Source organism: Equus przewalskii, chromosome 3 (genome assembly GCF_037783145.1).
Source record: "Equus przewalskii isolate Varuska chromosome 3, EquPr2, whole genome shotgun sequence".
Taxonomy (NCBI): domain Eukaryota; kingdom Metazoa; phylum Chordata; class Mammalia; order Perissodactyla; family Equidae; genus Equus; species Equus przewalskii.
The window spans coordinates 59,186,439-59,747,706 of record NC_091833.1 but is presented as its reverse complement, the minus strand read 5'-3'; the positions used below and the strand labels follow the sequence as shown (position 1 = coordinate 59,747,706).

At 41.6% G+C, this 561,268-nt stretch overlaps 5 protein-coding genes, 2 long non-coding RNA genes and 2 other non-coding genes across 69 annotated transcripts; 3 read left to right on the top strand and 6 right to left on the bottom strand.

The window, feature by feature from the left end:
• Positions 1-1,803: 1,803 nt before the first annotated feature.
• On the top strand, positions 1,804-33,633 carry FAM47E (family with sequence similarity 47 member E). 5 transcript variants are annotated; one of them, XM_070614617.1, is made up of 10 exons: positions 2,062-2,114; positions 2,691-2,756; positions 6,990-7,359; positions 10,255-10,394; positions 14,804-14,954; positions 18,628-18,828; positions 22,054-22,209; positions 25,572-25,649; positions 27,845-27,881; positions 32,066-33,633. In XM_070614617.1, exons 3-10 carry the CDS (start codon positions 7,042-7,044, stop codon positions 32,173-32,175), a joined length of 1,191 nt encoding a protein of 396 aa, XP_070470718.1. In that variant the 5' UTR covers positions 2,062-2,114; positions 2,691-2,756; positions 6,990-7,041; the 3' UTR covers positions 32,176-33,633. The 5 variants fall into 5 exon arrangements, with proteins under 5 accessions (XP_070470715.1, XP_070470716.1, XP_070470717.1 ...); XM_070614614.1 differs by lacking the exon at positions 2,691-2,756 and having other exon boundaries at positions 1,804-2,114; XM_070614618.1 differs by lacking the exon at positions 32,066-33,633 and having other exon boundaries at positions 2,033-2,114; positions 27,845-28,256.
• A 7,865-nt stretch (positions 33,634-41,498) lies between these two features.
• On the top strand, positions 41,499-46,348 carry STBD1 (starch binding domain 1). Its single transcript, XM_008520815.2, has 2 exons — positions 41,499-42,387; positions 44,458-46,348. The coding sequence occupies exons 1-2, from the start codon at positions 42,180-42,182 to the stop codon at positions 45,309-45,311; spliced, it is 1,062 nt and encodes a 353-aa protein (XP_008519037.2). The 5' UTR covers positions 41,499-42,179; the 3' UTR covers positions 45,312-46,348.
• A 2,983-nt stretch (positions 46,349-49,331) lies between these two features.
• Positions 49,332-140,987, bottom strand: CCDC158 (coiled-coil domain containing 158). 50 transcript variants are annotated; one of them, XR_011538653.1, is made up of 26 exons: positions 140,040-140,271; positions 134,653-134,692; positions 126,442-126,584; positions 123,573-123,787; positions 119,653-119,762; positions 119,212-119,539; positions 118,776-118,852; positions 117,578-117,688; positions 116,836-116,950; positions 110,137-110,256; positions 107,911-108,108; positions 106,262-106,744; positions 99,141-99,330; positions 96,427-96,579; positions 94,330-94,442; positions 91,904-92,062; positions 90,638-90,730; positions 89,720-89,845; positions 67,864-68,024; positions 66,238-66,297; positions 65,266-65,322; positions 61,721-61,788; positions 58,994-59,152; positions 58,620-58,636; positions 51,576-51,683; positions 49,332-49,590 (listed from the first exon to the last, which is right to left on the bottom strand). XR_011538653.1 is itself a non-coding variant. In XM_070614596.1 (25 exons), exons 3-25 carry the CDS (start codon positions 126,509-126,511, stop codon positions 49,576-49,578), a joined length of 3,198 nt encoding a protein of 1,065 aa, XP_070470697.1. In that variant the 5' UTR covers positions 126,512-126,584; positions 134,653-134,692; positions 140,749-140,987; the 3' UTR covers positions 49,332-49,575. The 50 variants fall into 50 exon arrangements, 39 of the variants coding, with proteins under 39 accessions (XP_070470697.1, XP_070470677.1, XP_070470683.1 ...); XR_011538656.1 differs by having other exon boundaries at positions 90,638-90,718; XR_011538661.1 differs by having other exon boundaries at positions 123,573-123,685.
• On the bottom strand, positions 95,666-95,772 carry LOC139082690 (U6 spliceosomal RNA). Its single transcript, XR_011538899.1, has one exon. It is a non-coding gene; the product is annotated as a U6 spliceosomal RNA (small nuclear RNA).
• A 52,354-nt stretch (positions 140,988-193,341) lies between the features above and the next one.
• SHROOM3 (shroom family member 3) lies at positions 193,342-443,078 on the top strand. Of its 7 annotated transcripts, none has more exons than XM_070614572.1 (11): positions 193,342-193,725; positions 251,241-251,395; positions 384,441-384,572; positions 401,719-401,850; positions 408,345-411,549; positions 417,299-417,372; positions 421,614-422,522; positions 423,607-424,113; positions 426,745-426,892; positions 437,604-437,876; positions 442,084-443,078. In XM_070614572.1, exons 1-11 carry the CDS (start codon positions 193,717-193,719, stop codon positions 442,450-442,452), a joined length of 5,913 nt encoding a protein of 1,970 aa, XP_070470673.1. In that variant the 5' UTR covers positions 193,342-193,716; the 3' UTR covers positions 442,453-443,078. The 7 variants fall into 7 exon arrangements, with proteins under 7 accessions (XP_070470673.1, XP_070470671.1, XP_070470672.1 ...); XM_070614570.1 differs by having other exon boundaries at positions 426,742-426,892; XM_070614571.1 differs by having other exon boundaries at positions 423,604-424,113.
• LOC139082705 (small nucleolar RNA SNORA3/SNORA45 family) lies at positions 225,270-225,399 on the bottom strand. Its single transcript, XR_011538909.1, has one exon. It is a non-coding gene; the product is annotated as a small nucleolar RNA SNORA3/SNORA45 family (small nucleolar RNA).
• LOC139082550 (uncharacterized) lies at positions 273,689-278,655 on the bottom strand. The gene is made up of 3 exons (XR_011538650.1): positions 278,533-278,655; positions 277,079-277,206; positions 273,689-276,478 (listed from the first exon to the last, which is right to left on the bottom strand). It is a non-coding gene; the product is annotated as an uncharacterized lncRNA (long non-coding RNA).
• On the bottom strand, positions 402,625-469,301 carry LOC139082551 (uncharacterized). 2 transcript variants are annotated; one of them, XR_011538652.1, is made up of 6 exons: positions 469,132-469,301; positions 426,479-426,628; positions 422,710-422,859; positions 420,045-420,228; positions 418,247-418,304; positions 415,157-417,799 (listed from the first exon to the last, which is right to left on the bottom strand). It is a non-coding gene; the product is annotated as an uncharacterized lncRNA (long non-coding RNA). The 2 variants fall into 2 exon arrangements; XR_011538651.1 differs by lacking the exons at positions 415,157-417,799; positions 418,247-418,304; positions 420,045-420,228 and adding an exon at positions 402,625-404,440 and having other exon boundaries at positions 469,132-469,287.
• Positions 469,302-525,250: 55,949 nt separating this feature from the next.
• Positions 525,251-529,059, bottom strand: SOWAHB (sosondowah ankyrin repeat domain family member B). Its single transcript, XM_008520825.2, has one exon. It carries the CDS (start codon positions 528,933-528,935, stop codon positions 526,560-526,562), a length of 2,376 nt encoding a protein of 791 aa, XP_008519047.2. The 5' UTR covers positions 528,936-529,059; the 3' UTR covers positions 525,251-526,559.
• Positions 529,060-561,268: the final 32,209 nt, after the last annotated feature.

Here is a 561,268-nt window from a genome sequence, read left to right as displayed (position 1 = left end):
TGCCAGCCCTGTGTTAAGGGCTTTACAGTCCTTATCTCATCGAATCCCCCAATAAGCTTATAGGCAGACACTATTATTTCCCCCATTTTCAGACTAGGAAATCAATGAACCTAAAAAACGTTTAAGTAACTGTGCCCCGTGGTGCATAATTAAGTGGCAGGGCCAGGATTCATCTCAGGCGGTGGGACTCCAGGGCTCTCCACTGAGCAGAAAAGGTGGCTGAACACACACAGCAAGTGAAGATGCTGGAACTAGTACCAGTCAGGGCACTTTAATACTATCCTGATGTTTAATAGATTCCCAAAGGTGAAGCTAATTTACTCCGGGAGAGTTTGAAGATGAGAAGGCTCGTCTTTAAATGACTACGAAAATTATCCTACCATATAGGACAATTTAACTACCGCGATAATTTTTTTTTCTTTTTTTTTATTGAGTTAATGATAGGTTACAATCTTGTGAAATTTCAGTTGTACATTAATGTTTGTCAGTCATGTTGTAGGTGCACCACTTCACCCTTTGTGCCCACGCCCCACCCCACCTTTCCCCTGGTATCCACTAAACTGTTCTTAGTCCATAATTTTAAATTCCTCGTATGAGTGGAGTCATACACAGATTATCCTTCTCTCGCTGGCTTATTTCACTTAACATAATTCCCTCAAGGTCCATCCATGTTATTGCAAATGGAATGATTTTGTTCTGTTTTACAGCTGAGTAGTATTCCATTGTATATATGTACCACATCTTCTTTATCCATTTGTCTGTTGCTGGGCACTTAGGTTGCTTCCATGTCTTGGCTATTGTAAATAATGCTGCAATAAACATTGGGGTGCATAGGACTTTTGGGATTGCTGACTGCAGGCTCTTTGGATAAATACCCAGTAGTGGGATGGCTGGATCGTATGGTAGTTCTATTTTTAATTTTTTGAGGAATCTCCATACTGTTTTCCATAGTGGCTGCACCAGTTTGCATTCCCACCAGCAGTGTATGAGGGTTCCTTTTTCTCTGCAACCTCTCCAACATTTGTTACTATTAGTTTTAGATATTTTTGTCATTCTAATGGGTGTAAGGTGATATCTTAGTGTAGTTTTGATTTGCATTTCCCTGATGATCAGCGATGATGAGCATCTTTTCATGTGCCTATTGGCCATCCCTATATCTTCTTTGGAGAAATGTCTGTTCATGTCTCCAGCCCATTTTTTGATTGGGTTGTTTGATGTTTTGTTGTTGAGTTGTACCGCGATAATTTTGAGACGGGAGAATGCTAGGCTGCTGTTTCCTCTGGCAGCAACGCTTAATATTTAAATCAGGAATACACAGAAGTAGCAAGAGAACTTGGCAAAACCAAAACGCATCCTAATGCGTCCACATTTACGTGGGCATCTGCATATCAGGGGCCAACCGGATGGTAATTTCACTGCTGAAGTGAGTGGAGGCAAAAGAATCAAATAACGCGGGAGCTGGAAGGGACTGTGGACACCAGCTGGTGGGTGATTAGACAGATACCAACGAGCCGTCCTCGATTCACAGAAGCGGTGCGGCCCAGGGAGTTCCAAGACCTCCAGGAAAACAGTCCTGGCTAAAAGGCCTTTCCACCATTAGAAATCAGTCTATTCCTTTCGCTCCGTCTCTACTCTCTTTCTCTTGCTACCTCTCCGGCTGCCGTCTTCCTTTCTTTCTTTCAACAAACATCTTTTGAAACGACAGTAAGCCAAAAAAGCATGGTCCAGCCTACGGTCAATTTCAATGGGAAGATGAACCCGCCTTCCCAGTCCGTTAAAATGTAGTTACACCAATAACCCAATCCTTCGCCCTTTCCCGGCTACCGGGCGTCGGAGAAGGCTAGGCTGCGCCCGGGGATGGGCGGCGCAGGGGCGCCCCCGGGCTGCCTGATCCCCGGGAAAAGCCGGGCTGTGCAGGGGGCGCCCCGCCGCTCCGTACCCCAGGGCGAGTCTGGGCAGCTCACAGCTACTCGGTCTCCTAGCGACCCGAGTGGCCGGGAACACACACCACCCAAGGCGAGGCTGGCAGCCAGGCCCACCATGGCTGACCACAGGCGGCTGCTCCGGCCAGCGGCACTGGACCGGGCGCCGGGAGGCATGAACCGCAGGCCCCGGTAAGCGCGCCGCGCCCGGGCGACGGAGTATCCCGTGGGGGCCGCGCGGGGGCGCCTGGACCCGGTGCTGGCTGGGGCTGGGGCTGGGGCTGGGGCTGGTGCCGGAGGGGGGAGGGGCTGGGGCTGGGGCTGGGGCCGGGGCGGGGGAGGGCTGACGGCCAGGGAGGACCGGGCTATAGGGCCTGCCTGCCTTTCCTCCTCAAGGTCCGCGGCATCTAAGTGATTATAATATAAAAGAACGAGCGCCTCAAGCTCCTCATCGCAGATACTTTTCTCTGTTATCCTCGCAACTCCCCAGGGGATGTGGATTAATATACCTATTCCAAGGGGCTGGCGCAGCGGTTGAGTGCACACGTTCTGCTTTGCCGGCTCCTGGTTCGGTGGTTTGGATCCCGGGTGCGGACATGGCGCCGCTTGGCATGCTATGCTGTGGCAGGCGTCCCACATATAAAGTAGAGGAAGATGGGCACGGATGTTAGCTCAGGGCCAGTCTTCCTCAGCAAAAGGAGGATTGGCAGCAGCTAGCCCACGGCTAATCTTCCTCGAAACAAAAACAAAAACAAAAACCTATTCCAGACAGGAAACTGATGGCCACAGAGTCCTCCGTGGAAACTGAAGTAGCCTCGACCCATCCTTCTCTGGGTTAGTCAACTGGATCCCTGCATCTGGTGTGAGGGGTGTGCTGCACCTGGAACCTTTGGCCACCCAGTTGGTGACGGTGGCCAGGCAGTTAGTTACTGGCACTGTATACATGTTAGCAGTTATGAACGCTTTGAGAATCTTCCCGCCCCCTCAATTTTCAAACTGTTTATTTAAAAATAATTGTAGACTCCCAAGAAGGTGCAAAAGTAGTGCAGAAGTCCCATGTACCCTTCCCCCAGCTGCTTCCAGTGCTACCATCTTACCTAACTATAGTACATTACCAAAGCAGGACATCAACATTTGCATAATATTTAACTAGGCTGTAAACCTTACTTGGATTTCATCAGTTTTTACTTGCACTTGAGTGTGTGTGTTGTCAACTTTAAAATAAAATGTCCAGTTAGTTTGCCAGCACAGTGAGTCTATTCAGGAATAGCCAGAGGAACTGCGACTGGGGAACTGCAAGCTATGGCAGACCATCGGCAAATCCAGAGAACAAAACAGGGGGTGCTGGCTTTTATAGAGAAAAAGGGGGAGCTGGGAGGGGCTGTTCTAAAGGACTGTTCATCGGAGGAAAGTAAGAATTCAGAGTGAGCTGAGCTGTGGCGCTTCTGATTGGCTAGGCTGTTGCAGGGCAAGGAGAAAACCTTCCTTCCTCTTGCTGGTGTAGTAAAGTATGATAGTTGCACTTTCTGCCTCAAATTGTAAAGCTGTGACCAATGGAGTGTGTGTGTGTGTGTGTGTGAGAGAGAGAGAGCTCCCACTACAGGGCTTCCTGACTCCATTTTAAATGAGGTTTCTGTTTATTAATTTTCACACTGTATAGTTCTATAAAATTTTGTCATATGTATGCAGCAAGATACAAACTGTTTCATCACAAAGGAAACACTTCTTGCTACCCCTTTATTGTCACTCTCCGCACCCTCCCTCCCCCCGCCGCCTTAGCAACCACTAATTTTGTTCTCTATTTCAATAGTTTTGTTCTTTCAAGAATGTTAGATAAATAGAATAATACAGTATACAACCTTTTGATATTGGCTCTTTTTCACCCAGCATGAAACACTTGAGATCTATCCAAGATGTTGTGTCTCTATAGTTTTTTCATTTTTATGGCTTAGTAGTATTCCATGTATGGATATACCACAATTTGTGTATCCATTTACCTGTTGAAAGACCTTCAGGCTGTTTCTGGTTTTTGGCTATTGTGTATAAAGCTGCTGTGAATATTTGTGTACAGGTTTTTGTGTGAACAGAAATTTTTATTTCTTTAGGATAAATACCCAATACTCTTTCATAATTTGGTTTTTTTTTCTTAGAGATTGGCACCTGAGCTAACATATGTTGCAAATCTTCTTTTTTTCTTCTTCTTCATTTCCCCACAGCCCCCCAGCACATAGTTCTATTTTCTAGTTGTAGGTCCTTCTGGTGGTGCTATGTGGGACGCCGCCTGAGCATGGCTTGATGAGCAGTGCTGGGTCCACGCCCAGGATCCGAACCAGCAAAACCCTGGGCTGCGGAAGCAGAGTGTGTGAACTTAACCACCCGGCCATGGGACCTGCTCTTCTTTCATAATTCTTAAAGAGGGAAATGTATTGTTTACTAGTGGCTGTGAAAATAGTAAATTTGTAGAAAAAATGTTTTCAGTTTTATTTTCTAGGTCAAGTAAAAATTTTTCATGAACTTGAGAAAATGCAGAGAGGTAGGTCGAAGAGCTCTGAGAGGCCACGTAGGGTAGCGGGAAGCCCTCCCTCTGGCCTGGTCGCCTTGTTCACCTCTCAGAACTCAGTTTCCTCATTGAAAAGTGAGGAAGGTAGACTAGATTTCCTTCAGGGTTTCTGCCAGCTCTAACATTCCATGAGGCTTGAGCTGGCTGCCATACATTCCCCAGTTTGAGTTGTATGACTGTGCTGAAGCAAAAGTATTGGTTATCAGATTTGGTTTTATGAAGTGCTTGGATGTTTGCATTAGTTGTAAATGTGTGGAAAATAAACTTAGTAAAGATATTTAATACTATGGAGGGTTGCTTGCTAGTAGGTCATGCTGAACAGGTCATCAAATCTCGAGGTTAGATGTAATTTCAATTAACACCTCCGCCACTTAGCTATTTATTAATCGCAAAGAACAACTTTGTGTAAACTCATCTTTTTTTGTCTTTTCATCTAGATCTGCACAGAAGAGCTGGATTAAGCCCTTAAAACACACACATGCACACACAGTAAGCAAGAAGTTTCCACGACATAAAAAAGAATAGGGATCAAGCTAGGATCTCTGAAAAATGCTTTGTGCCTATAAGGATGAGTGTAGCAAGGAGTACATTTGGTGTTATGAGCCACTGTAGATGACAGGGCCTGGAGGTGGAAGGGGCTTCAGGGAAAGACAGCAATAATGTAGTAATATCTGACTACAGCAGTGTGATGTATTAGGATAACGACAGACCTGCGATTCACCTGCTCAGGTCCAGGTCCTGACTTTAGCAATGGCGGGATGTATTAGGTTATCCAGGAACTGGTCTCATTTTTCTTCCTATTTGTCCATCTGTCTCTCCCATCTCATCTTCATGCCCTAACTACTCAATGCAAACAGGGACCTGGTGGATAAGGAAACTGAGTGAAGCAGCCTGGGTATAAGGCAGTAGGGAGAGGTGGAGACTGTGAATAAGAAAGCACAGGACTTATCTAAAGGGGCAGCCTTTATACCAATTACAGATCCACGGAAAGGTGGACCCACTGTTCCCAGAGCTCCTGATTTTTCTTCTCGATTATTCATGTGAACTTTTTTATATGTAAGAAGCTCTAGTGTAGTGGTTAAACACCTTTCTCTGGAGTCTCACTACCTGGATTAAAATCCCAGCTCTAACACTTATTAGCTGTGGGAACTTTGACAAGTCTTTGTTTTGTTTTTAACTACTGTGTGCTTCAATTTCCTTATCTGTAAAGGGAATAATCCTAGTACCTAGTACCTACGTCATAGGATTGTCAAGAGATTTAGATGACAATACATGTAAAGCGCTTAGAAGCGTGCCTGTCCTACAGAAAGTTCTCGACATATGTTAGCTATTATGATTCTTATTGAAACACAAAGGGGACAACATGACAGGTTTGTATGCCCAATGCAGCGCATAGACTGCCACTTGGCCACCTTTGACCCTCTGAGTTTAGGGGGTAAACCGAGGCCCACAGAGGTTAAATGAAGTGCCAAGGTCTTTCAGCTTGTTAGGGGTGAGTTGTCACTGGGATCCAATTTCTTCCCACTGCACTGTGTCCCTTTAAAGGATAAGAAAGAGTCCCGGGAGGGGCCACAATTTGTGAGTGTCCTTCACAAAGGGAATAGATAGATTAACTGTGCTGGCAGCAGTTGGTAATAATGGATTAGATTTGCACACAGTGACGTGGATGGGCCTTTATAATACTGTGCTTGGTAAACAAGTACTAAACAGAAGAAATTTATGTAAATTAAGAACACAAGCACACAAGAGGACAATACAGATGTTGTAACAATGTATACAAACAAAAGGATACATTTCAAATCCTTTAGAGTAGTTTCTCCTATGCAGGGAGAGCAATGAGAGTGGGATATGGGGCTAACGTAGAATACAGAAAACAGGGGAGGGGCCTTGCACAGACCAGTGATAATGTGCCATGAACTAGGAGTATGATCAACTCAACCCCCTCCACGTGAACCCCTGTCCTCCTGATGTGGATTAAGGCTGCCCCAGCTACAGAAGCCCAAGGTGACCAAACTATATGACCCAGTGGATTTTTTTATGGTATGAATTAGGGCTGCCCCAGGGAGAGAAGCCCAGGGCATCCTCACCTACATGCCGATCTATATGACCAGATTCGTATCTAAAGTTGTATGACCGCACAATAACCAGACCCCATCTGCACTGAAATCATTTAATGACTTTTTACATCATCTTTTCTTTTTCCAGTAAAAATAAGTCACGTACCCATGCCTTATAAAATTAGCCCTAACCCTCAACTCAGGGCAGCAGCAGGAGCTCTGACTGCCCATGGGTCCTGTCCCCATGCTATTCCACACTGTTCTCTAAATAAAAAGAGCACTACTGCCAGATCTTGAGAGTCCAAGAAATCTTTCTTTCGACTCCTCGGCTCACCGACCCCACATCACTCCTACCTCGCCTCCTCATGAAAGGTCAAGGCCAGCCTCCTCACAACCTCTCCTCCCACCCCAACCCTTGTGACCCATATGACCAGGCATGTTGTCTTCCAGGTACAAAGAGACTCTGCCTTCTGAGTGTTTCACAAAACACAAGCACAGGCTGATGCTCCCCACCACCCTGAACAGCCGGCGGTGGATATTTGTGAGAAAGGGACTGGATGACTTCAGGAAAGGCTGCCTGCCTTGCGAAGGTCTGATCACTCAGGGCCCTCAGGAGGGCTTGCTCCCCCAGATTTATCACAGAGCTCCCCGACCTGCCCCCAAGAAGAGGCGGAACAAGCTGCCCAAGGAAGCCGCCCTGTTGTCCAAGCTCTCGCCAGCCCAGCGGGCACGGAAGGCCTTCCTGGCAGACGTTGAAGCCCAGCTGACCCCCCACCCCTTGGCTCTCTACCCGAATCTGGGAGAAGATCTGCCTGTAGAGGTGACCTCCTGTCTTGGGGTTGTGGGAGGGCTTTCACTGTTGTTAGTGCTGTCCAGTCAATACTGACCCCTAGTGACCCTGCGTACAGCTGAGCGGACCCTGCCCAGTCTTTTTGCGCCATCCTCTCCCCTTCCAGCGCTACAGCAGACAATGCTCTGCTGCTATTCGCAGGATTTTCATGGCCAATTTTTTCAGAAGTGGGTGGCCAGGTCCTTCTTCCTAGACTATCTTAGTCTGGAAGCTCCACTGAAACCTGTCTACCATGGGTGACCCTGCTGGAATTTGAAATCCTGGTGGCATAGCTTTCAGCATCACAGCAACACACAGCCATCACAGTGTGAGAACGGACAGGTGGGTGGTGCGGCTCCCTGACAGGGAAACGAACCTAGGACCTGCCCAGTAAGAGCGCCAACTCTTAACCACTAGCCCGCCAGGGCTGGCTGGGTCTCCACTGGGGCCTTGAAAAGAATTCTCCTTAGATGCCTGGGAGTTCCTTTGAGGAGATGACATAATTACAAGGAGGAGAGGACAATGAACGTCTCCCCAGAGAGAGTTCTCATGGGGGTTGGAGCAGCCTTCCTCTCTCTGCCCCCAGGACCCACAATCGGCAGCAACGCACACGCTGCTGCTTCCTCTGAGGCCGTACAACTTAAAAAGGTCCAGCAAACCGGAAACATTTGACTTTTTTCCCTTGAAGTTCTCCGAATCTTTGCTTGTGACTTTTTTGGGAGAGAAAAAATTGGGCGAATTATTTAGTCTTGCTTCTATCACTTTAGCCTGATCTTAGGAGGTGTCCATAAGTACTTGCTAACTGATGGGTAGAACCTGAAAGGTCACAGGGAAATTTCACTGCATTGTCAAGGCTAGGGTTGGGCAGCAGGTCTGTTATGTCACCCATGTCCCAGGCTGCTCTTGACTTTTGGCTCCATGATCCTTAGTATACGTCTCTTGCTCTTATGTCTCAAAATGGTTTCCACACCTCCAGGCATCCAGTCTGTCTTTCAGACAGGAAGGGGGAAGGGGCAAAGGTTAAAGGGTGCATGTGGGTTGACTCTATCTTTTAAATAAGGCAAATGATAGCCTTCCCAGTAAACATCTATTCATCTGACCACTCCTAGCTGCTAAGGAATCTAGAAAATTGAGTTTCTTGGTTGAGCACTGCAACATGGAACAAAATCCAGGACAAAATTCTGCTAGATTTAAGAAGGGGCCGAATGGATATGGGGCAGGGAACTAGCAGTGCCTGCTACCCCACCCTTGACCCCTGCAGTCTGTTCCCGGCACAGTGAGGGTGACCCTTGTTAAGAAAGGTAAACTGGGGCTGGCCCCATGCCGAGTGGTTAAGTTCGTGCGCTCCACTGCAGGCGGCCCAGTGTTTTGTTGGTTCGAATCCTGGGCGCGGACATGGCACTGCTCATCAAACCACGCTGAGGCGGCGTCCCACATGCCACAACTAGAAGGACCCATAACGAAGAATATACAACTATGTACCTGGGGGCTTTGGGGAGAAAAAGGAAAAAAAATAAAATGTTTAAAAGAAAGGTAAACTGCTCCACAAAGCCCCCCGGTGGCCGCTTCTCACTCAGAGTAAAGTCCTCGCCATGGTCTGAAAAGCCCTGGGTGGTCTGCTCTCCATCCCACCCCTTCTCTGCTCCCCGTCCAGCCTCTCTGCCTGCTCCTCTGCTCTCGCCCTGCTCCAGCCTCTCTGCCTGGGAACATTAGAAGCACGTGTGAGTCAGATCTCTGCTCCTGTGTCTGGGACACTTGCCCCTAGATGAATGCCTGTCTTGCTCCTTCACTTCCTCATATCTTTGCTCAAATGACTTCTAATTGGAGAGACTTACATAAAATAACATACTCCTTCCACCCGCGTTCTCTATCCCTACTATGATCTATTTCTTTTTCAACATAGCGCTGGTCACCACTTGGGTTCCTCACTAGAATAAAAGCTCTACAAGGCAGGGTTTTTCCAGGGCAGGGCCTTTGTCTGCGTCTGTCACTGTGTACCACCAATACCTGGCATATGGTAGACACTCAGTAAATATTTGTGCATAATGAATGAATGAATAAATAAATGATCAGTGACAGAGAAGTCTATAGAAAGGACAACTAGAATTTCTAATCCATTATTTTCCACCTCGGGCTTTCCTTCACCACCTCCTGCAGGCTAGAGCTTGAGTCCATGACAAACAGATTGTTTCCACACACCCTCAGATGGCACATGGGATTGTGGCCCTTATTTCCACATCTGACCTCCACAACTAGGTGTGTTGGCTTCTTTCTGAGGCAGGATCTCTTCTTATGCTGCTATGTTGACCACCAGCAGCTCTAGATTTAAATTCTACCCAGAAAAAAACTCCTCTTTTTGCATGGTCCCAGCCAAATTGCATAACCTGATTCCCATGGGTCCAACTTGGTCATGTACCTATTCCTAAACCAGTCACTGTGGTCCTGATTGGCCTGGCCTGCCTGTGGAGTGAGGATGGGGTCAGGCCAATTCAGACCATGCAGACTGAAAGTGGAGGGAGTGGTGGTTCTCCAATGGAAAATCCAGATACTGTTATTCATAGGAGGAAGAATCGATGCTGGGCAGTTAAAACCCACAGAAATCCTCTAGAGGCACTTTGCTCAGTGGGGCCTTTGGGGCCCGGGGAGACACAGAGGCACTATTCCACCCAGAGGAGATGGAACTGCGGCACAAAGGCTGCACACCTGATGTCTAAGTGATGGAAGCTTACCCACAGCAGCCAGCACGGTACTTGCATGGGAACTGACGAACAGCATTGACTGACTGGGAAGGAAAAGCAAAGGGCGAGTTGGTCTGTTCCTTTTTAGAATTAACATGCTCCCTTTTCAGCACGTTTTCTCCCCTCCAAGTCCATTTTCTTTTTGTAGCTCTTATTAAAGGTGCTGGAAGTGCTGGATCCTGACAGGAAGTTGGAGGACGCCTGGGCTTATTGTCAGGGCATCAGGAAAAGAGTGAAGGAACCCACAAAACTTTTAAAAAAACGCTCCACCCAAGTCTATGTGGGACCGTAAGTATTGTTCTTAACCCCTCGCTTGTTCCTGTCACCTGATGAAACATTCTAGGAGGTACTTTCTCAAAGCTCCTCGTCTTTAGAATAATTTAGAGAACAAAAGTAACTAAGTTCCCCAGGAAGAGGGAAAGGAGCCTTGGGTCCTGCTCTGAATAGTGTTTATTTCATTAGTGGATGTGAATTCCATCAAACACGGAGCAAACGCAGGTGAGCCTACATGACTCTAGGAGAGCTGAGGGACAAGAGGAAGACCGCGGAAAGGCTGGTTGTTGGCCCCGAATGGCTTTTTGAATTATTTATGGAAGAAGCCGCTTTATTCAACATGATTGGGACAGGTAGTTGGTTGGATAACCAAAAAAAAAAAAAAAAAAAACCCCAAAAAAGTTTAATACAGGGAATTGCAAAAGATGACACGTAAGTGCTTGAAAGATTTTATTTTACCCTGGAACATAACTGTTCATTCACTTCCAAGTCTGTTAATATAAAGCTTTTTTTTGAGTATGGATCTGCTGCTTTGCATTCTCAAACATCTTTTTTGCATAAATCACACCAGTAATGCCACCTTCCTTGAACTTTTTCAAAGCAATAGGCTTAATTTTCATAGAAACAATATAGGATGTGCCTTCCACTTTAGGCAGTTTCCTTAGTTAACCCTTCAAAAATCTCCAGGGCAAAAAATTAAAAACGGATGGGTTATCTACTTAAAAGGGGCAGGAAAAGTATGTAAGGAATTAACAAAATTAATATCTTAATAAATTATCATATCACAAAATAAATGTATAATTACACAATGGCAAATTTTTCTGTCAGCATATGTCTTTGTTTCTGTGGCTGCTCTACAAAGTAACACAAACTTCGTGGCTTAAAACAACAGGCATTTATTATCTCACAGTTCTGGAGGCCGGAAGTCTGAAATCAAAATGTTGGCTGAGCCATATTCCCTGCAGAGGCTCTAGGGAAGCCTCCTTTCCTTGCTTCTTCCAGCTCCTGGTGGCTGCTGACATTCATTGGCTTGTGGCCACATCACTCTAGTCTTCAAGGCCAGCATCTCTGAATCTCTCTCTGCTCTGTCTTCATAGTGCCTTCTCTATGTATGTGTCAAATCTCCCTCTCTCTTTTTTTTTGTTTTGAGGAAGATTAGCCCTGAGCTAACTACTGCCAATCCTCCTCTTTTTGCTGAGGAAGACTGGCCCTGAGCTAACATCCATGCCCATCTTCCTCTACTTTATATGTGGGACGCCTACTGCAGCATGGCTTTTTGCCAAGCAGTGCCATGTCCGCACCCGGGATCTGAACCTGAGAACCCCAGGCAGCCAAAGCGGAACGTTTGAACTTAACTGCTGTGACACTGGTCAGGCCCCTCCCTCTCTTTTGTATAAGGACACTTGGGATGGCATTTAGGGCCCACACAGATAGTCCAGGATAATCTCTCCATCTCAAGCTCTTTAACCTAATCACATTTGTAAAGACTTTTTCTAAATGAAGTAACATTTGCAGGTTCCCAGAATTAGCATCTAATCTCTTTGGGGCACCTTATCAGCCTGCCACAGCATGAAGTAATATCTCCCATCGTTAAAACAACTTTTCTTGACTACATAGTCTCTGTTTCCTTTAGAGCAAAACTCCTTGAAAGAGGTGTTCACACTCACTTCTTCTATTATTTCTGGAACTCACAGCAATCAGGCTCTTATCTCCAGCATTTCACTGGATCTGTCTCTGGTCAAGGTCACCATTGACCTCTATGTTACATAATCAGTTCTCAATGATCACCAATGACGTATGACGCATCAGTAGCAGTTGCTACAATTGATGACGTCCTCTTTCTCGAAACCCTTTTTCACTTAGCGTCTGGAACATCCCTCTTTCTTGGTTCTCCTCCTGCTTCATGGCCCTCTCCCCACTCTTCTTCTGCTGGTCCCTCCTCACCTTCCTTTTAACCTTGAAGGGCTTCAGTCCCTGATATCTTCTTTTCTGTAAGTTTATTCACACTCAGGTGATCTCATCCAGTCCATCTGTCTATGGATGTTCACCATTTGCCCTTGGATGTTTAATTGGCATCTTAGACTCGACACGTCCAAAAGTGAACTCTAGGTTTCTTCCCCAAACCTACTCCCTCTTCTGTCTTCCCCAGGTAAGTAATAGCAGCTCCATTCTTTTAGTTGCTTCTGGAACAATAGTTGTAATCTGCCCACAAATCTTAATGGCTTTACCACTGAAATATATACAGAATCTTACCTTCTCTATTCCAGGACTATCATCTCTTGCCTGGATAATGGCAATCGCTTACTAACTGGTCTCATGGCCTCCACCCATGCTCCCCTCCCCTCCCCAAGTCTATTTGTCAAACAATAACTAAAATGATTCTTTTAAAAACTTAAGTCATATAGTGTCATTCCTTCCTGTGCTCAAAATTCTCCAGTTGCTACTTATTCAGAGTAAAATCCAAAGTCCTTCAATTGCCTCTAAAGTCCCATATGATCAGGTCCCCATTACCTCTCAGGCCTCATCCTCTACTGCTCTATCCTTGAATCATTCCTCTCCAGTCACACTTGCCTCTCTGGTGTTCCTTGAACATGCTCTGTGTACTCCCACCTCAGGGCCTTTGCACATGTTATTCTTTTCTGCCTGGTATCTGCACAGTTTGATATCTGCATGGTTTGATCCCTTTCTTCTTTTGAGTTTCTGCTCAAATATTACTTTAGTAGGAAGGTCTTCTCTGTATAAATAAAAAGTCCCCGTCATCACTCTCCATCCCTCTTGCCCTGTTTTATTTTTCTGTATGTCACTGTAACCACCTGGTATATGTTTGTTTACCTCTTTTCTATCTGTCTCTCCCTACTCAACTGGAAGCTCTATGAGTCCGAGGTCTTACCATTATTTATAACTGAATCTTAATGCCTAGAACAGTGCCTGGTACATAGTTGGTGCTTAATAAATATTTATTGAATGAATGGATGGGTGAATTAATGTGTGGGTGCTATGAGTAAAAGGTAAAAGGTGCTATGAATAAAATATAGGTTCTGAGACAGCTTGTGGGAATGCCTCCCTGAGGAAGGGACGGTATGTTGAGACATGAAGAGGGATGAGGGCCTGGAGAAGGCATTGCAGTCAGACAGAACAACATGAGCAAAGGCCCTGTGACTGGAGGGAGCATGATGATGTCATGGAGCTGAAAGAAGCCCTGATGGCTGGAGCTCAGAGAGTGAGGGAGGGTGGTAGTTCCAGAAGAATCTGGAGAGACAGGCAAAGACCAGGCCGTGAAGAGCCTTGGAAACTGAATTAAAAGTTAGGTCTTTATAGGAGGAATAACACGAAGCTATTGGACACAAAAACTTGTGCCCGAATGTCCATAGCAGCGTTATTCGTGGTAGCTAAAAAGTGGCAACAACCAAAATGTCCATCAACTGATGATGGATAAACAAAATGTGGTCCATCCATGCAATGGAATATTAGCCATAAACAAGAATAAGCTCATGATACATGCTACAATACGTATGAACCTTAAAAACATTATGCTAAGTGAAAGAAGTCAGACACAAAAGACCATATATTCTATGGTTTCATTCAGATAAAATGTCCAGTACAGGCAAATCCATAGAGACAGAAAGGAGATCAGTGGTTTTCAGGAGCAGGGAGAATGGGGGCAATGAGGAGTGACTGTCAATGGTTATGAGGTGTCTTTTTGTAGTGATGAAGATATTCCAGAATTAGATAGTGTCGGTGGTTGTACAACTTTGTAAAGATATGAAAGCCACTGAATTGTACGCTTTGAAATGGTAAGTATTACGGTGTGTGAATTATATCTTAATTTTTAAAAAGAAGCCTTGAAGAGACTGAATCAAGATGAGAGGTGACTGCATTTGCAATGACCAGATTTATGTTTTGAAATGACTGTTTTGGCTGCAGTCTAGAGCGTGGGTTAGGGACCCTAAGAGAAGATGCAGAGACATTAGCGAGGACCCTCTTACAACACTCCAAAGATGGAGACAGAGTTAAAATCTACCAGACTTATTACTGGGCTGGATTTGAGAGATGAGGGAAAGGGAAGTCAAGGATGTCTCCTACTTGTCAAGATTGTCTAAGGCTTCAGCCGACTCCAGGCACAGTAATTTGGGTTTTTATCTGGCACACATCTTAATAAATGGTACTCATAATTTTAAAAAATCAATTTATGATGATAAACTGCTATGTAAGTTTTAATTGTTATAACTAATCATGATGTACTTTTCTTTATGATGGTGATAATAAGGTGATCTTTGAAAAATTAACGTATAACTTGTATGAACTTGCAAGAGACTGCTAGAAATACTTGCATTATGATCTCCTTTCCTCAAGATCCTGTTTGAAATCCACTTGGACTCATGGTATCTCATATTGTCATTCTTCGATGGTCTCCTTATCTTTAGTCCCAGGAAGATGCCTGTGTCATATGCAGGCCAATGGCATTATGAAGAAAAGAAGCCAAATGAAGCAGATTTGCTCCATGAAGATGGTCCTGTTCTTCATGAAAATGTACGCAGAGGAGTTAGTGACTTCTGCAACTGGGCTACGACTTTTGTAAGTTAGTAGTAGTACTTACAACGTACTTTTTATTTATTTATATTTATTTATTTTTAAAGATTTTATTTTTCCTTTTTCTCCCAAAGCCCCCTGGTACATAGTTGTGTATTTTTAGTTGTGAGTCCTTCTAGTTGTGGCATGTGGGATGCCGCCTCAGCGTGACCTGATGACTGGTGCCATGTCTGCGCCCAGGATCCGAACCAGCGAAACCCTGGGCCGCCGCAGCAGAGTGCGAAAACTTAACCACTCGGACACGGGGCCGGCCCCTACAACCTACTTTTTAAAGTCATGTTCAAAGTTGCTTTTATTAAAAAGCAGTGTTTGGATATAATTGAACTCAAATAATCAAAGTCATAAAGGGATCTTCATGACTCTCCCACCACTTATAATAGAAATAGTTCTTGTAGATGAAATTTCTGGAAAGTTTGCAAACTTGCAGCCAATTGGAATGTTTATTTTTGATATCTCATGTCTTTGCTGTTGTTTCATATTTTTTTTAGTGGCTCTCTTTTGTTCCCCAGCTTTACTGAAATATAATTGACATATAACATTGTGTAAGTGTTAGGTGAACAACGTGATGATTTAATGCATGTATATATTGCAAAATGATTACCACAATAGGATTAGTTAATGCATCCATCATCTCACATAATTACCGTTTTTTTTTTGTGGTGAGAACATTTAAGATCGAGTCTCTTAGCACCTTTCAACTATACAATACAGGATTATTAACTGTAGTCACCGTGCTGTACATTACATCCCCACGACTTACTCATCTTACAACTAAAAGTTTGTACCCTTTGGCCAAAATCTCCCCATTTCCCCCACCTGTTATTTCACATTTCTATTTTCCTTTTCAATGTCAGGACCTTCTTTTCTTTCTGTCCTTCACTCCTTCTTAAACTCTTTTTTTCTCAATTATATTTATAAGTTTTTGGGCAGCTATGCTTGACTAGAACCTTTACAAAAAGTATTTCTGACATGAATAGACTTTTGACTCAATTATCAAGGTCTTTTCTTGCCCTCCTTCCAAGAACCTATTTAGTTACCCATTCCTGTTCCTGAGTTACATATTCCTGATGATGTCTAGGAAAAGAGGCTTTTCCTCTATTTAAGACTTTCAGGGATTTGCAATCCCCCTCCCCCATTTTTTGAGTGCATTAGGCAGTTTCAGTCAATGTATTATTTAGGACTATTTCATTGGCAAGTAACTGAAATATAATTCAGACTGGATTAAGGTAGAAAAGGGAACTATCCAGAGGTATTAGGAGCTTCAGGTACAGCTGAATCTAAGTGCTAAAATGTTTTTAGGTGTCTTCCCTAGCTCTTGGTTGCTCTCCCCTATCTGACTCTATTTTCCAGCAGTCTTTCCCCAAGAGATGCCAAAAGTAGCCAGTAAAATTTCCAGGCTTACAGCCTACTAGGTAGCAAACTAAGTGGGAAAAGAGCAACCCTTTTCCAGTAGGGAAAAGTCCGGGCCTTACTCTTGCTGGGCTAACCTGGGTAAAGTGCCTGTGCCTGAATCATCCATGATGAGTAGAGAGATAAAAGATGCTCATTGGCTAGGCGAGGTCTCGTGTCTAATTCTGAAAGCCAAGAGATGGGTGTGTCCAGCCCAGCTGCAACAGATTGGCTGAGAGTGGGGGAGGGAAGTTCCTCAGAGGGTGCTTGGGGCAGGGATGCTGGCCAAGGCAGGTGATGCCCTCTTTACCACTGCTTGTCCATAATCTGGTTGGATTGGATTGCCTGAATCCCAGCCCTCCACTTCTCCCATTCCTACTACTGGAGACTGCTCTGTCTAGGCAGGAAATTTAAGGAACCCTAGGATAATAGTTTACCTGCTCTGGTGACCAGCCTTATTTTCAGTCCCTTTTGACCAAGGTCCCACGTTTACCTCATTATCTTACCTCACTCCCTATCACACCACGCTGTTGGATTTCCTCTGTTGCACTAGCTTTACTTGCCTTCCATGCTGTTTATTTTTCACCTCATTGATTCTGCTTGCTCTATTTTGGCTTCATTATTATTTCTGCCTAGCTTCGACTCTATTCCTCCCTTCATGCTCCTGACTCTATTTCATGGCTCCTCTCTATAAAGTTCACTACAGTATCAGCTTCAGTCGCTAAAGGCCTCATTCTCCCTGTGTTCCCCAGGTTGTATTTTTCCAAAGTGGGATTGTGTTGAGTCTGTAGGGGAGGAAAAAATAATCGTCCTTCTACTCTTCTAAGTTCTCTCTGGGGCCCTATAACAAAAGACAGATTAACAACAGAAAAACAAACAGAACTTTATTAACATGTATACCTCGTGTATGTGTGGGAGATGCCCAGGAAAAAATGAGGAACTCTCTAAGGTGACTTAAAATTTAGGCTTAAATACCATCTTCAGCCAAAGACAAAAGAGAGAAGGGTGGGGGGAGCCAGTTATGGGGAGGTGACCAGGAAAGGTAGGTAAACAAGAGTACCATTTGTTATGTGGATTTAAATCAGTTCCTTCTCCGTTGATAAGAGTTTCTTAATGATTTAGTCTGTTTCTCAAAATAATCCTTATGCCAGAGGCATATTTTGGGGTGGCATATTCTGCTACTCTTCAGGTCTAAGTTATCTTTTAGCCACATCCTAGGTCAATGGCCAGCCTATGGATTAGCTGCTCTTGACGTGCCCATCTCTACTCCCATCAGCTGTGGCTGAGGGAAGGAGTAGAGGGGGTTGTTCTGTGCACAAAACATGGCTGACTAAAACCACCTTCTTTAGCAGGAGCCCTGAATGGGGCAGCTTCCTTTATAAGGGGCGATGGGCAGAACAAACACTGACATTTCTAGACATGTCTGGAAAATATCTCTAGGGCTGTCACTGCTATAAAAGTGTTGGAAAAGTTTCTTTTTGGTTATTGATGCAAATAACCAACAACCATTCTAAAGATAAGAGAGAGAAGGTGAGATTTACTTGAGCCAAGCTGAGGACTAGCCCAGGAAGGCAGTCTCCACAAAGGAAGAAAGGGTTCTGGAGAAGCACGGTTTTCAGTACAGTTTTATACATTTTTAGAACAAAGAACATACATCAAACATGCCCAGGATACAAATTCATTGAAGTTTCAAAGAGATATTCAGTTGCAGACTAGCAGGTCAACATGACCCTGACGTCTGGGAAAGGGAACTTCTCAGGGGTGCCGATACTGGTGTTACCAACGCTGGTTGGGTAGGAAAGGAAGTAGGCGCGCTTATCTTCAAACAGTGCATTCTTTACTTTCCGATGATGTTCAGCACATTCTTTACTTTAGTGGTTAAAGCCAATGTGCAGCGTATGTTTGACAGTCTACAAGTCAGGCTTCTTTAGCTCAGGCTGAATTAGGTTTAAACCAGAATAGGAACCCCACGTACCTCAATAGGTGAAAATTTCTTCTCATGGTCAAACAGACTGAATTTTCCTCAGCCCCGTTATTTCCCTCAGGAACTCACTGCTTCTTGCAGGTCCTAAGTTGTCTCTTAATGCACTGACAAGGCCCTCCAGACCCCAAATATTCTTGTCTTCAGTGAGTGCTGACTGAGCATTTCCTGCCTCTCCTCCAAACTACCTCTTCACCAGCCATGGTCAGGTACCTCCCTTAGTTTAAAGAAGAAAGCAGAGAGCATTTCACCGTTTGACCTTGCTCATGCAATGCAATATTCTTCCAGGGAAGTTCGAACATTGATGAAGAGTTTGTCCTGAGACAGTTTGACGTTGACTATCAGAGCAAACCCAGCTACGACGAGCTCCACGCGATGAGACTCAGCCGGGTTCCCCTGGAGCTAAAGAAGAGTGTGGGGCTAGACAAACTGCAGGAGGCACACATTTTCCAGAAACTAGGCTATGAGCAGAAACTCCAGAAACCTCAGGTAATTGCAAAAAAGAAGACTGAAAATCAAGGAAAATTAAGTTGTATTAAAAGCTTAAATGTTCTTGAATTCTGCTAATTCAGGGGGAACTGGCCTTTTTCAGTAGAGTTCTTGAATTTTTTATGATGTGTAATAAATATTTGTTAAATGAGTGAATATTTAATACATATAACAAAGTCAGTTTTACAAACAAGGCATGTCATTCAGCATTATCGTTAATATCTGAAAAGTCATTGTTGTTCTCCATGCATTTTATACATGTGTTGAAATTCTCTTTATGTGTTTTATGTGTTGAAATCTTAACTGTCAGTGGAAATATACAGGAATGTTGATTATTGCAAGAGTAAATTGCTGCAATTAGTGATTGTGAACACTGTTTATTTTATGTCCAAAGAATTCTTGAATTTTTACGGGAGTCTTTTTGACCACAAGCTATCATTCTTGACCACATGCTTGCCTGATCATTAACAAATCACTCAGTTTCCCAGTACCAATTTCCTGTGACTACAGAAGAAGAGGAAACAGAGAAGAGAAAAAACAGCTATGTTCCAAAGGGAAGTCCTGTGGGCCCCTAAGTACTTTGCTACACAATGTGTTACTGCAGATATATATAAACACAAGTCAAATCGTGTCAGTCCAACAACAGACTTAAGTGCCTCAGGGAGAGTTGGAGGCTGGAGAGAGTTCCTTTCTCTCTGAAAGTGAAAAACAATATATTATCTCTAATCATCCTCTGTCTTTTATACATAATCTTTGATACTCTATTTCCAATATTTTGGACATATTAACTTTGTCCTTTATAATTTAACACAATCAGCTGACCTGTTTTTACATACATGATATTTTCTATCCTTGACTCTCTTGCATAAAGTTTATGAAAACTATGGGTTGCATCACTAATATCAGCCTTTTAAATTTTCCATTTTCCTCTCACCTTTCTAAAGGGTAAAATGCAAAATCATGCTGTACAGGCAAATTATGTCCATCACAACTGAGGCCTGAACCACTGCTTGACCTGAATCCGGGCTGATCAAATTGCCCATTTCCCTGTACTTACAAATAATTGCACAAGCACTGCTCATAAACCATGGTGGTTATTGCCAATGTCGAACTTTTGACTGGCAGACAGAGGGTCACTATGCAAAAGTTCAGGTACATTTCCACATGGTGTCATTTCCCTTCTGCCTGAAGGCCTTCCTTTAACAGGTCTTCTGGGCTAGAGCTGCTGGTGATGAAGTCTTTCAGCTTCTGTGTCGGAAAATAGCCTTATTCTGCCTTCTTTTTTAAAGATATTTTTGTGGCTATAGAATTCTATGTTTTTTGTTTGTTTGTTTTCAGTACTTGAAAGATACTGTTCTGCTATCCTCTTGGCTGTGTTTTTTCTGAGAAGAAATCTTATCCTTATCATCCTATCCCTATCATCCAAGATAAGTTATCTTTATCTCTGTTTTTCTGGACATGTTTTTTCCCTTGGCTGTTTTTAAGATTTTCTCTTTGTCACCGGTTTTGAGTAGTGTGAGTGTTACACAGCTTGGTATCTATTTCTTCATTTTTTTGTGCTTGGGGCTTGCTGAGCCACTTTGATCCACGGGTTTATAGTTTTCATCAAATTTGGAAATTTTTTTACCATTATTTCTTCAAATATTTTTAGGTCTCTCACCGCCCTCCCAGGACTCTAAATTGCATGTAATTAGGCTGCGTGAAGTTGTGGTACAGCTCACTACTGCTTGGTTCAGTGTTTTGATTCTCTCTTGTCTGTGTTTTTATTGCTCTGTCTTTAAATTCTCTAACCTTTTGTTCTGTAATGTCTAATCTGCTCTTAATCCCATCCACTGTGTTTTTCATCTCATACATCATACATCTCACACATTATAATTTTCATCTCAAGAAGTTTGACGAGGGTTTTAAAAAAAATATTTTCCATGTCTCTACTTAATCTTTTGAACATATGGAATACAGTTGTAACTGTTTTGGTGTTCTCATCTGCTAATTCTAACATCTGTGTCAGTCCTTTGTGAGTTTCCATTAACTGATTTATCTCCTTGTTGTGGATTGTGTTTTCTTGCCTCTCTGTCTGCCTGGTGATTTTTGAGTAGATGCCAGACTGTGTGAATTTTGGATTCCTATAAACTTAAGTTTTGTCCTGGGATGTAGTTAAAGTTACTTGGAAAAGTTTCATCTTTTTGGATCTTGCTTTTAAGATCTGTTGGGCAGGACCAAAGTAATGTTCAGGCTAGGGCTAATTCCCCACTACTGAGGCAAGACCCTTCTGTATATTCTATCCAGTGTCCTGTGAATCTTCAGGTTTCCCAGGAGGGGGTGGGTGCTGTCGCTGGCCCTGTGTGCGTGCTAAGCACTGTTTCCTCTGATCCCTTTCCCGGACCTCGGGCAATTTCTTCCCACACATGCTCAGAGAGAGACTGTGCAAATCTCTGCCGTTCCCTCTCTGTGCATCTCTCTCCTTTCTGTTCCTCTGTGCTGCAAACCATAGCTGCTTTGGTCTTCCTGGACTCATGATTCTGTCTCCTCAACTCAGAGTCCACTGGGCTCCTCCTGGGCTCCTCCCTGCGCTGTGGCCTGGAAACTCTCTCAAGGCCGTGAGCTCGGGCAATTGTGGGGTTTTGATGTCCAGTGTCTTGCAAACTCTTGCGAACTTAACCACTGAGCCACCGGGCTGGCCCCTGAATAGCATTTGGATCAGAAGTAGTGTGGTGTTTACAAGGCTGAGCACAGTACTGGGCTCATGGTAAAGCTGATAGCTTCTTATTTGGTTAACTGAGTATTGTTTGAGATCATTACCCTTTGGTGAAATGTGTGATTTTTACATGAATTTCAGCTGCTTCATGTAATTTTCCCTTTTAATCTTCCCAACAACCCTATGGGATGGGTACTATTATCTCCATTGTACAGATGAAGAATTTAAGTAACTTGAATATGGACATGGATTCATGGCTACTAAGTTGGGGAGCCTAGATTTGAACCTAGCTTTGTCTAAATCTTATGGCCATGCTCAACCACCGCATTATTTTTTCAATCATGAACTTTCCTGTTACCTTTGTAAATCAAAGAATACTGAAACTTCATAAAATACTTTGCCAAGGGTTAACGATAAATCAAAAATAAATGATACTACTTCCATAAGCTAAATCTTAGATTTATTGAAATGACAAACCAAAAAAAATAAAAAACAACTAATAAAATTGTGAATTATGTTACTTTCTATAGAATCCTTATAAACCAAAAAGGGTGAAGATGAGGTATGGAGCGTGGTATCTGAACACCAAGTTGTGGAAAAAGCAAAGAGCAGATGAACCTTTGGTTGACCCCAAGGTCTCACATAAAGGTCAAGATGAGAATTTTAAAAAGGAGCTGCAGGAACAGGTATGTGTGTATGCTGAGATTTGGTCATCTGAACTAAACATTATCACAGTGCTTCTGCCACTTCGGATTGAAGGCAGAGTCTCTGGGGTAATACAGAGGCTTCCAGAAGTCTTACAGCTTGCATATAAAATTCAGAAATGAGAAAGCCAGGTCATTATAGGGGGTATATGTAATAAGCAAGACTTGAAATTTCCTGGCTTCATGGTGGGCACAATGTCTCTAAAGATGGGGCAACCCTTCCTTGTCCTCCTGCCATTCTTGATTCCATGGATAAATTGTTCAAAGGCTGGTGTAACCTGGCAGGACCACCTCAGTACAGAATGGATATCATGTCACGGGTTCTCTCTGAGTTACTATATGTGAGGCTTGCTTTTTATCAGCAATGGATGAATGTTAAAGAATTCAAAAGTGCAATCAGGAAACTTCTTTTATGCAGTTAGCAGAGTTGTAGGATCTATCTGAGAGGAAAGGGGCAAAGGTTAAGCACTGTTTGATATCACAAAGCAACAAACATGCACAACAAGGGTGTGCTCTAATTTCACTGCAAATAAACTCTGTGCTTGCCCACCTCTTGTGTACCAGTACCCAATGAAGAGAAGATACTCATGGTAGTCCCGGAAATTTGGAAATATTGACGCAACACTTGCACAGGACTCTGAAGAGAATATCGGTGGGCCTCTTCTCTTTTTCAACAGATCCCAAACTTCTCCCAGATAACGACATCAAAATACTTCAAAAAAGTAAAATGCAGGGCCAGCCCGGGTGGCTCAGTGGTTAAGTTCAGCATGCTCTGCTTCGGTGGCCTGGGTTTTATTTGCAGGCACAGACCTTTACCACTTGTTTGTAGGCAGCAGCTCACGTGAAAAAGAAAAAGAGAGGAAGATTGGCAACAGATGTTAGCTCAGGATGAATCTTCCTCAGCAAAAACAAAAGAAAACGAAAAAAAGTAAAATGCTTTACAAATGTGTCTACTCATTCACTCAGAAACCACTCATTAATTGCCTCTGGAAATTAGACTGGAAAACTGAGACAGAAAGGATGGTCATTTTTATCTATTCTACTACCGGGTATGAAATTCTTATTTTCAGATGTGAGACATGACACAAATTTGTGAGTACAAGATGCCTATATATAAGCCTCAAAATAATGTCAATAATACTCAGCAGAATTTCTTGGTGTATAGTTTTAGGGGCTGCCTATCTAAATTTATGTGAATTTAATACATAAGAAACTATTCCAGTTGCATTTTAAAAAATACAACATTCTCAATAAATTAAATATTTAATAACAAAAATAGTTACATAATTTTTTGTGTGTGTGAGGAAGATTGTTGCTGAGCTAACATCTGTTACCAATCTTCCTCTTTTTGCATGAGGAAGATTGTCGCTGAGCTAACAGCCGTGCTAATCTTCCTCTATTTTATGTGGGATGCTGCCACAGCATGGCTTGACAAGCGCTGCCCGGTCCTTACCTGGGATCCAAACCTGCAAACGCCAGGCCGCCAATGTGGAACATGTGAACCCAACCACTACACCACTGAGCCGGCTCCAAAATGTTTGTTTTAATGTATCTAGAATTTTTTTAGAAATATATCCTTAAAGAATAATTCTTAAAGACAAAGCATTTTACAAAAATATTTCGTTTTGATGGTGAAAGTTAGTTTAGATTTTTGCCAAAATGGCTACAGTCAGCTTATGAAAAAGAAGTGATATTTAAATTTTGGAAATACGGTTGATATAACTATTACAGTAAAAGATTGTTTATTAGGCAGTTTAGAACAAGAAGGATTCAAAACAATATAATTGTTTTATAAATATTGAATATTGATTTACCCCGTGCACTTTAGGGGATGCCACTTGGCTATGGCACCCCAGTTCTCAGGACACAGGCGCCATGGTGTGCTGGTAAGGGGCAGTCACTATGAGGACATGGCTGTCTTGCTGGGAACACATGAGTTTTGACTGTTCTTGATTGAGTTTGTTTGGAAGGTGAGATGGTCTTAAAAGAACTGAATAACAATGATATAAACTTATACATCCAATTTTTTAATTCAAATAAATGAAAGAAAAAACCAAACGAATGCATGAATACCCCGAAGATATTGGGACTGCATCAAATCTTTTTGATTATCATGCCCTTTGGAGTTAAGATCTAAAAATTGCGAATATATTATTGAGTAGGAAAAACACTCCTGTTTCTTCCTTTACCACTCTCAATTCTGGTCACCAGATGGGTCAGGGTTTTTTCCTCCCACCAAGCAGTTCTCTGATTCTCCTGACACTAGCTGAGTGTGCTACAATTTAACTCAATTTTGACACAATCTACCTGGAGATAGTGCCAGATCCCACAGGGTAAGAGCTCAGTCCCACAAGGCTGTCCCCACTTCAGATGGCAATTCCAAGTCCAGGTTGTCACCTGTGCTCCTGAACGACTAACTATAAATCGGGGGTTCTCTCAACCTCCTCGGGTTGGATCATCTGCTGGGACAGCTCACAGAACTCAGAAGAACAGCTTACTTACCAGATCACCAGGTTGTTATAAAAGGATACACTCAGGAACAGCCAGAGGGAAGAGATGCACAGGGCAAGGTGTGTGGGAAGGTGCTCGGAGCTTCCATGCCTTCTCCAGGCACCACCCTCCCAGCACCTCCACATGTTCACCAGCTGCAAGCTCTCTGAACCCCAACCCCGTTTTTAGGGAGGCCTTATTATGTAGGCATGATTGATTAAATCATTGGCCCTTGGTGATTAGCTCAACCTCCAGCTCCTGTCTCCTGCCTGGAGGCTGGGGGGCAGAGCTGAAAGTGCCAACCCGCTAATCACATGGATGGTTCTTTGGGCAATCACCCTCATTTGTGGCTGTCTAGGGACTCTCCAAAACTTACCTCATTAACATTATCTCCAGTGTGGTTGGAAGGGGTATGTTATAAATAACAATAGACTCTCCTTTCACCTTTGTGGCTCTTATCCTTAGGAAATTCCAAGGGTTTTAGGAGCTCTGTGCCAGGAACTGGAAGAAGACCAAACATATATTTCTTATTATAAATCACAGTATCATAATTGTTAGTCCTAAATAAGTTAGATTCCAGACATGCTAGCTCGATAATTATCTAATTGGTAAAATGTGTTGCTTATCCTTAACACAAGGGTAAGAGAAAGGATAGGGAAAGGAGAGCGATTGGACATCTTTTGAAAGGTTTTATATTCATCAACTTGTGAATGTTACCTATCATATTCCCAGATGAGAAGGAAGTGGTTTAAAATGAGGTACTTTATAAAGAGCCAAATGCTTTTAATGAGGACAAGTATGAAATCCAGCTGCTGGCTGCTGGCTGGTGTTTTAAAATGTGGACCCTCTTGCAGGAGGAGTTACTTGCAGACCTTCCTGGAACAGTTGCCTTTAAGGATTTCGTTCTAAGCAGGGGCTACAAGATGCCGAGTGTGAGTACGGGGTCATTTCAGAAAGACCTGCTGAGGGGCTCACAGTTGTTGATGGAAGGGGTCAGCACCCTGACAAAATCAAAATACTTCTCTTACCCCAGGACTCAGGCCCCTGGAAGGAAGGGCGTGTTTTCCCCAGAGAGGGGCCCAGAGACAGGACACGGGCATTTTGCTGTTGCTGTTCTGCCTATTTGGTTTCTGCTGTGTCAGAGGAGCTGCCTTGCTGCTGACTCATCTGCCTTGGGTTTGGCCTTAAAGGGACCAAAGTGAAGGGATCTACGTGCAGGGCATGTGCCTGCGAACTCTGGCTGCTACTAAAACCCTCCAGATTCTCTGGGACGTATTTAAGTCTCCTTTACTTCCACAGCTAAGGACAAAGAGCGGTGGCTGGGGTCAGAACAAAATGGAGTTGGGATTCACAGTGTTATCCCTGTACTATGGGGTCGGTCTTATGCGGACACAGACTAGGGCAAAAGTTCACTTCCTGAGGGGCCCACCAGTGTCTTCTGTCTTCTTCTCACTTTCTCTTTTCTCCCTTCTAGTTTCACCTCCTTTAACCTGTAAAGTTGGCCCCAGCTGCCTCCCACATGGAGCGGCCCCCTGGGAAGACCATGACGAATAAGGGTGGGGTGGAGGTTGGCAGAGTGGACGGTTTAGAAGGAAGTTCTGCGCCCAGACCAGCCCTGTCACCATGGCAGGAAGCCAGCTGGGCACGGGGCCAAAGTTGTAGCTAATAAGTCTTGCGTTTGTCCAGAGTAGTCTGTGCGCACATCCCTCGGAGTCTTTAGGAGGCCATGCAGCTAAGATGGTTAAAGTTCCTGGAAGTGTGATACTGGGGTTTTTTTCCCCAAGAGTGACGGAACTAGCAATAGCTTATACTTGATGGCAAATAAATTTATTGACCAAGCTCAGATCCAGACTGCTCTCCGAGTTAAATCAGGCAATTTGAGGGGAAGTCTGGAGTATGAGGGAGAGATGGGCCTGAAGACTCCATTCCAGAACTGGGAGGAAATTCCTCCTTTAGCTCTGAGCATCAATAGTGGGTCTGCTAGATATATTTAATATACTATACACATTTATGTACTTGTAACTACCCAATCTGTATGTAAGGGTCACATAAGTATATTTATATGCATAATATACAAAATATGCTTATATATTTTTATATGACTGTGTAGTTGTATATATGATTATATATGTCAATATACTTAAGTATAAATATAATAATGTGATATATGTGTATATATAAATGTGTGTGTGTATATATATATATACATAGATATTACTCTTGCCAAAGAGAGATATATATATGTAATCCTTATTTGCTCTTGATGTTATAATGACTTATAGTTCTATTTTTTTTTTATTTTGATTTGTCTCCTGTTGGTTTAATTCATTCTGTTGATGAAGACTTAGTTCAATTTTGGGCAAAAGGAAGCGTGCCTGACACTGGCTGTACTCTTTTAGCTGCATTAACTAAAGAGAATGATGCCCTTGGCTACAGCTGAGTCCTCTGAGAATGAATACCTGTCACTCAAAACCCTGGGATATTTTCTCTCTTTATTCTTACATCCTATATCCTCTATTTTATCAGTAAGATTTCAACTAAAAGATAGGAGGGAATCTATTATAGTAAATGAAATATATATATATGTACACACATATATATATGCACACACACACTGTATACATATATGCATATATATAGTCATTACTTATTTAAATTTATGTGTGAACATTCATTCTCTTTTTACTCCCATAATGTCTGTGTACACTGTGTATATACGCATTCCTATATGTTACATGAGCATACATACTTACGTACACATTCCAGGATCTGCTGCTGGGTTATCTACTGTATGCATCACCCACAGCTTCATTCTGTCTGCTGCACAGATGGGCCCCAGGCCTTTAATAGCAGGATGAGCAGTCCAAGGCTGTGCTGAGCCGGGCTGGGCTGGACTTGGGCACAGAACAAGTGTGAATTAGATCTAGCTGTTTTTGATGCTGCGCAACTACCTTCCAAAATCCAACACCTATCATGGTTTAATTATCAACATGAGATTTTGAGTACCAGAAGGACACATGTCAGAGTGTGAGATTGTGAATTTGGGTGTGGCAGTGGTTGTGGGCAGGAGTGCACAGTTTTTCTTTGCGATCTATTGAAGATTCTCTCATCTTTTTTTTTTTTTTAGTTCCTTGAGAAGATATATATCAAGAAGAAATGTAAATGTGAGTGTAATAAGACTTCTATAAAATAACTCAAGCATAGAAGAATCTTGGGAAGATAATTAGACAGATTTTATTTACTATATACTTGGCTATTTCTCTCATTAAACATTAAACAAAATTTACAATGAGTGTCCCACCATGGATGTACAACTTTGACTTGGCAACATCCATAAATTTGATACTTAATACTTACAAACATTTCACAATGGCCTTCTGCTTCAGTTAATCAATATTTTATATATTTTATCAACTATGAGATCAATATTCACATATAATTTCTCACACCTTTGTAGCATTATCAGCATTTCATAGCTATATCAGCCATGTGTAAAAAATAAATAAAACCATAAATAAAAGCAGAATTACTCTTTTGCATTTTCCCAAAGTATTATTTTCCCTGGTTTTGAGTGAATACCTCCTTTACTCTTTCTTTAGACTATAGTTTTCTTTCATTTTGAATTAAGCCTCCTGAGGTTTTCTTTTCTTTTTTAGGCACGTTAGTCTTTGTAATAAATGTGTACCCATAACATAAGATCATAGATTAGAAATTTAATGGAAACTCAAATTGACATATTTTTTAATTAGTTTTTAAAAATTATTTTTTTATTAAAAATGTTAATAGTCAGAAAAATCAGAACATATAGACTAAAAAAAGAGTGTGGAAAATACAAGTAATTCCTAGAGAATCCCCTATAACCACTCTTCACTGTGGAATGTATCCTTCTAGATATTTCTCTATGAAACCCAAGCTGAATAATTTAATCAAAAATGAATTTATTAATAGGATATGGGTCCCAAAGATTTGTCAGTTAGTGGATTTGTTTTCAAATACAAAATCTTTGGGTGATGACCTTTTGTCCTGTGGGTCTGTCATGATCCCATCTCAATAATCGTGTGCTGGACTGACTACATTGCAATTGGTGCTATAAATGAGTTTTTACTATACCCTCTATGAGGCCAGACACTTTAGGGTGATGGAGGACATAATAGAAGCAGTGAACCCTATAGTGTCAGCCCGCTCCTTATAATCAGTTTCTTAGTGAGAACCAGCGTTGGGTGGAATACCCGGTGTAGAATAAGCATTCAATAAGTCTACGAAAGTTGGTGTAGGCAGACGTTTGTTAAGCAGGAAAGCAAATCCAAGTCCAGAATAAGTTGCTATTCCACTAAGGCCACTTTCCCCAGACTCCCTTGATGTTTCAACTCATCACGCATGCCCACGTGTTTGGTAGACCATGGCAGCCACAAAAGGAGAGCTGCTCCTCCTGCAAACCCAGAGAAGGAGGCATCCAGTTCTACTAGGAAAGCTGGGGCAGGATTTTGGCACTCAGTTCCAGGGTTCTGACATTTAGGTGCTGAGCAGCTGGTGGTGTTAGCAGTGATGGTCTGGAGAGAATCCATTTCTTTCCCTGGCCGCATTGGTCCTGGCTTTGTTACATTCAAGCCTAATTCATATCAGGGACTCAAGTTTGGTTTTATTGCTGGACAACTAAATATTCAGCAGAAGCAGTAGCCAGATCAGCCTTGGTGAGGGTAGCTCCAAGTTGCTGAACCCGCGCATAGCCCGCATTTCTGCTTCCATGCCCACTTTGTTCATGAGATCACCGTGCAACATGGGAGAGCCTGGACAAAGAGTAGGCGACATGCAGAGGACAGGTCAGCCTCTTTATCTGATTATTGAGCGCTTCTTCTACAGCAGAGGCCCTTTGGTGGGTATTCCCAAAGAAGCAAATAGCCTCATGCTCTGGATTCATTCTGAGAGATCCCCTGTATGTCTCTTCTCCCATACATCCTTGTCACCAGCCCTGCGTTCTTGATCCTTCCAGGTCTCTGGCTGCTCTGCTAAACCATCAGCTACTGACCATTAATTGGTGACAGATGCACCTCAGACCGTTTTTCCTTTCAGACAAAGTGGGCTACAGGGTACAATGCTTAAAATTCTGCCTACTGGAAAATTCTCCTTCCTATTGATTTTCAGGGCCCCCCTGGAGTTGGGCTATAGTGCTGTGGCAGTCCACTTGTGGCTGGTGCCATCATATTGTGCAGGTTGTCTCTTCAATCACCTGGACTTAGAGAATAACTCTAGGTCAGATGGATAGGCTGAGGCAGAACGGTAGTTGGTAGGAGTGGGCACACTGTGCAATTTGTTGCGACTTCAATGTCTGCTCAAGTCCAGTTATATAGAAAACTTCCACTTGATCATGAGAAGCAAAATAACTTGCTAATTAAACATGTGGACTTTGGAGCCAGAGGGCCTGGATTCAAACCAAGCTCTGCTTCTTACGAGTTATAAGATATGAGGCAAATTGCTTATTGCCTGTCTGCTTCAGTTTTCTCTTCTAAAGTAGGGATAACAGCAATAATAACAATTCTCCCAGCGTTGCGGTGAGGATTGAAGGAAATGTTACAAGTAAAGTCCTTAGAACAGAGCCCGGCACATTGTGCACACACACTCGATGTTAGCTCACTTTATGGTTTGGTGGATCAAATAACCTCCAGTTCACAAAGGGCAGCCGTCGCTTAGTTACCTCACGTCTCATGATCAGGCTGCTGTATTTACCAGTGCCAAGCAACAAACCAAGACTGCTTTCTCAAAAAGAGAAGAGTTTTATGCCACAGAGTTCATGGCTTGGCTGCAAAACCCTGGGGGCCCTGATTTGCCCGTCTGGATGTGCCAGAGCTCCATTCAGCAGCCCGGTCTGTCACAGGTGCTTCAAGCACGTTGGATTCACTGGATCAGATGGCAGAGTTTCCTTGACCAGCTAAAAGCCTTCTCCTGCTTCAAGCTGCACTCTAAGCTGGCAACTTCTCAGATTACTGAAGAAATGAGCTGAAACAGCACATCTAAATCCGGCCTCCAAAATTCAAAGAGAAATGCAACTAGTACACCATTATACATTATTTCCAGCACCCAGACAGAATAGATGTAAATAAGCTCAAGAGCATAGAACTAATAAAAAGTTGTTAATAACTAGGAAGTGATAAGTTTTTGTTTTTATTACCTTTTGTTTTAATATAGTTTATTGAACTGTAAGTGTATTTAAGTTTTAATAATGACTGTGTTTGCCAACCAGCTCACTAAATTCCTGAAAATCTAAAAATTGGCTTTTGTGAGCTGGTACAAACTGTCTCTAGCACATTATTGATGGTAGGATTCATGGCAATGAGGGATATTAGTGAGGAAGAATGAAGAGAATTGGCTACCCCAACGTCCTGCCAGGTCATTTCCACGAAAGTTGTTACAGAGTCTTCATGCAAGATGGGAAAAGCCTCCTCACACAGGGGAGCAGGGAGAATTTCTCTGACAAGGAAGGCTGCATTAGTTTGGGTGTGCCAAGGAGCAGATGGTGAAATGGGATTAGATGTTCAAGAGATTTACTGGGGGAGGGAAGAGAAGAACATAGGGAGAGCCTTTAGATTACGAGCATGTGTGATCCCTGTGGAAGGAGAGAGGGAAGGAAGGAGGATTGGGTAGAAGAAACTTGAACTGCAGCACAATTCAAATAAAGGTTTGGCCAGGCCAATGGGGAGTCCTCAAGTCAAAGTTGCCAAGAGGAGGAGTTGCATCTTGCCAGATTGGGCCTGCTTGGTACTTCTGTGTGGTCAGTCATTGGCTGGGAGCAGCCTAAGAGAGTATGGCCTCAGTGTGAGGGGGGAAGATCCAGGGGGACACAGCTGGGTCAATTATAACCAGCCAGTTATACTCCCTGCAGCAGGAGGGTATTTCCATAGGGTTGGGAGTTTAGGGAACTTGAAGCCATCTGCATCTTCCCTTATGTTCACATTCCAGCAATCAGGGTCTCACTTTTTCCTGGTCAATGCTCCATCTTCACATAAGAGATCTGGCAAAGCCGCGCATTCAAATGAGATTTAAATTCAGCAAATAACAGGGTTTTTGTTCATTTGTTTGTTTTCTCTTTCTTTCTCAGTCCAATACCTGCAAGACATGAGATACCTTTAGAAAATTCCAAAGAGTCCCTGATTTTGGGAGTCTGTGTTGGTTTAAAAAAATGTCCACAAATTATTTGATACTCCTCTCTTCAGAATGTGGTATCTAACCCTTTCCCCTTCAGTGTGGGCAGTACCTAGACTTGATTTTAAGGAACAGAATGTGGGAGAAGTGATGAGGTATGATTTCTGACACTAAATCATAAAAGACATCATGGCTTCCTCCTTGTTCTCAGCTGGATCATTTTCTCTGGGAGAGACTAGCTGCCATGTTGTGAGGACACTCAAGCTGCCTGTGGAAAGGTCCACATGGTATGGAACTGAAGCCTTCTGCAAACAGCCCTGAGAATAAGTCATCTTGGAAGAGGATCCTCCAGCCCCTATTAAGGCTTCAGATGAGACTGCAACCCCTGCTGACATCCTGACTGCAACCAGAGGAGAGATCCTGAGCCAGAACCACCCAGCGAAGTTGCTTCTGAATTCCCGACCCATAAAAATGAATCTAATGTTTGTTATTTCAAACTCTTTTGTTTATGGATTATTTGCTATGCAGCAATAGATAGATAGTATGGGTTTTGGTGCCTGGAAGTGGGATGCTGCTATAATAAGAACCTAAAATGTGGAAGGGAACAGGAGAAGTGGTAGTGGGTTGAAGCTAGAAGAACTTTGAGAAGAGTGTTAGTGAAAGCTTGAAGAACCTTGAAGAAACTGTTAGCAGAAGCCTCATGGATTTTGAGGAGCCTGTGGGTGAAGGCTTGCAGGAAAATGAGGAAAATGCTATTGGAAATTGGGAGAAATGGTCTCCTTGTTATGTAATAGCAGGAATTTTAGCTACACTTTCACCTGAAATAACAAGGAAAGTAGAAAAGGTGCCGAATGAACTGGGTAATGTAACTAAGGGTATTTTCATACCGATTATTGAAGGTACTGCCTTGTTTCTTCTTCTTTTTTTTTTTTTTGTCTTTTTTTTTTGAGGAAGATTAGCCCTGAGCTAACATCTGCCACCAATCCTCCTCTTTTTGCTGAGGAAGACTGGCCCTGAGCTCACATCCATGCTCATCTTACCCCACTTTATATGTGGGACACCTGCCACAGCATGGCTTGCCAAGTAGTGCCATGTCTGCACCTGGGATCTGAACCGGTGAACCCCAGGCTGCCAAAGAACATTTGAACTTAACCGTTGTGCCACCGGGCCAGCCCCTGGTTTCTTCTTGCTGCTTATAGTAAAATGCAAGAGGAGATAGGTAAACGAAAAGAAGGACAGTTAAAGGAACCAGAGCTAATGGTTTTGAAAATTCCTAGCCTCTCAGATGACAAATGATGTTTAAATTAAGAAATAATAATTTGTAGCAAAGATCTAATTCAAATGACACATAAAAGGACACTTCCAGGAAAACATGGTCTAAAGATGAATCCAAGGATTTAATTGTTAATTCTCTTTTTAAGACCTCAGAAAGATCAAAGGTGATGCCTCAGAGTACCATTCAGTCAGACAAAAGTCCTACTAAAAATTTCAAAGTGTGCCTCACAGATTCTCTTAATCAAACAGTAGAGCTTCTAAAAAACTGAAGGATATTGTTCTTCAGCAGAATCTCAAGATAGAGAAGGGCTTTACTTGAAGAGATTGTGGGTTTGGCTTTTGAATAATGTTATGGACCCAATAAGATTCACAGGAGAACTGCAAAGTTTTTTGAAGAGTTGTATTGGCATAAACACTGCCAGCTTGGACCAAAAGAGGGAGTCTTGTAAGGGGATGTGTACTTTGCATATGAGATGGATGTAAATAATTTATGGCTGGAGGACAGATTGTGCTTGTCTTAAAATATGTCCACAAATTCCTCGATACTCTTTCCTTCAAAAGGTGGAGTTTAATGCTGCTCTTCCTCAGTGCGGACCGTACTTACCTGCTTACTTCTAATGAACAGAATGGGTGATCTCCAAGACTAGGCCATATAAGGCATTGTTCTTCCTCCTGCTTTCCCTCAGACCACATGCTCTAGGGCAGAGTTTCTCAACCTCAGCACTATCGGTATTTGGGACAGGGTTATTCTTTGTTGTGAGGGGCTGTCCTGTGCCTTGTAGGATGTTTAGTAGCATCCCTGGTCTTTACTCACTCAAAATTCCCAGAAACTGACTTGCTGTGTCAAAAGGTATATACATATGTACAGACACACACACACAGTTGCTTATTTATTCTCTTTTGTTTTTTAAGGCTTTGGATATATAGTGCCAGATTATCCTTCAAAAAGTCTGTATCTTGTCCCACTTTCGCAGGTTGAATATGAATACCTTTTCCTTAGCATCTTTGCCAACATTGTTTTGTCTTAAAAAAAAAAAACACTTTGCAAATTTAATAGAAAAAAATTGGTATCTTGTTTTAATACATATTTCTTTTATTATTGGTGACGTTGACCAATAAGGTCAAGATCATTCCGAGAGAGCCGATCATGCCCATTTAAGAAATGATTTGGGTCTGTTGTATTTCTCCGTGCTTTAGCCCATTTTCCTCCTGGGACGTGAGCAATGCTGCACTCAGGGAACCTATTTTCTCTGTGGACAGGACAGGCGGGACTGCACATTCTGGGTGCAGAGCTAGAGAAGGCCTGTGTTCCTCAATACCACGCAGGTGCCCAGTATGTGAAATTCCTCCATTAGAAATCCATTCTTTTAGGGCCAGCCCTGGTGGCCTGGGGTTAAGTTTGGCATGCTCTGCTTTGGCAGCCCAGGTTTGGTTCCAGGTGCAGACCTATACCATTCATGTGTCAGTGGCCGTGCTGTGGTGGTGGCTCACATGCAAAAAGAGGAAGATTGGCAGTGAATGTTAGCTCAGGATGAATCTTCCTCAGAAAACAAAAAAGAAAAGAAAAGAAATCCATTCTTTTAGTTTGTTCTTCCTCTAGATTTACTTTAGACTATCAAGCAAATTCACTCTAAGGGATCGGTGACACATTAATTTTCTTTTTGACACATGTTAACAGACAATGATGCTTACTGTGCCATTGTCGGGCAGGTGGATAGGATCAGGAAACAGTTAAAGAATAACACCGAAAAGAGGAAGAAGACAAGAAACAAGATAATGGGCACCCCCTACTTTGCCCTCAGCTTGGTTTGGCTTAGGTCTGTCCTTTTCTAGTCTACCTCACTCTCTCCCAAGAAGATGACTGTCAATTCTTTAGAAGAAATTTTTTCTGGATATTTACCTCCTATATTTGGGTAATACGTTATAGTGCTTCGCCATTCTTGATATTCATTCATTCATACATTCATTCAATAGATACAGAGTTTAAGCCCCTATTATGTAGGATTCTAGGTACTCTATAGGACACTATGAAAAACCTATAAATTCCCTGCCCTCATGAGCTTATACTCCAGTGAGGGAAACACCACTAACAGGTAATAAAAGAAGAGTGGTGCGCAATATAACAACCAATGAGGGGCTGGATGAGAACACAGGTGGCGGGCCCACTGGGCATGGTGGCGGGGCCACGGCTTTGCATAGGGAGGTAGAAGACCTCTCGGAGAAGAATTTTGACCACGTTCTTTTCAGTAACAGTTTGCACCTGGTGGGTACGGGGAGTCTTTTGATCCTCAATTATTTGAATTGTTTCCACTTGGGTGAAGAGTTGGTGTGTGTGGCATGGCCTGCCACGACTGATTCGAAGAAGCAGAGAGAGCCGACCGTGCCTGCTGCTCTTCCCCTTTGCGTGTGCGAGACCCGCTACCCCTGCTCTGGATGCCCCCGACACCGCCCTCAAATGGTTTCCGTCCCTTGTCTGATCCCCTCCCTTCCTTCCTCCTTGGATTTCTCTTTAAACCTTCCAGATCTGAGTTAAGCTCACTCCTCAGTCTCCTTGCTACTTAAAGTGAGGTCCACAGACAAGCAGCATCAGTATCAACTTTGGCAGCTTATTAGAAAAGCAGAATCCCGGGCACCCCCCAGACCTGCTGGATAGGAATTTGCACTCAGCAACATCTCCAATGCTCCGTCTGCACATTTCAGTTTGAGAAGCCCTAGTTCGGTGCCATTATCCTCACCGGTCTGTGTAAGGCCCTTCTCCGGCTGTTTATTTGTTCATTCCCCTTTATTCCAATGCCCATTCCTATCCTTTCGCCCACCAAAGACACTCTGTTTGATCTGCTTAAGAACTGGCCTTAAATTTGCATGTATCTTTGAGGCCTAAGTAGTCATTTGAGTGTACATGTATTTTCAATTTACGCAAATGTTATTGTACTAGAAATCTCATTGTTTCTTACCTTTCCGTCACCATTATGTATTTAAGATTTAATTATGTTGCTGTGTGTAGAAGTAGTTCATGGTTCTAACACCCACCATGTCTCACTTAGGTATTTCCCCATGATGGGTGGTCTTGAATTACCATTGCCCCAAATAACACTGTGGTGTGTCCCCTTACAGTCTTGTGCAAAATTTTCTCTAGTTTACACACGTTCAAGAGTGAGATTGCTGGGTCGTGGGGTATGCGTATCTGTAATTTCACGAAATTCTTCTAGATTGTTCTCCGGATTGTTTGCATTGTTTACTCTCCCACCAGCAGCATCACATCTTCTTTCTAATATTTGCCTTTCTGATGGATGTAAAATGGTGTAATCACATTGTTTTAATTTGCATTTATCTGGTTTCTGCACCTTTTTGCTAGCCACTCATTTATTCAACCAAAAAGTACTGTGAGTGCTATGTTCCAGGCGGTGCTCTAGGCACCAGGAAAAGCGTACCCTGTCCGTTTTGTACAATCTCATGTCTTTTTTTCTTTTCGTCAATGTGTAGGAGTTCATTGTATACCTACGTATTAATTCCTTCTCAGTTTTGGGGTTTTTTTGAGGAAGACTGGCCCTAAGCTAACATCCATGACAATCTTCCTCTACTTTATACGTGGTGTGCCTCTACTTTATACAGCATGGCTTAATGAGCAGTGTGTAGGTCCACTCCCAGGATCCGAACCCGTGAACCTCAGGCTGCTGAAGCAGAGTGTGTGAACTTAACCACTATGCCACCGGGCCAGCCCCCCCTTCTCAGTTTTAACAACACAGAAATCTACTCCAGGTCTGACTCTATCTGCCACCATTGACTGTGGCCTTCTTCCTTGACCAGATAGCCTTATTTGGGAGTGTCAAGAAATTTTTTGGCCTCGTATGTTATGCAATATCCCAGGGATAGTCTCCTGGATTTTGTTCTATTAGCTTTGTAGTTTTACCATTTACATTTAGGACTTTATTTCCTCTGGAGTCCATCATTTTATGTGATACAAAGTAGTAATCTAACTTTATTTTTCTCTAACAGTTGGCTAGTTCTCCCAACACAGATTTTCCTTTTCTCTACGGGTTTCATCATTTAGCATAAGAGATCCCAGCCTTGAGTCTATTCTGGAACTAAGATGAGTCAGAGGTTTGCAAACAGTTGCAATTAGAAAATGTCTCTGTGAAATCTGAGGCTGGGCAGCTCCAATGTGACTGCTGTGCAGAAAGGCTGCCTTGTGGTTAATGTTACGTGGAGTAGCAGGAGCCAGAGGCTTGACAGCAACGGACAGGTGCTGGTGGCGGTGAGAGCTGGTGGAGACAGGAACTGCCAATCAAGAGCAAGGCCGAAATTCACCGTAAACGTTGAAATACTACCAGAGGGGTTGTCCGCTGTCACACATCCAAATTTGCAGACTCACTTCTAAATTTTATGCTTTGCAATTTGGACCTGATTTAATAGCTGTTGGACCCAGTGTAGCTGGCATTGCAAGCATGACTCCTGGGAGGTCAGAATACTAGGTTCAAATTCCAGCTTGGTCACTCATCAGCTGTGTGACCTTGGGCAGATTACTTCTCTCAGGGCTTTACATGAGCTAATCCTTACAAATCACTTAGCCTAGGGCCAGTATATATTAGGTATTCAGTGAACAACGATAGTAAAAAGACCTATTAAATAATAGACTCCACATTCCAGGGAATACAAAGAATAAACAAACTCTGGCCCTAAAGGAATTTATAATCTAGTATGGGGAGGAGATAAACTACAAAAATAATTACACCATAAGAGAAAACCTCATATTTTGCACTAAGAGAGTTATACTATGTAGTCAAATTTCAAAGAATAGAATGATGTATCAAATTGGGGCCTGGGGGCTGGGGAGGGAGATGGGGGGCTGGGGAAAAGTTTCAAGGGAGGAAGTGGCTCTTAGGAAATGTCTAGACCAATGACTGAAGGTTCCAGAGGGAGAGTCCTGGTGGCTGGAGGGCAGATGAATGGTAGGAGAAAGGCCTGGAGAGGTCTTTGGGCTGTGTCATAGAGGCCTGGAAGGCTAAAATGGGGTTAATTTAATCTGGTAGACAGAAGAGTTGCCTGCTCAGGACTCCTCTCAGGACGATGATGTTAAGAGTGGTTGCAGAGTGGATCGCAGCCAGCGGGGAGGGAGGTGCAGAGATGAATTAGGAAGCCATTGCAGTTGTCTAGGCAGAGCAAGGTGGGGTCTGAATGGGGGCGAGGGCTCTGGGAATGACAGGGCAGGGAGCAGCGTGACTGAAGAATCAACAGGACTCCAGGAGGGAGAGGTCTCCCAGTGGTTAGTTCCTACCTCCTTTGCTTTCCTTAAAACCTCAGTGAGATTTCCTTTTTCTCATTTGGATGATAGCCTCACTCCCTGACTCCTTTGTACCTCAAAATGTTTCTTATGTTCATTCCTTTCTTTTTTCATGCCTGTCTCCTCTCCTTCTTTCGTCAGAGGCCAACCCTTCCAGTGGTGTCCTTGACGCGCCGCTCCCTCCTCCCTTGTGGAATTCCCGTGAAGTGCCTCCTCTCCTCCTCACATCTTCAGTCGAGGTCTCACCGGCTCTCTCCTGCTTACGAACGTGCCCAGGCCTCTCTCGGTCTGAAAGAACTTCCCTTGGGCCTTGTTCTATTCTTAAGCCATACTTCAATTTCTCTCCTACCTTTTCCTCCAAATTTCTCGAGAGAGGGCTGACTCAGTGTTGGACTCCACAGCCTTCACACCTCAGCCTCCCAAAATTGAACTCCCACCCCACAAACACTGCAAAGTCACCGACGACCTCTTGTATGTCAAATCCGACCATTTTGTCTCAGTCCTCCATCCACTTAAACTCTGCTGAGCGACACCTCCGTCCCGCCTCCCCACCACCTTGCACTGCTTTCTGTCCCTGACTTTGGAAACAAGTCCTGATTCTCTCTTCCCTAGCTCTTCCTTCCCACTCTCTTTAATCGCCCAGCCCTGCAAACAGAGCTGCTTTTCTTTGATTTGTCCTTATCCCTCTGCACCAGGAGTGAACAATCTTTTCTTGCATGAAGTTAAAGAAAAAAAGCCCATATATAACTTTAAAATATCATCCACATCTGTATCTATTTATACTCTATTTAATAGAATAATAATCAATTAGAAAATGGGCACTACGTTATGGCCCCTTAGACATAACATCAAGATATCATTGCCACATAAGCAGCAATGTGGAGGCAGCTTTCCAATCTTTCTTCTTAAAATTACCCCGATGGCTCAGGTTCAGCTCATTCTTGACTTCCCTTTGGAAAATTTGTGTCTACTACGATTTAATTGCCACCTCTCTTTAAGAAGTTTCCGATATCTCCAGCCCTGACCTCTTCTTAAACTACAGACCCCCAGTTCCAACTTCCCACCAGTGCCTAAAATGCAACTCGTCCCAGCAGAACGCATCATCTTCCTCCCTCATCCCTACCAAGTGTGCTTCCCTTTTTGTTCCCATCTTCTTAGGCTCAAAGGTCTTCTATATAGAGGCAAAGAACATCATTTTGCAATGGTATAGTGATAAACACACTACTTGACAAAACAGTAACACCTACATTGTGTTAAAAAACGCATATAGAATCTACATGAAGATGACAGTAATGCTCCAAACTGGGAATGTACAGAGCTTTCAATTCAATTACTCCACCTGTACTTTTTAGGGGACCACTCTGGGAATCTTCTAGGTGCTGGGAATTCAGCAGAGAACAAAGGACAAGAAACCCTGCTTTCATATAGTTTACATTCTAAAGAGAAGAAAGAGAAATTAAACAGCACAAATCCATGGGTGATACAGTGTATTAGAAGTGGTGCCCTAAGGGCTGGCCCGGTGGTGCAGTGGTTAAGTGCGCACGTTCCGCTTCGGCGGCCCGGGGTTCACCGGCTCGGATCCTGGGTGCCGACATGGCACCGCTTGGCAAGCCATGCTGTGGTAGGCGTCCCACATATAAAGTAGAGGAAGATGAGCACAGATGTTAGCTCAGGGCCAGTCTTCCTCAGCAAAAAGAGGAGGATTGGCAGCAGGTGTTAGCTCAGGGCTAATCTTCCTCAAAAAAAAAAAGTAGAAGAAGAAGAAGTGATGCCCTAAATGCTAAGGAGACAAATGAAGGAGAAGGGCAGAGGAAGTAGGCGGCTGGAATTAAAATTGGGATTATCAGGGAAGGCCTCACAGGGCAGATTGCACCTGCGCAAAGACCTGAAGAGGGCGAGGGAGAGGATAGATATCTGGATGGATATCTGCAGGAAGGATGAGTCTAGGCCGGAAGCCAGTGTGGCTGGAGGAGGGAGAGACGGAGAAGAGCTCAGAGAGGGCCCCGGAGACAGACCCTGCAGGGTCTTCAAGGATTCACCATGAGATGAAGAACAGCTGGAGAGTCTTGAGCAGCGGCATGGAGGAAGGAAGTGTTTTCACAGGATCGCTCTGACTGCTGCTCTGAAAGTAGCCTGTAGGTGCTCAAGGGTGGGAGCACAAAGAACAGTGGGAGGCGACTGCAAAAATCCAGGTGAGAGATGATGGTGGCAGATGGGGGTGGCACTTGCTGTGGAGAGAAGCAGAATTCTGAATATATTTTGAAGAAAGAGTTGCAGAATTTTCTACTGCCTCCTGAGAGAGGGGTAAAAAACGGGGAGTCAAGAAAGACTCCAAGTTGTTTTTTCAGTAGTGGGAAAGGATGCGGTCGCCGTTTCCCAAGATGAGGAAGACAAGGCAAGGAGCAGGTCTGGGCAGGAAGATCCGGAGTTGAGTGAGTTGGGTTTGAGACGTTATTAACAGCCTCCTGGAGGAGATGCCCAGTTGGTGGTTTCCTCCCCCACATTCCCTCCCTTATAATTGTAGGGGTTGTGACCTGTACCAAGGCACCACCAGTCCTCCAGGAACTCCACTGGCCGAGCCTTGCACCTCTCAGGGAATTCTGTCTGCTCGAGAATCCGGCACATTTGTACGATTTGTTTTACCAGAGGGAGCCATTTCGGTAATTATTCCAAGGCAGATATTTGCCAGTTGTGGCCTTAGCAGTTAGATGTAGGAGAGTGTAGTTCAAGGGAAAGGCTCACTCTGCAGATACAAATGTGGGAATCATTAGCTTGAAATTGGTATGTAAAACCATCAATTTACAGAGAAATGTGTATAATTCTTAGCTCACAGGGTTGTTGTTGTCTGAGGATCAAATTAAATGCATACATTAAACACTTGGCACACAGACAACGTTTAACAAAGAGGGTTGCTATTTTTATTAATAAACCCATCCGTAGGAGCTTGTCCCCGGGCAACTTCCAGTCCAGACAGGAGGGCGCGCATTTTGCAACAACCCCTAAAAGAGGTCGAGGAAGATGACTGGCATTAATAGATGGATGTGTCGCAGTCCGATCCTCCCATTTTACAGGCGGGGAGGTGGAGGCTGGGGGTGACTCAGCGCAGCTAACTGGCAGCCGAATGGAGCTTCCATTAGGGGTCCGGACCCGCGCCCGCGGTGTTCCCCGCCTACCCCACCCCACCCGGCGGTGCCACCTCTCCAGCCCGAGCCCCCGGCCCGCGCGTCTCGACGCACGTTGGCCTCTTCCGTGTCTAAGTTCCTGGAGGCTCTAGCTGGCCACGCTGCTGCTGAGTGTCTATGGGGAGGAGGCGTCGAGGGGCCCGGCGCAGGCTGAGGCCAGGCTGGCCCTTGCACGCCCTGGAGCGACAAGGAAAGGCGGCGGGGCAGGAGGGAATTTGCGCGCGATAGCTGTGCGCACTTGGGCTCTTTACGCGTGCGGGACACACGTGGAACGGGACACTCGTGGAACGGGGCACCCCGTGCACTCGGCCGCCGGAGACTGGCGGGGTCGGAAATGGAAAATATTGGAAAAGGAAGGCGTTTGAGTCTGCGCCCTGCCGGGAGCGTGCGGCTGCAGCCGCGGGGCGGGGAGCGGGGCGGGGCTGGGAAAGTTGAGTATTAGTCGCGGAGGGCTGGGCTCCACGCGGCAGCGCCCGCCGCCGGGGACCGTAAAAGGCTGGAGCGGACGGGGTAGGTGTGGCTCTGCCTGCGTGACCTGAGTCCCCGTCCCGATCGCCGTGGTCTCCCGCCGAAGCGGCCTCTCAGCCATGGGCGCCGTGTGGTCTGCCTTGCTGGTCGGAGGGGGTCTGGCCGGGGCGCTTTTTATTTGGCTGCTGCGGGACACGGGAAAGGAGGGGGACGCGGAGCAGGAGAAGGACGCCTCTCCTGGGGAGGCTGCGGCTGCGGGAGGCGATCAGGGTGGCGGCGGCGGCCTGAGCCCTGGACCTTCCAAGCCGGAGTTGGTCACCAAACCAGGTATTCTTCCTCCCCGCGTGTCGAGGGCACATCTGCCAGGGCGCTTTGAAGTTCACCGAGGGAGGAAACCCCACCTGGAGCTTTCCTAGCGGCCCATTCCCGCAGACTAGCTTCCCCTGGCCGGAGCGGGACGCTCCCCACGCCCTGCATTTCCTCCGGCTGGTGCGCACGCGCCCGGCAGGTTTCTCGCCCTCCGCGGAGGCCTTGGAGGTGCCCTGGCTGATCGTCCAGGGGCCGCGCTCTGCGCTCGGCGCCGCCGTGAGGACCTGCCCCTGCGCCCAGGGGGATGGGCTCCTTCACTCGGCGGCGCTTGGTGCAGTGCGGGCGCCTGCAGCGGCGGCGCCCCTTCCGGGCCTTCGGAAAGGAGTGCTTCGTTTTAGGGGGATCCTACAACCCTCTTCAGTCTCTGATCGAGCAGGGACACTTTCTCAGCCCCAGTCCCATAGCCTCATGTCCTCCCATGCCTCACCCCATGGAAGAGCTGGGTTTGGGAACATCCGTGCTGTGAGCACCTCCCGCTATCTGGATGCTTCTGTCGGGAAGGCAAAGTTCAGGTTGGACTCCGGCCATGAAGGCCTTGGCTGCAGCCCAGAGGCTGTAAGCTGGCTGCCCATTTCAGAGCTGCGGGCCCTCCCCCATGCTTACCTCGTACAGCGTGGGCAGCGCGGGGCTGTCTAACCCCCGGGAAAGGGACGCGCTTCGTAGGGGACCCAACTCCGAAGAGTAGAATTGACGTCTAGGTTTAAAACTACACTTTAGAGACTGTATGCTGGGCAAAGTAAGAGGACTGGTGGAAAACCTTCCCTTCCAGGGCTCCCCCCTTAGCCAGCTGTCCGTGCCTGGACTCCAGCCTAACGGAGAAAATGGCATCTGTGAACTTTATTTTTAGTGGAGTGGTGTTCCTGTTCAGCCGCTTGAAAATCTGCCCTGTGCCTTTCCCCGATTGGTTCGGACGAGCAGACAGATCATTCATCTTTTTCTGAAAGCCAGCCTCCTGTTTTAGGTTGAAAGTTTGGGAATTCGGAGTAATGTTTGTCTCACTTCCAACCCCACCATTAAAAAGATACGAAATTCAACAAGACCCTCTCCCCTAAATAAAAAACAAAAGCCCCATCTGTGTGATTGTAAAATTCTGGAGATTTCCATCTTGTAGGGAGCTATCTGGATTACCAATGAGGAGGCCAAGAAGGAAAATGAGCCTTTAGGGAGCATGGATTGTGAACTTTAAGGACATTTTTTCTTTGAGTACAATGGGAGGGGATGTAAAGAGCCTATGTTTTGTCTGAGAGGTTCCTGAAGCACACGGGGCTGGCAAGGAGAAACCAGCCCCCTCCCCGCACCCTCACTCCCAGCTCTTGCCCAGTGCTGCCCTGCTGTCCCCCAGGGACAGCTGCTGCTCATCTGCCCGCATCCGTGAGAGCTGACCCCTGGTTCCCAGGAGTATCGATGTACTCTTCTGTTTTGTAGGGTAGCCATGCAGCTCTTCACCCTCCAGGCTGGACATTTTTTTTTTTTTTTTTGGTGAGGAAGATCGGCCGTGAGCTAATATCTGTGCCAATCTTCCTCTATTTTTTTTTTTTGTATGTGGGATGCCCCCACAGCATGGCTGATGAGTGGAGTAGGCCCATGCCCGGGATCTCAAACTGTGAACCAGGGCTGCCAAAGTGGAGCATGTGGAACTTTAACCAGCCGTGCAGCCGGCCCCCTGGATGTTTTTTGATAGGGGCCAAACAGTTTGACTTGGTTGCATGCCAGTATGGCCTAGACTACAAAGAACAAGAACGGTGACAGGGTTACACGTCTGCCTCTCCACCCTGCCGCTTCCTTTACACTCTTTGCTGGTACATTGACACTTCTGGATCAAAAAGGTTGGATATACATGTGTATTCTCAGAGCACAGTGTTGGTGCAGTTAGTGTCTAAACTAGGTAATTAAGTACTTGATTTTAATAGAAACGAATTTTGTGATCTGTGGACAGTGATAGTCTTCAATAATTAAATTTTCTCAGTCTAACCTGTTTTTCTCACATGAACTGCCTAACACTATTACATTTTTCCTTTTGTCTTTTAGAGCATCTGCAAGAAAGCAATGGATGTTTGATTTCAGAGACCAAAGGCCCTGGCAGCCTGCAGGCAGCAGCGTGCAGACGGCAGAGTCCTTCGGGAGAAGATGGTGACTGTGTCAGTCCAAGAGACCATGTTCCTTCTGGACAGTTTCCAGAGACAGAATCTCTAACTACATCTGAGACTGGGCACTCCAAGGGTTACTCAAGAAATGAGAGGTTTGAATCTCCTAGAGAAGAACGGGGATTTCAAAAAGGACAAGAGACGCCTGCTAAAGCAGCTCCATGTTTTGCAGGGAAGTTGCCTTCTAGCAACCTGGTCACGGATAGAGCTAAAGAAGATGTGAGCCGTGCGCAGCTGGACCATCAGACCCCGGCTGACCACGAGGACTGGGAAATGGTGTCCAGGCACTCATCTTGGGGAGATGTTGGTTTGGGTGGCAGTCTTAAGGCTCCAGTGTTAAACCCAAACCAAGGAATGGACTATGGCAGAAGCACTCTTGTGGATGCAAGAGGTCAGGAAATGGATGTGAAACAAAAAAGGGTAGTAGCAATGTCTTCAGAGTCTCGGCAAGTTAGTGTCAGGTTCCAGGTCCATTATGTAACAAGTACTGGTGTGCAGTTCATTGCAGTCACTGGAGACCATGAGAGTCTTGGGAGATGGAACACTTACATCCCACTCCAGGGTAGCAAGGATGGGTTCTGGTCTCACTCAGTGTCCCTGCCAGCAGATACGGTGGTGGAATGGAAGTTTGTGGTGGTAGAGAATGGAGAAGTTACCCGCTGGGAAGAATGCAGCAATAGGTTCCTAGAGACTGGCCATGAAGATAAAGTGGTTCACAAGTGGTGGGGGATTCCCTGACTCAGTTTGCAAAGCATTGGAGAGGCTGTTGCAGAATGTGGAAGAGGCTAAGGCTGCGGAGCACTTGAATAACTTAAAATAAAAGAAGTGTAACCCCAAATTTAGCCATCAGAGTTGTTTCAAATTTGCTAGTGGCTTTTGTCTAATGTGTAGAAATATATATCGTAGATAATACTTCCAGTGAGTATGGACTTTTTTTCCTGTGGCCTTGATGGATGGATTTATGCTGATCCATTATTACTTTAGGGCTTGGTCCTGTTGGGGAGTAACTTGGCTAAGTTTCAGGTGTGGACTGGTCAGGGAGCACAGAAACGAACCAGTTGCACAGGGTTCAAGCTTGAGCCTTTGGGTGATTCTTCAACCAAGGGGGTGAAACAAGCCTCCTTCAAAGAGAGCTGATTTCCTATTGGTACAGCTGGAGAAACGCTCTCTTTACTACATGCACACTTTCTATTTAAAAATAGTTAACACCATATGGAACTGTGATCAGAAAACATCTGGTCACTGGATGTGATTAGCAAGGATATGAGGTAAGGCATTAAAAGTTCCCAATGTTTTCCACTTGATTTTACCTGCCAGGTATGGTTTGAAGGTAGCAGGTATGTCTTTGTTTTAACGATTAAGAGCTGAATCAGAGTCGGTCATCAGGAACAGCCCACGAGGAATGGAAGGAGAATGGGGTTAAGGTGTGTGCTGAGTGAGGTGGCCTGAGTGGTACCTGCTGGAGGCTGGCAGGTGTGGGTTCAGCCTGATGGCAGGGAGGGACACACACATCATTTACTCCAGGGGCTTTCATAGGACGTTCTCCGCACTGCCCCTCCCCTCTCACCCCAGGTCTGACTGACAGGTGGACTGTCCCATAGCAATCGTCTCACCCTCTCCCCTCCCCTTTCATCCCAATGGCTCTCCTGGGTAACAAAATTCTAACAGGACAGTGCTAGAGAAGTACATCTTTGCTCTGAGAAGAAATAAACATTTAAACTTTGTTATTATAACTGAACAAATAATAAAACCTGAGTTTTAATATCTTTATTAAACGTCTGAATTGTCTAAATCTTAGCACCATAATAGCTTAGATGTAAAATACTAATATTTTCCTCCACTAATAACAGACACATAGAAAAAAGCAAACATCAAGAAAAGTTTCAGAATATTTCTTTTAAAACTTTACCTTTGTTTGGAGGGGTATGATGCATGCCTGTACTTGAAAATTAATTCTTAAATGTTAAAACAACTTTTACTAAGTGTAACATCTTTTGGCAAAACAATGTTTAATCCTGGTTACAGATAGTCTTTGTTGAAAAGAGCATAGATCCAACCGAAATTAGTGTTAGAAAGTGCTTAAAAGAGCTGTGTTTGACAGTTTTTGGCTCCTAGCACCTTTATGTTAAATCCATGTATATGACTGCTTCATACTGAATTTTCTTTCCTACCAGTGAGGACTTCAGAAGGCATTCGCTATTTCTGCACAGAATGCCCAAGCATTTTTATTATGTAAAACTAAAGGTAAATTTACAATTAAAATATCTCCAGAGTTCTATAACTAGCCATTTTATCGTTACCTGATGAAATAAATTTTTCAGTAAAGCAGATTGATGTAAAAGATACATATTAAACTTTATATTTTTAAAAATCATTATTTGAAATTAGATGTGCTTAGAATACCAACACTGTCGTTTAGAGAAGAAAAATAAGGATTTTCTTGTGGAAGTACGTATGCCCTACTTAGTCAGTTTATTATCTGCACTGGTTAGGGCTCACGCTGGATGCCATCACAGACACCACACATGTAACAAGGCTGCAACAACAGAAGCTTGTTTCTTGCTCCCGCAACAGTCAGCAGTGGGTGTTGCTGGCAGGAGGGCAGCTCTCCTCCTTGCAGACTTTGTTGCCCAGGCTCCTGTGCTGTGGCTCTACCATCCCCTGGTGTTACTGCACAAAATTGGGGTTCTCTTGCCTGATGCACATAAGCCAATTAACTACGGCATCAGCTTTGGGGAGAGAAATCAGCTTTATTCTTGTAAGATTGATTTGCAGGGAGACAGGGGCGTGTGCCCTCTCATCTGTCTTCCCCATTATTTGGGGCAAAATTTAAGAGGTTAGGGAAAACCGGCTGGCACGTGGAAATGCTGGTGGGGTAGGTTTTGACTGGTGGGCTTCCAACATTTCTGGTAAGGTTCTAAACACTTATCATGAGGTTCTAAACATATATGATGAGGTTCCAAACACTTATGATGAGGTTCCAAACATTTACGGTAAGGTGGGGAAGGAATTTTAACACTGGACATCTTGAATGACAGAACCCTCACTTCTGATAAGAGTCTGACTTTTAAGTTCCAGTCATGTCCCAGTCCTTTGGTTCCGTGGGCAGGAGAATCTTTGGTTCTGCAGTCGTTTCAGGTCAATATTTCTTCTGCGCATGCTCCGGCTATGTGACTTGGCAAATTTTCTGAAAGGCAATTTCTTAATTACTGTTGATAAGATGGGGCCAGTTGAACTGGTCGTGGAGGGCCCGCAGCTACACTAGGACCTCACTGTCCACTGTATCCAGCCCATGGAAGGGGAAATAAAGTGAGGAAAAACAAAGGCTTACTGAAACTTTTGGCCACAAAGTGCCACATATTGATGTGTCCACCTGCCAGTGAGAACTGGTCAGGTGGCCACACCCAGATGTGGGGTGAGGGGATGTGCTGGGAAACAGAGCCTTTAGCTGGACAGCTGTGTCTCAGTGTCATCTGTACTATGGAAAAGGAGTACAGGCTTTTTTGGGAGGCTAGCCTTCTGCCACATCATCCCTGCTGTCTTTGGCACAACTGAAACATTTTTGTATCCATTCTTCTCACCCGTTTTATTTGGTTCACATACTATGGTATGCTAAATATATTTGGTCTTTGTCCCCAGTTGCTGGCACAGAGCTCCTCAAACCCCTGGAACTTCCTGAGTGACAGGAGTGTCTTTTGTCATTCTTGAGGCCATTTAGATGGAGGCTTAGTTTATGCTAATGAGATGACTTGGTGGGGGTGGGTCTCTATAGCCTTAGGATGGGGCTGGTCACCAGAAAGACCAAGTGATTAGAGGATTGCAACTTTCAGCCCCACCTACCAATCCCTGGAAAGGGGAGAGGGGACTCAAGATTAAGCTCTAAGAAAACTCTTCAGTAATGAGCTCTGATGAGCTTCCGGGCAGGTGAACACAGCAAGGTGCTGGGAGGGTGACACATCCTGAGAGGGCACGAAAGCTCCACATACCCGAACCCCATCCCTTGCCCTATGCATCTCCTCCACTTGGTGTTCCTGTCTCCTTTATAACAAACTGGCAATACTAAGGAAAGCACTTCTCTGAGTTCTGTGACCCGTTCTAGCAAATTATTGAAACTGAGGAGGGGTTGTGGGAACCTCCAATTTACAGCTGGTCAGTTAGAAGTACAGGCGGCCTGGGACTCGTGATTAGCATCTGCAGTGGGGACAGTCTTATGGGACTCACTCCCTAGAGTTAGTGTCAGAACTGAACTGGCTCACAGGACACCCAGCTGGTGTCCACAGAGAATTGGATCTTGGTGTTGGAAAACACTCCACATACAAACTCCTCTACTTTATTAAAATCTGATTGAGGCAGACTTAATCCATTCAATCTGTAGAAGTTACCCACTGGCTGAGGAATAACAAATTTTTTCTTTCTTTCTTTCTTGTTATTAATATGTAAAAGAGAAACTTTTCCAGAAGTCTTGACTGTGGGCCCCAGTGTAGTGTTATCTGATTACATTCACTTATATTGACAGAACAAGCAGTGAGCTCAGGGTCACCAAAGGAACCCGTCAGTACGGTGCAGTTTGTCCTTCTGTTCTGGACAGTATACCACATCTTTCACTTTCGTGTGAAAGAAGTTTTTTTAAGCTGAAAAAGAAAATGACTATTGCCTCAGCACCAGTAAAGATAATTTAAAAAAACATAATTATTTCAACACATTGGTATCAGCACAAATTATATCTTATAAGGAACGAATACTTTCATATCTAGCTAGTACTGTTTGAAGTTTTATTGCAAGAGCATTCAAGAATAATTTATTTCAAAATAGAGTTAACAGGACAGGGTATCTTTTATTAAATTTTCACATTAAAGAAAAAGGTACACAGGGCACTAATTATAAGTAACACCACAATTAATTGGGCATCATCCCTCTGTAAACAATAGGCAAGCAATGCATCATTTTAGTAACATTTTTTCCTGGTCTTTCACTTTCTGTATCCTCTTTTCTTGATTTCTGATCATTGAAGACATTGCTGAAAATGGTGATAAAATAAAGTTAGAATAGCAACATTTACTCAGGCTTTAAATTCTATTATGTGCTTCTTAAAAGGTCAGCTTGCTGCTAGAGAAGAGCTACATTCGGAGCTCAAGAAGTTCTTAAAAATTGCAAAGTAGCAAATTTTTTAAAAGACTGATGTTATGAAACAGACCTAAGGTAAATCTTTACTCTTTCACTTGTTTTAAGTGAGCATGATGATTATTATTTTAGAAGTAATACATACTAGCTGTAAATAATTTGAATACGTCAGAAAGGTACAAAGAGATGGTCAGTCTTTGTTCTCTTACTCTGCTGACCCCTCCCCCGAGGTCATCACTGGGAACAGTTTGGTGAATATCTTCATGTACACACACACACACAGGAGTTTTCTTTTTTACACAAATGGAAATGTGTGGTATAAGGTACCAACTGTTCTGTAGCTTGCTTTATACACTTAACAGAATGCCAACATCTTTCCAGTTCAGCTGTGAAGATGTTTTATTATGACTGCATAGTATTCCATTATATGCATGTACCAACACGTTAGGAAAGAAATCTTAAAAAGTTGCTTTCTTATTTTCGTTTACAAACAAACTGCTATAGGAAATACTTTTGTAAAAGGACTTGTGCATTTGTACAATTATTTCCTGTAGAATAAATTCCTTGAAGTGGAATTTCTGGGTCGCAGCATATGTGCACTTTAAATTTTGATAAGTTCTCTCCAAAATGTGTTTCAAAATTTCCAAGAGACTTTCTATCCAGACAATGAATTCAATAAAAAGGTCTTTTTATTTTTTAAACAAATATAACATGTCTATTTGGACTAAAATCAAACGTTTTTCTTGATGTTTACATATACAGGGATCTTGGGTTAACCTAAAGGATTTGCAATTTTCTTTAATAACTATCTGATATAGCCTTAGTATATTAAAAATGTGAATCCTGTAATCAGAAATTGCACAGATCCAGTTCCAGCTCTGTTAGTCATCGTATGACTTAGAACGTATTGGCTATGATCTTATCTTCCGTTTCCTCATTTTCCAATGACATTAGTATCCACCTTCCAGTGTCATCATGAGGTTCCCATGAAGAATCCTAAGTACAGCACGGAGTACAGGGCCCGGCATATGGCTGGTAAGTGCTCAATAAATGCTAACAGCAACTATTATTATTATTAATAAGGTTAAATGTATTTTACAAGGATTTGTTCTTAGAAGAATATTTATTACCCTTCATCTAGCAACTTATATTCTCTAGAGAGAGAAAGATGGAGTAAGAATAACATGTATACTCCAAAATTAATTTCTCTGTGACAAAGGTTCCTAGGTTCATGAATTTATATCAGAAAAGCATAAAAAGTGATAGCCCTCCCAAATCCATGGGAACATATCCATATCCTCCCATATCCATGGGAACAGCCATGGAGAATTGATGCTCAAAAACTTGCCTATCATCTGCAGAGTACAATAGTTTCTCATTCAAATAGATTTTATATATTTCTAAGTAGTATATGTTTTTATTTAGCGATTCATTGGGTGGCACAGTCTCTCATAATCCATGCTAATTAAAATGCTGTGTAAGGCCAAATATTGTAATTTTGTTTCCTGGCTATTAACTGCAGTCTTATTCTGGCTACCGTCATAAAAATGCTTGTCTACCGACCTAAGAGAAACGACAAAGATAGTGTTTAGGAAAGTCTCATGTGAAAAACCACTCAAAATATGTGTCCCACTGAGGTTTGGTCAGCAGTATCGTTCCTATTAGATGAAAGACTACAGCAGGTCTACAGTGACCCGCCCAAGGTCACACAATTAATCCAAGGGTTAGTCATGATTAATGAAGAGCCTCATATTTTGACTAAGGTGTCTGAACCGTTCATTCAGTACCCTTTTCAGCGGCTCTAAGATAGGAGGCTTAACCTGAAGGGAAGGTGAATATTCTTTTGAGCAAAGAAGCTCTCTCCAAAAATGTACACTGTACCTTGATTCTTCATCTGTAAATCTTCTACCAGAGTTTGCAAGCTTTCCAGTCTGTTCTGAAGCTTCCTGCATGTTTTTCCTGTTGTTTCTACTGGCTGAGACTCTGAAGCTATTAGAAAATTGCTTAGATGTGATATTAAAAGTCTATTCAATATTTCTTTTTAGAAATCTTCCAATTATAGGTTAAACAACATTTCCTTTAAAATAATGGAAACTTTAAAACACTTTTTAAAAAAAGAGGTGTCATCCAAATATTGCACTACTAGCTTATTTGATTTTGTTTCAAACCAATCTGATTTACTATTAATCAACTGCACAGCATTAAATGGGATGAATGAGAGGAACACTTAGTTCCATTAACTTTGGGTTTGAAAGAGCAAGATTTAATAGTGACACTGGCAACATTTTTGAATGTGTGAGAGGCCAAGCATCCATTTTAGTTGCTGTCACCTGAATGAAGGTGGCATTGTATGATGGGAGAGGGTAGTATGAAGGCTGACATGGCCACATGAACCGAGAATAAATGTGACAGTAGCAACTGCAGACGGGCTAGAAGCATGTACGCTACTCTCTAATAAGCAGGCTAAGTTTTGTCAACCTCTAAAAAACACTTCATTGGCAATCTCAAGATTTTAATTTTGATCTTAGTCTCTGACTTCCTGTTTAATCTCATGGCTCATTTTCCTATCAAAAATACCCTTTTCATTACAGATATTAGTATTAAAGGCAATCATCTAGGAATTATTTTAATTCAAGAGGATGAAAAACAGTTTCTCAGAGAGAGATTTTTAACATAGATAATATAAAATATGTGATATGAGTATTGACAACAGGGAAAAAAAAGAAAACGCCACGCTATTACGTAACCACAAATTAATAACGAGGTGACCAGCAGCATTGTTCTACTCCTCTAACAAACACTTCTGTAATAGTTAAATAATTTGTTACTCTAAATTTTTAAAACTACTAAAGAATAACTTAGAAACATAAGAGAGAAAGGAGGAAACAAATTCAGAAGAAACATGATAAAGAAGAAAATGTACTAAAATCTGTAATTAGGTTCTGATTTTCATATTTTTTCTTCTTAGTTTTTAAAAATGTTTTTATTTTATCGAGGTCATAAAAGTTGGTATTCTTTTGAAATTTCAGTTGTACATTATTATTTGTCAGTCACCATATATATGTGTCCCTTTACCCCTTATGCCCACCTTCCAAACCCCTTCCCCTCTGGTGACCACTAATCTGTCCTCTTTGTCCACGTGTTTGTTTTTCTTCCACATACGAGTGAAATCATGTGGTGTTTGTCTTTCTCTGTCTGGCTTATTTCCCTTAACATAATATCCTCAAGGTCCATCCATATTGTTGTGAAAGGGACGATTTTGTCTTTTTTATGGCTGAGTAGTATTCCATATATATATATATATATGTATGTATGTATACCACATCTTCTTTATCCAATCATCAGTCACTAGGCACCTAGGTTGCTTCCACATCTTGGCTATTGTGAATAATACTGGCAGTGAACATAAGGGTGCATAAGTCTTCGAATTGCTGATTTCAAGTTCTTTGGATAGATGCCCAGTAGTGGGATAGCTGGGTTGTATGGTATTTCTACTTTTAATTTTTTGAGAAATCTCCACACTGTTTTCCATAGTGGCTGCACCAGTTTGCATTCCCACCAGCAGTGTATGAGGGTTCCCTTTTGTCCACATCCTCTCCAACATTTGTTATTTTTTGTCTTGGGGATTACAGCCATTCTAATGGTGTAAGGTGATATCTTAGTGTTGTTTTGATTTCCATTTCCCTGATGATTAGTAATGCTGAACATCTTTTCATGTGCCTATTGGCTATCTGTATATCTTCTTTGGAAAAATGTCTGTTCATATCCTCTGCCCATTTTTTGATCAGGCTGTTTGGTTTTTTTTTTTGTTCAGTTGTGCAAGTTCTTTATATATTTTGGAGACTAACCCCTTGTCAGATATTTACGATTTGCAAATATTTTCTCCCAGTTAGTGGGTTGTCTATTTGTTTTCTTCCCGGTTTCCTTTGCCTTGCAGAAGCTCTTAGTCTGATGATGTCCCACTTGTTTATTTTTTCTTTTGTTTCCCTTGCCCGAGTAGACATGGTATTCAAAAAGATCCTTCTAAGACTGATGTCAAAGAGTGTACTGCCTATATTTTCTCCCAGGAGTTTTATGGCTTCAGGTCTTACCTTCAAGTCTTTGATCCGTTTTGAGTTAATTTTTCTGTATGGTGAAACATAATGGTCTACTTTCATTCTTTTGCATGTAGCTGTCCAGTTTTCCCAATACCAATTACTGAAGACACTTTTTTCTTTCTCCATTGTATGTTCTTAGCTCCTTTGTCAAGGATTAGCTGTCCACAGATGTGTGGTTTTATTTCTGGGCTTTCAATTCTGTTCCATTGACCTGTGTGTCTGTTTTTGTACCAGTACCATGCTGTTTTGATTACTGTAGCTTTGTAGTATATTTTGAAGTCAGGGATTTGATGCCTCCAGCTTTGTTCTTTTTTCTCAGGATTGCTTTAGCTAGCTGGGGTCTTTCGCTGCCTCAGACGAAGTTTTGAATTCTTCTATTTCCATGAAGAATGTCACTGGAATTCTGATTGGGATTGCACTGAATCTGCAGATTGCTTTAGGGAGTATGGACATTTTAACTATTTTTATTCTTCCAATCCATGTGCATGGAATATCTTTCTATTTCTTTGTCATCATCGATTTCTTTCAATAATGTCTTATAGTTTTCTTTGTATAGGTCTTTCACCTCCTTGGCTAAATTTATTCCTAGATATTTTATTCTTTTTGTTGTGATTGTATTCTTGAATTCTCTATTAGTTAGTTATTAGAGTACAGAAATCCCACTGATTTTTGTAAGTTGATTTTGTACCCTGCAACTTTGTTGTAGCTGTTGATTATTTCTAATAGTTTTTCAATGGTTTGTTTAGGGTTTTCTATATATAAAATCATGTTATCTGCAAACAGCAAGAGTTTCATTTCTTCCTTTCCAATTTGGATTCCTTTTATTTCTTTTTCTTGCCTAATTGCTCTGGCCCAAACCACCAGTACTATGTTGAATAAGGGTGGCAAGAGTGGGCACCCTGGTCTTGTTCCTTTCTCAGAGAGATGGCTTTCAGCTATTCTCCACTGAGTATGATGTTGGCAGTGGGTTGGTCATATATGGCCTTTGTTATGTTGAGGTACTTTCCTTCTATACCCATTTTATTGAGAGTTTTTTTTTTTTATCATAAATGGATGTTAGACCTTGTCAAATGCTTTCTCTGTGTCTATTGAGATGATCATGTGGTTTTTATTCCTCATTTTGTTAATGCGGTATATCACATTGATTGCTTTGTGGATGTTGAACCATCCCTCTGTCCCTGGTATAGATCACACTTGATCATGGTGCATGATCTTTTTAATGTATTGCTGTATTCGGTTTGCCAGTATTTTGTTGAAGATTTTTACATCTATATTCATCAGTGATACTGGCCTGTAATTTTCCTTCTTTGTGTTGTTCTTACTGGGCTTTGGTGTCAGGGTGATACTGGCCTCATAGAATGTGTTAGGAAGTTTTCTGTGTTCCTCAATTTTTTGGAATAGTTTGAGAAGGACAGGTAATCAATCTTGTTTGAATGTTTGCTGGACTTCACCAGAGAAGCCATCTGGTCCTGGACTTTTATTTTTGGGAGGCTTTAAATTACTGTTTCAATCTCTTTACTTGTGATTGGTCTATTCAGATTCTCCATTTTTTCTTGATTCTGTTTTGGCAGGTGGTATGTGTCTAAGAATTTATCCATTTTTTCTAGATTGTCCAATTTGTTGGTATATAGTTTTTCATAGTGTTCTCTTATAGTCCTTTGTATTTCTGTGGTATCCACTGTAATTTCTCCTCTTTCATTTCTAATTTTATTTATTTGAGCCTTCTCTCTTTGTGAGTTTGGCTAAGGGTTTGCCAATTTTGTTTATCTTCTCAAAGAACCAGCTCTTTGATTCACTGATCCTCTCTACTGCTTTTTCCTTTTATTCAATTTCATTTATTTCTGCTCTAATTTTTATTATTTCTCTCCTTCTGCTGACTTTGGGCTTTGTTTGTTCTTTTTCTAATTCAATTAGGTATAGTTTGAGATTGCTTATTTGAGATTTTTCTTTAAGTTGGGCCTCTACTGCTATGAATTTCCCTCTTAGGACCACTTTGGCTGTATCTCATATGAGTTGGTATGGTGTACTTTCACTTTCATTTGTCTCCAGATATTTTTTGATTTCTTCTTTAAATTCTTCAATAATCTATTGATTGTTCAGTAGCATGTTGATTAGTTTCCACATATCTGTCACTTTTCCAGATTTTTTCTTGAGTTGATTTCTTGTTCATAGCATTATGTTTGGAAAAGAAGCTAGATATGATTTTAATCTTCTTAAATTTATAGAAGTTTGCCTTGTTTCCCAATACATGGTCTATCCTTGAGAATATTCCATGTTCACTTGAGAAGAATGTGTAATGTGCATTCTGCTGTTTTTGGATGGAATGTTCTATATATATCTATTAAGTCCATCTGGTCTAGTTTTTTCCTTAAATCCACCATTTCCTTGTTGACTTTCTGTCTGGAAGATCTATTCACTGATGTAAGTAGGGTGTTAAGACCCCCTACTATTATCGTGTCATTGTCAATATCTCCTTTTAGGTTTGTTAATAGTTGTTTTAGGTACCTTGGTGCTCCTGTGTTGGGTGCATAGATATTTATAAGTGTTATATCTTCTTGGTGGAGTATCCTTTTATCACTATATACCGCCCCTCTTTGTCTCTCATCACCTGTTTTATCTTGAAGTCTCCTTTGTCTGACATAAGTACATCAACACCTCCTTTCTTTTGTTTGCCATTAGCTTCAAGTATTTTTCTCCCATCCCTTCAATCAGAGACTGTGTTTGTCTTTAGAACTATGTTTCCTGGGGGCACCATATTGTTGGGAATTGTTTTTTAATACATCTCACCACTCTGTCTTTTAACTGGAGAATTCAATCCATATAAATTTAGAATGATTACTGATATATTAGGGCTTAATGCTGCCATTTTATCACTCATTTTCCAGTTCTTCTGCATTTCCCTTGTTTCTCATCCCATGTATTTTGGACTACCAATTCAGTTAGTTCTCTATGATGGTTTTCTCAGTTTTCTCTTTATTTATCATTTGTGTCTCTCTTCTGATTATTTGTTTAGTGGTTACCATGAGGTTTGTATAAAAAATCTCATAGCCATTCCATTTTCTGATAGCCTCTTATTTATTTAGACTAAGCTGATTCCATCCCTTCCCTCTTCCCCTTCTAAGTTATTATTGTAACAACTTATTGCATCTTATGTTGTTTGTGGTTAAAATGACAAGATTATATTTATTGTTGATGTTTTCCTTCCCTTTATATTTAATGTAATAATTCAGTGTTCGCTCACCTGTTCCCATAGCTGCAATTTTCTGATTTTGTCTACCTCTTTATCTCCTTGCTCAAGGCTTTGTAACTCCTTTCATTTTTTTTCAGAAATTCTTCTCGAGAATTTCTTGTAGGGAGATCTTGTGGCAATGAATCCCTTAGCTTTTCTTTCTCTGGGAAACGTCTTTATTTCTCCATCATATCTGAAGGATATTTTTGCTGGATAGAGTATTCTTGGCTGACAGTTTTTGTCTTTCAGAACTTTGAATAAATCATCCCACTCTCTCCTATCGTATAAGGGTTCTGCTGAGAAATCTGTTGAAAGCCTGATAGGGGTTCCTTTGTAAGTTATTTTCTTCTGCCTTGCTGCCCTTAATATTTTTTCTTTGTCATTGACTCTTGCCAGCTTTACTACTATATGCCTTGAAGAAGGTCTTTTTACATTGATAGTTAGGTGTTATATTAGCTTCTTTCACTTGTATCTCCAGCTCCTTCCATAGGTTTGGGAAGTTCTTAGCTATTATTTATTTGAAAAAGCTTTCTGCTCCATTCTCCTTCTCTTCTCCCTCTGGAATACTTATAATCCTTATGTTGCATTTCCCAATTGAGTCACATGTTTCTTGGAAAATTTTTTCATTTCTTTTTGGTCTTGGTTCTTTCTCCTCCTCCATCTGAAGTATTTCTATATTTCTATCTTCCAGACTGCTAATTCTCTTCTTCCTAATATCAGCTCAGTTATTCAGGGAATCCAGATTTTTCTTTATATCATCCATTGTGTTTTTCATCTCCAACATTTCTGACTGGTTTTTCTTTATAGTTTCAATCTCCTTTGTGAAGAATTCCCTCTATTCATTAATTCTGTTTCTGATTTCATTGAACTATCTGTATTTTCTTGTAACTCATTGAGGTTTTTTTTATGATAGCTATTTTGAATTCTCTGTCATTTAGATTATAAATTTCTGTGCCTTCAGGATGGATTTCTAGGTGCTTGTCATTTTCCTTCTAGTCTGGAGTGTTGATATACTTCTTCATGCTGTTTGATGGTACGGACTGTGCCTCTGCATAGTGATACTATCTGGTCGCAGCTTCCACCTGCCACCACTCCTTCCACGTCCTCTGGGGTCCAGTACCTCCACCTTCAGACATATGGCTAAATGCGTCTCTTAGACGTTTCTTGTGTTGTGTGAATATCCTCTGTTGGTTTATGAACGTCCTTTTTGTTGTACCTTAGGGGGAGAGTCTAAGGGAAGAGCTCACCCTGCCATGATGCTGACGTCACTCTCATTTTCATATTTTTTTAGGATATAGAAATGTGTTAGGCATTGAATTTCAAAAGACTAAGAATTGACTTAACAATGATGTAACCATTTGCCTAGTTTATTCCTTATCAGACAGAATGATGTCAGAGCACAGGGCCGTTAGAGTCACTGTCATATATGATGAAAAACATTTCAAGTTCAATTCAACATATATGTATTTAACGTCCACTTGTTTATCAGGCACTTATTCTAAATCAAATCATTTTCCCCATCTGTCTTATACAATAACAAATGAACTTAAAATTTAAAAAATGAGAACATTTCAACAAGTTTGTATGATAGATACTTACACTTACAAAGGCAGAGACTGAAGGGAGCCATGATTTTAGAGCATGTAAATAAGAAAGAAAAGTCACTCACAGCATTTAAAAGAAGACCCAAAATCTTATAATAGTGAAAAAAAGTTCACTACTCATGTCAAAGAAAGAAAGAAAGAAAATATTAATATAGAATATGTATATCTACTAAGGGGTGTGTGTGTGTGTGTGTGTATACAATAGCTATTCTATTTAAATAAGACCCACTTTAATTACATAGCATCAGTTAGATCTTGTGTATAAGAACACCATGTAAAATCTTATTAATTCTGATAATGGAAAGGAACTTTGAATTCACCAGAGTACGAAATCAATTAATCTCATCAGTGATATCACATCATTCTTACCTTTAACAGAATCAGAAGAACGAACAGCTTTGCTGGATCGATATTGTGATGTGGAACCTACTGAATCTTCAACTGAACTAGTTAGGAGTGAATGAACTGGAGACTTCTTAGGAGAAGAATGGAATGAACGAGAAGCTGAATTTTTCACAGATGGACTTGCTAAAATTTTGCAAGAATAAAATTAAAAGGACAGGATTAATTAAAAATAGTACACTGCACCTCTTAAAAAGTCCAACTTTTGTGAGAAAATGTTCCCAATGATGGGGGAGGGGATGTTTTGGTAAATACCCAAGGCTCTGAGTTGGAACTGAAAAGGGCCATGTCTTAGAAATAAGGATGAAAAGGAACAAGACCTGCCATTGGGGATCCTAAGGTCTAGCTTCAGATCCTCTTAATTCCTTATTGGATTCACTTGCTCTGGGATTGCTGGTGCCCTTAGATGTCTACCAGAAGCAAGCATGAGTGCTCTCTGGAGGAAGGTAACCTCATTCTAAGCCTCAAACCATCTGTACAATTTTTTATATGTGTCTGTCATAAAATAAAAATCAGGCATATGAGGAGGCAAAATGACATGGCAAAAAACCAAGAGAAAAAACTACAGATAACAGATGTAGTCCCACAAGGTCTGGATAATGGAGGCAAGACTACCACAGATTCAAGGAGAATTACTGTAAATCCAAAACAGGTTCTTCTTATATAAAGAAAATTATACCTGGACCTATCAATAAAAATTGCTAAAACAAAACATAAAAAACACCAAACCAAAGATAAAAAATGATCCTAAAGCCACCAGAAGGGCAAAAAAGACAGATTACATTTAAATGAGCAAGAGTTAAACCTACAGCTGACTTCTTAGTAGAAACAATGCACGCCAGAAAAGAATGGAATAATTTCAAAGTGAAGGAAAAATGTCAACCTAAGATTCTATACTTGGCAAAAGTAATCTTCAAAACTGAGGATGAAACAAAGATAACTTCAGAAAAACAGAAACTGAGAGAATATGTCACCAGCAGGACTTACATTAAAGGAAACATTAAAGGCATAAGTAAAATGATACCAGATAGAAGGTAAATTGTAACTATGTGGGTATATCTACCAAACAATGCAAACAATCCATTGTGGTATTTACATTTATAATTAAAATATGTGACAACAATGTATGTAAGCTAGAAGGATAGTGAATGGAATTACCATGTTCTAAAGTACTCACAATGTATAAGAAAAGGTAAAAGCACTCAGCAAAGATAAATGTATTCTCTTGAGTAATCATTAAAACCACAGTAAAAACATGTGAGTGAAGTAAATCTGAAGGAGTTAACTTCAAATAAATACCCTTTTCTTAAAAATATTAGTTCTTAAAAGATTTCTCACAAGTTAAAGATTATTTAAAAATTAAGGATTTGTATTATTTTATTTAAGAATACTATGGTTTTTAAAAAAAAATTATTTATTTATTTTTTTGAGGAAGATTAGCCCTGAGCTAACATCTGCCACCAATCCTCTTCTTTTTGCTGAGGAAGACTGGCCCTGAGCTAACATCCATGCCCATCTTCCTCTACTTTATATGTGGGACGCCTACCACAGCATGGCTTGCCAAGTGGTGCATAGGTCCACAACTGGGATCCAAACTGGCAAACCCCGGGCCACCGAAGTAGAACATGCGAACTCAACTGCTGTGCCACTGGGCTGGCCCCAAGAATATTATGTTTTAATTTTAGAAATACAACTGACACTCCTCTACAAAAGACAAGAAAATTTAGAAACTTATTTTTCTCCTATTTCCTTTACCGCACACCTCAATTTTCCCTATTTACATTATTACCATCCAGATTATAGCTAAACTTGTGTTGAAGAGCCATCATTTTCAGTTTCATTCTTTCCCATTTATTCTGTTCTCCTCCATAGCAAGACCAATTATGTGTCTGTTGGTTTGCCTTTGCCTTCCAAATCTAACATATTCTCTACAATTATTTAACACATTCTCTACAATAAACAATTCTTTTTGTGTAATTTTCTTGGGCGGGGTGGGGGGGAGCCCACCATGTCCCTGATTATGATTTCAGTCATGCCTATACTATTTTTTGTTTTTGTAAGGTTTTTCCCTGTAATGTTTTTATTTTCCTCTTCCATTTCTGGTCTGAGTTATGTCATTTTGCTGCTCAACAGATTCTGTTCTCTTTCAATCTCCTTCTTGACCTCCTTGTTTTATAGAGAGCATTCTGTCTATCAGTCTTTGGAAATTATGTGGAGAACCATCTGTCTCAATTCTTCCCCTTTTCTTTTCATCCATTCAGCAGGAGGTGACACACAATGAACAACAAAAATAAGTCAGTCACACAGTATATTGAAAGATGCTAAGTGTAATTTAAAAAAGAAAAGATAAGTGGGAGTGTGAGAGGGTTACAACTTTTACATAAGGTGGTGAGAGTAAGTGTCACTGGGGAAAGTGACACCTGAGCAAAGGCTGTGAAGGAGCAAGGGGCTAGCAAGGTGGAGGGAACAGTGAGTGTAAAAGCCCTAGTATAGAGGCTGCCTGGCATGCTCAAGGAACAACCCAAGGGTGGATAAAGCAGAGTGAATGAAGGGCAAGTAGTAGAAAATGAGACCAGGGAGATAATGAGGACTTCTGGGCTACTGTGATGACTTTGGCTTTTACTTTCAAGGAAATGGGGAGCCACTGCAGGGTTTTAAGCAGGCCCCATTTCTATGGTTTCATTGGAAACTCACCTGTAGATGTGAATGTGAAGCAACTAGATGGGTCTTCCAGGTCTCCTGTGTGCAGTGTGACTGGCTCTCTGGAAGCATAAGAATGGTCATGCAAACATTCTGTTTCACAAACATGGCACTAAGATTTATGGACACAAGCAAGCAAGTGATGGCTTAAAATATAAACGAAGATGATAGTCATAACCCTAAACTGCAGACGTCCTGAAATACCCTATGAGAAAGATCCAAAGTTGCACCATCTTTATCCATTCTGTGCCCATGAACATTTTGCAGAATGAAAAAGGAATAATATATAATCTTGGTTAGAAATTCATTTTTGTATAATAACAGCTATAAAACCCAAATATTTCTGTCACAGATTCTAAAAGATACAATCTTAATGACATATTTAAAAATGAAAAAACCAAAGACAAAAAAAAGGAAACCTCTCCTAGCAATTGTAGTATCACTTTACAAAATGATCAGACTTATTTAAATCAGTAAGTTGAAATAAACCACATACTTCTTTGTGGGTTGGGTACCAGTACGAGAATATTATGGCAGTAGTTCTTAAGGAGGTTCCTTTCCAGTGGGCTTGTGAGGTCATCACTATTTTTATTACAATACTAAGATATTATTTGCTTTTTAACTCTCAGTTTCTCACAAGTACAGTGGAATTTCCCAGAGACTCTATGATATCTGATATCACAACAGATTAAATGGAGACGCATATATGAGAAGCCAGCTATCTTGTATTAAGCCATGCATTAAATTGTAAAACAATACTTTCTCAATGATATTTTTATTTTAAAAAAGTTATTTTTCATAATAAAGTGTTAGTATGATAACATGTAATGTAACATTATTTTTAAATGAATAAGCATCAAACTGTTTTAAATTCTAAAAATGCTTAAAATTAAAATTTATTTTCCGATACTTAAAATAGCAGTAGAAATGACCCATATAAACAAAAGCTCTTTGGAATCCTCTATGATATTTGTGAGTGCAAAGAGGTCCTGAGACAAAAGTTTGAGAATAACTGTATTAGGAGGAAAAGCCCTGGAAAGGAAGGTCATGGCTGTACTGTGGATAGTCTTAATTATCAGGGCAAAGAGTTCGACCTTGCTGTAGTAGGTAACGGGGAGCTTTTGAAGGTTTCGGGGAACAGACATAGGCTGAGGTGTACTTAAGCCAGATCAATTTGAAATTGATGCACAGAAGTGACTAGACCATGCCAGAGATAGGAGATTTAAAGACATCTACACTAACCGCTGTGGAGGCCACTATAATGGTTTGTAAGAAAGGTATAAAGGCCTAAAGCAGTGTGACAGGCTGAATAATGGCCACCAACTATATCCACGTGGGAATTCCAAGAACCTATGAATGTTACCTTACATGGCAATGGAGACTTTATAGATGTGATTAAATCAAGGATTTTGAGATAGGAAGATTATCATGGATTATCTGAATGGGCCCTAAATACCATCACAAGTGTTTTTATAAGAGGGAGGCAGGAGGAGATCTCACACAGAAGAAAGAAGACTGATGTGACAATCTCAGCAGAGAGAAATTTGAAGGTGTTATGGACTGTGAAAATGGAGGAAGGAGCCCACAAAACAGAGTGCAAGGAATAAAGTTCTAGAAGCTGGAAAAAGGTAAGGAAATGGATTAATTCCAAGAGTTTCTGGAAAGAGTGTGGCCCTACTAATATCTTGACTTTAGCCCAGTGAAACTGACTTAGGACTCCAGGCCTCCAGAACTGTAAGAAAGATAAATTTGTGTTGATTTAAGCCACTAATTTTGTTATAGCAGCCACAAGAATTAATATGGGTAGTCCAAGGGGATGTGCAAAGAAGAAAACGGATTTGAGAACTATTATAGAGTCAGAATTAATAACATTTGGTGACTAGAGAAACAAGACCAGGGAGAAAGAAGAATCAAAGATAATGTTAAGATTTAAACACAGATGCCCTAGGAAAGTGGGGGTGCCATTTACAGAAACAGAAGAACGAGATGGAGTGGAATGACTCTGTGGAAAGACCATCTTTGTTTAGTTTTGGTCATTATGATCTTCAGGTCATCCTGTTTCATCTCCTGTAACATCCATTTGGAGATGTGTAAAAGGTAGGTAGATATTTTGAAGTCTTTATTGAAAACCTTCAGAATGTTTCTCATTAAGTTATAACATAACAGAAAAAGAAAAGGAAATTCTTGACAAAACTTCTGAGAGATGTGGCTCTTAGAATAATTCAAGCATAAATTCACATACCAGAGTTACTTAATTTCTTTTCTTTTTTATTTTGTTCTTGGTATGGACTATATTGATTTAGCTTACATGGCTGTAGAAGTTTCTAGATTAGGAAACATTACTGTAAGATGGTTAAAGATGCTGCAGTTACAGTGAAATGTAGTAAAACAGCAATGGTGGTATTTTTTCTCATTCACTTAAGCATTAGTTTAAAAATGGCCAATTTGCCATAGTACAGAGCATTCAGATGCATTTTTAATTTTCTATTATGTTTCATACTTTTCAGAGCTTCCATTAAATATTTAAAAATCTCTTCTTCTCATTTGAACACAGGAAGGGGCTAGGTCCCATCTTTTCCTCACCATTCTCTCTTCTTCACAAACACATCACTGCTGAAGGAAGCGGATTTTTCTAGTGATGGAAAAACCACCACAGAGCCTTCCTTCTCTCAAGGAAGCAGCCCCTCTGTGCCCCATGCCTGGGACTGGGCTCTTTCTCATGTAGCTCAGTCCAGGGACCCAGAGGCAGAACACAGGAGTAGTCACAGGCCTGAGCTCAGGAGCCAGCCAGACCTGAGCTTAAATCTGACTCCACTGTTGACAAGCTATGTGACCTTGGCAAGTTGCTTAAGCAATCTGAGTCTTCATTTCTAACGTATATATGGGAATAATAATGCCTACATTCACGGATTAGATTAGATAGACCAAATGAGATCTAAAACACCCAGAAATAGTAAAAATAAAAATATGCAGTAGAAAGCTGAAGATATTAACAGTCACACACCCAGGTAAGAAGAAAATCAAAACTCATTTCTTTGAGGCTAAGAGAAAGATATATTTAGAAAGATTCAAGTTCACTGTTTATTGATCAAGTAGCAGGGATAGGAAGAAAATATTTATAATACTGTCTTAATTCATTCACTAAACAAATTATTTACTGAATGGCTACTACGTGGCAGGCAATATGCTTGGTGCTAAAGATATAGCAACAAATAAGCTTCTGCCTAACTGGAATTTAAACAGTAGAATTCATTTTCATATTCTTATGATATAAAAGGACTCTGATATCTCCATTTTTTGTAACTAGTGAAAATAGAAAAGATAAAAGGAAGTTTCTTTCCAGGCAGTCAGTCAATATACAGGCCTAATGACTGTAACCAACTTGAGGACAGGGCCCATGTCTGTCTTGCTCACTGTTAGATTCTAAGGGCCAAGCACAGAGCCTGGCAGATGTTGGGAAGTTAATGATCTGAATTAATGAATGAACAGTGGAGAAGGGGACATTTGGAAAGTCGGACATAAGTAAGATAATTTCTTACCTGCTAAGTGTTTCACTTGATTTGCTGCCTTCAGTGGAGTCCCTTAATGAGTTGCTTCTGTTGGTAGAAGGATGGGAGAAATTAAAGACTATGCAACGTTATTTAAACTTGATGATAAAACAAAATTGTTCCTCTGAAAATTGCTTCTAGACAAACACAGATTCAAAAGAGTGAGATGGGGCACAGGCTCTTCCAGGTAGAGGAAACAGAATGGAAAAGAGCTTGGAGGAAAAAACAAACGAACTCCTTTTGGAAATCAGGAGTAGTCTGTTTTGACTAGAACATAATATAGGAGTAAAGCAGGCTGGTGACCAGTCAGGGAGAGTCTTCAGTGTCAGACTGAGAGACCATGTACTTAAACGCAGCAGGTAGCAAGGAGCCACTGAAGATGTGCAACAGTGGCCTCTGCCTCTTAATGAATAACAAATTAATGCTAGCCTTTTTTCTTTTTTGGTCGAAGTCAGTTCTCAGAAGTTGTCTTTGTTTAGGGGTTATGGATTTCATTTCTTTGCTCTTTTTATGGTTTCATTTAAAAATCCAGCTATTCAACTATTGATGAAAATAGGATTGTTTTCAGGGAGTTTCTCATAATCCTACATGCAGGTGGTTATAATTTCTTTCCAGATCACCTTTCTCTCAAAAGTTACGTAATCCACTGTAAATATGTGTAAATGTAGAAAAAGTCTTCCATTTTTTGGTATGGCATACCATACAAATATCATCATACAGGTAAACAGCAGCAAAACTTAAAATAAGTACCAAAAAAATGCCTATTAAATTGATTTCTAGAAAGTAAACTACTTTAGTAAATTTCATTGAGATCCTCTTCAGTTTCAGTTGAACAATGTAACAGCTTTCCCTCAGTGAACCCAAAATGCCCCTTCAGTCTGTCTAAACAGACTTCCCAAATACCTGGTCACATATAAAATTCTTGGACAATTAATCAGAATCAGAATCTCAGATTCTTCTTACCTATGGCACATCTCTAATCTCAGGCTTGATTCAGTAACGGAATCTCTTACTCTATCATCTCTGTGTAGATAAACATAAGTCTCAGTTAATTACACAAAGAACGATTTCCAGACTCCATGTATTTTTAGGATAATCAAGTATTCATATGTATTTAACTCTTCTTTATGGCACAACAGTAGATTTTAGGCTTCCAAGCAAATTTTGTAAAGGGCTACCCCTGGAGTTCATCAACTCAGAAATGCTCTCGTTCTATGAACTCTTAAAAGCTTTAGGCTGAGTTTGGCTTTGATGACAAGGTCACTTGTAGGATGACAGCAACTTAACATAAGCCCTCTAAAGGCAAGGACCAAATATCTTCTTGTTCAGTACAGTCCAATAATAGTTCAGGCCCATCATTAGTGGCAGAAGTGATGAAAATCTCATCAGGGAAGTCATGGTGATCTTGTAGAAGGATTAGTGCTGGGAGCCAGGGGCTCTAACTTTACTTCTGGCTTTGCCTCTTTGCTGCATAGGATGCGGCAACTTAATCTGTGCCTAAATATACTCATCCGTCAAGTGATAATACTTAATAATACTGCCCTGGCTTAGAAGGCATATTACAGAAGTATGACAAAAATGAAAGTGCTCTGCACATATATGTATTTTTTGATGGAGTCGCCAATGAAATGTCTCTGATGTGATTCAGAGGTGACAATGTTATTCCAGGTAACTGGGCAGTTACTAATATTTTACAATTACTATTAATAATATTATTAATAAAAATTAGATAAATCCAGATATTATTTTGCTACCTTGGGCTAATGTATACTAATTGAGCATCTTAAGAAACTGGAGATTGTTTATATGTAAGTACTATTTCAGAAATTATTATTTTTAGATATTTGCCATATAACCAGAAAATGAATATTACAACAATGGGTGGTTATAATAGTAACAACTAATATACAATTAGCCTTATAATACTAAAAATAAAACATATTAAAATGCTTTAAGTTAATCTAATAATAACACAATAAAATTTTAAATTATTTGAAAAGAATGAGAGACTCTCACTGATTTCTGTAGGCATGTACAGGGAAGCTCTGGCAAACTGGCTGAGTCCTTTTTGGATCTGCCTTTTATTAATGTGGTATAAGTCAGTGGCATGAACACCTAGAGAACCAAGGCCTTTCTTATCAGCTTACACTTGGAGAGTTGAGTAGCAGTTCTCAGGGTTCTAGTTTCAGCTCTAACATCAAACTGTGTTGGCTGTAGCCAAGCTAATCTTTTGAAACTTGTGTTTTTCTCATTTGTAAAATGGGATAAGTAAATCCTGCCCTGGATTATCTCAAATAATTGTTATGATAAACATGATTATGGATGTGAAATTATAAATTACTATATGTATGTAACTTTGGGTAATGTTTTGCCCTAATTTCTGCATAAAATAACTGTATTATTTTCTCTTGATGTCAAGTTGTTTTGCTTTTGTTTAACTCCTCCACTTTCACACTGTTTTGCTTGATAACATCAGACACTCTTCAAAGTAATTTAAACCTCAACCTCCCAGAGAGTAACATGCAGACAACTTAATGGCAAACCACTGATGGGAGACGCTTTCCCATTCTGAAGTACACTCAGTCTTACACAGCCACATATGAGACCCCCAGAGATGGTGTTCTCCCATCTTCCTCGGTCTTGCTCAGAGGCACAGCTGGCTCCTCGTTGATCACACTTCTCAACTCTTGGAGAAGCTGTTTCAGGTCCCTTGTTGGATCTTCCTTCAGTGTGTTAGGTTTCATAGAGTGCTGAATTAAAACAATTTATAAAATAAAGACATTTTGTTTTTTCACATTTATATGCTATTTCCTAATATAAAATTAACTCAACTGGTAAATAGAAATTCAGGCAGAGAAAGAAGAGGAAAACAAAATCATCTGTAATCTTACTACTCAGAAATAATCAATAATAACCAATCAATAATCAACACAGTACCATTTCTAATTTATAAATATGTGTGTATACTTATTTACACACACATGCACAAATATTTATAGAGTATACACACACAGGATCAAACTATACACATCTATTTTTAAACCTTTTCTATTTTTTAATTTTGACAATGTAGAATGAACATTGTACCATGTCATTAAATACTTACAACTACATCCAGGCAAAATAATTTCAATACTTTGTTTAGGGCTGAATCAATTTTGAAAGCTATAAAACTTTAGAAGTAAGGAACTCTTCAGAGATGAGTTAATCTACCCCCTACATTTTATTGATGAGGAAAGAGACACACAGGATTTTCAAACTGCTAGTTGGTATTTGAGAATAACATAAAAAGATTTTCAGATATGTAATATTATTTAATAAATATTTACAATACAATAAGAAGTACAGACATTCCCAATAGGCACCTCAAAAGCAGAAACCAAAGGATAGTCAGAAGTTGCTCTGGCAAGCAAGTGGACATCCAACTCTGGCGAGCGAGTTGGAGGACATTCATGGCTACAGAGTCATCAAGCATCATCAAGCTATTTTAGCAGGAGGTGTCTGTCCCAATGTAGAGTTATATCTGCCACACAGGTTGGTTGCTGAGGGATGATCACTGCAAAATTTTTGGTCTTTGGGCTTTACTTTTCTAGGGTCCAGGCAAACGAAGTGTTGATGTTACCGGTATAACCCTCACATTCCCCTCCCCTTTCTAACTCCACTGACAAACCACATACAGTATCCAGCTGAAGGTATAAAGAGTTCTGACTAACTGAATGTGTAGTAAGTATCGTTTTTCTGATTTACTCGTGGTCACTTTACCTGGAAATTGCCATGAGTTCAGAGTTTCATAAATTAAACTACTAAATTTGACCCCACTGATTTAAAATACATAAAGATGTGAACCATTTTTTAACAGATTTTATTTTTAGAGCAGTTTTAAGGTCATAGCAAAATTGAGTGGAAGGTACAGAGATTTCCCATATACTCCCTGATCCCACACATGCTGAACCAGTTTGATCATGAATAAATGCATTTGTCTCTAAGCAGATGATTCAATTTTACCAAACCCTGGTTTTGCTCTTGTCCTAGCCCTGGTGGACATAATATCTGCTGTGGAATAAAACTGCAAAAACTTTATAAAGAAAACCATATCCTATTGCAATCTTCAGTCACTTTAGTTCCAACCTTGAAATCTCAATGTACCACCTGAAACTTCATATCTTCTGCCCACAAGGAAGTTTATTTAATAAGCTTTGGCAATTATTAAAAATTTTAAGCTCTTAACATTTATTATAAATGATCAGTATAATAACCTACAAATATATAAACATGCTTTTCTCCCCCTGGGATCATGGCACTCAGGTTCTTCAGTGACTGGTGCTTTATAAGACATAAAAGGTTGAAAAGCATTCAATTATAACATTCACTTAGCAATCAATCATAATCAGCCCTATGAATTCTCTTATTGTGACTTCATCCTAATACTCTCTAAAACTTCTGAAATGTGTATTGCTTCTCCAATTAAAATGTAAGCTCCACAGAGGCAAAGACTCGGTTTGATCATCACTGTCTTTATATACTCCATTAAAAATAATCCATATTTTATGCAGATTTCTCAAAAAATTATAAATAGAAATGTCGTATGATCCAGCTATCCCTCTACTGGGTATTTATCCAAAGAAGTTGAAATCAACAATTCAAAGAGACTTATGCACCCCTATGTTCACTGCAGCACTAGTCACAACAGCCAAGATGTGGAAACAACCCAAGTGCCCAACAACTGATGAATGGGTAAAGAAGACATGGTATATATATATATACAATGGAATACTACTCAGTCATAAAAAAGACAAAATTGTACCATTTGCAACAACACACATGGATCTTGAGGGTATTACGTTAAGTGAAATAAGCCAGATAAAGACAAACACTGATTTTACTTGTATGTGGAAGATAAACAAACACAAGGACAAGAGAACAGATTAGTGGTTACCAGAGGGAAGAGGGGTTAGGGGGTGGGCATAAGGGGTAAAGGGGCACATATATATGGTGACGGACAAATAACGCACAACTGAAATTTCACAATATTATAAACTATTATAACCTCAATAAAAAATAAAATAACCCATACTTTGCTTGTGTATGAAATCACAAAACTATCAAGGTTGGAGGCATCTTGAAGATCATCTGTTCTCGTCCAATCTCCGATGAGAAGTGACAATGAATTTTTTCTATGGCATCCCAGCAATATACTTATCTGGCCTTTGCTTGATCACCAAAAACCAAGGAAGACAGTTTAATTTTTATATAGCTTTAATCCTTTGAAAGAAAGGCTTATTAAACTGAAATCTCCTCCAGACAACTGCCATCCCTGGTCATTGTTTTACCCCCTAGGGTCACAAAGCACAAGTCTAACACGATAACTGTTTAGAAATGGATACTTATTTTATCACTCCAATCTTCCCTCCCCCACCTCCACCTTCTAATATATACCCCAGCTAAATCTTCTCAATTCACCTTCTCTTGTCATATGGCATGGCTCACAACTTCTTACCACTCTGGTGGTGTTTCTTTGGACAGACCCTGGTTAATCTATGATTCTCTTAAATTCTCATGCCCAAAAAATGAAATAGAGAATTCAGGGAGAATCTGACCAGAGCAGAGTGGAGAAGACCTGTCCCTTTCCTGGATCTGGATGCTATCCTTAAAACCTTTTCTGGATGCCAAATAATACTGCTGACTAAGACTGAGCAGGCAGTCAGCTGAGGCTCCCTAGGTCTTTTCCACGTGTTATTGAGAAGCCACATCTTCCATGTCCTGCACCTTGTATTTTTGTGTATTTAGTACCAAGTTCAAGATTATATTTATTCCAATCAAACTTTCCCTTCATAGACTTGGCTCATCATTCCAGACTGTCAAGACAAACGAACAGAGGCACCATTTATCTAGTGCTTGTCATGTACCAGGTACTCTATATATGACCTCATTTAAACTTCAACCTTCAAATCACCCACTAAGGTAGAAATCATTATCTCCATTTTAGAAATGAGAAAACTAAGGCACAGAGAAGTTAAATAACTTGCTTAAAATTACACAAGGGGTAAATGGCAAAGTGCAGATAAAGAGTGTCATCTGTCTGAATTCAAAGCCCACGATATTTCCACTTTGGTACACTGCCTGATTATCATTGCGTATATTCACCAGGAAATGTGATCAGCGTGCTATGAGATGCTCAATTCAGGATCACAAAATCACAAAGTTACAGAATATAGTGGGGCACCTTACCTCGACATACTTACAGACTGGTTATTACCAAAGTAATTTACAAATCACATGAGGGCAATTACCTCAAACTCAGAAGCATTAAATAAAGATTAATTTATAAGTCAAATGCACTTCAGGAATCTTTAAAACTACTAAAGAGACATTAATACAAACACCACCACCATTTCCTAACCCATGCCTGAGGTGACAGGGAATAGAGGGGCAGTGTGGAACAGAGGGAAAGAGCACAGGCTTTTGAACATGGCCACTATCATTCTCCAGCTACGTGATCCAGGGCAAGTTGCCCTTCACATGCCAACAAACTTTGCAGGACAGCTACTATGTGCCAGACACTCTGTTAGAAATGAAAGTAAGATGACAAATAATACTAGTCCCTGCCTGAAGAGACCACACAGACTAATAAGGGAGCCAAATGCATAAATATAATTTCACTATAATATGTGAAATGCTTCTTTAATCTCCATTTCCTCATCTGTAAAAATGAGGAAAATAGCTTGTTTTATAAGGATGGTATAAGAAATGAGAAGTACTTGAAGTGTGCATAGTTAAGTATTCAAGAAAGGCTGGCTTCCAGTTCCCTCTCCCCTTAGCATAAAAACAAAGTATTTTATTTTTTTTGAGGAAGATTAGCCCTGAGCTAACACCTGCTGCCAATCCTCCTCTTTTTGCTGAGGAAGACTGCCCCTGAGCTAAAATCCATGCTCATCTTCCTCTTCTCTATACGTGGGATGCCTATCACAGCATGGCTTTTGCCAAGTGGTGCCATGTCTGCACCCAGGATCCAAACCAGCAAACCCCAGGCCACCGAGAAGCGGAACGTGCGAACTTAACTGCTGTGCCACCAGGCCGGCCCCAAAACAAAGTATTCTAAATGCTTCATATATACTGATCTAGAATCACCAGAAAAGTACTACAACTTAACGTGCAATGTGTTAGAGCCAGGGCAGAGCCACTAATACGAAGTTAGCAGGGTTAACTGCATTCTAGCTACTATGCTCCTCTTGATACAAGTAGAGATATTGTCTTTCTTTTTCCATGTTCTTTCTTTCTTTTTTTTTAAGCTTCAGGGAAAAATTTACATGGACACAGTCTGAAACTCATCTCCTCTTTGTTTCCAAATAGTTTTTTGAACAACTTCTTGCAAGACAGGACAGGAGTATATTCAACATCTTACTTTTTTCTTGGGAACTCTGCTCTATAGCGAGGAAAGCACTTACTTTAGTGTTTTTACACAATACTTTCAACACTGACATTCAAATAAAGGTAATACAGTGGCTCTGGAACTGAACGTACCATGAACCTGGAAGAAGAGAATTCTTCTCTCTTTAGTTTTCCCAGTAAGGTAAGTATACGTGAGCCATGCGAGGAAATTTTAGGAGCAGGATAAAAAGGGATTTGGTAATTGGCAAAATTTCCCAGAGGCTCTAATTAAATCTCAGAAAATTAAATAACATGAGCAAAATAAACAGCCAGTAGTATAAATATTTAGGGGCACAAGTGCAGAGCTTGAAAATTACATGTCAGTAAATTTTATCACTATCACTTTAAGAACGTATTTCTTTGCTATGTGTTCAAATAAAGCATTAGTTCTATTATTTAAAAAGTATAACTATTTTTCTACGCAAACTGCATTATTGTTTTTAACTGGACATCCACATGCAAAAACATGAATCTAGATGCAGACCTTACACCTTTCATGAAAATTAACTCAAAATGGATCACAGACCTAAAAATGTAAGACGTAAAACTATAAAACTCATAAAACATAATATAGAAGAAAAATCTAGTTGACCTTAGATTTAGTGATGACTTTTTAGATACAACACCAAAAGCATGATCCATGAAGGAAAAAAATCATTAAGTTGGACTTCATTAAACTTAAAACCTTCTCTCTGTGAAAGATACTGTTAAAAAAATAAAGACAAGTCACAGGCTTGGAGAAAATCTTTTCAAAATGGATTGGTATGAAAAACACACCCAAAAAACTTTTAAAACTTAACAATAAGAAAACAACTCAATTTTAAAAATGGGCAAAAGTTTGTAACAGACATCTTACCATAGAAGATATACAGATGGATAATAACTACAAGAAAATATGCTCAACATCACATGTCATTAAGGAATTGCAAATTAAAATAACAATGAGATACTGCTACACTCCTATCAGAATGGCTACAATCCAAACACTGACAACTCTAAATACTGGCAAGGATGTGGCACAACAGGAACTCTCATTCATTGCCGGTAAGATTGTAAAATGGCACACCACTCTGGAAGACAGTTGGCACTTTCTTACAAAACTAAACATGTTCTTACTATATAATCCAGCAAGCAGGCACCTTAGTATTTATCCGATGGAGTGGAAAACTTATGTCCACACAAAAACCTGCACACAGATGTTTATAGTAGCTCTATTCATAACTGCCAAAACTTGGAAGCCATCAAGATGTCTTTCACTAGCTGAATGGATAAACAAACTCCAGTATATCTATACTATGGAATATTATTCAGTGATAAAAAGAATTGTTATTAAGGTATTAAGAGACATGAAGGAGTCTTGTAAGCATATTGTTAAGTGAAAGAAGCCAATCTGAAAAGACTACATATATGATTTCAACTATATGACATTCTGGAAAAGGCAAAACTATGGGGACAGTAAAAAGATCACTAGTGACCAGGGGTTCAGGGGAAGGGAGAGAGGGAGGAATAGGTGAAGCACAGAGGATTTTTACGGGAGTGAAACTACCCTGAATGACACTGTAATGGTGAATACACGTCATTACACATTTGTCAAAATTCACTTAATGTACAACACAAGGAGTGAACCCCAACATAAACTGTAGACTTTAGTCAATGATAACGTATCAATATTCGGTCATCAAACGTACCACACTAATGTAAAATGTTAATAACAGGGGAAACTGGCGGGGTGAGTAGGCAAGGCAAAGGGAGTCCACGGGAGCTCTCTATACTTTTTGCTCAACTTTTCTGTAAACCTGAAACTGCTCCATCAAACTAAAGTCTATTAATTTAAAAAGGAAAATTGTGGGCTTTGGGAGCAGCAACAATAACAAAAAGATATCAATTTAAAGTGACGTCAGCATCACGGCAGAGTGAGTTGTTCCTTTTGTCTCTCCCCTCTAAGTTACATTCAGTCAGACATCCAGTGACCAACAAAGCCCTCTGCACAGCACATCAGAGTGATCTGTGCATCTGTACATCTGAAGGTGGGTGGACTGGACCTCCGGGAGGCAGTGGAAGTAGGGGAGCAGCCCCCTCTCTCTCCCCTGGTGGTGGTGATCCAAAACGCAGATCCTTACACTGGCATGCATGCCAGCGACCACAGGCTGCAAGGGCAAACACAGCACTCAACGGCTGGCCCCTGCCCCACCCCCAGTGGTGGGAGGTGGTGCACACATTCTGAGGCTTCAGGACACAGAATGGAGCTGGTGACCTGGCCCCCTCCCACCCCTCCAGCAGTGGCACTAGTCTTTCCAACAGTGGAGACTACATCCAAAGCGCAAATTTCCTTGGCAGCAGTGGGGTGCCTTGATCTGAGGTTTCAGAGCAGATCATCAGCGTGCCAGCACCAGTGACCAGAGGCTGTGGCCCCTGCCTCTCTCCAGCTGTGGCGGGTACCACACCCATTCTGAGGCTCCAGGATACAGAACCGCACTGGTGACCCAGCCCCCTTCTCCTCCCCTGCCAGGGGTGCTGGTCTCTCCAGCAGTGGGAACAGCAACCAAAACACAGATTTCACTGGCAGGAGCAGGGTGCTCTGACCTGAGGTCTCAAAAAGCACACTGGCGAGTGCCAGTGACCAGAGACTGCAGGGCCAGCAACAACACTTGAGGCTTAGCCCCAACTCCTCCCCCAGCAGTGGCAGGTGGCACCTGTGACTTGAGGCCTCAGGAACCACAGCAGAACACAAGACTCAGCCCTCAGTGATGGCACCCTCAACACTGGCTTTACCAGCAGCGGGGGCTGCATACAAGAACCTGGGTTCCTGATAGCAACAGCAACACCTGTGAACCCAGAGCTCCTGGCAGTGATGCTGCCAGCACCCCCAGATAACCCTTGAGCAGCAGCACCCAACCTGTGGAGAGCCCATGGAGAGCAAGCGGGGGAACACAAGACCCAGGCAACCCTGGAAGCAGCAGAAGTGCTTACAGCCTAGTGACCCCAGTGGCAGCACCTGATGCTGCAGTGACATCGAAAGCAGCAAGGCATCAGCAACCTCAGAGGCACAAGTGGCACAAGGAGGGCACTGACAACACCTCTAGCAGAGGCAATGGAGGGTGGAAAGTGGAGGCTTTCAAATACAATCAGAGGTAGCTCAGAACCAAAGTAACCAAAGCTGTACCCAAATAAGAAAGGTGGTTACAGGGGCCAGCCCCATGGCCTACTGGTTAAGTTCACGCACTCCACTCTGGCTGCCCAGGGTTTCGCTGGTTTGGATCTTGGGCACAGACATGGCACCACTCATCAGGCCATGCTGGGACGGTGTCCAACATGCCACAACTAGAAGGACCCACAACTAAAAATATACAACTATGTACCAGGAAGCTTTGGGGAGAAAAAGGAAAGATAGTATCTGTTTTTAAAAAAGGTGGTTACAATCACAAATGCTTCAGAAGAGGATCAAACATCAAACACCATGTAGAACTATAGTACCATGGCAGAACAGAAGGAGAATAACAGCTCTCCAAAAACCAAACTTGAAGTCACAGAAGATTATAATCTGATTGACAGAGAATTCAAAATAGCTGTCATAAAGAAACTCAATGTGTCACAAGAAAACTCAGAAAGACAATTTAATGAGCTCAGGAATAAAATCAATGAACAGAAGGAATACTTCACCATAGAGATCGAAGCTCTAAAAACCCAAACAAAAATTCTGGATATGAAGAACACAATTAATGAGCTAAAAAATAATGTAGAGAGCATACAAAATAGAGGAGACTTTATGGAGGAGAAAATCAGTGAGCTCAAAGATAGAAACTTAGAAATGATTCAAGTATAGGAGGAGAGAGAATTAAGACTTTTAAAAAATGAAGAAATTCTTCTAGAAATATCTGACTCAATTAGGATTATAGTATCCCAGAGGGAGAAGAGTGAGAGAAAGACAGAGAGCTTACTCAAAGAAATAATAACAGAGAACTTGCCAAACCTGAATAAGGAACTGGACATGCAAGAACATGAAGATAATAGAACTCCTAATTACACCAATCCAAAAAGATCTTCTCCAAGGCATATAATATTAAAACTGTGAAAAGTCAATGGCAAAGAAAAAATATTAAGGGCAGCAGGAGAGAAGAAAATAATGTACAAAGGAACCCTCATCAGGTTTTCAGCGGCTTTCTCAGCAGAAACCTTATTGGCTAGGAAAAAGTGGAATGACATATCAAAAATACTGAACTATCAGCCAAGAATACTCTATCCAGTGAAATTATCCTTCAGATATGATGGAGAAATAAAAGCTTTCCCAGAGAAACAAAAGTTGAGGGAGTTCATAGCCAGTAGACCTGCCTTACAAGAAATGATGAAGGGAGCCCTCCTATTGGAAATAAAAAGGCAAAGGTTTACAAAGCTTTGAGCAAGGAGAGAAAGAGAAAAAATCAGAAAATTACACCTCTCTATCAGAATAGGTTAGCAAACACTTAATTATAAAATACAGGGTAAAGGGAAAGAAAGCATCAAAAATAACTACAGACACTTCAATTTGGTCACAACCTCACAACACAAAAAATAATTTGTGAGAACAAAAACATATAAGTGGAAGAGAAAAGGGATGGAATCTACACAGGCTAACAGATTTAAGAGGCTATCAGAAAATGGACTATCTCAACTATGAGATCTTTTATACAAGCCTCATGGTAACCACAAAATGAAAAATCAGAGTAGAGTCACAAATCATAAGTAATAAAGAGAAAACTCAGAAAACCATCATAGAAACCCATCAAACTGAAATGACAGCCAGAAATACAAGGGAAAATAAACAATGGAAATACAGAACAATTGGAAAACAAAAGATAAAATGGTAGTATTAAGCCATCATATATCAATAATCACTCTAAATGTAAATCGGTTGAATTCACCAATCAAAAGACACAGAGTGGCTGAATGGATTAAAAGACAAGACCCAACAATATGCTGCCTCCAGGAAACACCCCTCAGCTCTAAAGTAAACATGGGCTCAGAGTGAAGGGATGGTAGATGACAGTCCAGGAAAATGGCAAGCAAAGGAAAATGTGTATAGCCATGCTTATATCAGATAAAGACGACTTCAAGATAAAAAAGACGAGAGACAAAAATGGCCATTATATAATGATAAAAGAGACATTCCACTAAGAAGACATAACACTTATTAATACATATGCACATAACACAGGAGCACCAAAGTACATAAAGTAACTATTAACAGACCTAAAGGGAGAAACTGACAGCAAGACAATAATAGTAGGGGACCTTAACACCCCACTTACGTCAATGGATAGATCATCCAGGCAGAAAGTTGACAAGGAAACAGTGGCCTCAAGTGAAACACTAGACCAGACAGACTTAATAGAGATATATATAGAACATTTCATCCCAAACCAGCAGAATACACATTCTTCTCAAGTGCACATGCAACATTCTCAAAGATAGACCATATGTTAGGAAACAAAGAAAGCCTCAGTAAATTTAAGAAGACTGAAATCACATCAAGCACCTTTTCAGACCACAATGCTATGAAACTAGAAATTGAGTACAAGGAAAAAGCTAGGAAAGTCACAAGTATGTGGAAATGAAGCAACATGCTACTGAACAACTATTGGATCAATGAAGAAATAAAAAAATATCTAGAGACAAATGAAAATGAAAACACAATATACAAAAACTTAAGGGATGCAGCAAAAGCAGTACTAAGAGGGAAATTTATATCAATACAGGCATACCTCAACAAACAAGAAAAATCTCAATTAAACAAGCTTACCCTATACCTAAAAGAACTAGAAAAACAATAAAAAAAGCCCAAAGTCAGCAGAAGAAAGGAAATAATAAAAATAAGAGCAGAAATAAATGAAACAGAGACTAAAAAAAAATAGAAAGGATTGATGAAACTAAGAGCTGATTCTTTGAGAAGATAAACAAAATTGACAAACCCTTAGCCAGACTCACTAAGAAAAAAAGAGAGAAGACTCAAATAGATAAAATCAGAAATGAAAGAGAAGAAATTATGACAACACAGAAATACAAAGGATTATAAGAGAATACTAAGAAAAGGTATACACCAACAAACTGGATAACCTAGAAGAAATGGACAAATTCTTAGAATGATATAACCTCCCAAAACTAAATCAAGAAGAAATAGAGAATCAGAACAGACCAATCACAAGCAAAGAGACTGAAATAGTAATCAAAAATCTCCCAAAAAACAAGTCCTGAACCAGAGGGTTTCTCTGGTGAATTCTACCAAACATTCAAAGAAGATTCAATCCCTAAACTTCTCAAACTACTCTGAAAAATTGAAAAGGATGGGATGCTTTCTAATTCATCTTACGAGGCCAACATTATCCTGATACAAAAACCAGACACAAGGCAACACAAAAAAGGAAAATTAAAAGGTCAATATCTCTGATGAACTAAGATGCAAAAGATCCTCAACAAAATATTAGCAAATTGAATACAACAATATATTAAAAGTATTATACACCATGATCAATTGGGATTTATTGCAGGGATGACAAGATGGTTCAACATCTGCAAATCAATCAAGGTGACAGACCACGTTAACAAAATGAGGACTAAAAATCACAGAATCATCTCAACAGATGCAGAAAAGGCATTCAACAAGATCCAATATCCATTTATGACAAAATCTCTCAATAAAATGGGTATAGAAGGAAAGTACCTCAACATAAGAAAGGCCATATATGACAAACCCACAGCCAACATCATACTCAACAGGGAAAAACTGAAAGCCATCCCTCTAAGAACAGGAACAAGACAGCGATGCCCACTCTCACCACAACATAATACTGGAAGTTTTAGTCAAAGCAATTAGGTGAGAAAAAGAAATGAAAGAGAAATAAATAAATAAAAGAAATAAAATTGGAAAGAAGGAAAACTCTCACTATTTGCAGATAACACGATTCTACATATAGAAAATCCTAAAGAATCCACCAAAAAACTATTAGAAATAACCAATATATAGAGTAAAGTTGCAGGATACAAAATCAATATATAAAAATCAGTTGTATTCTTATACACTAATAACAAACTAGCAGAAAGAGAAGTCAAGAATACAATCTCAGCTATAGTAATTAAAACAGCATGGTATTGGCAGAAAAACAGACACATAGATCGATGGAACAGAAATGAGAGCCCAGAAATAAAACCACACATCTATGGACAGTTAAATTTTGACAAAGGAGCCAAGAACATACAACGGAGAAAGGAAAGGCTCTTCCATAAATGGTGCTGGGAAAACTAGACAGCCACATGCAAAAAAAAAAGGAAAGTAGACCATTATCTTACACCATACACAAAAATTAACTCAAAATGGATTAAAGACTTGAATGTAAGACTTGAAACCACAAAACTCCCAGAAGAAAATACAGGCAGTACACTCTTTGACATTGGTCTTAGCAGTATCTTTCCAAATACATGTCTACTCAGGCAAGGGAAACAAAAGAAAAAATAAACAAATGGGACTACATAGGACTAAAAAGCTTCTGCATGGCAAAGGAAACTATCAACTAAATGAAAAGACAGCCCACCAACTGGGAGAAAATATTTGCAAATCATATATCCAACTAGGGGTTAATTTCCAAAATATATAAAGAACTCATAAAACTCAACAACAAAAAAACAAGCAACCTGATCCAAAAATGGGCAGAGGATATGAACAGATATTTTCCCAAAGAAGATGGCCAACAGGCACATGAAAAGATGTTCAACATCACTAATTATTAGGGAAATGCAAATCAAAACAATGAGATATCACCTTACATTCATCAGAATGACTATAATTAACAAGACCAGAAATAACAAGTGTTGGAGAGGATGTGGAGAGAAGGTAACCCTCATACACTGCTCGTGGGAACGCAAACTGGTGCAGCCACTATGGAAAACAGTGTGGAGATTTCTCAAAAAACTGAAAATAGAAATATCATATGATCCAGCTATTCCACTACTGGGTATTTATCCAAAGAATATAAAATCAACAATTCAGAAAGATTTATGCACCCATAGTTCATCGCAGCATTATTCACAATAGCCAAGACGTGGAAGCAAACCAAGTGTCCATCAATGGATGAATGGATAAAGAAGATGCTGTATACATATACAATGGAATACTACTCAGCCATAAGAAAAGACATAATTGTGCGATTTGTGATAACATGGATGGACCTTGAGGGCATTATGCTAAGTGAAATGTCATACAGAGAAAGACAAATACCATATGATTTCACTCATATGCAGAAGATAAACAAACACACACATAGATAAGGAGAACAGATTAGTGGTTACCAGAGAAAAAGGGGGTGGGGCAGGAGAAAGGGGTAAAGGGGCACATGTGTATGGCGGCAGATAAAAACGAGACTATTGGCGATGAACAGGATGCAATCTATACAGAAACTGAAATAATGTACACCTGAAATTTACATGATATTGAAAGTCAATATGACCTCAATAAAATAAAATAAAAAAATAGGTAAATGGTTAAGTAAACTGCGGTAAAAAAAAAAAAAAAAGACACCAATTTATATTTATCAGCAGGTTATATGATACAAGAATGTCCATTATGCCACACCCTTCCCATTACCATTTGACCATTTTTATATGCAAAATTGCTAGTTTGTTTTTGCTTTAATATGTAGTTATTGTTACTTGTTTATAAATGAGTTTGAACATTTTTCATGTTTACTGGCTATCCACATTTCCTATTTAAGTTTGTATCCATATCTTTAGTACACTTTTAGAGTATATGCTGTCTTCACCCATGTATGTAAAAACACTATATATTATAGATATTAACCTTTTATCTATTGGAAATATTTCTACGGTTTGTGATTTCCTTTTGTTTATGGTGGTTTTGTGATTTAAGTTTTATTTAGTCAAAATTATCAATCTTTCCTTTCAATGTTTGTACATCTTGTAATACTTTTATTGATTCATTTTTAGTAATTTACTGTTTAATTCATATGGAACATATTTTGATTTACAACACAAGCAAAATACACTTTTTAAAAAAAATTAGAAAATAGCTGGGAAATAAACAATTCTAAAACACTCTTCATATATGACTCTTGGCTGGCTAGTAAAGCAATAACTAAGTGCTCTTCCTGAAGTTACTGGAGCCCTCAAAGGATCATGTTCTCCCTCACCCTAATCTTTCGACCTTTAGGATACACATTAAGATTGTCTTTAGGGAATAGATATTTTCAGTTTAAAACTTTGGCAGGCTTTTGGTTTCAAGGGAAAAATATAAGCTTTTACTGTTGTTGTTAAACTTAAGGTTTATTTTGTGATTTGATTAGTTTTATATTACATTTTGACCCTGAAATCATTTAATGTTAGATTTTTTCCCAAAATAACTCCTAAATTCTCTCTCTAATGCACCTCCATCTTCTCCAAATATTGTTCTCTCTAATGGCCTTGAGTCCATTACAGGCAACCTTATAAGTTATGATGTATCATAAGTAATGTCTAGGGAGAGTATGTGTTTCTCAACTGGCCCTATCTCCATTCTCCAAAGATAGAAGATAAATGTAAAAGCTAAAAATAAAAGCTTGATCTCATTCAGTTTGAAATAGACTATTCTATTTTGAGAATGTCTGACCAAATCCATCTCTTATACTTGTATTCTTCTTAGAAGACTGCAATAAAAACAGAATATAAACATACTATTTAGAATACAAACATATTATTTATATTATATATTAGGCCTATATTCTATTTTATATCATATATATGGGTTAGTAGCAAACAAGACATAAGTTACAAAGTGTTGCTAAAAATCTTGCTCAAATCATGGGTACTTCAGTGACCGAAACCAAGCACAGCTAGTACACATTACTGTGCATGTGTATAGAATCTGATACAGAAGTAAAATAAATTATATGATCCTGGAAATATTTTATTTTTATATGCTAAAATAGCCTTTATCTGAAACATTAATCTAAACTACTTCTATATCAAGCTACCAATTATATGTGTGTGTACGTGTCTGTTTGTGTATGTACGTATATACACATATACATATATACATACATGTTCTAGGTGTTTCAAGTTGGACCAAATCATGTAACATAATGTTTCTGGTTCTCCTATTTTCTTACCTATAACACAAAGGGAGTCAACTGGATAATTTTAAATGCCTTTGAAACTCTAAGATGGCATAATCCTCACTCACGAAGACCTAATGAAATACAATATTAATTCAGGAATAGTATCTATTCACATCATCCGTTATTTAAATTATTTTGTATAGACAGCATTTAGCAGTGTAGTGTAGACAATCACTACAGTATAATGGTTAAGAACACAGACTCTAGACTCAGGTCGCCTTGGTTAAGTCTTGGCACAACTGTGTTTTTGGTGTGTAAATTCTGTAAGTTCCTTGGCTTCTCCAAGCCTGTTTCGTCACCTGTAAGATAGGTTTAACAGCACTTACCTCAACTTGGTAGTTGTGAGGAATAAATTAGATAATCTACAAAAAGTGCTCTGCCCAGTGTCTGGTGTTTGGTAAGTATCAGCTATTATTAGAATCATGGAACAAGAAGACTAAAATGAAACAAGATAAATTAAGGGGCAATGCAGAGTAACGCAAACAGAAATATTCTACTTCTAAATATAATACTTAGCCTTTATTTCTGCTCTATCTGAAGCTCCACCAAAATGACACTAAAGGAATTAATAAGGATAAAGAGGAAAGGAGAGAGAACATTGGATGAGTAATGAGAACAAAATTTCGGGAGACGGAAAGCAAACGGATAATTCATAACTGATTTAGCAGAACAAAGAAGGCTAAAACCTGCACAGAAGTAGCCAACAAGAAGCAAGCTGCTCTGCATCAAAGCATTCCAGAAAGACTCAGGAACTGGAAGCCTCACGTACTTCTGAAGACGAGGGTAAGCCATAGGACAGCAAAATGGGAGGACTAGCTAAAGTCTATGGGAGAAGATGTTAGAATCCCGAATGTTCTCTCCACATAGTCAGGTTTACTCATCCTTTTCCCCTAAATGAATTCAGAGGCCTAATCAATGGGCGAGGTTAAATCAAAGGAGCTTCGGCCCCAAAGGCATATCTGGCATAGCAGGAGTAAGGCTGCAAACCGAAAATACGAGCGTTAAGTGAGACTGCATAGGTACATAGACAGATACCCTAGACTCCCTGCCCCACTCACCTCTCAGAACACTGGCAGATGGATTTACACTACAAAATCAGTAGTAAGAGAATAGCTCTTTAGGGGAAGTGACAGGACCAAGACAAAAGACCTATAGACAAATTTTGGGTCCCTCAATAAAAAATTAATACCTAACCATCTACCAGCTGACAAATCCTGTCAACTACATAAAGAGCTTTTAATCAGCTTTTTAGGGCCTTAATCTTAAATATGAATGGACAGTAATTGATCACCAAACAGTGAAGGAAAGTCTCTACCATGACAGACAGACATCAAAAGAAACAGAAAAGAACGAATTTGAAGAAACATCAATAATTCAGGCTACAGAAAAAATTACCAAAAAATTGAAGTTAATATCCTTAAACGGAAATGAGAAAGTATCGCATCCATGAAAGAACATTAAACTATATAAAGAAAAGATTTAAAGAGCAAATAATGGCTCCTGGAAATTAAAAAAAATATACATGATATTAGGAAAAAAATTCAATAGATGTTTAGAAGACAGAATTGAGGAAATTTCCCAAAAGGTGGGAGTAAAAGAAGAGGTGATGTAAAGTGGAAGTCAAAATTAAAGACAATTAGAGAACCAATCCAGGAGGTCTGATGGGTGACTACAGGAATTCCAGAGAGAACTGAGAAAATGGAGGGAGAAAATGATCAAACAAATGATATAAGAAAGTTTCTGAGAAGAAATAGCACAAGAGCCTGCTAAGTCCCCAGCATGATAAAGAGAAGACGTCCAGCAGGGAGCCTCCTGAAATGAACACCAGGGATAGACGAAAAACCCTAAAACCTTTAAGGAAAAAACCCCAACAGGTCACATACAAAGGCTCTGGAATCAAAATGGCACAACAGCAACAACATTTTGAACATCAATCAAATGTAAGTGAAGAATAAAGGTAATTTCAGACAGGAAGGTTTTAAAACAGTTAAAGAATGAAATGCACCCTTTCAGGGGAAGCCGCTGCTTTATATGCTCCACCAAAAGGAAAAAAGAAACCAAGAAAGGGAATTAAACCTAAAACACAGAAAAAAAGATGAAAGAAATTCCCCGAATTTTGGTAGAAGGAAAATCCAAGAAAGCAAGCATGCCGAAAGTCTAGAGAGCAACCAATCAGATTAGAACAGGATACGAGGGCTCCGAAAAACATAATACATAACATATAAACGAATAAAGGAACTGATAAAACAGCTGATCCCTTTTGCAAGAGGATGGAATACGGCACCCCGAAATGTGCCACTTTTGTAAGTGGATTATTTCAAACCAAAGGAAATCAAGATTCAGCAGACTGAGGAAAAACTTATACCTCTCCCTAAACTGCCAAAAAGAATTCAAATAGCCTGGCCCCGAAAGAGACCTATTACCAGATATAACTTTTTTTATCTGAAAAAATTACCTGCCTGGCAGGGCAAACATCTGAGTACCAAACCTCTGCTCTGCTCATCTTCCTGTGAACTGCCTTCTCCCCCTTTGAAGCCCCGGGCTCCTACCCCATCCCTTAGCTCAAGATGGCATGTAAGTCTCAAACTGCCTGACTGCCTTTGAGTCTCACTGTCTTTGTGGGGCTCCCATACATACAAAATTAGTTTTTCTCCTGTTAATCTGTCTTAGGTCTATTTAATTATCAGACCAGCCAAAGAACCTAGAAGGGAAGAAGTGAAAAACGTTCTGCCCCTATACTTCACTCATACTAAAAGGAGTTTTATAGTATTTTTCCAGAGAATTCTGAAAGGTAATTAGTTCCAGATATCTAGAAAACTAAACAAAGTAAAACAAAACAATTAGTAAATCTAAGGGCTAAAAGAAAATATAATCACAGTTCATTGCACAGTTCAGCTAGGGAATATTTACATAATCATAATAATTTGAACACTCAATGAGACGTAACCAAAATTGGATATCATAACATGGACGGGCTTAAATAGGGAAAAGAAATGTGTATGTGTATGTATGTGAGGTAAAAAAGAGCACAATTTTTATATTCTATAGTAGTTTATGGATACTATCTAAAATTGTATGAGCAATGAATAATAGTAGAGGAGTTCTTTTCCCAGTAATGGTAGACCAACCCTTCTGTTCAGAATTCACTAGAAAAGTATACAAAATATATTTCTTAAGTCTGCCTGACAACATTAGACAGCTACTAACACAGTTAAGAATTATGGGGCCAAAGCCTGGAACAAAAGAAAATCCAGGGAGGGAGGCATTTGGGGCCATTTTTCTGTGAAGCATTTGCCAATTCTAAAGAAGCAGCTCAGAGGCTGAGAAGGTGAGATGAGCTTTTGACAGAATCATGGAGCTAGAGAGATAAAAACTGGAACTGTATCAAAGAGGTGGGGAATAATTGGTAAGCCTCAGGTTTTGAGAGAAGAGCATTAAACCAAACAATCTCAATTCTCAAATCAATTAAGGTGACATAGGATTGTTAGAGCCCTTACTTTAGCTACCAGCCAGAAACAAATGCAAATCCTCTATGAAGAAAAAAAAATCAAGAACCCCAAATTATCTCTGTAATTTTTCATATTCAATGTCCAGAACTCAATTATTTAAAAAAGAAGCAAATGATTAAAAAATGGGTCAAAGACCTTAACAGATACCTAATCAAAAAAGATATTTAGATGGCAAATAAGCATATGAAAAGATTCTCCACAGCATATGTCATCAGGGAAATGCAAATAAAACAACAAGATACCACTATGCACATATTAGAATGGCCAAAATCCAGAACACTGACAACACCAAACGCTGGCTAGGATGTGGAGCAACAGGAACTCTCATTTATTGCTGGTGGGAATGCAAAATGGTACGGAAGACAGTTTGACAGTTTCTTATAAAACTAAACATACTCTTACCATATGATCCAGCAATTGTGCTCCTTAGTATTTACCCAAAGGAGCTGAAAACATGTCCACACAAAAACTTGCACATGGGTGTTTATAGCAGCTTTACTCATAATTATCAAAACTTGGAAGCAATCAAGGTGTCCTTCAGTAGGTGAATGGCTAAACAAACTGTGGTACCTCCAAACAATGGATTACTATTCAGTGTTAAAAAGAAATGAGTTATCAAGCGGTGAAAAGACATGGAGGAAGCTAAAATGCATATTACTAAGGGAAAGAAGCCAATCTGAAAGGGCTACATACTAAATGATTCCAACTCTATGACATTCTAGAAAAGGCAAAACTATGGAGACAATAAAAAGATCAGTGGTTGCTAGGGGTGAAATGGAGGGAGAGATGAATAGGCAGAGTACAGAGGATTTTTAGGGGAGTGAAAATACTGAGAATATTATAATGATGGATATATGCCATTTTACATTTGTCCAAACCCATCAAATGTACAACACCAAAAGCAAGCCCCAAGGTAAACTACAGACTTTGGGTGATTATGATGTGTCAACACAGGTTCATTCTTGGCAACAAATGACCATTCTGGTGAGTGATATTGATAATCAGGGAGACTGTGTGTGTGTAGGGCAGGGAGTACATGGGAAATCTCTGTAGCTTATTCTCAATTTTGGTGTGAATACAAAACTGCTCTAAAACAATAGTCTTGGAAAAAAGGAAGCAAAAAGACCAGATAACATGACTAGAAACCAAGAGAAACAATGGCCACAGGCCCATAGGGGATTCAGATAATGCAGTTATCATACACTAATTTAAAAAATAATGTTAATAGTACAAGTGCCAGAAGGAAACAAAAAAAGAGGGCAGAAAAAATAACTGAGAAGGAAAGGGAGAAAAATTTTCCAAAATTAATAAAAGATACCAATCCACACATCCACAAAGATCAGTGAACCGTAAGAAAGATAAATACAAATAAGATTACCTCTTGGCACATCACAGTCAAACTGCTATGACCAAAACAAAGAGAAAAATCTTAAGAGCTGTCATAGAAAAAAATTACCTCCAAAAGAGCAACAATAAGACTTAAAACTTACTTACCAGTAGAAACAATGAAAACCTGAACACAATGTTTTACAATGAATTCATTCACCCATTAGATAGATATGTGTTGAACACCTACTATAGGCTAAACACAGTGCTAGGTACTTGAAACATATCAGAGAACAAAACAAAGAATGTATGGTATTTTTAACTGTGTAAAATTATATAATAAACATTTTTTTTTTCTTCTTTTTTTTGCTGAGGAAGATTCACCCTGAGCTAACATTTGTTGCCAGTCTTCCTCTACTTTGTATGTGGGACACTGCCACAGCATGGCTGACTTGTGGTGTAGATCCACACCCAGGATCTGAACCCATGAACCCGGGCCACCGAATTGGAGCGTGCTGAACTTAACCACTATGCCATGGGGCCAGCCCGTATAATAAACATTTTCAAGAGAAGAAATTAATTGTATAAAGCGGACTTGACAGTCTATTTAGAAAATATAGTTCATTACTGCTGTTAGAATTGCAATTTAAAAATTTAATTTAAAAGACTTAAGACTGGGTAGTTTTATAGTGATGGATGAGATTCTGTATAATCAAGTGGAGTCTGTGTATTAAGGAGCAAGGTAAAACCCACTAGGCTGGCTTTTGAGTAACGAAAAGTCATTGAATTTCAGAGTTGATCTTTCTAGATGACCCTAGAGATTACCTAGTCCAGACTCCTCATTAGAGATGAAAAGAGCAAGGCATGATATATTTACTGATTTTCCAAGATCACACAAAGTATTTAGAGACACATCTTAGTCCCAAGGATACCTGGTCAAGTTCTCCTTGTTGCTGTTGTTTTGTTTGTTTGTTGTTTGGTTCATGGGGTTATTCTGAGGAGGGAGTATAATTTAATTTTTATCGGCGTAATATATCCAGGGTTTTAAAGGTAAAATGACTTTATAACACTGAAAACAAAAAGCAGCAGTCTCCTGCCTTTTCTCTGCCCGCCTCCAAGTTCCAGTCTCTAGACAGAACCGTTTAACTTCTAATATTAACATTATTATTCTATTGTTTGATAGAATGTTCTATTATTTCTTGTGGGATAGCTTGTTTATCAGTGCACACATCGTAAGCATGTGAGAGGAGTCCATTTCAACTTTTAGTCATTTCACAGTGCATACTTTTCCTTTAAATGGCACAGGCAGAATAACTGGTAGGTCACTGGTGATCTTGTTGCTATACATATGATAGGACCATTAACTACTGAAATTGATTTTCATGCATGATTTATGAAATAAGCCTCATTTCTTCAGAGCTGGAGCTGAACACTGGTTGCAAGAGATTTGTGGTTCCATAAACATATGTATGTTCAGAAGAGACAAAGCGTGAATTTTACATCGCACGTATTTTTTTCCTGAGCTTTAAAAGTCTGAAAAGTTAGACTAAAAATTTTCCAAAGTCACTAACATTGTAACTAAAGGGAATAAAAATGTTCTAAGGTTAATACAATTTTTTATTACACATAAGTTTCACATAAAGTTCATGAAAAGACAATATACAGCAAATCATGTTTATCTTGGTAGTGTATTAAACACACCACTAACTTGCCTTTGCCATTTGAAATGATGCTTATTTTAGCCATGTGAACATCTGCTTTGTAATCTGGAAAGGCTTGTGAGGGAAAAAATTGAACAAAAGGCAACTGAATAATTTACTTTAACAATTACTGTTAAAATCAATCTCACTGAATATTTCATGTCTGTTTTTCCCAGAGAAAACATCAGTGAAGAAAACGTTTTCATCCATCTGTCTGTATAAATCTAAAATCTAGTAATTGAAAATGTCATAACTAAAGACATATTTTTTAAATAGAATTCTTCTTACTTTAAAAGTGTTTACATATCATGTCATCTGCATCTGGATTATAAGCCTAGATACTTACCTGCGACAGGAAGCTGGCTGTAGACTGGGAAGACGGTACATTAGAATGAGAACGGGCAGCAGAGGACGACTGTAGGAGGCGCGGTTTCACAGAAGAATTTGAGGTGTATCCAGGGCCCTGAAGTTCCTGGCAAACAGTATATCATGTGAGCAAAATAACTGTCAATCTACAATTAGAATTGTGAAATCAAAATCTATTTTTACAACCATAATTTCAATGTTATATGTTGAACTTACAAGGTTATAAACCAAAGTATTAAGTAAGGTGATCCTGGATGTATAAGCTACTCCTGGAAGACTAAGCATGTGCTCAGGAAGATGGCTTCACATTCCCGAGTGACAAAGCATCCAGATGTGAAAACACACCTAGGAAGGTTTGCTCCCACACTGGCCTCTAACTTTTGCCAAAGACTCCATGCTGGTTCTGGCACACTACTGTGGAAGAGCCTCTGCAACTAGAGTGCTCTTGCCTGTAAAGTCTCCAGGACTGAGACTTGAAAGTATGTTTGCAACTTTAAAATACACTGGAATACAGACATACACTTCAGTGGAAAATGTACAATTTTTAAAGAACACATGTCCCGCAGATTACATCATTTTTGCTATTCACCAAACACGCTCTCACTTTGGGCCTTTGCACTTTGCCTTCTGTATGCAAAACTTTCCCTCAAGAATCCCTAAGGCAGGGACTTTTGTGTTTCTTCTCCTTATTAGTAACTTAACAGAAAGCACGGTGCTGCAATTTGTTACTACATATGGAAAGGACAGGCACAGTATGTAATAACATTTGTACAGATTTCATAATTGCTAGCATTAGATAATGTTAAAAGTACACGTGAATGTATCTAAGGTACATGAAGTATATCAAAGGCATTATTCTTGCTTAAACTGCAACTTATGATGGAAAAAAAGACTTTACTTTTACATCCAAAGTGTGTTGAAGTTTTAGGCGCACAGATTCTTGTTCCTGACGCTGTATTATATCTTGACATTCTGCAAACTGCAAAGATGCCTACAATCAAGCAACCACACGTGGTTTATCCTTCATTCTTTATGCAATTTTACTGTATTAATCTATAAATGCAGAGTTGCCATCTCTTCAAGGAAACTCCCCCACTCTTAGCACACTGTATTACATTTATCATTTATTTATCTGTTCTATTCAGGAAACTGAGAGCAATTGGAGGTGATGTCTTTATCCTCTGTATCCCCACCTCTATACAGCATTTAGTATGTGGAGGTCACTCAAAAGAATGAACAAACTAAGGATGAAATGAGCAAACAACTTTAGTAATGTAAAAACATTTACATAAAAATAACCACAACTGAAATTCATTGGGTCAATATATTATGTTTTAAGATCAGAGTTGGCATAGGTGGGATCACAGATCATTTTATATAACCATGAAGGCTCTGATAAGAATCAAGGACTATTTTTGGTACATTTTTAGGTTTCCAGAGTTTTCAGGTGACCAGAAGAGAGATTTATTTCTAATAAGTGACAGTGACAAATATACTGTCCTTCATCCTTCTCATTCTTTAAGCTCTGTTTTCTACTGACACTTGCTGGACCCCACAAAGTGACAGACATTAGCCTTACTTTACCATTTTATTGGTATTATTGACAGACTGTATTCTACCTATCGTTTAAGTCATTCTTTGGGGGTAAGTTAGATTGGTGACGTTTTTAATTATTCAGGCCACTAAGGATACCAGGAGCATCTTATATCTTCTATCTTACTGCTCCTATGACCACGTTAGCCTGAAAAAACTAATTTTGAAAGAAGTATGCACTATGACTATTTTTCAAAGTTCAGAAGAGCTTTCTCTGGGGGCCCAGCCCAGTGGCATAGTGGTTAAGTTCATGCGCTCTGCTTGGTCAGCCCCAGGGTTCAAAGGTTCGGATCCCGGGGGCAGACCTAGCACAGCTAGTCAAGCCATGCTATAGCAACATCCTACATAACATAGAGGAAGATTGGCACAGATGTTAGCTCAGAGACAATCTTCCTCATACAAAAAAAAAAAACCTTCTCTATCGGATATAGTTTTTCCTCGTATGAGGTGATTAGGATACAATGCAATTTGACAGATTTGCTTCCTATCAACATGGAGCTTTCATTCAGAACAATTCTACTTAGTTAATAACTATTTAGTTAACTACTTTATATATTTAGTTAATAACTACCTTATCAAGAGCAACTTCCATATTAACCACTTTTTCTTTCAAACGGCGTTCCTGAGATCTCAGGACTTCTAGTTCTCCGGCCATCTTGTTTTTTTCTGTTGCAACAGTACTTAATTCCTGGCTTAATTTATTCTTCTCTTCTTTTAGAAAATGCTTTTCCTACAATTACAGAGAAGAAAATATCAGAAATAATATGCTGATGTAGATGCTGAGATGTGACGGAAATATAAAACTATTATTATATAAAGATCTGAACTACAGTTTAAGTCATATGCCATTTAATTGCTTCTGAGTTGGAGTTGGGAGCTGCTAAAATTATGTTACCTTGTACTCATTTTTATTGCTACTAGTATTATTACTTCTTTCTAGGCATAATAAATCTTTGATGAAACCTACAAAATGTGTTATAACTATGTTGTCATAAAAAAAGAGTGTAATAGTGAATTGAGACTGAGTAATCATACATCAAATTTTATTGAAATTTGTTTAAAATGACAGAAGTGATTTAAAGAAGATGCATTTATTTGAAAGCTTTATGGGCTTCTATTTTGTTTCAAGATTGAATATTCATTTCACAAATGTCTACTGCAGATACTCCAACATAAAAAGAAATGGGACACACTGTTCCTGCCCTCAAGTCACTTACAGCCCAGTGACAAGAATGAGCTTGCTGATATACACTCCAGGAGAGCCTTTGGTAGTCAACAAAACTTCATTAAAAGTAGTTCACTCCTTTAAAAAACATCATAGAGGGGCCGCCCCGTGGCAGAGTGGTTAAGTTTGCGCGCTCCGCTTCGACAGCCCAGGGCTTCGCTGGTTTGGATCCTGGGCGTGGACATGGCACCACTCGTCAGGCCACGCTGAGGCAGCATCCCACATGCCACAACTAGAAGGACCTGCAACTAAAATATACAACTAGGTACTGGGGGGCTTTGGGGAGAAAAAAAGGAAAAATAAAATCTTAAAAAAAAAAATCATAGAATAGGTATACAAAAAAAATGCATAGTAGTCAAATTAAAATATAGACCTCAACTTATTGAGGTCTATATTTTTTTAAATAACATATTTTTTCATAGAGAAAATTTTTAATGTAAATAAGGTAGAAGGTATTGTTGCTATAACACACATTTTGGATGCAAATAATTTTTCCTTTTCTGATTAGTTAGGCAGAAAAGCTTCAGAGAGAAAGAGGGATTACTTTTACAAGCTGCCTCTTTTCTGTTTGAATGCACTGTCATTGAGCTTTGATGAATGCCTTCCTTCGGGGGACAGGAATCTCTGAGGATGGCAGGCAGCAAGCTCTTAACGCCCTAAGCACCCTCAGGATGAGGATAAACATGGCGTAGGTTCCAGATAGGTAAATAATGGAAGAAGAAGAAGAAAAAAACAAATTTAAGGTAAGAGAAAAGGAGGAGAGAAAAAAATGAGAAAGCACAAAAAAGAGGAAGTAAGTCTACACGATTAGGGGTGTGCACAAACGCATATACGTATTGTTAATATTTGGCCTTGTTCTAAAAAAGTATTTCAGCAGCTCCTTTGGGTAAGGGGAAGCAATTACTTTAGTTGCACTTATTATTTTCTACTTAAGCTCTTTACTTTCTCACTTCCATTACAGTCAGTTCAGTTATCATTCTTCTTTTGAAAATGCAAATTTGTTCCCAAGTGATTATCAGGGAATATTTGAGCATAACACAAATTTCACATTTACTTATGCACAGCTTCATTTATGAGAAATATTAGGTCAATGCAGAAAACCGCACCAGCTAAACAGAGCTGTATAGGAACACACACAAAGCATACATGCACAGTCTTCAAACAACTATCTATCAGCTACCTCAGTTTACCTTGTGTTGTGAGCCACGCCCATGCACATCTGGTGTTACAGAAAACCCACCCTCTATCCCTTCATAAGTCACAAGCTGCAACCCTTAGACGCACACACCCGCAAGCAAACTTCAGGTCTTTTTTAAGATAAAGGGCTATCTTTACTATAGTATTTATGTATTTCTTAACCATTTAACATGTATAAAACTGTGTGACCATTTTCATTAGGTTCCTATTTTTTTGGTGTCACTGATTAAATCTGTTAGTGCAGTGCTCTGATTCTCATAAGCCCTGTAGTTTTTACTGCATAATTTTGCACAGCACAGTGATTTTAGGAACGTCTATGTCGCGTTACAGAAGAACTGACTGTGTTCCCTGTCTTCACCATAAACGTCCTTTTGCCCAATTCCTGCATTTAAAATACCAGCTCTTTCAAGATCCTGTTCAAATGTTCCTTCGGGAACTTTTCCTCATTCTCTTAGTCAGAAATAACCTCTTTTCTTTTCTCCACTGTAGTTTGTATCTCTGCTATGTCTTTCTGTCATGAAGTATATTAATGAGTGAACATGTTGGCTTCCCCCACTCCGAGGACAGGGACTCACCTTATTTGCATTTGTCATCGCCTCTTCCAAAAATTGTATCTTGCTCTGAAGGGCATCTATTTGACCTCTTTTAGCTGTGATTTGCTTTTGCATCCCCATTGCCACTTTCATAGCTGGGAAAAAAAGAAAGTAAACTGTGCTTTAGTTTTTAAATTTTCTAAATTTTGAGAGGCTACTATTATGAGAAAGTGACAAGTAAGATTCTCCAAGGCACCTGGACAGTTTCAAGGAAGTGATCATGGAAAAAAGTCTTCATATTTTACAATATTGGGATATAATAATTTTCAGCAATTACTCAGAGACTTTTGAGCTGAGAAATATATATAAATGATGATGTTTTGTGATTTCTTTGCTACTGGAATTAAGTTTCATTGACCACTGTAATTTGCCATATTTCAATGGTAATAAATAATACTGATCAAAGTCACACTTACACACAGGAAATATACACATAAAAATATATAGTTATATAATGAATAATGTACATAGCATTTTTACTAAAATATTTTTTCTAGAAACTCATATTTAAAATACCACACAAGAAATCTACTATTAGTGATCTTTTAAAAGATTCCTGTGATATCACAAACCATTCAATTTGCATTCTCATGGTTATTGTCATGTGCTTGGAACTCATTTCTGTTTCAATAGTCAAATTGGCAGCACAAGCATATATGTGATCATTTTAGTAAAACTGATGACACTGAATACTTAATACACGGCAGGCCACTGAAAAGACACACAAAGCTCATCCTTGCTTGGAAATTCAAAGCGAGAGACCTTATGTTGTTTCTTATAGTCAGCTGACGAAAGAGGTTTGAAAATGCCACTGCTTTGAGTCAGGTCCAGCTATAGCTTAGAGGTGAAACAGAAAACGTACCATTCTTCAAAAACAAACCATTGGAGAGGATGAAAGGTCTGACTTTTTGCTAAGAAGATACAGTTTCTAACTAAACTGTCAAAAACAAGGTTAATACAGGCACAGTACATTGATTAAAATAGACTTTTAATAGATTAAAAGTCCCACTCTGAAGAATTCTGGTCTTATTAATTAGATCATGATTGGACTTCCAAGGTAATTTTCTTAAATCCTTTTTATTAAGATGATTTTAATCAATGAAAATAAGCATTCAAATGCAAATAAAGGATTACCTGCTTAATTTAATAATTGTCATGTGACTGGGGCAGTTGTGGAACGCCTGGAGGGCAGTGAGGAAGGGACTGTCTGGTGTTGGGGGGCAATTCCAAATGGGCCTCTTGAGTGACCTCTCCAAACCCCACCATGTTCTTGGTTAAGTTAACCAGCAAAGAAAGAGCTGAACCTCTGAGAACCACACAAAATACTGAATGCCTCAAGAATCTGCATGCTATCTTTGTGCAGGGGCCACGATAATCTTCTCTGTATGGGTCCAACTTTGGTTTATGTGCTGCTGAAGTGAGCACAGAAATAAATCTTTTGACATTAAAAAATATTGAGAAATAGAAAAATGTAGCCTTTACTTAGATATTTATTCTTATAGTCAGCTAATATAGCTGTATCAACAATGATATGAATAATATGAAACAGAAAATAATCTTCTCTCTCTGAATTAATTCAAGCAGCAAGATAAAAAGGGAGCAGGTCTAAGTAGGTGCTCATCCTAGCAGATCCATTCCCAGGGCTCCTTCCTGTTTTTATCACAGAGAAGGAGTCAGGAACTGACAATGAGCCACAGATACATAGTTTATGTAGATAATGAACAGGTAAAAAGTAATGGTTGAACGAAAGTTATCCCTAACTTGTATTTATATCAACACTTCCTTAAAAATAATTAATTGGCATTCACAGACATTCAAGTCTGTTAGAAATTATTGAAATAGCTACAGGAAAAGAAAGATTCAAATGCTTTAGAGATTAAATTAAGTACATGGCAACTTCCCTTCAAAAACCTGAGTAGAACTACTGCTATGTTCCACCCGTCATTGCTACCTATTGCCGTACACCCCTCAGGCCATACGGCACTGTGAAGAGGGGGCAGAGGATGTATCTAGGTTTGTGTTTTAATAAATCTAGACCAATGGAATTAAAAACAGAAGAAAAAATCTAAGAAGGCATACCGTGACCATCAGATCCTTCCATTGACTTTAATGTATTCCTTGTTTGTTCTAGTTCAGACTGTGCAGATTTTAATTGCATTTTCAGCTTATTCGTAGTAGTTTCCATTTCCTCACTCTTGTTTCGAAAATTCCTTTTTAAGACGTCATAGTCCTCTGTACAACATGATAGTCAGTAATAGATGGTTACTTTTTTCTATCCCATTGCTGTGAAGTATATTTTATTTGTAACAATGATCACAGAATTTGAGAGCTGGGAGAGACTTCATTTACTGTCGTAACTGTCATTTGTTACACAAGTTAGATGTACATACCCATTTCCAGGGATCTGACTTTTAATCTTTAATCTGCTTGGATGGACCTTCCTCCTCTACCCACTTATTCACTGCTTTTTCCCAGCCAGTGTAATTGGCCTACATCTATTTCATCTTAAACCTTCTTCTTAGATGATCATATCCACCACAACAGATTTAACCACCATCTATAGGTCCAAAAATCTCCACGACACAGTAAGTAATCTGGAGCTGCCATCTGTCTTATCTTTTTATCTCCAGTAACTATCAAAATACCTGGCACACGTTCACCATTTGTATACAAGAATACACACACACATACACACTTATTCAACTATCTACTTAATTTATATTTATATATGATAGGTAGATTCACACATAACAGGAACAAACAGCCAAGACCTCTTTGCTGAGCTCTAACTCTGTCTGTGCAGACATTTCCATGTGGATGTCCTAGTGTCACCCAAACAACCTGCCTCATACTGACTACATCTCACCCTCCTGCCCTCAAGCCTATCCCTCCTTCTGGTTTCTCTCTCTCAACTGTTGTTATCACTGCTCCACCAGTATCGCAAACTTAAAACCTGAAACCCATACACAACCCTTCCAACCACTAAGTACTTTTGACTCAATCTCCAAGAATATTCTCAATTCTTTCCTCTCCTCTCATTCCCACTGTCACTGCCTTAGTTCAGGCTCTCATCATCTTTCCCTGGATCACTGAAAAATCCTCCTTAACTGGTTGGCTTCTGTCTTATTAGTGTTGCCTTTCTCTATTTACCTGCTCACACCATGCTTCTAAAATGTAAATTTGATGACAACAATCTCTTACTTACTATCTTTTGTTGGCTCCACATTGTCTGGCTTTGCCTATCTATTCTGCCTCATTTCTTAGTCCTCATTCCTTTGTACTTTTACTCCAACAAATACTTCTGAGATCACAGTACGTTATTCTATGCCTTCATGCTTTTGCCCATAATGTTCTCTGCCTGGATTGCCCTTTCACCTCTTTTCACTTGTCGAATTCCTTTTCCTCCTTCAAACCTAGTACAGATGTCACCTCCTAAGGGATGCTGATTCTCTACTCTCTCCAACATCTTCACCCAGCACACGTCCACTGTGCCTCACCCACTGTACTGTAACCTGTTCTATAGCACTGGCTCCCAACTAGCCGGGAGCCTCACTGTTGTGTTTCTAGGGCCTATCTCAGTATCTAGCATAGTATGTGCCCAGGCATCATTGACTCTGTATGTGTTTGTGTGTGAAGTAAATGATATCTGTATCATACTAATCATGAACCAAAAGTGTTTCATTTTTAAATTTAGGGCCTTGGATTTTTCCTTTCAAAAAATCTGCATAAATCAAAACCACACTAAGATATCACCCTATACCCGTTAGAATGGCTAAAATAACCAAGACAAAAAAATAACAAATGTTGGAGAGGTTGTGGAGAAAAAGGAACCCTCATACACCGCTGGTGGGAATGCAAACTGGTGCAGCCACTATGGAAAACAGTATGGAGAGTCCCAAAAAATTAAAAATAGAAATACCATATGACCCAGCCATCCCACTACTGGGTATCTATCCAAAGAACTTGAAATCAGCAATTCAGAGATTCATGCACCCCTATGTTCACTGCAGCAATATTCACAACAGCCAAGACGTGGAAGCAACCTAAGTGCCCATCGTCTGATGACTGGATAAAGAAGATATGCTGTATATATATAGATATATATATATCTATATATCTACACATACATACACACAATGAAATACTACTCAGTCACAAAAAAGGATAAAATTGTCCCACTCACAACAACATGGATAGACCTTGAGGGTATTATGTTAAGCAACAGGAACCAGATAGAGAAAGACAAACTCTGTATGATTCCACTCAAATGTGGAAGATAAACAAACACGTGGACAAAGAGACCAGATTAGTGGTTACCAGGGGAAAGGGGGGTGGGGGATGGGCACAAAGGGTGAAGTGGTGCACCTATAATATGACTGACAAGTGACAGTGAACAACTGAAATTTCACAAGGTTGTAAACTATCATAACCTCAATAAAAATAAATTTGCATAAGTCTGCTTGCACGTGTTGCTTCATTATCAAACCTCTAACAAAGCTATTTGATTCAAAGGACTCAAGGACTTCTCTCATACTTCTCTTGGAAACACAGTACAGAATTTCATGAACCCTGAGGACTGACTAAAGTTAACGGTTAATAAGTGCAAGACATGGAAGCTCTTCAAGGAGAAGTATCAGGATTTCAGGCGATGAAATGCTCCACTGGGGCAGCATAATTATCCACATTTGTAATGTGGGACGAGGAACAATCTTTTGCAAAAGTCCTAGTGCCCACACTGGACTTCACTGATAGCTCTCCTATTTTTTAGCAGAATTTGAACTGAAGTAACATACCTGTCAGACTGTTTAACTCATTCCTACAAGTTTTCACCTCATTTAATAATTGATCTCTCTCTTGTTTGATGTCCTTCACTGCACGGAGCCGCTCAGAGCCTGCATTCACCAGCTTCACCTTTTCCAGCTCCAGGTCACTCACTCTGGCCTCGAGCTCTCGTATCTTTGCATCTTTTTTATCTTTTAAAATCTAAATATACAAATATATACAATATGCAAGGGATATACAAGGGGAAAATACCAAGGCTACAGTAAGGAATAAAAAACATGTACATTTACAGTTATAGGTATCATATTAGTACACTATCTATATTTAATATCTTTTCACTATTTCCCAGGATATTAAATTTTTTGTATTTTATTAGAAAGCTTCAATAGTAAGTGGAAAAACAAAAGGAATATTTGACCTTTCTCTTAACCTTAGACATCAACTCCCAGTATCACTTGCCACAACCCTTCATTAATTCTATTCCACACATTCATTCATTCATTCAGAAAAAGATGTAGGGAGCACCTCCTTTGTGCCAGGCACTATTTTACACGTTGGGGTAGCGGAGCAGGGCAGGGACTAGGGTGAGCAGGTGAGGCCCCAGTTGAGTGCGCCTCCCTAAGTTTCACACCATAGGCCTCACTCGCCTTACCCTGTCCTGGCCACACATAGCAGAAAACAAATAATGTCCTTGTCCTCACGGGGCTTACACTCTAGAGAGAGGAGACAGACAATAACAAATATTTAATAGTCAGGTAATGATAAGTGACAAAAAAAGAAGTAAAAAGGTGAGGGGGTAGAGAACGAATGCAGGGGAAAGGCTGCTACTCAAGATACGTTGGTACAGCTGTCTCTCAGTATCATGGGGGATGGGTAAACATAGTACAAGATCCACGGTTGGTTCAATCCATGGATGCAGAACCTGCAGATCCGGAGGGCAAGTGTACATAGAAGACAGCCTGACTGTCTTCCTTATTAAAGCCAGCTAACCAGGTGGACCTCGGCTGGTGCCTGGGAACTTAGATTTGGGGAAGGTTCCCACCACTCTAACTAGTAAGAGTGGCTCACTGTGCCTAACCATTTCTGCAAACAAAATGACTTATGCTGAACACCTGCTTTCCTTCTGGAAGACTGTATTCACCCGCCAGGCAATGGGTGCCTATGGGACCACCCCCCAATATAAATACCCTGGTACTGAATCTCTAATAAACTTCCCTGGTTGGCAACATTTGATGCATGTTGTCAAAACACATTGCTGGGGGGAATTAAGCACATCCTGCTCGACTGCAGGAGAGGACTGACGGAACTGCGCCTGGTTTCTTCCACGCGCCTTCTCCCTTTGCTGATTTTGTCTTAAATCCTTTCTTGTAATACAGAGTATTCATGTGCATGACTATATGCTGAGTCCTGTGAGTCCTTGTAGTAAACACCTGAACCTTGGAGTGGTCTTGGGGACCCTGACACAGTTGGTCAGGAAAGGTGTCTCTGATGATCAGAAACCTCAAAGAGGTGAAGGAGCAAGCCATATGGCAGGCTAGGGGACAGCTCCAGGCACAGGTAATGTGTTCAAGGAACAGTAAAGCCATCAGAACGGCTGGTGGAGGAAACCAGAACATGCCACCCCCAAATATGCCTCTTTGGTATAAGGATTATTTTGAGTTGATTATTTTGAGAAACAGCAGACATGGGAGAAGCTCTGAAAACAGAGTAGGAGTTACCCTGTAAGAGAAATTTACACTTATAAAGGAAATCTCCATTTGTAAGGATGTCTCTCTCCCTCTTTGAACCAGAAGAGAAGGATGATTCTAAATCATCAGAGAATCTTATCAAAGGAGAAGGTACCGACTTAAAGCTGCATAAGAGATTTGTACACCACAGTGTTCCTGCTCAATTTCCTATGACTTGCCTCCCCATCCTCTTCTTTGTTTTAGCTAACGATGGTACTTAAGCCTGAATTCTAAGCTACCTCCCCGAGTTACTCATTTCTCTGGGTTTCTCTCATGTGTATATGAGACATGCATGTTAATAAGACTTACAGTTTGTTTTTCTCCTGTTAATCTGTCTTGGTTCCGGGGCCCCAACTGAGAATTTAGGATAGAGGGAAAGGGATTTCTCCTCTACACTGGAGTGGAGTGGGTCTGGGGGAAGTAGTGGGAGATGAAGTCAGACTGGGAGCCATGGGCAAGGTTGGCCACAGAGGCAATTGTAAGGATGTGAGAGTTCCTTCTGAGCGAGATAAGAAGCCACTGGACAGTTTTGAGCATAGGAGTGATATAATGTTTTAAAAATAAATTCTGGCTCCTGTGTGAAGCATAAACAGGGGTGGGGGTGGAGGTAGGAGTGGAAGCAGGGAGACCAATGAGAAGGCAACTGCGAGAGCAAGTGAGCATGGTGGTGGCTGGATCTGGTCCTTTGAATTTAGCAGGGAATATGAATATGGAAACTCTAATTTTGCATCTCCAACTAACTGTCAGAAATTCCAAGCTTGGTATGCTTCTGCAAACTCTGACCAAACCACTCCTATTCCTTCCTCATAGAGGGCTTTTCCTCTTGACTTCTTCCTAATTCTTCTGCTAGGGGTGCAAGCATATTCCAAGTCTCTCAGATACTTCAGTTTGACACTTCAAAGTCTCCTATGTCCTCCTCTCCCCCCATCTCATCACCTGTTCACCAAATCCTTCCCAGCTTCCAATTTGATTACCATCACCTCTCACGTGGGTTCCTACAATCGCCTCTATTTGAGTTGGTAAGGCTTCCCAGGCTGAACTTCTCTTCCCAGGACCGAGGTCTGCACTGTCTAACACAAAACTACCAGCCACATGTGACTACTGAGCACTTGAAATGTGGCTAATCTAGGTGGAGATGTGCTCTAAGTGTAAAAGACACCAGATTTCAAAAACTTTATATAACCAAAGAATGTAACATATCTCAATTTGTTATGTTGATTGTGATATAAAAATATCACCATATTTTGGATATGTTGAGTTAAACAGAATATGTTATTAATTTCACCTGTTTCTTTTTATGCGCCTACTAGAGAGTTTAAAGATATGTGGCTCACATTGTATTTCTAGCGGACAGATCTGGCCTAGTTCCTTCCAAGCAAATGCCATTTGAAAAGAAACTTACTTGTTGTTGTTGTTGTTGAGGAAGATTAGCTCTGAGCTAACATCTGTGCCAGTGAGACGCTGCCACAGGATGGCCACTGACGAGTGGTGTAGGTCTGTTCCTGGGAGGTGAACTTGGGCTACTGAAGCGGAGCACGCTGAACTTAACAACTAGGCCATGGGGCCAGCCCAAGAAACTTACTTCTTTGGTCATCAAACTGTCCCTCCAAATTAAGGCCTGTTGGCCTTAAATATAATACTAGCTAATGCAGTTTGACTATATAATGGCAGTTTAAATGTACAGGCCAATGATATACTTGAAATGTAAACACATAATAAGCTTTTAGTTGTTCACAAAGGACCAGTTGAGAGGAGCAGGCTTGTCTCACTGCCCACCTGTGATGGGCTTGGGCAGTAAAGGCCCTAACAAGGCCACCTGATGCCTGCTTGCCTAGCCGTTCCTGGTAATTAACTGCCACACTAGATCCAGCTGGCCTCGAGAGGTGAGGGAAGGGGAGGGCCTTCCCTGGAACAGACTGAGGCACCACAACATGTACTGCGCATGTGCTACTCCTGTCCCATCTGTGGGACCAGATGATGGACATTCAGTCCTTTCTTAGCCGTCTAAGAAAGGATCCTGGGGGCCAGCCCTGTGGAGTAGTGGTTAAGTTCTGCATGTTCCAGTTCAGCGGCCCAGGTTCACGGCTTCGCATCCCAGGCGCAGACCTACACCACTCGTCAGCCATGCTGTGGCAGTGACCCTCATATAAGAAGTGGAGGAAGATTGGCACAGATGTTAGCTCTGGGCTAATCATTCTCAGCGAAAGAAAAAGAAAGAAAAGAAAGGATCCAGCTTTGAGGACCTGCAGTTATTGGGAGAAAGCTCACCCTGCTTCTCTGCTGTCAGTGTTGCAGGACTCAGCCTGAAGAGACAAGAGAAACCATACCTTCTAGGGTTAGGATTCCCCTCCTTTCTTCCTCACTGGATTGTGGAGGGAAGTGGCTGTGGCATCAAAGCTGTTATAATATATTAATGATAATAATGAGTTTTTAACAAATTTTCCTTGTTTCTGTGTGAACCTCTTCTCATCTAGGAAATATTTTCCTGGAGCTGCTTCAGCTCTATATTTGGGAATTGAAAATTAGTTTCTGCCCTCTCCCATCTATCTTTACATTCTTTATCCAAACTTCGCCAGATTTGCCTACCCCCAATATTGCCTTTTCCATGTCACCTCCTCCTCTCTACCCAAAACCTTTAATGGCTCCCACACTATCTCCAGGATAAAGTATAGATTGAGCTTCTCTGCTAGGAATGCCTTCCTTCCTCCTCTTTGCCTGGTTTTAACCCATTTCAAGTTCCCACTTCTCTATGAAGTCTCCATTGGCCACTCTAGTCACAGTAAATCCACACTGCTCTGGTGTTCTCTAATATTAAAACTTGACATGCGCTCTCTAGACCAGCATCAAATGGAAGTTTGTTTACAAGCACTGAGTCTCAGGCCCCATCCTAGATGTACTGAATCAGAAACTCTGGGGTGGGGCCCAGCAGTCTGTTTTAACAAGGCCTCCAGGTGATTCTTGTTTTCAGTCCAGGTGAGTGAGAACCTCCGGTTTTCAGGTGACCGGAAACACTGCCTCATAACATTTACTCATTTACCACCTAGGAGCAAACCCAAGGCAGTGTGGCTTCAGGCAAGTGATTTAATGTCTCTGTGTCTCAATTTCCTCATCTGTAAAAAGGGATAATAATGTACCTACCTCATAAGGTTTTTGTAAGGATTAAACGGATTTAATTTTTAGAGTATAAGACTTAATAAGGTTCTTCCATTTGTATTCAGTAATACCAGAAATCTACTGCTTTTCTTTAACAAGAAGGTGAAACAATCATCTCTTCTCCTCTAATAACGTTCTGCAAACTTATTCTAAAGTTTTCATTGTAAGGGACGGCCATTGAGAAGCCTTCGAAAGTCTCTTTCACGGTGAGACTGGCCACTAAAAAAAATTCTTATGAGATAATCAAGTAAAACCTTATGCACTAGAAAATTCTAGTTTGTTATGTAATGAATTTGCATATCTCCATAAGATAGATAATAATCTATTGTTGGCCCTATTTTTAGAATGAGGAAACGCAGCCATCTAAAGTTTATGTGAGAACTGTGGTTACTGGAGGCAGGGGATGGAGGGGGAATCAGAAGAAGGTGATCAAAAGGTATGAATTTCTAGTTATAAGATAAATAAGAATTGGGGATGTAGCATACAGCATGGTGACTATAGCTAACACTGCTGTATGGTATATTTGAAAGTTGCTAAGACAGGAGATCTTAAAAATTCTCATCACAGGAAAAAAACCTTTTTTTTGGTATATGAGATGATGGATGTTAACCAAACTTATTGTGGTAATCACTGCACAACACATGTAAGTCAAGTCACTAGGCTGTATACCTTAAACTTATACAGTGCTGTACGTCCATCATATCTCAGTAACACTGAAAGAAACAAATTAATTGTATATGATTTGTCTCCTATCAGTTACCAAGTCAGAGATACAGGTGACATAAAGCTTAAGAAATCTTTTTTTTTCCCTGAGGAAGATTTGCCCTGAGCTAACATCTGTTGCCAATCTTCCTCTATTTTGTATGTGAGCTGCCACCACAGCGTGGCCCGAACGAGTGGTATAGGTCCACACACGGGAACTGAACCTGGGCTACAGAAGCAGACTGCACCAAACTGAATGACTAGGCCACTGGGGCTGGCCTGGAAATAAAATTTTCAAAAAATTCATTCAATCGTTTTTAATTGTGATAAATATTTACTGAGCACCTGCTGGGTGCAAGGCATAAAGCCAGGGGACAGGGGGACAAACATGACTAAGATGTGTCCCCTGCTGGAGAAGTCTGCAGTCTTATAAGGAAGAGGAGACACTGCTATAAACACACACACAGTGCAACATAGAATGTGATCCAGGTTACAGTAGGTGCAAATAAAGGGCGAAAAGCTTCAGACAGAGAATGGAGCAGGGGAAGGGGACTAATATTTTCTAAACATCTTCTACAGGCCAGGATCTAGGCCAAGTCCTTCATATATATTTTCTCATTTAAGCCTCAAGTAACCCAAAAAGGTTGCTGCAGGTTTTTCCTTTTGTTTGTTTTTTGGTTTCGTTTTGTTTTACAGATCTAGAAGCCAAGATTCAGCAAACGGTCCAGTGTTTTACAGTTACTGAGCGCTGAGAGATGGGGTTCAAATTTAGGTCTATCTGAGGAGGGAGAAAATACTCCAAACTGTGGGATCAGGAAAGGCTCCACAAAGAAGTCAGATTATCAAACTTCTCTTTTGTACGGGTGTTTTGTTGTTGTTTTGAGGAAGATTTGCCCTAAACTAACATCTGCTGCCAATCCTCCTCTTTTTGCTGAGGAAGACTGGCTCTGAGCTAACATCCATGCTCATCTTCCACTACTTTCTATGTGGGACACCTGCCACAGCATGGTTTGTCAAGTGGTGCCATGTCCGCACCCAGGATCCGAACCAGGTAACCCCGGGCCTCCAAAGCGGAATGTGCGAACTTAACCCCTGTGCTCCGGGGCCAGTTGTATGAGTATTTTGGAATCCCTTTCTTTTTTTTTCCTGCTTTATCTCCCCCAAACCCCCCGTACACAGTTGTATATCTTAGTTGCAGGTCCTTCTAGTTGTGGGATGTGGGATGCCGCCTCAACGTGGCCTGACGAGCAGTGCCATGCCCACGCCCAGGATCCAAACCCTGGGCCACCACAGCAGAGCGCACAAACTTAACCACTCGGCCACAGAGCCGGCCCCAGTATTTTGGAATCTAATAAAGAATCTTTTGGAATCTAATAAAAGTATGGATCATTTCTCACAAAACAGACATAAGCACATAGACACAAATACTTTCAAACAATGTCAGTGTGCACAGATCCTCTTTACAGAACCACTTTTCAGTCAATTAGGTCATATTTAATAACAGGGAAAAAGATATTTCAAAAGCTAAACCACCAAAAAACTCCACAGACCTTGAATTCCTGTAGTTCCAGTCTCCTATCATTAATCTCCTTCTCAAGCTGAGCTTTTTCTACTTGCATCGCGCCAGCCGTTCTTCCATGCTGGCCCACCAACTGTGTCATGTTTTCAATCTGTTGTCGCAAAATCTCGATCACCTTGTCCTTTTCTGCCATCTGCAGCTTGAGGGCCTCGCATTCTGTCTGCACGTTTCTGAGGTGATCCCCTTCGTTTTTCAAGTGCTGCAGCTCCTGCAGTTTCAAGTCCACCCGGGAGCGCAGCTTCGTGATCTCCGCGTTGGTAGCCTCGATGGCTCTCTCCTTTTCCTGGAGGGAAGCTGTCAGGTCCGATACAGTCCTCTCTGAGCTCTCCAGGGTCATTTTCTTGGCTGTCAACTCTTCTACTACTTTGCGGAGCATCTCTTTGGTGGATTCAAGCTGAGCAGTCAAGGAAGACACTTTTTCTAGACTTTCATTCTTTCCCTGAATTGCTGCCATCTGATTGTTAAAGAAAAGAGAATTTTATGGATTTTGGCAGATAAGTAGAGGTAATCCCAAGAGATATAACAAGTCAGCTCAAAAACATGAAATCATGAATCGGATAATATCTACTTAGACTAACTCAAATCAATTTGATGCCATAACGCCATGTAGACCACATGCCAACAAGTGTTCATCGGACTCAGGTGGAGAGACCTTAACTAAATAATAATGCTCCTCCAGAATGGCTTTCTGGGGTGGGGAGCTTGGAAAGATTCCTCTGAGGATGTTCTCAGTGCCAGTTTAAATTAGGATAACACTGGCACTAGGGCAAAGTGTGATAGGACTGCAGGTAACTGTCCTTTCTATTTCTCTCCAACCTGCCCCTTAATTCTACCTCTGAGGGAAAAGTGAATAATGGCTTTTATTCAACACACATTCACATTCTCTGGTCCTTGTTTGGAAAAGAGTAAGATCCTAACCTCCAGTGGCTCCTTTCACCTTTCTTCCTGTCCAGCATGAGCCAGAGGATAGGAAACTGCCTTTGCCTGGGTCTAAGCCAAGACTGGTCCCTTTGGTTTGCTTTCACATCTGGGAAGCTTACTCTTGTGGGACACCTTTTAGTCTCTGCGGCAATAACTGGCAGTGGAACCATGTCCCTCCAGTACTGAAGGTACACTGCTGTTACTAAAGCATTCCACATTTCACTAGTGGTGCACTGAATTGGAGTGGCCGCAGCCTGTGTATATAGCAGTCTCAAGCAGTTTGCGGGAAAAGGAGGGGAAAGTCTCTTTTGGGGGAAAAACAGAAACAAAACAAAACAAAATTGTTGGAAACTTTCAACCTTGCTGTTCCTCAGCTCTCCCTACAGTTTGATGCTCTTCTGAAATAATTATTAGGTCACCAATTTCTAGGTGAAAAAGAACAGGTAATTGGATGGGAGTCTCATTACTCAACAACCTATAAAAATGAGACAAAGCTTAACATTCTTAATTTAACACGTTGTCAAAAATATAGAAATGAATAACAGGTTTTTCTATCTTGTTCATAGAATCCATAGCTCTACTTTAGAGCTATTTTAGGCCTATACATGTTCAAGAAAAAAAACCCTCTTCCAGTGACATGAAATACATTGTTCCCCCAGAAGAGACCACTTGCAGAAGCCATGCCGTGCCCTGCCTGACCTGCCGCTCCATCTGGCCCTGACACTCGCTCTTCAAGGCCTTGAGGAGCGCTTCCAGGCGCTGCACCTCCATGTTCCTGTCGTCGAGCTCCCGCCGCAGGTGGTCGATGGTGATGCTGTTGCCAGTGTCCCGGTCCCACAGGCGCTTATTCTGCTCCTTCTCCAGACTCAGCTCCTTCTCTCTTTTATGTAGATCAGCCTACAAGAAGTGAGGAATGCTTTTCCCCCCTAGTATTAAATAATTAAAATAAAACTCTTATTTTCCTTTTATTATCTTTGGAGTTTTTATGTGACTTGAGAAGCCTTTGATTTTGGAATCTGATTCCCTTTTAATGGCTTGCTTAAGAACAAATACTTCCTAGAAAAATAAGTTAATATTTTGCTTAGTTGTAATTTCTAGCATTATAAGTAAATCTCAATGAACTAAACCCAAAATAACATATAATGAAAAGGAAAATACAGTAGATTTTAAAAGTCCTCCTGTTTTTAGGTTTTAAATTTTCTAACAAAGGCATTATGTTTACATCAAGTGTGCTCCTGTAATAAAGAAATGCTCAAAAGCTCGAAGGAATAGCAATAGTAATTGGTTTACTGCTTCAGAAATGGCAGAATAGTGTCTGGTACTGGGATTGGAGTAGTGTTGGGCTGTGAATAGAATTATCTCCCTCTTCAGTCACTAAAAAATACACAGTGAGTGTTTACTGTTAGCAAAAACTCAAAAGAGAAACAAAGACACAGAGATCTTTAAACGACTTATCACCCGAAGACAAAGACAAGACACAGACACAAATAACTGGAAGTGGTTCTTCATTAAAGAAACAGAGCTAAGGAACAGCAGAGAGAAATCACTAAGGAGATCAAAATGCTTCAATAAGGCATCTGTGCTGGGCCATGAGAACAGCGTGGAGATGCAGAGATTCGGAAGAACGGACTGGAAAGGGGCATGTGTGGTTTGCTTGGAGCACTGGGTATGGAGACACAGAAAGGGCTAGAAAGGTAAGCTGGGGCCGGATAGTGAACAGTCTTGAATGGCAGGGAGTCTGACTTTATGGGTAAGGTAATTTCTGAGTTGAAGAGTGACACAATCAGAGTTATATTTTAGAAAGATGAATATGGCTGCACTTTACAGACTGGATTGAAGAGGGCAGAAACTGGAATTAGGGACCCTAGTATGGAGACATTGTCATTTTCCAGGTGTACTCATGGGCTAGGACAAAGGGGCAGTGGTGGTAAGAATGAAAAGGAGGGGACGGGTGAGGACCTGTAAGACATTTAATCTCCAAGATTTTCAAATCAGATATGAGGACACTGGGAAACACACAACAGGAGGGAAAGAAATGAAGGATTATCCCAAGGTCTGGAGCTTCTTACACACAGTTGCCAGCTCTACCTTTCGCACATGCTCATCAAGTCCCTTGTCGAGCCTGTGAAGGACGGCTTTACCAGCACAGAGAGCTATACCCTAGAATGGGGTCTGGTAGTAACAGAGAAATTTATTCCACTGTACCACTGATAGCACACAAAAGGGTACCAAACATTTCCTTTCCTAAATTTCTCAGCCTCTGGTACCTCTAACAGAGGGCAGAGATGGTTCACTATTATCAGAATCCCATTTTCTTTCTTTCTGAAAAAATTTTTACCTAAACTTCCATTCAAATTTTCCAAATACACTCATATGTTGCTTAATAACGGGGATACATTCTGAGAAACGTATCATTAGGTGATTTCGTCGTGGTGCAAACATCACAGAGTGCACTTACACAAACCTAGATAGTATAGCCTACTACACACCTAGGCTGTATGGTACTAATCTTACGGGACCACCGTCATATATGCAGTTCGTTGTTGACCGAAATGTCATTATGCAGTGCCTGACTGTACATAATTTGTATAAGTTTTGAATGTTATTTGGCTTTGAAATGAACGCTCAACACTACTTCAATTTAGCAGAATACAGTATCTAATTGGAAGACAATAGCTGTTTGAAGATCAGCTTCACCTAACTTTTAAGCCATAACAGTTCTGCTTAAGGAAAAAAACAGGTAAAGCATAGAATGTTATATTTTATATGCAAATTTTGAATAATATCTAGGAAATTCTATTGTGCATGCATGCACGAATACTTTGTAAAATTTGTAATTTTATAAATGAAACCAGTTTTGTGAAATATTTTGGTGAAAAACTTCCCCAAATTAATTTCATTCATTATTTTAAAGCATAGTCTTACCAACAGCTTTTGAAGCTGATCGTCCAAATTTCCAGATTCCTGACTGAACTGATCACGTTCTGTCCGTGCCTCAGTTAGCTCCGAGTTGGCAAGGACTAACTGCTTCTCCAGCTCTTCTATCTAAAAGGAAAGCACAAATCAAACAGTCTGACCATGTCAGTGGGTAACGTAAAATAAATATAGTCTTTGGAAAACAAAGGGTATTATTTTAGGGTCAAAAATAAAAGTTTATTGTGATGCATTCTGCAGTTTTCTAAACTTAAGATCTATGAAGAACTTCGCCAGGGAAATTAGTCAAAATGAACTATCTGGTACGGTTCGATGCAGGCATTGTCTGTAATGCTTCTCTCTCATTTTCACACTAAGATTTATCTTCTGTGAGTGTTCTGTAATTTGGTATTTTAGGAAGCTTGATGTGGCATAAACAACATTCTTCAGAGCCCACACAAATGAACTGTATTATACTTAGAAGAGCTATTTTGTTTCAGAATATCAGAGTTTCAATAATAAAAAGCCATTGAATATAAAAGGATGAATGGTAATATCAAGGTTTAGTTTAGTTTTAGATTATTACATAGTCACTATTTTGAAAGGATGAGTGAATTCAGATATATGTATTAGATACATTAATATATTCATATACACGTTATACATTCCAGTCCTTATTTTCTTCAACTATAAAATGGGGTAGGAGTACCAATTTTAAAAGATTGTTATAGGTATATTTTTCTCTCATGGACAGGGCAGCTGTTTGATCTGTGTGACTATGCACTTTCATGACGTATGCCAGAAGGCCCACCACTATTAACGGCAGTCCTATAGCTCTTAATGTGTAGGCTAAGAGGTTAACATCTCAGATGATGGAGACTCTGGGTTTGGATTTTGGCTTAGCCACACAAATTCATAATTTAGATACTGAGATATTAAAATACTGAGAACATGTTGATACTTAAGAGTTATATAGTGATACCTGATCTTTAATGTGATACCTACAATACCATCATCATCCACTTTCCACCAATAAGAACTCTTCCGCATAAATGCTACATATTCCTTCTTACTTCTAAGGCTTCTATTCAACAGGCTTCCAAATCTACTATGTCAAGAACAAAACTTCTTGATTTGTTTGGATGACAAATTGTGATGAAATCTTCTTAAAGAACATATGAGCAAAGCTAAGTTTTTCTTGATGACTCTATTTTCACCTGGACTAGGTTCATTTAAGATCTTCGTTTGTTAATTCAACATATACTTATTAATCACATTATATACACACACATATATGCAACTATCTCTTTAATAAATAAGAATACATAGAAATTATATGTATCTCTTTATCTACACATACGTATACGACTTAAGGGCTAACATAGGACTATCAAACAGTTTCACATTTACCTACAGAGTAATATCACAGCTCACAGGGATCAGAGTATAAATTTTAATATTTACATTGGCTATATTGTAAAACTGACTTTGTATTTGGTTGTATGTTATATATAAAAAATTATTTCACAAGTATTAAGATATACATAAAACGTTAGGTTACTAGATAGAAATGTCCTAATAGATTCTAGTAATCCTATAAAGAAGTACTCTCACTCTTGTGCTTTTCTGAGGGCATATATAGAACAAAGCTCCACAACAATTCAACCTCTATGGCACAAATAGCTTCCTAAGAAAAATGAATGAACAGTACAGTTGATATAATCTCTTCAGCTCTATTATTTTTGAGAAAAACTAAGTCAGCACAGACTTACTAAGGACATTAGGAATACTTAGGAAAAAACTCACCAACTTTTACTTTGGGCAGACAAACGTGATCAGAGAGGCAATATGATCAGACTAAGAGTCAAACACCTTAGGCTCTGATCCAGGTTCTGTCACATAACCTCACTGAGTCTCAATTTTTTTTCATCTATAGTTTGAAAAGAGTATTTTGAAAGAGTATTGAAAAGTGATCTTTCAAATTCCTTTCAATTCTGCTTCTAATACTTTTTTATATGAGAAGAACAGTATTAATAAAGTTGAAATTCTGTATTTTCCACCTGTCTTTGGAAACAAAACATGGTCAAAGAAATCACATTTTGAGTTATAAATTTAACAAGAACACTTTCAATTTGAGAAGTTGCATCATATGACTAAAAACATTTTCTACTCCTGGCCTGGCATAAAACCACTTCTATCTTTGAGCAAAGTATTTGTATATGTGCTTTAAAAGCTTAAATTAAGACTTGCTATTTTATGTCTGTTTTCATTTTTTAAAAAATTCTGGATGACCATTTGATAATATCAAACTTGATGGTAAAATCTATGAGACCAAAATTTAAAAAAGAAAAGAAAAAGAAAAGAGCCAAGTCTTATCTTTCCATCTAAGGTTATTAAGTATCAGAAGTTCCTCCAGACCCCTAGAGACATGTTGGTTTTGTAGTTGTCAGTACTGACTCAACTGCTATAGCTCTGCTTTTACCTTTCACTTTTTAGTGTAAAAATATGTAGATTAATTAACCAATCAAAAAAATAAATAGAGAGTGAAAGGGAAAACCATTGAAGTAGCAGCTGAGCTGATACAAACAGCTGTACAAAACACTATAAAGAAAAGCCTTTTAAAATGTCCAGAATAAATACTGACATCTGAGATATAGTAAAAGTTTTTTCTTTTTCTTTTCTTTTTAAATAGCAGCACTGGTTTTCCCTTTCACCATCTATGAATCAATTTCTGTTTTGGATCACTGGACAAATAAGTATTGGGATCTCATTCTTATCTGATAGTGATTTTAGAGATATTACCAATCACACCAAATTGTACCTCTTGTTTCCTGTGCTCAGAAAGACACAGATAGCAGATAGTAAGCAATGCTGCAGATCAGCACAGAGGTGCATTGGCAGAACTATGCAAAAAGGTTTGCACAGAATCTTCCTGCACAGAATACAGCTCCAGCCAGTGCTACTAAATCTTTACTTTTTGAGTATAAAATTCAGCCCCAAATGCTTTCAAAGTAGGAAAAATAAACATATAAACAAGAACACAGGATATTTTTGTTGTCAAAAAGCGAAAGTTAAGAGTAAAGCCAAATCTACAGAGCCAATAGTGACAGCTTCTACTCGTCCAAATTCGTAAAGGGGAATTCTGGAGGTTCTCCTAAAATGGAAAAAGAAGAATAGAAAAAAGCATTACGGTAAAACACTTTCGTAAGCTACAAAAGCTATGTCTAAAATTTTCCTTGAAACCCAATTTCTATTTTCATCAATCTGAAAATACTTTTGTTAATCTGAAGAGAAACAATGACCTCCTAAATGAGTTTTCTCTAAATTCATGCATTCTAGTTGGGAAAGTTTTGTTCAGACCTGTCATGTCATCAATTGTTTAAAATAATAAACACTTTTTTTCTGAAGGAGTGTGACCTTAGGAGAAAATACTAACACTGTTTCTCATAAAGTATGTTGATGTATAATAATATCAACACACTCTTATAAATTTCTTTTCACACAAAGCTTATTTTTAATCACAGCCTTTACGTATTATTTTCTTTGATTTTTTTCCTTATTGTTATTTGGACAGTATATACTAAAATGTGCACTGAAGCAGCAGAAAATAAAATAGATTTTAAAGTTTTAATAGGCTTTAGCAATGTAAAGTCAAAGTATATGAAAATGAAAGAAATGAAAAATCTGTGTTTTTTAGATTTTATATTCAACTCATTACAACAAAAACATTTCATAACAATAGACTTTTTCATGACTCCAAAATGAAATCCTTTTGTTAAATGGCTCGATCTTCCTTGCTCAGTTACACCATGTATTACTGCCATTTCAGGCCAGAGTATATTCAACTCTCTATGAACATGACAAGATAATTACCTCTCAGTGTTCCCCGACTAAGGGGAGTTACTATTAAGAGAGCCTAGTTAAGCATCAACCAGGTGCCAACTTGAACAGGTTCAAACTGCTGTATTATAAATCTCAATGATCTAGATTAAAATTAATTAAGCTGTTATATCCTCCCTTACTTCTATTAAACATTGTGTATTTGAGACTATCAAAATTCTTGGTGATCCACTGTTTACATTAGAGCACAATAAGATAATGATTCTAACAGCATATCTTTATGCATTATCATTTATCTATATAACCTCAAAACATTGATATAAAAAAGTTTGCACTCATTCATCTGGCTGCTTATACTTCTACAATGCCAAAGAGATAAATATTTATAAAAACTCAATCACTATTTTTGTATTCTCTAGATGGATGTTTCAGTATTTGTTAAAATTTCCTACCATGCCTAAATTTATAATTGATCAGCATGATGCTATGTATCAGACCATAAGCAAACTAGCAAATAATGGGTGATAGCTTATGAAGGCACAATTTTTCCAACTAATATTACAATGGAAAGCTATAGCAATTTCAAATTATGTAAGAAAACAGAGGTGAGTTGAGTTTTATTTAGCACTTTGTGGCTTTTCAAAGAGTTTGTCAATGAACAGTGAATATTTCATCTTTTCAGAATGGTTTGGGTAGTGATGAATATCAGTTATTGTGCTGGACTGTAACACAACAGCTCTCCTAGCTCCTCTCTCACTGTCAGATCACCAGCGCGCCCTTCCACCCACCTGCCAGCCTTCACCAGAGACGAGTGATAAAGCCTCCTTCCACCCTAGGCTGTACTGAAATCGTGACCATCCCGCAGGGCGAGATCAAGACCTTCTGTGTAGTCTTGGTCTGCCCAGAACAGGGTGGACATTCCTGCTGTCAATCTTCAGAGGAAAAGCTCATCCTGAGGAAAAAAAGCTAGAACACAAAAAGCAGACCTCGGAGAAGCAGAAAAGCAGAAATGTTTCTCTCCAGGCTTCTGTTTCTTGGGTTTAGCCCTTAGGCAGTGGAAGGTTCCTTAAAACTGCTCCTAGGGGACAGTGGTTGAAATGACCGTGACACAAACATTTAGGCTAAGAGCTAAGAAGGGTTTGGTAGGGTAGTGTTATTCAAACTGCAACCCACCAGTGAATCATGAATCATTTAGTGAGCATCAAAAATCAGCATCTGAAGAGAACAAAAAATAGCCAGTGTCATACATAAAGGGAGTAAAATTTGCTTCAGCTAGATGTGTGCACTAGATAATAAGGTAAACTATTTCCTACTGTGAGTAGTGATCAAAAATGTTGGAAAGCCACTGCTGTAGAGGATCCAAATCTCATAACTGAGATTACAGTGTTTCATGTTACTCTTTATTGTTTAGACTTTAGTAAAGCTATGTCTAAAATTTCCTTCTTATTTTAGCTGGGCCACAGGGAATAAGGTCAAGGTCTTACATTCCTTCTGTGCCCGAACTAGAGAACCGAGGAAGAACAGCCTCCTCCTGTGGCCAGCCCAGGGGTAACAGTGGTAATTCAATGAGGGGTGGCCCAAAGGAGGCCAAATGCCTGGAAAAATGAAAGCTGCAATATTCAACTGCTTCTTCCCATGTGAAGCTTTCTTCTCATACTGTTACTCTGTAGAATTGGGTTACTGTATAAAGAAAATCTGGTAGCTTCCTTATACTCTATTTCTTCCCAATCAGCTAAGATGTGAGAAATTGGCTAAAAGCAATGGTTAGAATTGTAGACTCTCTTACATGTAGGATAACTACATATGGAATTTATCTTCCAAACTGCGACACTTTAGAGATGAAAGGTGGTTTAACAAAACAGAACACTGGGATAGCAGGTGTAAACTGGGACTGTCTCACCAAATGGGCCTGTATGATCACCCTTCTCCTAGGGAACAAAGAACACAAGCCCCTCTGAAAGGTAGCTCTTCACTTGTTTTTTTAGGGTCTCTACTGTTTCATAAATGCTTGAAATGAACAGAAGCATAAGTTCTGGATAAATGATTGATAATGATAGTGAATAGCTCCCCTTTAGCTGTGGAAAGTGAGAGAACAAAAACGACAGAATCAAATGTTAATTAATATCTGGTTTTAAGAGGAATTGTGCGATGAGCCATGAAGATTTACCTTCCTAATTATTTTTATTTAGACCAGTCTTGAAGTTAATTCAGTTTGCTAGCCACACGATAATAATTGGGAGTTGAAGTAAGAGCTAGAAGGAAGGCCCCTAAAGTATTGAGTGGTAGGGAGAGACCAGCTGGTACCAAAGTATTTGCTAAAGCTAAGCTTTGTAAAAATAATTTAAATGGCCTTATTTTTAAATTTACTTTTAGAAACTTACCTGAAATATGCAACATTTTATCTGAGAATGAATTTGAGCAACAATTTAAATTAAAATTGTTTATAATTTAACATTTTGACATCCTCCTACTCCACCTTATAAACTGCTTTTAGTTTGAAATTATTACTTTGATTCATCATTTTCAAGTATTCCATTAAAAAGTATATAATTGGGGGGCTGGTCCCGTGGCTGAGTGGTTGGGTTCATGCACTCCACTTCGGTGGCCTGGGGTTCACCAGTTCAGATCCTGGGCACGGACTTACACACCACTCATCAGGCCAGGCCGTGGCAACATCCCACATAGAAGAATTAGAACGACCTACAGCTAGGATATACAACTATGTACTGCGGCTTTGGGAAGGAAAAAAAAAAAGAGGAGATTGGCAACAGATGTTAGCTCAAGGCCAATCTTCCTCACCAAAATAAAAAGTATATAATTGGTTCTGTGTATAATAGTCTCTGGAAGCAGAGCAGCAAAATCTAACCTCACCTTGTCTTCATACATCCTTTTGGCTTCCCTTAACTCAGAACGTAGCTGAGAAACAGTAGATTCCAGTTCACTTAGTTGACGCATATACATTGAATTTTGGTTTCTTGCTTGTTCTCTAAGAAGGGTTTAAAGGGAGAATAAAAACAAATGGCAAGCTAAGAATAAGTGTAATACCTAAGTGTTCTCCAGCTTTTAGATACTTCCACTCATTATTTTCTATGGCATTACTAGGCCAAAATTTTCCAAAATTGCTTCTTCAAAGCTTCAGTTCAAGAATGTTAACTGCTGAAGCTGGGTGATGTGTATATAGGAGTTCATTTGTACTATTTCCTCTCTACTTTTGTGCACAATTGAAAATGTTCATATAAAAAGTTTCAACACACAAGCTCAAATTATAAAATTATTTATATGCATATATATACATTTTATTTATGTATATTCATAACTCACACATATATATATAGTGCGGGTGTCTTTGATTTATCCTATCAGTTGAAATATGAACAATATTTAAAACATCTAATTCCAAGAGGCCCAAATACTTGCAATAAAACTTCTGATATGGTCATATATTATCATTTAAATAATCTTTGCTATTCATTTGAATGTTAGAAAAGTTTTACTTTCTTGTGGAATTATTAAGCAATTTTTAAAAAATTTTAGAGCAGAAAATTTAATTAAAATAATATCTCTAAAATGAAGATAAATGACTACCAATTTCAAACCAGCAGGACACACATACTGAATGATTTCCAGTTGACTCTGGATACTGTTGGCTTGGCTTCGAGCACTGCTAGCTTTTTCAGTAAGTCCTGTTACTTCAATTTCATGTTCATTTATTAACTGCTCAATCCTATAAAAAGAATGTGATGACTATTATTTGATACACAAGATTTTCCCTATGAATTATTTCAGAAATTAATAACTTTCAACACTCTTAAAGTAAGTATTTTCTTTTGGCTTTGAATATGCTACTCTTTTTATGAGAAGTGTCTAAGATAGGTCCAGAACCCTTTATCCAAATCCTTTGGGGGCCAGCTAGGTTTTGGAATTTAGATTTTCAAAAAAATCTTACAATGATGATAAATTACAAGCATTATATATTATATGACACTCCTAGGGAAGTGTCCTACAAGCCAAACATATTACTAATGCAACAACAGGTTTTTAAATATTCACACTAAACCATAAAGACGATAAATAGCTTTATATTAGCTCAGGTCAGGTTTTGCCAACAAATGAGTGACAAAGACTCTCTCCTTGACCAAACTTTAGGCAGGCTCCTCTGAGCCTCTACTAGGCTTTGACCTTGGCACCCTTCCTCCCTCGCCTCCCCAACTTTGGCCTGTCTTGCCCAGGCTTGGTAAGAATCCTGTTAAGTCAGTTTAGGAGAATCCCCCCACCCCGATGTCTCCTCTTAGTGATTTTCCATCCACTGACCCCCTGACCCTGCTCCTTGGCTATAAACCTCCACTTTCCTGGTTGTATTGGGAGTTGAGCCTGATCTCTCTTCCCTAATGCAAATTCCTACTGCAATAGTCTTGAATAAAGTCTTCCTTACCATTTTAACAACTGCCAGAATAATTTTTTCTTTAACATGAATTTGCCACAAACCTATGAAAAAAAATTCTGTGTTTCAGAGCTTTTTAGATTTTGGAATTGCTGATGAGGGACTGCGGATCTGACGTTTAGTTTCACTATGATTTCTATACAGTCACACATTGCTTAACGACAAGGATACGTTCTGAGAAATGCGTTGTCAGGCGATTTTGTCATTGTGCGAACATGATAGAGTGTACATACACAAACCTGGGCAGTATAGCCCACTACTCGCTGGGCTACAAGGTACTAATCTTATGGGACCACTGACACACACGTGGTTCATTGTTGGCTGAAACGTCATTATACAGCACATGACTATACTCCAGTCAGAAACCTACCTATCTTGATGTTGTTGAAGAAGTAGTTCTATTTTGCTCTGTGATTCAGATTTCAGTGCTTCAAGCTGATCCTCTACCTGGTTTCAAAAAAGAAATGTTGATTTAGGGACTGATGAATGTAAAGCTTGGAAAATTTAGACATTTTCCAACTAAAGGAATGCTTTAGAAAGATGCAAATAGAACAAGAAAATGAGATACCTCCTATCACTGTATTTCATTAAATCTTTTACTTTGGCTACACTCTCATGAAGCTATACAGGCAAACCAAGCTAATTCCCTTTATTTACTGAGAGATCATTGTGGAAGTAACTTCTGTCATTTTAGAGAACAAAAATGAAAACTTGGCTTACTTTCAAGAACTTAAAAAATTATACACCTAATACTATTCTCTTAATGAATTTTAATATAAAATTGAAGTAGTGTTCTCACCACTTACTGGAAATATCCTCCCTTTAAGATAAGAAATCTCTGTGTCTAATTCTCTCAGGATTTTACTAATGGCTGTGCCCAAGCTGCGGAAGTGGAGAGTGGCCATGCTGTCGTGTTCGTAGACTTTCTTGCCTGAAGTTTCTTCAAAGTCAACTAGGATTGACCGGATTTCTTGAAGCACTCCCTCATGACCAAGCATCGTCCTTCTTAGCTGCTCTATCTGGGTGGTGCTATCTCTCAGCATGTCCTCCTTAAGGCATTTGGCAGCTTCAAGTTCGTGAACCGTATTTTGAAGCTGATTTCTTAAGTCCTCCTGGGACTGACTCTCCCTTCGTCTATGAAGTAAATGAAAGAGAAGAAATAATACTGATAAAATTCATATTCACACAAGTAGCTTTATACTACAAAGAGTAAAACTTTAAAATAATTTCAGGTAACAAATCCCAACCTGATGTCAACCATGGCATCTCTCTCCATTTGCATCTCTTGAAGTTTTGTTTGCAAATCAATGACTGACTGCCTTAAGTAAAACTTTTGTTTCTCATGCAATTCATTGCTCTGAAAAAAATGCCATGCAAATTAGTCATTGCTAGAGGAACATATTTCCTTATAGCTAATAATTTCAAAAAAACTATATGTTATTATTTTTATGTGTACTTCCTTCCCCCTTCACCATAGTTCAGAGCTTAATTAACCAATTCACACCTAGATTACTGGAATACCTTAACTAGTCTCACCGTCTCAAGCTTGCCCTCTTCAATCTATTCTCTACTTTATAACCAAAACACTATTTCTAAAACAAATGTGACTTCTGGCTCAAGATAGAGATAGGAATAAGTTTTGTTCCTGAAAACAGGAGAATTGGTTAAAATTCTACATACAGAAAAGTAAACCCCCACTTCCAACCCACTTAAAATACTTGACAGCAGATAACCACCACCCAAAATCAAGGTGTTCTACTACAAAGAAATTCACTAAGATCTCTAAAATCAGGCACTGAGGGATCTCCCAGCATAACAACTGATGCCCATCTAATCATTGCAAAGCAGAGCCACCAAGTTCTGCTCATGAACAGAGAGCTTGCCATCATCTTTTTCATTGTTCATCCTTGAGTATGAACAAAAAAGCCCCAAACCACTAAACACTTGAAGGAAGATTGTTAAAAAAAACAAACCCAGAGACCAAGATGAAGCAGACAAGCAAACGTCCAGAAAAAAAGATCCAGAAATAAACTTAATGCAGCAATGGAAGAATACTTCCTAAAACTTCTATTTGCAGAGAAATCTGAAAGACATTACAGCCATAAAGTAAGAGGATACTATGCCAAAGAAGTGCTCAGGGGAGAAGAAAGAACTTGTCGAAATTAAAAATGTCTGCAAACTAAAAAGTTGCAATAGAAATTGTGGAAGTCAAGAAATGTCCCCCAAAAGCAGAAAAAGTAGACCAAAAAAACTGAAAGAAAAGGTAAGAGATTCAGAGGTTCAACCTAGGAGATAATATCTGACTATCAGGTGGTTCAGAAAGAGAGAAGTGGGAAAACTATCAAAGAAAAAACACAACTGAATTCCTTAAACCTGAAGGGCACAAATCTGCAGACCAAAAGGAGCCACTGAATCCCTAGCACATTGAGTAAAAAAACTAAAATCCACAACTAAGCACATTATGGTGAAATTTCAGAGATAAAGAGCAGACTCTAAAGCTTCCAAAGATGAATCTCAATTAAGTAAAAACATCTCTCTATAAAGGAACAAGAATCAGACAGACATCTACTTCTCAGCATTACTGAATGCAAGGGCACAATATTTTCAAAGGATTGAGATAATACGACTTTTTTTATCCAACTAAAGGCATTCTCAGAATGCCAAGATTCATAAAATGTATGTCCCATTTACTCTTTTTTAAGTTTCTAACGATGTGCTTTGACTACATGAAGTAGACCAAGAAAGAGGAAGACAGGAAACAGTGATTCCTGGAAATCATGGGTGCAACCAGGAAGGCAGTGATGGGAGTCTTAGGAAAATAGTTATACAACAGACCTAAGGAGAAACTCATCTAAACTGGGAAAAAAGACGGAAGACTCCTGAAGAGTCCTGGGTCAATGGAGAATTTGAGAGACAACCTATATGACAGTTTTCTTTTTTTTAAATGAGGATATGATGAAGGCAAATAGTATGAGGAAAATAAAAAGCATTAGGAACCACCAGAAAAACAAAATGTTACACAAGAAAGAAAATGTAATAGGATACCACCTGATTCTGCAATGAACAATGTTTATGTAGTCAATATAAGGTAAGTCCCTTTACCTTCACCTTTTATGGTCTAGATGAATGACTACAGTAGTCTGAACTTTGGATGGTAACAGTAGAAATGGAAAGAGCTGAGAAATATATATGAGGTACACCGGATGGACCTAGTGATAAAGTGGACGTCAGGGAAGAGGAAGAGGTATTAGGAATGAATCAGGTCTTTGCCTCGTGCAACTATGAAGGAATACCGGAGGAAGAGTAGGTTTGGGGGAAAGATCATGTAAACAGTTGGAAATGTTGAGTTTACAGAGCCTGGGAAACATTTCAAGTAGAAATATAAGTAAGTATGTGGGTATACTCACTGGTGTGAAGCTAAGATAAGAGGTCTGCACTAGAAATATAAGTTAAGCATTCACTGCTGCATAAATGGCAACAGAAGCCATGAGAATCACTAGGACTGTCTACGGAGGGTTTTGCTGGAACAAGAAACTGAAAAAGAACGAGCTCAAGGAAAATCAGGAGAGCATATTTCCATAAGAACTAGAAAGAGTGCTTCCGCTAGAAAAGAGTGCTTCAAGAAGAAAAGGATAGTCACCTGTGTCAAATGTTGTTGAAAAGTCAAGTAAGATAAGGAATGTAAAGCATAGATTGGATTTAGCATCACTGCTTACCCCTACTGTAGCACAGATCTCACTGTTACTAACATTTTCTATTTTAAATATCTCAGCCACAAGATTGTAAACGTGTACAGGGAAAGGACCATGTCTTTTCCATCTTTATATATCCAGTACATAGAACAATATCTGTTACATAGGAGGTTCATGCTAAATATTACAAGTACCCAAATAGGCCTGTTATTTATTTAACTGATTTAATACATATTTATTGGGAGTCAATCAAATGTCAGATACTCTGTCAGAGGATGGACATAGAAAGTGAATTAAGAGACCATTTCTTTCCCTCATTGGTACCTCTGTGCTTCATCCATCTATCTATCTATCCATCCATCCATCCATCCATCCATGTCTGTCCATCTGTCCGTCCATCCGTTCATCCATCTTTATTAGTGTACTTACCATAAGGTATTGTCACTATTTGTTTATATACTAGCTCTCCTTCAAGTCTATGGACTCTTTATGGATCCTATCTTATTCATCTTTGTATCCCCTACATTTAATTCAATAGTACATCATTTTCAGCACTTAATAAAGTTATAGTCTTTTTTCCTCAAAGTGTTCACACAGTCTCGTGAGGTAGAACAATGCCTTAATGAGTACAATAAAATGTACTAAATACTATAATAGACACGTGCACACAGGCTATATAGCGGAGAACACACCTAATGCTGTCTAGAGGAAAGGCTTTGGAGAAGGAAATGCTTAAGCTGAATTTTGATGGGTAATAAGAATTTGCCAGGCAGACAAGGTAAAGATGAAGAAATGGCCCGGGCAAAGGCATGAAGGTCTAGAATAGCATGGTACATGCAGGGAAGAGCAAGTAACTTGATATCCCTGGAATGGAGGGAACATATGGGGAACAGGTAGCAGATAAGGCTCAAATGTACAAGGGGAGGTTATATGATGAAGTGCCTCGTATCCGATGGTAAGTTTGACTTTTAGGCTGTAGACTACTGGGACCCAACATGCAACTGTAAAGCTGGCTATAGCCAGCTTGATTCTACGTACAGTCCTCTTGAAATTTTTAGCAAATAACTTCCATATACTATGTAGCTATCATGTATACACATGTATCTAAAAACTTATTCCTACCACTGCTTTGTATAGAAAAACCAGGTATTGTGATAGGAGAACAGCAGGCCTGAACCAATTATTAATCAAAATTACAGACGAATGTCATTAATTATAACATTTTGAGCTATTCAAATTTCATTAAAATTAACCATGAAACCAATGCATTATGACTAATTATTAACAAAAGAAAAATAGGTATGTAGACTTTTCATCAGTCCAATTTTTAATACTGAAATAGAAGGCATAGGCCAAATTAACAAGTTTAACCAGTTAAGTTTTTCTTCCAGGAAGTTTAGGTTCTATTCCAACGCAACGTGCTTCACTGTCATCCCAAAATGGCCTCAGGTACTAGAAGTAAAAATGCAACTCACTTCATTTAGTCTTCTCTGCAAATCTTTGACTTGATGGGAGTACTCTTCTAAAACACGTTCAATGTGCTCTTTTCCAGGGTAAGGGACGACTTTTCTATGAGAATCAAGTTCCACTTCATATTTAGGGAAAAAAGGAATTTGTGTCAATGTCCCAGCTGAAGCTGTGTTTTCAATTATTGTACCACGAATAGATGATATAAAAAATGGACTTGAACCTAAATATTAAAGAATTAATCAATTAATTAACTTATGAAATAACCTTGTGGCAAACATTATCCTAGATGATTCCCTTATTGAACCCTGAGGAGCCCGAGGCATCATGGGGAAAACAGACAAGAGAAAGATTGGTGAGAGCTCTGAGAGAGATGAGCACAAGGTAAAAAGGAGGATTAGGGAGGAGAAGGGATATTTGACAGTGTTCGAGTGACGCTTGAGCTGAATGAACTCTGAAGTATTGTTGAACAAGAATTAACTAGTATGGAGGACAGGAGAAGAGGAAGAGCATTCCAGGCAGTGGGAGCACCATAATTGTTGGTGAAGAGGCTTGAGAAAGCATGGCATATTCCAGGTGAAAGGAAAGTAGCAGCCAGATATGAGAATGAAAATATAAGTCAGATCATGAAGGGTCTTGTGGTCATGCCAAGGACTTCAGACTTCATCTTGAAAGCTCTGGGGACTCATTACTGGACTTGAAAGTAGGGGGGTATTATAACTAGGTTTGTGGTTTGAAAAGGCTCTCTGGCATCAGTGTGGAAAAGGCATTGGATGGGGAAAAAACTGAAGGTAGAGAATCTAAGTGGAAGAAAGCTTTCAACAATACAGGCAAGAAGTGGCAAGAGTCTGTCTTGGAGCAGAGGCAGTGGTGATAGATACAAGAGCATGGATTTGAGAAATATACGTGGTAAGTAAGAGAGACGGAGGTGTCAAAGATTTCTCGTGGGTTTTGAGCTTCAGCAACATCCAAGTAATGATGTTTGATTTGCAAATACTGTACACGGACTTGAAGTTCAGGAGCGTGTTTTGTTTCAGAGATAAGGATTCAGGAATCATCAGCATATGAGTTCCAGTGAATCTCTGGAGTCAATGGGATCACCTGGGGGCAGTGTAAAGAGTGAAAAGAGAAGAGGATTAAGAAGAGTACTCTGAGGAAATTCCGATATTTAAAGGGAAGACAAAGTAAGTGAAACCCAGTATGATTCACAGAAGACCCACAAAGATTTTAGAGAATTACAGTCAAGAAACACCACTGGCTTGGACTGAGGAACAGAGACAGTGTGAAATGAAGAGAAGCTTTTCTATAAGCAGGCTGAGAAAACCACTCAGCTGAAAACATATGCTACCTTTCATGCAAAAGGAAGGAGGACTCAAAATCAGACCCAACAGTCCAGAGGATAGAGCCAAGATATGAAAGTGGGTGGCTAGAGTAAAAGTCAAAATGATAATAACTAGAAAGGTCAAGAAGCTGTGGGTCTAAGATCTTAGACAGGTCATCCATGAGGACAATGATATTACCAGATGACAATGTGCCTGAGGAAGCAAAGACAACCCATGAGCTAAGTGCCAGTGCCCGTGATGAGTATGAGGAATATAGTGTAAGTGGGGAGGTGAGGAAGTGGGCAGGGCAGATGGGTATAGTGGGGCGGAAGTGACAATGGCATCTTAGGATGGGAAGAGCATCCTAAGAAGGAGAAGCTTGTCTACGGCCACACCACCCTGAACGCGCCCGATCTCGTCTGATCTCGGAAGCTAAGTAGGATAGGGCCTGGTTAGTATTTGGATGGGAGAAGCAGAAGCTTTTGCAAAATAAGGCTGCTAAAATAAAGGTTTTTAAGCAGAACAGTAAAACAACAGACCTGTAACTGAGAATAAACTCTGGATGCATACTTTTAGATGAGAGAGACAAGACAGGGAAAGCAGTCAAGACTGTGCAGGCCATTTGCCTGAATGCCAGAAAATCCCTTCTCTGTCTTTCCCCTAGTCTGCTGTGTGGTGTAGAGAACTACTTTTCCCAGGCTCTCTTCCCAACTCGTTTCCTGGTAGGTTCACCATAGGAGGCGCTGGCGAACAATGAGAAGGCAGGAGGAGACGAGAAGCTAAGGTACTGCTCCTTCTCACCTGCCTCAGATGGGCTTCCTGTTAGTGGTGGCTTAATCCCTCTGGGCAGCCCTCTCTGTGGTTCTAGCTCCTGCTTCTATGTCCTCAGAACAGTTTCTTTTCTCATGGTCCTTCTAGCCCCAGGGCTGGTAGCAGCTTCCTGCAGTTTGTAATCTCTGGGTTGTCTTACCCATTCCCTGCGAGACTTCTCAGCTTTTTCAACACCTGTGTTACAGAGTTCCTGTATTAAGTTCTGCCTATTTATTCCACCTGTTTCTGTTTTCCTGACTATCTCTTGACTGAAATAATTTCAGTCAGAGTTGATGGGGGCCTGAAGTAGGACAGCAGTAATGGGAACAGAAAGAGAAAAATGGATTCGAGACATTTCTGAGAATAGAAGTAACAGGACTTGGTACCTGACTGGATGTGGGAGTGGATAAGGGAAAACGATACAAATTCTGGCTTAGAGTGGACGGAGGAAGAGAAGACGTTAGGGAAACATGGAATGTGTTGAAGTGCCTCAACATGGAGACAATTTTTAAACCAAAAAAGTAATGTAAACATATGCTAAGAAACAGATATGCTATTTTTAAAAGACTAAACAATTTCTTCCTCAGAAAGTAGAATTACAAACAACATGGTAAACATTCATGACCAAGGTCTGTGCCCAGCACAGTTAAAACGAAAACATACTAAAAAACAGCAGTTTGAATGAATATTATGAAGACTGCTTAATTCTAATTTTTTCCCATTTTGTTCTATAAAGAATACATACCTCCATTGGATGTGATGCCACTACTTGATAAAAGATCTTCATTATTTGATTCACAAGACTTTGGTTCCATATTAAATATTGCTACCTGTTCTTAGAGATCTTGAAGTATGAATGCTTCCCTGTTTGGCTCTTTTAGTTCTTATCTATAAAAGACAGAGATTCAATCTTTATTAATAAGGCATTATGTGAAAAAAATTCACAGAATAGGAAATGACATTGTTCATATTTGAAATTTAGTAGTAATTTTTCACCAAGAAAATATTATATAGAAATATTTTATTATTATATAAAAGCAATAGATGAATAGAATCTTATTCTAAAAATTGTTGATTTTAATGGCCAAGTCGCTTATTAAAGACAACTTGAAAATCAAAAACTAATACTCTAATTATTATGATAATTAGCATTCTGATTTGGGGCACAGTTTTTTCTCAAGTCTCTTATAAAGTTACATTGTCAAATAATGAAAGAAAATATCTCCTTAGTAAAAAGTCGCAAATTAGTAAAAAAATCACAAATCAGCAATTTGGAAATCATTAATAAAAGTGGAAAAACTGCTTTGATATCAAAAAGTGCTCATAAGTTTAGATTAGGCCAAGACGACACTTCTGAGTTTGGAGAACAACGGCAGTGGCCTGATTCCAAATCTCCCCCTCATCCTTTGAAAACAACCGTAAAAACAATAAAGATAACAAATAAATAAAACCACATTGGCTCCATACTTTAAGCATCCCTAAAAGACAGAGAAGAGTGCAACCTTCAAATATTTGTAAGCAGAGGGAAAATTTTTTCTAAAAGAGCTCCCACAGTCCACCTGCCAACACTGCAGGCCATAGGAGAGAAGGAGAACGGGAGAGAAGCTGAAAAGACTGAACAGGAGCAGAGGGGAGCAGAAGGCTGAGAGGAAGCACAGACAAACTCACCCCCAGAAAGCGAACAATGAAAGCCAGGATACTAAGCATAGGTTGGAACTTGACAGTCTACAGCCCTGGCTATGCAGTAAGGGCTTGAAAGTGGGAGGGGACCAGAAGTAGCAGCCTAGGAGAAGCAGTGTTTCTGGGGGAGAATCAGGTACAGAGAGAAGCAGTGGTCTCCCCTGGAGTCATGGCAGTAAAGGAAAAGGAGGAAATGAGAGGGGAAATTCAGGGACCAGCAGAAACAAAAAGAGGCAACATACGGCAACCCTCCTTCTCCCACCACCATCCAAAAGAGAAACCGCACGGAAGAAGACACCCTCGAACTAGGAATCCTGCCCACGAAAAACAGGAATAGACTAAAGCAGACCACATCTATACAAAACTACTATAAAATGTTAGAAAAGGTGAATAAAATCTTTTCTGCTGATGAAAAGTACCCCCCTTGGCTGCCCTACAGACAAATACGTAGTCAAGGAAACAGTAACACTCCAAACTGAACTAAATATTCTCCAACAAGCATGTGGAGATATGAAAAATCACCCTTGAATCAGAAATGTAAAACCAAAGAACAGAAGTGGACAAGAAACAAATCAAACAAGCAAACAAACAAACAAGAAGAAATGAAATGAGAGTTGGCTGAAGTCAGGTAAGAAAGAGAAGAAAAAGACAAATTATATAAGAAATGGAAACCAAATTACAAAGTATACAAGGAAGGAGAGATCATAATGAAAACGTAATAAAGGCATTGAAGAAAATCAGAACAACCAAAAGAATGAAAACTGAGATAAAGAAGTAAACAGGGTGGGAAGGGAAGCAAATGAAATGGAAGACAGGCAAAGGAGGCTGACCATAATTGGTGCCTCTGAAAAAAAAAAGTCAAAACAATGAAACAGAAGTATTAATTAAAACTATAATCCAAGAAAGTTGCCTAGAAATAAAAAAAGACCCGAACTACATATTTTTCATATTAGGGAAAATTGATCAAGACTGATCAACTCTGAAACATATCCTAATAAAACAACATTAACATTGGCAAATGTGGGAAAGCGTTACAACTGATGAAAATCCTTTGGTTTTTCTGTAGGTTTTAAATTTTTCAGAAAAAATTTGGAAACAAAGGTAAAGATGAACATTACAAAAAAAAGATGACTGGGAATACTTTGCAAAAGGACTGATGGTGAACATTTAAATACTCAATTGAAGAGTTGAGACTAAAACATGGGTGGGGTAAAGGCATTAAAGAATAATATACAAGTATATATGTGTAACAAAGAAGAACAGATGTAACTAAAAATGGGAAGAGAAGTCCCATTCACAACAACATGGATAGACCTTGAGGGTACTATGTTGAGTGAAATAAGCCCCAGACAGAGAAAGACGAACTCTGTATGACTCCACTCATAGGTGGTAGTTAACATATAGACAAAGAGAACTGATCGGTGGTTACCAGGGGAAACGGGGGGTGGGGGGAGGGCACAAAGGGGGAAGTGGTGTACCTACAACATGACTAATAATAATGTACAACTGTAATTTCACATGGTTGTTAACTATCATAATCTTAATTTTAAAAAAAATGGCAAGAGAAGAGAGGAAAAATGAGAAAGCAGAAGATGGTCCCTGGTTGTCAAAGGATATCATTTAAAACAGACAAAAAACAAAAGGTTAAGTAAGAAAAAAAGGGGGTTTTCGGTGCACTATAAAAAGTATTAATGCAAAGGTAACCACTAGAATAAAAATACAAACCTTCTCAAGTGACAAAAGAATTTTAAAAAGAAAAAGTAAAGAAGAAAACACCAAATACACACAGTAAACAGAATATAATACATACAGAAATTACACCACAAGATAATAATGTAATAATAATATGAGAGAACTTAGACTAAACACAACAGTCTGTCAATAAATGTGAAGGGATTTAACCTGCCTATTCAAAGAAAAGGACTTTCATATCGGCTCTTAAAAGATTCAACTCCATGCTGTATTCAAGGGGACACTTAAATGGCACTGATTCAAAAAGACAACTAATAAAGTGAAGGGCAAAGATTTGCCAGGAAAATGAAAACAGTAAGAAAGCACAGATTAAAATCCTGATATCAGACCAGGAAGTCTTCAAGCCAAAGCATATTAAATAAGACAAAGGGCACTTCAAGTGAAAGCTGCATTCCACAATAAAGATATAATACTCTGACTCTATGCACCATATAACACAGCCACCACTTAGATAAGACATAAAGTAAAGGAAACACAGTAAGAACTAGAAACACAGGAACAATGAGAGACTTTAACAGGTCACTCAGTGTGAGACAAGACAAATGGACAAAAAACAAGTAAGGATAGAAAAGATTTAGATGAATAATCAGTAAGGTAGACTTTTTGGGTATACACTGAACACTACACTTTAATAACAGAGAATATACCCTCCTCTCAAGCGCACAGGGAACACTCACAAAAGCCAATCATATTCTAGGGCACAAATAAAAGATAAGTAGGTTCCATAAAGTAGAAATGTTACAAACAACATCCTCTGGTCACAACTAATAAAACTAGAAACTAAAAGTGAAACCCCAAACAAAAAGGCCTTTCCACTTGGAAATTAAAAGGCCTTCTATTAAATAACTCTTGTGTGATAAGGGAAATAAAAACAGAAATTAAAGAATTTCTGAAAAATAATGACAACGAAAACACTACACATCAGAATCTGAGATACATTAGAGCAATGAAAAGAGGAAAATTCCTAGCCTTAAACACCTATTTCAATAAAAATGAAAGAATGAAGTGAATTCAATTTCTAACACAAAAAGGTAGGAAAAAAAGTAAAACAAAAGAAAGCAAGTGGTAGGAAATAATAAAAATAAAAGCAGAAATTAATGAGGTAGAAAACAGAAAAACAAAAGATCAAATTAATAAATCAGAATCCTGATTCTATAAAAATACAGGCAAGGACCATCAAAGTGACAGAAAGAGAAGATCACATATAACATACTGCTTATCATTTTACAATAATGCATGATTGTAAGCATAGTGTTAAAAAAATTTTTTTAAACTTGTGAGCTAAAGAGAATTTTTATTGAAGAGAATTCCTTTTTATTTCACTTACAGTTTCTCCCTTTTGATTACTGAAGTGTCATCTGTCAAAACTACAACTAGATAAATTCTACCTTAATATGTTTCGTGCTATCATTTTTAGGAAATAAGTAGTAGGTAGGAAGACATTCCATAAAGAATTATAACAAATAGAATGTTAGTCAAGATTGCTAGGCAATTTAAATGTTCTAAATAGAAGAGATTGCTATTTGGAAAAGAAAAAAACATCCTCATTTAAACAAGTTTTATCATGAACCTTTGCTGTATAATTTAACTTACAGACTGAAATGATGCATTTGGAGATTCTTCAGGATGAGGAAAGACACTAAGAAAATTCAAATTACTGAGTAATGTTACTATCACAAATGACAGCTAGATCGAAAGCACGAAGGAATGAGCAGCACAAGCGAAGCACAGCCAGTGCTGGGGAACCACGCACTAATCCACTCGGCCTCATCCCAAGCTTTCGGCATCAAGCAGGAAAGAGAACCTACGAGCAAGGTAAGCAGCACTGGAACTAGAAGCTGGAGAAGAGGGAAAAGGCGAAAGGAGAGGGTTTGACTTTAGAACACTCTGATACAGAAACCACGTTTGTTTACTTTGGCATAAGACGATGAACGTGATAAACTCAATAATTCAGTGGCCACTGATTGGTAATAGGCCACTGAAGAGCAGCAGTCCTTCAGAGGGAAATTCTTTTTCTTGGAAAATTAGTAGCTAAAAGAAGACAGCATAGGTTTACTTACTTAAACAAGAATTTTAAAACAACCATTTATTTGTAAAAAAGATGCTTAGTACTTCTATTTGCCAATGCTGCTAGTTATTTTATGTACCTTAGAGTACTGAAATCCGTCTTTAAAAAATACCTGTAATTCAGATTTTCGCTATTTTAGACTGACCATACCCTCAGTTTGGTCAAGTCATCCAGTGTTTCTTTACTTTCGTGACACTATAAAGAAGTGAAACATTTCTATTTTCAGGCATAAAGCTTATTAAATTGTTAAGGATTTCTGGGAAAAGGAAGTTTTTTTGCCTCAATAAGTCTTAAAATTGTTTAAACACTGCACTTTGTTGTTTTGGAAATCGTAACACGAACTTAAATGGGTTTGATTTAAATCTCTGAGTAAAGTACAAAGACGAGATCTTGGCCTCTTCTGGTATGCCCAAGATTTACGATGAACAATTCTGCCTGACTTAAAATTATGAAAAGCTTTACACTGAAGGGAGCCTGACATTTCTGGAAGAAATAGCTGGTAAACATTCTACTCTGGATGGTTGATCAGAGTGTTGCAGAAAAGGCCTTAGAAGCCACAGACCACAGAAAAGGACTTTTAGAGGAAAATAGTTTATAGGCTTTCGTTTTTGTTATACAGTTAAGCTAAAGAACTTAAAAGTATCTTCTGGATTCTTATCCCTTCTCCTTGGTGGCTGTGCACCTGCATCTTTCCTCATGTGAACAGTCCTGCCTCGCTTTCTTTCCCTATGGCTACTTAAGGTGCCCTCTCCTGTGACTGTGACAGAATGTGACTATCTCCATAGTAAGTTGATTTAGAACCTATGCTCTATTTTGTTTTTTTGGATTATAGCAAGTGTGGCATGGTTCTGGAGCCCAACTCTGTCTCTGAGGGTGATTTAGCAGAAATTGGCATCTCAATGGTAGAAAACGTGGCATGATGCGGGACCCTGAAGCTATAGCGGCAGCTTCCTGATTTTGCACACAAGGTTTCCTGACTGGAGCACTTTGATGCTGTTCCGGAACTAGTAACTGTGGCTAATCTAGCCGCTCAGACTGAGGCGGTCCTATCTCCACACACGCAGTAAGGGATGCCTCCTGATTTCACAAGCAGCTTCCTGATCACGGCAGAAGCAGCTCCTTGGGCAGCCTGGTTCTGCAGTATAGACTTGAGAATAGATTCTGGAATCTCATCCTACAGATTTTTATTCAATCATCTTAATAACTCTGTGAGCCATCTAACATGCTTTAATAAATCCTTTTATTCAAATTGTCTAGGGTGGAATCTGTTCTCTGCACCAGAATATTGACTAACATGAAATCCCAAAACGAACATACAGAACATGTAAAAGGATAGCTTTTAAAGGCTATTTTTTAAAGTAAATCAAGTAATTGAGTTGAATAACAACTGACCCTGAAAATGGGTCTCTCATTATGATTTCTCTCTGTTTCACTCCCAGTTATTTTCTGCTTCTTTCTCTCTCTTCCTCTTCTGTTGCCTTACCATTGAGAGGAAAGGTAAGAGTAGACTGTATAGTCAGCTATAACATCTGCAAGGAAATGTTCTTTTGAAATGTAACATAATGTTTCTAATTTGCATTGTCTGGTTCCTCCTCAATATGGTCTGACTAATAAGTCAGATAGAGAAAAGCAAATACCATATGATCTCTCTTATATGTGAAATCTAAAAACAAAACAAAACAAAAACCCAAGCTCATAGATACAGAGAACAGATTGGTAGCTGCACGAGGCCAGGGATGGGGGGTTGGAGAAATGCGTGAACTGTTTTGTTTTGTTTTTTTGGTGAGGAAGATTGGCGCTGAGCTATCATCTGTTGCCAATCTTCCTCTTTTTGCTTGAGGAAGATTGTCCCTGAGCTAACATCTGTGCCAATCTTCCTCTATTTTGCATGTGCATCGCTGCCACATCATGGCTTGATAAGCAGTGTGTAGGTCTGCATCTGGGATCCAAATCCATGAACTCGAGGCCACTGAAGCAGAGTATGCAAACTTAACCACTACACCACTGGGCTGTCCCCCGTTTTGTTTTGTTTTTTAGTGTAAATAAATCGAATAAAAAATTTGTTAAAACATGCAATTTTTCAAAAGAAAGAAAAGGGAATAAAGACAGAGGAAGTTTAGCAGTAAGGATTTTTTTTTTTTAAGTAAAAGAAAAAAGTAAGAGAATGTACACTTGAGGGTAAAGTGGAAAATGAGTTTGATTTGAATTAAGATCATATGCTTTATTTTAGTTGAGTACAAACTGCATTATAATGTATGTTATATCTAGATTTCTGGGTCATGACTAAAGCCCCTAGGATGTGAACCATTCTACCTTCCAAAGGCGCCTGAGACTGGGGATTTTACAAAACTGGTCCATATTCTCCTAGCACCAGTCTGCAGTTATGTTTTCCTTTGAAATTCTAAGGTACTCCAAGATTGATCCAAATACAAAATATCTGGGCTGGTACAGTCTCAGAAATGCCATGAGAACAGTTAATGTTGAACAGCACTTTACTGCCTGAGCTAGTTAACTGCTTATTAACCTCACACCACTCTGTGGTTGCTTTCTCAATCATTCTGTCTCTCTAGATGTCGTTATTGACTGTTAGGGTTCAAATCTTAGCTCTGTGATCTACTAGGTATGTGACCTTGAGAATAATATTTAACCTATTTAATACTATAAGATGCAGATAAAGAGTATATACCTCAAAAGAATAAGAGTTAACTGAGATAACTCACGTTAATTTACTAAACAGCACCTGCCTCAATCTATATGTCTATCATACGACATAACACGATAGTAAACATGAGTAACAATACTGTCTTTCTATTTAAGCAGTGTGTACTAACTCACTTTCCCATAGTAAATGGCTGTATCTTACTTTTTATCTAGAAAGAAGATATAAGTTTCACATAGTCCACTAACAGCAAAGAAAGTGGGTTTAAATTGCATTAAGTAAACACAGGGGCTATTATGATGGAACATAAAATTAAGCTATTTAAGACCATACTTCACCAGCACATAATACTTGTTTTATAGGGAGGCAGTATGGAGAAGCACAGAACGGAGAATCAGGAAACAGTTCTGTCACTGGTCCCTGTGAGAGCAAGGGCAAATCTTTTCATATCTCTGAGTCTCAATTTCCACCATTACTGAATGAGATTACAGTTGTGTTTTCCAAACTTTCTTTAAGCAGTGGAAGCCTTTCTTTAAATCTTCAGAGCCCCAGCTACACACCCTCCTCTCTGCCCTGGAGTCACTTTTATGTAATGCAGAAGGCTCCACTGAGCGGAGTTTGAAAACCACAGAGATAAAAGCCCTTGCAGCTTTATTATCTTATATAGTCCAGCCTAGGCATTCACCAAGTTCGAGGCTTTGAGTTCTAAAATAAATTAGATATAGATATAATAAATAGTATATCATTTGTGTGTGTTCACAATTTTTAAATATAACTCAAAGTGAAACAAGAGATACCTTAATATCTGGATATTCTTTTCACTTATCCTATTAACACCTGAAAAAAATAAAATATTTTAAAATCTGCTCATTAATATATAATGATTCATTATCTAAAAGGTATTATTTTCAAAATGTTCAATTCACAAGTTCATTTTCATCACTTAAGATCTCGACAACATCTAAAACACACATACAACAACAACAAAAACCTTTAAATTCTTTTTCCTTTGGGCTTATCTTGTATATGAAAGTCTATTGTTAATAGTCTATCGTACTTATCTAGGCTATGTTTGTACAACAGAACATGTTCAGTTACTTGCAGCCTGTTGGTCCAATGCTGATTTTGTTGATACAGATCTTAGCGGCATGATGGAGACACACAGCAAGTAAAACTTCCGGCACGTGCCCCTGTACCTACCTTCCCAGGCCTGACCTTTCTCCAGGTATAGTTCAAACTGACTTAAGTAAATAGACCAGCTGAATGTCTTCTGACTGTCTGAACTGCTTTTTACTGCTTACAGATGCTTTGACCAGGCCCTTGTGCTTCGTTAGAAAAGTTACTGGGTAGAGGAACTTCTGTCTGGTGAGTGAGAAATAGGTCCATAAATTTTAAGCAGTGGAGCTGAGATGATAAACTACTAGGATTTTTGGATTACCTCAGTGGACTCTAAGTGAGCAGCTGCCACACTGGAAAGATGAGTGAGAATATTCTATGTGCAGAATTAGAACTAATGAGCAGAAACAACAGGAGGCAGGTCTGGTTCAGGGTGCAGGTGGCCTTCTAAAAACTAGAGCCCCTGGAACGCATACATGGTGGGCTTCCTTGTGAGGTGTTCACACTGAGGGTGGATCAGCATTTGTTCGTTACAATGGTCACTGGCTATTTTCTCTTGGGCACAGTGTTGGACTAGAAGATTTCCAAAATCCTCTCCAACTTGGACATTCTATGATTTTCTACGGAAAACATTCAGCAAAAAGATGACCAAATATACGATGACTTCTTACAGGTGTTTTCAGTCAACAGCAAAGCTAGATAGGGACAATTCCACTACCTCCAGCAAGTTTCACACTGTTTTGTTCAGATTTGGCTCTAGGTAAATTTTAATAAATATCTGTTCCTTTAACACCTCGCATATATGTTTACAGTCATCTTAAATTCATCGTTTCTCAAATCTGGTCCCTTCATATTCCCACCTAATTTGCTTTCTAGGATGTTCTTAGATAATGACATCATAAACTCAACTTCCCAAGTCAGACATTTCACCATCTTCATCTATTCTTCATCTACTCAAACTCCACCTCCAGTTAGTCACCACATCTTACCTCTGTAAGATCTTTTAACTCAGTGAAGAAAACTTACGTGTAGTTATAAGTCAGAAGGAAGGAATCCTTGAATATGCAATTTTAGTCCCACTGTATTTTTTCATGCTTAATTAACTCTTGCCAGACCTACTATAAAATACTTCAAAATGGTCTTCTAGCTTCAGTTTCTTTTAATCTTTAAGAGTTCCCTTTAGGGCCAGCCCGGTGGTGCAGCGGTTAAGTGCACATGTTCCGCTTCTCGGCGGCCCAGGGTTCACCGGTTCAGATCCCGGGTGCGGACATGGCACCGCTTGGCAAGCCATGCTGTGGTAGGCATCCCATGTATAAAGTAGAGGAAGATGGGCATGGATATTAGCTCAGGGCCAGTCTTCCTCAGCAAAAAGAGGAGGATTGGCAGTAGTTAGCTCAGGGCTAATCTTTCTCAAAAAAAAAAAAAAAGAGTTCTCTTTAAAACCAGAGCCATTTTGCCATATCTTGCTCAAAGACTAAGGTGTGAACTAAGACTAGCACTCAAAGACTAGCACCTTTACATCTGGCCTAATCAACCTCCCAGCTTCATCTCCTTCCTCTTCACGCCCCTGAAACATACTGTGCTCCGTGCTCCAGTTGAAGCCTACTTGCTGTGTCCTGCTCTTTTCGGACTCTGCTTGTATTTATACTCTGCTTTTTGTTCCTCTTTTCCTTCCTAGCAAAAACCTCTCCAGCTCAGTTTTTAGGGTGTCCATATACGTTGACATACATATTACTGGTGTCAATGTACACTTATCCAGTCTTTAAAATCAATGTTCTAATAATAAGAGAAAGAAAACTGCCCAACGCCTCTGAAAAAAATAATTTAATGTAAGAGACTATATTTGGAAGGCATGCTCCCCTTACTCATCTCACATTAAAAGTAGTAAGCTTCAATTAAATCATTCATACATATAAAGCACTTAGCACAGGGCCTGGCACACTGTTAAGCATTTGATAATTATTAATTACTATTGTTGGCACTCTGATGGTTTAAAATGTACTGCTGCTATGAAAAGCGTTTCTATAAATAATAGAGATAGAGCTAAGATCAAGACCAATCCAGTTTCGACCCTCATGGATCTTATATTCTAGTGGGGAGAGAGAGACACTAAAGAAACAAATCAAAAATGGAACTTTGGAGAGTGACTACGTGCAATGATGAGAACAACACAGGGGAGTAGTATACAGAGAGCCTGAGTTGAGGCTTCTGAGTTAGGGGAGGTCAGGGAAGGACTTTCTGAGAAGGTGACATTTGAGCTGAATGACAAAAAGAAGTCAACCCCGCAGATGACTGAGATGAGAAGGGCTTAGTGTTCACTGAATGGCGAGACAGGAGGCTAGTGACTACATCCCTTGCATGTAGTCAAGGGAAGATGGGAGGCCTGCCTATGGACAGCCAACTGTGTACTGCGCCCGAAGGCATGCTGTGCTGATTCTCAGTTCCTTTCCTAGATTACCCTGAGAAGTTGTTGGTGATGCTGGCAGGGGGCAGAACTCAAGGGGCCTTGAAAAGGCCATATTAAGGCCTTTGGGGTTTATTCAAATTGTGATGGAAAGGTGGAGGATTTTAATCAGGGCATATAATCCTCCAACACTAGGCAGAAAACATACTGAGCAGAAGCAGAGGCCACTTACGAGGCCATTGGCACAGCCCAGCAGAGGGACTAAAGCCTAACTCTAGAGTAGACCAGTGATCAAAAGTAGATTGGTGCTGGGGTTGGGAATGGGGATTCACTGAGAATGGGCCCAAGGGATCTTTTTTGAGTGATGAAAATGCTCTAAAATTTAATTTTGGTGATGATTGCACAATTCTGTAAATTTACTAAAAATCACTGGATTTTATACTTAAGATTGGTGAATAGTATAGTATGTAAATTATACCTCAAAAAAGCAGCTCAAAAAGAAAGCGGATTGGCTACTCTTTTATGTATATTTTCATGATGTTTTGTAGGGTAAGAGTGGGAGTGCAAATTAGCTGCCTGGGTCCCAGAAGTCAGTCAATTAAACCTGAACACTGGTTTTTTCCTGCAACCTGAAAACTCCAGAATGCCTTCATTTCAAGATGACTAGAGGTTGCTTTTAGTCAGATTTTAACATCCCCTCACACGGAGGCACTTCTGCATTGCTTATTTTCCCCAGGCCTGGACCTCAATCCCCAGGTGCCTGCAACTCTTGCAATTCTTATTTGATATACAATGATGGATATTCAATAACGTCTGAGCTAAGGACCAAGCCTAAGTCACTTTGTACCTTTATTCTCTCAACAAGAGCAAATACAGTGATATAGTAAGGGGAATAAAAATGAAAGTTTAAAAAATTGCTTTCCATGCTGGACTTCCTCTTTCCTACACACATAACTTATTTTCTCTTCTTACCAAATTCCTCGTTCAAACTTTTTCCTTAGGATTTACGGAGTTCAGGAAGATATTCAGTGGTCTCCAATACTAAACCTGCCACTGCCCCAGCAGAGAGCTTTAAAATATTCATCAATGCAGGACTGATTCTATGTGATCTAGAAGCATGACCATATGTATTAGTTTCCTGTAGTCGCCACAACAAATTGCCACAAGCGTGGTGGCTTAATATGATAGCCATCCGTTCTCTCCCAGTTTTGGAGGCCAGAAGTCAAAACCAGTCTCTCAGGGCTGAAATCAAGGTGTTGGCAGGGCTGTACTCCTCCAGAGGCTCTAGGAAAGAATCCATTCCTTGCCTCTTCCAGCTTCTGCTGGCTGCCAGCATTACCAGGCTTGTGGCCCCATCACTGCCATCTCTGCCTCTGTGGTCATAATGCATTCTCCTCGTCTGTCTGGATCAAATCTTCCCCTGCCTCTCTCTTACAAGGACACTTGTGTTTGCTTTTAGAGCCCACCCAGATAATCCAGGATAATCTCCCCATTTCAAGATCTTTGACTTAACCACCTATGCAAAGACTCTTTTTCCTTATAACATGTACAGGTTCCAGGGATCAGGACTTGGTATTTTTGGGTGGCCCTTATTCAGCCTACAAGACCATATAATTTGGGGCCACCTAGTTTGGGAACAGATGGTTCACAAGAGGCCTTATTTAATAAACTGTATAGTTTTAAAGTGAGAGACACTAACATAGTAGACGACACTGAGTCCTCTTTGTAAAACATAATATGGAGGGCTTTGCACATACCAAATAAATTGTCAATTTCTGCCCTCTATTTTGGGAGTACATTATTTCCATGGCATAAAAACCCTTTCAACGCACTACACAAATGAATAGTTAACTGTCGAAGATTCAAAACAACAAGCGTGGTACAGAGGTGGGAGGAGCAGACCTCTCCCATCGCTCCCGCTCCCCCACCCCCACCCCAGGACTTTACACAGAGAAACAGTCCTGCCTGGCTGGTCTCTGGGAAACGTGGAAGGCACTGGGCCGCCCCTTCCTCAACTGGCTGCTGAGGAAGCAAAAAATGGTTGCCAGTCCAAAACACCTGAGAATTAGCCCACTCCACTTCTCTTCTACTTTCCCCTGACCTTAAGGTACATCAAGATGCACGAACAAAACCAGGAACATCCCGCCCGACTGGGGACTTGCAGCAGACTTTTATGGAAAAGGATGGACTTAATTGAAAACTCATTGTGTTTCTGATTGATGCTGCTAATGGGGCAGAGCCAGACTCCTACGGTGGCTTACAGGGAGAGCTCGAGTTGAAAAGGCCCTTGCACAGTTTTAAATAGAATCTCATTTTGGATGAGAAGCTGAAGACTGCCCAAGGCTAGACACTCCTCTTTATCTCCATGTCTTCCCATCCCGTCTCCCTGTCCGCCGGAGGCGGGGTAGGAACAGGAGTTAGCAGTAGTTTTGGGACAGGATCCGCGGTTACTCCCCCAAATGGAATACTTTCACAGGGCCCTGCGGTCCCAGAGTTACAGCCACTGTGTCCGGAGGTCTTGCGATCCCCGAAAACAAAAGCAGCCCATTTGGGGAAGGAACACACAAAGGCCTGGAAGGTTCCAGAAATGAAGACGCGCTGCTCCGGGTCCTCTGGAGAAAGACCCGGCCCTCACCCTGCCCCGGGCCGCGCCCCGCCCTGTACCTGCCACCAACGCCTCATCCTAAGAGACCGGCCGCATCCCCGCGGGGGCGCCGGCGGGCGCGGCGGCCGCACCTGCGTCGACCCGGCGGCGGCGGCGGCGACTCCTCCACGGTGGCGGCGCCGGACGCGGCCCCGCCCACTTCAGCCTCGCGGTGCTAGGGCTCCGGCCGCCGCCCTCGGCGCGGATCGCGCGGGCTACCGTTGGGCACCTCGGCGAGGCGGGGGGCGGGGCGGGGCCGGGCAGCCGCCGGCTGGGGCCGACTACCCCCGGCTCCGCCCCCGGCACGCCGTCGCCAGGGCAACCGAGCGCCAGGCGGGCCCAGAAGCGCTAACTGAGGAGGCTGCTTGCCATAGCCAGGCGTCGGATCCCGGCAGCCCTACCCCAGAAACGAGCCTCGGTTCGGGCCTCCCCTTGTACTCGCTGCCACTCCAGGCCTCTCACTTCTCTACAGCCGCCTAACCGCTCTCCCCATCCTCCTCCACCCCCCCCCCCCGAACGCCCCCCGCCATTCCCGCAGTTGTCCTCCAGATGCTCTTCCCAAATTCCCGCTGGCCCGCACAGATCCTGTCCGTACCTGTTCTCCAAGAGTCTAGCCCAGTCGTGGCGTTGCCTGTCAAGCCTTCCTCCTGCCTCCACTTCTGACACTTCCTCCACTCCACCCCGCCCCTTAAAACCCCCCCGAGACCATTTGAAATTAACAGAACTCACATTTTGCAGCTCTGCCTTGGCTTGTGCTGATCCTCTGTCCGGGGTGTTTTTCAAGGTTCAGATGAGTTCTCAGGACCCTCTTGGCTCCGGAGAGTTGTTTCCTCCGCTGTGCTTCAGTTGCTCTCTGTCGTCATCTCTAACATAGAATTTACCAGATTAAATGATTACGCACTCCAGCCTGTCAGTGCTGCCCAAATTACTGCTCACATGGAAGGAATCCAGAAAGGCGTGAGTGGGATGGATGCACCTGTGGCGTTTGCACTATTAGCAGTCACGTTACACAGACACCTACAGCAAAGAACTTTTATGTATAAATTGTTTTGAAATATTAATAAATCCTACATTATATAATGAGGTTATAAATTTTAATAAAAATAGTATTAAATACCACTAAAGATTGATTTTTATCATGCCTATAATTTAAATTATTCCATTTATTGACTTGGAGCTATCTAAGATTACCTATAGAATCAAGCGTTTTAACAGGGAATGAAGCCAAAAGTATTAAATGGAAAAGTAAATGGTCTCGGTTTTGTGGCCAGACAGAAAGCAATTTTAAATTGGTGTGTGTGTGTGGAGAGGAAGATTCTTCCTGAGCTAACATCTATGCCAATCTTCTTCCTTTTTCATTTGAGGAAGATTAGCCCTGAGCTACATCTGTGCCAATCTTCCTCTACTTTGTATGTATGCTCCACAGCATGGCTCACGAGTGGAGTAGGACCACATTGGGGTCTGAACCCACAAATTCAGGCCAACAATCCAGAGCATGTGGAACTTGAACCATGGCCATGGGGCTGGCCCCTTTAATTATGTTATTTTAATCTTTTATTCCATCAAAGCATGTGTGTGTTCCTATGGCAAGAAAATATTTCAGTTACCTGGTATGCGATTTCCATTGATATCTCATTTGTATTTGTAACCTGGACCCTAAGAGCTAAAAAAGTAACCCTTTTCTTTTCTTTCCTCTAATTAAAATAATGTGCTAATTAGAACAGTATAAAACTATTTAAACCCAATTATATGTATGAAAGTTATGTGCACCTAATTTTAATATAAAATTCTTTGCATTTTGAAGTGCCTTGCAGTTGTACTTATTTTTTTTTAAGATTTTATTTTTCCTTTTTCTCCCCAAAGCCCCCAGTACATGGTTGTGGGTCCTTCTACGTGTGGCATGTGGGATGCCGCCTCAGCATGGCTTGATGAGCAGTGCCATGTCCGTGCCCAGGATCCGAACTGCTGAAACCCTGGGCCACCAAAGTAGAGTGTGCAAACTTAACCACTTGGCCACAGGGCTGGTCCCGTCACAGTAAGTTTTCGATAGTGAATTTAAAAGATCTTCTTAGCTTTTAAAATAAAGAATTTAGAGACGAAGGAAGGGATCCAGAGTTCCTTTACCATTCATTCAGTCATTTCACGTATATTCACAGAGCACCTGCCACATACTATGTGAAGGTGAAGGTGCCATGTGAAAATACAGCCGTGAACCAAATAAAGTCCCTACCCTCGTGGAGTTTACATTCTTCGGGAGGAAAATGAGCATGTGCAATGAGACAAGAGAAAATCTGTCAGATGGGGTTAAGTGTTATGGAGACAGAGTAAGGAGGTTAGGGAGTGTGGGGTGCTGTTTCATAGCGTGCTCTGAGAAGGCCTCATTGATAAAGTGACATTGAGCAGAGACCTGTAGGACTGGAGGGAGGAGCCATATGGATGTCGTGGGACGGAGCATCCCAAATGCGTGCTTGGTGTATCTGAATCAACCAAGAGGCCAGTGAGGCCCGAGCGGAGTGGACCAACAGGAGGAAGTTGCGGGTTCTGGTCGTGCAGGGCCCTAGTCGCCAAGAGCTCTTTAGTGGGAGTCCATGCCTGGATCCAGTGTAATTATTTGTCTCCCTTCATTGGGTTCCTTCTCTGGACCAGATCCTCTGCAGGGCACTGAGGGAGCTCCAGTTTCTGCCCTCGAGAAACCACTGTCCTTATTGTTGTCAGTCCAAATGGCTGCTCGCCTTTATAAGATGCAGTTAAGAAGAATTGGTTCATTTGAGATGGTTCAGGAATAAGGAACCAGAGCTTTGGCACTAACGACCTTGGGCAAGCCATTTAACCTTTCGGAGTGTTAATATTTTCATCTGCAAAATGTTAGATGCAGAAATTGTCGCAAGAGACTTTTCTAAGTGGAAAAAAACTATGACTCTATAAAATCAAAGAATAGAACTTTATCTCAGTATGAAAACATTTATTAAAACTGTACCAGCAAAGCACTTCAAACATCATATACGTATACTTAGGGTCACTTAAAATTTAATTCATTATTTGCTTAGTTAAAAAAAAAAATCTGATGGTCTAGTGGTTAAAATTTGGCAGCGGGGGTTCATTTCCAGGTCACAGAGCCACACCACCTGTCTGTCAGTTGCCATGCTGTGGCGGCAGCTCACATAGAACAACTGGAAGGACCTGCAACTAGGGTACACAACCATGTACTGGGGCTTTGGGGAGGAAAAAAAAAGAGGCAGATGGCAACAGATGTTAGCTTGGGTTGAATCCTTCCCTGCAAAATAAAAAAATCTTTTTTCACCCGACACAGTCAGTTTTGTAAATGAGTGGTAGGTAGAAAAAATACAGTGTAGATTTATATGAAAAATTTTTAAACATTCCTTTATGACTCAGACCTTAAAGATCTTTGCCAGAGATCTTTAAAAGTAAATATAATGCTAAACCAGAATTACAGAATAGCCTGGATTTTGGGTATAGTTATTTTCCCTTTCTGACTATGCTTTAATATTTTCCATTTTAAGTCTTGTTTGAGAGCCATATTTCCCCAGTGCCTAGTACAACACATACACAGAAGTGACTCAATATATATTGTAGAGGAAATGAATGGCAAATCACCTCCAATAATTTTTGTAAGTAGATAGAGTATAACATATTAAAGACCATATAGTTAATCTTCTGACATTCTTCTCTCCATCAAGAACACCAGAAATATATTTAATAGTAAAGTTTGAATTGATTCAAAAATATTTATTAAACTCCAGCTACATACCAGAAGCGCCCTGAACAAAACAGACCAAACCCTGCCATCACAGAACTTACCATTCTAGTTGGGAGAGACAGTCATAAATAATCACTATAACCTAACTGAGAGATCAGACAGTGGTCAGTGCCGTGGAGGCAACTAAAGCAGGGAAGAAGAGGGAGTGTGGGAGTGTGGAAATTTAAACAGAGCAGGGAAAGACCCACCTGCTTCCCGGGAGCAATTGTGATTATATTTTTAGGAACATTTCCCAGCAGGGTGGACTAAGAAGATGAGCAATTTCTAATTTCGGGTTACTTTTGAAACTAGTTTTAAAAGAAGACTTTCACATGCTATCCTAAGTGCAGGAATATTTCTACTCTTTAGAGTAGAAGTTTTTATCTTTTGTGCTGAGAAAGATTTTCCCTTAGCTAACGCCCGCTGCCAGTCTTCCTCTATTTCGTATGTGCACCTCCACCACAGCATGGCTGCTGACAGACCAGTGGTGTAGGTCCGTGCCTGGGAACTGAATCCAGGCTGTGGAAGCGGAGTGCACCAAACTTAACCACTAGGACACCAGGGCTAGCCCCTCGAGGAGAAGTTTTTAAAATCGATTTTATTGAGGTGTACGTCACTTACAATAAAATTCATTCATTTTAAATGTACAGATTGATGACTTTTGAGAAATGTATACACCTAGTAACCAGTGTTCCAATCAAGACGTAGAACATTTCCGTCTACCCAGAAGTTTCCTTTGCATCCCTTTAAGTCGTTCTCTCTCCCAACACTGATATGAGTTGAGTTTTTAAAAATACAAGTCCTTGAGTTTGTTTGTTTGTTTTGAGGACAAACACTTTTTTTGCAGAAGACTGAAAAAAGAGATAGAAGTAGGAGATAGAAGTCAAATAGCTAGTAAAATAAAGACAGATTGTCTTTTCTCCTCTAAGCTGTGTTTCTGCAGTTGAGGCTAATTGCCATCATCATGAGCATCTTTAAAGCCGACTCTGTTTCTTCCAGAGGAAAGGAAACTTATACTCTTTATCGTAACCATCCAGTGTTTAAGATCTTAATACTATTGCTTCTGCTGAGTATATTCTTATTGAGATCTTTTGGGGCCGGCCCCGTGGACGAGTGGTTAAGTTTGCACGCTCCGCTTCAGAGGCCCAGGGTTTCATTGGTTCAGATCCTGGTGTGGACATGGCACCGCTCGTCAGGCTATGCTGAGGCGATGTCCCACATAGCACAACCAGAGGCACTCACAACTAGAATATACAACTATGTACTGGGGAGCTTTGGGGAGAAGAAGGAAAAAAAAAAGAAGATTGGCAACAGATGTTAGCTCAGGTTCCAATCTTTAAAAAAAAAAAAAAATCTTTTACTTCTCATCTAGGAAATAAACAAAATAAATTTATGGAACTATTTCTACCAGCTTTTTTATAATGACCTACTACAATATTCCCTGTAACAGTTATAACTTCTGTCAGGTATCTAATGTTTAGTATATTTTGTCAAGTATTATTATTATCTGGTTCTTTATGCATCTGGCAGTTTTGTTACACCCACCCAAAGCCTTGCTCAGCATGGTTAAGTGATGAATAATGACCTGATCAATTATGGTGTCACATTTGATAATGTTTCTTTACCTTTTACAAGTGCTTCTTTAAAAACTTGTTGTGGTGGTAAAATATACATACCATAAATTTATGATTTTAAGCTTGTTTAAATGTACAGTCCAGTGGCATTGAATACATTCACATTGTTTTACAACCAGCACCACCACCCATCTTCAGAACTTTTTCATCTTCCCAAACTGAACTCTGTACCCATTAAACACTAACTGCCCCGTTCCCCTCCCCAAACCTCTGGCAACCACCATTCTATTCTCTGTCTCTGTGAATTTGACTACTCTACATACCTCATATAAGTGGAATCATACAGTATTTGTCCTTCTGTGACTGGCTTATTTCACTTAGCATAATATCTTCAAGGTTCATCCATGTTGTGGCACATGTCAGAACTGACTTCTTTTTTAAGGCTGAATAATATTCCGTTGTGTATATTACCACATTTTGCTTATCCATTCATCCATTGATGAAGTCCTTGAGTTTTTTAAAAACTAACTTTATTGAAGTATAATTTCCATTCAGTAAACGGCATCCATTGAAAGTATACCACTTGATGAATTTTGACAGATATGTACACCTGTGAAACTACCACCTCAATCCAGACACAGAGCGTTTTGATCATTCCCAAAAGATCTGAATTGATTGTGCTTTGATAGTTTTGTGACAGCCTTTAGGACCGGTGGTGAAGCAGGTGCTGTAAACTTCATGCCCAATATCCGTGTCCCCTTCCTCCTTTCTCAGAGAATCCTGGTTTTGTTTGAGAATTCAACACAACTTTCTACAGAGCCATGACATTGCCTCAGCGGAAGTTCTGGCCTGGGTGGATCCACTTGGGGTAGATTCTGACTATTTTAAATAATCTTCGGGCTTTCCTTCCCCTTTCAAGTGACTGTTCAGGGGGGCTTCTTGACATTTAGAGGTGAGGAAGCTCTGCTGGGAAAATTGTCCTCAGTCTTAAGGAAGAGACACATGATGAGATGATTCTTTTTGCTTCTGAAAGGTTGCCTAGAGAGATTCTGCAAACTTTAAAATAAGGGTTTTTTGGTTTTTTTTTGGTCTATTTGGGATGCTTCTAAGACATTCTTTCTAAGAAACACTAAATAACCTTCCAAACCTACAATTCAACAATCTATTGTCCACGGTTACTTTAATGATTACGAAGAGAGCCAGGAGAACCACTAGATGTCACTCTGACTTTATTTTCAGAGGTAATCTTGGGGCATTTTCAGTCTTTGAAATATTAAATTAAAAGGTGTTAAAAAATGCAGTAAGTTATAAATCATATTTAAACTGCTAGCAAAGATAAAGAGAAAAACATTAGGGATTACTGTGAAAAATTAAAATCAAGAAATAAGAACTTTTTAAAAAATAAGTTAATTTTTCCTTAAACAATGTAAGGGGCTGGCCCCATGGCTGAGTGGTTAAGTTCACACCCTCTGCTTAGGCGGCCCAGGGTTTTGCCTGTTTGAATCCTGGGCGCAGACATGGCACTGCTCATTAGGCCATGCTGAGGTGGCATCCCACATGCCACAACTCGAAGGACCCACAACTAAAAATATACAACTACGTACTGGGGGGATTTGGGGAAAAAACACACACAAAACAAAAAAAGAAAAGAAAAAGGAAACAATGTTAACAAATAGAGTGATGCACAATTTCTAAGTCAAAACAGTGATTAGGCAAATGACCTTTAGAAGTGTTTGGTATAAGGATGCCAGCTGAATGGAGAGTCAATATGATTGAAATATTTTTCTGCCCTGGGGCCATATTCACAGTAACAGAGCAGTATGAACTCAATTACTTTAATAACAGGGGGAATTTTTCATATAGAGACAGAAAGTAAAGTTGAGAGCTGCACTGGATCTTTTTGTCATGAAAGGAAGAATTTGATTTAAAAAGGAGTAATTCCAAGTTAGAGACAGAAGGAAGGAGGGAAGCAAGAGAAAGAGAGAAAACAAGATGCAAAGTTACATCTGTGAGACTGCACTAAGCTTCCTTAAACTTTCTTCTAAACCAGGAAGAACTATGAAGCATTCCATTGTGTATTGCTTAGAACTCTTTCAGTTGCAAGAAGCAGAAACCCAACTCCAGCTGCCTAAGAAAAAAATAAACAGATATTTATGGGCTCAAAAATTGATAGGAGTGGGATGGCTTCAGGTGTGGCTATATCTGGTTAAGGTAGCAATTCTCAAAGTGTGGTCTAGGGACCTCAGGGAGTCCCTGAGACCTTTTTGGGTCCACAAGGGCAAAACCATTTCCATGGGGCCAGCCCAGTGGCGTAGTGGTTAAGTTCATGTGCTCCGCTTCAGCAGCCCAGGGTTCATGAGTTTGGATCCAGGATGCAGACCTATACATCACTCATCAAGCCATGCTGTGGCAGCATCTCACATACAAAATAGAGGAAAACTGGCACAAATGTTAGCTCAGGGACAATCTTTCTCAAGCAAAAAGAGGAAGATTGGCAACCAATGTTAGCTCAGGGCCAGTCTTCCTCACCAAAAAAAAGCACACCAAACCATTTTCATAATAATACTAAGACGTTGTTTGTTTTTCTCCACTTATTCTCTCACAAATGGATACTAGAGTTTTCCAGGGGCTGCATGACGTGTGATATGGAACAGATAGAATGAAGAAGTAGATAGACAGTAGAATCCAACTGTCTCTGCTAAACTGGCCATTAAGGAGATTTGCAAATGTGCAAAACAATGTCACGCTTCTCAGTAATTCTTTTGGCTTGAGAGAATATAGTTATTTTACATTAAAAAATGTTAGTTATTTTAACATGTAATAGATTTTTAAAAATTAATTAATAAATAAATGTTTTCAGTGTTCTTTTATGTTTTAATTTTCTAAGCCAGTAAATATTAGCAGATATAACAGACATAAACAAAATTTCTTTGGAGTCCTCAATAATTTTTAAGAGTATAAAAGGGTCCTGAAACCATAAAGTTTGAGAATTGCCGGCTTAAATGAGGTGCAGCTGGGCCCAGGACTCAAATGGTATCACAGAACGCTGTCTCCATATCTTGGACTGATTTCCTAGGGGCTGGCTTCCTTCTCAGGCTTGTGATGGCAAAGATGACCTCCTGCAAATCCACGATTGCACCTACCAGCTTAGTAAGCCCTTAGGAGAGAATGCCCCTTTTTGAGAGCTCCAGTAAAATTCCTGGCTGTTACATTGGCCAAGCTTGAATCACATGCCCATCCATAGACCAATCATTTGAGCCAAGGGGAAGTTGACACCTCTATCTTATGTCCACTCCTGGAGCCAGGGGCAGGGTCAGCCCACCAGCACCACAGGATCGGTGAAGAAGGAGTGGCTCCCCAGAGAGGTACTGAGCAGACGAAAAGCAAGCCCTCTTGTTTTTTCACGACAAAGCCTGAATCCGATGCCGAACATTTACAGACAACAACCCTATTCTCGGTTAGGATCCTGTCCCTTCCGCTGTCAGCATCCTGAGACAGTAGGGTGGTTTTCCTCTCCCTGGGGAGGAGGAAGGATCCAAATTCGTTCTCTAATTAGACCTTGGGCCCAAATCACATGCCCTAGCAGAAGTTCTCCTATGAATTAGTGATGCTGGCCACATAGAAAGTTGTCTTTTTGCCGTAAGTTATGCAAAAGACCTGCCTTAAGCTGAGATTCCATCCCTAAGTGTCTGAAGATTTTAATTTTATGGCCGCATGCTGCTTGCAGGATGACTCTGGTCAGATCATTTAACCTTTTCACAGTCTTTATGTCCTCACCTGTAAAAACAGGATACGTTCTTTGAATCTGAGCAGTGGAAGAGGGGGAAAGAAGTTATTCTAACACTGATCTATTGGTTGCTACAATGAATATCCACCAAATGAGGTTTTAGATACTTTTTTCAGATTATATGTCAATTTTCATTAAGTAATTATGTCTTCAATATTTTTGGCAATAATATAAAATAGATTTCATCAGTCTACAAACACTGAGTTCTGTTCTTCACTGCTTACCTTTTCCTTATTTCCTTTGCCCTTTGATTTCAGCTTCATTACTTTTAATATGAAATGTTGATTCTGTAAAATCCCATTTTTTACAAAGTGAATCAGGGGCAAGATCATAAGTGCCACAAAAAATAATTTTCAGGAAAAAACTATTCATTTACATAACACTTTAATTGAAATATATATAACTTTGAATAATGGAGTTAAAGAAAAACCAATGTTTCTTTCTCCTTTTATGCTTTTTTTTTGAAGATTGGCACCTGAGCTAACGTCTGTTGCCAATCATTTTTCTTCTTCTTCTTCTCCCCAAAGCCCCCAGTACATAGTTGTGTATTCTAGTTGTAGGTCCTTCTGGTTGTACTATGTGGGACGCCACCTCAGCATGGCTTGATGAGCGGTGCCATGTCCACACCTAGGATCTGAACCAGCACAACCCCAGGTGGCCAAAGTGGAGGGTGAGAACCCAACCACCCGGCCCCTTTTTATTCTTGATTTATAAGTTAAGCTGCAAAAGGAAGCCCCAATAAAAATTGTATAAATTTCTCTTCAGAATCAGACAGTATTTACCATATACTTTCATTTGGTATGCTTTATGTTTCCACTAAAATACTATCATTATGTAAAAATGAGATTTTATTATTTTTTGTCTTTGAGCCCTTCAGATGAATTTACTGCTGAAAATCAAATAACATTTGTCATGTGTTGCACATTAAACATCATCTAGATTTATTTACATATTATATCTGCTTCTCTATTATATTAACTTTTCATTAATTATAACTACAATCACCGAAATTGAATTGATATCAAAACCCACAATAGGAGTTAGCCTGGTGGTATAGTGGTCAAGTTTGTGGATTCTGCTTCCACAGCCTGGGGTTCGTCAGTTGGGATCCTGGGCACAGATCTACATACTGCTCATCAAGCCATGCTATGGCAGCATCCCACATAGAAGAACTAGAAGGACTTACAAATAGGACATACAACTATGCACTGGGGCTTCTGGGAGAAAAAAACAAAGAGGAAGATGGGCGACAGATGTTACTCAGGGCCAATCTTTGTCAGCAAAAAAGCATACCTTTTAAAAAAAGGAAAGTCTTTCAAAAAAACAAAACAAAAAAAACCCATTGTAATTTTCAACCTGAGTTTTCAACATAATTCACATTATCACATACTTATAAACAAAAAAAGTTTTAGCAAACATATCCCTTGGAAATAATTCTAAATTGTTCCAGTAACTCAATAGCTGAGGCTTCTGGGTAAAAGATATAGTTATCTTGCACTGTTCAAATTTTTAGTAAAAAGTAGTAATGTGAAATTTTACATAACATTATTACAAAATTCCGTTGATAACGTGAAATCAGAACAACATTCAGCCTTGAGTGTCTATTACTCACCAGGCATTAAATATTTCTTTCCATCTGAAGAATGGATAACAAACAGTCTTGAGTAGACAATTAAAATATAGAAGAAAGATTGCCTCTTTTTTGTATTGAGTCAAACCAGCAGAAATTCGATGGGAGAGTCCTATTTCAACATGAGAGGCTTGTCATATAGTACATGATACTTGGGATTTTCTTCTAATGAAAAAATAAAGCCCTTGGGCCACCACTTTGACACTTACATAAATGTTTACCAAAACCGCATAGGGCACTGCTTCTCAAACTTGGCGGCACCGCAGAATGGCCCAGAGTTTTAAGAAATACCAATGCCTGTGTCTCACCCCTAGGGATTCTGCTTCAATTGGTACAAGGTGGGGCTATTCTATCAACTTTTTTCTACTTCTTGGTAATTAGTCATCGCCTATGGTATTTTATCAACTCTAAGACTGTTGTGATTGGTGAGGTCTTTGTGCCCAACTGAATTCTGCGGAGCGGTGCTTGTTGTGCACAAGGGCTGGGTGCCTGTTTGCCTTAATCCATTTTCCTCTCACTTCTTGCTCTTTCTTTCTCGGAGGAGGCAAGTGGCTCCCCCACAGCACCGGTGGCTGATCATCCCTAAAATCACCGAAGAAAGAACTGCGCTGCCTCCTGGATTCATTTCCCATACTTTTTTCATTTTTCTCTACATCCTGCAGAAACTTTTTTTTGGGGGGGGGGCAAGAAATGAACTATGAACTTATTGCTGAAAAACATAAGCAAAAAGTTTTTGCACAGCTTCTCTGTCACTTTGGGACAAGTGAGAAAATTCTGAAGCGAGCAGAAGCATAGTAAGTGCTTTCTTTCTTTTAAAGCTACTTCTGGGGAGAGGGGAAGCTATTGTAATGGTAAATTTCACTCGGAGAGGAAGAAAGGGTGGATAATCAATCAAAAACAGAGGTATTCATTTGAGTGTTTGCAGTTTTCTTACTATAGCGTAAGAGTATTTTAATATTCTCTGTAAAATATACAGAAAAAGTTTTGGGGTGTGTGCGCAAAATCAAAGCAGTCTTGAGAGTGACACTGAAAGAAGTTTTTTCAGAGTGGAGAGAGATGTACCACTTGGGGGCTTCAGTGAAAGCCAGGAATTCCAGAAGAAGAATTTACATTCAGAAATGTTGAAGTGAAAAATCCTCCCAGTTCAGCATCTTCAAGTCAAGCTCAGAAGGAGGTTTTACATCTGAGAGAATTCATTTCTCCAGACCTCTCTTTTGGCTGGCGTGTGTCATGAAGGATGGGATATCTTGTGCTGCAGAAGCACCACTTTCCCGAGTCGGCTTCAGGCATTTAAGCTTTAACTCGCGGGATCATGCATGTTTGGCATGATGAGGACCACAGACAACTTCGATGAGAGTACCGCCACCCGAAGCCCTCCCACGACCCCCGAGGGAAGGTACATTTATCTGGAAGCACTCCTGCAGGGAGGGGCTCCCTGGGGCTTCACTTTGAAAGGTGGCCTGGAGCGTGGAGAACCATTGATCATCTCTAAGGTATGTTTCTTTTCCAATATTGTCTTGATTCAAATTGCTTTTTCAACTTTTTCAACTTTTGTCGGATCTGTCAAAAATGCAAAAATAATGCTGAGGATTGCTTGGCCATTGCTTAATTTACTGTTTCACACCTTTCTGATTATATCTGGAAATATTTTGTGTAGCTTGGTATTTGGAAGAAAAATGTGTCTGGCTCATTTATTCTGTGAAATCTGAAGGAAAAATGTGATTGTTTGATGGAAAATCTCTTTTTGTGAATGAAATAGTGTAGAACCAGCTACCACATGATCTTTTCAGTTATAAATCAGATTAAAGATTAACAGTGTGGTTCAGGTGGCGGCAGGGTGTGTTTATGTAAGTGCGCCCCTATTTAGCATATGGCTCGAACAATGTCTGCTCTTTCTCCCTTCAATTGAAACTGTCTTGCATTCCAAAATATTTTAGGATTTGTTTGTCATTCTAGATAACGGATTACATAAATATTACTTATTGCTTTCTGCATGCTCAGGAGAATTAAATCAGCTTTTAGTATAATTCAAGGGCAAAACACCATTTCTGCCTCTTGTATTTACCTATGTGTTTAAACCAATTTTTAAACCTTAGTCATCCCGCAACATGCCTCAATTCTTCACTTATCTTTGGTGTGGGTGGGTCTACCCATTGAATGAATCCTTTCTATGCATTAGGCTTAGTATTGCTGTTTTTCTCTTAAACTACAGAGATTAAGAGCCATTGCAGAGATTTCTTTTAAAATTTCAGAACATTAACAGTCTAAAAGCAACAGAATATAAGTGCTTTTTATACATATGCATTACTCAGGAAATATTTGTAATTGAGAGGATTTTTTTTTAGTTTGAGGGTGGGAAAGGGATAAATATGCATTTTGTCTGAGCTCCGTTACCTATTTAAGGTTAGTTTTCATATCCCCAAAAATGTATGATTTGAGAGAGACTGAAATGATTCTTACTGTGGATGAGCCAGTGGGAACTGGTCTCCAGCAGTGTGCAGGATGCCACTGTAAGCTGTGTGGCTTCTCCTTATCGTTCCTAAGAAAACAAAAAGTGTGTGTATATGTGCGTCTATCAGTTAAGAAGGCTTCCAGCTATAAGTGACTGCAATCCTGATTTATAGTGGCCTAAGTAAATTTGGGTTTGTTTTCCCACATTACAAGAAGGCTGGAGGTAGGCTGTCCAGACAAGGAGCAGCGGCTCAATAATGTCAACAAAGGTTTCACTTCTCTCTCCACCCTGCCGTCCTTGTGATCTTGGCTTTTGTCTTCTTGGTTACGTGGTGGATACCACATCTCCAGCATTGCATCCTCATTCTGGGCAGGGTTTTGGCTTTTTGTATGGAAGGGACACCCTCCCTATCAGGCTTTTGCTTATATCTCATTGAGCAGAACTGTGCCACATAGTTATCCTCAGACCAATTACTGACCAAGGGGCATGAGATTACCAAGACTAGTTTAAACTAGTCAGGATTTCTCTCCTGGGTTCTGCAATAGGAACTTCCTGACAGCAAAGAATCTCTGGCCACTATTGGAACAAATTAGGGTTCTGTTTTCGAGACGAAGGGAATGGGTGCTGGGTAGACAACTGAAAATGTCTGCCATAAACATAAATATCTTCTCTGCATTTTCTTTTCTTTTGGTGAGGATGATTGGCACTGAACTAACATCTGTTGCCTATCTTCTTCTATTTTGTATATGAGATGCCACCACAGTATGACTTGATGAGCAGTGTACAGGTCTGCCCCCAGCATCCGAACCTGCCAACCACAGGCCTCTGAAGCAGAGCGTGCGAACTTAACCACTACGCCGCTGGGCTAGCCCATATCTTCTCTGCGTTTTAAAACTCTGGTTGTACACTCAATTTACCCAGCCTTTAATGATAGATATTCTGCACCTGTACACAAGAATACAGTTTGCTGTTGGACAGGCCTAATCCTACCACTAATAAGCCACTCCTCTACGTCTCCATTTTACCTGCAGGATGGGAACATACTATTATCTCTCTCATTGAATGTGTGGGGATTAAATGAGACCATGTGATTAGAGCAGTTAGCATAGTGCCGGCACACAGAAAGAGCTCAAAAAAATCTTAGCTGAACTAATATCTGTGCCAGTCTTCCTCTATTTTGTATGTGGGATGCTGCCACAGCATGGCTTGATGAGCAGTGTGTAGGTCTGCACCTGGGGTCTGAACCCATGAACTCGGGCTGCTGAAGTAGAACGCACTGAACTTAACCACTACACCACCAGGCCAGCCCCAGTGTAGGAGTTTATATCTCTCTCATGTAGCAATCTGAGCATAAGCCACACTGAAAGATGGCTGCATGGTATCCGAGACTCTAGTCCAAATTCTACTTTCTTACTTCCATGCCTGGGGTGATGTCCTGTCTGCATGGCCCATGGGGATTTGCCACATCTGCTTTCCAGTCAGTAAGAAGTGGCAAAAGAGGAAAGAGAAGGTAATCTTCCTTTCAAGGGTATAATCTGGTGCAATCTGCTCTGTCTTATTTGGTGGTCACCAGCCACATGTGGCTATTTCCATTTCAATTAAAAGTAACTAAAATGAGGGGCTGGCACCATGGCCAAGTGGTAAAGTTCGCACACCCTGCTTTGGTGGCCCAGGGTTTCACCAGTTCAGATCCTGGGTGTGGACCTAGCACTGCTCATCAGGCCATGCTGAGGCGGCATCCCACATAGCAGAACCAGAAGGACCTGCAACTGGAAGATACAACTACGAACTGGGGGCTTTGGGGAGAAGAAGGAAAAAAAAAAGAAAAAAAGATTGGCAACAGATGTTAGCTCAGGGCCAATCTTAAAAAAAAAAGGTATACTGCAGAATATCAAAAAAAAAAAAGTAACTAAAATGAAATAAAATTTAAAATCTGTTCCTTGTGTGCATTAGCCAGACTTCAAGTGCCACATGCTTCAAAGCTCTTGAACATCTCTCCCCATCCTATCTGTCTGGCAAACTCATTTTATCCAAGCTCCATTTCTTCCTTTCTCTGAAACTTTCCTGATTTCATCAAGCTGAGTTAGGTGGCCTCTCTTCTGTACTCCTATGACATGCCCTTAGTACACTGAATAATAATTTTTTACTTACGTTGATTGTCCTCTCAGAAGTCTAAGAGCCTCTTTAGGGCAGGGACTATTTTCTTTTCATTGCTACCACATTTAACTCAGAGTCTGGGTACACAAATGTTTGCTGAGTAAATGAAAGGGCATGTGCTGTGTCTTTGTCTAGCATTTCCGGGATCCAGCAGAGCGCCCGGTGCAGAGTAGGTGCTCACTAAATTCTATTGACTTAATAAACAAGACAAAACAGAGCAGTGGGCAGTTTAAGCAGGGAGGCGATCCCATGAGATGAGGATGCCAGGCAGATCTCCAGAGACAGTCTCTCATTGCGGCTAAAGCAAATTACCATGAACTTAGTGGCTTAAAAAAATACAAAGTTATTATCTTAACGTTCTTTGGGTCAGAAGTCGAACGCAGGTCTCACTGGGCTACAGTCAAAGTGTCAACAAGGCTGGGGACCTTCCCGGAGGCTCGAGGACAGAATCGTTTTCCTCACTCTTTCCAGCTTCTAGAGCCTGCCAGGGCTCATGGTCCCTTCTTTCATCTTCAAGTCCAGTGACAGCAGGTTGAGTCCCTCTCACATCGCATCACACTGATCCCTAACTTCTGCTTCTCTCTTCCAATTTTAAGTACCCTTGGGATTACATTGGGCCCACCAGGATAATCTCTCTATTTTAAGATAAGGTGAGTAACAATCTTAATTCCATCTGTAACCTCAATTTTCGTTTGCCACATAACCTTACATGTTCATAGTTCATAGGGAATTATTTTGCTTACCACGCGACATTTGAGCATTGATGAAAGTCCATATAATTAAGACAGTAACACTGATGAGACTAAAGTGAAATTTAGTGGCTGATGGTGCAAATCCCAGATCGTCTTTCTAGGACAATGAAAACGTGCATATTAGCTCATACATTTCTAACCAAATGTCCACTATTCCCCTAATGTAGGGTGACCCCCATTGTAGGGGAGGGAAAGGAGAGTACACAGTGAGTCATACGTATGAAAGGCACGTACACTTATACAAAGCAGTCACGAACTGCCAGGTATGGATGACAACATAATGAATGAAGTATCGTTTTTCTTTAGGTCCAAATGAGGCAGCAGAATGAATGGGGAAAAATGAACCACAAAAGGGGAGCAATAAAAGAAATCTTGTTCAAATATCTTTCTTTGAGATTTAACATCCTTGAAAAGGAAAGGCGGGGTTGAGGAAAGAGCCTCTGTAATCTGTGAACTTCAAAAAGAAAGGGTAACTTAAAAAAAAAAACAATAGTGATTGTATATGGAAGCTCAAGTAATTCAATAGTTCAGGAAGCTGGCAGCATGATTTTATTATGAGTCACTCTATTGTGGCTGAGAAAAGCAGTTCCACCTGCAATGGGGATGCACCTGCCCCCAGGGTTCCTAAGTCAGTAAGAACTGTAACAACAGTAAACATCATCAACAGCTGGCACTTTCTGAGTGCTTCCCATGTGCCAGGCTCTATGCCAAGAGATTCTCATGTGCTAACTCATTTAATTTCCACGACTCCACGAGGAAGGTAATGTTATTATGCCACTTTTATACGTGAGAAACTGGGATACAGAGTTTGAGTGGCTTTCTGAAGCTCTCATATTGGTAAGTGATAGAGTGTGAATTGGGATCCAGGCATTTTGGGTCCCCAGAGTCCACACACCTAACACACTATGCCGTTCAGTCACCATTGCCTACCAAATATTGGGCTCTGTTTAGATTCTAGAGCTATTGTCTGGGTAAAATATAGGATTGATCTATTGTTATATATGGTTTTAAATGTATTAGAGAAAAGCAATTGAAAAAACTTAGTCCTATAAGGTCCCATAAAATAGATGTGATTACTGCTCAAGGAAACGCTTTAAGTAATTCAAGACCCGCTCAAGGAGGGGCTACGTAGCAGTTCTTAGTATCTTTGTGGTATCTTCACCTACAGGGGCACATTTTTGTGCTCTTCTGGGCTTCAGAACTTAAGGTAAGCCCCTGCCCAGGTCTCTTATGTCTCCTACGTCATCGATACTCAGAGCACAGATTCCTGATTCCACCCTCCCCCCCGCCCCCCGTCCCCGGAGGTATCTTTGCTCTAGCTGGACTCTCTCCATCTCATGTATAAATCCTGCTGTTTCTATCTTCCACACTATCACCCTTCCTTCTCTGAAGCTTCTTCCACCTATAACACCACCATCTTCTTCCTGTGAATCGAAATCACAGCCTTCCTCTAGGTCTTGCCTACCAAGGCTCGGCTCACTAACTCTATCCCATCTCCATCTTTGCATTCTTTATACTGGAGGTGTGTTTGCTATGTGAAGTCAGAGGCACCCTTACACATCTGTCCCCAGGCTTCCTGTTGACTGACACTAATCAGATTTTAAAATGGAGTCTTTCATTGGGTTTTTCTAGCCTTAGTGATATGATCTAGTCCCTGAGTGCTCTTTATAATTCCTCCTCTGAAGAGAATCATCTAAAACATCTTAATCAACCTGCCGTTTTAAAGTGAGGTGAACTGCTTTCCTGCACTGCTAGAAACCTTGGAAATAGAAACAGTCTGTAGATTAGGAAATTACTCATTGAAACATAATTAAATTGTAGAGATTTCCTCATTTCTGGATTTTCTATATCCATCTGTCCAGATTCAGCACTTTTCAATCTTCTAGCTGCCTTAGTGCTCCTCAGTTTCAACCCACCATCATCAGCCACTCCATCTCTCTAGGCCCATTTCTCCTGCACTAAAACAAGATTTATTTTACCAGCTCTTCAGTCGTGGTCCCTGAATTCAATTTGAAATAGATTTTTAGGCAGTTCCTCCAAGACCTTGGGCTGGTTGATTGAGTTCATCTCAAAGTCATCTTTTTCGTCTCTTTCTAAGCACCGGGCTAGAACAGCTTGTTATTGATCTTTTCATATAGCCAATCCTTTCTGATGTCGTCTCCTTACTTTCTTGCTTTTTCCTTTAACATCCTTTGCCCTGCATACTGGAGTAGCCTCATCTCTCTGCTGTCCTTAAACTAATTTATTTGTTCCCTCATTGTTCCATACCCCTTTGTCCTATATTTGCATTAATTCCTCCTTCCTCTCATGTCCCCAGCACCTTTATTCATGCCATCTTCTAAGACAGGTAATTGTTTGCATTTGGCATCCTACCAACAGATTGTCTTCTCTTTAAAGCCAAATGAGTTTTACTTATGCTGTATATCCTGCTTCTCCAAGCAAAATACTTCTCATTTCACACATGACAAATGCTTGATAAATGTTAGATGTTTTATAGGATTTTAGAGCTATAAAGAATCTCAGCATTCATCTAATCCAACTCTTTATTACACAGAGAGAAAACTGAGACACAATAAAGGTCATTTATTTGCCAAGATGGTTTCTGCCTTAGCAAACAAATTTCTGTGTGTGTATGTAAAGTTCAGCTAGTGAAGGAATGATTGCTTTCTGATTGTGCCATTCATACTTTCCTATGAATCCTAGCTCCCCTGTTAGGCTGCTAATGTCTAGAAGCTAAGGACATTTTCTCTCTCCATCCCTCCTTCTCTCCTCTCTCTCTCCCTTCCTCCCTTCTTTCTTTCCTTCCTTCCTTCTTTCCTTTCTTCCTATCTTTCTGTCATCCACGGTGCTTAACCTATGCATAAAAATGACAAAAATGAAAATGTATTAATGAAGAGGCAGACAAATGAATATTAAAGAGGATCTTAGTAAAAATCTTTGTTAGATGTCTAGGGCAGTGTGCAAAGATGATACTAGAAAAACTTGTTTAAAAAAATAAGGTAAGTAAGTTGGGTTTGACTCAATTGAATGACATCTTGTACATATTTAATGTGTGGTAAATGTCTGTTGAATTGAATTAGATTGAAAATAAATGGAAATTTGTGGTTTTGTTTGATTTTCTAGAAATTACCTAAACTTTGCTTATGTTATGTCTTTTTAGACACAAACTAAGCTTGTGATCCTATCAATGTTGTTGGAAACAACTTTCATTCAAATAGCATGCTGAGGCAGTGTGCCAAATGGATCTTAGCATCAGTAAGAACTCTGTTTTCTTTTAAAGCTAATGGATTCCCAAGGCATTGCCTCCTATGCAGGGAACACAATTTAAGAAATATTTATCTGTCTCATTTTTGTGAACCTACAGTGTGATTGGAGACACATAAAAAGAGACTTTCTATCGATCTTTAAAAAAACAAAAGCTCAAAGGACATTCTGGGTCTCAACTAACTCATAGACAGCTTTTTCCACATCTCTCCCTTTGATGTACTTCCAGACAGCAAACATCTTGATCCAAAGAGCTGCAGAGTCGGTGTTCTCCCACCCGGTCCATCCCAGCAGTCCATCCATCTCTCACGCTCTGACATCCCAGGCTCTTCTCAATGAAACAAAACGAGGCAAAGATTCTCTGCTCAATCTAAACACTGTTTCTCCCCCTCTTCGAATGACTTTCCCCACAGAATAACTTGTGTAGAATGGAAGTGACAGTTCTTTCCTGGCTTTAGAGGAGGCTGTTCTAACTTGGCAGACTAACGTGCAGAACACTCTGTCCTGGGCATCGGAGCCTGAATTTGCTCTTACGTCAACTGCAGTTTTTCATTCTTCAGCCATTCATGCATCTATTCATTATATGCTTCTCCATTTTGAACTACATTTTATCTCAGAGATTTATGAGATTTATCTGAAGTCTTTATTTTTAAATGCTCTTTGGTATGTTTGCATTGATTTAGGGTTGTAATTTTTATCTTTTCAAAAAAAGTTTTATTTTAGGCAAGGCTGTCCAGTGTAGCAACATACACATTCCAGGCACTATAGGGCCTTGGAGTTAAGATGAACAAATTTCATTTCTACCGTAGTCTTTACTGGCCATGTCACTGTGGGCAAGTAACTTAGCTTTCCTGAACCTCAGTTTCCTCATCTTGCAAAATGGAACATTCTCACCTAATGGAGTTGTTATAAGTATCCAATGGATTAAACTATACGTCAGTGCTTTGAAATGGCAAAACACAATCCAGAGTTTAGTTACGACATGATGATGTGGACTGATGGGAGGTACTGAACAGAGGGTAGCAACTCATATAATAAAGATGATACTTTGCTGACTTTCTGTATCATGACCCACAGTCGCCACCTCACTCTGAAACACTGGAAAGGTAATTCTCTGCCCTCATGGAGCTCATATTCCAGTAGAAAGAGACTGGCAATAAATATAATTTCAGGGTGGGTTAGTGTTATTTAAAAAACCAAATAGTATGATGGGTTCCAGAGTGGTAGTGTCTGCAGAGTGGAGGTATGGGGAGCAGAGTTTACTTTAAATAGGGTGATTAGAGAAGAGTTTTCTCATAAGATGACATCTGATCTAAGACTTGATGGATGAGAAATAGGAAATCAGACATGCAGAGAGGTTTATAAGTTGGCCTGAGGCAGGAAAGTCTTGGAGTGTTCCAGAAATAAAAATAGTCAGTGTTGTGGGAGCATAGTGTCTTAGTCCTTCGGACAGCTGTAAAGGAATACCATAGACAGAGTGGCTTATAACACAGAAATTTATTTCTCAGAGTTCTGGACATTGGGAAGTCCAAGATCAAGATTTGATGTAGATTTGGTGTCTGGTGGGTGCTCACTTCCTGGTCCATGGACAACCTCTTCTCACTGTGTCCTCACATGGCAGAAGGGGCAAGGGAGCTCTCTGGGGTCTCTTTTATAAGGGTACAAATCCTATTCATGAAGGCTCCACCCTCATGATTTAATCACCTCCAGAGACCCCACCTCTAAGTACCACCACATTGGGGGAATAAGTTTCAACACATGAATTTTGGGAGGACACATATCCTCTATAGCAGTTAGCAAGAGAGTGGTATGATATGAAAATGGAAGGGTAGGCAGGGGTCAGATCATACAAGGCCTTGGAAGTTGTGGAAAGGACCTTGGACTGGATTTAAGGGTGTGAGGGTATGTCACATCATGAGCCTTTCTCTACCTACAGTGAGATAGGCAGATTGCTCATATTTAAACTCTGGGAGACTTTTAGTACTGGCTGTTTTCTTCTTTTTTTTCCTCCTTCTCCCCAGAGCCCTCTAGTACATAGTTGTATATTCTAGGTGTAGGTCCTTCTGCTTGTGGCATGTGGGACACTGCCTCAGCATGGCTTGATGAGCGGTGCCATGTCCGTGCCCAGGATCCAAACTGGAGAAACCCTGGGCCGCTGAAGCTGAGCATAGTGCTGGCTCTTAAAGCCACATTCTCTTCTCTCCCTCATATACATTTCTAAGACACTTCCTGGGTCTACTACAGGATAGGGCCTTCCAAAAGACAACTGTCAAAATGCATTGTAATTTATGGAACGATGCCCAAATAAACAATATTCTTTTTTTCGGCTAGTTGGGAGAAGGGTATTCTCCTCTACTCCATAACTATTGATCTCTTGGGTTATTTTTCACTTTAAACCAATAAGATTTGCTGGGGTTGCTTCTGTCACAGTAATATGACTGACTTTACTGAAATCTTGCTCTGTAACAGGCACACTGCCTCCTGTAAGCTTCACAAAACTCTGAGGTAGAGGTCCTATTGTTATTTCCATTTTATGGATGAAGAAACTGGAAACTGGCTTAAGGTCATGAAACTAGTTACAGGCTAATCTCAGACCTTTTAAACTTTAAGTCTAAAAAATACTCTTTAAAATAAAAACTGCACTGTCATTTTGTTGTTCCAAAGAATACTTCCATCTACTTTATTCCATGTCACGATACACTGGTAGAAGTGAGATGGGTGAACTGTGAAAAGTCAGGCAACTCAATGGCATTTTGAAGGCAGCTCGCGCCATGAAATGAGGAGTCACCCTGACAACCATTTCATGCACCTGAGATGTCAACCTTGAGAATGAAATTGGACTCCCCACTTCTTCCCAGACCCTGCTTCCTGTTACCTTTTACTTCTGCAAGGTTCTGAACTTGGTCTCAGTTCACCTCTCTGATTGTCGTTTTTCAACTGGGAGCTTGTGTTTCATCTTAATGCACAGTCATCAGCTTTGCCTTAATTTCTCTGTCATGCCCTTGTCTCCTCAGTCGACTTAAACAACCCACTCCCCACCAGCCTAAACGCTAGGGCTTATCTCTTGGGCTGGATACATTCCACTACCTGGATAGGCCATGATAAATAAAACCTTGACTCTCAAATCAGGCCTGTCACCCAAGGAGAAACACTGACTAAGTGAACATTAAACAGTTTAAAGCTAACAGGTGCTAGATCCAGTTAATACAGGAAATCAGACTTGAGGTTCAAACTGATAGAGCACTGATTTTCTGGGAGACTTCGAGTTCATGCTTCCCAAGTTGGTGAAGAGACCTGGTTATGAGATCAGCACCACAACAGATGGTCTTTCGTGGAGGAGTGGCCGTTGTACCAAGCTTTATTTTGTTTGTCCCTTTCTAGCTCTTGCTCAGTTCACAATATAGTGCATCTGCTCTGCTCTTCCAGCTTGATCTCCGGTTGTCTCCCCCTGGCTGCTCTGGTTCCATGACTCTCATTAGCACCCACCTTCCCTGAAAGGTAGACTTTCTGGCTCTCCTAATGGTACATTCACTTGGTGTAATCTTGGGACAATTGCTCAAAGCCATTGCTGCCTGGTAGGATCCTAGCTCAACTGGCCTCATCCCTTACCCCTTCTTGGCTCTTGAGAACCTGGTTCAGACAGATCCTAGAATTCCAAAGATCTCAAAATTTAAAAATAACTCGGACGAATTTGGAGTCAAAGTACAGGCAATTTAAGCAGAATAAGCCTTCTTTAGGTTAGTTGGACTAAGTGCCTAGCACTTTGGGTATTAAATTATATCCTGAGCCACACATTTCCTAGATGGTAGAAAGAAAGATTGGACTCCTAGAACTAACTGTCTTATTCTTTTCCTTTGAAAGCTGAAACTTTTGATGGAGGAAGTTGTAAGGTTGTATGCGTATAATTTAAAGTTTTATCATGTTGTGTGTAGTTCTTTGAGAAGTTCACATTTTTTAGGCCTTGTCTCATGGAAACTGGGAAATGAGCTGCTGGAATTCAGACCCAGGATCTGGCTGGGTTCCAGAAATAAATGCACATGTTGTGTGGTGAGATAGAACCTTAAAAGAACAGAAGAGTGAGTAAATTTTTGGGAATAAGAAGGCAGAAAATGCTTGATACTTTCCTTTTATTCCTTGATTTCTTCGTTTTGTTTCATTTTTCACATTTTCACTTTTGAGTATTTACTGATGAGCAGCAAGTCAAAAACAAGGCAGCCATTCACCTAAGTGTAGGCAGCAGGAAGGTTAAAAGAACTAGTCTTGTTCTTCAGGATTGCATTCATAGTTGCATAGTGGTGCTCTTGGCTCAATGTTTACAATTAAATAAGTTGTTGGCACTTTCTTGAAAGAATTACTATCAGTTTCTCATACACACGTAGGTCAATGAATTTGACCTTTAAGAAGAAACTGTTGGTGTGGGCCCTTACAGTGGGCCAAGATGGATTGCAAATTTCTGAACCCAGGCACTATAAAGTACTATAGCCACCTGTCTTCTTTATAAGAGAAGGCAAAATAAAGGAGGGAGGGCTGCATGGAAGAAAGGAGGAAATGGATACATAATAGCAATATTTATATTTACTCAGTTTACGCTATGGGTCAGGCACTATGTTAGTTCTTTTATTATTTTGTAGAATGAGATTTGTTTTTATTTTTATTTTTATTTTTTTGGTGGGGGAGATTGGCCCTGAGCTCACATCTGTTGCCAATCTTCCTCTTTTTGCTTGAGGAAGATTGTCCCTGAACTAACATCTGTGCCAATCCTCCTCTATTTTGTATATGGGATGCCACCACAGCATGGCTTGATGAGCAGTGTGTAGGTCCGTGCCCCGGTTGCAAACCTGTGAACTGCCGAAGTGGAGCGTGCAAATTTAACCTCTGTGCCACCAGACCAGGCCCAAGATTTGTTTTTATATATGAGACAAGAAGTTTTTCATAAATGATGAAGCCAGGATTTAAATCTAAGTTATTTCATGCATTCACTAACACATTGAGTCAACACATGATTTATTGAATACCCAAAATATGACAGCATAGGTGAAATAGCAAACAAGGTCCCTGCACCCAAAGAGGGCATGTGTTGTTTCTTTTTATACCACTTGAATCGGACCCAGTAGCCACCACTCCCACATTCCCTCACCTTTCACTTCTGTGCACGTTGGCTTGACTTCCAACCATCCACATTTCTTGGCTGAAGGACTTTATTTTGCCTCCCCTTCGCCACCTGGTCAATGGTTCTGGGAGCAACCCCCAACCCATAACTGAGTGGAGTTGGTAGATAAACGCCCAGCTCTCTCATCCCTTGGATGGGATAACTGAGGTGTGTTTTCCACTAGCTCCTAGAGTTTCCCCTGCAGAATTCAGCTGTGCCTGCCCACCGTTGCAGCTGGCTTGGTAATGCATCTGTGTGGACTGCCCTTCTTTCTCTGCCCTTTTTTGCCTACTTCCCTCTGTTTCCTTTACTTCCCAGATTAACTACTTGCATTTGAATCCTTGTCTCAGAGTCTGCTTCTGGGGAAGCCCAAACCAAGATAACCACCATTTAAGGAGCGCTTACTAAGTGAAAGCCAGAGCCTCGTCTAATGGAGACCTGTTTCCAGAGTCTACGGTCTTTCCTCTCTGTGTAGAATTCAAGCAGGAGGAATCCCCTAGTATCTGAAACCTAATATTTTCTTGGGTGCTAAGAAAAGGAGAAATTCATTCCTGGATGTGATGTCTTGCAATTCTCTTTTGCCTTTTACCCTCCCACAGATGGGCCTGCCTTTCTCTTTCTCTCCACTGAATGGGTGGAGGAGGCACGTTCTGTTCTAATGATCACTATTTTTCTGTATCAGTTAAGAACCAAGAGATTTCACCCTTCCGTCTGAGACAGGGATCCAGTCTCTCTTTTTTCTGTAGGTTCTTCTATTCTATAGGTTAGTGGTTAAGGAAAATGCGGCCCTCTGAGCAGAATAGACAGAAATCTATATCTGATTTTTGAGGGGCTCTCTGAGCATAGCTTCTTTTCTACAATTTTATCTATGTTGCTTCTTTTCTTTCGCAATTCATACTATAAACATAGCACAAGAAGAAAAGTGGACAGCATATTGTTTTTAAGTCCAGAATATTGGACAGTATAACATGACAGTGGTATGAGGTTTGGCACCTAAGCAAGCAATAAAGTGTAACATAATTTCCAACCCATCCCAACCCTAAAATAACAGAATAACTTTCGACACTAAAATGCAGTTTCCTTGCATAACTTGTACCACTGCCAAATTCAGTACAAGAAGTTTCTTTTCTTTTGGAGCTGTGTTTCCCCACAATACGAATATTCTTTGACTCCCTATGTTGTCCTTTCCCAATTTCCTTGTTTTTTGCTTGAGTTCACTGAAGACTGACAAACAGTAGCTTCATGTGACAACCATTGGTCTGCCTTAAACTTCAGCTTGATCTTGAATGGATAGAATAATGAATAGATTTCATGTATCATAATTCATGTTGTCAGCTAGACGAAATTGGCAGTTCAAGAGAAACTAAATATGCTTCTAGTCCTCCCTTTTATAAATTCATATTTGGATATAATAATGCAAAAACATTGTTCCTTCTTTCAGTTAAAGGTCTTTTATAGCAGTCTGAACTCTGAATAATTGAGCAACAAACATAATACTCTATTAAAAACAGGAGGCAGGCAAAATAACTGTTGGCTTCTTTGTGTTAGCGGAAATTAACAAGCACTTAAAAAAATTGTGTTTGTGTGTGTGTGCATGGGGAGGGGAATTTCATCACAAGCAAGGAGGTCTTGGCAAGTTAGTGTTCATTTTAACCTCGCAGCATTGACTGCTGAACACATTTATGCCTACTCTAGCTCCAGGGAGGCTGTGGAATAGAAAATAGATTCAGAAAGCAGTACAGAAGAAAACCATCTCCCATCCTCCCATCTCTCAAGCAGAGAAACGATGCATTCTTTTTAGTCATAATTCCTTGGTTTGCCCTATTTCGGCTGCCGTTTCAAGGAGATTAAAAATGCACCTTTCCATACATTGCTGGTGGGAATGTAAAATGGTGCAGCCACTTTGGAAAAAACAGTTGCAGTTTCTTAAAATGTTAAACATAGAGTTACCTTATCATTCAGCAATTATACTCCTAAGTATATACCAAGAAAAATTAAAACATATGTCTATACAAAGACATACTCAAATGTTCATAGCCACATTGTTCACAACAGCCACCAGCTGGAAAAAATCCAAATGCCCATCCACTGGATAAATAAAATGTGGTATCGCCATATAATGGAATACTATTTGGCAATGAAAAGGATTTGAATACTGAAACATGTTACAACATTGATAAACCTCAAAAATATATGCTTAATTAAAGAAGCCAGACAAATAAAAAACACATATCATGTAATTCACTTATATGAGATGTCCAGGAGAGGCAAATCTATAGGGACAGAAAGTAGATTAATGGTTGCCTAAGGCTAGAGATGGTAACAGAGAATGATTATATAATTGGGTACAAAATTCCTTTGTGAGGTGATCAAAATGTTCTGAAAGTAGATCACAGTGATGCTTACACAATTCTGTATCTGTATTTAAATCATTGAATTGTAACGATTGAATTATACTTTTTATTCTGGTAGTAAAATTAGAAGAGACAAAAAAAGAGAAAGAAAATAAGCAAGAATCACAAAGTAGATTATTACTCACCATGTTAAGCACTGCCTTGATTCAATTAACTGAACCTTAAAGTAGTAGAGGAAGATGACCAAAAGGAAGCTCCAAAACACATTCATTGCAGAATCCTAATTATTTACAGAATCAAGACAATCTAAAAAGTTGTTTAGGGCCTGGCCCGGTGGTGCAGTGGTTAAGTGCGCACGTTCCGCTTTGGTGGCCCGGGGTTCAGATCCCAGGTGCGGACATGGCACAGCTTGGCAAGCCATGCTGTGGTAGGCGTCCCACATATAAAGTAGAGGAAGATGGGCATGGATGTTAGCTCAGGGTCAGTCTTCCTCAGCAAAAAGAGGAGGATTGGCAGCAGTTAGCTCAGGGCTAATCTTCCTCAAAAGAAAAATAAATAAATAAAAATAAAATAAAAAGTTGTTCATAAGGCAATTTAGGGAATGAGATAAAATGTGCTACATTCAGAAGATGCAGGCAGTAGATTCTAGGATTTTCTCTGATGAAGGCTGCCTTCCTCATTGTCAGATATCAGGATCTTAAATCTCTATGTTTAATTCCGGCTGTGTGTGTTTTGTATACCGTAAGTCTTTGGAGAAATTAAGGTGCAGTGTGCTTCGAAAGGAAAATAGTGTAAAATATGAAGGTTTAGCTATATTACTGAGGATAGAATTTTATTCTTCAGTGGAGTTTAATGACACAAAAGCATTGAACACTGTAACAGAAAATTGGTAAATCTGAGAAGGGTAGGGGTGCTAGCAAGTCAAGTTTGAGAAATGTTTTTTCATGGTTCATTCATCAAAATGAAATTTTGTTTACTTTTTTTCAAAAATGTCTTCCACAAAGTAAATGTTTAAAATAGTTCATAGTAGAATAGTTAGAAAAATAATTCAGTAAGGTGACTGGATACAAGATAATAATAATTTTTTTAAAAAGCCAGTATCTTCCCTAGAGAAAAACAATAACAAGGAAAAATAATGGGGGAAAGGACCAATTTTCAATAGTAGTGAGAAATAAAAACTACCTAGGAATTAACTTAGCTAGAAATGTGCAGTATTTTTTGACAAAAACTAAAAACTTTATTGAGGGACATAAAAGAAGACTTGACCAAATAGAAAAACATAACATATTTTGGGATGGGAAAACGAAATATTCTCAAGATGTTAGTTCTTCTCAAATTAACCTATCAAATTCTAAAAATCTCAAAGGCATTTTTGGCAGAATAATGTGAAAAACAGCCCCTTTTTTGGGGAGAAAATATAATGAGTGAAGAATTTCTCTAGTAAATATTAATACTTATTATAAAGCTATAGTAATTAAAAAGTATAGTTCTCTGAGGGAGGTGGAAATCCATGTTCACAGAAAGCCTTGTACAGGAATGATTGTAGCAGTTGTATTTATAATAGCTCCAAACTAGAAATAATCTAAATGTCTGACAGTAAGGAGTGGGTAAAGGAATTGTGGCATAGCCACACAATGGAATACTGTTCAGCCATAAAAAGGAATAAACTACTTGTCGATGGAACAACATGGATAAACTGCGAAACTATTGTGCTGAGTGAAAGAAGGCAGACCGCAGTAGAGTGCTTACTGAATTATTCTATTTATACAAATTTTTAGAACAGGCAAAACTAATTACTGGTAAAACAAATCAGAACAATGATTGCCTCTGTGGTGGGGGTGGTTGGGCACTGACGGAGGAACCAGGTGTCTTTCTGGGTGACGGAAATGTTTTCTATCTTAACAGTGGTGTGGGCTCTCTGGATGTATGCATTTGTCAAAACACACTGAGTTATACACTTAAGATCTGTGCATTTTATTTCATATAAATTACACCTGAAGTGTGATACCTGAAAGTGTGAGGCAGGAACAAATTGACTGGCAGATGGCACCATGGAACAAAATTAAAAATTTAGAAATGGATCCACTTTATAGATAAGAATTTAGTACATGATAAAAGAGGAATTTTAAATGGGGGGGAGGGGTACGAAGGGTTCCTGGACCCAATTCCAACGTGTGTGTGGAGGCTTCTCCACACCAACATGCAGTTCTCACACCAGCAGGTTATCTGAGAATTCAGCCCAATTCTGATACTATCTACCTGGAGATGGAATCAGATTCCACACGTAAAGGGCTCAGCCCCACAAGATCACCCTCCACTTCAGACAGCAGTCGTAAGCCCAGGTCATTACCTGTGTTCTGACTGACCAGATGCAAACCAGAGGTTCCCACAACCCTCTCCTTGGGTTCGATTAATTTGCTAAAACAGCTTACAGAACGCAAGAAAACCCGTTACCTCACTGGATTACTGATTTATTACAATGGATAGTAAAGGATATGAATCAACAGCCAGATGAAGAGACACACAGGGCAAGGTCCTGAGCAAAGGAGCTTGGGGACTGGCATGGTGGCACACGGAAGCATTCTGGTTCCCTTTTTCCTCTCCAAAAAAGAGGGCAACGGGCTGTTGTTTTCTGTTTTTGTGGAGACTTCGTTACATAGCCATGATTGAATCAGTTGCCAATGGCCAAAGACTTAGGCAGTCATGAAAGTAAGGTCATACAATTGCCATGAGAGTACAAATTGGTTCAGTCTTTTCTAGAGGGCACTAAGTATTAACTCTTAAAAATGTGCTTTCTCAACAATTATATAACTCTGAGTTTATCGTAAAGAAAAAGTCATGCAAGATGTACACACAAGGATGTCACTGATGTGTTATCTAAAAGAGCAAACAACTGGAAAAAATCTAAATGTCTAACAACAATGGGGCCACTAAAAATGATGATGCAGATGTGGTGTGTATATGTATACATGTGTATATAGATATCAGCATGGAAAGATACATATATTCATACATTTTTGAGTGAGAAGGTTGCTAAATAATATGCCTAGTAAAACCCCAGTTTCATTTACTTACATGTTTTTCACAAAATTTGGAAGTATATGTATACAAAAACATTACAAATGATTGTGTCTGGGTAGTGGGATTTTAGGTGGTTTATATTTTCCTCTTTTTTCATTTCTGTTTCTAAGATTTCTACAATGAACATGTAATTCTGTAATAATAGTTTTTGTTAATTAAAAAATAGTGATGACTTTTTTATTATGGTAAAATATACAACACATAATATTCACCATTTTAACCATTTTTTTAAAGTATACAATTCAGGGCCATTAAGTACATTCATATTGTTGTGCAACCATCACTACCATCCATCTTCAGAACTTTTTTTCCCCCAAGAACTTTGTCATCTTCCCAAACTGAAACTCTGTCCATTAAGCAATAACTTCCCATTACCCCCTTCTCTAGTGATGACTTTTTAAAATCAGGAAAATTCTGTATTCAATTATATTTATCCATTCTTTCTCCTTCCCAACTACACATATATTTTTTAAAAAATTTATTGAGATATAATTCACATACCATACAAACCTCTCATCACACACACACTTTTGAACTATTTTACGCCTCTTTGTCTTTTTTTAAAATTGGAACTTTTTAACCACGCATGAAGTACAATGCTGGAGGTGAATGCTTTTGAATTTCTTCAGGAGAAATTATAAAGGAATACTTATAAGTGAATGTTACCTGCCCCAAACCCGGGGTCCTGCGTTTGGAAAGGAGCTCTGGGTACCTGCAAAAACTGTTCAAGCTGGTTTTATGTCCGGCTCCCCTCCGAAAGCTGAGCCAAGCTCGGGAGCAGGAATCCATTAATAGGTCAACAGCAGGAGAGGAAGCGGGGATTGGAAAGAGCCAAAGCAGCTGCGGGTCGTTTGGTAGTTTAAAATTGGCTTTTCTTTTACTCTCTTATTCCTGCTCCCCCACAGAATCCGCGAAGAATAGGAATGTTTTCTCCTACACATTTGATTGTACTAACAGGCCAAGATCTCTTTGAACATAACCAGTAAAGAAAAGCAGCATCCGTAGCCATCAAAAGGGGTGAAATAGTAACATAATCTCTGGTTTGTAGTTTGAATCCTATTAATTATAATTGTGTAGAATTATACAGTGAGAATGCTTTGGGAGTTTTTAAAGCTCGATTTTTCAAAGACTAACATTCCTCGTTAGACCTTCCCTATTAAGGCATGCTTGAACGATGCTACACAGCCGAATAGTTGGGATTTTTTTCCACTCTTGTCATAGTCTGAAGACAAAGGATTCTTCCGCTTGCCAAAGTTCCGGGGAGCCTAGGTTGAGCGGCGGTGACAGCGCTTCAGCGGGGAGCTTTTTATTCAGGCTTGGTTTGCCGTCAGAGCTCATTCACTAAACAAGATCAAGTTGGAGCAGTATATGGAGAAAAAAAAAATCAATGGAGGAAAATCGCACACAGCCAGATATGGTGGCATGGATCCACTTTTTCCTCTGCTGATGCTGTGTCACGAGGTGGTCTAGGCTAAGGCACAGAAAACTTTAAAATCCTGCTTCTAACTGCGTTGCCTCTTCTCCGTGCTTTGGCTAAAGTAATGTCACAGTAGTTGATTTGGCCGGCATTAGTGTTGCAGTTCACTTGACTTCTCTGAGAAGCAGTAAGAGTGGCGTAGAAGAGCTGGGGGCCCTGCAGTTGATACCAAAAGTCCCTCCTCATGGCCTTACCGTCTCCCTCCTTATCAGTCTCTCCTGGACTCAATTTCTGCATCCGTAAAGCATGGATAATGTACCTGCTCCTTCTAAGTCACAAGGTTCTTGTGAAGATCAAATAGGGTTAACTCCTATGTTAGTTACAATATCAAGCCAGACATTCGTTATCATTAGAACTTTTATTTTTGAATCTAGAAGTTGTACATATATGATTCTTCTGGATTATGTGTGTATGCACTTCAGCCATTCCCAAGAAAGACAGCTTTTTAATATTACTTACCAAGGAAAAGTGTTCAGGGTTACATAAGGTTAAAAGTGACTTTAACTTAGGCATGAGATCTAAAATGCTCTCTCCGTTTGCCTTCAATCCAATAAAAAGAGTGTGTTTGTGAATGGACCACAGGCAACGTTCTCTCTTATGTAAGATTGGGCACAGCATAATGATTACGAGCATCAGCTCTAGAGCCAGAATTTTGGGGCTCAAATCTGAGCTCTGTCACTTGCTAATAGTGTGCCTTGGACAAGTTATTTAACCTCTCTGTCCCTCTATTTCCCCATTTATAAAACCGGGATAAAAGGTGGTAATTACTTTATAAGATCATTGTGAGGTTTTAATGAGTTAATGGAAGTAAAGCTCTTGGAACAGTGGTTAACACAGAGTAACTATCCTTAGTGTTATCTGGTTAATGGGAAGAGAGTTTTGGGGAAGGAAAGAGAAAGAGGGGGTCAAATAAAAACTCCCGTCCCCCAAAAACAAAACAGGAAAGAGTTATCAAGAGAGCGAAAGGCTGGGGAAGGTGGGGATCCATATAGACACACAGGTGCACAAACACAAGGACAAAGACACTTGTACCCTTGTCTTGTGAACTTTGTTACTACTGACTGTTTAAAAGCCGTATTCCGTCTTTATACCCTAGGCTGCATGTTGGTTTGCTAGGACTGCCATAAAATACCTCACACAGACTGGGTGGCTTAGACAACAGAAATTTTTCCTACAGTTCTGGAGGCTCGAAGTCCAAGATCAAGATGTCGGCAGGTTTGGTTTCTTCTGAGGCCTCTCTCTTTGGTTTGTAGATGGCGCCTTCTTGCTGTGTCCGCATATGGTCTCCCTTCTGTGTGTGCACATCCCTCATGTCTCTGTGTGTGTCCAAATTTCCTCTTCTTAGAAGACACCAGTTTGGGATTAGGGCTCACTCTAACAGCCTCATTTTAACCCGATCACTTCTTTAAAGGCCCTATTTCCAGACACAGTCGTACTCTGAGGTGCTGGGGGTAGGTCTTCAACCTGTGAATTGCACGGGATACAATTCAGCTCTTAACAGGCTTTTTGCCCTGTAGACAGTGAGGAATTAGCCAAAGGACTAGAATTTACTCCAGTATCGTATAGAGTCAAAGGTAATTCTGAGTCCAGTAGTGAAATTTGTTTGAATAGCTCATGTGGTACTTATACCAATCATATGAAAGATATGTGACTTTTATGGAGAAACTCAGACTTTCATGAAAAAATATTAGACATTTGGCAATACTTTTTGGTTTGGTTTACACATTTGACCCATCATTTTTTGTTTGAAGAGTGGCATTTGGAGTTGTATCAGAAAGGAAAATAGAATCTATAGTACTTATTTCAGCAGAGGAAATTTAATATAGGAAACAAGCATAAAGATATTTACCACCACCTGGTCGTAAGGAGCAATTTAGCATGATATCCTCCATGAGGTAGACAAATGTGATGTTCTGCGGGATGGCAAGATGATCAAGATCTCTGGGGACTAGACTATGACAGAGGGCAGAAGAGGGGATGTAACGCTCAGATAAGAGAGTGAAGCTGTGTTGTTGTCCCTGTTAGTAGAAAGCAAAAGGCTTGTGATCCTTGAGAACTGTTTGAAAGGAAAAAAATTAAATCAATAGCTGCATACCAGATGCCAGATACTTGTGCTAATTTGCTCGAGTACAGTTATCACATCTGGAACAACAGCTACACTTGGCATTGCCTGATTACGTTTACAGTAATCCATAATAATTATCCAAGATGAATATATCCTCTGTGCAGGACAAACAGGTAAATTAAATGAGCATATTAGGAACTGCCACACCTGCGTCTTTCCAGTCTTTGGTGGTGCCATTAATCTTGACAGTTCCTAGTGATGTGGCATTGCTTTTAGTTTACTGTCTGGGCTGGGGTGGAGGCAGTTCCAAAGGCTTCCACTTGACCCTCTGACAGTATTATCTCTTTTGTCACATCCTAGTGTGGCGATTAGACCAGTTTCCAAGCATATCTACATCAATTATACACTCAAGAACTAAGGAAATAACCATAGGGTGGGTCCTGTAAGATAGACATGGGCCCAGACCTCACCTGAGTACCATCAGTCTGCTCTTTGACTACTGATCTCCAGTGGTGTTTTGGAATTAATATCCACTAAGAACCAGTATCTTGAAATTTTCAAATATCCAGAGGCTCTTTAATCTCCCTCAATAAAAAGATCAAGACTTCACTTGAATCTTCTTAGCAAGGTTGATGCACATCACCTCTTTATCCAAGGTGTATCTGCATATACCAGCTGATGCCTGATGGCTGCTATGATGGGCAGTCTTTGCTCTAGGGCTCCCCATCAACCTGGCCAAGACTTTCTCAGACTTGCACTGCAGGCTGAAGCTCCTTCTTCTCAGTCCTCCTTCCTTCCCTCTCTCGTTTCACATGTGTCAGACATGCATTGTGGTCAGAAGGCTCTCCCCTCCTATTCCTGACCCCTCTGCCCTTTACCTTCCACAGATCTTTCCTGTTTCCGCCAGCCCATGTCTTACACCTTTGGTTCCACTGTGGCATTTGTTCCTCAGGGGACCTGGTTTGACACAGAAATCAACTAATCATTCAAAAAAGCCTGAAGTCCATGAATATTAGATTGTTGACAAATACAAGATTGCTGGGCCTTGAGGACCATAATTTTATTCTTTCCTAATAACTGAAAGTTTTTTGAAAAATTAGTTGTGTGTCATATATAACAGGCCTGAATAGAGTTGGTTTTTCTTTCCCCTAGAAAAACATCTACGCCCTCAACGGGAAAGTGTCACTTTTGGAAATAAAATTTTAAAGCGGATCCAGGGAAGAGATTAAATTCCTAAGATTGGGAGCCTGGGCAGCATTTACACATTTGTCTTTCTATGCTCTATCTTACTCTTTCCTTTCTATTTTATATCATAAAGTGTTAACACAAGATCCAACGTGTCGAAAATGAAAAATGTGGGGTTCATGTGGTGCTCTCAACAGGCTCCTTGAAGATATTTTTTCCTTCTTTCAAGGATCAGCTAAAATTGAATTTGGCATTGTTTGCCCTTTGTCGCCTAGGCACTCGGGTCAGACTCTGGTCTGACCTAAGGGAGGCGGTGATGGACAGTTGTGTAGAGGGCATTATCACAGCCTAATCAGACAGACTGAAAGCAAAACTGTTTTTCTCTTCTCCCACGGCATCTGCTCGTCCATGTTCTTCCTCTTTTATATGCTCTTCTAACTTGCCCTGTGAATTTTCCAGACAAGTACAATTTATTGTTATTAGCAAGATAGAGATTTTGGTTGGAGAAACAGTTGTATGAATCAAGTGTCTTCTGCCTTGTAGACAGACTTTCTCGGGAACTGAGCACAGGGTCTGTAAGCCTCAGGCCCTGAGGCACCGCCAACTCTGTAATATTTTTCACCTAATGCAGAAATAGGGGCTCTGCTGTTTCCTGGATGCTTTGGGCTTTTAGTCAATAATAATAATGCATTTAATCATGGGACAATCTAAAACATTCACCTTATAATAATAGCAATAAATCTAAATCCAGAATTAGCAGGAGCCTTGCGAAAATAATCAAACTAATCAAAACTAACAACAACAAAAATCAAGTCCTATGGGCAATAAAAGAATCTCTTTTTTGTTTGTTTGTTTAATTTTACACTTATTAGCAATAATAAGAGATGAAGAAGGAACCTGCCTGGGCTTGGGGCTGAAGATGCAATGACAGCATAGGCTTAAGAAAAGGTCAAATATTGTTAGCGGAGTTTCACTTCTTTGCCAAAGGAGTAATAGAAGGAAACTATAATTTGTTGTATTTGTGTTTTGTGCCAACCCTTGTGATGCGTGGTTTTTATACATGTTTTCTTGGCCCTCCCCAAAATCCAGATAGGTAAGCATGTCATCTCCATTTTATTTATTTATTTATTTATTTATTGAGGAAGATTAGCCCTGAGCTAACTGCTGCCAATCCCCCTCTTTTTGCTGAGGAAGACTGGCCCTGAGCTAACATCTGTGCCCATCTTCCTCTACTTTATACGTGGGATGCCTACCACAGCATGGCTTTTGCCGAGTCGTGCCATGTCCACACCCAGGATCCGAACCGTGAACCCCAGGTCGCCGAGAAGCGGAATGTGTGAACTTAACCGCTGTGCCACCGGGCCGACCCCCATCTTCATTTTATTGAGGAGTAAACTGAGGCTAAGAGAAGTTAAATAAGCTGCCCAAGATCACATGGCCTGTTCATGGTCCCTCTGGGACTCAAATTCAGGCCAGTCTGCCTTTAAATTACAGATGAAGGAGAATGATCATGAAACAATAAAAGACAGAGCAAATACTGGTGAGAAAGACTAACACGGGGACAGCTAAGTAATGAGCTCCAGCCTAGAGCAAGCGAAGGCAGGGCTCGTGGTGACCGCCCCCTGTGTACTGTGCTGATCCTCACCAGGCTCTGAGACCTCGCACCGGAAGCCACTGAAACTGCAGTTGGTGATCCTCGGGGAAGTTAGTGAGGAGAAAGAGGAAGCGTGGGAAGCCTGGAGATGGAGATATATAAACCTAGATTTAGATTTCATAAACCTAGACATGCTTTGAATAAGTTTGATTAGCTTTGAGGTGTGCTGAACCCTCAGTTGCACAGGCTTGAGGAAGTTAGAACCAGGACTTAGAGGCATGACTTGGTTATAAGGCTGACTTCCAAGGCACACCCCCTACTTTCCAATGCCTAATATTGAAAATGGCAGTGAGGAGTTTAGGCTTGATTTGGGCTGACTCCATTATTCTGAAAGGTGGGACATGAGAAAATACAGACAGCAGATAATATTTGAATTAACATAAAGGAGGAACAAAGAGGCTCCCTTAACAGCTTAGAGGACAAGATTCAGCCCCCCAGAGAAGTGTACTCTCAACTACAAGGCAGAGTGATAGGCTCCATCAAAAGGGCTGGGATTCATTTTTCCTATCCCATAGGCCAAGATTTGGCAGGAGAGAGGGAAAACATTCCAAATATAGAGCACATTCCTATACATCACTAGTGGAAATATAAATTGATACAACGTCTACAGAGAAAGCATTTTGGCAGCATCTGTTAGAATTACAAACTCACACAACACCACTTCTAGGGTTTGAACTTATAGAAACACTCACTCATGTACACGGTGGTGTATGTACAAGGACATTCACTGCAGCATTCTTGGAAAGAACAAATAAGCAGAATTTCTTGTCTCCTGTTTAGGACTTTTTGCAGTTTTATAATTGTGTCTTAGAGCTTTCAATAGTTACCACTTAGCTATTATTTTCTATAACGAACTTGGGTTCATTTTTATTTCCAGTTTAATTCATAATTATGATAAAGCCAAAACAAAACAATTCATATATACATATGCAGTATATATATAATTTATACATTAGGTTAACTAAGATTTTGTTGTTAAAGCTATTTCTAATATGAGATGGTACAGTGTTTTGTTTGTTATGGTGGTTCAGTGTGGGGATATTGCTATCAGAAGCCTGTCAATATTTATGAGGAAATTTTGGTTGTGACCATAGGTTCTGGTCAACTCCTTCCAGAACTGACAAGGCCAACTTTTCTAGAGTAGGGTGGATTTTGGAAGGTGGGGAGTGAGCGAGGGGCTGCTGATAGGAGGGTGCGTAGCAAGCTGTTAAGGGCAAGGCCAGCCAGATCTCCCATTTGAATTCCTAATCATCTCCTTTTCCTCTTTTCTCTTTTGCCCATAACCTTGTAACATAGTACCCTAGATGGATAAGAGGATTGGGGTCAGGTGGAATTCCAGTAAGTCAAGAATGAAGCTAGGTTTAATCTGAAAAGACAAGACAGTGGACGGTTGAAGATTATGGAGATTTATAGGGAGGAAGATTGAAATTTAAGGTGAAAAATATCAAGAATGAGTCAGCTAAGTTCTAGCTGGTAAAATTCTAAAAGTCTCTCCTTATTTAAAGCTTCACCTTTCATTGTCACACACAGATTTAAAAACATTTTTAAAAACAAAAATTATAGCTAATGCTTAATTAGTACTAATATGTGCCCAAACTTAATGCTCTGTGTGCATTAACTGACTATTCCTTACAGCACATCTATGAAGCATGCCCTCTTATAAACCCCATTTTACAGTTGAGGGAAGAGACTTAAAGACCAAGTGATTCAACCCCAGACTCGGGGCGATTCACTGTACTTGTTCACTGTGTCTCTCTGTCCACCTCACAGCAATTCTGCGAGGATCAAATGAGTTTTTATGTGTGAAAATACTGTGAAAACCACAAAGCAATAGACACTTAAAAGTCAGTTCTCAAGAGACAGAATATGTTATTCACTCTACTCTGTGGAACAACCCTTTAGATACAGTGCTTGGAAAGCAAGTTACTGTCAGAGCTAAAATAAACTTACCCACAAATTAGAGAGCACTTTTGGATAGCAAAATAAGTATTAAGAAAAACCCAAGGATAAAAAGAAAAACTGACATACAATCAGTGTAAGTTGTAATTTTTTAAAATGGCCTCTTTTGATGGGGTGAGAGTTTTTCACAGAGCTGCAAACTGTGGCTGCATTGCCACATTTTATAGAACAGTGTCTGGAACAGCACTGACCTGGCTATCAAAGGATAATTGCATGGCCTAATAGATTGTTCCCACCTTCAACTGCTAATGAAGCTCTTAGAAAATGTATCCCCACTTAATGAATGAGGCTGAAAATGCCAAGAAGGCTTTTGCCAAGGATGTGTTCTCTAGGCTCAAGCTGAATTCATTATATTATTAGAGTGCTTACACCAAGCCAACCATGGGCAATTTAGCATACCACATTTCAAGCAGAATTTAATTCATCTAATACATGCATAAATGAGACAAATACCCTATGATCAGATGAGAGCCTGTCACTAAGGCTGTAAATAGAAAGTAGTGATGTAAATGGAGAGTTCTGTAGTCAAGTCTTGGTTATTCTCCCGCTAAAAGCTGGTCCAAAAATTTGCCAAGGGTATCAAGGTCCTATCTTGTGCTGTGTTGGTGCCTTTTTAAGGGGAAGAGGTAGAAGGTGTGTGTGTGTGTGTGTGTGTGTGCAGGCACTACTTTGTAATACCCAATTCCACTTTTGTTGTGAAAAGTTACTTATCTTCATACCGAAAAAGAAGGGGTGAATTTCTTGACCAAAGAAAGCACCTCTGAGTAACCCTTAATCTACTATGGGTATCTTTTTATGGAATCACACAGCTCTAAGGATACCTGAAGGTAACTATCTCTTATATATAGTACTAGTTCCATCTTTCTTTATGGCCACGTGCTTCCCCTTATGTAGCAAATCTGAAAGCAGAGATGGTTGGAATGTTTCCTAAAGTGGGAGGGACGTTTCTCAGTCATAAAACCCATGAAGCCTGCTAACCCAGTCAGAAGGTGACACATGAATGCATCAAGAATGGGTCCAATATCCAACCACAAGAAAATGTGTTATAATAAACATCATTTATGGAACACTTACTGTTCCCAGGCTCGGACATCTAAAAGACCACCTGAAAGAGACACCAGGGATCCAGTGAGCATCTTTTTACCTAAACAGATTTAAGGGCAGCTCTCAGGTACCTCGGGCATCAGAATTACCTGGGAAGAGCTGAGGGTTGTATCATGTAGGCTCTGGAGTCAGACTGCTTAGACTTGCATCCTGTCTCTGCTGTTTGTTAGTAGTGTGACCTTGGGCGTGTTACATAGCCTTGGTAAGCCTTAGTGCTTCTGTTGGTAAAAATAAAAGAAGGAGGGGGGTGGGGAAGGGAGAAGGGGGATATAAAAATAGACTTATCTCATTAAGGGTGTTGTGAAGATTGACTGATATAATGCTTGGCACAGTTTCAGGTGTATGGTAAGCATGCAATAGATAAATACAAGCAATTTTATTATTAATGTTATTATTTTCCTTCCCCTACCTCGAGTGAGCCATTAATTGATCAAAATGTGTCATACACCTCAGGTGGATTGGGACAAAACAAACACGCAAAAAACAAAAACAGATTGAGAAACACAGCTTTGTGCAATAACTTAAACCTCTTCGCCAATCAAAAATTTACAGGAAACGCTACTAGATAGTAAAGTTAACTGACTTTCCATTCTTTGTTCTTCATTTAACAATATTTACTATCAAATATTGTATCAAATACTGTAATAAATGCTGTAGGATCTAACAAACAAGGATCTAACTTGGGACTTGCCTTCAAGAACCACGATCTTGTCATGCAGGTGAGAGGGTGTTATGATTGGGAAGCAGTGGTGGGGCGCTGGTGGAAGGCTTCTGGGGATCTGGCAACAATCTGTTTCTTGATCTGGGAGATGGTTCTATAATAATTAATTAAGTTATGCATTTATGTTGGGTGTACTTTTTGGTGTAAATGTTATATTCAGAATAAAAAGTCTTTAAGTATGGTATATGAATTATATATCTAAATTTTAAAAAATTATGGGATATTCCTGACCTTGCATTGGGGAATGGTTTCTTGGATATGGCACCCAAAGCACAAGCCACCAAAGAAAAAAAATAGATAAATTGGCTTTATCAAAATTAAAACTTTTGCTTCAAAGGGCACTATTAAGAAAGTGAAAAGACAACACGCAGAATGGGAGAAATATTTTCAAATCATGTATCTGATAAGGGTTTAGTATCTAGAATATGTAAAGAACTATTACAATGGCCAATTATACGTCAATAAAGCTAAAATTAAAAAGAGAAAAGAAAAGAAGAAAGAACTCTTACAACTTAAAGAGGAAAAGAGACAAACCCATTAATAATGAGCAAAAGATTTGGTTAGACATTTCTTCAAAAAAGAGATACAAATGGCCAACAAGCACATGAAAAGATACTCAACATCCTTAGTTGTCAGAGAAATGCAAATCAAAACCACAATGAGGTACCGCTTCACACCCATTAGGATGGCTATAATGAAAAAGACAGACAATAACAAGTGTTGACAAGGATGTGGAGAAATTGGAATCCTCATACTTGTGGGAATATAAAATGGTGTAGCCACTTTGGAAAACAAGTGGGTAACTCCTCAAAAAGTTAAACATAGAGTTACCACATGACCTAGAAATTCCACTCCTAGGTATGTACCCAAGGGAAATAAAAACGTATGTCCACACAAAAAATTGTACATGAATATTTTTAACACTATTCATAATAATCAAAAGTGGGGAAAAAATCCCAATATTCATCAACTGGTGGATAAACAAAATTATGGTATATCCATACAATTGAACATTATTCAGTCATACAAAAGAACGAAGTACTGATTCCTGCTACAACGTGGATGAACCTTGACAACATCATGCTAAGTGAGAGAACCACTTGCAAAAGGCCACACATTGTATGATTCCATTTGTACGGAATGTCCAAAATAGGCAAATCCATAGAAACAGAAAGTAGATTAGTAGTTGCCAAGGGCTGTGGGGAGGGCGCATTAGAGAGTGACTACTAGTGAGCACAGAACTTCTTTTTGGGGTAATAAAAAATGTTATGAAATTAGATAGTGGTAATGGTTGTAAAACACTGTGAATATACTAAAAACCACAGACTTATATACTCTAATAAGGTAAATAGCACAGTAGGTGAATTATATCTCAATAAAATAAATATAAAGTATAGGACAGTTTCATGCTTTGTAATGGTTATATATAACTAAATTGTAAAGTGTATAAAGAAAGTAGTAGGAAATAAATTTGAAAATATAAATTTGAATCAAACTATAAAGGGCTTCCATTGCTGGAGTGGAGAACCACTAAAGGTTATTGAGAAAGTAGACAATGTGATTAGAGTTTGGTTCAGAAAATTTAGTCCAGCATCGTTTTCATTACCATCTCTGCATCTTTCCTAGATTTTGTATTAGAGGGTACAAGTAAGTTTGTCCTTGGCACTTGAGTTTTGTGTTAGGGAATATATATAATTTTAGAAATTGTCCCCCAAAGGGCTTGATGATATTAGCCTGGTAAATTGAATTATATAAACCTTCATAATAATATAAATATGATGGATATATAGAGGCATGACTTTCATAGGAAAGAAGTGATTGATAAAATTAGAAGATGAAAGTGAGATTTTTGTCGTGTTCCCTAACACATATGCCTGATTTGGAGAACAAGAAAGGGAAAATATGTTAGTGTATCAATCCAGGTCTCATCAGGACACATATGTTATGTTAATTGGATGACAGTTGTCAAGAACTGTGAAGGATCTGAGAATTTACCCCACTAGCAAGCTAACAGGTTAGCCTGCCACAGTTTCATGGATGCTGATAGAAGACATAAGACTCCTGGGTCAGAGACAAAGGACTTTTTTACTCTGTATTTTACCATAGTCAATTTCTACTTTAGTTGAAGAGTTAACTATTTACAGAATTTTTAGAAATATGATCAAATTAGCATTTGGAAGCTTTGATAACTATATTATAAAATAAAATATTAAATGCAGAAGATATGTAAAATCTGCTTCCCACATTGTTCTTTGAGTATACTGAACATTTTGAAAGCTTATAAAGCAAGTTTTGGCTTTTTGGATTGCAAACTACAGGCTGAACTAGAATGTTAAGAAATTCAAAGCAAATCACTTGAATTTATACACAGCACTTAACTTTCTCCACACAGTTGTTCAGAAGGACAGGTTCAGTAAAATTGACTCAGTAAAGGTTCAGTGAACTGCAAATTCATTGTTCACACCAGCTTTATTTAATCTAATATTCCATGGTGGGAAAAAAATTTACAGTGAATGAGGAAACATTCAGTAGTGAGTTCTTCTAGTGTTTTCTACAACTTCCTGGGATCCATGTGTTTTAATCAACACAAAACAGTACTGTTCTAAAAAAAACTCTTCATTCTAGAATTCACATGAAACAATCTTGCCTGTATTACAATTCTATTTTATTTAATTTAAACCTGTTGAACTGCGTGGATATACAAAACAATCTTAGGGCAGCTGTGCCAGCAGAATATTTCTATGAGTCAGGCAGTATACTGAGTACTAGCATATACGGGAAAATGAGATTTTGGTTGGGGGACCTGGCATCTGAATCAGGCAGCAATTTTTTAGAGTAATTTGAAAACTCTTTGTTTTGGAGGAGTCGCTACCTAATTAGGTTAGAGAAGCATGTGTGTTTCATATTCAAGGGGGGATGATCTGTCTACTCTTTTCTTAGACTCTCAAAGCTGTTTGCTTCAATTGTATGACTTTCACTAAAGACTGAAGGTCTGGCCTAGGATCTGTTTTCTATAGTTTTCTAAATGCTGATCCATCCATGATTAAAGAGACTTGGCCACTGAGCATCAGATTACTTCATTTCTTGTAAACCAGCTTAGTGGCAACAAAATCCAATTCATCTCTAGACATTGGGTTTTTTAGCCGAGCCCTTCTATTTTTCTGTTTATTGGTTAAAGAGCTGCAAATAAGTCTGTGGGCCTATTTGGTTATCGACTTTACTTAATTTCTAAAGATCTGACTGTATAACCTGTCTTAGATATTTACTATGTGTGTGTGTGTGTGTTTTTTTTTTTTAGTTTACTGAAATGTCTTTCTTTTTCTTAAGCAGAAATGGCAGAAGATTAAGAAGTAGGATATGCAGCCTCTCCTTTCATCTCTTAATCCTCCGTGTATAACCTATTGCATTAAGATAATGCTTCTGGGAACGTGTTATGGGTGTCTATGATGTGTGTGTCTGCTGGTGAGCTGGAATAGGCTCAACTGCAATTTCTGTGAATCTGGAGTTCCTATGGTTTGGAGAAATAATTAAGGATTAAAGATATAAGAGAATGTTCATGAAATATATCTTAACTAGTTCAAATGGCTGAAATAAGACGGAGAGACTGGGAACAACATTTCTTAAACTAAATAAGATTTGGTTTAACTTGATGTGTCGTAAGAGAAAAGAACAGCCCCCCTTAGGTAAACTCAGATCGTTGCCCATTGCTGCAAGACTATGCATAACTTGTTTTTCCGTCTTTGCCTGCATTGTCTGGAGGCTCAAAGCTATTCTTAATGCTCAGTTCCAGTGACTGTATTAATTTTTAAATCATTGTCATGATTTTTTCTTTCTACTTTATCACATCTGTATATATGGTTTGCATGATCAATATATATTTGAGTGTATATATATATGTGTGTGTGTGTGTGTATTTCTTTCTTATAGAGTCATCCATAGGTGTTTTTGGCAAGAAGTAAGATATAAATACGTGGTAAAGAACACATGAGGTGTGCAGGATGTTTCTTTTTCTGTCCACATCTTTACTTAGCATTTTCTTTTATGTCAAGGGAACGCTACGCTCATATAAACAGGGAATATAGAAAGATGACGTGAAACAAAAAGCAAATTAAAAAATAGGTCTTGAGAGAGTTGATTATGGTTCATCAGGAGCAGGCTTTCAACTTTCTTTTCTTTCTAATACCAGGGATTTTACTCAGATTGCAAGGATGTGGTCACGATGTAGTGACTCGGGGATTCAACATCTGTTAGCAGAAAATAAGAGGGCTGTGATTATAATCTAAGTTTCAGAGCCTGGGTGGTGGGCCTGACATTTGAGAAAACGGCCAGGGCCAGCCCTTTTGTCTCCCTCCTCCCCTCCCCCACTTCCCTCTCTAGGACCCAAGTTCTCATGATGCCCAGCCAGGCCTATCAAATGGAGAAAGCACTAAAGCTATCCATTCTTCTCTACTCCTCTTACCAAGCATAACCGTCCTAGGGCTAGTCCCTCAGGTCTCTGTTAGGAGATAGAATCTAATGCAAGAAACAAATTCACAGTAAATATTAGATGATAGAAGAATTCATTGCCTTCTCAGACCATATAGGAAACCCAGTATAGTCAACTTTCCATATTGTTTCAATGTCCTGTGTGTTCTCTGGATTCAGGAGTTGAGGTGCTGAATTAGGGGTCAACCGTCTCTTACTCCCCCTACCTTACGTCCTCATCTTCCTGCCTCTCACTGACACTGGCTGCCTGCAATAGCCTGGGGTCTGGGCTTTATTTATTTATTTATTTTTTTGGTGAGGAAGATTGGCAACAGATCTTAGCCAATCTTCCTCTTTTTTGCTTGAGGAAGATTGTCCTTGAGCTAGTGTCTGTGCCAATCTTCTTCAATTTTGTATGTGGGATACCACCACAGTGTGAGCTGATGAGCGGTGTGTAAGTCTATGCCAGGGATCCAGACCCTCAAACCCTGGGCCACTGAAGTGGAGTGCACGAACTTAACCACTAAGACACTGGGCCGGTCTGGGCTATTTTGTCCATGTGAAAAAGAGGATTTAAAGTTCTCTTTGGCCAGAGTTAGTAAGAAGGTTTGGAAAGTAGATAAGCTCCTAATTGAATATTTTTTTCCCTAAAGATAAATAGATAAATTTATAGGACATTTATGAGAGAAGAGGTCTGTGTTTAGTTGCTTATAACATTTTGTTTCAGAAATAAACATTCAGAGATATAGGCATTCATGCTGTGCTCATGAACCTATCAGTTATGAAGAGGTGAGGTATGTTTCTTTACCTCTGTATGGAGGCTCTGCTGCTGTGGCATAAAAGAGGGAGTAGTGAGTATCTGAGGCATCCTGCAGAATGGATCTGGCGGAGTGGAGTTGGTTCTCGTCAGGTAGCCCCTTTATATCAGACTGTAAACGGCAGTATCTTTACAGAATGTTGGACTCATCTTTTGTCCTGCAGTTCCTGAAAAGGATCCTTTTTGTCCTTTCCCAAATCATTTGAAAATAAATAGCGGAGAGAATAATGGGATCAGGGGCTCCAAGTGTATTTATTGCTTATGTAGGGTGGTAGTAGACGTGGGGATGCTTCATTATTCTTTATGCCGTATATGTCTGAAGTATATCATCATAATTAAATGTTTTTTTCAAAAAACTAAATAGAACAAATGATTTTGGGGAATTAGTCCTGCGTGGTCATATGATCCACGGGCACAGATACTAACATGGTTGCAGTTTGGTCATTTCCATTTTTTCTGCTTTCCCACCCCTTACACAGACACAGATGTTCTTTTACGGATATGACTAGTTGCTTCCCACTCTCTCTGACTTATAGAAGAAAATGTGTGTGTGCAGTGCCATTTGGTTAAAGATCAACAGCTTCCATCTCTGTGGGTTGGGATGGAAGTGAACACAAATGTGTTTGATCAATAAGCATAAGTATTTGCATTGCTAACTATATTTACTTCAAAAGCACAGACAGTTGTATATTTAATTGGCAATTCAAAAAACCAGAGTAAACAGTGGATGGCAATTAGTATATTTTGAAAAAGATGTTTAAAATATGCAGAAAATGATTATTTGCCTGTAAATAAGATTGACAATTTAGAACCACATGATGGATTGGCATGTCTTTCATAAATATTTGAATGAGGTGGAGTCCAGGCAGTAGGATTGATCGTGGAACATTTCCTTGTAGATTCTCATGAGTGCTGGCAGTGCCAGTGGGGAATAAGCCATATAGCCTGGCTCACCAACCACCATCTGCATCCCAATCCACTGGCACATATTCAATAATTTTTGCAAAGTGAAAAAAAGAAGAGTTGGTTCTTTGGTAGTAATGGGCCGGGGGAGTTCCAGGAAAGAAAGCCACATGTTCGTGTCTTAGTGGTAGCCAGGACCGCCTCGTATGGCCATGAGATTTTGCTCTGCCTGACTCCTGGGAACACCATTCACATAGATTCCAAAATGAATGACACTCCCTGTGGTTGTGCAATGTCTCAGCCCTAGTAGCGATCATTTATTTGGTGATTTGGAAAGGTTTCCAGAATCATCCCTTGTGAAGGACAAAGGTCTACTGTGTATCTTATATACTTCACTATTAACCCTGTAATTTGTACTGAGTAACTACTTCATAAATATCTATTTGACGAAATGAGAGAAAAGCAACTTAAAAAAACCCAGCTTTATTGAAATATAATTCATGTATCATAAAATTCACCCATTTGAAGTATACAAGTCAATGATGTTTAGTGCATTTATGGAGTAGTGCAACCATTACCACAATCAATTTTAAAACTTTTCATCACTGTCCCCACAAAAACCCCATACCCAGTAATAGTCACTCCCTGCTCCCTCCTTCCCCCAGCTCCTGGCAACCACGAAGCTACTTTCTGTCCCTGTAGATTAGACTGCTCTGGACATCTCATATAAATGGAACCATACATTCTGTGACCTCTTGTGACTGACTCTCTCACTTAGCATAAGGTTTTCAAGGTTCATCCACTGTTTAGCATGTATCACTACTTCATTTCTCTTTATTGCCAAATTGTGTTCCATTATATGGATACAAGACATTTTACTTATCCATTCATCAGTTAGTGGATATCTGAGTTATTTCCACTTTTTGGCTATTATGAATAACACTGCTATGAACAGTCATGCACAGATTGTGTGGACATATATCTTCAATTCTCTTGGATATACACCTAGGAGTAGAATTGCTGGGGAGAAAGGCAATTTTTAATTTAGCAATCTCTCCATTATTAACAACTATATTAAAAGTTATCTTATTAATGGTATGTGTCTGGCTTGGCTGGTACTTCTTGGTTCTGCACTGACCTTCCAGGCCACACCCCGACCCATGTTGTGAACCAGTAGGTAAACCAAAGAAAATTGAATTGTACTAAAAGTTTAGTCTCTCTGAATGGGGTCATCCTTACGTTGAATTCACTCTGATTTATTATTTTGCTACTGCACTTGGAACACAGACGGTATTCACCAAGAATTGGAACTATAGAGTGGAAACAGAGGCCCCCTGTTTCCATTAGTCAACTCTCAAAGGATGGATGGAGCTAACTGCAGATTATTCTAAGGCCTTTGCTCTTAGTTCCTTGCCATCCTTCTTTCTTTTGGCCTTTTTGCTTTTCATTAGTGCCACTTACTGAGCTGAGAGACCTGAAACACAGATAATTCAGCCAAAGTATTTTTATAGTCTTTAAGCGAAAAGAACTTTTAATATGTATGTCATCATGGTTTTTATGTGCCTTATAAATTGTGTTGTTTATCCTGAAACTATGAAGAAGTTGCAGTCTGCTTCTTTCAACCTATTCTTAGCTTCTAGGATTGTGCTATTAGAGATACTATTAAGGATGGTGAAAAGAAGTTACAGTACTGGAGACAAATTGTTTAACTTTATAAATTATAGCATTATTTTTTTAAAAGAGAAGGTCACTAACTGAGAATAAAGACCACCAGAAAGATTTTTACAAACAGACCATATTTTTCTTTTTTAGGAAGATTGGCCCTGAACTAACATCTGCTGCCAAGCCTCTTTTTCTTTTTTTTTTTTTTTTTGTGCTGAGGAAGACTGGCCCTGAGCTAACATCTGTGCCCATCTTCCTCTACTTTATATGTGGGACACCTACCACAGCATGGCTTGCCAAGCAGTGCCAAGTCCGCACACCGCCTCCAAACCGGCAAACCCCAGGCTGCCGAAGTAGAACGTGCGAACTTAACTGCTGTGCCACTGGGTCAGCTCCCAAACAAACCATATTTTTATCATAAGAGTCACTTTATACATAGGTGCTCTGGTTATGACTTTGCAAAGTGAACATTACCTTAGAGTGGAAATCCTAGGATTAATGGACTTGTCAAAAGTCTGATTTTTAATGAGCCAAAGCTATTTGAACTGTACAAACATTAACAATTTTCTTGGTGGCGTGTATATTTGAGCAGGAGGTTATAAAGAGTAGGCAGTGAGAGGGATGCCGTTTGACTTTTAAGGAGAACATTGTGACATTGAAGAGGGATAAAATATGGACTCCCTCTTAAGCAGAGCAGTTTGCACTTCTATTGTCCAGATTTCTTTAGAGCATGATAAAGCATGAGCCCCACCGTATCCAACATTCCCCATTTATTCTTCTTGGACTCTTTTCCACAGAATGAAATTGGTTGATTCATAGGCTGGCCTGAGGTTTTGAATAGAGAGCTTTGGAGGAATGTTGAGGAAGTGTTCCAGCAAGCCATCAAGACTGTTGACTGGTGGCGAAGCCAAGGGAAAGAGTATTAGTGACAAGAGCAGCTCACACCTACATAGCACTTAGTCCTACGTCAGGCTGTGCCCTAAGCATGCTACCTGTATTAAGTGACGTGATTCTCCCGATCCTATGGGGTCAGCCAGTTTTTATCCTTAATTTAGATGAGGGAACTCAGGCACAAGTAAGTTAAAGAACTTGCCCAAGGTCACATAGCCATGATTTGAACTCAGGTGGTCTAGGTCCAGAGTCAGTACCCCTAACCACTAGGTGTTCCTGCACAGACAGGAAACATGGAGAAACTCTCATGGCTGCCTCTGACCCGAGCTCTGGAGGAAGGAAGGAGGGCAGGGCTCAGCTCTCGACCAGCACTTTGCCAAAATGAACTGGTGAACTGAGGCGTTGTCCTGGCCTTTCAGTGCTTGGATAATTTCGGAGGGCAATAGAAGCATTAGTTACATGAAAGTCTTTTGTGGCTGGAAGGTATCAGTAGGGTACAGATCTTGCTTATCTTTGAGATATACCTTTTACTATTATTTTTTAAACAGAGAATGAGTACCCCTACAGAATGTGGTCTTTTATTATGGCTGGTTTGTGGAAACTGGTAAAAGAGTCAAAGTAAGAGGAGTCAAAATTTGAAGACGAAAAAGCTAAGTCACAAGATCACAGCAAAGTGAGAAGAATGTAATTTGTGTCCATTTAATCCCTGGTCTGACTTTTAATCTCCGGTGCTTAAAATTTACAGAAAGAGTCTAACTGTGGTATAAGGAAACAAAGAGCCACTATGTTTCATTTCTGCTTTTTGAACCTGCACAGAAGTCAGATGAAGATAAATACTGTTAACAGTTCTGGAAGCACAGTGCGCTTTCAAAGACGTGAGCCAGGGTTTATGGCCTCAGAGTAAATGGAGTCTTTTTGAGGACAAAGTGAAGTTTGAGGATTTTGGAGGAAGCTTTTTCCAAGAACGAGCATGGCCAAAAATGGCGCTCCTCTTGGGACTCTCCTTAGTCACGGAGAGAAAGACAAAGAATCAGTTTATAAAATGGATATTGAGCGGCGAATTAGAGGTGCATTCAGCCGATGAAAGAGTTGGTTTACTTCAGCAACTGAAATCAACTTAATGAGGACAGACACCATTTATATATATTACCCACCCAGACATCCTCATATATAGCAGAGTGCCTGCTACTTAAGAACAACAGGAAAAATAATATTATTGACAATAAATTATTGACACTCAACATGTGTGCTGTGTGTTATTGTCACTTCCATTTTATGAATGAGTAAACTGAGTCTTGGAGAGTTAAGTAGCCAAACTTCAAGCAAGTTGTTTAATTACAAAGTGTGCTTTCTTAACCACTGCAGCCCATTGTGGCTGACTTTAAGAATTAGGCTAAAGGTTTTGAAATATCTTCTGTGGCTAATGGGGGAATCCTTGAAAGCTTTCTGAACAGGAAACATGAAAAAGCGGTATCTGGGATGAGGGCAGAATGGTTTGGTGGCTTTTGCACGTTAGTCTGGCTGTGAAGTGATGAGTCTGAATTAATACACTCAGAACCGAAAGGAGAGGAGAGAGAGAAGACTCCTTGAGAAGGGCTGATGCTCTTGAGCCATGGAGACTGTGGTTATGGGAATTAGGAAAAGGAAGGAGTCCAAGATGAATCTGGGGTCTCCAGAGGAGTGAGAGGAAAATTGCGGGCATCTTGAATGGAAATAGAGAAAGCAGGAGGTACGCCAGTTTGGAAAGACTTTCATGCCTGTGGTGATGTTTTGGGCCTGGGGTGATGGCAGGGCACTAATATGCGATGTATGCAAGCTGGGGAGAAGTGTGGCAGTTCTTTCCTTGCTGTAAGAACCTTTTTTTCTCACTACATGGAAGCTAAAAATTCTGGATTCTTGCTTTCCTAGACTCCCTTGCATGTGACTGATCTGAGACCGGTCATGAGACTGGTCTGAGCTCTGGTCATGGGACACAAGTCGATACCTGCTGGGGGTTTCTAGGAAAGATTTTCTCTCTCATGATAAAAAGTCTAGTAAGAAAAATCTCTTTCTGCTTTGGGTTTCAAATGCAAGTTTATTGTATTGGGAGCAGCTGCAGTCATCTTGTGGTCTTGAGGCAGAGGCCAAGAAAACAGGTAGGAAGTTGACTCAGAGCCCAGACAGTGAGGAGCCCCTGAAACAACACCAGGACTATCCGTCTCTTGATTGTCATGCGAAAAAAGTGAACTCCCATTGTTCAAGCCACTTTTAGACGGGTATTGCATTATTTGGAGCCAGAGCATCCAAACCGTCGTAGACTTTATGCGGGTCCCAGATCACCCTGGGATTCAAGTCTGGCTATATTTTCTCTTGTAGACATTAGTTTTGGAAAAACACCGTATGGGGAGTGATCATCAGAATTGTCCACTGAAGCCTCCAAAATAGAAGGAGTTCCTAAAAAGGAGAATGCACTTTGGATACTATTTCTAGAAAATTAGGGCCTTTTAACAAAAATCTAGTCTAAAGGTCCGACAGCCTGGCTCAGATCTTTGGCCCAGTTTGCTGCTAGGTGAGAGTCCCTGTTAGGGTTCAGTGTTGCAATGTGCTTCTGAAATGACAACAGGGCTCCCTAGTAAATTGAGGCATTCCCACAGCCCTTAGGTGCAAACCAGGCGAAGGAAGCATTTTCTTCTTTCAGAACTGCTGCTTTTTCCATTTGCTTCCTCCCACCTAGCGTTTGTTGGTGTCACTGGCAAGGAGGCATGTTTGGGCCTGTGATGGATGTGCACTAACCAGAGTTAGCCTGCTTTGGGGAGATTTTGAACTGGAGCAAGTACGCATTTGGAAGGTCTGAAGACTGATTGAAGAGTACTTGATTGCAGAATTTCAAAATGAGATTCAAAAGGTATTTTATAAGTTACATTTCACAAAAGCCAACACTTTATCACACTCCTTTTTTACTCATTTTTAAGTTCACAAAACTATGTAAGTTCACAAAACTATTTTAGTTCACAAACTATTTTAGAATTTAGTACCCGCTTCACCATCTGCCTCCTGAAGTTTTGTGTGTTATATATAAAATTTATGATAAGAAAATTCTTGTGAGAGAGGAAGGAAGAAAACATAGATTCTAGTCCTGACTCTGTATTAATAACTGCCACCCAGGCAGTTTAATCTTTTAATCTTTCCGAAAATCACTTAATCTTTCTGAGCTTCCATATTTGTCAATGAAAATGTTTGCCTAAATCATGTGTTAGATCCTGCCCACGTGGGCTTGGAATTTCTCCTCCCGTCGGCACAGATTCCTGTGTTCCACGTGACGGGTGATGTGGGCCGTGGGTCTTCCCTATGCACCTCTCTGAGAGAACACACCGGAAAACAAATAAGAATCTTGCTAGAGGTTTAATCCCAACAAAATTTGGTTCTGATGGTGGGATTCTGGGTGGAAATGCCAGATAAAATACAGGATACCTGATTAAATTTGAATTTCAGGTAAACAAGAATTTTAGTTTGTTTTATTTTTGTTTAGTATAAGTATGTCCCAAGTATTGCATGGGGCATACTTACATTAACAAATTATTAATTATCTATTTGAAATAAAAATTTAACTAGGAGTCCTTGTATTTTGTATTTGTTAAATCTGGCAACCTAATTCTAGGAGGAATAGTTGATGGTAATGGCATCAGCCTAAGTTGCTCAAGAAAGGGTAAACAAGGAGCTTCTGGAGGATTCTGTAGGTTTGATAGATCTGATGTCCTGGCAGGAAGCTGAGTGGGTTCAGCCAAAGCTGGGGGAAATAGGAAGACTGGGGTATACATCAGAAACTAGAGGAGGGGCCAGCCCCATGGCCAAGTGGTTAAGTTTGCATGCTCTGCTTTGGTGGCCCAGGGGTTCGCCAGCTCGGATCCTGGGCGTGAACCTAGCACCACTCATCAGGCCATGCTGAGGTGGCATCCCACATAGCACAACAAGAAGGACCAGCAACTAGAATATATACAACTATGTACTGGGGGGCTTTGGGGAGAAGAAGAAGAAGAAGAAGGAAAAAAGACTGGCAACAGATGTTAGCTCAGGTGCCAATCTTTAAAAAAAGAAAAAAAAGAAACTGGAGGAGAAGAGAGGCCTCTCCCTTTTTTTCTTCACTTGTCCTTGAACATGTCTTCTACCCTCTTTCCCTTTTTCACCTTTAATTGGCTATAACAAACATGAAAATATTAACTTTTTACTTTAGGCTGTAGCTTGACATCCTTTTTATGTTCCTTGTTCTGAATTTTGAAATGAGTGGGTTGGCCCTTGTTTACTTTTCTTCTTCTCCATGCTCACTGCCCCCTCCCTAATTAAATTGATTTCTGCTGGTGTGTGGCATCGATTGATTTTTTTTCCCCTGTGGACTAGCTATTTCTCAATAGAAAAACGATTGCCAAATTTCTCAAATTCTTTTCTAAATTTCTGGGCCCTTCCAGATTTTATTTGTGCTCGTCATTAGTTGTCTGTACACTCTTTGCCCACAGAGCATGTCTTTAAAGAAGTAAGAAGCAGGAGTCTTCACAGCAAATAGAAGGATGACATTGCACTTGGTTTCCACCCTGGTGTGTAGCGAGCTGCCTGTAGTACTTTGGAGGTGGAATCAACATTGTGTACAGCCAGGTTTGTTCCTGTTTGTCAAACAAGATCACTTAACACCTCTGGCTTGGGTAACTGTGCTTTCCCATGAAGTGAGAGGACTGCTGAGCTGGAGAAATGGAGGAGGCCTCTCCCAGATGAATTCCAGAGCACAAGGCCCTTGTGTTAAAAGTAGCAAGAGAATGAACGAGAAAAAGACAGAGCATGCTGCTACTGACACACACGTGGCATGAGAAATGGCTGAGGTAGGTGCGTAATGATGAGGGGATGTCCCCAGCCCAAAAAATATTGGTAATTCGAGAGCAGCCACAAACCCTGGCTTTTTAGTTATTTATTCCAAAGATGAGTAGCAGGAGGGGCTCTTTGTGGTATCTTCTGCATGGCGCTCTCATTGGTCCTTGTGTTGTAGCCTTTGGTCGCCCAACATGCCAGGTTTAGAATTTGGCAAATGGAGGTCATTGGTCAAGGTCAGCTCTGAAGGGAGAGTGTAAGTTTGTCACCTATGCAATCTGATTCAAAGGATGGAAGGCTCTGCTTTTTTAAAGAAACTCTTACCCACCTGACTTGAAATTCCTGCGACTAGAACCACTAATGAATGGAAAACATTCCTTCAGAACAGCTTTCTTCTATGTGCTAGGCAGCAGGGGTATTGAGAAGAATGAATGGCTCCCACTGTCTGGGAGCTTACGAAAGAAGTTAAGCTGATGGTTAAACTACATTGTAATGGGCGCGGTGGTGGTAGTTGACGGTGGGTTAGGAGCATGTTGTGGGTGGGGGATGCTGCGTTCAGCAGTGAGAGGAAGACTATAAATGTAGGTAAAGTTGTGGGACTGGATGCTGCTGTTGAGTGCCCAGGCCCCCTTGATTGACAAGTGTCCCCAACCCCGGGCTGTTATATTGGCTGTAAAGCTCCCAGCTGCACTCTACGATGGAAAATTACCTTTTGCTGAAAGGAGCAGAAAATGCCTGGTGGTTATGTACTTTCCCCCAGGGATGGCCTGTAGCCAATGACTGATTGACAAGAAAGTACAAAAATCTGGCCCTCTTGCCTCATAGTGGACAATTCTGTGGTGCTCTTCATGCTCCTCCTGTGGGATCAGGCTGTGAATAGACTTCAGCTGGAACCACATCTTAACTTCTGTGCCATCCTGCTCCCTCACTTCCTTACAGTTTTCTCCTGAGAACATCTCTCAATAAATCACTTGTATGTGAGTCCCTGTCTCTGGCTCTACTTCTAGGAAGGCACATCTGACAGTGGAGGAGCAGGAAGTAGGTGTGGCTCTGGTGTGGTGGGCTCTTATCTTCTCTTATCTTCGTCTGGGAGACGAAGTAGACAAGGTGACGGAGAAGGTTGGTGAATGTCTGATGTGGGGAGTGTGTGGCTAATGTGGGGAATGGGAGCAGCGTTGATTGTCAGCTTCGTTGAGAGACCGTGATATTTTTGTGGCACTGATCTGTATTGTGGTATCATTTCCTTCAACACTCCTCAGCCTGGATGTGAAAACGGGGAAGTAGACAGCACAAATAGAAGACGATGTAGATGGAAGTAGATGGATGTCATAGGAAGACAAGGGACCAGGCATGATAAGAAAGGACTTGAAGGTAGGAAGGAACAAATAGTTTGGAAGAAAATGGAGGTGTCAATGGACCAAAGATGTTGTTAAGATTGAAGAACTTGTGTGATGAGCGCAAAACAGAGGACATGTGGCAAGATTAAGCGGCTAGGAAGGTGTGTTCAGAGTTTGGAATGTAAGAATTTATGATTTGAGGGTTTGAGCATTTCTGCCCAATGACAAGTCTAGGGTATGCCATAGGCACAGGGGTCTGAATCGAGTGGAAGGAAAGCTTCCAGTGTGAGGAGGCGAAAGCAGTGCAGTGTTAGGCAGTTGGATGGGCCATCTTCACAGACACTAGCAGCACTGAGGAGTGAGCGTGACCTGGGAAATTCACACTGAACATGCAGCTCTTACCTCCCCCAGGCCCCTGAGGTGCCATCACTTCCTGGCTCTGCGCCTTTGTACAGCAGGTGTCTCTAATGAAGGCAATGGGCAAAGACAAATTATTGGAGGTACAAGATTCCCTAGTGAGACCCTTCTTCTCGGGGGTATATAACCCCAACCATTTGTTAACAGCTTAAATATTTTCCTTCTTTCAGTTTTCATGATGTCACATGTTCTCTTGGACTACTTGACTTCTCTGTTAAATCTCTCAGTCAGGAGAACTCCACTCGTATTGGATCGCTCTCTCTCTTTTTTTCTATATGTTTCCACTTGCTATCCTTATCTCCTAGTTATCTTACCTACCGAGGCATTGAAGACTAGGGGCCACCATGATGTCACGTGAGGAGCAGTTGATGTAGAGAGGATCTGTGCCTTTACATCTGCCTGGAATGTTCCCCATTCCATTCTTCATTCAGTTACTTCTTACTCATCTTTTGGATTTAGCTTAACTGTCTCTTTCTGTTTTCCTCAGACTATTTCAGAACCCCTTCCTCTCATTTTATGCTCTCAAAACACCCTATTTCCCTTCATGGCTCTTATCACAGTTGTAATTAAACAAACAAAAAATTAACTAATTCGTTGCTTAAGGTGTATGTCATCTGATGGAATGTAACCTCTCTAAGGACAAGGACCATCTCTGTATCCCCGGCTCCTGGCATAATGCCTCACATAAAGAATGTGCTCAGTAAATATTTGTAGAACAAGTAAATGACGTACACTGAGCTGAGTGTTAGGAAAGCTCCAGCTCTGTTCCTAGATCTGCTCCTACTTAGCTGTGTGATCTTAGACAAGTCACTTCAGCTCTCTGAGCAAAATGTGTTTTTACTCATTTTAACATTGTATGATTTCTGATCTCACAGCATATCAGCCAAACACCGTAACAACTCTCGACTCCAGTGGTATGTCTGGGCTAACTGAAACTTCTCCTCGAACCTCTTAAAGTAGCTTGTGTGTAGAGAAACTATTTTACTTTGTATTTCAGCAATCTATTGCTAAGTAATAAAATAATTCCCACATTTAGTGGCTTAAATAAGAAGTCATTATCACAAAGTAAGCAGAAAAAAGTTAATAATAAAGATTAGCGTGAAAGTCAATGAAATAGAAAAACAAGAAGGTAAGGCAGTGGGCCAGGGGGATGTTTGAGAAAAGAATATTCAAGGCATGGGGCCAGCCTGGTGGTGTAGTGGTTAAGTTCGTTCATGTCACTTTGGCGGCCCGGAGTTTGCAGGTTTGGATCCTGGGCACAGGCCTACACACCACTCATCAAGCCATGCAGTAGCAGCATCCCACAAACAAAATAGAGGGAGGCTGGCACAGATGTTAGCTCAGAGAAAATCTTCCTCAAGCAAAAAGAGGAAGATTGGCAGCAGATGTTAACTCAGGGCCAGTCTTCCTCACCAAAAAAAAAGAATATTCAAGGCAGAGGGTACCGCTAGTCCAAGCGTCCTTAGCAGAGCATGCATGACATGTTGGGAGATCAGGAAAGGGGCCCTGAGTGGCTGGAGCAGAGAAAGCAAGGACAGTAGTGGGCAGCCAGAAGGTTTTGGGACCTTCGGCCAGTATGAGGACTTTGGCATGAAGAAGCACTGGAGGGTTTTGAGCAAAGTGGTGTGATTTGAAGTCTTCAGTCTTTTCCTTTTGTGTGAATTCTAGTTTGTTCTCTTGACTCTAGTCACATAGCTTGGTATTTTCCTGAGTCATGAGATAGAACAATCTAGTTTATCTGAGCAGAGATAGGCTGCTGCTTTGGGCAGGTTTTTATTTCATGTTTACAGATTGAGAGGTTGTACTTTCAGTTCCCATGGAGTTCACACAGATGGGGGTAAATTGTCCTAGTTGCAATTTTCCTGCTGTATGCCTGCCTGCCTTGAGCTGGACTGAGGCTCAGATAGATAGCTAGCTCAAGGAAGATAGATAGATAGATAGATAGATAGATAGATAGATAGATAGAAGCATGAATGAATAGATAGAAAGATAGATGAGAGAGAGAGATGGATGGATGTAGAGATAGATGTGTGGATGGATGGATGGATGGAAGGAAAGATAGATTGATAGAAAGGTAGACAGACAGATGGTAGGGAAGGAGAGGATGAGAAGAGATCTTCCTCTTTTTAGGCAGTATACAGGGAGGACTGGTTGACATTTTCTCTTACTTTGTGAATTACGTAGTGTTCAGAAGTTGCATGGCTAAATTAATGCTGCCTTAATTCCACTCCCTTAATCATCAAATATATTCTAGTTTAACAAAATAGTAATTGGGTGTCCGCTTATAGCCCAAAGGCAGTGGGAAAGCTAGAGAGATCTGGCACTGGGGTATTGCCGGTGCATGGGAGGCATATTTGCTGAATGAGAGTAGCTAACAAAACTGAACTTTGCCCTTTCAGTATGAAAATACTCAATAATGCCTGGATCTTTTCTTTTGTGTTCTGGTTTTATGCAAACACAAATTGCCCTCTTGTTGACTTCACTGTAACCCATGAAACTGAAGAAGGGGAAATTTGAGCCCCATAGAAGGCAGTTTCACCAAAACTGCCTCTTGCATTTGTGTGATGGAAATTGAGAGCACCTGTATTTACTAACGAGTGTATGAGGGAAGAAAGGTCCCCAGCAGTAATCAACACAGGCACCTGATAGGAACAGACAAAGCTACTTCTTTAAAGTCATATGTTTTAGAACTGGAGGCAGTCTAAGAGAGCATCCAATCCTCCTTCATTGTATAAATGAAGAAAGTGGGTAAAGCACAGAGCGCCTGTTCACACCTGACATCAGTCTATACCCATCAAAGGAAGCCATGTGGCATTACAGACAGCAGAGGCTTTGTGGAGGTCTGGGTGGGAATCACAACTCTGTCACTTACTAGCTACTGTGGCCTTGGGAGAATCACACGATCTCTTTGAGCTTTACTTCCCTCATCTGTCTCTACCTCGTGGGTGGTTGTGTGAATTACATGACATAATATATAAAGCCCTGGCACAGAGTAGGTGCTCAGTTAAAAGTAGTTATGATTGGCTTACTTTTGCTGCCAGTGATGATACACAATAAAAACCCTCTCAACAAATACTCAGTATAACTACAGGATTTTAAAATATCAACCAATGGCAACCTTGTTTCAAGCAATATTCAATACATCAAAATTCCAGTATAGCTCAGGGTAACAAACATTATATAGAGTATTGTGTTAGGCACTATAGTTAGCCCTATATATGAGAATAAATGAGAATGAGATATGTTTCCTGCTTTTAAGAGAATAAGAATAGACATGTGCATACTGGACTGCAATTCTGTGAGGACTGTGGTAAGTACCACTGGGGAGGAGTGGACGTGGGTCTCTGGGTGCACAGAAGAGGCTCCTTATGGATGAGGGGCTCGGGGAGATCTTTGTGGAGAACATCACATTTGAGAGGCTTCTTGGAAGGTTCTAGAAAGAAGACTGGGGAACATGCCTGTAGAAAGGGACTCCTTAAGCATAGGCACAAATATAGAGTTGTTGTTTTTTTTTTGGCTGAGAAAGATTCACCCAAGCTAACATCAATCTCCCCCTTTATTTTCCCCCTCCCCAAAGCCCCACTACATAGTTGTATATTCTAGTTGTAAGTCCTTCTATTTCTTTTATGTGAGTTACTGCCACAGCATGGCTACTGACAGACGAGTGGTGTGGCTGCATGCCTGGGAGCTGAACCCAGGCCACTGAAGTGGAGCACATGGAACTTTAGCCACTAGGCCATCAGGGCTGGCTCAGGGTATATTTATATTTCATAAATTTCTCTGTTTAAATGAGCATGGAATATGTGAAGGGGAATGCTTAAAATAATAATATTAGCTACCACTTATAGAATACCTGTTACATGCTAAATATTTCACGTATTCATTCTTTTGCTTATTATACAATTCTGTGAGGTATATTATTATTATTATCTCCATTTTATAGATGAGGAAACTGAGGCATAGAGAAGTTAATTGGATTGCCCACAGGCCTCACGGCTGGTATGTGGCAGAGCCAAACTTGGATTCAGGTCACCTGACTCCAGAGTCCATGCTTCAGTTTTGACAATAGACAGTGTTCTCGACTTCCCCCTTTTTCTCCTTCAGATCCATGCTCTGCCCTTCACCCTGCTCTGGGCCCCGGGAGGCTGATCTGTGTGGACTCTATCTAAACTGTCTCCTTTGCTCTCTGGTTCCCGGTTGAAATGATGGGAGGGAAATTGGAGAGAGGGCCTCAGGTTGCTGGGGCTGCATTCCTCTATTGAGGGCTACAGCTCCTGTTGGCCAGCATCTCCCCCAGCTACAGGGCTTGCTGTATTTCAGAACAATTCCCTTTCCTTGTCACTGGGAAGCTATTGCAGGCCACAGGGTGCTTTGACATCCTTTGCTGGTTCCTTGAACTCTGTCCCTATCTTTGCAAAGAGTGAAATGTTGGGGTCACAGCATAATCATATGTTCAGCTTTAATAGATACTGCCAAATATTTTTCCAAAGTGGTTATACCAATTTATACTCCAACTAAACAGTATATTGAGTTCCAGTTGCTCCACACCTTTGACAACTCTTGGTACTTTCTGTTCTTCTCATTTTAGCCATTTAGGGTATGGAGAGGTATCTCATTGTGGTTTTAATGTCCATTTCTCCGATGACTAAAGAAGTTGGACCCCTTTTATGTGTTTGTTGTCCATTTGTATATCTTCATTGGTGAAATGTCCAAGTCTTTTGCCAATTTTAAAATTGGGTTTCCTGTCTTTTTCTTAATTTGTGGAAGTAATTTATATATTATGGGTACAAGTTCTTTGTCAGCAATATGTGTTGTAAATATCTCCTCTCACTCTGAGGCTTGGCTTTGTATTCTCTTAATGATATCTTTTGGTGAACAGATGTTCTTACTTTTAATATACTCCAATTAAAAATTTTTAATTCTTTACTACTTTTTGTAGTTTTTTAAAGATATGTTTGTTACTCCAATATCATAGGGATGTTTTCCTATGCTTTAAAAGTTTTATGGTTTTTATCTTTCACATTTGATTCTGCAGTGTATCTTTGTGTGTGGTGAGATTAGCATCCTGATACTTTCTTTCCCACATGGCTATCCAGTGGACCCAGAACCCTTCCCCATAGTTCACAGCAATGTCACTCTTTTCATATATTAAGTGACTCTATATGTGTGGTTTTATTTTTGTACTCTGTATTCTATTTCATTGCTCAGCTTCCTTGTGCCAATATTGCACAATCTTGATTATTATAATTTTATAACAAGTCTTCACATCTGGAAGTGGAAGTCTTTCAACTTTGCTCTTCTTTAAGATTGCCTCAGCTATTCTTGGTCCTTTGCGTTTTCCTATGTATTTTAGAATCAACTTGTCAATTTCCACAGAAAATATACTTGGACTTTGATTAAGATTATGGTGAATCTGAAGATAAATTCATGGAAAATTAACATCTTAACATTATTGAGTTTTTCCATGAACATGGTATGTATCTCCATTTATCTAGGTCTTCTTTAATTTTGCCCAAGATATTTTGTAGTAATAAGAGTAGAGGTCTTATACATATTTTATTAGATGTATTCACAAATGTTTGATTTGCTATAGTAAATAAAATTATTTGAAATGTTTGTTTTCTATTTGTTTGTTGCTTATACATAGACATATAATTGACCCTTTATCTACTGATCTTTAAACTCAATAAAGCACGATATTAATAGAAGGCTTTTTGTAGAAATCCTTTACTAGTTTAAGGAAGTACCTTTCTGTTCCTAGTTTCCTAAGATTTTGTTGAAAACAATAAGTAGGCACTAACTTTTATCAAGTGCTTTTTCTTCATCTCTCAAGATGCCCACTTCTGTTTTGGCTCAGCTGTAGAATCCAATACCACAGCCCTTTCCCTGGCCTTGGCTCTACCTCCACATTTGCAAAACCACCAACTGAAAGTGGACAAACAAGGACTTGAACCAAGGAGTAGCAGTAAATATGGAAAAGAGAAGATGAATGTGAGAGACCTTGATGCTCTATAATAGAAAAATATTTTGTACAGTCCCAAATGTGTTTAAATGAGATAGAACCAGACTTCTCAATTTTTTAAACTCCTGCCTCCTTTTGATAAACAAAAAACCCCTCACACCTTTGTTTAATATTTGTACTATAGAAACAATAAGAAATTTCCCAAATATAAAATTTCATGTTTAAGTTTTTTTCAAATTACACACCTAATATTTTCTCATTCCCAAAGTCTGAGCCATCCTGCTTAGAAGAATCCTCTTCACCAGTCTCTCCTAGAAGAAAATCATTGAAATAGCGTCCACCCACTACCAGTACATGGGGGAGTACTGATCAGCTGGTTACGCAGTCTATCTTTAATATGGCCTGGGGCGGGGGGGGGCCCTGGATTGTTGGGGTAGGGAGAAGTATATGGAGACTCTAACCAATGGGATTTTATCATTGAAAGGTGCAGAGCTGGTCAATTCTGACCCACGTCGCAGATGAACCCTGGAAAATACACACTCATGGGCCTTCAAATTTATTAATATTTAAACAGTTTGATACTATACAGCTACTTCATTCTTTCAACATTGGACTGGAATTTGAATGAGCCCGAGTGCCCTCTTGTGGACATAAGAGAATGTCTGAAGAGTATAGCTTTGCATTTTCTTCTTTTCATCCTAAGAACTACTTTGTGTACCTGTGTCCCTCTACCGTGAACCTGGGGGTAGAAAGACCTCATGTCATGGAGCCAGGCAGAATGTGGCCACTTACAAGCCCTGTGAACTTAAGATTCCTTATCTGATAAATGGCAATAATAATAGTACCTACCTTACTAAGGTTCTTGAGAAGATTAAAGGAGATTTAAGGAAGTTCCCTTCCATTCCTAGTTTCCTAAGATTTTGTTTGAAACCATGAATGGGTGTTGAATTTGATCAAATACTTTTTTCTGGATCTTTTGAGATGTCCACTCCTGTTTTGACTCTAGGACCCAACATTCCAGCACTTTCCCAGGGCCTGGCTTTACTCCCACTTTATATACAGATAATACTTAGCCTGTTACATAGGAGCTTCTCAATAAATGGCATGTATGAATATTATGAATAATCTTTGCAGTGGACCCAGAGAGCAGGGAGGGGCACGTAGAATACAGTATCCTAAAACAACGTGGCTACAGGTACTAGTACCCTCTCCTCCTCCGATTCCATCCTACCTCATTCTCGATTCCCTAAGGCAACCACTCAACCATTTCTTTTTATATTTGCAACCATATTTTTAATAATGTGCCTATATGGCTTTTTTCTTGATTTTTTTAGGTGTAGGTACTAATTATTGACTTTCTATTATAGAAGATGAAAATTTAGCTCTCTTACAGTACTCCCCTTTACTCCCCCTCCCACTCTTCCCTTTTATGATTCCATTTATGTAAAGATAATTTAATTACATATTTGTATATTTGGCTATCTCCCCAATAACCAGAAGGATAGGAAAAGGTATAAAAAGGTAAATACTAACAAGAGAAACCTAGATCCACATTATTAATGTCAAACAAGACTGAACTTGAATCTTAAATGAGACAAAGAGATAAATGAATAATGAAAAAGTTACAATTTACAATGACAATAGAGTTTTCATATAACTTTATGCAATCATGGTCAGAAAGAATAAAAGGAGAAGATTTTAGTCACCTCTGTTAGTCCATATCTGATCCAACAGAGAAAAACTAAGAAGGATGTGGAATGGGGCCGGCCTGGTGGCGTAGTGGTTAAGTTCACGCACTCTGCTTCATCGGCCCAGGGTTCACAGGTTCAGATCCTGGGTGCAAATGTAGTACCACTTGTCAAGCCACGCTGTGGCAGCATCCCACATAAAATAGAGGCAGATGGGCACAGATGTTAGCTCAGTGACAATATTCCTCATGCAAAAAAAAAAAAAAAGAAGGATGTAGATCTGAATAACGTCGTGAAGATAAATCCAAACGTGCCTCCAGATAAATTGACGTGACCAAGTATGAGCAACACATACAAAAACGAACCTTACGTTAGGTTACCAAAGCTGTTTTCTAAAGCAGCTGCACCGTTTCACATTCCCACCAACAGGGTATGTGGGCTCCAGTTTCTCCACATCCTCACCAATCCAATCCTTTGGATTACAGCAATCCTACTGGGTGTAAAGTTATATGTCATTGTGGTTTTGATTTGCATTTCCCCAATGGTTAATGATGTTATGCATCTTTTCACGTGCTTATTGGCCATTTGTATATCTTCTTTAGAGAAATGTCTGTACAAGTCCTTTGCCCATTTAAAAAACTGGGTTATCTTTTTCTTGTTGAGTTCTAAGAGTTCTTTACATATTCTGGATGTAAGCCCCTTATCAGATATATGACTTACCCATTCTGAGGGTTGTCTTTGTACTTTCTTGATGGTGTCATTGGAAACAGAAAAGCTTTAGATTTTGGTAATGTCCAATTTATCAATTTTTTTTCTTTTGTTACTTGTGCTTTTGCTGTCACATCCAAGAAACCATTGTCTAATTCAGCATCATGAAGATTTATGCCTATGTTTTCTTCTAAAACCTTTACTGTTTTAGTTCTTACATTTAGGTCTTTGATGTTTTGAGTCAATTTTTGAATATGGTATGAGGTAAGTGTCTAACTTCCTCTTCTACCTGTGGATATCCAGTTGTCCCAGCACTGTTTGTTGAAATGATTATTCTTTTCCCGATTTAACTATCTCGGTGCCCATGTCAAAAATCAATTGGACATAAATATGAAGGTTTACTTTTGGACTCTCAATTCTATTCCATTCTATTTATTTCAGTCCTCCTGCCAGTACCATACTGTCTGGATGACTTTCTGGCAGGTTTTTAATTGAAAAGTGTTAGTCCTCCAACTTTGTTCTTCTTTTTCAAAATTATTTACATATGAATTTTAGAATTAGCTTGTCAGTTTCTGCAAAGAAGCCAAACGGGATTTTGATAGGGATTGCATTGAATTTGTAGATCAATTTGGGGAATATTGCCATCTTCACAATATTAAGTTTCCCAGTCCATGAACATGGGATGTCCTTCCATTTAATTGGGTCTTCTTTAATTTCTTTTGATAGTGTTTTGTAGCTTCAGAGTATATGTTTTGCATTTCTTTTGTTAATTTTATTCTTAAGTATTTTCTTCTTTTTATGCCATTATAAATGGAATTATTTTTTAAATTTCATTTTCAGATTGCTCATTGCAAGTGTATGTAGATTACTTTTTAAATATGAATTTGAATTCCTTTCCTCTGGTATACAATCTACATTTACTGTGAACTGCTGCCTATTTTATTTCTCCAGTCTGTTTTATTAATTTATTTACCTGCCAGACTCCTGAGAACATTTAAGTTTTTGAATCCTGATTTAAAGCATTTAAAAAGTTATTTTTATGTAAACAGGTTAGTAAGGATAATTAGCTGGTACTTCTTAGGCTCTTTAAATACTCCACTGGGAATTTTTAGACATTTTTGTAATTTTTTCCATATAGAGTTTAATATATTCCAAAGTGAACTTGTTCTTATCCAATGATTTAGGTTGCCCTCGGTCTGGAATTCTCAGATAGAGAACGATAATGAGATACATGTTGTTCTCATCTTCCAAATCCTTGAATATTGCCAAAATTCAGATTACTGTCAGCAAAGTTGAGGAGGAATAGTTAAAATGGGCACTTTCCTGTGCTATTGAGGGGACTGTAAAATGGCACATGCTCTCTGAACTCAGTTTGCCAGTAACAAAAGCCTCAATAAAAGTTGTAACCTTTAACCCTATAATTCCCTTTCTAGAACTCTATCATAAAATATTCAGGCAAAGATTTATATATGAAGATCTCATCAGTATTATTTTATAGCACAAAATGTTGAAATCAACTTAAACGTGCCATAAAAATACTTATCTCTGCATAGAAGAAAGCTAGAAGGAAATATACGAAATAGTTAATAATGTTATCCCTGAGGAATAGAGGAATGAGTGGTTTTTAACTTTCTTTATAGTTTTCTCATTTTTCTAAAGTTTTCAGACTATTAACATAGATTACTTTTATCATCAAAAAATTATGTTATTAAAAAGTGGTTTGAGAATTTTAGGACACTGAGCAAAAGGCCAGGAACTTTACCGATACAGCACTTAGCCAGGGTCCCCCCCACATTATGATGGCAGTGCCGAATGTCATCGTGAGGTGGGGGAGGCGGGGCGGTTTTTCTCCTCTTCTATTGGTTCCACCCGTGCTCTGAGGCAGCTCTTCCTTTTCTATGTCTTTTGGTGGGTGGCATACCCTTGTCTCTCAAGGCCATAAGGTAAGGAGTCAAGAGGGATTTAGAAGAAACTGCAAAAATTCCAGGAGCCTTTTCCCTCTGGCTAAATAAGATTGGAGTTTGGCTTCTCCTAAATCAAATCTGTTCTCTCTGTTTTTTGTGTTTAGGCAGATACCTAAATTACTGTATCCATTCTTTCTTCAACTTCACACCATTGTTGGCGTACCTGGATGTTCTATAGCTGTAGATCACAAACTTGGGCAGCATCAAAGTCCCCTGAGGGCTTGTTAAAGCTCAGATAGGCAAACCCAAGCCCTGGAGCTCCTGAGTCAGTAGGGCTGGTGTGCTAGGGGAGAGTTTGCATTTCTAACAAGTTTGTCCGTGATGGTGAAGCTGCTGGTCTGAGGACCACAGTACAGGAGAGCAAAAGGAAGTACCATCACAGGATGTACACACAGAGAGGCAGTGAGTGAATGGGCGCTTGAGGGATCTCTCCTAGCTTGAACATTGTGAAGTGAAGCTAGATGGGGTAAAGTCAATGTGATGAGTAATGACAGAGTTAAGAGCAGACTTTGTACTGTACAGACCTGAGTTGGAATTCTCTCTCTACCAGGTGTGGCTGTGTGACTTTGGGCAGTTACTTAACCACTCTAAGCCTCAGTTTCCTTAAGTGTAAGACGGAGTTAATGATCGTTGTTACCTCACAGGTGACTGGAAGAATTCAGTGAGACAATAGACAGTACTTAACACAGTACCTGATCCGTAGCGAGTACTCTGTAAATGGTAGCTCTCATGATCACTTACTTGGCCCTGTCACACACAACTGCAATTCCTTGGAAATGTTCTTCCTGGATGAGACACGTACAGATTTGGACGGGCTGGTTTTTGCTGCCACGTACATCAATGGCCTAAGTTGTTGAGGACTTGACCCGAGCCCTTATGCTGTGAGTGTCATTGTCCAGAGAAGTGGTGTGGCTCAGGGGAATGAGCAAGGGACTCTTGGTTCCAGTCTGGGTCTCGGTTTCCCTATCTGTGAATTATAGGGAGTTGGACTAGAGAATTTCTAAAACCTCTTCCAGCTCTAAAATGCTGGTTTCGCAATGTCAGAGCAACTCTATGAATTGAGACTTTTTTTCTTAAACACAAGGTGGCAGCAGAAGACAAGACTCTTGACTGCCATTTGCTGCAACTAGTAGGATGCACTGATATTCCTCGATTTACACTGTGTTGTAAAATAAAGGACTCAAATGGCTTAAGATCACTGACTGCTCTTCATGGTTTCTTTGAGGCCAACGTTTGATATCCCTAGAATGATGTTTCTTATCACTGTAATCAGGATTTTCCTGTTCTTCCATCATTTGCAGAAGGTATGGAGTCACCACTCAGCACCGGCCACCCCCACACACACACCCCACACTTCCCCAAGGACTTTTCCATCCCGGCTACCGTTTCTCAGGAAAATACCTGCCACATTCTCACCTGTGGTAAGCTGGGGGCCTCATGGCAGGGTGGCAGCTGTGTGCTTTACAAAGTGAAAACAGCTTCTTTCTTCTAGGATCTAGGAGGATTTGAGGTGTGGGGGCCTGGTAGAGCTCACCCGAGGAAATAGATTTCAAATAAAACACCCTTGTGTTGCTGTTCTATTTGAATGTGTCCCAGTTACAAACTGGTGGTAGGAGATGAGAGCTGTGGCTTGGGACACTGTGATCCTTGGTTGGCTGATGACCCCTGGCCAGGCAGGCTGGGGACGGGTGGGGAGCAGGCAAGAGGCAGACCATTAAGTGAGATGGGCAACCCTGTCGCAGAAACAGAGTGAGGGGCCTGTCCTCAGAATCTAGAGAAGGTGCTTCTGAGGATCCCCAGGGGCAAAGGCGGGGCCTGGTTCAGGTGCAAGTGACTTTTAGGAGAGGAATTTCAACCTGAGGCCAAAGGGAGTGGGTGTGAGGCCAAAATAAAGAGATCACCTTTCTCCAGGGACTTAGGGGGCTTCAAGACAGAAGTTGGCCTAAGCGTGCAGTGAAAGTAGAATGGAAGGGCTGAAAAGATAGGGTCAAGCGTCCAGTAAAGGGTTGGCATGTAGACTAGAAGGAGATTGACATATGAACACCAGGAAGAGGTTGTTTAACAGTTTAGACGTATGCCATATGCCTCGAGCAACTTGAGACTGTGTTTATAATCCGCCTAACAGCATTCAGCTTGTTTCCTCAGAGCTGCTCCCATGATGGTGAAGAATGCTGACTGTGAACTTGTACAGATTCTTGGGATGCTCCAGATTTTACTGGGGAGGGCACCTCCAGAGGCAGGGAAGGTGGGCCATGTTACTGTCGGGCCATGAACTGAGTCATGATTTTCAGAGAAGATCCTCTTCCTTCTTTCCTTTCTTCCTGCAAAGTGGTAAGAACAATCAAGGGAAGCAGCAGCACAAAACTGGTAGATTTGGAATGTGGACCATTTTCTCAAAATTCCCTTGCTTTCCATCTTCACATCCCTGCTTTAGAGAGCCTACCTTTTGCAGTGTGCTTGGGGATGGAGGGGCAAAGAGGGAAAATGCTTAACCTTTGATTTTGGTGGCCTTTTTGGGAGCCTCTACCCAAATTACCTTGAAATGAATGGAGTTGGAGAGGGAAAGAAAATCTAAGGCGGCCCTAAGGGGCTGGGGGCAGGAGGAGTCCTGCAATGAAGGTTGAATCACTCACTTCTCTGACAACTTGATGAGGCTTTCCCAGGGAGGGAGAATTAGCAGAAAATTTGGTAAAGGCCTTATCACAGACCTGAATTATTACTAACTGGAGAGAGCTTTATGGAAGGGCTAAGGTGGAAAATGGTTAATATTTTGCTAAAATACAGGGAAGAAAGAAGGTGGATTGGATCATAATTGACTTCCTTGGTAATTTCATAAACATACTCCAACCATGGAGCACGCCCACATCCGCGTGAACAAGTCCTATAAAATGCTTGGATGCTTTGCAGCGTGCCACCCACCACAAGCCAGCCTGGTGCCAAGTTACCTTAGCCAAGGCTGGGCTCCCAGCTCCCACCTGGGGAGCTGGAGCAGGTGATTGACTTTGTGTCAAAGACTCGTCATGGATTTCTGTTGATTTCAGAGGACTCTGTGGCACTGTTATACTGGGAGGACTTTCGCGGTTCCCCAACAGATATTTGCATGTATGCTTTAGCCTCCGGAAGGGAGAGAACCCAGCTAAACACAAGAAAAAGCTGTTCAGGCTGACTAGGAGAAGGGGAAGCTGGTTGCTGATTGCAATTCTAACATTTGGGGGAAGATAATACTTCTAGATCATTATCACGTTTATAAGTAGTTGCTTCAAGGGGAAAAGAAGAGCTGGCTAATTGCTGAAGTAAAGCCTTTAAAAGAAAATGCCTTCATTGTCATGAGCCACCACCCACAGAAACAAAATCTTTGTCCTTCCCTGGTAGGCACAGAGAAAATGCTGAAGATAAGGGGGAAATTTGGAGGACTTGGGACTTTGACTTTTCTTATCTGGGTCAGATATTGATCTTTAAAAAATAATCCACTATTGTATAGTCATTAGCTGAGTATTTAAAACATTCTGCTGTAGAGCCCCTGGAGCAGGGGCAGAACCCTTGGGTTTATTGAGCACCAATGGCCCACATTAAAAATCAACCAAAGGCTATAAGGGGAAGCAAGAGGCAACTTAACTGACTTAAATTTTTTCTTTCCAAAAGTCACTCACTGGCTAAATATTTAAGTGAAAAATACAAAGCATAGTAACATTTTACAGCTACTTTGGAAAACAGTTTGTAATTTCCTCAAAAATTTAAACAAAGGGTTACCATACGACCAGGAATTTCGCTCTTAAATATATTCCCAAGAGAAATGAAAGCATCTCTCCACACAAATGTTCATATGAATGTTCATAGCAGTATTATTCATAGTACCCAAAAAGTGGGGGAAACCCAGATGTCCATTAACTGATGAAGGATAAACTAAATGTGGTATATCCATACAATGGAATATTATTCAATCATAAAGGAGGAATGAATGACTGATACATGTTACAATATAGAGAATCCTTGAGAAAATTACTCTAAGTGAAAGAAGCCAGACACAAAAGGCTACATACCATATGACTCCATGTACGTGAAATGTTCTGAATAGGCAAATCCATAGAGATAGAAAGCAGATTAGCAGTTGCCAGGAGCTGGATGTAGGGGAGAATGAAGAGTGACAGCTTATGGATATAGGAGTCTCCTTTAGGGTGATGAAAATGTTCTGAAATTACGTAGAGGTGACGCTTGTGTAACAATGTGAATATACTAAAAACCACTGAATTATACAATTAAAAAGGGTGAATTTTATGGCATGTGAATTTACTTTTATGGTGCATGAATTGTATCACAATAAAATGTGAAGCATGAAACTTTAATCAAGCAATATAAGTTGCCAAAAGAGTAGATCTTAAAAGTTCTTATCACAAGAAAAAGAATTGTAACTATATGTGGTGAGGGATGTTAACGAGACTTATTGTGGTGATCATTTCACAATATATACAAATATCAAATGATTATGTCGTACACCTGAAACTAATATAATGTTATATGTCAATTATATTTCAATGTAAAAAGAAATATATTAAACACTTAAAATATAACCCAATTATAATTAAAAGTGAAGTAAGGGGAAGGAGAAAATTCAATGGGGTGAGATGGAGGAGAAAACACTTGACACAAGAAAGAAAATGAGAACACAGAAGAAAAAGGGAGGCTGATTCCATGATTTTTGACATAATAGAAAATTTTTCTCATTGTTCTCTGAGGGTCACTTGGCTTTGGTCTTCAGATTTTTATTACCTATTGATGATTGCCTTTTTTTTTTCTTTTTAAAGATTGGCACCTGAGCTAATAACTGCTGCCAATCTTTTTTTTTCCTCCAAATCCCCCCGTTTTCATAGTTGTATATTTTAGTTGTGGGCCACTCTAGTTGTGGCATGTGGGATGCCACCTCAACGTGGCATGACGAGCGGTGCCATGTCCGCACCCAGGATCCGAACCAGCAAAACCCTGGGCTGGCAAAGCGGAGCGTGCGAACTTAATGGCTTGGCCACAGGGCTGGCCCCAAGATAATTGCTTTTTGAACTTCTTTTTTTTTTTTTTTTTGAGGAAGATTAGCCCTGAACTAACATCTGCTGCCAATCTTCCTCTTTTTCCTGAGGAAGACTGGCCCTGAGCTAACATCCACACACATCTTACTCTACTTTATATGTAGGATGCCTGCCACAGCATGGCTTGCCAAGCGGTGCCATGTCTGCACCCGGGATCCAAACTGGCGAAGCCTGGGCTGCCGAAACAGAACATGCGAACTTAACCACTGCACCACGGGGCTGGTCCCGCCTTTTTAACTTCTAATGAACACATTGACCAATGTTTCCAGATCTTTTAATTGCCCTTAAACTCTTCAGTGGCTTGGTTTTTATTCCAATGGAATGAATGAACTGAGGATATGATATTTTTCTTGGTTTGCATTAGTTAGTGACCAGAGTTAAATATTACATATAAAAGCTATGTAAAATTAAGCTGAGTCTTGTCTGGATAAAAGTGCTCCATTGCCAAATTTAATTCCAATATTTATAATCATATGGAGAAGTCCAATAGGTGATCTTTTTTTTGACCTAAGATAGACATCACTCTCACCCAACTCTTCCAATCTTATGAGGTGATAATTAATTTGAGGTCTTGGACATGAATTGGTCTTGACTTATTCTCAAACTCCAGATGGGTAGAAAGCTCAGCTTATTGACATAGGGCCTGACATGGAATATGATTACGGGGTAAGCCACTTCCAACAATCAGAAATGATACTTCAGGGGCCGGCCCAGTGGCATAGCAGTTAAGTTTGCACATTCTGCTTCGGTGGCCCAGGGTTCGCCAGTTTGGATCCTGAGTGTGGACCTACACATCGCTTGTCAAGTCATGCTGTGGAAGGTGTCCCACATATAAAGTAGAGGAAGATGGGCACGGATGTTACCTCAGGGCCAGTCTTCCTCAGCAAAAAGAGGAGGATTGGCAGCAGATGTTGGCTCAGGGCTAATCTTCCTCAAAATAAAAAAAAAGAAATGATACTTCATGGTAAAACAAAGACAAGAGAGACTGCGAACAAGTCAGGTTAGTGGAAAATTATGGAAACTAACAGTAGACTAAGATGGGATGGGTGTTCTGGTCATTCTTAGAAGTCACCACAGAGTCTTCCCTCTCCTCTATCCTCTATTGTCAATCAGTCACCAAGGCTGCTGATTTTAAATCCTACTATTACTCAGATTTATTCCTTTTTCTCCAGCCTTTCCCTCAGTCAGTCCCTCTTCATCTCTAGCCTGGTCAATTGCAATAGCTTCATAACAAGTTTTCTAGTCTCTAATCTCGCCTCTTAAAATCCACCCTTCACATTATGAAAATGTTATTTCTAAAGTCCAAATCCTACCATGCTCCTGCCCCATTAGTTCCCTGTGTTGAGAGCAGATGAAGCTCTAAGCAGAGATGCTTATGGTGTGGAGGACTGGGCTTCCCTTGAAGGCCATCCGACTTTACCTTACCTGAGCTCCTACCCAGGAACCTGGAGAGACTGAATGCCTGCACTGAATGGCCTGAGCCAGCTGACTCTCTCTGGTAACAGCACTTTGGTCACAATATATAAAGAAGGGAGTATGATTTTAAAAAAAAGGAAACTAAAACCATCAGCTAATAGAGATTGTGTGATCAGCACATCACAGAAATACAAAGTCCCAGTGTACATTTCCAGTGCCAGGCCCTGAGGAAAGTCCAGTCATTAAGTACGTTTGAGTTCGGTCTCCAGCGCTGGTTCTCTAAGTTTCTTGTCCTGGGTCCTTTCATGAATTACAGCTTCTAACTCCGATTCCAGCCCCAGTCCCAAGAACACAAGGGAAATCTGTGAAAAAAGTTTACAGGGAGGCATGGGAACCTCCTCTGAGCTAGCCAATGCCGAGAGTTTTGTTTCCAGCCAAACTTTCATCTCACCCAGAATTCAATGATGAGTTCCATTCTGACTTGTGGAAATCCTTTCCTACCCTGTGAAACTTCTGCTCGTTTCATTATCATCAAAACTGTCTTCAGGTAGGTTCCCTGGTGCTACACAGCAGACTTGGCAGCTGTCTACCTCCCTCTCTCAAAGGGATTAGATACTTACTGCCCGAAGGACCATTCCAAGGGTAGCAGTAAGGTTGCTTCTAAGTGACAACTGACTGGTCTGCTCTGTTATAAAAGGAGTCTGACTTTGACAACTGGAAAATGCCTGCCGTGGGCACAAGTAGGGAAAAGTCCGTGTGTTTGCCCATCCTGGACCACACCCTTGTTGTCCAGGAACTGGCGAGTCACTCCAGTTTACTAGCAATGGGCCTTGAATGGGTGTAGACCCGGATTATTAAAGACAGGATGTCCAGAGAGGCCCACTCCCTTCCCTCCCCCCTCCCCAGCAGTGAAGTTGCATCCCAAGCACAGAACATTCCTAACCCTGCACGTCCAGTGGACTCCTCTCAGCTCTGTTAGTCTAAGCTCTGACTGGATGGCGTCTCAGAATTCCTGTCTGCCTAACTTGTCATTTGTCCAGATGATGTTCTAGATAGAGAGATAAGATTCAGGAGTCTTGTCCATGCAAATGAAGTTTAAAGAATTTCTCTTGGTTGAGTTGTTGGCATAATAGAAAATTCTTAAGGGTTTTTTTTGGACATTAAATCTTCAGTCAGTGGCTGAGGTCAACCTGGAAACTTCTTAAACATCCTGGGATCACTTCTGCGACTTCCCAGATCAATGAGGGCCTATGTGTGCTAGCAGAGAGAGGAAAAGAACAGGTGTTTGCAGAGTAGGACCCCAGGCCAGAACTTGTCACCATGTGACCATGGACCACTCATTGAACCAAGGCTTTCCAATTGCACCCCCTGGAAAAGGAGTTGAATTGAATGATCTACTGCATGCAGGAATGGGACGCACAGTGTTTTTCCTTCCAAAGTAAAAGCTATGAATTGTTTTTGGTAAATTTCCTTAATTCAGGTTTTTTTTTTTTTTAACTCAGAAGGACAGATTTTAAAATGAGAGATTTATTCAAATTATAAGGAAGTGTCTACTCAATTCCCAGAAATTGCAAGATGATTATTTTGGTATTGTGTATGTGTGTGCCTAGTGCAGAGTGAGAGCTAGACTCTTAAAAATTATATTAGGGCCTGCTCAGTGGCGCAGTGGTTAAGTGTGCACGTTCTGCTTTGGCAGCCTGGGGTTCGCTGGTCGGATCCCTGGTGAGGACATGGCACCGCTTGACAAACCATGCTGTGGTAGGCGATCCATATATAAAGTAGAGGAAGATGGGCATGGATGTTAGCTCAGGGCCAGTCTTCCTCAGCAAAAAGAGGAGGATTGGCAGCAGTTAGCTCAGGGCTGATCTTCCTAAAAAAAAGAAGAATCATATCAAATATCAAATTATCTCAACTCCTGATAAGTAGGAGAAAAAAGAATCAATGAACCTGTTAGAGGTATTTGGGGGAGGCTCACAACTCAGGAATCCTTCAGGTGCTGAGCCCCCTGAGGGCGGGGACTACCTGTATTCATTTATATGGTCTCCTCAACCCACGTCAGCATTTGGCATGTAATAGGCACTCAAAGAATGTTTGTTGGGGTTAAATGAGAGTCTTTCTCCTATGACTTTGAAAGACAGAGGCAAAGGCAGAGTGAGTTCTCATTAAGGTACGGGGTTTTGGGGGCCAGTCCCATGGCCCAGTGGTTAAGTAGGCCCACTTTGCTTTGGGGGCCCCGGGTTTCGCTGGTTCCCATCCTTGATGCAGACCGACACCGCTCATCCGCCCATGCTGGGGCAGGGTCCCCCATGGCACAACTAGAGGGACCTTCAGCTGGAGTATAAAACTATGTACTGGCGGCCTCTGGGGAGAAGAAGAAGAAGAAGAAGAAAAAAATGGTACGGGGTTTTCTTTCATTTTCTCTCTTCTCTCCTCCCCTCCCCTGCCTATCTCCTCTCCTGCCCCCGCCCATCCCTTTCTTGTGTTATATAATCTGAACGATTTGAAAGGATTTAAGACAGTTCCTCACATTTGGTAGGGCTCTCAGGAGCCTGCCTGAAAATGAAAGTATTTCCAAATGTGTGCGGTAAGAAGCATGGAGCCAGACGTCCGAGCGTATACTGTGTATGCTCTTATTTGCCTAGAGAATATTGAGATTGGTACAGGTGAGGGACGAGAACTCTTGAGGACTGTATTAAAATTCCATTTATTGGAAGTGACGGAAACCCAATTCAGCAAAGAGAAGATACTTAGTGCATCGTCACGAGAATCACTAACCTTAGAGACTACTGGAGCCGGGACAAGAGTGGAGCCAAGAACCCTCTCTTCACCCCTCAACACTGCCTCTTCTTCTTGTCTTCCTTCAACCCACATGCCAGAACTACGCCCTGGTTCCAAGTGCAGAAATCCCAGAGGAGGCTTCTGATTGGTCCTGCTTAGGTCATATGCCCGCCCATGTAGCCGGTGAGGCACTCCGGTTGGTGGAACCCTAGAATCGCTGACTGCAGTGGGGAAGGGGCAGTCCCCCCGAAGAAGGGGCGCCTTCCTCGGAAGAAAGGAGGGTGGTGGATAAACAAACATCACCAGGGGCCAGGGAGTAGTCAGAGAAAAAATGAACTGAACGAGAGCAATTGCTGACTAAGAAGGCCTGGCTTGCTCCTAAATGTTCAGAGAAGTGCTTTTAACTTCAGCGACTTCAACTCTTGTGTACTAGGGTACATAGAAAAAAGAAAAGAAATAGACAAATTAGGAAGATAGCAACATAAATGGTGCAGTCAATTCAGCTGGACGTCCCACTCGCTGAGAACGTGTGAGAATGAGTGGGTATCATGAATCCCATTGGTCTCATTTGGTCTCATCTCCCCGCAGAACAAATAGCTCTTCCTCCTGACTGAGGTTACTGTTTAAACATCTATATTTTTCTTAGAAATTGGAACTTAAACTCAGGCCAACTCCTTTGTTTAGTGCTGAACCAGAAAAGCAGAGATCAGTTCCGACACTGGAGGGAAATCGACTGTGCTGGGCTCACAAAGACGCAGTTAACCTGGGGGTGCCTCCCTAGATTGTTCACGGCCGTTTTGACTGTCTGTGATTTTTACCGTATACACCGACCCATTTTGAACCTAAACTCCTGTAAGATAAGGTGCGTCTTGTGTTTTTGTATGTGCATCTGAGTGTGTTATTCAGATGAAATCTCTTTACAGCATCTCTTTCCTTTTTGTGTAGGCATTGGGTGGAAATGGGAAGGATAACTAATGAGTAGATTTGGGAGTAGATTAGTAAACAAGGAAGGCAAAGATGTGACAATGTTGCAACAGAGGAGTTTTTATTTGTGTAGAGCTTCTGATATTTTAATCATTCTTTAAAATTCTGCTTGATGCTGTAATGAGTGTTTTTTGATTATAGACTCACAGGGCTAGGTTCTTTTGGATCATCTAATTCAGTCTTCCAGCTAATTCTTAAATCCCAAGGGATCATCCAGGATGGGACTGAATACCCCAGGAGCCTAGGACACCCCTCATTTAGAGCAAGCTGCTTCAGATAACTGGGTTCAAACTTGGGCTCTGTTCCTTCAGTAACTCTGACCTATAGAGTGGTGTTCCCTGTATATTGAGCCCAAATCTGAATGCCCGTGATTTGTACCCTCTGATGTATATGTGCTCCCAGGGTAACATGGAAATCATCTAATCCCTCTTCCTCTTGGCGGCACTTCAAGCCTTTGGGGAGACCAGTCACGTCCCTACAAGTCTCTTTTCTATTTTCTCCTGCTTTAGTTTCACCAGCTGTTCCTGATGGTGATGGTGATGATGATGATGATAGTAGTAATAATAATCAATGTTTATTGGTTACATATTATATGCCAGGTGCCAATTAAGCAATTTATATATATTAATTCATATAAATCTTATAACAACCCTATGAGGTAAATGCTACCCCCATTTTATAGATGAGGAAACTGAGGCACAGAGAGGTTAAGTAATGTGCCCAAAGTTATACAGCCTGTAAGTAACAGAGCCCAACTTTGAACCCAGGTGATTTGGCTCCTAAGACTTCCCTCTTAACGCCAGGGCTGGATGACACTCCTCTACTGTCAGGTTGTCCCCATCTATGCTAGAATGATGTCCAGAAGTGGATACACTGCTACGGCTGCTGTCTATGGATTGCGTTTCTAACACCACCCAAGTTTCCCTTAGCTGCATGCTGTACCTCGTAAACAGCGATGCAGAGGGATGCTCGTCAGTGTTCTTTACCAGGGTGGTTATGCCTGGGCCTCATTCAGTGTGTGAAGTTAACTCAGACCAAGCCCATTAGGACAATTGCCACAGCTTTTCCCCAGTATTTAGGCAGCTAAAACTAGGGACCACGTATCATAAACGAGAATTCTCATTGTGTGTGAGCATCAACAACTTCTGTTAGAGCAATCAGGGTCCATCTTTGGGTCTGGGGTCGCTTTCTGTAGCTGCTGTTAAACTCAGGAGAGTTAGCCAAATCATGTGGCTTCATTAGTATTTGGTTCTATAACCAGAGCCTTTTATTTTTCAAATCATTCATGATCGAATATCTAACAATCCCCTTAAGGATTTGATTAAAGTTGAGTGTCTTTGTAAAAATATCGGCCAATGATTAAATATGGTGGACAGAAACTGATTTACAGGCAATAAACCGGAGTTATAAGTGATATGAAGGCTGTGTGTGTGTTAAAAGATAGACAGTTTTCAGAATTAACATTTTATAATGTTGCTATTACAAACATATTGCCTAACTCTGGAAACTGGCCTAAATTACTGGAACTTAAATAAAACATCTTGGAAGAAAATAATGACATTCAAGTCAGTAAGACATAATTTGCTTTATTTTTTGAGTGGTATCTACAACCATCCTGAGATCTATGTTCTGAAGCTCCCAAGCTCACAGCTGAATTTATATAAGCTAATACCACTCTGCTTGCACAATAGATTTCACATTTTAGTGCTGAACATTAACATTGCAGAAGTGGGGATAGCAAAGTCATTGTGCCCCAGTGATGTCCCTGATTAATAAGAGGTGATGTACATGATTAATATGAAGTTGCACTTGTTGCCGAATTTTTAAATTTTTTAGTTTCAGTACAGACCATTGTGCTTCATAAGTCTCATTCATTCATTCATTCAATGAACAATTAAGGGCTCAGTCCTGTTGAAAAGTCCTGGGAATGCAATAAGACACAATCCTGCACCTTAACCATGTGATCAAATTTACCATTACCAATAGTGGGCATTGGCAATCAAATCAAACATCACCATGTGCCTCCTGATGTGAGGGACTAAGACAGACACAAGATCACCCTTATTGTTCCTTGCCAAAATTGTTTAACCCGAATCTAATCATGAGGAAACAGTCAGACAAATCCCAATTTGGGGACAGCATACAAAACTGGTCTGGATTCTGTAAAAATGTCAATGTCAAGAAAAGAAAAAAATAAGAAAAAAAGGCAGGGGACTGTTTAGGATAAGAACATTATAGAGAGCCAGTCCTGATGGCCCAGTGGTTAAAATTCGGCTACTCCACTTCGGTGGCCTGAGTTCAGTTCCCAGGTGTGGAACCACACCACTCATCTGTCAGTGGCCATGCTGTGGTGGTGGCTCACAAAACAGAACCAGAAGAACCTACAGTATACACAACTGTGAGCTGGGGCTTTAGGGAGTAAACAAGGAAGGCAAAAGGAGGAAGATTGGCAACAGATGTTAGCTTAGGGCAAATCTTTCCCTGAAAAAAAAAGATCATAGAAACATGACAATTAGGTGCAATGAATGAACCTTGATTGGATCCTAGATTTTTTTTAAAGTTGTAAAGGTCATTGTTAGGACCATTGGGAAGTTTGAATATCTATTCTATATATTATATTGTATTATATTTACTCCATATTATATATATTATATTATGTATTGTATTAATGTTACATTTTTGGAGTTTGATAATGATATTGTTATTATATAAGAGAATGTCTTTATTTTCAGAAGATATATACTAAAGTGTTGAGGTAAACGTCATGTGCCTAAAGCTTACTTTCAAATGGTTTAGAAAAAAACCCTTTTATATCTATAGTAATATCAATTTTATAGTATACATTGACTTTATATTTTATATTAACAGATATATTAATATCTATCTTATGTATATAGCTATCTATATCTAATTATTTTATTAGTTTCCTAGGGCTGCTGTAACAAATTACCGCAAACTGGGTGGCTTACAACAAGAGAACTTCATTTGCTCATTGTTCGGAAGGCTAGAAATCTGAAATCTGGGAGGTGGCGGGGCTGTGCTCCCTCTGAAGCAGGGAGGACCCTTCCTGGCCTCGTCCAGCCCCTGGGGGTTGCCGGGAATCCTTGGCATTCCTTGTTTTGCAGCTGCATCGCTCCAGTCTATGCCTCTGCTGTCATGTGATATCCTCTCTGTGTGTCTTTGTCCAAATTTCCCTCTTATTATAAGGACACCAGTCATTGGATTAAGGCCCATCCTAATCCAGAATGCCCTCATCTTATTGATTAGATCTGCAAAAATCCTATTTCCAAATAAGGTCATATTCTCAGGTACTGGGTAGACACGAATTCTGGGGGAACACTATTTAAGCCAGTATAGTGTATAAAGATTTTATAGAGGGAGGGGGAGGCGACAGGAATCATGAATGTACAGTGTGGCAAAATGTTAGGAAGTCGTGAATTTTGATGAAAGGTATGTGTCTTTGTACCATTCTTTCAAGTTTTCAAAAGATTTTAAATATTTCAAAATAAAATACAATTTGGGAAAAAAAGCTATCCAAAAAAAAAAAAAAAGAAAGAAAAGGGACGCTGCCTTTGCCTGTAAGGCTATCTTGATGTTATGGAGGACACAGTGGAGTGACATGCATCAGATGAACTCAGCGCATACGTGACAGGAATAGAGATGACAGTGCTAACTCAGCTTGGGCACATTAGGAAGGGTTTCCATGAGAAGTGACACCCAACTGAACAGAGTTTTGAAGGCCAGTGTGCAAGTCAGTTGCAGGGGGAGTGTGCACTTGGGGAACCGCCAGCAGGCCAGAATGGCTGGAACAAAGGGCTTATGGGTAAAAATGGTGGGAGTGGAGCCTGGAGAGAGGCAGGAAGCACGTCGTTGAGGATGCTGCATTGTGAGAATTGGCTTTCGCCATGAGGACCAGGAGGAGCCAAGGCGGGATTTTAAGCAAGGTATAAACTGAGCAAATTTTTGTTTCGGGGCTAGGGGTGTGGAGAACCCTAGAGACAAACCAGTGGGACAAGCCGGAGAAGAAACAAGGGGCATCAGAGGACGGGAGGGTGTGTGGGAGCTCTGAAGGAGCTGAAACCGAAAGGGCTTGGCCACTGAATGGATAAAGAGGTTGCAGAAGAGGGAGGCGGGGGGGGGGGGGGGGGGGGGCTTCCCCCGCAGGGAACACAGGTGGAAGAGAAGGAAGGTCTGCAGGCAGGGGGTGGAGGAGGGTAAAGCCTATGCTCACCTTGGATGTGCTGAACTTGAGGGCTTTGGTGATGGGCCTCAGCGAGGTGACCTGAAGCCTAGGAAATGCACCTGGCCTGGTGACTCATGCACATATTGGTGTTAAGTGAAATCATGGATTTTGAGATTTCTCAGTTAGAGTAGAGAGAAGAAGAAGAATGTAGGGACAAGGAGAAGGCTGGCCAGGGAACCCCAAGAAACAGGGCAAAAGGAGAAGGCCCAGCAAAGGAGACCGAGGAGAAGTGGACAGAGAGGTTGGAGGAACGCCAGCAGCATGGCGTCAGGGAGGTCCAAGAGGAGGGAGTTTGTGAGGAGGGAGTGGACAGCAATGTCAGACAGCACACGGGGGCCAAAGACAATTAGACTGGCATGAGACCTCTCCGTTTTGCAATTGGGAAATCTCAGCGGTTTCAATAGGGCAGAGGCCAGATGGCCAAGGACTGGGCATTTAATTAAAGGTGAGGAAGCGTAGAACCAGTCAAGGCAGAATGTTCTTTCTAGAAACTTGGCTGAGAAGAGTGGAGAGATAGGACAATAGTTCCCAGGAGGCAAATGGCTGGGGGCAAATGTTTGTTTTCATAAGAAGAGAGAAACTTAGGCAGGTATATGGCAAGGCAAAGGGGCCAGCAGAGGGTTAGGCTGAAGGTAGCAGAGAGCAGAGATCCCTGACAAAGCAAGTCCTGAGGACCTGGGACCCAGAGCACGGGTGGAAATACCCCGTTTTCACTGAGATGGTGAGGTGAGGGGGCTGGAGGAGAGGGAAGATGTGGGCCTCCGACCTCTTTGGTGCCTCAAGAGGGACAAGAGAGAGGAGGACAGAGACCAGGCAGCGTCATCACCACAGAGATTGTGATTGGGGTAGACAGGAGAAGAAGGATGGGTTAGCCGAAAGGGCTCGAGAACAGGGTTGCACATGAGGGAATTTGGAAGCAAAATGAAATGCGAAGATGAAAATTCAAAATGGAAAGTGGAGTTGGAGGGAGAGAATGGGGCCTAAATATTATCAACTCAGGGGATCAGTATTCCTCCTTAAGTAATGAAACGAGACTTCTCCCTCCCCCATCCCTCAGGTACCTGCATGGGGGGTGTTAGGTTTCAGAATCAGCTCTTACAAGGGTTTCTTCAATAGATTTGTGGGCAGGATTCCCAGACAACAGGCTTCCATTAATACCACTGATACAGGAAGTTGGGTTAGTGGGCAGCCCCTGAGAGCTTTTTGTTTGTTTATTTGTCCGTTTATGAAAGAGTAGAACATTTTCCCTCCCTGTATTACATTAACTGTTAAATGTCCAGGTGTTATGGCAACTGGCTGCCTGCTCTGGAATTTATGGGATGCATTGGCTCACAAACAGAGCCGTCTGCAGGTAGGCATGAGTGGCCACAGGGCTCAAATGATTTCCTCTGAAAGGGATTCCCTTCTCCATTTTCATTTATGCTTCCCTGGCAACAGTGCCATGCGCAGCCCCCTCATGTGGTTCCCGGACCTCCATCCTTCCAGACTTGAGTCCAATGCAAAAGAACCATCATCTCTGTCCCAGCTCCGGCAAAGTCTAGTCTAGACTGGCTTAGGGCAACACAATGTGCTGACCTCTCCTGCCTGGGTCACATGTTTTCCCTGGAACTATCTGGGCTGACAGAGGCGAAGAGGGGTCCCGCTGAGGAAATATGGGCACAGTGAACAGGAAACCACTGATGAAGCGATGCTGGATAGCCAAAACCACAGAATTCACACAGCATCTGGCTTAGGTCCAGAAACTCTGGGTAGAGTTAAAAATTTTTTTTTTAATGATTATAGATTTACAGGAAGTTACAAAAATAATACACAGAATTCTAGTGAATCCTTCACCCAATTGCCCCCAATGGTTATATCTTACGTAATTATAGTACAATATCAAATGCAGGAATTTGACATTGAAACAATGGGTGTGTATAGTTCCATGCCATTTTGTCACATATATAAATTCATGTAATCACCATTGCACTCAAGATACAGGACTTTTCATCACCACAAAGATCCCTCTCATTGCCCTTGTAGTGTCATATCATGCCCCACCCACCCTCCCTAACCCCTGGCAACCACTAATCTGTTTTCCATTTCTAATTTTGTCATTTTAAGAATGTTATATAAATGCCATTCCTTTTTATTGCTGAGTAGTATTCTATGGTCTGGATATACCACAGTTTGTTTAACCACCCACCTACTGAGGGATTTGGTTGTTTCCAGTTATGGACTATTACAAATAAAGCTGCTGTGAACAATCGTGTACAGGTTATTACGTGGACATAAGTTTTCGTTTCTCTTGGATAAATGCCTAGGAATGCAATTCCTAGGTGATATGGTAAATATATGTCTGGTTCTTAAAGAAACTATAGAACTATTTTCCAGAGTGGCTGTAGCATTGTGCATTCTCACCAGCAACGTATAAGAGATCAAGTTCTCCATATCTTCGCCAGCGTTTGGCACTATTACTAATTTTCATTTTAGTTATTCTAACAGATGTATAATGATATCTCGATGCAGTCTTAACTTGCCTTTCCCTAATGGCTAGTGATGTTGAACTTGTCATGTGCTTATTTACCATCATAAATCCTCTTTGAATGTCTCTTCCTGTCTTTTGTTCATTTTCCAATTGGATTCTTGCTTTTCTTTTTGTGTAGAGTTTTGAGAGTTCTTTTAGTAGCGCTTTTCAAGGTTCTTAAATAGTCTTCTTTCAAGAACAGAACCTATTCTAATTTTGCTCTTACAAACAGGCTGTTGACAGTAAACCCATCCATGCTTCAATTCCGATGGGAGGATCCAATCCTTTATTATTCGACAGCGGCATTTCCCCCCTATATCACATTTGAAAATATTCTGCTGCATCCTTTGCTCTTCCCCAGCCATGCCTGGAGCCTTCCCCGTGAGCTGCCTCTGGAGTAGCCTGACCTTTAGCCTCAGACTTCCTCTTGAGCTCATCCTCTACTTTGTGAGCTGAAACCAAGCCTTGGGAATTGTACCTCTTTTCCAGGATCCACATGCCTCTGGATGCAAAAAAATAAATGCTGGTAGGCTCCTGTGCACTGCTTCTCTGTGCACCAACCAGTTTGGGATTTGTCTGCTATCCCGGAAGGCAATGAGTAAATGGGAAAGGGCAGAAACTTACAAACCTGACATCCTAAAGACAGTGGCCCCCTTTGAACCTTGTCAATTTGCAGCCACAGGAAGGATCTAAAAGAATGTGGAAGAGAAGGCCTCCGGGAGGAAGTCTGGAGTACACTCTATACCATGCAGGACAATGGCCTTCCCTGACGCCCCAGTCTCTGGCAGGTTATTTTTAACTGCCACATTGTAAAGTCAATGTTTGCACTTTGATAAGTGTCCTGTCTGATGGTTTGTTCTAAACTCTGGCCTGGGAGGTTACCATAAGAGCCTTAGAGTGGTATGTGAGAGAGAAATGGGTGAGTGAAATATAATAATCCTGTAGCTGCCAGCCCCGATATCCGTGACAGATCAAACAATCAGTGTGCATTGTGTTCCACTGCTTGCATCACCTGGTCATGAGTTGTCAGTGGAATTTGTGGAATGGATTGTTCTCTTGGAGTCACCCAATATCCCTGAACAATGGAAGCACACATTCTTAGTTTTATATAAGAGCTAGTAAGGAATGTTTCATCCACCCGATCAGAAGCAGGGAGCCGTCGCTGATGACTGCCTGCCTACCTGCCTTCATTCTCTCTCACTCTCCTTCTCCTCGTCCTCCCCTCCTGTCTTTAAGGAAGAAGAGAAGGAAGAAGGGAAGGAAAGACAGATCCATGAGCAGAGGTCACTGATTCCACAGGTTAGGGGGAAGATAAACATGAAATATGAGAAATAAAGGAGACCTGGGTTTTTCACTTCATAGAATTTGCTTATATTCGTTGTTGGTTTTTCTCATTGAATACTTTTGTAGAAAAAGGACATCAAAGCATGAGGTAACTCTTGTGAGGCCCGACTTTACTCATTCACTGAGATTTAGGAGGTGAGAAAGTCCCTTCTCCAACTGCAACATTTCAGGGTTTTTTGGTTGCAGGTAACACAAAGCCCAACTCAAACTGGGTTAAATCATAAAAGAGACTGATTGACTCAGCCTGGAAAGTTCAGAAGCGGTGGTTTTGGTGTTGATTTGATTGAGTAACTCACCAAACATCTTTTCTTTACCTTCTGTGCTGTCAGTTTCAAGCTAGGGCTGGCTCCGTGTTTCAGTGTTCATCTCCAGAAAGAGGAGGCCTGTGTTGAGTGCTGGCTTATGGCCCAGGACCGAGCACTCTGGCCCAGGAACCAGTTCCAGCAGCAGTGGAGGTGGGCTCACTCCAGAGATGGAGACATGGTCCCGGTGGCTGCTTCACAGTGGAGAAAGGGTGGAGCGGATACCAGGGCGACAACCACAGCGCCCACCGGTACGGCTCCTAAAAAGTGCCTTCTAATTCCTGCACTGAGGATTAAAACTCCTTTAAGAGGGCAGCAAGCCTCTCATTCTGAAATATGAGATAAAACTGAAACAGAAGCAGCAAATTTATACTAAAATGTGTTGAGGGAGTAAATTTTTACCATTGCAAATGTCAAGTGAGCTAAGAAGTAATTTTATTTTTCTGTAGTTGAATTAAATTAACTCATGAGCTCCAATTTCTATTTGGTAATAGAAAAAGAAATCTTTCTAATTCAAGATAAATTTAATTACTTCTGGTTTAAAATCCAGTCTTTTTTTTTTGAAAAGCACTGGTTAGCATTTAATAAACCTCCCTCCAGGTGATGTCAAGCCATCAGGACACACAGCCTCGATCTTCTCCTCAGCTCTTCTGCTGAAGAATTTGGCCTTCACCAGGACAGTCTGCTTTGGGGGCTTTGCCTTCCCTAGAACTTTCTAGTAGCCCTAGAAGAACAGAGAAAAGGGTTGATAATACACCCTGGCAGGTACCAACTCCCTAATGGGTATGAGGAAAGATGCCTGTCTGGCCACTCCTTTTCGGAGCCAGCAAGACATGCTCTGATCTGGGCACTACTGGGGGCACTGATTGCCCTCACTGGTGAATCAAGAGCAGCAGATTCTCTCCAAAGACTCCAGCACACCAGGACCAGAGCTATGTCAGCTTGTGACTCTAGTATCAGGAAACTGAGTCCTTCTTGAGTAAATTCTTAGTCAATTCAACATTCTGCTTCTCCTCCCACTCCTTTTTATTCTTTTAAACCTTCTCACTAAGGATGATCTCTGTTCCTCTTCTGAACTGGCTTTGGCTTTTGGCATCTGTCCTCACTGCCATCCACCATTGTGTCCTTGCCCTTTGGCTTCCAGGCCCACACACCATAAGGGCATTCCCGGTCCACTGGCTTTCTCTCAGCCAAACTCTTGCCGGGTCTCATGGGGGAAGAGTGTGAGGGAAGCCATGGGAAGACATCTGCTGCTCTTCTGTGCTGCTCTGATGCTGCAGGAAACATGGAGGTGGAGATGGTGGATGTGTCTCAGATGGTCTCTCCGGCTCTATCTGTCCTGCAGCCATCTCTGCTCCACTAGGGCCCCGCATGTTGCACAGGGCTCTCTGTGAGAATATTTCCTTGGGACTCTTGATGGGGAGTGGAGGCACAAGTCCTGCTCTGAGATCCTCAAATCCTTCTGAGAGATTCTATCATCCCAACCCCCAGGGTTTGGAGTTTCCATCAGCGATACAGACCAATAACTTACTCTCTTGTTTTCTTTCTTGCTTTTCTTCCAGCCCAGCAAAGATTTGTTTAAAAAAATCACCTCAGTCTAGTTGGAGGGAGGGGGGAGGTTTATGTATTTTCATTCTTTTGAATCTCTTGGTTATGGTATAAACCCTACTATTTAGTAGTTTTGCTCTAGGTCTGGACATTGACCACAGTTACGTGATTTGGAAGTGTTTTCTCAGCTTTAGCAATATAATAGATCTTTCTCACTAATTGAAGAGTATGGTATACTCAAGCTATATTTCTTATTGATTTTGTCCCTGGAAACACATTTGGCACAATTTCTCCTTTGCTGGGGCCCCTGGTCCAATTCTCTTGAGGTGAGTGGTGATCTATAGAGATCTGATACTCACTTTTTTCTTCAGAGATTCTCATTTTTAACACTGAAAAAAATGGTCTTGTCTGAAAAAGGCATTGCTTGCAAGGCAAATGGGAAGGCATTTAGGAGTAAATGATGCCTGTTTCTGCTGTTTCAGGAATGGGTTAGTTTTATGAGCACAGATTAACAAAGTGTTGGATAAACACTGGGTAAAGTCTGGTTGAATACTTTCAGTGTGTGGTGTTGCAAATTCATGTCCATTTCCCTTTTTCTGCGGGGAGTCTGCTTCCTGAAGAGACACCTGCAAGTTCTAGGCTCCTAGGACAAGGCTTCGAGCAGCTGCGGCTCACAGCCACAGCTTGACATCCTCCAGGCTCTTGCTAAGAGATACACACTGCTTGGTTCCTTCAATGTTTAACTTAGAGTAAATACCACTGAAATGGGTGGGAATTTCCTTAGGATTAAAAACCGTGTATAGTTCTGTTATCTTTAGATATTTTTCAGTAGATATTGAATCTAGCATTCTAGGTGAGCATGCAATAAACACTCGCAAGATAAAAAATATAACTTGGAGGAAGAAAACCCAGGGAGAGGTTTTATCTCCCAGTAAAGGGACAGAGCCCATGAGATCTTTAACTCTCACTCATACAAGCTTCTAATAAACTGACCATGGAGCAGAGAGGACCAGATAGACATGTAACACTCAGACGAGAAGCCCTGCTCACGTTTTGTGTCTGCATCCTGTGGACAGGAATGGTCACACATGGGATGCTGGATCCTGACTGGCTGATCTTTGGAGGAATATCCTCCTAACCAGCTTCTCAGCAGACTCAAATGTATAAAACGGAATGTACTCACTTTCCCAGATTGCCCTGGGGTGCATTAAATTAGCCTGGACAGTGACTTCTGATCTTTCTAGTGTAGTAATAGCTGGGCTGTTTGCTTGGCTTTGCTATTTTAACCTCCCACACCCTCCCACTCAGAGTGTTCATGTACTAGAATCATTTTACAATGTAGCCAATGAGATGACAAGATGTCCATTAAAACATTAGTCAGATGGTGACCATAAAAGCACTGAAAATTGAAAGTGCAATCCAGGGGCCAGGCCTGTGGCTGAGTGGTCAAGTTCTCGTGCTCTGCTTTGGTGGCCCAGGGTTTTGCTGGTTCCAATCCTGGGCACAGACATGTCACCGCTCACCAGGCCATGCTGAGGCGGCATCCCACATGCCACAACTAGAAGGACCCACAACTAAAATATACAACTAGGTACTGGGGGGATTTGGGGAGAAAAAGCAGAAAGAAAATAAAAGAAGATTGGCAACAATTATTAGTTCAGGTGCCAATCTTTAAAAAAAAAAAAAGAAAGAAAGAAAGAAAGAACAGTCCAATAGGATAACGTAATAAACTGAGGGTTTGGCCTACGTCCCAACACCAGCATCATAGAGGGACTCAGCTACATCAGTCTTCAAATGAAGAGAAATATGTTTGTGAGAATTTTACACCACCACACGAATAGGTTGGTGGCACACTGCAGTATAAAGCAGAGGTCAAGAGCACAGTTTTTGTAGTCACGGCCTTGGAGCTAAATCTCAGCTTGGCTGCTTTCCTAACCCTGGCAAGATATTTAACCCTATCCAACTTGAGCTTTTCCTCCAATGCACTGTGAGTGGTGTATGTATGTGCCCAGAGATTGGTCCTCTCAGCCCTCAAAGAGGTGCTATGATGAGAAAAAGATTGGAAACATCACTATAGTCTGAGATTGCGCATCTATCAATCATAACTTATTTTCCTCATGGGGTTAGTTTAAGAATTAAATGCAGATCCCCCCAAAATGTTCAGAACAGTGCTTAATAAGCGATTACCAAATAACAATGTGCCCTGTCCACACAGTCTTTGGCCAGCCATCCAATTTAGCCAGCATTTGGAAAACGCCTAAAAGGTAATTGCCTCCCACTTCATTGCACAAAGAGAATCCTGAAAGCCATGAGCAAGGCCATCAAACAAATAATTCCTTTCCAGGAAGGTCAGTGATGGTGTCATTGGAACCAACCTCAGCTCTCTCTGCCAATTTGCTCTTAAAGGCTTCCTTGTTTTACAATAAGTAGCTGGAAAGTATAAATACTTGAGTCGCCTCTTCCACTGGGAATAAAATAATTTCCTCAAATTTGAGAACCTGCTGCAGTTCACTTCCAACATGTAGGAAGAATCAGGGCCAGGATTATGTTTCCTCATATAGCAGGTCTTGATGAGGTATTGTTTCGTTTCATTTTACTTAGGAACACCTTATAGTAATTTACCTCACTATTCTGCACTTACTGTAGGAACATATATATTAGGGTCAGAGAAGTGGCAAGACTTCAGTAGGGTCACTAAAGTCAGAAACCATTGTTCTCATCATTCTAAAGCCTGTTTCCATTTGTCTCCAAGGGGCTGGCTACTCTGGTAGCTTAGCAGATAGGCGACTGTGGGGGGAAGACAGCTGAAGAGTGTCTGGGCATCAACTTGGAAGAGAACACTGTCGTGGAAAAGCCAGGAACGAGCTCACAACTTGCGCAGAATGTTTAGAAGCAACACACCCTGCAAAGGTTTTGTATTTAAAAAACAAAGTCATAAGTATATAAAACCACAACCCAATCAGCTGTTTGGAAGTGAAAAATAATAACATTATTACGTGCACCTAATTTTTTTTAAAGGAGTTTGCACACAATCTGGGAAGCTGTCAACTAAGTGGAAATTAAGAGTCTTACTTTAGCCAAGTTTTATTTTTCACAACAGCAGAACACATCTCTGGATCTGGGATAACGTCTTAGAGCAGAGATGAGAATCTGGAGACTAGGTTTCCCATGTCTGCTCTGCAACTATTTAGTTCTGCAACCCTGGGCAGGACAAAGAAAATCTTGCATCATTCTCCACCTGTAAAATTATTATTTACAAGGTTCAGGTGTCCATGGAATGAAATTCAGAGACCCAGGGGTCCAATAACAGAGATTATGCGTGGAAAGACCTGTGCAGTGCATGGCCTTCTGGTGCGCGTATAGAGCACAGAGCCCCAGGATATTAGAACTGGGTGGAGCCTTAGGGGTTATTCCAACTCTTTCATTTGTCTTTGCTTATCTCTATTCTGACCCATTGTGCATTTATTTTACAGATTAAACTCATAAAACAATCTTATTTCCTGTATTTTCAAGCTATTGGGGGTGGGTTTGACCTCATTGGAGTTCCCAAGTTCCAACATTTCTGCTTATTGTGGTCATAGCACTTACCACATGGCAGATAAATGGTCTGTTTACTTGTCTGTTTCCGCTTGATGGAGAATTCCTTGCCATACAGGGCCTCTCACTTTTTGAGCTCTATATCCTCAAGTCTGAGCAGAATGTCTGAAGTAGAGCAGATGCTCAATAGCGTTGATTGCTGTCATTGCCAGTTGAAACACAAAGAAAGATATAGGCCAATCAGATTGAATTTAGACTTATCTGAAGACATGATAAGTTAGCAAAAGAGTGATACCTTCATGGAGCCTAGACAATGATGGAACATGAAAGGGCAAGCACTTGTGCACCACTGCAGGGTGGTCATCATCGTTAGCCCATGGTTTCTCATGATGGGCACAAGACAAGCGCACTCTCTGGTGGGTGCTCTGCCCATTGTCCTGTCCTTAAAGCCAGTCTTTCTAGTCAGCTGGCTTCTGGCAGTATTTGGCCAGTGGGAGATGGATGATTAGAGGGTGGGAGGAACACAGAGCCAGGTATTTCTCCGGTCTCTTGATCTCAGACAGTGTCTGTGACAGTGGTTTTGTTTTCTCCAGGACATTAGATCCCGCCTGCCATCCTCCACCAGGCTGACTCCAGCCCCCCGAGGCGGTGGGGGTGATAATAGCTGCCTGCTGTGGCTTGGGAGCTCATCCACTATCTATATAACCAATTCCTTCTGTTACATTCCCTCTGTGTTTTAAATACTTAGAGTAATTTCTATTTTCCTGAATCGACTTTGACGGACACATGCACTGTTCTAGCTTCCCTTACTGGCGAGAAACTAACCCAGTAGTATGTATTGAACACTTATTTTATGCCACAAACTGTGCTAGGCACTGAGGATGCAAAAATGGATAAGGTGTTGTTCCTGCCCTGGAGGAGCTTAACAGTCTGATTGAGGAGACAGACACGTCAGCAAAGACTCTGTGAGGCACTGCAACAAATTTATTAGTGAAGTTTACTAAGTTCACAGTGGTACATGAGCCTGGAGGGAGAAATGACTAACCTAGGGGAGGGGAGAGTCCGGAGGGCAGCGGAGTTAAGTTGCCATACAGGCTCTGGAAACTGCTAGATTCAAATCCTGCTTCCAACATTTATTAGCTGTATGACCAGAAACAAGTGGAGTTTTTTTGTTTGTTAGTTTGTTTTTAAAATCTCATTATGTCTCAATGTCCTTATTGGTCAAATGTGAATAATAATTATAACTACATCATTGTGTTATGTGAAGATTAAATGACTTAATAGATATAAAGCGTTTAATACAGTGCCTTGCTCACAGCAAGCCCTAACAAATATTAGCTATTATCATGATTAATATTGCTTGAACAGTGAGGCAATTATAGGTGTTCAGCTCCTAATACAGTACCTGGCACACAGGAGGTGCTCAACAGATATTGGCTGACTCAGTGAATGAATGAACTAAATAAATAAATGAATGAATGGGTTTACCAAGCAAATGATGAGGGATGGGAAGAAGGGCATTCCAGGCCCTGAGCAAAAGCATGGTGGTTTGGAAGCCCACGAGTCTGATTGGTTTGGATATATGTGTCAGTCTCTTATGAGTTTGATTCATGTGAGGTTTCCCCCCATGAACTCACCTCTGGCTGCAATGACCAAATCAGGATCCCAGCCTCAAAGCTGAACTGTCTCCTTCCTCTTCCTAATGGTTCTTCTTTGTAAAGTCAATAAAAAACATTCAAAGAAGGCAGGCTTCAATGGGATGTGGTGGTGAGAGTGGCGTTGCCAGATTTAGCAAATAAAAATACTGGACATCAAGTTAAATTTGAATTTTAGATAAATAACGAATAATGTCCAGACATTAAGATAGTTGTTGTAAAGTCTGTGCCATGCGCACACAGCCCATGACCCGTCAGCATTTTTCTGAAAGAAGAAATTGGCTGTTAATTTGACACATGTTCCACTGTCCTTGTTTCAATTTCCCCCTTGGGGACCTTGGAAACGATTTCTTCTCTGGCTGAAGTTTTATGTAGTTCAAGAGCCCTTATAGTAAATGGCCTAAGAGCTTTCCAGGTCCAGACCAATACGCCTTCCTCCGAAAGACCACCCTAGTCCTGAATGGCCTTGGTGGTTACTTTCTGGTCTGAACACGCACACAGCACTTCCCACTTCTAATTCATATTTGACACTTGGGATATGCTACCTTGCATTGCTAGTTATCTTACTTTTTCATGGGCCTTTCATTTTTGACTAGATTACAAGGGAGTAGAGTCCATTAGCTTATGTTTTGGTATCTTCCAGCCCAGCACACAACAGGTGCTCTGTATACTGGATTTTTTACAAGCCAATACATGCAGAAAAAAATTGTCATTTCCGTTGGATGTTACCAGCCATTGGGAGGCATGTTGCCTAATGGACTTTGGAGTTAAACTGAGTCTGAATTACAGCTCCTCCTCCATATTTAATATTAGACTCTGGACAAGTTTCTTCACATTCCCCCTTTATAAAATGGGTACAATACTAACTGACTTCTCAGGATTGTTATTTGGATTAAATTGATTCACTTTAGACTATTTAGCACCTGGGAAACATCTCCTGCTGGAAATTATAGTTGTACTAATGGCAATTAATAAAACTTAGGGGACTGCTCCGTAATATTCTGACCACCATTTCATCCCCAAACTTCAACTGGAGGAAGTAGAAACCAGATTTGGTAAGGCATTTTCAATTAGCCATTTTATTGAGTTGATTTAATGTTTACAGAAAACCAACCTACAATGGAAACCACTCCTCACTGATGGTTCATGGTCATTTAATGAATAACTCATCACTATAAAATAAGTGGGCAGAGGCTGGCCAGGAAGCATGCTGCAAACAATTGTATATGAGTCCCTTGATTGTCACTGTTCCCCCATGTCCATCTCCCTCCTTACAGCACAGAGTTTTTGAGTGACTGAAGTTAGTCTGGGCAAGGATTCCAGACAGGGAAAAGCAAATACATGAGTCAGGGGTCAGGGGAGAAGAATAGGCCAGAGGGGGAGGCAGAAATGCCCGGCTGATAATTGAAAGATAATGGATGTGGGGGTGGCTTACAGCTGCATAATAACAGGGGAGCCAGACACCCGAGCTTTCTCAGGCATCCACACAAGGCCCAGGGTTACAACTCATCCTAAAAGAAGATCTGTGGAGCTTGGATTTCTAAATATTTGGGCCACCCAGCATGGCATTTTGGAAAATGGCACTGTTGAGTAAAGCCATTAACAAATTACTTTCCTTTCATTTCCTTCACTGGCAGGACCTTCTGTTTATACCTCCTTACTAGCATGGGAAGGAGTACATTTGCTGACAAGCATTTGTGTGCAGTGGGCCACTTGATGGAATTTTTATCATGCAAAAATGATCCCAGATGATGAGTTGAAAGATTGCCAGGAATCTCTGGAATCTAATTAACCCTCCGTTGAGCATACAGAAGTTTCATTTAAGGGTAGAGTCAAGGTGAAGAACTTATAAAGATAAGCCATATTGATTACTTTTGCAAATATTTGGACTTTGTAATAGGCATCCATTCCAAGCTCGCTCTCAACTAAATAGGAAGCTGGAAAACTGTGATGTTGTGGACCAAGGATAGGTTTTGAGGTTAGATTTTTTATTTCGACACCTAGCTCCACCATTTATTAGAGATTACGCCTTTATCTATTGGTGCCTCTGTTATCTCAACTGTAAAATGGATATAATCCTTCTCATCCCAGAGGTTATGAGGATTAAACCAAATAATAAAGCAACCCGACCCTGACCTAATGAAAAACACTCAAAGTTTAAATATCCCTTTTATTTCTCTTCTCTTTCTTATTCCTACTTGCCCAGCAATTTTCTGTGACTATTCTATGTATCTGATTGGAAACAGCTGTTGCTAAACTTATGAATAATGCAGGAGACCTGAAGGAGAAGAGCGAGTGAGCCATGAGGCTACCTGGGGGAAGGCATTCCAAACAAAGGGACCATCGGGTGCAAAGACTATGCCATAGATGTGTTCTGGACAGTTCAAGGAATCTCAGGGAGGCCAGGGTGGCTGAAGTAGAGTGACCCCAAGGGAGAGTGACAGGAGAAAAGACCAAGGAGATATAGAGAGCCAGATTTTGTTCTTGTGTATGGCCTTGAAGGCCAGTATGAGGACTTGAGCTTTTGCTCTAAGTGGGTTGGGAAGCCATTAGAAGGTTCTAAGCTGAGGAGTAACGTGTTTGACCTAGTTTTAAAGAGATCACTCTGGCTGCTGTGCTGAAAATACATTATGGGATGTGTATCAAATCATCACGTTGTACGCTTTGAAGTTACACGTTATATGTCAATAATGCCTCAATAAAGCTGGAAAAAACACAAAAAGAAGGAAAATCACTATAGGGTAGGGATGTGGAGTGATTAGAGGGGACACATGGGCAGAAACAGGAACATCAGTTAGGATCCCACTGAACATCCGGCGGGAGATGGCGGCAGGTCAGAGCAGAGCGGTCGCAGTGTGGGTGGTGAGAAGTGGTGGTCAGACTGTGAACATATTTTGAAGGTAGCGATTTAGGCTTTGCTGATAGAGTCAATGTGTAATGTGAGAGAGACTTTTTTAAGGTTTTTGGTCTGAGAAATTGGAAGACAGTGATGCTATTTGCCATAATAGAGCAGGTTCAGGGGTACGCCAGGAGCTTAATTTCAGCCTTGTGAAATTTAAGATGCCAAATAAACACCCAACAGAAGGCAATTGAATATATGAGCCTGGAGTTCAGATAAAATATAGGCTATGGAAAGAAAAGGGGATATAGCTGGATGAGGATGTAGGATTGAAAGGTTTGCTAGGGGTTTTTTTTGTTTTTTTGTTTTTTGGAAGATTAGCCCTGAGCTAACATCTGCTGCCAATCCTCCTTGTATTGCTGAGGAAGACCAGCCCTGAGCTAACATCCATGCCCATCTTCCTCTACTTTATACGTGGGACACTTGCCACAGCATGGCTTGCCAAGCAGTGCCATGTCTGCACCTGGGATCCGAACCAGCGAACCCCGGGCTGCTGAAGCAGAACGTACAAACTTAACTGCTGCACCACCGGGCCAGCCCCTGTTTTTTTCTTCAGATGGGAGAAGTAATAGAATGCTTTTGGTGATGAGAATAATCCAATAGAGTAGGAAAATGTGATAATGGCTGAGAGGAGACAATTGTGGAGTAGTGTCCTTGAGTAAGTGATAAAGGATGGAATCTAGTGCACAAACGGATGACGCAGCTGTAGAGAGGAATGTAGCTGGTCCACCCCTTAACAGAAAGGATGACAAAGTATATACAGATAGAGGTAGAGAGGTCCATGTGGTGGTACAAGTTGGAGGAGTTGTCTTCTGATTGCACCTGTTTTCTTGGTGAAATTGGAAGTAAAGACAATGTGAGGATAGTGATGAAGGACTGGAGGTTTTAGGAGAGTGACAAAGCTATGAAATTGACCAGGGCAGTGGAAGAACAGATTTGAGATTGCTACGTGAATGGATTTAGAATTGCCAGGTAGCACTAAGGGCTGACTTGAGGTTGAAGGTCATGGACGCAAACTGAGACCAGCCAGTTTCATCTGGGCAGATAAAAATGTGGAGTAGATGGGGAGCTGGATTTAACCAAAACTGGAGTTTTGCCAATTGAGCATGAAGAAGGGAGAGAAGAGCAAAAGAGCTGAGAGTTTATTCAAATAACTGATCGTAATGATAGTCCATGGACATTAAAATAGGTAAGGAAGGAAGTGAGCACATGAAATGGGTTAGAAGCAATGGAAGACCCTTAGGACCAATGAAAGCTATGTCTTTATGGGATCAAAAAATTGTTGGAGTCACAGAATTAGAGCAAATGAACCGAAAAGAGAGGGGAGGAAATGCAAATCAAAACCACAATGAGATATCGCTTCATACCCACCAGGATGACAGATAATAACAACTGTTGAGGATGTAGAGAAATTGGAACCCTCATTCATAGCTGGTGAGATTATAAACTGGTGCAGTGATTTTTGGAAAACAGTCTGACAATTCCTCAAAATGTTAAACATTGAATTACCATATGAACCAGCAGTTCCACTCCTAGATATAGGAGTAGTATAGGCTAACAGATACGATGTTTATGGGGGGGAGAAGTAATTAAAATATTCTAAAGGTGATTATGGTGATGGTTGTACAACTCTGTGAATACGCTAAAAACCGTTCAATTATATACTTTAAAAGGGTGAATTTTGTGACATGTGAATTATTTCTCAATAAAGCTGTTACCAAAAAAAGATAGGAGGAGATAGAGAGTAGATGCTTGAAATCGAGATTATGGAGGGTTTGCATATTGGTAATGACAAGAGCTAGAGTCTGACCATGAAAACGAGTAGCAAAGAGGGCTTGGAGGAGGGACTCAAGGAAAACAGAGGCCCGAGTAAGTACCAGAGGATCATCTATGAGTTATGGGCGTCATAAGCATGGTGGCAGGAGTAATGTTGGTGAGAGGTCTCAAAGTGAGCCAGGGGGCAAAAATCTTCGGGGAGGAGTGGCCTGAGGTTCACAGATAACTACAACTCGGGAGCATCATAGCAAGTGGGAATCTGATAACAGGCAGTTCAAAGCTGGGGTGGGGTTAGAGAGAATGTTCTGGAATTTGGGTATTTGTGAAGAACTTAAAATGTTCTTAAGTGTTAAGGACCTACTGTACTTTTTCTTCATTCATTTATTCTTTTGTGCAACACATGTTTATTCTTTTTCTGGCACCATTATCTACTCATTTGGCCATGCCTATCAATGCCACCAAGCATAACAGAGCTGACTCAGGATTGCTGGAGAGTCCCAGCTGCTGGATAATAATGTCTTTTCAATGAGTTTCCCCAGAACCTATTGCCTACTAGTAGGGTGGAGGGCTATCCTGAGAGTTGTAACCTTTCCTTGATCACTGTCATTATTGGCCATCACTGTCGTTTGGTTCCTCTAACACAGTGAATGGCTTTGTTCTTTGGAAGGGTGGCTGCTGCCTGCTTTAAGGTTGGGAGGGAGAATGGGTGATGGGCTTCGGCTTTGGACAGATCTGGGTTTGGGTTTGGCTCTGCTATTTACAACTTTGTGACCTTGGGCAACTTACGTGATCTTCTAAGTCTTAGTTTTGTTGTTGACAAAATACCCACCTCATAAGTGTTGGCGAGAATTAAATGACATTATGCCTGTCAAGCCCCTAATAGATAGTAGGCACGACCAGAGATGTTCTTTTCCCTCCCTCTATCTTTCCCTCCTTTGCCTTATGTTGGTGTTGCTTCTACAGTTTTATTTCCAGCTTCCAGCAGCTCCAGCATCTGGCTTCTAATCAGGCATCTTCCAGGAACGGTTGAAATTGTCAAGGCGACGTCCACATTGGCATAGAGTCACCCTAATAGTTCATTTCAGTGTACTATGCTATGCTTCTCAAAGTGTTTTATAGAATTATCTAATCTTAACTTTTAAAATAACCAGTGAGGTATGTAAAAGAGGTATTAGGATTCCTAATTTATGAAAGAGAACTTAAGCTACTGAGAGTAACGAACATTTACTGGGTATTTTCTAAACAGCATTTTTCTAAGGACTTTACATGCATTAACTTACTTATTCCTCACAACAATCCTATGAAGGGTATTATTACCTTTATCTCACAGAAATAGAAACAGGCACAGAGAGGTCAAATAACTTGTTGAAGGTCACATAGCTTCTAAGTGCGGGGGTAGGATTTGAACCTGGGTAGTCTGGTTCCACAGCTTAACCACTATATGGCTCTGATAGAAAGATAAATAAGCAAATCATTGTTCAAAACTCCAGAGCGAAGAAATCCTTTCACCAGTTACTGCTCAGGTATCTTTTTGGCCTCCGGAGTGTCATGTAACTTGAAAATGTTGCTTGTTCACAATGGTGACTAATAGAACACTATTGTTATCTTGTACAGGAGGGGAGCCTGCGTGAATTTTATTACCGGTTTCCTTCCAGCTTGGCCATCCCTGAGAGTTCTTTTGCAGAGACAAAGAAGTCAGTCCTTCTGAGATAGCACTAAGAATAGCCATCCTTGTCCCATTACAATTGTTTGTTGCAAGCCAAAACTTTCTCAATATTATAAATTAAAAAACATAGGGGAAACTTTGGAAAACTTTGGGACACAGAGAGTTCATGGGGTTAAGATGAGTCTCATACTGCTCTCTGACTCAAGTGGACTTTTCCTTAGGAAGCAGCAGAATATTTGGGTGGAACTTTAGGCGCATATGAAACGCATCTTCGAACAATGGAACTGGGCTGTCTTTACTAAGTGCTGGAGATCCCCCAGGTCAGGTGTTTTTTAGGCGTGGATGACCAAACATTCAAAACATCTAGAGATTTGTCATCTTTCTTCTTCCTGCCCCTGGTTTTAGTTTTTGATCACTAGAATTACTCCCACACCAGGAGTAGGGAAAAGAAGAGCAGATGAAACTAAAGCCTGATCCATTTTGTACATCAGTAACTTTTATATAAATTTGATGAAGAGTTGAAAATTGTTAGCTAAAATGAGATAAAGTGTGTATTTTATGTGTATGTGCATGTGTACATACTTAACTATTGTCCTATGACTCCTATTCCTATTTGATTGGTAATAAGAAGTAGACTTATCTATACACTTATGAAATACATGAAATACATACGTAATTCGTAGATTTTATTTATTTTCTAAAGATCCAAGCTCTCCATTGATGGGTTAATGAAAAGAAGTTCTTTTTCTTTTATTTATAAAATGGTTTATATGTACATTCTCTATATATGTATGTTGTAATAGATGTTCTATGCATATATGTATATTGTACATAATATACTATACTGCCATGAATAAATACATTCTTCAAACACATATTGAACATCTGCTAGGACTCAGCCACCACGTTAGGTGCAGAAGATACCCAAACAAGTAAGTCGTGTCTGGTCCTTCAAGAAGGTAACAGTGTCGTAGGGGACACAGTCAAGTAAACAGACAGCTACCTCTCAGGCAGGTGATGTTGTGACAGAGTACATGGGAAAGCATAGGAAAGGCATGTGACCAGTCTCAGAGGTTGAGGGATGGCTCCCTAGAGAAGGTGATCACTGAACTAAGTCTCAGAAGATGAGTTTGAAGATCGTGGCGGGCTGAGGGTTGGAAAGGAGACAGCCACGTGTGGAAAGTTCTGGAAGCATATGAGAATGTGGCTTACCCAAAAGCTTTGCACAGATTCAATATGGATGAAGGGGAGAGAGTCGGGGCAAATGAGGCAGGAGTGGCAGGCAGGGACCAGAAAGCAAAAAGCTTAGCTGCCAAGCTCAGAAATTTGGACCATCCCATGAAAAATGTGAAGCCATAGAAGGGTTTTGCATCTGGAAGTGCTATAGTCAGACTTGCTACAGTTAGGCCTCTCTGGCGGCCTGTGGAGGACCAATATGGGGCCAGAGTGGGACAGGGACTAGACCACTGCAGGAAGACCAGCCAGGAAGTTGTTGCAATGCCTCAGGCCATCCTAAATGGTTCCGCAACAACTAGCTGCATATAGTGCAAAAAGGACCTCACTGAGGTATGTGAAGAAACCTCCCAGAATCTCTTTACTTAAATGAATCTAAGGATGTGTAAATAATAAGACTCTTTAAAAGCCTGGAACCTTGTATTTCTCCAGGGTTGGCTTCCTTCCCTAAGCCTAATCCACATGAGAGCACCTCCCCTGGGCCCAGCCAAAACTCACTCTGCTCAGCTCCCTTGGCTACCCAGGACACCCTCCTGCCTAGGGTTCTAGTTCCAGCTTCACCCTTCAATTCTAAAATAGTGAACTCTGACCTTACTTTTTCAATTCCTAGCCTGAGGTCTGCTCCTGGATTCAGTCCTCAGAATTTCCCTGCCCAGGCCCTGGTCTCTTGTAATCAGTGTTCCCTCTCTTCACGTGTCTGGTTCCCCATTCTTTTGCTTTCAGGATTGCATACTTTTTCTAGTGTCCATTCTTTGCAGCCGTTCTTACTTTCGTTAGCTGTAGTTTCTCCAAAACAGGCCCTTTTTTTTCTTATCTCTACTTCTGCTTTCCCTTTTATGATTAATAAACTTTTCCCAGAGTTGTCCATCCACTTGTCGATAATAACCTTTCAGTCCATCCCAGCTCAATAGGAATAGTCCCATTTCTAAAGCTTAATCTACATTAAAATTATTCACTACATATATAAGAAGTAGAGATTCTCGTGGCCACATATATTTGGGCAAGAGTCACGTGATACAAAATGAAGGGAGAAAAATAGGCTGGAGTGCACATCAGAGATCCAGGCTTGTTCCTGGGCTTGTCTTTGCCTAAATTATATAGAATGTCATCATTGCTAGTTGGGATCTTTATTGTAGGATCTGAGCAGCATATGCAATATGCCTTTGCACAACTCACTTATTTTATTTTTTATATTCTATCACTGGCAGGATGATATTTGTATCAGTCAGAAGAGACTAGATTATGCTGCAGTAGCAAACAGCCCCCAGATCTCAGTGGCTTAAACCATAGGTTTATTTCTTGCTCATTCTGCATACTCATGGTGGGTCATCAGGGTGGCAGCGCATTTTAGTTATTCAAGTTGCCAGAGCAGTCTCCATCTCTAACATTGCCAGTCACCATGCCAAAGGGAAAGGAAACTCTGGAGGGTCTCTGCCTGGAGGTGACACTTGTTTCTTCTGCTCAAAACAATTGACCAGAAATAGTTACATGGCTCCACTCAACTGCAAGGGTCCCAACCCAGGACTCAGAGAAAGTGGAGCATTTCCTCTGCAGCCAAGGTAGAGAGCCAGGAATAGCTGTTGAACAGCGTTAAGGACCACCATTGTGTTCATTAGGCATTTAGCAGGTGACGCTGTTAAGCCAAACACAAAGCAGTTTAGAAAGAACGGTCTCTACCCTCTTCGACCTCTTTCTAGCCACTAAGAGTCTTCAGTCTTCGCTAATAGTAGATTTCAGCTACCCCCCAACGCTCCACAATGATTTCCTGTTTTTATATTATGTCCCTATCACTTTTCTAACTAAGCATGCTTCCTTTTTGCTTTTGCCACCAGGAAGCTGAGAGCCAAAACTGTACTGTGCTACAGTCCAGGCAGTTCTTATTACCTGCAAACAATTGTACTAGAAAAAGTCTGCCTAAAGTGAATTTACTTTAAAACAGGGCCCAAAATATGATTTTACATTACGTCATTGGAAAACAAAACAAACAGCTATGAAAATAAGGTTATTCGACCTTACTTAAAAAAAATTTTAAGTTACAATTACAACCGTGTGCTAAATCCTCAGAATGAAGAATTAATTATGTTGACTTTTTGGTCCTAATTCTCTCACAAAATTTTAAGATAGCTCAATGTTTTATCTTTTACAGTTTGCCTCTTTTGAAAGATATTCAAATTAGCTATGCAGTTGATTTGCGTTTTACAGCCTGCCTCTTTTGAAAGACATGCAGATTATGCAATCGATTTGCGTTTTATTTGCTTGTCGCATTGGTTGTTTGCAACCCCACAACCAAGCAGACTGACAAAGACATGGAGGCACTGGCAGGAGATAGAGGCTGGTGCCAGACTGTTTGAGTGGGGCCTTATTTCAAAGCTGGTCTCTGCACTAGTGAATATTTTTGAACTATGAGGACTCTGCGTCTCTATGAAACCTTGTAACTGTGGAGATCTGGATAATGAACACTCAGATAATGGGAATCCCCATGCATAGAGTGCATTTCTTGCACTTAATCTTATCCTTGGCTTTTATTTTATGACTTTTTTCCTTTTTGCTCAGATTCCCTCAACTATTTCCTTTGTTCTTTTGTATTCACAAGGAGCTGCCTCGAATCTTTTGTAAGATGAGGCAGGGTCGATATAAACAAATGGAAATAAATACAGACTACTCAACTTTTTAATTACCCCCAAACTTGTTTTTTTGGTGTCAACCACCTTGGGGGAGACGGGGTCTGTGAATTTTCTTCAGGCAGTGAGGAAAGCTGAATGACTGAGGTGGTTTCAGTGAAGCCTGACTTTTATCCTAGCCTAGGGATCAGTTCCTTCCTCTCAGGGAGCAGTAAATCAAGGACTGTGGGCATGTCTTGGTTTTCTGGGGCTGCAGCTCATTTGGATGGTCCATAGGGTGTCACTGGTAACTTCCTGCCCTGGGACCTCTCTCTGAAATAGAAACTTCCCTCCGAAGGCGACACTGTCTCCTATTTCACTCATAAATCAAGTTACCTCCTGTTCTTTGACTTTAAGGAAATAACCTTTCTCCTTCTCCCAGCAAATTTCTTTCCTTTGTCTCTGCAGTCACTAACACATATATTCTTCTGGTGGAAACAGTCAGAAAAGTATTAAACTTATTAAATAAAACCACAAAACCCCACAATTCATGAAACACACATTTATGGAGCCCTTGTTCTGGGTAAGGAAACTTCTAGGTGTTAGTGCATGTAATCTCACACTAGCTCTGCGTGGTGAGTCTTCTTGATCCTGTATTTAGGCTAAAGAAATGGATGCTCAGAGATGATGCATATTTTGCCAAAGATCACCCAGTAATCTACATGAGATTGACACCCACGTTGGTCTGAATCGAGTGCTCCTGTCTTTAAATGCCACACTGTCTCCACCTCCTTTCTTGGGCTTTCCATCCAGATTACGAACTTTTGAAAAGAAATAATATACCTCCTATTTAGAAATTAATGAAAGTGATTATATAATTTTTAATAGTAACTGTTGTATATGTATTTCAATTTAAAATAAAACTATGGAATTTTCCCTGTAGGTTATTTTAAGTGTGAGAAACACCCATTGCTGTTTCTACGGCCCTGTCTCATCATAATGCACAGCAAACAGTATTACCCATATTTTATAGATGAGAGACTCATCTGGGGCCTGAAAAGGGCCAGAGTCAGGGCTGGAGCACAGGATTCCCGACTCCTTACCCAGTGCTCTTTTTTCTACTACAATACACTCCCCCAAAAAGGAATTTTCAACCGCGTAAACCTAATGATTGGGAGTTAGATGGGAAACAAGTGCGGAGAACAGAGGCCTCACGTTTGTACCCTCATGTCACTCAGTGCAACTCTTGGGGATATTTCTCTGTTTTGTGTAAAGTCCAGCAGTTAGTCCTGGGTTCAAAAAAACGCTTATTAATTTCATAGGACCTGAGAGCCAGATATAGTTCCTGGGGGAAACTTGTATTTATTTTGCTTTATTTCCCCACTTTACATACAGCTTAAAATCAAGACTACCCAGCAGGTTGTGAGTAATGATAATCCCCAGTGACTCAAAAGCTTTGTTTGAGAGATTCTTAATATATTTCTTTATCTACTTATCTTTCTATCTTTCTGTCTTTTGCTTATTGTTGTAAATAGAATTTTTGCACTAACGGAGAACCTATTTCTCCCCAAATCACCAACTGCACAAAACAGCTAACAAATTGCACGTCATGCTGCATCAACTGTGAATCATCGAATTACGCCTTCCTCCCCTGCTCCTACCTCATCATCATCCAGGAATGAAAGTAGTCAGGAAAGGAAAAAAAATCATCCAAGAGTTTAGACATTAGAATGCAGGTGAAATTCAATTGTGGTAGACTTCTACAGGATGAGTTCAATTTTAATTAAAACTCCAAATAGAATTGCACATAAATGAAAGTCATTTGATGTTCTCTGTGGCAAGGCCATCTCCCTGCCCCGGTGGCAGTGCATGCCAACTCTTTTTCTCATGTGTAAGCTGTGAATTCTGTTGACCTATGAGCTCACATAATAGCTTCAGTCTTCTTAGGATCTCTGAAAGAGAAGGGCCAGAACACAGAATTACTGGGTGTCAGGTTTCTTGGGCACTTGAAGGATTAGGCAGACAAGTGAAGTGTTAGTCTGTGGAAAAAGATCTGGGGGACTCTCAGAGGCGGCAGGCTGGAGAGTGGGGGCTCTGAAGTCAGAGTCTTGAATTCCAGTCCCAGCTCTGTTGTTTCACTGACTCTGCAACTTTGAGCAGGTTGTTTGACTCCTCTGAGCCTTAGTGTTTGCATTTATATAGAAAGGAGATGATATGGGGCTGGCCCAGTGGCGCAGCAGTTAGGTTCGCACGCTCTACTTCAGCGCCCCAGGGTTCGCCGGTTCAGATCCTGGGTGCGGACGTGGCACCACTTGGCAAGCCACGCTGTGGCAGGCGTCCCACGTATAAAGTAGAGGAAGATGGGCACGGATGTTAGCTCAGAGCTAGTCTTCCTCAGCAAAAAGAGGTGGATTGGCAGCAGATGTTAGCTCAGGGCTAATGCAGTCTTTGTGACTTTTAAGATGATGCGCTAAAGTTATTGGAACTGAAAAGGCACTCAACTGGCAGCAATGATGATGAGGATCCGCTCATTCATCCAATAAATGTTGAGCACTTCTATGTGCCCCACACTCTTCCGGGCACTGGGGATAGAGCAGTGAACAAGGACCCAAATCCCTGCCCTCTGGGCACTGATGGTCTAGTGGGGAGACAGATGACAAACAAGATATGTAAGTAAAAACCATAGCGAGTTTGATCATGATTTCAGCACTAAACATAAAATAAAGGGAGGAAGGAAGATAAGTAGTATTAGGGGAGGTTGAAATTTTAGAGGGAGATCAGGAAGGCCCCCTCCAGAAGCTAAATTTGTGTCAAGACTTGGAGGAGGTGAGTGAGAAAGGCAAATGGTTAGCCAAGGGAAAAGTGTTCCAGGCTGAGGGGACAGCTGGTACCAGGACTAAGGGGGGAGTGGGCCTGGCATACTCCACATGCCATGGGGAGGCTCAGGGCTAGTGTTGAGCAAGCAAGAGGGGAGCAGGAGGAGGTAGAGGTAAGGGGGCCAAACCCAGCAGGGGCCTTGGGGCAGAGGGAGGACTCTGGTTTCTACTCTGAGTGTGATGAGGAGGGTCATGCAGAGGGGTGTGACCTGATCTAATTGCGATTGTAACAGGGTCACTAGGTTGCAGCCAATGGCATGCTTATGCTCACAGTAACGCTGCTATGATGACATAAGACGGAGAACAGAGCTGGGGAGGCAGAGAGTCAAAGCATTTGAGCTTGGAGGGCACAAACCCTGGAGAAGAGAGCACAGGACCAATGCCCAAATGGCAGCTTCACGCTTCCTCATTTAGGTTGAGCCAGAGGGGTTAAGGGAGAGGGCAGGCGACGGGCCTGGCTTCCTGCCCCTCCATATGCCATCTCCAGCTGCTGACATGGGCACACACGACTCCCGGCTTTGTGCCTATACTTATATCTTGAATGCATTTCTGTCATAGCACATGGATCGCCCAGCACTGTATTTATTTCTTTAAAGTCAGCGTCCCCAGATTTGTTCAACAAATGTTTATGAATTGCCTATTAGGTGCAGGCACTATGTTAGGTGCTGAATTTACAGCAATGTAAAATGCTATAAATGATTCAAAAACCAACCCCTCACATGGTCATCAAGGCAAAATCAATTTAATCCCATACATGTGGATACATTTCGGATTTGAGAAGGGAAGAAGGATGTTAATTTTCCAGATGTATACTCACCTTCTCTCTAGTCCCTAGCTTAGGGATTTCCCACCCAGTTGTATTATCTGTACTATCTGTATTATGGTGTATTATCTGAAGTCATTTAACCTGTTGACAATCACATTCTTGGAATAAGTAAATTCCATGCAGGTGAAGTTGGACAAACAATGCCAGTGACCCCTTTAGCCACTCAGGTATTGGTCCAAAGGTTTAAAATAATAAGCTTCGTTTTTCACTGAGTCTTGTTGACAGACAGTATCAGCAGGGCTTGGGGTTAGAAGAAGTGTAATCTCCTTTGATGAATAGTTCAAGGAAATTATTGTTAAATCTTTTGTAAATATTTTCTTAAAAGTCATAATAATGATTTTAGATAAACTGAATGAATAATTGACATAAACTTAAGATATATGCATTTAGTTAGCCTCAGGACCTTGAAATCAATTATGTTGTTACCAGTGCAACAGCAAAAGCACCTCAGTATTGCAGTTTATCATTTGTGATAACCAATGGAGACAACCATATGGATTAAAGTAATTCCCAGCCTTGTTTTAGCTAATAGCTTCAACTTTCTTGGCAGCCAAGTTTATTACTTGAGTGGCCAGCAAATAGAATATCCACTGACGTTGATGCTACCAAATAGAAAGACTGTGAAAGGACCAGCAGCAGCAAAGGAGGAGGAAGGGAACATGAGGGCCAAAGCAATCCACACACTGATGAAGCAGCCCTTACTCCAGTTAGCTGAAATGAGTTAGACGACGGGTCTACACTTTGTGCCCAACTTACTCAATTCAAGGCCTCATTTGGGGCTATTGGGACTCTACCTTTCCAAGTAGACCCCCTGGATGAATCCTAGGACCAAGCTAACCTCCCAGGGTTCCCTTGATTCCCTAGAAATTGCCGGACCTCCCAGGGAGAGTTCTTTATATGGGTGAATTTCAGCCCCCTAAGAATAGAAAGAATCCAGCCTTGTTTTTATCACTGTGGCCTCTCTGACCTACCTCAGTGAATGTGTGTGTTTTTTAATACATAGATATGAGATATTTAAAATATACGCTAGAATGTAAACTCTGGAGAGAATACAGTTTGTTTCCTTCGTTGACATTTCCCCAGGCCCGGAACAGTACCTGACACATGGGAGATGCTCAAAAGGTATTTGTGGATAAATGAAGGAGTGAGTGTGTTCACTAAGTTTCTGATCTCAAGGAGTTAAAAAGCTAGAAGACGGGCTGGGACATGAGCAGCAATACCCTCAACAAAGGGAGTGATGTGGCTTTTCTTAGAGAGGTAGAGATCATTTAGAGAGGAAGAGAGCGATTCTGTCTGGGTCGATAAAGAGAAGTTTCATGATGAAGGAGGGGTATTTGGAGGAACAAAGGAGGAAGAGGAAAAAACCCTGAAAGTATAGGATAAGGGCTTTATGCAAAAGATCCGTGTCAGAGAAAAGATCTAAAAGTCACCTTTGGTAATAATTAAAACTCCAAGACAGCATGAATTACTAAGAGAGAGTATGGAGAGATCTGAGAATCAAAATATATAATAGGTGCCCAACTAGTGTTTGATAAATAAATACTGATTCCAAAAATCATCCTGCTGCCCACTTTTTTCAATTTTATAAATAATTATACTAATTGACTTTTTAAAAGTAAGTATTTTTAACCTAAAAATGTTCTGTGCAAATTGAAGAGATGATGAGAAACTTTGTAAATTCAAAGGGTTATAGAAATAGTTTATGAGACCAGTGAACAACAAGGACACTCCTTCTATGACATTCTTCCTCATGATGTTTGCTTTCACGTTAAATCAGTCACAAGAAGGACATGATATAAACTACACAAGTGAGCTTTCTTGACTTCCTTTTTTTCATAAGAAGTTGATCATTTCCTAGGTCTCGTTTCCTTCTCATCCTATTGAAAATGTGGGCGAGTAACACAAAGAGGCTTCACCTTCACACACCGCAGTTCGAGCAGGACCATCTCTGTGGTGTTCATCTTTGTAGCGCCAGCTTTTAGCTCCATACCTGGCGCAAGCAGATGCTTGGTAAATACTTGTTGACTTGTGAACCCGTATTTTCTGAGGAGGTCCTATGTGCAAAGCTCTGGGAAGGCTTTCTGGGGTAAGTAAAGATGGAGTCATGGTTCCTGTCTTCAAAGAGCTCACAGCCCAAGCTGGGGACAGGGTGGGACTGTGGTCAGGGAATGTGGGCACATAAATATTTCTGCCAAAAGACAGGGTGTGATGACGACAAGCGGCATGTTGAAGTAGTATAAAAATAATAAACTGCTTAGATGTCTCTTCACAGTTTATGTCTTATTTTATTCATTTGACTCTCTGAAAATAGGCGAAAGAGGGATTACATCTTAAGGACAGATTGCAGGTACGAGGGGATGGGGTGGCTATTGATGAGAGGCTAGAAAGGTTTTGAGGAGACAGGATTTGAAATTGGCCTCAAAGGATGGGTAGTAATTAGAGCTAACTTTCATTGAATGCGTACTATGTGCCAGGCATTGTTTAAACTCTTTACTTGCTTCTTCAGTAAAGGATGCACTCACTTAATCCTCACAACAATCTCTGTGGTAAGTAGTATTATCTTACAGGAGAGGAAACTGAGGCACAACAAAGTTGAATAACCTGCTCAAGGTCACACGGCTAGTAAGTGACAGAGCCTTGTAGTCTGGTTCCAGGGAACCAGCTCTTAACCACAATGGTGCATTGCAGTCTTTATAGGCGACTTAAGGCTCCTTCAGGTTGAGGGGAGCCATCCAGGTAGAGGGAAAACCTGAGCAGCTGGGCAAAGGCCTTGAGGTCAGAGCAGCCCAGTCTATTTAGGGAAAAGTGACTTTACAGAAGGTTGGGAGGGAAGGTTGGTAGGATGAAAAGGGGAGAAAGGCAGGAGGAAATGACCATCAATAGAGGATGTCTAAACACACCACGTTACATTCATACCAAGATGTTATATAGAATAGTTTATGAATGGAAATAGCTTCATGATATAGGATTTATGAAAACAATAGCTACCACTTTTGAAATCTTACCACAAGCAGGAACTGTGTTTACCCATTCACATGGCTTATCTCAGTAACCCTGGCTGTGGCTCTGTGAGGTGGGTGCAATGATTATCCCTGACTTCATAGATGAGGAGTCTGCAGCCTACAGAGAATAAGTGACTTCCTCTTACTAGGGGGTCTGACTCCTCTATCTATTTTTTTTTTTTCTGCTGAGGAAGATTTTCCCTAAGCTAACATCTGTTGCCAAACTTCCTCTCCTTTTTATCTGGGACACCACCACAGCATGGCTGGTGAGGGGAGTATGTCTGCACCCAGGATCCAAACCTGCAAACCTGGGCTGCGGAAGTGGAGCGCACAGAACTTTAACCACTTGGCCATGGGGCCAGGCCCTAACCCTTTTGTAAAAGTTTTTTATTATGGCAACATTGGTTTATAACATTATATAAATTTCAGGTGTACACCATTACATTTTGATTTCTGTGTAGACTACCATTGTATTCACCACCCAAAGTCTAATTGCCATCGTCACTGTACACATGTGCCCTTTTCCCCATTTTGCCCTCTCCTCTCCCTTCTTCCCCTCTTTTAACCACCAATCTAATCTCTGTATCTACATGTTTGTTTGTTGTTGTTTTTTATCTTCCACACGTGAGTGAAATCATATAGCATTTGGCTTGCCCTGTCTGATTTATTTTGCTTAGCATAATACCCTCAAAGTCCATCCATGTTGTCACAAATGGCAAGATTTAATCTTTTTTTTATGGCTGAGTAGTATTCTGTTTTTTTAAAAAAGATCTTATTTTTCCCTTTTATTCCCACCCCCCCAAAGCGCCCCTGGTACACAGTTGTATGTTTTTAGTTGTGGGTCCTTCTAGTTGTGGCATGTGGGATTGATGAGCGGTACCATGTCCATGCCCAGGATCTGAACCAGCAAAACACTGGGCCGCTGAAGTGGAGTGCACGAACTCAACCACTTGGCCACGGGGCCAGCCCCTCCTTTTTTTTTTTTGCGGAAGATTAGCTCTGAGCTAACATCCGCTACCAATCCTCCTTTTTTTTTTTTTCCCACTGAGCAAGATTGGCCCTGAGCTAACATCTGTGCCAATCTTCTTCTATTTTATATGTGGAATGCCTGCCACAGCATGGCATGATAAGCAGTAGATATGTCTTTGCCCAGGACCCAAACCAGAGAACCCTGGCCGCCAAAGTGGAGCACGCGAACTTAACTGCGGCACCATCGGGCCAGCCCCTGAGTAGTATTCTATTGTATACATATACCACATCTTCTTTATCTATTCATCTGTTGATGCACACTTAGGTTGTTTCCAAGCCTTGGTTATTGTGAATAAATGCTGCAACGAAAATAGGGGTACATATATATTTTCAAATTAGTGTTTTCATGTTCTTTGGATAAATACCCAGCAGTGGGATAGCTGGATTGTATGGTAGTTCTATTCTTAACTTTTTGAGGAATCTCCGTACTGTTTTCCACAGTGGCTGTATCAGTTTGTATTCCCACCAGCAGTGTATGAGGGTTCCCTTTTCTCCACGCCTCTCCAACACTTATTTCTTGTTTTTTTTTCTAGTAATAGCCCTTCTGACCGATGTGACATGATATCTCATTGTAGTTTTGATTTGCATTTCGCTAATGATTAGTGATGTTGAGCATCTTTTCATGTGCCTGTTTCCAGCAGTATATCTTCTTTGGAAAAATGTCTGTTCAGACTCCTTGAATTCTTAACCACCTCACCTTAATGCCTCTCTGTTAAGTGCCAAATAAAGTATTGATTTTAGCATACATGATTGTAATACGTAAAATTAAGATAAAAGCTAGCAAGGACCAAATTTAAAAACTCATTATAGGAATTTGGCCCATTATATATATATTAAGACCTATTAAAAGTTTTTGAACATGTGGGCAATTCTGGAGAGTAATTACTGAAAAAAGAGAAAATATGGGTCAAGTTTTACTTGTTTTTCATTTCCATTTTATTTTTTCCTTTTTATTTCCTTTCATCATTATTGACATCCCACAAGCATCCATTGGCATGTGGCTCTGGGTCGAGCGTTATTTCGCTCTGTTGGTTTCCGAAGCACATCCTCAACTTCTAGCATCTTCCATCAGTTACTTGCTTGTTATGTTTAGTGACTGCTTCCCGGCCTCTACCCTAAGCACCACAAGCACAAGGGTTTCTGTCCGTTTTGTTCACTGTTACAGCCTTAGCACCTGGAACAATTTCTGGCATAAAACAAGTATTGAATCACTTTGTTAAATGAATTGTAATTTTTTAATAGACTATATTTTTTAGAGCAGTTTTAGGTTCTCAGCAAAATTGAGTGGAAATTAGAGAGTTCCCATATCCCCCTGTTCCCTGCCTCCCTGCATAGCCTCTCCCGTTATCAACACCCCCCACCAGAGAGGTACATTTGTTACAATCGATGAAGCTACACTGACACATCATTACCACCCAGAGTCCATAGCCTACATCAGGGTTCACTCTTGGCTTGTACGCTCTACTGTATAACCTTCTGTGTCTACCCTTAGAGTATCGTACAGAGCAGTGACTGCCCTAAACATCCTCTGTGCTCCACATGTTCATCCCTCCCTCCCCCCCCAACCCTGGCAACCACTGATCTTTTTACTGTTTCCCTAGTTTTGCCTTTTCCAGAAGGTCACATAGTTGGAACCATAGACAGTATGTAGTGTTTTCACATGCTTTAAATTAAGTAATATGCATCTAAGTTTCCTCCATGTCTTTTCATGGCTTGATAGTTTCTTTTTAGTGCTGAATAATATTCCATTGTCTGGGTGTACCACAATTTATTTGTCCAATGGATTATAATTTTAGAGCAAAAAGTGAGGTAAGAAGAACTCAACTTCTAAAGGAATAAAACAGTTGCTTTGAGTGGACTTTGGGAGTTGAAGATGCAAAGGGAGGGGGTGGATCGTGAGCGCCGTGGGATAGCGGCTTTTGGATGGAAACTGAGCTCCTTCATCCTCTCAGCTGCTGTTGCTGAGCGCCCTCTGTGGGAGGCAGGGGGCTGGGTGCCAGAGGGTGGGAAGACAGGAGGGCAGTCCTGCCTTCTTGCAGCCTCCCCTCAGGTTGGGCGCGGGCGGGGCGTGGTCGCCGCGGGTCTGTGGAGCTCTGCTGGAGGCCAGGCAGGGCCCAGGGCTGCTCACGCATGGTTCTCTCTTCTCTTGGAGCAGATCGAAGAAGGGGGCAAAGCAGACTTGGTAAGCTCCAAACTGCGGGCCGGGGACGAGGTGGTGCACATCAACGAGGTCGCGCTGAGCAGCTCCAGAAGGGAGGCCGTTTCCCTGGTGAAAGGATCCTACAAGACCCTCAGGCTGGTGGTGCGCAGGTAGGCTGGGCAGCGCCCCACTCTTCCCCCCACCCCACACCCGCACCACCTCCGGGGAGAGCGCTGGGTTGGGGAGCTTGTTTCTTAAACCTCGCGGTGTGGATCCTGTGCGTCCCAACCCCGACATTTTCTCTTTTTTCTTGCCCATCCTGTGGCACGTGAGGAGGAAGATGGGTGACGACATTTCAGACAGTACTCCTCTTTTGAAACACTGACTTTCCCAGCAGTTGACTTGGCGGAGTTCCACCTCAGTGTACTTTCTAAGTTTCTGGGCTTGATGAAAAGTGACCCTGATCCCAGATGTGGTCAGAGCTCTGTGAAGCGTTGTCTTATTGTGGGACCAGAGAAAGCAATTGGCTTGGAGCTTTAGGTGGCATTCCACTAGCCTCACCTCCACCACCGCCGTCATCAAAACAAGCAAATTCCTCCTTTTTAGTTTTGTTTTTCGGGTTGTGATAATGGTATTTCCTTTGTTGGAAAACAGTTGGGTTGTAATTGGTTTTGATGCCTTAAAGTAGGAAGTCCTCTGCTCCCAGGAAACCAGCTCTTGCTGGGAGAATTACTTATGGAAAAAGGAAGGGAGTTAATTTTTTTTAATCACTATTACAAACCAAGCTGCTCCAGGTGTTTTATATATTTTAGCTCATTTACTCTGCACAAGAACAGGGCGAGATAGCGATCTGTCACTGTCCCCATTTTGTAGTAAGAGGTTACTGAAGGTGGCAGAGCTGATAAGTGGAAGAGCCGGAAAACAATCTGGATGCCCCCGGTTCTACTTCACCATCCCACTTGAGCGTCAATACCTTGACCCACTAAGCCCTAGCCTTATTTTTGCTTTTTTGGATATTTCTTCATTAATCGGGTTTCAGCTGCCTTGTATGGCAACTAAATCTTATAATATTTGAGAGTGTTCAAGTTGGCTGGAACTTTAGGAGTCGTTAATGAAACCACACCATTTTCAAGATGGGAAAAGTAAGCTGGTCTTCTCATCACTGCATAGATAGTCCATTTTGGGACCATTCACTCCTGCATTTGTTCATTCCTCAAACCTTACTGAGTGAGCCCTTGCTCAGGGGAACAGCAGCTCCTCCCAACCACAAAAACACAGCTGTGGGTGTGGTCCCACGGTGTCCCTAGGCCCTCCTGACTCCCCGCAGTGTTCTGAGCTGTCTGGTTTCTCTTCAGGGCCAGCTAACCAGATGTTGCTTCTCTGGTGGCAAGTGATGCAGAGTGGCTCAAAGCATAGACATCAGAGTCAGATCAGACCTGGGTTCAGATTCCAGGGCTGTCATCTTTTAGCTGTGTGACCTTGGGCAAATTGCTCAACCTCATTGAAGATTCAGTTTGCTCCTCTTTAAATGGGATTAAAATATCTGTTTTCCAAGGTGTTTGGAAAGATTAAATGAAATACTCTGCACGGTAACGACAGATGCTGCTATTATTTATATTGTTATTGGCCAACTGTAGGCATAGGCCCATTCCTTAGGGGTCAAGATTTCAGTAAAGCAAGCAGTCACCCCAAACGTGGTGGTTGATTTCTCAGATGGGTAGGAAGGTGCAAAACCATTAGACCTATTCATGTGTCCAGAAGAGTGTTGAAAGGTTTGAATTCACTTTGGCATTGGAACCCAAAGCCCAACTTTTGAACACTTGCATTTATCTGTTGAGGACTGACAGTAGAATCTACACTCCCGACGTGTTTTGATAGATTAATCTATCTGGTGATAGATTAATCTCTGGAGAGGGCTGCTCTGTTTCCTACTGTTAAATAACAAAAATTCAACCAAGTAAATTTTAAAGACCTAGTTGAGTTTATTGAATGACTCACGAATTGGGCAGTATCCCATCTAGCAAGTGGAGTGGAGCTCCAAAGGGCCACACAAAGGGAAAGATTTTCTTAAAGGCACAACAAGGAAGTCATAAATGAAAAAGAGTATTTCAGCCTTCAGTAACCTACCAGTGGAGGACGGAAGGGGTCTATGTGGCAGATTAACTCATCTTCCTTTGGGAGATGGAAAGGATTGCCTCATTAGTGCTGACCAGAAAATTCCACACTGACTGGTTAATACTACATTCCTGGGGAAAGTTGTAACTGCAGTTAGGTTAGGAATTAAGTCTTAATTTGCTTAGCACAAGTGACTCCATTTTGAGCCTGTTGTTTCTTTTTAACACTGCTATCAAAAGAAGTCATGCTGGCTTCTGGTTATGCCTTGTGGTTGATGGTGACATGAGATTAGAATTACTTCTAGCAGAATAGGAAACAGTCTGGGGTTGAAATCTGGTCTTATCATTTGCAAATTGTGTGCCATTGGGCCTCTCTAAACCTGAATGTCCTCATTTATAAAATGGAAATAATAATTCCTGCTTCAAAAGGGCATTATGAGTTTTTAATGAATAAAGTGTAAGTACATAGTAGGTGTGCAATATTCGATCACTGTTATGCTGTATTGGTTGGAGAGAGGCATGTGGTAATATGGAGGAGTATTGCCATATTGCCCAGTATACTGGCTGCCTGGTTATCAAGAAGCTCCTCCCGCCCCTTATTATCTAGGTGAATTTACCACCATTAAGGGCCTAGTCCCCAGCCTTATAGGTACAGAACTGGTCAAGACAGTGCCCAGGAGCTCTTGGAATTTAAGAATGTTAATTCACATTATCCAAACTCACGGGGTATTGAAGGATAGACACCAGAATGTCAATGCATTAACTTGTTTTGAAGAAGACAGCTCTAAGTGGAACAAGTATCCTAAGTGGACCAAGAATCAGAATAGTTTATCTCCACAGGAAAACTAAGTAGGAAGTCTGACCATAATTAGGTCAGGAGGTTGCGTGGTGATCTCAGACGCAGAGTGAAGAGAGTGGGTCTGAGGTGCCAGTGTGTGCTGGCATCGCTCTGACAGCCAGATGGCCCGTCATTCCATTGAGGGAAACGTCTGTCAGGCGGCTAGACACCCGCGCTGGTGAGTCAGGGCACTTTCCCCTCTGGACGCAGAGGATCGCGCTGCCACAGTGCTCCTCTCCAATCTCGTTTCTTCTCTGGCCTCCACCCCAAATCCCCTTTCTGATTGACACATTCTTTCTATAGATATGCTAATGTGATCAGTGAGGTTCCTGGAGAGTCCCTACGCTGTGCTCTTGGTGTGGGAAACAGTTCCTCTAGGATGCCTTTTGAATATGTCTCATCTCCTCTATTATGTGTTGATTTTTATAGTGGAACTCTCAGAGTTTGAGGAAAAGGAGGCTGTCTTTCCTTCTCACACATACTTAGAGATGGGGATTCTGAACAAGCCTTGTAGACATGGATGGACGTTCTTCCCTAAGTTTCCGAGAACTAGGCAGAAGCCCCTCAGCTCTGGCTTCGTCTGGCTTTGTATTTGGTAGAGCTGTCACTTTCTATTTCCTAGGAATGTACTGTTATATCTCGGCACATGTCATACCCTAAGATTTCATTTCCTTCTATTTATTCATAACAGGGTGGCATGATATTTCATTTATTAGCTTTCCTTCTTTTCCTAAGTGATCTCTATACTTTGATGAAGAGATTGAAGTGGCTTCCTGGACCCGCAATTGAGGGGTCTGTTTCCTGGAGAAAATATTTGCGTAGTGAAAATGTTTGTATCCGCAGCTCCATCTGTACCTGCCTCTTTTTCTCTTAAAGTTAGTTTTAGGTGGGTGGGGGCAACACCTCAAGTCAGCGGGCTTCCACCTCCATAAAAATGCCAAGAATGCAGAGCAGAGTGGCGGTGTTTATATAAGTTTTGAGAGTGTCTTACCCAGTGACCAAAAACAATCAAAATTAGAAACACCTTCTTAAAAGGCTACAGTGACAAGAGAAATGCAAAGTCTCAAGTGAGTTGTGGGTCAGAGACCTTAGAAGATCTGCTGACCCATAAAGAAGGCAGACTTCAGTCCTCCGGGAGGAGGGAGTGAAGGGGTGGTGTGGGTGCTGCAAGAACAGAGAATGTGTGTGCTGCTGGGTCCACAGAGAGGGGAGGTCTGCAGCCAGTGATGGAGAAGTGGAGAAGAAATGATAAAACAGGAAATGGGCCAAAGAAAAGACCTCCCAAATGGAAAACAAACATCTCCCAGCTGAAGGAAAATTGAAGCAGGAAAACCTTTGTGGAATGCAAGGACAGTGCAAAGGCTGTAAATTAGGAAAGCAGACGTGTACACAAATTAAGAGTCAATACTCCAAACCCTCTGTTAAGTCAACAGAGACTTTATTGGGCTGATAGGTGTCAGACACAGGTCCTAGAACAGTAACATTTAGAATGGAAACTAAAGACAAAGGAAAGGGTCTTCAGGTTTAATCCAACATGGCTGAGGGGGATGCAAGGTGCTTTTAGTCCCGAGAATACTCAGTGCTGTTCGCAGATGACCTGAAATTTAAATTTAAAAAATTGGAGGCTACGTTTCCCCTTCAGAACAGACTGGGGGTAATTGCTGGGTATTCATCTAAATTCGTGTTTTTACCCTGAGTTCAGACTCAGATTCATGTCCTGAATGAGATAATCAGAAAGACATTGTAACCGAGGGATCTGTAAGCCCAATTCTCATCTCCTCTACCCCCATTTTTGGCAAATCCTGCCCAACTTTCTGCATCAAGGTGCTATTTTTGCCAACTACCATCCTACTCTTAAGTTTAGTGTCGACGGTTCGTTTGTGTGGCAAAGAAATGTTTTGGGGTCTATTTTATGGTAAATGTTTTGTACTGTTTTTGCAAAGCTCAAGTCATCTAATCTATTTGATTCTTGCCTCATAGGATTATTGTGAGGATTAAGTGAGAAATATGTACGTTTGGTATATAGCGTGGTGCTTAAAGCATGAACTCTCCTGAAAATAAAATGCATGTTTGTTAAGTAAATTACCGCCTGTGAGAAGTCATTTTAATCTCTAGAACACAGTGTGTGATTGGAGATCCCAGTTAGTGGGAGGACTCGGGTGGGGAAATGGTCTTTCTGGGCTTAGGAGCAGCGGGCCTGATTCAGAACAGTGAGCAGAGGGTGGGGAAGTGAGTCCCTTCCTCCTCACCCTTCCCACCATCTCTGCAAATTTGATACAGCTTTTCCCCTTTCCATTCATTCATTCTATGAGTTGATGTGTAAGAAGGGAACGTTTATTTCTTATTTGACTGAGTATGTGTGTGTGAGGAGGAGAAGGAGTACGAGTAGATCATGTTTCTCTGGGAAAAGGGAGGTTGAGGAGAAAGGAGGGTTGAATTCATAAAAACACAATAAGGGTTTGCCTAAAATTTGTGTCCTCCAGGCTTTGTGACTTGCCCTGTGTTTAGACTCAGATTCCTGCTCCTGAATTATCAGAATTAGTGATTATCCGAATCAGTGGGGCTGGAGTGAGAATCTGGGTCTTGTCACTTTCAGCCCATGGCTCTGCCTGGAGGTAGAATGGAGGGAGCTGCATCCAGAGATGTGGAGGGCCTTGCCCTTGGCCACATGCTAATGGCCAAAATGGGGATCTAGGTCTCAGAGAAGTAGGTCTTGGAGCCTCCTGGCACCTCGAGTGATGAGCTAGTGCTGTGCACCCAACTGCTTCCTCCATTTAGAAATGTTTGTGATGCTTAAAGACCAAACAGACAGAAAACAAAAACAAGAAAACCCAAAGAGACTGATTTTTAATTCACCTTGGAAAAACTGGTAAATGGGAGGCGATTCCCCACTGACTTGGAACTTCCCGCGGGAGTTAGAGGATGCGCGCTTCGTGGCTCTGTGCACCCAGCTGACTGCGGGTTCTCCATCAGCCTCTGGAAATAAAACTATTTGTTGCTTTACAGCTCCTTCCTTCCTCCTAACAAAAATGATGATGAAATTAGGTTCACCATAGCCCTTGGGCCCACACTCCCCCGAATAAACGCTCCCACATTTCTGAGGGTTAGCACAGTAGTTCTTTTTATAAACGGGTGAGATGACATTATTGGAATGGAATGAGACGGGTGGCTCACACTTGTTACCTCCGTGTCAGATTTCTATGACCTTTTTATGTCTAGATGGAGTTGTGAGACTGTAACTTGCCCAGGATTTGCAAGTCAGTGATCTTGAAAGAAGGATCTGGTAATGAATGGAATGCTTTTTAAAGCCCTCTTGAAGGAAACAAAATTAACTCTATTAACTATTAATAAAAAAAGGATTTTGCAAATCAGTTCCTTTTCCAACTCATAGTTACAGTTTATGAGAGAAAATAATTTCTTAGAATATTCTCATTACCCCCTCCCCCCATCTTTCACACTGTTTTGCCACCTACCCCCCAATGTGCCTGACTGTCTTCTCTTAAAAAAAAAATCTGTATTCTTGGGGCTGGCCCCGTGGCCGAGTGGTCAAGTTCGCGCGCTCCGCTGCAGGTGGCCCAGTGTTTTGTTGGTTCGAATCCTGGGCGCGGACATGGCACTGCTCATCAAACCATGCTGAGGCAGCGTCCCACATACCACAACTAGAAGGACCCACAACGAAGAATATACAACTATGTACCAGGGGTTTTGGGAAGAAAAAGGAAAAAATAAATAAAATCTTTAAAAGAAAAATCTATATTCTTTTTTGTTTTTCTGAGGAAGATTAGCCCTGAGCTAACATCTGCTGCCAATCCACCTCTTTTTGCTGAGGAAGACTGGCCCTGAGCTAATGTCTGTGCCCATCTTCCTCTATTTTATACGTGGGACGCCTGCCACAGCATGGCTTTGCCAAGTGGTGCCATGTCCGCACCCGGGATCCAAACCTGCGAACCCTGGGCAGCCAAAGCAGAATGTGCGCACTTAACTGCTGCACCACTGGGCCGGCCCAGCATCTGTATTCTTAAAACAACTTCCTCTGTTTGACCACCTGATATCTCTTTCACTATTTTAAAGCAGTTTAAAGAAACTCATTCTTTAATGAGTTTAAAGCAGTTTAAAGTTTAAAGAAATTTATTAATAGCTTTAAAAAGTACATAGAACAGAACTCCCTATTTTTAAGGCAACAGAATTTGAAAGGAGGGTTGAAGCTTTTCGAGAACATAACAAGCATTTGTTTTTTCCTTATAAACTGACAATCTCCACACCAGATTGTGCAGCACCAGGTTGCCAGTCCTCAGACATGAAATGGTAAACAGCCTGCCAAAGAGAAGTCCAGATCACTTGGATTCCAGTCTGAGCCCTCAGTGCTCTGGCGGCGGTATTGTGGGCACAGCTCAGTCTCTCTGAGACTAAGTTTCTTCTTGAAATGGAGAACGGTAATAATACTTTTCCTACTGAGTTGCTATAAGGATGAAATAAGATAGTGTATATGGAAATGCTTTGTTGTAATAAAATATTAAGTCCTTATTCCATGAGGAGCTTCCATTGCACAGTCTCAGCTCATGAAAATTTACTTGACTCCATTCTCCCATGATTGATCTATTTAATGCACTGAATTGACTTGTTTGTGCAAATGAGAACATAACAGGTTTTAAAGTTTCTGATTAAAACCTTTTTGCTATGAGGAAATACAGTTTTAAAGGACAGCACCAACGAGGCCCACATTCTGAATGGAGATTTTGAAAAAAAGACCGTATTCTCTGGAGAACTTAAGTAGAAAGAGTTTTGATTCTGAAACAAATCAAAGCTCATTGGTGGGAGGCTGAGCTGCAGAAAAGGATCCAGAGACTGCGGAAGGCAAATGTCTTTCATCTTCTGATGCACCTTTGTTCCAAGGATTCATCTTTGTTCCGTTGAGTGAACTGATTAGGTTATATAGGCACCTGTGGTACAGGCTAAGCCATTTGAAAATGTAGTGTTCTTCAGACAGCACAGTCTGCGACCTTGGGAAAATTATGAGGTCAAAATATAACTGTCAAGTGGGCTGGCAGTAGGAGTTGAGGACAAATAGAAAAGGAGCCGTGATCTTTTTATAGGCACTTGCAAAAGTGTTCTTGAAGCTGCGGGTCCTCATCTGTGTACACAACACATGTGGCCTCTTCCACCTCACCTGGACAGGAAGCCAAATGAGAAAGCTTTTTGCTCCATGTAAGTTCCAAGAATTTCCCCTCAAGATATAAAAAGGGCCCCAGGCTGTGCTCCATGGCTCAGTCCTCTGTGGAAATGCAGGAGGGGGGTATGTCTTACCAGCACCCTCTGAGGAGAGCGCGGAGCTGTGGTGGCAGCCAATATGGCGGGCAGTCTGACTCTTGTGACTTCTCTGTTGGGAGCTTTTCGTGTCTCACATGATACCTCCCACCTCCACCTGCCTCCCTACCACTTGTGATGATCCTCTCATCCACCATCATCCCCTACCATTGCTTCACTTGTCCTTTTGCTCTACTCCTCTTTGCGGTTCTTAATTTGAACAAAGGGCTGGCAGATACCAGGGCCGTGAATACAAATCCCAAACCACAGTACAGTTTGCCTCCCATCTTAGGACCCAGGATTAGACCTCCCCAGAGGGGAAATCAATATAACTGAGAACTGTGCTAACTTACCCTTTCAACATTTTTTCCACTTGAGCAAGTGGTTGAGAGGAGGGGAAGGAGGCAGCTGCAGTGGCCTTTGACCCCCAGAAACTTTTCCAAGAGGCCTGGCATCATGGGAATTTGCTCAGTATGCTTTGAGGAGGTATTTCAATCCTGCTGGGACCATACTCAGAGCAGTTTTTGGCTTCCCTGGAGCCCTAGGTTTGAATGTCACTGTCTAGAAGTATAGTATTTGATTTCCTGACCAGTTGTTCCTTCCCATGGAAAATGCATGTAGCACATTATTAGGTTTCCTCAGAGGTATGCAATAAGACTCTCTTACTGTAATGAGAAAAGGGACATTTTTTCCTGTAGCTCATAATGATAACCACTATTTTTACTCAGTGAATTACATATGCTCACTGGCTATGCACTGAACACTAGACACAGACAAAGGAATGCCGTCTTGTTTCCCAGCGAAGGAGGTTTGATAATAAAAGACCTGGTGTCATTCCTAGGATAACATGGTTTTACTTCAGACAAATGTATTCCAAGCAGGAGTCACCTCCGTGCCTGCGCCTTAAAGAGTGACACTCCAGTATCTGTCTGAGACTTTATGGGATATGAAGTCTGAGAGCTGAGATCACACGCAAGTTATGGTAGCATCCTTTCCCCCATTTCTAAATGTGGGCGCATCAGCCGGAACAAATAAGTTTGGATGATTCTGATTTAGAATATGAATCAAACATTTGTAATTCTGCATCCTTGAATCAAAATGGCTTAAGGCTGCTCCCTCTCAAACTTGGCCACACATTGGAATTATGTAGGGAGTTAATAAAACACAAACAGACAAACCCATGCCTGGGTCCCACCCCAAAAGATTTCAATTTAGTTGGTATAGAGCGTAGCTGGGCTTTGGACATTTTTTAAGTCGCCCAGGTGATTCTAATGTGCAGTAAAGTTTGAGACTCACTGGTTTAAGCTGTAAGTTGAAATGATAAAGAGAAACAACGAGGAGGTAGAAACTGAGAAGTAGAAGAAAGACACGCAGAGTGAAAGGGGACATAGAGATAGTGGCAGGCAGAGACTCAAGAGGCAAAGCAAGAGAGGCAGGAGTGGAGCAGAGTCGTGCTAATGGTGGGGAACTGAGGTGCAAATGCATAGAGCCCGGCTGCTGAGGTCTCAGGGCTGCCCAGGTCAGAGAGGTCTGCTGGGGATGGCCCGCGCCACTGGTGGCTCCTGCTCTTTCATTTCTCTGAGCTCTGGTTCTCGTTAATGCTATATGGGGGGTAATTTTTTCAAAAGCGCAGTAAGTGATGTTACTGCTGATAAATGGTCATGGGTAGGGGGAGGGGTTGTCTAGCGGCAGCACTGGTTCTGGCCCTCCCTCACGAACATCTGTGACCTGAGCTGCTGCCACATGCCATTGCTCCGGAAGACCATCTTTACCAGCATGTCTTGGGGCTGTCCAGCCATTTTGAGCAGGTAAAACCATGCCCATCATATTGCAGTTGCCATGTTCCCTATACATGTCATTTCTGGATGGTGCCCCTGTGAAACAAACCATGAAAGAAAGATGGCTTTGATGCCATTGAACTTGGTCTAATGGGACATACCACAGGAAGACATGTTAAGAGGTGCTAGAGTGGAACGAGCATGTGAGCATTTTCTATCCTTGTGGAACATTCATTTACTTCATCAGTCCCTGATTTTTAAAAATCGCATGTTGGATAGCCTTAGCACAAGTGCCCCATTTCTTGGGAGTGAGGAGTAGAGAAATGTTTTCTGGAAAGAATTGTTAAATACCACACACTACATATATCTTTAATGGGACATCAGGACTTCAAAGGTCCTGGCAGTTTTGTCCTCTTCTGGACAGTTCCATTGTTTTATTGTCCCCTTTCCTTCTCGGTTATATACTTTTATGTCTTATTTAATTATAACTGCTCCCAGATCACAGGTGTCCTAGTAGGGTCCTGGGAAGAGACTTCGAGTACAGGTCTGGAAGCACTGAGAGCCCGACGCTGGTGCTCAGCCTTCAAAGGCAGAGAAACCGCTGGGTCCATCTGATTTGAGATGACCCCGAAGGTTCTTTTTCCTTTGACCATTGCCAATTAAAGTGGCCACCTCAAATATGGATTTGTTACCACTGGTCTCCTCATGGTTCTGTGCCTCTGGTGCCCTAGCATGGGACGGTTTTGAAGGGTCTAGTTAGTCGTTGGTAAAATTATACCTTTAAAACCAGCCTCTTTGTGCCTTTGCCCTGTCACTAAAATTTTGTTCAACTGCCTTTGCTGGTCCCGAGGCCCACATCACTCTCTCCACGCTGCCAGATTGCTCAGTGCACTCTGTCAGTGCATTTGAAAAATGCAATTTTTTCACTCCCTCTTTATTCTGCCCTCAAACTCCTATCTGATGCTGTGTTTGCTTTGTGGGGGGAAGGGGTAAAATTATACTGGGGGGACGACGGTTGCTTTGTTAGTGTGTTTATTGTTTATGTGGGAAGGTGCCATGTTGTTTTCGTGAAGACCGTGATTCTAAGGAGCATTTTAAAAGGATTCTTTGGAATGTTTCTTTAAAGGTGTCTCTTAGGGATCAGCCATTATTATTTATTGATTGTAAATAAGCAGAGCCCGCAAGCCCTGGACACCTAAATGGTCTCTGTAGGATTGTCAGAGGGGTGAGGTATTTTCATAACCTTTTGTCCTTCACCTGCATAACTTAAGGGGCAAACGGTGAAAGAGAATCTGTCTTTTCACTAGTGGCTGTATGTTACTTAAGGTTTTTTAAAAAATAAATGATAACTTTTATCAGTTATACCCTTTTGACTTGCTTCCTCACTTCTGTCAGGGATTTGCTGGAGCGTCAGCCTTCCCTGTACAGCCAATTGAACATTGCAGCCCGCTTCTTACCATAGCCCAACACTCCTTATTTTGTATTTTTCGCCTGTGAGACATCCACTCACAAAGTTATTTATTCTGTTTCCTCTCATTAGAATACAAACTCCTTGCTGGCAGAGATTTTGTTCAGTGTGGGGTCCCCAGTGCCTGGGAGGGTTCCTGGCACATGATATGTGCTCAGTGAATGTTAGTGAAATGAAACGGAAATATCCCCAGTGGCGTGGTGGTTATAGCACGGGCTCTGAGCCAGTTGCCTGACTTTGAATCCCAGCTTTACTATTTACAAGTTGAGTCTCTACCTTTACTTTCATCATCTGTCAAATGGGTGCTACGTAATAACACCGTCTCCCTCACCCGTGTGGTAAGGTAGGCATCGTGTCATTACCCGCCAGGCAGGCTGGGCTCCTCCTCGCTGCCCTCACGGTCGGGTCTCATCACTAACTGAGCACACTGTTCACCTGCACCCCCACCAAGAAAGATGGGTCTGAAGGCATTTCTCTCCCCTGTGAAGTGAGTACGCTCTGAGCCTCCCCTTACTAAGGCGGCTGGTGCTGCCCTCACTTGGGAGTTAGGTCCTGGGAGCCTGGCTTTCAGGATGCTTCCCGTGGCAGGGCCTGCCCTTCTCTGTGCCTCCAGCTTCTGCAAGCCTCGCTGGAGTGAGTGGCCTTTGCAGTCACCTTGTCACCTGGAGGTCTGGGCTCCTTCCCCACACCCCCACTCCAGCGGCAGTGCTGGGCAGGGGGAGGAGCCCTGACTTTGAATCTGACAGAACTATGTTTGTGACTCTGCCCCTTACCCTGAGGTCTGGGCTGACTGACTTCACCTCACTTTCCCTTTTTTCCTCTGGGAAGTGAAGACAATCCTCTCTACTTTGTGTGAAGGTTGTGGTGATAAAGACAACAAACGTAAAGAAAAAAACTCGGCCCTGGGTTTAGAGCACTTCCATCCGATCAGTGACTAGTTATCGAGCAGATGCTGACACCAGAACTCAGCAAATACTTGTTAGCTGGAGGCATTTCCATCCTTTGTTAAGAGAAGTGGTTTCTTCCCTACTTTTAGCCCAGTTTTACCGCCCCAAAGCCCAGAAGATGTGGGTGAGGGGGCAAGATTCAAGGTGGATGGGGGAGCTATGTTTCCTGCTAGTGAAAGTCAAACCAAAACTGGACAGAAATCAAATTTGTCAGAAAGGAAAGCAATGGGAGGTGACCTGCTAATGACTGTAGGTGTAAAGGACTGTAGTCTGGGGGTGGGAGGTCAGAGGTCACTGGCAAAGCCCCTCTCCTGACCCCCAGAAGGGTCATTCTGGAGACTGCCTGCTTTATGGAAGTTGAAGCACCCAGAAATTGAAGGACTTAGAAATTGAAACATAGAATTAGGAGAGAAGCCAGGTTTCCTAACACCAAGTCGGCTCTCTCAGGACATACGTGACGACTCCAAGGCCAGTGCTCTTTTTTGCTTTAATCTTAGGGCTTTTCCTTTCTCGTTGATGGCGGGAACTGATAATTTGGTGTTTTCGTGTTTTATTTAGTGATTCTCCCTTCTCAGTCCTCAGCATCTTTCATGTGTTGCTATCCTCTTCCTGTAACAGTTTTTCCTCAAAGTGTGAACGTTAGACAGCTTGCCTCAAAATCAGCTGTGGTGCCTGTTTAACACGCAAATCCTGTACTCTTCCCTGAATCGGATTCGATGCGGGAAGCCTGCTTTTTAACAAACTTGCCAAGCATGGATTCTGATGCTCCATGAGGCCTGCAGCCCTCCGCGTTGGAAGATGTGCTTCCCAGCCTCCCTCTGGCTGGGGGAGGTCGTTCCTGTGGATCTTTGCTTCTCTCTTTGGTCCACGTCAGACCCCAAAGGATGGGATCAGTGTCAATTTGAGCGACTCCATGGTTATTCCTCGAAATGAAAGAATAGCTTCATGCCTCTTTTCGGCCATGATGTATAAGTAATATTCAAAACTCAGATTTTCAACTTTAAATAGAGATTGGGGATGGTTCTTATCTTCTCTGGACTCCTTCACAAACCTTTTAGAACATGCCCCAAATGCACAGAAATGTTAGAAAATAGCAATAGTGTGTGGCCTGCCTCCTTTCCAAGGGCATAGCAACTTGCAGCAGTTTCTAAAAATAGACCTTTCTGGTACAGGTCACTAAGCAGGAATGGCCTCTGTGTCACTCTGTTTACACAGTTTCACATCTGACACCCTCATAACAACAGTGCTGACTTGATGAGGCATGAGGACCAACATCGGTCTGTGGGAATCCTCGGTAAGTGCAACCTGGGGCTGCAGCCCGTGAACATTCAGCAGGAGCCCTGCTGAGACTGGCAGTATTGGGATTAAGGGCCCTTTCAACCTTTGTGTCATGATTCCTCATCCCCTGTCCATCACTGTCTCAAAGTCAGAGGCAGAGGTCAAAAACGCCAAGTCATTCCACGAGATACTAATGAACAGAAAAATAAGCTCACGTTCAGGAATTTAAGATCCATAGTGATTTATTTTGTTTTGTTTAATCTATCTTGGATTTTTCCTCTTTGCAAACTTGTGAGTTTATAAGGCGTCATATAGTTGCAAATTTAATTTTGAGACCTTTCAATAAAGTGTTCAGAAAAGGCTAACTTATCTTTGATATTTTGGCAACAGCCCCACAATGGTGAGAGGTCGTTTCTTGTTGTGTAATAATTCATGGACCGTTTTGTCTCGTCCCCAAATGCAGATGATGTGGGTGCTATCAGAATTAAAATTTCTTGGGATTAACATTCTAAAATTAAGCAAGTGGGATAAAAGAATGGGGGCACTTGACATTGAATATACATGAGGTGATTGCACTGGACCACCAGGCATTCACATTCATGAGATTCGAAGCATGTTCTGTTGAAGTGGATTAATTTAGATCAAATGTAGAATATTGTCTCTAGAAATCAACTTTGATTTATGAGTTAGCCTACCACCTTTAAATAAATAATTCTAGTAAGCTCTCACCTATTAGCTTTGGGTGTTCTAAGCATTTCATCTTCTCGTTTAATTCTCACAACAACCCCATGAAACAGGTATTATTATTACTCTATTTTATAGATGAGGAAACACACTTTCTATGGGACAGCCTGACGAAGGATTAAGTGTGGATTTGAACTCCAGTCTATCTGACACGAAAGCCCAACTTCTTAAGCCAGTAGGTGTTCAGACAAGCCGTTTTTCTGTGAATGTTGAAACCCCCAAATCAGCATGGGTTCTTCAGCCTCTGGGCAACCACAGTTTGGGTTCCGCCAAGGCTTTTATTTGTTTTGCTTTGAAGACAGCACACACTGGTGCCTTGTGTTTTCCCGGCAGTGTTGGTTCACATTCTCTTAAATAAATTAACCTTCCCATCTTATCTAACTCATTTGATGGGAGCCAGTCCACATGCCAATAAAAATAGAAACGGGAGAAATAATGCAGCAAGAAGGGAGAAGTGATAGAGGGTTTTATGGTTATTAAGATATGAATACAGGCTCATCATTTTCAACTTTCCCGCAAAACAAAACAAAACAAACCCCACAGCTTGATTCCAATCACAGTTTGTTCTGTAATTTTTGAATGGTTGAAATACCTGATTAGTATTAAAAATGTTGGCACATCCGTTGCTATGTAAGAGAACATTTGAGATTTTATCACTTCTCTCCCAAATAATAGATGCTCGGTAAATGCTGTTGAGTTTAAGTGTTAGACTTATGAATCCTTACCCACAGCCCTAAAAGACTCTGTCCGTTGCAGGGTGGACTCTACTGAGGTCTAATCCAACTTCTGAAGGAGGTGGAATCTGTCTTTGTGCTCTGTTCTTGCCAGCACCCTGATGAAGCCCCCTGGCTCCTCCCCATTTCAGCACCCACTGCTCTGCACTCCCCACTCCATCTCTCTCCAGGCTTTCCTCTTCTAGGGATTGTTCCTCCACACCTGTCTCTTTCCTGGTTCCTCATTCAAACTTGCCTTTCCACTTCTTGCACCCACAGAGCCTTGCTGGGGGTGACTTGCTAAGCTCCAAACACATGGCTAGGAATAGATGAAGTCCTTTGAAAGCAATGCAATGTTGCGCTAATAAAAAATGGTAGTAATAATGCTATTATTCTTTTTTTTCCCTCCCCAAAGTCCCAATACATAGTTGTATATCCTAGTTGTAAGTCCTTCTAGTTTTTCTATGTGAGCCCCTGCCACAGCATGGCTACTGACAGGAGGTACTGTGGTTCTACCACCAGGAAGTGAACCTGGGCCGCCGAAGCAGTGAGAGCACCAAACTTTAACCACTAGGCCATCAGGGCTGGCTCTATTATTCATATTTTTAAAAGTGATTTTGCAGATTATCAGTATCTTAACATGAAGGAACATTTTCCCAATGGTGTTACTTCTGTGACAAATGGGTTGGAGCTATTTGTGGATAGATAGATGGCTCTGTCATTAGAAGCCTTCAAGTCATGAAGGTGACCTTAACCTCATAAGGCTGACCTTGGTCATGTCAGCCTGCGGGGCTGATGCAGCTCCCCTGAGGACCCCTCCCAGGACAGTCAGCAGGGAGCCTTAGTGGCCAGCGACAGTGGGCCCTGGAGATGGGGGTTAGAGGATGCATCAGATATCCTGACAGTATAGTTGAAATGCTCATTTCACAATTTTGGAAATCATTTTATGGGTGTGTTGTGATAATTCAAATGTGAATATCCATGTTTGAATATATATTGTGAAAAGAAAATGATCAGGATGTTTCAGGTGTGGATTTGCCGCTTCGTAGATTGTCTGCAGAGAAGGCTTTATCCTGAGCTGGTTTTTCTCAGCTGCTCAACTGCTTCTGAAATATTAATGCAGGCTAAACCCAGTATGCACATATTAGGTTTTAGCTCTGTCTGTTGCCCTCCATTGGCACAATAATCAGACTGTATAGTGGTTGAGATTTGCGGGAAGTAGGCGGTCTGATGAAAGGATCACTCTAATAACCTTGTCACCGCATGCGCACGTGCAATTGTAGGTCACATGTTCGGTTGCCAGATTTAGCAAGTCAAAATACAGGATGCCCAGTTATATTTGAATTTCAGATAACATATAACTTTTTGGTGAAAGTATGTCCCTGATTTTATCTAACAACCTTAGTCACATGACAGCTTAGATGTACAGAAAAAAATACAAGTTCTTTATTCTGTCTAAATTTAATCTGGTCTTTCTCACAAATTCACCCTTGTTGGTTAGCAAGGAAATGAAACAATAAATGTTAGCCCTAGCCAAGTTAAGAGCTGGCCTCATTTCATCGTTTGAGTGGTCCCTTGAGGTAATGCTCAGGCTTGAACATAAAATGCTTCCTTTCTCAGATGTCATCGTGTCCATTCCCCACCTGCTTTGCCAAAATAGTGTCTCCGGATTTGGGGCAGTGAGGAGTGCAGGTCTTTGGGCACAGTGTCCCCTGGTCCCTAGTCTCTGTCCATGATCTCCCCCTGTCGCTGCTGGTCTCCACTGCTGAATTCTGCAGCTGATGAATCTATGGTTAGCGTTGGCCTGGGTGATGCCCCTGGGGATCCCTTGCCACCTCCACTGGCAGATTCAGCCTCTGCTCAGCTCCCATTAGCTTCAGACACCTTAGTGTTTGCCAGGTTCTCCATCCCAGCAACCGCTGGCCCAGGGGTCAGCCCCAGGATCATCTCACCTCATCATAGCCACCTCATGCCAAGTGCTGGCTGGGACCCGATGTCTGTCTAAATTGAGCTGGGCCAGGTGCTTCTCACAGTGACCTTCTCCTAGACTCTCAAGTGGAACCACAGTTCCCTACTCCTTGGACATGCCTCTCCCTTACTCACGTGCTTGCCTTCTTCCTGAGGCCAGAGAGGTGAAACCAGAACTTGGTTCTGACTGTGTGGCTTGCCGCCATCCTCTCCCTCATTCCTCCCGTACCCTGGAATTGCAAGGGCTGGACTTCCTCACTCCTTCTTATTCTGCTCTATGCTTCCCCTCTTCTGTAACTGCAGGCCTCCTGTCGTAGGTGGGAGGGGTATCTTCTTTGCACTATGGGAAATATTCGGTGATTGGAATCCTCCAGGCCTCACCCTGGATAGGTTACGGTGGTTCTCAAAAGTGTGGTCACTGACCAGGAACTCCTAGGACATGCACATTCTCAGGCCCTACTCTAAACCTCGTATATCAGAAACTTTGGGGTTTTGGCCTAGCAATCAATGGTTTACCATGCTTTCCAGGTGATTTTGATGCACCCTAAAGAGCATGGCTTTAAAGATTCCAGTAAATTATCTCACTTCCTCTCTTACGGTTTCCAAACCTAAAGTCTTATTAAAGAGACCAAATACAGGTCTTCCTTGGCTTACGATGGGGTTACCTCCCAATAAACCCATCATAACCTGGAAATATCATAAGTCGAAAATGCATATACTCCTAACCTATGGAACATCGTAGCTTAGCCTAGCCTACCTTAAACGTGCTCAGAACACTTAAGTTAGCCTACAATTGGGCAGCATCATCTAACACAAAGCCTATTTTATAATAAAGTGTTGAATAGCTTATGTAATTTGTTGAAGACTCTACTGAGAATGAAAAACAGAGCAGTTATATGGGTACAGAATGGTTATAAGCATATCAGTTGTTTCCCCTTGTGCTTGCGTGGCTGACTGGGAGCTGTGGCTCGCTGTCACTGCTCAGCCCTGCGAGAGAATATTGTACTCCAGGTCACTAACCCAGGAAAAGAGCGAAATTCAAAATTACAAATACGGTTTCTACTGAATACATATTGTTTTTGCACCATTGTAAAGTCGAAAAATCCTAAGTGGAACCATCCTAAGTCAGGGACTGTGTGTACTCCCTTTCAATCTAGCTCATTAGCTTGCTAGATAAACTTGAAACATTTTATGGTTAAAAAAAGGAATTTGCAGCCTTAAAAGAAAGGAAATTCTGACGCATACTACAGCACGGATGAACCTTGAGGATGTTATGCTAAGTGAAATACTCTAGTCACAAAAATAAAAATACTGTGTATTTCCACTTATGTTAGGTACCTAGAGTAGTCAAATTCATAGATATGGAAAGTAGCCAGGGCGACAGGGAGGGGAGGTGGGGAGGACTGGGGAGTTAGTGTTTTATGGGTACAGAGGTTCAGTTTTGTAAGATGAAGGGAGTTCTGGACGTGGATGGTGGTGATGGCTGCACAGCAGTGTGAATGTACTTAATACGCTTGAACTTTACACTTACAAATGGTTAAGATGGTAAATTTTATGTTATGTGAATTTCACCACAATTTAAAAAATTTTTTACTTAAAAATAAAATTTTAGGGGCTGGCTCCATGGCCAAGTGGTTAAGTTCGCGTGCTCCACTTTGGCGGCCCAGGGTTTCGCTGGTTCAGATCCTGGGCACGGACATGGCTCTGCTCATCAGGCCATGCTGAGGCGGCATCCCACATGCCACAACTAGAAAGACCTACAACCAGAATATGCAACTATGTACTGGGGAGCTTTGGGGAGAAGAAGAAGAAGGCAAAAAAAAAAAAAAAAGATTGGCAACAGATGTTAGCTCAGGTGCCAATCTTTAAAAAAAATAATAATAAAGTAAAATAAAATTTTAAAAAGGAATTTGGTGACTAAAGCAAAGATTAAAGTTGTGAGTTAAAAATGGCTTAAGTTCTTAAGCACAGGTATTGATTTGAGCGAAGGTGGTGTGGCTAACTCAGCTGTTTCTCCATGGAACGTAATCTTGGACGTTAGAGTTCAGATCTAAATTTTGAAACAGATGCTCCTGGTAAATTTGGGTATTTCACCAGATCTTAGTTGAGTTTCTAAGCTACCTAAAGGGTAAGAAGAAGCTGGTCAAATAGATCTGACTCTAGAATGTAAATAGGATAGTTGGTCTTAGTGTGGCTATTGAGATAAAAGGTAATATATACTTGGAATTTTTGCATAGCTCAGGCTAAATAGCCTTGGGCATAAATGACCTCCTCGTGGCCTGTATCCTTCTACATAAAAAGTTTTGGAAAGCCTTCAGCTTCTCCCCATCTGCTGAGAGAATGAGCCACCCAGGAGGGCCTGGCAGTTTACTCTGCCCAAGTTGGTTTGAATAGGACCCTTCGGGGTCTCCTTATTGTTTTGCTTTTCTAATCACTTGGCCTCGGGTGAATGAGCCTATCTTCCCTGGAGGCAGCAACTAGGGGGTGGGATTGGCAGGTGGTGGGGCTTTGGAAACTCCCCTGCCTCCCAATAATATGCATTAGTTGCCCGCCCAATAAAATCATATTCTTTACTGTACACAATTCGTGTTTTCTCAATCTTGTTAAAGGATATATGAAAGTATCTTTAGAAAATTGCTCTGGTCTAAGTAAAAACGGGGAACTTACTATGCAGAGCACAACTGCAAGACCCGTTCCCTGCAACTCCATAATCCACTGCCCCCGGGAAGCCCCTCTGGGAGGAGATTCTGTAGCCACCACTGTTCTAAGCCCGTTTCCGTGCTGCACAGATTTCCTCGGAGGGGGGAAAATCTTTCAACATCCAAACCTACCTCCTGTCTCAGAACTGTATTTGTTCTCATAAGATAATGTTCTCATAAGCTCCAGGAAATTAGTTTAGGTAAATAAAGATAGATAAGACCTATGCTAATAAAAGATAGTGGTATATGTTTATGTGTGTGTGCGTGTATATGTGTATGTATATATATATATATATATATATATATATATATATATTTACTGTGTTTATTAAGTCATCTTAAAAATAAAAGTGCCTAGGTAATAAATATCAGCTTTGAACACTTCTACTACCACCACCGGTCCTCATGATGTGAAGTGTGAACTCCTAGTCGGATTCTAACTTGAATAAGGTTCATTATGTTCCTGGTTAAGAATTGAAGTTTATTCTGTTCTTGTGGAAGAGTTAAGAAAACACCCCATTTACTGATTTTATGGGGCGCCGTGCAGTCCAGTGGAAAAGTCCCTGGGCTTTGTAATAGCCCTGGCTTTGCATCTAGACTTTCCACGTATTGGCTAATGTGGATCTAGCTGCGTAACCTACCACTGCACAACCAGGCCCAGTTCTCTTTAGCTGTACGGTTGGAATAAATGTTATCTAAATTTGGATCTCAGAGGGGGTTTGTAATGCTTAAATGAGATACCCTATGCAGAGTGACAAATGCCTCTTTAGGGTATGGTGTTCACACAGGAAATGCTAGTTACTGGAAAGAACGGGTGTGTGAGAGCAACAGGCATCACAACCAAAGAGGCACTTGGCTGAGTTTGTGGGCTGCAGTATATTGTTGTGTTTACCTGACTCTTTTTAGTTGTACCTGTACTTAAACTCAGTTTTCTTTCTTTCAGACCTGAAGCAACTAAATCTGTTATCAATTTCTCATGATTAAGATTTGAACTAGGCAACAATAGGCAAAGCTAAACAATTGATGGTGGAGGCCAAAAGTGGGGATGAGGAGTCTGGAATAGGCTCAAAAAGTCTGGAAGGAACTTTATTTGGATGCTGGAAATATTCTATATCGTTCTTACCATTTATGTATGCTACATCTTAATAAAAATTTTTAAATGATTTAAACTAGCTGTACATCAGGATCAGAAGGTCTACACAGCCCAAATCCACCAGGAAAGCTAGTCAATTTAATTTTTAAAAAGCCAACTCAATGAATTTAATAAAGTTCTTTGATTGGCAGAATTCGAAAACTACATCTTACAGATGTATTTGATCTGTAGATGTTTGTTTGATCTAGAAATATTTGGCCTGCAAAAATGTGTTTAATCCACATTAATGATCTGGAAGTTTTACCTAAGAATACGGCTTTCTGGCTTCTCGAAAATCATACAATCTGGCAGCAGTGGCTTGGAGCCGTGTGTACCTATGTCAGGCGAGGCGTACCCTCTCCAGTTTGCTTTGGGACCTCACTGCTTCCTATGACCTTATACGTGCCACTTTGCCCACTTACTCTGCCTGCTGGGCCAGTCTGGTAGCCCAAACACTGGTTGGTCAGTTGTCTTTTTTCATTTCCAGCCAATTGTCCAGACTGAGTCTTTTCCGGTAGAGGGATGGTTGACACTTTCTAATACTAAACTGGGGCAGGGAATCGCTGTGTCTTACCCTCTTTGATCTCTCCGGTGCCCACCACAGCAAGCACTCATGAAATGTTTGCTGAGTGAGTGAAAACCCTGCATAGTGTGCTGCCTGCTTGTGTGTGTCTCCTGTCACATTTCTTTTCAAGGCTTGTGTGTTGGCTAGCCCCACTGTGATTCAAACTATCTTTTTCTACTGTCGCACAACATGAAGGGTTGGCAAAGCGAAAGGAAGAATGTTTTCTACACTGTCTGTTTAAATTATGATTGGAAGCAGGTTTTATTATACCAAATTATCATCAGGCTAATTGCTTGACAGCCTCTCTCGTTACTGCTGGCTGGCGCCATTCTGCTGATCGACTCTGCTGATATCTGGCTGGGGGTGGTGTGGCATAGTCTCCCTCAGGAGAAACCTGCTAGCCAGAAAAATACCCCAAGCCCCCAAACATTGTACATGCCATACACATCCCATTTCTAAGTCACAGCAAATCTAAAATATATGGTGGTGTTTAAGAGCCTATACTTTGAAATCAGGCTGCCTGAGTTCAAATCCTGTCACCACCACTTGCTAGTTTTGTGACCTTGGGTGAGTTTTTGTTTGTTTGTCTTGGGGATTTTTTTGGTGAGGAAGATTGGCCCTGAGCTAACATCTGTGGCAATCATCCTCTATTTTGTGTGTGGGATGCTGCCACAGCCTGGCTTGATGAGGAGTGTGTAGGTCTGTGCCTGGGATCAGAATTGGGTGAGTTTTTACTCTCTCTGTGCCTGAGATTCTTCAGCTGCAAAGTAGATGTTATAATAATAGTACTTCCCTAGTAGGATTGTTGGAAGAGTTAAAACAAAATATGTAAAGTACTTAGTATTTTGCCCGATACATAGTAAGCACCCTGCTAAGAAACTAAGTACATAGATAAGTATATAAAGGTAACTGATATTTGCTAGTACCTTTACACTTTATTCATTTTTTATATTAGCTGCGTAATTTTCCTTGATATTGAAATGAATCATTAATAATGCTGTAATTTGTGTTCTGCAATTCTCTTTCTCCAGAGTTTTCTTTGCATCCCCAAGGGTAAAATGAGAACCCAAAGGTAAGTCTTCTACCTGTCATTCTTAGCACTAAATGGTACTTTGGGTTCCCCATCCATTGAAGGGGTGACTGAGCTACCTTCTGCTACTAACATTCTTGAGAAGAAATACCTTGGTTTCCCCAAAGAATTAGAGACTGTGAAGAGAGCAAAAAGAACAGGGGTAATATGGGTACTTCAGGCTTGTTAGCCTCTGAGATCACAGGTAGTACAATAGAGTCAGAATTTAAATTGAAAAGTGTAACTTTTCAGGAAAACCAGCAGTGAAAGAGTATCATGCCTTCTGATTTCCATCTCATCAGTGGTTTATGTCCTCTGATGCTTACACAGGAAAGGTAGTGTGTAATAATACTTTGGACTTACCTGACATCTTTTATGACACTAAGAGGCATATAGGCATTATCTGCTCAACTTTGATGTCAGTGTGTGGTCAGACTGGGATAAAAATATGCTTACCTGAGTCCAGAGCGAGCATGACTCAGCTACTGTGTGTCCACTTCCCTGAATGTCCTCAAGGATCTGGCTCCTTCAGACACACCCAGAGCTCTCCAACAAATACAATTTCCCATGAAATTAATCAAAAATGGACTAGAAAAGAGAAACTGAGCTTATTAAGTTTCTCTCTCTGCTCACTGCCCAGTATTCTTTCAGCCTGGAACCTCTATGTGGAATTTGCAGAGTTGGGCTAAAGTAATTCTGAACCTCACAAAAGTTTATTTACTTTGTTCACCTTACACATCATTGTCTCCTGGTCATTGTTACTGTCCTTACCAGTGTGATCTGCTACATTGCCTCTTCTTTTTAATGACGCAGCATAATTTCTAAAAGTGGGATGTCCAGGGTACCAGTTCTACCTAAATCATTTACATGATTTTACTAAGTCTCACTTATTTATTGAGTATCTAATATATGCCAGTCATTGCTCTAGATGCTTGGCACTCAGCCATGATCAAAACAAACTTCTCTGTCCTCGTGGAGTTTGGCATTCTTGTGAGCAGAAGGAATGAATGATAAACACAATACACGTGTAGGTTACACAGTATGTTAGAAGGTGGTATACACTCTATGGAGAGAAAGCAGGACGGGGGCCGAGAGGCTGTTTCCATCTCCTCCGTTCATAAAATTCTTTCAGTTTTTCCTGAGAGGATTGCGGACAAACTTTTAATTTTTAAAAACATACTCTGTGAAAGTCCTTTGAGCTTCTGGAGTAGCTGTAAAACTAAGGCCTGGCAAGGAAGTGCCCTACAGGCACCCACGTCTATCTTACATAGTAGATGAATGCCGCACAGCTGCGAGAGCAGCGTGACTGTTATGCACAGACACAGACACAAAGAAACTGAAGAGGAGTGAGGAAAGCACGCTGTGAGGCCTTCTTTCCATAGCCTCCCATCTCTAACCCACACGAGTGCCCTACAAGGACATGTGCAAATCATTAAGGAAAAATACCAATGGAAATCTGGCGTTCTGAAAGCAAGGCTATCCATCTTGGTCTGAAGTTTATCAACACAGTAACCTAAAACTCTCCTGCCTGTGGCTTTGTTTTTTGAAAGGTAATCAGAAGAAAACAGGAAATGCCTGAGTAGATGAACTACTAGCTTTTAGAGAAAAGGAAAAATAAAACCGCTATAATTCTTCAAAAACTCATCTGCTTTTTTTTCTCTTCACCACGGATATTAGTACCAGGAAGAAACGTAGTGATGTACTGGATTAGAGTGAGGACTAGAGCCTGGAGATGATAAGTGACTTGTTCCATGTCACTTAGCAAGTCAGTGGCAGAACCAGAAGGGAAAGGCAAGCCCTCACGTCCTGGTCCAGTGCACTGTGGGTTCCACAGCACTGCCTCCAGATTAGATCATCAATGCTTCTTCAAACATGGATTGCATAACCCTCCACAGCTGATTGCCAAAGAAGTTAGGCAGGTAATAAAGGAGAAGTCTAAGATGTTTGTGAACTCGTTCCGGATTCTCAATTTAAATCTGAAGAAGAGCAAGCAGGAAATAGCAGATGGGGCCAGGGGCAGGGTTTATGGGGGTGGGATGGGGTAGGTGGACAGCATGGCGTGGACGATCTCTCTTCTAGATGAGGGGGAGCCGGTGCACGTTCCAGTGTGAAGAACTTCCTGGTGCCAAGGTAATGTGCACTGACCATGATGGGCGTCACTTCCGGACCTGAGGACCCGAGACTTCACAGTCCTGCCCATGAGTGGCTGCCACACCATCAAGGGGTGATGGGGACACACTGTATCCTGTCTCACTTCAGTTCCTGGTGAAGGCTGCAGAGTGATGCTCATCCTGCCCAAACCACTGCTATGGGGTGACATGTGAGTGCTTCCCGTGGGCCAGGCCCAGTGCTAAGTGCTTTACTTACGTCATCCCGTTCGGTCCTCATGTCAGATAGCTTCTGTTATCAGTCCCATTTCAGAGGAGAGAAAGGCTTGGAGAAGTTTAGTAATTTGCCCAGGGTCACAAAGCTAGTGAATGCCTAGGTCAGAATGGAAATTTTCCTTTGTAGAGGGTGGTGGTTCAAGGCAGGCGCTCTCCGGTCAGGTTGCCAGGGTGTGAATCCCAGCTCTGCTGCCCGCTAGCTGTGAAGTGTTGGACACATTCCCTAACTTCTTCCAGCCTCTGTTTCCTCATCTGTAACAACAAGTGTAATATTTACCTTATAGAATTGTGATGATTAGAGAATGTAACATAGTAACTCTTGACACAGTTAATTACTAGTTGTATCCTAATTAACTATAGTTCAACTACAGGTTGAATCACATGAAATTGCTATTTTAGTAGACCAAAAATCGTCAAATATTGACAGTTTAATATGGTTCAGTCTGATACTACATAGGCATCCATTCTTTGTAAATGTAATAATGATTCCCTTATTCATCTCATAATTTGTGAAAGGACAAGTTATTTAATTGCTTCAATATAGTTATTTTCTTGCCTGCTTGTTTTAGCTTCTCTAAAGAATCATATAGAGAGATCTTCTCTTCTAATGTAACATAGCACCCATGAGGATATATGCAATATACACAGTTCCCGGAGCTGCTATGCTGTTGAGGATGCTGTCCCCGGGAACATGGAGGAGAGGAGATTTCAAGCGAGTTTAGATTAGGAAGTTACTGGTGAAATGAAGGAGTAGACTGCTGGCTCCTTTAAGCCACTGTGAATGTTTGGCTGTTTGAGGCAATGGCATTCCCACTAGACGGCTGATTGTGATGAACAGATGTCAAACATTACCATTTGTCATTCTGCACTGTGGAGATGAGCGCCTCTCCTCATCAGCAGCAGGAGGCTGTTAAATTTGAAACATTCAAAATGAATGTCACGGCCTGGCTGCTCCTGAACTCTGGCTTGGTGGCAGTAGCCTGTGATAGAAAGACATGCAACTCAGCTGTGGTGTTTGGGCATGTTGTAGGGTAGGGGGAGGAAAACATAAAACTGGGATAAGAATGTTGCCTTCCTTAAAGGGAAGAAGACTACTTTTGAAAGAATGCGCCTGTGGCGCAAGATCTAGTGGGAGGTTTCTCTTCTGAAAGATGATTCTCTGCTCCACCCGACCGCTGTTCCCATCCCACACTTGCCTCAAATCTTATTTCCCTAGAATTCACATTATAGGAATATAAATAGCTCTGGAATTTAAGTGGAACATTCTAGAGAGACAGCCTTTCTAGTTAATACAGGAACAGTCTTTAAATAAAATTAATCTCACCTTTGAAATGTAATGACATCTTTGAGGATGTGTTAGACTTTCTTGGTGTCTATATTTAGAGTACAATGCCCCCTGTGATTTCAGAATTCCCCCTCGCACATGCGTGTTTATGCGTGCGTGCGTGTGCGCGTGCGTGCTCCTTTTCCCTGTTCTTTCTTTCCACATCTAAAAAATAACCTGCAAGTCTTCTTAAGATTTTATAGCAAGGAGGTTTACAGATTATCTGTGGGTCCTAAGGTTTGTTTTTTCCACCATGGCAGCTGTAAACTAATGAAAATGCCTTTACATGCCCGTGAACTCAGACACACTTGGAGCCCCATTTTCTTTCTGCGTGCGCTATTCCTTTTCTCTCTCTTTGTGTCTATGGTTACTGTTAAGCTGACCCCTACAGTCTGGGGCAAATACCAAAACTTGAATCAGGCACTGCTTATCCATACAGCTGCAAAGGATTGCGGTGTCGGGGGCTCGGGTGATAGATGTAAGTAAAATTCCTTTAACTGGTTGTAGTTTAGGAAACTTGTTCGATTCCATCCACAAAGATGAGCCACGTGGCACTCCACTGTGCCGAATTTTAAAATGCTGTGTTTTGTTGTTGTTGTTGTTGTTTTCCAAGCACTATCTTTATAAACTTTTGTGTCTGAGGTGATTTTTACAAAGTTGAATTTTATTGTTGGAAACAATGACTGTAGAAAGATTTTTCTTTTTATTGGATTCGCTCTCCCCTTCGCCTAGCTTCTGTGAGAAACTGTTGCTTGCAAAAACCATAGCTAATTAAAAATCGAACTGATTCAGCTACAAAGAAGCCCAAGTGCAGACTGGCAAGGGGCGGGAGGCAGAGCAGACAGGGCATTCAGTGGTTAAAGCAGCCAACGCCATTCATGCTTCCTTACCTTCACTTTAATTGTCATCACAGTGCATCGTGTTGTTTATGAGTCAAAGGACCTAGAGCGACACTCTTTGGGGAAGCCAGGAGGTGACTTACCCATTACCACAAGCTCTCCTTACAACAAGCCTGACAAACGGCTTCCCCAGACAGTGGGGCAGGCGTGCATGCGGACCTGGTGTGCCAGCAGCCACTGTGGAAACCGGTTCTCCGGTTCTGGCCGCGTGTACTTCCCCTTACATCAGGGGCCTGCTGCTGTCAGGCAGGCCGGCCGGCGATTGGCTGGGAGGAGGGCAGTAATCTGAACTGGCTTTTGTACTTGGCTAATCAGGGCAGCCGTTTGATTGCAGGTTCCGAGCAGAGGTGCCTTGGTGGTGTCAGACACCTGTGTCTTAGCTCGGCCTTCCTGGGGCCGGCCCCCGTGGATTCTTTCCGGGCCGGAATCGTGCCTCTATGCCCTCTCCCCCAAGCCACTGAGCCCCCTTGGTGGGCCAGCTTGGCCCGGTGTCATGCTGGACAGAGCTGTCCAACAGATAGCTGAGGACAATGGAAATGCCGGCTTAGACTTCCTTAAGGTAAGTCTGTTTTAAACCAGATATTTCTTGACATTATTTCTACGTTTGTCTTGATGGAAATGCCAGTATTGGGAAGGTAAACTAACGAGAGGCATGGAAGTTGTTTAGTTTAGGCCCTTATGATGAAATCCTAAGATGTGCGGCTGTCAAGTGTGCTGGCAAAATGATAAACCAAGGCATAAATAAATATGTAAATGGGGGGTACTTGACAAATTACTGTAACCCTTGCAGTCAATTGACACCTCATGGTGCACTCCTTCCTGTTTGATGAGAAGCTCAAGTGATGATGGAAGAAAGTAACTTTTAATTAATGCTGACAAATATGTATGCTGGCTTGTATAATAATATAGTCAGGCTGAATAGCTTGGCTCCTTCTCATCATGCAGCCCCAGCATTTATAGTTTAATTCTAATTACTACTTACTTTGAAAGCCGTCTAACTTTTTCTCTCGTGATCTGAAGGCAGTTTTTCTTGTTAAGGTTTGTTCAACATAGAGGAGTTAGTGTATTTCACTTCAGCGGGGGTTGATTGCATTGCTTGGCTCGCTTGGCTCCTCCTTATTTTCAAGAGAGAGTCAGATTCTAAATTCGAGCACCTAAATTTGAGCAACAGTGAGATGCTTAGGAATACTAAGCCATGATTCTGATCAAGCTTAAGCTGTTCTCTGCTTTCATTTCACTTGCGAGTTGATTGACAGGTCCTTCAGGGACCGTGCTGTCTTCCCTCTTGGATTGCTGTCAGCACACTTGTATTTCAAGGATTCATAATCCAAGGTTGCTAAAAACACTCATGGTTTGGAACTGGTGCTTACGCCCCCTGCCTGTTTTGTCTTGATAGGAAGCAAGTAATTTTCTCTTTGATTTTTGGGTTTTAATGAAAACTTTCTGTAAATGGGTAAAGGTTCATTTCATTTATAAATCCATTTCCTACCTTGTTAATTCCAAAGCTATAAACACCTTCATGAAACGAAGGCGTTCATCAGTTCTGAGTGATTCTGCTAGAGTAGTAAACAGGAGTAGAGAGAACAGATAGAGGTGATGAAAAAGAGGTGATAAGCCTTCAGAAACCATTCACTTGTCATTGATGTTAATCATCCTGAAATGTGTCTTTTTCTTCCAATGTTTATAGCCAGTTGGAAATTTCCGTCTTTCTCAGCTGTTAGCTAACTTGTCTTTATAAAAACATTCTCCTATAATAAGATCAACATATTAGTAATAAGAAATATAAATACTAAAAATGATTGCTTTGTTGAATAAAAGCATCAGAAATGACGTTACCCATGGATGATATGTGAGCATCACCTAAATCTACAGCAATCATTCGGAAGATAATGTGTGTGCAAATAGTACAGATGGTTGGTGATAACTGAAAACTTAGATTGGTTGGTAGCTAGATAGTAAGTGAATTTATAAATGTTGAGGGAGTTAGGGAGAAATGGATGTTGGAAAGCTAAAACAAATATTGTATATTTAGCATTGATTTAAATTTTAAAATTCTAACTTTGCTATGAATTACAAGCTAGGAAGTGTATAAATCAAAGATGATTTCCTGGATTAGGATAAGTCATTTTTGTATGGGGAAGGATAAATACCATCTTAGCCCTAATCACTGTCTTAAAAAAACCCAACAACTATCCGTAAAAATCCCATTGTCCTAAAAACGTACAGAAAGGAAGAGAGAGCTTGTTGAAGACCTCTTTATCTTCAGCTAAAAAGTAAAGTCACAAAACCCACATTTCCTATTAAGGGTATAGTAAGCCCTTGTACATGTCTACAGAGTACCCCCAAATATGTAATTTAACACAATTGTTAATAACTAAGATGCACACACACACACACACACACACACATATATATTTCATCCCAAGAACAATATTATTACATAGCTAGAGTAGGGTGGGGGATTAAGTATCTTAAATTCATTTTTTTCCCCAGTGACAATTTTTAAAAGTCTCCTTTCTGGAGCTGTGGAGTGCCTGCCAGGCTCCCTCTGCTGCGGCCTGGTGAGGGTCCCCTGGTGTCGTGGACAGCACACAATGGGGCACAATAGAGCGCACTCAGCCCCCGCTCCCAGACACACATTGTGTGCCCCGTTGGCTCTGCTTGAAAGGTTCAGCTATGCAAATGAAAGCTGCGTACGTCAGACACCTCCCTCTCCCCACCGCTCCCTTCCTCCTTCTCCCTCCCTCCCTCCAAACAGCCCCAGATCTCAGCCTTTGCCTCTGACTTTTCTGATCGGAGGAACCTGTGAGCTGGAAGCTGAATAGCTGGGCAAAACCGCCGTATGCTCAATGTGTTATAGCCAGAGGGACGGGACAAGCAAGCTGTAGCCCTGGACACTGGAAAAAGACGTAGGTTTCTCATCTCCAGTCCTCTATAGATGGCTTCTTGAATGTCGCTGGTTAATAGGAAAAAGTTGGCACTCCTTGTTAGACCAAACCTCTAAAAGGCATGTTTTAAAAAAAACTTCGAGCAATCCTGATGTTCGCATTTTGGAGACAAGAGGGGAAGCCACACCTCAGGTCAAACGGATGATTTTGGATGGCAGGAACCTAAGCACTCTCCAGTCATTTTGCTTCTTAGTTGACAGATTGGATTCAAAAACGGACGTCAAGTGCGGGCGGCAGTGCAGTGTTGGTGGCGTATCATCTGATATCATTGGGAGAAAAGCTCTTAACGAACTGAAACTGGTAGGATTGCTCTGATGTCCCGTCGAGTGATCAAGTGAACACTGGCGTCAGACGCTTAAGTAGGACTTCGCTTGCACACTCCAGGCCTGGTTTGAAAGTGACAACCCCTGGGGATGGAATTTAAATGAGCCCCACCCTGAAAAGCTATGGCTGTTTAGTATTCCGGGTTTTCCAAGTTCCAAAGTTCCTTAGTGACCCATAAAACTACCAGCAGAGCCTTCCCACCAAAATCGTGGTCAGTATTCTGGACCAGCCCTCCTGGGACAGTGGGCCCAGCAACTAGACCCCAAGGTGTGGGTCTCCAGGTTCCTCCCTTATCTTTTTTCTGGCAGTGGTGGAGGCCAGTCTTCCGGACCGAATATTTATGCAATGATTTCTCCCTTGTTTATTTATCATGGCTCATTAATTTCTCTATCTGACGCATGTAGGTCAGTATCGTTATCCCAGTTTGGAAGGGAGAGAAAGGTGATGAAGTGGAATGATTTGTCCAACAGCACCAAGAAGTTAGTGAGAAAGTAGAAACTCGAAGGCCGTGCACTTCGCCTTTCATTCATGTCTTAACATCAAAAGAGAAATCAGAAATCCTTAAACCTCTCCCTCCGCAGCTCTGTCTGGGCACTCAAAATGCTTCAGTCCGAAAATATGCTGCTCTCTTAACTGGATCACTCTGTGACTGGGAGAGGGTCAGAGGCTTACAAACAATGAAATTAATTGGGTTCGGGGTGAGGTGCACGTGCATGAGTGTGTGTGCATGTGTGTGCACATGTGTTTGTATGTCCGCTCACGCCTTTGTCTGAACAGCTCAAAACCCCAGGGCTGTGTTGATAAAGTTTGTCTGAAGCCTAAACCGAGAACAGCAGCTTCTCTGCTCCGGCCTTTTCCTAGAGAGGCCTGATCATTCATTTATAACAAATTTCAACCCAGGCCCCTTGACAAGGGAGGCCAGCCTAGGAGCCGCGGGTGAGCTGGTCTGAAGGCAGCCGGCCCGCATTGCCTCCGAAGGTATTTCAGGAATGTTAATGGTATGCCTGAGTGGAGGGCTTCAGAGCCCCGAGCTCAGGGCTGAGAACTGTTCTGTGGCCATCTGTTGAGGCCCAGGAAGTCTCATAGCAACAGCTTCTCAAGAATGGTGCTTTTTTTTTTTTTTAATTAAAATTAACTAACACAAAACCCAAAACTGCTCCACTGCTCAGGAAGAATCAGGACAGGATTCGGATTCTTTCTGCAGAGTGCTGAACTTTTAAGGAAGAAAAGCCCCCACAGCCTTAATTCCTGTTCTTTAAATGAGCAATTTGTACTGGGTTTTGAGGTCTTAATTTTTTTTCCCCTGGGGTAGAATTCTTTTTTGGAAAAGGGTAGAGGTGAAAACAAGTGTCCAAAGCTGTGGAGGAATAATTGGCAAAAATATCGTTAAGAAAAAAGTGGTCAGAGCTTTGAGATTTCTCTGGTATTTGTCGCTCTTGGTGATGCTGTCAGCAGCTGCATTTATTCCCCTGTCATAATGTGAGCTTTAGAAACCTGGCTGTTACTGAAATGAACTTCAGACAAAGACGCTCGTTTTACTGTGACGACATACGCGCTCCAATATGAATCTTTTGAATCTGTGTAACAGTAGACCTTAGAAAAAGAGGGAGGGCAGTAATACTTGCAGTTTTTTATTTTGCCGCTGATGAGGCATTAAGTTAGCCATTTACAAAAACTGAGCTCCTTCCTCAGGATAGAAGATCCTATAAAATGGTAGACCCCTGAAGCCTAGCTAGCTGCTGTGGGTGGGTGGGGCGCTCTGCATGGGGACAAAAGAATTATATTCTACTCCAAGTTCTGCACCTTACTGGGCTATTTGAGGAAGGTACACAACCTCTGAGAGCATAGTTCCTCATCTGCAAATTGGATTTCTGCGTTGTTAGGAAGGTTAAATGTAATCACATAAAAGGAACTCGGGAAATGATCCTTGAACCTGAATGGCGTCTATAAAATAGTGTTATAAGCTGTCACTCTTGCTGTGGTACAACCCTGGGAAAATATTTTCATGAGAACTTTTATATCCTCTTCAGTTTTTAGTTTGACATTTTGTAGTTTCCGTAAGTCTTATCAAATAAAATTTCCCAGTAGAGTCACAAAATATTCCGACAAGTGATTGTGGCTACACGTGTAATTCTTGAATATAGTGCCCATTTGAAATACTTTCGTATATTCTTGATAGCTGGTGTGCCTTTCTACTCATGAAGTATTATTCAGATCTAATGTACTGTCCCTGATGGTCAGAGGTAATGCCACCCACCCTCAGGAAAAGGACATGTACTCGAGTTTGGTTTCTGGAACGAGGGTTCCTAATGAAGTCTTTCTTTCTATAAAAAGCATGACCTCTTATGCCCTCTGTATCTATTGCCTCATGTATAAAATTTATCTGATAAGTATTTATGGAGTGCCTACTGTGTGCCAGCTGTGTTTCCAGATGCTGGGTTTAGGGTTGTGAACAAAAGTAGACAAAAATCCTTGCATATATTCTGGTCAAGGAGACAGATAACCCCAAAATAAGTTAATTGTGTTGAAGGTTATAAAATGCTAACTGCTATGGCAAAACATGGCAGGGACGTATGGTATATGATGGAGGAGGGGGATATCGCAAGTTTGTAAAGGGTAGTGGGAGAAGGCCCCACTGAGAAGGTGGTATTTGAAGGAAGACTTGAAGGAGGTGAGAGACTGGGCCTTGGGATGAGCTGAGGAAGAGCACTCAGCTGAGAGAACAAGTGCAAAGGCACTGGGGAAAGTGTGGATGACAGGTGCGAGGAAGAGCCAGTGCGGGAGGGGCTGAGGTCAGGCATTCTGGGCCCTGGAAGGCATTTGGCTTTTACTCTGAATGAATGTTATGAGAACTTACTTCATAGAGCTGTTGTGAGGTTTCAGTGAAATACTTTGTGCAAAGCCTTCAGCACAGTGCCTACCACATGGAAAATCTTCTGTAATTGTTGGCTATTGTCTATTTGTTTGTTGTTACCACTACCTAGGATTGAAAGATAGAACGCCGTGAGCACAGGAGAGAGCTTTGTTCTGATCAAAGCTGATTGTTCTTATGAGAATTGAACTCCCAACTTTGGCCTCTTAAGTATTCAATTCTATCACCTAAGAAGGTCCCAATTCTATATCTTCACACATACAGAGGGAAAAACTCTTTTTAAAAACTGGCCTCATTTAAGCTAAACCATTGTTTCTATTATGAAAGTGCTAAGTCCATACTCTCTAGGGACAGGTGTATTTTGAGACATTTGGTTTAAATTTCAGCTACAAAAGTCCTGTTGAATTCCACTGAATTCACATGATACCACGATGTACTCATATTTGAGTTTTGATATCAACACCCTTCTCTAGGCCACAGGATTCAAGGTGGGAGGAGCCTATTTCAGGTGTAGTGGAAACAGGAATCCATGTCTTTCCTTCTCTTCAGAGCCCAGAGGCAAGACTGGCTTTCCAGGGCGCTTTAAGGACCTTCTCTCAAAATGATCTGCCTAGACACCCCTCTGAGTCACTAGATTCTATTCATTTCCTCCTTAGAATTTGGAGGATTTTGATCATAATTTATGTCAAGTGATGACTAGCTCAGGAAACTAGAAGAAGAGAGGGAATTCTCTTCTCCAAGCATTTGAAGACCACCATTTGGAATTGGGGTTATCCTTGCTCCAGAACCAGGATAAATGGGTTTGGGAGCAATAAAAGAAAGTTATCACTTGATGATAACTAGAAATGGTCCGTAAAGGAAAAGGCTATCTAAAAGTGTCCCAGGAGAGGCCGGGTAACCAACAGTCAAAGGGGTTATCAAATATTTGGATTACAGCTCGACTTCTAAGATCTCTTCCTAATTTCTGGTCCTGCTTTTTCCCAAGATCTGCTCATTGAAAACCAAATTCCGCAGGACGTCACCTTAAAATCTCTTTAACCAACATCTTAGTTTGGGGATTCTCAGAGCAAGTAACAACTGACTGTGGAGACTCTATTTTCCTTAGGGGTGGAGGCCAGGGGAGTCATCCTTCTGCAGTGGAGCCCCTGGTCCTGGTGCCTGGAGCCCCAGTCCTTTCCGACAGCGACAATGCTGTGCTCCTGTTGCAGAGTCCCGGGTCCCGGGTTAGCATGTTATCATAGCGCCACTGCTTGCAGCAAAGTTGCTTGGTTATGATCACTGGGTAGAAGCAAAATAGACTGCAGTTCATTTTTCCTTTTGAACAAACACTTGTTTTGTACTTATTATGTTCCCAATGATTTAGAAAAATGCTAACTCTCATAACAACCCTATGACAAAGCTACAGTTTTAATCTCTATTTAACAAGTCAAACAATTGAGCTACCAGTTCAATAGCTAACCCAAGGTCCCGCAGTGGCAGAGCTGGCATTTGAACCCACGTAGTCTGCAGCAGGGTCTCTGCTCGTCACTGCTACATTGGATGTGCCCACAAAATGCTTTGTCTAGTCCTGTGCACCTTTTTCCTATGTTGTGGCTCTCCTATTGATTTAGAGAAAAAGATAATCCGGCATATCATTAGACTTTATTACCCTGTATGAGGACAGAGAACCTAAGCTGTTGATACCCAGTGCCTAGCATAGTGCCTGGGGCATAGCAGATACTCAAATATTTGTTGAATGAGTGAGAACTGAGGGTGTGGCATGAATAAACAGTAATAAGGCCATAGAAATGCCTTCTTGGTCTCACAGAGCCACAGAGACATGTACGATTGCTGGATGTCACTCAATGCAAACACTTTAACTTTGAAAAGTTAAAAACAGACAAAATTAGAGGTGAGGATATAGTAGGACAGTTATTTGAACTGGTGTGAACACTCTCATCCCTTGTTGGTGCTCATTGATGTTTTAATTAATGTCATATTGTGCTAGAAATAGAGCCCCCAAAAGACCCCAAGCTAACTCCTGCCACATGGCACTTGGGAAAGGAGCAAACCAAGGAACCACGAATTCCACTAAATCTGGCTTTTCATGTGGGATTTGGACTAAGTGCATTTAACAAGTGGACATCAAGACTCTCAGATTTATGATGAGCTGGAGAAAGAAAGCCTGAGTCTGGCCAATACCAGTGCCTCAGGGAACATTTGGGACAGGGAACGTAAACCCACTCAGACCAGCTCAAATGAAAAGAGGGTTCTTTGAAAAGATATAAGGGAAGCTTATGGAATCCAAGAGCAGGAAGTCAGGAACACTTCAAACTTTCACCTAATGGTAAGGTCAGAAGCCAGGGTGTGAGTTCTCATCTTGGCATTGCTGAGTTTGTGACCTTGGATAAATTATTCAATGTTTCTGGACCTTGTTTACCCATCTGAAAAGTAGGGAATAGTGAAAGTATCTAGCTTGTTGGGCTGTGTAGGTTAAATGAAGTAATACATATAAAGCTTGGAACACCACTTGATACATAGTAAGATGTCAATAACCATTCATCTTTATTATGATTTGGCAAGTAGGCAGGTATTCACTTTCTCCTTGGGCAGCATAGTCCCTCATTTCAGTTGACTTTGAACGTCAGTTCTATTTCCCTGCAGACTAGCTTCCTGGAAGACATGGTTCCAGGGTCAATTTAATAGCATAGTGATGTCATTAAAGTTCCAGGTTTATCTGTCTCCATTCTACCATCCTTATCATAATGATTTTCATCCTCAGATTTGCCCCCTCCATGATTACAAGATGGCTCCTGCAGCTCCAGGCATCACATCCTCACATAACTTTGTCCAAAGGCAGGAAGGAGTCCCTCTTTTGTGTATTTTATCAAGAATGAGGAACACTTTTCCAAAAACCTTCCTAGAAACTTTCCTTTGGGTCAGATCCCATTATATAGGATTGTGTCCTATGCCCATGCCCATACTAGTAACTGGCGGGGGAGTCAGAGTACCGTGATTGGTGGAGATCAAGAATGATTCGTCTCTTGGGGCTGTGGAAGGATCTGCCTTCCTGAGTACATAGTCATCTGCTCCCGCAGTGGAATCAGAATTATATCTGTGAGGAAGAGGGAGACAGTGACCATTGAGTAAACCATCATAAGGACGAGTCTAAGCCAGGCAAATCAGAGTCCTCCCCCGAGGTTGTATATATAAATCCAAAGCTTGCTTTCTTTTCAAGTAGCTAATAGGGGTTGAAGTAAATCTGAAGTTCTCTGCTCTGTGGTTGTTTTCTGCATGACTGCTGCCCACCCATGCACACACTGAAGAGGAAGCCTGTTTCTTGAGGAAAAATTGTGATATATATATAAAAAATTGTGATATATATATGTTATATGGAGAGAAAGAGAGGCAGAGAGACAAACAGACACACACACACTCACACACACACTCTCTCACACACACACAGATATATCCAAAGAGTTGGTGCCGGATAGCGTGAGGGTGAGGAAGAACCTGACAATATTTTTCGATCCCTGAGGCCATCTCCATTCTCAGCCCTCACAAGAAATTCCCATTTTTGCTTTCAAAGAACTCACAGAGAAACTTAAGAACTGGGGCCAGCTCGGTGGCACAGCGGTTAAGTGCACACATTCCGCTTCTTGGCAGCCCGGGGTTCGCCAGTTCAGATCCCGGGTGCAGACATGGCACCACTTGGCAAGCCATGCTGTGGCAGGCGTCCCACATATCAAGTAGAGGAAGATGGGCACGGATGTTAGCTCAGGGCCAGTCTTCCTCAGCAAAAAGAGGAGGTTTGGCAGCAGTTAGCTCAGGGCTAATCTTCCTCAAAAAAACCCCCGAAACTTAAGAACTCACTCAATAACAACAACAACAAAATCCTGTCTGATGCATTTCCCCAAGCTTCTGGGTTTCTATCCTCCCACATCGGCTTACATGTCGCCCTGGCTCACCAGGCGCCATCGTTGGGTTCTACTCCATATGTCCTCACAGCTCCCGAGCCTGATTAACTCAGCCTCTGAGCCCCAGTTCCAAGTTCCACAGGGACAACCTGAGCAGATCTGCTTGTAGCCGGGGAGGAGCTGGTCCAGCCTCACCCTCTCAGTGGGGATTTGGTCAGGACCATGTTCTCCTAGAATAACTGTGAGCAGGGAGACAATAACATGGATCTCTGATTAAAATGTGATACCTGCTCAGGCTTCCTAAAAGGGTTCTGTGTAAGAGGCCACCCAAGTGAGACCACTTATTTTTCATAAGTGAAATGACTGGATTTCAGATATACAAGTGTCTTTGATAGGGAGTTAAAGTCTGGTACTCCCTTTGGGCTGACTTAAATAGGAGAAGAGAATTCAGATTCATATCAGGAGGGAATTAGTAAGGGATTTGAGGAGGAAAAGACTAGGAGAGCAAGTAAAGTCATAAATGAAATCAGTGTGGCCATCAGGCGCAGGCCAATTGGGAGAGCCAAATAGGACTAATGAGGAAAATCCCATGGAAAGCAGAAATATGAGCAGTCAAGCCTGTGGTTCAGTCAGTATAGATAACTCTTTATTTTTTTAATATTTATTTTTACTTTTTTGTTATGAAAATGTCCAACACTCATGAAAGTAGAGAGCACAGATTCCCAGGCACCCCCCGTCCAGCTGGATGGCTCTCGTTAAGTAGAACAAGTCTGGGAGGAGGAGAAGATGAAAGAAGGGAGCGAGATCTGGGGAAGGACAAAATGGTCAGTGACAGATGTATTAGTGAACTTGTCAGGAGGGGACAGGAAGTTGAAATCCAAGATGTTTGTTCTTCTTAATCACAGGTTAATGAAATAATTGGTAAATGAGATCTGGCTTCTTGTTATTTGAGTAGGGATTATGTAATCTGAGGAAGCGGACCCTGTGACCTAATCTCCAAATTGCTGGGGGTCAGGGTGGGGAGACTTTCTTATTACACGATGGCAAGGCTAAGAAAGCAAGAGGCATCATTCATTTGACATTCAGCAACTCTTGATCTGCACTCTCCCAGGCACTGTCTTAGGCTTTATCGGTGTGCAGGTCTGAAAGACAGGGTCCTTGCTTTCACAGGATGCAGCCTCTAGTAGGGGAAATAGGCCAGAAAATCTGTAACAGCCATGCTATGACGAAGTCTTTCTGGTATCACAGAATGGATGAAAGCTTCTTGTGGGAGGATGATTGTCTTGATTTTAGGAGGATGAATAGGCATTAGGTGGATGGATTTAGTGGGTAAAGGCATTCTAGACAACGTAAACAGAGAGGTGCTTGGACAGCACCTTAAGTCGGGGCTGCGGGCCGACTGCACGCTTGTGACCTGCTAAAGACAGGTGGAGATGAGGCAGGAGCAGGGCTGAAATCCAGCCCAGGCTTTGCTCCCTGGAGCAGCTGTATCCACCTGGAGAAGGAGGTGCCTTTGTCTAATTTGCACAAGGTGCCATGTGGCGGGGACGGGGGAGGGGGGGGGCGGGTAGCCTGATTTGAATGTATGTGGTGTTCTTTAACTGGTCAGCATACGTGAGGATGCTTGTGGGTTTGAACAGGACCCTGAAGGTGATGGAGAGTTAATGATGTAACAGGCAGAGCAGTGACAAAATCAGATGTGAGTTTGAGAAAGGCCCTTCTAGTTGCATTTTGGAAGGTGGTTTTGAAGATGGCAAATCTGGAGGAAAAGAAACTAGTGAGAGAGGACTGGTCCATGTGAGAAATCGTGAGGGCCTGCACTGAGGCTGTGGCTCAGTGAGGAGGGAAGGAGAGGAGGTGGTGGCTTTGCTATCTAGAAGGCAGCACAGGTAGACTTGACGACAGGCTGGCTCTTTGCTTGAGGGAGCGGGAAGCGATTAGAATGGCTCCCAAGTTTTTAACTTCAGCAGCTCAGAGGAAGGTTATAGCTTCTTAGCAAAGCTTGATAAACCCAAGAACTTTGACATAGTGTGTGGTGAGCTGTTAACTGTTGGAAAACAATAAAAAGTTCCTTATATAAGTGTTGTGGTTAAAGATTAAAAGGAAGGCTTCGATAGTAGCTTTTGAGACAGAGGAAAAACACCCTGATCTTGAGCTGTGCCCCTTCAGAGAATGACCATCTGACGTTGAAAGAAATTGTTACTCCCCCTTTCGAGTACAGCAAAACCTCCTGCAGTGGATAATCAGTCTTTTCAAGAGAGGACCTAGAGTCATGCCCAGCTGCAGACAGCCAGTTCGTAACCCTCATCCCTTTCTTCAAGAGTGAAACGATGTAAACCTAGACTATCCCAAACCCTTTCCCATTCTTTTGGAGAAAGCCGTTTTTCGTGTGTTTTGTTCCTGGTAGTGGGCATGCCAGCAGTGTTCTTTCTGTCTCCCTGTGCTTGTCATGATGGTGCAGTAGCTCAGGCTTTGGAGTTGAAGGTTCTGGGTTTGAATTCCAAGTTCATCACCTTCTGTCACTTTGGGCAGGATGCTTATCTCTAGGAGCCTCATCTGTAAAGTGGGGGAACTCTGACCTACCTCATAAAGTTGTTGTGAGGGTTCAGGGATAATGAAACTGAAGTGCTTGGCATTGGGCCTGGCAGGTGGCGTGCTGGTCACAGGTGGTAGTGGTGGAAGTGGCCATTGTTATTGCTGTTGTTCTTGTTATTAATGGCAGTCTTCAGACATTAAGAAAGGATACCATTTGCTTTTGCAGACTTTAATTCCTTGGGCCTATGTGTCTCTTAGATGGTGACTATGTATCATGTTGCCTTCTTTATGGATTGGCCCGAGGAGAAAGAAGTGCATGCCGTGTGAGTCAGAGGGCAGGTTACGTACACCGCCTGCTCCTTCCTTATGTGCCTTGGGATATTGGGCTGATTATCCTTGGGGTAGAGAAGCATACCATTAGCTTATGGAAACCACTGGGAAGAAGGCAGAGAAGTACGGTACTCTCGGCCTTCACATGGCCAAGATGTTCTCCTAGGATACAACAGGCCGCTGAAGCTACACTTGATATATTACATTTAATAATTCAACGGAGAATATTTATCGTTAACTACCAGAATGTGGTTTCATCAGCCAGTTACGCCCAAAGAAAATGTGCTTAACTTTCTTATCAAGAAACAGTCTTGATAAGATGCTCAGTGACTGTAACTGGTCATTGCTCTGGAATGTCCCTGATGGGCCTGCCCGTTTTCATTGCCCATAGGTGTGATATTTTTGTAAATGCTCCCATTTTATGCTTTCACAAAGTAAAGCTGTTTTTATGCTGCACTGTAACTGAAAATAAACGAGTGTGCCTCTTTCACCTGTAAAAGGGGAGTGGTGAGAATTCGGAAATTAATATTGTTAAAGTGCCCAAGATAGGAAATACATATTTAAGCTTGAACTACTATTGTTCTTGATTGCTGCTGAGTCCTCATGAGGCAACCGTGAGAATCAGACAGAGTCAGAGACTAGGAAAAGGGGCAAGTCTGTTTTTCATACCACCATGAAATTTGGCAGGCCTTTGAGAAAGAAAACAGCTTTCAAAATGTTTAAAATTAGCCATCCAGAATTTGTTTGCTATGAAATAGAACGAAGAAACTTCAGTGACAGTTAAAAATTTGTCAGTGGTTCTCAACAGAGGTGATTTTGCCCCCCAGGGTACATTTAACAATGTCTGAAGATGTTTTTGATGGTCACAATAGGGGAGTTGGGGGTGTGTGTGACTGGCGTCTAGTGGATAGAGGTCAGGGATGTAGCTAAATATCCTACAATGCACAGGACAGCCCCTCACAACAAAGAATTATCTGGCCCTAGTGGTGCCAATATTGAGAAACTCTGAGAGAAATAATGGCTGTTGGGAGCAACATGTGGTTATTGTCCAAACTAGACTGTCTCTTTCAGCAAGAAATTAGCCTCCTGTTGCTTTCTGAGAATTGGAATTATCTTCCTCAGTCTGTATAGGGTAAAAACTGGTATACCTTCTTATAGGTTTAGTCTGGCCTGTCTTCTTTCTACATGATTCTCAAATTATCAGACAATTCAGTTCAAAAAATCATCAGGCCAGTTGCTTGGGAGATTGTGAGTGGGGAAAAAACAACCACCAGATTGGCTAAAGTGTTCACTCTTCAACTAGTTGGTTTAGCACTCAGGGAACACACAGCTGTTTGGTGGCGATAAGGCGAGGAGTAGAAGAGAGAGGCTGGGTGAGGGAATGCCTTCATATTTCAACACTCTCCTTCAGGGAAAGGGAAAGCTGGCTTTTCAGATACTAGCCGAGTGTGAAGCCATGCAGGAGCAATCACAGAACCTTCCTTTTGTTCGTTCTTCTCTGTTTTCCTTGATTATCTTTATTTCACAAGCTGTTGAGTACTTTCCAACCTCACCCCTGTGATAGTACTGCTCATGATACAAAAAAAAAAATCAATGCTTCTAAGAATAGCTAAAAGAAAATCTTTAAGAAAGTCCTGTAGGTAATCATGTTATCTCAAAAAGAAAAAGTTGGACAGAGGGCTTTCCCCCCAGATTTTATGTATTTATATCTTACAAGGTATAAAATCAGTCTAAATTTTGCTGTGCATTTAATTGTGCCTTTATTGAAAGCTACCAAAATATATAAATTCATGATAAATGACCACTGCAGCCATATGTCAATTTTCTTGAATTTATTCTCTGTAGAAAGCTTTTGTTTTCTCTTTCAAAGATTACCCCGCTCTGGGGCTTACTACTGGAGGTATATTGGTAAATAGTGGGCAAAAGCAAATTTGGGTACAATAAATAAACGTAATCAATTACATGAAATGGTCTTTAAGTTGAATCCCTCTTGTTCAGCCTGTAGGAAAACAAACTACTTTTCGCTCTGATGACTGTTAGTCCATCTCTAGATACGTGAGTGGAATCCACTGTGCAAATATGACATGAGAGTTGGAAGGGAGACGCTAGAGCCAGGCTGCTTGGATTCAGATCCTGGCTCTGTCACTGACTCTCCGTGACTCTGGAACTTTGGACAGATCACTTCTCTCCCAGTGCCTCAGTTCCCTTGTCTTGAAAATGAGGATAATGGTATTTTCCTCAGAGGGTGACTTTAAGGATTAAATGGACTAATGCATGTAACTAGCACAAGGTAAGTGCTCAATGTGTTAGTTGTTTTCATTGTCATCATTATTAATGTTGTGTGGTATTTTATTATCCTGTATTTGTACTAAGCAGGAGACTGATGGATGGGGCCACTGCAGCTTGTGCAAATCCAATGTGTTATAAATGCACCTAACTTTGACCACCTTGGGTTCCTTGAGACAGTTATCTTTTAAAAACACATACTTTGGAACTAACCAGACAGAGATGTTTTGATTTATAACCGAATCCTCTGGCTTTCTATGCAGTATGACCATGTGAAATATCAGAATAAGATCAGCATCTTGGATTATCAAGTCTCAATGCATCCTAGTCTTCAGGCAACAGGGCACGTGGATTAGAATTCAGGCTTCTGGTTGCCTAGGAAGAGGATGCTTTCAGCTGTTTTAGCTTGTGTGATACTTGGGGATATTGGATCATTGTGCTTTATAGAATGATGATATGGCTGTATTTATGTCAAGTTGCTGACATATATATTGTCCCTAACACAGGATAGGATCAAAACACTGTGCGTAAATGGGTGGAGATGATTTTATAGCTTTGGTTTGTTTCAGCTTATTTCCCAGAAACTTATCTCACTTGCTCTCCTAAGTAAAGATATGTGATTGATGTTGATCTTAACTGCATCCTTTAGGTATGTACCTCCTCCTTAGCATGATATCTACGTTGCCTGTGTTATTCCAGTAAACAAAGGTGCTTGATCACAATGATCTCTTGAAAGTCTGACTTTTCTTGTTAAGATGTAAAAGGATCACCATCCATCTAAGGAATGCCTTGAGAATATTGGAAAACATTGTTTTTCAAGGATTGATGTTAGTAATTGTTAGTGTCTGAAACTGTTGAAATCATAACCACCTAAAGCAGTATGGGGAAGTGGGAGGAATACGGATGTAGAAACACTAAAACTATAAGTTTTGTGAGACAAAGCTGATATTGCTTTCAAAATAAGGGGTCTGGGAATTCTGTTCATTCTAGATTGAATTTCAAATAAATGACTAATTACTTGAGTATATAAAGCTAAGGATTTGTTCATCTCTAACACCCAAAGTGTGAACTAGTTGATGTCTAAGGTACAATTTGTCTCTAAAATGTCAAAATCAATCTAATGTGGCTTTTGGATTGAATTCCTCAAGGGGCGAAATAGACGCATGTTTGGTTCAGGACTGATTAAAGCCTTACCAGTAGACATTAAACTGACTTGGATTAAAATACCCTCCTCTAAACTCAAACATGGGCTGTAAAAGTCATGTCCCTTGGTGGCAAGAGCATCAGCATCAGGGCTTCTGTGGAAAGATTGCTCAGGAGGATCAGTGAGCCCTGTTTCACGATGACGTCAGCAGTGTTGGAGCCTCAGTGGAGATGACGGCCTCACGGCATCAGCAGAGTGAACTTGGATTAAAAACATGAGTGGAGAGATCAGAAGCTGAGATTTACCCAGGAAACAGCTCAGTGACATTCAACCCGGAAGAGAGATTTTGAAGCCCCATTTTATTGCATGTTAGTGGAAGAGAATAGCTCTCATTGTAGAAACCCCAAGAAAAGTTGGAAAAATAATGAACACCATAAATTAGGTTTGAGTCTGACTGGCATTTTAGCCTCAAATTCTGTATCCCTTTTGCTATTCGGTATCCCTTTAAGCTATGAGTATGCTGTCAGAGAGCAGGTAAGTGTAACCCATCCGTCTCATTTAGGGAAGCAGAAATGATAATAATCCTATTTAAGATATAAATAGCCAAAGGGAGAAATAATAAAGAAATGGTTAAATAGAACTGCCCAAGTCATTGAGAGAACTGTGCAGCTCAGCTAAGTGACACCAGTAGGAAAAAGCTAATGGAATTGCTGAAGAAGGGAAAAATACATTTTCAGCGGCATAAAGACATTTGGTGGAAATTCTAATAGCTACTATCAGATTTCTTACCAATAATAAAATTTTAGATAAGGAATCATTCTTTATCATTTCATTTCGAAAAATTTGTTAAAGGTGCAATGCCATATATTAAACTAATATTTTTAAGAATCACGCTTACTACTGACTTTGCTGCTTACTAGTGTGGTACAAGATAATTGTACTGAATCTAAGTTTTCTTATTTGTAAAATGGGGGTGAAAATCTCTGCCTGCAGTTACTCGAAGTATTAATTACATATATATACATTAAGTTGATATATAGTATTGTACTGGGTGGTTGGCAGGAGACCAGTAAATGCTGTAGGGTATGCAGCTAATGGTCTTGCTGGGTTACACTCTATGCAGACTCTGATACAATTTGCGTGTATTTTACCAGATCTGTTTTTACTGAGTCTCAACTTCAAAATCTGCAAAAATGGTGGGAAAACTGTCAAGTGTGTGTGTGTGTGTGTGTGTGTGCGCGCGCGCGCGCGTGTGTGTGTGTGTGTATGAAATGTTTGAAATTTGTAATCTGCTCATAAATATAAAACATCTTGGAAAAAAAGATGCCACTCAGATATAAATGATTACTTGTCACTTCTCTCCTTTTTGATTTTTTGACTAAAAACCTCAGTTGCAACATCTCGTCATAATCTTATCCGTTTCTGTCTTATGGAATTAAAGCTTGATTCAAGGCATGTTTTGTGGTCCTTCTGGTCTAGGAGATGAACAGGCCGACCTGGAGATAAACAAAGCGGGGGATCTTAAGCAAGAGTGTGGAGACCCAGTCACTCCCACTCCCTGAGGAATTTATGACCAGTAAGTTGCTCTCTACTGAGCACAGAAGGAGAGCATTGCATCTTCTCTTAATTAGTTTGACAGATATTCATTTAAATTTGAAAAGATTCTCAGGCTTGGGATAGCAAAGGAAGGTTCTGAATTCCTTTTTCGTCTTAATTCTGTTTTTGTTGTGGTGGCTCTGAGGACTGTCACCATCTGAAGACGAATAAAGCCCATGTCTTCATGCGGGGACCTCCACATTTTCTCTTTATAAGTGGCTGCGAACCACCACACTTGCTCTGCAGCTGTGAAGTCCAACACAAAGCCCCAGGTTCCGCGAGAATACTGTTGGGCTTGGTTTCTGTGAGAGGTGGATTTTTTTTCTCATGCCTAATAAGGGATAGAGTTTCAGGGCTGGCCTTAAATAGCCAGCTTTACATCAGAATAAGTCACTGATTTGGGCACGAGGACGTGAGGTACACGCTGAAGTTGATGAATTCACTAAACTAGGAATTGTTTTTATCCTACGTACTTAAAACCTTCCTGGAGGGGCCAGCCAGTGTTGTAGTTGTTAAGTTCACGTGCTCTGCTTCAGCAGCCTGGGGTTCGTGGGTTTGGATCCCGGGTGTGGACCTACACAGCAAGCCATGCTGTGGAGGGTCCCACATACAAAATAGAGGAAGATTGGCACAGATGTTAGCTCAGGGACAATATTCCTCAAGCAAAAAGAGGAAGATTGGCAACAGATGTTAGCTCATGGCCAATCTTCCTCACCAAAAACCACCAACCAAAAACCATCCTGAATATTAGGTTACCACCAGCCCTTGGTTATCCATGGAAATGACTAATCAGAAGGCTATATATAGTCCCTATATATGTAAGGCCTTATATACCCTTTTAATCAACAGTAACACCACCTTTTATCATCAGGTTGTTAAGCTATAGCAACAGTGGTGATGACTCCTTCTACCTTATCATACTTTGTCTCTAGCAGCTCACTGGTCAGTGCCCACTGAAAACGTGCACAGGGACTGAACCCACCCCCTTGCTGCCCTAGCTGGGCATGGATGTGCTGGCTGCATAAGTCCCAAGGGGCCTTTTCCCCCTGCACACAAAGAAAGGCCCCTATCGACTAGCTGTGGTCCTGACTGAATGCTGTCAGGGTGATGTCTAAACACAGACAGCCTTGGGAGGAAGGCACCACACTTGCCTAATCTACCAAAGCTAAACACTGAGCCCTGAGCGAGTTCATCCATCAGGTCAGTCTGTCCTTTGGTGGCGTGTCCCACCCCTGCCTCCCATCACCTCCATTTCCGCTATTGCCTTAAAGTGGATTCGTTTTGCTTTATTAACTCATCTCAATGAAGCCAGAACATAACGTCCAAAGAAAGAGATCTGGATTTTAGTCTTGATTTAAAGAGAGAGAGACAGAGCTTGCAAGGCATCATCTGTTCTCTCAAGTCCATCGACTTGGTCATATTCTCTGTGAACCTCGTTTGACCTATTGTGGCAGAGATGATGGTGTAGACAGTGCCAGGTCGGCGTGACCCAGCGAACGCCCCTGCTTTACCACTTGTTAGTGGAATGACCTTGAGCAAATTTTACCTCTTTGAGCATCCATTTTCTCTTCCATAAAACAATGATGATAGTGTGAGTCTTACATGAGATAATATATGTAAAGTGCTTAAACAATAGTGCCATAGAGCAGTGGTTCTCAAACTGTGGGCCCCTGGACCATCAGTGTCACCTGGGAACTTGTTTGAAATGCAAATTCTCAGGCCCCAAATAAAAAACTCAGGAATGTGGGCAAAAATCATTTATCTGATAAGGGATTTTTTTTTTTTTTAAAGATTGGCACCTGAGCTAACAACTGTTGCCAATCTTCTTTTTTTTTTCCCTCTGCCTTTTCTCCCCTCAAATTGCCCCAGTACATAGTTGTATATGTTTTAGTTGTGGGTCTTTCTAGTTGTGGCATGTGGGACGCCACCTCAGCGTGGCCTGATGAGCAGTGCCATGTCTGCACCCAGGATCCGAACTGGCGAAAGCCCAGGCTGCGGAAGCAGAGCGCGAACTTAACCACTTTGCCACAGGGCCAGCCCCTATCTGATAAGGGATTAATATCCAGAATATATATATAAAACTCCTAGAGCTCAACAACAAGACAAATGACCTGATTTTAAAAAAGGGCAAATCACTTAAATAGACATTTCTCCAAAGATGATATACAAACGGCCACTAAGCACATGAAAAGAAAATGCAGGGTTGTTGTTTCATGGATATAGAGTTTTAGTTTTTCAAGATGAAAATGATTCTGAAGATTGGTTGCACAACAGTGTAAATGAACTTAACACTACGGAACTGGACACTTAAAAAGGGTTAAGATGGTAAATCTTAGTTTATGTGTATTTTACCACAGTTAAAAAAACAGCTTAAGGATGGAGCCCAGCAATGTGAGTTTCAGCAAGCCCTCCGGGTGGTTCTGATGCTTCCTCAAGTTTGAGAACCACTGATCTTGAGCAAGCATTTGATAAATGGTGGCTGCTATAATAATGATAATTATCATTATTATATGTTCGTCAGTAAACTGCAAATGGTGTTCAGTAGAGTTTGATTTGAAGTATACTTCCTGATATTCTAATTTTTGAAAATTAGTGGGTTGTATTTGGAAAATCTTACTAAGTCAACTGGGATATACAATTAACAAGAACACTCCTCTTCCCCAACCATTTTACGTTGAGGAAAGCTTGGCTGTGTTTATAATTTCCTGATAGCTGAATGGAGAGGGCAGTCATTTCATTTCTAGAGTCCCCATTCAACCATGTGAAGCCAGACAATCATTTTTCCTGGCTCCCGGGCCCTCACAGTCCATATAGAACAAGTCTAGAATCTGTTTCTGACCATTATTGTCCTTAGGGTCACAGTCCTACTTTTTTTTTTAGTATGTGAAAAGCCAAATAATGTTGTAAACTTTTCTTTTCCTGTGAAATGGCTCCGTCAGGATCAGAATAGATGGTAAGAGCAATATTATCAGGCTAATAAGTCTTTGTGCCCCTCCAGGACTTTCTGACCCTTAACTAAATAGAGTCTAGCATTATCATATACCCACCCCATTTGAGATTCTGACTGAAGTTAACAACAGAAGAGACAGCGTTAATTTACTTTTTCAGTACATTCTGCGGAACTGTAAACATCTTGCTAGCCTTGAGTTTAGATTCTCAAACTTGTTTCAGGCAGCTCTTGCCGCGTGGTACCCATTTTGCTTTATTTTTATTTATCTTTTGGAGGACAAAGGGCAAAGGGCTTTGACGAATCCCCCAGGCAAGCAAGGAGAAGCATTTTCAGCGAGGAAAATTGATGCTGCCTTGTTTTCCTTTACAAAGGGCAGTGAGGATATCATCTCAATGCTACACTTGACCATCATCTGTCAAACCAAAGCAAATAAGCCAGAGCCGGTCTTTCTTTATGGTAAAACTAGGACAGAAAATAACCACCATGTGGTGGCTGTCTAGCCGAAGAAAACCATCCTGATTTCAGAAAATGTTTACTTTTCTGCTCTCGTTGAGTGATGTGCCATCAAGGTATGAGTTAAGTTACAGCATTTTGTGGCAGGGTTTTGTTTGTTTAGCAAGACCACAGGTGTTCATTTTTGTAATCTTGGCTTTCTGAACAGGCGACAGTAGGTTCTGAGGATTTTTCTGCTTTGAAGATTAGGAAATTGATACACCAAGAGAAGAGCAGTTAGCGTCATATATGTTAATGTGGAATTTGGAGCTTAAACCTTCTTTTGCAGAAATAACTGCGCTCCCTTTTATTATGGCATCCACTTTTACATATTTTTGAAATAAGCACGTATCTTGATACCTTCTTGTAGTGATTCTTATTTTGTTTGTATGTATTTTTTCCAATAAGATGCCCTTTGCCCCTGAACCCATACCTAACTTTTCCATGTTTTCCTCTGTAACCTGGGGTTTTATTTTGAAATGCAGTTGGCATCCCTGCAGAGGGGCGCTGGCGCTAGTCCTCTCCAAGTCATGTCTCAGGATAATCTCTCTCTTTGTTGACTGAGAGATCCAGGGTTAAAGGTGGGTCAGGGATTCTGTGTGCAATGCCTCCCTGATGGACGAGCTCTCCCCAGACCCAGCTGAGGTGGGGCTGAGACTCTGACAATGGGTGATGTAAGGTGTTGCTTCCATCCAAGTTCAGTAGCCTTTATTCCAATGAGAAACCGTTACGAGGTTTAACCATCTCAACTTGTCCTTCACTATAGGTGGGGAGGGGAAAGGGTCTTGCTTGAAGGCTTATAAAGTGATTTTTTTTCCCCCATTTAAAAAAAATGTGAGAAAGTATACTGACATAGACTGAATATCTGTCCCCCAAATTCGTATGTTGAAATCTAATCCCCAATGTGCTGGTATTTGAGAGTGGAGCCTTTGGGAGGTGGTTAAGTCATGACAGTGGAGCCCTCAAAAATGGGATTCGTGCTCTTATAAAAGAGACCTCGGGGAGCTCCCTCTCCCCCTCTGCCATGTGAGGACATAGCAAAAAGACAGCTGTCTGTGAACCAGGAAGCGGGTCCTCAGCAGACACAGAATCTGCCAGCGCCTTGATCTTGGACTTAGCCTCCAGAACTGTGAGAAATAAATGTGTGTGTTTATAAGCCGCCCAGTCTGTGGTATTCTGTTACAGCAGCCTGAACAGACTAAGGCATACACATAACGTAAAATTGACCATTTTAACCATTTTTTAAGTGTACAAGTGAGTGTCATAAGTACATTCACATTGTTGTGCAACGACCACCACTATCCATCTCCAGGACTTCAAGGTGATCTTTTTAAAGTTACTCTTTGCCTCGGCCCTTGAATAGTTGACTTTGTCCTCTCTCTCTCTCTCAAAGTCTATGTTCCTGTCCTGATTGTTTAACTTGGAGAGTGGGAAGGAGTTTTTTTTTACACTGCGTGATGAATTGGTTTCAGTGGAATTCAAACCATCTTGTTGTTTTGGTTATGTCTTATCAGGAATGCTGACTTCTTTCTCAGAGCGATGGCAGAGGTGAAGGGGCAAAAGGAAGACACCTCTTCTGAGAGTCAATTTGGCAAAAGAGAGAAAATAGTGAGGTGATATTGAATCATTCCTGGAAATATGTTCTGGGTGCTAAGGGGGCACGTTGGCACTCTCAAAGAACAGAGACTCCCAGTTTTTACCTAGTAAACCTTCGGGCTGTACCGAAGGGCAGCCCCCTTAGTGCTTTCTGTTTGCTCTTCATGGATAAGACTTCTTAAGGTCATGGTGCCCTTGGGTTCCCACTAAGCTGAGTGGAGGGAAGTTCCTTAATGTTTACTTAATGTGCACGGCATGCCAGGAACTCTACAGAAGATAAACGGGACGTGCCTGGGAGGGCAGACTTCCCTGTAGGCGCACCCTCTTCTGGTTCCAATTTCTGGAGTTTCTGGAAGATACCTGGAGGGGTTATGACCTTCTTTACCTCGTGTCTAGATTATCGGCATGTAAGTGTTTGTACAATAAAGGCTGAGTCTTTACATGTTGAATAAGATACACTTTGCTTCTTGGCTGGAACAATTTAATTGCATTTCACTCAAAGAGAAACTCGCTCAGACACATTTCTTTTTGATTCAAACACCTTGGCCTCCTCTGCCTTCTCCCCAAACTGGGCCCCATTGTTGTAAACCCCAGGTTTCTAGGCCTCTACTCTAAACCCTCTCTGGGGGAATTCTACATTTGTTTTGGAGGTACTTTTTCTTCCAGATACAGCAATGTCCAGGAATATTACAGCAGAAGCAAGCAGCAAAATTTTAATCTATATCCGGCTACTTGCTCATCTCATGTCTCCTAAGGCAAGATTTTCTAGTTAAATCTCTGGCTAATTAAGACGATAATATTGGGTATGGAACTAGTTTGTTTAGCCAATCAAAAAAAATATGAGTGGAAGCAGTGCTCATGATATAAGAAAACAAAACTTTGTGGAGTGCCGGCCCGGTGGGGCAGTGGTTACGTTCGCACGTTCTGCCTCTTGGTGGCCCAGGGTTCGCTGGTTCGGATCCCGGGTGTGGACATGGCACCGCTTGGCAAAAGCCATGCTGTGGTAGGTGTCCCACGTATAAAGTAGAGGAAGATGGGCACGGATGTTAGCTCAGGGCCAGTCTTCCTCAGCAAAAGGAGGAAGATTGGCAGTAGTTAGCTCAGGGCTAATCTTCCTCAAAAAAAAACAACAAAAAAAAACTTTGTGGAGACAAACTGAAAACCTAATGGCGCGTTAGCCAGTGAGTTTTAACCTCGTGTATAATCACTCGTGAATCCCAGGGCACCATGTGAAATGCTCAGTAGCCTCTAACTGGGTTGTAGTCAGGCTGAAAAAAGTGTTCTTTTTGCCAGAGCTTTAATGGTCTTCTTATTTTATACTAGTTGCAGTTGGTATTAAACCTTCTATACTGAAAAATAATTGAGTACAATAGTGACATTTATTTCAGACAAGATCTATTCATGTATCACAAATACTCTGGAAAGTACAAAGTTATACATTTAGGTTCTTCTTAAAACCAATACTATTGAATAAGCAACTAAGTCAGAGCCTAATCCATGTACTGTCAGTGCTCCTCCATCTTGTGAGGGGAGGAAACGCTAAGTCAGTGGGCTTTTAAGTTATAGAAAAGAAAAGAAAAAAACACACAGAGAAGGGAGAATTCCCAGCATTTGGAATTGGAGGGGGCATTATAGGATAGGTAGTCTAATGGTCCCCCAACACTTGCCTAACCCCCACCCCACTACTGTGTCCAATGCAGAAAACTCCTCTACAATATCTAGGATAGATGCTCATCCAACCTCTCCTTGCATAGTTTCACGGTCAAGGAGCTCAGTACCTGACGAATCAGCTCATTCCTTATTTGCATGGCTGTAATTGTTAGAAAGTTGAGACTGTGAGCCCTCTCCTCCCCACCTCAAGCAACCACTGACCATACTCCTTGCCAAGGCAAGCTGTTATTTTATGCTGTCAAGTTTGGGGAACATATGCATAGCTCGCATAAAGTATTTACCGTGGACCATTAGTGTTTTAGCAGAGTTGTGATATTGCAAGGAGTCATGTAGCAACATTACGTGAGAAATGTCTTATCTGTTTCACTAATATTTCCTTTGCTCTCATGTAACTCCCAGGTGGTCCTGGAGACATCCTACACATGAGTAGCTTGGTATGGAACTTGGAAAAACCAGATAGGACTTTGCTGGAAATCACCCATTCAAACTTGAACTTCGTCTTCAACTTCCATTTGGCTCCTCTTGTTGATGGAAAGGAAGAGAGGGCCACACGTAGGTTGAAGTGAAGGGCATATCTGAAAGGAGGGCTGGAGGAGTAGTTGGTTACTCAGTCATGGCTGTTGTTGGCTCCACTGTGTCCTCTACCTCATGACTGAGGAAACGAGATCAAGAACGATAGGATATCACTTCTGCTTAGCAAGCCACTAAATCATGTAACCATGGAGCTGAAAGGCCAACTCCAGCATTTTACAGATAGGAAAAGAGATTTAACAGTCTTTGACAGAATATCTACCAGGCTTGCAAACTTAAATGGCTACAGGAGCAAGGAAGAAACACAAATGAATGAAGTAGGCAAGGTACAAAATGTGAAGAGTCCTTTTTCCAAGAGCACAACAGGGAGAGCACAACAGGGAATGGTAGGATCGGGACAGACCAAAGGACTCATGTCCCATCTAAAGGGGGCAGCTGATTCTCAACTCTAATCAGTTATTATCATGAAAGAAGGCAGATCCAGCATTGCCAGAAATCTGGATTTTTATGTGAAAAATGCCAAATGATTAAATGTTCAAATTGAAAGTGCTATGTGGACTAGCGCAGTGCAGGCCAACTGAAACAAGCCTGTGAGCCAAATTCTGTTTGCAGATGCTGGTCTAGGGTTTGGGAAGTTCATGGATGGGTTGTGTCCTGAGTGAGGGCATTACAAACCGGGACTGTGAGTGGATCCAGATGATTTTCCACAGTTGGCCTTTGCCAATCTCTCCCCCTTCTCCAGAAAACATTGAGTTAAGCTCTGTGTCACCCCTAAAGAAATGCCTGCTTTCCCTGTAAGATCAGTTGACCTTATTAGGACGCAAAGGAGGAAACTAGGTGAGAATGGGATCGTGGGGAATGAATACACAATAAACGAAAGACCACAGAAAGGTCAAGCACATTTGAAGACACATCTAAACTTTTGGTGTTAAAAACTTTAAAAATGTTTTCTCTTTCCTAAAAAATGTCCCCTTACTTACTGCGTATTACAAGTACTATCTTCAACCATAAGCGTAATGGATTTGAAATCAGTGCTCTCTAGTCATCTGGGACAAGGTGACTGATTGGTTACCTGTAATTCTGACTGACACGTGCTCTTCAGGGGCTCAGATGGGAGAGGTGCCTGATAGGAATGCTGGGGAAGTTCAGTCCTGATTTGCAACGAATGATTTATGCTAACTGATGCTGAAATGCAGTGTGTTTCCATTTAAGAGGACCTGCTGGAGGAATGCAGCTTTGTGCCCCTCCTCATTTATCATGCTGTTTACAAATCCTGTTTGAAGATGAAAGTAAATCATCTTCCTGCTGCTTTGTGGCTGTTTTGCAGCTAAGAATTTGGGAGGTGACTGAGCGTGAACACATTGATGGAGTCATGGGACGGAGTGAAGGGAAGTGGCCCTAGGGAGGCACCCGTGGCATGTATGGTACTTAACCTGGGAAGGGTGTCCCTGGCCACATCCTGAAAGAGAGGAGGCACTTCTGCCAATAATTATTGTCCCACTTGAATGGTATTGCTATATAAAATGCAGAATTAGCTGAGATTTAGAGTTTTGATCAGATGGTAGGATCAAAGAATAGCCTGGTCCCTCAGTTTCAAATCCGTATATAAAATGTGAGCGGGGCATCAAGGGAGGAAGGTGAAGCCTTCACTTCGTGGAACCTCATGCTAACCTAACTCTTGAGCTTCGTGCTCATCACATCTGGGCACATTTTTCTTAGAGTAGAGATGACTCAGAGGGATTGTTTCTTCTTTTCAATATGTCAAAGATCATAATGTGAAAGCAGGATTAAACTCCAGAGGGCAGAATTAGGACCCTTGAGTGGAAGCTAAAGGGAGGCAGAAATCAGGTTGACGTTAGAAGAATTTTCTAACAATTAGAGTTGTTTGAAAATAGAAGAGGGCTTGGGTCAGGGTCAAACAACGGTTTGGTGACCAATGTTCTAAAAGAGATTCAGGCGTCCTGTGGGGTCTGGGTAAGAGGAAGTCCCTGTTCTTATCCAACCTTGAGATTCTGTGTTTCTAATAATCTGGCTTAGAATCTTGGAAAGATCAACCCTCCTGTATTTCCTGCTTCCTAGATCATAAATTGTATTTTAAAAACAGTAATCCAGTTTCTTCATCTACCACTTGAGTTTCCCTGTTGCCGAGATTAACATATAACTAATAGTGAAGTTAAACAGGTAATATAAACAATCTGAAATGTGGGAATCTCAGAAACCAAAGTTAAGTGGATGTGTATTTAAAAATCAACTTCGAAGTTGAAAGCTGAATCGGAGTGGTTTGTATTTTGTCTAAATAAATACAACTGGTGGTCAAGAACACAGACCCTGGAGCTAGATTGCCTGTGTTCAAGTCCTGGTTCTGTCTCAGACTAGACCAGGAGCAAATCACTTAACCCTTCATTGCCTCAGTTTCTTCATCTGTGAAATGGAGTTGATGATAGTACCTACCTCATAGAATTTGTGGGAAGAGTAAGAGGGTCGACGGTATATAAAACCTTTAGAACTGAGCATAGCACACAGTATGAGATCACTAATGGCAGCTGCTGCTGCTGCTGTTACCCAGCAGAATGATAGGCTGTGTTTACAGAGCAGACCTGATGGACTAAATTTTATTTTTTTTCCCTAAAGAATTTATTTAGTTCAAGTAAAAGCCCATATTGGTGTCTGAATGGTATATGAATGTTTTAATTGAATGTTTTTCTGTCCAGGTGGTGATGTTATAAAGACTCTTTGTCAGAATGATGATGCATTTGATAAAAGGATTAAAGGAAGTTTTTGTTTTTAAGGAAATTTACCTCTGACCACAGTCAGATATTTTTCAGACTTCAGCCTTGTAGACCTGTACTAATATGTTTGACTACTTCATTCCATTACAGAAACGTAATTTAATCATTTAAGAGTCTTTGGTCTGTTAATTATTAAAGCATTTAGTTCTCTAAGATGTAGTCTCAGTCTAGTGGTATATTCTGAGTTATAGGAATTGGCCCACGTTTATTCTATTTTTTTAACTAAGAATTAACACATAGAACATTAGTTAAAATATGATAGCTGAATTTAAGATACCTGAGTAGTCCTCTAGAACACTTCTTCTTTTTTTTTTTAAAGATTTTATTTTTTCCTTTCCCTCCCCAAATCCCCCCCGGTACATAGTTGTATATTCTTAGTTGTGGGTCCTTCTGCTTGTGGCATGTGGGACTGGCGTCTCAGCATGGCTTGATGAGCAGTGCCCTGTCCGCGCCCAGGATTTGACCCGGTGAAACCCTGGGCCGCCACAGCAGAGTGTGCGAACTTAACCACTCGGCCACGGGGCTGGCCTCTAGAACACTTCTTTTTTAGCACTAAAATATGAACTGTTAGAATGACAATTTGAAATTAGTAATCTTTTAACTTTATTTAAAAATAATTTCAAAATTATAGAAAGCTTGCAAGAATGAGAATAGTGCACAGAACACTCTTATATCCTTTACCCAGATTCGTATATTCCTTACCTTTTACCCCACTCGCTTCCTCATATGTGCTGTCTATCTCGAATAGTTTTTGAACCACTCTACGGTAAGTTACAAATGGCCCTTTTACTTCTAAATACTTTAATGTGTATTTCCCAAGATTGGAGATGTTCTCTTTCGTAACTACAGTACAATGATCAATTCTAGTCATTGGAACATGGATACAACACTTTAATCTACTATTTATACTTCAGTTTTATCAATCGACACAATAATGTCCTTTTATAGCATATTTCTTCCTTCCAGTACAGGTTCCAGTCCTGGGCCAGGTATTGCAACCAGTTATCATGTCTTTTTAGCCTCTTTTAATCTGGAAGATGTGCACAGCCTTTCTTTGTCTTTATTGAAACTGTCGTTTTTGAAGGATACAATCTTCTGTTTCAGTAGAGTACTGAGGATGCGTCACCTGACCTCTGCCCTACGTTGTTTTCAGTGAAGGATGATTTACTCTGATGAGTTCTCAGGCTGAGCCCTGGGTCACATGGTGAATCCCTGTGAATGGTGCTTGGACCTGGTATTTGAGTTTTCTGTATGGACCAATCCAGTCTTGGGCGAGCAGCCTGCCCTTAAAGAGGTTTTAATAAACCCATTGACCGAACATTCTCACCTCCTAGTGAAATTTGTAAGCCTAGGAATTTGCCTATGTTTAAAATTTCCAAAATACCAAATAATCCCATGGTCTCTTGTTCATTTATTTTTCTAGAAGTGTGAGAGCAAGTGGTGAAAGACCTGAAGTGTGTGGGAGGAAGTTCAGTGGCAACAGGGGGATCCACACTGTTGAGGAGGGGCAGTGAGAGGGCCAGCTAGTATTTTTACTGTAAGAGAAAGACGTGTAACAGTTTAGGGGAAAGATGATGAAGACCCGAATGAGGATGGTGATGCTAGGAATGAAAGGGACAGGATGATCAGGACAGGCCCAGTGAGCTTGAAGGAACACTAGGATTTGATCATCAGTTGTTTGTGAAGGATGTTCGGGACACACTGACTTGTGGAATTCTGAGGTCATTAGGAGAAATAGGCTATTCAGGAGGGTGATCTGAGGCTTTTTTGTTTGGAAAAAGGTGATGATTTTGGTCTTGGACTGGTCTTAGGCTCTGCTGGTGAAGTTGTCCAATGGGCCATTGGAAATGCAGGACAAAGCCGGGGAAAGCATCTGAAGCAGTGTTATTGATTTAGGAGTTATCTACATAGAGATGATCATAAAGATGAGAACAATGAGATCCCCAGGGAAGACAGTAGAAGCAGCGGAGAGAGGATGGCCTTGTCCCTTAGTACTTAGAGGAAGAAACAATACAGCAAAAATGACACACGGAAGGATAATAAGAACACGCTATTCTGGAAGGCTAGGGGAAAAGCGTTAAGGGGAGGGCGTGGTTAACAGTGCCACCACGGAAGAGCGGGGGAGTTGGGGAGTGTGGACGCTGAGAAGAGGCCAGATTTGGCAATTGGCAACCATGAACGGCAAAGCCTGGCTGCTGACCGCGAGGGGTTGATAATGTCAGTGGAGATGGGGCAGAGGACTCTTTGGAGTCGGCCGGCTGTCGAGGCGATGGGAAGCTGGGAGTACAGGGTCACCAGGCTGAAGGGACCCCGCAAGTATCTTCTGACCTAACTCTCAGTCTTCCATCGCAGCATGGCGCTATCTCCCCACTATTTAATGAATCTTTTCAGTCATTCAACAGTCCTTCTATCCCAGAAGAAGAGGAAAGAATGAAGGGGCCCTTTTCCCTGAGTCAACCTTCCGGCCTCATAGCTCAGGGTCTGCCAGAGAACAGCACCTTTTCTGCACCATTATGTGATCCGAAGGGACTGAGATGACCCAAATTAAAATCCACAAGCATTCAGCACTCAAGAGGGAATGCAAACACACAAAGCAGCCCCTTGTCATGGAAGGAATCCAGAAAAGCAAAGCTGACTTCAGTGCAATTTTTGTGGTTTTCTCCTTGGTTTTTCTGTTTCCATCTCCAAGATCCTCTTTTTGTCAAGTTTTTTTGAAAGCCTCCTATCAGTCAAGGGCAGAGTCTCAGCCCTGCAGAGACCTTACCTTGGGCCTCCACCTGTCATCAGGAAGTTATGACCACAAGTGCTGGCTCAGGTGATCTGACCGGAACAGGCGCAGTCACCGGAGGACATCAGACTGACGCTCCTGGAGGCTCGCTTCGGAGAAGTGGAGCTGAGTGACTCAGACAAAACACAGGCAGTATGGATTCTTATTGGAAATATTTCTTTGCACAGTACAAAAAAGGATTTCTAGTAAGAATTATTTTATACACTTTTTTAGTCTCCAAACCACCACCTTTACACCAGGTCAAACTTGGGACATTGAACTTTGGAGGATTTTTATTTTTTTATTCGGTGGTTTGCGTGAAGCTTTATTTTCCCTCCCCCATTTTCTTTTTCCTTCCACCTGAGGTGGGATGCAGGTCCCAGTTGCATAAGGAATGTAATTCCAGTGTTTTATTTAGGTCTGATATAATTTGGATTTTCTTGCATTCTTTATATCCTCATTAATTTTGGGCAATTGGATGAGTAGAGTGATGAGTTGTCATAGGGACATTCCTGTCCTTGATGTCAAAATTATCCGTTTTTTTCCCCTAGACATTTCTTCTTCGTGACTGTCATTTAAAGGGTGGCCACATTGCAATGAACTCATCTAGTACAATACCGTGTGCAGAACTAGTTCCTGTGCTCTACCCTCTTTTCCTGGAGTCAGTTCTTATTGAATGTCAGTAAAATGGCAGCTCTCAGCAAGGGAACATTCTTGATTCCTGCGGCAGGGAACGAAGCCAGGGACTTGTACATTTGTTTTCAAATGAACTAGTTCTTATGTTGTAAATATTTAACTATTCACCATAGTATTCCTACCAAAGTTTCCATTGAGTTTTCAGCTAATTCCTTTTCCCACAAGCAGATGAATGTTCTCTCGCTTTCCAGAACCCTCTTTAAGCAAATAGAGATTATACTCTGGGGAGTTTGGTGTGAGAAGGAACAAAAAAGGGGATCTGGAAGGCGTGTTTTTCCCTTGTTGAGGCAAGGAGGCCATGGGGAACTAAGTCTTCCAGCAAAGAATAATGGATATAATGGTAAATCTTGTTGATGGCCATGAATATTATTGTCATTCCATTTGCTGTCTTTGCTTAAATTGTGGGTGGTGATGGCTAAAAGCAAAGGTTTTCTTTCTTCTCAGTTTATGGTCTTGGGAATCAGACAGAGGGACATTAGCTATTAAAGCTACTGCAGAGGGTCAGGTGATCTTATCTCTCTAATGAAAATGAGTCGGGTCAGCTTTCTTCTAACCTCTGAGTAGTCTGGGCTCCTGAGCATCCGTTTCTCACTGGCATTTGCTCTCTGGAAGAAACTCCAGGAATCCATTAGGCAGAAGATTTTGATTCACAGCTCACCTCTGTTTACTCTTTTAGTGATATATTTGTTTATTTTAGGGGAAGGAGCTCCTTATAAGACATATTTTATGCTTTTGACTTCTTTTATGACCCCTTCTTTTAGGTTTGGAATATTTTGCCTTCAGGAAATGTATTGTGGTGTTTCCTTTTCCTTTCCTTTCCTCTTCCTTCCTTCCTCCCCATAACATGTATCTCTTGCTGTCCCAAGTCTATGGACAGCAAGGCAAGAAGTCAACCAATGTCTGAATGTCTAAGCTTTTCAGTCAGTGCTCCACCTTCCAGAATGTCTGGTGGCACTTGGACCACGAATGACTGTTAAGGTCAAAGACCATAAGCTTGAGTCAAATTGGAAACATTACCTTGCAGAGCCAGTCTGCCTGCCTGGTCACTTAGCAGTTTATAAAACTGGACTCCTGGCTCGAAAGCTAATTGCCAGGGGCCCAAGGAAAGCCCTGGGCTCTGGCTCAGAACCCTTCCTGTGGTGCAAGCGATGATATAGACCTTTTTGGAGAGTTAGCAAGAACATTCTATATTTTCCTCATCTAATTTACACAAATATTTCTTTTAAGAAAGATGATATTTTAAAAATTATTATTCAGTTGAATATTTCTTACAGTCCTTTTTTCTGATAACTGACAGATGTGGTACAGAGCTATCTTCTTTCAAGATTATTATGCTTCAAAATCTTTTTCTTCCTATTTCCAAACAGCTTCAGATTTGTACGAAACACCAAAGGGTTTTTCAGCAGTATGAGCTGAGAGTGTGAAACTGAGGGAACACTCTTGGAATTTGAAACAAGAGATCCTGGGGGCGGGGGGGGGGGGGGGGGGGAGTTGGGGAGGAGCAAATATATTGCTGCCCACTCAGATGTACCATGACTGAGGACCCTGCTTCTCTCTAAAGCAGTCAGTGGAGAGACTTTAAGTCCAGTCCTGAAACTCTTGTTTAGGTTCATTTTGCTTTTAATCCCCCACATGTTAAGATTTGTAATTCATGTTCACAGATTTTACATTTAGGGTATTTCAATTTTTCTAATCAAATATTTGTAGAGCATTCATTTATGTTGGAGAGAAATGGACATTCTAAAAGAGTTACTTGGTATTTTTTAACAGACAAATAAAATTATCATAAAACCTTCACATTTCCCCTTTATTTCTCATTAAAATGCCAGATTGAAAAATGATTGCAGGCACGCTCGGCATTCAGACATTTCGTCGGGCTGCGCTTCTGTCTGGGGCCACCCGTCTGGGGTCCCGGTTTTGTGTGTGCTGATGGAGGTTTTCTCCTGGATGCTGTGCCTGCCCTTGGTCTCGTGGCTTTGACACTGAAGCACTGTTGTCTGCAAAAGACAGTGTATTACAGCTCCAGGGTTCACTCAGCTGCCTGCTTTGCCGCCATTACTTCATTCTTGGGAAGTTTCTGAGTTTCCTGGGAGATGAAGCATGAGCAACATTTGCTCCCAGCCTGAGTGATTTCGGAAGGCCTTGAGTCCTGTTTTGTTATGCAGCTTTCCAAGAGTGGATGCGGGTCCTGAGAACTCCCAGCAAGGGCGATTACCACTACATGTCAAAAATTGGTGCCATGCGCCCCTCCTCTGTCACATTTTTATAAAGGTTATTGTGGTGTTTTTAAAGTTGGGCTGTGCTGGAAGAAGCCAGAAAGAAATTGGAACAAAATATTTGAAATGAATCAGTCTATTAAAAGTACATCTGAACTAATACAGCATAAGTGTGTATGTTGCCTATTTCAGAGCTGCCTCAAATCCTTTTTGGATTTAATAATAATATTTAGCACTGGAAAGACTGTTTGAATTAAACCAGATGAGACTTGATACATTTGCAAAAATTGAGGTAGTCTGTAATGGGATTTAATATTTTTCTGAGTTAAAGGGAATAATAACATATAATTTATAATTTTTACTTTCATGACTTATTGTCCCCTCATTAACGTCAGTGCAATGATATTACATATTATGTAATTATTAGAAGTGAGAAGGTCCCCGTGTGCAAAGCTAATATGTAAGCTTGCTCGGTAATGCAGGCGCCCTTGAACTGTATAAGGAGAGCAGAAATATTTTAATGTCAGATTCCTAGTTTATTCAGTGCTTTTGGGATGCGGTTCCTTTATTAAACGAGATAATCAGACAAATCTTTGCCTTCCCAGGAGGCCAAAGTAATTTCTAACCTACAATGGCAGTATGATTACAGTTTCAGCTTCATCAACCCCAAAGTAAATTGCAACAGGCGCTATCAAACATACAGTTTAAAATTTCCTGATGAAAAATTATAGGCCTTAAATTTTTTGTTTTCAAAATGTTTACCTAATCCCAGACAGCTAGCTACTTAGTTATGCAGCTATGCCAAAGTGAAATATAAGAGAACATTCTTCTTTTGGGGATATGAGACAAATCTCCATTTTCAACAATAACAGTCTCTCTCTCTCTCCTCCTCCTCCTCCCTCTCCGTCCCTCCCTCCCTCTCTCCTTCTACCTCTCTCGCTCTTCCTTACTCCCTCTAGCTGTCCTTTCTTAAATTACTTAAAGCCCTCATTGCTCCACATTATCTTCAAGATAACTCAGGATTTACACACAGTATGTCAAGTCTTCCTCTCCAGCCTCACACCTGACCAGGGCCTGCTTCCTTTCCTCCTTCACACTCCAGCCACTCCGATCCACTTCCAGAGCCTGAGCATACCAGGTTTTCTCTCTCCTCCTGCCTTGGCACATGTTACTTCTCTAGAATGCTTGTCTTTCCCTCCTTAAAGGCTGATGAGTATTCTCATAATATCGTATCTCTGTTTGCTCCTATAACCAACCACAGTGTATTGTAAACTTATCTGTCTGTCCCTTTAGACTCTAAAGACCTTGTGAGTAAGGACTGTGTCCATTTCCCTTACCATCATACCCCTCAGAGCCTAGCACAGTGCCTGGCATATAGTAGGTGTTCAGTAAAGTTTTGTTGAAGCCTTGTTTGAGTCTGGTTGTCACTCAGCTTGCTTTACATGCAGAGAAATTACTTGACCTTTCATTTTATTAAAGGAGGAATTAGAGTAGAGGGGCAGAATGTACCCTGGGGTGTTTCATAACTCTGTAGGAGTCAGCTCTTTATGGTTTGATGGTAGGGGTGGCATTATGTAGATCTCAGATTGAAGCACAAGAGTTATCATGAGGAAGTACGAGGCTGTTTCATCAGGCTAACCCTAAGTCATGTGACACACACAGCTTAGAAATCAAAGGAAAGAAAAATCACCCCCGGCAAGTGAACAGTGCTTCTAGTGGTAAAAATGATTGTGGAATTTTACATCTCTAGGCTGAGATTATTTTAAAATTTGCCTCTGCAGTGAGATTAGGAGAGAATTGTGTGCTACATTAAAACTAATCCTACTCACCTGATGGTTAATTGTTGGTATTTAAATTAGTTGGGGACCGGCCCAGTAGCACAGCAGCTAAGTTCACATGTTCGGCTTCCACAGCCCAGAGTTCGCCAGTTGAGATCCTGGGTGCGGACCTATGCACCACTTGTCAAGCCATGCTGTGGCAGGCGTCCCACATATAAAGTAGAGGAAGATGGGCACGGATGTTAGGTCAGGGCCGGTCTTCCTCAACAAAAAGGAGGAGGATTGGTGGCAGATGTTAACTCAGGGTTAATCTTACTTAAAAAATAAATAAATAAATAAAAATAAAAAATAAATTAGTTGAGTTTCACAAATGCTGCTTGTTGCCGCATTTCCACTAAACAGGTAGCTCAAAACTTTTCTTCCTTAAACTGTTCCTTCCTAAATATACATACCCACTATCTGTCTCAAATACTGCTTATCATTCATCTCCAAGTTGCACTAACAGTAAAAATTTCCAATAACAGCAATTGCAGTCAAGAAATTGCAATTAAGAAATTGCTGGAACTAAGAAATGTAATCTTAGTTTAACATGAGTAAAATTACCTAAATTAGCGACCATATATGCAGAGTTAATGTCAGGTATTTTATCTGCATCATTTCTGATCATCTCAACAACCCTAACAGGTAGGTGATATTGTCCCTCTTTACAGATGAAGGAATTGATCTCAGAGAGGTGAAAAGCTGTCCAAGGTCACATAGTACATGGCAGATCTAGGATTTGAAATTTGATTGGTCTCCCCAAGGCCCCTGTTCCCTACTGTATATTCATTAATTCATTCATTCAACAGATATTTATGTAGTACTCACTAAATGGCAGGCATGGAAAATGCAGTGGAAATAAGTTAGGTAAAGTATTTGTTTTCATAGAATTTAGATTCTCATAGGGGCACATAGATAATAAACAAGTATGTGAACAGACAAGTGAGGAAGATAATTCCAGATAGTAAGTGCTTTAAAGAAAACAGAACAGAGTCATGAGATAGAGAGGGATTGGGTGGGCTACTCTAGGTAGGAGGGTCAGAGAAGATCAGGTGACTTTTTGGGGGTTTTTTTGATGAGGAAGATTCACCCAACATATGTCACCAATCTTCTTCTTTTTGCTTGAGGAAGATTCGCCCTGAGCTACATCTGTTGCTAATTTTCCTTTGCTTTGTATTCAGGTAGCCACCACAGCACAGCCATTGACGATTGGTGTAGGTCTACCCCTGGGAACTAAACCCGGGCCTTTGAAGCAGAGTGCACTGAACTTAACCACTAGGCCTCAGGGCCAGCCCCAAGATCAGGTGACTTTGAACTAAAACCCAAATAATAAGAAGGAGCCTGCCACGTGGAGTGGTGGGGCACTCTAGGCAGAGGGAAAAATCAAGAGCAAGTTCCTTGAGGTGGGAACAATCTTGGGATATTGAAGGAAATACAAGGAAGCCAGGATGGCTGAGGCACAGTGAACAAGGTAGGCTGGGGCCACATCATGTAGGGCCTCACAGCCCATAATAAGGAATTGAACTATAGTCTAAGTGTAGCATGAGGCCAGTGGAGGATTTTAAGCAAGGGAACAATATTATCAAATTTATTTCTTTGAAATAACACTGAGATTCCTTTTTGAGGAGCAGAGTGTATGAGGGCAAGAGTAGAAACAGGGAAGCAAATTAGAAGCTATTCTACTATTCTAAGGAGATGATGGTGGCTTGCTCTAGGAGGGTAGCAGCACAGATGGCTGAAGTGATGAGATTTGAGAAAGGTTTCTGAGATAGTGTCAGCTGACTTGCTGATGGATTGAATAAAAGGATTAAGGGAAAGAATAATAAAGGTGACTGTTGGGTTTGGGGCTGCACAATTAGGATGGTAATAGAGGCATTAATTAAGATGGGGAAAACTGGAGAACCACAAGTTTGGAGGGTAGGGGTGGGGTGGAGGGTGCTAAAGAATAGCAGAAGGAAGAGTTCTGTTTCCAACATATTTTGTTTGATATACTAATCAGATATCTGGGTAGGTAGTTGTATATTTACAGTTTGGAATCCAAGGGAGAGATAAGAGCTAGACAGAGAAAGTTGGGAGTCATCAACATATAAATAGTATTTAAGACCATAGAACCTTATTCACTCCCTAGAGAGTGTACATAGAGAAGAGAAAAGATGTGAAGACCCAACCCTGGAGCACATCAACCTTGGGATGAGGCAGACCCAGCAAAGGCAACTGAGAAGCAACTGTCAGTGAGTTAGGGGAAGGAGGCAGAACCCATGAGGGTGTGGCGTTGTGGAAGTCAAGAAAAGAAAGCATTTCTTAAGGAAAGAATAGTCACCAATGATGAATCCTGCAGTTGCAGGATCCTATGAGATGATCTCAAACCATTGACCTTGGCAGCTAGAGAATGATGAGACTTAGAGCCTGCACTTATGGAATGCTAGTCTTGTGCATTAATCAGCATTCTCCCTCCAGTACACATTTTCACGCTGCTAATGAATTACCCCTCAAAATAAAGATAAAATGTCATGCATATACATTTTCCTTTTGGAAAGCTTTTTGGTGTTTTTCCACCTGACGGCTAGTAAAACAGATGGTTGGTTGATTGGTTGCTTTTATTATCTTTAGGATTGGCTCTTATTTTGGGTGTGGTCAAAGTAAAAATAGGGACATTTCCTGAGGAGTAATAAGTCCATGGGAGGAGTCCTTATCCTCTAAATTAGAAAAGCCTAGCACTCATTTGGGCCCAGGAAGTGCCCTAGACTGGAATTGTTTTTGTTGTTCTAATCTGAAAATGACAACCTAGAACACAGCCAACGGCATGCAGCATTTTATTATGGCAGTGCAGCTTTAATTGGTATGTAGAGGGCATGCCTGTGGAATTAGTCCTCGGGATATTGGCCAATCAGATCACTTTCAGCATTTCTCAATGTTTAGTTTCATCTTATAATTAAGTAACAACGATCATTTCCTGGCAGCTAATGACTGGCTAGAAGAGTTAGAAGCCTCATTAGGTTTATAATTTATCAAATTCTAAGCTCTTCATCTGCAGTGTTGCAAAAAGAGAAAGCAGCCTCAAATTCCAAAATGATTAAAGATAATCTCCAATCATACGTGTGAGTTCTTGTTCTTCAAAGACTGATTTTGTTGTTTTTCAAGTTTTAAAAAAATAATTGTGTATTATTGTACACGTAGGAAAAAATGTGTGACTTTGACAGAGATGTATTGAACTATGTTAACACACATACACATGCACGTGCTGAAACAAAAGTAGAACGGATAGGCCGTGTTTCCTTTGAAACTCTTAATGACAATTCCACACCCTTTCCTGAGAGCAGGCTTGACTGTCCATTAATCCCAGCAATAGCTTTATATTCACTTCACAAATGTTGATTGAGCACCTGCTACGTGTTAGGCATTATTCTAAATGTTGAGGATACAGTGGGGGTAAGGAGGACGGAGAAACAAAACCCTGTCCTTACTGAGCTGATATTCTTATCTTAATAATGTCTGTCTGCAAGATTACCTGTCACCAGGCCTGGAAGACTACAAATTAAAGGTTTTCAAAGTGTTCCAGCCAGAGGTAGAAGAGTGTCCTCACTGGACTACCTTGGCTGCCGTACCTCTGGTTGTCTTCTCATCAGTGTGGTCATTGCATTGTAACCCCAGCTTCCGCTAATTCAAGAGTCACTCGCTGATCAACCCTCTTTCTGAGATTGCAATCTTCTCTTTAGTGAGAGAAAGTACTTCTCTTCTTCTAGGGGACCTACTGCTTTTCTCTTTATTTTGGGACCTGACATGAGCTGGTCACAAAGGAAGCAGTGGCTTCTAATCCCTTGATGAAAACATTCATTTCTACAGTTTGATGCAGGGAAAGTCAGACCTATAATCTAGGTTCTGGAATTCTAGAAATGTGGAACTCAGGGTACCATGAATCTTGCAAATGACTTCCATCCTGAGTAGACCAGGTCTAAAAGACCTCCAGAGAAATGGAACAATATCTTTCTGAGGGTACCCATCCTTAGACTTTCATCAGAGTTACTGCTGGGAATCCCTCAGATGTCTTTCCCCTCCCTCTTCTCCTGATTCCCTTGGAGCAGGGAAACTTTTGGTGCTCAAAGAAACTCCATGGCTCCTCCACCACAGGAGGAACTCAGGATATGCGGTTCTCTGGATCTTTAGGGTTGGCAAAAAATGCAAAGCAGAACCCCGGGAAGCTTCTGGCATTTGGTTTGTGCTATCACGTTAATCCTGGATTTCAGCATCAGAGATCCCACCATTGTTGTGTGTGGAATCTGTGAGCACTGGCCCTGGTGCCTTCTGTGAAGGTTATCCTTCTGTTATCCCAACCAATTCTGTTGGTTATAGACTGTTCACAACTGAGAACTGGGACTACCCGGTTCTCATACAGCCAAATCCAGTTCTTCAAAATGGTTCTTGGGAACTCTTCTTGCCCTGAGTATATTTTATAAACAGACAGAATGTGTGCTTAATGTCCTCTTTATTTTATTAGAAGCTTGTTTTCTTCTATAGAAATTCTGAAATTTCAAGATGTTCTTCATTACTTTGTTGTAAGTGCCATGTGCAAATATTTGAAGGAACATCCAGCTATTTTAAAATCATTTGGCAGACTTCATGGTACAAAAACATACTCACATCCCTACCAGTTTAAAAAATACCCCAACCATCGGGAACCCAAGGGGAAGCAAGTTGAGCTGGTAATGATTTAATGGACATCCTGAGTAGCTGCTTTCACGTAAAGTAGAGGTAGGGACTCAGAAGTGCGCTTTTCTTTCATCCCTGAAATTACTATTAATTTAAAGTCTCTTTTCCTAATGTGCCTATCCACCCCATTTGCCTATAATTTCCCAAGAATTATAGTCTTTGAATTCATTCCTGGATGAGAGAAAAGATAGTTCTATATAATATACACTTTTATTTAAGTAACCAGGTGTTTTCAAAAGGAAGAAAATATCCAGTGCTTTTCTGAATGGGCGTACTGTCACGGAAAGATGGGCCTGGAGAGGCTGAACCAAACACTCGCAGATGCATTAGGGAAAGTCTCTCTGTTTCACATTGTTTTTCTAGGCCTAATGAAAACATAAGGGTTGAGGGCTTGGCCTCACCCTGGTAACATAATCAGAGATGGAACCTTGGCAGCAACATTTGAGGACAACAGAAAAATCGTTATGTTTAGGGGAGGGAAAGGCCTCAAAAAAGAGCGATTATTCTGAATAACTCACGCTCCTTTTCTCTTTTTGTTGTGTAAAATTCAATGTTTCCTCCCTCCTTTTAGCCTCTGCAGATGCTGATATTATTTTAAGAAGAAGGATGTGCTCAGGGGCTTTAGAAGCTGATGGCAACCTCACAGACACTGGCTCCTCTGGGCAAGGAGAGAATTGCTAAAAGAGATACAAACTGTAAAGGTAGAAAATTTGACCCCAAATGACAAATCTATGTGAGCTAAGGATGAATCCAAGCTTTAGAAGTTGTGGGAATGTCCTCAGTCAGAAGTGAGACAAAACTCTTTCAATGGCTTTCATTAGGTAATCACCCTAGTCACTAGGCCTAGGAATCATGAGTCAAAGCCAAGGACCGAAACCTCGCTAAGTCTGTGTGTGTTGGGTCTTGAAAGGAAGTATGCAAGGTTCTGGGTTCAGCACCTCTCCTACAATGCCCTCCCCCTCCCATGTCTCCAGGTCAGGTCTGGCAGGATTCAGTGGCTCTGGATCTCTGCAATGAGTGGCATCTGAATGCTCAGGGGAACTAGGCAACACCACCCAATCTGTACTGGGATTGGAGGTTGGGTGGAGTGACGGCGAGCTGGGCACCTAAGAGGTTGTCTTTTTAGGGAGGTCAAAGAAAGCTTTTGCCAAGCCTGTTAGGTGAGTCAGCAGGAGACGTCAGTCTCTACTTTGTTCCTAATTTTTTTTTTGATAGCACTGAATATATAGAAACTTCAGAAATGAATCATCTGATATTGCATACTTATATTTATCCCTAAAAAGAGATGTTAGATGGTTGGTTGATTGGTTGTTATTTTCAATGCATGGGTTGCCTTTATACTCTGGGCATAAGTATTAAATTAAACAAATAAAAAATATTTTTAGGCTGGCCCCGTGGCTGAGTGGTTAAGTTCACACTCTCCGCTTCGGCAGCGCAGGGTTTTGCCGGTTCAGATCCTGGGCGAGGACATGGCACCGCTTATCAAGCCATGCTGACCTGGCATCCCATATGCCACAACTAGAAGGACCCACAACTAAGAATACACAACTATGTACCGAGGGGCTTTGGGGAGAAAAAGGAAAAATATATATATATTTTTTCAGTCAAAATCTTCTTTCAAAGGACCTGGTTAAATTGTCTAGCATACAATGGGACCAGGCCAAGTGTATTCAACACTTTAAATAGCATGAGTCATTCATGAAGACCATCCCTTCTCATTTTCTTCTGAGTCTTCATCTGCAAATTTAGATCATCTTCATCTTGAAATTTAGATCAACTTCAGGAAAAAGGCAACATAACTGATTTTTTTTTTAAAAGCAAATTCAAAAAGACAAAAATAAAATGATCCCTTCTAATCTCTTCTTCGAGTCTGACCAGGGGGATGAGTCCACCATGCATCAGATCAAGAGAGCCGTGTGTTGACTGCCTCTGAAGACTCTAAAGCTTTTGCCAACCCTAAAAGTGACCTATCTTCCTGGGGAGGGAGAGCCATTAGGTCATGAGTGACATAGACCAACGCAGAAGTCCTATGGACCTATATGAGCCCTTGACTCTGTAGAAACGAAAGCGGGCTTTGGGGAAAGAGAGAGAGAGAATCAGCATTCCACACACATTTCTAAGGCAGTGCCCTTGAAGCAGCCAGAAGCCAGATCTTTGAGAGGTCTTAGAAAATACCTCAACTTGGGTCTCGAAGAACTGCTGACACCTTTGGCTGGCAACCCTAAGCAGGCAGCTGGTGCTGGTTATAGGGAGACCTAAACAACCCCAAACAGAAGCCCATAGCCATTTACTGAATACCTAATAAATCCATGTATAACTCCATGGTCTCTATTGTGGAGGGATGTGCATTTTGTTGATTAGCCCCTGGTATCACAAAGCCCCCCCCTGAAATGAATGTTTCTCTGAGGGGTGCTTGGGGTCTCTCGTTTGTTTTCTGCCTGTTGGCCATTTCCCCACGTCCAGCTCTCTTCCCTTTCCTGCCCACAGCAGAACCTATTAGTGCAAATTGGTGATGAGGCAAGGTGGCTGGGAGGTGCTCCTGCACGGGGGAGTTCTGTTGTTTTTATAGCCAGCGCCAGCTCTGAGTGGATGGTGAGTAAGAGCCTCTTCCTCTTCCCTCTGGGCTGCCCTCCTCTCCGTACCAATCTTGCTGCTGGCCTGTTTTGGATATGGTGCGAAGCAAGGGCGGCTGCCTGGCTTGGATGTTCCCCAGGCTTAGGACCCAAAACTCAAGAAGGCAGCAAAATCTGTAAGTGAGGGCACCATTGGCCTGTGTTTCTCATTAGCCAGTATTCCTGCATGAGGGCTTCTGGGGAGAAGTGGCAAGTGCGTGGGCAATAGTACAGCATTCATTACTCTTAATTCCTCCATTCGGTAAATTGAAAGTGCTCGCTTGGCACACAAGAGCCAAATGGGTGTTGAATGCATCTTCCAGCGACCTTTGGGCTGATTTTAGGTTAGATGGCCTTTTCTCTAAGAGAATCCTATTTCTGGCAAGTTTCTTGTTTTAAAATATAAATAACATCGGAAATAACATCAAACATTCATTCTTATGTTTGAACACTACAATATAAGAGCAATCATGGTTATCCAGACGTCACTGGACATTGATTTTGCCGTTTTCCATCCTGCTTATAGAGCAGTGTTTGTTTTGGATTTTAGCTGCTATTTTGTGTACATTGCTAACATATTTGTCAGCTGCCAGATTATTACAAGCAGACATAAAGGGAAGTTTTCTTCTACAGAGACCTCCACAGTTTATGCTCAAAGAATTTGTTCTGTACCCCCTGTAGGGGAAAAAAATAATTCATTGATGTCTTTGTGTATACGTGTGTGTGGTTTCTTTCTTTCTTTTTTTTTTTCGGCAGCTGTTATCTGCAAAATTTCTGCATCTTTAGGCATAAAGATTGGTTTCTCATTTTGTAACATGATTTCTTTTCAGACTTGTAATTTAATTGAATCCAGCTTTGAGTGACACTTTAAAAAATGCTCTCCTGCATCAGAAGCGCTTCTCCAAACCAGGTGCTCTTTGCGCTCACCTGCTGGCATGTTTGATGAGTGGCCAGCTGCAGCCCGGTGTTCTGATTGGTGCCAAATCCATTCTCTATATGGGAGTCTGTTCTTGAGAAGATGAGTCATGCTAATTATTCAGACCTCTTCCTTGGAAGTAATGTGCCAAAATCACAGAAGCAGAAAAGCCAGAAACAGTATGAGGCTTGGTATTGATGGACCATAAAATCAGAATTTCAACTCATAATATTGCTTTGTTCTTAGATACATCATCCTTTCCAGCTATGAGCTCACCAACCCTTGCTCTATCTCTGGGCCAGTTGGCATCATTGCCGTTCTGTGGCAGGAGAATGGGAGATGTAGCTGGGCAAGCCAAATTGCTCCAAAGTCAGGTGATCTAGCTAGAACTGGGAGCCAACTCCCTTGACTTCTCTCCAGCCCCTTGCTGTCTGAGACAACACGGCTTAGAAGAGAGAGCTAGAGGCGAAGTTGAAACTGCCAGTGTTGCCTGAAAGTGCTCTGTATTTGAACTATCATTCAGAAGCCAGGAGAAACCAAACAGGGGATCAAACAGTAGGTGCCTAAATGGAGATTGAGAGAAGACAGCAGGGAAGAAGGTTAAAAATGAGGAAATTTGGGATCTAAGTCCAAGAATGTAGGGAATATGCTGGAATATCCTTTTGGCAGACCGTGATGCTTCTGTTAACTGTGAGCTGAAATATGCTAGATAATATCTGTCATACAGAAAGTACAGAATGTCCTCCAGTAGGAAATGGTAATCAAAGTGAAGCTAATGCATCAACTTAAATCATGAATTCAATAAAATTTTGAGTATCTCCCATGAGCCAGGTCCTGTAATATTCATCTTTGTAGCCTTACTGCCTATCACATGGTAGACAAATAAGATGAGTGGATGGATTGATGGATAGGTGGCTGCACGTTGTCCATGAAATTCTATTTTAAGGACTCCCTCTCTTCTCCTTGCTCTTCCTTCCTTGGGACAGCCCATACAATCCAACAGAGACTCCTGCCTCACCCCTTCCAGAACAACCCACTCACAGGAAGGAGAATTTCCTTAATGAAGGCAAGTAAATATGGGCCTGTGTGTGTGCCCATGGGGAGGAAGCCCTTATGGACTTTTACTCAGATTGAATCTGGGAAACCACGTCAGGAAGTAGGTCACACCCTAACTGACTCAGGGGAGTAACATTTGCGTGTCATGGGTTTCACTGCAGCGAGGCCAACACAGGTGCGTAATCTCTGGGTCAGGCATTCAGAGCAAATTTGCCTCCGTGGTCTCCAGAGCTCCACCACCGTTCAAGCACTATCTCCTGGGCTTGCCTCTTAGGATCCCAGCTTCATCTCAGACGTATGCAGCCAGGAACTAGGAAAGGAACACCAGACACCATTATTTATTTATTTATTTATTTATTTATTTTCTTTTTTTTTTCTTTTTTTTTTTCTTTTTTTTTTAATTTTTTCTTTTTTTTTTAATTTTTTCTTTTTTTTTTTTATTAATGTTATGATAGATTACAACCTTGTGAGATTTCAGGTGTACATTTTTGTTAGTCATGTTGTGGGTACACCACTTCCCCCTCCGTACCCTCCCCCCACCCCCCCTTTTCCCTGGTAACCACCAATCAGATCTCCTTCTCAATATACTAATTTCCACCTATGAGTGGAGTCATATAGAGTTCGTCTTTCTCTGACTGACTTATTTCGCTTAACATAATACCCTCGAGGTCCATCCACATTGTTGTGAATGGGCCAATTTCGTCTTTTTTTATGGCTGAGTAGTATTCCATTGTGTATATATACCACATCTTCTTTATCCAATCATTAGTTTCTGGGCATGTAGGCTGGTTCCACGTCTTGGCTATTGTAAATAATGCTGCAATGAACATAGGGGTGCAACGGACTCTTGAGATATCTGATATCAGGTTCTTAGGATAGATACCCAGTAATGGGATGGCTGGGTCATAGGGTATTTCTATTTTTAACTTTTTGAGAAATCTCCATACTGTTTTCCATAGTGGCTGTACCAGTTTGCATTCCCACCAACAGTGTATGAGGGTTCCTCTTTCTCCACAACCTCTCCAACATTTGTCGTTCTTGGTTTTGGATGTTTTTGCCAATCTAACGGGGGTAAGGTGATATCTTAGTGTAGTTTTGATTTGCATTTCCCTGATGATTAGCGATGATGAACATCTTTTCATGTAGACACCATTATTTATTGAATGCCCTCAATGCATTGGCCTCAAACCACATGCAGAATTAGATTACTGTACCTGACCAGTTGGTTCACATTTTAAACAAATAAATAGGCAGATAAAGCTGTATTAGGTAGAAGGGAAGGTGGAAATATACTACAGGGAGAGGTTGGTGCCGGAGTGGGGAAACTGGTCAGAGCCTGTCATTTTGAAAGCTTAAGTAGCATAGGATCTTAAAATATTTCAGATCCAGCTCCCATGTTTTTGATCAGCCAGAGGAAGGGCAAATTTGGTTGGAAGAGAGAAAGATGAGCCACACGTCATGCCCTAATGTTGATTCGTTCCTTTGTGGTTGCTTCTGTCTTTGGGCCACTGCTGTACCTTGCATGTGCCTCTGACAAAGCATGTGGCCAGCTGTGGCCAAGCGATTATTTGTTTGCTTTCTATCTCCTCTCACAGAACGTGAATTCAATGAGGGCAGGGACCTTGTTGTCTTCATCTCTGAATTCCCAAAGCCTGATCAATATATGCGTGTTGAATTTACATATAATACCCACCTCAGTGACTATAACTGAGTCTCCAATGAAAGCTTAGGCAATAACGTTAGATGCTCTAGGAATTCAAAATAGAGGTAACTGGATTTGAGTGGTCACACAGCTTTCCTGAACATAGTATTACTCATTGGGTAATACTGCGTCATGAAGATGTTTGAAATATAAACTTTTGACAATGGGAAGCCACTGAAACCATTTAAGCCAAGCTGTAAGAAATAAAGGGAAAGCTCAAAAGAGCTGAATCCAGCAGTACCAGGCAAGATAGGTTGGAGCATGAGATGCCAGAGGCAAGGAACCTGTGGAGGAAAGTATAGCAAAAATCTGTGAGTTAAGTGATAACATTCTGATCTCAGAGAGGTGACAGTGGGAATGAATTTCAAGATTCTGGGGAGTTTTTTGTTTTGTTTGGAGATAATTATATCATTTGTATTTAGAGGTTTCTCTAAATGAGGATTAAGATAACGATGGCGAAACCCTTTATTTAGTACTTACTGTATGCCAGCCACTGTTCTAAGAATTTTACATATAGTATTTCAGTTTGTCCTCACAACACTCCTCGGAAGTACTATTATTAGCCCCATTTGACAGATAAATTAACTGAGGCACAGAGATTAAGAAACTTGCCCAAGGTCATACAGTTAATAAGATGTAGAGCCAGGTTTCAAGCCAAGAGGTAAGGCTGCACATCTCAAAGTCTTAACCACAAATACCCACTTCAACAGGTTCATGGGAGGATTTATGGTATGACGAAAGAGATTCTTAAATGTGATGTGTGTTATCCCTTCAAAAGGAGCATCAGGGGCCGGCCCGGTGGCGCAGTGATTAAGAGCGCGCATTCTGCTTTGGTGGCCTGGGGTTCACGGGTTCGGATCCTGGGTGCAGACATGGCACCGCTTAGCACGCATGCTGTGGTAGGCGTCCCACATATAAAGTAGAGGAAGATGGACATGGATGTTAGCTCAGGACCAGTCTTCCTCAGCAAAAAGGGGAGGATTGGCAGCAGTTAGCTCAGGGCTAATCTTCCTCAAAAACAAAAAAAGAAAAAAAAGGAAAGGAGCATCAGTTTATCTATCATTATTATTAATCACCAGTCCAGTTTAAGGTGAGCAGTATCCAATAAAATTTAAAATCTGTAATACCATAATAAGCTTTTTCTTTTCAAACATTGATTTTCTTAACTTAAAAAATAATATTTATTATAAAAATTCAAATATTACAGAAATAACAGATATAGAGTAAATGTCCCATGCAGTCCTAATTGCCCCCAAATCGACCATTATTGGGTGGAAATTCCTCCAACTCTTTTCTTCTGTGTATGCTGACGTATTATCATCATTTATGTTAATAGTAGTACTTTTTCCAAAGGTAATCATACTATTTTGTAACATGCTTTTTCATTTAATATGTTTTAGACATCTTTTCATACCAGGACATGCAGTTTTATTTTATTTTATTCCTTTAAAAGTTATCTAGGATTCACTTTCACTTTCAGCATGACCCAGTCTGGATTCACATGCTTTTCCAGTCAGCAGAGCAGCAGGTCTGATGTGACCTAGATTCTTACCTCAATGCCACCGTTGTTCCTTTGTGTCTTGGACAGGACTCAAGGAGAAGCAAGCTCAAGTGGGACTCACTTTTCTGTTTCTATGAAATAATGGAAGCTCGCATTTCTCTAGTACTCACTATGAGCCAGCAACTCTTCCTGGCCCCATTTTATTGTTGAGGAAACTGAGGCCTGGAGACCCTAAGGAGCTTCCTTGCTCAAGGTCATACAGCTAGAAATTAGAAAGTCAGAACTCGAACCCTGGCTTGTTGACTCCAAAGCCTGTGTCTTTAGCACCACACTGTCTCTTTATCTCTTTTAGAAATCTTTTTACCTAAACTAGTTAACGTGAAGTGGTTTCCGTAGCATCACGTTGAGGTCAACTGCAGAGTAAAAGTCAATTAAGATGAGCTCTGCAACTTCTCTTTATGGCGCACTTCACAAATACCAGCACAAAGAGGGGGAGTTGTCTGGGGAAGCACCTTTCTTTCCGATATTTCTCTCTCTCTCGTCCCCCACAGATCACTAGTTAGGGTGGAGTTTGACCCACTGCCTCTCAAGAGCCCCAGAGGATGCCTCCTGAACTTAAACCTCACTTAGTATCTCTCCTGCTGATGGCGGCCATGCCAGGAGAGTTCCCAAAGATACCTTGGGTGAAGTGGAGTTCTCCATGTTCTAACTGGGCGACATGATGGCTACAGAAGGGCTGTATCTGTCCACCCAGTATACCCCTACAGAAATTTCAAAAGAGCCTATTTAACTAGATGATTGTAGATAAACAATCTTGGTGGAGCATCCTTAAAAGGACTTTGTTTTTTTGTTTTGTTTTTTGTCTAAGTGAACTAGACTGGTTTAACATACACCCTCTTTTAATGGAATAAAGTTACTCTTTCCTTAGCTTTGGGCTAGGAAAGCCTACACAAGGACATACAAGATAAATCCTATAGTCCTAGATCCCTGAAACCATTAATATTTGAATGATTTAGTTGTACCTAATTTTGTTGCATCGAATTATTTCTTCTCAAGGTAGGCATCTTCCTAGAACTTCAGGGTTGGAAGGGAACTGAAAATCCAAGCAGTTCAGTTTCTTGTCTCAAATGTTTTATAGCAGTCTCCCAAAGTGGTCAGCCAGCCTCCATATGAACACCATCAGGGAAAGTGAACTCACTAAGTACAAAAGCAGACTATTTCATTTTCAGATCATTTCAAATTACAACAGTGTTCTTCTTATAGTCACTCTATTATCTGCTGTCTCATAACTTCAGTCCTTTCATCCTTTTTGGACCAAACAGAAGATATTGACTGGTTTTTTTACTTTACCACCTTCCAGCCTTTTCAGGACGGTCACCATTTCCCTGCCAAATCATCTCTTTTCCAGGTTAGCCTTTAATTCTTTCACCTGTTACTCCCACATCGTGATCTAGAGTCCTGAGCTATTAGGGTCCTTCTTCCTTGATTGTGTTCTAAATTGTCCATGTCACTCTCAGATGGGTGACATCTAACACAGAACACAGTGCTTCAGGGAAGGCTGGATGAGGACAATCGCTTACCTTGTTCTTGATCGTCTGCTTCTATTAGGTGCATTAGACTTAGGATTTCACCCAATTCTTCAAAAGAAGGGCAAATGAAGGAACTTTATTCTGGAAAGTTTGTAAAGAAATCAACTCATCAATTTATTTTTCTTCAAGCAATAATATAGGAAAAAGAAACCTGTGGACCTAGATTTTTCATCTGCTGTGTTGTAGCATCTTTCTGATATGCCATTTTTTTTGTCATAATATTTATCCAAGGTCCATCTATAAGATAGGAATTATGTGGAAATAACAATTTTTAACTTTTCTGAGTCGTGACTCCTGAGATACCAAATATTGGAGCTTCTTATAACTGTCTTAAAAATTAAAGAGGTGAAATATTGTAGAGTATGTCTTTATATGAGTGCCTCTTTGAAGTGGATGGCTAGCCCCTTAAATTTAGAGTAGGGTATTTTTTTAGCAATTCCCCCCACCTCCTTTTTACAGCTGCCTTGATGGAGTCAAGTTTCTGAGAATTCTTTCAGATTACCTTGAAAAGTTTACGACTTCCCTCCTTCACTGCAGGATTTAGGTACCCACTGCAGACCCAGATTAGTTTTCGTAACACTAGAAGAAAGTAAAGCAATAGAGTAGGTTTCCCTCAAAAAGCTTTCTTTGATTAGAAACTGTGTCCATGTCCATGTAAGATTTGATTACACCTCAGACTTCTCTGGAGAAATTACTGCTAGAATATACAAGACACTGTGTGGTAGGGGGTACATGAAGGTGGGAGAATACGTTAGATGCCCTTGTATCATTTTCTAAAAATCATATGATTGGGGGGTCTGTATAGGAGAGTCACTGAAAGTTCTTACATATAGGGAAACCACCGTCAAAATTAACACTGCCCCTCAGCCATTGGCTAAATAAATGAAGGAGGACAAAATCCTAAAGCAAATGAATTTTAAATAAAGGCCAACTAATTAAGCAGGGAATGTGTTGGATAAGAGTAGGTATATGTAATTACATAGTAATTATGTTGAAGATGTAATCACATGAATCCACCCCCTGCAACCATCCCCCTCTCATCCCAGAGACCTACATTGGCTTTGTAAAATGTGTGATATGGTTTCCTCTTCTTAGAAGGGTGACCTTTTCCAGGCCAATTAAAAGGTGCTGCTTTGAGGATATTGGAACCCATGCTCAAAGGGATAAAAGGAAATTGAAACTTCTATTAAAAGGAGCTAATGATGACTGGAGCAGTTGGGATTAAAAAAGAACAAAGTCAATTCTAAAAAAGACCCCCAAATCAAAGAGCTGCTTCTCTCATCAAATACCAAGAGAAAGCAAAATGATTTTTAATGAAAAATGGGGCAATGGAATCAGCCTTTTGCCTAGATTCTGGGCTTCATCAAAACCAGTGAGAAGTTTTGAGGAAAATCTTTTGAACTTCTTGGGAGAAATGTGCTGCCTAAATTGAAGATAATGTCATAAAAGATAAACTAGCTTTCCTCCCAGATTAGATAAAATTATCCAGAAAGATATTAAAGGGGTAACAATAAAAAATAGCATATTATTAGGATTGATCTATAATTGATTCCCCATCTGACATAAAATAACTCATGGGTTAAAATCTAACTTTTTTTAAATCAAGATATAATTGACATATAACATTGTATTAACTTTAGGTGTACAACATAATGATTTGATATATGTATATATATGAAATGTGAAATGATTACCACAATAAGTTTAGTTAGCATTAATCACCACACAGTTAGTTTTTTTTCTTGTGATGAGAACTTTTACAATTTACTCTCTCAGCAACTTTCAAATGTATAATACAGTATCATTAGCGATAGTTACCATACTGTACATTACATCCCCAGGACTTATTTATCTTATAACTGGAAGTTTGTACTTTTTGATCACCTTCATCCATTTTGCCTACCCCTTGCTTCTGGCAACCACCAATCTGTTCTCTGTATCTATGAATTTTGTGGGTTTTTTGGTTTTTGTTTTTCAGATTCCACATATGGTGAGATCACGTTGTATTTGTTTTTCTCCACCTGACTTATTTCACTTAGTGTAATGCCCTCAGGGTCCATCCATGTTGTCACAAATGGCAGGATTTCCTTCTTTTTTATGGCTGAATAATATTCCATTGTATATATGTACCACAACTTCTTTATCCATTCATCCATCCGTGGACACTTAGGTTGTTTCCATATCTTGACTATTGAAAATAATGCTCAGTGAACATGGGGGTGCTGATATCTTTTCAAGTTAGTGTCTTCATTTCTTTCAGATAAATACACAGAGGTGGAATTATTGGGTCATATAGTGTTTGTATTTTTAATTCTTTGAGGAACCTTTGAACTGTTTTCCATAGTGGCTGTACCAATTTACATTCCCACGAACAGTGCACAAGGGTTCCCTTTTCTCCATATCCTCTCCAACACTTGTTATCTCTTGTCTTTTGGATGAGAGCCATTCTAACAGGTGTGAGGTGATATCTCACTGTGGTTCTCATTTGCATTTCCTGATGATTAGTGATGTTGAGCACTTTTTCATGTACCTATTGACCATTTGTATGTCTTCTTTGGAAAAATGTCTATTCAGTTCCTCTGCCTATTTTTTAATTAGATTTTTTTTTGCTATTGAGTTGTATGAATTATTTATATATTTTGGATATTAACCACTTATTGGATATATGATTTGCAAATATTTTCTCCTATTCCATAGGTTGCCTTTTCATTTTGTTGATGGTTTCCTTTGCTGTACAGAAGCTTTTTTGTTTGATGTAGCCCACTTGTTTATTTTTGCTTTTGTTTCTTTTGCTTTTGGTATCAAATCCAAAAAATCATTGCCAAGACCTATGTCAAGGAGCTTACTGCCTGTCTTTTCTTCTAGGAGTTCTATGGTTTCAGGTCTTATGTTCAAGTCTTTAATCCATTCAAAGTTGATTTTTGTATATGGTGTAAGATGGTCCACTTTCATTCTTTTCATGTATCTGTCCAGTTTTCCCAACATCGTTTACTGAAGAGACTATCATTTCCTCACTGTATGTTCATGGCTCCTTTTTCATAAATTAGTTTTCCATATATGTGTGGGTTTATTTCTGGGCTCTCTATTCTGTTCCATTGATCTAATGTGTCTGGGTTTTTTGTGGGGTTTTTTTTGAGGAAGATTAGCCCTGAGCTAACTACTGCCAGTCCCCCTCTTTTTGCTGAGGAAGCCTGGCCCTGAGCTAACATCCGTGCCCATCTTGTTCTACTTTATATGTGGGACGCCTACCACAGCATGGCATGCCAAGTGGTGCCATGTCCGCACCCCATATCTGAACTGGTGAACCCCGGGCTGCCTAGGAGCAGAACGTGCGAACTTAACCTCTGCGCCACCGGGCCGGCCCCTAATGTGTCTGTTTTAATACAAATACTATATTGTTTTGATTACTAGAGCTTTGTAATATAGTTTGAAATCAGGAAGTGTGATGCTTCCAGCTTGTTCTTCTCAAGATTGCTTTGTCTATTTTGGATCCTTTGTGGTTCCACACAAATTTTAGGATTGTTTGTTCTATTTCTGTGAAAACTGCCATTGGAATGTTATTAGGGATTGCATTGAATCTGTAGAATTCTTTGCGTAGTATGGACATTTTAACAATATTAATTCTTCCAGCCCATGAGAACAGAATATCTTACCATTTATTTATGTCTTCTTCAGTTTCTTTCATTAATGTCTTACAGTTTTCAGTGTATAGGTCTTTTGCCTCCTTGGTTAAATTTATTGCTAGGTATTTTATTCTTCTTGATGCAATTGTGAATAGCATTTTCTTAATTTCTAAAGTCTAGCATTTGACGACCTGTGATGCACACAGTGACAGTCATTAGGTGATTGCTGTGATGGTAATTATTGTAACCTTGGTAGGCTGTTCACTCCTTAGTACAGTTATAATATCCATCTGTATTAGTCTGCTCAGTCTGCCATACAGAATACCACAGCCTGCATGCCTTAAGCAACAGAAATTTATTTTCTCACAGTTTTGGATGCTGGAAAGTCCCAGATCAAGGTTCCAGCAGGGTTTGGTTTCTGGTGGGAGCTTTCTTCCTGGTTGTAGACAGCCCACCTTCTCAGTCTGTCCTCACACGGCCTTTCCTGGGGGCATGCAAAAGTGTGTGAAGAGAGAGAGAACAAATGAGCTCTCTGGTGTCTCTTAGAAGGACACTAATCTTCTTAGAGCAGGGCCCTACCCTTGTGACCTCATTTAATGATAGTTACTTTCTTAGAGACCCCCATCTCCAAATGTAGCCACACTGGAGGGTTAGGGCTTCAGTATATGAATTTGGGGGGTGGGGGGACATTCAGTCTATAACACCATACAACAATAACAAAGTAGTCAGAGACCTCCTGGGCTTGAAAAGGGGCTAGGCTTCCTACCACACTTGCACATCAGTGTGTAATGCCATTGCCACATAGAGGATAGTCGAATGGGTGGCTGGCAAGCCCTCAGGAAACCTAAGAGCGGGCTGGTGCTGCATTTTCTGTTTGTTTAAATTATAAGTGAATTAATTGCCCAACCCAAAGAGCATCACATCTTTGGCACACCCAGCAGAAGCCTCTTCATTACAATTTGCTTGAACTCCCTTAGGAAATGTTTAATGGCACTGTAGCCAATGGGAAATTCTCTCTCATAAGACATCACTTTTAGACATTAGTTGTCTATCCAGCAAATCAGGGCATTGGCAAAGGAAGCTTCACAGAGGCCAACTTCACTACCCTTGAACTTCAACCTAGTTTTTAATGGTGGAGAAAACTATTATTTTGTAATTGAAAATAAATTATATTCTAGAATAAAGCAGATCACTCCTACTTATCTTGGGACTCAAGCTACCTTAGAGGTCCCAGGATGCCTTATCTCAGCTTGAAAATTCTAGGATGAATTAAGTGTTAAATTTAATTAGAAAAAAGAAGTACACAGCCACTTCTTTGCCAGTGTGTATTAAGCAAAGGCAAACGTATCCAGTGTTGGCAGTCAGTTTTAGTGGTTCAATAATTCGAGTTAGATAAGGAGAAAAGGGAGCTGCTGAGACAAGAAAGATGGCTCTTTTCAAAAGCAGAAGACATCTGGACTGATAAAAGGGCAACTGAAAGAGGAGCTGAAGATAACCAGGGGAAACTGATCATAAATTTGCCTGAGGGTTCAGACAGGGGGTCATGCAGCTGAGTTATAGGCGAGGGTCAAGTGGTGAATTTCGAACTTATGTCCTGGTCTTGATACCTCAGCAGCCTCCTTCATTGTGCACCTCGTCTCCAAACATTAGGTGGTGGAATATGCACAGAGGAAAAGAACTGCCCAGCTTGAACCTGTATTGTACTACAAGGTCCCTGAGAAGTGGGTCAGCTTGTGTCCCATGTCACAGCCTACTGCCTCAGCTGTGTTAGATCAAATGGCTAATAAAAAAAACTCACCTGACAGCTTAAAAGTTTTAATATTTTTGTTTCCCTTATGATCCCAGGGAGGCCAGGCCTTCCTGGAGGTGTTCCAAGTTATGAGTTCACGCAGGGTAAGAAGTACATTGAGTGTATGTACATATATATGTGTGTGTATATGTATCTATTTCAACGATACACTCGCTGGTAAGCTAATATAGGTTTCCCCATATGGCCCAGGCATTCTAGCTGGTTGTTCAGGGATGCGGGCCTGGAGCAGATAAATCATGGTGTGTGTTAGGAGAGAAGTGGGAAGAGAGGGCCATGCATCATACCCCCTTGGTCCTGATAGCACCTTTGCTTTATTTAAAGTATGAATATAAAAGTAGAACTGAATTCCCTTAGGTCTGATACTGTGAAATGAGTTAATACCATGTAGAACTGCTCAATAAACTTAAAACAGTATACTGTACAATTATATGATTTATATCAAGCATGGTTATCATTTCTGCCATTGGTGCCACTAAGCTGCCAGGGTTAGGAATCCTATATTGAGGTCTTCCATATGCCTGACCCTGTTCCAGCTCACGATTTTTCAATCTTGGCTCTTTTTAACATTTTGGGCTGGAGAATTCTTTGTTTGGGGGGTGGGGTGGGGCTGTCCTGGGCACTGGAGGATGCTTAGCAGCATCCCTGCCTCTACCCACTAGATGCTAGATGTACACTTCCTCCACCTCCAATTGTGATGAACCAAATGTCTTCAAACATTGTGAAATGTGCCCTGGGAGCACAGTTGCCCCTGATTGTGAATCACTGTTCTAGACACATGATGCGTTTGAGATGGGTGTGGTGCATGCACAGAGCATGAGCTGGGAGTCACATTGCTGTCTTCACTCCTTCACTCACTTTATTTACTGAGCCCTTGCTGTGTGCCAAGAACTGTGCCAGTTGATTGGGATACAAGGATGAATAAGACATGATTTTTGCCTTAAGGAGAAGAGTCTAGTAAGGGACAAAACTTCTAAGTAAATACCAATTGATGTGGTAAATGCAGTGAAATAGACATGCACGTGGGAGCATATGTTAATTGTGTGGGAGGGAGAGCTCCTGACTCTGCTTGGGAGTAGAAACCAGAGGCCTCAAGGAGGGCTTTTGAGTTGCCTAGTCTGAGCTGAGTCTTTAAAGATAAGTAAATGGAGGAGGTGAGAACATTGAACAGGGGCATAATTCACTGTTGTGTAGGCAGCACTGAAGCATAAGATGAGAGGCAGAGGTGAGGACAGGCCTGGAGTGTGTTGCATGTTGGGCAGGAATGCTAAAAGTCTGCAGAGGGAGACAGGATGAGCTTGTTTCCTGTTCTGAGGACTGGTACTTTATTCTAGGAGGTGGGGAGCCAGTGAAGGGTTTTAAGTGAGGGAGAGACATGTGTTTGTTTAAACGGATTTCTTTGGTCGGCAGGCAGAGAATGGATTTAAGGGGCACAAGAGTGAGCCGGGAGACCAACTTAGGAGGCCAAGAGATAACGAGGGCCCGGAGTAGGGCCCTGGAAGTAGGGAGAGATTCGAGAAGTATTTCAGAGGTAAAATGGTGTGCTTGGTGACTCTTGGATTTGGAAGATGAGGAAGGGGGAACGTTCAAGGTTAACTGCCTGTCACACTTCTAATGAGGTGCCACTCTCGGTGTCTAGCGTGCAGGAAATGCCTAGTGAGGGTAACTGTTGTATTATGCTATCATATCAACTTCTTCTTATCCCCATTTTGCAAATGAGAAAATTGAAACTCAGAGGAAAAAAGTGGTTAGTGCAAAGTCACAGGGCTAGTGAGTAGAGAAGCCAGAATTTGAGCTCTCTTTGAGTGTCTAACTTTCACCCTTCCTACTGCGTGGCTTTGGCTAAGTGTGGATTAAACAGGTGAAAATGACTTCGCTTGGAAAGAAGTGGGTTGGTCACCACTGGCTTTTTATACTTGGGAGGTGCTCTGTATTTACTGAATGGAGGAATGATTGATTTTAATGGAAATTACGCCAATATTTACATATCATTTTCATGCTTTCCAATTGTTGAGGGGAAAACGAAGTAGCTCGCCAAGCATTACATGCAAACATCACCCACCTGAGCTGCAGCTTTAGCCTCTTCTCAGGTTCCTGGCACCAGCAGGTGAAGTCTTGAGGCCCCACGGTTCATTGTTTTGCTTCTTTGTTTAAATGCTCACCATGTCCCTTCAGACATATAGGGCCAGGGACACAGCTATTACAAATACTTGTTAAATGATTCAGCAATTTATGTTATTTTTTAGCATCACCATTAAGTTCTGGGCCAATCAGAGGACCTCCAGTCCTATTGTCATTTCTGTCTGAAAATATTAAATGTGACCAAGACCAAGAATGACTGCCGGGCAGGAACAAGGGCAACGTGGTCACTGGGCTAAAGGTTGAATTTTATGGATGTCGTTGAGATAAATACAAAGAAATTCCTGCTTTACGTCTCTCTGGGTTTGCTCCCTTAACCTTTCCTTCTCCAAAACTAGACTTCAAAGCTCCTAGAAAAACCAAGATACAAAAGTGTGGGATTAGTTGCCCAATTTACTTATATTTTAAGAAAGTGTCCAAAAAAGGCTGTTAAGCCTGTCTGACAGCAGTGACAGGTCTCAACGTCAGAAAATCCAAGAATGATTACAGCCTGTGACCTGTGACAGCTCTAAATGCCTATAAGAATTGCCAGGGAATGTCTCTGCTATTTCTCTCTCAGGATCACATTCTTTGTAAGGGATGGGGGTGGGGGGAGCCCTGGACCGGGATGGAGGAAGATTCACAGCACTCCCGTAGCTGCTTCTGTCTGTTATCTGTGCATGTGAGGATCTGTACCAGACCTGAAAACAGGGAGACATGCACAATTTTGTAGTCAGGAAATTATAATGTAGGGATTCACAGAGACCAGGGCCCTCTGCAGTGGCCCATTCTCACTCTACAGAATTGGGGATGCCTTGGTCTGCAGTCAGGGCCTCGGACAGAGTGAGTGTACGAGGAGAGCACATTCCTCATTCCTTATGCCTGTTGCTGCTGCTTAGGTTCCAACTACAAGGGAGCCCATGCTGGTATTCCTTGAGTTTTTGTGGTATCAGAGCCTCCTCACCATTCCCAGGCGGGGCTTGACTCTCCACCCCACGCAGGGCCTCGTACTAGGGTTCTCCTTAGAGACTCTTACTGGGCGATAGGTTCTTAATGTTATAGTTCACACTTAGTCCAATTTAAAAGAAACAAATTATTCCTTTAAAAATATCATCATTGAGTTTCAACGCTAGGTACCCATAATGATTCCCCCTTGTATGCTTAGGCACAGGTAATTCCTCCAGGTAGAACACCCTTGATCCATATTCCCCTGTGTCTGCCATATTTTCTTCATTCTTCAGATCTCAGCTCAGAGGTTACTTCCTGTAGGTCTTTTCTGACCTCTCACTTAGTTGCAGAGCACCTGCAAAAGCCCCCCTCACTCTGTGTTGTAATATAATTGTCAAAGGCCCTAGAGTTTCTTCACTGCAGAGATGGCACCATATTCATTGTAGTATCTCCAGTGATGGACACACAGAGGGCTGTCAAAGATCGCTTGAACTGAACTGGAGCACCTCGGAAAGTGTCCAAGCTCACAGCCCGAGAAATGTAGACTTGCATCCGCATTGTCACTTACCAACTGTATAACTGGAAATGTCACTTACTCTTATGGAGCCTCAGTTTCCCCATTTGAAAAATGGAAATAACAATACTTACCTGAAAGAGTTGTGACAAGTCGAACACAATTCCTGGCGCATAGTGGGTGCCTAATATTATTCCTTTGATTATTGTACTAGGTTGAGGACTAGAAGTTCCTTCCAAAACATTTGTGCAGGGTCGCTCATATGGTGAGAGGTCTCACTTTTAGTATCAGCCTATGTAGTTTTTAATTGCACTGTCTAATTGTGAGAGGCAGTCATGGAGAGTGAAAGAAACACAATATTTGAAGTCAGGGACCTGATTTGACTCATTTTGTCCTCCTTTCCCCTGATAAATTACATACACATATGTTTGTAGCTCCTTAGTCCATTCAAAGCTATTTGCCTTAACTTGAATGATTTGCCTTAACTTAACTGGAATGTGCCTGCTCATTACTAGCTCTACAAATTAAAAATGGAATGTTAATTATCATCCTCCTAAAATAGTTTCCTTTTGGTTCAAGGTGTGCTCTACTCTGTTAAAGTAACCAAATCACCTGTTTTTGGTGTCTTGCTGTTCAAGGTCCCTTGGGGTTGAGATTCTGTTTCTATGGTGCAACAGTGACATCCGTTGGCCTGTTGTGCTCATTAGAGAGGAAACCTGCTTCTCAGCTCTGTGACCACTGGGTTTCCTGATACAGAAAATACAAAGAGAACAAACTATCTCCGGCCCAACAAGTAAGCCAAGCTGTGGTCAGCACCTGGTCCCCTGCAGACTGGGCTGCTTTCAGGACCTTCCTGAGGACACACATTCTCAGATGAGTGCCACCTAGGTCTTCCTGTGTGGTCATGTGGGGCAGTCCTGGAACTGGTCCTCTCTTTGTGAAGTTCAGTAAATTCACAGGGCTGTGGGGAAAGCATTGGTTTGGGATTCAGACGTGCTATTGGATGGATAAGCCAGGATAAGTCACTTCACCCCTGGACCTTTTCTACACTGATAAAGTGAAGCTGATAACACTACCTGCTTTGCCATTACCAACGGCTTTTCCATATATTTTATAATAATTCCCAATATCCCACAGCAATTGTTGTGAAAACTAGGAAAGCATGAATCACATGTGCTTAGCATCCACCAGACTGAGAAGATGGGAAGCTGAGCACCAAATCACAGGTTTTCAAACCTTGAGCCTGAGTGACTTGTGTTTACTGCCCTATGTGCAATTAACCGGGTTGTTCAGAAACTCCTGCTTCATTTCTGGAAGAACTCTGGGAAAAGGTTCTAAAGATAGAAAATCAAAGGAAAGATTATGTGGCTGGATATGAGATGGAGCAATGAGTGAGTGTCTCCATGTAGAAAAAGATATACAGTGCTGGTTTTCATCTCCATAGAGAACATAACAGGAAATAGCAAGACTAAAAATATTTACTTCATACCTACTATGTGTCAGACACTCTGTTAAGCACTAAGAATGAAGGATAAATAAGACAAACCATTGCACACTCTCAAAGACCTCATTTTCGAGTGAGGGATGTAAACCAGAAACAGTGAATTAAAATAGTGTGGTAAGTGTTATGTCAAGCATTCCTGCAGGATGCTATGGGAACACCCCCTGTGTGTGTGTGTGTGTGTGTGTGTGTGTGCACGTGTGTCTGTCTGTAATTGGTAGAATCCGCATAGTGGCTAACGTAGGCACCTTCGGATGGAAAAACAGGTGATTAGTTTCAGTTCCACTCACAGCCAAAATATCAAACACTTCTCAGTATGAAAATCAAGCAGATCGCAAAACGGATAGGTCGGATATATAACACTTACATAAAAAAACAAAACCCACAGATTCAATTTCACTTTATATCGTTTCCTAGTAAATCTTTTTTTGGAAATAACTAGGGAATTTGTAGACTAATCTGTGGTGTACTTAGCCAAACCCATTACTGACTTACTGGTATAGCTTTTTCAAATCATTGCTATGAATAAACAAACCAAAAAAAGACTCATCTAAAAAAGGATCTCATTCAGATTCCATTCTTCCTTCTCTGGTTGGCCACCTAACAGGAAAGCTCAGTTCAGTGTTCCCTCTAATTAAACTGTCTCACTGTAACTCACATTGTAAATACTCAAGGCCCATCCTTAGCCCACCTCTCCTCTCCCTAGCAACAGCTTCCCCCTGGGGACTTACTGACTCCTTGCTGGAGAAGGCTGAGTACTTATCACTTCCCATTTACAGGTGGAGCTTTCTGTGGACAGAGGCCAACAGCAGACCCAAGACACCCTGCCAAACAGGTTGGCCCCCCAACTATGAGTTCTTTACCTCCTCTCTCCCCCCGCCCACTGTCTAACCATTAGGATTCCTTGGAAAAATTGGAGCCCATATTTTAAAACATCAGTTCTCATGCTGGTCCTTTGGGTTTAGAACCACATGTTAAACACTGAGAAAGTTGTAGCCTACAGTGGTTGGCTCTGTTTAGAGTCCTTTCACAAGCACCCAAGTGTGAATCTAAGGAATCCAGTGAAATTTCTATGGGTTTTGAGAAGCCTCTTTCACAAAGTAAGAAAAGATAAGTTCATTTTAACTGAGGCACCCATCCAAAATATGTATATTTCCCAATGTGTTAACACTAAAGAAACCAACAATGTAGCTGCACAGCAATATCCCCAGAGGCCTTCAGTGCGCAGTGTGCTGATGTCACATGTAGGCTACCCATGCTGGTTGCTGTCCCTCAGCCATCAGATCTGAAAGTGTGAAGCTCCACCCACCCCATCTCCCTCACACAGAGGTCTCAGGGCACTGCCACTTGTCGCTGTGCACCCCACTTCCTTCCAGAGCCCTTCTTGCTTGGGTAGCTCTAGCACCATCAGCATCTTTGTCATTCGCCTTTTAGCATTTTGGACTTGGGCATAAAATAAACTCATGGTCATCTTTTGCAGGACACTTTGATTAGGTATATGGAGAGATTTGAGGTCCTCTAGATAGGGCTCACTGACAGCCATCTTTCACCCAGCTGCTCAGGGCCCCATATGCCTCTCTTAGGGACTGGTCTCTGGGTTAACTCTAGCCCTGTCTGCTTTTAAATGGATACCCCTAGGACAGTCATTAACACCTTAGTGATAACTAGTCTGACACATACAGGCTTGAATTATTTATTAAATTTGTTTTTAAATATGTTTTCATTGAGAGATAATTTATAAAGTGAAATGTATGAATCTTAAGTATTACAGTTCCATAAATCCTGATGAGTGTATACGCCTGTGCAATCCATACTTCTATCAAGATATAGACCATATCATCACCCCAAAAAGTTCCCAGGTGCCCCTTCTCTGTCCATTCCCCACCCCTAGGCATCCACTGTTCTGATTTGTTTCACCATAGATTAGTTCTGTCTATACTAGAACTTCTTATGACTGAAATAACACAGCGTACTCTTTTGTGTTGGTATTTTTTACTCAACATGTTTTTGCACTTCATCCATGTTGTTGTTTATAATAGTAGTTCATTGTTTATCCTATATTCCTGTTGAGGGACATTTGGGCTATGTCCACTTTGGGGCTGTTATGAACAAAGTTGCTGTGGATATTAGTGTACAAGTCTTTTTGTAGATATATATTTTCATTTCTTTTGGTAAATACCTAGGAGTGAAATGCTGGATCATAGGGTAGATGTGTGTTTGCCTTGTAAGAAACTTCCATACCATTTTCCAAAGTGGTTGTACCGTTTGGCAATCCAGTTCCAGTTGCTTTACAACCTTCTCAACGTTTAGTGTTGGCAGTTGTATTAGTTTTCTGTTGCTGTGTAACAAGTCACCACAGACAGCATCTGAAAACACACAAATGTGTTAGCTCACAGTTCTCCAGGTCAGAAGGTCACGTATTACTCAACTGAGTTTTCTGCTTAGAGTCTCAGGCTGAAATGAAGGTGCTGGCTGGGCTGGGTTCTGATCTGGAAGCTCTTGGAAAGAATCCACATCCAGGCTCATAAAGGTTGTTGGGTGAATTCAGTTCCTGTGGTTTCCTTACTGACCGTCACTAGAGGCAGCTCTCTGCTCCTAGAGACAGCCTGCGTTCCTCCTCCTGTGGCCCACTCCATCTTTAAGCCGGCAAAATGTGTTGAATCCCTCTTATACTTTGAATCTCTCTGACTTCCTCTTCTGCTATCAGCCAGAAAAAAACTCCTTTTATTTTTTATTTTTTAATTTTTTTTAAATGTTGGCACCTGAGCTAACAACTGTTGCCAATCTTCTTTTTTTTTTCCTGCTTTTTCTTCCCAAGTCCCCCAGTACATAGTTGTATATCTAGTTGCAGGTCCTTCTAGTTGTGGCACATGGGACACTGCCTCAGCGTGGTCTAACGAGCGCTGTCATGTCCACTCCCAGGATCCAAACCAGCGAAACCCTGGGCTGCTGAAGCGGAACACAGGAATTTAACCACTTGGCCACAGGGCTGGCCCCAAAAAACTGCTTTTAAAAAGGCTCACCTGGTTGTGTCAGACTTACCTGGATGATCTCCGTATCTTAAGATCAATTGACTTGGGACTTTAATTACATCTACAAACTCTCTTCAAAGTAGTACCTAAATTAATGTTTGATTGAATAACCAGGGGACAAGAATCTTGGGGCCGTCTTTAGAATTCTGCCTGCCACAGCAGTCCATGGTGAAGCATTAAAACCAGCTTTACTTTTCATTATCCAGTTGCTTTTGAAGCTTGAGATTTCAAATATATTTTCCTCCTAAAGAACCATACCTACTGTGGTTTCAATAATTATCCCTTACCACTTATGTTCTATGCATTTATAAAACTCCCTGTAGGGCCATCCCCAGTGGCCTAGTGGTTAAGTTCAGCATGCTCTGTCTGCTTCAGCAGCCCGGGTTCAGTTCCCGGGCATGGACCTACACCACTCATCTATCAGTGGCCATGCTCTGGTGGCAGCTCACATACAAAATGGAGGAAGATTGGCAATGGATGTTAGCTTAGGGCTAATCTTCCTCAGCAAAAAAAAGAGGAAGACTGGCCACAGATGTTAGCTCAGAGCAACTCTTCCTCAGCAAAAATAAAACAAAAACAAAACAAAAACAAAAAAACTCCTTGCATTTGAAAACATCCAAGTGTCTCACCAATGTTGAGTTTGACAGCCCCATCCAACATGATCACGTTAACTAGCTGGCAACATTAAAACAAGAAAACTTAGACACAGGTTAAAGTGACATGACCAAATTGATTCTGGTCATTTCCTGCCGCCTCTTATAACAGGTTGCAGAATTGAAAACTAGTATTTTAATTTGGTAACTAGAATCATAGAATTTAGGGTTGAAAAGTCCCAAGATCTTTACAGTTCAATTGAAGATGAGAGAAATGTATTCGTGGCGTTGGTCAATCAGAGATGAGCCCAGGGCCATGGCTCTAGATTGCTGAGCTGGGGCACGGTCCACTACGCCCTGGTGCCTCCCTGCTTCTTGAGAGGCATCTAATCCTGCGAGGGGACTTTGAGATTTGTTGACTGAAGTCACCATATAAATCTCCGTCAATCTAGAAAACATTTATTGAAAATCATGCATAGATAGTGTTTTTCTTAGTTCCAAATAAAAATTTTAAACTAGCTAAATCCATTCCAAGAAAAGTTCTCTTGTGGCAGCTTGGAGCTAGCTGAGGGAGGGAAGGAGCCAGTAGGTTTGACGTGCTCCTACTTAGATGCTAGGGTCTTAGGGGTCCTTGATTCTGTGCTGGCAATTTCATTCGACTTGAGGACTCTGCATTTCCCCCTATAGAGAATAAAAGAATTGCCTACCTGACTTTCAAGAAACTCTCAGAAAGCCCCTTTATTTTTCAAGATGAATTCCAGAGAAGGTGGTAGCAAAGTCACATAACTTGCCAAGACTAGAACCCAGGTCTCCTTGTGGCTACCCCAGAGGCAAACCCAGTCTCTCCTAAAGCTGTTTTATTTGGCCCACAGAGTGGTAGTGTTTTTTATTTGAATTAATTTCCAACATGTAAAAACTGGTAATTTTCACATAAAAACTTGCATGTCCAGCTTTTTTTCTGAGAAGTTGGGATAACAGTGGACCCACTTTCCACAAGGCCCTGAGACAGGGTGTGAGCGCTCCCGGTAGTCACAGCCCTGCCTGGTTCACTTCATCCATTTGCCTTCTCGGCTTCTATAGGCATTTGAGTCGTGACACCTGCTGTACCCCATGCTGCAGTTTGGAGACACCTTGTCTGGCTGTTCAAACCATTCCTTATCTGGGCTATAAATACCAAATATGTTTGGCTCTCCTTTCCTGGCCATTGAAGATAACGAGCCCGATTTTCAAAATAGGTGAGCTACTTCCTGGCGTTAATTCTGGCCATTTCAAAGCCTATTTTCTCGTAGGCCCCATAGTCAGTCACCATGTGGGACACTCAGCCTTCGAATAATTTCCAAAAGTACTCTTTTTTTAATGGGCTAGCTTTACTTATCAGGAAATTCTGACTTTAAGTGAATAAAACATTTGATATTTGTGAAGTCAAAGAGTTATTTAGGAAAGCCGCTTTCTCAATTAAAGAACTTGTGTTATGGGCTGAATTGTGCCCCACCCACCCTGCAATTCAGATGTTGAGTCCCTAACCTCTAGTGACTCAGAATGTGACTGTATTTGGAAATAGGGCCTTTAAACAGGTGGTTAAGTTAAAATGAGGCCATTACGGTGGGCCCTAGTTCAATCTAGTGTCCTCACCACCTAGGTCTGGGGTCCTCAGAAGAAGAAGGAATTTGGATGCGCCAAGAGGCACCCGGGATACACACAGGAAAGACCATGAGAGGACACAGCGAGCAGGAGGCCACCTGAAGGCCGAGGAGAGAGGCCTCAGGAGAAACCAAACATGCTGCCACCTTGATCTTGAACTGTGAAAAAATTGTTTGTGTTGCTTCAGCCACCCAGTTTATGGTATTTTGTTAGGGTAGCCTAGTTAACTAGTACTTCTGTCTAAGTTGTGTTTCTTTGGAGGCACCTATGTCGCCGTGTGAAATGTATGCAGTAAGATGTTAAGGGATAGTTCTTTTTGAGTTTATGCAGCTGGAATCCCTAGGTGACTGAGAAGCTGTGATTCTCAATCTAAGCTGCACATGAGAAGCATCTGGGAGTTTTAAAAAATAACAAGTACGTTGGATCCATCCCCCAAATTCTGACTCGGTTCAGGGTTGTTCCTGGGCCTCTGGTTTTAAAAGCTTCCCGAGTGGTTCAGAGGTGCAGCCTGGGGTGGGAACCACTGACTTGGAAGGCAGGCTCTCCTCCCCTAAAGAGTGGCCAAGGCTTCCACAGTTCTCACCTGGGACTCCACAGCTGTCCATGCCGACCAGAAAGAGGTGGGATAGGGTTATTGCCTACATAACAGGACCTCTGAGGGCCTTGAGTTAAAATAAGCCTCTGCCCTTGGGCCTCACCTGGTGGAAGCATCTGGAGTCTGCAAGCGGCCGCAGCTCTGCCTGTGAGGCACTGACTCCCACAGTGCAGCCTGGCTGAGGTCCATGGGTTTTTGATCTCCTATCTCCCTGCCATTGATATCCTGTGTTTAATTTCTTGTCCCACCCTCCATACCAGGTGAGGGTGGGGCATCTGGGAGGGTGTTCCAGGAAGCTGTGACATCCCCTCAGCACCCTGGGCCTAGAGCTTGGAGCCCGACAGAAGAAACAGCCATTTGGAGGAGGGAGAGTACTATTACGGTCCAGACTCATCCGGCTTTCCTTCCCCAGCAGCGGCAAGATCCAGAGCCTTGCCTATCATCCAGCCACTGGATTTGGCTGCTTGTTGCCACATCTCTTACAATTAAAATGGCGTTTTCTGATGTTTATGGCTATTTAAGCTTGCTGATCTTATTAACTTAATTCCTGGCAATTCTCATCAGTCTCTCATGAGCCTGGTAGAATGAAAACATTGCCCTGTTCTGGTATCTTCCATGAGCTGCCTGCTCTGTTCATGTGTGGAGAGCGCTGGTATTTCTGAGAGACAGATATGAGTTAACAGAGCTGGGAGAATGTTTGCCAGTTCCTTCAAACCCCTCCCTGCTGTTTGCTGGTGTGTGTCTAATCTTTCTCTCTGCCACAGGTATGACATCCTGACCTCATGTCATAACTTCACTCCCTGATAAGTGCTGCTCTGGTAAATCCAACTGTATCAGTACAGACCTGCCTGACCCGGCATACTACAGAAAACTTCGAGAGCTTTAGGAACCCACTGAACACTTTTATCTCAAAACCAAACAGAACCATGTCACTTTCAGGATGCTACAGATTACTGGGAAAAGAAGGAATTTTATGAGGGACTTATTACCATCTTGAACTGGTTGTGTGATCACCTATTAGTCAAGTGATTCTGTATTACAGCTTGCCTGAGTTAAAGTATGACAGAGATCTTTCAACTCATATCTTTTATTTCTCGAAAGGAAATGCTGAGCAAGCAGAGGCTCGAAGAGATGCTTGTACACCCATGTTCATAGCAGTATAATTTACAATACCCAAAAGGTAGAAGCAACCCAAGCAAGGGTCCATCAACAGATGAATGGATAAGTAAAGTGTGGTGTGTACACACAACAGAATACTGTTCAGCCTCAAGAAGGAAGGAAATGCTGTCACAGACTACCACATGAGTGAACCTTGAGGACATTATGCTAAGTGAAGTAAGCCAGTCACAGAAGGACAAATACTGTATGATTCCACTTGTATGACGTACACAGAAGAGTCAAATTAATAGGAACAGAAAGTAGAATGGTGGTTGCCAGGGGCTGGGAGGAGGGGGATGGGTATTTAGTGTTTAGTAAGTACAGAGTTTCATTTGGGGACGATGAAAGAGTTCTGGAGACGGATGGTGGTGATGTTTGCACAGCAATGTGAATGTACTTAATGCCACTGAACTGTACACTTAAACATGGTTAAGATGGTAAATTTTATGTTATGTGTATTTTACCACAGTTTTTTAAAAAGGAAATGCTGAGCAAATAGAAGATGTTATTATAATTATCATGCAAACCAAAGTGAGAATTTGATGCAATGTTTTATGAATTTCTCCTTTGGTCAGATTTATATAGAGAAGAGCTAAAGTTACAGAAAATTGCTTTTATTATGCCTGAGAAATAAGTCTTAAACATGAAATAGGCTGCTCAGAAAATGGGCCTTTGATAGACGTTTTGAAGAAGCTAAACTTCCAGACCCACGTGTCCACCTGCCTACTGGGCATCCCCACTCCTGTCTCACAGGCACTTGCCCCAAACTGAGGTCCTCTTTCTCATCAAAGCTGCTCCTCTCTAGTCTTCCCATTTCACTGAACTGTATCATCATCCCTCCAGCTGCCCAAGCATGAAATCTGGGCATCCTCCTTGACTTTATTTTTCTTCACCACCTCCTACATCTAATCCAAATTAACAAGGCTCCTGTCTATCCTCTCAAAGACTTGCACACAAATGTTCATAGCAGCATCATTCATAAGTGACAAAATGTGAGACAGTCCAAATGTCCATCAACTGGTAAATGGGTAAATGAAATGTGGTATAGACACAATGGAATATTATTCAACAACAGAAAGGAATGAACTATTGAAACATGCTACAACGTGAATGAACCTCAAAAATATTATGCTGAGTGAAAGAAGCCAGACATGAAAGATTATATATTGTATGATTCCATTTATTTAAAATATCTAGAAAAGACAAATCCATAGAGACAAACAGCAGATCAGTAGTTGCCTGGCATTGGGGGTGGGAGCAGGAATCAGCTACAGCAGAACTTTTTGAGGTGATGAAATGTCCTAAAACCAGATTATGGTGATGGTTGCACAACTCTCTAAGTTTACTAAAAATCATTGATTTACACACTAAAAAAAAGGTAGCATTTTATTTAGAAAATAACTTAGATATTTTATATTGCATCAAATAGATTTATTATGGAAAGGATGCAAAGGAGCATGACTGTTTAAGGCAAGAAAGAGATTTTAATGGTTTCGAAAAGTTAACAAGGCCTATCCGCTCCGCTCCCTAATTTTTCTGCTCATTTGCCCCTTCCTTTAATCCTCTCTGGCATTACCCTACCTTAGTGTATTCGTTTGTTCCACAAAGATTTGAGCACCTACTACGTGCCACACACTGTTCTGGGTGCTTGAGATACAGTCAGCAGACCAAGCAGAGCGGCCTGCCCTCATGGAGCTTACATTCTGGGCTGGGGTCACTACATCAGCTCTGGGCTGTACTCCTGTGGCGGTTTCCTAGCTGGTCTCTGCCCTTGCTCCCCTCCCACTGGGGGCCACTGCAGGCAAAGTGATCCTTCTAAAATGCAAATCTGATCTTGTCTCTCTGCTTCAAAACTGCCAAAGCTTTCTCGTTGCCTTTTGTGTGTGTGTGTGTGTGTGTGTGTGTGTGTGAGAGAGGAAGAATCTCCCTGAGCTAACATCCATTGCCAATCCTCGTATTTTTTTTTTCTTGCTTGAGGAAGACTAGCCCTGAGCTAACATCTGCACCAGTCTTCCTCTACTTTGCATGTGGGATGCCTCCACGGCATGGCTGGTGAGTGGAGTAGGTCCACACCCAGGATCCGAACCTGTGAACCTGGGCTGCTGAAGTGGAGTGGGAGCGCGCAGAACTTTAACCAGTCGGCCTTGGGGCTGGCCCCTCCCTTTGCCTTTTGGAAAAGCTTCAAACTCCTAACCGGGACTTGGCCAGACCTGTGTGTCCAGGCTGTGCTCGCCCCTTTGCCACTTCCTCCTTTGTGCTCTCCTCCAGCCATACTGGTTTCTTCCCATTGCCGGGTCTTGCTGGTCTCTCTTCCCTCAATTCTCTTTGCCCGGCTAATTCCCATTCATTTTCTAGACCTCAGTTTAGAATCCTTGCATAATTCATCAGTTCCGGTTTAGGATGCCTTCCTGTCATCCCCCAGCCTGCCAGACAGATTCCATCACACGGCACCCCTGGCATAGTGGTTGCTCAATAAAACATGCATGTTCGATGAATGAACACCCAGAAGGAAACATCCAGGGAGAGACAGGTTTAGCTGGTATTGACCCTCTCATTCATGTGCTGCATGGCCTCCACACTTAAGGTAAGAGCATTTTTCAGAGTTCTGATCTAGGAAACAGGAGCTTTATGTACAATTCCATTAAGGATACAGTGAGAAAGTCAAGATGATTTATCCCTCTGAAAAAAAAAAGAACACAGCAAGATTGTCTGGTCTCGTTGCATATGTGGGACTAATATTAGTGAAGTGGTATTCATACAAGCTCTAAGCTCTTTTGGCTAAAATAAACGAAGGTAATATATTTTCAGAGAGAAATAAAACAGAAAAAGTTCTATCCCTACTGTTGGCATTTAGGTTATTGCTTTAGTAGGCATACGTCTTAAATGTTTTAATCAGATTCTTCTTACTGTAAATTATTCCGTTACTTCAAGTTAGGGGCAAAAAGAAGAAGAGAAAAATATCCTGTTTGCCTCCCTCCCCGGCCTGTATGGTAGGAGCAGTAAGCTCAAACTGCGTGGGAAGGTTCCTGCCTTCAAATTTATTTACTCCCCAAAGAAAAGCTACTTTTATTTCATTATTTTTCTTAAGCATACAGCAGTTTTAATTTGGTGAGAAAATATCCTTGCCATTAACAGGATTCTGCCTCATTACCTCTTATAAAAAAGCCCTCCCCCCCCCAAATTTGCAGAACTAAAGGAAGCATAAATTAAAACAACATTTGTTGTTAGTTGCTTTGATCAACAAACACCCATCTCTGAAAGAAAAAAAACTCCAAAGTAGGCCAGACTCAAAAACAGTCCCTTCCATAAATTAAATCAGTCAATATAAACAGCTCAGCCTCCCAACTGGACAAGAAAGAAAAAAATGGGATGGGGTTGGGGGATAGGAAGAAGAATTAGGAGGCACCTAGAGGTGGATTCCTTTTTTTGCCTCTTGGCAGGACTGTCCTCAACTGTTAGCTCTATGAATCTCTATAGACTGTGGATTTGGAACCAAGTAGTAAGGACTTAATGGAGGCTGTTAGCTGGACCTCAAAAGCTTCTTTTGCTCTTATCTATTATACTGTTACATATACATAACATTATTATGTCATTTTGAAAATATCCTATTGGCCTGTGGTTTAGAAAGAGACACTCCTTTAAAGAAAGAGGAAGACCCACAGTTTCCCCCTCTGCTTCTGCAAACTCTTATCTCTCTCTCTTTTTTCCCCCTTTGTCCACGTAAAGAGGAAGGATATTTATGTGTCACTATTAGGCAGCTTGCTAAGAGGAAAAGGGGGAGAGGGGATGAAATAGCAGCCAAAGGAGCGGTAATGTATTTTCCTCTTCAGAAGGTGTTTGGCTATTTTCTTCTTTCCCTTATTCTTTAATGTTTCTTTTAAGTTTTTAAAAATTTCTAATTGTGGTAAAAAACACATAGTATAAAATTTACCATCTTAACCACTGTAAAGTTTATAGTTCAGTGGTGTTAAGTATACTTACATTGTTGTGCAACAGCCCTCCAGGACTTTTCATCTCGCACAACTGAAACTGTGTACCCATAGAACAAGTCCCCACTTTCCCCCTTTACTGTTGTTTTTAAATTAGAATTAAGAAGACAGACTCTTCTGATTCTGTATAATGTCCTCGTTACCTCATATGTCAGGGAGTCAAACATTTTAAGTGTTTTTTATGCAAGATAAAAGATACCTGTTTTCCGTGAACAATGATCACTTGTTTACATTTCTCTAGGTTACTTATCTTTTCCTCTCTCCTTCTCATTCTCAGATAGGAGAAAGAGGAAACAAATCCTACCCTTGAACCTTTAGCAGACTGGCCTCTCTGACTCTCCCCCTAACGTAGGGATCAAGGGTGAGGTGTCCTCTGATCACCCAGAACTATACTCCTCACCAGGAGCACACATCAAATTTCCAGAGCCGCTTCCTGCCTCATACCCACCCAGCCTCCCTGTTCCCCCCACTTTCCAGCAACTGTAACACACTGGTCTCTGGTCTCATGTTTCATGCCAGCTGTCAGGGTCCCCACTTGGGTTGGCTCCAGTTTTCTGAAGCCTGGCAGTTAGTTAATAAGGAAACCAGAGATGTAAATCACGGGCTCAGACAGTTTCCTGTGGGGGAGCTTTTAAGTTCCCATCAGGTCTTTTTATTCCAGCACATGAAGAGGAGACCAGTGCTCCCTTCGGACCCAAATACGAATATAGACCAGAGATAAAGAAGGTGGGGTGCAGGCAGGGAGTGGGAGGGAAGCTCAAAGTCAAGGCGCTTAGTGCTTGCTTTCATTGTTTTGCCTAAAACACATTCATTTAATGAAGAGTGGGGACCTCATGCTGGATAAAAAAAATATGGAGAGAATTCTTTTTTTTTTTAAGATTTTATTTTTTTCCTTTTTCTCCCCAAAGCCCCCCGGTACATAGTTGTGTGTTCTTAGTTGTGGGTCCTTCTAGTTGTGGCATGTGGGATGCCGCCTCAGCGTGGTTTGATGAGCAGTGCCGTGTCCACACCCAAGATTCAAACTGACGAAACACTGGGCCACCTGCAGCGGAGCAGTGAACTTAACCACTGCACCACGGGGCTGGCCCCTGGAGAGAATTCTTAATCTGGCACTTCCAGTACTGATAGAGGAAGGGTTCTCACGTGATAATTAGTAATATGGAATTACTACTGTTATTTCTAAAAACGGGTTTTAAAGCATTTTTCGTTTTGTGAACTCAGTAGTTCCAAAACTCCGATGGAACATTTACTGGGCATCTATTCTCTACCGTGCACTGCATGAGCCACTGTAGGTTCCCAGATGGGTACGAAAGATGTGACCCCTGCCCTCCGGAATCGCAGAGAAGGCTGAGGGCTGACACAGGCTGAGGAACAAAGTCAGGGGACCTGAAAGTTCCGTAAGGGATAGGATAAGGTAAATGAAGCACTCCGCAGAGTGCCTGAAACATGGCAGTCAATAAATGAAAGTTGCTGCTAATAGCAAGAATGAAAACAGCATCATCCAGACAGACATTAGCCCCAGGAGTAGATCTACTTGGGACTACAGAGCATACACATAATAAATAATGCTTCAAAGTAGGATATGATAAGCACCAAAAATTTAATTCTTAAATTGGGGAAAGGTCTTGAAAGAATAGGACTCGTATAAATAAAGGGGAAACAAGAACAACGTGGACTCAAAAAATGAGATGACGGGCATGTGTATTGCAGTCTGGGAACATTAATTTACCCAATACCAACACGTGCTGTGCACCGTGCATATCAGAGACGAGTGAGGCGTGATCCCTGCTCCTGAAACACTAGTCTGGGAGGGAAGACTTTTGTTTTAAGGGCACCAATAGCTCTATTCAAGGTGAAAGGTGATAAGGGCTATGGTAGATGATTGAATGATGTATTTTTTAATATTTGGAGGAGAGAGAAATTGCTTTTGGTTTAAGGATCAGAGAAGTTTCATTGAGAAAGGAATACGTTTTGCACGTCCTGGGAGGTTGGCTAGAATTTCCTTAGTAGACATTGGGGTTGAGGAAGGAATCTCAACCCAGATCAAGGAAGATGTGAATAAAGTGCCCAGGAAGGAAACCAAGGCGTGCTTGCAAAATGGTAATTACTGACTCATTAAAGGCAGTTAGGAAACTCTGTCCCTTATAGCGTGGACAGTAAAGATGGAATCAGGCCAAGTTAAGTGCCCTTCCTTTGGGAAAAGGCATAATTTTTAAAGGAAAAAAGTAACTTTCCATTTGCTGAGGAAAAAGAAGATCATTCTGGAGAGATCTGGGGCTTTGCTCATCCTCCATTTATGATTTAGATTTATGAGGCAAAATAATCCATTTAGATTTATGAGGCAAAAAGAATTTTTAAGTAGCTTTCTTTTTCTTGGGGCTCTGAATGACAGTAAAGTCTTGGCCTACAGAGAATGCACGTGACCACTTTCCTTCGCCCTCTAGGAGACAACAAAAGCTTGTCCTCTGATTAAAGTAGTTTAACCTGCAGTGTTATCTTGGCCATTCCAGGGTGGTACGAGAACAAGGCATGGGCTTTGGAGTCAGGCAGACTTCTTGGATTCTTCCTTCTGCCTCTTCTTCACTGTTGGACCTTGACAAGTTACTTAAAATCTGACCTTCATTTTCTCTTCTATAAAACGGGACTGGTGATAGCTATGTTTAGGTATTATTGGAACAATTAGATATAAGGTATATAAAGCCCGAGGCATGTGTAGGACTAACACTGGGCACAAATAAATGGTGGCTCTTACTATTACTGGTAGGCTGTGGCTCAGCTCTTTCTGGTCTACCGCCGAGAAATGGAGGCCAGCAGCCTGCTAGAATCTGTGCAGGATCCTGTTATCTTCTTGCCTTTGGCCAATACAAGCACACTTTGGACACGTTCCAAAGGTCCTGATTACAGGACCTTTAAAAATAAATTTTCTCTCCCATCTTATCTTCTGGTTCCTAGGCAAGAGCACTAAAGTATGCGGAATAACACTGACATCCGGCTTGGAGTAGAGCAGTTTCCTGAACACCTACTGGGAGAAAGTTGTGCTGACAGACAAATAAGCTGGGAAGTAAAGAAAAAATTTCCCCTTGCTTGAATCTACATGTGAAAGTATAAAAGAAAACCATGTGACTACAGGCAAATGAAAGAGATTCTAGAAAATGAACTATTATCATGGTGCTTTGTGGCTAGAGTCTTTTTTAAAAGCATGTTGTTTGTGGGTTTTTAAAGAATAAGGGGAGATGAATTGGCTTCCTTAAGTCAATAAAGTGAGACTGCCAAAAAAGTAAACAGGAGCTACATTTAATTTCTCTGTTTTTCTTTTGAGAGCCAGAGGAGCTAATACTTCAAAACCAAAGAAGCTGCCAACCAGCTAGTGGAAAACTTTATTTCCAGAAATAAGTTTATAAACGAAGATAAGGTGATTTAAAAAAAAAAAAAAAACTCTAAAGCACCAGATAGGATTTAACTCCTTTTGAAAAATATGTAGGGGCCGGCCCTGTGGCTGAGTGGTTAGGTTCGTGCACTCTGCTTTGGTGGCCCAGGGTTTCGCCGGTTTGGATCCTGGGCACGGACATGGCACCGCTCATCGAGCCATGCTGAGGCAGCGTCCCACATGCCACAACTAGAAGGACCCACAACTAGACATATACAACTATGTACTGGGGGGCTTTGGGGAGAAAAAGGAAAAATAAAATCTTTAAAAAAAAAAATAAAGAGAAAAATATGTAGACATTAAATACCATATTGTCTAAACCTGAGTAGTCATAAATCATCAGAGTAAGTCATCTGCATTTCAAAAATTCCAATTGGTTTTATCCTAGCAACTTTTCTTGTTTTTATCTCTTGAAGTTACACTTCTATAGCACCTTGGATTGTTCTTAAAGCAGCGTATGGTAATGTTGATGACATTTAAATATTTATATGTAGTCAAGACTTCATATATCACAGTTTTAGGACAGAACCTAGCCAGTAAAATAGATGTCTTTTTTTTTTTTCTTTGCTGAGGAAGATTGGCTCTGAGCTAACATCTGTGCCAATCTTTCTCTATTTTGTATATGGGACACTGCCACAACATGGCTTGATGAGTGGTGTGTAAGTCTGTGCCTGGGATCCGAACCTGTGAACCCTGGGCTGCCAAAGAGGAGTGTGTTAACTTTACCACTATGCCACCGGGCTGGCACCAAAATAGAAGTCCTTTTTTTTTTTCAAAGATTTTATTTTTTCCCTTTTTCTCCCCAAAGCCCCCCAGTACGTATATTCTTCGGTGTGGGTCCTTCTAGTTGTGGCATGTCGGACACTGCCTCAGCGTGGCTTGATGAGCAGTGCCATGTCCGCGCCCAGGATTTGAACCAACGAAACACTGGGCCACCTGCAGTGGAGTGCGTGAACCCAACCACTCGGCCACGGGGCCAGCCCCAGAATAGAAGTCTTGATGCTAGAAATAAAATTAATAAGTTATCCTTTTTGAAAGGCCTAAAATTGTGATACAATGCAAAGAGAAGTGCCAAATCAATGAGCAATTTTAAAAAGCAATTTTGTTTTTGTTGATGTTTTGCATTGTTAGGAAGAAATCATTGTTGGTGACTTTGATGAATCCTCTTGGTCAGGGAAGCAGCTCTTTGCAATAAATGTTATGGGTTTGAAAGCATGGAATAGCGTGATACTTCTGGTGATTAAAACAGTTTTCTAGAAGTCATTTGTTCAATTTGTATGCCAATTTATAACAGGATCCCCTGTCTCCATTTCCAGTTCTGCCTTCTCCTTATGTATCACGTATGATTATGTTCAGATCCCTCAACTTGGCCTCAAAACCCTCCACCTACTGCCTTCCAGCCACGCAGGTGTTTTCCATCCCAGGTCTACTCTTTGCCCAGTCTTCCTTCTTATCTCTTATCTCCCGCACTGTCTTAACGGCTCTCTCTCCCCACCCAGTCATCATGCAGGCTCTCCGGCAGCAAAGCCATTTTTGTTAAAATACAAGTAGCAAACCAACAACAGGAATTGCACTGAATTCCCTCTCTAAGTGGATTATGCCTCCCCTTCCTCACACCTCCCCCAAATCCTATTTAACTTTATCTTCAGAAACATATGAATATTTTTCTGGAAAGGAAAAAAAAAGGTTTACAGCTTCCATCAGAATATATCAGGTTGTCTCAGAAAAGATTTCAATCCTCAGTCCTTATGCTTTTTGGACACCATGAATTAAAATACTCACCTCCCTTGACAGAAAATAATGTTCGCGCTTCCACTCAGGTGAAGTTGAGGAAGCTGGCTGGCTCAGCCGTGTCCGCCCTTGCCCACACCGCCTCCCCACTTTCCCTGGGCATTCTCCCCAGTGACAAGGACATACCGGCATTTGAATGCACTCCAGCTGACCCCATGCTTTTAAGGACCTGTCACTTGTGGAGTTTTGCCTTTCAGGATACTGGGCCGGCAGTACTCACTGGCACCTAGATCACATGTCTTTTTCCAAGAGTCAAATGCCCTTCACGTACCAGGTGCACTTCACCTTCTTCCAGAAGGTTGCTGCCGCTAATGGGAGGTGGCAGCTGTTAATAGTTAGTATCAACCCTGTTCAGAGCTTCAGGGTTGAAAAGGAAAAATTTTTTTTCAGCACAAGTAACTACAATCACTTTTGAGCTGGTGAGGTTTACATCAAATTGCAGCTTGACCTGTACCTTTTACAAGCAAATTTACAAAGAAGGATTTTCTTCCCTGAAATTTTGCTCAGTGACCAAAATTTCAATGAATACCATGAGTTGAAGACTTTACCCTGATTCTCCGACATAATCATCGTTCTCCCTCTTAGAAAGTTAATCGTGATTTTAAGTGCAGCCTGATTAGGAAGAGCTAGAATTTAATAAACACTTACTTTATGCCAGGCACTGTTCTAAGTGCTTCACATGAAGTAATACATCTAAAACCCCAACAACCCTGTGTCTCAGGTTCAATTTTTGGTTCTCATTTTATAGATGAGGAAGCTGCTTCATGGAGCAGGTAATGACCAGACCAAGGTCACACAGTAGGTGCCGTGGCCAGGAGTCAAATCTAAGTTAGAGACTGCACTCTTAACCATGCACAGTGCTGGCCCCAGAGGAGGGGATCCTACCTTAGGCATTATGGTCCAAATCAGTGAGCCCAGCACCTTCCATTCAATCCGTCCTCCACATACCATCACGTGGCTTTCTTTTTTCTCCCCAAAGCCCCAGGACCTGGTTGTATGTTTTAGCTGTGAGTCCCTCTAGTTCTTCTGTGTGAGCTGCTGCCACAGCATGAGTGACAGATGAGTGCTGTAGTTCCATGCCCGGGAACCGAACTCGGGGTGCTGAACTTTAACTGCTAGGCCATCAGGGCTGGCTCTCACGTGACTTATTGAAGGCGTGTATCTCATCATGACACTGGTGTAAAACTTTTAGTGATTTCTCACTGCCTACAAGATAAAGTCTAAATCCTGAAGAGGGCCCCAAAAGCTCACTTCCATTTTCTGCCTCTCCATCGACATCGTTTGCCACCAGCCCCGCCCTGGCCATGTTACTTGCAGTTACCCAGTTGACCTGTGCTATTTGATGCTTCGGGACCTTAAAACTTTCTGCCCAGACCTTTTTCTCCCCTTCTCTTACCCCAGTAAGCTCATGCACAACCTCTAGGACCTCTCTCATACATCTTCTCTATACCCCTCCCTGATAGAAATACCCTCCCCTCTGCTTGCTACCAGTACGTAGAACCATTAATCAAAATAGAAACAGCTACTGTTTTTGAACTCTCATGTGCCAGACACAGTGCTGAGCATTTTGTGTGTTTGGTGGGTACAAATCTTAAGCCACAAACACAATTATGAATGAAATGTAACTGTTTCTTTTAAAAAAAAAACTGTAATTTCTGTTTTGAGACCTCTTTTAGCAAGGAGACAGAAACTTAAAATTAGCCAATTCAGGGTCTCCTCCAGCTCCTGGGGTTGCAGCTGAGGTGTGAGGGGCTTAGGCAGAGTCCCTGTGTGTGTGTGTGTGTGTGTGTGTGTGTGTGTGTTTTAAGGAGACAAAGTGAAGTTGCACCTTTGGTGTCCATGTCACCGTCTCCCCATGCTGGTGTCTGACATGCTGGTCAGTATCTGGTCACCATCCAGCCTAGGATGGTGGTATCTGCAGCTTCAGATCCATCAGGCATCTAAGCCCTCTTGGCTTTATCAGAAACATTCTGCCTCTCCTGGACCACTCTGGGTTGGGAGGATTGGTGGAAAGCAAAGTGGGATGCTCTCTCTTGCCTAGGTACACCGCACAGACATTTCTTTGATTCCTACTCTGTCTGGGTTCCCAGCACCTCTGGGACTGAGCCAGCTCTCCAGACTCTTGCTTGGGGTCAGGGCCCACTTACTTTCTTCTCTCAAATCCCTAAGTGCCTATCTGGAGTTTCAATTTTGCCCAACCTAGGACTCAAAGTTGCTCTAGCTTCTAACTCTCTTTTGCTTCCCTTCTTTTTTTTGAGGAAGATTAGCCCTGAGCTAACATCAGCTGCCAATCCTCCTCTTTTTGCTGAGGAAGAGTGGCCCTGAGCTAACATCTGTGCCCATCTTCCTCTACTTTGTATGTGGGACGCCTGCCACAGCATGGCTTGATAAGCTGTGCGTAGGTCTGCGCCTGGGATCTGAACCAGTGAACCCCAGGCCGCTGAAGCAGAGCGTGTGAACTTAACTGCTGTGCCACTGAGCCAGCCCCTCACTTCCCTTCTGACTCTCTTTGCCCTTCCTTGTTAGTCCTAGAAAGCTGTAATGTCTGTTGGGGAGAAAAACTGGTTCTGACTAATTGCGTATTCTTCCAAATCGTAAGTCTATGCCTGGATTCCTTTGTTATAGGAGTTTTGCTGAGTCATCCCTTCCTTGGTCAATGAATGGCACTGCCTGGGAGGAAACGCAGGACTGCTGGGAAGTTCAGTGGAGGGAATAAGAACAGTTAATGTCTCACTACTACTCCTGCCCCCCGGACACACACACTCAATGATTATCTCACATAATCTTTGCAAAAACCGATGAGAGGTGCAATTATTCTTATTTTACAGAGGAAAAACTGAGGCCTAGTGAGATCAGTTAACCTTCCTCACAGCTAACAAGCTCTTGAATCCAGTCCACGCTCTTGACTACCACGCTCCCCTCTCCTTACCACATGGCGTTGAAATAATTTCTTTAGATATCTGAGTTTCTGAGTTAAACTGTAAGCTCCTTGAAGTCGGGGCTTAGGACCTCGTCCATCTTGATGTTCCCAAAGCCTGGCCCTTAGCAGGTACTCAGTAGGTGGTACTTGAATTGAAATGGTTCAAGGAGAGAGGAAGAAAGAGAAGGAGGAGGAGAAAAAAAAGATCAATGGGAAAATTCACTATTTTAAGCTATTCGGAAACTTCCTGAATGATATTTTGTCAACTAAAATATAAAAGGAATTGAAAGTTTGATGGTAATATCTAAATCACGTCCAGAACTGAACTTTCCTTACGTTATTCTGTCAGATAATTCTAGGCATAGAAATTAACTCTTTGTGCCCAGAAAAGAGTGTAATGTCCTTGGTGTCACAGCAGTAACAAGTGGGGATCACATACATATATGAAGAGTGACTGGAACTGAGACAGTGGTTATCAGCCGGTGCAGTCCTTGTAGCTTTTTATTTACTTTCTAGACACTGTCACTTAAGATGCTGGTGCTATATAAATCTGATAACTTCTGGAATTTCACACCTTTCTATTAAATTTTTGTCTGAAATCTCTTGTTAATCCACATTACATAAATCCCTCTGATAACAAATATCATACGTGTTAAGACCACGCATCTAGGTGAAGGGTAAAGGTTTTAGCTGTGACATGCCCAGTACAATCAAAGGCAGGTTTGCTGAATGATTTTTTTCTTCTTCATAATTGTCTATTTACAATGTGGGGTTCTTGGGGTTTTTTTGGTGAGGAAGATTGGCCCTCAGCTAACATCTGTGACCTTCTTCCTCTATTTTATATGTGGGATGCTACCACAGCATAGCTTGATGAGCAATGTGTAGGTCCGTGCCAGGGATCTGAACCTGCGAACCCCAGACCACGGAAGCCAAGCATGGCTTGATAAGTGGTGTGTGGATCTGCACCCAGGATCCGAACCAGTGAACCCCGTGCTGCCAAAGCACAGCATGTAAACTTAACCACTAAGCCACCAGGCTGGCCCTAAATCATATTTATTGTTTTAAAAAATGCTCAAACTCTATGGATGTGTTTAAAATCAAAAGGTAAAGTTGTATTTACCCCGAGAATTCCTCTCCCTACAGTCCTACTCCCCAGGAATAGTTTAGCATCTCCTTCCAGATTCTTTTTGGACTTTTATAAAAAATATAATAAATATTGTATATAATCTGTATGCAGACAGCAAATGGGAAACTTTTTCACTTAACAATATGGACATCTCTCCACATCACTACATATAGGCCTACTTTTTTCTTTTTAAATGCTGCATGATATGCCTCACAATTAATTTAACTATTTGCTGTATGAACCTTTAGATTGCTTCCAGTCTCCAGGATGCATTTCTAATCTTTCAAGCAAGACTTTCCAAAGAGAATGCTGTCAATCCTTGTCTCCTTGAGGACTTGAGGCTGCCAACCTGAGTGACTGTTACTTAATCATCATGACCCCATAACACTGAAAATGTCCTTTGTCTCCTACGTTTCCATGAGGACAGAAACTTGCCGACTACCTTCACCCTCTGAAGCTCTCTCTTCAAGTTTTATTCGGCTAGTTTTGTTGTTGTTCTGTTCTTCCTTTTTGTTTCTGTTTAGACCAATACAGGTTTGATGCAGGATCCCGACTCTGACCCACTAAACCATGCACACTGCGGTTGAGTGCTGTACCAACATAGGTTGGTAGTGGCACAAGTAGTCGGTGAACTTTTGCCTACCTAGTCCTCCCTTCTCTTTTCCTTGGGTTCTGACCTCTGCAAGATTCTAAGCAGCTTCCTGGGTAACAGCCAGGTTGCATAAACGCCTTTACTTGGGACCCAAGTCCTGGGGCTACAAAGAATAGAAAACATTGAGGTGCCCTTGTCAATATGCATCAGCTGCCAGCAGCAGCAGATGCCTTAAGTAAGGAGAGAGGATGAGCAAGGGGTAGCTCAGTGGCCTTGGGGGCTCCCTGGGCTGTTTACGGAAAAGGACTATGATAGAGGGGTACAAGGGGGTTGAAAGACTAAATAACTCTGAGAAGCTGAAAGATGTTATAGGGTTTTCCCCTTTCATGTTATCACCACTTCATGAAATAAATTATTTCTCAGGTTTGGAGTGGTCTTAAATGCATTTCCTTGCTTTAAATTTCCATTTTAACATTTTGTTCACTAGGACAGTTGTTTGTTTGTTTTTCACATTTTTCTGTGAGTGGTTCAAAAAAATTAAAGTATTAAAGTGAATATTACATCACAAGTTATATAATGTTCATACTAAGCCCAAACACCCGTTTGAGAAGGAAACACACCGTAAGTTCTCCCTAATATTTTCTCTCTGAGGAATAATCCATGTTTCCAGTGTATGTTTTCTTGGTTATGAGCTGTTTATATTGACCGTTAAACAGTCCCCAGAACTGATTTTCAATATGCAACAGATATTGACCTGGTTTTTCTAAGGTGTCAGCATCCAAAAGAAGATGGACCAGGGAATTTATTGTATAGCTGTGGCAAGAGTGAGTTGCTATTATTATTATTATTATTTAGCAAAGACTCTTATGTTTCAAGCAGTTGTATTTTTCACATTAAAACTTTATTTATTTGGAATAATAGAAAGAGTTCCAAACTGAATTGATAAGAAGTAAAGATTGACTATTTCTGAGTGAAATTTAGTTTAACATCCTAAAGTATAGAAGTAATAAGAGACTATTTCTAAGTGAAATTTAGTTTAATAATGTACAACATATATTTCAAAATTATACTACCATAATATAGAAAAGAAGCTGAATTTGGAAAAAATAAATTCAGAACCTAAATCAGGTATATGATTTCTATATGTGGTTTCTTTAAAGATACAATTAATTAAATGTGTTAGACTAATTGAAATTAAATCACTCGGAATAGTTGCTGAATCTGGAGTTTAGAGAGATAGGGAAGTAATTCTAAATTTCTTAAGCTTTTTGTTTAAAAAAGATACTCCTCACAGGTTTCTCCTTAATAATAAAACCTGACAATTGTAATGGAAAACCAAACTTCTAAATATGTATACAGTATGAATCAAACCATTCTGAATTACACTAGATCGTCAATTAGCACAGTCTCATTTGATGTGATTTTTTTTTTGAGGAAGATTAGCCCTGAGCTAACTACTGCCCATCCTCCTCTTTTTCCTGAGGAAGACTGGCCCTGAGCTAACATCCATGCCCATCTTCCTCTACTTTACATGTGGGACGCCTGCCACAGCATGGCTTTTGCGAAGGATCTGAACTGGCCAACCCTGGGCCGCTGAGAAGCGGAACGTGCAAACTTAACCACTGTTCCACAGGGCCAGCCCTGAAGTGTTTGTAAATATATTTAGGTCATCATGTTTTTCTCAAACTTGTAGGTGGAAATATTTAAGAGAGATGGAGGAAATCGACTTGGCCCATGAATGCACAGTGTCTGTACTGCCTGCACAGTGGCTCTTCCTGTCACGACTCCTGTTTTTGATTTGTGACCACCTCCCATCACCACCTCAGTGGACCTTCCACAGGTCACTCTGGAGCGTCTCTGTGTAGGCGGACTCTGTGGTCCCCACTCTGTCAGGGACTTATGGCAGTCTCTCTGGTCTTTTCCTGCCACCACCTACTCCAGCATCAGAGAAGCCTTGAGAGTAGGGGCGGGAGAGCAAAAATGTACTTCGTTCAAAGTGTAAATTTTATGTAAATATCATATGTAAGTATAATATGTAAATATTATATCTCGATAAGGATGTTATTTAAAAAAACATGACTTTAAATAAAAGTATGCAAATAGCAGTATCCTGACTGGCCACGCATGCCCTTGTCTCCAAGAGCAGGTTGTGCACTTTTTTCCTATTTGTTACCTCCTCAAAAAGATCTTAGCATTTTTCAAAGCTTTATTTCTCAATCAATATATCTGTTTTCATTTGAAAAAACAAAACAACACTTGGGATTCTAGTGTGATGCACCATTTCAGAGTGCGGCCTTCATCAAGGAAGTGAAGGGCAGCGTGACCTGAGAGACCATCTTTAATAATGAGCTTGGCCTTTACCCACACATACACTTGAGATGTGGAGCTGTTTCACAGTCATTTGTAGTTATGCTTTGTGAAGGGAGGGATGGACCATTTTGCAGGAGGAGAACTGAGGCACCAGGTGAGGGAACTTGCCCCTAGCTCATGCAGAGAGATGTTAGCGTAATTTTGTATTGCTGCGGAGATTTCTGCATTTCCAGTCTCACCTTTGATTCCCTGAGACAGGTTGTTTTCCTTTCTTCTACAAATATCTGATGATGCGTTACAGATACAAATAAAAAGTATTTTTCCAGAATCTGTGGTACAGTGGAAGCCCAGGACCCTCCCGTCATAGTGATAGATTTCACTGGTATAACACAGCCTGTGTGGGAGGTAAGATTTGGACCCAAAGTGTGTTTTTAATCAGCAATTTAAAGTAATGTTTCACACAGGAATAGAAGGATCTGTTCCACCCTTATGACATTTCACCTGACCCTGAATACTTAAGAAACAAGATAAAGAAGCAGCAGGAAAGAGGTCTTATCTCTTCGGCCTACAGAGCTCCTGGCCGTGTCCTCCAGCTAATGCTTCTTATATCCTCAACACGGTGGCGGTGGCAATGTGCTTTCTAAACCTGTAGGCTGACTGCTTTTTAAAGCTAAGTTCTGAACATCATCTGCCTCCACCCAAACTAGATTCCCACAGGACATTCAGACACAGGACAGGCAACATTAGCTTCCCTGCTTCTAACGCCTAGCAACAATGTGTGTGGGTGCCCCGTTGACTGTGTGACAGGTGTGTATGTGTTTGTACATGCTTGTGATACCATATTGAAAACAAAATGCAGTTTTAAGGGGGAAAATACCTTATTGTGGAGGAGGCTGTCCATGAAGATATCACTAAAGAGGTTTATTCAGTGGTTGCTGTGGCGGCTAATGCTTCTGCTTTCAGCCAGGCCATAAAGAGCACAACCACGGAAAGGCAAATGCTATCAGCTCTGCGGGAACCGAGGCTGCAAGTTCCTACCTGATTCGGCATTCTCTTCTCTGTGTCTATACGTATATTTATTGCTTAAAATATATATAAGCTGAAATTTTAACTACAGGGATTCTCCTTTTTTTTTTAAAAAGATTGGCACCTGAGCTAACAACTGTTGCCAATCTTTTTTTTTCTTTCTGCTTTTTCTCCCCAAATCCCCCCAGTATGTAGTTGTTTATTTTAGTTGTGGGTCCAGGGATTCTCCTTAAGTGAGAAGAAATAAAGCCAATTTCAAATCTTACTGTTATTTTAATCTCTGAAAATGACATGTGAAAGCAATTAAGAAAGGTACTCTCTAAGGGAAAAGAACCTTACCTCCATTGAAAAGGCTGGCAGAGCTTTGAAGAAAGATGAAACTGAAAATACCACCATGCCTTCCTTAAGAATAGTAACTGGGCATCTATATCATACATGCAAAACAAATGCAAATGTGTATATTGTCGAAGACCCAAGTTTGCAAAGCTGAATCAAAAATCTCCCGAAGGATCACACTTACAAACTCTGAAGCAACCATCTGTCCCCCATCTAGAGAGGATGCTCCTGGAAACAAAAAGTCTGCAAAGGGAGCTTTCAACAGCAGTAGCCGATCAGCAGCAACCTGAGTCTCTCCGCTTGACTTAGACTGAAAAAAGGACATACAGAGAAAAAGGATGGATGGTTATTTTCCTTCTAACGTGAGCTTTTTTTTTTTAGCTGTGAACTTTTTACCTTGCTTCATTCATGCTTCATTTAATCAATTACTAACTGTACTAGCCCCTGAAAAGTGAGCGCGGGCTCCGCGGGCTCCTTAATGTTTAGCTATTGGATCCCTGTTCATTTCACAATGCGGGGGGGACGGGGTGCGATTAAGACACCTTTCTGACTGTGAACTGATAAAGGCGAGACTGAGAGTGTGCGCTGGTCCCCTTAATATTACCAGGACTAGAAGACGTTGACTGCGGAGCGGCGAGCGGAGCCCGACTCTTCGATCCCAGAATCCGTTTTCAAACCTTGGGGAGCCCTCCCTGCTATTGAAATGCAAATCCCGTCCTGAGCGCCCGGGCCAATCCGGGAGGCTTCCTGTGGGATTACCTGGTGGCGAGCGCGGAGCGAGCGCGGCCCCTGCGGCGCGGCCCCAGCGGCCGGGAGGCGTGGTCGGCGGGCGCCCCCGCACCCTTCGGCTCCCCGGCGCCCGGACTCGGCCCCGGGAGCCGCGCGCCCCCGGCCCGCCGCGCCGCAGCCGCTGTAGCCCGGACGCGGCGGCGCTGGGCGCGGCCGGGCGGCCCATTGTTAAGCGCGGCCGAGCCCGCCGGCGATGCCCCGCGCCGCCTCCTCGGAGCGGCGGCGAGGTTTGAACTTGGCGTCGGCCTGGAGCCCCGCGAGCGGCGATGGTGAGTGCGGGGCTCGGCTCCGCTTCCCCTGGCCGGCGCCGGGGCGGGAAGGCGCGCTACTTTCTTTGAAGGAGGGGAGGCGGCTGCCCCGCCGTCTGCTTTCTAAAGGGGGTCTGTTTCGGTCGCTGCGGCGACTCTTGAAAACCCTCTCTGTGAGGGTGGGTCCCAGGGCTGGCTTTCACTGCCAGCAGCCGTCCTGATCGGGGGTAGGTGGCGCGCTCCGAGGGTCTCCTAGCACTCATGGGCCTTGGCTTTTTTTTATTAGGGAGGCAGAAACTGCCACTCGAAGAGGAAAAGAATTGCAGGTTATTGACAGCATGAAAACTTTTCAGAAGAAATCATCTGTGAAATATTTTAATTTTGATAAATTGCTTCCCACGAGGGCCCCTACTGAGTTTAGAACGAGTTGCCCTTCTTAATTTTACTGGATTTGTTTCTGTAGGAAAGGTCCCAGATGTGCTTTGAGGGGCACGCCTCCCTCCCTCCGCCCCGCCCCCCGCGCTTGTTCCAGATTTTAAGGCAGTTTTTTTAAAAGGTGTGTTCCACTGTTACGTAGCAAAAATTAAATCTTGAAAATGAAATTATGCCTGACACATGCTTTATTCTGAGTTGTCAGAGAGAGAAGAATGCTTTCCTAAGGGGTGGGGGACAACTTATAAAATTTCAATACATCCAGCATCCGGTGGGGGTGGGGTATGTCCGTTCTTTCTCTCTCTGATGTATTTTGGCATTACTTTTTCTTTTAATGGTAGTGTTGTGGTGCCCTTCTGTGTACGGAGGCTGTTGAACCGGGAGTGAATGAGTGCTCACATGCGTCTAATCTCCATGGAGAGATTGCTGTGAGGTAGCAAGGTGCAGGGGACATCTGAGCACAGAGGCTTCTAAAGATAGTTCTGTGCATTTTCGATTTCTAATTAGTTAATATTTAAAGGCTAGTTAAATTATCATTTCCAATTAAAAGGCTGTTGGTCAGGCATATGGCTAAATCTTTCCCCAAATAATTTCACCAGAAGTTGGTTTACATTTTAATTAATTGCGATGGTTATCTTTTAAGATATGTTTTTTCTGATTATAAAAGTATTACATGATCATTGCAGAAAAGGTAGAATATACAGAACCGAGAAAGAAGTAAACTGTTACTCATAACAGTGACATTTATGTTGTTTGCTAACGCCTAGTTTTTTGTAGAAGCTTGGTCATTTGAAACTTTGCAGCTATGGACATTTTTTAAATTGCTCACAAACCTGGTGTAGAAACTAAAACTAGGAATTGAGAAGGAAATAAATTGGTACTTTAAAAAATGTTGTAACCAACAATAACTTATTCACATGGTTCATGGTTCATGGAGCAGAATTTATTGTGGCAATTTCTCTTGAATCAACTTCCCCCATCTGCTCCTGACAAATGGTTTCTGTTTGTACAGCTTGTTTTGTAAATACATCTCTTTACCATTAAGGCAAAGTGCCCAAGCACATACCCCTTTCCAGTGCATGTAGCTAGGCTCATAGGGTTAATATTTTTATTGGTTTTTACATCAGAACTTCCTCACCATACACTTGATAAAAACCCTGGAGAAGGTTACCAAGGGATGTTGTAGAGAATTTACTTCCCTGGAGATTTTAAGAATAGGATAAACATCCATCTGCCTAGGATGGCTTCAGTGCAGCATTGTCTGAATAAAGGAAGACCAGGTCACCTCTCAGAACCCCAAATTGAGGAATTCTAAACATACTTCAGTCCTCAATAACCTAGGACCAAAGAAAATAAAGATTGCCCCCAAAGCACCTGAGTCCAGTGTGAGGCGGAGCCCTGTTTTATGCACAACAAAGATTCTCCTTTGGGAAGAAAGATTTAAAATTATCGCTAGGATTTGCCAGTCCTTTTCTATTGATGGATAGAAAATCAACTAAGAAGTTATAGATAGAATACAGTGTAAGTTCTGTGATTTAAAGTAAATGAATGAATCGATTCGTGGGAATTAAAAGTTCTGCCTCAAAGGCGGGAGCGGGGTGTGTAATAAACCTCTGAGCTAAGGATGGTGAGCCTGAGAGCTTTCTTCACTTTGGACCCAAAGTTCCTTTCAGTATCCTGTCTTGTGTGTTAACTCTGGCTACATACTTATGTCACCATTTTCCTTTCTCCCCAAAATGTATTCTTGACTTTCCATTTTCCATGTAGAAACTTTGTAGCACTTTTATTAAAACCAAGTATTCCTGTGACTTCTACTGGCGGCTATTCCCTTGGGCTCCAGCAGGGCTGCCCTTTTGCTGGTTTTTTTCAGGTCAGGATTTCATGGGTTGCTGCTTCCTCTGCCCTCCCGTTTGACAGAAGTATCCTGTAATTCTAACCACTGTGTGACCTCAATTGCAGTGACACCTTCCTCCCTTTCTATAGTGTCACTTGATCGGGAGCAGCCACCCCTCTTTCTCCCTGCAGGATCTCTGGGAGGGGTTCACTTTCTAGGAAAGGTTATGTCAAAAAAAGAAGGAAAGTCAAGTCTCCTGGCTGGGCAGTTTTTCACTTTGCTTGGATGGGCAGGGCCTCCGCTTCACAGCATTCGTCTTGTCATATTTCTCCATGCATGCCACGCATGTTTTCTTATGCTATAGCAACGCCCGAAGAAGGGATAGGAGTATGAACAATGGTCATTCATTTGTTCAGCAAACATTTACCATGTGGGAGGCAGCCCGGGAACTGGAGATGGGTTCTTTGCCCTCAGGAAACTTGTCATATAGGAGGAGAAATCAAACACGTTAATAAGCTAGTGCCATTCAGAGGGAGCACAGGGGTTAAGAACTTAGGTTTATTGTAAGTTAAATATACACCCTATGACCCAATATTGCTTCGCCTAGTTATTTATCTATTTATCCAAGATAGATGAAAACAAATGTCCACAAAAAGACTTTTACTGAATGTTCGTGGCAACCTTATTCATAATTGCCAACAACTGGAAACAACTCTGTGTTCTTTGACAGGAAAATGGATAAACTCTGGTACATCCATACAACAGGATATTACTCAGCAATCAAAAGAGTGAACTGGGTGATATACGCAGCCACCCGGGTGAATCTCAAAAACATGTTAGACGGAAAGAAGCCAGACACAAAAGAAGACATAAGCAATTCTATTTATGAAGTGCTAGAATGGGCTGAACTAATCTGTGGCAACAGAAGTTAGTGGTTGCCTCTGGGGGATTGACTGGAAGGAGATAAGAAGAGATTTTCTGGAGCATTAGAAATATTTTCTGTCCTGTTCTGAGTGATGGTTATGTGGGTATACACAATTATCAAATTCTATCAAACTGAACACGGAAGATGGATGCATTTTATTGTATGCAAAGCATTAGCTCAATTAGAAGAATAAGAAGTTGGTTTCTAGCGATAGACAAAGGTACACATCCCACCTCTGCCTCTAGGTGTGTATTTCCTCGGGCAAGTTATTAAATGCCTCCAAGCCTTGAAATGTTGGATGATAATAAAACATCTCCTTCATGGGGCTGTTGTGAGGATTGAGTTAGATAATGATACTATGTAGCTTAGTAAGAATTCAATAAATGTCAGCTAATAATTCCATGCACTGTGATAAATATAATAAGTGCTTTTGGTGTTGATAAAATTATTTGCAATTTCTGTGAAAGTCATCTCATTTATTTAGGGTTATCAAGGATCTTGTAACGTATTAACTGATAGCCTTAGCATTATATGTGTCTTCATTTTAATAGATTGTAGGGAATTTAAAGTTCTTGCCTATTTGATCAAAATACTACTGGGGCTTCGCTTTGCCAACAGAGGTAAACCCCAAAGAGAGGAAATACCCACTAGGCAAACCCCTCTTTTTCTGAAGACTGGTTTAATGATAGTAGTTAAACTGAACTTCCAGACTAGGCTCACAGCATCCTCTGGGAATCCAGGTGAAAGGTTTACATGTTACATCCTCTTTTCAAAGATGAGGTGGGAAAGAACCTCTTGATCTCTATCAAATTAATATTGTGCTTTTTTTAAAGGGGCAAATTATATAACTTGAATTTTCAGTAAAATACCTTGGACAGAGTGGTAAATATGATAGTAGTTTACTTAATCTTTTAAGTTTCAACTATTTAAGTTCAACAAAGTGTTTGGGTTAGACATTATATACTTTGCCAACTCCAACAGAGGCTTTTTGTTGTTGGGTGGGTTTAATTCATTCAGCAAACATTTATCAAACATTTACTGAGACCGAATTAGTCTCTGGGAATTCAGTGATGAATAATAAAACATTTTACACTCAAGGTTCATAGATGCCTTGACCGGGCGTGTGAATGTGTATCCATTTCTCTTGGAATTTTTTGAGAGCAGAGGGCTCCGTTTTAGGCTAGTCTTCTGGGTTTTTGTTTTGTTTTGTTTTTAAAGCCTCCTGCTTATGGTGGAAGTTTAAAATCCTGTTTCTTTTTCATTGGTTCTATTTTCTTAGACTTCAGAGTTTCTTGCTGAGGTTCTCTGTTGTTATTCCTGACTGAAAATAACAACAGTGACAACAGTGTGGTCTTCTGTAAACGCAGTTCAGCATAGGGAAAGGTCTTAGACTGGAGACACCACCTAGGTTTGAGTCTGAGCTCTGCTTCCTACTAAGAATTTAGGGCAAGTTCTTAAATTCCTTATGCTTGAGTTTCTTCATCTGCAAAATGGTGATAATACTACCTTGAAAGAGGTATTCACACTTACCAGATTAAGGCTGTTATAAGGATTAAATGATGAAATACATGAAAAAGTAAAAGGCTGGCACCTGGTGGGTGTTAATTTCTACTATTTATCGGGTACTTGCCAAGAGTCAAGCGCTGTCTGAAACTCCTTGTATCTTCCTTTCTCTCTTATGAAGTGTAGGCACTGTCTACTTTATTAGTCAGCTTTAAAGGTGAGGAAACTTGGAGGAAATTAAATTGCTTGCTGAGGGCATAGGGGTGCCAGGATTAGAACCCCACAAGATCCTGCCTCTCAACTGATGAGGTTAGTAATAGATGTCAGTTACTTTTCCCTTTTAGGTAAAATTATTTTTAAGATTTAATTACTGCAGGGAGAAAGTAACACCAATAAGTGGTGCCAGTGCCCCCCTTATGGACTGCATGCAAGGGCCCGGTGGGGTTGCAGTAGAGGGGCTAAGTAACTTGTCAGGTTCTTTCTCGCCAGCCTTCAAAAGCCTTCCTGTCAGTGGCCCTCTCTGAATTGTCCTCCACCCCCTACCCCAGTGACTCCAATTAAGAAGTAGATTTGTGAACAAAAAATATGGAGAACCAGGCCTCCTGTTAGGATGTGGCCTAGACTTCGTGAAGCCCTGTAGGGTTGACGTAGATGCAGTATTATCTTGGTCTTTGCAGGGGAGGCAAGGTGAGAAATGTGCTCCAGAGCCCTGTCAAAGTAAGAGGAAAAGGAAACCATTGACCCGGGGTACTTTGTATTTTCCATTTCCATTGGCATTTCCTCAACTCCCAGGTTTTGGAGAACCCTGAGCTGGAAGTTTAAGTAAAAATAAGTTCCAGGTGGTAAGTTAAGAACCCCATTGAGGGGCCAGCCTGGTGGCGCAGTGGTTAAGTTCCCACATTCTGCTTCTTCGGAGCCCGGGGTTCGCCGGTTCAGATCCTGGGTGCGGACATGGCACCGCTTGGCAAAAGCCATGCTGTGGCAGTCATCCCACGTATAAAGTAGAGGAAGATGGGCATGGATGTTAGCTCAGGGCCAGGCTTCCTCAGCAAAAAGAGGAGGATTGGCAGTAGTTAGCTCAGGGCTACTTTTCCTCAACTTAAAAAAAAAAAAGAGCCCTGTTGATTTAATGAAGACATAGGGAATCACATTGGCCAATTTACTGAAATAATTTGTAAATGCCTGAGGGGAAAATGTAGTTAAATAAATAGACAGACAATGATTTCCTATTTAGATATGAGCCTTTTCACTTAATACCATTCTTCCCTCACAAAGTCCTGTTTTTTTGTGCAAGATGCTCTATATTAACATTCTCCACATCCAAGCCTATCCTTTGCAGTGCAACTAGACAGCTCAAATCTAAGGACCCTTTCCTCAACCACCCAGGTCGTGCCAGCTCTATTTACAGAAGTTCCCCAAGCATTCAGAGGAGGTACCGCTGGAGGCAGTGGGCTGGAGCCAGGGCGTTTGGGGAGGGGCCCCTTTGCAGAGGGTAGCTTGCAGTGCCATATCTGAAGGAATGTCACTGTGTACTGGTTCTGTCCACCCAAGTGAGCCACATTATCTCAGGGCAAAATTACTGGCAGATGAATCTGTTTTAGAACTCTGCTCTCTGAAGGGAGAGAAGAAATCTGGAGGAAGAAGCTACACAGGTCTTTCTTAGCTCTCTGGTTGTCCCTGACTCGTCGAGGCTGCTTTGCTGTATGCAAGCTTCACTTGTCTTTTAGTCTGACTCAGAATAGACGGGCATGGCTAAAGTTAGGAGAATTGCAGGACTGTCACTTGGAGTCCCTCTCTGCTTCTTCACCATCGCCTCCAGCCTCTTTCCTTCAACGTTAAGCCCTTTGTGTCGGTTTCTATGGTTACCTCTTCACCACTAGCAGCTGGAATGCCTTAGTGAGAGGAGGCTGCCTCCCCTACTGAGCCAGGTCTGGCTGGGGCGGAGGCCACCGATCCGCCACTGGATTCGTGACATGGGGTCACAGTCCAGTACCTTCTCTTTATCGTGAATTCTGTACCTTTCCCAGGCTTGATGTGTTGGGGTTATAATGAGAGAGGAGACGAGGGGCGATACACAGCTCACAGGATATTTCCTGCTCTAGGCTGGCCTGGCCTGTCTGCCCCATGACCTGCCAAACTCCTGCCTGATGCCGGCTCCTTCTGTGTGTTAGTGCCCAGCAGTGGGGGAAGGACCTGCTCTGCCCAGTCGGATAAAAATGATCACTCACTTCCCAACCTACTTTCCCTTCAGCTTTTCTTCCCAGTATCATCGGTTTATGGGGTAGTCGACATTAACAAGGTCAAGCTCTGGTCTGGAAGGAATTGGTATCAAAGGCAGGTTTCATCCAGCCGGGGAGACCAGGCAGGCCCTGGAAGCTAGAGGAGAGCGTGGGGACTTGAGGTTCAGGAGGAGAACACGACCTCTATGAGTTTGTCTTGAAGCTGTCTCCTAAGATACTGTTTGGAGACCTAAATTCCTTCTTATCTGGGGTCGAATTGGCCCCAGAGTTGAAACAGGAATTGTAACTACCGTCCCCTGTGGTGAGAATAAGGAGAAGTAGTTACCAATAGAAACCACGAAAAATCCCACTCCTGAGGAAGACAGTGCTGGGAGAATTGTGCTCCTCCTGGGATAAGGCAGCGCTCTTTTCTAGAGCTCTTTCAGCCTGCAGACATCTAAGCCCTTAGGTGATGCGACTGTTGGAGAAGCTGGTTCTGGGCGCGCTTTGGGGCCCCATAATGTGTTGGGTCCTGGCTTTACCACTTTCTTTGTGATCTTGAGCAACTTGTTTAAATTACCTGTCCTTCACTTTCTGTTTCTGTGAAAGGGAAGAACAATTCATAGGTTTGCTATGAGGATTAAATTTGTTATGTAAAAATACTTTGTAAAGCCCAAAACAGCTGCCAATTTGTAATATTTTTAAATGATGTTTTGAGAGTGCCATGCTAAACTAAAGATAAGGATTCTGTAGTCCTACTTTTGTGTTACGTAATGGGTGAGTCCAGAATTCCCTGAGAGGAGTGAATAGTGTTGGGGTGAGAAGAGACCTACAGGATTAAAAAAAAAAGAACTCCAGATTGCATTACACTAACCCTATAGTAACCAAAAGAAAGGAAAAATGATGGGGATAAGTAGAAACTCAGCCCATGGAACCATAGATACAAACACCTGAAAAGGTATATTGTAAACTGCAATTACTTTTCCGTAAATTGGCTGCATTTTGGTACCTTGCCTTCCATTTAAACTGTGCTTCTAAAGAATATAAAGCAACAGCTGGGGAAAGCTTAGGAGTGAGAGTCCCGCTTTGGGTAATAGCAAAGGTTGGAAACATTTAGGTTTGAGATTTGGAGGCATTTAAATAGCATGGAATGTCTATTATCTACCCTAAAAAGCAGAACGAATCTTGGATATTGTGGACACAAATGCAGTTGGCACAAGCTTAAAAAAAGTGCATGTGAGTTTCTTTCTAAGACCCAATAATCCTCTTGGGCAAAGTAAGGATTAGGCCTCCCTCACAAACAAGGGGGTGAGTTCATTTTTGCTAAGATTCCTCAGCTGATGCCAAATTTAGCAAGGAACCTATTTTCTCCTGATGAATGACAATCTCCATTTACATTTTTAATGTCCACCCTTCTTCTCTAGGCAGGTCTAGGACAGGAGCACCTTATTTGCATGCAGATGGGAGAGAGAAACCCTGGCTCCCACAGATCACATTGCGACCCCAGGGACCTTCCAGAGCCACAGTCCCTCTACCTCTTCCTGCGGGCAGGAGGGGAGGGGTCTCTTGCCTCAGAGCCCAAAGTGGGAGGATTCCTGGGGCTGAAAAAAACTGGGCCCAAACTCGTTATTTTTTTTTTGAGGAAGATTAGCCCTGAGCTATGTCTGCTGCCAATCCTCCTCTTTTTGCTGAGGAAGACTGGCCCTGAGCTAACATCCATACCCATCTTCCTCTACTTTTTATATGTGGGACGCCTGCCACAGCATGGCTTGCCAAGTGATGCCATGTCCGCACGCGGGATCCGAACCGGTGAACCTCAGGCCGCCAAAGCGGGAACGTGCGAACTGCGCCACTGGGCTGCCCCTCATTATGTTTTTATTTTTATTTCTTTTAATTTTTTTTTTTTAAGATTTTATTTTTTTCCTTTTTCTCCCCAAAGCCCCCCAGTACATAGTTGTATATTCTTCGTTGTGGGTCCTTCTAGTTGTGGCATGTGGGACGCTGCCTCAGTGTGGTTTGATGAGCAGTGCCATGTCCGCTCCCAGGATTCGAACCAACGAAACACTGGGCCGCCTGCAGCAGAGCGCACGAACTTAACCACTTGGCCATGGGGCTGACCCCTTGTTATGTTTTTAAAACAGCCATGCAGATACATTCACTGGCATGCCAACCCCGCTCAGTGCCTGAGGCTCCCTCGAGTGAGAGGAGGCATCTAGAATTCCTCAGGCTAATTCTGTCATTGTTGCTGCTTGAGCAACTGTTTCTTTCACACCAGTTGCTCTGTCCTCTGTGCTTGTCCTTCCTAAGGGGCCCAGGTAGTGCCTCATGTTTCCTGTTCTTGTATGCAAAAACCCTCCACTCCGGAGTTAAATACTTATATCTTTCCCCAAATGCTTTGGACATTTGCAGTTTCCCTTTTTAAGGAATTAAAGAGCCCATGATTAGACCACCATCCCCTTACACCCCTTGGGCGGCTTCCCATATTCATCTCTCTCAGATGGACCACTTTGACTGAAGGGTAGTAATTCCTATTTTGTAGGTTATCATGTGCCAGGCTCATTGGGTCCCATAGCAATGCTACCAGGCAGCTAATACTCTGTCCCGATTTTACAGATGAGGTCCTGAGGCTCAGAGAGAATAGTGACCAGGGACTGGCAGAGCTCAGAGTGGAACCCAGGTCCGTCTGGCCCCAAATCCTGTGTGTCTTTCCAGGGGGACTAGAGGTCAGAAACTGTCTTTTATGCCACACAGATTCCAACTTGGAGCCTGCGTGTAGAGAGTGCTCATCACTTGTGGGTGGAGGTACTCAGCAGTTATGTTTTCTCACCTGGGATTTGTTATTTATGCTCTCTTTTCATAGGCCTTTAAGGGTAAAAGGAATCCTAAAACTCCTGTACAACAACCTGGTGTGGGTCTCCTGGGTGCTGATCTAGTACTCTTTCCCTCTATAATAGTGTGTGCGTGTATGGACATTCTTGGTATCTGTTTAACCATCCAAATGCCTTTTTCCTAATGTTTTGTGGGAATAGGGAAGGATGTATTAACAAATTTATTTTGCTGTGTTACTTCCGCCATGTTGCTGTTGTCTCTCTCAAGCGCTCTCGCTCCCTCTCCCTCTCCCTCTCCTCTCACAAGTAGATCCTTTCCAACATGCTTTTCTAGAGGTCATTGCTGGTACTACACCACGCACTGTGGCCTGGGAGAGGTATGTCATAGGAATTGGGACTGGGATGTTTTCTCTTTGGCCCCAACCTTACCCTTCCATAAGGCTCCCATGATGCAGGATGTCAAGATCATTTCACATGCCCTTTGCTGTTTCATCTGATGGACTCGGCATTGGTTGCATTATATTCTGTGCACCCCTCCCCATCTGCCCTAGCAGACCAACAGCACACTGATGTGGTCCAGGCAAAGCATTGGCAACAGAACTTCATTCTGGGAAGACAGTGATCCCTATCTAGACAAGATAGGGTAGACAACTACAGGGAGCCCACCAGAAAGCTGGCCTAATGTCCACTCATAGCATATTTTTATTAAGCAAATATTTATTGGACATTATCTCTTGGAAGAGTACCATACCTGGCCAAGGAAGGAAAGAGAAATTCAGTAAGATTGAGAGTATTGCGTAGTGGTTAGGAACACAGGCTTTGTGGTCAGCCAGATCTGGATTCACATTCTGGTTCTAGGAGAGCTTGAGCAATTTCCTCTGCTTCTCTGAGTTTATTTCCTCATCTGTAAAGTAGGGATGTACCTGCCTTTGAGGATTGGTTGTGAAGATTACAATAAGCTGTGCAGGTAATAATTTAGCTTGTGGCCTGGCTCGGAACACTCCATAAGGTAATTAGAACTTCTGGGACTGCTGCTTTGATCCCTGCCCTCCGTGAAGCATGTGACTGGAGGGAAACAAGCATGTCTACAGACAGCGTGAGACAATGAATGGAAAGGAGAGGGAGGTGTGCTGAGTGTGGACCACTCTTGTGGTCTCATGTACTTTCTCTCCCTAGCACTCATCATCATTTGTAATTATATATTTGTACGATTATTTTGCCTGTCTTGCCCATTAATTTGTAATTCTACAAAGGGAGGAATCGTGTCTATTTTGCCGCCATTGCAGTCCCAGTGCCAAATCCATTGGGTGGTCCATGGTTGACTCTTAGCGATTGTTGATTGAGCGAATGATTGGGCTGGGGATAGAAGTGGGCTGTGAGTCTCAGCATGAAACATGTCATGTGTCATTTGGGCAGAGTGACCACTGTTAGGAAGTTCTGACTCAGGAGAAGAAATGCAGCCTGCGTGGCAGGGCTAAGGGTGGGAGCTCTTCAAAATCTGGCATCATCATTTCTCTAGGTTTGGGGACATTTGGGCTAGGGCTGAAGAGGGGTCCCATCTGAATTTCGATAATTTCCGCTTTCTTCTGAAGAAGCTTTCCCTTTAAAGGAGCTTTGCTATTAAATGTTTGTCATCTGTGTCGATGGATTTAGGATTGTAGAATTCAAAGGCAGCGTAAAATAAGAGAGAGTATAAAAGTTAGAGTTAAGGACCGTGGCTTCATGTGCCAGTCGTGTAGCTTACAAGACCTGAACTTGAGCAAGTAACTGTCTCTCTGTGAGGCTGTCTCTACATCTGTTAAATAGGGATAAATAATTAAGTAGGGATAAATAATACCTGGTCTACTTGTACTCTAGGATTATTATGAGGGCCAAATGGAATAATGTATGGAAGGTACCTTCAATCTATAATGGATGACATCAAAGTAAAGAATTATTATGGTTCGCTGTAGAGACTTGCAAGGTTCTTTGGAACACTAAAAAGGAAGAGAGAAGGTGGAGGCTGAATTTTCTCAGGAGGTGTTCATCTCCCTCTACTGATCCTGGTTTCCCACAAATCCTGCTTCCTCCTGCAATGAGTATTTTCAGCAGTTGCTGGAGTTCCCAAAGTAACCCGCCACTAGCATGAAGTCTATCCACTGCCCAAATTTGCTCCCAGGATAGATATATCCGCTTCCATTCCCCAACAAAGATTTTCCTTTAAAAATATGGAGAAATTAGACTCTGAGACTCATTCTAGTTAGGGGGAAAAAAGGCTAATTTACTTTCTCTGATAATTAGAATGATAAATGTTAATTGTAAACAATTTGCAAGATGTAGAGAAAGAGAGGAAATATATCACCCATAATCTTATCCCTCAGTAGTGACATTCTGGTATATTTGCTGGTCTTTTGTTTTTATGCTTATATTTTTGTCTCACATGAGTGGCAAAAGGGTGATGTGGAAGAAATGACAGGCCTGCATGGCTTGGCATATGGCCGATGCCTGAGAAAAAAGTATTTAAAGCCCAGTGATCCTCAGAGACATTGAATGAGGGGTGGAGTAGAGAGGACGTGGCCTTTGACCAGACCCCTTTCTACTTGTCTTATTTCATTTTGCTTTCTTTATCTATAAAATGAGGATCCTCACTGTCTCAAATGATAAGAATAACTGAATAAGTGTTTTTCTTCTATTTTTTATTTCTTTTCTTTATTTTATTTTTTAAAGATTTTACTTTTTTTCCCTCCAAAGCCCCCCGGTACATAGCTGTATATTCTTCGTTGTGGGTGCTTCTAGTTGTGGCATGTGGGACGCCGCCTCAGTGTGGTCTGATGAGCAGTGCCATGTCCGCTCCCAGGATTCGAACCAACGAAATACTGGGCCGCCTGCAGCGGAGCGTGCGAACTTAACCACTCGGCCATGGGGCCAGCCCCCTATTTTTTATTTTTTTGAGGAAGACTGGCCCTGAGCTAACATCTGTGCCCATCTTCTCTACTTTATATGTGGACGCCTGCCACGGCATGGCTTGATAAGCAGTGTGTAGATCCGCACCCAGGATCCAAACCAGTGAACACCCGGCCACCGAAGCAGAATATGCGAACTTAACTGCTGTGCCACCAGGCCGGCCCTTGAATAAGTGTTTTTAAAGTACATATGTGGCAATACTGTGTGCTCAATAAATGTAAGTTTCCGTTCTATTAGTAAGAAATTAACATTTATTGCCAGGTACTATTCTAGGTGCTTTATACATACTGATTCATTCAAGCCTCATAAGCACCTTTTGATTCAGGTGCTATTATTATCGTCCTTATTTTATAGAGGAGGAAACTGAGGCACAAGAGTTTAAGTGACCTGCCCAAGGTCAAATACCTACTAGGTAATAGAGCCCCAATAGGAACCCGAGCAGGTGGTTCCAGAGTCCACATTGTCCATATACGTTAGACAACCTGCCACTTATCAGGGGTGATTTAAGGTCAGGCTCTGAGTATTTGTAGGTAGGTCCATACCCTCCAGTGTTGAAGACATCAGTTTAACCGTAAGCTCTTGCATGAGGGCCCTTCATTTTCTTCATGCACTTGCTTTGGGCCGGCTATATCTCAGGGCTCATTGGGTAAAGAGATTGAAGTCAAAAATAAATCTGTAGCAGATTAAATATTTGTTAGGTAGGTTAAAAGATTTGCCTAGTCATTTGGCTTTTTCCCATACCCACCCTTTTCCAGTCTTTGTGCGAGGCTGTCGTAGAGGTCATTGGCTAAGATCTGGAGATAGCTGAGCATGTGGTTTCAAAAGAATCAGAAATATGCTAAATGCCAGTGGTATAAATTGTACATGTGGATCCATTTGGGTGGTTTCAGGGAAATCAACTGAGAAACAGCAGCAGCAAGAGCAGGAGGTATAAATGGACACATCTGAGACATACGAATCACATCTACACACGGCTGAAGAGTTATGTGTGGCCCTTCTGTAATAACCAAGCTGCCAGACCAGGGTGGGGGAGCCGCGAGGCAGAGAGGTGTTTAAGTATGAGTAAGTGGCATACCTGTGATGGAAAGCACCAGATAGGATACAGGCCTGAAGGAATGCAGAGTGAGCTTCCTAGATGGTAAGTAACGATTAAAAAAGCATAAAAGGAGTGACTCGGAAGGTGACGTCTAAATATATAGCTATGAACAAATAGGAACAAGGGGCCTTTAAAGAAAGGGCGATCGATCCACTGAGAATGTCTGTGAAACCTTTGATCAGTGTTCAGTCATCAGAAAGTGAAGAACAGCTACGTGGAGCTAAGAACAGAAATCTGTACCCAAGGGCAGTTCTTAAAAGTCTCCCTCCAGACACTGAAGAAGCTGAGAATCCAGGCCTTCTCCACCTCCAGGAGACTGAAGGGGAACTTGCTGGGGAGCCTCTGGCGATGGCACTAGAGACCTGCTAACAGGATTGGAGATGATAATAAGGCCAGCATCGTGCCTGAAGGACACGGAGCAGGATAAAAAGTCAAAAGAAACACAGGAAACCAAGAATGCCACTTTTCATAAGGTGAATTATGAAAACGAGTGCACACATGCAGCCAGCATAACTCCAGAGGAATTTCTTCAAAGAGTTCTGAGGACACTTAGCCCTGTGTAAATGCACTTCCGTCTGCTTAATCTCAAAAAGCATTCTGGCTGCTTCGAAACAGAAGGCAGCAAAACTGCACTGAGCTGTGCCAACTGTTTGTCAAAGGGCTGGGCCATGATCCCTCGGCACCAGTCCTCTCTCCTCTGTGGAAGCCAGCTGCTAATGACAGGGACAAAAGTTAGGACTGAATTCCTTTTCCACAAAGAAGTTGACTCACGACCTAATATAGAAAGTGACTAAAAGAAGAGAGATCCCACCTTCCCCAAAATATGTACTACACACAGTTTGATGCCTTTGAGTTCAAGGGTCTCGAGCTCCATTTTGGATGCGTCACACAGTTACGCCTTTTACAGTCCCATATGATTTATTCTCTAAGCCTGTATTATGTGCCTAGCATGAGCCATTCACTGTGCTAGGCCCTGGGTCTGTAGTGGTTTAAAAACACAAACCTGAAAAAAAGCCAGCCGTGGGCCCTGACCTCGCTGAGCTTACTGTCTGGCAGAGGAAGCAGACCACGTGCCAATAAACGATCACATGCAGCCATAAGTGCAGTGAAGGAAAAGACCGGGTGCCAGGAAAGAGACTATTTGTGGGAGGTGAGGCGGTCTCAGAGGAGGTGATGTTCTACCTGGGACCAGAAGGCTGAGGAGGAGCCAGCCAAGGGAAGAACTGGGAGGAAGACTGTTCCAGGTGGAGGGGACAGCGTGTGTGAAAGCGAAGAGCTTGGCGGGCTTGGGGAGCTCAAGGCGGGCCAATGAGGTGAGGGCGGAGTGAGAGAGGCGATGTTTAAGGGTGGGCAGGAGCCAGGTCACTGGAGGCCTCACGGGCCAAATGAAGGAGCTTAGATTTTAGCCAAAGTGCAGGGGGAGGCTACACAACGGTTTTATTAGAGGATGACATGATCCACTCACATTTGTTAAAGGTTGTGCTAGCTGCTGGATAGACATTGGGTTGAAGGGGACAGGAATGAAATTGGCCAATGGAGAAGCTAACCCTAACCCCAACCCTAATCCTCCCGGACAAAACACAGCAAAAAGGAAGAAATTGCTGATTCTAACAGATGAGTCAAGCACTTCCCTAAGGTTGTTATGGTCCATGCCAAGGAGATAGGGTTCCTTCTGCCACCACCCCCAGCTCCCACAAAGGACAAAGGATAACTATTTAAACTCAACAGAAACCAGGAATTACAGGGATCTGGAGAGACCATTTTAATAAGCCTGGCCCAGCTCCTTAATGGCTCTCACTCCAGTCCCCAGTCCTTCCCCAGTTTTCATGGTGTTCAAGAGAGCCACAGGAACAGAATGATCTGGAACTTTTTCCATGTGCTATTGGCTGAAACTCCGTTCAGAGAGCAGTTAACGACTCTGTTAAAATACTAAATAGTAAAGCAATCAGTACATATTCAAGAGTTGTGAATATTAGGAGGGGAGAGGGGGCCAGCCCGGTGGCGCAGCATTTAAGTGTGCACATTCTGCTCCGGCGGCCCGGGGTTCGCTGTTTCGGATCCCGGGTGCAGACATGGCACCGCTTGGCACGCCATGCTGTGGTAGGCATCCCACATAGAAAGCAGAGAAAGACGGACACGGATGTTAGCTCAGGGCCAGTCTTCCTCAGTAAAAAGAGGAGGATTGGCAGCAGTTAGCTCAGGGCTAATCTTCCTCAAAAAAAAAAAAAAAAAAATAGGGGTGAGAATATGAATGTTCTCATCATAGGAAATAGAAATATATAGGTGGTTGGCCTGGATTTCTTGTTTCTTGACTATGTAGGGAAGAAAGATGATACTGGGATTGTAACTCACAATAATTTTTTTAGCCCCTGCTAAACCACCTCAAGTCAGTTTTGACTGCCATTTCTTCACTCATAGTTTGTGATACTGAGACTGGAGAGCAACAAGAAAAAATATAAAAACAGCCCTCAAAAACGTTTCATTAGTTTTGCCAGCAAGTTATTTGTGAATTAAAAGGAGATAGGAGGGAAGAAAAGTTACAGCTCTGTTGAATATTTAGCATTACTTCATTTGTTCAACAGATTTTTATCGAGCAACTCTGTGTGTCAGGCAGCAAGCTGGCCTGCTTGCCTTTGCTGAGCAAGTAGTGGAAGACAGGGGCACAAATAGGTGGTCCCAGAAGATGGTGTGAATTTCTCTTTGAAATGCACATTATAGCCAGTGTGCCCCTCTGCTGGCACGGCAGGGGTCATCTCACCCCGACTTACACACAGAGGAATCGATGTCCAACCTGAAACCTGAAGGATGAGTGTGGCTAAGCCAGAAGGGGGTAAATGCTTTTACAGATCTGGAAGTAGCCCCATAAGCCTGGAGAGCCCAATGATTTATTCCAGTATTTTTCATTTGAAGCTGTTTCATTGATTCCAAAGCTCCTACAATGTATCTTTGGGTATCTTTAAGTAAAATTATGTACCTCTGAGTATCTTTTAAGTAAAAATAAGCTCATTTGGTAGCATGTTTAATTAATGGCCCCATCATCACCATTCTTCACCCATTCTGACCAAATCTAGGTTAATGATTCCAAGGCCTACAGAATTTGTGACATAAACTGAAAAGTTTTGAAACTGCAAAACTGAAAGAAAGAAGATTGAGTAGTCATCCATGATTTTAGTCCCAAGTGAGTATGATTCTGTGTGTGGTTTGAGCCAAGATATAGATGTTCCCTGTATCTCAGTTTGTTCATCTGGAAAATGGGGCTACAAGAAGCCCATCGTTCTCGCCTTCCTGGAGAAGTTAGGAGAATAAATGATAACATGTGGGAAAGCACGCATAGCCTTGTATAGGAAAGACTTGGAGTAATCTGCCCCAGTCTAGTGGCACTAATGGGGCACCATTTCCTGATGCGATCAGAGCACTTTGCAGACTTGGTCAGTTTCAGTCTGTCCTGAGGCAGGTAGCATAGTAACCTCAGGTGGGTGGGAAAATGTGCATTCCAGAGACAGCCGGAGTTCAGTGTACAGATAAGATAACTGGCAGGGGGAGAGAAGGGCAAAGGGACCGTTCCAGGTGGGGGCTTCTGGGACAGCAGCCTTCCGAACGCTCATTTCAGGACTCCTTTTCTACCTAGATTAACTATGGAATTTCTTTTCATTAGAACATACGAGTTTAAAAATATTTATTTGTTGTCCAGGTTATTCCAGAAAGAGTTTAAGGCAGAAAAGCTGTGCTCTGGGTGCTGGTGATTCCTCCTACGCTCTCTCCAGCCTGTTTCCTAATGCATCCGGGGAGCCCACTCAGGGGCCTCCGGAGCCGGCCCAGCCAGGGTGGGGGAGGGGAAGACTAGCAGGGGCGCTGTGCCGTGACTTAGCCTAGGGGTTGCAGTCAGCAACAAGCAATACAGGTTTTATGAACACCTCAGCTGTTTCGCTGGAGGTGGCAGGACAATGTGTGGCCATGGAGGGCAGTGCTGGGGTGCTGATGTCTGCTTTCCTAGGGTTGAAAAGAAGCATGCATTAGAAATCCTTAAAAAGGGGGCCGGCCCCGTGGCCGAGTGGTTAAGTTCGCACACTCCTCTTCGGCGGCCCAGGGTTTTGCTGGTTCAGATCCTGGGTGCAGACACGGCACTGCTCATCAAGTCATGCTGAGGTGGCATCCCACACAGCACAACCAGAGGCACTCATGACTAGAATATACAACTATGTACCGGAGACTTTGGGGAGAAGAAGAGGAAAAAAAAGAAAATTGGCAACAGATGTTAGCTCCGGTGCCAATCTTTAAAAAAAAAAAAAAAAGAAATCCTTAAAAAGATGAGATGGTCTCATTTCTTCATGCTTCCCTCTCTTTCCCACTTGCCTGCTTTTGCTCTTCCTGCCCGTCCTTCACTGTGACAGCCTGCACCTCTGGACCTTCCGTCCCTCGGAGCCTCCAAGGAAGGGAGAATGGGAAGGGAAAGAGAAAAGGGCTCAGCCACTGTGCAGAAAGGACAGAACTAATGATTGTGGTTTAGGCAAAAAATGAGGAAGTTATTAAATGCCACAAAAGTTTTGTGCAAGCTCAGGCCTGGCCTCATTGTTTTCTCCCAGCAGACAGCAGCAGGCTCTGGAAGGGAGCTGGAAAGGAAAGCTTGCTGGTCATAATGGACTGTACCAATAGGGGGGTCTTAGGTGTGCTGTTACGTTCCTGTCATCTTTACATTCTTGTATTTGGTGATGAGCTTCCTTTGAATATTCTTTCTGCCTCAGCTTAAGCCAGATGGCCATGGGGGTCGGTGCCCCTGAGGGCTGTATGGGAAGTCCTAATTGGAGACCACGTGATGAATTCTGCAAAAGGCTTTGATGTGTTAACTCTTGGGCCAAGGCTCTTCTTGCTATTACTTCCAATATAACTTAGGTCTTTTGTAGTTGCGTCTATTTTATGTAACATCTTAGCTCAAAGGAGCTCTAAAATGAAGGTACTATTTAAGACAATAATGAAAATAATTAGTTAATTAAGCATATAGCATGTGTAGGCAGTATGCCAGGCAGTTAATCGACATTGTCTAGAAACTTTATAGGAACTCTGCAAGATAGGTATATAATAATGGCTAATTAGCCGAGTGCTGAATATCTGCCAGGCTCTGTTGTAAGTGCTTTACCTGTATTAGTTTACTTAAGTTTCTCAACAACCTATGAAAGCAGTTGTTCTTTTGCACCCACTCCCAAGATGAGAGAACCGAGGCATAGAGAGGACAGAGTCACAGAGCTGGTCAGTGGGTAGAGCCAGGACTCCAACTCAGAGAGGCTGACTCCAGAGCCGGGCTCCTAACCTCGTACGCACTTCACAGATGAGGAGCCCGGGGCTCTGATGTCGCTCAGTTCATAAGTGACAGAACCTCAACCAGGGCTTCAGACTTCAAGACTAGGGTTATACTGAATGTATTAAAAGCCAGGAATCCTAAATTTGGTGAGAAAAGTCATGTACAGAGGAAGGTGATGATGCTTAGAGATAACTAAGGTAAAGATAAACACTTTAGCTTAGATGAAAACCAAGGTAAACATGAAAGATGGAGACTCCCTGTTGACCCCCTGGTCATCGCCCTCTGTGTCCTGAAATAAAAAGAAATCAACAGTCATTTGGTAATGCCATCCCCTCAGCCCAGGCTTATGCAGGGGCCGGACAGCATGCATTTGTGCCTTCCCCAGAGTCCTGATTACACCAGTCGGCTCTCAGAGGCTTAGAAAGATCCTCGAAGACAGGCATTGAAAACACACCACTGGCACCCGGCGAAGTGGAATGATGGCAGACCTTCAGAGCGTGATGCAGGGGACAGTCTGATCAAGAGGGGGCCTTAAGGATACAGTTGGGGCATTTGGAAATTCGGAATCCGAGACTCTCCTAGGGAGAAGAAATACGCCTGTTCCCATGGCGGAACTCGTTGGCCACGCTGGGCTTAAAATTTTTCTCTGACTCCCTGGGAGTGTGTGGAGGAAAAGAGTTATGGGGATGGTGTTAGGGACCACGGGTAGGAGGGTGGATTTCAATGGACTCACAAAAGGTTTGCCTCTAGCGCAGTGGAATCCCAACAATCTGAAATAGCTCAGCCTCAAGAGTTGGCATGTGCTTCTGAGCTGCCACCCACTGAACAGAGCGAGGGCTGCTCCACTTGGAGATCGCTCTCCTTACAGTAAACTGAGAAGTGAGGCGGCAGGGGCTGGGTCTCAGGGAGCCACCTCGCCTGACAGTTAGCTTCTGTGAGTCCAATTTTTCACTTACAATGGACCAATGGATACTAAATTATACGGGAGTTAACCTTCATAACAGTTAATGCATCTTTCTTCCCCTTTGGTTGTGAACTCTAGTATTCTAAGATTGGGAGGTACACTTTATTGCTTCACACAAACATAGGTGGGAAAGGATGGAGCCCTCAGAGCAGATCCACTGCCTTTCGAGGGGAGAACCTTGGTGGATGCAAGCTTAGAACTCTGCACCGAGCTGTGCTGCTTTGTATCTCTAGGGTTAATTTTCACACATTTTTCTTATTGGATCCGTTTCTGCCCCCTGCCCATGAACACAATCATGCTCAACTTGCTGTTTTCCCATTTTTCCCAGAGATGCGTGTGCAGACCCGGGCCCTGCAGACACTGGCACCTCTGACTCCTTCGGCCCAGAGCACCTCACCTCTAACCCCCAGCACAGGAAAGCAGCGTGGTCAGGAGGAGTTAAGCTTCGGCTGAAGCACAGGTAAGAGGCACAGAGGTCTGTGCTGAGTGGTTCAGAAAAAGAACTTGGCTGCTGGAAGCAGGAATTGGGGGCAAGTTGGTCAAGATACAGGCTAGTGAGAGAGGTAAGGAGGGGCTGAACAGGGAGGTCACCTTAGAAGCTTAGAGTCCTGAAGGATAACCATCTTAATGGCAGTTTTCAAACTAGGTTCCGAAGAACCCTAAAGTTCCTGGGAGGTAATCCAGGGGTCCCTCAAATCATTTGATTCAAGTAACTTTTTAGAAATGCATCCACAATGTTTTTAAAACTATAATTAAAAACTCTCGAAGCGATATACCAATGTCTTACCCTTTGGAAACGACTAATGTGTTAAGTTGTACAGCAAGATTCCTTCATCTTTGAACAGATATTCATTTGAAACTTCTCTTGTCATTTCTGATTGAGGAATGTCCTGAGATTACAAAGTTAGCCTAGCAAAAATTTGCAGCTTCTGATCTGTGCTTCCCATGGTGCTAGGCAGTGTGCAAGGGCTCTGCGTGTCTCATCAAACTCTCACAGCAGTCCTGTGAAGTTTGCACTAGTGTAAGGGCATTCAGCAAGGAGGTGGTGGATTCAAATTCAGGCAGTTTGACCAAGCTCAGAGCCACTACAATCTATTGCCTCAATAACCAGCACAACAGAACCTACTTCATAGGACAACAGTGGGGATTCAATGAGATAAAGTGTTCAAAGAACTTAGCACAGAGCCTGCACATAGGGAACGAGAACTAAATAAATGTCAGGTGAAACAAATATTAGGTGGTGGTGTAATGATGTGGTTATCATTCTCATCATTATCACATAAGTCTGTGTGCCAGCATGAAAGGCAGTATGATATAGTGAGTAAGATGGGGTCCGTGGAAGGAGAAAACCTAGAGTTGAGATCTCAGTTCTGCCACTAAGTAACTGCGGATATGTTATTGACGTTCTCTGATGTTCTCTGAGTTTACAATCTGTAAAATAGGTGTAATAACTAATCATAGCGTTGCTGAAAGAATTAAAGAGCTAATACATGTAAAGCATGCAGGGCAGTGCCCAGCACATCTTAAGCACTCAACAAATGTTGGTTATCATTGTTATTAATTATCCTGATTTCAGTGTAGGGGGTTCTTTTCATGTAGATGCATTGACTTGTATTATAAATAAGTAAACATTATAAATTTGGATTTATGCAATTATCCATGTTTATGGATATGCAAATATAATTAAAGTATTATGTTTAATATAATAAAACAACACTTGTATCTGGTATCTGTATTAAGGCTCTCTGTAATACTTCATTTGAAAAAAAGATTCAAAAGAAGTTTGATCATACCTGTTGAGGACAGGGCAAGATTCGCAGAGGGCTCTGACAACAAGAGAACTAACTGGCAAAAGGTTGTTCCAGCAATAGCCTGAAGAAGCAAAAGCCCAAGGTTATCGCTCTTGCCTTCAGCCTGCTAGGACCTTCAAAATGTAGAGAACCAGGGTCTTCTATTTAATGACTCCATTGGGCTGTGTAGGTTAATGTAGCATCAGTGCCAAAGTATTGGAGGCCAGAACGTGGTAGTTAGGAAGTTACTGCAGTAGCCTAGGAGGGAAATGATCAAGACTTAAACTAAGCAAGTGGTGATGGGACAAGAGAGGAGACAGATTTGAGAATTTAGGAGGCAGATCAATAGCAGATGAGAGGGGGAGAAGGGAGGAGAAAGATTAAAGCGTGACTCCTAAGTTTCTGCTGTGGGGCAGTTGGGGGTAATTGTGGGCCCTTAGCCAGGGCGATAAAGGCGGGAAGAGCAGAGACTAAGTGGGGTGAAGAGCTTGAGTATTGGAATCACACAGACCTGCGTTTGAGCTTGAAACAAAATATTTTATAAAACAATCTTTAACAATTGGATGAAAGAAATGAACCTAAATGTATATCATGAGGAGATTGTCTTTAAAACAAGCTGGGGTTGCCCTCATCATCTTGGTCAAAGCTGGGGACGGTGCTATGTCTGTATCAAGGGAGCCTGCAAGGGAGCAGGTAGGCAAGCAGTTTCCTTTGAAAAAAGTCATGATCTAGATGTTGCATACATCACTCCTGCTCATATCCTGTTGGCTGGAAGTTTTACTCTATTTATACTCTAAGAATTTTATATATGTCTTTCTTTGTCTTTTATGACTTTGACACTTTTGAAGAGTGTGGGCCAGTTATTTTGTAGAATGCCTTCTATTTGGGTTTATCTGATATTGTCTCCTTATTAGACTGAGGTTATGCATTTTTGGCAAGAATACCACAAAAGCGATGTGTCCTATCAGGGATTACATGATGACAATATGTTGTATTACTTGTGATGTTAACCTTGGTTAAGGTGAAGTCTGCCAGGTTTCTCCACTATAAAGTCATCTGTCTCTTTGTAATTAATAAATATATTGGGGGAGATAACTTTGAGGCTATGCAAATATCCTGTTTCTTCTCAAATTTTTTCCCACTCATTTTAGCATCCATCAGTGGATACTGCCTATGACAGTTATTACTGTAATGTTCTGAAGATGAGTCTGTTTCCTTCATTCCTTCTACATTTGTTAATTGGAATTCTTGTGTAAGGAAGAGCTGTCTCTTTCCCACACTTATTTGTTTATTCAGCTATTTATATCGGTATGGACTCCATCATGCTGTTTTATTCTGTGGGTTATAATGCAGTAGTGCTGTTTTTTATTTTATTGCTCAAATTGTTCTGGCTTTGGTCACCAAGAGTTCTTTCAAGCTGGCTGTGGTCTAAATGGTGTTTTGAAATATAGAAAGGGATGAGATGCTGATGTCTTATTCTTCTACTTAGAGCAGACACGATGTACTTATCTTAGGAGTCCGGCAAGTGTTGAGGTGGGAGGCTAGTAGTGGGCATTGAGCTAGTCTAATGTGTGACAGGTCACAGAAGCCTGTACACTGATTTTGAGCCAATTCCAAGTCCAATGGGTCATAGTTGTATATAGCTCCTCTTTCATGAAGAAAATAGCCAGAAAGGATTTTCTCACTTACTTAAAAAGGAACGAGCAAAAGGAAGAAACTCTCTCCCCCTCAGGTATATAGAGGGACCAGCCAAACAACCAAGTTAGAGAGAGAGAAACGCTCTTAGCGGTTCAAGGCCTAATATTCTCACCCATCCAATCCCATCCTTCCTTTCCTGCTTAGTTCCCTGATTTCTCTCTAATCTAACTTGTCAGTCATAATCCTGTGATCTAATTCATCTTGGCAGAAACTTCTCCCTAAAATCTGTCAAGCCTCAGGGTAGGGTATTTCAATGAATTGGTAAAGGAAACAAAAGGTTCTACCTTAAAACTCAAGATTTCCCACGCCAGTGCTTTCTGCCTTAAACTTCTCATCCCTTCCTCACCTTCCACCACCAGTTACCATCATCATTATCATAACTATCTCATCTAGTTATTAAGCATTTACCCATACATGGTGCTATGTTCTGTGCTCTGTAAAGTAAATCAAGATGAACGGATAATGGAAGCTCAGAGTCTGACCCTTAATTCATTTTCAACTGGGCAGCAAGGTTAGTTCAGCTGGCACTTTCACTTCGCTTGGCAATGAGTAGTGTCCCCGTGCTGTTGACTTAGTGTGCCCAGGAAGCCTCAGTGGGTGTTGCTCTAGAACCCCTGCTTCAGTAGCCTCCCAGACTGTGGGAAGCTTAAAGCAATTACCACACACTTCTGCAGACAGTGACATTTTTGCATGTGGAGGAGGCCGCCGCTCAGGCAGAGAAGATCATTTCAGGAAACTTCCTGATTTCAGTTTGATGCGTTTTATCAGCAGATGATTTCCCTTGCTCCCCTCCTCCTCCTGCCCACAGAGTAGAATTCTGGCATTTCTAAGCTGTGTGCTATTTTCTAAGATGCTGGTTCTTCTTACGAAGAGTTACTAAGGATCACCTTCTCTTCTTCCTTCTTACAGAGCAGGCATTGAATTTTAATTGGCCACTTTACAGAGGTGACCGGCAATGAGAGTCCCTCCCCTTTGCAGGAAGCTTAGCAAGTTCAGGGCGGATCAGGCTGTGTGACTGGAGGCACATGGAATTGTTGCAAAGACTCTGCAACCCCCTGGGAGGAGCAGAAAGAGCAGTAGCAGGGTGAAATGGCTTTTTATCCCACCCCTGAATATGACATTCAGTTGGCCAGAGGGTTGTTATCTAGGATGTTTCTGTTTGCCACAAGGTAAGTCCACTCCTATCTTAGAATGAGATTTAGAATCTTTCAGTGCAGGATTCTCAGCTGACAAGCCTTTCACAGGTGTCTTTTTGATGTTGTGCTGTATCTTGATAAAGAAAAATAAATAACCAGCCATATGTTAAGTTTAAGCCCGTTTCTCTAAATTGACATGAAAATTCTCATTATTTGAGCACCATGTGTAATTCAGTGTATTGATAATATTTCTGTGTGGGAATTTTTGATCATTCTCTCTCCTATATATACAGTCACCATATTCCTTATGATGTGCATATTTGACATGGCTTTTTATCTCATTCAGATTAGCACTTGCTTCGTGTTATATACCTTGTGGTTTTGCTTCCCCATTTCCCTAGGGAATTTCAGAGTAACTGTTTCTGTTTCGCACAAGGAATGGCTGCGTATCTGTATACTAGTAGCCAAGTTCTCTATTCTTAGTGCCAACATTTGTATAAAGAAAAGGAACTTGTGGGTATAGTCTCAATTTTAAAGAAGAGGTTTGGTCATCTCATTGAACTTTGAGTTTATATGAAAAGAAGTGTTTATTGAGATTGCCAATTGTACATTACTTAACTCCATCACAATTGAAGGTTTAAATGCTTGATTATCTTTTCTGTTATTTGCAGTAATTTGAATTCAGCTTTTATCCTTATATAATCTTAATTCGAAGTTTTTGCCCAGGGTTATGCTTAATGCCAATGCCTGTAGCTAGGGATGCTTCTGCTTAAAGAAAATATGATATGGAGAAGGTCAGGTGGATGCAACAGTCATCTTGACGTTCTAGATCTCAAGGTGACTTGAATATTTATTTTATTATTATGGGCATTCATTTTATTATTATACCATGTAAAAGGTAGAAAAGAAAATATGAACTATTTATATTATAAAACACATATACAGAGAGGGATCACAGGGCTGGTTTTTCAAGTTTTATTTGGCATTCTTTCCCTTGAAAGTGAATAAGAGAGAGCATTCTTCTGAGTTTTATTATTTTCTGCCCAGCAGTGTCAGGTTCTGTGTGAGCGGTGGTGGTGGTTGAACTCCTCCTTGTAAGATTTGCCGTGGAAGTCTTGGCAGGTGGGAACTGAGGCACTGGAGCAAGCCTTCTTAAACTTTTCAACTTCTCTGCCTTAAAACCTTCACTGTTCTTTTCATTCAGGTTTCAATAATATTTGAAAATTTTATTTTAATGAGCAAGTTTTTTCCAGTATCATTTTAAAAAACTGATCTTTTGACCATCATTTGAGGTTTTGTCTAAAATAAATGCGTCCTTTCCTTTGTTTTCTCATTACCTTTAATTTCTTATCTGTGGCCTCTTCCTCTAGATGAGGAGAAAGTGAAATAGAGAAGAAAAAACCAATACAATGCATCCAATTTACTCCAAAAGAGAATTCAGTCTCTGTAATGTTGGAGGTTTGGGGGGCATTTGTTTGTCTCTGTTTCATGGAGTGGTGTTTAGAAAAAAATCACTAACAAAACATGCAGTTTCTGCCTCACAAAAAACCCTTTCTTCACTTGTTTTGGCAAATGAAATTTAATTTATACTTTGGCATCATATAAAAATTGATTAGCTTGACTTTGAAATATCTTGGTTGGTATTTGGACTCCTTTAAACCCTCAGAAGGCCGTCTTCTGTGGTTTACACATTAAGGAGGAGTATTTCCAGTGCCAGCGGGGCTAACCTTCTCCCACCCCTCAGCCCTGCAGCCTGCTGGGTGGAGGAGAAGAACCATACACACCTTTTCCTGTGCTTTGCTGAGCTCCTTCTAAGTTACCCAAGAGGAGTCCTCTGGAGGAGTCCCCAGGCAACTTCTCCCCCCAAAAATCAGCAGTAATTCAGGAGCACATACAATATTTCTAGTTCTCTGCAACTATCTGACACTCTCTGAGACCCATGAGAACGTGTTTGTGGGTGTCTGCATGTGTCTGTGTGTGGAAGATGCCAACAAACCAGCATGGAGTGATTTCTCCTACCTGCGCTCTAGCAACAGATTCTATGGCACAGAGAAGTGCTAAAGAAAATTCTAAAATCATATCTGATAACTGAAGAAATTGTTAAAGGCCAGTCCCTCCTTCCTTCCTCAACAAATAAAGTGTCTAGTTCCAAACTGAGAGTTGAGAAGAAGAAATGATTTATTGGTAGAGCTTCTGCTATGCTGTTCTGTTATTATTGAGTTTGAAAGTCACTGAAAGACAAAGATGAATGCTATTACAGATCAAAGATGTTGTAGGGTTTGCGGCAACTTCTGCCATGTCTTATTTGCAAAAGTGTGTGAAGGAGAGTTCTGACTGTTCTGATTCCTCTGTATGTGTCAGAGTTGAGGGGAGAAGGGTAAAAAAGAGGGGAATATTGGGGAAAAAGAACATTGTACAGACAGACATAAGACTCTAATACCTAAAATTTGCAGGAAAGATTAAAAAAACCTTTTCTGTTAAGATACATTACTCCATTCCTCCACACTTATCCCTTCACTACTAATTTATCTCCTCACTAGTCTCCTTTTGGAAACCTTTTTTTAAATTAAATTTTACTGATGACCACACAAAACTATCACCATAAAAGAGAGGGACTAGCAATGGGATGGCTGTCTTTCACTTAGTCACCAATGGGTGATGAAACTAGTCAGAAACTAGAGGTTAGGGATGCTGTGAAGGGCTAAAGGATTTCTCAAAAACCGGGTCTTTGCCAGTGGTGTGTTAAGGGAGAGTTACCACCTTCTTTTATATTTTGGAAGGTGATGAGGTTTTTCAGCTTTTATAAGAATTCTTGAGAGCTTTCCTGTTTCCTGTGAACATGTGAAAAACATTTCTCAACATACAGTGATTTTTACAGAGAGTTCTGTCTGGATCTGTGAATCAGTGTTCTCTGAGTGCAGCTCAGTGTAGCTTGACTTCGGTCATGGTTTTCAATTGCTGTATATTTGCATCATCAGTATTTGGGGCCTATCATTTTCCTGTAAACAGGAAATGTCTAAAAAGGCATTGTTGTTCAATTACAAATCATCTATTCTTCTAAACCAAAGAAGATATAATTACAATCTCCCCCACCAAAATTGCTGGTACAGTGACATTTAATTGTTCATGTTGCGTTTGTTTCCTTTTTAAAGTAGGAAAGGGGCAATTTAGCAATAATTATCAAAATTGCAAGCGCATTTTACTTTGAGCCAGCAATTTCACTTCTAGGAATTTCTGCAGATATGTTGGCATAGGGAGAAAGCAGTGTATGGACATGGTTATTCATTGAAGCATTATTTGTAATGGAAATAAAAAAATATCTACCAAAAGGGTCTGGTTAAATAAATATAATATATGCGCACAATGGAATACCAGGCAGCTAAAAGGAACACAAAGTAGGAGTGAGCTCTAAGTACTGATATAGAGTGATCTCTAGTATCTATTGATACTAGGAAAAAACAAGGAGTAGAACAGTACATATGGTTGCTTTCGTGAAAGGGGCAAAGTGAAACTATATATTCATATTTGCTTGTATTTGCCTAACAAAACACTGGAAAGATACATAAGAAATTAACCACAGTAGTTAGCTGTCGGGGGAAGAGAAATGGGGCTGGGAAACATGGAGAGTAAGACTTCTCAATGGCTTTGATATTTTCTTTTTTGGGGGAACTATATGAATTAATTACCTGTTCAAAATAATACCTGAAGTATGGGGAAAATATTAAGATTTGATAAATTTTGGTGATGAGTACGTGGGTGTTCTTTATCTTAATTTGAATACCTTTGTGCATGTTTGAAGTATTTCATAATTTGAAAAATAGATGAGGAAAAATAGGGGAAAAAAATAACAGCGACACACAAAGAGGAGCTTGAGAAACATGCCTTATCCCCAGTTAAGCGTGTGGTGTTCAGTAAGTGTGTCATGAAGACCCTCAACCTAAATCCATGACATCTTCATTTAGGTAGACCTGGTTTACAGGATATTTTGATGTATTGTTTTTTCTTTCCCTTTTTTGGTTGTGGATTAAGACTAGAGGCTTGGTGTAGTGGACTTTGTCATCTATAATAGCATTATGCACTATACAAATGATGGCAGGTGGGTGGGTGAGTAAGTGGATTAAGAAATATGATGCTTTATTTGGTAGTGCTGGTAGTCTGAGTATATTTTGTATTTTTATACATTGAACTTATGCTCAGTTGATAGCTGGCATGGTTTTATAATGTCAGTGCACCCAGAAAAGCCCACACAAAGTCTCAGCATTTAGAGCTCATCAAAGAACAACGTCAACAAAAAAATTAACTCTAGCTCCTAGAATGTTTTATTTTCCAAGTTGTGGTTGTCACCTTCTCCATCTATCCAAAGCATAATCCTTCAAGGTCATCTAAAGTCCCTCTCTACTGCCAGGCTGTTTGGCCAACCTCAGACCCCATTCTTGATCACTGGCAGCACGTGAGCTTTTTGGTGCTTATGTACAAAATGCCTCCAGAGCCCACACGGCCCGATGTGATCTGTTGACTTCTCCTACCATCTGTTCTTCACTCGTAAGGCTTCTGCCACACTCTGTTCTGCTTCTTGAAAACCCCAAATTTATTCCTGCCTCAAGGCCTTTGCATTTCATTGTTCCTTCTGTGCTAAACACTCTGCCCCCAGCTCTTTGGATGGTTGACTCTTTCTCATCATTTAGATCTCAGTTCAAATGGCACTCTTTCAGAGAGGCTGTCCCTGACCCAATGCTCTCATGTTACCCGGTTTTATTTCCTTCAGAGTCCTTATAACTATATGAAAATATCTTTTTATTTGCTTTTTGTCTGGCTCCCTACTCTACCCACCCTACTCATTTATACTGCTCATTGCTTAGAAGTTAAAAGCACAGGTTCTCGTGACAGATGCCCGAGTTTAAATATCAACTCTGCTGCTCACTACCCTTGTGACTGTAGGCAAGTTGCTTAGTCTTTCTTTTCTCATTAATAGTCCTATCTCATAAAGATAATGTAAAGGTTAAGTGAGAAAATATGCATTAAGTGCCACGAATGGTGTTTGGTACTCAGTGGGCACTCAAATATTTTTTGAGTGAATGGATACTCTGAATCTGTTTAATACTTTTTCTTGCATCTAAGACTCCCTAACAAGATTATAAGTTCTTTGAGGCCATCTGTGACCTCCCAGAACTCCAGCTGTAACTCAGCAAAGTGGAAGGCACAGAGTAGGTAATCAAGGAATACTTCTTGAAACACCTGAACTGCTTTATTGTAGCTTACTCAGAAATATACTTTGCATTCCTGAGTCTCTCTGTGTTAGAGCAAAATCATCTAAGAAGGACATCGTGTCACTTGCTAGTTCCAGTTTCATCAGCCTACTCATCCCACGCAGTTAAGCTTCCTTGTTTGTGGTTAGGAATGCAACAAAAGGGCTTTGTTTGAATTACACCCACACACAAAACTTGGTTCGCTCGATTTTAAACTTAAATTGTCTTCTGACTCTTATTGATATGCTCATGACGTAATGTACTTCAGGAAAACATTTCTTTATCATCTTAAAGATCAAAGTGATCCCAAAATGTAAAAAGCATGCTGTGCTCTTTAGGAATGCTTATTAAATTATTTGCATCATTGAAAAAGTCAATAAGCAGCTGTTCAACTTTTTTGGTTATCTCAAGATACAATGAATTATATTTTTAAAATGAGAGGCTATTTTTAAAATACTTTGCATTTTTTTTTTTTAAAGATTGGCACCTGAGCTAACAACTGTTGCGAATCTTCTTTTTTTTTCTTCCTGCTTTTTCTTCCCAAATCCCTCCAGTACATAGTTGTATGTTTTAGCTGTAGGTCCTTCTAGCTGTGGCATGTGGGACGCCGCCTCAGCATGGCCTGATGAGTGGTGCCATGTCCACGCCCAGGATCCAAACCAGCGAAACCCTGGGCTGCTGAAGCAGAGGGTGCGAACTTAACAACTCGGCCACGGGGCAGGCCCCAATACTTTGCTTTTTAGTAGGCAGTACATGTACATGATACACAATTCAAAGGTTACAAAAGGAAATACAGTGAAAAATAAATTTCCATCGTTTCTAGTTTCTCAAGTATCCTTCCAGAAATATTTTTTTCATAAACATATAAGTGCTTATGTATGTTTTCCCCCACATACTGGAGCATATTGTACATACAGATCTGCATCTTACCATTGTCATTTAACCATATATTTTGGAGATCTTTCCATGTCAATATGTATAGAGCTACTCCATTCTTTTAGTGGCCTCATAAATAAGTATTCTATAATATGGATGTGCCACACGGACTTAACTAGTCTGCTACTGATGGGCATTTAGGTGTTTTTTCAATCTTTTGATAGATATGTTATTTAAAAAGTTATTTTGCTAGATGTTGCCAAACTCCTCTTTATTCAGGTTGTACTGATTTACACTCCTGCCAGCAAGGTAAGAGAGTTGGTGGGCTATATTTGTGTCATCTTTTTCATTGTTTTTTTTCCTCATTTCCTCGCTTAGCTGTGCGTATTACAAGAATCTTAGAAAACAAAGATTAATCTCTGAAGCCTTCTCCCAACCTATGTTCTGAGTCCAAAAGGAGTATTTTTTTTTAGGACCTTTTGATTTGTTTCAAAGTCACTCTGTTCTTCCTGTCTTGGACTGGTGATAAAATCTGACCCCACTCCCACCCCTGCCTCAGGGCAAATAACTTCTCCAGTCTGCTCCAGAGAACAAGCTCCTCAAGTTGGGTTTCCTGCCTTGGCATTACAAGCCTGGGGCACTTACTTTATTTTTACTATAGGAATTATTTATGATTTATTATTTACTATAGGATTACTTCATTTGGTCTTCCCACCAGAATGTAAGCTCCTTAAGGGCAGAGACCATATCTTAGTCATTAAATCTTTTAAATATCTCTGATCAGTTTCAACTCTTATAGTCTTCATTTACCATGCTTCTCGAGCCCCAACCCACCACATCAACCTTAGTTTTCCCTCTTTTAGGCTTCATAATGAAAACAGAAGACATTGGGTGTGAAGTCCTTTCAATTTTCCTCGCACCAGCTCCCTTACATACTTAAAAGCATCAACATCTTTACCTCCTCCTCTTCATTTCAGTGGAACTGACTTTACTCGTACATAAGGTTATACCCTCCATGTGTGCTCTGGAATGCCCTCTCTTCCTACTTCCTCGTGAGTCTTAAGGAATGCTGTATTCTCTTCATTCCGTATCTTCAGCTGCGCATGCTTGCACTGTCTCATATAAATGTGCTCAAACTTCTCATTGTTTAAAATAACACAGCAAGAACAAAATCTTTTCACCCTCTGGCCCCCTCAAGTCTTCTAGCTACCACCCTCTTTCTCCTTTAGAGCCAAGTTTTTGAAAGAATGATCTGCCCTAGCTGTCTCCATTTTATCTTTAATTCACTTCTTATCCCACCATCATCTGGCTTCTGCCCCTGTCATCCCATTGCAGGGACTTAACTAGTTGTCACATCCAGTGGACATGCATCCACCCTCATCAGACTAACCTCTCTGTAGCAGTTGAGATCGTTGACAGTTCCTCCTCCTTGTTCTCCTTCCTAGGATTCTGTGAAACTCTCGTATTCTCCTAGTTTTCTTCCTGCTTCTTTGAAGCTTCTTCGAAGCTCCTTCTTCAGCTTTTCCCCTTGTCCCCTCCCCTAAATTGTGATAGTTCTCAAAGACCCATCCTTAAACTACTTTCTTTCTCTCCCTATGCATTCTCCCCTAGCAACTTACCTATTCTCAAAGGCCATGTGTTGTGACTCCGAAATTTCTACATACAATCCAGACTTCAGTCCTCTAGGCCCTCCTGCCTACTGTACACCTCACATTTGCATATCTCAGAGTGAGCCATCAGCTTCCCCACTCTATTTCTTTCTTTTTCTCTCCACTCCACCCCCTGTCTAATAGTTCTTTATATCGGTTAATAATACTATCATTCTAGTTCAAGCCAGAAATACAAAGGCCATCCTTCCCCCTGCCTATACTCTCGTCTACACCACCTACGTCCAAGTGGTCACTCGGCTGGACATTTGCCTCCTCAGTGGCTCTAAGTTCTGTTATCTCTTCAAGTTCACTGCCACTGTCTCAGTGCTGGGCCTTCATTATCTCTTACCCTGGTTAATACAACAGCCTCCAATTTCATCTTTCTCAAATTTGTTCTCCTTGTTATTGGCAATATCTTCCTGAAACTCAAATTTGTTGCTTATACCATGTTCTTGCACATTTCCATGTATTTATCATGCTATTTCTTTTTCTTTTCTTTCTTTTTTTTTTTTTGAGGAAGATTAGCTCTGAGCTCACTGCTGCCAATCCTCCACTTTTTGCTGAAGAAGACTGGCCCTGAGCTAAGATCTGTGCCCATCTTCCTCTACTTTATATGTGGGATGCCTACCACAGCATGGCTTGCCAAGCGGTGCCATGTCTGCATCCGGGATCCGAACTGGCAAACCCTGGGCCACTGAAGCGGAACATGCACACTTAACCGCTGTGCCACCAGGCTGGCCCCCATGCTATTTCTTCTATGTAGATTTCCTTCCCTTCCTTTTCCCCTTCCATCTGGAGAAATCTTTCATGATTTAGTTAAAAGTGAAGTCTTCTTGACCTAAGCCCACAGTGTTAGTGACTCTCTTTCCTCTGAGTTGACCGAGCATCTTGTACAAATCTCTCTTATGGAACCCCTCACATTGTATTATAGCCGTTTACTTGGCTGCCTCTTCTGTACTGTGAATTATTTGGGTCTAATGATACTTTATTCTTTGTATCCCCAGTGCCAGCATAGTCGCTGGCATGTAGAAAGTCTCTACGGATGTCCTATGAATGAATGGGAAGGAAATGGAGGAAAAGTCTGGATAGCTTACATTTAAAAGAAAGCCTTGCTATTGTCTTCAAAGCACAAAGAGCAATTTTCTTCACTTAACCTAGGTGAAACAGCTCCATTTATCTTCATTGTTCTATGCACAGCCTCCCTTTATACTTCAAAGTCTGATTCAGAACTTTGAGCAAGGTGTCTGATCCTTCATGAAGGAGGTGTACCAACTGATGTTAAGCCTGGGTAGCTATGTTGTACTTCAGGGCACCTCCTCTCTTCTCTCCTTTGAGATTTCAGACTAGAGGGCTTCGCTGGAACCCCTGAAGCTATTGGTAAACATTATCTCACGCTACGTCTCCTTGCCTGGAAAAGGGATCTTCTTTCTGTGGAGCCCTATAGAATTTTTCAGGGCCTGTCCATTTCCCTTGGGTGGGAAAAGCTGCTCAGCACCAGTGTTTTTAGCCAGGCATGGGTAGATACCATTGGGAGATGAGGCTGCTGAGGAGTCATCCTCAGTGTTACCATCCTCAGGTGCTGGGCTGACTTCACTCTTCACCTACATCCATCAGCCTCTCAAGACTGGTACCTACTTCCAGGGCTAGCACCCTACCACTGAGAGGGGTCCTGGCAACTCCTCTCACTAGGTAGCCAGAACATGGGGCAAGAAGAGGACAGTTTGTTGTTTCTTCTTATGTATTTTGGATCCGTTTTTGTCCAGAATGATACATATATGAAATGTCTGCAGGTGCATCTTGCCAAAAAGACTTTATATTTTTTCATTAAGTTCTGGGCTTTTGCTGTATGATTAACTGATAACATTTATTGAGTACCTAAAGTCATATGTAACTGGGTTGGACCCTGACTCTGGGACTTAGAGGCTGTGTGGTTTGGGCCAGCCCGTGAGGGGCTTGGGGTACCAGGAAGGATTTCTAGTCACTGGAACTGAGTGATAAAGCAGGAATCTAAGTCAACGAGGAACTTGGGTTCAAGGGAGGCAGCCTGGTTTCGATGAACTGGTTGAAGAGGCATCAGCCTAGTTTCTAGGGAGCTGGGTGTCCACAGTCAGAGTGGCACCAGCAGCAGGAATACCAAACTGCCAAGATACTGAGTCATGAGCCTAGGGCTCCCTGATTTCTCCCTGTGAGAAAAGGGTTGATTTGACTTTGAGACCATGCTGAACCCAAAGGTATGGGTTACCTGAGACCTGTTAGGAGGATTGGAGAGGTATGGGGGCAAGGAACTAGACAAGTTGTGGTGTACTGGCTTCTGTTGTTGGTCTCCTCATCTTGCATCCTGCTTCATCTCTTCAGCCCAAGGCTGTGCTACTATTTCCTTTAGTTCTTTCCTAATTTCCAGGTGGGCAAGGTCTGTTCCTTCTTGGCCTGTGTTTCCTCCTTGACCAGGGCTCACAGCTGCTGCCCTGGTAGCCTCCCTCCCTCACCAGTGTGGCCAGGGGCCTCCAGGCTGTGATCACAGTAAGTCTCAGACCAGCCTCTGCCATAATTATTGACTCTCAGTACCTTACTGGGGAGCTCAGAGCTGGGCCAGCCATTGCCACCAATAGTTCCTGCCCATTCCCCTCTCCTTCTCCATTGACTCGGTTTCTTTGGCCCCTTTCCTGTCCTTCCTTGTGGATATCTCTGATGGGCTTGTCTCCCTGGCCTCTCTACTGTTTGTCAATTCATTAATAATGAGTAATTGATGATAATGATACTTAACATTTATTGAGCTCTTACCATGTATGGGGGGTACATTATCTCATTCTTAATCTCACATAAAACCTTCTGAATAGGTTCTGTTATAATCTGCCTTTCACAGATGAGCAAACTCAGAATGGTTAAGAAATTTACCTAAAATCTAAAACCTAGAAACTGATGGTATCAGGATTAGAACTCAGGTTTGTCTGACTTCAGAGCTGACATCTTCAGCCACATTCCAGCCTCTTTCTTCCCCAGAAATATATCGAGAGAGATTTCAGTTTTTCTCACTTCCCCTGGCCTATCTAGCAATGCAGACATCAGTCCACTTGACTAAAGGCTCCTTCAGTTCAGTAAATGTTTATTGACCGACTGCTGCAAGTCTCATGTGCCTATAGCTCTTGCTTCACACAACACCATTTTCCTATCACCGTTCTCTCTCTTGGCAAGTCCTTCCATTTCTCTCATACATTTTAAAAGTTATTTCAGATTAAAATGAGGCTAATCCAGCCTCTTTGATTAATGTCTTCATTTTTTAGATGAACAAAGGCTTAGGGAGGCAAAGTGACTTACACAGGGTCATACAGCAAGTTAATAACAAAGCCAGGGAAAGAACCCAAGTCTCCGGACACTGGGGCTAATACTATTCTGATATACTTGACACTCTTGAAATTTTATTGGCCTCAGGGGAATGATTTTTCATTTATATTACAAAAGCGAATTTATTTTTTCACAGAAAATGAATAGGTGAGTGTACTTACAGCTTTATCTTCAACATATCAAAGTGGATTCCTGGATCCCATAAAAGTGTTTCTAAACTGCAAAAAAATCCCCTATAGTCTTAAAGTTCAAAAGTTTTCAGCATGAAATGCCTGATAGCTCGCCTCACTTCTTTGCCAAAAATAAAGCACAGCCACTCTCTCCTGTCTCTGACCTTCTATAGTAGCGTAATCCTCTTTACCAGATTCATTCTTCAGCATCGCTGTGTGAAAGACACGCACTTTTTCCCTTTGGCTTTGTCATTTCTTTGTGTTATAAGGGCAGGATATTTAAAAGTTGAAGTCATTGACTTGCAAAATGAGAAACTATTTTGGAGAACATCTTGTTGTTTATACTGTGTAGCTTAGACCAGTGTTAACATCAAGGTAGCTGCAAATTTTTATATATTTCTTAGAAAAAATTAATAGCATTTATCCAGCATCAGGATATGACAGAGGACTTCAGAATCCCCATAAAGCTTTTATCATATATCCACACAAAGTCCCTTGGGAAGTGGGAAGGAATTTATTGCTCCCATTTTTATATATGGAAAAGCAGAGGCTGAGAAAGACCAAGGTGACTACATGTGCTTTTAAATTAATAAATGTTAACATGTAGAAAATCTAGGCGAAGGTTATGTGGGAATTCTTTTTTTTCCAGCTTTACTGAGATAGAATTGATATATAGTAATGTGTAAGTTGAAGGTGTATAAGGTATTGATTTAATATATTTATAAATTGCAAAACAATTACCACCATGGCATTAGCCACCACCTCCATCCCGTCATATAGTTACCATTGCTTTTTTGTGGTGAGAACATTTAAGATCTGCTCTTAGCTACATTCACGTATGTCACACAGTATTATTAGCTATAATCACCATGCTGTACATTACATCCCAAACTTGTTAATCTTATAATTTGAAGTTTCTACCCTTTGACCAAAATCTCCCCTTTTCTTTCACCCCCTGCCCCCTGGTAACCACCACTCTGCTCTTTTTTTGAGTTTGTCTCTTTTAGATTCCATATTTAAGTGATATCATACAGTATTTGACTTTCTTTGTCTGGCTTATTTCACTTAGCATAATGCCCCAGGTCCGTCTAAGTTGTTGCAAATGGCAGAATTTCCTTCTTTCTCATGTCTGAATAATATGCCATTATATATACACCACATCTTTATCCATTCATCTCTTGACAGACATGTAGGTTGTTTCCATATCTTGGCTACTGTGAGCAATGCTGCAGTGAAGTAAACATGGAGTGCAGATATCTCTGTAAGATCCTAATTTCAGTTCCTTTAGATATATACCCAGAAGTGGGACTGCTGGATCATACAGTAGTTCTATTTTTAATTTTTTTTTTAGGAACTTCCGTACTGTTTTCCATAGTGGCTGTACCAATTTGTATTCTCACTGACAGTACACTAGAGTTTATGGGGGAACTCTTTATACTAAGTTTACATTATTTTTATTTTAAGGCTGAAATTATGTCAAAATGAAAAAGAAAATTAAAATATTAATAAAGCAGGCAATAGCTACGGTAAGTAAGAGAAACAAGCAGTAAGATCTACTTTCTAGTATTTCCTTGGTTGTTTTCGATTTCTGAGGATACAGTATCTGAGGATACTGCTTCCAAATCCATAAATGCTATCAGTGAAGACACTCAGCCGCCAATGTGCCTAACTTTGGGCGTCCCTCCCTGTGTCTCTCCAGGCGCAGTGAACTTGCCGGCCGACCTCACTCTTGGCATTCAACCAAATTTGGGGAGAACCAACCGGATGCCAGCATGATGCAAATATCTCAGGGCATGATTGGCACTCCTTGGGCCCAGAGCTACCATTCCAGGTAAGTGGCCACAGCTGAGACCCAGGGGTTCTTTCTTTCAAATGATTTTTCCCAAAAAAGAACATTTTCTTCTGTTTTGAGAATATTTTCTTACACTCACCTCTAGTAGTCAATCTCTCTACCTACTACCTTCCTCATCCTCCTAAAACTCCTAACATGTGTACAAGTCTTTTTCATATCCTGGGCTGGATTGGTGGGAAGGGAGGCCAGAATTATTTTGAGCACTGGCTGGCCATTTGAGATATTTATGGGGTCTCTTTATTCTCAGTCAGACATTTCTCAATTCCACATTAGAACACTATACTAGAAATTTGTCAATTCCACATTATAACGCTATACTAGAAAAATTGACAAACTTCTTCTCTCAATGCTTATTGTCCTTTCTTCTTTAGTCAAATACGTATCTGTTTTTTATCTGAATGATTTTATTCATGTCTTAAACTCCCCACTTGGTTTTTCTCCCTCTGTTAACACTGTTTTTATCCAACTTAGCTCCAAATGAAAAAACTAACACTGAGGACTGCCCAGTGTATACATTATCTCATGTGATCCTTTATATGCCTTTAAAACAGATATAGTATTCTTAACCCCATTTTACAGAACAGGAAATTGAAACCTGGAGAGACTAATTTGTCCAAGGTCAAACAAATGATCAGTACCTGAGTCAAGACTCAAATCCAAGCCATTGCATGTAACCACTATTTATATTTCCTCTGCCTTTCTAGTCACTGTCTCAGTCAAGGTTCAGTCATAAGAAAGCAGAGCGACTGTGAGTGTTATGGGAGAAGAGCTTTATTATAGTAATCAGACCTTACACAGTCGAGAGGGATTGGGGAGAAGGGAGCCAACCCTGACCACCCAGGCACATTAAAGAACTTAGCCAGGACTCCCCTACACTTACTACTGACTTGGAACCCATGCAAATTGGAATCCATCTTCTGCAATCCATGGAATTGGAATCCATGCAAATTGGAATCCAACCAGTCGGACTCTATTGATTATCACTTTGGGGAAGTGCTTGGATAAGGGTAATGGTAGGGAGGTGGGAGGTTCAAGAGAACAAAGGTCCTAGATACCAATGAGATGCAAGTGCTGATGCTTGCGTGTGTCAGGGAGGGGGGCTTGGCTTCTGGAAGGATTACTCAACTAACATGATGGCTATGCATTTGGCAAGGCCAGGACTCAGGGCCATTAACACTCATGTCCGGTCAAATCAAGGGCCAAATCCTAGACCTCTCATGGTGGACATGGCTCCCAGCGTATTAGGGTAGGCTGCAGGCTACAGGAAGAGATCATTTCCTGATTACCCTCCTTGTTACAGACACTCCTCTCCCTTGCTCATGTCCTTCCCAATAACCCTGAAAGGATTTACTGTCACCCTCTGAGGCATCTGTGCTCAGAGAACAGGTCCCCTAGAAGGGCCCACCCCCACGCAGGCACAGTGCCCTTGCTTTGTGGGCTTGGAGGTGTAGAGGCCTTTGGAAGATTAGGTGTGGGGGTGTCTAACAGTGTGAAGGGAGGACAGTATTATGGCAAGTACTTGGGCTTTTAAGTCAGACCTAGGTTTAAATCTCAACTTCACCACCTACGGCATGAGCTTGAGCAAATCATTTAACCTCTTTGATCTTGGTTTCCTCATTTTTAAAATGAAATTAATATCTGTCTCATTGGATCATAGCAAGGATTAAACAAAATAACATGTAAAACATTTAGTGCAGTTCCTGGAACAAAGTAAGCACTCAATAATTATGATAACTAATTATAATAATTAGGCTGAAGACTTATCAGAGGCACAGTGAAAACTGGTAATGAACTTCAAGGTTAATGGCAGAAACCAACACATTTACAAAATGCACGTGTGTATTAACAGAGGGCCCCTGAACAGTGGGGTCCTTTGGAGCCTTCCTGACCCCTAACCTTCTTTTGAGGCCCTAAATCTGAAGTCATACTGTGACCTAAAAAGCATGCTGGCTCCAGGGCAGAAATAAGACCACTGCAGTCAGTGCTTAGAATAACTGCTTACAGGAACTATGGTCAGCTCCAAGAGGCCTCGAGAGAATGGCGGAGCTGGCATCGGAAGGGCAATATTCTGAAGGCTGTGCTTCTCCACCCCATGTCGTCCTCCCCATCCCAACCTCCAGCGGGGTTTAGGCAGGTGGAGCTGCCCTTGTACTGTATCTCCCACTCTGCCCCTCTCAGTCAAGCTTCAGAACAGCTCCCCGATACAATACTGTCAGCACAAAAGCACTGTGTGGGGGACGAAGCAGGAAAGGGAAGCTCAGATTACCTAGAATGCCACAGACGTGTGGATTCTCTTCTGCCCCAGCACAAATCAGCCTGTGGTGTGCTCATTCCTTGCCTCGGCTTGCAGCTCTGGCGGCGGGCTTGTTCTGCTCACAGGGCCTGACACTGGCAGCTGTAGATGGAGGCTTCTCCGGGCGCGTTTCTGAGGGACACAGTGGCATCTAGTGGTCTAGTGCCGAATCAATCAGTGGGCATTCCTCTGACAGCCATCATTTAGTTCCAGAAACCCATCTCAGTCCCAGATTCATGGATCTGTTTCTCATGAAGAAGCTGGAGCATGAGGGAGCTGGAGGGAGGGGAGGGGCAGCAGTAAGGAGAGAGGGAGAAAGAAATATAAAGACACGGAAGACGTAATTTTAACTGTCTGCAAGCTGGCTTGGATCTGGAATTGGACTGAAATTCTATTTCAGCTGCTTGCTGTCAGACCCTTGTCACTGTCTTTTTGCTGTGCTACAGAAATCTCACACAATGGTCCTAAAGTATCCTAGTACTTTAGGAGAGATCTGGAAAAGTCATGTAGTCCAGCCTCCTCATACGAGGATGAAATAACAGTATCAAAATACTAAAGTACAAGTACGTGTTCACAGATTCCTCCATTCAACAAATATGGACTCAGTACCCACTATGTCTCAGATGATTTTGTTATTGAGGGTACAGGGCTAACAAGACATAAAAAGCCCCCACCCTAAAATATTTATTTGTTTCCCACTGTGTTCCACAGATTAATAATCCATTAGTTGCTCCTAGGCAAAAAGTTTCTAGGGTCAAATAAGTTTAGAAAACACTGCTTAGTATATTTTCCTTTTAGAACATCACATGAACAATAGTTTGTTAAAGACTCAGAAGTCTTGCAGTAAATAAAATTGTTTAACTTATTAGTCCAGTATTTTCCAAAAATATTTGATCATCTAAGGAATTAATGTTCTGTGAGTACACTTCAGGAAACGTTTTCATACACTTGTCTTGTGCTCTTTGCTATGTTTTAAGTAGTTCGAAAATGCTTGTAAGTACACAAAATAGAGTGTAACATTATAAGAATGCATGTATCCACCACAGAATTAACAAACATCTTGTCATATTTGCTTCAGATTTTAAACATCATAGATAGAACTGAAATCTCTTTCATATAACCAGTTGGGTATGATGTAATGTCAGGTAGCAGTAAGTGTTATGAAGACAATAAAGCAGAGTAACAGGGAGTAAGGAGAGAAGAGGTGCTCTTTAGATAGTGAATTCTAGAAGTCTTCTCTGATGCAGAGACTTGAATAAAGGAAGAGAGTGAGGCAGGTGAAGAGCATTCCACGTGGTGGGGACAGTGGGTACAAAGGCCCTGAGACCCTGCCATGGGAATATAGTTCATGGGTTTGAGTTACAGTAAGGAGGCCGATAGGCCAGGGTACTGTGAGCAAGAAAGAGAACAATAGAAAATGAGGCTGGAGAAAGAGCCAGACCACAGTAAGAACTTTGACACATGCCACACTCATCTTGACAGTAAGGCTGTCTCTGTGCGGGCTGGAACTATTGCAGGGGTTGAAGACCTTCAAGTGCTTACCCACCATTAAAAGTGCCAGCTTGGAAGCAGAAATGGCAAAGATAATCAAAATGACTACTTCCAGAAAGTGGGGGAAGAACTTATTCCTAGAGGGCAAGGTCAGGCCACTCCATGGCATGGCATGGCATAGCATATGTCGCTTGGTTGTATTCCCCAGTCAGTGTGGGAAAGGGAATTTCGAGGGGCTGGAGCCTTCCCCAAGTAGGAGGGAAGAGCATGTCACAAAGTCCTCATGTGATGCATTCCACCTGAGATTCCTATAGCTCCAGGAAGGAACCCACTCTGCCCTTGCTCTGCCGGGCTAGAGAGATGTATACCAGAGATTTTGTGTTTCGAGACACCATCTCTATATTTTGAAATATGTTAGTGATGATATTTCCTCCCACTCAATAGTGAGTGTTTCAGTTAACCCATCCATTTATTTACTTTGATTTTTTGGTGTGTGTTCCTTAGTTAGATTTGAATTATCCTTTCAGTGAAAGACTGTTAAAATTCTCAGCAGTTGGGAGGAGGGTGAAGTAGTGTCTGCCACCTGCATAGAACTGGGGAGTGAAACAGCCCTTATGGGATCTACTGTTTCCATTTCCCCTTGAAGAATTAGCTCTGAATCTTCTGTTGGGGGAGATAAAGGGAAGTATAAGTGGGTCATATGGGATTATCCTCAACTGAGCTATGTCATGTGCATTTCTAACACAACCTCTTTATTTAGAGGGGAATGGGGGTCAGGTTAAAATCTGGCAATGACACCTGCCATGCCATTGAGTGCCAGGTCTCATTTCCCTGGTCTGGCTGGCTTAGGAGCTGTTCTCTTCCTTTCTCCCTTGAATTTAAACCTGTCCTTCCCAAAGTAGGATGCTCCTTTCAGGAAGTTGACTTTCTCTGACAGAGAAAAATTACATTCCTGAGGTGAGTTGCTGAAAATGTAGTCTCTATTAAATTCTAGCACCAGTTTTGATTCAGAATATGGTCCTGGGGCCGGCCTGGTGGTGCAGCGGTTAAGTTCGCACGTTCCACTTCTTGGCGGCCCGGGGTTTGCCGGTTCAGATCCCGGGTGCGGACATGGCACCGCTTGGCAAAAGCCATGCTGTGGTAGGCGTCCCACATATAAAGTAGAGGAAGATGGGCACAGATGTTAGCTCAGGGCCAGTCTTCCTCCCCAAAAAGAGGAGGATTGGCAGCAGATGTTAGCTCAGGGCTAATCTTCCTCAAAGAAAAAAAAAAAAGAATATGGTCCTTCTAGTCTCTTGCCATATACTCTGGATTTAGTGCAGCTGAAAGCATTATCACATACTCAGCCATTAAGGTGCCATATTTACTTACATGAGGTCCAGAAACATAATAATAGCTCCATGAATTTTAATAGTGCTTAAATGCCTATTCATTTAAAAATGGAAACTCTTAGGCAAGAACTCATAGTGAGTGATGTACCCTTCTTTAAAGAGCATTGAGTCACAAATGTTTGACCCATGGCGACTACTGTTTGATTTTTTTTTTTTAAGATTTTATTTTTCCTTTTCTCCCCAAAGCCACCTGATACATAGTTGTGGGTCCTTCTAGTTGTGGCACGTGGGATGCTGCCTCAGCATGGCCTGATGAGTGGTGCCATGTATACACCCAGGATCCGAACTGGCGAAACCCTGGGCTGCCAAAGCAGAGTGAGCAAACTTGGCCACAGGGCCGGCCCTGCTGTTTGATTTTTGAACCACTTATTCCTTCCTATATATTCCTCCCCGCCAAGCCCCGCCGGCATGCTAGGTGAAGTCTATTTTGAATTTATAATTAAAGCTAATTGTACGTAATTTTATTTTGAGGCAGCTTTCTGGGGTGTGCCATGCCTGGATTGAGAGTCATTCCCCCTCCCCGAGGCCAGCTCTGAAAACACCTGGAGGAGCTTGTGAATGAGAAGGTCTTACCCTCCCAAATGTATGAGCCTTTGTTCAGACTTGGGAAGGGGACGGACTCCTGTGATTAGGGCTTCTTACGAAGCTTCCCTCTCTCATCAGCTTTTTCTGACTCTGATTTCTCTCTGTATTTCTCTCATTCAGCTTCATGTTTGGCTTTCTCACCACAAACAAACTGTCTCTAGTATGGTTGAGATTCCAGGAAGTTTGCCAGGGTAGCCCTTCAATTCCATAAAAAGGAAAGATATTAACTAAAAACATATACATATGCACTCAAAGTCTCCCACACGTGCCTAGTCTCTTACTAAGCTTTTTCCCTTCTTCCCACAAACAGCCCCAAGAGACACAATATTTCAGTCTCGATCACTCTTCCTCCTCTTCCTCTCTTCTTTCCTCCCCCACCTCTCGTTTCTTGGCACATGCAGAATGTCATTTCCAGCACTTAGCAAATGACATCAATGTGCTGCCTGTGCCCAAAGGCCACATGCCTTCCTCTGTTCCTCCCCTCGCAAGCCTGGGTGATTAATTAGAGGCACATAGGTTACAGTGTTGGGCAATTACTCCTAGTCACAACACATAGGGAGGCCGAGCAAGGCCCAAATATGGCCCTTTTCACCCATCCTTCCAAAAACCAAACATCTTGCACAAGATTACATTTATAAGCTGGGTCCTGTGCCTAAGCCTGCTAAATGATAACAGCTCAGTGATGCTGACTGCTTTGTCTCCTGTTCTTGCAGCTCCTCGACAAGTGACCTCTCCAACTATGACCATGCTTATCTGAGACGGAGCCCTGACCAGTGCAGCTCCCAGGGGAGCATGGAGAGCCTGGAGCCCAGTGGGGGATACCCATCCTGCCATCTTCTTTCCCCTGCCAAGTCCACCAGCAGCATTGACCAGCTCAGCCACCTCCATAACAAGAGAGACTCGGCTTACAGCTCCTTCTCCACCAGTTCTAGCATCCTAGAGTACCCACCCCCTGGCATCTCGGGCCGAGAGCGTTCAGGCTCCATGGACACCACTTCTGCTCGAGGTGGCCTCCTAGAAGGGATGAGGCAGGCAGACATTCGCTATGTCAAGACAGTCTATGATCCCCGGAGGGGAGTCTCAGCAGAATATGAGGTGAACTCTTCAGCCCTGCTTCTCCAAGGTCGGGAAGCCCGAGCATCAGCAGATGGGCAGGGCTATGATAAATGGCATAACGTTCCTCGGGGCAAGGGAGCGCCACCCCCATCCTGGAGCCAGCAGTGCCCCAGTTCCTTGGAGACTGCCACGGACAACTTGCCTCCTAAAGTGGGTGCGCCCCTGCCCCCAGCTCGGAGTGACAGTTATGCAGCCTTTCGGCACCGAGAGCGGCCCAGCTCTCTGTCTAGCCTTGATCAGAAACGGTTCTGCCGGCCTCAGACAAACTCTGCAGGCCCCCTGAAATCTCCCTTCATAGAGGAGCAGCTGCACACTGTGCTAGAGAAGAGTCCAGAAAACAGCCCCCCTGTGAAGCCCAAGCATAATTACACCCAGAAGGCCCAACCTGGCCAACCTCTGCTGCCGACTGGCATCTACCCAGTACCTTCCCTGGAGCCACACTTTGCCCAGGTGCCCCAGCCTTCCGTGAGTAGTAATGGCACTCTCTACCCTGCGCTGGCCAAAGAGAGTGGGTATACGGCTCCTCAGGGGGCCTGCGACAAGATGGCTACCCTTGATGAGAATGGGAACCAAAATGGATCTAGCAGGCCTGGGTTTGCCTTCTACCAGCCCCCAGAACATGACCCACTGCCCTCAGTAGAGAGGAGACTTGAAACTGCAGCCAAATGTGTCCCCTTCAAAGTCCATTTCCCTTCAGTGCCTGAAAACGAGGAGGATGCCTCCCTGAAGAGACATCTCACACCTCTCCAAGGCAACAGCCCGTATCCCAGTGAGAAAAAGAGCACCCACAGCGACAAACCATATTCTAATTACCACAGCCTCAAATCCCCTCAGGCTCAGGCCTGGCAAGCGGCGGAAGACAAGAGATCTTCCAGGCCCTCAGCGCCTTGGGAGGGTGACTTCCGTGAAGACCACAATGCCAACCTCCGGCAGAGGCTGGAGAGAGAAGGCCTAAGCCAGAGCCCGTCAAGCAACTTCGGCAAGACCAAGGCAGCCTTCTCCTCTCTCCAGAACATTCCTGAGAGTCTAAGGCGGCAAAGTAGCCTGGAGCTAGAAGGGGGAGCCCAGGAGGGCTACCTGGATGGCCGGCCCACCTGTGCAGTCAACACCAAGGCGGACTCTGGAAGGAAAGCTATTCCTGATCACAGGAGCCATCTGGACAGGCCGGTTTCTTATCCGAGGCCCGAGGGGAGAACCAGTGCCTTGGCCTCTTTCCACAGTCCAGACCCCGGCTATGAAGAGCCACCCTCCCCACCCCACCAGCAGACATCCAGTCTGGGCCGGAGGAGGCTGAGCTCGGGCAGCGCCTCGGCCCTGCAGGCCTTGCAGTACGGGAAGCCGCACTGCTCGGTGCTGGAGAAGGTTTCCAGGATTGAGCAGCGCGAGCAAGGCAGCCAGAGACCCCCGGCTGCGGGCAGCTCCGGTTATGGCTATCACTACAGGCCCAACAGGACGCTCCCAGCTTCCACTGTTTCTGGCAGTGACCTCGAGGAGACAAAAGCCAATGTCCGCTTTTCCGACTCCACTGAACCCCTAGGCCATGGGGAGCAGCACCTCAAAAACGGGGAGGCGAAGCCAGAGGACGCGTCCCGACAGCCGTGCGGTCCGCAGCTGAGGAGGGGCGCCGAGGGCGGCCGCGGCCCCCCGGCCCTGGCCGGTGAGCCCCCGAGGCGGGACGCGCGCCTGCCCCGCAGCCAGAGCACCTTCCAGCTCTTCAGCGAGGCCGACAAGGAGGCCATGTGGCGGGACAGCAGGCCCGGTTCGCCCGAGTCACCGGTGCTGGACGCCCCCTTCAGTCGCGCCTACCGGAACAGCATCAAGGACGCGCAGTCCCGCGTCCTGGGGGCCACCTCCTTCCGCCGCCGGGACCTCGAGCTGGGGGCCCCCGCGGCCTCGAAGCCCTGGCGGCCGCGGCCCGCCTCCGCCCATCTGGGGCTGCGCAGCCCGGAGGCACCCGCTTGCTCGTCCCCGCACACCCCGCGCGAGCGGCACAGCGTGACCCCGGCCGAGGGCGAGCCGGCCCGGCCCGCGGCCCTCGGCGCCCGGAGGGGTCCGCGCCGGCGCCTGACCCCCGAGCAGAAGAAGCGCTCGTACTCGGAGCCCGAGAAGATGAACGAGGTAGGGGTCTCGGAGGAGGCCGAGCCGGCGGCCCTGGGCGCGCAGAGGCAGGCACTGCCCTTCCCCGAGAGCACGGTGGCCGAGCGGCGCCGCCTCTTCGAGCGCGACGGCAAGGCCTGCTCCACGCTCAGCCTGTCGGGGCCCGAGCTGAAGCAGTTCCAGCAGAGCGCGCTGGCCGACTACATCCAGCGCAAGACCGGCAAGCGGCCCTCGGCCGGCGGCCCCCCGGAGCCCGGGCCGCTGCGGGAGCGCGCGCAGAGCGCCTACCTGCAGGCCGGCCCCGCGGCGCCCCAGGGCCCCGGGCTCGCCTCGGCCTCCAGCCTCAGCTCGCTGCGGGAGCCGGGCCTGCAGCGCCGCAGGGACGGCGGCGCCCTCCTGCCGGCACCCGGGGAGCCCTCGCGCGCCCCCCGAGATCGCAGTAGCTCCTTCGCCGTCAGCCGTCGCCCCGGGGACTGGCGACGCGGCGACCAAGCCCCGAGGGAGCTGCCCGGGGGAGCTAACGGCGGACCTAAGGGCACCCAGAGGATGGACAGGAGCCCGGGGGAGCCCTCCTTGTGGGGGGCCGCGGCCAGGAGGGCCGGGAAGTCCATGTCGGCCGAGGACCTGCTAGAGCGCTCCGATGTCCTGGCCGTCCCGGTCCACGTGAGGTCGCGGTCATCTCCCACCGCGGACAAGAAGCTCCAGGTACGTGCAGCAGGGGTCCTGGGACCGCCCCTTAGGCCCCGGGAGCTTTGGCGCCTGCCGCCCTCCCAGCCCTCCCTCCCCTTCGGAAAGGAGAAGCATTTGTTTTCATGGGGTGATTTCTTTCTCAGTGCCCTGATATCCTTACAGAGAGAGATCTATATAGTTGTATAGTATTTTCTATAGATATGTCTATCTTACATATAGACACATAGATATCTATATCTGTATACGTGGAGATATATAATAACTTCATTTTAGGAAGTCACCCACCTCTCAGTGCAAGGATGCATGGTTAAGAAAAGTTAGGAGTAATTTGTTTTCTGCTTTTTTTTAAGTCATGGAATAGAGGCTTTGGCTCAGTATTTTAACGATTTTAGCTTTGCATTCTCTGTGTTTGAATTGGACTTTTGCATTTACAAAATAGGCACAATGACTGACTTTGATAGTTATTGAGTTCCTGGCCCTCTCTAAGTATGTACCAGGTCCTCAGCTAAGTATGCTTATTATCTCGTTAATCCTCACAGTAATCCTGTGCAGTAGAGTATATTATCCGTATCAAACCTATGTCTGTCTGACTCCCGCCCGAGTTCTTTCTGTGCACTCTCCCGGTGAGAGAGGAGAATCACAGACTTTCAAATTCTCACATCAAAGGATTTTCTAATAAAGGCTCCAAACCATGCAGAGGTTATGAAGTGCTTTCCACTAGAAATATCAGGGAGAACCAGGAGGAGAACCTGAGCACTCTGGCTCCCAGGAGTCTGTTAATCTCCCAAACTAATTCTTAGCCCATCCTCAAGCTCCACTTGCACTTCAGATCCATGGCCTGCCTCGCGGTGCCCTTCCCACCTAAAGACAGTGGGAATTCACACACATGTTGGCACAGGGGAGAATAGCCCTCCGTTGCCCCTTCTCAAATTCTGTTTTTCCCCCGCAGAGAAGTTAATCGTTCAGCAAGCATTTGTAGAGTGTATGTTGCATAAAAAGGACTGTATGTTAGGACTGGAGGAAACTCAAAGGAAAATAAGCCTCGTGCCTTTCTGAGGTTCACAGTTGAGCAAGAATCTGAATTACAGATAAATAGCTAACAATTGGTGAATGATTTGGGGGCACTGATATATAATATGCTTTGGGAGGGAAAGTGGTTAATTCTAACTGAGGGGATCTGAGAAAGCTTCTCTTGAAGGAGGTGGGGTTTGAACCAGGCTATAAAGGATGGGCAGGATGTTGACAAAGGATTGGGGTGGTGTGTGGGAGGCATTACTTGGAGGAAGCAGCTTCAGACAAAGAAGGATTCAGCGGTTTCTGCCTGAGAAATGTGTTTGCAGCACTGTTTCTGAAACACACATACACACGCCTTCTGAGAGAGAATACTGCGCCCTCCCAGAGATTTTCTCTTCAGAGATATTTTCTCCCCAGTATAAACCCACAAAAAAATCTATAAAGGCAATCCTCTGTAAGCCTTTAATAGCCATTTTTCTCCCATCAGGATGAAGAACAGAACTAATTTCCAGTCCTTATCTTACCACTAAAACACTTTTAAAACCCATGTATTGAACATGAGATGTCAGCTAGTTTGCTGGGCTTCGTTAACTTCCTGCATAGCAAAACATTTTCTTCATTTCTCTCCCCGTCTCCAGAAGAGAATAGAAATGTTTAGGTGAAAACCAAGTCATCTTCTGTTGTTTATTCCTGGCTAGATGTCATTATTCTCTCCTGGGGAATTGGTTGGATGGCTGTGAATGTTATCTGCACCCCCCACCGCCCCCTGCTATTTTCTAAAGCCTGGTAAACTGGAAAATAGAGCTAAAACACAGCTTGTATAAGAAAATGATGAAATTCCTCCAAATCCCAGTCAAATACTTTATATTATTTGAAAAACTTTTTAGAAAGACAACTAAATACAGAACATTATTTAGGCACCCTCTTCAATAAAGAGACCATGTTTAGATACTTAATTGAGGGAGTATGATGCCAGAGGGGTAAAATATTTCAAAATGAAATACTTTATCTGTGCCGCTTTGCTCTTACAAGTTCTGAGAATGGGTTGTCGTCCCCCAGATTGTAATTGTGCTGGCATGGTGTTCTTAAGCTTCCTTGCCCCGCCCAGCGCCCAGACCTCGCCCGCCCTGAGACCTGGTCCATGTCAGGGTCTGCTCTTCTTCATTAGGCTGTCTTCTACCTCATTTGTAGAACTAGTTAAAAAGAAAACAAACCTACCTCCACATAATTATTGTGGTTGTTATTTCAAGATATTATATTCTAGTTTTTTTATTTGAATAAATTCCAGGAACTTTACCATTATCACTAAGCTTTGGTGAAGGCGTTAAATAAGAATTTTCTCATCCCAGCTTTAGAGAACTCCAACAAATTAAGTGACCCTGTAGAGACCATCTGCCTGAGTTAAACCCAAAATGTGGATTCTATTTCCGGTGCCGGCTCAGTCCATGGCATCCTGAACAAATGCTGCAGGCTCCTGCCAGCCAAATGCTAAGAGTAGAGCAGGATTTTACCAGCCTTTGAGAAGGATTCAGCTCTTTTTCAGAAGTCTGTTAGTGAGGGTAGTTTCTGTTTCCAGAACAAGGTCAGCATGGAAACCAGTTCCTCTGTTTATAAAAATTGATCATTCTTGGGCCTGAATTGATGACTGCAGAAGGCTGCCACCACTTATAGCCTGAGAGCTGCTCAGATGCTCAGCAGGCCTGGGCCTTTTCTTAGCTAGCTGTGGTCCTCTCTGCAACATGTGGCCTCCCATTACATCTCCTTTAATTCCTGTTCATTTGAAAGGTTTAATTGCAGAACAAATGAATATTAGAGATGGAGCTGAAGGGCACATCACATTCTTGCTTGTTTCCTACTTTCTATGAGACTTTGGAAAACTTAATGTTTTTTAAATGGGTGGGCCCTGCAAAGCTGCAGAAAAATATCCAAGAGATGGAAATTGACACCTATGCGTTGCGTATAAAATGTAGCAGAGTCTATAAAAAGCCTTTGGCTTTTTGGAGAAATCAGATTCCTGTTTGGGAATTTTTTTCCAGATGGTGAGTTGGAGGCTTCTGTGGTTCTCACAGTATTTTCAGAGACCTTGGCTTCTGATAGGTAAAACATTCGCCATGGGATGGTGTGACAAACATTATTTAATTGCTGAGGAAATTGTTCAGTGCATCCCACAGTGTTGGATGTAGGCTTGATTCTGTAGGATACAGCTTGTAAATCGTTTTAGAATCTCTCAAAAATCACCCATTCAAGCTTGTGCATCAATAACTGAATCAACTTTCCACTAAATGTTAAGGTACAAATAGCTACTACTAATCAAATGTGTACTGTGCACCAGTCATTGTACTCTGTTCTATAAGCATCAAATTAATTCTTAGATCTATGCGAAGAGGTAGATACTGTTGTTATCACTATGTTACAAATGAGGGAACTGAGGCACAGAAAGGATGAGAAATTTGCCCAAGGTAGTAGGAGTGAGTTTTTGACCCCATATTGTCTGACTCCAGAGTCTTCAAGTCACTATACGATGCTGCCTCCTTGAATAAAAAAGGCTGGGGGAGGGGAAAGGGGAAGTGAGAGTTAAACATTCTATCTGAAAACTTCAGCCAATGAATTGATTTCATTTTAACATTTATTGATTACTGTTATTTATATTTAAATAACATTTTAAGATTTTTCAAATGGATTTTTAATTCATTTTAGCAGATACTTGAAACTGATGCTCCAACGTAGATGAATATTGTTGTCTTCATATTTCCCTGGTCATAGAGATATTAAGATATCTAAACCAGAACCCAAAGCAAGAGTGACAATTGGGATTCAATAGGCTTTAGGTTTATAGTTTTAAGTATGCTATGCCTAATGTAGAATAAGAACTGGTGTATTTTTAGGTCATCAGAAGTCAGAGATAACAGAAACAGACATTTAACAAAAGTCTATTGGTATTACTCTGTCTATATCTAGTATTTCTCCCATAGCCACTGCTTTTTTCCAAATTGTGATATTAAATACTTTATACTTCTTACCAGTTTATAGAAAATCAAGTCTTTGACAATTAAAGCAAGGAAATGCAACAGTAATTTATCCTCCTTGGGCTTTTACAAGGTTGGGAAGGCATTTTCCTTCTGTCTAAATGGTATTTCAATAGACAGGAGATTTAGAGAGTTCTCTCAGTAGCCTATTACTGGGTCTAACTTCCTTTATTTTCTGCACAGTCACATGAATATCAACTTAAGCTCATACTGTAATTCAGAGGAAATAACAGAATGGGAAAATATTTTTAAACGTTACTGGGGTAGGAGCTTAAAGGGGACCTAGAGGCTTTTCCACTTAATTATTGGCAAAGCTGCACATTCATGTCAACAGAGGGGGTGGAATGGAGAAAGACTTTAAAAGAACCATAAGGTTTCTGGAGAGCAGGAATTCCCATTGCCTATAGTGATATTTGAGCAAATCAGAGACACATGGAATTCCTTTATCTCAAAGCATTGAAGTCTGATTGCATCCAGCTCAGCCACCACTCAGCTTGTTAAAATTCCAAAGAAAGATCCTGGGCTTTGAAGAGATCCTGGTTTGAATCCTAGCTCCTCCACTTACTTCACTATGGGTAACATGCTTAACCTCTCTGAGCTACAATTATTTCTCCTCTCCCCATTCTTACAGATTAAATTACAGAGGAAATTTCAGGTGCCTAACACCACTCCAGGCACATAATTTGAGGATTGTAAGGAACTTAGGGGAGTTTCTGGCACACAATAAATGCCCAGTAAGGAAGAGCTGCGATTACTAGTAATATTCAGGATTGTTTCTTCTTCAGGCCTGCTATCATCTTTGGCTCTTTTTATTGCTTATTAGAACCTCTGCCACTGGCTGGGCAAAAAAAAGAAAAGAAAAGAAAAAAGGAATGGAAAGCAATTAGCCCTTTGGACGGAGTAAACGGTGAAATAAGTTGCTGAAATTAAGTTTAGCGATTATGTATGGATTTAATTTTTCTGTTTTCTGCATGTCTCCTATTATCATAAATAATTGAGAGTTAAACATATTATCATCAACAGCAACATCATTGTCTTCATCAGGGACCTGTTCACATGGGCTGAATTTTACATTATCAAAAACTGACCTAGGGGCTGGCCTGGTGGTGTAGTGGTTAAGTTCACCTGCTCTGCTTTGGTGACCTGGTTTCACTGGTTTGGATCCTGTGCACAGACATGGCACCGCTCATCAAGCCATGCTGAGGCGGTGTCCCACATGACACAACCAGAGGCACTCACAACTAGAATATACAACTATGTACTTGGGGGCTTTGTGAAGAAGAAGAAGAAAAAAAGATTGACGAAAGTTGTTCACTCAGGTGCCAACCTTTAAAAAAAATGCCTGGCCCTTTGAATTAATTTTCATCATATTTCAAGTATAGCAGTTGTTGTGAACCCTGGAGATAACTCCTATCAGACATCTCTTGCTTAGAAAAGGTCCTTGTTAGGAGAGGCATCTGGTGAGACAGACTGAGGTTCAAATCCCAGCTCTGCTGCTGGTGACCTTGGGAGAGGTAACCTCTTTGGGCCTGTCTCCTCAGTGGTGCACTGGGGTTCACAATACTTCCTGGGGCTTTGAGAATGAAATGGGATGGTATGTAAGAGCACCACCGTGGTGCCTGACAGTAAATAGCAGCCTCCAGTAAATGGTCCACCTCCACCCCCTTGGTAAATTTAAATGCCTGTTTCTTGGTAATAACACTGTGCCTTTCTTGTGTTTCAAGGATGTGTTTTTGGGGGAAAACAATGGCTTTGGTCTTGTGAAGGATCCATGTAATTTGGCTGGCCCTGGATCTAGGTATGTATGCGTATTTATGATGCCTTCTGCCTTATGAACGCTGATGGAGTTAAATGTTTTTGTTCCTCTCTATGAGAAATTGAAATGTGATGTTGTGAGGTTTTATAGTGTCATGTGCTGTCTTTTCAACTTTTCTAAGCCTTGGGGAACTTTTTTATTTATAGATGACTTTCTCTGAGAACGATACTTATTCAAAATAGGTTTTGAATGTGTGCTATTGAGGCAATGGTTGACTTGTAAAAGTTTAGCATCAGAATAGTAACTGGGTATGTTCTCAACATAACCTATGGCTCACACACAGGGCCTCTCTCATATGACTGCTCTCTTCCAGTTCTGTGCACAAAGGATCAGGTCCGGAGACGAAAGCACTAGAAGAATGAGCATTTCATGAACAGCTTCACAGAGCAAGACAAATCGCAGGAAGCACCTGCAGTAAAAAATAAGGCTCAAAATCATAATTTTTAGGCACTTACGGAAAGAAAATAGCAGGAAAGTCATTTAAAACAATTTTTTGGCCATCAAAATCATTTCTTCTGGGTAGAAAAATATAATGGACAATTTTTTAGAATTTGAATTGTTGAACTCATGGAGCTTTGCTAAGTAGAAATTTCCAAAGAGAGTTTCCCCTGAACCACATGCCTTATAGTTTTAATGCAGCATCATAGGGCTATATACTACAATCTCTTATTACTAATGATAATGCATTTAACTCTCCCTACTACCTTCCATGTTTTTTCAAGCTAGTTCTTTAATTTTTCTTATATTTCATTCAGTAATTTTTCTCTCTCTCTTTCTATAGTCCCTTCTCAATAACTCAACCTAACAGTGTCACTTAGAAGCAGCCAGAGTGGTCAGGAAGTGGGTATCAAGTTACCTCCTTTACTGCCAAGAGCAGCCTTCAATATTATGTGCTCTTGCTCCTGTAGCAGCACCTAAAGTGAAGAAAGTATTCAAGGTGAGGCTGAGGACTTTGGCTCACTTGGGTGCATTAATTAAAAGCTAGAGACGGGAAAACTAACAGTGAACTAGAGCACTGCCAAAAGAGAACTGGTCTGCAGACAAAGGTAAAACTAAACTCAACCACAAAAACTCAAGTAGCCCAGTTAAAGAAAAGATTTGAATAGGTATTTCTCCAAAGGTGATAGACGAAAGGCTAACAAGCACGTGAAAAGATGCTCCACACCACTAATCATCAGAGAAATGCAAATCAAAACCACAATGAGATACCACCTCACACACATTAGGATAGCTACTATCAAGAAAACATAAAAGAGGGGCTGGCCCAGTAGTGTAGTGGTTATGTTCGCACACTCCGCTTCTGTGGCCCAGAGTTCGTGAGTTCAGATCCTGGCACATACCTATGCACTGCTTGTCAAGCCGTGCTGTGGTGGCATCCCATATGCAAGGTAGAGAAAGATTGGCATGGATATTAGCTCAGGGACCATCTTCCTCAAGCAAAAAGAGGAAGATTGGCAACAGATATTAGCTCAGGGCCAATCTTCCTCACAAAAAACAAAACAAAAGAATAGGTGTCAGTGAGAATGTGGAGAAACTGGAACCCTTGTGCACTGTTGGGGAGATTGCAAAGTGGTGAAACTGCTATGGAAAACAGTATGGAGGTTCCTCAAAAGATTAAAAATAGAACTACCATATGATCCAGCTATTCCACTGCTGAGTACATATCCAAAAGAAGTGAAAGCAGGGTCTTGAAGAGGTATTTTCATACCCATGTTCATAGCAACAGTATTCACAGTAGCAAAGAGATGGAAGCAACACAAATTTCCATCCATGGATTAATAGATAAAATGTGGCACATGCATACAGTGGAATATTATTCAGCCTTAAAAAGGAAGGAAATGCTGTCACATGCTACAACACGGATGAACCTTAAGGACATTATGCTAAGTGAAATAAGCCAGTCACAAAAAGACAAATGCTCCATGACTCCACTTATGTGAGGGATCTAAAGTGGTCCAATTCATAGAAACAGAAAGTAGAATGGTGGTTACAAGAGCTGGGGGAGGGGAAAAGAGGTGTTGCTTAATAGGCGTTAGAGTTTCAGATTCGTAAGATCAAAAAGTTCTGGAGATCTGTTTCACAACAATATGAATATACATATTACTGAACTGAACATTTAAAAATGGTTAAAGTCGTAAATTTTGTTAATGTGTTTTTTGCCACATTAAAAAAAATGCTATGAAGGAAAAAAAAAAGAGACATGTGCTCTCAAACTCCATTCTTGAATATTAGGATTCCTGGATACATAGCAACAGATGCTTGCCCCTCAGTCTATTATAAAGGAGGCTCAAACAAAAGCTTTTTTACTATATTCTTGGTTCTTGGAAAAATACAAAACAATCACCAAGGAGAAGCATTCTCAACCAAACTAAGCATTTAACTCATAGATTACCTTCAAAATACACAGTTTAAGTATGGTTCCTGTAAACTAAGAAGATTAGATGTAAACTAAAAACATCATATCAAAGTTTATTTGGGTTGGATCTTTAAAGGGTAAATATTATTTTATTGTGTGTTTTAGGGATGTCTCCCCTTTTTAAAAAGCCTCAACATATAATAAATAAAATGAAGGTACCCGAATGGGTCATTAAAACATGAGACTCCAGTGAGTCCATGTCCTATTGGAGGATGCTAAGCTTAAAAACAGTTCATACCCGGGGCTGGCCCCGTGGCCGAGTGGTTAAGTTCGCGCGCTCCGCTGCAGGCGGCCCAGTGTTTCGTTGGTTTGAATCCTGGGCGCGGACATGGCACTACTCATCAAACCACGCTGAGGCAGCGTCCCACATGCCACAACCAGAAGGACCCACAACGAAGAATATACAGCTATGTACTGGGGGCCTTTGGGGAGAAAAAGGAAAAAAATAAAATCTTTAAAATTGTAAAAAAAAAAACAAACAAAAAAACAGTTCATACCCTACGGTCTAAAGAGCCGTGGGGCAGAAGAGACATCGTTTGTTCGACAGACATTTCCTGAGAGGGTATTTCGTGCCGGGTGCTGAGGGTACCACAGTGAATAAGACATGGGAGGAGAGACCACCCCTGCGCATTGCCGGCCTCTGGGTTTCTCCTCTACCCATTTGGGAACCCACCAAGAAGTACAGAGTAGCCAAGGTTGGGTATTGAGAGGTTCCTGGTAAAGGAACCGCCTCTAAATGAAAAGGTTCATGATGGGGGGGGAAAGGCTGCATCTGAGGGAGACTGGCCCCTTATTGAACCATCTGCATTTATAATAAAGAAAAAATAATGGCGCAGGAAGAGCTAACTGGGTTCTTTGCGGTCTTTTCCATCATATGCAGCATTATCCTTGCCTGGCACTCAGACAGTTTTGTGGCAGGCAGGACTCGGGTCTGTAAAATGAAACATGCCATCTGCTCTCCAAATTCACTTGCATCCTAAACAGGAGCCCCAAATGTGGAATTTACACATTACGGTGGTTTGCTGGAGACTTTCTGTATCCTCACGTTAACTGCCGTGTAACAGGCAGGCAGGCAGGCAGCGCTGCAGACTCCTGTTTGCTTTGTTTTGCTCTCCTTTTTCCCTTTAGAACACACTAACAGAAGTATTGGAAATTGTTGGGTTTTTCCTTGGAGCCTGGAGGACGGTGGTTTAAATCACCAGGCCCCCTGTTTGCTTCTTATTGTCAGTCTCTCTCGAGAGGGAACTGTTATGAGTTTCTTAGGTGAGACTCCCCTCCTTCTTACTTTCTGTTTTAAGAAATGAAAACACTAGGAGACTAACAGAAAGCTGTAAATAAAACCTCCAGATTCAGCAGCCCAGGCAAATGCTTTCCAAACAGACCTCCTGGTGGGCCCCATACTGGGAGAGCGTGAGGCAGCGTTCTTTTTCCCCAGAGTCCGGAGCTGGTTCCCAAAGCAGTCCTAAAAGGCGGGGAAGAAATGTACCTACTTGTTTCTTTTTATATCCTGAAGCCTGTCCTCAAAAGCTGCCTTATATGGGTGCTGGGGGTGGGAGGTGGAGCTAATACAAGGAAATGCCTTGTGACCCCAGGCTTGCCATGTGACATTTTCCTGTCAGAGTTTATGCCTATCTGGTACTTTATTTAAACTTGGTTGTTTGTATGAGGAGCCCAGGGAAGACAGTGTGCAGCTTCTCTGGAGCCCTTCTCCCCATCAAATGCTTTTCCTGTCTGTGTAACAAACTCTGGGCTCGGTGTTTGCCCCTTTCTTCAGAGCTGTAACCCTCGTGTTTGTATCCCACTCCAGGTCACTCAGTTGTTCGGAAAGAGGCCGAGAAGAGGTGCTGTTGCTCAAACACAATCCTAGCCCTCGTTGGGGTGGTTCAGGCTGCAAAGCAGTTAGTGGTGACTCAGTTCCCAGTGAATGTCCTGGACCGCTGGACCATCAGAGGCAGGCTGGCAGAACGCCTTGCCCTAGGCCACTGCCCGCAGGAATGCAAAAACATCTCACAGACCCCAGGGCTGTATCGCTGACCCCCCTCAGCTCAGCTCTGCCTTCCTCTGTCCCCTCCAGCTACTGCTCACAGGCTGCCACGCATCAGCCAACTGGAAGGGATGGTCAGACGGGGCAACAGCCTCTTCTGCTGTACACCCCAGCAGTGGCCCACAGAAGCAACGGTCACAGCCTGGCCCAGCCTCCCAGTCCAAGAGGCCATGAGCCCAACAGCCCAGAGCATGGGATAGAAGAAGGAATGAGGAAGCGAGTCTCACTGCCTCAGAGGCCTGCCCCGCCTCGGGTGAAATGGGCCCATGCAATCAAAGAGGACAGCCTCCCCGAGGAATCCTCGTTGCCTGAGTTTGCAGACCTGAAGCACTATAAAAAACAGCAGAATCTTCCCAATTCAAGCAGCACTTCTGACCCAGACACACCTCTTGGGATCCCAAGCACTCTGGGGAGGATCTCCCTCCGAATATCCGAGTCGGTCCTGCAGGCATCCCCACCACCTCCGGAGGACTATGATGATGAAGTGTTTGTGAAGGACTTGCACCCCAACGCCACTTCCAGCCCCACATTTGAAGCTCTTCCCCCACCCCCACCTCCTCCACTGAGCCAGGAAACCCTGGTGAATAGCTTGGATGACTTTCCTCCACCTCCTCCCCAAGCTGTGTATGAGGCGCAGCTGGACAGCGAGGATTATAAGGAGCCCCATGCCAGGTGAGTGAGCAGACTCTGGGTAGGACAAGCCTTCTGCTGAGGAGGAACAAGGTTTCCCTCACTAATCAGAGATTTTCACGCTCCAGGCTTCCCAGATCCTCCTTCTGTTGGCCACAGGAGAGTCCTGAAGGGGGTTTTTTATACAAGCTCAGCTCATAGACCTGGCAGGACTGTTTCACTTGCTTACCTTGGGTGGATGGTGTGCTAGTGGTCATTGGGCACCAAGTTGTGGAGCAGTGAACACGAAAGCCAAGACCCAGGAGGCATAATTCATTTCCGTGGACATGGCAGGTTCAAAGGGTCCACATAAATAGCATCCGTCTTCCCTGCCTGAGTTCTGAATCAGTTAAGAAATAAGACAAAAGAGGAAGGCATATAGAAGACAAAAACATGACATTTATTGCTGATAGAGCTGATGCTGGAGTGTTAGTCAGCCTTCTGAAACTGAGCCCCAAAATTAAATAGGTTTACCTGCCTAGTCCATGCTAGATACACACACACACACACGGAGCACGAGCTCACAGAGCAAGCCTGGAGGCAGCCTTACTCTCAGAAGGGAAGAGAAGAGGCTAGACTATGAATGCACTATGGCCGCTTCTTTCCAAAGTCACTCCAAGTCCATGGGAAGGAATAAAGAGTAGGGCTATAAAGATCAGTAATGTTTAGGGAACAGCTCTTCTTGGAAGCCAGAAGAATGGAGAAGAAGCATTTCCCAATACATACTCCCTAGGACAAGGGCGATCTCAACACCAAAAAAACACATTGCCGATGTCACCTTTGTAGTAACTTCCTTTCAACACCACATAGTGATTTACCATCCCTACCCTCTGTTCACCTGGACCTTCCAGAAAGCGCTGGAGTCGCACAGCAACATTTACCAAAACTGATTTCCTACTAGATCCATCCCCCTTAAAAGTCCACACCCTCCCTGTGATCAACTACTGGGCTCAGGAGAAGTCCCTTTAGAACCCTGTGGTTTGGGGGGAATAATAACCCCAGAAGTAAGGGAAGCTCCAGCCCTGAGTCTTCCTTCACCCTTCTGTTGACTCCTCTCTTACCACTCTCTTTTTGATATCCCCAGCAGCTCCAGCAAATTTGCCAAGGTGACAATTGCCAAGGAAAGGCCCATGCCTGGTGCAGCCCATTTGGTTAGTAGTCAGATACTGGCTTCCAGATCTCAAGCTTCTGGTGTGGGTTCAGAGACCCATGAGACCAACCTGCCCTCTACCATGGGTGCTCTGCCACAGCTTGCTGGGTCTCTTGGCCAGCAGCCAAGCTTGGGGCAGCTGCCTCCCATCCGGACCCAAAGCCTCATCCATGACCCAGTCAATGGGACTCAGAGTTTAGAAAAGAATGTCAGCTCTAGTCCTCAGAAGACCTCGGAAGACATCAGAACAGAGGCTCTGGCCAAGGAAATTGTCCACCAAGACAAATCTCTGGCAGACATTTTGGATCCAGATTCTAGAATGAAGACAACTATGGACCTGATGGAAGGTTTGTTTCCCCGAGATGTTAACTTGCTGAAGGAAAGCAGCATAATGAAGAAGACCACGCTGAGAACTGTCAACTACCTAGAATGTGAAGGCAAGAGGTAAGTCTTGGACCATTTATCTGATGTTTTCCTGCATCCAAAGATCCTGACCCACGAGTGACATTCCGTCTCAGCCTTAGGGGAATGACTCGGAGGAGCAGGATGTGGGACAGACCGACCTTGAGTTACCAGGCACTTACCCAACAACGAAAATCATGATAGTAATGATAACAATTGCTGTTAATACCTGCTGTTCATGTTCTTCGTGTCAAGCATTGTATTAATTTCTTTATATAAACATTATCTCATTTAATCTGCACAAGAACCTTCTGCAGTAGCAACCAATTTTATCTCCATTTTACAAATGAGGAAACAAGCACAGGGAAATTAAGACCATGCCCATCCAAAGTCATAAAACGCGTGAGTGATGGCATCTGGATTTGAACTCAGCCCTGTGAGCGTGCCTGCTCTCTTAATGATCATACAGTGCCTCTATCTCTGCCACTGCCCAATCTCTGTCACTTACCTCTACAGAGAGCCCCCAGCTGTCAGTACTCAGGAGCAAGAAGTGGTGACCATGACAGAGGCCCCCCAGGTGGAGGTGAACATGGTCTGTTGAAAAAGAATGACAGCCTAGAGAAATAGATTTATTTACTACACTAACATTCACTTTTGAAAAGTTAGGATGGATGTTTCCTCAAATCCTGGAAATCAGGAAAGACCTGAACAGGGGGCACACTCGCGGTTTTGTTCGTGAGCCTCAGCTCTGAAGCTCCCTGAGCAGCACGTATTTACTGTCCCGTAACACGCGTGCCAGCGCCCAGCCCCAGGGTCAAAGGACTGTGAGCTGTCTGTATTTTTCATTCTTTTGATTTCAGTCTTTTCTTGCATGTTTGATTTCCATAAAGGACTACTATGGGAAAGATTTAGAGTGGTTTTTATTTTCTTTTTAATTTTCTATGAAAATATGTGGCTTGACAGACTGGGGCTCAGCACTTAGTGGCTTCCAGACTAAATAAAAACAGAGAACACTTTATCTAAATTTGGGCTTGCATTTCAGAAATTTCCAACTGATCCTAACTAAATTACTAACAAGAATACGGTGTTTTGATTTGAGTGGGGACGGAGAAAGGAAAGAGCTGTGTAGGACTTGCAAGCTATTTGATATGGTATTGGAGGCTCTCCTGATACAAGGCCTGAACAGTCGCCTTGTCCATCCTTTTTCAGATTTACCAAACAGAGACTGATTGAGGCAAAGTGACTTACCAAGGGTCATGTGTTCACAATGATTTACTGAGTACCTACAAGGTGCAAGGCAATCCTGGGTACCAAAGGGACCCAAAGATGCGTTTCTGTGGGTGTGCCAGTCAGTTCAGCATGTGTGGTTGTTAACAGGTCAAAGTTAGGGGCTTCCGTTCACTTCATTCTGTTGTCTGACCACTTGCCGTAGAAAGACCAAAGTAATTTACAAATACATCCTTAGAGAAGCATTTCCTCGCATTACCATTGAGAACATATGTTCTGTCAGTCGATTTAGAAGTGAAAAGGTCGTATAGCTTTTGCAGCACCGAGACCTTCCGGAGGCATTTTAAGCGAGTGGCATGCGCCATCTTCTGGTGAAAATGAGCGTGGCCCTGTTGTGCATGCGCCTGTCGGCAAGTAGCCGTGGTGAGGTTTAGTTAATCAAATGCCCAAGAAGCCCATTTGTAATGCAGTGAATATATGTGGGGGGAAAATACATATTAGAAGACCTTTTTCCTATTTTTTCAATTAATTGGGTTAAATGTAACTATATTGCTTAGAGGAATAGTCCCAGCAAGCAGGAAACTAGTAAAAATGATGACTTTTTTTGTGGTTCTTTGTTCCATAGTAAAATAATGGTCTAGATGTTAAATAATATCACAAGATTGAATAGTTAAAATACTTCTCCAAGAGAACTTAACTTACTTCCAGAACCTGACTTATTCAATGGGCAGGATCTGACTTCTAGTCTGAAAGGCAGCTTGATTATATAGTAAAACAGAACACTAGATGTCAGGTTTCTCAATTCCTAGTTTGTTCTCCAGCCTTGAAACCCCCTGCTGTGTAATCAATGAGTAGATTTCACATCTTGGATTCATTGACCAGCAAGTTCCAGATTTCCCAGGCTTATGTGGGGGATCGGGCTCACGTGAGAAGGAACAGTGATGTGTGCAAACAACAATTATAGTAGGCATCAGAAAGATTATGGGCAACCATGGGAGAGTAGGAAATAGCCTAAAATATGAAATAGTAGGAGATAATCTAAAATTTGTGCTGCATCTTGAATATACTTTCACATTGATTGAGTCGTGGCTCCGCATTGTCTTTCTGTGAAATAGGGAGTCAATATTGTTGTTTTACTTAGCACAAAAGGAGGAGCATGCAGAGAGGTTAACTCACTTACCTAGGGTCATCTGGCAAGTCCACAGTCCTGGCTCTCACTCCTCTTCCCAATACTGCCTTCTGTGGTTTTCCATCCTGAGTTTGCCTGGCTTCAAGAGCCCTCCACACAGTAATCACTCAGTAGTAAATATTTATTAGTTCATCCTAATTTCTGGGAAGAAATTGAATAGATTTTTTTACACATTTCTGAATGGACAGATGTGGTGAAATGAAGTTTCTGGTATGTGCTATGTGTGGCTATACTTTTTGCTCTCTGTGACCCAGAAGTGAAGACAAGGAAGCCGTGGGCATGTTGGTTCACTGTCCTGCCTACTACAGTGTGTCTGCTCCCAAGGCTGAACTTCTGAACAAAATCAAAGATATGCCAGAAGAGGTGAATGAGGAAGAAGAGCAGGTGGATGTCAACGAAAAGAAGGTAAAGAAAGAATTGGGGGCTGTGTTCTGCTCTCCCCAGCAGGAGGGGAAGGGGCCTGTCCGTCACCACCCTCACCCAAACCATCACTGGACCCTGGACTTGCATGGCACTTTGAGCAATTTCCTTATAGCTCTTCTGTCATTTTCATTTTTACAAATGACAGTAGTGTAGATTACAGGGAATAAATTATTTCCTAAGTCTCACAGATGAGACTAGAACCCAGGTCCCCTGCCTCCTAGTCCAGCACAGGGACCCTGACACTTTCTCAGAACTGACCAGCCAATGCCAATGAACTGTGTGATTTTCACTTCATGTTTCATGGTCAAAAGGAAAACTGGAAAATCTAGAAACTTTAAGGAAAGAGAGATTGATTATCAAAAGACATTTCTGAGAAAAGGTAATGTTAATCTTGAGGTTCTCCAGCTCTCTTTCCAATAACCCAATGAATAGCTTGAAAGCACAGTATTGGAATTTAGTTGTTAGCATGTGATACTCCTACAGAAATCTTAAATGTTAAGCATTTTAAAAATGACCATGACGCTGCTGCTGTCTTCCCACATGCCGTGGAGATTATAGCCCCAGAGGGTCTGCCTGCCACTGTGCTTACAGCTCTTCATATAACTCAGGCCTGCATGCTGAAAAAGGACTCTTTGTTAAAGGTTGTCTCTTGCTGAGCCTGGAATGTAAGTGGTTTTTGGTGGTACCAATTCTAGGAGGAACATTCTCATGTGATTCTATTTCATTGATTCTATAATATGTGCCTCTTGCTTATGTGCTAGGATGAGACCACAGGATATGGACCCTGCGAGCAGGGAGTTACGGGGCAGGAGGATTTCGGGATTTTAGAAGCATCTCCATCAGTGGTAGTCTTCTCCCTCCTACTGGTCTGGCTCTGGGCTCACAGCACGTGGGTGACATGCTGACGCCGCCACTGTAGTAACACACGCTCTCCCCACCCAAGGTTTTCCCATTTGAACACCTGCTTCATAGCACACCTCCTGACACATCCCTTCCTCAGCACTGCTGAGCGCCCCCGTTTAATGGGTCCTCTGACTGTGAAAAAACCCACCTCGCTCTAATCTGTCTATATTCATAGAAGAGGGAGCTATATCAACACCATTACAAGTACCAAGTTTCCGTGACATCTTTAACTGAACATTTTACACAGTTTTTGTTGTTTTGTTTTTTGCACGTAGGCATACCCTACATTACAGTAGCAATGTGGCAAATTAGTCATTGCTTTTTCCTCCCATCTTAATTTTAATTGTTAACTGCTTTTCTTTTCCATCACTTTATTATCACCCTCTCACTCTGAGGATTAAGTGGCAAAAGAGTATTTTTAGACTGAGAATATGAGGGAGTAGAGGGTTAATCCTCTGGGAAGCAACATTAGGGACCGTTCTTGAGCACTTCTATGTTCGAGGTGTGGGCTATGTTTTTTATGTAGTGCTGTATTATCTATTTACACAAAACTGCTCTGACACCTGCATTGCCACATTTTACACGGAAGTAATCAGAACGTGTCAGAATGAGTCAGGACAAAAAGAGAAGAGGGGGCATTCAAGACAAAGGAAGAGCATAAGAAAAACTTAGAGGTGTGAAAACACATAGGAAGTGTGCGTGCTGAGGAAAGGTACTTCCAGTAGTTTGATATTTTGGAATGTAAAACACAAAGACTCGTGATTAGATTAGAAATTACCAAATGTAGAGAATAACACAGGAGGGCCACCAATAGCAGAAGATGAGGCTGGGAGGATCCACAGGAGCCAGAGGCCATGCAGATCACACGGTGCTTTGTGTGAGATGCTGAAGAGGTCGGGTTTACCGTGTGACGGTGGAGAGCGCTATGCGATTTTTTGTTTGTTTTAATGAACTACAAGTTTATTAATGTGTAATAGAATTTTCATTAGCGTCACTTGCGTTTACACATCTGATTGGAAACAGAAAATATGTGAGCTTTAAATGATGTTGTTGAAGGTATCTATTAGTATGTCTATAACGTTGAAAATGCATTTTTCCTCCTGGTCTACAACAAGCTTCTCTAAGGGTGCTTTTAAAAACTGATGCTTGGTCAAGATTGATCCAAGGCAGAGTGTAGCCTTCCACCAACTTTTGCGAAGTAATCATTTGTTACCTAATATTTAAAGTTATTAATAACCTCAGATATATTTCTAGGCATGAAACTCACTAAAAGTCCATGGAAACTAGAGTCCTGATTTATTAATAAGTGTTTTAAAAATTGAAATTAGCATTTTAAATCAATTCTACTTTAATATCTTTCCTACGTATACATGATAGATGAATTATAATATTCTAAGTAAATAGAAGAATTAATTAAAATATGAAACACTTTCATTGTCTGAACTTCTGACATACACAAAAACTAAAGACAGCTTAGCAATTAGAGCTTTCACTTCTTTGGCTAAAATTTGCTATATCTATTCAGGAAAAGTCTGCTTAAACAGATCCCATGATTCTCTATTCTGAAGGCCAAAAGGCTTTGGCTTAGAGACTTAGTGGAATATTTCAAAAAACAAAAAGAATCTGTTCCTCAGAGCTGGCTTTCCCCAGCAGATCATTAGCAACCCAGATGGCTCTCAGCTGCCTATGTGTTGCTCTTCCTTCATTCTTGAAGTTCCAAGCTTCCCTCTGGTCTGTCTTCCTTTCAGCCTGAAAAACTTCTTTGGTGTTTCTTTTAGAATAGGTATGCTGGTGACAAATTCTTTTAGTTTTTCTTCATCTAAGGAGGTCTTTATTCTGCTGTCATTCCTAACGGATATTTTCACTGGATATGGAATTCTGGGTTCACTCCTCTTTGTCTTTCAGTACTTTAAAGTTGTTCCACTTCTTGCTTCCATGGTTTCTGATGAGAAATGCAGTTATTTAAATACTTGTTCCTCCTATTGCAGGGTGTTGTTTTTCTCTGGCTGCTTTCAAAATTTCCTTCTTCATCTTTGATTTTCAGCAGTTTGATTAGCATGTGTCTGGGCCTGATGTCTTTGGGGTTTGCTAAGCTTCTTGATTCTGTAAATTTAGGTCTTTCACCAAGTTCAGGAAGTTTTCAGCCATTATGTCTTTAAATATTTTTTTATGCACTAATCTCTTTCTCTTCTTTTGGGACTCCAGTGACACAAATGTTAGATCTTTTGATATTATCCCACGAGTCCTTGAAGCTCTGTTCTCTTTATATCTGTTTTCTTTCAGTTCTTCAGATTAGATAATTTCTATAGGTCTCTCTTCATGTTCACTGACTTTGCTATCTCCATTCTGCCAGTGATTTTTTTTTAATTTCAAATATTAAATTTTAATATTTAAAATTTTAAAATTTCCAGGTTTTTTTTTTTTTTAGATTAACACCTGAGCTAACATCTGTTGCCAATCTTCTTCTTTTTTTTTTTCCTTCTTCTCCCCAAAGCCCCCCAGTACATAGTTGTATATTCTAGTTGTAGGTCCTTCTGGTTGTGCTGTGTGGAACACTGCCTCAGCATGGCCTGATGAGTGGTGCCATGTCTGCGCCCAGAATCCAAAGCGGCAAAACCCTGGGCCACCGAAGCACAGTGCATGAACTCAACCACTTGCTCATGGGGCTGGCCCCTCAGTTATTTTTTTTTTTTTTTAAGATTTTATTTTTCCTTTTTCTCCCAAAGCCCCACCCCTCGTACATAGTTGCATATTTTTGGATGTGGGTCCTTCTAGTTGTGACATGTGGGATGCTGCCTCAGCATGGCTTGACAAGCAGTGCCACATCCATGCCCAGGATTCGAACTGGCAAAACCCCGGGCCACCAAAGCAGAATGCACAAACCTAACCACTCGGCCACGGGGCTGGCCCCCCCTCAGTTATTTTTTTATAGTGTCTGTTTCTTTGCTGAGAACATCTATCTTTCCATTCATTTTAAGTGTTTACTTCTACCATGAAGCATAGTTATAAAAGCTATTTTCAAGGCTTTGGTAATTCCAACATTGGGGTTATCTCTGAGTTAGCACCTGTTGATTGTCCTCCCCTGAGAACTGCTCGCTTTTTTTTTTTTTTTTTTGAGCAAGATTAGCCCTGAGCTAACATCTGCTGCCAATCCTCCTCTTTTTGCTGAAGAAGACTGGCTCTGAGCTCACATCTGTGCCCACCTTCCTCTACTTTATATGTGGGACACCTGCAATAGCATGGCTTGACAAGCAGTGTGTAGGTCTGCACCCAGGGTCTGAACTGGCAAACCCTGGGCCACCAAAGCAGAACATGTAAACTTAACCGCTGCACCACCAGGCCAGCCCAACTGCTCACATTTTACCAGTTATTTTATATTGGGTAATTTTGTATTGTATTCTGAACATTTTGAGTATTCTGTTGTGAGACTTTGCATTCTGTTAAAATCTTTGGGTAATGCTGATTTTTTGTTTTTGTTTTTGTTTTCATTTTAGCAGGCAATCAACCTAGTTAGTTCAGACTACAAGTTCTGTCCCACCTTTGGGGGTGGTTCTGTGTGAGTTCTGCTTTCAGAGCCTTTGCCGTGTTGTACAGGTCTGTCCCACACATGCACCTTTCTGGGGTTAGTCTGGGGCGTGGCTAGTTGTTTCTGTCGTAGCTCAGTTCTCCAAGCCTTTGCTGTGCTGCTTTGGGTCTGTCCTACACATGTGCAGCTCGTGGGTGAGCCTGGACTTAAGTCAGTTCAGACACAGAATTAGGGGATCTTCTTTTCCACCTCTCTCCTATCCAGTATTTTCCCCACGCTCTGTGGCTCCCAGCGGCCCATTTTCCTGGGCTTCCAGCCTGTGCTGCCGTGCTGTTCTGTATGGCTGGGACCACCCTTAACAAAAGAGAAACAATAGCGGGAATTCTCCTCATGCTCTTTGGATCCCATAGTCCTTTTCCCAGTTCCTCTGACCAGAAAGAAGGATTTTCTTTTGGGGTTTTAAGTGCCTGTGCCACCATTGCACAGTGCAGCCCTGCAAGTGGAGCCATCCTTGGGGCAGGGCTAGGGGAGAAAAAAAGAGAAGGGAGGGGGAAAAAAGCAGGATTTCCCCCACACTCTTTAGCTCCCAGAGGCCCCTTTTCTAGTCCTCTGGTTTTAACGGCAGGGCTTTTCTCAGAGTTTTTGCTCCCACACCCTCTGTGCAGTCCTGTGTTGGGGCCGTCCTCAGGTCAGAGCTAGAACAGAAAAGGTGGGGAGACAGGAGGCTCACCCCCATTCTAGGTGTCACCGCAAGTCTGGCTCGCCCCCGCCCCCCCAGTCCTCTGCCATACTTAACTAGACAGAGCCCTCCTCGGCGTCAGGGATGCTGGCTGTAGGAAGCAGGAGGCAGAGGCTGCGTGGACTTAGCCATCTTGGCCAGCTTCGAGAGTTGCCCTCCCAGGGTTTATCAGTAGCAGAGAGAAGTGGCAGGTTTGCATGTTAGAAAGGCTCTCTGGCGGCTGTGCGCAGAGTGAGACAGGAGGGAGAGCGGGTAGTTGGGAGGGTGTTACAGCTGTCCAGGAAAGTGTGCACACGGGTCTAGGGCAGTGCAGTAGGAGCAGTAAGAAATAGAGGGATTGTTTTAAAAAAGGGGTGGAGGGAGTAACATGGACAGAACCTGGCAATAGATTAGGCAGATAAGATGTGGAGCATGGAAGAGAGGAGTCGAGGAGGACTCCCAAGCTCGTGGGGCGTGGGGCGGGGGTGACCATCATAACTCGAACAGTGAAACAGGGAGGTCGTTGGGGAGGGACGATGATGGGCTTTGTTGAATTTAAAGAAATTTAATATTGTTTCTAGTGTGTCAAGACTTCCTGGTGCCCAGAACCAAGAGACCATACTAAGTAGAAACGACACCTTTCTGGTCACATGCCTTCCTGATAGGAAATGGTAGAGAACCACTCTTCACAGAGAATGTGCTGGAGAATTTTTGCAACAGCAGTCGAGTCCCCATGATCTTTCTGCTTTGATCAGGTCACACAAGATGAGATGGAGGTTTGATCCAGTTACAGAAACTGCCCCTCACTTCTCTCTTGGGTGAAACTTCAGCTAAGAAAACAGTCGCATACTGCTGCCTGGATCCTCCCATTTAAAGCCAAAGAAAGAAAGAAACAACAGCAACAAAGCCTGTTCTCGAAATGTCTTTATCTAGTCCTAGTTTTTACCGGCAGGAGCCTGAATTCCACTAGGTCTCTGAACCCCAGCCATGTGGCTGGAAGCCCTGAATTACTCGTTCGAGATGAAGACAGTCAATCAGCAGAGGCCAACTGTGTGTTTGTGGTGATGTTATTGGCAACGCTGTCAGCACAAGTCCTCCGAGCAGAAAGGCGAGCAGTGCCGTCTTGCGTTGGGGGGTGGGGAGGGGTTGGGTATTCCCTGGAGGCGTCCCCTAAACTGAGTGGGATACATCCCTCGAGTTGCTGCCTCATCTTAATGATAGCACACACACAGAAATAAGAACTTGAATGTGTATTATACCTTTATGTTCTCCAAAGTGCTTGCACAAGCTTTGTTTTATTTGAGCCCCATAACATTCCTATGAGCTATTTTAATGTAGTGATTAAAAGCCTGAAGCCTGGAGCCAGATGACCTGCGTTTAAGCCTGGCTCTCGCACTTTCTGGCTGCATGAGAGTGGGCAAGGTAATAGCCTCTATCCACCTCAATTTCCTTGTCAGTAAAATGGGGATAAAAATAGTACCCACCTCATCAGGTTGTTGTGAATAGCGATTGACTAGTACAGCACTTCAGTCGTGCCTGGCACAGAGGAGAGCTCAATAACTAAACATCCTTATTAGTTTTAGGCAGGTAGTATTATGCCCTTTCTAGGATGAGAAAACAGACCCAAAAGGTCAGGTGACTTGCCCAAAGTTGAGTTCCCTTGAGCTGGGTCTCCTGAGTCCTGGTCCCGTGTTCGTCCGGAGCTGGAAGGAGGTGGGAGGGCCCAGCAGGACTGCTGCATGCAGATGGTGAGGTGGGAGGGAGGGTCTGTTAAACTGTGTTTAGAGAAAGAACCCTTATAAATAGCATCTTGCGCAGCGCAAGTTAACAGTTTATGCCAGGCGAGAAGTTAAGTGGGTAAATGCCAAGGATTTTGCAAATCAAGTACCTCCTGAGAGACTAGTATGTTATTAACAAAACAAAACCAAATCCCGAAAAGTATCTTTTCTCTCTCCCCCAGTGAATTCCGCCAGTAGAAGTTGGTAATTTTTTTTTGAAGAGATCTGCCTGGCAAAGAAATGGCTATTTAGTACAGCCAACTTTCCCTTGTTGCCTTTAGTTACTCAAATCCCTTTTAACTACAAATTTTTAAATCCAGATTTCCATATTTTAAGGGCTTGGTAAAAGAAAAAATTCAAATACCATCCAAATATGCAACATTGGGGCCAGGAATGATGCTGTGACTGCTCAGTAATACTTGCCTTTGCATATATGGCCAAGCCGTGGGAGATTACATGACAGCCCAGCACATAGCTTTGGAAGATCAAAATGCCAGTGTGCATTGGTTCTTCCTGCAGAAGCCTCCCTGGGTCACCCCTAGATATTTTCATTGCATTCTTTCTTCCTTATGCCGTGAAGCCTGGAGCACATGTCAGCTCCTGTACAGATAGGCTTACCATTCTGTCCAACACTGAGGTCTTTGAAAACAAAAACAGGGTCTGCAGAGGAAAGACTGAATGGATTGTCCTACTGAGCCCGATTCCTGTTCAGCTGTGTCACATTCTTTGACCCGTCCTCAACCGTTGAGCCTGCTTGCCTGGTGGCTGCCCTTTTAGCACTGCTGACCTGTGTAGGAGCCCGATGGAGTTGGTGAGCGAGTCCAGCAGAAACTCAGAGGAAGAGTTCACCCATCTCCTCACCACAGCCCCGGACACGTGAGGGCAGACTAATCCTCACCAGTTCCTGCTCATTTGCAACTTAAAAATCATCACACCTGTCCCCAAAAATATCAGCTTCTGAGAGCCATAAGGATTTTGTTAAATATCAAATAAATTACTAATGAAAACACTTTGAAGTTCCTTTCAGAAATGATGACACAGGGGCTGGCCCCGTGGCTGAGTGGTTAAGTTCGAGTGCTCTGCTTCGGCAGCCCAGGGTTTTGCCAGTTCGAATCCTGGGCACGGACATGGCACCACTCATCAAGCCATGCTGAGGCGTCATCCCACATGCCACAACTAGAAGGACCCACAACTAAAAATACACAACTATGTACTGGGGGACTTTGGGAGAAAAAGGAAAAGTAAAATCTTTAAAAAAAAAAAGAAATGACACAATATTAGTTTCAAAAGAAGTCATGTTTATAGGAATAATGAAAAACACAAAGCTGTTACTTCTTTTCTTTCTACTATTTAGGTGGGTGTTGTGATTTTTTTTTTCCTTTAGTGAGGAAGATTGGCCCTGAGCTAACATCTTTGCCAGTCTTCCTCTTTTTTCTATGTGGGACACCACCACAGCATGGCTTGATGAGGAGTGTGTAAGTCTGCGCCTAGGATCCAGACCTCCAAAGTGGAGTGCATGAATTTAACCACTACACCACTGGGCTGGCCCCATCTACTATCTAGTTTTTAAAAAGCTTTTTCTAGAAATTATACTTCTCATCATGTGAGGTTGAAATGGATCCCAAAACATTCGAATGCTTAAGCAGAAGGCCTTTTCCTGAGGGTGGAATGTTAATATAACCTGGTTTTCTATAAGGTATCGTCTGATGACATTTAGAGTGGCAAGCCTAGGAAATGCAAGCTACGAGGTTAAAAACTGCTGGACTGACTTCATATGATGTCAGACTCTCTCGTTATCAGTCTGAAAACAGGAATGATGACATTTGGCTTGTCTTAACTCTGTCCAGCAGGAATGCTGGAGGATGTGACTGCAGGCAGTGTTTGTTTCTTCTACTGCTTTCTTTTCCAATATCCTTGCTCTTCTCTTCATAGGAACTGTTATCACAATTAAAGATCACACCTGCTGGGTATTTTGCTAGTGGTACCTAGCAGACGACCTTGCAGGCAAATACCGCAGCAGCCAGCCAGGATTCTTTTATGGAAAAGGATGAGTTTTCCAGAAAAATATAAGGAAAATTAAACAATTAACATTAAACAATATTCTCTCCCACCTGCTTTTTTTTTTGGTCCAGACTCTTCAGTTGAGGAGTAACATATACTATACAGTTTTTTTCCACTACTAAAATTGTCTTTTGGGTTGATTTTGTCTTAACTAAACAGCTTGAGGAAAGCCAAAGATTATAAGCCCTGATGAGAACACAACAGATGGGAATTTTTTTTAGCCACTCTCCAGCCTCTGGGATTAGGGAAGTTGAGAAGACAACACAATGTCACCATTAAGTCCAGGACATCTGGACATTTCAGAAACAGTCTGAACCTCAGTAAGAATGAAGTACCTCTGGTGGTCCCACTCCAAGATGGGCAGATTGTGCAGAAATAAATATTTCTCTATATCATTGTGATTATTGTATTCTCTGGTGTTAATTTTGAAGAAATAGTACAAAAAGTCATCAATATTCTTCAATTCCATTAGTCAAAAATGTTTACATTTTTTCCCTTTTCTTTTCCTTCCTTTAAAAATGAAGATTTACTCTAACATAGAAGTTGTGACCCCCCCCCTTTTTTTTTTTTTTTTACCAAGTTTCCATTTGAAGCCACACAGCTTGGATATATAGATAGATAAGATAAATTTTTTATATATAATATAAAAATTTTTTTGAGCTGGAACCTTTTTAGTGGTAAAGAAATAGGTTTTAACCAAAAAAGTTTATATCCTTTTCCATCTGGCTACCTTAGGCTAAGAGAAAAATGAAAGGCTAATTTAAAAACCCATGCAGTTTAATTTCTCTTGCAGCAAAGAAGTAGCAGACACTCGATATAAATGAAGTCAAACTTGAAACCACTAAGACTTTTATTTTACTTCATTTGCTCAGTTAAATATGTTGGATATTTGTGTAACTCTGTTTTATCTGTATAGAAATTTGTAATTAAGGTGGCAAATTACATAGCTCTAGTAACTGAAGACTGGGGTGTAGTGGGAAGAAGGAGGGGTTGAGTTCTGATAAAGGTCTTGGTGTGAGTATTTATAATGATTGTACAAGCCGTGACTAAAGGCAGGCTGACCTGAGTTCAAGGCAGCCCCACCTAATGGTACATGTGTCTTAGGCCTCCCTTCACCTCACTAAGTCTTAGTTTCCTCACCTATTGCCTGTGGATAAAATAACATCTCCGGGATTGCTGGGAAGACGGAGTGAAGTAATCCATGGAGAGTTTCTCGCTTCCTGCGTGGCACATGGTAATTGTTCTACAGGTGGTAGCTGTGATTAATATTCACCCCAGCTCTGTGACCTTGGGCAAGTCCCTTAACTCCTTTGACTCTTGGCTTCTCTATTTGTAAAATATTTACCCTACCTGCCTGTGGTATTGTTGTGAGGATCAAATGAGAGCATGTCTCGAAAAGACTTAAAAGTGAGTAGTTAACAAACCGGCTGGGAAGGCAGAGCTGTACACAGCATGACACAATTGAAAAACATTATGAGCATATGTGTGATCAGGTGTTGGCCTGTGAGGACTGAATAGGGTCAAGGCAGTTCTAGGCATTCAGGGAAAGGAAAAAATATTGTGGCCCAAGGGCGGGGGGCAGTCCATAAAGAGTAGGGGTGCCTTCAGCTGAGCCTCGAAGAGAAGACAGGATGTGGCTGGGAGAAGTGAACCCTGCTTCCCTCCACTCTGGCTGGCTTAACTTTGCTGTGTCTCCTCTGGTTACAGGCCGAGCTGATTGGAAGCCTCACCCACAAGCTTGAGAACCTCCAGGAAGCAAAGGGGAGTCTGCTGATGGACATCAAGCTCAATAACGCCTTGGGAGAAGAGGTGGAGGCCTTGATCAGTGAGTTCTGCAAGCCCAATGAGTTTGACAAGTACAAGATGTTCATCGGGGACTTGGACAAGGTGGTAAACCTGCTGCTCTCGCTCTCGGGGCGCCTGGCCCGGGTGGAGAACGTCCTTAGCGGCCTTGGTGAAGATGCCAGTACTGAAGAAAGGGTAGGTGGCCTAGCGACTCAGTTCAGTAAGTTTTCCTCTGCGCCCTTGTGCACAGACGGGTCAGTTAGACACAATTGTTTCTCTAGAGAAGATTAAGATCTCTTTGGGGCAGGGAGAGAGTCTGATGTAGAGATAACCAGGAAACAGAGAAGAAGGCATCTTCCACACCAAGATGTAATGCTCACACTTCAGGCTCAGGGAATACTGCGGAAAGTAAAAATAAGGGTGCCAGAGTTTCTTTCCTTCCTTTCTATCCCAGAAAGAAAACATAAAAGTGTGATGGGTGTTGACATTCAAACAGAGAGAGGCACAACAGAACTGCTGGGATGAGGAGAGGGCCCAGGCACATGAGCTCACGCTCCAGGAACTCTGCAGGGGAGGGGCTGCAGGGTGCACTCAGTGAGGGTGCTCCCAAGTGTCGCCACCGCACCCCTCACTGGAAGGAAGAGGACAGCGAACAGCGGTGGGGATACTGGATAAAATTCAAGTACTTCCTCTTCGTCAGACACTGGGCTTACGCACTTTGTGTATAGTCTCATTGAATCCTCACGACAGACCAGTAGGTGATGGAGCAGGATATGAGGAGTCCTCTTGCAGACCCCAAGTTTTATTCCCTACATTGAACTTAATTCCATAGCTGCAGAGCATTCTTCATGTACTCATCCGTACAGCAGATGTTTACTGGGTGTCTGATATGTGCCACTCACTGATCTGGGCGCTCGGGATGCAACTGTGAACAAGGCAGACAGATCCTTGCCCTTATTAAACTTATCAAGTGGAATCAGACAATACTTGTGGCTATAGCTATTTCATACATATGTGCCAGAAGATGGTCAGTGCTCCAGCCGTCAAGAAGCTCCTTTGTTTTCTGGCTCCTTCTCCTATCTGCAGTGCTTTCTTTCAGTGCTATTAGGGATTTCCCAATTGTTTCTCCTAATAGATTGCATTAAAAGGAAAGATGTGTTTTTTCAAATAGATTTTAAAAGGATGAGAACAAGTCTAGAGGTGAGCATTTAGGAATGTGACTCTGAGCATCCAGGAACTTTCTGCAGCTCCACTCCCAGCGAGTGCCCTCCTCATGGCAATGTGCTGAGCCTTAGCTCCCTCTTCTAGAAATTGTCTGATAGGACCTGCCTTAAAAGTGTTGTCCTTTCTTCCACTCAGCAAATAGCTAATGAGAGCCTGTCAAATATCAGGTGCTGTGTGCTTGGGATGAACGCTGGCTAAAACACAGGCCCCGTCCTCAAGGAACTCAGCACGTAGTGAGGAAAGCCAGTCGGGAAGCAGCAATAGTATCCAATGTGCTGTAGCACGGCACTGAACTCAGAGCCACGAAACACTTCTCAGGTGGTGGGGTGAGGCCTGGGAAGACAGTGGCGCTTCAGGGGCATCTCGGGGAATTTCTTAATTCTGGGTGGACTAAGAGGGCAAGGACTTCAACATTAGAAGGCGTGTCGTGAGCAAAGTCAACAAGACCATGGCATGTTCAAGAACGGATTTGCATATGGTTGGTATGTCTAGAGCATAGAGTGATTGCTTGGTTTATTTGTTTTTAAAAATAGTGAATTGTAAGGAAATATTTAAAAAGTAAGTAGTCAGGGAACTGACAGAAAGTAGATGCCTCCATCAAAAGGGGTAAACAAAGAAAGTTCTTTGAAGGTGTGGAAAGGATTAGGGAGACCAAGAAGGGATAATGAAGCTCCCTGTGCCCCCAGGGCTAGCATCAGCGGGGAAACCATTGCTACCTCTAGACCAGAAGGAGCAAGAGGAAGGGAGGCCTTGTCAGAACTATAGCTGTAGCTGCCCTACAGCACTGAGGCCTTGGTGAAAGAACGCACCCACCACTGCCTGGCAAGGCGAGAGCTGGGGATAAATGCCCCAGTTTCTTTCTCTTCCCACCCTCCAGTCTCCTGCCCATGACTCCCATTGGCCAAACCCAGAGGGCATGGGAGCCCAGATGATGCAGCCCTCAGAGTTCAGCTTACCTAGGCACAGAGCAGGGCTGGGGAGAGTGGACCTGGAAGGGTAAACAGCATCCAGTGCAAAAATAGTCACAAAGACCTTATGTGCCATACTTTAGACTTTGGACTTTAGCCTACAGGCCGGGAGAGACATTAACTAATTTCATGACATAACCAGCCTGGGGAGGGGTGAGAATGATGCTTACAGTTGGGAGACTTATTGTAATAGTCCAAGAAGGAGGGTTTAGGCTGTTAATTGAGGCAATTGTCATGGGGATCGAGAATAGGGAATGAGTTGGAGAATGAGTTTGAATGAGCAGGGCGTGTTTGAATGAGCAGGGTGTGAGGGCAAGGACAGACAGAAGGTAATTGCAGGTTTCCTGTATGGCTGCCTGGATGGATCTACAGATAGCTGAGGTAGGAATACGGGAGCAGTTTTTAGTTAGGGGAAGATGAGTTGTTCCAGAATTGAATTCAACTCAACACTCAGTACACACACAGACTCTTAATTACAAGTGAGTGCTTGCTCACCTGCAAAGTACTACATCAGTGTTAGTTTTTGTAATGATTAGTCTTTGTTAAGAAACTAAAAGTATAAACAGAAATGAGAAAAGGAAGAATACATGGTTCAATAAATGCCAAATTCAGAACAACAGTTACTAATGAGAGGAGGGAGGAGGAAGATGGGATGGGGGCGATTTGAGAGAAGTATATATAGGCTTCAGGTGAACCTCTGAGTTTAAAATTTTTAATCTGAAGCAAATGTGAAAACTGTGCATGTTAGGACTTGGCACTACTAATGGTGACCATTCTCTGTAAATTTCTCACATTTAAAATATTTCATAATTTTTTTAAAGGTGAGAAAGAGGTTTTCACTTTTTAACATACCTCTACAGTATTTTGAAAGGTGTCTTCATTAAAATTCAATCCCTAAGCAGTTTTCCTTAAGTGTGTTTTTCTGATTAGGAGAAGGAAGCTTATGAAAATGGAGACATTTGGAAGATAAACCTATAACTTTGCACGTTTCCTCCAGGCAGTATGACAGGCTAGTTCAAGGGAAGTTAGCACAAAGACATGCCCGAACCTTTCATAACCTTACATAAGCTAATTTGTATTGAGGTATATATTTAAATAATCGTATTTCTTGATTAATTTTCATGTTAATGTTTCTCAATCACTTTAGCCTGAAAGTCTGAATGGTTAAATATAAAAGTTTTGAAAAATTTTAAATGACATTCATTATATGTCAGCATGTTGGGTAAGAAACTACATTAAAGATTTTTATAAAGTAAATTAGCCCTAAAGATAACAAGCTACTGTACCATTGGGTTTGTATAAGAATCTCCCAGAATATGAAATTGCCATCATTGTTAAATAGAATTTCTCTCATGTTAGATTCAGAGGCCTGGAAAATGGAAACTGATCTCTTTAGAGATAGCAAATAAAATGTTCCCATTGTTGATTGTGGATTAGGACAGAGGTTCTCAAACTTCAGCTGCAAAAGAATCACCTGGAAGGCTTGTTAAACCACAGATGTCTGGGCCCCACCTTCAGAGCTTTTAATTCAGTAGGTGGAATATGGCCTGAAACTTAGCATTTCTAACAAGCTACCAGGTGATGCTGCCGCTGGTCCACACTTTGAGAACCTCCATAAATGTAAGTACTTGACGACTGGCCCTTTTTTTCCCCCTTCAGTTTTTTTTATTGTGGTAAACTACACGTAACGTAAAATCTGCCATCTTAACCATGTTAAAGTATGCAGTTCAGTAAAGTATGCACTTCAGTAATATTCAGGACTTTCATATTACTGTGCCTCCATTTCCAGAACTCTTTTCATTTTGCAAAACTGAAACTCTTTAGCATTAAATAGTAACTCACCTTTCCCCACCCCCTAGTCCCTGGCAACCACCATTCTGTTTTCTGTCCCCATGATGTTGACTACTCTAAGACCCTCATATAAGTGGGATCATTGATTGTCCTTTTAAGTCTAGAAGCCTAGAGTCATTACCCCAGCCAATTTCATGTCACCTCTCTCAAATTAAAGCTGCCACATGACGAGTTAAAGAACCATATACATGCAACAGAAGGGTAATAAACTGATTTTCAAAAAATTGTCTCCTTACTTTAGAGTGACAGTTGAAATAGAAACGTAGCCATTTCGCAGTCCTGTAAAAGGTGTCTTTGCAGACTGGCTTTTTTCTTCTTTCCTCTTGCCCTTTGCTGATCTGCTTGTTTCGCCCTGGCAGAGCTCTCTGAACGAGAAGAGGAAGGTCCTGGCTGGGCAGCACGAGGATGCCCGGGAGCTCAAGGAGAACCTGGACCGGAGGGAACGCGTGGTGTTGGACATCCTGGCCAATTACCTTTCAGAGGAGCAACTCCAGGATTACCAGCATTTTGTGAAAATGAAGTCAACACTCCTCATTGAGCAGCGAAAGCTGGACGACAAGATCAAACTTGGCCAGGAGCAGGTCAAGTGTCTGCTCGAGAGTCTTCCCCCAGATTTCATCCCCAAGGCAGGGGCCCTGACTCTGCCCCCAGACCTCGCAAGTGAAATGTCTCCTGTTGGGGGAGGTACTGTCAGTGGTATTTTTCCAACATTAACCTCTCCACTTTAACCTCTTCTAAAATACCCGAACAAAAGATCACCCTTTCTCTCAACACTATTTAATCTGAAAAATGTTTCAGTACAAACCACTGTTTAAACTCTGTGGGTTATTGGGGGTTTTTCTGGGTAAAAGGAAAAAGTTCTATCCAGGAAAAAGCCTATGTTTTCCTTCTTGCCCTTCATGATTATCTTCTGAGAGGTTGAATGCTGCTGGGATCGTACCCCTTTCTATTATTACTTTGTAGTAGAAAGAAAATTAATGAAACTCTGAGAAGTGATTGGAGGGTGTTTGATCGTTAGTTTTTAACAGGCTGAGGCAACACAGATGAGTGTGTGTCACCCTTAGGAATGTATCCACGGTGGCCTTCCTTGCTTGTGGGCAGTGCATCCTGATGACAGGTACCAGTACTCATTAATGAAGTGTCTGCAACATAAAGCCTTAAAGAGAAACACACACACAAGAAAATTGTAAAACCTTGAACATTGTTGTTATTTATATTTTTAAAAAATGAAAAAGATCATTGTTTGTGTGCTAACCACTTATTTGATTCTATTTTGTGGTGGACGTAGACAGTTATGTTTGAGCTTTGTATTTTGTGAAAACCTTAATGAAATGAAGAATTCCAAAGATAGTGACATTGAGCGTGGAGACTTTTGTTTTTTTCTTAAACTCTTATCTGTCTGATTTTTACAAATCTGAGTAGACCCTCTGTGCTTGTGTTAAACTGAGAAGGGAGAAGCCCAATTCCCACTTCTGTCAGGCCTCCCCACTTCACTCCTGCAACCAGTGGGAACACACACACCCTCCCCAGGAAGAGAGCTTTCCGCAGCCTGGTTCTCACATCACTTCCTAGTGCTTTGTGTCATCGTCACTGTGGTGGGAAGAAAGAGCTAAATTTTACTAACAAGGACAACAACTCTCCTCCAACCTGTATGACAAGAGGAAGGCCAGGATCCAAGTCAATTCAAAGCGGAATTCATGTTGTCCTCCGGTACAGGATTTGGGCTATATACACCCTATATTTAGTGAGATATATTATCAGGCTATTTTACTGATGCTTTAAAAACAAGTTTGTTTTCCTAAAATGTCAAACCTGTCAACCACACTTTTATTAAAAACTCTCTCCTTGACAGCTGAAGACTGATTTTGCACTATCGTGCTTCAGAAGCAACATCTCAGAGAGCACTCGAGAGCCCAAGTTGTAAGTTGATGAAAACGGACTAGAACCATGGAAGGAGGCGATGAGCCAGTGGCCAGGCTATGTTGACAGCTGCTAGAGATGGCAACAACCTGATACCTTGAGCAGGTGGTGCATCCCGGGCTCTGTTATTTTTTGTTGTTTTCACACATGCTTAATCCATGGCTGGTGGCCCCTCTGCTGATGCGGGCTGCGAGGACTGTAGCAGCTAGTCCTAGAGTATTAGGAGAGTAAAATTGGTCTGAGGGTACCAGATGCCCTTTTTCCTTAGTACGTTTTCCTTACTTAATGAAATTTGTCTTCTGGTTAAGAACTTGAAAACTAGTTTTGGTCCCAATATAGATGTCTGTTGATCAACTTGGAACCAATAGGCCACCCAGAAGTTTCTTGTAAGCCATCAACCAAAGCAGATGCTTTGTTCTTTGGAGGTTTTATACTCTCTGACTCCATTGATACAGTAAGACAGCACCTTGGTTTCCCAGGAATGTTTTTAAAAGCTTTTTATCTTACATTCAGAGGTCCCATCTCCCAGGAAATCGGTGGAACTAGTGACAGCACTCAACAGCCACAGTGCATGCTCATTTTGAAGTAAAGAAGAACAGTGTATCTCGCTGACATTTCTTCAGACTTAGGCCAACACAGCTGCCTGAAATCAACTCTAACTGGTAATAACTGTGTCTTGCTGATACTGAGTGGTTCTTGGGGTCAGTTCACATTGCAGCCAGCCAGCAAGTGTCTTCAGCTGTTCTTAGGGAAATTCCTTGGAGGGATTCTGCAGCTCCCAGTTCCTAACGCTTCCAAACTCTTCTTAAGGGTTTGACTGGGAACATTTTACACATTCAGTCTTTTTCGATCCCTTTTCTAAGTTATGCACGTCAAAATACGTGACACCCCCCCTACACAGTAGAGTAGCAGGTAATGCTGCTTGGTGTGCCACAACACCTGGAAGCTTATGCCCTTCTTAGGGGAGCATCTCTCCTTTTGCCACACTGAAATGTTGTTCTGTTGTTCTATGAAATGAGTGAGGTACCGAGTGTGACTATGAAATCTAATTCTTAGGTGGGTGTGATATTTATTCTAACAGGACTTGACCTCTGTGCTCTGACAAGAAGAAACCACTAACCTAGTTTTCATTGTTAACTTTTAAATGCCTTTGGCTAGAAAATAAGCCTGTTCTTTACCCCTTTCCTATTTTGCATTCTATTTCCATTTTTTTTTTGATTGGCCTTGAGCTAACATCTGTTGCCAATCGTTTTTTTTTTTTCCCTTCTTCTCCCCAAAGCCCCCCAGTACGTAGTTGTATATTCTAGTTGTAGGTCCTTCTAGTTGTGCTAGGTGGGACACCGCCTCAGCATGGTTTGATGAATGTTACTAGGTCTGTGCCCAGGATCCGAACCAGCGAAGCACTGAAGTGGAGCGCACGGACTTAACCACTTGGCCACAGGACTAGCTCCTCTTTTTCCACTATTAAAAAAAAGTCACCTACAGTGGAAGCCATCCTTCTTCCTCCAAACAATATCCTCAGCAGGATCATGAGCACAACAACTAGGAGCGCGTTGTCGGTCAGGATTTCAGGACACACCTGACGTCGTCAAGAATGTTTGTTCACAGTTCACAACTGTCCCTGTAGATGTGATCTTTTCGGAAATCCATGTACCATCAGGAGTTAGGTGGGAGTGGGAAGGCCTTGCAATAATCCAAATGCTGATACTCAAGGAAGCTGTGAAGTTCCAAGAAAGAATAATGTCCTAGGAGAAAATTGGGAGGCCTCCACCTTCCTGGGCCCCTTGAGAAGTTGCTGGACGTGTTGCTACATGTTGGTTGACTCAGCCTTTTCTGATGCTGTTTGGTTTCTTGTGGTGGCTGCTTACCCCCGAAGAATGCAGGAAGGATCCATAGTGAAAGTGTCTCAGTTTCTCTGGGAGGCGTTGTCAAAACCAAACATTTTTTCCTTTGCTCCAGGGGAACATTTGAGGTTTTGTTTTACATAACTGGTTTTCAAACTTGAAGACTAGCAAGTTTGGGTCAACCCCTAAGAATCAGTGACTTTTGAGGTGAGGAGTGAGGGCTTAAGTGACGTCTTTTGAGGCTCACAGAGGAGAAACCAGCGTGGGACACCCCAGTTTTCCTATTATTCCATTGTTACCATGTGATCTAAAATCACTCCTGAGTTAACAGGTAGCTCACAGTTGTTCTGAGTAAGAGCTCTACCTTTAAGTGTGTATTTTATTCAAGCGTCTTTTATTAAGATATTGGGGGCTTTTCTGGATAGCTACGAAAATGTTGGCTTTTTATTCTTACATGGTTCCAAATCTTTCTCTTTAGTTATATTTTCCATGATATTATTGACTTTATTCTGTTGGGTTGGAATTATTTTTCCTTTTTTAGAACAATGTGAATTTTATTCACTTTACTACTGGAAAGAAAAAGCAAGAACTTCAACCAGAAATAACTTCATCTCCAGCAAGGTATGAAGTAGCCAGATGAATGTAACAGGCCTTTCTACACAGAAAGAGATTAATGGGGACAAGGTATTCTTTGCTGCCTTAAGTCTTTGGGACGAAGCATGGGGTAAAATAATAAAGACCAGTTTAATACCAGAAGGGGACACATCAGCAGTTTTTGTATTTATTCTTATTTCTAAATAAAACCTCACTTTTCTTATGGGAACTCATTCAGACACTAAGTCAGCCATGGTTCCTCAAAGTGCGGGCAAGATGCTATCTCTGTCAGAATCCCGGGAGTGCTCAAAAGTGCTGGCTGGTGGGAGACAGCCGAGTGGGCTGGGAATCTGCATCTTATCAAGTTCCCCAGGTTACTCTGATGCACTTAACATCTGAGAGCCACTGACACCAATCATCTCTACCGTTTCTATGATTAGGATCACAATAGTAAGACTAGTAGGAATTTATGTAATAGTAATCCCAGAAATTCAAAGCCCGTCATGTTGCTCTCGTTAACGGCATTATTATGATATTGTCCCTGCTATTTTTATAATCCCCAAGGCTGTGATAGGGGTTTTTTTCCCCCTGTTCACTGTCTTCTGGATCTGTCTTAAATTTAAACGAGCTAAGCACTTTTTCAGGCTCAGTTGCACTAATTATTTTTACTCAGAAGTCATGTCAGTGATCTGAGTTCTGCCATGATACCTGCACTAACCTGAAATCACGATGGACCTTGTCAGTGGGGACCTTCCTCCAATTTCTGTTGCTTCCTCACGGGTCTCATGCTACCTAGGAGTCAGAATTTCACTTGCTGTGGATTTGACAGTCTAGCTAATGAAACAAAAATGTGTTAACTTCCTTTGAGAAGTGAAAGGAGCTATCACCCAGTTTCAAAACCCTAAAACGAAAATCAAGCAAGAAAAATGTTGCGAGTGGTGAAATTGGCTCATTTATTCCTACTTCACTGTAAATTCCTCTCAAATCTTCTATAAGTGGAAAAGCAGCTGCATTTCTTGCTAAAACATCAGTATTGCTGTTGCTTTACACAGTGGGGTGAACATGGGAAGTTTAATAAACGAGTGACTATAGAACGTAAGGACATTCTATATAATACCCTGGAGCTAAGGGAGAGTACCCAAGGAAAGACGAACTTGGAAAGGGGCCCCCTCCCAAGGCTGAGGTTCAGACCTTCTTAGAGAAAGCCTCTGAGTCATAGGTGATTCGCATGGGGGAACAGGTGTTCACAGAATGCCTTCGGGGCATTGATGCACGCAGGACTCCGTCAGAGCCCCAGGGGTTCTAGTCCACAGGGCTGGGAGAAGGTTAGCACCTGCTGAGATTGCAAGGTCACCGAGGCAACCCGAGGCTGAGGCAGAAATCCATCAGATGTCCTCACACCCACACCACTCATGCACCAGGCAACAGCCAAAACAGCAACATCGTCTTTTCCTTCCCTCCTGCCCCTCCAGCACCCTCTACTGAGACAGCTTAACATCGTGCTCACTGTAAGGGAGAAGCTCAAAGTGATTCTGTCCTGTATCACAGAGCATCTACTGAAGGGTGGTTGTGGAGCTGGGAGGCAATAAATTGATGACTGGCATAGATTTATTCTGCTAGATTATTACCTTAGCATTACCCTTTGGTATCACATAGAATTTTGTAGCTGTTGATTCTGTAAGAACTGTTTTTCTGACAATAAAGAAAAAAACAATATGTATCAAATGCACAACTTATAACTCTTAAAGGAGAAAGTTTCAAAGGAAAGCAGTTTCTCCTTTTATGTTTTCTTTAAATGTGCTTCATACACTCATATTCCTCAAAGTCCCTAAAGCAACAGATTTAAGTTTGAGGCCTATTTGAGAGCACGTGTAAGTTCTCTGTCTGTCAGTCTCTGCCCAGCTCTGCCTCTGTACACCTCTGTGCGTCTGTCTCTTGGAGTGTCTCCACATGTATATCTTTCTATCTCTGTGTCTGTCTTTTTGTCTATCTCAACCTCTACAACTGTCATCATCCTGTTCTTTTAGAATCCTTTCCCTAAAGGATTCTAATTATATTTTCCTTTCTTTTTTGGGGGGGGGAGGGAAGTGACTTAGAAAGGAGAAAGTGGGAATTAGTAAAGAACTAGGAGGAATTTAGTTCACAGTCCATAACTGTCCCTTATCAGAAATACACGACCCATCAGAAGTCAGGTGGGAGTGGGATGGTCTTGGAATAAGCCAAATGCTTTTTTCAGTTTGGGGGAAAAGAATTTCACCTCATTTAAGCAAAAAAAGAGAGAGAGAGATACCTAAAAGAGGACTTTGCAATGTGTCTACGTATGTATAAGAGTGAGTGAGAGCTATTTCCCTTCTCTAATTAGAACAGAATACAGGAATTGGCGTTGTTTTGCAGTGATAGGCGTTGAGTTAAGAAGGAACAATCCAACAAAGTGGGCTCACAGGCATTAGAATGAGAACTTAAAAAGACAAATCTTCTTTCTTGACAATTAAAAGAAAAAATAGAATACAGATCCAGCTGGTGTGAAGTGTTTTGGAAGGAGATTTATTAAAGGCAGGAAGACAGTCTGACATCCCTTCCAGGATGAGGGCTCTATGCAAGTAGACAGGCAGAAAATGAGCTTCAGCTTAGGATATAAACAGACTTTTCCCAAGGTTACTCAAAAGGTTTAACAGTTTATTAATAAACTCAATAAGGCATCACTGGATGTGTTTTGATGTTATTATTTAAAACTGTGAGGAAACATTCCCCAAAGCAAGGAATGATTGCTTTAATCTAAGTTTGAAACCCTGAACAGACATATTTTCTCAGTGAGAATGGAAATCCTCTTCCTCCACTTTTTTTCTTTGCTTCTTTAAAAAATGTATTCCCTAAATTTTTTACAATTCTTACTGAAGACTTATTTTTGAACAATAAATTTGGAAGATGATATAATGGGGTTTAAGGACAAATTGTAAGACTTTCTTGTAAATGTCAGTTAAAAGCTAACTAAGGAATTATGTGTTTTGGAATGAGGAACTAAGGAAATCAAGATATGGTTAAGTAATGTGCCTCCACAGGTAGATGAGACAGTACATGTTTGGGCGATAGACCAGGAAATGTGCACATTCATTATTACTCTGGATACTTAAATATATGCACTGGCATGGCTAATTGAGAAGGTATGTGATATGCCTTGTGAGTGCAAATAATCCATAATTGAACTATACATCAAAATTGGAGTGAGTTTATTACATGATCAGTTCTGAGGACTATAGCCCTGGGCTTACACCAAAGAAGTGGGGTGTACCTAGTGGTTATATACCATCTTGGAACAAAGAGCATACATCACATATGACAGGAATATCTCTTTTACTACTATCTTAAGATGCTTAGCTGGCACAGCAGGTCAGTAGTCACAGGGTGAGCACAGCAGGTCAGTAATTAATCCTTAGTTTCCAGGAAGAGATGCTCATCCCTAAAGAAATTCTGATATGGGAGGAAGTTACATCCCTATCTTTAAGGGCATCATTTTTGTCTTCGGGACATAGTAAATCTTTAAAGGAGATGTACACTGCATGCTCAACAGGCCACATCAGGGTTTTCTGGAAAAACAAGGTCAGGCTGAATTAGTTTTAAACCAAATGGCTTCCTCATATACTCCAATATATGGTATTGCTTTTCATTTATCAGCCTGCTAGCAAAAGGAGAACCACAGCTCTTCAGATCAAACTGATCAGAAATCAGTGGGAGGTAGCTAGCAAAATGACTTCTGTCCCTGATACATAAATACAAATATGCAAGACACATGAATACAAATCAGCAACAAAAAGGCAACCAAATTTTGGAAACTTGGCAAAGGAATTAAATAAACATTTCACAAAAGAAGATATACAAATGGCCAAGAAGCACTTGAAAAGGTGATGGGCATTTTTAAACTATCTGGGAAATGCAAATTTAAACCACAATAAGATTCCATTACCCACTCACAAGAATGACTAAAATCAAGTGTTGGTGAGAATATGGAGCTCTTACACATTGCCAGCGAGCGTGTAACCAACTTTGGAGAACTATTTGGTAGTTTTTTACAAAATTAAACATATTTACCCTATGGTCTAGCAGTTCCACTTTTAGGTAGCTACTCTAGAGAAATAAAAATATATCTCCACAAAAAGATTTATACAAGAATATCTATAGCAGCTTGAATCACAATAGTCAAAAAACTGAAAACAACCCAAATCTCCATTAATGGGTAAATAGATAATCAAACTGCAGTACATTCATACAATGGAATACTCCATCAATTAAAAAGAATGAAATATTGATACACGTGACAACATGGATGAAAACCATTATGTTAAGCAAAAGAAGTTACACATAAAAAAGTGCATACTGTATGATTCCATTTATATCAAGTTCTAGAACAGGCAAAACTAACCTGTAATGATAGAAATGAGAAAATGGTTGTTTGGGCATGGAGGGAAGCTAACTGATTGAAATTGAAAAGAAGAGAACTTTCTGGGATGATGGAAATATTCTATCTTACTTTGGGTGATGGTTTCATGGATGTATGAAATTGTCAAAATATACCAAACTGAACATTTAAGATCTGTGCATTATACTGATTGTTAATCATATCTCAACCGAAAAAAATAGTGGGAAGGAAAAGTTAAAAACTGGGGAAAACTAGTTATGTGACGTTGACTAAATAGGTAACTGGTTTTTATCCTTCATCCAGTTACTGGAGATCCCGAAGATAGAAACTCCCAGGGATTTTTATCATAGTTGGGGTGTAGCCTAACCTGCTGTAACAAATAGAGTAAAAAGCAAATAGAGTCCAGTTCAAGATGGTGACATAGAAGGCTCCTGAACTCACCTCCTCCCATGGACACAATGAAGCCACAGCTACATATAGAACAATTGTCTCTGAAAAAAATCCAGAAACTAGCTGAGCTACTCCTATACATCCAGTGAACAAGAAAATATCCACATAATGAGTAGAAAGGCTGGAACACAATCTCACCAAACCCCACCCTGAGCATAGTGACATACAACTGGGAGGGAACTCACAACTCCCAGCTTCTCCCTGAGGAGTGAAGTGTTTGGAATGCACATCTGGTGCCCCAACTTTTAAGACTTCCACCTGAGAGAGGCTGCCCAAAACATCTAGTTCTGAAAACCAACAGGCTTTGTATCCACAAGACCCACAAGGCTATAGCAAACTAAGAAACAGTTCCTAATAAGCTCACACAGACTCACTGTAGCTATCTTCCCAGGGCACAGCACAGAGACAGCAGACTGAAACGCCCAGTCTTTCTGTGAAAAAGGCCTATCTGCAGATCTTAAAAGCTGCAGCCTAAGGGACAGGCTTCCAATTTAACATACATGTAGGACCCAACTGCAATCCTGTCCAGAGACCAAGGAGGCCAGCAGGTGCTATCTTTGCATCCTCTCTGCCCCACCTCAAGTCACCGGTGTCTCTGTGAAAGGAGCTTGTGCATGCACCTGGTGCCGCAGCTTTTCTGGGACACCTCCCTGGATAGTCTGGCTCTGGTAGCCAACAGGACTGGTGTTCACAGGTTCAACAGGATGGTGGCAAAAAAGAAACAGTTCTTAACTGGTTATCACCCCAGGGCTTAATGCAGATGGAACAGATAGAAATGCCCATCTTCCAGTCTTCCCCTGATAGAGGAATTTTTGCATACTTCAAAAGCTGCTGCCGGAGGGTCTGGCTTCCCATCATCCTGCATCTAGGTGCTGATCGAGATCCTCCCTTTTGGGACACTGACCGGTCTTGGCACCCCCTCAAATGCTGGGAGCCACTAAGGACAAAGAAAGCTGCTGTACAATCACAAGGGTTTGAGAGAAAACCAAGACATAGGGCAAGGTTGAATTTTGAGTTTCATCTCCTACACAAGGCCACTCCTTCCAGAGTAGGAGAAGTGTCTGTTTTCTCTAATGCCAGAAACAAACACAAGGAGTTGAAAATGAAGTAACAGAGGAATATGTTCCAACTGAAAGAAAAAGTTAAAACGCAGAAAAAGACCTTAATGAAACAAAGATAAGTGATTTGCCCAATAAAGAGTTCAAATTAATCATCATATTGATGCTCACCAAGGTCAGGAGAACAATGCATGACAAAGTGAGAATTTCAAAGAAGAGATAGACAAATACAAGAAAATATGAAACAGAAATCACAGAGCTGAGAATACAATAACTGAATTGAAGAATTCAATAGAGGAGTCCAACAGCAGAATGGATAAAGTGGAAGAAAGAATCAGTGAACTCAAAAACAGGGCAGTGGAATTCATCCAAAGGAGCCAAAAGAAAAAAGAGTGAAAATAGCTTAAGGGACTTATGGGACATGAAGCAAAGCAATATTCACATTTTAGGGGTCCCAGAAGGAGAAGAGAGAGAGAAAGTGGCAGGAAAGATTTTGAAGAAATAATGGCTGAAAAAGTTCCCTAACCTGGAGAAGGGAACAGACATTCAAATGTAGGAAGACTACAGAGTTCCAAATAAGAAGAATCCCAAGAGACCCACACCATGACATATTATACTTAAAGTGTCAAAATTTAATGACAAGGAGAGACTCTTAAGAGCAGCAAGAGAAAAACAACTTGTTTCATACAAGGGAACCCCCATAAGACTATTAGCATATTTTTCAGCAGTAACTTTGCAGGCTAGAAGAAAATGACATGATATATTCAAAGTGCTAAAAGAAAAAACTGTCAACTAAGAATACTCTACCCAGCAAAGTTGTCCTTCAGAATTGAAGGGGAGATAAGGAGTTTCCCAGACAAGCAAAAGCTAAAGGAGTTCATCATCACTAAACCAGACTTACAAGAAATGTTAAAGGGACTTCTTTAAGTTGAAACAAAAGGGCACTAATTAGTAACAGGAAAACTTGTGAAAGTATAAATCTCACTGGTAAATATATAGTCAAATTCAGAATAATATAATGTTATAATGGTGATGCGTTAATCACTTATAAATCTAGTATGAAGGTTAAAAGACAAAGTAGTGAAAATAACCATAACTACAAGAATTTGTTAGTGGAGAGACAAGATAAAAAGATATAAATTGTGACATCAAAAACATAAAACATAGTGGGGGGGAGAGTAAAATTCTAAGGCTTTAGAGTGCATTTGATCTTATGTTGTTATCAACTCAAAATAGACTATTATAACTCAAATATTTTATATAAGCCTCATGGTAACCACAAAGCAAAAATCTGCAGTGACTATACAAAAGACAAAGAAATCTAAGTATAGCAAGACAAAAAAATCATCAAATCACAAAGAAAGAGAGCAAGAGAAAAAGAAAGGAACAAATTACAAAACAGCCAGAAAACCATTAAAAAAATGGCAATAATAAGTCCCTACTTATCAATAACTACTTTAAATATAAGTGGACTAAATTCTCCAATCAAAAGACACAGAGTGACTGAATAGATTTAAAAACAAGACCCAACTACATGCTGCCTAAAAGAGACTCACTTCAGCTTTAAGGATATACACAGACTGAAAGTGAAGGGATGGAAAAAGATATCCTATGCAAATGGAACCAAAAATAAAGCTAGGGTAGCTATACTTATATAAAACAAAATAGACTTTAAGACAAAGACTGTAATAAGAGACAAAGAAGGTCGTTCTATAATGATAAAGGGATCAACCCAAAAAAGATATAACATTTGTAAATATTTATGCATTGAACATAAGAGCACTTAAATATGTAAAGCAAATGTTAACAGACTTACAGGGAGAAATAGACAGCAATATAATAATAGTAGGGAACTTCAATACCCTACTTTCATCAACAGATAGATCATCCAGACAGAAAATCAATAAGGAAACATTGGCTTTAAATGACATATTAGACCAGATGGACTTAACATACACAGAACATCATATCCAAAAGCAACAGAATACACATTCTTGTCAAGAACACATGGAACATTTTCCAGGATAGATCACATATTAGGCCACAAAAGAGGTGTTAATAAATTTTAAAAGGCTGAAATCATATCTAGCATCATTTCTGACCAAAATGTATGAAACCAGAAAGCAATTACAAAAAAAACACCTGGAAAATTCACAAATATGTGGATATTAAACAACATGCTACTGAACAACCAATGCATCAAATAAGAAATCAAAAGATATCTTGAAACAAAGGAAAATGGAAAACAACATACCAAAACTTAAGGATGCAACAAAAGCAGTGCTACAAGGGAAGTTCATAGCAATAAATGCCTACCTCAAGAAACAAGAAAAATCTCAAAAAAACAACCTAACTTTTCACCTCAAGGAACTAGAAAAAGAACAACAGGGGCTGGCCCCATGGCTGAGTGGTTAAGTTCACGTGCTCCGCTGCAGGCAGCCCTGTGTTTTGTTGGTTCAAATCCTGGATGCGGACGTGGCACTGCTCATCAAACCACACTGAGGCAGTGTCCCACATGCCACAACTAGAAGGACCCACAACGAAGAATATACAACTATGTACCTGGGGGCTTTGCGGAGAAAAAGGAAAAAAAATAAAATCTTTAAAAAAATAAAAAAAGAACAACAAATGAAGCCCAAAGTTAGCAGAAGGGAAAAAGTAACAAAGATCAGAATAGAAATAAATGAAATGGAGACTAAAAAGATAACAGAAAAGATCAATTAAACTAAGAGCTGGGTTTTTAAAAATATAAACAAAATAGACAGACCTTTAGCTAGACTACCAAGCAAAAGAGAGAGGACTCAAACAAATAAAATTAGAAATGAAAGAGGAGACATTACAACTCATAGCACAGAAATACAAAGGATCATAAGAGACTACAATGAACAATTATATACCAACAAATTGGACATGTTAGAAGAAATGGATATCTTCCTAGAAACATACAACCTACCAAGCCTATTTCTATGAAGAAATAGAAAATCTGAACAGACCAATTACTAGTAAGGAGATTGAATCTGTAATCAAAAACTACCCATCAAACAAAAGGCCAGGCCCAGACAGCTTCACAGGTGAATTCTACCAAACATTTAAAGAAGAATATCAATCCTTCTCAAAGTCTTCAAAAAATAGAAGAGAAAGGAACATTTCCAAACTCATTTTACAGGGCTAGCATTACCTTGATACCAAAATTGAAAAGGACACCACAAAGAAAATTATAGGCCAATATCCCTGATGAACACAGATGCAAACAAAAATTCTCAATAAAATATTAGCAAACCAAATTCAACAATATATTAAAAGGACCATACACCATGATCAAGTGGAATTTGTACCAGGAATGTAAGGATGGTTCAACATCCATAAATTAATCAATGTGATACACTATATTAACAAAATAAAGGATAAAAATCATATGGTCATCTCAACAGATGTAGAAAAAGCATTTGACAAAATTCAACATCCATTTATGATAAAAACTCTCAAGAAAGTGGATATAGAGGGAACATACCTCAATATAATAAAGGCCATATATGGCAAACCCACAGCTAACATCATACTCAATGGTAAAAAGCTAAAAGTTTTTCTTCTAAGATCAGGAACAAAACAAGGATGCCCAGTCTTGCCATTTTTATTCAACATAAATAAGTAAGTCCTGGCCAGAGCAATTAGGCAGGAAACAGAAATAAAAGACATCCAGATCAGAAAGGAAGAAGTAAAATGCTCCCTGTTTGCAGATGACATGATATTATATATAGAAAACCCTAAAGATTCCATCAAAAAACTGGTAGAACTAATAAACAAATTCAGTTAAGTCACAGGATATATAGTCAATATACAAAAATCTGTTACATTTCTATAGAGTAATAACAAATTATCAGAAAGGAAAATTAAGAAAAATTAAATTAAACAATTCCATTTACAAATTGCATCAAAAAGAATAAAATACCTAGCAATAAATTTAACCAAAGAGATGAAAGACCTGTACACTGAAAACTGTAAGACATTGATGAAAGAAATTGAAGAAGCCACAAAAAAAGGGTAAGATATTCCATGCTCATGGATTGGAAGAATTAGTATAGTCATGTGTTGCGTAACAATGTTTCAGCCAATGATGGACTGCATATGATGGTGGTACCACAAGACTAGTACCATATAGCCCAGGTGTGTAGTAGTCTATACCATCTAAGTCTGTGTAAGTACACTCTATTATGTTCACAATGAGGAAATTGCCTAACAATGCATTTCTCAGAACATATCCCCATCACTAAGCAATACATGACTGCTAAATACATGACTGTTAAGATGTTCATACTACCCAAAGCAATCTATAGTTTCAACACAATGCCTATCGAAACTCCAACAGCATTTTTCACAGAAATAGAATAAACAATCCTAAAATTTGCATGGAACCAAAAAAAACCCCAAATAGCCAAAGCAATTTTGAGAAGAACAAACCTTCCTGTTTTCAAACTATGTTACAAAGCTATAGTAATCAAAACAGTATGGTACTGGTGTAAAAACAGACACATACATCAGTGGAACAGATAGCTCTAGAAATAAACCCCCATATATATGGTCAAAATTAATTTTGGACAAAGAAGCCAGGAGTATACAATGAGAAAATGATAGTCTATTTAATAAATGATGTTGGGAAAAGTGGACAGCCACATGCAAAAGGAAACTGGACCCCTATCTTACACCATACACAAAAACCAACTCAAAATGGACTAAAGACTTGAATGTAAGACATGAAACCATAAAACTCCTACAAGAAAACATAGCTGGTAAGCTCCTTGATATAGGTCTCAGCAATGATTTTTTGGATTTGACACAAAAAGCAAAAATAAACAAGTGGAAGTGCCTCAAACTAAAAGCTTCTGTACAGCAAAGAAAACCATCAACAAAATGAAAAGGCAACCTACAGAATGGGAGAAAATATTTGCAAACCACAAATCTGATAAGGGGATAATATGCAAAATATATAAAGAACTAATACAACTCAATAGCAAAAAACCACAAACAATCCAATTATAAAATACACAGAGGAACTGAATAGACATTTTTCCAAAGACATACAGATGGCCAACAGTTACATGAAAAAGTCCTCAACATCACTAATCATCAAATAAATGCAAATCAGAACCACAACGAGATATCATCTCATACCTGTTAGAATAGATACTACCAAAAAGACAAGAGATAAAAAGTGTTGGCAAGGATGTGGAGAAAGGGAACCCTTGTGCAATGTCGGTGGGAAGGTAAATTAGTGCAGCCACTATGGAGAACGTATGGAGGTTCCTCAAAAAGTTAAAAATAGAACTACCATATGATTCTTCAATTCCACTTCTGGGTATCCATCAGAAGAAAACAAAATCACTATCTTGAAAAGATATCAGAACTTCCATGTTCATTGTAGCATTATTTACAATAGCCAAGACATGAAAACAACCCAAGTGTCCATCAATGGATGAATGGGTGAATGTGGGGGTGGTGAAATGGGTGAAGGTGGTCAAAAGGTACAAACTTCCAGTTATAAGATGAATAAGTCCGGGGGATGTAATGTACACCATGGTGACTTCAATTAACAGCACAGTATTGTACATTTGAATGTTGCTAAGACAGTAGATCTTAAAAGTTCTCATCACAAGAAAAAAAATTGTAACTGTGTGGTAATGAATGTTAACTAAACCTGCTGAGGAAATCATTTTGCAATATACACCTGTATCAAATCATTGTGTTATACACCTAAATCTAATACAATGTTAAATGTCAATTATGTCTATAGAAAAAAAAGCCAATTTTTTTTTTTTAGGAAGATTGGCCCTGAGCTAACATCTGTGCCCGTCTTCCTCTATTTTATGTGGGATGCTGCCACAGCTTGGCTTGATAAGCGGCACACACGTCATTGCCTGGGATCTGGCCAGCAAATCCCAGGCCGCCAATGCAGGAGCATGTGACCTTAACCTCTGCACCACCAGGCAGCCCCAAGCCAATGTTTTTAATAATGTTTTCAGTGGGATCTGTCAGCGAAAGAATCAGAAATTTATGCATAAAATAGAAAACTCTGCATAGGTAATTTTAAATTGTTAATGCCAGAGGTCTCCTATAGTGAGAAACAGCTGTAGTACTCATTACAGTTAAAAAATGTACTTAAAATACCCCTATTTTTATCTAATTTTTTTCATCTACTATTTTATTTGGGTGCCTACATAAGTGTAAGTGTGCAGAACACAAATACCTTGTAACTTACGAATTATCTGTATTTTTATTTGATATGATAGTGGCTTTAAACATTAAACTCTACTCTTTCCTATTACTGAGTGAATTTAGAACATATTAATACGGGTTCATGGCAGATATTGCTGAGAGACTACTCTAGTCATTCCCTCCTCACTGTTTGCTGGCAGAGTTTGGATATCAATTCCTCCTCACAGGACAAGGGATAAATCCTGATTAGTTTCAATCATTAATGATAAGCCCTTTCTCAGTGCCAGCAGTTGGTCTGGAGTGGTCATGAGACCCAATTCTAGACAGATTAAAAAAAGGAGATATTTGACAGGTTATTTTTGGAAAAGGTTTCTTCAAAGATTCAAGGAATCATACAGAGTGAAGTGGAATCTTATCTTTTGCTGAACATCTCCTTGTCTGGATGTGACACCTGATTATGTTTTTCAAAAATGAATTATAATTTAAGCACGGCAGAGCAGAAAGATTGGAATAACCTGTACCTAAATGATGTTACTGAGTCACTGAACCAACCAACCTTCTAGCCATTCCACCTCTCGACTATTTCTTTTGTGAAAGACTAAATTTATTTTTAAGCCCGTTGACTTAGGATGCCCTGTTAGTAATAACTGAAGACACAAAGTTCCACTTTTGTAGGAGTCATGCAACTGAGATATGGACTTTAGGTAAATCATTTATTTTGAGGTAGTGATATGGAGGTTTATCTTACTTTCTGTAAATTTTAATATAAATAGTTTGAGCATTAGAAATCAACTTGAAACAAATGTGTATGCTTCCTTGAATTGTTACATAATTGACCTAAGAAATTAAACTTTGAAACTGACATATTGTCAGTATACCTCCCTTTTTATAATGAGTGACATAAATTTTGTTGGGTTAATTTATATTATTCATGGATCACTGCTCCCACATTAGTTGACAATATTTGGTGTGAAGTAAGGATCTACTTTTGTTTGCTTTCAAACAATTAGCCTGATACCCTATAGTACTTGAATAATTTACCTCTTTACCACTGATATGAAATGCCGTATTTTTTCACGCATTAAAATCACTCCTGGCTCCTCTTAAAAACAAATAAATAAAAGTAAAGATATAATAATAACTAAACTAAGATTTGAGCTGTTGCCCAAAAGATGGTGCTTAAAATTTGATTCCAACTACATTAATTCCTTGTCAAAACAAAAATATCCACACTCTTTGCAGAAATATATAACAGAATACAGAGTTTCCAGGGTATGACAGTCACATCATCCAGGTTGCACTCTAAAATTACTCGACATACTTGACACAGGAAGCAGGAATTTGTGACCCAATCTCAAGAGAAAAGACAATCAGCAAAGACCAACCCTGAGATAACCCAGAGGCTAGAATTAGCACAAAAAGATTTTAAACTATCATATTATTATTATATATAATAATATAACATAATATATAGTATATATTATAATAATATAATATATAATTTATATTCTATATTATTATATCTATGCTCAGTGAGGTAAAGGAAAATGTTCATTAATAAAGGCTCTTAATGAGCAAAAATATAGGAAATTTCAGCAGATAAATAGAAACAAACATTAAAAGGAAACAAATGAAAATTATAAAACTAAAAAATACAGTATCTGAAATGAAAAATATACTGAATGGATTTAAAAGCAAAACAGATGATGAAGGAAAGAGTCAGTGAACTTGAAAATAAATCAATAATTATCCAAATTGAAGAACAGAAAAAAAAAAATAAAGATTTAATAAATTACACAGCATTGTAATCCCTAGACTATCAATTAAAAAATGCAAAAAGCTATAACTACACAGTCAATTCTGAAGTTAAAGTAGAACTTTTTAAAATACTCCATAATCCAAAAGAAGGCAGGAAAGGAAGGACAGCGAAACAAAGAACAGAGGAGACCATGAGAAAACCAATAACATGGTGGCCCTATAACTCAAACCTGTGAATAATTACGATATATTTTAATGGCCAAAATACTCCAATTTAAAGGCAGAAACTATCCAAGTAAATTATAAAAAAGCAAGAGCCAACTATATGTCTTCTACAAGACATATTTAAATATATAAAGAAACCAATAGATTGAAAGTAATTAGATGAGAAAAGAGAAACCATGCAAACTAATCATAAAGCTAGAGCAGCTGTATTAGTATCAGATGAAATAGACTTCCAGATGAAAAGTCTTCCCACAGATAAAGAGAGACGTTTCAGAAAGACGAACGTGTCCATTCATCAGCAAGATAGAACAATTGTAAATATGTATGTACCTAATAAAGAGAACTGCAATACACACAAAGCAAATTGAACAAATTTAAGAGAGAACAACACAAATTCATGATCATAACATTTCTCCCTCATCAAATGACAGAAAAGTTAGACAAAAAACATCTCATCAAGGACATACATAATTTGAACACTATCAACCACCTGGACCTAACTGATATTTACAGAAAATTACAGCTAACAATAGAAGAACACAATTTTTCAATTACACATATTATACACACCAAGATAGACTATATGGATGGCCATAAAACAAGTCTCATTAAAATTAAAAGGATTAAAACCATACAGATTATGTTCTTTGACAATGGAATTAAATTAGAAATTAATAACAATAAGATACTTAGGAAAACCCCAAACATTTGGAAATTATATTATACCTGGGTCAAAAAAAGAAATCATAAGGAAAATTAGAAGATATTTTAAACTGAATGATAGTGAAACATATCAAAATTGTGATATATCGAAAGAAGTGACTAGAAGAAAATTTACAGCTTTAAATGCTTTTATTAGAAAAGAAAAATGGTCTAAAATCAACACCTCAGTTTCCACTTTAAAGAGCTAAAGAAAGAGCAACATATACCAAAAGTAAGGAAACATAAGGAAATGATAAAGGCAAAAGTAGAAATCAACAACACAGACAAACAAATGAGAAAATTAACAAGGCAAGTGGCAACCAAATTGATAAATCCCTAGCTAATCTAATCCAGAAAAAAAGTGAGAACACAAATTACCTATGTCAGGAAGACTCTACAGATCCTATAAATATTAAAAGAATAATAAGAGAATATTATGAACGTTACACCAAAAAAATTCAACAATATAGATGAAATGGGCACTTCCTTGAAAAATACAATTCACCCAAATATCTACAATTAACATCATAGCTCATGGTGAAAAATTGAACTTTCCCTCCTAACGTGGGATCAAGGCAAGGATATCCACTGTAACCACCTCTATTTTAGATGGTACTGGAGCTCCTAGACTTTGCCATAAGGTAAAATGAAGACACAAAAGGCTAAAGTTTGCAAAGGAAGAAGTAGAACTATCTCTATTGCATATGACAAAATTTCTTACCAAAAAAGAAAACCTAAGCAATCTACTAATGACTAGAACTAATTGTTAGAACTAATAAATGAATTTAACAGGGTTTCAGAATACATGGTAAATATTCAAAAACTTATATTCTCAAATATTAGCAGTGAACAATTGAAAATTAAACTAGAACTACATAGTAGATAAATAAGTCCTGGAGATCTAATGCACAGGATAGCGATTATAGACAACAGTACTGTATTATAAACACCAAACTTGCTAAGAGACTAGATCGTAATTATTCGTGCCACAAAAAAGAAATGATGATTATGTGACATGACAGAGGTGTTTGCTAACACTACAATGGCAATTCTATCGCAATATATAAGTGTATCAAATGAACGTGTTGTGTTGTACAACTTAAACTTATACAATGTTACATGTCAATTATATCTCAATTTTTTAAAAAAAATAAAATTGAACTTATAATTTATAATTGTGTAAAAATACAAAATATTTGGGAATAAACATAGCCAAAGACATGCAAGACCTCTATACTTATAACTATAAAACACTATTGAGACAATTAAAGAAGTTTAAATAAATGAAAAGATGTCAATTCTCCCCAAACTGATAAATTCAATGTAACACAATTATAATCCCCAGAGATTTTTTTTTTAATTGACAAACTTGTTCTAAAATTTATATGGAAATTTAAAGAATCTAGAATACCTAAAGCATTTTGGAAAATAATAAGAAATTTGGAGTACTTATAGTACTTGACTTCAAGATTTACTATAAAATTAGACTAATCAAGAAAGCGTGGTCCTAGCTTAAGGATCAACAAATAGAGCTATGGAACAGAACAGAGCCCAGAAATAGGCTGGCACTTATACTGTTATTTGGGCTGGGGGGAGGCATTAAAACAATTAAATAAGGGAAAAAGTTCTTTCAACAAATAATGCTGTAATACCGAATGTCCATATTTGCAAAAACGAATCTGGCCCCTTGTTCTCTACCATACACAGTTAATTTTAAATGCATCATAGATCTAAACATAAAAGCTAGGGGGCTGACCCTGTGGCCTAGTGGTTAAGTTTGCATGCTCCACTTCGATGGTCCGGGGTTTGGTTCCTAGGTGTGGAGGACCTAAATCACTCATCAGCAGCCATGCTGTGGTGGTGTCCCACATACAAAAGAGGGGAAGACTGGCACAGATGTCAGCTCAGGACTCCTCCTCAACAAAACAAACAAAAACTATAAAAGCTAAAATCATAAAGTTTTTAGAGGAAAACATAAGAGAGTATCTTTGTGACATGGGGGTATGCAAAGTTTCATGAAACTGGTCATAAAAAGCAATAAACAAAAATTTAACTTCATCAAAATTAAAAACTTCTGCTCATCACAAACTATCATTAAGATAACGAATATGCAAGCCACAGCTTGGAAGAAAATATTCGCAAATCATATGTCTAACAAAGGACTAGTATCCAGAAAATATAAGAAACTCTACAACATGAAAAAAAGACAAACAACTAATTTTTTTTTTTTGGAGGAAGATTAGCCTTGAGCTAACTACTGCCAGTCCTCCTCTTTTTGTTGAGGAAGACTGGCCCTGAGCTAACATCCATGCCCGTCTTCCTCTACTTTATACGTGGGATGCCTACCACAGCATGGCTTTTGCCAAGCGGTGCCATGTCCACACCCGGGATCCAAACCGGCAAACCCCAGGCCGCCGAGAGGCAGAATGTGCTAACTTAACCACTGTGCCACTGGGCCAGCCCCAAACAACTAATTTTTTAAACGGGCGAAAGATTTGAACAAATACTTCACCAAAGAATATACACACGTTTTCATATGAAAAAGTGCTCACCATCGTTAATCAGGGAAACGCAAATTTAAACCACCACAAGTGATCACTACACTTGCACCAGAAGGGCTAAAATTAGAAAGACTGACAATTCCAAATGTTGAGAAGTATACAGAGCAACCAGAACTCTAACACGCTGTTGATGGGAGTGTGAAATATATAACCACTTTAGGAGAAATACTTGGCAGTTTCTTCTAAAACTAAACATATATCTACCCTTTGTCCCAGCAATTCCAATCATAGGTATTTACCCACAAGACATGAAAACATAGGCCCACAAAAAGACGTATAAGAATGTCCATAACAGCTTTACTCATTATAACCCCAAACTGGACACAGCCCAGATGCCCACCAATAGGAGAACAAACAAGTTGGTGTATTCATACAACAGAACAATACTCAGTAATAGAAGACATGAACTACTGATACAAGCAACAACGGGAATGCATCTCAAAAATATGCTGTGTGATAGCAGCCTTTCACAAGAGTACCTACTGTGTGATTCCATTTGCAAATCAAATGTATGGTGGAAAAAAATGGAAACTGTGATTGTCCCTGGCACAGGCAGGAACAGCGGCTGCGTGGGAAGGAGCATGGGGAGCTCTCTGGGGTGACGGTCATGTTATACACCTTGATAGGAGTCTGAGTTACACAGGCATATGCATTTGTTAAAATTCAGCAAATACACACTTAAGATTTGTGCATTTTACTACATGTAAACTTTATATGAAAAGATAGAAAACTGTAAACATGTATCTCTCTCTTATTTATGATATGTATGTTGAAGTATTGGGAAGAAAGAAAGTATTTGAAACACCTCAAAAATTAGGTAGATTCATGGATAGACAGAGAAACAGATTAATGGGTAGATTGTGATAAAGTAAAGAAAACCTTAATGGCAAAATCTAGGTGGTGAATATACAAGGGATCATTATAAAATTCTTTCAACTTTGCTGCAGATTTGGAAAATGTTTATAGTAAAATATTAGGTGGAAACAGTGCATATACTCAAGATTTGTGCATTTCACTGCATTTAAATTTTACATCAAAAGAAAAAAACGAAATAAATATTGAACTCTAGTTAACAACAGACATGCTAAAGAATTTACGGGGTGTCTGAAATGCATCAAAAATTTAAATGGATTGATAGAGAGGTAAGGGGATAGATAGAATGGCTAGATTAGTGACAATACAAAAATAGTGAAATGTTACTGGTAGAATCCAGGTAGTTGGTATATGTTTTTGCTGTAAAATTCTTTTATTTTTGTTGCATGTTTGAAAATTTTCAAAATAAATTGTTAGGGAAAAAAAAAACTCAGTGAGGGCAAGGTCCTCTATTACTAAACAGAGGAATTAAAAATAGCTACTGGGGACAATTAACAGCCTGCTTCAGTGGATAAGATTTACCTGCTCCCTCCCATCCCACCTTGCCTGTGAGTTAAATTCCATCCTTAGAGAGGCATTCTTTTAACATAGACTTTGACCCTTGTTGAAATTCAGATAGCTTGATCATTCCTTGTCGTCTCGTTTGCCTTCTTTTCCCTGAACGTCCCCAGCGCTCTGTATTACTGTTTTCTCCCTAAGTGATCGCCTTCATTCCATGACACTCACTACCAGCATGCCTCTGGCTCCCACGCCCAGCACTGCCCTCTGTCTTACAGCTGCATTTGAAGACAGCCAGTTTATTCACACATAGAACTCGGAACTATACGGCTGCCACCTCAAAGCCAGTATGTTCAAAACCAAAACTATCTTCCCTCCTAAACTCATTTCACTTCCTTTCTCTATTTTTGTTATTAGCGCTACCATTCTTCCCAGGGCACAGATTTATCTCGTTCACTCATTCATTCAGTCAACAAATAGTTGTTTTACTTTGAAATGCTTCTGCTAGAAGGTGTTGAACAAAACAGACACGATCTTTGTTTTTGTGAAGCTTATAGTTTGTTACTATTTATTTGTTCCTTCTCTCTTTTTACCTTTCCAGGTTTAATGAATAGATGAGTAATATTCATTTTATCTTGATGGCTTCCAGGCCCACTCCCCTCCCTCAGCATCACTCTGAGCTGTGCCAGAGTTCCAGGGGCTTAGGCAGTGCTAAGGCCTGGGGGCAGGGGGAGGGCACCATCAAGTAATTGTCACCCAGGTTATCACTGGGACATCCATCCATCAGTCCTATTTATATGGCCTCTTCAGGCCCAGTGGCTTAATGCTTCTGTGCCCTATTTGGAGCATTCAGATCTTTTCGGAGGCAGCCTCTGTTCCCAGTTTACATATCCCAGTTTACCTGGGACAGTCCTGGCCTATGCCTATTGCGCCAGTGTAACTATCAATAGCGCCCCCTTTCACTGTCAGGTGTGTCCTGATTTGGTTAATAAATTAGGAGAGGGTGGTTGTCCTCTCCTAAACCACACACAGCCATTTCTAATCTGAGCACTTACTGCTTTTTCTTTTTAGTGCTTTATAGTGGTTATTATTATTTTTTTTATGGAGGTAACATTGGTTTATAACATATAAATTTCAGGTGTACATCACTATATTTCAATTTCTGTGTAGACTACATCATGTTGACCACCCAAAGGCTAATTACCATCGGTCAGTGTACACATGTGCGCTTTTACTCCTTTCACCTTCCCCCTTTCCCCCTTTGGTAACCACCAATCTAATCTCTATATCTATGTGTTTGTTTGTTGTTGTTTTTATCTTTGATATATAAGTGAAATCATACAATATTTGCCTTTCTCCATCTGACTTATTTTGCTTAGCATAATACCCTCAAGGTCCATCCATGTTGTTGCAAATGGCAAGATTTCATCTTTTTATGGCTGAGTAGTATTCCATTGTTTATATACATCATATCTTCTTTATCCATTCATTCCTTGATGGGCACTTATGTTGTTTCCAAGTCTTGGTTATTGTGAATAATGCTGCAATGAACATAGGTGTGCAAATACCTTTTCCAATTAGTGTTTTTGTGTTCTTTGAATAAATACACAGCAGTGGAATAGCTGGATCATATGGTAGTTCTATTCTTAATTTTTTGAGGAATTTCCATACTTTTTTCCATAGTAACACAAGCAGTATGCTCTTCAACATGTCTTATCAGTATCTTTTTGAATACCACGTCTCCTCAGGCAAGAAAAACAAAAGAAAAATAAACAAATGGGACCACATCAAACTAAAAGCTTCTGTACAGCAAAGGAAACCATCAACAAAATGAAAAGACAACCTACCAAATGGGAGAAGATATTTGCAAACCATATATCTGATAAGGGGTTAATATCCAAAACATATACAGAATTCATACAACTCAATAACATAAAAAACAAACAACTCGAATAAAAAATAGGCAAAAGATCTGAACAAACATTTTTTTCAAAGAGGACATACATATGGCCGACAGGAACATAAAAAGATGTTCAACATCACTAATTATTAGGGAAATGCAAATCAAAACTACAATGAGAAATCACTTGCTACTTCTTAACACAGACCAGCAGAGCCCCTGTGTTTCCAGAATGTTTGTTTAATCTAGGGGGTTAGGAACCAACACTCCTCCTCTGCTTGTCCTAGGGATTGCCTGTCCTAGGACATGTCCTTTTCCCACGACAAAACCCGAACAGAGTTGCAGCCTCCTTCTGGTCTCCCCAGTCAGCCACATCCCTTGCCTTAGATGGGGGGAGGAAAAGAACAGAGGAAAAAGACCGTTGACTTACCATCTCAAAATGCTATCCCAGATTTAGCACCCGTTATTCATATATGTGCTTTATTCCTCTAACGACTAAAAGCTCTTTAGGGACTAAGATTTATCTTATTCCATTTTGTACCCATACTCCCTACTCCTCTTTCCCATATAGGAAACAAGGCCTTGAAAATTTTCAAACATAGAACAAAAATAAAGAATTTTACAGTGAAAACACATATACTATGTAGATTCTACTACTACTATCTTACTATTAGTGTTTTATCACTGATCTATCCATTCTGTCTCTCCAACTACCTATCAAGGTGCAGGGTGATCTCATTACGTGCTTGTTCATATAAATGTTATTAGTCACTTGCGCCTTAGTCTGAATGAGTTACACTTCTTTTTCCAAGTACAGATCTAGACTGAGAGGAAGAAGGCAGTTAGGTATCTAACAGAGTAGAAAGATCTAGGGGGGAAAATGTAGACAACCCACGATGGCAAAAATAAACTTCAATCCATTCACATTTGTTCAACTGAATGCGGCCCCATGTCTTCACTTTCTCACGGAATCTCTTTACAAAGATACTAGAGCTCCCGGGCTGGCCCCGTGGCCGAGTGGTTAAGTTCGCGCGCTCTGCTGCAGGCGGCCCAGTGTTTCGTCAGTTCGAATCCTGGCGGGACATGGCACTGCTCGTCAAGTCACGCTGAGGCAGCGTCCCACATGCCACAACTAGAAGGACCCACAACGAAGAATATACAACCAACTACGTACCAGGGGGAGCTTTGGGGAAAGAAAATAAAAAATCTTAAAAAAAATAAATTAAAAAAAAAAAGATGCTAGAGCTCAGTTTCCCCCTTTCTGTTCACTCACAGCCTCTCCGCACCATGAGCAACAGTGCCTGTGCCACCTGCTCCAGAATTCAGACGGGCAATCGGCCCAACCCCTGTGGAACCGAGGCAAACACAAAACACCAGCCAGACTTTTAGGATGCCCTGCTTTCAACCGCCTCAAGAACATAACAGTGAAAATAAAAGATTCCCCGTCGTTCCCCAAAAGCCCTCTCAGGCTCCTAGTCATTCAAGTCCGGAAGCGAATGCTCCGCAATATCTGAAGACTTCAGGCTCTCCCCGGGAAATAAATTTCTCATCTCAAAATATCTCTACTATCTATTTACAGAACTATAATTAAAACCAGTTTTGTAGGGGGCCCTCCACGGCCGAGTGGTTAAGTTCGCGTGCTCTGCTTTGGCGGCCCAGGGTTCCCGTTGGGATCCTGGTCATGGACCTACACACTGCTCATCAAGGCATGCTGAGGAGGGGTCCCACATAGAAGAACTAGAATGATCTACAACTGGGACATACAACTATGTACTGGGGCCTTGGGGAGAAGGAAACAAAAAAGAGGAAGATTGGCAACAGATGTTAGCTCTGGGCCAATCTTAAAAAAACAAACAAAAAACCGGTTTTGTAGCCAGATAGCCTATATTCAAAGCCAGATTCACTAGGTGACCTTATGCAAGCTACTCCATCATCCCATGTGTTAGTGTGATCATCTGTAAAATGGTGGGATATCTCATAGGGTTATCCATAGGATCAGATGACTTATATATATAAAGTATATATGTATACTTATATACATACACACACACCATCTATATATTTATAGTTATGTATCATAAGCCCTTTGTCAATGGACGCTGCTCTCATTACATTTGCCAGGAGTACTCTAGGTGGGAGGGACACAGCAGTGAACAAAACAGACACCGTTCGCCCCTGCCCTCCTCCAGGTGCTTACAGCCTTCCAAACGAAAAAATAAGAAACATTAAATAAATAATGGTAACAACATTGGCAAACTCCCCGGCACGGACGGCCCTGTGTGAGCACGTCTACAACGTCTACATTACCACCCACCACAGTTTTGTAATTCTCTCCCCAAAGCCCATCTCCTCCCAGGCCTGGGGGTAGCCCCGGGCACAGAGCCCAGCTGTGTTCCTGACCTTTGTGCCCTTGTCGCCTGGCACTGGGCAGGCCCCCGGCCCTCGGACTGTCCTCCACCGGAGCGAGGGCTGTGTGGGCCGCACTGACAAGGGATGGGGTGGTCAATCCTAAGTGCCTGGTCAGATCCGTGGGGCTCCGTCCTCTCCGCTGGGCCCAGCCTCCCCCAGGTGCCCCTCCTCAGGCAGCAGCCAATCGCCTGCTCCCGCCTTGACCCCCTCCCCTCTCTCCTCGGCTTACTCTCAGGATTCCAAAAGGTGAAGACGCGGCTAATCAAGGTCTCAAACCTTGCTTTTCTAACTTGCCCTCCTTTCCTCCCCGGGCTGTATTTACATGAAATCCCAGGCCGGCCTGGTCGCCGCCGCTGGCGCGGTCTGCCTCCGAGTTCCCCCCCGCCGCCCCCAGATTTGGCAGCTTCCCCAGGGCGTTCGCATTATCTCAAAGGGGAAACATTCGCTGTTAATTACGTTTCCTTTTAACAGTAAGCGTCTGCCAGGCGGCGCTTCTTTGAGGAGGAGGGAGAGGAGGGCGGACCCTCCACCGCGGGGCGCCGTGCGCCGTGAGGATGGAGCATCGCTGCCGCCGGGAGAGAGCGAGCGTGCGCGACTTTCGGGGTCTGCCCACCTCCGCCCCAACCCACGAACTCCGCAGACAGCTCAGGAGATTGCTGTGAGAACAAGAAAAAACCGTCCTGGAGACCAAGGGTGCCCCTACCAGATGGATTCGGGCATCTTCCCCTTCGCTTCTTCGCGAGGGAGGCCGCTTCACGCGCAGAATATCTACCCTCCAGTTCATCAAGGGTGACGCTGTGTGAAAGAAAGAGGCCTCTGCTGTGTGCGTTTGATAACAGTGCACTCAAGTCTGCTCAGAAGGTGAAACAGCCCTGGGCCACTTCATTTTGAAGCTCTGAATATATTTTTTAAATGAAGACATGCCAAAATAGTTACCAAAATTTTAATTGTGGTTTACGATCCTTTAATAATTCAATGCTCTTGACACGCACACGCTAACATAATGACTGCACGGGTAAGCTCATCAGGAGATGATGCCCAAAAGGCCATATGTGAGGCCCCTGATGAACATGAGGCCAGAACCAAATGGCCCTTTTGCTCCACTCCCAGCCCAGAGATTGGCTCTGTGCCTTCACATGCTCGGAACGGGAGAGGAAGTGGCCTGAAGCGAGCTGGGAATTAAGCCTGGAGCAGAGGTAGTGAGGTCTGAGGAAAAGCCTGCTTGAAACCAGGTTCATACTGGGCCCCAGTTTGGATACCTCACCTTCGTCATGCCTCGTTGCCCACCTGTTAGCTGAAGAATGTTAAAAGAGGCTCGAAGGAGAACAAAGATAAAAATGGAGTTCCAAAGAAGAAAGATGCCACTGGCGGGAAGCAGGAATGCATTACTAAATGCACCCTAAAGATGCTTCCGTCCCTCCCATCCTTCCCTCCTTCCTGAGTCGGAATCAGGATGCTTTAACAGGCAGTTGGCAAAGAACACCATTCATCCCAAACAAGCAGTGTAGTCTTTCCTGTGTTTGGTCTTTATTAAAATCTTGGAATTCCATGCCTCCTCTGAATTTCCATGTGGCTTCTCTTTATGCATAAACATCAAAAAGGATGCAGCTTGTTACATAAACTTGGTAGACTGCAAAAGCCTGCCATGTGTTTATGCATTACAAAGAGCCCTGCACAGTTAAAACCAAACTAATTAGGAGGCGCAAGTCAAAAGAAGTTCTGAAATGTTATTAATAATTATATGTGACAAAATCAGTTTATTTTTAGATTTCTGAGAAATGCATTTCTGGTTTGTCATTGCTCTCCACACCTGTGATCGTCTCTCTCAGTCTGTCTGCTTGCCCTCTCCTGCTCACCCTCCACAGTGAGTCGCAGGCGGAGGAACCCATCAGGGCTGCTATTCTTCAGCTCTCTAACCTTCAGCTGTGTGACTGGCTTCTTGGGCAACACGATTGCCTGTCATTTAACGTGCGTGGATGGATGAGCTCATTAACAAGCCGCCCCAGGGGCCCTCTCCATTGGCTGCTCTCCCAGACCCTAGTTCTTTTTCTCCACCCAACAGCAACCGTGGGCCTTCCCTGTCTGGTGAAGCACATGCTCACACCCATCTCATTGTGCGCCCTTCCCCCTCCTGGAGGAGAACTTAGGGCGGTCAGGAGCAATCATTCTAAGCATCCTGCTGAACCTGCGCTTTTCACGAAGGCCACTCTTTCTCCAGGACGCCACCAGCTCTCCAGAGCCCTCCCCTGGGTTCCCAGGGAGGAACGGTAACCTAGTCAGCAATTCTTACTTCTTGCTTTGCCGAGGGGCTGCTTCCCCCTCATGGGTTAGCACATGTCTCGTAGGAAACCCTTAATTCCTCTCGTTGTTCCCTCTTGCGGTGAAGCTGTGCAGCCCTAGACGGTGGGAAAGCCCTCCTGGGAATCTGAGAGGGCTCTGTCAGAGCTGCCTGCCGAGGGTACAGGGAGGTGGGAAGTCCAGGGGTTTTACTTCCCTAAGACACAGGAATTCAGGCTCTCCCTGTCCATGTGTCCTGTGGTGAGTGTCTGTCTCTGAGTCTCTAGGGATTTGCTTTCAAGTTTTAAAAAATTTAATGATTAGGATCCTGGCTTTTTGTGCCTTGGTTTCTCCTTTCTAAGAAAGGTGAAAATATTTGGGTTAAATAAAGCTAAGTCCAGGTTTCTTTTGGGGGACCCTGAGAGCGCAATGTGCCTCTTCTTTCTCATAATCTAGTCTCAGGATGTCTGCCCCATCTCTGTCTTGTTTTCTCCTTCTTACTCCCTCTCCGACAGAATACTTCCTGCCACCTCACCCCATGGTTTCTCGGTTGTTTTGCCCTTTTTAGACTCACTTCTAACCTCGGCGCTATTTTTCCGTCAGCTTCAGACAGGAACCACTAGTGAAGAAAACCTGAGACAACACTGTCGAGAGCAAGTTTTTCTGAATCCTTCTAATCCCCGTGGGTCTTTCAGAGGTCAAGAGCGTCCCAGGCCACTGCCATGTGCTGAGGCTTCCAGAATACTTTTTTTTTAAATCTTCAACCTAACCCCTTATCCAATCTGATTCTTTAACTGTTTTTTGGTTGTTTTCTTTTTTTGCAGGGAAAGATTCACCCTGAGCTAACATCTGTTGCCAGACTTCCTTTCTTTTTTTTCCTCCCCACAGCCCCAGTCCATAGTTGTATATTCTAGCTGTGTGTCCTCTTAGTGCTTCTCTGTGAGCCGCTGCCACAGCATGGCTGCTGACAGACGAGTGGTGTGGGCCTGTGCCCAGGGAACTGAACCTGGCCGCCAAAGCAGAGCACGCTGAATTTTAACCACTAGGCCATCAGGGATGGCTCTAGACTACTTTTTTTAAAAAAATTTATAAATGGCAAAAAAAAAGTCACAAAAATTGTAGAATATTTTAAATGTGTATATTAAACAAATTAATTCTTAACACACTCACAAAACAATATAATTGGACTGTTTCCAAAAGACATGATTAAAGTATTAATATAAGGCTCATTGTGAATTTGGGGACCCAGTTGAAACCTTTGATATACATTTCCCCTTGAAGAACCTTCTGGCCCATTTATCGCTCCTTATCTAGCTCTCAACCAGCTGCTACTATCAGCCCTGCCCCCAGGCCAGTCTCTCGGAGACATCCCTCCTGCTCTTCCCCATGAGATGCTCAGCATGGAAAAGTGTCAATTCTTGCCTGTAGGTGTGCACCGATGACTAGATGGTAGCTGTTAATGTCACTCTTTTTAAACCGGGGCTGGTTTTGCAACCTCACACGCAAGAGTATTTTTAAATAAACTTAATTGCTTTGAGCTCTCTGTTTTGGAATTAATAAAGCGTTTCAGAATTGGCATCATTTGAAAGAACAACAGAATGTTGATAACTTGGAGCTGGGTGAGAGTTATCATGGAATCTGTGTGCCACTCTCTCTACTTTTGTGTATATTTGAGTTTTCTATAATAAAAATACAACAAAAACAAGTAAATATTCTTGAATCTATATTTACTGTAAATACTAGCATCTAGAAGAAAATATTCAGAATTTTCCTTTATAAGTTGAGAAAACCTTTTAGGCCTTCCTATTTCCTGCTTTATTAAAACTTTTTTTTTCATGTTTTATGGTTGTGTATGTTTTTTGGGGTTTTTTTTTAGTATAATCTGAGATACAAGACGTAGTTTATTATTAAATTATGGTTTTTATTATTTTATTACTGTTTTAAAGCATTTCACTTTATCAAAAAACATTTATTAAGACTTACTAAATGCCCCACTGAGGTCACAGCAAGTGAGATGTGAGAAAAACGACAATAATAAAGTGAGAAAAGGAACTAACAGACTTACCCATACGTGTGGAGTAGTGTGAACTGTGAAGTTCCCAGAAAAGCTCAGAAGCGGCAGCAGCCAATAGGCGGAACCGGCAACGGGAAGGTTTCTCAGAGAAGCTGGCTTTCAGGGGGAGCCTTGAAGGATGAAAGGAGTTTCATCAGACCGGGCCAGTGGGAAGAAGTGGAAGTGAATTATTCCAGGGAGGGACTGTGTGAGTTCCAGGTTGAAGGGGAGGGCCCAGGATATTCTGAGTACTTCTGCGTGTATCTGCGAGGCGTGCATTTGGGTTGGGGGCAACAGGGCCAGTGGGAAGGACCAGCCCAAGATGAAGCTGGATAGGAAGGCAAAGGCCAAATTTTGAGGAGCCTTGTAACCCATGCTGAGAAGCTCCAGCTTTACCCTTGGGGCCAGTAAAGCCTGGGCCCAGGACACTGCCTTTTAAGTACTTTAGGTGATTTTGAGCACGTGGTCCAGAGATCTCACTGCCAGAAATACTAGTCAGAGGGTGCCCAACAGGTACTTTGGAAGCAAACAGACCTGAGTGCCAGTCTCCAACTACTCTGTACTAGCTGCAAGATTTGCGGCAGGTTACATAATATGTCTAAGTCTCAACTTCCTCACCTATAAAATGAGAATAATAAAAATACTTGCTTCCAAAGTTGTTGTGAGTATTAAATGAGATAGCACAGTGCTAGGAACATTAGACAGACTCAAAATATATTAGTTGCTATAGTTGTTTTGCTTAAAAAGTTAACCCTGGCAACTCGGTGGTAGGCAAATGGAATTTGGAGAAATTGACAGAAGATACGTATTTATAAAATGTCAGGCATGCTTTAGGTGTGAAGCACCAAAGATACATAAAGCTTGAACCTAACCCTCACACACAATCAAAGTAGATTGATAAGACGTACTAGGTACTAGGTATGGTTGTGCAGGTTGTGCACTGCACCACGATGCCACATCTAAGAGGGTACCATTCACAGTTTAGACATCATAAATTTGCATATTTATTACAATAATTTTGGGGGACAGATGACAGTTAAATGTCTTGTTCTAATAAAATGAATATACTACAACAATTTTCCAATGATGGAGATACAGTGTCTTGAGGAAAGGAATGATAGATTTTTATATTAATGGCTCCAATGAATCATGTTTCCTGGTGTCCACACCCCTGTGTAGTCCTCTGCCATACTGATCTGAGCTTGCCTTTAGCCACTGGGGCATCAGCAAATGTGATACAAGCAGAACTTGTAGAAGTCCCAGTTCTCAGCACCAGTGTCTCTGCGATTTTCTAGCACTCCCCCCATCACCAAAAGATGGCTGCTGCTGATCCAAACAGCTATAGGCATCACATCTGCATTCAAAGCAGGGAAAAGAGGAGAGGTATAGGCAACACCAACTGAAGCTTCTTTTTTTTTTTTTATTGAGTTATTGATAGGTTACAATCTTGTGAAATTTCAGTTGTACATTAATGTTTGTCAGTCATGTTGTAGGTGCACCACTTCACCCTTTGTGCCCACCCCCCACTCCACCTTTCCCCTGGTATCCACTAAACTGTTCTTAGTCCATAATTTTAAATTCCTCATATGAGTGGAGTCATACACAGATTATCCTTCTCTCGCTGGCTTATTTCACTTAACATAATTCTCTCAAGGTCCATCCATGTTATTGCAAATGGAATGATTTTGTTCTGTTTTGCAGCTGAGTAGTATTCCATTGTATATATGTACCACATCTTCTTTATCCATTCGTCTGTTGCTGGACACTTAGCTTGCTTCCACGTCTTGGCTATTGTAAACAGTGCTGCAATAAACATTGGGGTGCATAGGACTTTTGGGATTGCTGACTTCAAGCTCTTTGGATAAATACCCAGTAGTGGGATGGCTGGATCGTATGGTAGTTCTATTTTTAATTTTTTGAGGAATCTCCATACTGTTTTCCATAGTGGCTGCACCAGTTTGCATTCCCACCAGCAGTGTATGTGGGTTCCTTTTTCTCTGCAACCTCTCCAACATTTGTTGCTATTAGTTTTAGATATTTTTGTCATTCTAACGGGTGTAAGGTGATGTCTTAGTGTAGTTTTGATTTGCATTTCCCTGATGATCAGCAATGATGAGCATCTTTTCATGTGCCTATTGGCCATCAGTATATCTTCTTTGGAGAAATGTCTGTTCATGTCTCCAGCCCATTTTTTGATTGGGTTGTTTGATGTTTTGTTGTTGAGTTGCAAGAGTTCTTTATATATTATGGATATTAAGCCTTTGTCAGATATATGACTTGCAAATATTTTTTCCCAGTTAGTGGGTTGTTTTTTTGTTTCAATCCTGTTTTCATTTGCCTTGAAGAAGCTCTTTAATCTGATGAAGCCCCATTTGTTTATTCTTTCAATTGTTTCCCTTCTCTGAGAAGGCATGGTGTCCAAAAAGATCCTTTTAATACTGATGTCAAAGAGTGTACTGCCTACGTTTTCTTCCAGAAGCCTTATGGTTTCAGGTCTCACCTTTAGGTCTTTGATCCATTTTGAGTTTATTTTGGTGAATGGTGAAAAAGAATGGTCACTTTTCATTCTTTTACATGTGGCTTTCCAGTTTTCCCAGCACCATTTGTTGAAAAGACTTTCTTTTCTCCATTGTATGCCCTCAGCTCCTTTGTCAAAGATAAGCTGTCCATAGATGTGTGGTTTTATTTCTGGGCTTTCAATTCTGTTCCATTGATCTGTGCACCTGCTTTTGTACCAGTACCATGCTGTTTGATGACTGCAGCTTCCAGCTGGAGCTTCTTTTATGAGAAAAGCAAGAGTTCCTCCAGCAACATTACAGCAGACTTCATTTATATCCCATTGACCGTATCTGTGTCACATGACCATCCTGCGCTGCAAGGCAGTCTGGGGAATGGAATATTTAGCTTTTCCAGCCTCTGTAGTAAAAGTTGGTGAGGGGATAGGAGTTTGGGGAAGGCTGTTGGGTTGGCTAATATCGGCTACAGAACTTTTAATCGTGGATCCCAATGCAGCCAGTACCACAAAGGCGTACAACATGGAGACTGTCAGCTACTCACTAATTTTCAAGCATGACACGTGAAAACTTTTTAGAGCTAGTTAGTGATCTCTGAGGCCAGGCTCAATTCATTTCTATCAAACATTCATAAAAGTGCCTCTACAAAGAGATGCGAAACCTTATAAATTGAAAGTAGCTTCTTCTTATGACAAAAAAAAAAGCCTGAATTATCCATCACCAACTCCTAAGACAGTGACTGCCAAAGTTTATGGACCGAGACTCATTAGTAAGAATTTTGTCTTTCTTCATAATCTGGAATACACATACACTCATACATGTTTCATTTAAAAAACCCTATCCTTATTACCTGATGCACTCTAATATTTTCTGTAGTATTTAAATTCAGGTTTTTTTAAAGTTGGTTATGACCCACTAAATTAATTTCACTGCCCGCCCGTGGGTCATGACCTGTAGTTGGAAAAGCACTACGATAAGCTGAGGCCGGGAACAACATTCTTCTAGACAAAGGGGACAACAGATAGAAAGGCCCTGAGTTTGGGGTTCTTGGAACCTAAGAAAGCCAGCATGGCCGGAGCCTCTTGGGTGGGAAATGAGGTGGGAACCATAAGGAGGGGACTGTCATGAGGTCTGCAGGCTGCAGGAGGAAGTTTGAGACTTATTTTTATTCCAATGGAAGTTTCCAATGGTTTTAAGCAGAGGAGTGACATGATATAATCTATTTTCTAAAATAGTTTCTCCTGACCTCATGCATAGCTCAAGGATGGTTCCAGAATGACCTAATTTTCTCTAAATTTAAAACAAGTCTGGAATGACTTTCAGACCCTCCACAGAGGATTCGCTCAGTCTCCCCCACATTCGTTCAATCAAATTCCTTTCCCCGATTCCTTTCTCTACACACAAGCTCCTTCCCTTTGCTGAGCTCCTCTGGAGATCAGTCTTGCAGAAATACTGACGTTTAAAATTCTCCGTTTACCAAGTCAGGTACTTTCACTGTCCCTCTATCTCTAAGCATCCACATATTTGCTGGCCACACTGCTCTGCTGACTGGAGTCACGCACGCCCGGAGATTTTTTTTGTTTCCTGATTTGCACGTCGACACTTGGAAGGACATCTCTAAGTTTTGGCAACTGGCTCCTCGCAGCTTGGAAGCACATCTTCTCTCCCAGCGGGGGTCTCCATGTCTGCTGGGACGTCTGCAGCGCCCGCTGTGGGGAGCTGCCACACGTGCTCGAAGTCCTTGGGGCACAGGGACTGGAAAGGAAGCTGGGAGGAGGGTACGGAACGGGAGACAAGCCGATTTCCCAGGGCCCGGGCCTCCTTCTTGGCCAGTCCCCAGGAGATGAGCTCCAGCTGCTTTTCTTTTCTCACTCTTCCTCCTCTCCCCACTACCCTTTCCGGTTGGGCCCCCTCTCCCTCCCGCCTCTGGCCAACCCCCAAGCCATCCAAGATCTGGGGTGGAAAACATCACCGTCAAAGGGAGGAGTCCAGGGACTGGGAAGCTGAAAAGCAGAGGGAACGTCTCCTCTCCCACAGACCTGTTCCCGGGCCCTGCCAGCTCTGGTCTGGGGCGGGACGGTGGGGGGCCGCGAGTACAGTCCGGTGGGGCAGCCCCTCAGCTCCCTCTGTCTCACACCTCCCCAGCCACACTCGTGACCTGCCCAAGCCTGCGGAGAACATCCAGCCAGATTTCTTTTATCTACCTGTGGTTTCCAAAAGAGACATTTTCAAGGCTAGGGCATAAAGACGCTTTTAGGAATGGGAGAGAGGAGGTAGAGGGGAAAGAGGGAAGAAAGAGGCTGCACAGAAAAGTGGGGAGCTGGTGAGTCCGTAAATTGTAGTGGTTAAGGGCAGAGGCTCCGGAAACACCTCGAACCTGGTTTACAATCCTGTCTCTGCCACTTAGTCACGGCGTGAATTCGGGTTGGCTGTTTTAACCTCTCTGAGACTCTGTTTCCTTATCTGTAAAATGGGAGTATTTGTACCTGTTTTCAAAGCTGAGAACTCAACGGGCTTCTTAATGTAATTATTATCTACTCTAGTAAGTGTTCGATAAATGGTAGTTTCATTATGATTAATGTTATTCATGTAAAAAGAACATTGGAATAGGAGCTGGCAGCTACTTTTGAGAGAAAGGAAAAGAGGAGAGTAGCTAGCTGTTGAGGAGCTTCAGAAACAGCAGCTATAAGGTGAACCCATATTTTTAAAAATCAGATTTGGGAGTTTCCCAAGGGCTCTCATATCTCTTATCAGTCTCGATCCTTCCAAGCGTGTGAAGTATGAAAGATGAGTAGATATGTTTATCCCCACAGATTAAGAAACAGGCCCAGGAGGTGATGATAAGATAATGAATGAAAAGTACTCATATATTGCAACATAGTACACAAAAACAAGACTGTTTCAGGTGTTTTGTTGTCACACAAACTGATAAGCAATGGGACAGTGCCCCAAACCCAAGCGTCCTAAGTCTTTCTTCCGTGTTCTCTACCCTGGGTCTCAAAGAAGGAAGGAAAACTAGGCTAACGTGTGAAGAGAGACTGTCCCAAGTTTAGGAGATGGAAGGAGGCCTCGAGGACGACCTTGGTGATTTCCGTGGTTGTAGCCCCAAGCCTCGGAGGGTCAGGTGAAGGAGGGGACAAGCTGGAAAGGCTAAGGCCAATTCAGTGTCCCCAGAAGTAATGTCTAAAGATTGTTGCCATAGTGATGGTAGATGTAAGATGGGAAGTAAACATAAATAATCTAAAAACGAAGCAAATTAAATAATGGAAATATCTCCCCAATGAAAATCCTTTTGAAGGCAAGTCAAACTTAGAACGAAGAAACCATTCCCAATAACCTAAATTTAGGGGGCTGCATTTGATAATCCTGAAAACTAAAGGGTCTTATTCCTTCCTTGCAAGCACTGCAAATGATGGCTTGGATTTCCACCAGAAGACCACATGATTGGTTCTGGATCCCGATCAGTGATTTTGCTCATAAGAACCAAGAGAAGCAAACTGAGTGTGGGTTACTTGCTGAAAGTAAACATAAATCAGAAATCAGACTCCATGGGAAGATGCCAGAATTGTGCAAGCTGCACATCTGGTCCTTTACTCTCTTTGGAAGGTTTCTGAGCACTGCCTCTTTTCTTTTTTTCAAAATCTCAATCTGCTCTCCTAGTGGATCCTTCAAAGACTTCCTCGTATAAAATTAAAACTGATATTTCCTTTAGCGTAACTGGCTGCTTGGATATATGGCAAGCCCCTTAAACTCAGCATGTCCAAAGACAGAAAACAGAACTCCTCATTTCCGCCAACAAACACATCCGTCCTCCTGTGTCCCACACCACGGGAGCAGCGCTCCCGTCCACGCAGTCACCCAGACCAGGAGCCTGAATGTCTTCCTTGGGTGCTCTTTCTCATTATGCTGCTCTTCCCATAGGTCACTAAGTTTGTTTTGTTTTGTTTTGTTTTTGAGGAACATTAGCCTGAGCTAACATCCACTGCCAATCCTCCCCTTTTTGCTGAGGAAGACTGGCCCTGAGCTAACATCTGTGCTCATCTTCCTCTACTTATTTTTTAATATGTGGGACGCCTGTCATAGCATGGCTTGCCAAGCGGTGCCATGTCCTCACCACCCGGCATCCGAACTGGTGAACCCTGGGCCGCCAAAGCGGAACGTGCTAACTTAACCCTGTGCCACTGGGCCGGCCCTGGTCACTAAGTTTTATCAAACTTTCTCCAATCCCTACATTCCTTTCCTTCTCCTAGTGCCCCCATCTTGTTCAGGCTCCCATCTTCTTTCACCTAGATTGCTAAGTGACAGACACAAAGCCTTCAGACCTCAGCTGCTATGCCTAGACTGCCTGCATTTTTCCCCAGTCCAGACCTCAGCAACCTGTACAGCGCTGGCAGGACTCCTCCGGCACCCAGGAGCAACAAGTTACCAAACTGCTCCAGCCCCTCTGACGCTCCCTCCCAGCTCCTACAGACCAGCGCTGAGGGCCAAGAGAAGGGAATAACTCGAGACTGGCCAAGGAAAAGGAGGGAAGAGATAGACAGAGGCCATGTCAGTGACCCAATAGACGAGAAGGCGAAGTTGCCTGGGTCATGTGCCTTTACCCTGGAGCCTCTCGGCAATTATAGCCATCTTTAAGGGCACAGTTCTGTGGCTTTAGTACCTTCATATACTTGTGCAACCATCATCACCATCCATCTCCAGCCCTTTTTTGCCCAAACTGAAACTCTGTGCCCATTAAACATTAACTCCCCATTCTTCCTTCACCCAGCCCCTGGCAACCACCATTCTACTGCGTCTCTGAGAGTTTGACTGCTCTAGGTACCTCATATAAGTGGAATCATACAATATCTGTCCTTTTGTGTCTGGCTTATTTCACTTAGAATAATGCCTTCAAGATTCATCCACGTTGTAGCGTGTATCAAAATTTCATTCCTTTTTAAGGCTGAATAATATTTCATTGTATGTATGTACCACATTTTGTTTATCCATTCATCTGTTGATGGACATTTGGGCTGTTTCTACTTGTTGGCTCTTGTGAATAATGCTGCTATGAATAGTGGTATGCAAATATCTGTTCAAGTTTATGCTTTCAATTCTTTTGGGTCTGTACTCAGAAGTACAGTTGCTCAATCTTACGGTGCAATTGTCTTTTAACTTCTTATCTCCCCAAGCAGACTGCGAACTCTTAAGACACAAAGACTGGGCCTTGACACAAGTGTTAGTTGAATAACTGATCATTAACCCCTGTAAAAAGGATTTTGTAAGAGTCTGAAAGTTATGAAGATAAATGGTGGGGAGAGTAGGAGGGGTTTGGGGCCTTCAAAAGGTTCTGATCCGGCAAAATTTACAAAGCTGTGATTGAGATCTTAAACAGAGGAGAGGGCAGGTGGAGGGCTCCCAGGGAGCTTTCTCACTCCGGTTAAGCTCACAGGCTCTGGAGCCAGGCTGCCTGGACCACACCCTAGCTCTGTCACGTCCTAGTTTTGAGAACTTCGGTACATTACTTAAGCTTTCTCTATAAAATAGGGATAGTAATGGGACTTAGCTCATAAGGCTGTTGTGAGGTTTAAATGAGTTAACACACACAAAACCCTTAGAATAGTGCCTGGCAAACAGTATGCACTCAATAAATTCTAGCATTATTAACAAAATCAGAATTGGATAAAGATTACAATATGGGTTAAATTTGGAATATCTCAACAAAGTGCCCATTTCACGAGAATGGGGGTCCACTTTCACACAGCCCATCGATTGGGAAAGTAAGTTCACATTTTTTTAAGTTCCTAGATTGTGTCAGGCCTGATTACTATTATTATTATGTATTATTATTAGAGATTATTAACATTTCAGAGGTACGGAAAATGAGGTGCAGAGATGTTCAACAACTTGCCCAAAATTACTTATTTACCAAGTGCCTGAGACTAGTTTCAAACCTAATCTCAAAGGATAATGGTGGAGCACGAAGTACAGGGATAAACATCCCAGCTGCGTTCAGAAGAGATCCTAGGGTGAGTGTCAGGGCTTTCACGAGGAGGGGCAAAGCCTGGGGAACCATCCTCATGGGGGGAGGGGAGCTGCTGACTCCCAGGATAGCACTTTCCAGCAGTCTGTTACCCGATAGAGCTGGGGTGGGGGGAGGCGGGGGTGGAGCATGCACTCCGCACCCCCACCTGCCATTCACATCTGCCCTAACACTCCAGGGCAGGTGTAGAGACCGTACACTCTTGTGGCAGAGATGGCTGCTTGCTACACTCATATTCTTTCTCCCCTTCCTTCTTGGTAATTAAACTGTGGTTTTTATCTGGGCACGTGATCACCTAGAATAAAGACTACATCTCCTAGTCTCTTTTGGAACCTGGTGTTGCCATGATCATGTCCTGGTCAGTGCCTTCCCGTATTAAAGAGTTTGGTCAAATTTCAGAAACCTTCTTAAAAGGAAGTGGTGTGAGCATTTTTGCCCTCTTCTTGGTTGTCCCCCACCCTGACCCCCAGTATGTGGCTGGGGTTGCCCCTGCTATCTCAGAAACTGGGGGACCACCCCCTAGGAATGGTGGCGTGGAGAGCTGAAAGGAGCCTACACCATGGAGCTCCTCTCGCCCTGGCGCATCTTCGTCTGGAGGTCTTTTACATAGGAGAGAAACGAACCTTGTCTTGCTTCAGCCGCTAGTAGTTTAGATTTTCTGTCACATTTACTGTCAACTGAGTCAACACTCGTGCCCTCTGTTTAACAGAACCCCACTTGAGGTATGTGCACACTCTGGCCTTCTCAGACGCAGACCCAGGTTTGAGAGACCAACGTCCTGAACCTGGAGTCCCGCCATTGCTCTACCACCCAGAGGGGGAGAAGAATACAGACACAGCTTCCCAAAACTCTTCTTAGCCTTGTGTATCTTTTAGTATCTGCTTTTAGACGAAGGTTGGTAACTGTGGGACCAACAACTTTATTAGTCTGTCTGCTTAGCAGAAAAATAAAACATCGTTTTCCTAGTGCTGTGCCTATTAGAAAAGAAGCCAACTATACAAACCCAATCAATCTAGCTCTGTTGATTGAATAGTGATATGAATAAGATGCACCATAAAACTGAAAAAATGTTGATAAATGAGCACAATTCTTTTAGCTTTAATCGATACCTTATTTTACCCATGAAAAACAGATGTAGTTTGTTTGAGGAACCAATTGTTACAGCCAACCCTGTAACCATGTTTGTTCATTTATTCACTATTTGTTCAAAATATAGTCATTCATTCTTTCATTCAACAACATTCGTTAATATTTCAAAGTTAAAACTACAACACTTAAGTAGAACTCATTTGTCCATCATGCTAGACACTTGAGGAAAAAAAATGCAGAAACCTCAGACCTGACAGTCCCGGGAATGCACAGGTTTTTTGAGAAGAGAAAAATAATACCCAAGAAGGAACTAGAGCTTATAATCCAGACTGGGCTGAGACTTTCCTGCTGAAAGCTGTAAAGGGCATATTTTACATATATGAATATGAGGGCTCCATTAATATAAACAAAGTGGCTGTCCATGGGGAGGAGAGATGAAGGGCCAGTGGGCTGGGCTAATGGAACAGGCCTCCTCAAACTCACCTCCAGAGTACCCATCTTCCTTGCTGAAAATTCTCGGCCATTTGAATGTCTCTCATCCCTCACACGTCTCCCCTCCGGGAAGCCTGCTCCTGTCTCTCCAGCTAGAGGGTAAGCCACTCCGTGTTTCAGATCCTAAAGCATAAAATTAGGTGTGTGCATGGGGAAGATTGACTAGATAATTTCTAAAACCTCTAAAAATTTCATTATTTAAAATTCACAAGAATAACTATCATTTATTTGAGCACTTGCAAATATGCCAGATATTTCACACTCATTGCCTCATTTGATTCTAATAACAACTGCAGGAGACACATATTCTTATTATGCCCATTTTACAGATAAAGAAACTGAGACGTGGAGAGTTCCGTATCACACCTGAGTTCACAGAGAAGTAGCGGAACCCAGGGCTGTCGGACTGTAGAGCCCGTGTTCTTGACACCTGCGTGTTAAGCACAGGCGCCACCTTATCCACTCTCCTTTTTACATTACCACTTATATAAATGTCTTTCCAAACTATGAGTTCCTTGGAAGAAAGACAATATTTTCGCCGTCTTCATAACATTCTCTGCTTAGAACACAAGACCTGGCACACAGTAGGTACTCAGATATTTAGTTCATTAACTATATCAGTCACCAAGAATTTAACAATCATAAGAACACTTCATACTTTTCAAACGTGCTTAAAGGTTTAGCACGTTTCTCCTGCCCTGCTCTGTGGTTTTTGGAGAATACATCCCAGAACATAACATTCGCTTCTTCTTATTTACTGAGCATCTCCAAGTGAAGTACTGAGCTAGGCCTCTTAAAGGACACAAAGATAATTAAGACACGGCCGCTATCCTTCTGGAGCCTACAGTTTACAAGACAAGATAGACACATAAACAAACGAATTGCCTGCAAAGTTGATTGTGATAAGAGGTAAAGCAAAGACATAAATAATAGCGTTTCGTGGAATTTGATGCCATTGACTGGAAGATGCAATCATTATTTGAAGTATTACTAAGAAACAAAAATTGCTGCTAATTAAACTATGCACGCCATTTATTTGATGAATCCTTATTCCAGAGAAATTAAAATATTTTAAAATGTACCTCCAATACATGTAACAACATAGATGAACCTTGAAAACATTATGCTAAGTGAAAGAAGCCAGTCACAAAAAACCACGTACAGCATGATTCCGTTTATAGGAAACGTCCCAAATTGTCACATCTTTAGAGACAGAAAGTAGATTAGTGGTTGGAGCGGATTTGGGATGGGGGCAGATTGGTGGCTGATGGCTAAACAATATGGGATTTTGGGGAGCGTGTGATGAAAATATTCTAGATTTGATTGTGGAGATGGTTGTACAACTGTGACTATGCTAAAAGCCTTTGAATTGTACACTTTAAATGGGTGAATTGCATGGTATGTGAATTCTATCTCAGCATAGCTGTTATCAAAAAAATGTGCCCCTTAGAATTGAGAAAATACAGTAATAGCACAATGGGAGTGCAGGGGCTGGGGAAAGATTAAATCAGATGGGGGATGTCGGAAGCTTTTTGGAGTGGGCATCAACAGGTCTGTACCCTGCAGAAATAGAAAATGGGTGGGGGAAGTTGATGCAGGCAGAGGTAAGAGATTAAGCAAAGTCCAGGAGGCCAGGGTACTGGACAAAGTACACGTCGAGACGAGCTGTGGTTGGAGGAAAGGCAGGCTAGCCCGCGTGGAGGAGGGCATCGAAGGCTGGGCTATGGGCTATGGCTTTTTCAACATATAAAGAGAAGCCCTGAAATTTTCCCCAAGTGCAAACTTTTAAAACGTTGGCAACTCCATTCACAAAGAGAATGTATTAGCAAGGCTTTTCTCCCAGCCCCAGGGCACGGTGACTGACCTGACAGGCAGTAAAATCCCTTTTGGAACTTGAAGCCTGATGACATAAAGGCTAAAAAGGCAAAGGGCATTGCCACCGGAAGCGCGGTGTTTAGACAGATGCTGGGAAGAACCAGGGTTTCTGGCAGCGAGTCACGAAATTCCAAAGGTCACGTCAGCAGAGCCAGGAAGCTGGAAGCAACAAGCCATCACTCTGCTAGGAGGCACACAGGAGGAATCAGAATTGCACTTCTCCTCCGAGGGACTGAACGTTGAGTGCAAAATGAAATAGAGAGGAGGAAGTGTGCAGAGTTATGGGAAGGAAAATAGTTGGCATTTCAGGCTGAGGGAGCCAAATAATTGAAGAAGGCGCTCTTGGGCTCAATACTGTGGTTTGTGAGCCAGGCCTGAATCTGTCTGCCCTGAGCTAAGTGGCATGAGCCTGGGGCCCTAGAGGACACCTGGGTACAAAGGAGGCCCAGACCAGGGTCTGAAAGATGCCCTCACCGGCTGTTCCCCTGAGCCCCGTGGGGAGGAGTAGTCCTGTGCGTTCTTCCTGAGCCTGTTCTTGGGAGGGGACTCCAGGCAGCTCTGCCATCTCAGCCCCGCTGCGCAGAGGGAGGTGGAGGACTGTGGAGAGATGGCAGGATTGCAGGACGCACCGCAGCTGGGAGCCCTCAGCTTGGTGACCCAGCCTTGAGGCATCTGCGCTAACAAGCTGGGAAGAAAATGAGGCGGCCCACCGGGGCCTGTTTGCCCTTTAGTTTCTCTCTTCTGTTTCCAGTAGAGTTTTTGTGAGTTTTAAGTGAGCCGATTACTCAATTTAAATAATCTAAACAGCACAGTCCACTCTTATGCTTCCCAAAAATGCTGATACTGTTCCCAAGATGAACAGAGGACGCATCCTCAGAAAAGTTGTATAGAGAGCCAGGAGCAGGCTCGGGGCTTCTTCCTCAGAGAAGCAGCCTTTAATTTAGGATAATAGTGTTCAGGCTACTCAGCGCGGAGCAGAGTGGCAGGCAAAAAATGTAAGCGATTGGCAACGTGTGCTAAATGGAAGTGTTTACTTACCTGAGTGTACACTGGCCAGCTACTACAAAGGGTTGGAGGCCACTGAACTGCAGTTTGTGCCTGGGAGCCCTCACTACCCTTGTAGATTAAGTGCTGACTGACGTCATGCAGTCTGGATTTTTCCAAACAAAATCTGAAACCCTCTCTACTTGCTCTGTGCCCATGTACCCATAAAGAGCAGTAACAGGAAGAAACGCTTAGCCAATCCTGTGGATCTGATAAGGCTCTCCCTTTCTTCCTTAAGGTCAAGAGAGGGTGTACCCTGCCCCCTTCCTGAATCCGTGCTCAGCTCTGCTCTTCTCAGCCCAGAGGCTTTGACACCCGGGCTCTGGTTCCAGCCCAAGTCATAAAAGTAAGGCAGGGTAGGGCAGAGGAATCTTAAGTCTGGAAGGGCCATGGCGTTTTTTTAAGTACTGTGACTGGTAGTGGGCGTTCCCGTCAAAATGGTAGGCAGGGCTGAATGTGGCCGTGGAGGATGTGCCGAAATCCACTTGGGCTCAGCCCCAGATGAAAAGTATAAGGACCTAGTCCATTGGAGATTCTGATTCTGTCAGGTCTGGGATCAGTGCGGAAATATGCATGTTTAAAAAGCATCCTGGACCATACTTTTAGAAACATTGAAACAGAAGCTGTGGGACACCTTCACAGCTCCTAAAGTTCCCCCACCTTTATCTCCTGCAGAAGATGCTCATCCTGGATAAATTGCCCCAACCTACCACGTACCCACTGTTCAACCCAACTTTGCACAGACCTTTCCCACACAATCTGAAGCAATTCTGGTAGGTGTCAAAAGATGTACCCACTATCCTCTTTCCAATCACAGTGTGTTTGCTGGTGTAGCTCCTTCTCCCTGCAGTGTCAGCCCCTCTATCTCCATCTATTGAAACCCTACCTCTCCTCAGGGCTCAGTGCCACCTCTTCCATGAAGCCTTCCTTTATCTTGTCAAACTACAGTAATGCCTCTTTCCTCTAAACTTATGTAATTCCCATTTTCCCCCTCTACTGTTCATATGATACTACCTTGTTCATTTGTTGTGGTCATTTGTGCACATATCTGTTCTCCCTGCTAGACTGAGTTCCTGGATGGCAGAGGCCATACGTTATATTATCCATACTACCTGGTTTTTTGGACATATGTGGCACAACAAGAAAATAACCTACTAGAACTTGGAGATAAGACCAATCAGGTTGCCTCTTCGGTGGATATCTTTTGGTTTTGCCTACCAGGAATCCATCCACCTTCTTCTGGGAACAGTATCATTATTTTACACTAACTCTCAATTCATGCACAAAAACCAGAACATAGGAGCAGTCGTGTAACCAAGGTCTGGACAATCCATGTATTCTATTTCCCTGGCCACCGTGATTGGTTCAGCGATGGGCACATACCCAGGCCAGGCCAATGAGATTTAACTGTAGGAGTTTTTATTGAAGTATGGAGAAAAAGAGAAGCTCTTTCTCAACTTGAGTTGAAACTGGGAGAGTGTGTGACTGGAGCTGTTGGGGGCCACCACCTGGCAAAAGCCAGAACCAAAGAACTAGGTCGGTGACATTGTTGGAACCCTTGGATCCGGCTGTGCCAGAAACTTTGAAATTACACAAACCAACAAATTCTGAGTTGGGTTTTCTACTCCTCATAATTAAAAGAACACTGCCTAGTGCATTCTCTGAAATTTCAATCAGTATAATCTACACACTCAAAGTGAACGTGCTTCGGCATCTCCCTGCCAAAATAGAAGAATTTGACTATTCTCTCAACTTTAATAAAGGAAAAATGGATATTTCTAGGAAATGGAGACTAAAATATCATGGTAGTTTTGTAAGTAGAAACACACTGAATTATATTGTGGCCTATTGTTTGAACAGAAGGAAAGGTGGACAGCCTGGAGTTTGGAGCCCAAAAAGTCAGAAATCAGCAATGACCATTTAAACCCAGATAAGGAGAAAAGATGCCCCAGCTTATGGCAGGTCTATACCTGCTGTGGATTAGCCAACCACAGCCTCTTGTTCAGATTTCAATGTTCAATAGGCAACTGTGTGATGATAACTTCCCCTCAAAATGGAGTCCAGGGAGAAAATATGTTTATCCCATCAATTTCAAAACTGCGCAAAAGTTTGAGATCTCATTGTAAGTAAATAATTTGACTGTCTGGTTTTATACACTTGGATCCATAAGCTTGGTTAATTTGAGCTTTCCTCTTGTCGTGTGAGGACAAAATCAAATTTCTGGCCCAGGAAACTAATGATCAGATCGCAGATGATGGGCTCATCCTGTGAGGCCTCTTTGTACACAGGTGTTCTAGTGTCTGTACTTTATTTTAAAGCATTTCGGGGTTTACAATGTATGTTTATTAGGTTAAGCCAAAACCCTGGGAGTATTCAAGAAAGCACAGTGAAGGGGCAGGCAGCTAGCATTATGTCAGAAGATATCCTTCTCCACAGCCAGTTTTTCCATTATACCTCAACCAACAACCAACGCATACTCAACATCAGAGATGGGTTTTTATCGGGAAACTAGTGACATTTTAATGCACATGACTGATGTTAGAAACGGGCTTTCAGTGGTGAAATGAACAGACTTCAAGGTCTGTAAAGTGGCTAGAAAATACTGTAGAGGAAATCCTTATCCTTACATGAACAAGGTGTAAAAATCCAGCAAAGCCTTAGCCCGAATCTTGAGTAACAATGCCTGAGTCTTGATCGCCAATCGGTTCCAAGAAGAACCACTGATTTATGAGGATTTCTGATTATCTGATGCTCACCAGAAGTCATAGACGCCTACCTCGAATGAAGGAGAGGTAGAATTCCTCCTTTCCTGTGGATTGTGGTGGAAGCATCTAAAAGGGCTCTGATCTAGGACTTAAGCTCCCAGAACAGTTATGTGAACTGTGCTATGCCTGCTGGCTAGTGAATATTTACCTGATAATGTGTGTGTGGCAGGATCCAGTCTGGAACTCGCTATCATTATAATCTGGTAGTGAGGTGTGGGGAAGTAGCCAATCCTCACCTTCCTCGAAACTTCTTTGGGGGCTACAATTATCTACTAACAAGAGCCTAAAAGTTTGCTTGACCAAAGTGTCTCATTCCAGATCTCACCAGCAGGCTGTAATTCCCACTCCATACCACAACCACAATATCTCAGGCCTTGCATATTGAAAGTTAATGGCTGGGACATAGGAAGACCCTTAGTGAATATTGGTTAATGAATTTGGTGAGTAAATAAATGAATAAATGATTTAATGAATGAATGGATGGAAGTGGAAAGTGGTAGAGTCATCATTGCAGTTGCTGAGGCCCTCTTCTCCAACTTCCTCCATAAAGCTTTGCCCTCCTGATCTGCTTCCCACCCTTATAAACTAGTGAATATTACCCTCTGGGTTAGATCATCTTAAATCTCCTAGGACACAAATTCTTCGAAGGCAGAAATTACTTATTCTATATTCTGTGTAAAACCCAGTGTGCCATTTTTATATTCCGAATATTACAGAATATTTCCAAATATTTCTGTAATGCTATGTATTATGGAATATTTCTATATTCTGCAAAAAAACCCCAATGTGCCAAACAGGATGTGTTTCATGAGGACTGACTGATGATGATTTGAGCCTAATAATGAAAGTCATAAAAATAGCTAACAATATTAAGCATCTACTCAGCGCCAGGTGCTATTCAAGTGCTTTATAAGTGCTAGGTCATTGAATCACACAACATCCCCATAAAGGAAGCATTATCATTTCCATTTGGCCATTGAACATTCCAAGAAGTTAAATCACTTGCCCAAGGTCACATGGTTCATAAATTCCAGGGCCCGTGGTCTGGTCTTCGTGGTTGTGGAATCTCCAGCTACAGGATGTTCACCAGAAGAGCAGGTCTAGACTCTAGATGGGCTGCTATACTCTGTCTTAAGGAGTTAGTCAATCCCTTCTCAAATTCCCTGAGGATTTAAAGTACATGCCTACTTCTTCCCCTTCCTTGGAGAGCTCCAGATTTCTCACCAAGAGCAGCATTCATAGATTCTGCCAGGACACCTGTCTGCATGATCTTTAAATGTTTGGGATCCCTCAGGACCCCAGGGTTCAGAGAGCAGGACTATTGCCCTCTTAGAGAAGACTCAGCCTGTCCTCAGATGCTGATGGCTTTTTTTTTTTTCTTGGATTGCTGGGAAATGATTTGGAAAGCAAACAATGCCATGCTTTCTGCAGGGTGTTACAGAGGAAACAGATGTTCAAATTCAGCTTGGGTTGATGTTCTTTTGTGCTGCATAATATCTTGGCTCACCTCTCCTCCTGAGGCCCTGCCACCCAGCTGATGTGAGGTGGAGACTGAGTCCCAACAAAGCCACTGAGAACAATAGCCTTCTGAGCGGGCTTTGAGAGGAGACGAGTTCTGGCGGGTTCACCAGGCAGCAGGCAGAGGCCCCCAGGAGAAGCCAGCCTTGGCCATCGCGGTGGGGGTGGGGTGTCATTGGCTGCCAGTCTTGCTGGCAGAAAGCCCTGAGCCTAAGGCCAGGACTTGCAGCATGATAGATGGCAACAGGCTGACGGGTCCACTGCAGAGCAGAGACCTGAAGGAGTGTAAGGCATGGCTCAGACTCTGGGGGCCCAAAGGAAGAAGGAAAGTGGATGGGCAAGAGATGTCCAGTGTCTCAGAACTAGGCTGAAAAACTCTGTTCCTAATTGATCAGAAACTAGAAGATAAGCTTCATTTCCTCCCGTCAGCCAGCGGACCCAGAAAGCCCTCCTGATTCCAACAGCCACTTTTAGCTGCAATTTGGCTGCAGAACGCACGGAACTCTCCCAACCTACCATAGGTCAACCTTTTAACTCGCTCTCAGAATTGTGTGGGGAAGTGAGTAGGGGCGAGGAGGGTCCTGGCAAAGAGGAGTAATTTTCATCAGGGTTTATTTGTTTGTTTTTTTTTTTTTTGAAGTTGATTGCTTTCCTAGGTTGAATTTAAACAAATTACCAATAGACTTTTCAACTGAATATGTGAACTTTCTAGCCATATCCATTAATATTCTATCTTATTGACCAAAAAAAGCTCTAACACTCCTTCAAAATCTCCAACAGTCATTTAAGTCATCAGAACCACTTATAAGTCTCAATTCAGAAAAATCATATGGGATTTAAGAAAATGATAAAAGCTAACACTTACATAGTGCCAGGCTCAGAGCTTTACAAAATAATTCATTTAATCTTCACAAAAACCCTATTAAGCTGATTTTACAGAAGAAACTGAGGCACAGAGAAGTAAAGGGATTTGCCCAAATTCACACAGCCAGTACGTGAAACAGCACAGATTCAAACCCTAGCAGCCAGGCTGAAATATGACACTCCATTTCTTGCTGTTTTGGTTATTAGTATCTCTAAAGAATTTCTCAATTTCACCTAAATTGTCAAATGTGTTGTCACAAATGTTCTAAGTCTGTAGTGACATCCCCTCTTTCATTTCCAATACTGTGTTCTCTCCCTCTTTTTCTTCTTCACTCCAGCTAGGGGGTTATCAATTGTATTGATCCTTCAAAGAAACCATCTTGCGTTTTGCTTGATTTTTCTATTTTTGCCCATTTTTTGTTTCATTGGTTTCTGCTCTTATCTTTTTTGTTTCCTACCTTCTACTTACTTTGAGCTTATCTTGATCTTCTTTTCTATCTTCTTCTTCTTTTTTTTTTTTAAAGATTGGCACCTGGGCTAACAACTGTTGCCAATCTTTTTTTTTTTTCCTGCTTTATCTCCCCAACACCCCCCGTCCCCTGCACACAGTTGTATATCTTAGTTGCAGGTCCTTCTAGTTGCGGGATGTGGGACGCCGCCTCAACGTGGCCTGATGAGCAGTGCCATGTCCGTGCTCAGGATCCGAACCCTGGGCCGCCTCAGCGGAGCGCACGAACTTAACCACTCGGCCACGGAGCCCGCCCTTCTATCTTCTTAAAGTGGAATTTTTAGATGGTGATTTTAGAATTATCTTTGTGTCTAATATAAGTATTTTATGGTATAAATTTCCCTCTAAGCACTGTTTTAACGAATCCCACAAATTCTGATATTTTGTATTTTCATTATCTTTCAGCTTGAGATAGTTTATAATGTCTCTTATAATTTCTTCTTTGACCCACAGGTTACTTAGAAATGTCTTGTTTAATTTCCAAATATTTGGAGATTTTACAGATATATTTTTCTCATTTAATTATAGTATCATCAAAAAAACTCTCATTTTAAATTTATTGAGATTTATTTTGTAACCAAGCATATGATTTCTTGGTGACTATTCTAGGTATACTTGAAAAGCATGTGTACTTACCACAGTTGGGTGTAGTGTTTTATCTATGCCAATTAGATCATGTTAGATAGTGTTTTCAAATCTATATCCTTACTGGTTGTTTATCTACTTATATTAACAATTATTGAGAAAGGAGTATTAGAATCCCTAACTATAATTGTGGATTTGTCTATTTCTCCTTTTAATTTTGTCAGTTTTGCTCCATGTACTTTGAAGCTCTGTTACCAAGTGCGTACACATTTAGGAATGTTATGTCTTCATAATGAATTGACCGTTTTATCATTATGAAATTCCCTCTGTCATTGGTAATAGTCCTTTTCCTGAAGTCCACTTTAATATAGCTTTATTTCAATTAATATTTGCATGATATATTTTTTATTCTTTTATTTTTAAACTCTTTTTATTTAGAGTGTGTTTCTTTCAGACAACCTACATGGATCTTGTCTTCTTTCAGTCTGACAGTCTCTGCTTTTAATTGATGTGTTTAACTCATTTACATTTAATGCAGTTGTTGGTATTGTTGGGTTTTTTACATCTATCATCTTGCTATTTTTCCTGCCTTCTTTTAGGTTATTTTCAATATGTCGTTTAACCTCCTTTGTTGATTTATACATCTTTTTGTTTGTTTCTTTTTGGTTTTGCTTTGTTTTGTTTTGGTGAGGAAGCTTGGCCTTGAGCTAACATCTATTGCCAATCTTCCTCTTTTTTTGCTTGAGGAAGATAGTCCCTGAGCTAACACCTGTGCCAATCTTCCTCTATTTTGTATGAGGGATGCCGCCACAGCATGGCTTGATGAGTGGTGTATAGGTCTGCACCCAGGATCCGAACCCACAAACCTCAGGCCACCAAAGTGGAGTGCCAAAGTGGAACTTAACCACTATGCCACTGGGCTGACTCCTATATTATTTTTTAATGATTGCTCTAGGGTTTAGAATATACATCTTTACCTTATCAAAGTTTACCTTCACATAAAGTTGTACTCCTGCATAGATAATGTTAGACCTTATAATAGTCTGCTTCCATTTCTCCCCCTTCCTTTGTCATACCTTTTACTTATACATATGTTATTGATCCCAAATATATTGATATTATTTTTGGTTTAATTACTCAATTATATTTTAAGAAAATTTAAATAATGAGAACCTTTTTCCCCACATATTTATGATTTTCAATGACCTTTATTCCTTTGGGTAGAGCTGGTATTCCTTATAGACCAGAGAACTTCCTTTTCTATTTCTTGTAGTGTAGGCAATAATTGCTTTGTAATAATTAGCTATTGTTTATTTTAATCATTAGCCATTGTAAGGCAGGCAAGAATTACTTTCTAGTAATTAGCTTTTGTTTATCTAAAAATATCTTTATTTCATCTGCATTTTTGGAGATTATTGCATACAGAGTTCTAAGATAACATTCTCTTTCTTTCTATGTTACTCTGTGTCTTCTGGCTTACATTATTTCTCATGTGAAGTCAGTGGACATTCTTATCTTTGTTTCCCTGAAAGTAATGTGTCTTTATTTCTCTGGCTGCTTTTATTTATGTATTTTTCTTAAAGATTGGCACTTGAGCTAACATCTGTTGCCAGTCTTTCTTCTTCTTCTTCTTCTTCTCCCCAAAGCCCCCAGTATATAGTTGTATATTCTAGTTGTAGGTCCTTCTGGCTCTGCTATGTGGGATGCTGCCTCAGTATGGCTTGGTAAGCGATGCTAGGTCTGTGCTCAGGATCCAAACCCATAAAACTCTGGGCCACCAAAGTGGAATGCAGGAACTTAACCACTTGGCCATGGGCCAGCCCCTCTGGCTGCTTTTAATGTATTCACTTTGGGGCCAGCCCCATGGCCGAGTGGTTAAGTCCATGCGCTCTGCTTCAGCGGCCCAGGGTTTTGCTGTTTCGGATCCTGGGCGCAGACATGGCACCGCTCACCAAGCCATGCTGAGGCGGCGTCCCACATGCCACAACTAGAAGGACTCACAACTAAAAATACACAACTATGTACCAGGGGGCTTTGGGGAGAAAAAGAAAAAGATAAAATCTTTTAAAATATATATATATATATTCACTGTGTCATTGGTTTTCAGCAATTTGATTAAGGTATGTTTTGATGTGGTCCTTTGTGTTTGTCCTGTTTGGGGTTTGTTGAGCTTTATTGCATTTGTTGGTAAATATACATTTTAAAAATCAATTCTGGAATTTCAGCCATTATTTCTTCAAATATCTTTTCCACACTCCTCCCTTTTGGGACTCAAATTACATGTGCCAGATTGCTTGATATTGTCTCACAGGTCACTGGGGCTCTTTTGTTTTGCTTTTTCTAGCTCTTTTTGTTTCTGAGCTTCAGTTTGGACTATTTTTTTTTTTTGGCTACATCTTCAAGTTCACTGATCTTCTCTTCTGCAGTGTGCAATCTCTTACTAAGCCCATCCAGTGAATTATGCCTTTCTGATTTTTAGATCTAGAAGTTACATTTGGTTCTTTTATTATAATTTTCCATGTTTCTCATTGCTTTCATTGAGTTGGTCTTTAAATCCTTGAACATACTCACAGTAGCTCTCTTAAAGTTCTTATCTGCCAATTTCATCATTTCTGGACCTGTTTCTATTGACTGGTTTTTCTCCTGGTTAAGAATCATATTTTCATGTTTTCTCACATGTCTGGTAATCTTTTCATCAGATTCTGGACATTGTGGGTGTCAGGTTGTTGAGGGCTGGCTTTTTGCTGTTTTTCTTTAAAAAGTATGAGCCTCAGGGCCCGCCCCGGTGGCCTTGTGGTTAAGTTCGGCACAATCCACTTCGGCAGCCCACGTTCAGTTCCTGGTCGTGGACCTACAGCACTTGTCTATCAGTGACCATGCTGTGGTGGTGGCTCACATACAAAATAGAGGAAAATTGGCAGCGGATTTTAACTCAGCGTGAACTTTCCTCAGCAAAAAACAAAACCAAAAAAAGTGTGAGCTTTATTCTTGTAGGCAGTTAATTTAGTTGGGGATCATCTTGGTCTTTCTGAGCTTATTTTCAGGCTTTTCTCTGGAGGATCTAAAGAACCCTTTATTTTAGGACTACTTTAGCCTTACTCCTAAGGTGTGTACTTTTTGGAGTCTGCTGAATTTCTGGCTGGTTGGAACCAGAATGTCTCTCAGCCCTCTGCAAGCTCCAGTTATTCTTCAGTTTGCAGGTCCCTGGTAGTTTTTCTTTCTCTGGTAGTTGTTGCATGTGCCCAGAGTATGGAGTCTCTCCTTACACATGTATAGCCTAGCATTTGGCCAAAACTCAAGGGGACCCTGTGGATTCTTATACAGTCCTTTTTCTGCATACCTTCTTTCTCTTGGGTAACTTGCCCCACAAATTCCAGTTGCCTCAACCTCGTCAAACTCTGATCTATCTCTGCCTCTTCATTCAATGAGGCTGCCATGCTCTCTGTGCAACCCCCCTCCCTGACTTTAGTCCTGAATGCCAGGAAAATCAGAGGGCTCGCTGAATTTGTTTTCTTTCTCTCAGGAATCAAAGTTCTTCATGCCTATTGTCTAATGTCTGAAGGCAGTTGTTCCATATATTTTGTCCAGTTTTCTAGTTTTTTGTTGCAGGAAAGCTAATCTACCACCAGTTATGCCATCATGACCACACCAGAAGTCAGACTTGGGTTTTATTAAAATAACATTTACTAAGCCCTTACTCTCCATTAGATATCATTTTAATAAGGCTTATCTGTGTTGTTTTTGTTTAACTTTCATATAAACTCCATAATGTAGGTAAATTTCTTTCTTATTGCAGACACAAACCTGAGGCTTAGGAAGGTTCAGAAACTTGCCCTGGGTCCTGCAGCTGCTAAGTCGGGAGCCAGGGCCCAGACCTGTCTGACTCTCTCCCTTCTTTTACAAGGCTCTTCTCTCTTTTAATATCAAATTATTATTTTTGCTGATTATAAAAGTAATACATGTTTATTAAATGAAGGTTTGAACATATAAAGTATAAAAAGAAAAATCTACAGTTCCTGCATTTCCACTACCCAGGGACAACCACTGTTAACATTTGTTTACATATATATCAGATCTGTTTATTTTATAAAACTGGAATCCTACCGTACATCTATGCATACCGTTTGATATCTGTCTTTTCAACTTAATAATGCCTTATAAGCATTTTCCATTAGATGTAAACATTCTTTGAGAACAAGAGTTTTAAATTTTTATCACGGAAAATTTTAACCGTACCCTAAGGTGTAGAGAATGTTATAATGAATGCTCAAGTACTCATCAACTTAACTTGAAAATTATTAATATGTTCCAATCTTTGAATATAATTTTTAGTAGCCACCTCAAACCTAGATGTAGCATTATTAATTTAACCAATTCTGTATTGTGGAATATTTGTGTTGCTTTCCATTATTATTAAGAACACTGCAGGGGCCGGCCCCATGGCCAAGTGGTTCAGTTCCCGCGCTCTGCTTCAGTGGCCCAGGGTTTCGCCAGTTCAAATCCTGGGCGTGGATATGGCACTGCTCATCAAGCCATGCTGAGGTGGCATCCCACATGCCACAACTAGAAGGACCCACAATTAAATACACAACTATGTACCCGGGGGACTTTGGGAGAAAAAGGAAAAATAAAATGTTTAAAAAAAATTTAAAAAAAGAAACAAACACCGCAAAGGAGATCTTTCTGAATAAGTCTTTGTGAAAATATAAGATTATTTCCTCAGGATAAATTCCTGGAAATGGAATTATTTGATTAAAGAAGATGAACATTTCAAGGCTTTCGAAACATGTTGCCAAAGTTCTCACTAGAAAATTTGTATCAATTTACCTAACAGTTTATGAGAGCACTATTTTACCACACTCTCAAACAACTAAGTATTATTCTTTCAACACGCGTCTGCCTATTGGACAGGTTAATTGACACACTGGTATTCTCTCTCCACTACTCACCCCTATTCCTCAAATTAACTACAAAGAGACTAGCTCTCATAGCAATCAGATTTCCTCAGGACTGAAAAATCAAAATGAGACTAGAGAACACCACTCTTTGTTCTACACTTTTCCCCTATCAAACATATACCCTATCTATCCTCTACACGTGGTCCGAGTGCCTGGCACTTGTCCCCACTTCGAAAAGCAAGAATCCTTTATTTTGAAAGCAATGGAGACAGCTGATGAGGCACAGATCATGGCAAAGGTGGCACCAGCCACCTGTCTGGGACTAGACCAAAGCATTGGGTCCTAGCTAATGCTGTGCCCGGATTTGCGTGTGCCTTCCTGTTTTCTTGGCCTGCATCCAGATTTACAAATACAATCTCCAGAAGCTGGCTTCAACAGAGGATACAAACGTGTTTAAATGGGCAGAGGGAAGCTCAGGACACAGGATGGCCTAGGAGAGAGAAGCAGTCTGAGAGAACCGAGATGCCCCTCAAATCACTTTCCTCTCTGCTCTCCTGGCCTTGGCAGTCAAGAGGACACATTTCTGAAAGGATGCCAGAATCGTCCCAGTGTTGGAATTTGGGCTCCACACAATGAAGGGACAGGGAAAGCTACAGAAACGAGTCTAAAACACGGGGCTAAGGCACTTGAATTTCAATACATAAACTTACATTCTCACTAGAAAGTAAGCTTCACAAAGACAGAATTTTGTCTTTTTTGTTCATGGATTTTTCCCAAAAGGAAGATGAAATGCCTGACGTATCATAGGCACTCAATTAAGTAGTTTTGAATGGATTCATTAAGTACAAAGAAAGAATTGGGAAAACCATACATTCAACAATTATGTATTAAATATTTACCATATGTATATCACTGAGTTAGGAACTAAGCAGAGCCTCAAGGAAGGATTAAAAAACAAACTTTCCTCCCAGGGAGGCTGACTTGAAGATGATAAAAACCTAAGCCCTCAGCAATGGCACAGACAGCAAGCACTCGGAGTTCAGAGGAGGGAGAAGCACTTCCATTTAGACGATGAGAGAAGGCCACAGAAAGGTGGTAGATTTGGGGCCAGGCCTTTAAGGAGGGTATATTGGTTTCCTAGGGCTGCTGTAACTAATTACCACAAACTGGGAGGCTTGAAATCACACAAATTTATTTCTATCACAGTTCTGGAGTCCAGAAGTCTGAAATCAAGGTGCCGGCAAGGCCACACTCCCTCCAAAGTCTCTAGGCAGGAATCCTTCCTTGGCTCCTCCAGGTTCTGGTAGCTCCTGGTGTTTCTTGGCTTGTGGCAGCTGACTCCTATCTCTGCCTCCATCTTCATGTGGTCTTCTTCCCTGTGTCGCTCTGTGTCTCTTTCTCTCTCTTAGAAGGAAACTCTCATTGGATTTAAGGCCCACCCTAGTCCATTAGGATCTCATTTCGAGCTTTATCTTAATTACATCTGCAAAGACCCTATTTCCAAATCAGGTCACGACCTAAAGTTCCATGACACGAATTTTTGGGTGACACTGTTCAACCCACTACAAATTGGTAGAACAACAGTATCGACCAAAAAAACAAAAACTCAGAGGGTATTTATTTGAGACCAGGAGTCCCCTAAACCACTGTTCAGCTAAAGACACAAAAGTTTCTGAAGCCAAACTACGAAACAAACCCTGACGAGCACACAGGAAAATATAAAACTTCTAATTATAGGGTTCCCAATAGACATGTAATCTTCTGAACTGAGTTTCCAAAAACTGAAAACAATTTAAAACACACATGGAATGCGTAAAATGAGAAATTTTGCTTCAAAATTATGCTTGAGCTTAAAATGGGCTACTTATTACTTAGATCAGACAATTAAAAGCACAAAGTCTCAGTTAGATTCCTGGTTTCTTAGCTTTCTTGCTCTGTGATTTGGGGCACATTACCCTTCTCCACGCCTCCTTTTCCTCATCAGTAAAATAGGGATAATGATACTGCCTGCTTCCTGGTTGTGTAAGAAAACTTCGGTCCTCCTCCTGTCTTTGTCCTTTACTCTCACACGACTACCACACTCAGAACACTTCTGACACCAGATGTGGGGGAGTTTTCCCCCAGCAAGCAATTCTCTGTGACAGCAGCTGGGTGTCCGACAATTTAACTCAGTTCTGACACTGTCTGCTTGGAGATAGCATCAGATCCCACACATAAAGGGCTCAGTCCTACAAGACTGCTCCCCTCCTCCACTTCAGATGCCAATCACAAGTCCAGGTTGTCACCTGTGCTCCTGACATATTGGCTATACATTAGAGGTTCCCCCAACCCCTTCCTTGGGTTCCATTCGTTTGCTAGAGCAGCTCACAGAATTCAGGGAAACAGGTTACCTATTGTTTACCAGTATATTATAAAAGGATATGATAAAGGATACAGATGAACATCCAGATGGAAGAGACGCGTGGGCAAGGCACATGGGAAGCTTCCCTGCCCTCTCTGGATGTGCCATTCTTTCTGCACCTGGAAGCTCTCCGAACCTGTACTTTTGGGATTTTTATGAAAGTTTCATCACATAGGCGTGACCTATCATTAACTCCCTTTTCAGCCCCTCTCCTCTCTCTGGAGAGTGAAGGGTGGGGCTGAAAATTCCCAGCTCCTAATCATGGCTTGATCTTTCAGGTGACCAGCCCCCACCTAGGAGCCCACCCAGAGTCATCTCATTAGAACAAAAGACACTGCTATCACCCAGGAAATTCCAAGGGATTTAGAAACCAGGGTCAAAGACCAAATGTTAAAAGAAAAGATGCTCTGGGTGCTCTTATCAGTTAGGAATTTACAAGGGTTTTAGGAGCTCTGTGCCAGGAAACAGAGACAGAGACCAATATATATATTTTCTATTATCTCACAGGTTGGTATAAAGATGAAAGGAGATGATGCATGTCAAATGCTTAGTCTAGGACCTGGCATGTAGAAACTGCTCAATAAATGTTAACTCGTTATTTGAAGACGCTGATAGCAGTGGAGAATGAATTTGATGAGGGGATGAGGAGGGTTATAAAGCTAGAGACTAAGAGGATATTGCAAAAGCCAAGCAAGAGATTATTTACATTCGAGAAGAAAAAGTAATTTATGTTTTCCAAGGCCTGGGCTATATTCCCGCCAACTGCAATATCTAGAGTGGCAGTTCTCAGAGCGCAATTTGGGGACATCTGGGAATCCCCAAAACCCTTTGAGGGGATCTCTGAGGCCTTTTCACTCTCATTCTCTCGTGAAGGTGCTGTGGAGTTTCCAAGAGACTTCATGCCATGTAATGTCACACCTGATCAAACACAGAAGCAGATACGAGAATCTAGCTGTCTTTCGTTAAGCCAGACATTCCAGATACTGTAATGCAAAAAAGTAAAACGATGACGCTTCTATCACTCAGTTTTTTTGGAAAATATTTATGTTAACATATACTCTTATTATTGTTATTTTAAAATGAATAAAGAAACAAAAATGTTAACGATTTCTGTTTTAATTTTATGTATAGTAAATATCAATAGATATAACCCACATAAACAAAAGCTCTTTGGAATTCTCCCTAATTTTCAGTAGTATAAAAGTGTCCTAAAACCAAAAAGTTGGATAATTTGTGGTCTAGAGGAACGCGTGACATACCACGGGCCAAACAGATGCACAACATACCAGGAAATCACTGGATAGAAGTGGGAACCAAGCTTATACTCAGAGACGATCATCTCATCAATACAGTTTTTAAGAATTTTGTGGAGAAAGCCGTGTGGAGTCAAAGTTTTTATAATATAGCCCTTTCCTTTGCTTCTCAGTAATTGCTGCAATAAGGGCAGAGCTCTACTGGTTGCAAAAATCAGTGACCCACTCAGCATAGTTCGCAAAAGGGAACACGCAGGCGACTGCTAAAGACTCAGGCTGTGACACATGTTTGTGCTGTCAGGTTTCAGTTTAAACTCCCCTTATTTCACATCCTTTCTTGCTTCGTTCATATTGGAATTGCCAATTTCATTTGCAATAAATTGAAAACCACTCCAGCCTTTACTCAGAAGTTAGATCACATCTTTGCTTCTTGTTGCTGTGGTTCCAGGACTGCTGACATTTCTTTCCATGACATAAATGATCATATCTTATACCATGTAGCCCCATCCTAACGGGCCACGGCAGACTGACCTGGAACTGGATAGCCAGCCCATGGCTGATCTATGACTTGTCTTCTCTGCTGGTCTGATGGTGGCCTCCCTGTCATACTTTTAAAAATCATCTATTTTAGGTAGGCCTCCAGAGCAGCATACTCAGACTTCTCTGATGATTAAAAAAAAGATAATACAAGGGGCTGATTAAAAAGACAGATTCCCTTGGGGCCAGCCGTGGCCCAGTGGTTAATTTCGCACACTCTGCTTCTGTGGCCCAGGGTTTCGCCGGTTCGGATCCTGGGCGCAGATATGGCACTGCTCGTCAGGCCAGGCTGAGTTGGTGCCCCACATGCCACAACTAGAAGGATCCACAACTAAAATATGCAACTATGTACTTAGGGAATTTGGGAGAAAAAGAAAACAGTAAAATCTTTAAAAAAAAAAAGAATTCCGGGCCTCTGTCCTGGAGATTCTGATTCAGGGGTTTGGATAGGGCCTGTGGATGAGTTTGTTTAACAAGGCCCTGGATGTGTCTTATCATCAGGGAAGCTTGGGAACCAGGCGCCTGTTTTATAAAGGCATTGCAAGTCCCAGCTACGGAAAAGAGCAGGGATTTTCAGCTTCAGTGACCATACCAGCTACCTGGATCCACCACAGCGATCTGACGAAGTAGATCTGGCCTGGGGCCCAGGAATCACCATCTTACTCCCCTGGGTTGGGTGCCTGATGTCTACACTCGACTTTGAGAACAGCTGAGAGTGAGAGGGTTTCATCAGACTATTTTGCTTCTGAGATTCCTTACCATGAAAGAATGGAATTTTTTTAAACGACAGGTGAGTAACGGAGTGAGGACGATTTTGGAGCAGCCTCTGCTATCCCTGCTAGGGGGGAAGTCGAGCCTGCTGAGGAGCCTTGGGGACCTTCAGGACAGCTCTGGGATGTTCAGGGCCTGAAGCTGGGGGGAGGCCTCGCGAGGCCGGAGCGGCACAGGCAGAGCAGCTCACCTCCTCCCCTCCTTCAGGGTAGCTCCACCACCACCCCGACTCTAACACTGAGCACATACCTGACACATTAGGACCGGCTGAAACAGCCACATGACGTTGTAAATGCTTTGTAAACTGCAGCTCAGACTCAGTCTTGGTGAAGATAGCAATTACAGCCTGGCGGATCCCGGTCCCCAGAATCTCCCTATTCATATCAGCACACAGGCCACCCCAGCAGGAAATCAGGATGCCAGTTCTCAGCCAGGTACTTATCTTTACTATCAGATCACATCACTTATTTTCCAAGAAGGTCCAATTGCACTTTGCTTGTTCTCCTTCCTGGAAAGAACTTAATCACTTGGGCCAGCTTTATTTAGAGTCATAGGTAATCGTTTCTCCTTCTAGAAAAGTGTTCTTTGGTCACCTCTCGGGATTCACAATGAACCCCGACTGCCAGGTTTCTTTTATTCCCAGTCACTGCCTCTTGGGTCTGGACCCACAGACTCCACAAGATAAGCTTTATTTTTCTCTGTAGCCATCTATCCTCTTCTATCAAACTACATATCGGCCTGTTTATTTTGTTTTCTGCCTCCCTCTACTAGAGTGTAGCTTCCATGTGAGGGCATAGTTTTGGTCTGTTTTGTTCCCTGGACTAAAACAGCACCTGGTTGTTAGTAGGCCCTTAGTAATGTTTGTTGAAGGGATGAATAAATGGGTTTTGGTTTGTCTCTGACCGCTTGAGGGTGATGAGGACAGAGCCAAGGGACAGGAGAGAGTGGTGAGGTCTAGGGTCCAGGGTTAAATAAGGAATATTATTTAAGGAAATGAGAGTTGCCACGGGACAATCTGAACCGAAGTTTAACATGGAGATGCTCCAAGGCCCTGATCCTGGGCTGAGCACAAAGCAGCAAGGCACTCGTGGACAGGAGCTAAGATTGGAACCAGGGAGCCCGGAGGCTGGACATGGGGTCAGAGGGTGAGCAGGAGGGATGGGGGGCACAAGCGCTAGCTTTTACACCTGAACAACCAAATTCTGCTTCCTACTGGTTTCCCCTTGTCAAAGCAGGGCTTTAAAAAACAGTTTTTGTTTTTGCTTTTTAATTTATGTTGAGAAGTAGCAAGTTATTATTGGCACTAGATAAATTAGCACAGAAACTTCTAAGTGACAAGAAAAAACAAGATAGGGTAAACTGGTAACAACGGACCATTCCCCCATTCATTACACCATAAAATCTGACAAATTCATGACCATTGTGAGACCTAGTTTGAATCTCAAAGTATTTTTTTATGTATGTTGACTTTTTATTTCGAAACAATTCCAGACACAGAAAAGTTGCAAAAAAAAAAAAAAAGAATTTCTGTATACTAGATCCCCCAATGTTAATGTTTGCCATGTTTACCTTATCATTCTCTCTCTGGATATTTTTTTCTGAACCATTTGAGAGTAAGTTCTAGATATAATGTCCTTTTGTCTCTAAACATTTCTGTGTATACTTCCTGAAAAGGACATTTTTTGATATAATACAGTACACTGATAAAAATCGAGAAATTAACATTGATTCACTACTATAGCCTAATCTGTGGACCTTATTCAAATGTTGCCAGTTGTCCCACTAATGTCCTTTACAGCATTTTGCAGGAATGGGCCTGCACTGTAACCTCTGCTGCGTTAGTCACTGGCTGGGAGCAGCTCAGCGTGAACACTGTGGGAGATGCAGACAGCTGGGGCTGTCAGTGAATTCTTCTGCAGCAGGAGATCCGGGTGGTGAATTTCCATGGCTGCCAAAAGCAGTCTTCTTGTGACCAAACAAGAAAGACCAAGACCATCCCAGAGGTCCATCCTGAACAGAGTTGGACTGTTGAACCCACGCCAGCGACCACCTGCCACTAGACTTCTTGCTAGGCCAGCAACATAAACCCCTGCATGTTTAAGCCACTGTAAGTCAAGTACTTTGTTATTTACAGCCCAAAGCATTCCTAACTGATACAATCTTCTAAAACTGGAAATACCAGGGGCCAGCCTGGTGGCCGAGTGGTTGGGTTCACGTGCTCTGCTTCGGCAGCCCAGGGTTTCACTGGTTTGGGTCCTGGGCACGGACCTGGCTCTGCTCATCAGGCTGTGCTGGGGTGGCATGCTGTGCGGCAGAGCTGGAGGGACCTGCAGCTGGAGTATGCAGCTAGGCACTGGTGGGCTTTAGGGAGAGGAGGAGGGAGGAAAAAGGAAAAGAAAGATGATTGGCAACAGATGTTAGCTCAGGTGCCAATCTTAAAAAAAAAAGTGGAAATATCAGATTTTTATACTTATGTGTATACACACATACTCACACACACATATTCAAACTGCTCTTAAGAAAACATTTAGCAAGTGAACTATATTTTATACAAGTGCACCTGTTTCCCCTCAGCATATCCAATATATTTTTATCACTTCAGTTTATTTTGATGACTTTAATAGGCATAACACCTTTTTTTAACAACAATTCTCGCAGGATCACGGAATTTTAGAGTTAGAAGACACCTGAGTGGTTCTCTCATGTAAACTGCTTCACAGTACATATCATTTTAAGAAATGTATTTACAAGCAATGGAAGCAGTCACCAAAGGGGAAAGAGTGAGGTCAGAGCAGGTAGCAGAAGCAGTTGAACCAGGTGAAGCCACTTCAGTTATCGCAAACCTAAGAATCTAAGTGTATATTCATGAATGCGTTCAATAAACATTTTTCTACAAACTTCTTTAAAGTCAGAATCAGTAAACTCTCTTTTTTACAGATAACACAATAGTAAGTTTAAAGGCATTTGCGTTGATGAAGTTTTAACACATCGCTATATCAACACAGCGTAGTGAAGCACATTCAGCCCCGATCAATTGTAGTGAGGCTCTGCCACTTGCTAAGGGCACAACCTCCAACAAACAATTTGCGTTTTCTTTGTCTTAGTCTCTTCATGTATAAATTGGGAATGATAAAATAGTTACCACCTCATGAGGTTGTTTGAGAATTAAATGAATTAATATGTGTAAACACTTAAAATGTTAACTTTTATTATTATTACAATGCGGAATGCCAAGCCATAAGCTTTGGTTATGTCATAGAAATGAACACAGGTTATTAAATTATCCTGGCATTTATTGCTCTTGGAGTGTCCACTGCAAGGGTTAGTGAACTTGGGGCTCTGTCTTCCACTGGGTCTGACCAGGCCCCAGCCTCCATGCCTTTCTGTTGTTGGCAGGAGGCCGGACCTCAGATCTGTGTACTCTGGGAGTCTTTGAACTTGACATTGCAACAGAGGAAAGGCAGTTTATTCGGGGAGGTTTTACTCAAGTTGCCGGGGAAATTGGTCCCTTTTCCAAACTTCTGTCCACACCCTCCAGTGCAGAGTCACTCTTCATTAGTAGACTTTTTTTTTTTTTTTAAAGATTGGCACCTGGGCTAACGACTGTTGCCAATCTTTTTTTTTTTTCTGCTTTATCTCCTCAAACCCCCCCTGTACATAGCTGTATATCTTAGTTGCAGGTCCTTCTAGTTGTGGGATGTGGGACGCCGCCTCAACGTGGCCTGACAAGTGGTGCCATGTCCACGCCCAGGATCCGAACCCTGGGCCGCTGCGGCGGAGCACACAAACTTAACCACTCGGCCACGGAGCCAGCCCCTTTAGTAGACTTTTTAAAAGACACCAGTGGACACCCTCAGAAGCATCCAAAACATCTAAACCAGGGCCTGAGGCTTTCCGTGCTATCCCTTTTGTAATCTGTACAGATCCCTTCTCTAGAACTTGTGAAATGTGGAAACTCTATATTAATAAGTGGAATGTCTGTACTTATGTCAGTCCCTTGAAAAGGGAAATGCCTGTGATGCAAGCGTCAATGCCCAGCTGAGGTGTTGTTCATACATCAAGAACAGAAATACATTCTCAGTTGTTCAAGGGCCCAGAAATCTATGACCTTTACATCATTTCTGAAAAAATTACTCCAAGGCACACTCAGCAAACTGAGAGAGAAGGTAAATTTAATAATGGAAGAGTTGTACATAAAAAGCTCTAGCGAGGAACATTAAGACCAGTGAATTAAGGCCAAACAAGTGTCACACTGGCTCAAAAAGTTAACTGTGCATTAATTATCTGGGCTATTTGTGCAATGATTTGCACTTTATGGGTTAGAAGGAAGCAAGTCATAGTGATCCTTGGAAACTTAGCTTAGCAGCTACAGACTTCTGGGAAATTTCCTGGTCCACTTTGTAAAGGTGGTGAATCTCGTCTGCAGCCTACAACAAACTAATTAAACAGGATTTCAAACAGCCAAATAGGTTCCTTACTTCCATTTACTAAGCTGGGGCTAATACTGCTGCAATTCTAAATAAAATATTACTTTTATCTTATGGCTTTGGGTCAGATTATCCATCTTTCCTCACTGTGTCTAAAAATAATACATATGATGAAGAACAGGTTGGATCAAAAGATCTCTGTTATTCCCACTCCCTAACCTTTTGGGAAACCAAATAGCATAATGGAAATAGCAAGTCAGTCAGGCTGGGGAATCAAGATGGAGCCTACAAATTACTAGCTGTGTAACCTGAGACAAATCATTTCACTGCTTTTTGCCTCAAATTCTTTATTTACCCCTCTTCCTATAGCAAAAGGAGACAATAGAGTTTTCCCAGTTCTCTCTAGTCTGGACTCGAGGGTGAAAGGGAAAATTCTCAGTAACTAATACTATCTAATGTGGTAAATTGTTTGAGCAATCAAAAACAATGCGATGAATTCACACACCATGAAATGTTGAAAAACCAGGATTGACACGAGGTAGAATGTAGAGAATTTGTACCCTCCCTGATAAAGGGCAGAGCAATTGCACTCATATTTGTGTAACTTTTTATAGTTTCTTCAGTGGGCCTACAAATGTCTGCTTGTGGAATTTGATCTTTACAATTCTCTGGGGAACAAATTATTATCTCTATTTTTTTTTTAAATGTAGAAACAGGGCCTCAGAGAACTTTGCTCAACGTGAATGACAAGATATAGGTGGACAGGCAGCGACAGTAGTGAGAGTGGGAGAGTAAGGAACTCTGAAAAGCTGCTCTTCCACAAAACCAACGAGAACACTGGGAAAAATTGTCAAAAACAACTTTTTCAGAACTCAGGAAATTAACCAAAGGTGAGCGTTTATTTACAAAAAATGGCTGAATCACAGGAAGCACTGGGAGCTTCGTGGCATTTTCACGGGCCTGTTCCTACCCCTTCTCTCAGCTCCACAGCAGCCTTGAGAATGAACAGCACTGCACTCATAGAAAACCAGCAGCCAGCAGCCCCTGGAGGAGGCAGAATGGGTTTGGAACGCCCCAAAACACCATTCTCAGAGAACTGTCATTATTTGACATGTTTGGCAGTTCCCCCGAAAACCCTGTTTTAAGGCTTTGTCTTAATTTGAACTGACTCAGAACAGCTTTTTCTCCAGGGACATTTGTCAAAAGCAATCAACTGGCAATTGTTTAACGTCACAGCTGCCTGAGGCAGAGATAACAACTGAGACAAACAAGAAGTTGACCAAAAAACTTAAAAGGAAAAGCTGGCAAATGAGATATTCGTAGGGGGCTTTGAAAAGACTTGGAAATCCAGAAGGGCTGAGTGCATGCCCAGGAAAGACCTAAAAAAATGGAAAGACATCTTTTGTTCATGGATTAAAGATTTAATATTGTTAAGATGGCAATACTCTCAAAATTGATAATAGATTCAATGCAATCCCTATTAAAATCCCAGGTGTCTTTTTTCCAGAAATTGACAAGTTGATCCTAAAATTCATATGGAAATGCAAGGGACCCAGAATAGCCAAAAGACTCTTGAAAAAGAAGAGCAAAGTTGGAATAACACTTAATTTCAAAAGTTACTACAAGGCTATAGTAATCCATTCAGTGAGATATAAGCATGAGGACAGATATCTAGGTCAATGGAATTGAATTGAGAGTCCAGAAATAAATTATTGCATTTACGGTCAGTTGACTTCTACAAGGGTGCCAAGACAATTTAATGGGGAAAGAATAGTCTTTTCAACAAATGGTGCCAAGACAACTGGATATTCATGTACAAAAGACTGAAATTGGAACCCCACCTGTATTAGTCAGCCTTATCCAGAGAAAAAGAACCAACAGGATATATATATCTATATCTAGATAGATAGATAGATATAGAGATCTCTATATATGGAGAGAAAAAGATTTATTATGAGGTGTTGGCTCACATGGTCATGGACGCCAACAAGTCCCACAATCTATTGTCTGCAAGCTGGAGGCCCAGAAAAGCCAGTGGTGTAGTTCCAATCCAAACCCAAAGGTCTGAGAACCAGGAGAACCATCAAGGTAAATATGAATTCAAAGGTCCGAGAACCAAGGGGCTGATGGGTATGTCCTGGTCTGAGTTCGAAGGTCCAAGAAGCAGGAGCGCCAACATCCAAGAGCAGAAGACGGACGTACCAGCCCAAACAAGAGACCTTCACCCTTCCTCCACCTTTTTGCTTTATGTAGGCCTCAATGGACTGAATGATGCCCACCGCATTGATGAAGATGATCTTCTTTACTCAGTTCACCAACTCAAATGTTAATCTCTTCTGGAAACACTCCCACAGACACACCCAGTTATAATGTTTCACCAGCTATCGGGGCATCCCTTAGCCCAGTCAAGTTGACACATAGAATTAGCCATCACATCATACAAAATTTAACTCAAATATATAAAAATCAGCTCAAAATCCATCAAACACCTAAATTTAAGATCTAAAGATGTAAAACTCTTTGAAGGAAACGTAGGAGCAAACCTCCCTGAGCAATGGTTTCTTAAATACAAGAGCAGAAGCACAGCAACAAAAGGAAAAATAAATTGTACTTCATCAAAATTTAAAACTTTTGTGTTTCAAATGACGCTTTTGAGAAAGTGAAAAGATAACCCACAGAATGGGAGAAAATGTTTGCAAATGATATATCTGATAAGAGGCTACTATACAGAATATATAAAGAGTTTGTACAACAAAATAATAAAAAACTAATAACCCAATTTTAAAATAGGTAAAGTATTTGAATAGACATTTTTTAAAGAATATATATGAATGGCCAATAAGCACATGAAAAGTTGCTCAACATATTACCTGTTAGGGAAATGCAAATTAAAACCACAATAGGTTACCACTTCACACCCACTAGGATAGCTATAATCAAAAAGATGGACAACAACAGGTGGTGAGGAAGGATGTGGAGAAGTTGGAACTGGTGGGAATATAAAATGGTTCAGTCATTTTGGAAAATACTTTGGAGTTCCTAAAAATGTTAAACATAGAGTTACCATATGACTTAGCATTCTACTCCTAGGTGTACCCAAGAGAATTGAAAACATATGTTTACATAAAAACTTGTACATAAATGTTCATAGCAGCATTATTCATAATAGCTAAAAGTGGAAACAGCCCAAATGTCCATCAACAGATGAATGGATAAACAAAATGTAGTATATTCATACAATAGATTATTCAGTCATAAAAAGGAATAAAGTACTGATACATGCTACAGCACGGATGAACCTTGAAAACATTATGCTAAGTGAAAGAATCCAGACACAAAAGTCCACATATTTATATGATTTTATTTATATGAAATTTCCAGAACAGAAAAATCCATACAGACTGAAAGTAGATTAGTGACTTCCTAGGGTTGGGGGGAGATTGTGGTGAAATGAGCATGACTGCTAAGGGTTATGGGGATTCTCTTTGGAAGGATGAAAGTGTTCTGAAATTAGAGAGTGGTGATGGTTACACTACTCTTAATACTTAAAAACCACTGAATTGTACATTTTAAAAGGATGCATTGTGGGCCAGCCCTGGTCGCTTAGTGGTTAAGTTCAGTACACTCTGCTCCAGCAGCCTGGGTTTGGTTCCAGGGCATGGAACCCCTTGTCTGTCAGTGGCCGTGCTGTGGCTGTAGCTCACATACACAAAGAGGAAGATTGGCAACAGAAATTAGTTCAGGGCAAATCTTCCTAAGCAAAAAAAAAAAAAAAAAAAAAAGAATGCATTGTATGATGTGTGAATTATATTTCAATAAAAAAATTTTCAATTAAAAAAATGAGAGCTAGAAATGTAGATGAGAAGCAGGATCCCATCTGTGAAATCAGGGAGCTCTCCACTACACTACACCAAATGAAATGCATTAGCCATCATAAACATCTATTTAATGAAGACACACAACAAGAAAAGGGATTGCTCTTTTTCCTAGATGACAGGTACGACTAGTTGTGAGACACTTACTAGCTCTTAGATGGTCCTTTGATATTCTCACAGCCTCCACTGGGACCTGCACATGGTGAGCTCTTAATAAACATCCACTAATAGTGTAAAAGAACTGCTAGGTCTTTGGTTCTATAAGAGAAAAGTCTTGTTGGCAAGATATGTTTATCACAGGCATGCGTATGTAAAAATGAGAAAAGCACCAAGGAATCAGAGTATATTGGCAGATCTTTTCTATTTTATTTTATTTTACTTTATTGCAGTAACATTGGATTATAACATTATATAGCTTTCAGATGTACATCGTAATATATTTCGAATTCTGTGTAGATTATATCATGTTCACCACCCAAAGACTAATTACAGTCCATCACCACACATGTGAGCCTAATCACCCCTTTTGCCCTCCCCCCTCCCTGTATTGGCAGATCTTATACTAAAGAAGAAATTGGACTGGAAATCTTCCCACATATGTAGCTTGTCTGGTTTATTTTAAACTAATCTCTGAGATAAATTCGTCTTTTATTTCCAGGCGTGGTACACTGACTGATTTTATGGAGTTTCAGAAGACAAACTTGACCTAGCTTTGTGTGTGTGAGGAGTTGCTTTGCCAATTATCAAAATGTCCTTCTTTCTTTTTAATTTTAATTTTGGGCAAATAATATATATATATCAAATACACCATATTTGTTAAAATGAAACTCCTAGAAAAAAATAAAAATAAGGAAAACAACAACTAATGATCAAAGTTCATTCCATGATTAAGGACCTATCTAACTTTACGGAAATTCTATAATTCTTTGCATTTTACTGGGAAGAAAAAGGATTTCTTAGCTTGTTTTTATTTCAAGTCTCAACATATGAAAATATGAGATTCAGTATATGGGTTGAATGCTTTCTGTGTTCAAAGCACTGTGCCAAGCATGGTAAGATAAATGGAAAGATGATAAGGACATGGTGGACCCTGGCATCAAGGAAACTATACTCTTCTTGGCGAGGCCTTCCCTGCTCATCTCACTGAGAAATTTAAACCTCCACACTGCCCTGACACTCTCTACCCTCATCTGTGCTTTATTTCTCTCCTTAGAAAAACCCAACATATTGTGTATCCTACTTACATTTTTTGTTTATTGACTTTTTCCCACCAACAGAATCTAAGCTCCTTGAGGACAGGCATTTTTGTGTGTCTTGTTCACGACTGTATCTCCAATGTCTAGAATGGTGATATATACAAAATATATATACACAACGAGAGGTGTACAAATAAACATCTAATTGGCAAACTGACAATAATCAGTCAGACAGTTCAGCCATGGCTAGTGGATGGAGAGACAGCTTAAAAGTCAGAAGATGGATCAATTTCTGGTATGAGTAATCTTGGACAAGGCATTTTTCTTCATCTATAAAGTGAAGGAGTTGGGTTATCAGGATACTCAAATTTTCCCATCTTGCAAATCACCAACCACTCCGCTAAAGAATCTGAACCCCTCTATGACATAAACAAAAAGTTCATTATTTTCCAAGAACAACATTTACATGTGTGTCTGGATTCTGTTACATTTTCATTTATGACAAGTTTTAAGAATACAAAAATTCTAATACTATAGATGGGAGTAAATTTTTTTGGTAGGATTAATAATAATAATGCAATAAAGTTAAAATTATAGTGATGCTATTGAGAATATTTTATTGTAATGCCAACTGTAAAACATACTAGTATTACATTAAAAATTACAGTAGGGGCTGGCCCAGTGGTGCAGCAGTTAAGTTCTCATGTTCCACTTCGGCAGCCCGGGGTTCGCCGGTTCGGATCCCAGGTGCGGACCCCGGGTGCGGACACGGCACCACTTGGCAAGCCATGCTGTGGTAGGCGTCCCACATATAAGGTAGAGGAAGTTGGGCATGGATGTTAGCTCAGGGCCAGTCTTCTTCAGCAAAAAGAGGAGAATTGGTGGCAGATGTTAGCTCAGGGCTAGTCTTCCTCAAAAGAAAAATTGCAGTAATGGTATTAACAGGACAAACATCATGCATGTCTCCTGAAAATTACTTATATATCTTTTGAAAAATGTGCAGCAGAATTTGGTCTGAGACTCGCTTTTGTTATAACCATTTATCCATGTATCAAGATGGAGCTGGGCGGGCAGGGGGGTAACTGTCTCTCCCACCTTAAACTTCTTGAGCAGTGATTGTCATCTTCCAAAAAAACCTAAGTGTTGTGCAAAATTATCTCAGGTCAATTCGCAATAGTCCTGAACTGATTGACAACCAGTGGGGAAAATAACCTCTTTGTCTCTTTCCTTTGTAGTCGGAAGATTATTGGAAAAGATACATCATGAGGTCTGGTCACCACCCTAGTGAATCTCCTCCACTGGCATCTTTTCGCCCTCCCGGTAAAGCTAAACTCCCTAGCATAGTTTTTACCACCCTACAAGATCTGGCCCAGTTACCTTTTCAGTTCACAGCTGCGCACTCGCACTCTCTGTTCTAGACTTCCCTGTAATTCAAAGCTGCTTTCAGTTGCTCCAAAGTGCTGAGTTCTTCTCTGGGTTTTTTGTGGGGTTTTTTTCCCTCAAATTTAAAAAAGTTGAGATAAAATTCACATAACATAAAATTCACAATTTAAACCATTTTGAAGTGTATAATTCATCATATGGTATGACCATCACTATCTAGTTCTAACATTTCCACTGCCCCAGAAAGAAATGCCTACACATTAGCAATCACTCCCCAGTTCCTCCCTTTCCTCATCCACCAACAGCCACTAATCTACTCTCTATCTCTATAGGTTTACCTGTTCTGGACATTTCATACAAATGAAGTCACATAATACGTGGCCTTTTGTGTCTGGATTCTTTCACGTAGCATAATATTTTCAAGGTTCATCCATATTGTAGCATATAACAGTACTTCATTCCTTGTCATGGCTAAATAACACGTACGGATTGTAGTATACAATCGTATCCATACGTTGTAGGATATACTACATTTTGTTTGTCCATTCATCACTTGGTGGACATTTGGGTTATTTCCACTTTTTTGGCTATTATGAATAATGCTGCTATGGACATTAATGTACAGGGTTTTTGTACGAACATATGTTTTCAATTCTTTTGGGTATATACCTAGGAGCGAATTGCTAAGTCACATGGTGATTTCATATTTAACTTTTTGAGAAACTGCCCAGCTATTTTCTCTCCAGGATGTTTTTATTGGCCCTTCCTGGGATACTTTGAATGTGCTATTCCTCAGCCTGGTGCATCCATCCTTTCAGGTCCTTCTCGGACAGGACTTCCTCTAAGGAGCTGTCCGTGACTCCCTAACTCTAAATTAGGTGCTCCTAAAATCTGAGAGAGAGGACACCATCCCAGCACTCGCCATAGTATTTTGCACTTGCTTGTTTCTCTCTCTCCACCAGCATACCCCCAGTCTGTGAGTTCGTTTAAGAGGGAATGTGTGTACCTTATGCTCTAGCACAGTGCCTAGCATCTGGGAGGCATGCCACAGGAAACCATTAGATGCACAGTGCAGTGTATATTCTATTCAAAGCAACAAAAGCCTCTTCTGCATGATTCTTCCACTAGCAGAGTCTGTATAAATTGGTTTATGGAGTTGTCATTGAAGAATGATAATTAGTGAATTGTTTATATACATGCATACATATATATATACACATATATTACTAATATTCATGGCTGATTATTTTAGTGACTGATTTTTAAGTGTTCAAAAGTAAAATTTACAGATCATTATGCCCAGATTGAAAATGCATGAATCTGTACAAATGTCTCAAAAACAATTGATACTTTTTGACCAAGTAATTCCATTTCTGAAAGTCCTAAGGAAATAATTCTAAATGAAGAAAATGTTTTATGCAAAAAGGTATTGTCTGAAGAATTATTTATAAATAATTAAAAATTAGAAGCAAGCTCCCTCAGTAGGCAATAGAAGAATGGCTACACGATGGAAATCATTTATACTGTGACAACTACGTAAAAAGGGGAAAAAAACTCAAACCTATGGTAAGAAATATATCAAAATGCTAACAATGATATGGTTTTTCCCCCTTATTTCATTTTCTAAATTTTAAACCTGCTTTTATTACCATCATAATTTTTTTAAGTACAGTAAACATTGAAGTAAGCAGCATGAAAACACTTTTTAATCCTATATGACTAAAATGGATGTCTCTGATGAAATTTTTGTTTAGGACTTTAACATTGAGAACATAGGGACAAAGATTTGTAGTGCTTTATGAGATGCTGTAGGGGAACTTGGAATTCAGAAATTATTTAGCCCAAATCACGAAAGTACTGACACTCTTATCTAAAATTCTCCACGTTTCTTAGCAGTATACACTACCTGGGGAATTTGAGCAGAGGTCTGTCCTCAAACTTCAGTGAGCAGAATAATTACCAGAGCCTCTGGATTAAATGAGATCCCCCAGTCTGGCCCCAGAGATTCAGATTCACTAAATCTGGGAGTGAGTTCGGGCATCTGCAATTTTTATCGAACTAGTGAAGTCATGATACAGATAAGCCATGGACCACACAAGAGAAGACATGCTTTCTATCATCTTCCAAGGTCTTGATCTCTCTCTAAATGGCCAATTATAAGCAGCTCCACTAGGGAAGATAAATTCTGCAAAATTCAACAACCTACAGCACAGCTGACCCCAGCAACCCCAAGCTGGAAGTTTTATAGAGCACCTCACATCAGTTTGCTTGCCCTTAGGGAAAAATAGAAAATAGAAAAATAGAGAGGGAAAATGACTACGCTTTAAATTCTAACCAGTGTCTTGTGTCTTGTCATTCTGAGATAATAATACAAAGGGTGAGCAGTCACCTTTATCATTTCTAAACTGGCCCCTTTGATTGGTCTGTTAATACAAAAAACTAGCAAAGGAACTAATTTAAAATTCCTTTCCTAATTCCTAGGACCTTTACTATTCAGCCGCTGTTTGGACACGGACTTTTAATAAACAATGATAGCATCTCAGAGTCACTTCAATGTAATTTTATCACCTTAAAAGTTGGAGAGTGCAGTGAGAGTCTGGCTGTCTGGCAGGGACTCCTCTGCCAGAGATGCCCTGGAGGAGAGAAACTGGGACAGGCACACATTCCATGTGATCGCAGTCCCAGCGTTTGCCAAATACATATTCAACTGGTTGGAGTCTGAGCTAGAAGGAAAAGGAAATCTATGCTGAAAGCTTTCACCTAATTCTAAAGGGAATTTCATTCTGTTTATAGCCAGCCCTGAGTTCTCCTTCTCCATCAGACATGTAATTAAGGTGCAATGATTCTTCAAGTCAGAGCCACAAAGCAAAGCTTGTATGACAAAGGAAATTGCTTCAATGAACCTAACTGTTGTGCTATTGTTGATACACTATATAACGTCTTCCAGCTTTTTTTTTTTCCCCCTCGGGCTAAGGGATTGGTGGCTGCATGCACGTCCACCTCTTCCTCAACCCAGATGGCACATCTAAGAAATTGGTGGGGCGGGGCTGTGGGTCAGATAGGAGACTGTGGTCAATAGACTATAGGGAATGTGGGGTTCTTGGAAAACCGCCACCAGAGGGGACAGGGGCTCAAAACACCCTTTTAAAACTCAAGCGGCTGCCGGGATATACCTCTTGGATGTTACTTGAACCTTTATTTACCTGTCCAGGAAACAGCCAGCCTGTGGCTATCCTTGATCAAAAGCTGCCCGCTTCCCGGTTACCGGGAGCCTGAATTCTGCCTAGTAACAGGCCATTTGAGATTCCCATTGGCTGGGATTAACCTCATTTAGTAATAATAATAATAACCTCCCCTTATGACATTGAAGGATTAACTATTGGTGGGCATTTAGACCAGACGTAGTTCAAGAAAGGGATAATCAGTTATATATTTTTTAATTTTCTAGTTTAAAAGAAGTCAAACAGAGAAAACGTGCAAGAACTGCACAAAGAACTGTTTACTCTTTACTCCTACTCCTCAGATGCCAACATTTTAGCATCTTTACTCTGTACTTCCCTTCCTATTTCTTTTTTTAATACGCTTTTTAAGAACAGCTTTAGATTTACAGATAAGTTGAGCAGATAGTAATAGCTAAGATATACCCTCCCTCCACCACACACACACACACACGCGCGCGCGCGCGCTCGGTTTCCCCTATTGGTAACATCTTAACATAGGCATAGTGCATTTGTTACAACTAATGAACCAACATTGATACGTTATTAACTAAAGTCTATAGCATATTCAGATTTTCTCAGTTTTTACCTCCTTGCTGGTATCACTTTAACTTGACTCAATGTTTCTGAAGTACAAGCTGATAAATGTAGCAAAAGCTATAAAACTTCACCTAGGAAAACAGCCAAGCAATAAAAGAACTTCATAATTATTTTTACAAAGATATTTATATCAGTACTATTTGCAATATTGAGAAATGACCCAAATGTCAAAGAGTAGGGAAATAGAAAACTATCACATATCACAGTGGTAAACCTTCTATTTATTAAAAATGTAAACTAGGAAAATTGTTTTAATATCTGGAGTATGTTGTTAATGAAAATAGTGGAAGGTAAAACAAAATATGCATGTTGGTTAGAATTAGGAGACCCAAAGTTAAAAGGGAATTTATGGGGTCGGAAATGATTAGAACTTATTACTGTTTAGGTTGTATCTTCTGTGAATACGTTTGAATTGCTGATACATACATATTAAAAAATAAAATAGCAACAATTTTCATCTTCTGGAAATACTTTAAATAAAAGACCTACATGATCAGAAAAAAAAAATTTTAATTTCTCTATTCCCTTCCCCATCCTAATGTTGAATGATTAAGTAGTTCTAAAATATTCTCCCTAGCTATTAGGAAAAATAAAGATAAAACTAGACCAGTGGTACAGCCCATCTTAAGCTGTAATCAAGCATGGTAAATGTTCTTCAGTCATAGCTGGCCTGCACCTGTCTCTTGTCTCCAATGCCCCACAAGCAAACAGAAAAGCTCCAGGTGTGAGATGGGTGGTCACACTGGAAATTCCCACTGGTCCTCCTGCTAGGAGAGGAGCAGGCCACCAGTTTCCTGGAGGAGGGGCCTCCTGCCCCAGGAGTCATGCACCCAGACTACTGGGCGAAGAAGCTGGTTAAAAACAAAGAAAATTATTGCTTCAAGTTAAAGGAATGCAAAGAATGATTTTTTAAATAACTTAAAACTTAACACATAACCCCTAGACTGCAGAGAAAGGAAGTGACATTGAAGCAAGAGTCTGGTCTACAAATGAATTCTGAACTGCCCCGCTTTTAGCCATTCAAAGACCTAAACTTTCTTTTATCTTGAACTCAATATATAATACCCAATTCAAATGGAAAAATAACAATACATTAAACAATAAAATAGGTTGGAAATTACTATGCACTTTACGGTTTCATTTTTGTTATAAATCCTGGAAGGATACCCACCAAAATATTATAAGTGATGACCTCAAGGTAGTGAAATTAAGACAGTTATTGTTTTCTTCTTTTCTTGTCTTTATCTATCTATCTTTTTTACAATAAACATGTATTATTTGTATACTTTTAAAGTTCTTTGAAATATAAAAATAGATGTGAAATTTATAAAACCCAACTTTTATCAACTGACTTGTTCTGTTCATCTAAAATGCAGTAATAATCGATATTCATAATAATAAGCACAAAGCACTTAAGGATCTTGTATGGGTTTTTGAAACACACAAATTACTTTGTGTTAGTTTTAGTGCCAAGTATAGTTAATTGCAGTTCCATTGTCTTAAACCATGAATCACGTGAAGTCAATGTGAAATCCCTACTAACTAGAATAATTTATTATTCAAAACAATCTATTTCCTAAACCTACAAGATAATGGGAGTATTTATTGTGCTGTCTTCCATATCACAAAATACTGCCTCACTTCTCCCCATACAAACTTTCTATTTCCTCTTAGGAACACAAGCAGTCTGTTACTTCAAAGCCATTTTCCATCATAAGCCAGTCTCTAGATGCCGTGGCTTTAGATTTCTGAAGGATACGGATTTTCTTTTCTCAACTCATAGAAAATGAATACAGGCATAAGGAGTTTTGAACCTGAGGGAATACCACACAAAGACCTGTAAAATGAAATTTGAGTCAGACGTGTACCACAATAAAGAGAAAACATTAACTATGGCAGAATAAGAGCCTGTTGTGTCCACAGTGCTGGGCTTGCCAGGTGGTACTAGTCCACCTGTGCTATCACTCTGCTTTTCCAGGTGGTCTTGAAGAAGCGTTTAGCAGGAAAACATCTGGACCAAGAGACCACAGCAATGTATAAGGTGACACACATAGAAGGAGCATAGGGTTAGCTCAGGTGGCACCTAACACAACTTGTGCCTGCGGATGTTTGTCTTTTCCCTGTCTTTAGAGAATTAATCCTTTTCTCAAAGAATCTCAGGCCGTTAGGAGGACTAGGAGTTTTAGCAGTTGCCTGGTCAGCTCCCTCATGCAGATGTCTTTCTTTACTAAGAATCCGGGAGACATCTTAAGTAAGCACAATAAATCCTGTGGTGTAAGAATATAGATACAACCAAATCAATTCTCCACTATCCGTGCTTGAACACACGTGGTGTATGGGAGCGTGAGTGACACAGAATATCCATAACCCAATAACTGAAAATTCCAAGTAATTAAAAAATCTTAACGAGTAGCAAGTAGTCTTGAGTTTCAACCCCTCTGTCAGTTCCTGATTAAATACTACAGTCGGCCAAGAACAAAGATCAGAAAATGCCTGTGAAAGATCCTGCACATTGGATATACCACTCCTGAAAGAGACGTTTATACCTCAAATTTGAAAAGTGATTCTAGGACTCAGTTTTCCCAAGATTTCATGACGGGTGTCAGGAGTCTCGCCCAAGAAATCCAGGACAATATTTTGTCATCTCTCTGCAATGCATAGAAAGATGGCTCTGCAGGCAGGCTGATTATGCGTTATTATGGAACGTTTCTTAGTTTACACGCCCCATAGGAATCAAGAGTTAACATCACTGTTGTCAGAAGATTTGGCCTCAGGATAAAGCAAAATCAGCCTACTGTTCTTTTCCCCCTCATTGTCTGCCACCTGTTAGTAACGTTGTGCATTTTATCACTTTCCGTCCTGAAGATCTGAAGCCAACTTGATGCTATTGGTATGTTTTTCTCCTTTCTCCCCTCTCCTTTCCTCACAAAATCAAGTCTCACGGAGATTTCATATTTGGCATACAACCAGTTAGGGTCAGACTGGGTGGAAAACTAAGGAGAACTCAGTCAACATCCAAACACTGAGGGCACGGCTACTCCTGTGCAGGTGAACATAGTCTGTCTCTTTCCAGAAAGAAACATCAATGTGATTCTCCCTGGACCATCAGTTCAGGAAAAACTATTGTCATCAGCTGAATGAATATTCCTTTTTCTCACTTTTTAAGTTCATTTTAATTAGAACTTAAAATACTCTGATCTAGACACCCTTATGTGACTTGGCAAGCCTACATCCTTAACCCACTCAGGAAATGGGACTCTTTCTGGCCCAGTTGCTCCTCGCCTTAGCCCTACCTTGCTTGGCCCGCCAAGTGTCATAGGCATTGAGACCCACTGCAGGAATGTGGCAAGTCTTGGTTCTTTCCATTCATGTCCCTGAGGGCTAATCTCTCTCACCAAAAAAAAAAAAAGTTGAAAAGAGAACTCAAACGTAGGAGCTAGGGATCAAGAAGTGCTATTTTTGAACCAAGGAGGAGGAATAGTTCAATAGGTCAATAATTTTTAATCCAGCTCAGTGAGACTTCATCTTGACTAAGTTAGTGGAATTTTGATAAAGTTTACTGCATGGTTGAATTTGGATATTTCAAATCTTATGAGCGATAGTGGCTGTACACACACACACACACACACACACACCCCTCCCCACGAGCCTCAGCCCCTCAGAGCTCTGCCTGGGTTTGAGTTCCAGGCCACACCACAGCTGCTAATTTGACTGGTGTTAGTTCACGTGACTTCAATTAGACCTAATTTTGTTTAATGACATTTCATAATAGCTCATGATTGTTACACACAAGCGATAGTTGAATAGCCTTTTTCATTTGAAATGAGAAACACAAGCCTCTTTTTGTGTAGGTGTGTAAAGGAATCTGTTCAGCTTTATAGGTAAATCTTGTTCTTGTAACAACTCTTTAATCAACTAGAAGATTTCTTTGTCTATTTCTTTGGCATTTTCTAAGGACTTCATATTAATTCATTAGATCCTCTGAAAAAACCTGTTAAAAATAAGAGAACTGATAATGTGAAGGTCTTGTCCAAGCCAGGACAGGAACCCAGGCAGCCTAGCTTTATTGCCACGAGCTTCAATACTACACTATCCCAGACTTTCATTACACATTTTTAATCATTTGTTTGGTGTTGGCACACACAAGCACGCACACCAGCGCTGCTGTGCTGGACAGCCTGTACAGAGATGGAACTTACACTCTTAGACCAGAGCCACCCTGAACGAGGCTGTCATCACAGTCATGGACTGATCTGATCACCGAACCAGGGCATTTTAGAGACTGGGAAATGGAGAGATCCTTTTGGATCTTACCTAATTCTTTCTAATGATTAGCAACTAAGTCAGCCCCTCCAACTAAAATTTTTTCTCCTCATTGTAGACATCTAGTCTTATCCACCTTATCCAGCTGATTGAGTCAACGTTCTTAACACTCCAGTGTGAGCCTAAGACACTACAGTAACTGACCTGACCTCTGCTTCTAGTTTGACTTTAGTGCGACAAGAGGAACCCTTGTTTCACCCCTGCCTATACATGTCGCTCCCCTTCACTGAACTGTTAGTGGCTCCCCATTGCTGGGTCAGTGGTTCTCAAATTTACACGGGAATTTATTGTTGTGATACTTGCACAACTCTGTGAATATACTAAAAACCATTGAACTGTACACTTTAAATAGGTGAATTATATGGTATATGAATTATACCTCAATAAAGTTGCTATTTAAAAAAGTGTATAGGGGCCAGCCCCATGGCCTAGTGGTTAAGTTCGGTGTGCTCTACTTCAGCATCCTGGGTTCAGTTCCCAGGGTGCAGACCTACACAACTCGTCAGCAGCCATGCTGTGGCGGTGACCCACATATAGAGGAAGACTGGCACAAATGTTAGCTCAGGGCGAATCTTCCTCAAGCAAAAAGGGGAAGATTGGCAACAGATGTCAGCTCAGGGCCAATCTTCCTCAGGAAAAAAAAAAATTATAGGGGAATCAAAGCATCTGGAAGTCCTGGCACGCCATGTGTAACATCCTGAAATGTTGACCCCTGAGCTATTTTTCTAGCAGAAAATAAGACTATGGTAGATCCTATATATACACTATAGATACTATATATATTTACAAGATTAAAATTCACTACTTCACAACTATGTCTACAAAAAAAGCAAGTGGTTGAGCTGAGATTATCAACAGTTTCTAGTGTTTGCCTTTAATATTAAACTGTCATTTGTTAAATTATTTTATTGCCTACCACTGGTTGCTAGCAAACAAGCATTAACAATATCAAAGACAATAAATATTTTATTCATTTATTTATTTTTGCTGAGGAAGATTATCCCTGAGCTAACATCTGTTGCCAATCCTCCTTTTTTTTTTTTTCTCCCCAAAGCTCCAGTACATAGTTGAATATCCTAGTTGTAGGTACCTCTTCTTGTCCTTCTGTGTGGGATGCTGCCTCAGCATAGGTTGATGAGCGGTGCTAGGTCCGAGCCCAGGATCTGACAGGCGAACTCTGGGCCACTGAAACAGAGTGTACGAACTTAACCACTATGCCACCGGACTGGCCCCCTATATTTCTTGGCATATCATAAAAGATCCTTTTTTCAACCTAGCCTTAAATCACCTTTCTGACTCCATCTCTTCCCATGCCACTTTACTGCTGCCACACGGCAGTAGCTGTGTATCCCCCAGAGCCACAAGCAGCTAAGTATCTCTCCAATGCAGCTGCAGCTTTGCTCATGCTCCTTCCTTCTCCTGGAATGTTCTTTCCTCCTTTCTCCACTTGGCCCTTTAAAGCCCATCTAACTTCCATTTTACTTTCCTGACTTCCCTGGTCAGGAAAGCGCCATGAGAGCAGGAGTCATGTACATTTCACTGAATGTTGAATATCCAGCATAAACGTAGAGCCTGGGACATAGAAAATACTCCATAAATACCCCTTCTATATAGTCTCATAGTCTGATGCACACATCTACCCACTTACTTCACTGTGCTGGAATTGTTTTTCAGTGACCCCACCCTCTATGTCTTTATCACATAGTATATGTTCCATAAATAGCTGCCAAATTTAGATGAATTGAAAATACATTCCCTAATCTCCAGATATCTGAAGGTTTAAGGAAAAATAAAACATTCAAACAATTTGCTAAAATGGTATGTGGCAAATCAGAGCAGAAATAAATGAAATAGGGACCAAAAAAATCAATAGAAAGGATCAATGAAACTAAGATCTGGTTCTCTGAGAAGATAAGCAAAATTGACAAACCCTTAGCCAGACTCATTACTCAAATAAATAAAATTAAAATGCCATGTGGCAAAAACTGTAAGTGGGGTGTGTGCACAGTATTATGAGAATTCTGATGAAGGAGCAATACGTCCTCTAGCTTGGAGGTATTTACCCAGGAATTTTCAAAGAGGCTGTGACATTTGAGCTGTCCCCTGAAAAATAAGAGAAGCTCACTAGGAAAACAACAAAAGGGATTCTAAGCTGAAGGGATTCAGCACCAGGACAGAAACTGAGAAGGTAGAGCCATTGGCACCCCAATGAGCTGGTGTGGCTTCACTGTAGGATTTGTGACAGGATGCTGGAAAAATGTGCTAAGCCTGGCAGCCTTCCTAGTCTGGACTTTAGGACATGAGCAAGAGGGTGACATGGTCAGATCTGTGTTTTACTCTGCTCTCAACACCCTCTTCTGCCCTGCCCCATCTCAACATACATGTTGACAACGTAAGAAAGTTGACCAGAGTCATAGGAGTGACATGTGGACAAAGGCCAGAGGGCCTTGACAAATCCTCATGAAAACCAACTTCAGACCCATTCTAACCATTGATCAGCCAATCAGCTAACACCAATGCTATGTAAATCACACAAGGAAGCAGAGGTCAAGAATGTGGTAGAACCAACAAAGCTGGTTTCTTTGGAAAGCCAGCATCATTCACTTGAAGACTCCTGGCCTCCAGGAAGCCCTCCCTGATTGTTTTAGCCCAAAAGAACATGTCCTGTGAAATCGTCTGGAGCACTTAATTTTGCACTTGTGACACTGAAAATTTTTTCCTGCATTGTGGTTGTTTTGTCCTCATTCCTGGTATCACCTTTTTTTCTCTTTGCCTCATTTTAAAAGCTCAGATCTAATATAACGCAGCTTTAAAAGACACCTTGGGAGAAAGACAGAGTATAAATCAATCAACAACAATCTCATTAGATTTTAAGTTTTAAGAGGGGAGAGATCATGTCCCACTGACCTTTATAAATGCCACAGCACTAAGCAAAACATATTTGTTGAATGAATTGATATAGTGATAATGATATGATAAAGTAAAAACATTCTTTGGCTTTTAAAAGGAGTTAATATTTTTGCAATTTTTTCCATTGAAAATCACCCATTTACTAGAGTATTTGTGTAGATGTTTATCTTTTATTCTTTTAAATTTTCATCTCTCCTAACCATGCCCCCACCGTCTGTGCTTGTTGCTCTTTTTTTCTTGATTTGACTTGCCAAAATTTCATCTTTTGTATAGGTCTTCTTGGTATTTTTGTTTTTTTGGGTTTTTTTTCTTCTGCTTTTTCTCCCCAAATCCCCCAGTACATAGTTGTATATTTTAGTTGTGGGTCCTTCTAGTTGTGGCATGTGGGAGGCCGCCTCAACATAGCCTGATGAGCAGTGCCATGTCCGCACCCAGGATCCGAACCAGCAAAACCCTGGGCCGCCGAAGCCAAGCGCGGGAGCTTAACCACTCGGCCATGGGGCCAGCCCCTGTATAGGTCTTTTTGTAAAAAATAATCCTTAGAATTATTTGTAATGCCTATTTTTTTTGTTTTGTTTTCTAATAGAACAGAGATATGTTTATTTCAACAAAATTACAAAGTAAAACCACAAAGAAATAAAAATCCTTGACGCTCACTGAGACACAATTTTGTAAAGAAGAAAGTTCACAGTAATCAGCCTAAGTACAATAAATTATAAAGATCTGTTGATATTTTAATGGAAGAAAATAACCAAGTGAAACACAAAAATCCTTTTAAAATACAGCATCATTGCCACAGCACATGAAAACATTTCCACAAAAAATGAACAATTTCCACTTGGATATTTTTCAGCCCTTTCTGAATTTACATTCTGAAATTCGATGTTCTACTGCAGTTTATAGACCAGCCATTCTCTCATTCCAGGGACCCACGAAGATTAGTCCTGTCCCAAGCAATTAAAAGAAGCACTTCCAGTTAGATATGTAGCACTTAAGGCTAAGATTTAATCTTAATTGGCAACACGTTTAGTGCAAACAAAATTATATTTAGCAGCTTAGAAAATTCCTGGTGGGGAGGCCTTCACCTCTTAACCCTTACTGCTTCCCCAGAGCAAAATCATTTCTCTCTTTTCACGAGTATGAACATTGGTCATTCAAAGCTATTGAAGACTACTGATGCTAATTCTGCTCTTTGTTACCCAGGGCGTTTCTGTGAAAGATGGTTTCAGTCACCATGCAAATGAGCCACATAATTCTTACATTTGGACAAAGTTCCCCTTAGGGTGATTTTTAAAAAGCAGGGCCTGATTGTCAGTCATAACTGGATCTTACCCAATAGCTTCTCTGATGGTGAAGAAGAGACCCAGATGAGGCACTAATCATTTCACACCTCAGCCACCATAGGTTGCCTTCAAAGGAAGACCCGAGGACAGGGCTAAATTAACTTCTACTCTCCAGTAAAAATTCTATTTCACTGATTTGAATGCCAGAAAAGAAAGAGAAAGAAATGAAGAGGAGCCATCTGATTTCAAACCTGGTGCTTTCCACTCTCAGCCAAGATTCATTCTCCAAATGAACAGAAGCCAGAGAGCTACTAGCCAGAGAGGATTTCATTTGAGCTCTGTCAATTCCTCGAATTGCCTCCCTTCTTGTTAGACATCTGTTCCCTCTCTAGCCAAGGTCTGGGATGGCTGCTTCAGAAAACAATGTGGCTTACTGTGCCCGGATCGGATCGTGGCGGCAAGGGGAGAGGAAGAACACCTGCTGGGTTTGAAGCACCTGTCTCTGTCTCTCGTCTAGGTTTCACCGGCCCAAGGACTAGAGCTGTCAGAAAGCTTGGATGACCTCTGAGGGCCGGGACGTGCTGACATAAAATCCAGGGAGGTAAACACTAGCTAGACATCTCACTCGACCTCTCCCCTTACCAACTCCTCAGTCATTTTTCTATTCCCCTTGAATTCTCTCACTGAAGAGCTCAAGGATGGGGGCGTGGTGGCTGCAGGTTGGAGAGAGGGGCCCACCTCAGTCACTGTACTCTTCCCTTTCCCTCGGAGTGGCGAATTTCTCATACTGGTTGGCAGATTTCCATTTGCTGTGCTGACTTTTGAGTAGCGCAGCTAAGGAAGTCTTTCGGGTGACATTTCTAGATATTTCCCTGCTCTTCGCCTTCCTGGTGGGGGAAGAGCTTCGGACTAAGGGATAGACAGGAAAAATGGGCTTGCCCCGAGGGGCTCCCAACAGCTGCCATATTTCCCCAGAGGTATTACTGGTCAGATACTGCCATGGCTTCTTCCCACTGCTGTCTCGGATATTCACCCTAGAAGCCAACCTTTCCACTAGCAGTTTGATGATTGCCTGGTGGCCGTGAATGGCTGCAAGGTGCAGAGGGGTATACCCACAACCGGACTTCACATTTACATCAAGAGCAATCCCTGCTTTCTGTGCACCCGAAACCAAGTCCTGAAGGGCCCTGAGGTCACCATGTTTGGCTATCCAGTGCAAGGCAGTGTATCCAGTCAAGAAGTCTTTGTGCAAAGCCAGCTGGGGGTCCTCCCAGAATAAAGTCAATACCTGAATCCAAGAGCCACTGGCAAGCTTCACAATCCATTCATGCTCCCTGGCATCTAGGGGCACCAGGGATGACTTGTGCTCAGAAGGTCTATGCGGGACCAAGGCTGCAGGTCCCTCCCCATCCGGGGCCCATGAGCTGTGTGGCCGACCCCGCTCAGCAAGAGCAACCTTAATATCTGCAGGTTTTAGCATGAGAGCGGCATCCACCCTTGGGCTGGACACGGCTCCTGCCTTGGAGGGCTTCCTGGACCGTGGCGGGCGCCGACTCCTTTTCAGCAAGTCCTCCTCAAGACACTCCTCATCCGAGGAGGACAATTTGGCTCTCCCTGCCCTGGAGCTCCTCCTGAGGGATCTCCTTATCTTGGGAGCTGGCCAAGGCAGAGGCTCTTGGGGGTGGCCTGCAAGGCCATTGGCCCCTGTTGGGACCTGCTCAGAGGTGTGGCCAGCCTCTCTGTTTCTGAGGCCCTGAGGGCTCCTACTGGGGTTGCCCTCCTTTGGAGACAGGCCCCCGGCTGGATTCCTGAGCTTTCCCCAATCGGGGGTTCTCAGGGCAACCTGCAGCCCCTCTTCAGAACCTCCAGGGGAGTCTTTGGGCCCAGCGCTGCTCTCCTCACTGCTGTGGCTCTCCTGGTCCACAAAGCCATCCAGATCTTGGAGGGACAGCTGACAACGAATGCTGCGAAAGATTGTCAACGGGGAGTTCCCGGGCCAGGATTCCGCGGCAGCAGGAAAGAGAGAAGGCGAGGAAAGAGGGGGCTCCGGCGGCGCTGAATTAGGTTCCGGGACCCACAAGCCCAGCTCCGAGGTTAGCTGAGGGAAGTTGTCCGGCAGCACCGACCAGGCTCGGATGGGGCCCTGATTCCGGGCTTCTGGAATCTGGGGGTGTCTGGCCACCCATTCTCGAGTGCGCTGCTGCTGCTGCTGCAGGGTCGAATAACGCAGAGAGCTCGGCGTCCCCAGCTCCGGCGGGTCTTCGGGGGGAGTGAGGCGGGACGGGGGAGCAGACGGGGACGCCCCGCTGGCGGCACCCTCGACGGCTGCAGCAGGCGAGCGCGGCGCTGCGGGCACCCGCGCGGGCTCAGCAGGCACGCCCTCCCGCCGCTGCCTGGGAGCCCCGCGGTCAGCCTGGGCAGGCGGAGCCCGCGCCTGCTTCTCCCTGGCGGCGGCGGGGTCCGAGGGGGCGCCAGGCAGCGGCTCGCCCGGCAGTCCCTCCAGGCCGTTCTGGAGGCATTCCCAGCAGCAGCGGCCCTGCGTCTCCGCAGCCGCGCACCTCGCGCCGGCCTGGGTCACTGTCGCCGCCGCCGCGGGCACTGGCGCTCTGGGGCCGGGGCTGCCCCTCCGCCCGCCGCCTCCCCGGGACGCCTCCCGGGCGCCGCTGGCCGGGAGTCCATCGCAACCTGCGGCCGCGGCCGGGGCTGCGGCACCTGCTGGCTCCTCCTCCGGTTCCTTCTCTCGCCGCCGCCGCCTGGGCTGCTGCGGCGGCGGCTCCCCCCGGCGCGCGCCTCGCGGGGAGCAGGGCGCCGCTCCCCCTGCAGGGGCGGCGGCTGCGGGCGGGTCGCGGGGTCGCTGCAGTCCCTCCTCCCCCAAAAGGTCCCTGTACCTCCTCTTGAGCACGACGTACTTGGTGCCGTCGGGGTCCTGGCGCACTGCGGCGACTGAGTTGACGAAGCCCTTGAAGAGCTCGCGGCGGCGCTGCTGCTGGCCGGGGGGCGCGTCGGGGTCTCGGAGGAAGCTCTTGAAGTGGCTCAGCAAGGCGGCGTTGGTTACTCGGCCCCCGGCCTGACACAGAAAGTCCAGTAGTGCCTCCTGGCTCAACTCTCGGGCCATCGCTGCCTTGTCGTCCCCTGCCCCCGGGGTGTCTGCGTCTCGCCCTCCCTGCGCTCTCGCCGGCCAGCAGAAACCCTGGCCTGGTGTGTGTCACCTGCGCCCGAGGCGGAGCCACCCGCCTCCATCAGCCGCAGAAGCCAGCGCTGCTTGCAGCCCCCGATCGCACCGAGAGGGCCGCGGGACCCCGGGCAGACGCCCCGGGCTGAGCCCCTGCGCACAGCCGGGGTGGGAAAGGGCGGCTCCCAAACCGCCCCTGCGCGACGCGGGCCTCTAGCAGCTAGTCCCGGCCGCGAAAGTTCCCGGGATAGGTCGGAGTCGGTTTCACCTGCGCCCTGGCGACGCCTCCTCCCTGGCTCTGGGGGAAGGGCCCGGCCCGCCTCCTCCTGTCCCTCCGCCCTCTGAGGTCTCCCCCACCCATGCCACCCATCCCAGATGAGTCAGGCTGGTCTGAACCACAGAGAGCGTCTGTAGGTGAGGTTGCGGGCAAGCGGGAGGCGGCAGCGAACGCTCTGCAGGACGCGCGGCCGCTCCTGGCCGGGGAAACGGAAGGCAGGTAGGCGATCGGCCCGCTTCTTTGGGTCTCGGCCACATAGGAAACGAAAGCAATAGAAGATCTGCTCCTGCCCTCTCCTTTCGCTGCTTAAGTTGTGGCTGAAGTGGATAGGTGGAGAAGACAGTGCAAATTAACCGGCATCCTGCGGTCTCTCCAAAAGATGCCTTTATTAACGCTGTGGGGTAGTAATTTCAGATCCCCTGAGGTGGTATTGAGGTCGGGGAAACTCATTCTGCATCCAAAACAAGCCTCTCTTGATCTGAAGATCCTGCCAGGGCGGCTCCTCCTGCACCGACTCCCAGGGGTGCAAACACACCGAATTCTGTCCAGAAAAAGAAATCTCTCTGAAGGTTGCAGGTTGGTTCCGGCCTTTTCCCTTCCTAACAGTCTCATGCTAGGGTGCAGGAAAAATCAGAGTTTGATATTTGTTCAGTTCAGGTATTTCGTGCCTAGTGTTACTTTGTTCTTATTTACTCTAAAATTTGTGAACAGATTTGTACAGTCTCTTCTGTGCAGGCTAAGTGGTGAAGTTGTCTTTTCTCTCCGAATGTAAGGTTTCCTCCACACGTTAAAATGGTGAGCATATTCCAGGCTCTGACCACACTGCTCCGACCGTTAGAACGGCCGCGGGTCGCTCATTCTCTCCTGAGGGGCTGAGAGCTTCCTAATTCCCAGTCCAGTTGCAGCCTGGAGTTGTCTTTTTCACCTGCCTTCTGAACGGCAGAATCACAGCACATTTTTGACAGCTGCCTTCCCCCTTCATCTCGTCTGTCCACACATTGATCCTGCCCTTTCTTTAATAATTCTCTGGTCTTTGAGTTGAGATCCTGTTTCCTTATCAGTCCTTTTTCCTTCCCCAAGATACTTTTCATTGGTTTATCTATTTATCTATCTGGCTCCAGGCCCTCCCCCATTCCTTTCTTTAGCTGTCTTCTTTCAGTTGTGAGGTGATTGTTTAGCCCAAACTGTGACAAAATAGGCCTAGTTTTTGAAAGCCTCTGTCAGCTATATTTCCTATTATAAAGTCTCTATTTTCTCCTGTCCTGTCATCTGCCCTCTCCTTTCCTGTCTTCCCCGCATCTTTCCACTTTTTCTTTTTTTTCTTTACTATTTCTGGTTGTTTCATGAGTTCCTGTCCTTTTTGCAATGAGAGGGTATTGAAAGTATGTTGGCCCTACAGTTGTCAGCATGTTTTGGCATGGACCAATCTTAGCGACTGCCACATAGGCCACATTAGCTGAGCTTTATTTTAAATCCCCCACATACCCTGGTACTTTTCCATAAATGATTCAGAATCCTTGGCTTTAAATGATCTACGTCAGAAAGAAGAACTGGGAAACATTTTTGTCTATTTTTGGCATTTTCTAGAATCCAACCCCACCACTGGGTTGAGAGGGGATAATGGCTTCCACAGAGATCTCTAAATTAACTTCAAGCCTTTAGGGTAGTTACTAAAATAAAGGTTTTGTGTTAAACTAAAGCTTCCTTTTGTGTTTATTTCCTGGTGTTGAGTCTTGGTGGCTCTGAGAGGTGTGTCCACACCTAGGGCAGGAGGGAGTTCAAATGGGAAACTCAAGTGGGCGTTTTAGAGAAGGAAGTGGAAAGAATCCCCCTTCGGTACTTTTCAAAACTCCTGGTTACGAAATAGAGGACTTGCGGCAAGAGGGCGTGATGATATAGATGGAGGTTTGGACTTGGAGCACTGAAAAGGACTAGGGAGAAAGGAAACCGTCATCAAGGCTGTGCTTGTTGAAATCGGATTGTCTTTGAGGGTTGAGGCTGGAATTAGTAGGTCTGGAGGACTAGAAACCAAGGAAACAGAAGAAAAAATCCAATTGCTTTAGATTTCAGGGGGTGCAGGTAGTTATCTAGAGCTTCTGGCCTCCTTTTTCTAGCACTTGTCCCAGGTTAAGAGGACAGTTAATTAGAATGCTCTTCGCCTGGACTCAGGGAGCATTTGGCATCCTTCCTTGTGCACAGTTCCTTGTTTACAAAAATATTTATGGACCTCCTGTGTTGCCCTGGCACTACTGGAAATGGGTATAAAGAAGATGGCATGCTCAAGAACTCACTATTTATTGGGGGCAACAGACAAGAGAAATGGCTTGAAACCGTGTGTTAAGTGATTGAACCAAGAAGTGCACAGATGCTGGGGAAGTTGATGGGTGGTACACGAAGGAAGAGCGTAGGCTCACCTTGGGGGATTGGGACAATTCTCCAGTAAGATGCGACTTTGAGTAGAGGACCTGAGGAAGAGTTAGAGGAGAAAAGCACCCTCTGGCTCAGCATAGCGCATTGGGGAACTAACTGTAAATCTAGTTGTCTTTAAGGAAGAAGATGGGTGGGGATGTGCTGGAAATGAGACTGCAAAAGTAGCAGGGAGTCAGAAGATGAAGGGCCTGGAGCAGGGAAGGGAGTGGAGAGGGGAGCCTTTGAAGGACTTTTGGGAGGGTAGTGACCTGACCACATTTGTACTTTGGAAAGATCATCCTAGAGGTAAGTGCTGGCTTATAATCCTGAACCACGTTAATGAGTAGAAAGAGCGCATTGCAGAACAATAGTGTATTAAACCAAAGCTGAGACACCACTGATTGTAGGATACATTTAGGTTTCAGAAGTGTTAAAATGTGAAAAAAAAGTGCCTCTTAAAGTAGAAGAAATACGTCATGTTTAATAAGATCCTACTTTTAGAAAAAAAAAGTGTGTTTGTGTGCTTAGGAGTAAAATTTGTGGACTGGGTCAGGGGTGGCTTTAACTTCTACTTTTTAGTTTTATAAACTCTTTGGCTATTTTACAATGAGAGTATATTACTTTTTAGTTTGAAAAGGATGCTAAAGAAAAGCAGACATAAATGAATAACAATGGCAAAGAAAAAATATCAAATCTTTAGGTGGAGTGGGGAGATGAAGCCGCCAGCAGGGAGAACAGTCCAGAAGGGGTGAGATGATCCAGAAAAGGGATGCAAAAAGTCTGAGTTCAGCAGTGTCAGAAAAGGGAGATGAACAGATGTACTGAAGAGATATTTAGTGGGCAAATTAGACTGGGTTTGGAGCCAGAGGAGCGTGGGGTGAGGATCAAGCTTGGCTTCTCTCAAGCATCTAGCCTGAGTCACCGGATGGATTGTTGTTACCATCCTCATGGACAGAAAATATAGAATAAAAGGTCAGTGTTGGAAATGGGAAAGATGATAAATTCAGTCTGGGCCATATTAAGTATGAGGTGCCTATGGGCCATAAAAACAGAAATATCTAGAAGGCAATATAGGTTTGAGGCTCCAAGAATGTGTGACATTAGCATATATAAATGATCATTTACGCCACTGGCAATGATAAAATTGCTTAGAAAGAGATATACAGGGGCTGGCCTTGTGGCTTATTGGTTAAGTTTGGCACGCTCTGCTTCAGTGGCCCAAGTTCAGTACCCGGGTGTGGACCTACACTGCTCGTTTGCAGCTATACTGTGGCAGTGACCCACATGCAAAATAGAAGAAGATTGGCGCAGATGTTAGCTCAGGGTGAATCTTCCTCAAAAACAACAACAACAAAAAGATATACAGGCAGTGGGAAGGGAAGGGGTAGAGGGTGGATCCACATTTACCAAAGAGAAAGAGGAAAAGAAACCTGTTAGGGAGACTTAGAAGGAGTGGCCGGAGCGGGAAGAGGAACACCGCTGAGTGGGTATCACAGAAGCACAGAGGCAGAAGGAGGAACAGCTTTCTAGAAATGATGCCAAGTTAGATGAGAAGTGACATATGACCATAGCCTTTGAGGTCACTGGGGCCTGGTCTGGAGCTGTGTCAGAAGAGTGGTGGGGACAGAAGTCAGGTTACAGAGGGGTGAGGAATGAGTGGCGTTAGAATAGGGTGAGAAAGACTGGACCATGGAAGGAAGAAGAAGAGAGAATTCTAGATAAGGAGAATATCAGATCATGTAACCTAAGATTTTTTTTTTTTTTTTTTTTAGTAGTTGTTAGAAGAGATATGATCTTGTCTATGTGCTGAGGGAAAAAAGCCAGGAAAGGATAAGTTGAAGACCTAGAGGAGAGAGTAAATAATTGATGAAACAGGGCTTGGCAGTGGGTCTGGAGTCCAGAGTTCAGGGAGAGAGATTCCCAGGGACGGGACAGGGGAGAGCCACCCTTCCCATTGAGAACAGAAAGAAGAAAAGTGGCTACTGCATTAATTAGGGGCCTAAGAGGTCAGGAGAAAAGGTTTGAGGAAGCTTTGGTGGGGTTGAAAAGCAGGTACAATGGGAGTGAGTGAATATAGAGCTAGAAAGTTAGGATATTGTGAGCAGAACATCACATATTCTTTAGTCCTGGGGCTTAAGATTCCCAAAGTGGAGTGGTTTGGAGGTGATGACAAGATTCAGAATGTGACCATGAAGCACAGTGGAAGTGAAAGGCGTTGGGGGAGATAACATCATGGAACTGTGAGAGGGGGTGTTGAATGACTCTTACTCAAGGATACTCAAGTCATCTGGGTTGGGAAGGAACCAAGAATCATCTACGTAAATCCTTAGTATTGTGGCATGAGTAACACAGATGGCATTTTGCCAGGAGTTTCTGCTCTGCTCCTCGTCAACAGATACGCTCAGCAAACAGTATAATCTAGTGACTTACACACGTGTGACACATTCCAGATCACTCTCCTTTAGCTGATCCTCAGAACAAGTATGGGAAGTGCAGAAAACAGAGATCATTACCTTGCAGAAAGTAGCTCTCCTTGCTGTTAATATGTACGTATTTCTTGCAGGATGTATCTGATGTGCTTATTCTTTGCCCTTGGTGCAAACCTCTAGTGTGGATGTAGAGTGCCATCTTCACCTAAGAAGGTGAAACTGCCCATGTCAATCATTCAGGTAGGTGAGTCCATCTCCAGGTGGACCATAGAAAGGCAGGAGAGAAAACCAGGGTGCTCCCCCACTCTCTCTTTCTGCCTCCTCTTCCTTCTTGTCTCGATGTCTCTCTCTCTCTCTCACTCACTCAGGTTTGGATGTCTACAAGTCTGGGTACTCCTCAGGGCACACTGAAGTAGCTGTGTTGAAGTGCTGAATGCTGAAGTTGAGGGCTCTAGTTTACGAGCCAGATAATCTAAGGATAAAGGTCTCTCCACCTTCATTTCTCTTCTGTCCTGAGCCTTTATTTATTTATTTGTTTGTCAGTATTTATTGAGGGCCTACCATGTGTGTGCACTTTTCTGAGGCTGGGAACACAGTGGTAAATGGAACAGACAAAATCTCTTTTTTCAGGAAACTTACATTCCAGTGGGGAAGAGATAGACAATAACCATAAAAGTAAACAAGACAATATCACTCATGATAAGCGATCAAATACAAAAGGTGACTGATAGGATGGAGACTGAGTGAAGAGCTACCCCAGCAAGGATGGACAGGGAAGGCCTCTCAGAAGAGAGCAGTAAGCGGAGACCTCAATTCTAAGGAGGAGACAGCCATGTGAAGACAGAGGAGAGGGAGCAGGATGGGGAAGCATTCCAGATAGAGGGAATAGCTAACGTTACATCAGAAATGAGCATGGTGTGTTTGAGGAATAGTAAGAAAACCCGGGGCTAAGCTGGCACGTAGGTGAGAAAAGGAAGTGTGGAGTGAGAAATCAAAACAGTGAGCAGGGTCTGGATCTCGTAAGGCCTGATGGGGTTTGGGTTTTAATCTAAGTGCGATGGGAAGCCATTGGAGGATTACAGTCAAGAGAGTAACATGTGATTTATGTAGTAAAGAGATCATCTGGCTGCTGTGTGTAATAAATTGTAGGGGATGGCGAAGTAGAAGCAGAAAATCTGATTGGGAGACTACCATAGAGGGCCAGGTAAGAGACGGTGGCAGCTGGATCAGCAAGGTATCAGGTGTAGAGAAGGACTGAGATTTGGAAAATGTTCTGGAGGTAGAACCTAGAGAATGTGCTGGTGGGTGGAAATAAATTTACCAAGATTGGGAATATTGAGGTAAGATCTGGTGTGGGGCTAGAAAGTCAAGTGTGCTCTTTTAGAGAGATTAAGTTTGAGATGACCATTCGACATCTAAGTAGTGATCTAGAGTAGGCAATTGGACATGTAAGTCTGGAGCTCAGAGGTGAAGTCAGAGCCAGAGAGAGAAATTTGAGAGTCTTGGACACTTAGATGGTATTTTAAAGCTACGGGATTAGATGAATTTATCTATGGGGTGAATCTAGAAAGAGAAGAGAGTTCCATGACCAGCTCCAACATTCAGGGTCCCACCTTTAGCAGTGTCTTGCTTAAATATTATAACCTGTCTCAGCCATACTATGGCAATGAGAGGAATTGTAAAATCCACGTCTTGTCCCCCAAAGGCCAGTCTGCTGGTTGTGGCTGCAGCAGACACTAGTGTGAGAGACACCCCAAGAGTAAGGTTAATTTCAGGGTCTGGGGTAAGGTCCAGCTACCCTCCTCAAGTGGGAAGCCTCCCTCTATTGCCAGCCTGACAAGGTACAGGTTTAAACTTGTTAAAGGAGTCAGCAGATTTTCCATGCATATCCTGATTTTCTATATGGGAAACCCATGTTCCAGAGTTTAGTGTCTTGTGGAAATGATGCTCCAAGCAAGTTGACTTCAAATCTAGCATTTTGCGCTAGCATTTTGCATCTTTCCTCAACTCTATGGAGTATTTGACCCCGTTGACCATTTTCTCCCTTTGAACTCTCCCTCTTAGCTTATACAGCTATTGCTCTTTTCTAGGTTTTCTTCCTCCCTGACGCACCTCCGAGTCTTCCTTCCTAGCTCTTCCTTCCATTTCTTCTTTCCACATTCTCTGGGTTCTACCTGAGTAACTTTGTCTATTTTCCCGGCAAACCCTGGGCCTCCGAAGCGGAACGTGTGAACTTAACCGCTGAGCTACTGGACTGGTTCCCCACCACCTATTTTCTTATGATTCTCAAATCTATATGTTAAGCCCACGTAGAAAAAGCACAGACTTTCGATTAACCTGGTCTTGGCTCTGCCCCTAAGTATCTCTTTAAAGTTGGCCAATTTGCAAACCCTCTGGGCCTCGGTTTCTTCATTTGTACAGTGAGGGAATTACACTCAATGATTCTGAAGTTCCTTCCACTGCTCACATTCTGAGTCTTATCTTGATGCTACTTCTCATAATCTTAATAGCAATAATGACATTCGTTGCATACCCTGTGCCAGACGTTGAGCCAAGTACTTTACACAGACTATTATATTCAATTCTCCTAACAAATTCCTGTGAGGTAGGTGCTGTTATTATCCTTATTTTATAGTTGAGGAAATCAAGATCCAGATAAGGTAATTTCCTATAACTGTACGTGGCAGAGCCAGGATTCAAACTCAGACAGTTTTAGTCTGGAGTCAGCGTCGTTGAGCCCCTGCTCTGCTTACTGTTTCCCTTCAGAGCCCCGATCCTTGTGCTGCTTTCTCACCTTAGCCCCACATCACTGCCTCCCCTGGAGCCTTACTGCGTCTGTTACCCTCTCCCTTGCATCCTCATCCTCTTCCTTGCTTTGTCTCTACTGGCTCTTTTCCTTGCTGAAACAAAACGAAAAGGAGCACCTTCTTCCTTCAGTCACTGCCTTAGCTCATCCTCATTATTCCTGCCTGTGTCACCTCCTCCCTGAGGCTTTTCCTGACCATCTTGGATCTATCAGTTTCCTGCCTCCAGGCACCTCCAGGGACTTCTATTTGAGGAAAGTTATGTTTGAGATACCCGATAGACATTTAAGTAGAGATGTCAAGTGGGCGATTGGATATACAATTCTGGAGCTTAACTTTCACAGCACCTAACATTCAACTATTAGAAATAACTTATGGACGTGTACATTTTTGTGTGGCCCTCTCAACTAGAACACAGGCTCCAGGAGGGCCAGGGCTGTGTCCTGTTCACCCCTAGCAAAGAATTAGCTGTGGAGAGGACTCAGAACAACGAGGTGTATTAATTTACTGGGGCTGCTGTAATGCATTATCACAATCTGTGTGGCTTAAAATAACAGAAATGTATTCTCTCACAGTTCAGGAGCCTACATATTGGAAATCAAGGTGTTGACGGGGCCGCACTCCCTCTGGAGACTCTAAGAGATAATCCTTCTTTTCCTCTCCCAGTTCCTGGTAACTGTCTGCCTTCCTGGCTTCCTTGGCTTGTGGCCACATCACTCCCATCTCTGGCTCCGTCTTCACATGGCTTTCTCTTCTTCTGTAGCTTCTCCTCTTCTGTCTCTTACAAGGACATTGTCATTGGATTTAGGGTGCTCTCGGATAATCCAAGATGATCTGATTATCAGATTCTTAATTTAGTTACATCTGCAAATCTTTACCTTTTTACGAATAAAGTAACATTCACAGGTTCCAGGGATTTGGGCGTGACGTATCTTTTGGGGAGGCCACCATTCAACCCACTACACAAGGAAACAGGAGGCAGTTCAGGAATGTCTTTCTCCAACCCCTCCCCTCCTCATCCCTTTATTCTGGCTAACAAATTTCCTTTAAGATTCAGCTCAGTGGTCACCCAATCAAGGGAGCCACATCCCCAACCCCCGTATAAGCCCCACCTGTAATGACAATAGCTATGCCATATTCAGTGCTGTTTTAAGGGCTTTATGTGTATGAACTCACTTAATTCTTGCTGCAACCTTATGGGATGGTCTCTATCACTAACCTTATTTTACTGAATGCTAATAGTCTGTTTAGTTCTCTCTCTTCCCCAGTAGACTTCCCCAGGGCAACAATCAAGACTTCCTCACCTCTCTGTCCCAAACACACACCACGGCACATCTAGGCTCTCTATAAAGGCTGGTGGGCTGAAAAATGACTGAACAAGAGGTAGGTTGATACTACGCTGGGGAGGGTTTAGAGTGTCAAAGTAAGACATTTGGATTTTATCTTTTAGATCACAGGTGGCCCACAGAGATTTAAAGCTGAGAAGTGATAGGATAGACCCCGCCTTTAAGTGTATCCTCTCCTTGGGAGATATCTCATCAAATATTGTTTTAATTAACACCTCTAAATATGTAGCTCCACCCGGGCCTTCCTTCTGAGCTCTCTCTCACATTGCCAGCTTCTTGCTGGGTCTCTTGAGGCCCAAATTCAGCATATCTCAGCCAGCCCTCTTTATCTTTCTCTTCCCCAAAGTCACTTTTCCTGTATTATCCAGCTCACAGCCATCCAAACTAGACAACTTGAATTAATCCCAAACACCACCCTCACCCCACTGCCAGTTAACCGTCAAGTCCTGTCAACTCCATCTTCTGAACTTTATCTCACATGCACTTCCTTGGTCCCTGCTATGTTTCAGGCTCTTGCATCTTTCACCTGGACTATGGCACTAGCCTTCTTACCCATCTCCCTGCCTCTAGTCTTTCCTCTCCAACTCCAGTCCATCCTCTACCCTGCTGCTCATCTTCTAAGCCTAAACACCCGATCTGATCATGTCATGCTCTTGTTAAGACAATAACAAACAAAGCTCAAGACAACTCTGCAATGGTTCTTCCCTGCTTCTAAGATCAAGATCTTCAAAATCTAACTACAAAGATCTACCTTTCCTCCATATTCATTCACTCAGCACATGCGTCATCGAATGGCTACTAGGTATCTGATACTGCACTCATTGCATTAATATTCGAGTGAGGGAGATGCCCCACACATTTCCGGGTGGACATAGGTGTTTTCAGTCGGACTGCCTCATGTCACAGGTAGTAAGGGAAGTACCGTAAGGGGAGACACTACAAGTAGAAGAGGCTGGTAGTGGTATCCTGACCTGTTTGCTTTCAGGATATACTGTGACTTTATTGCTATTTGTATGTCTGTTAAGCGGATTTACAGACTCTATTATCTAGCTTTAAATTAATATTCACCAAGAAGGCAAATGATTTAAACTAATTCTCACAAACTATGAATTAAAGATAATACTTAACTTTAAGCCCAAGGAGCTGAGGCTACACTTACTATGAGCCCTCAGCAGCATTAGACTTATAACAGTAACCATGTAACCACATCAGACAAGAATTGACCCCCACATTTAAAATTATGGAAAAGAACATTTGAAATAGAGATTTACACCCTCCATCTTTAACGATGACCTCCTCCTTAAGTGTACATTGGGGCTTGAGATATTAGCTGGTGATAATGTAAAGAGGCATAATGATCAGCAAGATCTTTGTGTATGTGTGTGTATGTGCAACATAGAAGTAGAGTCTGATGTGACTATAATTTGTGTGCTCGTAGAGGAATGGTTCATAAGCATTCCCAAGTAGAGCATCATGCTTTTATTAGCTCTCACAAGCTTTCCTAATATCTCTCTCCTGGAGAAAGGAAAGCACCCAGACAAGCATAAATAAATCACTCAGTTTCATATTGTTAGACATTACAAAGTTAGAGAACAAATTAACAAGCTTTCAGTTCTCACTATTTTTAAACTACTTAATGCTTATCATGTTCATGATTAGCAGTGTCTTTACAATTGCTTATTTTTTCCTTATAATTTCTATTTATGTTTGCTTTTACAGTGTACATTAGTATAGTAGTACATGCATATACTTTTAAACAAATAAACTTCCCTGGGCAACTTGTTACTCCCTAAGCCTGTTCTATTTTTTTCTGCAGCTTTATGCATTTGTTATTCTTTTTCTCAGTCTGGTTTCTTTCATCTTCCATTTGGCAGAATCCTAATGATTGTTCAAGCCTTTTCCAACATCCAGAGACACAAATAATCACTTTCCTCTCTCTTCCTTTAGAATATCCCTCTATTATGTACATCTCACCTTGAGTTACACTTGTTTTGTTAGTGTCTCCTCTGGTGGATTGTGAGTTTCCAGAGGGTAAGGATCATTCTTTTTTTTTCTTTTCTTTTGGTGAGTAAGATTGGCCCTGAGCTAACATCTATGCCAATCTTCTATTTTGTATGTGGGATGCCACCACAGCATGGCTTGATGAGTGGTATATAGGTCCATGCCTGGCATCTGAACCTGTGAATCCTGGGCCACCTGAAGCAGAGTGCACAAACCTAACCACTACGCCACTGGGCCGGCCCCAAGGATCATTTTTAATCATCGTCTTTTCCCTAATGCCATGCAGTTGCAAGTAGTGGGTGTTGCAAGAGTTAATTGAATTCAATCATCTCATAAAATTCAGTGTCCTAAATTTCAAACAAATATAAGATATATAGAAACACATGAGATAATATGAGATATAAAGAAACAAGAAACAGAGGGCTATGGATTGAAAGCAAGAGCCTTACTTTCACATACGGCATTTTATAAGAATGGTTCTCAAGGTAAGGTCTGTAGGTCCTCCTGACAGATAGTAAATTTAACAAATGCACGTCTTTATTCATTACATGTGAAGGTTGTGTAATTCCATGCAGCAGCCTTTTGCATGCAGCTAAGGGCTACTTAGTAATCTATTGAATGAGTTATTAAAATTTGATATTTATATACTACAATTGGCACATATCTAACGAGTGCTGAGGGTTCTAATTTAGCACTCTACGAAAATGTCTGGCAGTCACAAAAATGCTTGGCAAATGCACATATGCAGATACTTGGATTTCTCCCAAATTTCAAAAGGCCAGCTTCTTAGCGTGCATCATCACTATAATATTGAGGTAGCTGAGGCTCTGATTACAGTTCTTCTTGCTTATTAATTGTATATTACTCTTAGTTTAGTTTTTTCACTATCAGTTTGTTCTGGTGTCATTAATTTGTTGGTGTCTCAGCAGGATAGTTTCAGACATGCGCTCTGGAGGCAGAGTGACTTGTGTATAAAAGCTGTATGAACTTGGGTAAGTTATTTAATTTTTCTGAGCCTCAGTTTTCCCACCTCAAAAGCGGGGGGGGGGGGCGGGCAAGCGGGTGGTGGAAGTACTTCTCTCGTTGGTTTGATATGGGGAATCATTGAGTTAATGTATGTAAAGTGTTTTCACAGGATCATACTTGGCACATGGAGTAGGTGCTTGGCACATGGTACATGATTTTATTAGTTAGGATTTGGTTCAGCTAAGAGTAAGAGAAAACTAAAATAACAGTGACTTATTAAAATAGGCGTTTATTTCTTCCCACATAACCATGGGCAGCCCAGAGTTGGTGTGACAGTCTGAGATCATCATATTCCCAGGTTCCTCCCATCTTGTTTTTTCACCAATTCTCAAAATGAGATTTCTGTTCCATAGTCTAGATGGCTGTTCCAGCGCCAGTCATCACATCTGCGTTCCAGCTAGCAGGAAGGAAGAATGCAAAGAGAAGGGCATAACCTCTCTCTCCAAGGACGCTTCTCAGAAGTTAACACACAACTCTTCTGCTTACATTCCATTGGCCAGAACTTGGGCACATGGCCACATCTAGCTGCAAAGAGAGGCTGGCAAATAAAATCTTTATTTCAAACAACTTTGTTCCCTACTGAAAAAAGGAGGAGTTTGTTATTACAGAACTTGGTTTAACAACTGGAGCACTATTGGCAGGACAGTCTCTTTTGAATGAGACTGTCTCGTACATTTTAGGACATTTACACCACCAGGCCCCAGATACTACCTAAACGCTGGTAGCACCCTCCCAGTCACTGTATCAACCCATGCTCCTACAATTTAAAGTTAACCTTGGGGGTAGCACTGTCTTTGAATTTTAGGTTTCTGTGGCAGGCATTTTGCCTGCCCAGCAAGCAGTATATACCTTGCCAGGGAAATACTCCTTCCCATAGCCATGTTTTGGACAGCCATCTTCTCATGTGACTCTTTTTCTAATAACAGAGATGAGAAAACAGGTCAGCATCTGACCCAGAGAAGGCCAAATAAAATCTCCTAACAGGTTTTTAAAAATTAGACCTAGGTGAAGAGTTTTAATTTCTTCCTGGGTGGAGGTACAAGATCCAGTGCTCTTCATACACTAAGGGTGGGAATGTAAAATGGTGTTGCTGCTTTGGGAAACAGTCTGGCAACTCTTCACAAGGTTAAATATAGAGCTACCATATGACACAGGAACTCTGCTCCTACTTATATATGCAAGAGAAATGAAAACATGTTCACATAACAACTTGCACGTGAATGTTCTTAGCAACCTTCTTCATAATAGCCAAAAAGTGGAAACAGCCCAAGGGTCCATCAATTGGTAAATGATTAAACAACATGTGGCACATTCCTACAATGGGATATTATTTGTCAATAAAAAGGAATGAAGTATTGATACATGCTACAGCATGGATAGACCTTGAAAATACGCTAGTTGGAAGAAACCCATCACAGAGGACCACATGTGACTCTATTTATATGAAATGTGCAGTACAGGCGCACCTCGGAGATGTTGCAGGTTTGGTTTCAGAACGCTACAATAAAGCAAATATTGCAATAAAGTGAGTCACATGAATTTTTGGCTTTCCAGCGCATATAAAAGTTATGTCTATGCTATACTGCAGGCTATTAAGTATGCATTAGCATCATGTCTTAAAAAACAGTGTACATACCTTAATTAAAAAGGCTGTTTTGCTATTTTTGTGTGTGTGAGCAAATGCTCTTGGAAAAATAGCACCCATAGACTTGCTTGAGGCGGGGTGGCCACAAACCTTCAATTTGTAAAAAAGGCAATATCTGTGAAGAGCAATAAAGTGAAGCACAATAAAATGAGGTATGCCTCTGTGGGCAAATCCATAGAGACAGGAAGAAGATTACTGGTGGCTGGGGGTAGGCAGGAATGGGGAGTGACTGCTAATGGTGTGGGGAGACTGAGTCCAATCACAGGGCCAGTGATTTAATCAACCATGCCTATGTAATGAAACCTTGATAAAAACTCTAAGGAGGTTCGGAGAGCTTCCTGGCTGGGGAATATATCAAGGTACTGGGAGAGTGGCACAAGCTCCCAGCCCCCCCCCCCACCCCAATTCCAGACCTGGCCTTGTGTGTCTCTTCCATTTGGCTGTTCGTAAGTTGTATCCTTTATAATAAATCAGTAATTAAAAGTATAGTGCTTTCCTGAGTTCTACGAGTCATTTTAGTGAATTATCAAACCTGAAGGAGAAGTCATAAGAACCCTCGAATTTGTGGTCAGCCTGTTCCATCAGAAGTGCAGGTAGCCCCTGGGACTTGTAGTGGGACTTGAAGTGGGGGCAGTCTTGTGGGACTGAGCCCTTAACCTGTGGGGTCTTCATAGTGTCGGATGTGGATGGAATTGCTGGACACCCATGTGGTGTTGGAGGATTGCTGGAGTGCACTGGGGAAGGTAGCATTTGCTGAATGGGCCATTATCTAAAAAGTTTGAGAACACTACAGGAAAGTACTTCGTACAAAAAGCACCAAACCTTGAATATAGGTAGAAGGCAGTACTTGTGCTACTTTGAGGTACTTCTTGTAGTGAGAGATAAAAGTATTGACATTTTTAGAGTTGAATTGTACTTTACAATATAAATGTTTACCAGGGGTACTTTTCAAAAGACACTTTCTATTCTTATCAACCTATTCAAAGATAATGAGGCCTGTTTACCCAAAATTATTTAGGGGTAGGTCTTTTTGAAGGTGAAAGGATGAAATTAGAGGCTCTCTTTTAGCCATACAATTGTATGGATTTCCAGCAGGAGAAAATTTCCCTGGCTCTTGAAACAAAAGAGCTGCTGCTGTATAAATAAGTAGGAATGCAACATTTGTGTTACATTGATTCTTTTAGACAAGTTGATTATGTCCACACTTGCTCTGCACGCTCCCCTCCTCTTTGGGCTCCTCCTTTGGTACCCTCCACTCCCAGAGAGGAAGAAGGACATTCTTCAAAATTCATATAGACAGGGGCAGAAATACTCCCAAATTTAAAGGGATAAGAAACAGTCTATTATGAAAAAAATTACATCACTCCAACCTTCAAAGCAATTCATGTGGCATAATATGAGCTAAATATTTACAAAACGAATATAAATAATGAGAGGATTTTTTAAACCAACAACTACAAAAATAATACAGAAAACAACTGGTCAGTGTGTGTGAATACAGGGTCTTCTTACTGAGCAATCACATTATTATCATACGTGTGACTTTGGTCTTGGTAAATCAGAATTCCCACATAGGGCATTAGTTTGCAAGTTAACCTGAAATTTTTTTTTTTTTTTTTTTTTTTGGTGAGGAAGATTGGTCCTGAGCTAACATCTATGCCAATCTTCCTCTATTTTGTATGTGGGGCGCCACCAGAGCACGGCTTGATGAGTGGTGAATAGGTCCACGCCTGGGATCTGAATCCGTGAACCCTGGGCAGCCGAAGCAGAGCGTGTGAACTCAACCACTGTGCCACTCGGCTGGCCCCTGCAAGTTAACATTTTAATAAAAGATTTGTTTCCCCCCTAGGCACAAGCAAGGGTTTCAGTGTTAATCCAAATGAGAACATTTACTGTACTTCATTGAGTTAGTTCGTCAAATCATGATAAAAATGGTATAATGCTATTTTTTCATTTTAAAAGATTACAATTACAGTCTTATGATGAGTCTTTATAGATTGCCTTTTGCACAAGAGAAAACATCTTATATTACTTTCCTAATATTGTAAAGCCACAGGACTCTCAGTTCATAGCACCTTGAGGAAGTGGTGAACATGAATAAAATGATGCAGACAATTTTTAATTTGCTAATTGAATAACACTTTAGTTCATCCAAAGTGGTTCCTAGAGATTATAACTAGTAGCTCATTTATTTTTAACGGCTAATTTAATTTCAGTGGTAACACTTATTTAGAAAATGGCTGCAGAGGAGAAAGTATTAGGTAGCAAGGAGAGAAATAATCAAATATGTAATAATCTTTAAGATTCCATCAGGCGCAGGGCTCATGATACTATTTAGGAGAAATGAGGCCATTCTGTAACTTTAACTTTCAAATGTAATGTATATTGCATTTGTAATAAAAATAAATATGTATCTTTCTATTCTCTTAATGAGTAAAAATAAATTACGAAAAGGGCTGTGCATTGCAGTGGAAGGAGCACTGGATGGAAGTCTGAGGTGCTAGGTCCTCCTCTGAACGCATCCAGCTGTAGGATTTCACACTTAATGTGGCATTCCTGATTCCTGATCGTGGGGAACAGAATCAAGAACCTCTAATGTACTTCCCATCTTCAAATTTCCACGATTAATTCCACAATCTGCAGAGTGCACCTACAACATTGCTGTGTTTTAGGAGTAGTAATGAGCACGGGATTGTCGTCGCACTAAATGGATCCCCAGTTCTGCCACTTACTTGCAGTGTAACCTTGGGCAGGTAACCTTTCTGAATTCCAGTTTATTCAACATTAAACTAGGTTAATAATACACAGCAGACGCTGTTGATGCCGTGCCCCACAGCCCTTCAGCCCACTGCAGCCACAGGCGACAGCTCCCATGCCTGTCAGCTGCCCACCTCTGGGCCTGCCTCCATCTCCTTCACGGCCCCTGGGCTTTTTCTGGTGCACAGGGACTTGCACAGCTCAGAAGTACCAGGGACTTAATGTCCCCAAGTGCAACCCTCCACCAGTGAGAGGCGGTCTTCCCGACTGTCAGTGGGACAGTTTGGAGGCACATTAACACAGTTCCTCAGTGGGCCCCCAGCTGGATCAGCCTTGGTTCCCCACAGTGGTAACCTGCTCACTAGTAAACCCTGTACTGGTTTTCCCCCCATCTGTCTCACTTTTGCCATGATCTCATTTGTGCTTCCTGGGGTCACCTCCCAAATAATCTACCTGCACACAACTTCTCGTCTCAGGTTATGCTTTTGGTTAACCCCATTTCACAATTGCTGTGATGATTTCATGGAGAACATCTGTGTAAAGCACCTACTGGATCCTATAGTGAGGACCCAATGAATAGTAATTATGATGGTATCTGACAATTAAAATAGAGTTTCATGGTTCTGGGCAATGTTTAGATTGTGTTTCTATACTTAAGTGATGTTTACATCTTGCTAAAGCATATTTACATAATTTTATGAGGTATCTAAGATGCATAGAAAATTTTGTAAGTGGGGAAACTTCAGGTATGATTAAAATTTCGGTAACGAAAAATGATAATTGTTAAGGATTTTTTTTTTTTTGCTTTTGCTTTTCTCTTTCTTATTTATCCTTTTCATTTTGTTTCTATATTGAAGTTATACTTCTGTTTCTATATGATATGTCATAAATTGAGTACTATTTCTTTGAAGAAAAAGATAGAAGAGCATTAATAATATAGGAAACAGCCCATGTATAAATATAAATCTTTTGACTACTATTCAGTGATTTCACAAGTGTTTAATCATGAAAAGTTCATTTATTTGACTATCTAATGTGACAATTCTACAGAAGAATGCTGGGTACTTTGTATCTCCTTCAGTGCTAGAATGGATTCCTTTAATCGTTCCTTGGTCTGTATCTTTCCTAGGCAGGTGTATTTAACAAGTATGCTGTTGTTTGCTGTTAATATGTCCCTATTCAATTTAAAATGCATTCTTGGCTTGTAAGAAATTCCATGAACAGGCACACATCTTATGTGGAAGTAATAAAAAATGATGAAATGGAGTAAAATGAACCTTGTAGCAAATAGCTGTTGATATGTCAATTCTACCAGTTCTTAATTACACATGCCAACTGAAAAGACCACTCTAGGACTTCTGTATTTATCTGCACAGGCTTAAATCCTCTGGGCTTACTCCAAGCCCATCCTTTGGGCAGTGTCAGGTACATGCAAAGGGAATAATTTTTTAAAAATTATTTTCATTGAGATATAATTGACATATAACATTGTGTAACTTTAAGGTGTACAATGTATTGATTCGATACATTTATATATTGCAAGATGATTACCATCTTAGCGTTAGCTGACACCTTTGTCACATCACATAATTATCACTTCTTTGTTGTGGTGAGAACAATTAAGATCTAGTTTCTTAGCAACTTTGAAGTTTATAATACAGTATTGTTGTCTATAATCACTATGCTGTGCATTAGATCGCCAGGACTTATTTATCTACTGGTTGCAAATTTGTACCCCTAACAACATCTCCCCAATTCCTCCAATCCCCTGCCCTTGGTAACCACTATTCTACTCTCTGCTTTTACAAGTTTGGCTTTTTTGGATTCCACATATAAGTGGTATCACATAGTGTTTATTTTCCTCTGTCTGACTTATCTCACTTAGCATAATGCCTTTAAGTTTCATCCATGTTGTTGCAAATAGCAGGATTCCCTTCCTTTTCATTGCCAAATAATATTCCATTGTATGTATATATACTGTATCTTCTTTATCCGTTCATCTGTTGAGTGTCACTTAGGTTGTTTCTGTATCATGGCTATTGTGAATAATACTACAATAAACATGGGAGTGCATATGTATATCTCTTCAATATCCTGTTTTCATTTCCTTTGGATATATATCTAGGAGTGGAATTGCTGCATCATGTGGTAGTTCTATTTTTAAGAAATAATTTTTCTTTATGAAGGTATAGTGACTTGGGGGCGCCAATATATTGGTAATGGGAATATAAATTGGTTAGTTCTTTCTGAAAAATAATTCAACTCTATGTATCAAGAGTTTTAAAGTGTTCATACTTTTAGATCCAGTAATTTTACTTCCAGGAACATTTCCTAAGGAAATAATTAAAAATCTAGACACATGTGGGCAAAGATGTTTATTGTGCTTTTTATAACAGCAGGAAGGAGAATGCAAGGAAAGGAGGAAGAAGGAAAGGGAAGGAGGGAAGAAGGAAAGAGAGAGAAAAGAGAAAAGAAAAAAAAGAAATTGGAAACAACCTAATGTTCAATAGCTAGAGAATGATGCACTCACATGATGGACTCTCTTTCAGCCAGGAAAATAATTTTATTTATCTATAACAATGGTTGATACCTTTCATGCATAAAGACTTCTATAGCTCAAGAAAAAAAGTTAAAGGGCTGGTCCCGTGGCTGAGTGGTTAAGTTCGTGTGCTCTGCTTCAGCGGCCCAGGGTTTCACTGGTTTGGATTCTGGGTGTGGACCTAGCACTGTCATCAAACCAGGCTGAGGTGGTGTCCCACATGCCACAACTAGAAGGACCCACAACTAAAAAAAATATACAACCATGTACTGGGGGGCTTCGGGGAGAAGAAGGAAAAAAAAAAAGAAGTGGAGCAATAAGAAAAAAAGTTAAACAATCCTTATGGAAATAACAGGCAAATGATTTAAGTAGGAAATTTACAAAGAAAGAAAAAAATGACTTGTAAAAATATTTCAAAAATCCAATCACTGTCATTTAAATTTTAAAAAACTGCAAGCTATCATTCTTTACTATGAAAATGGCAAAGATTTTTTAAAATGATAGCCAGTGCTGCCAAGAGAGTAGACGGCTTTTCTGTAAAACAGCAATATGTATCAAAAGCTTCAAAATGTGCAAAAAAATATTCATAGCTTAATTAAGGTTTCTTAAAATTTTCTTTGTGGGAACTTGTTTCTACTCCAAGTTAGTTAGGTAGTGAATGAAAGGTATAAAGGAAGTATGGTGCACCTGAAAGAAGCCAGTCTGAAAAGGCTAAATAAAGTATGATTCCATTTCTATGACCTTCAGGAAAAGGCAAAACTATAAAATCTGTAAACAGATGAGTGGTTGCCAGAAGTTCAGGAAGGGTTGAACAGGTGTAATAAAGAGGATGTTTTAGGGTGGTGAAACGGTTCAGTATGATACTATAATAGATGATACATGTAAAGGATACATGACACTGTGCATCTGTCAAACCCCATAGAACTTTACAGCATAAAGAGTGACCGTTATCGTACGCAAATTTAAAAAATCATTTAGGAGGTTGGGAATCCAGGATGGAATACAGTGTGACAAAAGAATCTAACTGTATTACAATGTATGAAGTATCCTCACTGAAGGGGTGGGAGGGGAAAGGCACTGACCTGAGTAACTTTGGAAATGAGTGGAGTCTGTAGTTTTAAAGGGAAAAGAAACTGTACATAATGTGGAGCACATAAATGTTGTGCTCTAATTGATACGGTGGTTTCTCATGGGGTATTTGTTAACAATTCTGAAACTACATGTATACTAAAAGTGAACAATTAAGTAAATCTGTGGCAGACAGGGAGAGCCAGGTTTCTCAGTGACGGAGTAGGAGTTTACAGACAAACCAGGAAGGAGGCTAGCATGATCTATATAGTACTGGATTTGAGTTGGAGACTGTATGAACTCATGTTTATCTTCGTACAGATAGAAATGGCTGCATGTAGAAATGTTTATAGATATACGCATATACACAGCTTAGTATACACACATTATTCCTTACCCTGACAGCTGAAAGGCATAGAAGCAACCACACCCCAGTCAGCACTGAGCACACCTAGTGCCCAGATCTTGGTTTCTAATACCATTTTCCAATAAAAGGAACCAGAGCCCATTAGAGAAATGGCAGATTCTAGAGCTGGGGCGGGGAATATACAAGATAGGCCTGGAGCATTTTGTAGTGCCAGAAAGCAAAGAAGTGCTAAAAAACACAAACAAAAATGATGAGGGTGTGTTAAACGGACACAGTAGCCAACCGAAAGAGCTCTCACTGCCATTCTCATGACATCGTATCAGGGATACTATACTATCAACATAACTCATCATTGCTGATGCTGACCTTCATCATCTGGCTGAGGTAGTGTTTGTCAGTTTCTCCATGTATGACGTAACCAGAATGGCACTTTACCTCTTTATCTTCCTACCAAAGACTCATAACCTCAGTCTAATCATGAGGAAAATCCAAATTGAAAGACATTCTACAAAATACCTGACCAATACTCCTCAAAACTGTCAAGGTCATCAAAAGCAAGGAAAGTCTGAGGAACTGTCACAGCTAAGAGGAGCCCAAGGAGACATGACAACTAAATGTAATGGGATGTTGTGTATGGGATCCTGGACCAGGAAAGGGACATTAGGTAAAAACTAGGGAAATCTGCATAAATTATGGACTTAAGCTAATAATAATGTATCAATATTGGTTCATTAATTGTTACAAATAGACCATACTAATGTAGGATTTTAATAATAGGGGACACTGGTTTGGGTTATATGAGAACTCTGTATACCATCTTCACAACTTTTCTGCAAATGCAAAAACACTTTTAAATAGAAAGTTTATTGAAAAAATGATAGCCAATAAAAAAATAGCTTTGAAACCGGAAAACAATAAAAAGGACCTGTGGCTTGTGGTAAACAAATAGACAACACAAAGCCCTCTCAAGGAAGAATCTGCTTCCCAGCCAAGGGGAGTGCGGTGAGCAAACAGTCTCAACTATCAGCTCCTTTGGGGTCTGCCTCGGCTGTAGAGAGATGTCCCTCCTAAGGTCACAGCTTCCAGAAGCAGCTCATGTAGTGACTGAGAAGGTGGATGTAAAGGCCCAAAGAGGGACAACTCTGGCAATATTTGCTCCAGAACTCCCCACTGGGTGGCCAAAGCTTTGGTGGCTCCACATTATGGTTCAGATTCTCCCTGTGCCTAACCCTGCTTCATCCCACTCCTCTTCACAGGTTTATCTCTAATAAGCGTCTTGAACAAAACTCCATTTTAGCATCTGCTCCCAGGTCACCCTCTGCCGATCATGGGCCTCCTCTCTTGACAAAAGAATTTTACTTGGTATTAAAGATAATTTCCCTCTGAGCCTTACCTGGGTGCCCACCTTACGCTTAAATATTAAAACATACTTACTTAAGGCCTCCTCTGTTATCATTAAAGAAGTTTACAGACATGAATTTATATCCTATTTCATACATACATTCTCATACAAATAGCATCCTGGTAGCACTTACTGTTGCTTTCCCTGTTCAGCAGCCCATACCCCTTCTTTTGGAAAGAGTATTTCCATTTTTCTTTTGGGGACTAAGTATGTCTGTGACAGGGATTTGGGTGGGATCCATGAAGGTGCATGTGCACATATGCACACTCACTGGACAAGGTGTGGGCACACAATCCAAGCCAGGCCAACCAGACTTTTACCTGGCATTTGAGTCTTGAGCAGAGTGACAGAAAGTGGGGAAATAAAGATGAGTCCTGCCATTGGTGATGCCTGAGGGATGGTTCCTCTCCTGTGTGAGGCCAGACTGTTTACTCCTCCTGTGTCAGCTACCCAGACCCTTGTAACTAATATCTGTCTTGATAACTTTAACCAGTGTCTGTCTCTGTTACTTGAACCAAAACCAAAACACCAACAATCACAACAACAGACAAGACGTTAATGGATATAATTCTACTTTGTAATCTTGACACATAGCAATCCATACAAATAAAGACCACTTCTACAACACTCCTGAAATGTAGAGGGAGTTATTACAAAGTACTGAGGACAGTTAGAGGGAGGTACCCAAAGATGAGGATTCTTCTCAAATTCCTATAATATCCACCGATTGCATTTCCAGGAAATAATTCTAAGGAAATATTTAAATAGGCAGTGAAAGACATATGTGCTAGGCTGTTGACCACAGAGTTATTTATAAAAATGAAATATAGAAATAATCTAGAGGCCAGCCCCATGGCTGAGTGGTTAAATTCATGTGCTCCACTTCAGCAGCCCAGGGTTTCGCTGGTTTGGATCCTGGGTGTGGACATGGCACGGCTCATCAAGCCATGCTGAGGCGGCGTCCCACATAGCACAACGAGAAGAACCTACAAGTAGAATATACAACCTCTTACTGGGGGGCCTTGGGGTGAAGAAGAAGAAGGAAAAAAAAGAAGGTTGGCAACAGATGGTAGCTCAGGTGCCAATCTTTAAAAAAAAAAATCTAGATACCAATGGGTAGTTGTGGTCATTAAAAATGTAATGAAGATTTGTATGTATTAATATGGAAAGATGTTCCGATACACTTTAGTGAAAAAGGTGATTACAAAATGAAATACCACTTTTGTTTTTACAAATATATCTATATCTATATATGTAAATATGCATAGGAAAAAATCTAGAAATAAACATGCAGAAATATTGACAGTGACTATCTGAATGGTAGGATTATGAGTGATCCTTGTTTTTATATTTTTCAAAAATTTCCAAATTCTTTGCAAAGAGCTCATAGTACTTCTATAATCAGAAATAATCAATGACTATTAAAAGGGAACGTTTTGAAGGATCTTCAACAATATAGAAATAATGTTAAGTAGAAAAAAAAGGATAAAGTACTGTTTTAGCATCACCTTAATTATCTAAAAATATTCACCATTTTAGAAGAAAATACTCCAGCACATTAATGTGTTTTTCTATGAGAGGTTAGATTATTGACAATTCTAAGATTCTTATAAATAAATAAATAAATACACACATACACACATACATAATTTTTAAAAAACAAACTAAAAGGAAAAAAAAGAATTTGTAATCCAGACACAAATATAAACCCTGATATTGCGTAGGACCAGAGAAAGAGTAAATTACACATTTAAATTCAATCCCTTTCTGATTAGTTGGTTTCATCTGACTGGGGAGGAGGATGATAAGTGAGATCAGAGAGAAGTGATCAAATCCAGTTTGGGATTAACCCTAAAAAGAATTGATGGACTTGGCTTCTTTTTTTCTCCCCCATCTCCTCTGCTAGTCCCAATTTGATTCATGTCCAATCACTCTTCCAGCTCCCTTAATTATTGTTATTAATATAATTTGCTCCCACTGAAACTAGAATATCAGTCAGGCATGCACAGTAGCTATGTCAGACCTTTGTAAAGGTGTTAGCCCTTCCATTTTTTAAAGTTGATTTATTGGATGGATGAATAAATATTTACTGAATGTCTACCATATGCACAGCCCTATAAGAAAAATGAAAAATTATAAAATATGGTTAGTCCAAAAAAATTGAACAATAGTTTAACAGTGACATAACAATTCAAAGCCATTCCAGGACAGTATGCCACCACATCAGAGGCAGGATGATGTAGTAGCAGGGCCATGGACTTAAGAGTCAGCCTGCATTGGCTTCCCATCAGTCTTTACCTCTTTTTTATGGACTGCGTGACTTTGGCATATCTATAGACCCCTATGGGCGTCAGTTTCCTCGTCTGTGAAATGGAGAAAATAACAGCTATGTGTGGTAGTCAGCTTCCAAGATAGTCCCTACTGATTCTTGCCTCTTGGTGTTCACACGCCTGTGTAGTTACCTCCTCCATTGGATAGAGATAATTTGATAACCAATAGGATGTTGCAGGAATGACCCCGTGACTTCCACCTTTCTCTTTTCTCTGTGTTGGATAACTTTATTTTGGGAAAGTCAGCTGCGATGTCATAAGGACACTCAATCAGCCCAACGGTGAAGTCTACATAGTGAAGAACGGAGTCCTCTCACCAACAACCAGTGCCAGCTTGCCAGGCATCTGAGTGAGCCACCTTGGAAGCAGATCCTTCAGACCCTACCAAGCACTCAGACGACTGCAGCCCCAGCCAAAATCCTGACTGCAATGTCATAAGAGACCCTGAGCCAGAACCATCCAGATAGGCTGCTTCTGATTTGCAGACCCACAGAAACTGTGAGATAATCACTGTTTATTGTTTTAAGTGACTACCTTTTGGGGTAACTTGTTATACAGCAATAGCTAACCAATACTCTATATCATAATATTTTAGTGTCTTTTTGTTTTCTTTATCTGCTGCTCCAACATCAGACAATTGAGAGGGCGGGGTCTGGGGGCAGCATCTTTGGAAAGGAGAGATGCTGAGATCTATAGACACAGGTGCCAATTTGCACACGAGAGTGAATGAGGGCACTTCAAGGGAAGATTTTGTCTTCTCTGTAAGTAGGAAGCATGGAATAGCTGCTAGAGGGAATGATAGGCAATACAAAAAACGAGAACAAAACAAGAGTAGACAGCACGAATGACCAGTGATCTGATCTACAGAGATCTTATCTTTTTCCGTCAATTCTCTGTGATGTAAGGATAGAAATGATGAAAATAGCCAGTAATTGAGGAAAGCCCCAGAGAAAAGTAGTTCATCAATGGCCAGGATACTCGGGGCACTGGCAGGGGAACTGATGCCCCTGGTAGTAACAGGCTTATAATTCTTCGACGTGAACACTATGGTTAAGATTTATACTGTGAAATTGCCAACATTTGACCATTCTGACCTACAAAAATTCAATTCCATGTAGTTCAAACTATATTAACTCTGTAAAGGGCAAATCCACATCTTCCTTGTGGAGGAGAGGAGATGTTTCCAATTCATTGAGGGGAAAGAACTAAGTCTCTTAAGAAACTACATCTTCAGAAAAAGATTAAAGGGGATTGTTCTTGAGTGCTCTCTATTTCCTAATGCCAGGAACACAGCAAACTTTTAAAATCTTTTAAAATAGATGTACATGCACATGATTAAAAAAAGAAAATGTAGAAAGCATGTAAAAGGAAGAAAGTCTCCATCTGCATTAATTGTTTTCAGCTGCAAGTAACAGAAACTTGACTAAAACGGAATTAAATGATAGGAAAATGCATTAGTTCACTTATCAGAAGTGGGAAACAAGGTTCAGAGGTAGTTGATTTAGCAGCTTAGTATCATTAAGGACCCAGATTTTTTTCTGCCTTTCTACCCTGCTCTTTAGTGCATGGGCTGCAGCCTCAGGCTGAATTTCTCTCATAGTTGTAAAATGGAAACACTTGGGCTTCATGCTTCCTTGTTTGTGTCCAACAGAAGAGAGAAAAGCTGACCTCCTGTGAATTTCTCCTAAGAGTGAGAAAGCATAATCCCAGAAGCTTCCAGCAAACCTCTACTCTCATTTCACTAGACAGAGTTGGGTTACCTACAAAAGGTCACTGTCAAAGGAATGGAATCATACTTATAGCAATCAAAGCTGTCCCTGGAGAAAAGGTCAGTTTCCCAAATGCATTTGGGTAAAACCGACATGGTTGAGGCATGCACAGTGTTCATTAACTTGGCCCACACCTGTCCCATATGCCCTTTCACAGAGGCAAACACTATTGCCAGTTTTCTGTGCTTCCTGCTGTATAGGCTGTGTGTGTTCATTTAGAAGCTTTTTTCTTTCTATCCCTTTTACAGAAATGGTAGGGTAGTATACACATTGTCTTACACTTTGCTTTTTCTGTAGTACATTATTGGTAAATGTTTACTTAATAAATGGTAGGAACATATATTTTGTAAGCCAGATGGTTTTTATCTTAATTATGCACTTTGCTTGTCTTTTGTACTCCACTAACATTAAAGTCTCTTTTTTTCCCTAAAGTTCCAGCCAGTTTCAGTTGGGCTAAGGGGGAAATAGGGAGGGGTTTTTGTTTGGACCAGGGCCAGAGCATTAAATGGGATCCACAGACCCTGGGCATCAATATTATAGTGGCAGCAAGAAGGAAGCAAATCCAAGGGTTAGGAGAAATAATAACAAAATAATGACAACAATAATAGCAAATGTGTATTGAATGCCTCCTATCCTCCAGGTTGTGCTAAACATACACTCAGTAAGAATTGTTAGGTCTGCTTGATCAGTTGTCTCTTCACATCTAAAGATTCTCCTTCAAATGCTAAACTTTATATTTCCTAATGTTTTAGTAATGGAGGTGATTCTCCTAGACTTGGTAAGTGAAACTCCGAAGAGCTGTATTAAGAGAAATGTGAGTGCTAAGGAGTGGACATAGCATGATGATGAGGGATGTGGATGATGGAGTCTAGCAAACCTGGGTTTGAATCCTGGCTCTGCCACTTACTAGTGTCACAATGATAATTGGACATTGGACAATTTTCTTAATGTCTCTGTGCTTTATTATCCTCATCTGTAAAATAGGGAGATATCAGAGGGCTAGTGTGATGACTACATGAGATTTGCATGCAAAATTAGAATTTCATATAAATGGAATCACATTGTATATACTTTTCGTGTCCGGCTCCTGTCACTTAGCATAATGTTTTTGAGATTTGTCTACATTTTGCATGGATCTGTAGTTTATTTTATTGTTGAGTAGTGTCCAGTTGCAAAGATATTCCACAATTTGTTTATCGACTAACCTTTTGAGGGACCCTTGACTTGTTTCCATTTTTTGGCTATTATGAATAAAGCTGCTATGAACATTCTTTTTGTGGATAAATGTTCTTATTTCTCTTGTGTAAATATCTATGATTGGAATTGTTGAGTTTTATGGTAAAGACATGTTTAACTTTATAAGAAACTGCCAAGCTGTTTCCCAGAGTGGTTGTATCTTTTACATTCTCACTAACAATGCATCAGAGTTCCAGCTACTCCACATCCTCCCTAGCAATTGCTATTGGCAGTTTCTCTAATTTTCACCACTCTAGTAGGTGGTATGTAATTGTGGTTTAGTTTGCATTTCCCTAAAGACTAATGATGTTGAGTATCATTTCATGTGCATTTGGCCAAACATATATCTTCTTTTATGATGTATATGTTCACATATTTTGCCCATTAAAAAAACCTTTTTTGCAAGCATTGCAGATATTTTTTCCCAGTCCATGGTTTTTTTCTTTTCATTTTCTGTGGCTTTTGAGGAGCAAAAGTTTGAATTTTGATGATATCTAGTTGGTTAGTGTTTTCTGTGCCTCAAGAAGTCATTGCCTAATCCAAAGTCCTTAGAATTTTTATTATGTTTTCTTCTAGAAGTGTTACTGTTTTAGTTTTTGCATTTAGGTTTATGATCCCTTTGGATTCAATCTTTGTGTATAAGTAAAATAAGAGTGGAGGTTCTTTTTTGTATATGGCTGTCCAATGGTTCCAGTACGATTTGTTGAAAAGACTATCCTTTCCCATGGAACTATCTTGGCACCTTTGTGAAAAATCAATTAACCATACACTTGTAGGTCTATATCTAGACTCCCTATGCTCTTTCAAAGGACTACATGGCTGTACTTTGGCCAACTCAACAATGTCTTTATTATTGTAGCTTTTTAGTAAGTCTTGAAATCAGGTAGTTTAAGTTCTCCAACTTTGTTCTGCTTCTTCAAAATTGTTTTAGCTATCATGGGTCTTTCGTGTTTTTATATAAGTTTTAGAATCAGGTTGTCAGTTTCTATACAAAATCTCCCTAGGGTTTGAACTGAGATTATGTTGAATCTATAGATTGATTTGGGGAGAATTACATTATAAAAATATTGTCTTCTCATCCACGAACATGGTATATCTCTCCATTTAGGTTTCCTTTAATTTCTCAGCATTGTTTTGTAGTTTTTAGAGTACAGATCTTACAGACATTTTGATAAATGTATTTCTATTTTATGTTTTTGATACTGTGGTACAATAATGTTATATTTAGTTATTTCATTATCTTAATGACCCTATCTAGGAGGTAAATATGAGCTTCATTTTATAAGCAAAGAAAATGGGACTCAAAGAGATCAAAAGACTGACTCTATATCATATGATTGGCTAATCTCACTTTTGGAAATGTATCTCACAGATATGCTTTCACATGTTCAAAATGACAAGCACAGCAGCATTATTACAGCATTGTTTGCAATGGTGAAAGATAGAAACAACCCTGAATTTATCAATGGGACAGTTAAAGAGATGATGATACATCCTTAAAAATAAAAGTATAAAAGAATGAGGAAGATAACTTTTATGTAAAAGATGGGGTAGGGTAGGAAATAAGAATATATATTTATGTTTGATTGAAGTTGCTTAAGAAAACTCTGGAAAGATACACAAGACACTAATAAAGTATTTACCTCTTGAGGAGAGGGGTGGGGACTGGAAAGATGGTGAATAGGCATGGAGACTTCATTCTACATCATTCTATATTATTTTATTTTTTAACTATGTAAATATATTTCTGTGACTGCTGATTTCCCCCCAGTATCCATTGTCCATTTCTTCCTTTTACAAATAGGATCCTCCCCACAAGTTTTAGTAGGGCACATTGGTGCCATATAAGAGATTACATATCCTAGCCTCCCCTGCAGCTAAATATGTTCATGTGACTGAGTTTTTACAATGGATTATGAGCAGAGGTGACATGTGCTATGCCAATGTCTCTTTCTTAAAAGGAAATTGCTTTCCTTCCACTTCCTCTTCTTCACCCTTCCCATGCATGGGCTAGACTCTGAATATGGTGTTGGTGAACCAGCTTTGATCAGAGTAGATAAGGGAACAATCAGAAGTTGATGGAGCAACAAGATAGCACAAGCATTGTGGACTCCTGGATGACCTCAAGAAGCATAGCTGCCAGACTTCTCTGGACTGCTCACTACCTCCTGGGTTATATCATGAGAGAGAAATAATTATCTATCTTTTTTGGGCCGCTGGAGTTTTGGGGCGTCTCTGTTGCAGCAACTTAACCTATACTTAAACTAATATATCAATACAAAAAATTGCATAGCTTATGATATTTGGCAGTGCAGGAACATGAACCCAATTGTCCTGGCTCCCAAGCCCATGTTTTTCACTGTGGATGAATAAGGAGGCATCCTTGCAAATGGCAAATTCTGTTCTCTTCCTAAAGAGTATAACAACCCCTAAAAGGATGGAGCATGAAGCATAATTTGACAAAATTTATCATACCAACCAACCAATATCCACTTCTGTTGATCCAGGTAAATGAAACAGACAGAAGAAACTTGAAATATAGTGCTGGTGACTTTTGAAATCTTAGGTTAGAAAGGGAAAATTAATGGAAAAGCAAATTGAACTTGGAAAAATTAAAAGGAGAGGAGTGCAATCCAATAGATGTTGGCAGATGAGGTAGCAAGAAACTTATGACTGAAATAAGTAAAGGAAGTTTTACCACATTCGTAAGGAACAAGTCTACAAGAAGGGAGATGAGGGGCTGGCCTGGTGGCATAGTGGTTAAGTTCACATGCTCTGCTTCTCTGGCCTGGGGTTCTCCGGTTTGGGTCTGGGCATGGACCTATGCACTGCTTATCAAGTTATGCTGTGGCAGGCTTCCCACATATAAAGTAGAGGAAGATGGGCATGGATGTTAGCTGAGGGCCACTCTTCCTCAGCAGAAAGAGAAGGATTGGTAGTGGATGTTAGCTCAGGGCTAATCTTCCTCAAAAAGAAAAGAAAAGAAAAGAAAGAAAGAAAGAAAGAAGAGAGATGAAGGTGGAGAGTAACCCCATGCACTAAAGAGCTGATCAACTGGTGGATATTCCTGATGGTAGAATTGTGGATAGTGAATAGGTTGAGACAAAAGCTAAGACTATAGAAGTGATATTGCTGTCAGAATATATAGTTATGTATGTAGGATTCTCTTCTAATTCAGTGGCAATATCTAGTAGTCAAAGAGACTTCCACTACATAAATTTTCTAAGCTCACAGAAAGGAATAATAACTGGCACCACAATGACTGTCCACAGGGAGAAATTATCTGAGAATTAGAAATGCCAGAACTAGGGTCACTGATCCAGCTCCAGGGTTGGCTGCCAAGGAGAGTGGCCAGTAGGTCAAGTCATCATACTCCAGGGGCATGTCATTTCATAGAATGCTCCTTAATGACATCAGATTTTAAAAGAGCATGTATTAAAGAGTAGCACGAGCCTACAAGGATTGATATTTTCTTGTAGGATTACATAGTTTTTGCTTTTAAAAAGGACACCAAGAAATTTGCTAAGTTTGCGTTTTGTTTTTCAAGTAATATTTGCCACAAGAGGGTGAACAGAAACGGATGAAAGGATGGAACTGAGGATATAGTGCTACCTGATGACAAAGAAAAGGCAAAACTCCTTAACTTGTATTTTATTTATCTCCTCTCTCATAAAGAGTATTTTTTTTTAATGGAATAAGGTAGAATAAACATGATTAAAAGGCTACTGATATCCAATGTGGTAAATGAGCAACCAATTGTTTTAAGTGAGCTAAACTTTCCAGGCCTAAATGAATTATCCATGAAAGACTTTTCATAAGTGATTGTAGAATGAATATTAGCTTCAGGAAGCCAGAGAAAAATAAGAAATGCCAAAAGATTGAAGAGGGGCAAATATTGTCCTGATTTTCAAAGAGAATAAAAAGCAGCAGAAGCAGGGGAGTGTTTGAGAATTATGTGTAAATTTAACAACGTCTAGAATGAATTTTTAAACAAAGGTTTTAACAACAGGGAAAGAAAAGGCTTATGAATGACTATTTCAATTTTTTTTTTCCAGAATATCTATCAAGTCTGAGTGGAAAAAAGAACTTATGAAGATGTTTCAAATGAAGAAACTTAAATAAAGGCACCACTTTAGAACTCTAAACCCTTGCTGGTCTAGCGTAACCACCAGCCCAGCAGTATTAGCATCACCTTGCAGCTTAATGGAAATGAAGAAGCTCAGGCCCCACCCCAGACCTACTGAATTAGAACCTGCATTTTAACAGATCCCCCAGTGATCCCTATGTACTAAAATGTGAGAAGCGTTGATGTAGATAAGGTTACAAGAACCAACAAGGGATGGCAAAGCACCTAAAGACTAATAACATTAAGAAGTCATTACCACTCTTAGGGCTGAAGGAACAAAGGGAGGAAATTGTGAGACTGCAAGTGGTCAATATATTAAAAACCATTGAATTGCATACTTTAAATAAGTAAATTGTAGGATAGTGAACTATATCTCAGTTAAACTGTTAAAAAAGAAGAAAAAAACATGCAAAATCTATATGCTGAAATCTACGAAATATTAAAGAAAGAAAGCAGTGAAAAATAAATGTAGCGATATGCCATGTTCATGGATTGGAAGATCTGATATTGTCAAGATGTTAATTCTTCCCAATGATTCTATAAATTTAATGCAATCCCAATTAAATCCCACCATGACTTTTTGGTAGAATTTTATAAGCTTATTTTAAAATATTTATGGAAAGGCAAAGGAACTAGAATAGCCAATATGGTTTTGAAAGAGAACAAAGTTTGAGAGTTCATTTTCCCTCGTTTCAAGACTTATTAGTTACAGCAATTAAGGCAATGTAGTATTGGCAAAAGGGTA

What these genes read in the sequence shown, in the direction of transcription:
- FAM47E (XM_070614614.1), top strand. Translation starts at nt 1,858, where the DNA reads ATGGGCGGCGCAGGGGCGCCCCCGGGCTGCCTGATCCCCGGGAAAAGC. An exon ending in AGAAACTCCAGAAACCTCAG is followed by an intron (nt 18,829 to 22,053) that starts GTAATTGCAAAA and finishes TACTTTCTATAG; the next exon opens with AATCCTTATAAACCAAAAAG. An exon ending in GGGGCTACAAGATGCCGAGT is followed by an intron (nt 25,650 to 27,844) that starts GTGAGTACGGGG and finishes TTTTTTTTTTAG; the next exon opens with TTCCTTGAGAAGATATATAT.
- STBD1 (XM_008520815.2), top strand. Translation starts at nt 42,180, where the DNA reads ATGGGCGCCGTGTGGTCTGCCTTGCTGGTCGGAGGGGGTCTGGCCGGG. An exon ending in GGAGTTGGTCACCAAACCAG is followed by an intron (nt 42,388 to 44,457) that starts GTATTCTTCCTC and finishes TTTGTCTTTTAG; the next exon opens with AGCATCTGCAAGAAAGCAAT.
- CCDC158 (XM_070614576.1), bottom strand. Translation starts at nt 126,511, where the DNA reads ATGGAACCAAAGTCTTGTGAATCAAATAATGAAGATCTTTTATCAAGT. An exon ending in AGTCAACTGGAAATCATTCA is followed by an intron (nt 116,951 to 117,577) that starts GTATGTGTGTCC and finishes AACCCTTCTTAG; the next exon opens with AGAACAAGCAAGAAACCAAA. An exon ending in TGGAACTACAGGAATTCAAG is followed by an intron (nt 99,331 to 106,261) that starts GTCTGTGGAGTT and finishes TTGTATATTTAG; the next exon opens with ATTTTAAAAGATAAAAAAGA.
- SHROOM3 (XM_070614569.1), top strand. An exon ending in CTCAGGCTGGTGGTGCGCAG is followed by an intron (nt 251,396 to 384,440) that starts GTAGGCTGGGCA and finishes CATTTTTCCCAG; the next exon opens with AGATGCGTGTGCAGACCCGG. An exon ending in CTAGAATGTGAAGGCAAGAG is followed by an intron (nt 424,114 to 426,741) that starts GTAAGTCTTGGA and finishes TCTGTGACCCAG; the next exon opens with AAGTGAAGACAAGGAAGCCG.
- SOWAHB (XM_008520825.2), bottom strand. Translation starts at nt 528,935, where the DNA reads ATGGCCCGAGAGTTGAGCCAGGAGGCACTACTGGACTTTCTGTGTCAG.